Source organism: Macaca nemestrina, chromosome 16 (genome assembly GCF_043159975.1).
Source record: "Macaca nemestrina isolate mMacNem1 chromosome 16, mMacNem.hap1, whole genome shotgun sequence".
In the NCBI taxonomy this organism is placed as follows: Eukaryota; Metazoa; Chordata; class Mammalia; order Primates; family Cercopithecidae; genus Macaca; species Macaca nemestrina.
Window position 1 is genome coordinate 24675337 of NC_092140.1, and position 543242 is coordinate 25218578.

Consider the following 543242-nt stretch of genomic DNA (forward strand, 5'->3'; position numbering starts at 1 on the left):
GGTAATTTTTGTACCTGTTATATAAGATTTTCAAAAAATACTGGTTTGGTTTTTCATACAGTTTTTAATATGGTAAACATAAAACTTCAAGAACATGCATATATATCATGATTTCCAATTTAAATGCAGCAATATATGATGATATATGTCACAAAAAGCTATCTGAAGTATTTAAATTTAAATATTATATTTTAAAGGGACAGAAATTTTTTAAACATTGCTCTAATAGCATTCAACTACTGTTGAAGGAAAAGCTGTAAGGTACTCCAATAAGAGTTTACATTTTATAACACAGAGAGGCCAGTTTGAAGGTCAACCAAGAGTCTATCATTTGCATCGCCTCTTCTGGGAGATTGAATCCAAACATGCAAATATAAACTTGGTATCTAAAGAAACAAATATTAGATGTTTTGTTTTTTGTTCTATTACTATTAAGCACAACATTAGATGTACTCATCGTTATCGTTAAGGTATTATAATCACTAGACATGTCACAGAATTAATACTACATTATTTAATATGGTTTAAAAATAATAAAAACTCACTGAAAAATGTAATACTGTATAATGCCAAAACATTCTCACTGTAATAAATAATCCTCTTTGCATTCCATTTATCATGAGCTTTTAATTGTAGTTAAAAATAATTAAGAGGGAAAAAACTTATCAGATGTTTTTCTTCATAGTGAAAAAAACAAATACAATAATCATAAATAATATATTAACGATTTGGGGGCTTTGGATAATAGGCAGCACACTCCTGTGAACCCTGAGGCAACAGAAACAAATGAGAGGAACCTGATGATTGCTTCGACTTAGTACCTGTAGCTAATTTCTACAGAGCAGTAAAGAAAAGGAAAACACAAACAGAGCCCAGGAACATCGACAAGTTGAAAAGTTATTGGAGACCAATGAAGCTAGAATTTGTGGGGCATAAGAACAGAGAAGGTAGAAGTACAATGGAAGAGAGCAAATGGTGCCTTTAGGTGTTTGGGAGAATACTGAAATTTACTTGTATAAGAGGAAATACCCAGTGGTAGAGAGAAGACCATCAGAAAGCAGTGGAAAAGTGTTTTTAAAAACAACTAGAAATAATAAATGTTTGCAAGTAGCCACAGACGGAAACCTTCATAATACATAGGATACTGGTAGAGTCCTCCTGAAGGAATATTGAGCAAACTTATTTGTTAGTCTCTATCTTTATTAAAATAGTCTTAAACAAAGTCTTCCTTTCCTGTTTAGCTTTTTGCTTTGACAAAGGAAATCTTGAAGCATAATGGAGGTTATTCAATATATTTTTTAAAGATACAAATAGTTTCAAGTTGATGGCTGTGGCAGCCCATCTGGAACAGGCGTTGTGAAGATACCAGCTGCAGCAGGAGAGGCATAGCCAGGGCTGTGGCTCCGCAGAGCCAGCAGGGACCAAGAACAGGCAGGAGCCCCAGTCTCTACTGAGTTGGCGAGGTGAAAGCCCTGTGCCCCTGGGCACAGCTAGAGCCCCCCAGCTGCAGCTCCACAGCCTGCCGTCCCTCCATTCTTGGGGGCCCAGGAACTGTCCCCCTACCCGGCCCAGCCCCTGCAGGCCTGGAAGTGTCTACTCCGGCTCCCTCTCCCCACTCTTGGCTCCATTCTGATTTTGGAGCAAAGTTGTGGCCAAGTCTGGGCACTGTTGTGACCTGGCTGGGTGCATATGCTCTTGTGGCAGCGCTGACACAGTAGCCCTCTGCCACCTCAGTCTCCTCCAGACTTTGGGCACCAATGAGCATGGGAGGGAGGCCTGGGCTGCTAAGGGTAGCTCAGTGCAGGCCTCCAGGCACCTTTCTGCACAAATACCCTGGGCACTGTGGACAGCATGTTGCTGGTAGGAGGCAAACAGGTTCCTGGGCAGAAAAGAGTGGGTCCAGTGAAGCCCCACCTTCAAGCCAGGAACCACCTGAAGCCTAGGGGCCAGGCTGCCAGCTTGGAGTGGAGTCTGGGGCCAGAGCGAGAAAATCCCAAGCAGACGCGCCACCAGCCACAGAGGTTTCCAGTTGTTGAAGTGACCTCCTAAAGATCCTGTAACAAAATGTGTAAATTAAAATGCATAGTGAAAATAACATTTTGTCCTTTTTGTTTTAAAATTAATCTAACCTGTAAAATTTTCTTAATTGCATAAAGAATATAAAGACTCTTTTAGCTCTAAAAAATACAAGTCTTATACCCTACTAGGTATAAATACATCAGGGTAAATGGTTAAAAATCAAATTATTCTTCATATGACAAAAAATTAAATCAAAAACACATTTCTGATCAATATCCTAACAAATGTAGCTTCCTGTTAGAAACATACAAATATACATACTTTGGAAGACATAAAATAAAAATGTCTTGAAATTTTAAATTGCATTTCTTTTAAAACTGTTATTAAAATACTGTACACATATGAAAAGTGCAAAATCATAAGTGCACAGCCTGATGAATATTCAGAAAACAAATACAAGCAATGGAATGATCAACAGGACGTAAGCTAGAACTACACCAACAAGAGAAGCCTCTTGGCAGTCCCAATCACTACCCACATATCCACAAAGACAACCTGGTACACACGATTAGTTCATCTTTCCTGGTTGACAAGATTAATTTGATATAACACTGCTTTCCTCCAGAGAAGATAAACTTTAGTTTCAGTATGCGATTAAACTACGGGAAGAACACAAAAATATAAGACATTGACCAGATTATCTTATTTCTAGGCTCTGTAAGTGCAGTTACATTTGTAGTTTTAACGTACTGACTACTACACTGAACAATCCACACTAAAATCAGAAATATTACCAAAGTCCTTTCCATTGTAATGAACCCCCAAATGCTATTTTTATTTCCTAAGTGTATCTTAGGGCTTCTCAAAGTTCTGATCAGTCTTGAACATTTAGTTGATTCTTGTAAATCGGTAAATACCTGGAAAATTAGTGTTGAATGTCAGGTCGTTTGCTGCCTCTCTTCTGTCATAAATCTCACCCCCAAATGTGTTGCTTACATTGATAGTTCTCCAATGCATTCAGATAACCATCCCCAATCCCCAATCTATAATGTCAGCTTTTCTAGTTATACTCATGAGCACTAAATAATGTTTTTAAAAAAGTAACAGAAGGAAAATTATACCACTTCTGAAACATGTAAGATAATGTTTAGCATTTTTTAAATAGGCACACAGAAGTAGCTTTTATTTAAATGACAGTGAAAATTTAGATTTTATATAAATTTTATTTATTGATAACAAATAGTATCTAATTTCTCTCTTATCTTTGAAACCACACTGTTCTTGTTCACCTAGTAAATCCTGTTTTCCAAATTTCTTTTGTATGTCATCCAATGTTCAAAAGATTTCTTAGATGTAATTGGTAAGTATAGTGTAAAGCATAACCATAATTTTAACCAAGACACAAAGTAATCAAAGTCTTTATGGCCTACAATGTGTTGGTGTCATTATATATATATATATATATGCACATTATATATACATTACATTTACATTATATATTTGTATTATATATATCCAAATAATATGTAAATACTTTAGAAATCTTACTAATAACTATGTGCAAGATTTTAAGCAATGTTAAGTTCTTTTGTTTTTTAAAATAAAATGCAGCAATAGAAAATAAATACTTTTATAATATTACAAACAGATTAAATTTTAAACATTTCTCCATAACTTGTATACAAAATAATAGCCTTTACTCTATCATTTTTTCATCCTCAAAAGAATCTCATTTCAAATAATTTACTTATTATTGAGAATTTACTACCATTTTTTTCTGAGTAACACTTTTATAGAGCTACCTATATACGTATATATATTTATACATTTTCAGTTTTAGGCATGCCTTTTGATTTATCGTTATTGACTGCAAGAATATTTTAAATTTCCCCATCTTACACAATTAATGTATTTTTAAAATAATCTTTACTTAAATCAAAATTTTGAGTTTATATTTATATAAATATTGAAGTTGCAGACAGCTGAGCCATGTAGAGTTCTATTAAAACACTTAATTTCATATTCATCATTTTGTTTTTCCTGAATAATTGTCTTCCTTTTTCTTGATTAGTTTATTTCTCCATTTTTATCTTTTGAAAATTTTACTCTAGTTAATTTAAACTTTTTATAACTTCATCCCCCCCAAGTTTCTCTGATGTTATTTAGCTTTAAGTTACAGTTTATCTGTTTTCTTTTTTTTATTCACTGGCATAATTTAATTTTCTGAATCTCATTGTTATTCCCTTTTTTTTTTTGACGGAATTTCGCTCTTGTCACCCAGGCTGGAGTGCAAAGGCAATCACTATGTCAGCTCACTTCAACCTTGCCTCTTGGGGTCAAGTGATTCTTTTGCCTCAGTCTCCCCAGTAGCAGGGATTACAGGCGGCTGCCATCCCACCCAGCTAATTTTTGCATTTTTAGTAGGAACGTGGTTTCATCATGTTAGCTAGGTTGGTCTCGAACTTGTGACCTCAGGTGATCCACCTGCCTTGGCCTACCAAAGTGCTGGGATTACAGGTGTGATCCACAGTGCCCGGCCTGTTACTCTTTTTAAGGTCATTTGTTACATCATGTTATTCCTGTGTTATAGAGATTATATTATTAAACTTTCTCTCAGGAATATTATTGTATACGTTGCATGTTTTCTCATTCCTTGCTTGTCTCTATCTTCCCCAAATTATTTTTATTCTTAGCTGTTTTTCTTTGTTTTATACCAAATATTTTCCTCAAATGTCTATAATGTTTGCCTCATTTATTTAAAAATTGTATTAAATTATCAGATTTTATGCCATTTATGAAAGTATGATGGGAAAAGCAAAAACAGTTTACATCAGTCTGACTCCAAGATTTCAGAGCTTTACCAATAAGGCATGCTGCCTCCCTTTTTTATTTTATTTTATTTTACTTTTTGAGACGAAGTCTTTCTCTGTTGCCCAGGCCGGAGTGCAGTGGCGCAATCTAGGCTCACTGCAAGCTCCGCCTCCCGGGCTCACGCATTCTCCTGCCTCAGCCTCCTAAGTAGCTGGGACTACAAATGACCGCCACCATGCCTGACTAATTTTTTTTTTTTTTTTTTTTGTATTTTTAGTAGAGACGGGGTATCACCATGTTAGCCAGGATGGTCTCAATCTCCTGACCTCGTGATGCATCTGCCTTGGCCTCCCAAAGTGGTGCGATTACACGCGTGAGCCACTGCGCCCGGCCTATTTTTCAATAATTAAATTGTGTTATACTTAAAGCAAAACATGCTACTTTTATCAACACATAACACATAATAAGGTTCTAAAAAGTTATGATTGCTCATTTAAAAATCAAAATTGCATTTGAAATATGTTGCATTTCAAATAATAACAGCATTTTTATTAAATTAACCTATCAAAAATGACACATAAAATTATTTAGTACATTTTTATAATATAATCTTTTTATTATACTGAAGATTAACATGAACTTATACTATGAAGTAAAAATAAACCTTCCCTCAGTTTACACATAGTTTCTTTTCTGGGAATTTGAAGTAGAGTAAAAGTATGTTAAAAGGGTTTCACTTGAGTATACAATTGAGTTAGGCTGGAAGGTTAAATAACGCTAAATGTGGATTCCAGCCATATGATTGATTATTGGAACACTGGAAATTTAGGCAGTGTTTGAGACAATTCTGCATTGTGTGCATAACATCTAACAACCTTAGCAACCAAAATGTTCACCAAATCACCTTGTAGCATATAACATTCCCAACAGCAGAACTCTGTTCTACATAATCGATCTCAATTCATAATCAAGTAGAATGCAAAGTGAAAAGTTAAAAATAATATTGGGTGCATGCATGGAAATAAGTGGCATAAATATAACTTGTTTTATATTTTTAAAATGCAAGTGGCAACTCATTTTTCAAAGTAGGTTATTTTAGTAAAAATTTGCACGATGTACAGTGAAATGAAAAGGACCTGCTGTGAGACAAAAGAACCAATTCAGACAAGAGAAAGTGAGTTTAACATCGTCAAGAAGAAATAAAAATGATAGGCTTTCTTAAGCCATTGCCAAGAGACAGTTTCAAAAATTTTTAAACTAATTATAAGTATGAGAGTATTAAAGATAATTTGAAAATTGCTACAAATAATAGTTGGGTAAAGCAACTATTGGATAAAGAGTTCACTTTATCCTTGACTCCTGGATCTCCAGCAGGCCACTTCTCAGATGATTAAATGTTTGAGTTCTATTGCATTTCTGAACAGAATTTGACATGGCTATCACCAACTCCTCCCTGACTCCTTGTTCAGAGGAAACTCATATTGCATTCTTTGACCACCTATGAAATACTGTAGCATCTCATCTTAACTCTAACTCCCAAGAATCTCATTAGGCCATCGAGGGCTACTTTCCAGGTTTCCTGGGGTAGAGGTCAGACCCCAGACTCTGCAGGATAAATAACATTCTTTGAATGATTCTGTTAAAACCAACCCTTTTAAACTTACACTTGAGTAGTATAAGTAGACAATTCCTATATGTCCCATGGGGAAGATACGGGTAGAACTTACAGAAGAGCCTGTGCTAAAGAAATTCTCCTCAGTAATTCCTCTCTCTCCCGCTCTCCAATTATCCAGCCCCTTTTAGTTACATATTAGTGGTAAAGTCATAAAAACTCTAAGGCTGATGAGTTGATACAATATTTGAACATCTGCATTTCTCTCTGGCAACATGAATTTGTATCAAATCATCTTAGGTTATTAAACAGAATTGCAATTTTAGCATTCTCTTCAGTAACTATCAACATGGTCAAATATCAATGACAGGCTGGGAAACAAAGACAAATAAAAGTTCACATAATATTAAAAAATAAAGTTATTGATGATTTTTGTAAAAATAGTAGAGGTAGAGCATGATGGTAACGGATATAGTTTTTTATATATATTAATTTATATATATAACTTTATTAACTTTTTAAACATTTCATTATTTAAAAGAGTAGGACTTGCAGATTTCAGTTATTGAGACTCCAACAACAACTTACAATGTCAGATTCTTGCTTTGCAAAGGTAATTTTGACTGAATTTGTGAATATATAAGAGTATGTGAATAGATTTAAAAGGTAGGATTTTTTAAATAAGTAATAGCATATTCCATGCATGTAAACTAATGACACCTTGACTCAGAAAACAGGACTTCATAATTTACAAGGATATATACATTTCAACTCTATATATCAAATATATTTCATGAGTTACTCTGGTGCTGAGGAGTCCAAGCTAATATTAGGGCTGAAAAAGAGAAAGAAACAAGTAAGAATGGAATCTTATAAATATACATGGTGATAGTGTTGTATGCCATGTTTAGCACAGGTCTTGAACCTAAAGTTAATACAACACACACACATAGGTAATAAAGACTAATGCTATGGCCTAAAAGTTTGTGTCTCCCCTCCGGAATTCCCATGTTGAAAGCTAATCCTCAATCCAATATTATTAAGAGAAAGAGACTTAGGGATGATTAGATTATGAAGGCTCAACTCTCATAATGGTATTAGTGCCCTTATAAAGTAGGAAGGGAGCTGGTTTACCCCTTCCACCATGTGAGAACTCAACATGAGGATGCTGTTTTGAAGCAGAGATCAAGCCTTCACCAGACACTGCATAAGCTTATGCCTTGATCTTGGACTTCTCAGCCTCCAGAACTGTGAGCAATAAATTTCTATTGTTTATATACTACCCAGACTAAGGAATTTAGTTATAGCAGCACGAACAGACTAAGACAATGAACTCTTGCCATGAATTGCTGCTATCCAGCAGCCTGTCTCAGGCGAGATCATAAATTACTTATTCCGTTACTTCTTTCAACTTTCTATCCTCTCTGCCAAACACCCTAATTTTAACCCTTCCCCCCACCACATCAACACACAGGAAATAGAGGTAGTTACTGCACCATGCAGTTGCTGGATGTGGTGATCTATTTTTATCATATCTACTTAGCATATGTAACTTCCTTGATTTTTGGTCAAACATTTTCAGAACAGCCACACCCAGACTGTTTCCATAATAGAAGAAGAGAATAACTACTGATCAAGCATTTCTTGGGAGAACATATAGCCAGATTGGGTGGATGGACACTTTTCTCCTTTACTTCTACAGTGGAACTCCAGTATAGCCTTGTAATTCTTACCCCATGAAATGGGGTTGCTTGTTACTGCTAGGGTGGCTGATTTTCAGATTTCATTTCAAGCTCTAGGAATATCCATCTCAGAGAGGCCCAGTCAGGCAGGAATTTCACATCTAGTCCTAGAGTAGAACATCAAAAAGAAGATACATTGGATGAGGTGGGAGAGGCCTGGATGCTAAAAAGGGAAAATTCTTGTAAGAGGAGCATGAGCTTCCTGTTATTCCAAATAGGATTTGCACTCCAGAATCCTCCCAATATTTACAGTTAAATGTGATATCACAGGAGACTTAGCCTCATATTCTAGATAGTATTGTAGGAAACACAATGAAACTATTTATTTAATATAAGTGATAGGGTCAGACCATGAAAAAACAGGCAGAGTGAAACTGCACTGCACAAGAAAGTGAAAAATATCAAGGAGAGCTCTACAGATAGTAACTAGTATGATAGGTGTGTTCATCCATTTCACACTGCTGTAAAACATACCTGAGACTGGGTAATTTACAAAAGAAAGAGGTTTAATTGACTCACAGTTCAGTATGGCTGGGCAGGCCTCAGCAAACTTAGAATCATGGCGGAAGGGGAAGCAAGGCACCTTCTTCACAAGGCAACAGGAAGAAGTCCAAGTAAAACGGGAAGAGCTCCTTATAAAACCATCAGATATCATGAGAACTCACTCACTATCAGGAGAACAGCATTGGGGAAACCACCCCAATGATTCAACTACCTCCACCTGGTATCTCCCTTAACATGTGGGGATTAGAAGGATTATGGGGATTACAATTCAAGATGAGATTTGGGTGGGGACACAAAGTCTAGCCATATCAATAGGTTTTGAAAGTTTAATCTAATAGGAGATATTAGGAGAGGAAATGTTTCAATGCTGACTTCAGGTAAAGCTTGATGATATTCCCATATAAAGACTTCTAGAATATTTGAACTCTATATAATCTCAATCTCCCTTCTGAGATTTACATTATTGTATCATTTAGAAATTATAAAATAATTTATACACACACACACACAAACACACATAAAGTTGTCCATTGGTATCCCTGAAAGATTGGTTCCAAGACTTCCTAGGAATGCCAAAATCTATGGATGCTCAAGTACTTAATATAAAATGGCATAGCACTTGCATGTAACCTATGCACATTCTTTCGTTTACTTCAAATAATCTCTAGATTTCTTATAATAAAGTAAGTTTACAAATACATTTAAATACACACATCTTTCATTGTATTCTGTTTTACTTTATGACACTTCTCAGATATTGCACTTTTCACAAATTGAAGGTTTGTGGCAATCCTGCACCAAGGAAGTCTATCAGCTCCATTTATCCAACAGTATATGCTCACTTCATGTCTCTGTGTCACAATTTATTAATTTTCACAATATTTGAAATATTATTTTCATTATTATTATATATTTTATGGCAATCTGTGGTCAATTATCTTTGATATTACTATTGTGATTGTTTTGGGGTACCACTGACTACACAAATATTAGATGATAAATGAATGTCTTTGATTGCTCCACTGACCACCCATTTTCACATTTCTCCCTCTCTCCTTAGATTCCCTGTTCCATGGAACACAAAATTATTAAAATTAGGCTAATGATTTCACCTTGAAATGGCCTCTAAGTATTTAAGTGAAAGGAAAAGCTAACTGTTTCTTACTTTAAATAAAAAGCTAGAAATGATTTAACTTAGGAACTCATGTCAAAAGCTGAGATAAACTAAAATCTAGGCCTCTTGTGCCAGTTGGCCAAGCTGTGAATTTAAAAAATTTTTAAAAATGGTTCTTAAAGGAAATTAAAGTGCTACTTCAGTAAACATACAAATGGAAAGAAAGTGAAATGGCCTTATTGCTGATATGGAGAAAGTTTTTGTTACCTGGCTGGAAGATCAAACCCACCACAACATTTTCTTAAGCCAAAACCTAATCCAGGGCAAAGCCTAAGTATCTTCAAATCTGTGAAAGCCAAGAGAGATGATAAAGCTGCAGAAGAAAAGTTTGAAGCTAGTGGAGGTTGGTTCATGAGGTATAAAGAAAGATGTCTTAGTGCGAGGTGAAGAAACAGGAGTTTAATTAATAGTTGCAGTAATTAATCCACAAGGTTGAGCTAAGATAATTAATGAAAGTAGTTACACCAAACAGTAGATTTTTGATGTAGATGAAACAGCCTTCTATTGGAAGAAGACATTATTTAGGACATCATCGATATAGAGGAGAAGTCAATGACTGGCCTCAAAGCTTCAAAAGACAAGTTGATTCTTGTTAGAGGTTAATAAAACCAATGAAAGTAAATTGATGCCAATGCTTATTTACCATGCTGAAAATACAAGGCCCTTAAGAATTATGCTAAATCTACTCTGCCTGTGCTGTATAAGCAGAACTAAAAAAGACTGATGACAGTACATCTATTTACAGTATGGATTCCTGAATATTTAAACCCTGACCTATCACTCAGAAAAAAAAAAAAGAAAGAAAAAGATTCCATTCAAAATGTTACTGCTCATTGACAATTCTCCTAATCACCCTAAAACTCTGGTAGAGATGCCAAGGAGATCAATGTTGTTTTCATGCCTAATAACACAGCATGCAGCCCACGAATCGAGGAGCAATTTTGACTATTAAGTCTTATTATTTGAGAAATATATTCGTTAAGGCTATAGCTGCCATAGTGATGGATCTGGGTAAAATAACTTGAAAACCTTCTGAAAAGAACTCATCATTCTAGATGCCATTAAGAACATCCCATCCATTAATCATGGCAGGAGGCCAAAATATCAACATTAAAGGTGTTTGGAAGAAGTTGATCCCAGTGTTAAGGACGACTTTGAGGAGTCCAAGACTTCAGTGGAGGAAGTAATTGCAGACATAGTGGAGTTAGCAAAATTCCTAGAATTAAAAGTGGAGACTGAAGATGTGGCTGAATTGCTGAAATCTCCTGATTAAACTGGAATGGATGAGGAGTTGCCCTTTTTGGGTAAGCAAAGAAAGGTTTTTCTTGAGATGGAATTGACTCTTAGCAAAGACACTGTGAAATGACAAAAAAGGGTTATTACTTATAGAAATGACAAAAAAGGATTGAGAATATTATACAAACAAAGCTGATAAAGTTGCAGCAGTTTTTGAAAATTGACTATAATTTTGAAAAATAGTTCTGTGGGCAATATTTATCAAACAGGATCACATACTACAGAAAAGTATTTCATGAAATGTAAAGTCGATCAATGTGGCAAACTTCATTGTTGCCTAACTTTAAGAAATTTTTACAGCAACCTCAACCTTCAGCAACCACTATACTGATCAGTCAGCAGCCATCAACGTAAAGGCAAGACCCTCCGCCATCGAAAATATTACACCTTGCTGAAGACCCAGAAAATCATTAGTATCTTTTAGCAATAAAATATGTAACATTACAATTTTTAGACATAATGCTATTGCACACTTAATGGACTGTATATTACAGTGTAAACATAACTTTACATATGCACTGTTAAACCAAAATTTTGTGACTCACTTTACTGAAATACACAGTTTATTGTGCTATGGAACAGAAACTGCAATATTTTCAAGGTATGCCTTTAGTTGTTATACTATATTATTTAGGAAATAGTGACAAGAAAAAAATATGTGAATGTTCAGTACAGAAGTAACCATCTTTTTTTTATGTGACTATTTTCAAACCACACTTGGTTGAATCCATGGATGCAGAACCTGTGGATATGAAGAACCAAATGTGTCTATATTTTTTCTACATTTTGAAGACATTATTATTATTGCATTTAAACATCTAAATATAGTTTTAAAATAATTTCAACTTCTATTTTAGATTTGGAGGTACATGTGCAGCTGTGTTACATGGTTATAGTGCACTATGCAGAGGTTCGGGGCGTGACTGATCCTGTTACCCGGGTACTGAGTATAGTAACCAACAGTTAATTATTCAGCCTTTGCCCCTCTCTTGATCTCCTCCCTCTAGTCTAGCAGTTCTCGGTATCTATTTTCACCACCTTTATAAACATTGTTAAACAGTCTGCAAACTCACTATATCATTTTTCCCTACTCAAATAAGTAAAATATTATCTAATAGATAATCTTTCTTGGAGTATATTAAGGTCAAGAGATTTTCCTTCAATAAAGAGACATATTAAAAGTAGGGTGTTTTGTTTTTCTTTGGTTAAAAATATAACTGTTTAAACATGTTTTATGAAAGTTTTGAGAATAGTTTGAAAAGGTCATACTTTTAAATGACTAAATATTTTTTCTGACTTTCAACCAAATTTGCTGTGTTGTTCCTTCTGTCTTATGTATGTGCACATATATGTATGAATTTGTGTGTATATATATATGTGTGTGTGTGTGTGTGTGTGTGTGTGTGATGGGACCCAATTTTCTTATATCGGATTTTAGAATATGAGAATATGCTAACCTGATAATTTCTCATTATGGTTTAAATTCTTCAATTGTTTAATACAGTATATTCAATTGTTTTCAGTTGGAGAATTAGTCCATATGAGTTTGCTCACATTGTTAGGAATATACTTTCATTAGAATAGTCTTTATTTTCCTCATTGTATTTATTAAAACCATATTCAAACAGCTATATAATTAATTAAATATAAGAAATACTACCCTCCAAGTGATATTTAAGAAGAAAGTAGTATTGTAACAGAGTGCCTTAACACAGGAACAAATATCTGAAATAAAGAAAAGCAAAATAAAGTGAAAGTGTTAAATAAGAAGACAGTGGATTTAATCTCCATAGTTCTCTGAAAAAATAAGATTACACTTTAGTTCTTGTAATCACGTTTTATTACAGATTTAATTATGATAAATTTGTTTTCCTCATCTCAGGACCAAAGCTTTAGTCAAAAAGCTGTTAGAAAATTAGTCATAAAATGTTATCTTGTTTAAAATTTTTATTTTCAATATGCTGGTTAATGATAGCATTGATTATTAATGATATTAATAACTACAGCTGTAGTTATTTCTTAAGTAGTTTTTTCTTAAGATAAAAGGTAAGAAAGAAAAAAAGACTTTCTGGCTCAAGAAGCATTCCACAGTTTGACTTCCTATTTTTTTTATTGTTTTCTCTGCTTCACAGAAGCTTTTTAGTCTTATGTAGTCTCATTTGTTTATTTTTGTTTTTGTTGCCTGTGTTTTCGATGTCATATCCAAAGCCAGTGTCAAGGAGATTTGTCCCTGTGATTTTTTCTAGAATTGTTTGAGTTTCAGGTCTTACATGGAGTCTTTAATGCATTTTAATTCTTAACTTTTGTAACTGGTAAAAGGTATGGTCAGTTTTCTTTTTCTTTTCCTTTTTTTTTTTTTTCCTTTTCTGCAGGTAGATACCCACTTATACCAACATAATTTGTTGAAAAGACTATTCTATTTCCATTGTGACTACTTAGTGCCCTTGTCAAAGATTAGTTAACCATATATACATGAGTTTATTTCTGGGCTCTTTATTCTGTTTCATTGATGTATATGTCTGTTTTCATGCTGGACCATACTGTTTTGGTTACTATAGCTTTGTAATGTAATTAGAAATCAAGAAGTATAATTCCTTCAGCTTTGTTATTTTTAAACAGATGTCTTTAGATATTTGAGATAGCTTGTGGATCCATACAAATTTTATGGTTTTAAAAAATTTCTAATGAAAAATGCCTTTGAAATTTTAATAGGGGTTGCACTGAATCTGTAGGTTACTTTGTGTAGTATGGACATTTTAACAATATTGACTTTTCCAATCTAATAAATATCTTCCTATAAATTTGTGTCTTCTTCCATTCCTTTCACAAATCTTTTATAGTTTTCAGTGTACAGATATATCATTTCCATAAACTCTTTTCTGAGTATATAAATTTTTTGATGATATTATAAATGAGTTTGCTTTCATAAGTTCTTTTTCAAATAGATTACTGTTAGTGTAGAGAAATGACTAACGTTTTAGTATTGCTTTTGTATCCTCTAACTTTGTTGTTTATTAGTTCTAACAATTTTTCACTGGAGTTCTTGGGGTTTTCTATACATAGGATTGTGTCTTCTGTAAACAGAGACAATTTTATTTATTTTTGTTTTCACTTTGCATGTCTTTGTTTTTCCTGCTTAATTGTTCTCACTAAAACTTTCAGTACCATACTAAATAGAAGTGGAAAGAGTAGGTATGGTCATCTTGTTTCTGATCTTAGAGGAAAAGCTTTCAGCTTTTTACTGTTAAATATAATTTTAGCTCTAGCCTTGTCATATGTGACCTTTTCATGTTGAGGTACATTCATTCTATGCAAGATTTGTAAAGTGTGTGTGTGTGTGTGTGTTTTTTGTCAGCAAAGGATATCGTTGGAAAATATTTAAAAGCCATATATTTCATAAAGTGTTAATATCTAAATACATAAGAAGCTCATACAACTCAATAGCAAATAAACAAAAAAAAGTTTTAAATGGATAAAGTAAAAAAACTTGATATATTTTCTAATTAAAATAGACATAAAAATGGAGAACAGGTATATGAAAAGATGTTTAGCCTCACTAATAAGCAGATAAATGCACATCAAAACCACAATGAGATATAACCTTACACCTATTAAGATTGCTATTATCAAAAAGGCAAGAGATAACAAATTTTGGAGAGTATGTAAAGAAAAAAACACACTTGGACACCATTGAGCAGAATGTAGACTGACATAGTCATTGTGCAAAAAACTAGAGAGTTTTGTAAAAAAATTAAAATAGAACTACCATATAATCTATAAATCCCACTTCTGGGTATACTTCCAAAGGAAATAAAATATCTCAAAGAGATATTCGAACTCTCATATTTATTGCAGCATTATTCACAAAAGCCAAGATTTGGGAATAACGTATGTGTTCATTGACAGATGAAAGGATGAAGCAATTTTATATGTATATATATATATATATATATATATATATATATTTCATGTGTTCAATAGAGTATTTTTCAACCTTAAAAATGAAGGAAATTCTGCCATTTGAAACAATGTGGGTGAAAGTTGAGGCCATTATCCTAAGTGAAATAAGCCAGACACAAAAACACAAATACTGTACCATTTTACTTCTATATGGAATCTGCAAAGAAAAAAAATCAAACTTACAACAATATGGAATAAAATGGTGGTTGCCAGGGAGTGGGGCAGGGGAAATGGGGAGTTGTTAAAGGGTTTGAACTTTCAGTTTTAAGATGAATAAATCCTGAGTATCTAATGGACAATATGGTGGCTATAATTCATAATTCTGTATCTGTATTACGTCCTTGAAAATTGCTAATACAGTAAGTAGATTTTAAGGAGTCTCACCAAAAAAAGGAAAGAAAAAGGAAAAGTAAAGTTACTGTATAAGGTGATAAATGTGTTAATTAACTTTACTGTCGTTATCATTTCACAATGTGTACACATATCAGTATATCGAGTCATCAAGTTGTACATGTTTAATATGTACACTATTTTCTTTTTTTTTTCTTTTTTTTTTTTTTTTTTGAGACGGAGTCTCGCTCTGTCGCCCAGGCTGGAGTGCAGTGGCGCGATCTCAGCTCACTGCAAGCTCCGCCTCCCGGGTTCACGCCATTCTCCTGCCTCAGCCTCCCGAGTAGCTGGGACTACAGGCGCTGCCACCACGCCCGGCTAGTTTTTTGTATTTTTAGTAGAGACGGGGTTTCACCATGTTAGCCAGGATGGTCTCGATCTCCTGACCTCGTGATCCGACTATTTTCTTAATTATACCTCAGTAAAAGTGGGGTAAAAAACATTGTTCTATGAAGCACATAGATCCCTCAGTTACAAAGAAATTATACATTGATTCTGTACTTATTTGAAATGTATTTAAATACATTGTTTAAATACATTGTTTTGAAATGTATTTAAATATCACAAATGTATTTAAACAGGTATTACACACATTTTCTTAAAAGCCTATTTGATTTTATTATTTGTGATTAGTCTTTTCATAAGGTAGAAACCAAAAAATGATTCGAAGTAGCTGGATTCTGAAACTTAATAGCATGACCAGTATTTTTCTGGCCAATTTACTCAGAATGTGACTCCTGGTTAATTCCTGAAGATCTCAATAAATTAGGAGCACTTTCTAGTGTGAAAAGAGACCTTAGTTGCACACAGTTCATTAATGCCACTAATGTGGTCACTCTTTACACCAAGTGTTGAATGTCACATTAATTTGGTATAGAATCTAAATGTTTCCTATGTGAATTAGATTTGTTAACCTCACATTTAATTCTTCTACAACAATATTTCCCATTTAATGGAATTAAGCACGGATAAATACTATAATGTATTTTCTAAGAGTCATTTACGAGCATAACGAAATTATTTCTAACATACATCAATTTACTTCATTTTACATTTTATAATCTCTTAAAATCTCATTTTTTAAATTAGTGAAATCATAGTGTTAAATACATCAAATGTCATTATTTGATCCAATCTGAATTTGAGAACATAGTGGCCAAATCCACTTGGAACTTAAAATATCTAGAGTCCATTTATTTTCTTACCTATAATTTCTAAACGGAACACTTGTTAGTTGAATTCTAACAACTTTTCTTCCCATCATCCATTGCCAGCATCCCTCTATTCATATCAAGGCATCAAGTGATGGCGTTGAGTCTGATTTCACAGCCAGACCTAGAGCTATGTGATGCCAGTCATTTTATTTTCTCCTTTTGTCTCCCCATTTGGTTCAGAGATGAGCATGCGACACAAATCAATCACTCTGAATCTCAGGATATATTTTGTGTAAGCCAGGAGAAAGACACTCTCATTTTGTCAAACAAGAAGCAAGACAAATGTACTTCTGTACAAATATACTTCTGTGAGATGCTAAAGGAAATATTGGAGCCATGGATTCTTAGGATAAAGCAGTAATCGATATATGAAGATTAGAAATGAAAAGAAACATGGTCCTTCTTAACACTGGTGATTCAATAATCAAATATTGCCTACAGCAAGATCTGACCTAATCTTCGATTGCATAAAGCAAATCAACCACATATTTAATTAAGATACACATGAACCAAAGTGTGTAAAACATAAATGTATGGCACAATAAATTATCACCCATGAAAATACTATTCAGGTGAAGAAACACAATATTATCAGCACCCTCAAACACACTCACTGATGCTCCTTGTCAATCACTATTTTTTACCGCTTATACAGAGAAAACCAATGTACTACATTTTTCCTGAATTTGAACTGTATATGCGTGTATACACACACACACACATATACAGTCTGCATTAATTTCTAGCTTCTTTCCCTTAAAATTATGTTTATGAAAGTTTCTACATGATGTAGTAATCATTCATTTACATTGCTATAGAGTGTACCTTTTCTGGTTGTTACACACCAATTTATCCATTTGGTGGATATTATTGTCCATCTGACAGCAGATTTTTTTGTTTTTGTTTTTTTGAGATGGTGTCTCGCTCTGTCCCTCAGGCTGGAGTGCAATCGTGCAATCTCAGCTCACTGTAACCTCTGCCTCCCAGGTTCAAGTGATTCTCCTGCCTCAGCATCCCAAGTAGCTGGGATTACAGGAATGTGCCACTAGGCCTGGCTAATTTTGTATTTTTAGTAGAGACAGGGTTTCACCATGTTGGTCAGGCTGTTCTCAAACTCCTGACCTGAGGTGATTCACCCGCCTTGGCCTCCCAAATTGCTGGGATTATAGGCGTGAGCCACCGTGCCCAACTATGTTAGTGGATATTATTGTATACAACACAGATATATTACCTTCACATGGCTTTGTATGTCTATTTCTTACTATTTTAAAGTTTTTCCATGAACAACGGTTTTCATAGTTTTTAAGAGAAATCTAACTTATCATTTAAGTATTAGTCTTTTTACGTCCTTGTAAGTAATTTTTGCTTACTCTGAGGTCATGAAGAGTAATAATATTCAAAATTATCTACTAAAAGATTAATCATTTTACTTTTCTTGTTCCGTTTTCAGTCCTGCTAAAATTTATTATTTGCATATAGAGTGAAATAAGAGTCAAGGTTATTTTTTATTATTGCTGATGTTTGTTTGTTTTCACTCATAGGGATATTCAACTGATTTAATACCATTCACTGAAAATTTTATTTTTTCTTTTTGCTTTGTAGTCCATCTTTGTTAAAAACCCAATGTCTTCAAATGCATGGGTCTGGTTGAACTCTATTGTATTCCATTTTTCCTCCTTGTCCCTTTTGAAGTCAATATTTCACTAACCTTAGCTTTGTTACAAGTCCCAGTATCCAGGAGTGTAAACTTGGTAAGTTGGTTTTCTTTTTCAGAAGTACCTTAAATATTTATAAACTTATAAATTTTAACAAATGATTGCTACATTATTTTCCCATTTCAATACTTAGTTAATCAACTACCAGAATCTTCTGTAATTTGGTGTTTGGGTAAAGCAGATGTGACTGTTCAAACTCAGCACAGTGGCCTGTCTGGAGAAGCACCTGCCACGTGAGATGGGTCTACAGCAGACACCTCCTCTCTCTAAATGTTCAAATTATTGCTATAGTAACCTGGAGTTTATAATAGAAACATCTGTAATCTGTATGTATTTGCTTTCTCTTAATTTATTTTGTAATGAGAAACAAATCTTGCATTCATAGAATTTGGCAGAGCTGGCGAAAAATCGCCAAAATACAGACAATACTTGTAAAGCAGCTGTCCAGGCAGAAACAACATGTGACTAGTTCTTGCCAGAAACATGTGAGCAAGGGTTTCTGCCCTGGTCACAAGTGATTTAAAAAGGGGCCTGCTTTCTCTGTGCTTTCTTTTCCCTTCCACTGGCTGGACTCAGGTAACTGGATTAAAGGAATTCTGGAGTCACTGTCTGGCAGGGGGCCTCATTGCAACCAGGAATATCTAATCAGAATCAAATGCCACAAAACTGATTTTTTTTTTCTTTTTTACCTAAGACAATTATTTTACTGATTCCTCTACTGTCTTCTTGAGATGAATATTTCGCTATTTTTTGACCTTTCTTTCTTTAAGGCTACATATATTAGATTATTTTGCTATTTCTCTAAAATTGCAATACATGATATTGTCATGATTTTGAGTTAGTTGTAAATTTTTTCTAATTTCCATTCTATTTGATTCATGATTTCTATTTAATTTTTTATTTTCTGTTTGATTTATGGTTGATGAAAAGGATCATCCATACTGTGTACACTATTTTAATTATATTTTTGACACACAACTGCTTTATATTGTAAGAAATAAGTGTGTTACATAACATAAATTCTAAGTATTGCACAAGTAATTTTCGCAAGCATGTCATATGTTTTTCTATAACTGTTGCATTCAGACTCGTACATAGGTAAGATATTAAAAATTTAAAAACTTTAATTCCATTTATCAAATTTGCTATATGCCTGTAGGTTTTTGTTATTGCTGTTGTTTGAATTAGGTTGAACTGACTACTAAGAAATATCAGATGTTTCATTTTGATGATCAATTGGTCTATGATTTTATGTATAAAATAAGACTAAGCTTTTAGCTATAATTATTTTTCTTGTGTAAATTACTATTCATATAGGAATTCTTTAGGTTTGTATATTTAGATTTGTATTCATTCTCTTTTTTTAAAAAGGCTGGTTTAAGAATAATTTCTTCCAAAAATTATTTATATTTGTTTCTGTCAGAAATTTAAGGTCAGCCACCTGGGATTATAATAAACCACATGTTTAGGCTGTTTTTCTAGACAACATATATTACATGAATTTAGTGTAACAACACTTTTTATCACTGGTTTATGTTGAAGATTTCTTATAAGAGATGTTTTTCCATTTATTTTTGAATTTCACAGTCAGTGCCAAAGATGGAATTCTAGTAATCCAGTGATGGTTAGGGGAGTGGAGACAAAGGGCTTATGGACAGTGTTAATACAAATTTATAAGGAAGTAGTCTTTGGGCACCAGACTGTCAACGTTTTTTATTAGTTTCGCCACTGTGCATGGGACCTAGGCTTTGTCTGCCAACCTCCAAGACTTGAGACATTATGAAAAACTACTCATGATTTCACTAAATTTGACAAATACTTTCAAGGTGAATGTCAACTACATGACTTGTTTTATATCTCTGAGTTATAGCTTTCTCTTAGATTCTGGCCTTGATGCTCCTTACTTTATTTTGCTAGTTCATAGATGCATTTAAAAAGTTATTTCTTAATACATCATTTGCATTTTTTTTTGTTTTCAACAGCTATTTGAACCATACTGTGAGACACAAGAATACTATGTCTAACATATTGTGCCAGTTTTTGTACAGATTAAAACATATGTTTTTCTGATTTCATCCACCATGACATCTAATAATAAAGATGTAATTAATTTTTGATTATTTTATTGATATTCAAGTCACCTTAGTTTAACTGAAATGACCATGTACATAGCTAGCATGCTTCTCTGTAATACAATGTAACTGTCTTTATGGATACGTCAATCAGGTGAGAAAGACCTACCCATGTGAATATAAATATAATAAAGGGAATATTGACTCATTATATGTTTTAGATAGTGACTTAACTAGTGCTTTAGCTATTTTTAAAGTTCCGCCTTTTTTCAGGATATATTTTAATGCAACCTGTATAATAAGCTACAAAATAAAAATACACAAAAATAAGCATATTAGGATTTTACATAAAATAAATCTTTGTGGCCCTATATGCTCTATTCCTGGCCACTTTTAAGATTGTATCCCACTTTACTACTCTACTGGTTTATTCCCTACTGAAACTCAGGCTGACCCTGGCACTGGCCATGTTCTTTCCTAACACAGAGACTTTGCATATACTGTAACAACTAACTGCAAGACTTCTCTCCAAGTCTTCATAAAATCATTACATACTTTCTACTCAGTCATCCCCTCTCCAGAGAGGTATTTCCGGTTAATGCTCATAAAAGCAGGTATTTTCCTCTATTATAATTTATTATCCTATCCTAAATATTCTTTAGGAGTACCTGGGATTATAACAAGCATTTTAATTGCTTAGTCATTGTGTGCCTTTCCTAAAGAATTTTTTTATTTTTATCACTCTAATACAATAGATTAATGATGAGACCAAAGGTGCTCAATAAATGACTGTAAAGTGAGTATATAATGCAATATTGCATTATTTACACAGGTTCACAAAATGAGCATTTTCCTGACACCTAATAAAAGAAACATAAAACCATGCAAAATTGAAAATCTGTATCTACAGGAAAGGAAAAAAGTTTTAAATAAATAAATAGTCTAAACACACAAAATTACAGGAGATAATTTATACTGCCATAAAGCCAACAAACAAAAAGAACACCAGGGGCTTAAAAATGTTTCCTAGTTTGGGATAACACTGCATTACTAATAGGGCTAATTGGAGAAAATCTCAAAGGGTCTCACAATGTCTAGTTTGAAGGAAGATAAATAACAAAGGGCTTGCATTGCCAAGATACAACAGATTTATTTATCTTGGAACAGAGGTGGCTACCACAGAAGAAGAGGTGATACTTGGTCAAACATTAACTCCTGGCCAATCAAAATCTCTGCTTTTCTTTCTCTAATCTCATTTTTCAATGAGTGAAGATGATAACTGCGATAATCAACAATTTACTGAAAAAGGGAAGCTTGCATAGAGAAAAGCACGTGTTTATCCATGCTATGGGCTAAATTATGTCCGTCAAAATTAATATGTTGAAGCCTTAAACCTCAATGTGATGGTATTTGGATATAAGGCCTTCTGGAGATAATCAATTCTTAAAGGTGGAGCCTCGGCGATGGAACTGGTGTCCTTACAAGAGAAAGATCTCTCTCTCTCTCTTTCTCTGTCTCTGTTTCTCCCTCTCTTTTCCGTGTAAGGATACAGCAAGAAAACAGATATCTGCAAACTAGAAAGAGAGACCTAACCAGGAACTCAATCATGCTGGCAACCTGATCTACCTGATCTCAGATTTCTCAGCTTCCAAAAGGATAGGAAATAAAACTGTATTGTTTAAGCCTGAGAAGAGTAAGACAACCTGTTAAATAAATTAGAATTGTTATTTACCTTTTGTTGTCTTTTTACAAATGTAGTTATTCTATGTCTAAAATTTGGGATTTTATTTATTTATTTATTTATTGAGACAGGGTCTGGCTCAACAAACTCCAGACTGGAGCGCAGTGTCATGATCTTGGCTCATTACAACCTCTGCCTTTGTGCTCAAGCCATCCTGCCACCTTGACCTCCCCAGTAGCTGGGACTACAGGTGCGCATTAACATGCTCAGCTAATTTTTTGCATTTTTTTGTAGAGTTGGGCTTTGGCCATGTTGCCCTGACTGGTCTCAAACTCTTTTGCTCAAGTGATCTGCCTGCATCAGCCTCCCAAAGGACTGGGATTTCAGGGATGAGCCACAAAGCCCGGCCTCTAAAACACATGACTGAAAAATGGAAGAGGCCCTCATCTCACCACAGGACAGAATTCAACCCTACGGGAGATGGCTTTTCAAACAATAAAAGAAATGAATGCTCTTCATATCAACTTCAAACCCTAAGGATTAGATCTATATAGAAAAAGAAGAGAAAAAGAATAAGTAGCAGGTCTAGGAGAAAATAGCTTTGTCACAAGATTAACACAAATATATTACAAGAGTGAGAAGTATATTGCCCACAAAGATATATCAAAATATGTTTTGGTCACTTCTGTTACTCACGAGGGTATAGACTTATTATTTTTCTACTCATGTTTTCTAAACAACTGAATACGAAGGAAATTATTAAATGGATTTTTTTTAAAAACTCTGAAAACCAGCAAGCAGATTGTCTCAGATCTCAGGACTTGAAGAAGTACAATGTGGTGAATTCTCTGGGTTTCGTTTTTCTTTTTGAATATCCCAGGACTGTAAAGTGCAACACCAAATCACTGACAGTCCTAAGCAAATGAACAACAATGAAATAAACAACAACAAAAAACTCAAATAAGAATAGTCTATTCTTTCTGGCTTTATAAAGGATCTAGAAAGCAGAAACCCAACAGAGACCTAGCAGAGAATTCCAGTTCTGACTCAACTGGAAACCTGAGTCAGTGTCAGGTAAAAATTTGTTCAATGTTGATGATCTTATTCATTAGTATAGGAAGTAACAATAAATGCTGAATTCATCCTTGTCTCTGCGCAATATCCAGGAAACCACTGATGAATCTGACAAAAATCACAGTGATGCCCTGACCATCCCAGGCCAAGCTTCATAACCCAGACCTGGTGAGTGGATGAATGGATAAGCAGCTGTAGTGGCCAAGGGTTCATGGTTTGTCCTGGTCCCCATCCTACAGCTAGGTTACCAGTAACCAGACCAGTCCCTCAACAGCTGCAGCAGCTGCAAAGCCCTGCATCTTCCTGCTCTCTATGAAGAGACCCAGGCCCAGTGGCTTATGACCGCTTCCCTCCAAAGATTTCCCACTGTCGACAGGCAGCTCATTTAAGTTCTTTCTGTCTCTGCAGGTGGCACCAACAGGGATTGGACAGGACCCCCTGGAGCACGAAACAAATGAAGCAGAGCAGAATAGCTTTGCTAGGGGAAGAAAATGAAACAATCGGTGAAACAGCAACAAAACTGGCTACAAAACGGGGGACTGTCTACTAAAATAAATAATTGAAATAAGATCAAGATTTTCCTAACATAATCACCAAAATGTTCAAAGCACAAGTGAAAATCAGTCGCTTGTTATATGAAAAATTAGAAACACCTCAATTTGAATGAGAAAGACAATAAACTAACACCAATACTAAGAACATGATGCAGATATTATTTGATAAGGATTTTACATCAGACATCCTAAAAAATCCTTCAGCAATCAATCCCACATTCCCTTAAACCAAACACAAAGTAAAAAATTGCACCAAAGAAAAAGAAAAACATGTTATAAGATAGAAACAAACAGGGGACTTCCACTTCCAAGAAAATGAAATATTAGTACTATTTTTATTTCTCCCTAAGTACAATGAACTTGGACATTATATATAAAACTGACATATGAAAACTGAACATTGGAGAGAACCGTCAGACTGGGTAAGGCCTGTGTGACCTGAAAACAACATGGTGGTGAGTTTCAGAGTTTTCTTATTGCTTCATGTTTCCAAAAATAGGTCCTGAAGTATCCAGCAAAATGAAATGCCCATATATGTAAATAGCAAATGCCCTAACCAAAGCCAGCCCTCTGTAGTGAAAAACAATAACAATAACAACAACAAATGACAATAGACAAACGACAAACAAACAAAAACAGGAAAAAGCCAGCTTAGAAAGACAGAAAGTAGTTAGAAAAAAACAACCAAACACCCTATAATAAAAATGTAGCTCTACCTCTGTCTATGTCAGCAAAGGCTGAGCGATTTTTTGAAAAGATAACCAAAACTGAAAAACCTATTGCTAAACTAAGAAACAAACAAGCAAAAAAGAGATCTTGAATGAATAAAATCTGAGATAAAAAGGGGGAGTATTACAACTGACACCACAGGAATATGAAGGATTGTAAGAGACTATTATGACCTATTATACATCAATAAATTGGAAAACTTCAAAAAAATAGGTAAATTCCTGGACACATATAAGCTACCAAGATTGAACTATGAAGAAAGAAAATCTGAATAGACCAATGAGTACGGGGATTGAATCAGTAGTAACAATTCTACTATTAAAGAAAAGTCCAGGAACTGATGGTTTCACTGCTGAATTCTATCAAACATTTACAGAATAGCTAATATCACTTCTTTTAAAACTATATAAAAAAATAGAAAAGGAGGGATTTCTTTCTAACTCATCCTACAAGAACAATGTTACTCTGATTCCAAAACACAAGAAAGACAAGGACACAAGAAAAAGAAAACTACAGGTTAATATCCCTGGTGAACATAACAAGAACAACAACAACAAACTGGTAAATCAAATTCAACAGCACATTAAAAAGGTTATTGGGAACAATGAAGATTTATCACAAAAATGCAAGAATTATTCAATATACACAAAGTAATAAATGTGATACATCATATTAACAGTGAAGGACAAAATCTATGATTATTTCAATAGACACAGAAAAAGCATTTAATAAAATTCAATATTCCTTCACATAGAAACTCTCAACAAATTAGTTGTAGAAGGACTGTAACTAAACATAATTAAGGCCACATATACAAACTCACAGCTAATATAATACTGAATGAGGAAAGTTAAAGCTTTTCCTCTAAGATCTAGAACAAGATAAGAATACTCACTTTTACCACTCCAATTTAGCATAGTACTGGAGATCTCAGCCAGAGCAATTAGACAAGAAAAGGAAATAAAAGGCATCCAAATTGGAAAGTAGAAGGTTAAAATGTTTGTTTGCTAACAATATGATCTTATATATAGACAACCCTAAACATGTCACTGAAAAGCTGTTAGAACTAATAAACAAGTTCAATTAACTTGTGAGTTATGAAACTAAAATGCAGAAATCAATAGAATTTCTATAGATTAATGGAGATCTATCTGAACAAAAAAATAAAAAATAATCTCATTTGCACTAGCTCCAAAAGAAATACGTAAGAATACATTTAACCAATGAGGTAAAATATCTCTATAACAAAAACTATGCAATATAAAAATTCATGAAAGAAATTGAAGATGGCACAAATAAATAGAATGACATGCCACATTTATGGATTGGAAAAATTAATATCATTAAAAAGCCCATGAAAACTCAAAGCAATCTACAAATTCAATGAAATCCCTATCTAAATACCAATGACATTTTTCACAGAAATGGAAAAAACAGTCTTAAAAATTTTGTGGAACCACAGAACACCTGAGTATCTAAATCAATCTTGAGCAAAGAGCAAAGCTGGAAGCATCACTCTACCTGACCTCAAAGTGTTCTAAAAAACTATAATAACTGAAACAGAATGGCCCTGGCATATAAATAAACACAAGACCAATGGAACACAAGAGAGTCCAGAAATTAATCCCCAATTTACAGCCAACTTGTACTCAACAAATGTGCCAAGAGCACAGCTTGGAGAAAGGACAGTCTCTTCAATAATTGATGTTGAGAAAGCTACAGGCATCGACATGCAGAAGAATGAAATAAACCCCTATCTCTCACCATATACAAAAATCCACTCTAAGTGGATTAAAGACTTAAGTGTAAGACCTGGAACTATGCAATTACTCGAAGCAAGCATAGTGAAAATGTTTCATAACATTGGTCTGGGTAAGAAGTTTTTAGATAACATCTCAATAGCATTGGCAACAAAAGCAAAAATAGACAAATGACATTATGTCAAACTAACAACCTTCTACACAGCATAAGATACAATCAACAGAGTTAAAAGACAACCTACTAAATGGGAGAAAATGTTTACAAACTCTACATCTGACCAGGGACTAATGTCCAAAATATATAAGAAACTCAAAACAACTCAATAGCAAAAAAAATCCCACTAAAAAAATAGGAAAAACACCGAAGTGACCTTATGTAAAAGAAGACATACAACTGGCCAAAGGTATATGAAAAATGTTCAACATCACTAGTCATCAGAGATGCAAATTAAAATCACAGTCAGATCTTTTCTCACCCCAATTAAAATGGTCATTATCAAATACGCAAAAGATAACAAGTTGAAGTGAGGATGTGAAGAGAAGGGAATCCTTACACACTGTTGGTGGGAATGTAAATTAGTGCAGACATTATGGAAAACAGTATGGAGTTGTCTCAAAAAATTTAAAAATAGAACTACCATATGACACAGCAATTCCACTACTAGGTATATATAAGAAAGAATTGAAATCAGTATGTTGAAGACATATTTGCCCTCTCATGTTTATTGCAGCACTATTAATAATAGCAAAGAAATGGAATTAACCTAAGTGTTCCTCAAGAGATGGATAAATAGAATGTGGTATACATGCACAATGGAATACTATTCAGCGACAAATAGAATGAAATCCTGTCAGTTGCCCCAACATGGATGAGCCTGGAGGTCATTATGTTAAGTAAAGTAGACCAGTCACATAAGACAAATTACATGTAATCTCATTCATATGTAAAATCACAAAAGTTGGTCATGTCTAAGTAGAGTGTAGAATGGTGTTACCAGAAGCTGGGGTGGTTAAAAGGGAGAGGGAGATGGGAAGATTTTAGTTAAATGATACATACTTACAGTTAGAGGGGAGAAATGCTTTTCAAGAAATCTATTGTACAGCAAAGTGACTATAGTTAATGAAAACATTATATTTGTAAAAAATGTAAAGAGAGTGGATGTTACATGCTTTTTACCACAAGAATAATAAATATGTGAATCAATACATTTGTTGGTTGGCTAAATTTAACCATTCCACAATATGTACTTCAAAATATCATGTTGTACATAATAAAACCATAAAATATTAACTGTCACATTTATAAAAATAATAATTATTTATTTTTAAATACAAGTTTCCTCAAGTAGTTCCATAGCAATTCAACATCCATAGGCAAACTCATTATATAAGAATAGCTTATTATTTGAGCCTAACTTATCATACAAGAATAAGGTCAAAAATTACATATATTAAATGTAAAACATAGCACTTTAAAAGAAAATATAGGGAAATTTTTAGAATCTTGTGCTGGCTAAGAGTTCTTATTCTTGGTGCCCAAAATAACAATCCATACAATTAAAAAATGCCATATTCCATTAAAATTAATTATTTTTGCTCTGCAAAAGAGTGTACTGAGAATATAAAAGGACAAACTTTGCATTGGGAGAAAATATTTGCAAACCACATATCCAAAGGAATAGAAGCTGGAACATAAAAAGAATACTCAAAACACAATAACTAAGGAAAAAAAGGAAACAATACAAAGAAAATAGGCAAAAAAAAAAGACATTACAGCAAAGAAGGGAAAATATACATATATACACATATGGTAAATAAACACATGAAAATATGTTCAGTATCAGTAGCACTTAAGACCATGGAAATAAAATTATAACAAGATATCAGTACATGCTTGTCAGAATAGCTTTAAAAAGTGATGACATCAAATGCTGGTGAAAATTAGTAGGATACCGCATACGTTGCTACTAGGAATATAAAATTGTACTGATAATCTACAAGATATTTTAGCAGCTTCTTAAAAGTTAAATATGACTTTACCTGACATCACAGTAAATGCTTTTCTGGGCATTTATCCTAGAAAAATGAAAATTTATGTTTACAAATATCCCATAAACAAATGTCTATACTAGCTTTATTAACAAAAGCCAAAAACTATAAACAACTCGGAGGTCTTTCAGTGAATGAATTGTTAAACTAACTCTGGTACATAAAAAACATGGAATATTTCTCATCAATAAAAAGGAAACAAGGACTAATCTATGCAACAACCTAGAATTAGCAAAGCAAAAACAAAACAAATTTCTAGTGAATTATGCTGAGTATAATCACCAGCTTTAAAAGGTCACACACTCAATGACAAAATCACAAATAGAAATCATGAAATTATAAAAATGAATGCTCGAAGAAGTTTAAAGAGGGAGTGGGAATGTGAAGGAATTGGACACATATAAAAGGGCAATCTAAAAATCGGTTTGGTAATTGAAATGTTTGTACTTTGGCCAATCAATGTCAACTTTCTGGCTGTGATAGTGTACCTGTTTTGCAATGTACAAATATTGTAGAATACTGGGAAAATGGTCTATAAAATGTCTTTGTACTATTTCTGACAAGTGCATGTGAATCTGTAATTGTCTCAGCATAAACAGTTTGATTTAAAATTAAAGCACTACCTGAAAATATGAAATTTAAATTAACAATAATCAGTAAAAAGAAAAATATTGTTGTGTAGCCCCGACAGTTGAATGGTTGAATAGAAATAACAAAGGTAGAATTTCTATGCTTGATGACAAATTAATAGAATTCACTCCATCTGAGAAAATACAGAAAATAAATTTTACAGACAACTCATGAGCTGATCTCAGGGATCTCTGGGAAAATAAAAAAAAAAAATTCTAACATTCTTATCATCATTATTCTTAGAAAGAAAGAGAAAAAGCACAAGGCCGAAAAGGTATTTAATGAAATAATGGCTGAAAACTTCCTAAATTTAGGGAAAGATATACATTTATAAATACAGGAAGCTGAGTAAATTTCATAACTGATTATGTTTGCATCAAGAATAAACCCAAAGAAAAGCAGAATAAATCACATTATAAGGTAATATCTGCAAAGACAGAAAAATACTTTTTATAAAGAGAATAAGAAATAAGTCATTGCTTTAAAAGCAATACCAAATTGAACTACAGCTGATTTCTCATCTGAAACAAAGGAGATCAGAAGGTAAGGACATAATGTATTTTAGTGCTGCAATTAAAGAACTGTCAACTCAAAATCCTACATCCAGTGAAACTATCCTTTATCAATGAAAAAATTAATAAATAAAGATATTATCAGACAGCAGGAAAAAAAGGGAATTTGTTGCTAGCAAAACTATCCTTAAAATGGCAATAGGAAGCTCAAGAAACAGAAATAAAAAGAAAATAGAATAAGGCTGAAAGCTTCAGAAATGAAAGAATAATAAAATAGGTAAAGAGACAGTAAAGATAACAGACTACTCTCCTCCTGAGATTTAAAAATCGTATGTTAGAGTTGAGACAAAAGCTATGATGCTAACTGATGTGTACTAGATGTGTGTTGCAGAAAGACTTGCAAATTGTTTAATGGGAAAGAGAAACGAACAAAATTGAAAAGATTTCAACACTTCACTTGAATAAGTAAAACATTAACACCAGTACGCTGTAATAAGTAAAACCCCTATATGACCATATAGACAGCAACCACTAAGCCAAATATATCAAACGATAAAAATAAATTAATTAATAAAACAAAACTAAAATGTTTTTAAGTATTTCAAAGAAATGTGAGAATAATGAAACAGAGTAATGGACAATAGGCGAAAGAAGCAGAAAAAAGTTATGAAATGGTAGACTAGATTAAAAATAATAGATTTAAATGTAAATAAGTACATCCATTAAAATACAAATTGGTAGAGCAGATTTTTAAAGATGAATGAAGTCTCTGCTACTTACAAGAAGCTTATGTTAAACATAATGACATGTGGCTTGAAAGTAAAATAATGGAAAATGGCTATATTATGCAAATTAATATTAGATAAAATATGACTAAAAATAAATATAAAATATTAGACATAAAAAGAAAATTACCAGGAAAAAAGAGGAATATTAAACATTTATAAAATAATTAATCCACCAAAACCAGGTAGCAATTCTAAGCATATATACACTAAAAACAGACTTTCAGAACAAATTAGGAAAAATAATAATAAAGGTGAAAGGAAAAATAGACAAAGCCAAAATTATAGTTGGGAATTTCCACAAAGGCTAGAAATACTGAGAGACATTCAGTAAAGACATGGTTGAAATGAACAGTATCATCAATCAACATAATTAAATTAACCTTCATAGAACACTCTACCCAACAATAACAGAACACACATTCAAGTATCTGTGGAATAAATATTGACCAAGATAGATCTCATCCTGAGTCACAAAAAAATTCTGATCAGTTTTACGTAATTTAAAGTGTATAATGTATTTTCATTTAAATCTCTGACAATTGAATCTAACTGGAAATCAGTATCAGAAAGACAACAGGAAAGCTCTAAACACTTGGAAATTCAACAACATTCTTTTAAATAATGCAGGAATCAATGAGGAAATTTTAAGGAACATTAAAAAATACACAGAAAAACAAAAATAAAAACACACAAAGATTGTGGGATACAAAAGGCTATGTTGAGGAAAATTTGCAGCAATTAATGGTTAAATAGAAAGTTATAAAATCAATCATCTATGTTTCTACTTCAAGAAACTAGAAAAAGAAGAGCAAAATAAACACAAATCAAGTCAAACATAGAAAATAATAAAGAACAGAAATCAATGATGTTGGAATCAGGAAAGCAATAGAGAAATCAATGACAAAAAGTTTTCTCTTCAATAGTATCAGTGAAATTGATAAACTTGTAGCAAGTTAGATAAAGATTAAAACAAATATTTCAATCAATAATATCAGGAATGAAATGGGGTACTACAAAATATCCTGAAGCCATAAAAAAAAGATAATATGAGACTTGCAGTTTCAGGTCCATGTGTAACAATTTTTCTAAGTCATTCCATTCTTTCAGCAAGAAAAACCTAAGAAAAACAAAAAACAAACAGGTTATTTTTGAGCCCATCAGAGAACTGAGAATGCCCAGTAAACCATCACCCCTAAAACTGGAGAAACAGGAGGATCAAAGAGAGTCACAACTGAGATCTGTTTACCTGGAGAAGAAACTGTGGATTGAACAGAAACCTAAAACGGAAAATTTGAAGAACTTCTGCAGGTAGAGTTTGAACTAGGATGAGAATAAGAAACTCCCTGGCCCTGCAGTTTTGCGAGGAAGCCACACAATTTTGTGGGATTTATCAAGAAGAACTCCATTGTATTCTCACAGTGAAATGTTCCTCAGAGCTCACTCTGGCAGAAGCAGGGGAGAAAACTGGATCATTGTTAAATACACCTAGAACTTTCTTTAAAACAAAGCTTTATATTCCAGTGGAAAAGACTTTGCAGAGTCTTATTGGAGCGTGAAAAACAAAAACAAAAACAAAAAGTGTTTTTCCTACTACAGTGTACTCTGGCATTCATGTCTAACATGCAGGGAAAAAAATGGCTGATAAACACTTGGAAAGTTCACAGCCCAGAGAAACAAGCCCATTAGAAGACCAAGGTTTGACAATAAAAATATAAAACCATTTTTCCCTTATAACTTTGCACTACAACAGGACTCTAATATAACAGTGGATTACAGTGGAAAGAACTGTTAAGACAAGGCCTCTCTAAGGAGATATTAATGTTATAACAATAACACTCCACTGAGTGAGTGTAGCATTTAAACATGTGATATGAGTGATAGCAATGTCATAAGTAATGGGAAAAAAAGAACTGGAATTCTATTATACAAGGTACCTAGAGTGGAATACTCTTATTAGAAGGTGAATATAGATTAGGTAAAAACATACTGTCACAGGTTCCTTGTGGTGCCCCTTCACCAGTCAGAAGTCTGTGTGGCCAGTGGTGCCTTTGCCTGAGTTTTGCTTGGGCCCATTGGCCTTATTCCACCCACTTGGCCTGGCAAGCTGCACTTAGCTCTTGCTACCAGCCCAGATCCCACAACTGCCAAGGGTGAGTCAGGTACAGAGTGGAGAAGGGTGAGTGAGCGAGCAAGCACACAGTCCTGCCACTATGCACAGCTGCCACTGTGCATAGCCACACACACCAGTTGTGGCAGGGCAGGCAGCTCCAGGCACCAGCATGGGTGCCAGCTCCCTGTGAGGCTATGGCTGGACCAGGCAGCTTCCACTTCAGGCACCAGGAAACACAGTAGTGTCCAGAAACTTGGAGATACCAGGAACCACAGAGGCCCAAGGCTGGTATCACCACCCTGGGTTGGGGAGCTCCTCTCTGGGGTCCCTGAAGTGCCACAGCTTTTCTTTCCTCCTCTCTTTTCTCCTTCTTGTCACCCACAACATGAATGACGGGCATGTTTCATCACTGTTTGTGTTACAATTCTTTCAGTCCCACCATTCAGTGGGTCCTGAGTACTTGTCTCATAACCAGGAAGAATGAGAGTATATGGACAACTGAAGGGTGAGTAGGATAAAGAGGTGCTTTGTTGAGTGATAGTACAGCTCTCAGGAGACTCAAAGTAGGTAGCTCCTTTCCACAGAGAGGTCATCCCAACAAATGTAGGTCTGAGCAGAGAGGAGATCCAGAGTGGGTAGTTCCTATGTGCAGGCGTATCATCCCAACGTCTGCCCAGCTCTCAGCTGACAGGAGACCGGCAGTGGGTAGCTCCTCCCTGCAGGCTGGTCCTCCCGATGTCTGCCTGAGTCTGGCTGAGTCCAGAGCTTTTATGGGCTTCAGATGGGAGGAAGTGTGTGCTGATTGATCCATAGGCACTTACAAGCAGGCCCAGAAAAAGCACTATAAGTTCTCACTCCAGTCCACAGAACTCAGAACTGACAGCCCAGCCCCCATGCTCCAGACCATCCCCTGGTCTGAAGGTGGGCCTTCACTGGGATCCACCCCTTTCTGCCCAGGAGTTTGTCTGTCTCCCATGGACATCAACCTGCCATCCCCAATGCCCAGGCTATTCATGGTGAGGGATGCCTGCAGGTCCATGATGAGCTGCCCTCAGCCCTGCCTTGGCCTCCATCCCATGCTTATGGGCTCCCAAAACCCAGAGAGGGCTGAGGTGGTATGGAGCTGGAGTATCAGCACTGTTCCAAGTGCATGCACACCTAGCTAGGTTATGACAACACCCAAGCTTGGCTTCATCTTTGCTCTGAAATCAGAGCAAGAACTGGGAGCAGGGAGTGGCCAGGCAGCAGGGGCAGATATTTCTGAGCCTATGGGGACAGAGTGCTTCCTGGGCCTGAGAGTGCAGAGATACCCCTGTGGCTGGGCAGCTGCAGCTGTGCCTGGGAGGGTAGGGCTTGGAAGGGAGCCAGGTTTGCATGGGGGTGGGGCTTCTTCTTGTTTCTGGGTCCCCCTCCAACCTTCCTCCGTGGAGTGGGCAGCACTGGCCCTGACTCTCACATGGCAGCCGGCATCATGGCAGCCCACTCCAAAATGGGCTGCAACTGCCATTAGTACATTTTATTCTCTAGGGCAACCATTGTAAAGAGGTGTAATTGATGTCTTAGGATTCTACAAGAGAAACAGAACATGTAGGAGATAAGTATTTAAGATTTATTGCAAATAATTGTCTTATGTGATTGTGGTAGACGGCAAAGCAAATCCTAAATCCACACAGCAGGCCATCAGGAAGGGCCATCTGGAACTGGGGTTATGTGTTATTTGGATGCTGTGATTATGTGATTATGTGTAATTTTGTTTCTGTATATTCTCTATTTCTTAAATTTGTATGGTTTATATATTATGTTTATTGTATATAAACATCACAAGCAAACAGCATAAAAAATTAAACTATATTATGTCTATTTTTCATTTTGATTTATAGATTATTTCATGTTAAATTACTGTGGGGGAGGGAAATAAAGAAAACGTATAAACTAAAAAATCCACTTACATATATTACAAAAATTAAATAATTTATATTAGATATAAATATGACATAGATACAATGATTTGTGGTTACTAGAAAGATGCAGCCCAGTCAGAACAAATTCAATTAATTACTGATAGTTATAAAATAGCATCTTTCAAATATTTTGTTTTGATACAATTATATTCCACAAGAAATATATAACCATTTCACTATGCTGACACAAATCATATTGTTCTCTGTTGATTTTAGAAAGTGCTGTTTATTCCATGAAAATCCTCAGATTTCCCAGGAGAAGTCATGCCTGACAATTTGTAACGACATAAACCCAATTTGACTTGAACTGAATCTTAAATTCAAAAAACAAAAAGAGCTAATCTAATGTTTGGTGAAAAGCAAGTGTCATGAAAGTGGATTAACAGCTCTGATGACTAAAGTATTTTATTTATCAATTGACTGAGAGAATTAAATGGTCAATAGAACATAGGCAATTTAAAGCTCAGTCAACCATAAACCTAAGGGGCCAATTCTAGGAGTTACTGCGTTATTCAGTTTTAATATTCATTCAGTCCTTGATAGCTCTGTTGAGGGATGTGAAGTAGTCACTGAACACTGTGATGCTGGTTTACTATTATTATTATTAGAATTAGAATTATTTAATGACTTGCCACTGAATTGAATCCAATGACTTCTTTCTCAGAGCTTAATGATCAATAAAGAGTTCCTGAAAGTTTGAGTTTTAATTTATGAAATTCAAATAATTACCTTTGCATGTATATAGTTACTTAGATTTACCTATTCTATCTACCTTTGCATTACATATTTGCCCTAATTACAGTACATATTTACCTCCTTCTGTGTTTTCTTCTTTGGGCAGGGAAGTTTTTATAATTATTATTATTTTTATTCCACAAATTTGGAATGTTTCTGTACTTCAGTGATTACACTGAACAGTTTAGCTTTCATGTTTAAAATAGGAAAGTATAAGATATGTCATAATCTTTGTTCTCTTTCTGAACAATAAAATAAACTGAAAATGTTTTAGTGAAGATTGTCTACCTCTCAATTTGCATATCCAGATTTACCATATGTTCCAATAGAACATACTACATATGGATTGTTATAAGAATTTTGAAAACTCACTAATAATTTGCCTTATCTGTGTGGTTCATATGCTCTTAGTGCACTGTTTTTACAGACCTATAGGCCTTATTTCTGAAGTAGATCTTTAAAAACTCTTTAATGAAGTTCTGTCACTAGTGAATGATAATCAAGCTTTATTAAGATGAAATGGCTTTTTTTTAGCCATGTATTTTCTGGATATGCCATTCTAGATTACAGTTCCTTTGTGATACAAAGGACGAAAATCATATAGAAAATATCATTAAAATTGAACTCATTAAAACTGAGAACTTCGGCTTATAAATAAAAATATACCATGAAATCAAAAGGTAAATCAAAAACTTGAGAAGATATTTATAATTTAATCTTCAAGCGGTGATCAAGAAATCGATAAAAAGGTAACCAATTTAAAAGATAACATATGTGGCTACAATACATATGAAAATGTACTCAACCTTTGATAAACCAGAAAAATATAAATGAAGATTACTCAATATATAACTTTAGAGTCACCATGTTGGTAAGATTTTTTAAAATTATCAATTACAACTTTTGTTAAGATTGCTTACAAAATTCTGCTTCATAAATTAGAAATGGAGTATACACTGATACAACTGCATTAAGGAAACCGTTCCGTTCTCTAGTAGATGTCAGTTGGCTTTTACTTTACAATCAGAAACACTACTAAAAATATACTTCCTTAACATGTTCCTCCAAGATACGTATGATGATGTTCATAAATCAGGAATGGAAAATCAAACATCATATGTTCTCACTGATACGTGGGAGCTACACTGTGAGGATGGATGAAGAAACAATTTCATGGAGCAACAAAAACAGCTCTCAGCAGAGAGCCAGTTGAAGAGGAGATAGGAAGGTCAGGTCGTCTTCCCTGAAGTCAGATTATTTCTCCCTGAAGTCAGATTGTTTCTGTCAGTGTGGCTGAGACTGGTGTTTTTATAGGATCAGGATGGAGGAAAGGGGAGCTGTAAGTAGTATTGGAAAAGGCAATATTTGATTGGTTAAAGGGCATTATTCAGAAAGACCCAATAAGGAAAGAGAAGCCAAACAAGAATAGAAGTCCTCACTCTGAGCTGTGAGTTTCAGGCTGCTTTTGGCTTGAAGATGGGGTTTCACTGAGGATCTACCTGGGTCTGCCTAGGCTTTCTCTGCCTTCTGACTCTTTTAGAATGATTAATTTTTTCCAAGGATTTTCAATTTATTTTGCTCAGATTCGTCAGAGGAATAACAATCTATGTCAGCTATAGCCTTAGAAAACGTGTTTTTAAAAAATATTATGACGTACTAAAACTGGGAGACTAGCAAAACTTATTTGAAAGCATTTACTCATGAGTATTCATTATCATGCAAATTTTGATGTGTATTTTACAGATTAGTTCTATTTAATAGCAAATGTCATTTACTTTATGAATGCAAAGTCATACAGAAATCCTTGCTGAAAATTGCAATGCATCATAAAAATTAATTTACTTTAAGACTAGGGTAAATTTATCCCTAAATATCTAGAAATATAATTTGTTTAATATAGAGCAAGAAAGGCAAAGAAAGAAACAGAGGCTGAGAGAAACTCAGAGATACGTAAATGTGAGTGATGCAACCATACTAAGAAAGAGGGAAGTCAGGGGGAAAACACACAGTGAATTTGTCTATCTGGTAAAATAAAATTCCAGTATAGTAAGAAGTTTATGAAAGATGTAACTTCAAAGTCAATTTGAGAGAAAAAAGAAAGATTGGCACTGTAAAAATCTATTTGTTACTAGGGCTTTAAAACTTCTAAAATTATTCTTACTATAAGTATTTTACATATATGAGCATTTTTTAAATTGAAAAAATATTGAAGAGGGTGTGGTCCTATAATTATGCTATAAACATATATTTGCAGACATATTTAGAAAAATTTGTAATCATAACATCCAAATATTGAGTTGGAACTAATAATAGAACATATGCTATGATCTACATAACAACATAAGTATTTCATCTCAAAGTAGCAATAAAATACATTCAAGCATTTGCAAAAGCTTTAGCATGCCTAGTAACTGTAGTGAAATATCTTGTCATCAGCAGTGAACTGATGGCCATTTTATTTTGAACCTTACATGCTCAAGGCAAAATACTTGCCAGCTTTGTCCTCTTTAATTTAAGTTTAATGGTTACTTGTAGCTGGAAGCTAGCTGCTACTAATGAATGAAATTCAACCAAATTAACACCTGACCTTTTTTCTGCATTATTTATTTTTACTTTCACATCTGGCCAACTGCCTGACAGTCACAATGAAATGGAAAAAATAATGCTTGCAAAGTTACTTATTGAGTAAAAGTCTTAATCTGTAAATATTTAGGAATTTTTACACTTATGTGAAAAGATGCACCTCCTTTTTTGCATAAAATGTAAACATAAACACTATTTGAATCATGAAAAAGAGGAAAATAATTTTAAAGAGTCAACAGGAATAATACTTTACTTGGACAAGGTCTTTACAATTGTTCTCCTATTAACTATAACTAAAAGTTAAAAGCAAGTACTTCCACATAAGATAATATAATTACTTATTAAAGAGAAAATATATAAGAATTTCATAAATAGATAAATTTATTTAAAATGTACAAAGTTGTCAATGTATTATTAATGTGCTAATTTGTAAAATATATATTTAAAGACAAATCCTAAGCTAATGCATTAGAAAATGGTTATTACTGTTACATAAAAAATCATAAAATGTTAAGCCAATTTAAATTTTTGCATCACTGTAAGGCTTGTGCCTAAAACACATTACTTATTGTATAAGCATTAACAATATATTTCCTACAGTAATTAACAAGACCTTAAAAAAATTTGAACATGCAATTATATAATGGTATATGAAAAAGGAAAGAAGTTTCTCAGTAGAGAAGGAGAAACACACCTATTTGCTTTTCTTATTTTATCAATTTTGAGTGATTTCTTAAACTTGCACACTAGAATATTTCAATTTATAAATGTAAAGCTTTACAACATAATTATGCCCAATAATGCTATATAGGAAGCTATAATTTTTATCCCACTACATGAGTAACAATACCCAAAGAGCAAATAAAAATACATTTTAACAGCATATATTTTAATCAATTGATATGTGGAGCATTTAGATTTCAAATGACTTTGATATTCAGAATGGCTATTTCAAATAAGCCACACTATTTATGCTTTAGCAAGCAATTACACACACTCTTGAAATAAATAATAACTATTTAAACATTCAACAAAAAATAGTAGATATAAAAACCAAATAAAATCATAGAACTAAAAATAAAATAAACAATTAAAAACTCATTGTATAGACTCAATAGTATATTGGAAACAACTTAGTAAATATTCAAAGAACAAAAACAGATCAATAAAAATTACTCAACCTGATCAAGAAGAAGAAAATAGGAGGAAAAATACGATCTCATGATTTTGAGATAATACGAAATACCTATTATTTATGTCTTCAGAGTTTTAGGAGAAAAAGAGAAAAAGTAAAGGGCTTAAAATTTTTCAACAAAGTAATAGCTAAAAATTTACAAATTTTGTGAAAAGCATGAGCAGACAAAAAAGAGAGTAAACCTAAACAGAATAAATTCAAAGGCATCCACACAGAGACACATCCTAACAAAAGTGGTGAATATTGGGGAAAAAAAAAGAAAAAGAAAATATGATCTCATTAAGAGATAAAAGATGTATTACATATGAAACAGGAATGATTCGTTTGATAAAATTTCTCATCTGAAAGCATGCAGGCCAAAAGAAAGTGACATATATTGTTTACAAGTTCACACACACACAAAAAAAGAACTGCCAACCCAAAATTTTATGCTATAGATACACATGGTGCTGATGTTAGGATGATTAGACTTGCAAATTTTTGACTTTACAATAATATGAAGGCAGTACAGATTCAGTAGAAACCATACTTTGAGTACCCAAACAACCATTCTGTTTTTTTACTTTCAGTACAGCATTCAATGTGGTACATGAAATATTCAACAGTTAATTATAAAATAGACTTTGTGTTAGATAATTTGGCAAACTGTAGATTAATGTATTCTTAGCATGCGTAATGAAAATTATAAAACGTTAAAAAATTGAAGAGGACGCACACACAAAAAAATGGAAAGAAATTCTATGTTCATAAGTTGGAAGAATCAAGACTGTGAAAATGTTCATACTTCTCAAAGCAATCTACATATTCAATGCAATCCCTATCAAAATATCAATTGACATTATTCATAAAAAGAGAAAATGTAATCTTAAAATTTATATGGAACCACAAAAGACGCAGAATAGCTTATCCTAAGACAAAAGAACAAAACTGGAGGAATCACATTACCTGACTTCAAATTATACAGCAGAACTACAGTAACTAAAGCAGCATGGTACTGGCATTAAAATGGACACATAGACCAATAAAACAGAATAGAGAAAGATAAACAAATCCACACATGTATAGTGAACTCATCTTCAACAAAGGTGCCAACAACATACACTAGGGAAAAGACAGTCTCTTCAATAAATGATTCTGGAAAAACTGGGTATCCAAATGCAGAGGAATAAAACTAGACCCCTATTTCGCATCACATACAAAAATTAAATGAAAATTGATTAAAGACTTATATCTAAGACTTCAAACCATGAAACCACTACAAGAAAACTTTGGAGGAACTCTCCAGGACATTCGTTTGGACAAAAGTTTCTTGAGCAATACTCTGCAAGCACAGTCAATCAAAACAAAAAATGAATAAATGGGATCACATCAAGTTAAAAAGATTCTGCACAGCAATGGAAACAACCAATAAAGTAGAGAGACAACCAACAGAATAGGAGAAAACATTTGCAAACTACTCATCTGACAAGAGATTAATAACCAGACTATAAAAGGAGCTCATACAACTCTATAGGAAAATATCTAATAATATGATCAATAATTAAGCAAGAGATCTGAATAGACATTTCTCAAAAGAAGACACACATATGGCAAATAGGCATATAAAAAGGTGCTCAACACCATAGATCATCAGGGAAATGCAAATCAAAACTACAATGAGATATAATCTCACCCTATTTAATTTTTTTTTTTTCTTTTTCCAAAAGACAGACAATGACACATGCTGGGGAGGAGAAAAGAGAGTCCTTGTACAGTGTTGGTGGGAGTGTAAATTAGTATAGTCACTAGGGAGAACAGTTCAGCAGTTCCTGGAAGAACTGAAAATGAAGCTACCATGTGATTCAGCAATTCTACTGCCGAGTATATACCCCAAAGAAGGGAAATCAGAGTATCAAAGAGATATCTGTGCTACCATGTTTATTGCAGCACTATTCACAATAGCTAAGATTTGGAAGCAACCCAGTGTCCATCAACGGATGAAGAAATAAAGAAAATGTGGTACATATACATAATGGAATACTACTCAGCCATAAAAAAGAATGATATCCTGTCATTTGTAACAACATGGGTGGAACGGGAGATCATTACATCAAGTGAAATAAACCAGGCACAGAAAGACAAACATCACATAGTCTCACTTATTTGTGGGATGTAAAAATCAAAACAATTGGCCACAATAGAAAGTAGAAAAATGGTTACCAGAGACTGGGAATGATAGTGAGGGACAGTGGAGGTGTGGGGATGGTTAATGGGTATTATAAAAATTTTTAGAAAGGATGAACTAGACCTCATATTTGATTGCACAACACAGAGACTATAGTGGATAAATAATGTAATTGTACATATTAAAACAACTAGGCCAGGTGTGGTGGCTCATGCCTGTATTCCTAGCTCTTTGGGAGGATGAGGCAGGCAGATCACTTGAGGTCAGGAGTTCGAGACCAGCCTGGCCAACATGGTGAAACCCTATCTCTATAAAAAATTACAAAAATTAGTCAGATGTGGTGGCAGACACCTGTAGTCCCAGCTACTTAGGAAGCTGAGTTGGGAGAATTGCTTGAACCTGGGAGGCAGAGGTTGCAGTGAGTTGAGATTGCACTACTCCACTCCAGCCTGAACGACAGAGTGACATCCTGTCAAATAAATAAATAAATAAATAAATAAATAAATGAAATAACTAACAGAGTGTAATGGATTGTTTATAACTCAAAGGATAAATGCTTGAGGGGATGGAAACCCTCATTTTCCATGATGTGTGTTTTTGTTTTTGTTTTTTTTTGAGACGGAGTCTTGCTCTGTCGCCCAGGCTGGAGTGCAGTGGCACAATCTCGGCTTGCTGCAAGCTAGGCCTCCTGGGTTCACGCCATTCTCCTGCCTCAGCCTCATGAATAGCTAGGACTAGAGTCGCCTGCCACCACGCCTGGCTAATTTTTTGTAATTTCAGTAGAGAAAGGGTTTCACCATGTTAGCCAGGATGGTCTCGATCTCCTGACCTCGTGATCTGCCTGCCGAGGCCTCCCAAAGTGCTGGGATTACAGGCATGAGCCAACACACCCGGACTTCCATGATGTGATTTTTACGCATTGCATGCCTGTATTGAAATATCTCTTATATCCCAGAAATATAAATACATGCTATGTAACCACAAAAATTTAAAAAGTTTTAAAAATGCACATGTACTTAAAAGCACTGTAGACACATCAAAAGGTATATCTAAATATCTTCAAGCAGCCTACAGAAAGGCAAGAAAAAATAGAAACAAAATACAAGTGGAAGCAAAAACAAATATCATCCATCTTAAGCCTAAACATATCAATAATTACTTTATGTAAATAGTCAGAATGTATCATTCAAAAGAGTGAGACTGGCAGAATTCATAAAGGAAAATAAACCAAAACTATGACCCAACTTTATGTTGTCTTTAACTGAAACTCACTTGAAATATAGTAGTATAGGCAGATTGAAGATAAAAAGATGAAAAAATATATAGCATATAAACATCATCGTTTTAAAAGTAGGAGTGGCTAAATTGATGTCACATAAAGCAGACCACAAAACAAATAAAAGTATAAGAATTATAAGAAATTAAATTTTTTTTTTTTTTTTTTTTTTTTTTTTTGAGACGGAGTCTCTCTCTGTCGCCCAGGCTGGAGTGCAGTGGCCGGATCTCAGCTCACTGCAAGCTCCGCCTCCTGGGTTTACGCCATTCTCCTGCCTCAGCCTCCAGAGTAGCTGGGACTACAGACGCCCGCCACCTCGCCCAGCTAGTTTTTTGTATTTTTTAGTAGAGACGGGGTTTCACCATTTTAGCAGGATGATCTCGATCTCCTGACCTCGTGATCCGCCCATCTCGGCCTCCCAAAGTGCTGGGATTACAGGCTTGAGCCACCGCGTCCGGCCTTAGAAATTAAAATTATAAGAAATTATAAGAGCAGGACATTACATAGTAGCGATGATGAATAAGGAAAATGAAGTAAAAATGTAAAATGTAAAAAGCACTAACAAAGGCCGGGCATGGTGGCTCACGCTTGTAATCCCAGCACTTTGGGAGACCAAGGCGGGTGGATCACCTGAGGTCAGGAGTTCAAGACCAGCCTGGTCAACATGGTAAAACCCCGTCTCTACTAATAGAACAAAAAAAAACTAGCCGGGCATGGTGGTGAGCACGTGTAATCCCAGCTACTCGGGAGACTGAGGCAGGAGAATTGCTGGAACCCAGGAGATGGAGGTTGTAGTGAGCCGACGTAGTGCCACTGCACTCCAGCCTTGGTGACAGAGTGAGACTCTGTCAAAAAAAAAAAAAAGCACTAACAAATAGAACTAAAAGGGGAAATCAACAATTACTCTTAGGGACTTCAATACCCCTTTATCAATATCATCAACAATTTATCAACTAAGATGATAGAAGAACTGAAAAACATTATCAGCCAAATAAATTGAAAAAAGAAAGTAGAAAAAATTCATCTTCCCCAGTATTAAGGTTGAATGTATAGGTGTAGTAACTGGTAGATGGGTAGTGTACAGTTTATCAAAATGTTTCACTGGTAGATGGGTAGACATATAGATAAGTGGCATGGAGAACCCGAAAATAGAGCTGTACAAAATTACCCAACTAATTTTTGAAAAATGAGCCAAAGCAATACATTGGAGGAAGGATAATCTTTCCAGTAAATGATGCTAGAACAATTGGATGCCTGTAGTTTAAAAATGGAAAAAAGGAAACTTTATCTTAAACTCAATGCTATGCAAATTTACTTGAAAAATGAATTATAAATTTAATTGGAAAATATAGAAAAATAAAACTTTTAGAAAAAGACATAGGATAATACCTTTAGAATCTATGAATAAGCAAAGACATCTTACATAGGACACCATATGCACAAACCAAAACAAACAAATTATGACCTATTGAAAAATGTTTTAAAATAGCACTGTGAATTGTCCATTGGTAGAATAAAATGACAGGCTACTGACTGACTAGAAGAAAACATCTGCAAACCGAATATTTGACAAAGATAAACCCAAAATATGTAAAGAACTCTCAAATCTCAACAGTATAGAAATGAACAATTCAAAGAGAAAATAAGCAAAGAATGTGAACAGCAATTTTACCACAGAAAATATACAGATGTGAAATAAGCACATGAAAATATGTTCAACAGAATTAACCCTTCAGGAGATACATTTTAAAAACTACAGTTGAGATATTATTAATTATCTAATAGATTAGCTGAAAAAAAATTTACAGGATTGTGGTAGACAGAATAATGCCCCTCAGAGGTGCTTGTGACCTGATCTCCAAAGCCTGCAAAAGTGTTACTTTGCATGGAAAAGGAACTGGGTAGATGTGATTAAGGGTATGGACCTTGAGATGGGATAAATGCCCTGTTTTATTTGGGCGGGTGAAATGTAATCTCGTGAGTACTTAAAAGAGGAGAATTATTCATGGCTGGGCTAGAAAGAAATGTGATGAAGGAAGACAAATCAGAGATATGAGATGTTGCTGTCTTGGAAGATGGAAGAAGAGGAACACAAGCTAAGGTATAAGGGCAGCCTCTTAGAAGCTGAAAAAGGCAGGGAAACAAATTCTCTCCTAAAGCCTCAGAGAGGAATGCTCCTGTGCTGACATACTGGCTTAAAGCAGTGAGACCTGTGTCAGAATTCTGCCCCACAGAACCGTAAGATGCAAAATGTGTGTTGTTTTAAGCTACTGAGTTTGGGGTAATTTTAAATAAAAATAAATAAATAAATAAATAAATAAATAAACAGATCAGAGCTACAGTGTAACATTCATGTTTATCCCAATAAGATATCAGCTAATACCCTACTACCACTTATAAAATTTCCAAAATATTTTCAGAGAGGGAGAGAGAGAGAGAGAGAGAGAAAGAGAGTGAGAGAAAGACTGAGAGACAGAGAACCCCAAAGGAATATCATTGTAAATATTACAGAATTAAAATGGTAATTCTTTAATATTTTTCAATATTTACATTTAGTATCAGTACAAATATTATGTCTTTGTGTTACTACAGCAATAATTATTTTACCACCACCAAATTAAAAGGATCAAGTAGATAAATTTTCCTAAACTGTGAAATATAGCCCCTTAAAATTTTATGAATAGAAATGAATTTTATTTCCAAATACAGTTTTCATTTTAAATGTATTAACACAAAAATTACCTCAAACATAATTTCTCAAAATATAGTACACATGTATTTTCCTATTGACATAAAAAGTATTTATTTTCTTTCCCATATGAATTTTTATTTTACCATTTCTAGCAACTGCTTGAAAACTTTAACAAGCCTGAAAAATAAGAAAAGATCATTTATGAAAGTTCCAATTTGCATAGAAAAACACAACACTCACATTTTCCAACTCCCTCTATCTTTAAAGCCATTCAAGGTACATTGTGTTTTTAAGCTAATAATGTTTATGAAACTCTCACTACCTTGAATAGAGCACATTGTTATACATTTCCTGCATTTACATTTATGTACAGTAAAATTTCTAAGATGATTTGTTTTTCCATTTTATACATGTAATTAATAATTTAATCATCTAATGTTAAAAATGTGCTCGCAATTTTTCTTTAATCTGTTGCCTTACCAAGTCCTGAACATATAGCTATCTTTTCCACTGTGTTTGGGCATCATTAACTTCAGTGTCAAATTAGAATCTGAACTGGAGTTGGCTATAGCTACCATTTAGGTTGAGTACTTCTCTCACTATGTCTTATTCCTCTAAGTGATCTTCAACCCTCAGGGGGCCCCAGTAAAAACATAATTTTCAATGTCTTGCTTCTTTCTCATTGCTGTTGGTTTTCGGCCTTTTCTTTGCTCTGTAGCATCTCAGCTTCCAGCTATAACTTATTGCCAAAAGCACTAAAATAAGGATCATAAGACTGACAAAAAGAACTTTTTGTGGCAATAAGATACCAAATTATAAATAAGACCTACAGCCACATCAGTGAAGGATTAAATCATGCACCCCTGCACTTAAAAGAACAAACTATGTTCTAACTGCCACAAGGTTTCTCAGTTTCTCTAGCAGCTGAGCAGGCATGGGCCTTGAGATAAGTAATATTGCAACAATTGTGGCTCACTTTCCACCAGACACTGACTAACTCACCCCATGCAACCCATCCCATCCTACAAGTCATAAAGGCACCTTCGACTGGACAAGAGACTGACCTCAGTAGCTTTCTCCAGATAAAAGAGCACTGACCATGGAACGGTTTTGGCAGGTATCAAGATTGTTCACTGAGTGCCTTTGTATCCTCTGCTTCACCTTTTGATGTATACGGCCTAATTAGAGTACCTGTAAATATTAAGTCTCCACCGCAAACTGAAAAAGCATGCATGTTTGCTTACTACACATATGTGCCTACACCACTTCATGAATATTCATAGCTCCTCCCATAGCCTATTAAATATGTATAACTAACCAACCTGCTTGGTATACAATTCTGTTCCATCTTTCTCTCCCTTGAAGTGCCTACTTTAGGCCTCTAACAGAGGCTACAGTTCCCAGCCTGTCAGGATGTCTGGCGGGAAACCTGCAATCCTTAGGAAATAAAGCTCTCTTTTCCAAATGTATAGATCTCATAATCTTAACACAAGAGAGCAAATGACATAATGATGTACAAGCAGATCATATAAGACAGATACAGTACCAAAGGGAAATAAACAGCTGGATTTTTAGTTGTAATTAATAAATATTAGAAGCCATTATTTTTATTCTGATGTTTAATAGGAATCATCTCTTTGGAAGTGATCGTCAAGCCTCAGTGGGGTTGCTGTTTTCCTTGTACCTGACATATCTATTTTATTTAAGCCCTTTTCTTCGACAGTAAAGTTAGATTATCCTTTCCTCCAAGTTGTTTCTTCACATCATGTTTCTCTTTGGTTCCTCTTCACATCAGCGGCTATCCTATACCACCTGCCTTTAGTATCAGGCTCAAGCTGTTTGTAACAGTGCATCAAAGCACATGCCTAGAATCGTTGCTTTTGTCCCATCTGTGAGAAGGGAGTCAATATTTTCCAAGTGCCCTCCATAGTAAAATGTTAACCCTCTTGATTATATAATAACCTTGGTTATAGAATCTATCACTTTATTGGAAATAGTGTCAGGTGTACAAAAATATTTTTAAACAATAATTTAAAATAGGGAAGATATTGAAATAAGAGAATATTGATCTGCTTCTTCATTTTTACTTGTATTAATTAAAAACAATTACAAATATTTATTAGATACCATGTTCATTTGATAAGCATTTTCTCTTTTACTTCTCACAAGAAGCATTTTGAGAACAATAGAGTTATTAGAACAAATTACTGATAGGAAAATTAAAACTTAAAGGGTCAATGCCAAAATCACACAGCTCAAATATGTGGGCTATGTATGCTATGTATCCAGGTACTATAATTCTACAGCTGACTTTTTTTTTTAATAAAATATGTCATTATGCTTGTTGCTACTTTATATACAACACAGTTTAAAATTTGCCACTTTAAATATAATTAAAATATAAAAAGATATATAGAGCCATTACAGAGTTGTGACATAAATTTAAAATCATAATTTTAATGTTGACTCTGTTGCTTACTGGCTATACAACATTAACCAAGTCATTTAAGTCCAATATATTTGAATTTACATACCAGTAAAAAAAAGTTCGAGCCTTAACACTAGACAACATGCTCTTTAAGTTGAAATTCTAATGATTGTATAATTTTACATTTATTTGTAAAAAAAGTCAGTGATAAAATAAAATTTCTAAAAAAATGCTTAAATATAAATTTTTCCTATTTATAATATTGTTTCATATAAATGTTGGTTTCCTTATTATAAATAAGTAAATTGGAAAAGACTATTTCTTAGACATGTTAACATTATTGCAAACAATGATATTCTTTTATTTTAATACTTACATTATGTTAGTAAGTCTCAATAAAAGTAGCTTACGAAGTCAAAATATTGTCTTTAGACAACAGAAATGTTTGTTCCAAAAGTGAAATATCTTCTTTATTGTTAGTGAAACATAAACAAGATTGTTATTAAATCCTGAACCTTTTGTTTAACATTCTTGCTAGCTTGTATTGAGTGACTGCATTGTGAAAAACACAATCTAGGTTTCAGTGCTTTTATAATTTTATGTATGGTTACTATTGAATATTTAATGACAAAAGCTCCAAAGTACAAACTTTCTAAGGACAATATTAAAAATGTATAATTTTGACTTTGTTATTCTGTTATGTCCGATAACATGAAATCCTAAAAAGTAAAATTTACAGTTTCACACCCGAAATAACAGAGTACTCAGATGAGGAAAGTTTCTTTTCAATTACTCATGAAAAAGTGGAAGCACAAAGAAATGGATGTCCTATGCTTAAGCTGAAGGAAGATCGTAGAATTACAAATCTACCAAGCTATATGTAAACATTAAGGCTAGGGAGGCCTATTATTCAGACCTTTTAAAGTTCTTGGGCACTAACGTTACCATAAAATGTAGGCAAATTCAATAGCATCAATAAGCAAATTAATAATAATGGATTACTGTTGTAACCTACTTGGGTTCCCCCATTAATGTGGAGAGCTGAAACTTCTGTGAGGCAGTTCACATCTGAGAAAGTCCTACTAATGTTTTATTGAATGAAAAATTATTTTTCCAGAGAAGGCTGTTGCAAGGAAAAAGTTTTAAAAAAATTTTAAAGTGATGCAGAAAGTTAGTGGTGAGGGAAGAGAGAGACCCTCTCACATTGTTTTATATTGTTTTATACTCAGTAACTGTTTTAAGAAAAAAACCAAGAAAGTGAAACCAAAGACAGGCAGCCCGGCGCCAGGCCCGAAACCAGGCCTGGGCCTGCCTGGCCAAAACCTAGTAGTTAAAAATCAACTACATTGTATAGAAGAACATTGTGAAACTCGCTGTCCTGTTCTGTTTCTTTCTGACTACCAGTTCATGAAACCCCTTTCATGTATCCCCTAGATTGCTCAATCAATCACGACCCTTTCATGTAAAATCTTTAGTGTTGTGAGCCCTTAAAAGGGACAGAAATTGTGCATTCGGGGAGCTCAGATTTTAAGATGGTAGCTTGCCGATGCTCCCAGCTGAATAAAGCCTTTCCTTCTACAACTTGGTGTCTGAGAGGTTTTGTCTGTGGCCTGTCCTGCTACATTTCTTGGTTCCCTGACCGAGAAATGAAGTGACTGACAGATGGCCGAGGTAGCCCCTGAGGCAGCCCCTTAGGCAGCTTAGGCCTGCCTTGTGAAGCATCCCTGCGGGGGACTCTGACCAGCCTGCGTGACACCATCCAAAGAGCGCTCCTGGGTAGGCAATTGCCCCGGTGGAACAGCTCGCTAGAGCAGCGCATAGCAGGCCCCCACGGAGGATTAACACAGTGACTGAACACCGGGAAGGAATTGGCACTTGGAGTCCGGATATCTGAAACTTGGTAAGACTAGTCTTTGAAACTTGCCCACTCCATTTGAGTGGAAGTGTGGCCTGATCATCCATGGCGTGCCTGTATCGGCACTTTTGTTTTGGTTTTGACTTGAGTTGAATTGCCGGATACTTTGGTTTTGGTTTTAACTTGACCTGAATTTCTTGGTATTCTGATTTTAAATTCCTTGGTATTCTGACTTTGGTTTGGTATAAATGATAAAAGTGTGTGTGTGCCCTCTTTACCCATTCTTTGGTTTGTGGTGAGTGTGTGTGGTGTGAGTGTGGTATTTTGTCTTGAGAAAGCATGGGTCAGGCACAAAGTAAGCCCATCCCATTGGGAACTATGCTAAAAAATTTCAAGAAAGGATTCAGTGAAGACTATGGAGTCACTATGACTCCAGGAAAGCTTAGAACTTTGTGTGAAATAGACTGGCCAGCATTTGATCTAGGTTGGCCATCAGAAGAAAGCCTAGACAGGTCTCTAGTTTCAAAGTTTTGACACAAAGTAACTGGCAAGCCAGGACACCCAGATCAATTCCCATATATAGATTCCTGGTTACAGCTAGTTTTAGATCCCCCACAGCGGTTAAGGGGACAGGCAGCAGCAGTACTAGTAGCAAAGGGACAGTTAGTTAAGGAAGGTTCTTGCTCCACCAGCCAAGGGAAGCCGGCACCTAAAGTTCTGTCTGACCCAGAGCCTGAAGACTCATGGCAGGAGATGGCACCCTCCCTTATCAGGTGGAGATGCCCCCTTCTCCTGAGCCCACAGCCCCTAGACCACCCAGAGTAGATAAGAAAGGAAGTGAAGCCGCAGGAAAAACTCCTCCCTTGGTGGCCTGCTTATGGCCCAAGACTGGACTCCAAATGCCCCTGAGAGAGCAGCGATATACTGGGCTAGATGAGGACAGACACATGGTGGAAAGGCATGCCTTTGTGTATCACCCTTTCACCTCTGCTGACCTCCTCAATTGGAAAAACAACACTCCATCTTACACTGAAAAGCCTCAAGCTCTAATTGACTTGCTCTAAACAATTATCCAGACTCCTAATCCTACTTGGGCTGATTGCCACCAGCTACTCATGTACCTCTTTAACACAGATGAAAAGCGAAGGGTGCTCCAGGCAGCAACTAAATGGCTAAAGGAGCACATCCTCACCGATTACCAAAATCCCCAGGAATACATAAGAATTCAGCTGCCAGGAGCGGATCCTCAGTGGGATCCAAATGAAGGACCAGCTATGGAGAGGCTAAGACGGTACCGAGAGGCATTAATTGAAGGTTAAAAAAAAAGGGGCTCAAAAGGCCACCAATGTAAATAAAGTTTCTGAAGTCATCCAAGGAAAGGAGGAAAGCCCAGTCCCATTCTATGAAAGACTGTGTGAGGCCTATCGTATGTAGTACACTCCTTTCGATCCGGATAGTCCTGAAAATCAGCGTACCATTAATATGACCTTAGTTAGTCAGAGTGCAGAAAATATCCAGAGAAAATTGCAAAAACAGGCTGGGTTTGCAGGAATGAATACCTCACAGTTACTGGAGATAGCTAATCAAATATTTGTAAATAGAGATGCAACAAGCCGCCAAGAAAGCAGTAAGGAGGGCGAACACCAGGCCAGGCGAAACGCTGATTTGCAGGCTGCGGCAATTAGAGGAATGCCCCTGAAAGGGCAAAAATGGGAGGTTCCGGGAGGAATGCCCAGTCCAATCACTCACATCTGCAGCATAACCATCGTGCCTACTATAAAGAAATACGACATTGGAAAGATAAATGTCCCCAACTAAAGGAAAAGCAGGGTGATGCAGAACAAAATATCTCAGACAAAGACGAAGGGACTTTGCTCAATCCGGCTGAAGGGCTACTAGGCTGAAAGGGACTGGGCTCAAACGCCCCCAAAGAGCCCATGGTCAGGATGAAAATAGGGGGCAAAGACATTAAGTTTTTGGTCGATACCAGAGCTGAACACTCAGTAGTAACCGCCCTGGTGGCCCCCTTATTTAAAAAGACCATTGATATAATTGGAGCGACAGGAGTCTCTGCCAAGCAGGCTTTCTGCCTACCACGGACCTGCTCGGTGGGAGGACATAAACTGACTCATCAATTTCTGTATATGCCTGACTGCCCCTTGCCTTTGTTAGGAAGAAACTTGCTTAGGAAGCTGAGTGTCACCATTTTCCTTACAAAACAGGGTTCTTTACAGCTGAAGTTACCAGAAACAGGAGTCATCATGGCCCTTACAGTTCCCCAGGAAGAAAAATGGAGACTTTTTCTAACTGAGCCAGGCCAGAAAATAAAACCAGCTCTAGCGAGGCGATGGCCCCAAGCATGGGCAGAGGACAATCCTCTGGGCCTGGCAATCAATCAAGCCCCCATATTCATTAAGCCTGGGGCCAAGCCAATCAGACAAAAGCAGTATCCACTTCCCAGGGAAGCCCTTAAAGGAATACAGACTTAACTTAGATGCTTAAAAGCATTTGGCATTATAGTTCCTTGCCAGTCTCCATGGAACACTCGCCTACTACCTGTTCCTAAACCAAGGACCAAAGACTACCGACCTGTACAGGACTTATGCATGGTAAACCAAGCTACAGTGACTCTGCACCCAACAGTTCCCAACCCTTACACACTGTTAGGATTGCTGCCAGCTGAGGACGGCTGGTTTACTTGCCTAGACTTGAAAGATGCCTTCTTTAGCATGAGACTACCTCCTGAGAGCCAAAAGCTGTTTGCCTTTCAGTGGGAAGATCTGGGGTCAGGTGTCACCACTCAGTACACTTGGACTCACTCGGCTTCCCCAAGGGTTCAAAAACTCCCCCACCATCTTTGGGGAGGCATTGGCTCGAGACCTCCAGAAGTTTCCTGCTAAAGACCTAGGCTGCGTCTTGCTCCTGTACTTGAACCACCTTCTGCTGGGACACTCCACAGCAGTTGGGTGTGCGAAAGGGACAGATACCCTGCTTCGGCACCTGGAGGACTGTGGGTATAAGGTGTCCAAGAAAAAAGCTCAGATCTGCAGACAGCAGGTACGCCACCTGGGAGTCACTATTCCAAAAGGGGAGCGCAGCCTAGGGTCAGAAAGAAAGCAGGTCATCTGCAGCCTACCAGAACCTAAAACCAGAAGCCAAGTAAGAGAATTTGTAGGAGCTGTGGGGTTTTGCAGATTATGGATTCCAAACTTTGCGGTGCTAGCCAAACCGTTGTATGAGGTTACAAAGGGGGGCAACGACAGCCCTTTGAATGGGGGCCTCTACAACAGCAAGACTTTTTTAAGTTAAAAGAAAACTTACGTCAGCCCCAGACTACATAGGCTACCAGATTTCACAAAGCCCTTCACTCTCTATGTGTCAGAAAGAGAAAAAATGGCAGTAGGAGTTTTAACTCAAACTGTGGGGCCCTGGCCAAGACCAGTGGCCTACCCCTCAAAACAACTAGATGGGGTTTCTAAAGACTGGCCTCTGTGTCCGAGAGCCTTGGCAGCAATGGCCCTGTTAGCACAAGAAGCAGATAAGCTAACCCTTGGACAAAACCTAAATATAAAAGCCCGCCATGCGGTGGTAACTCTGATGAATACCAAAGGACACCATTGACTAACAAATGCTAGATTAACTAAGTACCAAGGCTTGTTATGTGAAAACCCCCGCATAACCATTTAAGTCTGTAACACTTTAAATCCTGCCACCTTGCTCCCAGTATCTGACAGCCCTGTTGAACATAGCTGTGTAGAGGTGTTGGACTCTGTCTATTCTAGCAGACCAGATCTTCGAGACCAGCCACGGGCATCCGTAGACTGGGAATTATACGTGGACGGGAGCAGCTTCAACTCACAAGGAGAAAGGTGCATAGGATACGCAGTAGTAACCCTGTAGGATGTTGTTGAAGCTAAGCCATTGCCCCAGGGAACTTCGGCCCCAAAAGCAGAACTCATGGCTCTAACTCAGGCTCTGGAACTCAGTGAAGTTAAGACTGTAAACACCTATACTGATTCTCGATATGCCTTTCTAACCCTTCAAGTACATGGAGCATTATAGAAAGAAAAAGGCCTGTTAAATTCTGGGGGAAAGGACATAAAATATCAACGAGAAATTCTACAATTATTAGAAGCAGTGTGGAAACCCCAAAAGGTGGCAGTCATGCATTGTAGGGGACCCGAGCAAGTTTCTCCCTCGGTGAGTCAAGAAAACTCCCGAGCAGACACAGAGGCTCGAAAAGCAGCATCTACTCCTTACCAGGCATCAGTCACAGCCTCACTACTCCCTCAAACGCTTGATCTGGTGCCTACTTATTCAAAAGAGAAAAAAGATTTTCTTCAGGCAGAGGGAGGACAAACAATAAAGGCAAGCTGGATAAAGTTACCAGATGGAAAAATAGCTGTGCCACAGCTGCTAGGAGCCGCAGTCGTGCTGGCTGTACAGAAACTACCCATTTAAGCTAAGAATCACTTGAAAAGTTGTTAGGCTGGTATTTCTACATCTCACACTTGCCAGCTTTTGCTAAAACAGCAGCTCAGCCATGCGTTACCTGTCCACAGCACAATGCAAAGCAAGGCCCCTCTGCGCCTCCTGGCATAGAAGCCTATGGAGCGGCTCCTTTTAAATATCTTCAGGTGGACTCCACAGAGATGCCTACATGTGGAGGTAACGAGTATTTACTGGTTCTAGTGTGTACTTACTCTGGGTGGGTGGAGGCTTATCCAACACGAACGGAAAACCTCGTGAAGTAACCCGTGTGCTGCTTGGACATCTCATCCCTGGGTTTGGACTGCCTCTACGAGTTGGCTCATATAATGGGCCGGCATTTGTGGTTGACTTGGCACAGAAGACGGCAAAGGAATTAGGAATCTCACGGAAGTTACACGCCGCTTCCCGACCTCAGAGTTCCGGAAAGGTGGAGCGGATGAATCCAACTCTCAAAAATAGTTTAGGGAAAGTATGTCAGGAGACAGGATTAAAATGGATACAAGCCTTTCCTATAGTATTGTTTAAAATTAGGTGTACCCCCTCTAAGAAAACAGGATACTCCCTCCCCCTATGAAATTTTGTATCATAGCCTCCTCCTATACTGCAAGCACTTCCGGGTACTCCCCAAGAGTGAGGTGAGATTGAATTACAGCGGCAGCTACAGGCCTTGGGGAAAATTACCCAGACAACCTCAACTTGGGTAAATGCGAGGTGCCCAGTCAGCTTATTCTCCCCCGTTCACCCTTTTTCTCCAGGTGACCGTGTGTGGATCAAGGACTGGAATGTGGCTCCATTGCCGCCACGGTGGAGGGGGCACCAGACCGTTATCCTGACCACTCCCACAGCTGTAAACGGGGAAGGAATCCCAGCCTGGATTCACCACAGCCAGTGACGCCTGGATTCACCACAGCCGCGTGACGCCTGGATTCACCACAGCCGCGTGAAGCCTGCGGCCGCTGAGACCTGGGCGGCCAAACCAAACCCGGACAATCCCTGTAAAGTGACCCTGAGGAAAAAGCAAGTCTTGCTCTAGTCACACCCAGAAGCTGACTGTTCTAGGCACGGCCGAAGCATGAGGAAAATCATCGTGGGACTTATTTTCCTTATAACATGGACTCGTGTGTTAAAGCTTCCACTGCTTCTGCCCACACAGAGGACTGTCTTCAGTGCACACATCAGGTCACTGAGGTAGAACAACAAGGTAAGACAATTTTTTTTAATTTTACAATTATTATGAATGCCTAGGAACTCCAGAGGGAACCTGTTTGTACAATAACACTCAGTACAAAGTATGTAATCCAGGAAGTGACCAGCCCGATGTGTGCTATGACCCCTCTGAACCCCCCATGATCACAGTCTTTGAAGTAAGACTAAGGACTGGTCCTTTTGCAGGTGACGCAAATAAGGTAATAGCTAGAACAGAAGAAAGAGGGGTACCCAAAAATGTAACCTTAAAATTTGATGCTTGTGCCGCTATTAATAGTAAGCAGCATGGAATAGGATGCAGTTCTCTAGATTGGGGGAAAAAGTAACACAGCCAAAAAGAAGTATATCTGTCAAGAATCATATTTATGTAGGATGTGTCCAAACTGGTCTTGTGTCACTTGGGTTACTTGAAAAAAAGATAAAAAAAGATCCTGTTTGGCTCCAAAAAGGAAAAGTCAGCCCCTCCTGCATGAGTGGGAGCTGCAACCCTTTAAAATTGGTAATCACAAACCCCTCAGACCCAAAATGAAATTAAAAAAATACGTATCATTAGACATTGATGAAAAAGGACTAGATCCTAGCGTAAGCCTCCTAATAAAAGGAGAGGTGCACAGACGCTCTCCAGAACCAGTATTTCAGACTTTCTATGATGAACTAAATGTGCCAGTACCTGAGATTCCAGGAAAAACTAAAAATTTGTTTTTGCAATGAGCTGAACATGTAGCCCAGTCTCTAAAAGTCACTTCATGTTATGTTTGTGGAGGAACCATAATAAACCATAATAGGAGATCAATGGCCTTGGGAAGCCCAAGAGTTAGTTCCTACAGACCCAGTTCCTGATGAATTCCCAGCCCAAAAGAACCACCCTGACAATTTTTAGGTTCTAAAAGTCTCGATTTATTAGACAGTATTGCATAGCTAGAGAAGGAAAAAGATTCACTCATCCTGTAGGGCGGCTTAGTTGTCTTGGGCAAAAGCTGTGTAATAGTACTGCAAAAACAGTTACATGGTGGATTTCCAATTACACAGAAAGAAATCCATTCAGTAAATTTCCAAAGTTGCAGACTGTTTGGGCCCACCCAGAATTCCACCGGGACTGGACTGCCCCCACTGGGTTATACTGGATGTGTGGACATAGAGTTTATGCTAAGCTGCTTGATCAGTGGACAGGTAGGTGTTTAATTGGCACCATTAAACAATCTTTTTTCTTACTGCCCATAAAAAACAGGCGAACTTCTGGCCTTCTCAGTCTATGTTTCCTGCGAAAAAGAAAGCATAGCCATAGGTGATTGGAAAGATGATAAATGGCCCCCTAAAAAAATCATACAATACTATGGACCTGCCACTTGTGCACAAGATGGCTTGTGGGGATATTGGACCCCCATCTACATGCTCATATGGTTATGAGCTGTTTTAAAAATTATTACTAGTAAAACCGGTCAAGCCTTGACTGTTTTTGCCTGGCAAGAGACTCTGATGAGAAATGCAATCTATCAAAATAGACTAGCTCTTGACTACTTGCTAGCAGCTAAAGGAAGAGTCTGTGGAAAATTTAACCTTACTAATTGTTGTCTACACATAGATGATCAGGAGCAAGTAGTTAAAGATATAGTTAAAGATATAACAAAACTGGTACATGGGCCGTCCAAGTGTGGCATGGATTTAATCCGGGAGCCATGTTTGAAAATTGGTTCCCAGCAATAGGAGGATTTAAAACTCTTATAATAGCAGTAATAATAATAATAGAAATCTGCTTACTGCTCCCTTGTTTGCTACCTGTACTTTTCCAAATGATAAAAAGCTTTGTCGATACCTTAGTCCACCAGAATGCTTCAGCACAAGCATACTATATACATCACTATCAATCTATTGCAAAGAAAAACATAAATAGTGAAAATAAAGGTGAGCGCTCCCACTAATAAAATGAGTGAAAGTCTCAAAGGGGTGAAATGAGGGAAGAGAGAGACCCTCTCACATTGTTTTATATTGTTTTATACTCAGTATCTGTTTTAAGAAAAAAAACAAGGAAGTGAAACCAAAGACAGGCAGCCCGGCGCCAGGCCCAAAACCAGGACGGGGCCTGCCTGGCCAAAACCTAGTAGTTAAAAATCAACTACATTGTATAGAAGAATATTTTGAAACTCCCTGTTCTGTTCTGTTTCACTCTGACCACCAGTGCATAAAACCCCTGTCACGTATCCCCTAGATTGCTCAATCAATCACGACCCTTTCATGTAAAATCTTTAGTGTTGTGAGCCCTTAAAAGGCACAGAAATTGTGCATTCGGGGAGCTCGGATTTTAAGATGGTAGCTTGCCGATGCTCCCAGCTGAATAAAGCCCTTCCTTCTACAACTTGGTGTCTGAGAGGTTTTGTCTGTGGCCCGTCCTGCTACAGTGATACAAAGAGTATTTTTGGAGAAAGGCATAATGGTAGTAATCATATAAAAATCCTTGGAGCTGAGGATTAAAAGATAACGTTAAGGGAGGCAAATATCCAAGTAAAAATCCAAAGTGATGTAAGAATATGAACATAATGCATCTATTTATGTATTTAACAACAAACAAAAATCTTTGGCCCTACTCTATTAAATTTCCTCTAATGTAATTGCTTTAATGAAGGACATATAAGGTTTGTTCTTCCTGAATTCTCCCTCACCTGGTGTCTCCTACCTCTACCCCCCAACAGCTTACATCCTCCAGATATATCACATCTGATTCTAATTCTCATTCTACTGTCCCACTTTACATTTTAGATCCAACTTATAGTAGACATATTTTATTCAATTTATGCAGAAATCACTTTATTGTAAGAAAAGATGATGAACTCACTGACTCAAGCAGAAAGGGAAGTGTTTTGGAGACACACCTATTTCAGGGAATATAAGAAGAATGTGCTCAGTCAGCTTCATGAAGTGGTAGAATAAATGTCTGAAAACAACAAAGAACTAAAGCACACCCTTAGTCCAGTTAAATATGTGGATTCAAGACCATTTACCAATGACAAGTTTCTGACTTCCCAGAAAGACATTTATGTACTGGAAAGAAAAGACAACAAAATTTTCCCTTACACTCCTGAATTTTCTGTTTCTAACTTCTATCCACCAGAATCAAGTGTCTCAATGAAAGAGACAACTTTCGTTTCTATATCCAAAATAAGAAGCATATATCAACCTTGCAATAAATGAATTTTAAAAAACTGATCGACAAATATATCAGTTTATGACTTCCCTAGATGCTCAAGCCTATAAAAAGATATAAGCATTGTCGTGGTGGTATGTATATATGTACATACACATGCAAGTGTGTGTATTTGTATGTGAATTGTTTAGAGAATGTAATTAAAAACAAAATCTCTTTCTCATGTGTGTGTGTGTATATATATATATGCAAGTGTGTATATTTGTATGTTAATTATTTAGATAATATAATTAAAAACAAAATCTCATTCCAAACCACAAAAGTAGAAGAGATAGAAACACCATTTTATTTTCAAATAAGCATTAAACCACAATGTGATGCACATCAAAGACAATTGCTAAGGCATTTGCAAAGGGAGAAAGATGTCTCAAACTTTTATAGAGCCAAGCAGATACAACCCAACACATACATGTTCTCCAAGATAAACAGTAACTTGCTCTCAAGTAAGAGGATGTGACAGCACTATTTGTCACACACAGTTCATCCTAAATTCTCTTTGTATTTGTGGTGACCATCTGTGCTAGTTAATTCGCTTTATCCAAAGGAGAAATAAATTTCCCATATCTGTGTGACAGGAGGTAGTTTTAGAGCAAGAAGTTAGGCTCTACTTAGTTAATAGAAACTGGGAGATACAGTGCTATCTTCCTTGATGAAAACATTCATAGAGATAGTTTCCAGGCCTTGAGAAAAACATTCCTAGGTCATAAAGCTGACAAGAGCCTTATTTCACTTTTAAAAATATTTACATGCATTTCAAAGAAACAGTGAAATAATTTACAATAACAAGTTTTTTCAAGTAATTGCTGTGAAATAAGGGGGATGTTTCTTCCTTTATTTTCAACAGGCAGAATTATGCTACTTATTTTTAATTTGCATTTGCCCTCACCCGTGTGTGTATGCGTGTGTATATGTGTGTGTGCACACGCGCATGCATGTGTTTCTCTAGAGGGAAAGCAATCCATGTTTAACGTTTGTATTGTATTGCTGAGAACACACTATAAAAAGAATATATCATATCTCTTGGCACTTGGAGAATAATTCAAATCTTCAGAATAAAAGGTTTTCCTCAGTGTTAGGTGAATCTTTACTTTAAAGTCTTATTACAAAACAATTTGTCCATTAACTATACTATTGCTTAAAGAAAATGAATTTCTTTCCACTGTGAAAGGAAAATATCTTGGGCCACGAAAATCACTAAGCTAAAGGGAAAAGTCAAGCTGGGAGCTGCTTAGGGAAAACCTGCCTTTCTTTCTACTCAAAGACACCCCTCTATTCACTGAGATAAATGCATATCTGAAAGCCTCCTTTGGAGAGGCAAATCAGAAACCCAAATGCATGCAACCATTGTCTCTTATCCACCTAGGACCTGGAAGCTCCCTCACACTTCCAGTTGTCCCACCTTTCCAGAAGGAAGCAATGTTCATCTTACACATGTTGATTGATGTCTCATGTCTCCCTAAAATGCATGAAACCAACTGTGCTCTGCCAATCTCGGGCACATGTCATCAGGACCTCCTGAGGCTGTGTCACGGGTGCGTGTCCTCAACCTTGGCAAAATAAACTTTCTAAATTAACTGAGACCTGTCTCAGATTTTCAAGGTTCACACCACATAATTTAAAAATCTTTACTGTCAAAGACAAAGGAGCTGATTAAAAAGAGATTATGAGGATAAAACACCTATTCAATCGTTAAACAATGAATTAAATATCTATTTTATGAAAAAAAAGGTACTGGACAACAAGCATGTTTTTAACAACTGAAATCAAACAAAAAATTATTGAGGAATTTTCCTCAAATTTTTTTGCTGTCCCAAGACTAATTATAATCCAAGTGAAAAGGAAAAATGCTAATTAGCTTGCTATAGTTTAAAATATTTACAAATAAGTCATTCACATGTATTGGATATAGTGTCAATATGTTTCCTGGTAAAACTCATAATAGCAAGCCACTGATCACACTTTTGTAGTCTGACACAAAGGAAAAATAAAATAAAGGCAAAATAGTTTTCTCAGACAGTAAATTTTTCTGCATTTGCAATATCAACAACAGATTTCCCACCCAATTTAAAGACATGTCAGTAAAATATATGTACTTACATACAGGTAGCTTTACTGTTACATTTGCATGGTCTCAAGATCCTTGGAAAATTCTTTCACTCTTGAATACATATTGGTCTAATTTAATTTATGATATTTTTGAATATATATCTGTCTATGTTTGAAGGCATAAAAACAGTGTTAGTTATTACTGTAATAAAAACAATATTCAAGTTGGAGTACAATTTCTAAGATTTAAATTGCTTTGACACAGATGGAGATTTGTTGGAACAAGATTGTTATTTTACAGCACTTGCAATTGTATATATCAAGAAGAGTAATAGGGTCTGATGTTAAAATATTGTAAAATTCTTCAACTTCAAATATCTTTTTGCTTAAGTTCAATATTTCTCTTACATTGGCAAAATAGCTTAATAAATCATTCTTAAATTAATAATTTGGTATTATGGGATATTCAACTTCATATTTATTATTTAGAGAACCTTGACCAGCCATATTTGAAATGATAACTCATTTAATGAATTTAAAGATGAAAAGAAATGATCTGGGATCCTTTACTTGACTGGAGAATAGTCTCATGTTGTCTGTGATTGTTCTTTTTTATTTTTCTATAGATGCTTCAAGAAAAAGAGTTTATAACCTATCCTTAATACTTAAATATGACAACGTATTTACTGTGTTTTTAGTCCTACTTTATTTATACCCTGCCACTAAATAGTCTCAAAATAATTCTCAGTATTGAAAAAAATGTCAAACTAAATTGAAAAAAGCTATAGGCCTCACTGACCTTATGTAATTATAATTGAATGATAGTAATATGCTGATAAATATTTGAAAATATTTGTCTATTATCATTTGACTATAAAATTATTATACTTAATTTTAAATGCTGTTGGATTCATCCTCATGTATACTAATAGCCAATTTGTCTGGATTTAAATACTGGCCATATTATATTTTCAAATATATTCTACATGTCCATAATGTTAATAATGCCCTGGAATTATTTCTCATATATAGATAGAAATATTATGATACATTACACTTAGTATACTTTTGTTAAGAATTTCCTAGAGAAAATTCTATTTAGGTTGCACAGATTACACATTGCTAATTTAGTGTTTATATAAAGAAATTTGCAATGAGTTTTACAATATTGATGGCTATATAGTGGTTTGTTATGTTTATATGCAACATGCTTAAGTATACACTTAGTGAACTATAAGCAGAAGATACTATCAATTTGTTTAAAAGACCCATTTTATAATGACATAGCAATATCCCACTCCTGGTACCATTTTTCTGTATTAGTTCATTGTAGCACTGCTATGAGGACATATCTGAGACTGAGTAATTTATTTTAAAAAGAAGTTTAATTAGCTCCAGATTCTGCAGGATGTACAGGAAGCATGGCTAGAGAGGCCTCAGGAAACAAAATCAATCATGGTGGGAGGCCAAGTGGAAGGAGGCATGTCTTATATGCCTGGCACAGGAGGAAGAGAATGAAGGGGGTGGTGCTATCGCTTTTAAACAACCAGATCTCATGAGAACTCTATCATGAGACAACCCTAGGGGGATGCTTCTAAATCCTTATAAAACACTGCCATGATCTAATCACTTCCCACCAGGCCCCTCCCCCAACACTGAGGATTACAATTCAACATGAGATTTTGGTGAGACCATAGAGACAAACCATATCAACAGTAATAAATATTTTATGAAATTTAATTTTGCAGGTAAAACCAAAGAAATTATGTTATTTATGAAAGGCTGGGCAAATGGGTTGAGTTTGAATTTGGATTATCATCTTTCTTATTTCCAAATTAATTCTCCAGTCTACAAACTTCAAGAAATACAAGCATCATCTATGCAATGGAAATTCTGACACCCATTTCTCAGAGATTCAGATTTTGTAATTCAGATTTTTGTCCTGGTAATCTACATTCTAAGAAGCACTCCATGTGTTTTTAAAACTAAACAAATACATGTTGAATTGCAACAATGCCTAATATAATGCCCTTTCTTCTTTATTCCTCTTCTTTACATACATCTTGATGACCTGAAACTGTATTTGTCAATCCTATTTGTATGTTAAGTTACGAGAATACTACCAGGGTTCCGGTTTCAAGTAAAATGGAGTAAACACAGTCATCTTTCTCTCACCCACCAAATGCAGCTGTTAAATCTGAAAATAATAAAATTTGAAATTATTCAGGAATTCTGAAAAGTAAATAGAAATAACAGCTTAGAAAAGAAGACGAGCATATAAAAATGATTAGCATATTTATTTAAAATTCTTGGTCAGATTTATATAATTTCCTCAACAAAGATCAGAAATTACTTTTCTTATTGTTGATTATGTTGGCTGGATTTTAGTGCTGAATTTCTTGATGAGCTTTGTCATTTTGGTTTAGAGGTTTATTTTGATGTGAAGCTTTTTCTTTGAGAGGTTGGGGGATGGGGCTGCTTGTTTCCTGTTTTTCTCTTTCTCTCTGTGTAAAACTCTCACTGTCTAATGATTTGTATTTCTGTCACTATTTCTGGGCCCACACAAGAGCACCAGGTTTGAAATCTTCCTTCAGCATTATTTCACAGAAGTGATGTTGAAACTGTGCAGATCTCATTATAAATTCAGTGGGTCTATAACTCAGTCCTGGAAAACCATACTGTGCTCTTATCTCCTTCTTCCTTTCCCCCAAATTCCAAAGTGATGTCTTTAAAATGTAAACAGATTCTATCCTTCATTTCCAATATTTCATGAATCCTTTCAGATGTCTATCTTAAAAACACTTCCTTGGACTACTAAAACATGTTCTGTTGTGTTTTAAAATTTGGGTTAATTTCATTTATACCTCAGGAACCACAATCCCAGTCACACTGGCTATTATGGACTTGGAAAACTGAGAGCTAAGATTTCAACCCAGCTCAACCTTTGTATTTTTGTTCCATCTCTGGTTCACAGAAATAGTCCTTGTTCATGTAAAATCAATTATACCTTTTGTTTTTCAGTTTTTATAAAATGTATCCTTCACTCTTACGTGTTCAATAATTAAATTTTCAAACATGACCTACTAAACTAAATTAACAATATATATCAAGGTTTTAGTATATATGCTCCTTCCACTCTTCTTTTCTTTTGGGTTTGGTTTTTCTGACACCAATGAGAAATACAATCCTACTCCAGCTGTCTACCATTTAGGAAAGGAAAAGTCAATGTGGCTGATGAATCTATACTTTATTAATGAGCTCAAGTTTGTGAGTTTGCATCACTTTATCCAATGATGTTTTGCTCTCCAGAGCAAACACAGGAATAAATTTATGGGATTTTGTTAATTAAATCATAGCTGTGGAGTTAAACGGAAAAATACAAATTACACTTCAGTACAGCTGAGTATGAGAAAAAATGTAAATAGAAAAAACTAGAAATGTAAAAGAGAAAAAAAATTTAGTAAAATAACTGGCCAGAATTAAAAGTAAAGAAATGCAAACGCACACTAACATTTAAATAAAATAATAATAATGTTTAAGGGGCCTAATACCAAAATGAATATTGGATATCTAGAGAATATTGGCATAGTAAGACCCTGAGATGATATTAAGGTTAGATTATATTATTTTTCAGTACATTATATGTCCCTCCCTCCCAAGATGCCTCTGTCACCGTCTGTTTGATGTCATCATTGGCCATGGGACATTTTGATCAGTCATCACTCATTTCCCTCTTCATCAATTCCACTATGGTTCCAAAAGGAACTGTTCCATTATCCTGGGCCCCTGAGATAAGAGCCGAAGTAACCTGCTATGGAGGTTATTGAGCAAAGAGTAACAGGTTAGTGTGGCTGGAGCACAGGAAATGGGAGTGGAAGGAGAAGAACAAGGTGTCAAGAAGGTAATAAGCTCAATTCATAAAGAGCCTTGTAAGATGTAAACAATTTTCATTTTATTTTGAATAAAAAAAAGTCATTTCAACATCTTGAGGAGAGGAAACAATATAACCTAATTTATAATTTTAAATGATTACTCCTATTAGTTTGTTTGGGGCACATTACAAGAGGAAACTGGGGGAAATAAGAGATGATGGTGCTTGGACCAGAGTAGTAGCAGTAGAGAAATAAGGTTAGTTAGATTCTGGATTGATCTGGAAAGTAAACAAAAGTTTTTGTTGACTTGCATGTGAGTTATGAAAAGAAAAATGACAAGAATGTTCTTGGTATGAGCAATTAGAAGGGGATTGTCCACAATTTTATGCCCCATAGAAATGCTTTGCTAGTGTCACCCAAAACTTACAAATGATTAAGTTCTATGGAATTTGTTAATTTCTTATTTTATATTACCTACCATCAGCTTTCATCACTGTTTTCAACTCTTCCTGAAATACTTTCTTACACTGATTTCTGTGGACCCGATTCTCCAGGGTTTTTTACTTTTTTTTTTTTTTTTTTGGTACAAATCCTTTATTTCTTTTCAGGCTTATTCTCCTTATTCAATTCATAAAATTTTAACTTTTTCAAGACTACATTTGTATTCACTTACCACTTTCCATTGAACATTCTCTTTAAGGAATCTCATCCACAAACATGTCATTGAATGCTATTTATATCCAGAGATTCCTACTCTTCTATCTGCTGTTCAGACCTTTCCTCTGTTGTCTAGATACATACAATAAAAACCTGGTTAAAAACTCTACTCTTGGCCTGGAGCAGTGGCTCACGACTGTAGTCCTAACTCTTTGGGAGGCTGAGGCGGTGGATCACTTGAGATCAGGAGTTCGAGACCAGCCTGGACAACATGGTGAAACGGTGTCTCTACTAAATATACAAAAATTAGCCAGGCATAGTGGCACATGCCTGTAATCCCAGTTACTCAGGAGGCTGAAGTGAGAGAATCGCTTGAATCCAGAGGCGAGATGGCGCCACACTGCACTCCAGCCTGGGTAACAGAGGGAGACTACATCAAAAAACAAACAAACAAACAAACAAACAAAAAAAACCTCTACTCTATGTCGAAGAGGCCTAAAATCAATATAACAAGAACAAACATATGTTTTTCTATTTACCACTATCTTATAAAATTGGAAGCCTTTCAATTCAATGCAGTACTATCCAGGAAAGTTACTATTCCAGAAAAATAATATTTATCCTTTTCTCCTTCCTCGTCTTCATCACTCGCTACTTATATACAGATTCTAGTCCATGATTGGTACATACGGTTTCTCCAGCTCTATTAAAAATGTGCCTCCTCTCGCTCAGAATGGTCACTTCTCTGGACTATTGCAGTAGCTCTTAACTGGGCTTTCAACATCCACTCTACTCTTTATTAATCAATATGATTATTTATTTTCAAATAAATACATTTTTGTAACATATTTTAAACCTGCTTCATTATTGCTCTCCAAGTTTAGAAAACAGTATCCTAAAGGATGTGATATAATCTCTGATACTCCATCCATCATTAGTTCAAACCAACCTCACCGTCGGTCTCACTCTGTGGGCTTCACTAAGACAGGACTTTCAGCAACTTGAATGCACTTTTTCCTTCTAACAGCAAGGACATTGGGTGTTCTGTGCTCTCTGTCTGAATAATGCTGTTTACCCACAAATATCACATATGCTTCAAATTTCAACTGTGACTTGCCGGTAAAGCATGATGCTTTATAAATAGCTTAGCATTACTCACAAGTTTACTGTATGTATCGAATTATCTGAATAATATGTTGTCAGTCCTAAGAGACTGTATATAATTTTGTTTACCATTATACTCTTAATACAGAACACAGTGCCTAACATTGTGCACAGTATTTATTTAGAGGGACTTAATGTGATTTACATAGCTGCATGCTGAAGGAAATTAATAATGTCTTCCCCCAAACCTGTCAACAAGTGTTACCTGTACATATTCGATTGCGTTCATTTTCATTAAACACATAACACATGCAGAAAAGGGACACATCCCTAATGTCATGCTCTGAGGACAAGAATATTGAATATAGAATGATGCAGAACCATCGTTAAGAAGAAAATAGGCTAAATAGGGAATTTTTAAATAATATGGGCCATTGTTCTTTTTAATTGTACCACTAATAGGGTAATATATAAATTGATTATTTATAAATAGAAATTAAACGATGCATTTGTTTCTAAATTAAAAGGCATCAGAAGCAATATTTAACCAAATTAAGGTTAATTTTGTTATCTTGGAATATATCCATAAAAATAAAATGCGTGCCATATAGAAAAGGAAAATGTTACAGAGTCTTAAAATCATTATTATAGCAAGTTCAAATTATTTTAATATTCAATTTAACATCATTGTAAAGGGAAGGAAGACTTGAATTAGTGGATTAGCAGCTCTACTAAATTGGTGGTTTTTAAAGAAACTGCTCAATATGTAAAAGAGAAAATCAAATCCTATAACCTTCTTCAAAAATACGTTTTTATATTGTATTATTTCTTCTAGGAAAATTCTTAGAAGTACACATACCATACAGAAAACAAGAACAAACAAACCAAAAACCAGATAACACTTTCTAATTATTGAAATAAAATAGTGGATGTCACACGCTCTTTGTCACATGTCACTTTTATCTAGTACTTTTAAAGGGTCACCTCAAATGAGAAGCTCAGTATTATATTAGACACTTAAATTGAAAGTGTTACACTTCTCCAAATGAGAACCAGATATATTGGGGCACATGTATATTAAGCAGCAAGTGTAGCAAAATTTTAATATTATTAATTTATGGTAACAAATTAAAAATAAGTTATCATAGAAAGTATAGTGAAAGAGCTTAACGTATTTATTGAATATATAGTTCTCACCTTGTTGCAAACTGTTCTGTTTCCTATGATCTGAAATGTCAGTGGTATATATCATATTTGGAAGAAATTTGTGTCTCCAAGTTTTTAGCACTGAAACCTTGTAGGACTTCTATGTCTTGACTAGGATCAAAACCCAGATACACTAGCTGAAATGTGTCTCTACATAGAAAGTCTAAAGGGAACAATTTTGTTCCACATATGTTGGCACTTAACTTGTTTTGATGGGTTTCTCACATTCCAGTGAGTTGTAGTCTTTCTTTTGGCAAATAAAAGATGCATGAAATCTGAATGCTTTAAATGCATATCGTTTATTTCCATTTAAAATACTTTCTCATTTTCTTTCAAAATCAAAACTACAGAATCTCAAATAAATTACAAATGTATAATATTATTGATAATTTGGGATATAAAAATCTGAAAAAGGGATAGATCTGGGCAACTTGATTTATAAGCCATTATGAAATCAATAAAATTATGCATATATAGGTTAGCTTTATTGAAATGCTCATAACATTATTTTCCACATATAAAATATAATTATTGTAAAAACATAAATGTTCATTTTTATGTGTTGATATATATCTGTGCATGTATATGACTGTGTAAACATATTAATCTATTACTTAGCTACTGATAAAAAAGACTACTTATATAAATATATGAGAGTTAACTATATTTCATAGTTAAAATAATGTATTGTTTATAAAACTGAACATACATATTGAAATCTGATGATAAGGGCTTTGCAAAGAAAAGATGCTTAATCAATATCTGGTGAATAAATAACTATTACATATGAACTATTATCTTTTTAATAATTTCATTATCTTACCAATATCATAGTATGAATGTTTTGCCTTTGACTTTGCCTAGTGCACTAAAAGTATAGATTTGTATGTAGAGTTTTGGGATGAAAATGCAAGTACCTACAAGGAAATAATACATTTGAGTTTGATCCCAGGCTATCTTTAAAATGAAGTAACTGGGAGACCAGCAAAGCCGGAACTCTTTCCTAAATAGATTTATTCTGCCTCAGTGATCTTAAGAAAATGACACGTTATAGCAGAATGGGAAAAAAAATGTCTAATTGTGATAAGTGTTTAAAAGCACAAAGATGCCTTTTTTCCAGCAACATGGATAATCTTAGAGAACATTATACTAAGTGAAATAAGCCAGTCACAGAAGGACAAACACTGCATGATTCCACTTAGAAGAGGTATCTAGAATAGTTAAATACATAGAAACAGAGAATACAATAGTGGTTGCCAGGGTCTGGACAGTGGAGGAAATATAAATTGTTGTTTATTGGGTATAAAGTTTGTTATGCCAGATAATAAATTCGAGAGATCTGCTGTACTTACAGTTAACAATATGGCATTATGCACTTTAAAATTTGCTAAGAGAGTAGATTGCATGTTAAGTGTTCTTGCCACAAAAACAAGCAAGCAAGCAAGTAAGCAAGGGAACACAAGAAAACTCGGTGAGGTGCTGCATATTTACCTTGACTATGGTGATGACAACATGGGTGTTAGCACAAGTCCAGACTCTTCACACTGCACACATTAAAACTGTACAGTTCATTGTATATCAGTTATACCTCAATAAAGTGGTTTTAAAAAGAGCATTAGGATACCATCTTTTCAAGTTTGAAAATGTATTTAATTGAACTGTATTCAGTAAAGAAAAACTAAGTACAGCAATATAGCCTCAACTCAGGCTTTCAAGGATATGTAAGAAATAAATGAATTTGCTCAATTTGGGGTACTTTATTTTAGGGGCCTCTTGAAGAAAATGCAAATCCAAATGATTTCTAGCTAAATGTATTATAATAACTTTTTTAGATCTAAAGCAAGTACACCCACACAAGAAGTATAACTCCAGTAACCTAAAGTGATGCTGCTATGGTTTGACTATATCCCTGAAAAAGCATCTGGAAACTTAATCCTCAATGCAAAAGTGTTTAGAGTTAGGGTCTAATAGGAAGTGTTTATATCTATGTCTAGCTGTGTCTCCACATTGTCAGCTTCTTCAGCTTTAAGTCTTAGAATTGAAACAGAGGAAGAAAACCAGGGAATATACCAGCATACTGTTCATTGGGTCCTGAGGTCCCTAGTTAGTACGCCTTTTTCAAGGTTTTCAAATACATCTTCCTAAAAATGTAATTCTGTCACTGCTATTTTACCATTTTAGAAGCAAACCAAAATGCTGGTTTATATCCTTTCTATTAGTACCACTTTTTCTTTGTTGTAAAAGGCAAATGGAATAAATTATCAAAACCATTTGTGTTGCCACTTCTCTGATAATGAGACCAAAAGAGAATTGATTTGCTGTTAATATATTTATAGCATGTAAATATGGCTCTAGCCTCATGAATGGATTAATGCTGATTTTTATAAAATGGCTTGAGGCTGTGAGTTCGATCTATTGCTCCATCTAGTGCATGTTCCCTCGCCTTTCCCCTTTCTGCCATTGGATGACAAAGCAAGAGGCCCTTGCCAGAATGGGTACCTTGACCTTGAACTTTCTAGCCTCCAGAACTGTAAGAAATAAATCTCTGTTCTTTATAAATTACCCAGTCTGTGGTATTCTGTTATAGCAACACAAAGCAGACTAAGACAAATGCTTTGTTATAAACTGAAAGGAAAAAATTATCCCTGAGGCTCTTTCCGTGAACTATAATGGTGATCATACCTTCAGCATGTAACATTATCTAAACTTACCCAAAATTGTTGAAAGCCTTATACTGTTTTGTCTGGAAACATATTGTGCGTATTTCTGGAAAAGTTGGATTCAGGTTGAAACAGTGGCATCTTTTCCTCTTTGTTCAATAAATATATTAACAGCAAATTGATTTCCTGTTTGGGTCTAATTATCAGAGGAGTTACAACACCAAAGGTTATGGTAAATTATTCCATCTGCCTTAGACAACAAAGAAAATGTAGTATTTGTAGAGAATCATATTGGCCAGTCTTTTTTGGTTTGTTTCTAAAATCTCAAAATGAGAATAAGAGAATTACTTTTCCAGGAAGATGAATTAGAAAAAATTGAAAACAGCAGACTAGTCAGGGATCTTGGAACCCAAGGAACAGCATTGTGGAAATTCCCTTGTTTTCTTTTTCTCTCACATATCCAACACTTGGAGCTGAAGAGTTTGGCAGTATGGAAACACAAATAGACATAGAGTAAAAAACACCATATAAAGTCTGCTCTCCATAGCCAAAGGACCAAATATGGGGTAGCCTCACGAGACCAAAAACATTTAGACAGTAAGTTGCTATACTCTATCTCAAGACCACAGTCAAGACTGTGGTTGCACCCCAGGCTATCTCAGCAAAAATTGAGTGGGAACCTAGACTTTCATCTTTGTGATGCTGGAACAAATTGCAACAACACACCCACTGAATGGTGTTCCAAAGGGCCAAGTAGGAACTCCTGGCCTAAAGCCACCATGTGGTGAGAAAGCATAAACTAGCCCATGTAGAAATAGCACAGGGAATTCCTGAAGCTACATAGATAGAGAAAGAGATGTTGTCCAGCCCTGAGCATTTCAGCTGGAGCCACTGTCTGCAATCCCATACAAGACCCTGAGCCAAAATGGGTCCATTAAGCCTTTCTGGAATTTTGGATCCACAGAAACTGCAGTAAAATTTACACTTAACATATATTGTTTTAATTCAAGGGTATTTTTATGACTCCCTGACTAGATTCTGTAAATTTGCAGCTAGTAGCATACAAACACCTTACACATCTTCAGACCGTCACTTTTTAGCCTACTTTTAGCATAGACTTGACACTCCACTAAAGAGAGAAAGCCAAGTGAAAGGGTAGTGCTGTTGTTTTCCAAAGGCCAACATTATACTGCTGCTAATTCTCATGTGATGAATATACTCACAGATAAGTATTACCTTCAATAGAATCTTGTTTTCAATATCCTTTTCTCATATCCTTTTAAAATATGTTTGTTCAGAAGTAGAGGATTTTTGTTGTATGTAAAGTCAACTGTCAAAAGTGAGTGTAGGAAGAGTTACATTATAAAACTTATAGATTTTTGTAACAGGAAGTTTTAAAGTGTGTTTTTCATCCCTATAAAGGTTTTCATATGTGTATGCAGAGACAGAAAAAAAAAAAAAAAACCCAGCATCTATAGATATATGCAGAGCAGCCTCTATAAATAGATGCCTATGGCAGGATTCTATCTTTTTGCACTATGAAATCATTTTTTCCACAGCATTTCTGTATGATTAATTCATTCTTCAAGCAGTTAAAAGCTGAGTAGTATGGGGTTCTTTTGGATAATTTGGTTAGATGTCAATATTTTCAAAACTATGATTCTGTCAAAAAATTAAATGGATCTTTTCTTTGTCCCTTTAAATGGATTCTAACACTTAGCATAGTATAAGAAGAAAAGTATGCTAATTTTAAAATTTAGAAGTCTATAGGTTGCTTTTATATGGTTTTTATGTGGATATTAGTAATTCAACAGATGTTATCTTCAAGATTTCACTTGAGGTTGCATAAACAACAGATTTGTAAAATGTATCTGGCAACCTCTTTACAGGATAAGTAAGATCTAGACCCTGTCCTTGAGGCTAGTAGAGTATATAGAAAAAAATAATGAGAAAGATACAATCTGGTAAGTCTGAAACGTACAAAGTGTTTTAAGTAGGAAGAGGTCTTTTTTGGAATGGCCTTTTGATCATTCTTTCAGAAAAAGCAAAAATGATTTCAAAGGGAATAACGAACGAAAAGCCCGTGTATGCTTTGCTGGGTTTCTTCATGTAAGAAATACCCTACATTTTTAACACATTGAAATGGTGATAAATGACAAGAACACCTTAAGTACTGCACTCTATTTCAACTTAATCAGGAAATGATAGCTTTAATCAATGAGTGTGTTGTTAGCTGCAAAAGAGAACACAAGGAATTCCTTATTGGAGTATAGCATTTTTGGAAAGACAGTTAAAATCTTGGCCATATGCTGCTTCGCATCATGAGTCCAAAGGAATAATCCAGGGGGTGCTGCAAGCCTGGATTATTGTGTCAGTTTCTTGGTATGTGCATATTCATATACCAAATGGTCTATGCAGAGCAAAAAAATCAGAGAGCTCCAAGGACTCATTGTAGCTAAAAAATTAGCTTTCTAAGCCAATATAACAATGCATTAGGGTTATAAAACTAAGCTTCCACAAGTCAGTGAGTGTAATTCGGATACAGATCTGTGCCTCAAGGATGGCTATTGTGGCTAGAGAGAGAAATCCAAGTGAATGTTGTGGATTGATGTTTCCCAAAGGTCAACATCATATCACTGCTAATGCTCATTATGCTTTTTGTTCCTATTACCAGCATCTCAGTACCATAAGAACATCATATATGCCTTCTGCCACCTCTCATTAATGTACATGCTCACAGAGAAAATAGCTTCCAGATAGAGACAAAATGGTATGTACTGTTAACTACCAGCACAACATTTGTACAGATCAGTAGAACTTATTTGTCTTGTATATCTGAATATTAATACCCCATCAGTGGTAACTCTCTATTTTCACTTTTCCCCAGCCCCTGGAAACCACCATTCTGCCCACTGCTTCTATGAGTCTATTTTAGATGCCTCATATAAGTGAAATCATGCAATATTTATTTTTTCTGTGACTGGCTTATTTCACTTAGTATATTGTCCTCCGTGTTCATCTACATTGTCATATATGGAATAATTTTCTTCTATTTTAAAGTTGAATAATATTTCATTACATGCATGTAACACATTTTCTTTATGCATTCATCTGTCAATGGACACTTACATTGTTCCATATCTTGGCTATTGTAACCAATGCTGGAATCAAACTGGGAACACAGATATCTCTTTGAGATTCTGATTTCAATTCTTTCAGACAGGCATTCAAATGTGGGATTACTGAGACATATGGTGGCTCTATTTTTAGTTTTCTGAGGGAACTCTATACTTTTTCTATAGTGGTTGCTCCATTTGACATTCTCAACAATAGAGTACAAACGTAATTTCATCACATTATTGCCAGTGCTTTATGTCTTTGTGATTCTGTTTTGTTTGTTTTTATAATAGCCATCTTACCATGTGTAAGGTGATATTTCATCATGGTTTTGATTTGCATTTCCTGATGATTAAGAATATTGAGAAACTTTTTATATACTTCACGTCCATTTTTTATGTCTTCTTTGGAGAAATGGCTATTCAAGTCTTTTCCCATTTTTAAATTAGAATTATTCATAATTATCATTTTGCTATTGAATTGTATTTTCTTCTATATTTCATATATTAATTTTTTATCAGATATTTTAAGCCATTTCAAAGCTGCTTTTTCACTTTATTGATTGTCTTATTTACTTTGAAGAATAATTTTAGTTTGACATAGTTTTACTTATCTATTTTTTGCACTTGTTGCTTGTGCTTTTGGTGTCATATTCAAGAAATCATCTCCAAGACCAATGTCATGAAGCTTTTATTCTCTATTTTCTTCTAGGACTTTTATAGTTTCAGGTACTGCATTAAAGTCTTTAATCATTTTTTAGTTAATTTTTGTGTATGATAGATATGGGTTCAATTTTATTATTTTACATGTGAATATTTAAATTTTCCAACATCATTTAATGAAAGGCTATTCTTACCCATTGTGTATTTTGGCACCCTTGTAAAGAATCAGTTGACCATATATCTTTGGGTTCTCTAGTCAGTTCTGTTGGTCTATATGTCCTTTTGTATGCCAGAACCACATTGTTTTTATTACCATAGCTGTGTAATATATTTTAAAATCAGAAAGTGTGATGTCTCTAGGTTTATTCCTTTTTCCCCAAATTTCTTTGGCTTTGGAGCAACATTTGTGGATCCATATACATTTCAAAACTCTTCTTTCTATCTCTGTAAAAATGGCATTGGGGTTTTGACAGGGATTTCGTTTAATTTGTGTATTTCTTCAGATAGCATGGTCATTTTACCAACATTAAGTCCTCCAATCCATGAAGATAAGTGTCTTCAATTTATTTATGTCTTCCTTCATATTCTTCATCAATTTTTCATAATTTCTAATGTTCTAAGTACACAAGTCTTTTACCATTTGATTAAGTCTATTCCTAAATATTTAATCACTTTTGAAACCATTGTGTCACAGTCAGTTTGGACTACTCTAACAAAAATACCACATACTGGTGCCTTAAAACAAAACAAACAAAGCAAGACAAAAAGCCTCAGGCCAGGCTTGGTGGCTTATGCCAGTAATTCTAGCACTTTGAGAGGCCAAGGCAAGAAGATTGCTTGAGGCCAGGAGTTCAAGACTAGCCTGGGTAACAAAGTGAGACCTGTCTCTTCAAAAAATAAAAAGTAAAAAATAAAAAATAATTTAGCTGATCATGATGGTTTGTGCTGGTAGTCCCAGCTATTTGAGAAGCTGAGGTAGGAGGATGACTTGAGCCCAGGAGGTTGAGGCTGCAGTGAGCCATGATTGCACCATGGCACTCCAGCTTGGATGACAGAGCAAGACTCCATCTCAAAAAGAAAAAAAAAAGCATTAATTACTCACAATTTTAGTTGCTCGCATGTTCAATACCAAAGTGCCAGTAGCTTTAGTTTCTGGTGAGGTCTTCCTGTTTTGTGGGCAGGACTCTTCTTTCTGTGACCTCACATGGCTAAGAATAAGAGAAAGGAAGACAATTGTCTCCTATCTTTCTTTGTTATAAGGCAACGTAGCCCATTACAGGGCTCCACCCTCATTGTATGATTACATCCCAATAGCCTCATCTCCAAATTCCATCAAATTGGATATTAGGGTTTCAGTATATGAATTGTGGAGGAATGTAAATATTTAGTTCACAGCACTCCACCGCTGCCCAATCCTCAAATTTAATGTCTTCTCATATGCCAAATACATTCATCAATACCAAAGGTCCTCCGAGTCTTACCCATTCCAGGCTTCAATATAAAGTCTAAGTCTAGAGCTCTACCAAATATCATCTAAATATTGTTTATGTGATATTCAAGATATGATTCTGGAGCAAAATCCCTCTCTAGCTGTGAACAATGAAAACAAACAAGTTCTGTGTTTTCAAAATACAACGGTGAAGCAGACATAGGAGAGACATTTCTTTTCCAACAGAAAGAAATAGGAAAGTAGAAAGGAGTGATGTGTCTCAAGCGAGTTCAAAATCCAGCAAGGCAAATTCATGAAATCATAAAGTACAAAAATTATCTGCTTTGGCGTAATGCTCTGCTCTCCAGGCTCACTAGGGTGGGAAGATAGTTCTTACAGCTCAGCAGTGTGATGTACACCCATGGCTCTCTGCAGTGGTCTCAAACCCACGGCTTCTGTTGAAGACTATCTGTGCTGTTAAAACCTGCATAGTGATTTTATAATCTCTGAATCAGGGCCGTTCTTCCATTGTCTTAAATAATAGCTGAAGTTCTCAGCTGAATAGCTTTGTCATCCTGTCTTGTAGAATCGAAGAAATCTAGCATTCTATCATATTTCCTTTCCCTTCAGTTCAAAGTGATGATGTTTCTGCTGGGGTGGCTGATTAATTCTATAGGTTTTATTCTTATCAAACTTTTGCTCACGCACACCTCTAATGCTTTCTGCAGAATATTCTTGCTCGTTTTTTTGCAATACAGACAAGCTGATACTTTTCAAAATCTTTAAACTCTGTTTCCTTTTTGCTCAAAAATTACTTCTTCAATTCATGTCTCTCTTCTCTTGTTTTACTATAAGCAGTTAGGAGAAACCAGTTTTCTCCTTCAACATTGTTTCAGAATATCCTCAGCTAAATATCTAGTTTTATTATATGCAAGTTTATCTTCCACAAAACCCTAGAACATGCACACAATTCAGTCAACTTTTTGTTACCTTATAACAAGGCCCATCACTCCTACTTTGTCCAATAATGTGTTCCTTATTCTGTCAGATCTCATTAGAATTTTCATTTATGTTCATATTTCTACCAACATTCCACACATGATTATTTAGGCATTTTCTAAGAAAATAGAAGCTTTTTCTACTGCTGTCCTATTTTCCTTGTGAGGCTTCACCAGAATCCCTTTAAAGTTCCTTTATGACAATGTTGGTATTTTTCTACCATGTACTTCAAAATTCTTCCATTGCTATACATTATCAAGTTCTAAGGTTATTTCCTCATGTTTAGGTTATTTATTACAGCAATACCTAACTTATCAGTACCAGTTTCTGTCGTAGTTCAGGATGCTATAACCAAAATATCAGTGACTAGGTGCCTTAAAAAACTAAAGTTTATTTCTTACAGTTGTGGAGTCTGGGGAGTCAAATACCACCGTGCTGGCAAATCTGGTGTCTGGTGAGAACTTTCCTTCTGATTTTCAAATGGCCTTTGTGTTACTCTGTCCTGATATGGCTGAGAATGAGAGAGATGAAATAAGCTACCTCCTGCCTCTTCTCATAAAACAACAAATCCCCTCATACAGCTTTACCCTTGTGACCTTCGATCCTCTCAAAATCTCATCTCCTAATACCTCACATTGAGAATTAAAGTTTCAACATACCAACTAGAGAAAGGCGGACAGAAACATTCAGCATGTATCCTATTTTAAATGGGGTTGTTTTCTTCATTTTATTTTAAATAATTATTAATGTATGTAGACAAAATTGATTTTTATTTGTTGATTTTGTATCTTAACACTTTATGTAATTTATTTGTGCTGACAGTTTTGTGTATGTGTGTGTAGGGGGGCAAATCTTTAGGGTTCTCTATATACAAGATTATGTCATATATAAGCAGAGATAATTATACTTCTTCCTTTTCAGTTTGGATGCCTGTTAGTTATTTTCTTACTTAATTGCTCTGGCTAGTGCTTCCAATACTATGTTTAATAGTAGCAGCAAGAATGGGGTTTCTTTGCCTGTTCCTGATCCTTAAAATAATAATAATAACAAATATTTTTCACCATTTAGTATCATGTTAGTTGTGGTCTTTTTACAGATAATCTTCATTGTTCTAATTTTAGGTTGTTGACAGTTTTTATTATGAAAGAATTTTGCATCATGTCATGTGCATTTCCTGTATTTGTATAATAGAGAGAATATGTATTCTTCTGCTATTGTATGGAATGTTCTGTATATGCCTTCTAGGTCCATTTGTTCTAGTAGTATAGTTCAAGCCCACCTTTTTATTGAATTTATGTTTGATTGTTGTATCCATTAGTAAAAGTAATCTATTGAAGTTGTTATGCCCAGACCCTCTATTCCCCAAAGAAGACCACCAGAGTCCAGAGTCAAAGCCAAGCGGCAAGGATCTTTACGACAAGTTCGAACTTGGTCCCTCCATTACACATCATACAAGAGGGCCCCGAACAATGCGAGTGTTTGCTTTTTATAGCCCGAAAGTTACAGGGGAACAAAGGAATTCTTTTGGTTCCCGCGCTTTCAGTAAAACTTTGAACGGCTGCCTCCTTATCGGAGACTTTTCCAGGTGGTGTTTGTACTGGGCTCAGGAAGTTTGAGAGATATATGGTGACATGTGGTGGGATGGGAGGATGGGATGTGTTTGTACTGGGCTCAGGAAGTTTGAGAGATATATGGCGATATGTGGTGGGATGGGAGGATGGGATGTGTTTGTATTGGGCTTGTTTGTTTTGAGCCCGGGGCTGAGGAATGTGCCCGGCTCCTCTCATTTCCCCCTTCTTTTCAGGTATCTCTATAGCCAATCTTGGGTCTTACAAGTCTGATTCTGTTTCAGCGTCTACAGGTTGGTATTGGGCTCTGCGGACCATGAGTTGTACAGTGTCAAATCTTTCTCTAACGAACCGCAAAATTCTGTTAACAACACAAGGTCCTACGGTAAGCAGAAATAGAAGACTCAGCAGGGGTCCAAGGAAGGGGGCTAACAGAGAAAACATAGATGAGTTCCACCATTGGTCTGCAGCTGAAGCAAACTGCCGTGTTCTTACTTCTGTGCTTAACTTGCGTAACTGTTGGACCCGGTCCTCCACAAGTCCTGTGCTAGGGACGTGAGCTGCCGCTGGAGGGAGGCAAGGGACTCAGCTGACTCCTCCATAGCAATGGCAAATTGTTGGTACAGCTTGTTACTTTCTATGAGGGTGTGACCTAAGGCTTCCCCCGCCAGTCCGGCTGCCATGAAGGATGCGGTGAGGGAGATTCCTGCAATGAGGGGGAGAAATATGGCTTGTGCAGGTCTCGGTCTAGGGACTGGGTGAATAACAGCACTAGTCCAGTTACCGGTATACCCTAGGAACTCTCCGGCAGTAAGTAGAGTCAACGGGGAACTAATGTGACAGGAAGACACAGTAGGTTGGTAACAGAGGGGCTTGATAGGTTTTTAGATGATGTTCCATTACACCAGAAGAATATGCCTGACGGAGCCCTTAAGGTGATATTAGGGGGCGTTGCAGTGATGCTGCAGAGGCTGGAATTAGTTCCTGAGAAACAGTAGGGAAACTTTTCTTGACTGGGGTTTAGGTATAGTGGCACGTTAGGGATAGGGGCATATGAGAGGTTTCGGTGGTTGTTAGCTTGGGCAGAGGTAGAGGATCCCCACAGCAGGGGGACAGTGGTTAGCGGTGGACGCCCTAGAGTGGCACACAGAAAGCAGCCAGACAGGCTGTGAAGTCCTGTAAGGTTAGCAAGTTCTAATCCTTCTTGCAATAATTTTAACCAGGAAAAAGGACGTAAATCTTGTGTCAGGCGGTTTTCTTGTCGCTGGATATTTCCATGGACCAGGGGCCGTACCTGCACTAGACCCCGCCACAGATAGAGGTGACTGCTAGGCCATGTGGAGGCGGAGGAGTAGTATACAGCCCCGTGTTGAGGCGTGGTCCAGCGGGAGTTCCAGGGGTCTCTAACTATCCATGTATATGAAAGGTCTCCATCTCGTCTACGATGGAAGAGCCATCTGGGATCTATCTGTTCTTTTCCACCCCACCATTGGTATTTATGGACGATACAATAGTTACAAGGGCAGCCGGCACTTTGGTGCCACCAATAGTGCTTACAATTGTATTGAGTCTGATCATACTTGAAGCATATCATTGGTGCCACTGGTTTGGCTATTGGGAAATCGGTAAAATTTAGTAAAATTGGGCTATTGCACCCTGAGGAGGGGCAATCTGCACTGGCCATTAATTTCCCGGGCTTATGAGGTTGCCCAGGGTGGGTTTGGTTTTCATAAAGCCAGAATCTCCAGACAAAGGGATTAGGAGCTGGCTTTATGTTTTCCCCAGCGGCCACTAAGGCGACCAACGTTAGAGTCAGACTACCTAACTGCATGTTTGCAGTGAGCTATGCTGTCGGCGCAGGGTGAGTTTTAAGGGGTTGTTCTTAGCTCTGTCCACAGTCCATGTGTCCGGTGCTTCAGCCGCCGCCGTGATTGGTCCCAGGAGGTCGGAGGTTGGGTCCACCGGCTTGACGTGGGTGTAGTGGATCCACGACGCGATGCCTTCTACCTTTAGGGCAGTGGGTGTGGTTAGGAGTACCTGGAGTGGTCCTTTCCACCTGGGTTCTAGGGTCTCTTGTCGGTGTCGCTTGACCAGGACCCAGTCTCCTGGCTGGTATGGATGGGGTGTTGGCGGGGGACCGGTCTCATATAGTTCCTTCAGCTTGGGCCAGATTTCTTGATGAATTTTCTGCAAGGCTTATAGGGAAAATAAGAATTCAGAGACATTTTCTGTTTCAGACTTGAGCAGATCATCTTTTAGGCTGGGAACTAGGGGTGGGGGTCTACCATACATGATTTCATAAGGGGTAAGGCCCAGTCTGTAAGGGGTATTACGGGCCCGGAACAGAGCGTAGGGGAGAAGGACTACCCAATTAGCGCCAGTCTCCATAGTCAATTTAGTTAAGGTCTCTTTTAAGGTCTGATTCATCCTTTCTACCTGTCCTGAACTCTGGGGCCTGTAAGCGCAATGGAGTTTCCAATTTGCCCCAAGGATGGAAGCCAAATCCTGACTTACCTTAGCGACAAAAGCGGGCCCATTATCTGACCCTATCTGGACGGGGAAGCCATACCTGGGAAGGATATCTTCCAGAATTTTCTTTGCTACGACCTGAGCACTTTCTCTTTTGGTTGGGAATGCTTCAGTCCACCCTGAAAAAGTATCTACAAAGACAAGTAAGTACCGGTACCCGTACTTTCCTGGCTTTATTTCAGTAAAATCTACTTCCCAGTAGATACCGGGCCTGGTTCCCCTGAGCCTTGTTCCTGTTGCAGCTTGAGATTGGGGGTATGCGTTGTTAAACTGGCAGACTTTGCAACTTGTCATGATACTGCTGGCCGTCTCAGCTATATGTCTGATTTTGAGCTTGGAGCGTCTGATCAGGTCTATCATCCGCCGGGCCCCCAGGTGGGTGGTTCGGTGGATGTGTTCTAACACCTGTTGTCCTAATTTTTCTGGTAGGATGGTTTGGTCATTAGTATCAGTCCACCACCCATTCTGGACTTGTTTCAGGGGAAGTTTGTCAATCCACTGGAGATCTTGTTCTGAATATTCAGGGAAATTTGGCAAGTCCCGGGGGCCCGGGTCAGGGAGCTGGAGTGTAAGGAGTTGGCTGGGAGCCTTTGCCACATTCCTTGCAGTTTGGTCTGCCAGAAAGTTGCCTTGAGCAGTTGGAGTAGTTGGTTTCTGATGCCCTGGGCAATGCACAATGGCTAACTTTTCTGGCCTCCATAGGGCTGTTAGCAGGGCTAGGATCTCTTGCTTGTTTTTTATCTCTTTTCCTTCAGCCGTCAGTAACCCTCGCTCCCTGTAAATGGCCCCATGTATATGCGCCGTTGCAAAAGCATATCGGCTGTCTGTATATACTGTCAGCTTCTTCCCCGCCCCTAAGGTAAGAGCTTGGGTGAGCGCAATCAGTTCGGCCTTCTGGGCCGATGTCCCCGGGGGCAGGGGTTCCGCCCAGATTACCTCAGTCTCTGAAGTCACTGCCGCTCCAGCGTACCTCTGGCCTTGATGCATGAAGCTGCTCCCATTAGTGAACCAGACGAGGTCGGCGTCAGGAAGTGGGCGGTCCTGCAGGTCTTCTTGAACTCCGTGCACCTGAGCTAGTATCTTGGTGCAGTCATGGAGTGGGGCGTCCAGGTCCGGGTTGGGCAGCAGCAAGGCAGGGTTTAAGGTCGCTGGGGGCAGGAAAGTTATCCTAAGAGGATTTAGTAGTAGTCCTTGGTAGTGGGTGAGCCGGGTGTTACTCATCCATCGATTAGGTGGCTGTTTGAGTACACCTTCGATGGCATGTGGAGTAACGACCCGCAATTCTTGTCCCATGACAAGTTTATCAGCATCTTGCACCATCAGAGCCGTGGCCGCAATCATTCGGAGACAAGGGGGCCACCCGGCAGCCACTGGGTCTAACTTCTTTGACAGGTAGGCAACTGGCCTCCGCCAGGGGCCTAAGTTCTGAGTTATTACCGCCTTGGCGACACCCGTATTTTCATCCACATATAGGTGGAAGGGCTTGGTAACATTAGGTAGCCCCAGTGCAGGCGCAGAGAGTAAGGCAGTTTTAATCTGTTGGAAAGCCGACTCGGCTTCGTCTGTCCAATTAAATGGCTGCTGCCCCTGGGTTGCCTGATTTACGAAAGACATTACAACAGCTGCCTGACTTCCTGGAGCCTCTGGATCTATGGGGGTGTACTGTCTAAAAGCTTCCATTAATCTTTCTAAGTAGGTGGCTGGGCTCTCTGTCTTTCCCTGCAGAATAGAATATACTTTAGCCAAATTAGTGGGCTTGCGAGCAGCTGCCCGGAGACCTGCCATTAGAGTCTGGCGATAAAGGTGTAGCCGTCACCTACCTTCTGCTGTGTTGTAGTTCCACGCTGGCCTGGTCAGAGGAAAGGTCGCGTTTATGAGGTCGGGGTTGGCAGTCGGTTGACCGTCGTCCCCCTGGACCAGCTTTCTAGCTTCTACCTGTATTCTCTCTCGCTCTTCCGTGGTAAACAAGATTTGGAGGAGCTGCTGGCAATCATCCCAAGTGGGCTGCTGGGTGAACATGACACTATCCAGTACAGCCAGTAAATCTTTGGGGTTGTCTGAAAACCGAGCACTCTGAGTCTTCCAGTTATACAGATCACTGGTGGAGAATGGCCAGTACTGGAGCCTGGGGATTTCTGTGTCATCTGGGGGTCCTATTTCCCAAAGGGGTAAAGCCACCGTGGAGTCAGGCGGCGGGGGGGTGCTAGCCCGCGAAGTGCGCCCTTGAGTCCGCCCTGCTGGCCCTTCAAAGTTACCTTCCCTGTCAGCGGGCCCGTGTGTGCTGGCCGCCTCCCCTCCGCCTGCTTCCTCCCGCAACTCAGCCCGGGGGGTCAGGACCTGGGGCCCGGAGGGGTACGGAGGGGGTTCTGTGAACAGTGGGTCCCCGCTATCAGGTAGAACAGGATGGGGGGGGCAGTTGGTTGCTTGGATTTTAGTGGTCAAGCAACCAGTGTCTTACAGGGTTCAGAGGCTAATTGGAAAGGGGACAGCCAAGGAGGCGGGTTCTCAACAAGGTCCTGCCATATGAGGATATATGGGATTTGATCTAAGTGGCCCGCACGCCCAGGTAGGAAAATCTGGGACTTTACCCTAGTGATGACCGCAAGTCGGAAGGTCCCTTCGGGTGGCCACCCTACATCAAAGGCAGGCCATTCGGAGTGACACAGAGTAATTAGCTTTCCTTTCCTGATTTCCATACCAAGATCATGGCCCCTTGCTCTTACTTCTTTGAAATTATTTGTAAAGAGAGATAGAGGAGTGCTCTGGGTATTACCCATCCTGTAATAATTTGTAGTCCCTTCCTGTAAAGGAATGTGGGTTTGAATCCCTGCAAAGGAAATCTGATCTGACTTATTAATGATATTTAGTCACGATTGTGCTCCGACAGCCCAGATCAGAGACAGTTACTGCCCAAACCGCAGACCGGCGCTCGGGGCAGTTCAGGTCAGAGACAGCTACTGCCCAAACCCCAAACCGGCGCTCGGGGCAGTGCAGATCAGAGACAGCTACTGCCCAAACCCCAAACCGGCGCTCGGGGCAGTTCAGATCAGAGACAGCTACTGCCCAAACCCCAAACCGGCGCTCGGGGCAGTTCAGATCAGAGACAGCTACTGCCCAAACCCCAAACCGGCGGTCGGGGCAGTTCAGATCAGAGACAGCTACTGCCCAAACCCCAAACCGGCGCTCGGGGCAAACCGGCGGTTGGGGCAGTTCAGATCAGAGACAGCTACTGCCCAAACCCCAAACCGGCGGTCGGGGCAGTTCAGATCAGAGACAGTTACTGCCCAAACTGCAAACGCGCTCGGGGCAGTTCAGATCAGAAACAGCTACTGCCCAAACCCCAAACCGGCGCTCGGGGCAGTTCAGATCAGAAACAGCTACTGCCCAAACCCCAAACTGGCGGTCGGGGCAGTGCAGATCAGAAACAGTTACTGCCCAAACCGCAAACGCGCTCGGGGCAGTTCAGATCAGAAACAGCTACTGCCCAAACCCCAAACCGGCGGTCGGGGCAGTTCAGATCAGAAACAGCTACTGCCCAAACCCCAAACTGGCAGTCGGGGCAGTTCAGATCGTAAGCTAGATCAGACGAGCGCCAGGGGACGTCTCCCACCGGTCTCCGCTGGCCGTCCTATAGCGCATCCACCAGGACTGTGCCAGCTCCAGTTTCAGACCTCATGAGTCACAGATTCAGATTCAGAACAGACACAGACAGACAAACGGAGACGAGCCGGCTCACCTATCAGTAGATCGATCCTAGTAGATCCGTTGACCAGGGGTCTGGTGGGCTTGGGGGAATCCCGGACGAGCCCCCAGATGTTATGCCCAGACCCTCTATTCCCCAAAGAAGACCACCAGAGTCCAGAGTCAAAGCCAAGTGGCAAGGATCTTTACGACAAGTTCGAACTTGGTCCCTCCATTACACATCATACAAGAGGGCCCCGAACAATGCGAGTGTTTGCTTTTTATAGCCCGAAAGTTACAGGGGAACAAAGGAATTCTTTTGGTTCCCGCGCTTTCAGTAAAACTTTGAACGGCTGCCTCCTTATCGGAGACTTTTCCAGGTGGTGTTTGTACTGGGCTCAGGAAGTTTGAGAGATATATGGCGATATGTGGTGGGATGGGAGGATGGGATGTGTTTGTACTGGGCTCAGGAAGTTTGAGAGATATATGGCGATATGTGGTGGGATGGGAGGATGGGATGTGTTTGTATTGGGCTTGTTTGTTTTGAGCCCGGGGCTGAGGAATGTGCCCGGCTCCTCTCAAAGTCTCTCATTCTTATTACATTATCTGTTTCTCCCCTCAGACCCATCAATGGTTGCTTTTTGTATTTGGGATATCTAATTATGAATGCATATATATTTATAATTGTTATGCTTTCCTGATATATTGATTCTTTCATCATTATATAATTACATTTTTTGACTCATGATAATTTTTGACTTGACGTCTATTTTGTCTGATAAAGGTATATTCACCTCTTCTCTCTTTTATCTGTTGCAGAGACTTTCTTTCCCCTATCCTTTCACTTTCTGCTTTTATGTACACTTAAATATAAAATAAGTCTCTTATAGACAGTATGTAAGTGTATACATAAGTCTCTTACAGACAGTATGTAGGTATATACATAAGTCTCTTGTAGATGGCATATAGTAGGGTCTTAAATATTCTTTCAGCCAATCTGTATTTCTCACTGGTGAGTTTAATCTCTTTTTGTTTAAAATAATTATTGATAGGACAGATTATTACATTGTTATTTTCTGTCTATTCTTTTCCCTTGTTTTCCTTTCCTTCTGTCTTTATATCACATAAAATTTTTAGTATTATGCTTTGATTCCTTTCTCTTGTACTTTAAGTACCTTCTTTTGTGCATAAAAGCATTTTCTTTGTGGTTATCATGAACTTACATAACACATCTTATAATTGTAATAGTCTTTTATAATAGTAACAACTTCCCACACAGGGAAGTGAGCCAGCCCAGCTGCCGCCCTGTCTGGGAAGTGACGAGCGCCTCTGCCCAGCCACTGTGCAACCTTCCAAGTGTGAAGTGACAGCCTTGCGTGTGATCATTTCTGTCTTCCCCAAGTTTGCATTTTCAACATTAAAGTTTACCTTTTAATTAAAAGTTTTAAATTGGAGTATATAAAATATAATAATAATAATAACTTAAATTCAATTGCATAAAAAATGTTACATTTTACTTCTCCACCCTCGAAATTTTATGTTACATTTCACAATTTACATATTTTATATTGTGTATCTATTTACACTTTTGTAGCTACAATTTTTTTAATACCTTTGTCTTCTACTAAAATTAAGTGATTCATAGACCACCATTAAAGTATTAAAGTATTTTATATCTTTCAATAAATTATCTTTGACTTTTATACTCTCATAGGTTCTTGTGTTGCTGTTCAATTCCCCACTTACATAACCAGTTACTTTTCTCTTGGTGCTTTCAACATTCTACCTTTATGTCTTGACTTTGACAGTTTTATTATAATATGTCCCAGTGTATATTTCTTTAAATTTATCTTATTTGAGGTCTTCATGGTTCAAGAATCTGAATGTCTATTGTTCTTTTCAGATTTGGGAAATTTTCAGGCATTATTTCTTAAAATAAGCTAACCACACCCCTCCTTTTCTCTATCTATCTATCTATCTTTCTCTATTTCTTGACTCCTTCTGATACTTCCATGAGGCATATATTGGTGCACTTGATGGTGTTCCATAATTCCTGTAGTCTTTATTCACTTTTTAAAAGTATTTTTCTCTTCTGGTCTGCCTAGATAATTTCAAATGAAAAATTAACTTCAGCGATTCTTTCTTCTTCTTGATTACAGATGTTATTGAACCCCCTTGTGAATTTTTCAGTTTTGTTATTGTATACTTCAGCTCCAGAATATCTGCTGGTTCTTTTCAATGGTTTCTATTTATTAATATTTTCATTTTATTCATGGCTCATTTTCTTGATTTTATTTGGTTGTATATCTGTGTTCATTTGCAACTCACTGATTTTTTGAGACGAGGTTGTCCAGGCAGGAGTGCAGTGGTGTGATCATAGCTTGCTGCAGCCTTGAACCTTTGGGCTCAAGTGATCTTCCAGCCTCAGGCTCCCCATGGCTGAGATTATAGGCACATACTACCACACCCAACTAATATTTTTATTTTTGTAGATATGAGATCTTGCTGTGTTGTCCAGGGCAGTTGCAAACTCCTGACTCCAAGCCATCCTCAAAGTGATGGGATTACACTTTTGTGTTGAGCATAAACCACCACCACACCCAGCCTCTGATTTCTCTAACAGAAAATGTATGGATCTCTACTTCTTTAGAGTCAGCTACTGGAGATCTAATTTTTTCCTTTGATTGTGATGTGTTGCGTTCCTCTGATTCTTCATTTTCCTTTAGTCTTGAATTGCGGTCTGTGCATTTGAAAAAACATCCATCTCTCTCAATCTTTACAGATGGGATTTGATAGGCAAAATCGTTTGCTGATTAGTATGGCTAGAGACTCCGGGGGTCTTTCAAAGAGGAAACTACTCACCCTTTTATTTGTTTTTAGTTGCCTCTACCAAATTATACCAGTCTCATCAGCACTTTGGGTGAGGCAAGACAGAATCTGGGCCCTTGGGCAGCACATTAAAAGGCTGATAGATTTGTGTCATGCTCCATTCCACTCACTTGCTTCTGTGAAAGAAGCCTCAGGTTCTGCACCTCCTCTCAACTTGCAGAGCTGTATTGGCTGCAGAAACCTCTCATCTATTTTTATTTTGTTCTTAGATGTCCCAGGCATCTGGACTATGCCAGGTCTGTCAGCACCCCAGGTGAGGCAAGACAGAAATCAGTTCTTTTAGCAAGGCACCCAAAGGCGAGGAATACTGGAAGATTACTCCACTATCTTTTCCCCAAGGAAGAAGTCATAAGGTGAAAGTTCAGTATTAACACTGAGCTATGTCTGCTAGGAAAAGGCTGATATATTCAATTGCAGTTTTTAAACATTTCAATTTGGCAGTTTTTTTGATTGTGCTCATGTGGGATACTGCAACCTTTTAAGTGGATTTTGGACTTTTCATAAGGCATTGTATTCTATATATCATCTTGAACTTGGCATTTCTGTTGTGGAACATGGGCTGAAACTTCCTTCCAATATCTCCCTGATGTCTCTCTACTATATGCATTGTTGAAGAATGTAAAAATGAATTTCTAAAAAAAAAAAAAAAATCCAATGATATAGATACCAAAAGCACCATTTAATGGGCGTACCCTTTTGTCTAATTGCTACGAATTTTCCATTATACTGATCTAAAATTCATTTTATGAGAATGTTAATGCAATTTTGGCAAACATAGAGGCTAGCCTCTGTCACATTTAAAACAGAGAGAAAAGAAGAAAAAGTGTTGTTTTTCTGAAAAAATATTAAGATATGTGAAAATAACAATGGATACATCTTTCAAGTAAGTAAATTGCTGTATAATTTTTTGAACCTGGAAAATCCTGCTATTTATTACTGTCCCAAGTAAACAGTTTGTAAATAACATGTAATCTACTGACAATTCCTTCTGAATTTTTACTTTCAAGTTGCCTATACTCTAGTTGAGGAGATTAATTGCGTGTTTTAAATTTGATTATCAGATGAAGATTAATAGGGCAGAAAATAGGTTTGCAGAAAATCTTTCTTGCTTTTTGTTTTCATGTTTGTTACTGTGTTTTCAAAATATCAAATTTAATTACTTATCAATGTTGACTACAGAAAATTAACATTTAATTTTTACTTTGAACAATGTAATTTACTATGCAAACAAAAACAAGGAACACATTTATACAAAAAAGAACAGTATGATAAATAGAATATGTAAAACGAAATGTCAAGAAAGAAGAATAAACATATATATTTACCATAGCAAAAATCAGTGAGCTTAATTTTCACAAAAATAGCAGCCATGTGATGTTTAAAAAGCTATACCTAAAACAAAATGCCAGCTAAAAATTAGAAAAAGAGTAATATATAATTATAAATCAGGCATATGTACGCTAGAAATCAAAAAAACTGAAATACTATTGAATATTAACAGTATTAATGTAATTATCACCAATTAATTTAAGGGGAAAATTAATGGGAGAGTAATGCTTCTCGAGTTTAAAATGGTCACATAAAATTCTGCTTTCATGTAGATAGTATTAACATATGTAAATAAAAATCTTGTCTAAATAACACGATAAACTGCAAAAATGCAAATAATACTCATATGTATTAGTTTTCTATTGCTGCTGTAAAAATAATTTCAGTTTTAGTGGGCTTAAAACAACACAAATGATTATCTTGCAGTTCTTGAGGTCAGACATTCAAGATAGGTATCCCTAGGCTAAAATCAAAGTGTGATATAGTTTAGATTTTTGTCCCTTCCAGATCTCACGTTGAAATTTCATCCCCAGTTTTGGAAATGAGACCTACTGAGAGGTGTTTGGTTCATGGAGGCAGCTTCCTCATGAATGGCTTGGTGCTTTCCCTTCAGTAATGAATGAGTTCTGGCTGTTTGTTCATATAAGACGGCAGTTAAAGGAGCCTGGCAGCTTCTCCCCTGTCTCTGTTGCTCCCTCTCTCATCATATGACACACCCTTTTCATCTTCCATAAGGAGTAAAAACTTTCTGAGGCCTCACCAGAAGCAGAGCAGGTGCTGGTGCCATACTTGTACAACCCACAGAACCATGAACGCAATAATCCTCTTTTCTTTACCTGGTCTCAGGTATTACTTTAGAGTAGCACAAAGCAGATTAATACAAGGTGTCAACAGGTTTGTATTACTTTCTAGAGACTATGTGGGAGTATCTGTTTCTTCCCTTTTCTGACTTTTAAAGGCTTCCTCATATTTTAATGCTTCATTCCTTTCTTTTTCTTCATAGCCAATACTAACCAGTTAAATTTTTCTCACATTGCCATCTTGTTGGTTTGCCTTTTTCTGTCACCTTCTTTCAATTATAAGGACCCCTGTGATTACACTGTTCTCACCTGGATAATGAAAGATTATTTTTTTTTATCTCGACATCAGTATTTAGCAACTCTAATTCCCCTTGTCATATAATGCACAGTTTCAGGGGATTAGGCTGTGAATGTCTTTGAGGTGGCATTTTTTTGTTTGTCTGAAACATCTTATCACACATATTTTCTAGAAACTTCCAGAACACTTAAACAAAAATAACTAATGAAAAAAATTAAATAGCAAAAACAGTGCACTTACAATAAGATATTGTTTATTTGCAACTCTTCATTGGTTTTTAATCTATTTTGTATTTACAACTTTTAGAAGTCTTTATTACACATTTAATGTATAAGAAAAAAAGAAAATCACAAAGTTTATATTATTTGATGAGAAAGTGAGGATATTCATACTGTATTGAAAACAATAAGACAGTAATGGGGGTGTTGGGAAAATGTACACACGTGTTCATGGATAAGTATAAACAGTGGTATTTAATTTTTAAATAGACTTAATTGTTCTCAGCATTAAGACAATTGAAAATTGAAATTATAATTTATTATGAATAATTAAATATTAACAAATTAAGTTGTGAAAACTCTGAGATATCAAGAATGTGAGGATGAGAAAATTGATCACTGTGTATCTATGTCAAACTAGAAGAAGACATAGGTTAAGAAAGTAGGTCTCAATATCTCCCTTTTTACAGTTTACAGATACAAGTAATAACAATAAAGCCAACTAAAGAGCATACCAGAAGCAGTCAAATAGTGAAAGCACTTGTTAGAATGTACTTGTTACAAATGATTTGTTAGAGAAGAAATATTTAAAGTAATAATAGCTAAGTTTTATCATACACCTATATACACAAACTGCAATAAAATTTAAGAACATCTACCTAAATGTTTAATAGTGTCCAATTCTGTTATGATAGCTTTAATAGAGAAATATATATGGGCATACATAAAATATTTAAAATTTCAAAATGTCTATGTTGCTTATAATGTAATTATATTTTTTTAAAGAGTTTAAGCTTACTGAATAGGAATAAAACTGCCATAATTACTACTACCACTTTAACTATTAAAAATGTGGGGAAAAGAAAGAGAGATCAGCCTGTTACTGTGTCTATATAGAAAGAAGTAGACATAAGAGACTCCATTTTGTTATGTATTTGAGATGCTGTTAATCTGTGACCCTACCCCCAACCTTGTCCTTGCAAGAGACATGTGCTGTGGTGACTCAAGGTTTAATGGATTTTGGGCTGTGCAGGATGTGTCTTTGTTAAACAAGTGCCTGAAGGCAGCTTGCTGGTTAAAAGTCATCACCATTCTCTTAATTTCAACTACCCAGGGACACGTACACGGCCAAAGGTCGCAGGGACCTCTGCCTAGGAAAGCTAGGTATTGTCCAAGGTTTCTCCCCATGTGATAGGCTGAAACAATGCTGCTAAAAGGTTTATGGAGATGTTTGCATATGCATCTCAAGGCACAGCATTTTCCTTTAAACTTATTCATGTCACAGAGGTTTTTGTTCATATGTCTTACTGCCGATTTCCTCCCTACAATGATCCTATTGTCCTGCCACTCCCTTATCTTTAAGATGGTAAAGATAATTATCAATAAATACTAAGGGAACTCAGAGACTGGGGCCGGCGGTCCTCTGTAAGCTGAGCGCTGGTCCCCTGAGCCTACTTTTTCTTTCTCTATACTTTGTCTCTGTGTCTCATTTCTTTTCTCAAGTCTCTCGTTCCACCTAACGAGAAACACCCACAGGTGTGGAGGGGCAGGCTACCCCTTCAAAAAACAGCTAAAATAGAGAGATAAATTGGAGAAACACAAGGAAAATCATTTCGCTGGGATTTTGCTCACTTCATTTAGTGAAAATTTTAGATACTTAGATAATATAGAGTAAGTTTGCAATAAAATTTTATTTTAATATTTTAAAGCACGTTTCTTGTATAAAGAAATATCTTACCTTTATTTATTTATTCTTATATATTATTTGTACTCTGGTCTTAGCTTAAGAAACAGAATTTACATGTTAAAAATCATATTTGCTGATTTAGACAGGAAAATTTCCTTAAGCATGGTAGGACAAAAAATAAAAATTTCAATTTCAATTGTGGAGCTTTTCTGGATAAGTTTGTAATACTTTTATTTATAATGGGAAATCAAGGTTTTAAAAATTAATTTAGCTCAGTTTCCAAAAAGGTAGAGTAAAAATGTTTTTCTGTATATTCCTCCTGCTAAATAAAACTGATAACTCTGGACATCCTACAATATACACTAAATACGATACGTGCTAAATAAACTCTAAATGCTCTGAAATTTGGAGAGAAAAAATGGCATACTAGCTAAGGACTTCATTGTCTAGAGACTTCCGGATCCAAGGAATGACTGGGTGGTGGTTTTCTGCATTTTCTAACCATTTTGTATTTGCTTAACTTGAAACTGAAGAAACCAACACATGGAAATGTCAATGGACAGGCAAAATAGACTAAGGGAAGCCTGTTCTCCCTAGCTTAACAACTAGGAAAAGAGCAACTTACCAAAACAGAAAACTTTTAGACAGGCGTTTCTACTTAGCCCCATCAGCAAAGGCAAAGTCAGGAGACTCAACTTCAATTACAGGGGAGAGCTGCAAGCCCTCAGGTGAGTGGCTGATTTCTTCTCTTTGTAAATGTGGCAGCAACCTTAACAACAGAGATCACTTCCAATTATATCTACAACCAATTAAGATGCTCCAATTTTTGTATTTTTGAGATGGAGTCTCGCTCTGTTGCCCAGGCTGGAGTGCAGTGGCGCAATCTTGGGTCATTTTAACCTCTGCCTCCCAGGTTCAAGTGATTCTCCTGCCTCCGCCTCCTGAGTAGCTGGGACTACAGGCATGCACCACCATGCGTGGCTAATTTTTGCATTTTTAGTAGAGATGGGGTCTCACCATGTTGGCCAGGATGGTCTCGATCTCTTGACCTCGTGATCTGCCTATCTTGGCCTCCCAAAGTGCTGGGATTACAGGCGTAAGCCACCGCGCCTGACCCAGGATGCTCCTTCGTTTTCACAAATATTAATTTAACACTATTTACCATTTATTTTCTCACATTAATTAAGGTGTAATAATTATTTGATCTATTTTAACTCTTAAATGATATCAATGTTTTTAAGGGAATATAACTTATTTATTGTATTCAGGAATTGCTATAGGCATCAATATTTGTTATAAAATTTGAGAAACTGAGCAAATTTGGTTTAAGTGTTCATTCATTCAAACATTTGTATGTGTGTATGTTTTATGTGTCAAGAACCTTTTAAGCTCTTAGACTTAAGTAAGATAGACAAAAAAAATCTGTTCTCCTGACATTATGAATATAAAATGAAAGATTATGTTAAATAAATTACATAGGATAATTGAAGATAGCAGCTGCATTAAAACAGAGTATTGTATGGAACTTATGGGTGGGGATATGAGGAATGCATTTAAATAGGGTGGTCAAAGTAAATTTTATTGACTAGATTATGTTTGAGAAAAGATATTTGCGTTATATGAGAAATAATAAAATATAGAATATAGTGAGTGAAATTTATTATGTAAATTTACTACTATTGATTTTTTGACAGGTTTCTGTCTGTTGTTCAGGCTGGAGTGCAGCTCTACAATCAGGGCTCACTACAGCCTCTACCTGCTGGGCTCAAGTGATCTCCCACCTCAGCCTCCAGAGTAGCTGCTACAGGCATGTGCCACCCCACAGCAGGCTAATTAAAAAAAAAAAAAAAATTGTAGAGATGATGCCTCCCTATGTTTCCCAGGCTGGTCTCCAACTCCTGTTCTCAAGCAGACCCTCCCTCTTGGCCTCCAAAGTGCTTGGATTGCAAACATGAGCCATCACATTGGACCTTAACATTGCCTTGTACAAACATTTTACTATCAAAGGTAAACAAGTGTAAATTAAGCATTAGAGCTATAAAGTCTGGATGGAAATGTTAACTTGCCTGACATACATATAAGTAATATGCAACATATAATATATGATTTATAGTATGTGTGTGTGTGTGTGTGTGTGTGTCTGTGTCTGTGTATACACATACATCATTTTCTGGATATACTTACAAATAACAATTTACAGCAATTTAAGATAAAAAAATTACCAAGTTATTCAGTGGTCATAACTATGCAAGTGCACTTTGGATTTATCTCACTTGAACTGGTTCAAATATTCATCACAGATTTTGTGATGTACAAATTGCAGCTGCCAGACGAAGCCGAATCGGAGAAACAAAACAAACCCTTGAGGCTCTTAGTTGTATCTGTGCCTTAATTGATGTCTTAATTGATATGACCAGATTGAAAAACGCTTCTCTTTAAAAAGGTATATTTAAAGAACCTAAAGAAGTAATGAAAATGCCACGATTGAGCAATTTTTTGGTTTAATTAAATAAGTTGTTTTGGAAACATTAATATATTTTACAGATATATGTACTTGAAAGACTGCTTAACTAGAGATATAATTGTGTGCTAAACTTTTGGAATTATTTCTTCAGAGATGTTAAAGAGGATCTCAAAAGATTGTAAGCAAACAAGGGGAAAAAGCAATGTTTTTTAATAGTAAGTTTTTATAAACTAATAATAACTTGAAGCAATCTGTTACAGGCTGAATCAGAAATACATATAAATTAATTTTCTGTTGTAATTCTGATCATAATCTAACTCATATATCTTATTATCTATGTAACACATCCCTCAATAAAACCATATATATTAATATATGTTCAAGGGGAATAATAAAACATATTAAATAAGAAGGTAAGATTTAAGAGTTTAAGAAAAAGAGGGACTGTGCCATTCCTTGTGAAGCTACAGCCTAACCAGATTTTTCAGAACAATAGTATTTGTTATTCAGGGCTTCAGGTATGCTACGTCAAACTGATAGAGGTACATAAACCATGTTTAATTTTATATCCCCAAGTAGGAGAAATAACTGCAATCTCATTCTCATTGTATCAGCATTTAGCCATTGTTTAATCCAGTACGACACCTGGTGATCTCATTTCAAAACACTGAAATATAACACTTTAAAAATCTCCAAATTTTATCAGCAATCTGGCATTGCTTTTGATTCCTGCAATCCATTAACTGCTGGGCATTTCTACTTTGTTCTCTTGCAGTCACCTCAAATGGAATTTATTTTTAAAAGTGCATATTAATTCTCACCTAAAAGACCCAAACTAACAACTCCTCCAATGATAGTGTCTTATATGTTGTAATTGCACCTCACCCTTCTCATTTATATGTCCTCTTTATTTTTGCTCCAGCATGCATAGGATAACATGATCTTCTTTGAATTTCTCATTTTTAAGAGAAACTTACAACAGTTTTCCTTATATATAACTTTACTCAACCTAAATAATTCACCATTCTGTAGAATGATCAATCTATAAATTTTCCACAGGATCATTTTCCAACAATTGTCTTGGTTTGCCTTCACCAAACTCTTTGCATCTGCCATGAGTTCTGTGCTCCCTTTTTGCCTATTTTGCAAATAATATTATTTAAGACTCACTTCAAACTTTTTATTACACCTTTTTTATTGGCTACCAAATGTCAAAGTAATTTTCCTTTATTCCAGAATCATCGAGAATACAAAATAGTTATTTTATTTTATTTGCATTTTTCACAGCATTGAAATTGGCAAGATTTAAAGATAACATATGGAATGAAGGCTACTCATCATACTGTTCTATCCGTTCTCTGTCATGGAAGATGTAAAATCAGGTTGATTTTTGTGTTTCTCTGAGTTGTAAAAGAATCTATACCTCAAAATTCAGAGTGAATTAGACCTAGGAATATGGACTCCTGGACAGACTCAAAGATCACAAAAATTCAAACCAATAATCCTCAAATAATTATTTTAATGGGGACAGAGAAAATTGGGTTTTTAATTATAAAATTTTCTTTTTCTCTCTTATATCTAAATTAGTCATTGATAAGTGTGTTTATTATGGAATGTCTGAAGCAAGCTATTTGTTGAAGAAAGTGGATATGAAACCATTTTAACATTTATATAATACATTTAAATCAGCCTTTACAGTTGAATAACATACTAATTTTCAATATTCAGATTCAGAAAGCCAACTGACAGTGATTATGTCTAAATTGTGGTAGGATACTTTTTAATTAATAAACCACATTTAGAGCATTATTAGGTTTACAGAGAATTAACCAGAAAGTACAGAGATTTCCCATAAACCACCTCCTGTGCCCCCCACTCCCCATGGTTTGCTTCATTATTAACGTCATGCGTTACTAGAATGTCGTCAATTATGGAGTTTGACAAACGCATAAAGTCACCTATCCACCTTGCAGTATCATACAAAATAATGTATTTATCCTATTTATCCCTCTCTCTCTCTCCCTCCCCCTGAACCCCTGGAAAATACTGATTTCTATAGTTTGCCATTTCCAGAATGTCATATAGTTGGCAGGCAAGAATTCTACTGAACCACCAATGCTAGAATGTCATATAGTTGGAATCACACAATATGTAGCCTTTATAGACTGCCTTGTTTAAATTATTAATATGCAATAAAGTTTTCTCCATGTCTTTTCATGGCTTGATACCTCATTTTTGTGAGTGCGTGCTGAATAATATTTCATTGTATAGATGTAACATGGTTGATTTATCCATTCACCTATTAATAGGCATTTGGATGCTTCCTACTTTGGGGTATTATGGACAAAATGTTTACTATAAGCATTCATGTGAAGTTTTTGGATAGATAGATGTTTCCAACTCATTTAGATAAATATCTAGGAGCACAATTGTTAATTTTATTGTATGACAATGTTTAGTTATGTCAGGAACTGTCAAGCTGTCTACCGAAGTGGCTGTATCACAAGCAATGAATGAGATTTCCTGTTTCTTCCCATGCTTCCTAACTATTGCTGTTGCCCATGTTTTGGATTTAAGGCATTCCAATAGGTGTATAGTAGAATCTCATTGTTTTGTTCACCATTTTCTAATATATTGTTAAGCATCTACTTATATGCTGTTTGCCATCTGTGTATCTTCTTTGCTAAAATGTCTGTCCAGATTTTTAAATTTTCTTACCATTGAGGTTTTATAAAAATATCTTTTGTTTTATTGTAAATTGACAAATAATAATTGTATATATTTATGGGGTACAAAGTGATTTTATAATTTATGAACACAATATGCGATGATTAAATCAAGCCAATTAAAACAACCATCACCTCATATATTTATTTTTTTGTGGTCAGAACATTCAAAATGTGCTCAGCAATTTTGAAATCCGCAATACATTTTTATTAACTATATTCACCATTCTGTGCAATAGATCTCAAAAAAAACTCTTATTTCTCCTGTATAATTGACACTTTGTATCCTTTGACCAACATCTTTCCATTCTTCCAACTCCTCAGCCTCTGCTACCCATCATTTTACTCTCTTCTTCTATAAGTTTGATTATTTTAGATTTCACATATACGTGAGAGCATTTGCTGCTTGTCTTTCTGTGTTTGGCTTACTCACTGAGCACAACATCCTCCAAGTTCATCCATGTTGTCACAAATTTTATGTTTTGACAGAATGTTCTTCCTTTTTAAGACTGACTAGTATTTCAAGGTATATGTATATCATATTTTCTTTGTCCATTTATCTGTTAATGAATGCTTGAGCTTTAAATATTCTTTATGTGTTACACATGCATGTCCTTTTTCAGGTATGTGTTTTACAAATATCTCTCTTCGTTTGTGGCTTCTTTTTTTCCTCTTAACAGTGCCTTTTACAGAGCAAAAGTTTTTGAATTTAATGAATTGCATCTTACTAATTTTGACTTTCATGGATCCTATTTTCAGTGATGTATCTGAAAAGTCATCACTAAAGCCAAGGGCACCAAATGTTCTCCAAATTATCTTTCAGAAATTTTATAGTGTCATTTTTTACAATTTAGTTTTATGATACATTTTACGTTATTTTGTGTGAGAGAGGTAAGGTCAGTGTCTAAATACACTTTTTTCATATTCTATAAACAGCTACTGTTTAAATATGCAGTTGCATATTGCGTGTTTAGATACTTTTTTTTTCTTCTTGGATTTCCAGTTGTTCCAACATTTATTGAGAAACATATTTTTCTCCATTGATTTGCCTTGTTATTTTTCAAAATTTACTTGACCTTATTTGTGTAGATCTCTTTCTCAGCTCTCTATTCTTGTCAATTGATCCATTTGTCTATTCTTTGTTTTGTTTTTTTTTGTTGTTGTTGTTTTTGTTTTTTTTTTGAGATGAAGCCTCACTCTATTGCCCAAGCTGGAGTGCAGTGGCTTGATCTCAGGTCAATGCAACCTCCACCTCCCGGGTTCAAGTGATTCTCCTGCCTCAGCCTCCTGAGTAGCTGGGACTACAGGCACGTGCCACCATACCTGGCTAATTTTTGTACTTTTAGTAGAGATGGGCTTTCATTATGTTGGCCAGGCTGGCCTTGAACTCCTGACCTCATGATCCACCCAGCTCGGCCTCCCAAAGTGGTAGGACTACAGGCATGAGCCACTGTGCCCAGCCAATTTGTCTGTTCTTTTACTCTTTTTTCTTTTTTAGATAGGGTCTCGCTCTGTCAGCCCGGCTGGAGTAAAATGGTGTCATCATGACTCACATCAGCTTCTGCCTCCAAGGCTCAAGCAATTCTCTCATTTCAGCCTCCTGAGTAGCTAGGGCTACAAGTGTGTGCCATCACACCTAGCTAGTTTTTAAAATTATTATTATTATTAATTATTTTTGTACAGACAGAGTTTCACCATGTTGCCCAGGCTGGTCTTGAGTTCCAGGGCTCAAGCCATCCACCTGCCTCAGCCTCCCAAAAGATTGGGACTACAGGCGGTGAGCCTGGTCGTTGGTGTATAGCAGTGTTATTGATTTGTGTACTTTTATTTGATAATAACCCAAAAGTAAGTTACTTGGATTTTTTACTTGTGTTTGATTAAATCTATAGGTCATGTTGGGAAAAACCACTTGATAGCATTGAGTCTTCCCAACCATAAATGTGAAATATCTCTAAATGTATTTAGATCTTCTATGATATCTGTCATCAGAGTATTAGTAGTTTTCTCATAAACATCTTGTGCATATTTTGCTAGATTTATACCAAGGTGTTTCATTTTTGATGCTAATGTAAATGATGCTGTGTGTTTTAATATCAAAATTTTTTGTTCAAAATAGATATAAAGGAAATGAATTGCCTTCTGGTTTACTAAACTTTTATCCTGTAGTCTTGCTATAATTACTCATTATTGTAGGAATTCTGTTGTTATTGTTTCTGTGGGATATTCTACATAAACAAGCATTCCATCTACAAAAAAAAAAAAAACAAAAACAAGGCAGTGGTATTTCTTCCTTCTCAATCCATATATCCTTTTTCTGTTTTGTTGTTGTTGTTGTTGTTTGTTTTGTTTTATCATTTTGGATTAGCTAGGACTTCCAGTATGATGTTGAATTGACACACTGAAAGGGGAAGTCTTTACCTTGTTCTTAAGACAGGAAGCCTCTAATTTCTCAAAATTAAGTATAATGTTAGCTGGAAGACTTTTGTACTTATTGTTTATAAGTTGGGTAAATTCCTTTGTATTCTTAGCATGATGAGATTTTTAAAAGTACAAATATTTTTGGATTTTGTAAAATAGTTTTTCTGCATCTGTTGACAAGATCATATGACTTTTTTATTTAACCTGCTGATGGGAAAGGTAGCCAACTATAACATGACGTAACTATTGACCACTTCAAATGTTGCCTTAATAACTGAAGAATTACATTTAAAATTTATAATATTAAATAATTTAAATTAAATAACTGAAGCAGTATAAAATACAGGTCTAATACTGCTGAGGAAAATTTAATATTCTACATGAGATGTTCTATAAATGTAAAATATACCCTGCAATGAAAAGGCTTAGTACTATAAAGATAAATATTTTATGAATAAGTTTATATTGATTGCACATTTAGAGACTAACGTGTTTTTAAGTGGGTTAAATATAATATTAAAACAAAATTTACCACTTTTAATATTGGTAATGTGGCTGCTAGAAAATGTATATTTACCTGTTTCTCAAATTATATTTTTATTAGATGCCATTGTTCTAAAGATGCTAATTTGTCTTAGGAGCAGCAAACAAATTATGATTTCCCATGTTTCCTAAATCAATACTTCTCATATGTTAATGTCCTTACAATTCATAGAGTGATATTGTGAAAATGCAGTTTCTGATTTCTTAGGTCTAGCCAAGGTCCTAAGAATCTACATTTTAAACAAATCCTCAGATAATGATGATTATACTATTTAGGACATTCATAAAAAAGGGAGATGTTTAAGAATTTTTTGGTAATTTGGTTAATTTTTATATAAGCAATTTTAAGGTTAATGTCCTAAAGTTATTAAAAAAGTAGAGAAAAGTTAGTTTAAAAATTATTTTTTGGGGCAACTGTAGGAGGCAAACTAATATGAAAAAGTATTAATAGACAACAACAATGACAATTGAAACGTGCATTTCTGTTTGGTCTCAGCCTAAGTCTTAGCACCTAAAAAAGAACTAAAATTTTCTCTTAGATAAATATTTCCCTTTATTTATTCTCCATATTTTCTTCAAATTATTTTTATTAACCTTCTACTAAATTATTATAGTTTATTTGTATGTTTTGTCTATTTCTTTCTCTCTAACTAGGATATATGCTTGGTAAGGGCAGGCATCGTGTCTATTTACTTCATCATCATTGTAATCTAAGAACAAGTCACTGAGTAAGAATTTGGTAATAATTACTGATTAAGTTAATCTGCTTTTAGATAAATAGAAAATAGGAAGATATTTGCAAATGGTTGGATTTAGTCAGTATAGTAAACATTTATTAATGTTTAACTTTATTTTTTATTTTTTCTCATTCTTCAGTTTCTCAAAAATTATTTTGGAGAACTCTTTTCTAAATTTCTAGCTAGCAGTTATTTTAAGTGTTAAAACAAAGATATAATTCAGCAGAATATCTCATGTTAATCTTAAATATAGTCATTAGAAAACCCATACTGCTTGTCTTCCTCCAATCTTCTGCCCCTGCCTCAATTACTCTCTCTCTCCGAATCACACTAGGACTTAGAGATATACACATACATGTATATGTGTATACATACATAATATACATACATATACATACATAATGTACACACATATATGTGTGTGCATGTATGTGTGTTTATATTAATACACATGTAGGAGTGAGTTCATTGGTACATCATAGCATTGAGCACGATATTTGGCAGCTAAATTTAGAAATATATATATATAGTGACAAAATGGAAGCCTTTTATTTTAGATAAATTTTGGAATCTTTACATATTTTGTAACACACTGACACTTATTTTTCAACTTATGTAAATAATGTTAATATTCCCCATTTTATAAATGCAATAATAACATCCAGAAAACTTCCCTTCAACCTTAGTTCCAATCTTTCTGTCATTATACTCAGAATCCTCGAAAATCATTATAAAATTTATCTGCACATTTTTTATGCCTCTTAATCTCTCCCCAACCTACTGAAGTCTGATTTCTACTCTTTACACCATCAAAATTTGTCCAGCAATATTCACAAATTAATGAATTGATCATGAAAATGGGTTATTTCAGTCTTCATCTTACTTGACCTAATTTTGTTATTGGGTACTCTTGACTAATTCCTTCTTCCTTACTGCAAATCTCTGCTGAGGTATTGGTTTTAGTTCTTTATGTTGTTCTTGTTATTTGTTGTCTCCTCTTCCACTTCTTCTATTGTGTCCTAAAAACTGGTTCTCTCTTAACTAATTTGCTTCTCAGATTACTTATTGTTGATATGCCATTTAATCTGTTTATAAGGATTATATTATTCTCTCTATAAAGTCATTCCAAATCACTATTTACAAACTAGCTGGCCCTTTTGAGCTGAAAACTTACATGTTTATGAAACCACACCCTCTAAAACTACAACATTTCAGCATTGAATTTATCTTTTTTTCTCCCAAACCTTCCATTTCTCACTAAGTAATAGCAGAAGTTATGACTGCATCGTGCTCCCAGCCTCTAAAGCTGGGCAACTATTTATCCCTTATTCTAAAAGCAAGGCCAACTGATTTTTTTCTTCTTAGACTACCATACCCATCTCCTTTTCTCTCTCTGCTCTGCACTAGACTCTTAATGTTACTTACCATAATGATTGCTAGTGTCAAATATTTTATCTGCTTTGGTCCCAAACTGTTTCAACCAACTTTCCTGTTTTTTCCTAAAATACAATTATGTTTATATTTTCTCCTTAAAAAGGTATTCAATAGCAACAAATTGCATGTATAATCACATTCAAATTTATCTGTAACACAAAACTCATTTCATGATTTTAGTTTTCTCTACCTCTTTTGCTTGCCCTCTCCTGATGCCATTTCCCCGCTTAAACTAGCTGTATAGTGCTATTGACAGTCTCATTGGGAGACTTTATGTTGTGTCTTTGTTCAGCTCCGTCTTCTTTTGGCACCATATAGTACTTTACATATGGCTGCATTCTCTCATAATTTAAAATTTTTCTGAGTTTATGAGAAACTACATGTTGCTATTAAAAGTGCAAAGATTATAAATTAGAAAACTGTAATGAATCCAGAAATTGAGTTTGTTTTATTGACTATGTTTAGTGACTAGTATAATGCCAAAACATAAATGAATACAAGGTGAAAAAACAAATGAATTAATGTCTCATTTCAGTTTTAGCTCCATAGCTTACTATGTATGCCACTGGAAAATTATAAATTGTTTTGTATACATTGGAATATCAAGGCACTTCTGTATTCATACATCCTGGCCGATAAGCAGTACCATAACACAAAAACCAAAAGTGAAACAACATTTAGAAACCACATTTTATTGGGGAATAATCATAATTGCATATTTATAAACAGGATTTCATCAAAAGAGGAAACAGAAACAAAAATTTATCTCTGTATGAATGTTAATTAGAAAAAACTCAGAAAGATTTCTCTAGCTTTCTATACACATATGCTTATAAAATCTTTGAAGCTACTTGGAATAATATATGTATGAGCTGACATTTGATGAGAAATAACTGAAAACTCAATAACTTAAATATTGTTACTTAATTATTTTAAAATAATTTCAGTTTTTGCTACAAAGGAAATAAAACTTAGTGCAATGGAAAAAGATTCTTAGGAAACCTAAAGATTTTAGTTTCCTCTATATGAGCCATTTTAGCCAGTATATATGTACGTATCATACACAACTTTAAAGAGATATTCTAATTCACAAAACGTGAGAGCAAATTATATATTTTTTCTAAAAAGATTTCATTTCTAAACAGCATTTTTAATTTCTTACATATATGCATGCTAGAAATATTTCAAAGTACATTATCAAGGTACTTGGAAAAAGGTGAAGATAATACACGCAAAATAAAGTCACAGATGTCATTACTACAAAAGATATATGTTGAGACATTGGAATCCTAAGAGAAAACAGTCACCATTTTAGCTCTATGGGTTTTGTTTGTTTGTTTTGTTTTTTTAATCAGTTATCAAAAATAAAATACTTTAATTATAGTGTGCATAAGATAAAATTTAAAAAATAAATAACTTACATTAATTGTAGTATACATAAGATAAAAATCAATTACTAAGCCTTGAGCCATTTTCCTCCTGAATTCATTTGAAGAAAACATTTTTATTATTGTAATAAAAACAAAAGTGAGTTTTATAAGCTTTTCATTACAACGATGTCCCTGAGAGCCTGTGTCATAGTGTCTTTGTGTAACGCAGAAGAATGTTGTTAGGACAAGTCCTTGATAAGATGTAAACAATAAAGCTGGCTTCCTTTTTCATATTCATCAACAAAATAAATGTCATGTGAATGAATATTTAAGCATGTCAAAAACCGTAAAATTGCTAGGAGAAAATACATGCTTAATTACATTTTGGATTATTCAAACATATATTAGTAAGAAACTTGAAAATTTCAGGAAAATCTCACATCCTTTTTGACTTTATTATTCTTTATATTTAACATTAGGTGTAATTTCTTCTAAGATTAGAGTACCTATCAATTATTTATGGCAAGATCATTTTATCATTGCAAGATCATTTTATTATTTTTGCTTTTTCTGGGACTTTAAGGCTTTGCTGATATTTAGGATACAAGTATTGCTTTACATAAAAAATACACATTTAATATAAAATAATTAAGATACAATAGAAAAATGCCATAAATGTTCAAAACATAAACTACATATGCCAAAAAGTTACAGCACATGTTAACAAATTGATAATTGTTATATTAAATAATAATTTATATAATTAATAGTTACAAATCAATAAAGATATAATAATTCAATCAAATACATGTAAATAAGATACTAAAAAAGACACTGGTTTTATAAATGCAGGAAAATGCTTATTATAACATTTATTTAAATAAATAAATAATAAACCAAAGCAAAAATATCCATGTGGTATTATCGTATTGGCAGTTTCACATGCTCTTTGAAGAATGAATTGGAGAAGCATTTCAGATGAGGACTTTATATTATTATCCAAAACGCAAGATGCACATAGGTTTGGAATTACTTATTCAACCTCAAGATGAAATATATTAATTTTCATTTATTGTTTTATTTCATAGCCCTGCTTCAATGTTGCCTAGCATTTCATTTTTATTTCAAAATATCCCATTTTTGCCTTGTTCTCCAGTTTTATGTGAACTTATGGAAGAAGAAATGATGGACTCTGTTGGGAAGCACTTAAGGGCCATCTGATTAGGAATTCTCTTTGGTTTCTCTTGGACTCTTGATTTCTCCTGTTTGCTTTAATTCCTTCACCACTACTTCCAGAAACTGCCTGTCTCTTCCACATTGACTCCTTCTAGAAAGTGGAACCTGCTCGAGACTGCTACCATTTGCTCTGCATGCTTTCACACGTCTATATGTTTGTTTACCCAGTAGCTACTAGGTAAACCTGGTCTCAATATTTCCTCAAACAAGTGAAACTCACTTTCTGTAGGTTAGTGTACCTGTGTCTGCAACCACTACTTCCTTATTATAAATTTTCATATCTGTGTTCTTAAAAAGAAACATTTTTAGAAAAATAAAAGCATGTATCAATATATTATTTAAAATAATTTCATTTTTTGCTACAAAAGAAATACAAATTAGTGCAATGGAAGAAAATGCTTAGGAAACCTAAAGATTTTAATTTCCTCTATATGAGCTATTTTAGCCAGTATATATGTATGTATCAGACACAACTTTAAAGAGAGAGATTCTAATTCGCAAAATGTGAGAACCAATTTTATATTTTTTTCTAAAAAGACTTCATTTCTAAAGAGCGTTTTTAATTTCTTACATATTTGCATGCTAGAAATGTTTCAAAGTACATTATCAAGGTAGTTGGAAAACGGTGAAGATAATACACGCAGAACTCAGACTGCTGCACTACTTGATAGAGTTACTATGAGATGATGTATGTCAAGTGTATTTTTAATATAAAGCATGCAGTAAGCTGAGTAAATGGCTCTCCTTCACTACTTATTTATATTGCACTTACTGCACTGCAGTCTACTGAAAATTGTTGCTGGGATATTGAAATTAATGGGGAGCAAGACATATCTTGAAGTTTGCTAAAGACAATTTAAAAAAAAATTGTTAATTTTGGTAGATAATACATCCAATTACATCTTGGACTATTCAAATATATATTGGTAAGAAACTTGAAAATTTCAGGAAAATCTCACATCCTTTTTGACTTTATTATTCTTTATATTTAACATTAGCTGTGATTTCCTCTAAGATTTGAATAGCTATCAATTATTTATGGCAAGATCATTTTATCATTTTTGCTTTTTCTGGGACTTTAAGGCTTTGCTGATATTTAGGATACATTAAATACTGAAAAAAACACAAAATCTTGGACATCATATAGATATCATATATCTATATGATATCTAAGTAGTACTTAAGTAATAAAAGTGTTATTTTTAACCTGTGTCAATAATGGCTATTAATATATTATTTTAAATAAACTATCATTGACAAAATCTTGTTCAAATATTAAGACTAACACTCTCCCAAAGGATGTCTTTACTTTTTAATCTACACGTAGGATATTAAATCACATAGAATTACAGTTAAAATAACCTGTATGTCAAAGTTGTATGTATGCAGGAAAAACACATTTTGAATCATTTTTACATTTTATTTCAACTCAATTTCACTCTTAGAACGAAAGTTATTTAGTCAGTATTTAGTCTGCGTAACCCAATCTCTTCTATCAAGAACCAGAATATTGGTGTCTTCTATCCATTTAATTTATAAGCAGAAACACAAGTATTATTGTCTCAATAAATTTAGCATGATTTCTTTTTGTTGTTTAACTTTTAAGTTCAGAGGTACATGAGCATGTTTGTTATACAGGTAAACTTGTGCCGTGGGGGGTTTGTTGTACGGATCATTTCATCACCCAGGTATTAAGCCTAGTATCATTAGTTATTTTTCCTGATCCCCTTTCTCTTCCCATCCTCCATCTTCCAATAGGCCCCAGTGTATGTTGTTTCCCGCTATGTGTCCATGTGTTGTCATCAATTAGCTCCCACTTATAAGTGAGGAAATGTGATATTTGATTTTCCATTCCTGCATTATTTTGCTAAGGATAATGGCTTCCAGCTCCATTCATGCCCTATAAAAGTCATGATCTTCTTCCTTTTTGTGGCTGCATAGTATTCCATGGTGGTGTACATGTACTACATTTTCTTTATCCAGTCTATCATTGATGGGCATTTAGGTTGATTCCATGACTTTGCCACTGTGAATGCTGCTGCAATGAATATACACATGCGTTTGTCTTTATAATAGAACAATTTATATTTCTTTGGTTATATACTCAGCAATGGGATTCCTGGGATGAATGGTATTTCTGTTTTTAGGTCTTTGAGGAATTGCCACACTGTATTCCACAATGCTTGAAAAAGTTTACACTCTCACCAATAGTGTATAAGTGTTCCTTTTTCTTTGCAACCTCACAAGCATCCATTATTTTTTGACTTTTTAATGATAGCTATTCAGATTGGTGTGAAATGGTATCTCATTATGGTTTTGATTTGCATTCCTCTAATGATCAGTGACGTTGAGCATTTTTTCTTTCATATGATTGTTGGCCACATGTATGTCTTATTTTGAAAAATGTCTTTCTTTCAAAAACTAAGTAGCAGCCTTAATATCTATGGTGATAAATAAATAAATTCTAGTGATACTGATATATCTTATTTAAATATATCTCTAAGATGAAGATTTCCTCATGATTTTTTTTCTCAGAACTACTTCAAATTATATTCGAGCCAAATTCTATATTGAGCAATGTTGTAGAAAGGATTAACATACGTGCATGAGTGTGTGTTTGAGTCTGTGTGTACAGGTAGGGTAATTCCACTATAACTGTAGGATTGTAATAAGAAATATTAGCACTGAGCAAAAGTCTAAAAAGTTACTAAAATCCCTTCCAATTCTCATTGCAAGTCATGCTGGGAGACTTCACAAGAATTCCAGGGATTTTAGGCATTTTTGTAAAGAATAAATTTTATAATAGCATCAACAGTGTGTATGTGTGAGAGGCTCTTGGTGTCTTCATTGATAAGAACAAAAACTGGTAAATCTGTCTAAATATTTGAAATTGTGTCAAAGAAAGGGATCTTGATACATTTATTTTTCTCACCTCCAGCATGAGGGAAAAGAAGGGTTGGTGAGTCGCCCTTCTGAAAATGTGGCTTAGCCAGTCGTCAGCAGTTCCTGTCACAGTAGCAGCAGAAATAATGGAGAAAAAAATTAGTTTTTGCAATCATTCCAATTTGTGCAGGTACAAAAGCTCTTTTATTGATTCATTTTTTTACAAGTCAGGGAAGATGAAAGATATACTCCAATCTAGAAATCTTTTGACTAACTAATGGTAGTTAAAAACACTAATTGAACTTATCCAAAGTACAATTCAGCTTTGGAAAAAATATGTATCCAGGATTTAATATGTTTATGAGTTTCATCAAAATCATAAAAACGTGATAACATAAATTATGCTCTTTTATCGATATTCCAAAAAAAAGATACAACTTCCTGTAGCTATTTTATATAATTAAAAAGTATTTAGAAATATTTCTGTTGCTTGAAGATTTTGAACAAATTATTTTCAAAAGGAAAATATATTTAATGTACTAAGGTGGACAAAGAAAAATTCAAAAGTCCTTGAGGGGTTTATAATATAAAGAATAAATCACATACTGCATTTTTCTGTTGACTGGTTGTATTTTCAATTCCTTTCTCCATTAAAATTATTTTTATGTTTCATTATGCTTGTGTCTACTTTACCAATGTTTTGCTTCCACCTTATTTTCTTTATCTTTCCCTCCTTCCTTTCTTACTTTTTGTGACTTCAGTTGAATATGCCATATATTTAACAGCACTATTTTTCAGTCTCTAAGCTAAGAAGACCGGCACTTAGAGATTCAAACTTCTTCCTCCCCACTTTCAAAGCTGCTTCTCCTCCTCATTATTTTATCTTCAGTACTTTTTGTTATTGATATTGTTGTTATATGATTGATAGATGTGCTCACAAAGGAGGCCCAACATAACTAAGAGTTAAACATTAAGTATGTACTTACTGAATACAATTTTTCCAGCACACAGGAAAGACAATGTATTTAACGCTAGATAGAATAAATTCTATTAGCCACTGGCTATTAGCATAATACCATGGTTTCCTAAGTGGATAGTCATTCATTTTGAAGTAGGGAATAAGCGATATTGTATTTTAGCGTCATAAGTCCACAGATATATCTTGCAAGAGAATGCTATGGTTAGAATATTTGTGTTCCCCTCAAATTAATACATTGTAACCTAATCCCCACTGCAATAGTATTAAGAGATGGAGCCTTTTGGGGGGTAATCAAGTCATGAGGGTGAACACTTGTGACTGTAATTAACGCCCTCATTAAAGAGACTCAAGGGAGCTTGTTTGCTCCTTCAACCATGTGGGGACACAGCAAGAAGTTGCCATCTTGGAAAACAAGAACAAGCCCTCACCAGATACTGATCTTTACTGATCTGCTGGCACAATGATCTGTGACTTCCCAGCCTCCAGAACTATGAGTGATTAACGTCTGTAGCTTATAAATTATACAGTCTGATACATTTTATTATAACAATCCAAACAGACTAAGATAAGTACCCTATTAATTAATTATGAAATGTTTTTTGAACTTTTGTATGCTTAAATGATCTTGTGCAAGTAAACAATCCTGCCTTTCATATTTCACTTTAATATTTTTTATTAAATTTTATTTTAGAAATTTTATAGAGAATAAAAACTAAATATATATCTGAGGCAAACTGTGTTTATCTTTGTATCATTATTGGAAGTAACTGCTAGTCCAGTCAATGTATATTAATTGAGTAACAGGCATTGTTCTCAACATTGAGGAAAGGCACGTATAATACAAAAATGGTTCTTTCCTTCATGGAATTTACTTTTAAATAGAAAAGAGAAACAATACATCCTTAACACACACACACAGAGTCATATACACAGTCACACACACAGACACACACATATAATACTGCAGATTATGTTAAGGAAATGTTCAGGTATGTGTGAGAGAAAGTAATAGAGAATATGTATTTATATAGGTAAGTCAGAAGTGTCCTTTCTAAAGAAGTAAGCTTTCCATTGAAATGTAAAGAGTAGGGTGAAAATCAGTCGTATGAAAAAGCTGTAGGGAAAATAATACAGACATGGGTACAGACTCCGTTCAATACCAAGGTGCGTAGACTACATTGGAGCATAACAAGAGATGCCAGATGTGCATATAAAAATTTGAAAGACTGAAATTCCAGCACTTTTGGGACGCCGAAGCAAGTGGATCACGAGGTCAGGAGTTTGAGACCAGTCTGGCCAACATGGTGAAACCCCCATGTCTAGTAAAAATACAAAAATTAGCCGGGCATGATGGCACACACCTGTAATCCGAGGTACTCAGGAGGCTGAGGCAGGAGAATCTCTTGAACACGGGAGGCAGAGGTTGCAGTGAGCCAAGATAGTGCCATTGCACTCCAACCTGGGCAACAAGAGAGAAACTCTGTCAAAAAATAAAAAATAAAAGACACTTGTGGTCATGAAATTGGGTTTTATTGTAGTTGAAATAGGAAAGATTTAGTTGGGTTTTAACAATATAAAGACATATTTTTAAAAACACATTTTAGGTAGGCAATTATATAAGCAGGGACTCTGGTTAAAGAAGCTAACAGTAGTTCAGAGAAAGAGGATGATAGCCATAATTGGTATGGTGGAAGTGGAGGTTGAGAAATATGGCAGAACCATTAACTTTACCTTTGGGAGTAGAATAAATTAGATCTTTGCTAAGAAATTGATAACATGGACATTTCCACTAACTAATTGACTTGAAAATCGGGGAAGATTCAGTATCATTTTTGAGATAGTGCCAAATGTGGTAGGAAACATTCAGATTATTTCTCCTAGCTATGTTATATTTGGGATGCCTATAAAAATTAAAGAAAATATTCCAAATAGCCAGCAAGGTACGTGAGATCAAAAGATAAATATAAACCAGAAATTTGGTAAACAGAATAGCTATTATTGTATTTGTGTTTAAAATTATAGAATTTATTAAGCCCACTCAGAAATAAATTGCAGATGAGAAATCCAAGTCCTGAAGAAATTCATATTAGAATGTCTTTTGAAAAAGTAAGAAGATAAAAATTGGAGAACTTCATTTTGAAAATCCTAGAAGTGTTCTGTACCAAAAGAAAAAGAAAAAGGCCTGGAAGTCTATTGTAGGTGGAATTCCTGGGGAGCAGAAGTATGAATAATGCAAGGTAAAGACTATCAATTCATTTCATCATTATCGGTATACACCAAGGAGATGAGAGAAAAAGAAGGAAAAGGAAGGGGCTCAAAAGTACATGCTGATGATTATAGATTGAATCCAAAGGTTACCTTGTGAATGAGCTTCTCATGGCACATAGACTGACACCTAACGGACTGTCAAGGGCAGCACACTACCATGAGAAAAGATAAAACGATTTGGGAGTGGTGAACAAAAGGAGGTAAATACAATGAATTATAAGAATTAATCAGATTGCTACAAAAAGATCACAGATATACCACTTTATATTTTTTTAACCCAGTTTGAGCTTGTTTTTGCTATTTCTGCCCTCAGTGCACAACAGGTTTTAAATTCTTTTTACATTACGTTGTGTTGAGGGTCATTTTGTTTGCCAGAAACTTTTCTCAGTGTCTGCTCTTCCCTTTGCTTTAGATTTTCTCTTTGCATTGAATCTCAGTAGTAGTTTCTCTCCGTCTTGTTCTATCACTTGCTGATGTCTCCACTGTGATTGATGACAGTTGAAGAGTTAGTTTTCTAATTAAACCCAGGCCTTACGCCAGCATTCATCATTGTATATTTGGGGTGTTGCTGTGTCAGTGAGGATTCCCCAGTTGTAATTTTGAGCTCAGACAGTTTTGCTTTGCTTTCTCAAGCTCCCTTTCCCAGGTGTAATGTATTTTCACAAGTGTTAAAAACCCCAAACTTTTACTGCCCAAAGTAAATAAATATTAACACTATTCTTTACCTGGTAACTCCACTAATAGTTAACATTTTATTTTAGTACCTCTTACCTTTCTATTTAGTTCAGAAGTTTAATTTTATTATAATATTAAGGTAAAAAACACACTTTTATACCTAGTTTATATATCAGAGTTTATTGTATTTTATGTTTTAGAGGGATTTTTATTCTTGAAACTTGTATGTAGTATAGTAAAGAATCCATTAGGTTACTGTTAGAATAAAAATTCTCTAATTGTTCTATACAATGATGTAACATCCTTGAGAAACAATCTAGTGTAAAAAGCAGTAAGTCTGACATTTTGTTTGTGTGTGTTGGTCAGAGTTCACCATGATATTTAAATAAAAATTAATGAAACAATGCTTATGCAACATATGTAATGCAGAAATAAAGTGCCTAAGGGAAATGTTTATAGTGGGAAAAATTACAGGGTATATGAATATAAATTCTCTTACTCAAAAATTTCTTGGAAGGACTATTTCAAGAATTTGCAGAAAAGCAAATTATACGACTAAGAATTTACATCTTTGGATATGGATCCATTAAAATTCCAAATGGAAATAAAGAAAAGATATGCATTTTTTTCTGGAGGTATTAATATATATCTTCCTTAAAATGAATGAATGAAATTGTTGGTGGATAGTATCTCAATTTCTATTAATTTGTGTTTAATCACCAATAGCTTATCCAAGTGAGAAAGAGAAGAGACACAAGGAGAAACAGAGAGAGAGAGGGAGAGAAACAGCAAAAGAGAGAAAAAGATGTCATTAGTTGGTTAGTAGGGTAATTAACCCATTTTTAAACACTTGATATTTTAGAGAAGTTTTAGTTTCATAGCAAAATAGGGAGGAAGGTATAAATATTTTTCATATAGAAAGGGACTTAAAATGTCATAGAACGTGAATACTATGAAAAAACTATGCATGGATTTCAAGATTTTTTTTTTGCTAAAATAACTTTATACTAACCTGTAGTAACAAGTTTGAACAGACTCAAAGTCTGAATCACTAAGAAGGATCAGACATCAGTCTGAAAAGAGACCCTATTAGAGTAACTTAAATTTTACTAAAATTTAAGCAAGAGCAAACATCAAATTTATGGTGAAGCTTGCATAGAAAAATAGTGAAATCACTGATGCTTTATAAAAATTTTATGGGAATAATGCCCCACATAAATCAAACAGATAACTTGTATTGAGAAGTAACAAGACAACGTTGACATTGTTAAAGGTGAAGCTCACATTGGTCAACCAACTACAACAATTTATGAGAAAAAAATTAATCTGTTCTTGCCCTAATTGAAAAGGACTAACAATTTCACAGCAGAAACAATGGTCAACACCATAGGCATCTCAAAGTCCAGCTTATACAATAATGACTAAAAAATTAAAGTTGAGCAAACTTTTCACTCAATAAGTGGCAAAACCGTTGTGCCAAGGTCAGCAGTAGACAAAGGCAGAGCTTTCCATGGAAATTTTCAAAAAGTGAAATCAAGATCCTGAAACATATCCTTGAAGAATTATAATCGGAGATAATACATGGCTTCACCAGCACAATTCTGAAGACAAAGCACAATCAAAGCAACGGCTACCAAAATGTGGAAGTGGTTCTGTCAAAGCAAAAGTGGACCGGTCAAGAGGAACGATCAGGGCAACAATTTTAGGGGGTTCTGAAGTATTTTGCTCATTGACTTTCTGGAAGGCCAAAGAAATATGACATCCAGTTATTATGCGAGTGTTTTGAGAATGTTAACCAAATCTCTGGCAGAAAAATCCCCAGGATGCTTCATCAGAGATACTTCTGCTCAGTATTGTCGTCATCAAACCAGAGCAATTTTGTGACTTTCTATGGCAGACCATTAAACATCCACCTTACAGTCTGCAACCCTGATTTGGTTTCTTCTGACTTCTTTTTGTCTCCTAATCTTAAAAGATTTATAAAGGAATTTTTATTTTTCTTCAGTTAATGATATAAAAACACCTGCATTGGCAGTTAAATTCTCAGCACCCTCACTCAGTTCTTTATGAATGAACTAAACGACTGGTACCATCACTAACAACAATTTCTAAACATTGATGGAGCTTCTGTTAAGACAAAAAGCTTATGTTTGTTTTCTTTTAATTGTATTTTCCACAAAATTTATTGAAATCCCCTATTACTGCCTGCTAGCTACAGCACATGCATAGCCTCCTGTATTATCTGGGGAAATGTATAATGATATGTAACCATCATCATAGCATCATACAGAGTATTTTCATTGTCCTAAAAATCTTCCGTGCTCTGTGCTTTGCCTATTCATCCGTCTGCCTCCAACCCATATTTCATATTTAAGATCTCTTAAAATATCAGAGTCTTCGTGATTACAAACTTATGCTTTAAGCTAAGAACTATATTCCCAAGGGTTAAATCAGAAAAAAAAAAACTATTATGTGAATAACTGTATGATATTATAATAGCCATTATCATCACAGTAGATAAGGATAACAAGTAGAATACTCATTATGGGACCATTAATAGTTGTCTATGGAAAAATAATTGCTAATTATATTTATAGAAATACATCATTTTTACTCACTTTCTTTTTGCTTACCAAATCCCAAACTGACTTAACCTTAGCTTTCTTTATGGTGATGTGTTGAAGTTGACAGCCTATTAAAGATCTGTGTGTGTACCATCAGAGCTCACTCTTTGGCTTTTTTTTTGGATTCAATCTGTAACAGTCAGAATGAGCTTTTTACCATCTTTATTTTCCTCATTTCTTTGTTCCCCCTTCTTTCCCATCTTCTTTATGTAATGGTAGAACTGAAATGAATTGGCAGTCTTCTCAGATCTCTGTCCTTCTATAAATTCCACCTTGGGGGGAAATCCAGAGCATTTTCTGTAAGTGGAATTGCTTCCAGGATTTTGTATTAGATGAATAGGACTTGACATATTGTATGCTGACGATAAATATACTAACAGGGTTTTTTTTTCCTTTTTACCAAACATTTAATACTCTTGTCATAAATTATATTAAACTTGTATTATGTTATATATTATATATTATATATATAAATTAGTTTCAGAATTTACTTTTAGATTATATTTATTTTTATGTCTATGTCTTATATGTGATGGGGTATGTCTATAATTTTTTATTTTTTATTGATGAGAGTATGAGAATAATTTTAGAGTAACACCATGAAAACACTCTAATTCGTAGATGAATGAATGAATTTAAAAGAAAAGCATAATGCATTGTTGACATTTGCTCCAAGACCATATTGGTGTTAAGATAAATTTTGGATTCTTTGTCATTGCATTCAAATGTAGCTAGTCAAACGTATGTACTGTCACATCTCTTTAGAATATCCTTTCTTCTGTCTTAATAAAATACTTTTGGCTTGTCTAGTTGGCATGGTGAAACTCTACAGAGTGCAGAGTTTCTCAGCCTTGGCACTGTTGGCATTTAGTATTGCATAATTCTTTGCTGAGGGCAATGGCCTGTAGATTGTTGAATGTTTAGTGGCATCCCTTGCCTCTTTCTATGAGATGTCATTTGTGTCATTGTGCCCCTGTCCCAGTCCAGTTTTAGAGATAATCAAAAATGTCTCCAGACATTGCGAAATGTACTGGTGTTGCGGGGGTGGAATGGGGACAAAACTATCCACAGTTAAAAATCACTGATGTAATGGAAAGAAACCAGTACTTAGTGTTATTTATACCTATATTTTAAATTCCTATTTTGCTACGGATACATCTTGGGTAAATTACTTAACTTCTCTAGGCTTCAGTTAAATAGCAATTACCTTACATATTTGCTGCAAGAGTTAGAGGACTATATACAATATACGTACATCAGCTTACATATATTAGCTTGTTGACTGCCTGAAATATAGTAGATACTCCTTAATTCTTTCAACACTTGGCCACAGGTCACTTTTCTTAGAGAATCAATTTAAGGCCATTTACATTCAGAAGTCTTCCTTTTACACTGGACATTTTAGCATAGCATATAATAGACTTTATAATCCATTCCCACCCCTCCCATGAGTTAGTTGTTCTTTGTCTGCCATGGCTTCTGAGTTTTAATCTATCACCTTTCCTCTCACTGACTAGGTGTAAAATGTTTACTTTCCTATATATAGATCTACAAAATAACATCCGAGAAGTTCAGGAAGATTCCTATTTGCTTCTTTATTCCTGCCCCCTGATCAGAGGTTGGCTTGTCATACATGAAGATGTATATAGACAGAAGTATTACTCCCTGTGTGTGTTTCCTAGAGCCTTACTAAGTGGTCTTTGTACGGGCTGGTTTTCTAGCCTTCACCAGCACCTTAACATGAGACATTCTGCTGTTATGTTATGCATTTACAATTTCAGAAAACAGTAAGTACCAAAGTGAAATAAAATAAGAGCAATGACAATAGAAGCTAGAACAGTAAAAACATGTGTTTTGTTTTCAGGTGTTATGAAGCAACTCTTTTTCAAGTGTTATGAAGCTGTGCAGCCAAAGTTGTTTTTCAGTCTTAATTTTTCTGGCCGTGCCATCCTCTTGAAATAATTCCATTGACATTAACCATTGCACTCTATTTTTTATTTGTTTGTTTTCTTTTGATTTTATGTCAGTTGTTGTAATCAGGAATAAAATAGAATTCCCCAGTATTGAAGAAAATGTGAGGGAAATTGAGGAGAAAAAATGTCTAAATCTAAAAAAGTTGAAAGGCAGAAATTATCTGGAAGGGTAAATCAAAGATTTTTTTTTAAAAAGAAAAGTAAGTAAACTGTTGTTATAATAACATTTCTTGAAAATATTACTTTTTCTCATTACTTTTTGATTGCTTTTATATAAGTAACTTTAATCTATAAGTGTGGGTCTCTTCCTGAATTCTCCATTTTATTCAACCATATCTATCCTTACGCTATAACCGTGTTTACTTAAATAACATATCGTTAAAGTGAATGCCAAAATCAGGTAGTGTATTTACTTCAAAAGTGTGCTTTGCAAGATTATTTTTATTATTCCTGAATCCTCTGTATTTTCATTAATATTGTCAGGCCTGTTTGTCAATTTCTAGGGAAAAAAAAAAGCCTCTGCAATCATAATTGGGATTGTATTGAATTAATAATTTAAGAAATAAAAATACTTTAAAATATTTAGTTTTTCTATTCATGAACACAGTATATCTCTGCATATATTTAAGATTTGCTTAATTTCTCACTGGATTGTTTCATAGTTTTCAATGTAGAGGTATTGCATCCATTTGGTTCGGATCATCCATAAGTATTTTACACATAATGGAATTTTAAATATTTCCAATTAGTTGCTGTTTGTTTATAGAAATACTTTTTATTACATATTATTTTTGTTTAGTGATATTTTATACCATATTCTTGTCAAATTCTTTTTAATAACTTTATTGAAATATAATTAATATACAAAAAGTGCACATTTTTAATGTATACAATCTGATGACTTTTGATATATGTGTATATTCATAAAACCATCAACGCAATCAAGGAAATATTTATCACTTCAGAAGTTTCTCATGCTTCTTTGTGTTTTTCATGTTTGTTTTCTTGTTTCTAACGTTTAGTGCCAGATTTTCCTAGAAATTTATACTTAACATTAGACCAACTTTCTTAGTAAACATTTTAAATGCAAGATAACATATTGCTAAGTGTAAGCATATGTTAAACATATCTCTAAAACTTAGTTATCTCATATAGCTGAAACTTCATACCCAATGAAAAAATATTCTTCATTTTTCCATTTTCTCATCTCTTGATGACCACCATTTTCCTCTTTATTTTTATGTGTTTGACTATTTAAATACCTCATGTAAGTGGAATCATGCAGTATTTGTTTTTCTGTGACTTACTTATTTTACTTAGCATAACGTCTCCAGGCTCATTAACATTGTCACTCACGGCAAGATTTTCTTCGATTTTTCAGGCTGAATAATATTCCATTTTGTGTATACACCAAATTTTAAAAATATTTTCATCCATCAATAGACATTTAAGTTGTTTCTTATCTTGAGTGTTGTGAATAATGCTACAATTAATATGTGAATAATGCTTCAATACCCTGATTTCAATATTTTTGAGTATATACCCAGAAGTGGAATTACTGAATCATATGGTCGTTCTATTTTTAACCTTTTGAAGAATTTCCATGCTGCTTTCCATAGAAGCTGTACAATTTTACAATACCACTAACAATGTGTAGAGCTCATATTTTTCTACATACTCACTGACTTTTTTCTCTTCTTTCTTATGAGAGCTATTCTAACAGGTGGAAGATAATATCTTCTAGTGGTTTTGATATACTTTTCCCTCCTTATTGGTAATGCTGATCACATTTTTATGTAGTTGGTGTCTATTTGTATGTATTCTTCAGAGAGTGCCTTTTCAAGTTTTTGCCCATATTTTAAACAGATTATTTGTTTTTTGTTATTAAACTGTAGGATTTCCTTATGTATTTTGGATATTAATCTCCTTTATTAGGTATATGGTTTGCTGATATCTTCAATTAAAACAAAGGTTTCCTTTTCACTCTATTGATTGTTTTATTTGATGTGAAGGTTTTTAGTTTGAAGCAGTCTTGTTTGTTTATTTTTGCAGTCTTGCTTATTTATTTTTGCCTTTGTTCCATGTGCTTTTGGTCTCATATCCCAAAAAATTATTGCCAAGACCAATGTCATGGGCCTTTGTCCCTATGTTTTCTTACAGGAAGTTAATGACTTCAAGTTTTATGTTTATGTCTTTAATCTATTCTAGTTGATTAAGTGATGTAAGATATGGGTTCATTTTTATTTTATTTTTTTGCATGTGAACATCCAGTTTCCAAATGCCATTTATTGAAGGAACTATGCTTCCTTCAGTGTGTGTTCTTCATATTCTTGTAACAGATTATTTGAAAATGTATATATGGGTTTCTGTCTAGGATCTTTATTCTTCTTCATTTATCTATGTGCCTATTTTTATGCCAGTACCATACGATTTTGATTACAATAGCTTTGTAATATAGTTTGAATCAGAAAGTGTGATGCTTACACCTTTGTTCTTTCTCAAAATTGCTTTGACTATTTGGCATCATTTGTTGTTCTTTATGAGGGGTTTTGTTTTCCCTATTTTTGTAAAAATGCCATTAGAACTTTGATGGGGAGAGCATTGAAATCATAGATTGTTTTATTTATTTATTTTATTTTTTTATTATTATGTTTATTTTTGAGAAAAGGTCTTACTCTGTCACCCAGGCTGGAGTGCAGTGGTACGATTACAGCTCACTGCAGCCTTGATCTCCAGTATCAGGGGATTCTTCCACTTTAACCTCCTAAAGTGTCATGCCCTTCCATATATAACCAGTGTACATCTTACATGTGTTGATTGATGTATTATGTTTTCCTAAAATGTACAAAAGCAAGCTGTAACCCAACCACCTTGGGCACATGTTGTTAAGACCTCATGGGACTGTGTCATGGGCACACATTCTTAACTTTGACAAAATAAACTTTCTAAATTGATGGAGACCTGTGTCCAATACTTTTGGGTTCACAGGGGCAATGCTTAACTCATACAATGAGTTTGGATGTGTTCCATCCTCTTCAAAAAATTTAAACTAATTTAAGAAGACTAATTGTAATTCTTTAAATGTTTTACCAGTGAGCATTCTGGTCATGGATTTTTCCCTATTAGAAGAAATTTTATTATTTACTCAATCTCCTAATTCATTATTGGTCTTTTAAGGTTTTCTATCTTTATGATTCAATGTTAGAAGATTGCATATTTCTAAGAATGTATCCATTTTTCTAGTTATTCCATGTATTATATATTGTTCATAGTAGTCTTTTATGATTCTTTTTCTGTGGCACCAGTTGTAAGTTTTTTCTATGTTATTTCTGAAGGAGTCTTCTCTCTTTTAATTAGGTCTTGCTAAGGGTTTGTCAATTTTATTTAACTTTCTTTTTTAAAACACATCTTTTGATTGTATATTCATTTAAAAAAGTAGCTATAGTTATTCTTAACACTTTTTTAAACTATAATGCTAAAAGTTAAAAATGAGTCACATGCCACCATTACAGTAGTATGGCATTTGTCTGTATATTTAACTTTGAATTTTATACTTTTTTATGCTTTCATGTTGCTGTCTTGCATCCTATAGCTTCAACTTGAAGAACTCCCTTTACAATTTTTGTAGAGGAAGTCTAGTGATGATGAACTCTGTCAGCTTTGGTTTGTTCAGAAAATTGTTTATCTGTCCCTCACTTCTGACTGACAGTTTTAGTAGGTATAGCATTCTTGGTTTTATGCATTTTCCTTGTTGTTGTTCATCCGGGGCTTTGGAAATACTAACCTACTCTTTACTGGCCTACAGGGTTTTGGCTGAAAATCCACTGACAGTCTTATGGAGATTTTTTTGCATGTGATGAATCACTTTTTGTTGCTGTTTTCAAAAATTTTTTTTCCAGTTGACTTTTAATAATTTAATTACATGGTTTGAGTATCCCTAATCTGAAAATCCAAAATTTGAAATGCTTCAAAATCCAAAACATTTTGGGTACCAACCTGAGGCTCAAAGAAAATGCTCATTTGAGTATTTCAGATTTCAAATTCCATATTAGGAAAGCTCAACCAGTAAGTATAATGTAAATATTCCAAAATCTGAAGAAAATCCAGATCTGAAGCACTTCTGGTTCTAACTGTTTGGGGTAAAGAATACTCATCCTGTATTGTGTCTTGGCAAAGACCTCTTTATGTTCAATATATTTGAATTTTTTTGGACTACATGAATCTGGACGTCTATTTCCCTCCCTAGATTCAGAAAGTTTTAGCCATTAGCTGCTTAAGTTTGTTCTTTTCTGCCTTTCTGACTCTCTGAGATTTCATAATAAATATATTAATTGACTTGATAACGTCTCATACGTGCCTTAGTGTTTTGTTTTGTTTTGTTTTACTATTTTTTATTCCTTTTTTTTTAGGTTCCTATGACTTCTTCTGCCTGATCAAGTCTCCTATTAATGTACTCTATTAAGATTTTCAGTTAAGTTATTTCATTCTCCAGTTATAGAATTTTCTTAATGATTTTTCTCTGTCGGTATTTCCATTTTTCTCATGAATTCTTTTCTTTATATTACTTTCTATTTGTGTTCTCTTTTAACTTAGTGAGGTTTTTCAAGAATATTATTTTAAATATTTTAACAGGCAATTTACAGATCTCCATTTGCTTAGGGCCGGTTACTGGATATTAATTTTGTTTATTTGGTTGTGTTATATTTCATGATTATTCATTATTTCTTATAACTTTGTGTTGTTTGGGCATTTGAAGAAATAGCCATCTCTCTCAATTATTACAGACTGATTTTGACAGAGAAGATCTGTACCCATCAGCACAGCTAAAGATTTGTGAGCCACTGAACACTTTTTTTTATAGATATTGTATTAGTGCGTTCTCACATTGCTATAAAGAAATGCCTGAGACTGGGTAATTTATTAAAAAAAAAAAAGTTTAATTGGCTTATAGTTTCACAGGCTATACAGGAAGCATGAGGTTGGCATCAGCTCAGCTTCTAGGGAGGCCTCAGAAACTTACAATCATGGAGCAAGACAAAAGGAAAGCAGTCATCTTACATGACAGGAGCCAGGAGTAAAGGTTGGGGAGGTGCTACACACTTTTAAACAACCAGATCTTCTAAGAACTCACTCAGTATCATGAGAACAGAACCAAGAGAATGGTGCTAAAGTATTTATGAGAAATCTAGTCCCAGGACCCAACACCTCCCACCAGCTCCCACCTCTAGCATTAGTGACTACAATTTGACATAAGATTTGGTAGGGACATAGATCCAAACCATGTCATTCTGCCCCATACCTCAAATATTATGTTTTTCTCACAGTGCAAAATAAATGATGCCTTCCCTACAGATGCCCAAAGTTTTAATGTATGTCACCATTAACTCAAATGTCCAAAGTCCAAAATCTCATGTGAAACAAGGCTAGTCTCTTCAGTCTATGAGCCTGTAAAATCAAAAACAAGTTATTACTCCCAAAATACAATGAAGATATAGACATTGGGTAAATACTATCATTCCAAAAGGGAAAAATCAGCCTAAAGAATGGGCCTACAACTCCCACACAAGTCTGAAACCCAGCAGGGAAGTCATTAAATTTTAAAGCTCCAACATAATCTCCTTTGACTCCATATCCCACATCCAGTGTACATTGGTGTGAAGAGTGGGCTCCCCAAGCTTTGGACAGCTCCACCCATGTGACTTTGTAGGGTTCACCCCCATCACTGCTCTGAGAGGCTGTCATTGAGTGCCTGTGGTTTTTCAGACTGAGGGTGCAAGCTGCCAGTGGATCTACAATTCTTGGGTCTAAAGGATAGTGGCCTTCTTCTCACAGTTCCATTATCCCCAGTGTAGAATCTGTGTATGGGTTTCAACCTCACGTTTATTTCCCCTTTGCACTGCCCTAGTAGAGGTTCTCCATGAGGACTTTGCCTCTACATTCAGCTTCTCCCTGGACATCCTGGCTTTTCCATACATCTTCTGAAATCTAGGTGGAGACTCCCAAGCCTCAACTCTTGTATTCTGTGCACCTGTAGGCTTAACACCACACGGAAGCCACCAAAGCTTATGACTTGTGCCTTCTGATGCAGCAGCCCAAGCTGTACGTTGGCCCCTATGAGCCATGGCTGGAACTCAAGTGACCGTGATGCAGGGAGCAGTGATCTGAGGTTGCACAAGCTGGGGGACCCTGGGCCTGACCCACAAAACCATTCTTTCTTTCCCAGGTGTCTGGGCCTGTGAAGGGAGAAACTGGCACAAATGTCTCTGAAATGCCTTTGAGGCCTTTTCCCCGTTGTCTTGGCTATTAACACTTGACTCCTTTTGACTTATGCAAATTTCTGCAGCCTGCTTAAATTCCTCCTCTAAAAATGGGCTTTTCTTTTCTACTACATGGCCAGGCTGCAAATTGTCCAAACTGTTACACTTTGCTTCCCATTTAAATATGAATTTCAGTTTCATATCATTTATTTGCTCATGCATATGAGCATAGGTTGTTAGAAGCAACCATGCCACATCTTGAATGTTTTGCTGCTTTGAAATTTCTGCCAGATACCTTAATACATAACTCTCAAGTTTAAAGTTCCACAGATCCCTACGACAGGGGCACAATGCAGCCAACCTTTTTGCTAAGGCATAACAAAAGTGACCTTTGTTTCGGTTCCTAATAAGTTTCTCATCTTCACTTGAGACCTTATCAGCCTGGCCATCTGTGTCCATATCACTATTAGCATTTCGGTCACAACCGTTCAATAAGTATCTAGGAAGTTTCAAGTTTACCCTCATCTTCCTGTCTTCTTCTGAGCCCCACAAAGATTTTCAATCCCTGCCAGTTACCCAGTTCCAAAGCCAATCTGATATTTTCAGGTACCTCTATAGCAATACTCCACTCCTTGGTACCAATTTTCTGAGTTAGTCCATTCCTGCACTGCTATAAAGAAATACCTGAGACTGGGTTATTTACAAAAAATGGAGAGAGCGAGCAAGAGATTTAATTGGCTCACAGTTTCTTGGGCTGTACAGGAAGCATAATGCTGGCATCTGATTAGCTTCTGGGGATGCCTCAGAAAACTTACAATCATGTCACAAGGCAAAAAGGGAGCAGTCATCTTACATGACAGGATCCAGAAATGAGAGATGGAGGAAGGGGGTGATACACACTTTCAAACAGCCATATTTCATAACTTAATCACTTTAACAAGAATAGCACTGACAGAATGGTGCTGAACCATTCATGAGAAATCCACCCCCAAGATCCAACCACCTCCCACCCACCTCCAACTCTGGGAACTAAAATTGGACATGAGATTTGGTGAGGACACAGACCCAAACCATATGAGTATGCATGATGCACTTCTCTTCTTCATTCTGGAGTCAGTCTTGGTGTTGCATATCTTCTACGTGTCACAGAGCTACACTAGCTGCATTTAGCTGTCCATCCCATTTCCCCAGGACAGATCACTGAAATGCCAAACATAGACTGCATATTCAACCTCTCCCTTCATCCTGGGGAAAAAAAAAAATCACGTTGTTGTGCACCTTTTCTCAATCTCACAGAATTGTGCCTGTTATAGTAGGTGGCACCTCTTTTTTTTGTTTTCAGCTTTGCCCAGAAATTTGAACTATGCCAGTTGCAACAACATTCCATGTGACCCAAGACAGAAACTGGTTCCTAGAGCACACTGAAAGGCTGGAACTTGCATACATTCTCTTTCCTCTCATTCCATAAAGTGAGAATTTACTGGAGAGAACAATCTCTGTCAGTACTGAGCTGTACAGGTTTTGGGGAGGTGCTGATACCAGTAAAGTGAAATTGCTGATTTTACCAATTTCAATGTGATTGGTCACAGTTTTGTTTACGTCTAAGGTATTGCAACTTCATTATTGGAATCTAGGCCACTCATAAAGGTATTTTGGTCTGTATATTGTTGTTAATTCTGTGTTTGAATCAACCAATAAATTAAGAATACAATTTTAGCAAGATCTGGGAGAATGATGTCAGCAAGATTATGATTTTATTCTTAATTTGTTGGTTGATTCTTAAAATTTTCTACGATTATGAGATCTGCAAGTCAAGACAGTTTCTATTCTTTGTTTCTAACTGGACTTTCAATTAAATGTTATTTGTATTGCTCAGAATACTGTTTAATAAAATTGTTGAAGATGGACATCCTTGCCTTGTTCCCAATAATACAGAAAATGTGTTTAATATAAAAGGACATGCTGATCAATTTGCATAAATACATTTTATTAAAAATATGTAAATTATTACTTCAAAAGAAAATGAAAATTTTCTTTTTTAAACTTTAATACCACCACTGTATAAATAACTTTTTCAAATAAATGAAAAACGAGACTGAAATATAAAATTATATAAATATCATGAAGAGGCAGTACATAAAATAACAAACACAAATTACTTATCACCAGATAATAAATTATCAATCTCATTCTTAATAAATGCATATAAAACAAAACTATGAGATAATTTATTCCATGAATATTCATGAAGAAAATATGCAAATACTTGTAAATGTCTTTGGAAATACAGACTTTCATATTTAATGCTATTGAGTATATTATACTTTACACTTCTCTGTAGAAGAATTTTGAAATACATTCAAAATTCTCATAAATAATAAAGCCTTTGTACCAGTACTTAAAACTGTATTGTAATATTTTGTAATAAGGTGAAAGAACAAATATTTGTGGACAAGATTGTTTATTAAAGAGTTATCTTTGATAGTGAGTATAAAAAACATACATTCTTGAAAGTAAAGAATTTGAAAAAAAATGTGATTTGTAAGTGAAGTGGAATATTACATAGCCTTCAGTGCCCTTTACACTGCAATTTATTTTTACCATTTCAATTCACTTAAAATATGTGATAAGTCTTTTTATGTGAGGGAAACTTAAAAGTCTCGTTGAAATTAGAGTCAGTTGTTGGGAGGTTTGAAATGTTAATATAGGTATGTTAAATTTATTCTGTTTTCAACCTTGTACAATTCTGACTTTAGTGTTGTGCCTCAAATAACATCCCATTAACCTATAACTGCAATCCCCCTTTTCCCTTGTTCATTAATAACACTGAGTACTCCAATTAATTATGTATTAAGTCACATAATGTCACATCACTATTTAAAATTATACAAATTTTACCATCTCACCTTAGAACAAATTACATAGTTTTTGTCATGTCAAAAGAGGTATACATTATCTGGTCTCTAGCTTCCTGTGTTTCCTATCACTTTGCCTGAACCATATGGCTTCTGCCATATTGATTTCCTTTCCGATCCTGTAGTAAGTGATCCCATTACACCTACCCCTCTGCTCTGCCCTTACTTTTTTCTCTCCTTGGAAAATTATCTTGCAGATATCCTCATGGGTCATTTCTTCATCATGTTCAAATCTCTGTACAAGTAACACCTTATCAGAGAAGTATTTATGAATAAATAAGGTATGGAGCAGGCCTTTCATCACTTCAGTTGATTTTTGTTTGAAAACCTGTCAACTTCGACATGTTTATCTGCTTGTTTTTTTGTTTATGTAAGTTTTTGTAAGAAAAAATGTAGATTTTATTCCTCACTATATGGGCTTTGTTCCCTGTGTCTAGAACTTACCTGGGAACACCAAATATGATCAATACATATTTGATACATTAATGATTGAATGTTTAGAAATTTTTTTCACAATTTCTCTAAGTAAACATTGGAGACAAATGACATATTTACCCAATATTAGATTATTAACCAGCGGGGAATGCACGCAGATATTTAATGACTACATGACTTACCAAGGGTTCTTGACACAATAAGCATTTTCTTCTCCACGATGTACTTTCTTAGATTGGTTTCCTGTACTATACTTTCTTGAGGCTTTGTTTGTTTGTTTGTTTGTTTCTTATTGTGCTGCTTTCTCATCTTCTCCTTTGATGATTCATGTTTTCTCCTTATCCTCAAAAAGTTGAAATGCTCTAATTCTCAGTCCTTGTCTTCTTTTACACATCAACTATACCAACTCTTTCAGTCACTTTATACAGTCCTAAGGCTATAATACTGACTACATGTAACTATAACCATGACTCTTATGTTTATACTTCCTACTCAAATACATCTTTTAAACTTCTGCTCCTTGTACTTACTTAATACTTTCAAGGAATCTCTAACAGACAAGATAAAGTCTTCCTGTAAAAACCATGAATTCCACCAAACCTCCTTCTCAAGCAAGCTTCCTATCTTAGTTGATGGCTCCTATTCTCCTTCTTTTGCTCATGCTACACAACTTGACTTGTTCTTTTCTCAAAAATCTCATCGCCTCTAACCTCTCTTGCTTATAAGAGTCTCCAACGTTACTCTCTGCTTCAATCCTCAGTCACAGATTACTTTCCAAAATATGTCAAATCATATTACTTCTCTGCCCAAACCCTATAATATCTCCCAATTTCATTTTACAATACCTCTCTCTGTCTTTACAATGGCCTGTAAAATTCCATATGATTTATCACTGACATTCTGAGTCATCTATTGCTATTTTCATTTTTATTCTTTCAGCTCTAGTTGCATTAACTTTCTTGAATACAAGTATACTTGCATTGTAGGATTCGGATCAAACTGTTCCTAGCCATATTCATCTTCTACCTACTCCGTAAGTTTTTAAAAATCTTTTCTTTTCAATAAAGCCCAAACATACAATTTAATAAAACAAACTATGCCACCGCCATCACACATACACACACACACACACACACACACACACACACACTTAACACTCCAGATCATCTGTACCTGGTTTACTGTTGTGTTGTTTTATTTTTTCTGTAAAACTCATTGCCTTCTTACATACCAAGTAATTTGTTTATTACCTAGGTTTAAAGTTTGATGTTTATCTTCTCTTGCTTGGTATGCCCTGAATGGGCAAGGATCTTTTTTTTTTTTTTTTTTTTTTTAATTGATATATCTCAGGCCCTAAATGAATACATTGTACATGGTATGTGATTAACAATCAAATTACTAAATAAATGAATTATTTCCTTTATACTTTCTATCGTTCTGTATTATGACCTCACACATAAATATTCATTATTTAATATGTGTACAATACGTTTTGGTTTTCAGTCTTTGTGTCTTCTGTCATCTTATTTGAACTTAAATTAAGCCATTTTTTGCTATCTAGCTAGCTTGCTTTCTTTTTTATTTTTTGGTTAACACAATTCTAAATTTAAAATATTTGAAATTCATTTATAATTACAAAAAAAGAAGCATGTATAATCAGTCAGAACATAGTTTACACCACAATTTTTGTACTTTATTGTGATAGCTTTGGACCATTAATGGACAAGAAGCAGACTGAGAACAGACAGGAACCTCCAGTTTAATAGGAAAGAAATGTTGTCCTTGCTATCTGTTTGGACATAAATAATATGTCTGTGAAGGTATGTTTTTGAAAGAGTAACAGTCTGAATTTCAAAAGTGGTTTTTAGTATTATATCCAAAATTAGCCTTTGTATGGTAGTTTATTTGAAAGGAGCTGGTACCTTTGGGAGATATTTAGAGACAAGCAGCAGTCCTAGAATCTGCTAGTGTACAGGAAATATTTCCATCCTTTCATTTACCATGTGGCCTGGCATATTTTAGGTACACAATCATTGTTTATTTTAACTATACGAATGATTGTACTCACATAGACCAAGGTCCCTGCAAGAATGGGAAACAAACTGATGAAGTCTTATCTGAAAATTAAATAAAAATAAAGATTTTTTAGAATGAGACCTGCATGAGCACAGGACTCATCTGTGTTGCAACTAAGAATGGATCATTGAATATCCCAGCACTAGGCCATTGTAAACCAGGTACAAATAGACTTCATGTTTAGACTGAATGATTAGGTTTAAGCAACAGTAGACAGATAATATTGATGTATGCTTTCTGTTTTTTTCTCATAATTTACATCCCAGTGAGTATAAGTGTGTAGTGAGGAGTTAAGCAATCTTGTGGAATTGAGTACATGGTTTGGAAAAAGCAGGTATCCTCAGATGGTCTAATATCATTAACTTCCATTTATTTTCCAGTAAAACCGCTTCCAATTTTTCAAATCCCTAAAATGCAATTGTATTTGCCTCTTGTACCTATTACACTATTTTTACTCTTAAAGTTGACTTTAGTATTTTATACATTTTTTATAACTATACTTACAGTTCATGATTTTATCATCCTTAGCTCTTTCAGTGTATCTCTTACCAGTCCTTTAGAGAGTGGTATCTTGTAAGTAGAGAATTTCTCTCTTCCACTTAAGATGGCATTCGCTTCTCCAGGTTTCCCCAATGATTAAATATTCAATGAAGTCTGGATTCCGTGCCCCACTTTCTATATTTTCATATAGCACCTTATAATGAAATCACCCAGAGTACAATGGAAAGGATTTTGCTACCTCTTCACTTTATGTTAAGTCCTTAAAATCATGTTCTCTAGCTTTTAATTGTATGTAAAGCAAAATGTCAGTTGTGACAATAATCCATGCACACACAAAGAAAAGAGATGCATATATGAATGTAAGGTGGTAGTGTTTATTTTTTAAGGTTATCAATATTTTTGAAAAATCTTGATTATTTTTATTAACAACATATTCCAATGTTTATTTTTTAAATGCAAATCAAGATTATAGTGGAAAGGATGGTATTCAATCAAGCTCAAAACTTTTGTTTTGCCACTTCTTCAAGAAAAGCAGGCTTCATCACATCAAATAACATATTTAATTCATTTCTTTATTTTTCACTTGATGAGAAATTAAAAGCAATTGAGATAACAATTCAGTTACAAGGAGAAATAACTGGAAACAAAGTAGTGAAAATTAAAATTGACCTCATTTAATTACTTCAATTATAGTTTATAATTATAATTTAATTATGATTTAATGATAGCAGAATAATGCTCTCCATTTAAATTAAATGGAAAAACATGCTAATTTTTTATTGTGTTAAAGCTGATTGGAACTTGTCAACATTATAATTCTGTAACAGTAATTTTTTCTTTTCTTTTATAAATTTTATTTTTTAGAGCAGTTTAGGTTCACAGCAAAACTGAGCAATTGAGCAGAAGGTACAAAGATTTTCCATATACTCTCTTCCCCCACACATGTGTAGCCTACCCATTATCAACATTCTGTACAAGTGTGGTATATTTGTTATAATTATTAATGATATTTTACATTAGGTTCATTGACATATATATATTACATCCATAGTTTACATTAGGGTTGCTCTTATTGTTGTACATTATGGGTTTGGACAAATGTAGTAATTATAATGGCATATATCTACCATTATGTTATTACACAGCATATTTATATTGCTCTAAAAATATTAGTTGCCCTAGCTACTCATGTTAATTTATTTTTCATGTTACAACTAATTGGAAGTCATCAATATTATAATTATATAATAACAAATGTTTTTAGGTGTCTGAGTTTTGAAGATTATGATTTGTCTGTAAAGCAAGTAAACTTAATCATTTACACACACGTATTACATATATATGTATATATATTATATATGTGAACCACAAATAAAATAGGTTCCATTCTATGTTACAATTTACTATCTTTTAAAAATGAGGAATTTTATTTCATATGTTTCTTTGATAAAATTTTATAGACTATTTTTTATTATCCATTTAATAATTTAAGTAAGCTGCTAAAATATTTAGGAAGGCTTTTTAAAATGTTGTTTAATAATTTCTTGAGTATGAAACTGAATTATATTCAGCACAATGATACTGTTGGAGGATTAACAAATTTGTATGCCTGCTGTGCAGTAACAGACCAATGCACTGAGACAGCAGTGTTTGCAGCAGGAAAAACATTTATTGATCATATGACAGCTAAGTAAGGGGACAGAAAGGACCTACAAGTCTGTCTCCCAAAGAAGTTATGGGCTGCATTTTGTAAAAGAATTGTGAAAGGCATAGGTCCAGAAAATTGGGGTTGTTGATTGGTCAGTGTTAGGGGGATGAAATCATCAGGATCTGAAAACTGCCTTCTTTGTTGAGTCAGCTTCTCATGGGGTCCTATGCAACAGCTAGTATCAGTAGTTTTACTGGTATGCAGGACCTGAAGGAATACCTCAAAAGGAAAACAAGATTTCACAATGATTTAGTCATTATCCACAAAGAACTTAAGGGGAACTATAATATTTTGACAGGATCTACATGATTCTGGGACAATAGGTAGTAAAAACTATGAGGAAGCAGGTCAGAGAGCAAGCTGACCTAATGATTAATGCTGAATGTACTGCAAGCTTGCTTCGTTTTCATTTTTTCCCCTTCCTTCTTCTGTGATTCATTTTATAAAGTTAATAGGGACAGTTTCAATATAGCTATGAAAAACAGAGCTATAGTCATATTTAGTTAGAGGTGTAACTGAAATCAAAATACGTGTTTTTCCCTTCACTGTTTAGAACCATTCAGAATATTCAAGGAGATAATCAGCCCTTTAATACAATTTGAAAGTTTCGCTGTTCAAAAGTGGTTTAAAGCAAATTTTGTCATACAAATTTATCCATGCCTTTTCTTTCTTTCTTTCTTTTTTTTTTAAATTATTATACTTTAAGTTCTAGGGTACATGTGCATAACGTGCAGGTTTGTTACACATGTATACTTGTGCCATGTTGGTGTGCTGCACCCATCAACTCGTCAGCACCCATCAACTCGTCATTTACATCAGGTATAACTCCCAATGCAATCCCTCCCCCCTCCCCATAATAGGCCCCAGTGTGTGATGTTCCCCTTCCCGAGTCCAAGTGATTTCATTGTTCATTTCCCACCTGTGAGTGAGAACATGCAGTGTTTGGTTTTCTGTTCTTGTGATAGTTTGCTGAGAATGATGGTTTCCAGTTGCATCCATGTCCCTACAAAGGACACAAACTCATCTTTTTTTATGGCTGCATAGTATTCCATGGTGTATATGTGCCACATTTTCTTAATCCAGTCTGTCACTGATGGACATTTGGGTTGATTCCAAGTCTTTGCTATTGTGAATAGTGCCACAATGAACATACGTGTGCATGTGTCTTTATAGCAGCATGATTTATAATCCTTTGGGTATATACCCAGTAATGGGATGGCTGGGTCATATGGTACTTCTAGTTCTAGATCCTTGAGGAACGCCATACTGTTTTCCATGATGGTTGAACTAGTTTACAATCCCACCAACAGCGTAAAAGTGTTCCTATTTCTCCACATTCTCTTCAGCACCTGTTGTTTCCTGACTTTTTAATGATTGCAATTCTAACTGGTGTGAGATGGTATCTCATTGTGGTTTTGATTTGCATTTCTCTGATGGCCAGTGATGACGAGCATTTTTTCATGTGTCTGTTGGCTGTATGCATGTCTTCTTTTGAGAAATGTCTGTTCATATCCTTTGCCCACTTTTTGATGGGGTTGTTTGTTTTTTTCTTGTAAATTTGTTTAAGTTCCTTGTAGGTTCTGGATATTAGCCCTTTGTCAGATGAGTAGATTAAGCTATCCATGCCTTTTCACAATATCTTGCCATGATCAGAATCTAAACACTGAGCTGAATATATATATAAAAATATATAAATATATATTATATATAAATATATAAATAATTATTATTATACTTTAAGTTCTGTAAATAATTATTTATATAAAAAGTGAATATAACCTTCCTTATTTTTATGAAAAATATAAATACTTTCAGATAAGGATTTTTAATTGACTTAAATGTTCTACTAAAGACCTTAAGTTTACGAGAAAAATTCCCAGTAATAATTTGTCTTAAAGGCAGAATGACTCAATAGTTTATTCAATAGTTACATTTTTCTTTTAAAATAATTGTAATTTTTATTTTTTTAAATGCTAAAATTAAAATACAAAATTAAATTTTTGCAGATATCTATGTAATTATGATTCCTAGTATGAGAAATTTTGCATTTTAGAAAATTATAATTAAAGTAAATAGGATAGTTGCCTGAGAAATAGGTGCTTTCTATTTTCTTTAATTTTGTAATGTATTGAAAAAACATATATTTTAATTGTAAGTGGCTGTAACTTATGGTAGAAAGAAAATAGTAGAATCGAGAGATCTAATTTTACTTACTAATTTAAAACGTATGTCTTACCTAACCTATTTCTCTAAAGAACATGAAATTGTGCAAAACAATTACAAATGCTCCAAAAACAACATTGTTGAAAAAAATTTTAATTTATTGATTAATCTATTTTCACCAGAGTATGTACAATTTTAAAATTCTGAACATTAAAAGGTTGACTTTGGCAACCATTTTTAATATGAAAGACAGGTTCAGTAAACTTTTGCTTAAGCAAATGCTAATTTGCATCTTGTCTAAATTATTAAATAAAAAGTTACTCTTAATGTAAAAAAATAGTAAGGCAAAATTTCCCTGTGAACATATGAAATTATTTACATGATTGTTTTGTTTCACAAAATTCGAATGTCTTCTCTAATTGAGAAAAAATTTAGGAAAAGAGTTATAACTTTGTCAAATTGGCACACATAAACACAATGAATGAACGAATAAATGAATGAATGAATGAATGAGTATTCAAAGAGAAAAATATGTGCCATACGAAAGATTGTTCTATATAAGTATTTGATAAAAAATGCAAATGTATTTTCACATATTTTGGTTTTCCATAACTAGTGAAAGATGGTGGAATATGTCTCCAAAATATGCCACACTAAAGTGGAGTCCTTATACTAAAATTAAGATTGTTTTAAGCTAGACACTTGAAAAACAGCAGATGCAAGAAGGGCATTTAAATCTCTTTCATTCTGAAAAAAAGGAGATGAAATCTCCCATGTGAATGATGCCCTTGGTGTATCAAAAGAAAATAAATATTCTTTGGAGAGTCATAGTGAGATAATTCTGTACACACAGACCTTGTTAAAATAATTTTTATCTTCCTTTAACCTCTCCACAAAATTAGTTACTTTTCCACAATTGTCTGTCTTGTTCAACTTAGTATTAAAAAATTGGGGGTTTTCCATTTCTTTTAGTATTCATTTTCTCATAAGAGCCTCCATTTCATATACAAGTTAAATTTGTTAATCTATCTTACATCCATTTAATTTTCAGGAACAGCTGGGGACTCTAAGAGGGTAGAGGTAAAGTTTTGCCTTTTCTACGTTGATGACAAGTAAGATGGTTTAATTTTTGCTTTGTATTTTTCAGCTCTCACATAAGATACAGTAATTAGGAATCTAAGGCAATAAGTGAAAAAAAAAATACAAGACATATCCACAAAATCTTGTCTGTAGTACCTTAGGAGGGAGTAATTGCTATAATAAAAAAATAAGGTAATAAAGGCTGTAGGAAGTGTTAAACTGTCAGTGGGATGTTATCTAGAGTGTAGAAACTGTTCACTGAGAAGCCGACAAGGAAGCAAAAAGCAGAAGTAAATGAAGGTGTGAACCATGAGCAAATTGAAGGAAAGAGCATTCCAGACAAGGGAAAGAAGAACTAATGCCAGCCTTTCCAATAAGATATGGAACATGAAAAGGATACCCACTGACATCACTATTATTCAGCATAGTACTGTGAGTCATAGCTAGAGCAATTGGACAAGAGAAAGATATAAAGGGCATCCAAATTGGAAAGGAGGATGTCAAACTATCCTTGTTTGCAGAACATAATATTTTAATATTTGTGAAAACCTAAAAGCTCCACAACAAAACTATTAGAACTGGTGAATCAAGTTAATTCATGATACAAAATTAACAGACAAAAATCAGTAGCATTTTTATATGCCAACATTGAAATGTGAAAAAGAAATTAAAAAGTAATCCCATTTACAATAGCTACACATAAAATTGAATACCTAGAATTAACTTAATCAAATAAATGAAAGATCTCTTCAATGAAAAGTATAAAATACCGATGAACAAAATTGAAGAGAACGCCAAAAATGAAAAAAAATTTTATGTGTATGGATTAGAAGAATCAGTCATGTTAAAATGTCTATACTACCCAAAGCATTCCACAGATTCAATGCAATCCCTATCAAAATACCATTCCTCATAGAAATGGATAAAAACATTGTAAAATTTATATAGAACTACAAAAAAACTTAGAATAGCCAAAGGTATCCTAAAAAAAGGAACAAAACTGGAGGAATCACATTACCTGACTTCAAATTATACTAGAAAGTTATAGTAACCAAACACTACGCTACTGGCATAAAAACTGACACATAGACCAGTGGGACAAAATAGAGAACTCGGGAAAAAATCCACACAACTACAGTGAACTCATTTTCGACAAAGGTGTCAAGAACATGCACTGGAAAAAGACAATCTCTTCAATAAATGGTGCTGGGAATATCAGATATTTATATGCAGAGGAATAAAACTAGACCCCTATCTCTCGTCATATAAAAAAATCAAATCAAAATGGATTAAAGACTAAGACCTAAAACTATGAAACTACTACAAGGAAACATTGGGGAAAATCTCTAGGATATTGGTCTGGGCAAAAATTCCTTGAGCAATACCCCACAAGCGCAGGCAAACAGAGCAAAAATAGACAAATGGGATCACATCAAGTTAAAAAGCTTCTGTACAGCAAAGGATACAATCAACAAAGTGAAGAGACAACCAACAGAATGGGAAAAAATATTTTCAAACTACCCATCTGAGAAGAAATTAATAACAAGACTATATAAGGAGCTCAAACAACTCTACAGGAAAAAATCTAATAGTCCAATTAAAAAAATGGGCAAAAGATTTGAATAGACATTTCTCAAAAAAGGACAAGCGCAAATGGGCCTATAAAAAGATTCTCAATGTCCTTGAGCATCAGAGAACTGCAAATCAAAACTATGATGAGATATCATCTCACCCCAGTTAAACAGCTTTTATGAATAAGTCAGGTTATGACAAATACTGGTGGTGATATGGAAAAATGGAGCCCTTGTAGATGGTTGATGGGAATGTAAATTATTACAACCACTACGGAGAACAGTTTGGAGGTTCCTCAAAAAACTAAAACTTGAGCTACCATATGATCCAGCAATCCCACTCCTGGGTATACACCCAAAAGAAATATATATATCAAAGAGATATCTGTATTCCTACGTTTGTGGCAGCACTATTTACAATATCTAAGATTTGGAAGCAACCTAAGTGTCCAACAACAGATGAATGGATAAAGAACATGTCATACATACACATAATGGAGTACTATTCATCCATAAAAAAGAATGAGAATCAGTCATTTGCAACAACATGGACAGAACTGGAGATCCTTATATTAAGTGAAACAAGCCAGGAACAGAAGGACAAACACCATATGTTCTCATTTATCTGTGGGATCACAAATAAAATTAAACTCTTGGAGACAGAAAGTAAAAGGATGGTTATCAGAGGCTGGGAAGGGTAGTGGGAGTGTGGGCAAGGCTGGGGGCTGGGGAGATAAGGATTGTTATTAGGTACAAAAAAAATAGAATGAATAATACCTACTATTTAATAGTCAGACAGGGTGGCTATAGTCAATAATAACTTAATTGTATATTTTGAAATAACTTATGGAGTGTAATTGGGTTGTTTGTAATTCAAAGAATAAATGCTTGAGGGGATGGATACCCTATTTTCCATGATGTGCTTATTTCACATTGCATGCCTGTATCAAGGCATCTCATGTACCCCGTAAATATATATACTTACTGTGTACTCAGACAAAAAAAAAAAATGTTTTTTTAAATGTCCTGTATCAGAAACTAGTTAGGCATTTCTTTTTTAAAAAAAGAAAACATTATAAGGAACAAAGTGTTCCTTATAATGGAACAAAATAGAAACTAGGATCAAAATGGAGTAAGAAGACAAATGTTGAATCTCTTGAAGACCTTTGCAAAAAGAAATGACATGGGAAGTGATTGGAGGATTTGAAACAGAAGAGTAACATGAGCTGAATTAAGGTTTTAGTAAAATCACTCAGAATGCAGTGTTGAGAAGAGACTAAAATGGAGCAATGATGAAAGCAGGAAGACCAACCTTAAAATAATTTGCATTTACATATTTAAAAAACAATATAGCACATTGGAAAGCATGATGACATTTATCCTTCAAGTTAACTTGGTTAATTTTCATTTCATTTTCAGAAATATATCAGATCTCATTTGTAATAATTTTATGCAACATGTTTCTTGCTTTTATAGTTCTAAAATTTAAATCACAGAAACTACTAAAATGAGGGGAGGAATTATAGAATAGATTCAAAATTGTATGAAACTTCAGTTACCAAGATGTTATAAAAATATGAAATATGTCAACTATCAAACTACACATAAGAATGTGTGTATACATGGATATTTGAATAAACAAGTAAATAAGTAGGTTACAATTATGTCTGTGCATCCAAACTACTAATAGATACCTGTGCATGTTAAAGGCTGACCCAAATCATTCCTAAAATTAAGTAAAATTCTACAAAGTAATTCCTTAAGGGTAATTTGTATTGCAATTGCAGAACTGAAAAGGCCTTCCTTCAAACATAAGGGTCAAAGCATAACAACAAAAATTTAACTTGAAGCAACCCAAATTAATATCAATATTTACCTAAAGAGTAAGAACAAATATTGGTTAATTGAATGATTATCTGGTATTGGAAAAAAAACTAAGCCCTATAATGAACCTGGCCCGATAAAACAACTAACAAATAGATCTGCACTCTAAGACCAATGTTATGACATGATTGACATTAATTGAGAACATAATGAAGCTGCAGAGACTTATTAAGGCCTCTGTCACCGATACCAGAGATGTCTACTCTCAAAGCATTATGAAACCAACTGTGATCTATCTGCGGGACTATGTGTATGGTGTGTGTGAGTGATTAATACATTTCCAAAAAATACAGATTCCCAATAATTTGTGTGATTGATAACTAAGTATTTTATTCAAGGTTTGAAATGTTATTCCTGAATTTTATATGTGAAAGAAGTGACACCCAAATATAGTAAATAACTTGCCCAAGGCCAAATGATTAATGTGAAATAAGGCTTAGAAGTTCAGTAACTATTAACAGGTCCTGTATATTTTCAAATTCACTAGGTCAGAGCTCCTAAACAAAGGTAATTAAGGTAAGTTTAATTAAGTAGTTGTTTGTGATAAGATGAATACAACGCATAATTGTTATAAATAGCTAAGAATAGACATTTTTTTCTGTGTTACATAGAAGACATGACCCAAAGTTGGAGAAGTTAATTTGAAGAAAACAAAACAAAATGAAATAAAACAACAACAAAAATCTCTGTTTTTGATTGAGTCTATCATTGCAAAATAGTATTTTCAAATATTTAATATGTAATTCAGTAATTATACAAATTGTTTTTGATAACTTACATATGAAGTGACGTCAAACTAATATTTTATTTTTCAACATTGACTTTTTCCAAAAATGCGTCATAGCTTCTAATATTTTCAAGATGATAAACATTTTCTGGCTGAGCATTAATTGTCATCTCATTTCTAACATTGTCATATTTCTTTGGAAATCTCATAAATTTCTGTGTTCTCTTATATACTGAGGAAATCAATATACCTGATTGAGCATTTAAGGTAAATAAAATTATAGTTCATCATACAAATACAGCAAAAAAGAATTACTGTCATTGGTTTTGAAAAAAAACTCTATTCAATTATAAACATACTCCTACAGAAAGGATAATATCAAACTTTCAGAACAAAGTATAACAAAGAAAAAGGTCAGAATAACTTTTCTTTATTACTACCTCATTATGCTGACTTTGGCCAAGGTCCCATAGACCTAGTTTAATGAAGGGATAATGATAGCTCATCCTTTCCCATTTTTTGCTCAGTCAACTCAGTATTGTTCAAAAATGCTTCTGACTCTTTTTTGGAAATTCACATTACAGAGAGTTCTCTTTTTTTCTTTTTTACAGTTTAATACACAGGCATACAATTTACGGACTGTTTTTTAACTATATGACTTAAGCACGTTACATAACACACTTTGTATAATTGGATTACTAATAGTTCCTACTTAATAAAGTTGCTATGAATGTTAAATTAATTAAACCACGCAAATCATATGTTTGGCACATTGGAGAGCTCAGTTTACCCGATTTATTTGCATTCTTGCTAATAATGATAATTTTTAGAATACTGAATTAAATTATTCTAGATGAATGTGCTAGATTTTACAGCAGATAGGATGAATTAGAATTGGTTCCTACCTTAAAGGATCTTGCGTATTTCCATAGAAATGACTTAGACATTCGGGAAAAAAATCCATCAAGTCATTTTGAGTGCCAAATAAAATGTGCCAAAATTTCAATTAATGTACCCACAGAGCTCTGAAAATGTTGATTCAGCTTCCCTGAGATGTTCCATGTAGCAAAACTCAATTAACTCTTATAGGTATCCATAGTGTGTTTATACAAATATAGCCTCATTTCTCAAGGAAAATATCCCATATGTTTTTACGTCCTTATTTTCAACTGTCACTTTTCTTGCTGTGCCCTTCATTTATCAGGTTATTTGAAAATATGAAAACTATATTTTTTTAAAATTTATTTATTATTATTATTCTTTAAGTTCTAGGGTACATGTGCATAACGTGCAGGTTTGTTACATATGTATACTTGTGCCATGTTGGTGTGCTGCACCCATCAACTCGTCAGCACCCATCAACTCGTCATTTACATCAGGTATAACTCCCAATGCAATCCCTCCCCCCCCCGCCCCCCATGATAGGCCCCGGTGTGTGATGTTCCCTTTCCCGAGTCCAAGTGATCTCATTGTTCAGTTCCCACCTATGAGTGAGAACATGCGGTGTTTGGTAATGGATACCAAGCTACATCCAAACAAGACTTTTGATGAATTTTCAATAATTTGTACAGATATAATTAAATCATGAAAGACATAAAAATAAAAGTCAAGTAAAAATTATTGATGATAAAAATAGAAGAATGAGGTGGGCTGGAGATAGTGTTTATTTAGAAATAGATACTTAGAATACCTCCATTGTGCAGACTTGGTCTGCAGATGCCAAATGGGACCAGGCCAGGCCAAGGATATTCAGGCCTGCCATAAAAATGTTCCCACTAGTTTCAAATTCAAACCTTGGTATCCAGCACCGTAATCTATAGAAATCATGTTCATTGAAAAGGCCTGACCATCTTAGGAATCAGGAATCAGTAAAAATAAAAACCAATACAATTTATCTGCTTACAAACATAATGCTCATAATATCTTAAAATTTCATTAAAGTACAAACCTTTTTCTGAGTCCTCTTTTCTCCCCAACTCTCCCTACCCATTCAATTTTTTATCATCTTGTCCTCTTTTTCGTTTTATATCTTCCTTTTCTCCTCCCTCTGGAGAGAGTAATTATTTGTGAATTTTTCAGGCAATAGTAAGAAATTTAAAAGTTATGTTTGCAAAAGTAACATAAATTCAGTTAGCAGTGGATATAGGGCCTAATGTAAGAAAATTCCTTAAAGAGCTGAATGGAGAAAAGACTATCAGATATGGAAGAATAGTGGCAGCGAGACCAGATAGGTTTCTTCAGTAGTCCAGACCAGACACTCTGGGATGTGCGGATGTGTTTGCAAATTGCAGCTTTTAAAGAAAAGTGATACGGTGCAGTTGCTGTGAAATGCTCCCAGCAGACAAAGACTTTGATTGTCATAGAATCCCTACTTCTAAAAGAAAACACTGATTCCTTCTAAATTTCACCCAGTGGTTATATTTGCCATCTGGAGCAATAGAAAATAAATCCTCATCTTCTAGCTATTTGACAATAACATTTTGTCTCACATTTTATCACCTTTTAATCTCATTTTTATTTTGAGCAATACCTTGATTACATTTAAGAGGCTGTAAAACATACATGTGTCAAGAATAGTAACACATTAGAAAAACCTTATATAAACTATTCTATCAAAACATACTTTTGTTCTACCAAGTTTATCACCATCCTGACATTAGTCATAATTTTGCCCTTGCTTTCTTTTGAAGCATTTTTAGTAGAGACTTGGTTTCATCACGTTGGCCAGGCTGGTCTTGAACTCCTGACCTCAAGTAATCTGCCTGCCTTGGCCTCCTAAAATGCTGGTGATGTGGATCTTCTTGTACTGGCAACTATTCTTTTAATTATTTGCTTTGCCATGTAGATGCCTCTGAGCGTGACGTAATGACTTTTTCTTTTTTTATTTATTAAATTTTTTTGAAAGGCATCAATAATATGAATTATTTTGCTAAATTAAACCAGTATTTTTCTGAACTATCATTTTTCAATCGTGTGAAATATTTTATAAACTTGTTACAAATTGTTACATATCAACTTGTTACATATCAACACATTATCATACTTCATTATTTCGCCTAGCAAAGAAGAAAAAAAAATTTGACATCTATGGTTTCTGTTTTATTGTTTTTAATATCTAGAATGTACCAATACAAACAATTTATCCTATTCAACAGGGGACATAGAACCAGAAAGAACAACTTTTGTTTTTTTCAAAAAGCCTTGCCAATTGAATTTCTTGAAGGATTATGGAAATCAGAGTAGACAGTCCAAGCCCAGAGGCTATAAAGACCAAATACATATGTTCAAAAGTAAATCTCTATACTACGTGGAGCAATAAGGTTCATAATATAACAACTAATATCTACTTATGTTTGATTTTGACATTTCAAGGTGAACAGAATGTAAATACTTTAAAAGTAATCAGGTGGTGCCAGGTTGTGTCGGAATATTCTCCATCTTCCCCAAATTCTACCCTTCCCCACAGTACACTATGCACCAAGACCTCCATGGGTTATTTAAAACGTCCACTTCGATCTCTGGTTTTCAACTGGGCTCAGTCGCAAAGAAATACCAGCAGAAGATGATGAGACAACGCAGTCTTCAACAGAAATTCAGTCATTGCCCTCCACAAATCTGAATGTATCTATTCTGAGTTGTGGGTTGACAGCGGTTGTGTTTCTCTAAAAAACAGACAGCTCACCTGCTGGCTAGAATAAATACAAGTCACTTCGCGTTCTGGTACTGTTCTCTTCAGGTCTAGGGGTAGTCATAAGGGAGATTCATCCTAGGGAGTTATCCCTTATTCGTTTGCCTTAATCCAGATCACCACTATGTAAACAGCCTCTTCACTGAACTCTCCACTTATTTCCTTCCAGAATTCTTGTCTCCCCAAATTACCTCCATACTTTATTGAGTTTATATTCTTCATATCACTGAAGAGTGAGTTCTAATATGATTTTTGGCCTATAAAATCAATCTTTTTCAATCAAATATTGGACATTTGGGAAAAATAAATAAAACCACCATAACGTATTTTATTATATCGTATCTCCTTAAATTATTATTCAGTTATGAGAGTGGACAATTTATTGTTTGATAAATTCAGATCTTCCAAAAGATATGCAAGGACTTGTATTTCAAAAAGTATGCAAGTACTCATATTATACATAAAAGTAATGCGATACTTTAAAAAATAATACTGTAATGAATATATAATAAATAGTATAACCAATATATGATTACATTTTTATTGTAGGAAGTGGTTTATGTTATTCAACTTCAGTTTACTGCAACTCCACATAGAATAGTTTTACAAAGTCTATATTCCTTACTCATTAAAAGCTTATTCCCATCCTCATCAGTTTGGGAATCTTATTATTAAAGATGCTCTCAAATAAGTAGAGAAATATAAATATTTTTATCAACACGATAAAACTAGAACTTTAAAATTATGCTGACATTTAATAAAAACCTGCTCACTTTTCAAGAACTTTCTTTTAGTTTTTCAATTATTCTTTGTTAAAATCTGGGCAACATGGACTCTGTGCACTGTCCTAAAAAGAGAAGACATAATATACACATTCCCAAATGCTGATCTGAGTTTTTGAGAGCTTAATTTATAATGCTTTGCCAGACATCTTTGAGGGGTTAAGAAGAGCAATGAAATAAAATTATCTGAATTTTATAAGACATGTTATTTATTCACATATAATCATAATTGTTTTAGCTATAAACTTTAATACCAGGAGCAAATTCATTAATAAAGATAACAAAATATATCATTAGACAAAAGATATTTCATTCCTCTTCATGTAATTATTATAAGTTCTAGTGTTTAATAGCATAGTATCATGACTATAGTTAACAACAGTATTTTGTACATTTCAATATGGTTAGTAAAGAAAAATTGTAATGTTCCCAACACAAAGAAACAATAAATGTTCCAAATGATTCCATTTTGATTTGATCATTACATGTTATATACATGTATCATAATATCACATGTACTCCATAAATATGTACAAATATTGTGTTTCAATAAAAAATATTAAAATTAGCCAATAGATGTTCATATAATCTATGAATGACAACATGTGTTATGTATGAATATGTGTGTATACATACACACACATTCCTAGTAAGCCTGCTATAAATAATATTTATTATTCATATTTAGTCATTCAACAAACATTAATAAAATTGGTTCTGTGCGCCAGGAATTTAACAGTCCTGCATAATATTAGATGGCTTATTAAGACTAGATATGGCCTATAAACATGTAAAGTTCATTTTCTACTTACTATAAACATCACATCATGATGAGATTTCAGGCACTGTGACTTCAGGCACTAATGAGTATATGGTTTAATAGATCTTAAATTATTTCTTTTTCTGTTAGATGTGTAAATATAGAATATGTAGAAATAAAGTTTCTTCTTAAGAAATAATACCTAGAACATATTTTAGCATTTTCTCTATACATTTTAAGATACAATTTTAGTTGGGGTTTACCTTGAACTATAATTTGTTTACTTAACAGATTTATATATTTTAATACAACATATTGTAGTCTATACTAACTACAAATAGTATAATAGTTACAGTAAATGAGAATATATTTCATTCATTAAAGAAGACAATTGAGTTATTATGGAAATAGAGTATTACATAAACTAGGAAATCTTCATTTACATATATTTAGAATGTTCAAAAGATGCTGAATTTGAAAATTTGAGCCTCTTAAGTTATTAGAGTTCTAGAGTTCATGGCATATCCTTTCCACTTAAATTTAAATATGTTAGAACAATGCTATTTAGCCCTCTAGAAGAATACTACATTAATTAGTGGTGCCCTACTTCAGACTGCTAGTGAGAAGGGCAAGCTAATTAAGTTATAGCTGCTACTCTCTCTTTACCATAAGCAAAGATGTATCATTTAGGTCTGCCCTGGCTTAAATGTGAAATAAAAAGGGAATACTTAATATATTCTTTAACGTATTTTTATTTTGATTTTAGCTTTCTTATTTGTATAGGATAACCAGATGCAGAAAAAGAAATTACATGCCCCTCAAAAAATAAAAGAGCAAAAAGTGAGATGAACTTTTAATAAATACAATAGCACTCTGAATAAACCATTTTCCCTTTTTTCTGATTTAATATCTACACATATTCACACTTGGTAAATTTGTAATATATAATCCATAGGGCATTCATGTTTTCAAATTAAGCACATTAAAACTAACAACTTTCATATCATTTCAGGAAATTTTAACTTTCTTCCAACAAAGTGCTTATAATTTGGGAAACTATTTTAATGTGTTAAAGTTTAAGTTTACTCCAAGTTGTGTGCAGTAAATCCTCATGACTTGTAAATTATTTTTACTCTTGCAATGCCATCATTTATTTTTCTCAAAACCACTTGTTAAACTATATTTATCTCTAGCCCTTGCCATTAGGTTTACAAATCCATGTGATATACTTGTGCCTTCTGCAAAATCCTGCCTTCTTCTCACAAAATTTAAAATAATGCTCCAGTTGAGTACACAATGAAGAGATGGACACTTTTAAAATCTAGTTTTGTGAAAACTAAGGGAAACATTTATAAACAAACAACAAATGAACACACACACACACACATATACACACACAAAGTAGTGAGACAAAAGTGATTATAAAGAAATCATCTTTGCACTGAAGAGATCTATGTATGGAAGGTGGTTTACTTGGAAAAGATTTATTAAGAAAAAAGGAGGGATAGTTAACATTCTATACAGCATACATTTTCTCTCCAGTGGGTCATTCTACTTATGATCTAGGATCCTAGAAGGAGAGCATGTTTTTTGAGAGAAATAGGTTACAAAAATCCCAAACAACCAACGACAAAAATATAACTTTTGACTGTTCTCTTGATTTTCATAAATAACAGTCACTTAAATAAGACACATACAGAGTTCAGGGATAATAAAGCCAATACGCAATTAGTAAAGGATGATACTTCATTTAAAGGTTGTAAACTGTCTGTAAAATTTATTCTTGCTTCTGTCTAATCACTACCATACATTATAGTATACATAATGACAAAGCATATACATCATAATGATGAAGACAACTAGCAAAGTATTTTCAGTGGAAAATAAGCCAAAATGTATACATATATACATATGTATTTTAAATATATATGAATTGTAAATATAAAGCTACATGTTGTATATACAATGTGACATCTTTATGGGGAAAAACAAATGGGTATTATGCAATAAAGCAAGGCAGAGAATAATTTATCTAGAGAAGTAACAGAACAGAATATATCAAAAATAAGCTAGAGCAGCAAAGGTGGATGGTAAGGAAATGTCTCTATATAGAATTTTACATGCACCGTAGAATATCTTTGTCAGGCAATATCCATCTCCCCAATCTATCCCCACCCTAAAACTGGAAGATTCACTTTAGAGAAATACAAAGTGTCTAGGAAACTTTTGTGGAGTTCAGTAATTTAGGGAACTTAAAGTAATGACTGTCTCCCAGCGCAATTATCCTGGAGCTAAGCCTACTAGTCAAGAGCCCCAGGCATCTTTAGCAGGCTCTCAATCAACTCCATCATGCTTGATCTCATGTATGATGGAAGGTTAAAAAGAACCAGACATTTAAGGGCAGCTTCATCATGAAACAAAGGCAAAGATCAACAGAGAACATGGTCCTGTAGAGAGAGATTGAATAACGAAGTAAGTGGTAACATACTGCTCCCGCTCTGGGAATGCGCTTCAGTTAGTGTCATCATAGCTTGGCCATTAGTATTCATATTCTTGTACCCATGACATGAAACTAATGACTAAAGAGAAAATAGCAACATTATGCTTGAAGAAAACTTTCTCAGCTATGGCCTGCATAGTTCATCTACAGTAGCCTCCACTCTGAAAAACTACTTATGCTGAAATTTGAATAGAAACAAAGATATATCACGAAGAACTTGCCCTATGTTGGAAAAAAAAGAAAAAAAAATATAAAAACAGGCTAATGGAATAGAATATATATGCTTGAAATATCGTTTTTACATGGACATAGAAAGTGATCTCAATTAAAAAGAAAACAAAGAGCAACAAATAAACATTTTAATTAATGATATATATGAGAATATTAAAACAAAATTTCATTTCACATAATGCCATAAATTAAACTCCATTTTAGAAAATTAGTAAAAGTAGATGAATTACCACACTCTTGGTGAAGATGAAGTTATGAATAAAAGTAATAGGTCACAAACCTATTATTTCAACTAGTATGTATTTACACCATCATAAACCATAGGCAAGCTGGGGAAAAATGCTTACAAAATATGTGACATAAAGATAACCATTCTTAACATATGAAAAGGTCTATAAAACATGAAAAATCAATTTGTTTATGAAATAAAAATTGTGGCAATCAAGTGATTAACAAAATGTTAATGTGTTCCCTTTAGTTATAATTGAATATATTAAATAAATTATAAAGCATACTTACCTACCATTTGTTAATCTAATTTTATGTCTCTATATAGTTTACAGCATCAGTGCATCAGCATAATATAATATTTTGCTAATATCTTATAGATTTTAGTGTATGTTACCTGACGGGTAATTAGTTTGTTTTCCTGTCATGAACAAAAAAGAAAATTAAACTCACCATCAAATCTTTAAAATATTTAAAGTATGAGAGACAGAAATCATTTCAAATTTTGTTGAAATAAGAGCAAAAGACAAAAGAAGAGTTGCAAATATACTTACTTTTATAGGGAAGTTTAGGAAATTAAGAGAATTCACAGATGCCTTCTAAATTTTCTTTCAAGTAATAAATAAGTAAATTAGACGAGAACAAAGAAGGAAAGAAAGAAAAGTTATGAAGAGAGTAGAGTTTGCTTTATGTAGACTCTGGAAAAATAGGAGAAAGAGCATGGTGAGGAAGACAGGAGGACTACTGTGACATGTTGAGGGAAGTATTGGTTGTGTAATGTTGTGTGATTCTGTAATTTTTCTAAGAAACACTTCCAACCTGGTGCATGCTGGGAAAGAAAAAACAGTTTGATTAATCCTGTGTTCAAATTTTGCCAAATTTCTAATGGAAATATATTGGTACAAGTATAAGTGCAAAGATAATGGTCAAATAATTATTAAGAATTGAGAAGGTGAAAAACATAGTTAAAGACTTGAATTTTTTATTATAGTACTAGAGAGCATAAATACTCAGCTATGCTGCATTCGTTGGAATTCAGCTCTATACCTTATAAATACGGTAACCTTGGACAAGTGATTAATCTCCTGGGCCTCAGTTTCTTCGACTTCAAAGTGTCTGTAATAAGATTTATCTAATCATTATGATTTGAGAATTAAATATAAGTATTATAAAACACTTAGAATAATGGCTACGATCTAAGAAATGCTGTATGCATTTGTTGTGTCTCATTATTGTTGAGAGTACTTGCAAGAATAAGCCGAAATATAGAAAGCTGCTATTAAAAAGTGGGATGACTGAATAAGTAATTTCGGCAATAAAGCAGCTACCTGCTGCTGACAAGGCACAGGAGAGGGTAATGAAATTATGTAATAAATGATCTTGCTGTAAAAAAAAAATAAAAAAATTAAAGATTCAAGTTTTTAACTCTTATCTTTACTGATACTTTTATATTAATGGAATGATTTGGAGTTAGAAAATAACACTTTCAGTCCGTTATTAAAGATTTTGATGGAAGCAGTTTCTAGGGGTTAGTATGTATATACAGAGGGTGATAAAGTTGAATTACTTAAAGACGTAATGGCTTTACATGAAGGCGGAAGAGTAGTGGTCTAAAAGTGCAGCGGATAAGGAGGCCTCAGATTCACACCATTGAGAGGAAGAACTCCCAGCACTAAGATTACAAAAGAAGTGTCAGCATTTTATCTCTGGAAAAAAACAGTTTGTGTTAGTGTTTGCATGAATATGTGGAAGTCATTAGGCTTTGTTAACATTGTAGCAGTGTTTTCAAGTATCAAATACAATCATTGGGAATGAAATGAAAAAGAATCGGAATTCAGGATAGTGAGAACAGAGGGGACATATTTTTTAGGGGTAATCATACTTGTATTCAATTGTATTATGTACAGTGTAATTTCAATTAGCCATAACAATGCAAGTCCTAGAAGTCCTCAGATAGAAGTGCTTTTTTTTTAGCACTCATCTGCTCTCAATAGATTACACTACCTAAAGAGAGAGAGGGAGAGAGAGTGTGTGTGTGTATGTGTGTGTATTTTCCAGATTTCAAGAGTAGCCTGTATGTTTTGAATTTGAGGGAGCACAAGAGATTTTGGGATCAATTATACAAAACTCTCTGGGAAAAAAAAAAAAGGTATGATGAGCTGAATGGCTAGAAATGTGACCAAACAAGGACACTAATACTCTGGATGGAAATAAATTTTATTATGAGTTAGATAGGGTCTGTATTACTGAGTTTTTGTTTATAATCCCTTAATCACCTTTTTCTAAGCATCTCTAAATGTACATACAAGCATGTAATTATTTCTTCCTGTATGTGTTTTCATCAGCATTCTCTTCCTTGAGTAGGTTTGCAGAAGAAATAATACTCATTACTATCTATACCTACTATCATTAATAAATTTTTAGTACGACTTTCTCATATAAATGTGCTCATTTGTTCTGAATAGATGGACTATAGTAAAATGCCTTAAATCTCATTAGAACACACAGAGTATTTTACTTCTGAATCAAAATCAAGTATTCTGTAATAATTGAGAAATTCTTGTTATATATAAAACCACACTACTACAGCAATACAAGTAAGTTAAAGAGTCAGGATATTAAACTTAAATAACAAATTACTATTGTCTTTCAATGGCTATATTATTACATATAATTTTGTTGCTGTTATTATATACCTGCTATTAAGTTTCAGGGAGTAAAGTCTTTCCCCAAAACCTTCTATGTAGAAATTATCTCAGGTAAGTGATTTCCTCTTTGATATAACCTAGTAAATTACAGGAAATATTAGTGGCAATCAACCATTAATTTCGTCTGCAATAATAACATTAAAATCGTTATATTTTCCATATAAAGTCAACTTTGATTCAGTCACTTTATTGGCAAATCTGAACCATGACTGCTGTTTTCTGGGAACAAATTTTAATCTTATTTTAAAAAAGAAATATCTTTGTGTGTTTAGAAAATAAATTAAATAAACCTAGATACCCACTTCCATTTCAGGAAGTAGATCTCCATTAAAAACATAATAGATATATAATTGAGAGCACTGTTCTTTGTGATAGATATGCTTAATGTACAAACTCCTATTAATGATATCACTTAAATATGCTACTCTAACTTGAAGACTATATAAAAGTTGAATTGTTTGTTTGCAAAACTAATGTCAATAGTTGCCAGTAATTTGTTATATCACCTTGGATAGAAACATACTTTATTTTTCTCTGGGGAATAAAAGAAGCATTTGCTTTGTATTAAAGAGGTGCTTGCTATTTTAAAATATACAATTGTATTGTCACTCTTTTATATGTTCCAATGACTACTGGTGACAGTGTAAATTAGTTTCAGAATCTCTTAGTAAACTACAGAAAACTTCCTCCCGGTGTTTCTGTGCATTTTTTTTCCAGTAAAGTATATGGCAAGTCACAGGGAAAAAAATCACATAAATCAAATTTGTTAAGCAAAGCAGGAAAACTAAACAGCACATCTATTCCCAAAAGATTAGATAATTCCAATTTAAACAAATTGCAGGCAAGGCTGGCACTTCTAATCAGCAACTATAGCAAATTATTCAATCCTAAATATATGAGTTAAACAACAAATTGCTCAATTGCAAGACATGTGGTATGGAGATATTACTAACTGGAAACTTAAGACAATAAAGTAAAATTTCAGCTGACATATTAGATGAGTTAAAAATTTTAAAACAATTTTAAAAAGAGTTCTCAAAGAAATGAAAAATATAAAGTTATGTAAAGATGTTTATTTCCTAATTTTCAAATTAGTAGTCTATAAGCCTATATATTTTTCCATAAGAATATTACATTAGATCAAACTCAGCCTTAAAACACTGGTTTTAAAGGCATCAAAAGAGGCATTCTGAGTATTACTAGAAAAAATGAACAGCACAACTAAATTACAAAGCCAGTCTCCATCAACATGATTTATCACCTTTCTGCTTTTTAAAAAATTTTTGTGTATTTATGAACAAAGTACACATAGGAAATATTTGCATTATATTTTATATACAGATATTTACATTATATTTTATATCTTATTTTTCTTTTCTTTTTTTTTTTTTGGAGGCAAGGTCTCACTCTGTCACCCAGGCTAGAGGGCAGTGGCACCATCTCAGCTCACTGCAACCTCCACCTCCTGGGTTCAGGCTATTCTCATGCTTCAGTCTCCCGAGTACCTAGGATTAATGCGCATACCACCATATCCAGCTCATTTTTTGTGTGTTTTTAGTAGAGACAGGGTTTCACCATGTCAGCCAGCCTGGTCTCAAACTCCTGACCTCAAATAATTCGCCTACCAAAGTGCTGGGATTACAGCCACGAGCCACCGCGCCGGGCCTTATATCTGTTTTTATATTTGCTCAGAGTACACATTTCCATATGTTTAGATGGCACAAAAAAGGCTGTGAAAAATGCACAACATGTCGTAAACGCTAGCTAGTCAAGGCAAGGTGACATGTGAAGGAAATTCATTATTTATTCATATTATATATTTTTACTTTTGTTAATTTGTTAAAGTGAACATATGTTACTTTTATACCTAAAAGTATTATAACAAGTTTTAAGAATAAACATTGAATTAGAAATCACATTTTTTGTATCCGCTAATACGAAGAGTCAAATGTGTTTTTGTAATTAATAAAGTGATTATTTATTCACTTCTAAAAATGTTTTCTAACAATAATAATTTTAGGGTCTAACAATGTTTTATAAAACTAGTAATTTTAGGGTATTTTATTTTAGTCAGAATTTGAGGGAATTTTGAGATCCTCTTAATAACACTAAGCTAGGGGTATAGAGCTTTGATAATCCAAAAGTAAATAGTATTATTGACCCTTAGCTTTAATTTGTTTATAAACTGAAAAGAGCTACTCTGTAATTACATGCAATCTCCACTTCGAGGGCTGCACCATAATTTCCATAGGTGATATGTGGAGTCTCTGTAATCATTTGTCTGCTTAATTAATGATAGAATCATGTAGGATAAAATAAGACCAAGAGATCTAGTAATTTCTATTATAAATAGTGAATGGAAAAGAAGTTACCTTTATTATATTACAAATGATTAAATGGTAAAACATGGAATAGAAGAAGATAGTAAACATGTTTTGAAGTTTTAAGCAGAAAGGCAAGTAGCAAATATCTAAGCATTTCAATTAAGCCTTTTTTTTTTTTTTTTGGATACATGGTCTCTGTCACCCAGGCTAGAGTCCAGTGATGCGATCTCGGCTCACTGCAACCTTCACCTCTGGGTTCAAGCGATTTCTCCTGCCTCAGCCTCCCAAGTAGCTGGGATTACAGGTGCCCACCACCATGCTCGGCTGTTTCTGTATTTTTATAGAGACAAGGTTTCACCATGTTGGCCAGGCTGGTCTCAAACTCCTGACCTCAAGTGATCCATCTGTCTAGGACTCTCAAAGTGCTGGGATTACAGGCATGAGGCACCACAACCAGCTAAACCTAAAATCCTAACTGTCAATGAAGGAAGTCAAGAAGTAAATGACATACTTGAAAGAACTTCAAACATGTCTCAGAAATTAGATGATAACCAATACCTCTGAAGAGGAGATGGTGGGTAAACCAAAGATTAAAATAGCAATAATAGTTTAAATAGTGATGTATCAGATGTACTCATTTACAGAGAATAGAGGAATTATCTGTAATTACATATACTGAAAATTGATAATCCCAGCTGTTCATTCATGTTTGCTTGTGTCTGTTGTATGTTTATTTTTCTAGACAGAATGCTGGATAATTTTTCTCTGTGAAAACTTGTAAGAAATGTTAATCAAGTTTAGCCTAATGCTGCTTCCTTACATATTTTAAATTTGGCCTAAAAGTTTCTCTGTGTATTGTGAATTATAACAACTGGAGATGTAAACAGAGCTTAGCCTACACTTGTGTCAATCACTGAGTTTGGACAATCAATTTAGCCAACTGTACAAACAGTGTTCATATAAGGCAAACACCTAGCTATAACCATTCCAGCTGTTTCTGTATCTCACTTCCTAAGGTTTTCTGTATTTCAATTTCCTTTTTCGAGACGGAGTCTCGCTCTGTTGCCAGACAGGAGTGCAGTAGCACGATCTTGGCTCACTGCAACCTCCGCCTCCCACATTGAAGCGATTCTCCTGCCTCAGCCTCCCAGCTAGCTGGGACTACAGGTGCCTGCCACCACGCCCAGCTAATTTTTGTATTTTTATTAGAAATGGGGTTTCACCATGTTGGCCAGGATTGTCTTGATCTCTTGACTTTGTGATCCGCTCACCTTGGCCTCCCAAAGTGCTGGGATTACAGGTGTAAGCCACCACACCTGGTGACTTTCCTTTTTCTGTCCATAAATCTTCTTCCACCATGTCACTGCATTGGAGTCTCTGAGCATACTTTGGCTCTAGAGGCTGCCCTATTCATGAATCATTCATTGCTCAATTAAACAATTTTAAATTTAATTTGGCTGAGGTTTTATTTTATCAGAGGGGAAGCTTGAAGAAAACATATGCTTAAATGCCCCAGATAATAATATAAGTTAAATAAATGATGGAGGAATTAGAAGACAAGGAATCAAAATACCAATATCTGCAGATAACAGGACCACCAACATAGAAATGTCAAAGACATAAACACATTTTCAGAATTAATAGAATTTAATGTGATTGGTGGATATAAAATGTTAAAAAATTAACAGTAAATTTAATAGTTAAATATAGAAAAATACTATTCAAAGAAATTGTTTATAGAATATAGTAATCAGACTAAAAGAATTCATATAATCTTTAAGTAAAATTGTAGAATGCATGTAATGACATAAATCAATATTTGAATAAATAGCGAAATCTACAATCTTTGTCAATGGGAAAATATAATATAAAATATTTAAATCCACACCCAATGTGTACCAATTCAATAAATCCTAATCAAAATATTCACTTTTTGGTTTTATTTTTAAGGAAATCTATAAATTCATTCTGTGATTTACATGACAGTATATATATGCAAGCAAATTATACTCTGAAACAGAAATGTACAGAGAGGCAACTGAGCCTAGCAGATATTTTAAAATATTAGAATATCATAAGATAGAATAGCATGGAACCGATTTAGAAATACATTCAGAATGCTTTAAATGAACCCATATTTCTCTGATAAATTGATAAGTGATAAAGGGTTTAGGGAAAAGCTATTGGAAATGACAGTTTATTTACCAAATGTTACTGTATTTTATATGGAAAAAAACATAAAACAGACTGATATACCATATTCACAGTTGAACCTTTATATTTATTAGGAAAAATGTAAACTGAAAAAGCATTAAAGTTAATAGAATCACATTAAAGGAATATGTTTATGTAAGGAAAATGCAGATTATCCTTTGGAAAAAAATTATTGGATGAAGATTTTCTCAGAGACACTCCGAATGGCCATTGAGTACCTGAGAAAACCCTCAGTCCCATGTGTCTTTGGAAGGACCTGGTGGGGGGTAATTGACTCATAAGGGTGGGTCTTTCCCATGCTGTTTTCACAATAGTGAATACATCTCACAAGAGCTGATTGTTTTATAAGAGGAATTCCCCTGCACATGCTCTCTTGCTTGCCGCCATGTAAGATGTGACTTTACTCCTCTTTTGCTTTCCATCATGATTGTGAGGCCTCTCCAGCCACGTGGAACTGTGAGTCAATTAAACCTCATTCCTATATAAACTACCTAGTCTTGGGTATATCTTTATTCACAGCATGAGAACAGGCTGATATAACATACATACAATGGAATACTATTTAGGCATTAAGAATGAAATCATGTCTTTGCAGCAGCATGGATGGAACTGTTAAGTGAAACAACTGAGTCACAGAAAAACAAATACTGCTTGTTCTCACTTTTAAGTGGGAGTTAAATAATATGTACGCATGGACTGTGAAATGTTATTATTTTACACTTAAATGTTCTACTTCCTTTTGCTTAAATATTCTACAGTACTTATTGATCTTATGTAGTTGAATATATCCCAAATCACAGGGCAAGAATTTAATCTTTGCTAGTAATTATTTACTTACATACAGAGCTTCCCTAAATGTTTAGAGAATTAAATGTAAAAATTCTATTGTTTGAGAATATATAAAATTCAAACACTCTAGCTTATTTAATTAATTGTATTAGTCCTTAATGATCTGCCATATGTGTTTAAATATTCCTTCAACCTCTTTTTATTAGTCAAATATAGTTAGATCATTAATTAATTTTAGTATTTATTAAAATGTGTTATTTGTTGTCAAATCAAAGTGAAATAAATAAATCAATTACACGTTATTTTAATTCCAAATTATCTAACATGATACATTTATATCTTTAGAATTTACTGAAAATTGACTCACATCATTTATTCTTTTATATATTTGAATTTTGTAAAATACCTGATTAAATACAGTAAAAGTTGTTATTGGATAAAGAGTCAATTATATTATGTAAATTTAAAATTAGAGTAAAATAATGATAGAGAGAGAATATGTATTGATTAGGTATTAACTAAATATAACATGTTTAATATACATGAATAATTTTAACATTTTCAGTATTTTATAAAAGTAATTATAAATTCTGGTTCAATATGGAAGACACATACAAAACAAGTTGTAATAATATAGGAAATAGATACAATGATGTATAATAAAAATGTATTGCAACTCTTGAAATTTAGGCTGAAGTCTACTATCAGACAGCATGATAAGAAATGTCCAGAAAACCAAATAAAGAGGTGGAGGAAGAGAGACTACCATCAAAACCCAATAACAAATGAATGGTCTACTCTATAGCCAAATACCATATTAAAAAACAAACAAACAAAAAAACCACACAGTGTTTTCAAACATGATAACTCCCTTCAATAAAACAATAGTAGATGCTGGGAACTAAAGGAGTCATGGGTAAACCACTAAGTGGAGAATAACTACCATAAGCCTATTTTTTTTGAAACAATAAACTCCAACATCTGCCCTCCAAATGAAAATCAGGAATACTGACCAGCAAAGTAGAAGTTCTGATAAAATATCTGAAAAAAAGGACTGGGTATTGGGTCTGAGTGGAAGGGGGTGACCCGGCAAGGACAGTAAATTTTCCTAAAACATGAAGGGAAGTTATTTATTTAAGAAGGAGGATGAAGAGAAGCAATCAGAGAAGGAGAAGAAAGGGGAGAAGTTAGAAGAATAAGTGGTAGAAAAACAGCAAGAAAAAGATGAGGAAAAGGAGAGAACAAGGAGGAGGAGTTGAAGTAGAAGGAAGAGCAGGGGAAAGGAGAGTGAAGGAAAAAGTGGAAAAGAGGAGCAGGGGAGGAACAGGAGAAGGAAAAGTTGAAAGAAGAGGAGAATCAGAAGAGGAGGAAGAGGGGAAGAGGAAGAGAAGAGACTTGAGGAGGAGGTGGAGAAGTCCATAAGGAATGAGAAGATGAATATAATCACAGATGCAGAAAATATCTTTTAAAAATATGTGAGAATATTATGACATATTTTACTAGAAAGGTTATATTCTGCACAAAATGTATTTTCTAAGAAAATATATTTACAAAGTAAAGGTAGATTATCAAACAAGCCTTTCTCAAAACAAATGTTAAATGATGGAAAAAGTCAAACAACATTGGCACCATTTCTAGACAAAATTTATACAAAGAAAATATTATGTCATAAAAATGTATGCAAAAATAAGACACAAAAATAAGTGATACCTCAAGCCTCAGTAGAATGCAGAATGAGTATAATACATTTTCAACACTAGAAAAATTCAATGTAACTGATGCATTATGAAATTAAAGATGATCATCTAAATAGATAAAATCTATGTTTTTAATATTAACAGTTATTTCTGGTGAAATTTTTGTGTAAAAATAAGTAAAATGGAGTATCTTTAGATTGAAAACAACTACTATTAATAGAAACTAAGACCAAATATTTTCATAATATTAAAATATTATATATGCATATATGCATATTAGGAAGAAAGCAGATTTAAATAAAAAGATCCTGTATATCAACAAAAAAGAAGAAACAAATAAGGGACAGAAATGAATAATAAAATAATGTAATATACAAAATGCATTTTATAATTACAAATAGTTACACTTTTAACATTAAAATTGCCTCCCTGGTGATCCAAAAATGCTTTACAAGCAATAGAGTAGCTATAGATTCATATAAGATAGATATAATGTCAATATTATTGATATAATTAGAAAATATCAAATATTACAAGGCTTTTTTCCTTTCATGGGAACTTTACTGCTAATTTTGATGTAAATTTTTCATTCTTAGTAAAAGTGAAACGTGTAGTACATTATAATTATCAACGTCATTATCAGCATGACATAAAGAACTAATATTTATTGCTCTTTAATTCTAAATAAGTTCCTGGTCTACATGGCAAATATTTGTTCTTTATGAAAAACTCTTGAAGTAGATATCATTTATAATCTATTATTGTAAAGTAAAAATTTATACTCAAAGAGAGTCATTTTCACAAGGTTTTACATATATGTAGTAAGAGATGAAACCAGACTTCAAACTGTTATGCTATCTAACAAATGTGGGTCTGCATAGCAGCTCTCTCCTCTTAAACACAAACTTGTATTTCTGTCTACCTATTTGAGAACATTAGGTGGAATTCCAACTAAATATCAATTTTAGCGTGTTAATTATAAAACCAGGTTCTCACAAGTCACTTAAAATTAATAGGTGTGTAGTTATATCTCATTGCTGTTTTAATTTGCGTTTTCCTGACGACATAATGTGGAGCATCTTTTCACCTGCTTGTTTCGCACCTATATATCTTCTTTATTTAGGCATCTGCTAAGTTCATCATTTAATCAAGTTATTTGTATTCTTATTGTTGAGTTTTAAAAGTTCTTTGTATATTTTACATGACAGTCATTTATTAGCTATGTCTTTTGCAAATATTTTCTTTCAATCTGTGTCTTGTCTATTCATTGTTTTGACAGTGTAATTCACAGAGCAGAAATTTTTAATTTTAATTAATTCCAACCTGTCACTTTTTCATGGATGGTGCCTTTTGTGTGGCATGTAAAAAGTCATTGCCAAGCCTCAAGTAATTTAGACTATTTTCTCCAATAGTATTTTTAGGAGTTTTATAGTTTTGCCTTTTACATTTAATTCCATAGTCTATTTTGAGTATATTTATATGAAGCTATTTCTGGGCTCTCTATTCTGTTCCTTTGATCCTTATGTCTACTCTTTTGCCAATAAATCACTGTCTTGATTATTGTAGCTTTATAACATGACTTGATGTTGGGTAATGTTGGTATTACAATTTGCTCGTCTCCTTCAATATTGTGTTTGACTCTTCTGGATTTTTACCTTTCTATAAAAACTTTAGAATAAAGTACTTTGGTATCACAAAATAACTTGGTGACATGCTACTGAGTTATTTGAGTTCTTTCTATATTCTGAATAATAGCCTCTTGTTAAGTAAATCGGTTACAAATATTTTTTCCCATTAGGCAGTTTGTTTCTTTGCTCTGTTGATTGTTTCCTTAGCTGTACAAAAGCTTTTAGGGCGATGTAGTCCCATCTGTCTACTTTCATTTTTGCTGTCTGTGCTTTCGATGCCTTAGCCATAAAATATTTTCCTAGACCAATGCTATGCAGTGCTTTTTCTATGTTTTCATCTAGTAGTGTTATAATTTTGGTATTGGATTCAGTTTGTTAGTTTTTTTTTTTTTTTTTTTTGAGGATATTTACGTCTATTTGTATCAAGGAAATCTGGCTGTAGTTTTAGTTTTTGTTGCATTCTTGTCTGGTATTGGTATCAGAGTAATGCTGGCCTCTGGGAATGAGAGAGTGAGGATTTCCTTCCCTTACATTTTTTTGGCATGATTTGAGGAGAATTGGTGCTTGTTCTTTGAAAGTTTGGTAGAATTCTCCAGTGCAGCTATCCAGTATTGAACTTTTGTTTAGAGACTTATTATTATTTGTTATTGGTCTCTTGAGGTTTTCTATTTCTCTCTGATTCAATCTTGATAGGTTGTATGTGTCCAGGAATTTATTTTATTTTCTCTCAGTTTTTCCTGTGTGTGTGTGTGTGTGTATACAGTTGTTCCTAATAGTCTCTGAGTATATTTTGTATTTTTTTGTGTGTGTGGTATTAGTTGTAATGTCTCCCTTCTCATTTCTGATTTCGTTTATTTGGGTCTTCTCTCATTTTTTTCTTGATGAGTCTAGCAAGAGGTTTATCTTTTTTTAAATCTTTTCAGAAAATAATCCTTTCATTTCACTGATTATTTTCATTTTTTTAAAAGTGTCTATTTTATTAGGTCTGCCCTAATTTTTATATTTGTTCCTACCATTAATTTTAGGTTTTGTTTTGCAGATGTGCTTAAAATAAAGATCGGCAAATAGGAAGAGTGACTTTGATCATCTTGGTAGTACCTAAATGCAATCACATGTACCTTTAGAAGATGGGGGCATAGAAAGACTTGACACATATAAAACGTAATTTATTCAAGAAGAAAATGTTGGAATGATGTGGTCACAAGTCAAGGAATAATGGTAGCAACTACAAGCTTAAAGAAGTAGGAAGTAATTCTCCCAAGAGCCTCCAGAAGGAATGCAGCCCTGGTGTCACTTTATTCTTTATCCAATAAAATTGATTTTAGATCTCTAGTCTCAAGGACTGTGAGAAAATAAATTTATGTTGTGTGAAGCCATCAACTTTCTTACAGTAGTTTCAAAAAACTAATATCACAAATAAACAGAAGTAAATTATTAATAATTTATTAGTTGATTATCTTTTCAGTAGTATCAAAATGACTTGAAATTCTACCTCTAATATATTATTTAATTATCTACTTCCCTCTGATTCACACCTTTTCATTATCTAATTAATGATATAAATTTCAAAGAAAAGTAAAAATCAGATATTTGGTATATAAATGTAACATAAGTTTTCATTGTTCTAAACATTACTTTTGAACAATAATAATTGAAGCTGTATTTTGCAAACTGTTATAATTAGAATATCCTCATAGTGACATTAAACTATAAATAATACCTTTGCTAATTATAGAAATACCTTTATTTCTTGTGTTTTGTTTTTAAAGTATTCTTAGATTCTCTTTCTGGTAATTATTGGTGAGTCAGTTTCAGATCAATCTTTCTGCTGATATTAACAATAATCTATAAATACCGCACAGCTAACAAGGTAGTAAGAATTTATATGGTTAAATATCTAAGAGAAGAGAAATCAAATGAGCAGACCTATGTGTCATTTAATGTTCCCAACCACTGAGAAGCAGAGAAACTGATCAGACTTTTCTTTTTTATCAGAATGAAAGAACTAGGGGTAATAACGGATTTCAGATTTACTAAACTTGAAGGGCCCTGGTGAACACTCGAAACATTTAAGATATCACCATGGGAAGAAATAAACAATACCATATTCTGACAGAAATTATGCTTTTAAATGTTTTAATCTCTGAATAGATTAAAATGATCTAAATTGGTAGTATGTCTAATCTACTTCTTGTCAGAAAGAAATGTAGAGCATATCAGGATCAAATGGTGTCTATAGCAGCTTTCTGCTTAATAGCCTCAAATTAGAGGCAACTAAAATTTCTATCAATTAAAGAGTGGTGAAATAATTTGTGATAAGTCAATACACTGGAATTTTTTATTGAATAAAAGAAAATGAAACTATAATAAATAATTATGAATACATATTATTATAAATATTACATTAAGTTAAAAATGGTAGAAGAAAGCAAGCCTACATAAATTATAATTTCCAATATTAACATTCTTTAAAAATGTAAAATTATAAGGAAAAAGATCAGGACCAGGATGCTGAAAGTGTTTCATAGCAAAGAGGCTTTAGGGAACTTTCTGCTGTAGTGGTAATAATCTGCGTCTAGATTGAAGAGGTAGCTACATGACTGTATATGTTTGTTGAAACTAATTAAACTTACAAATGGTTATTTATGTGATTTATATCTCATTAAACCTGATTTAAATACAAAAAAATAGAGACGGTGTAAAAAAATAAAAATGCAATGCAAAAACTGTAATACTTAAATCTAACAAAGAGCTTTTATCTGGAATATATAAAGTCATCTCATTGCTAAATAATAAGGGAACTTCGTTAGGAAAATGCTGAATATTAACTAATAATGAAGCAGAATGAAAGCAAATTTAACTCAAAACATTTAAAAGATTAATAAATGTTATAACAGCAGACATTAATAATAAATAGAAAATAGAAAAATGGCAAATTTGGCTATTTGAAAAGACTAATAAGAATGACAACTCTAAGGCAATATTTAACAAAAACTATATAATCTGAAAGCTATCATTACAAATAATAGGGGAAGCCAAAAAAGAAAGAATAAGTGAAGCATAGTAGCAGGAAAAAAATAGTAAATTGCACATTACTATACATTTTACAAATACTGAGTCTCTGTATGAGTATATTATAAAATGTATGTTAATAACTATTATCATTTAGATGAAATCAATAAATCTCTAGAAAAATTACAAAATTGACATGGAAGAATTTTTAAGCCAAATATTTCTATGTCTCTATTTTAGTAAGTAAAATATTGATTTATATTTACTCACAGAAAAATCCCAGGCTGCTAAATTTTGTAAAGTTACCAAGCAGAAAAAACACTTCATAAAAATGAAAAATTAGAGGACATTTTTATGAATACAGATGAATATTTCTAAACAAAATATTAGCATATTGTATCTCTAACATTATTCAAATACAGTTATGATAACAGTTGTTCAGTCAATAAGTGATTCTATATTTGAAAAATCAGTTAAAGTAATACACTACATTAAAGACAAAAACTAAGTTATTTCCTACACAGAAAAGAATTTTGTAGTATTTAACATCCATTTAAGTAAAAAACTTATAATAAACTAGAAATCAAAAGAAACTTCTGATAAATTATTTTTGTGAAAAAATATCACCTCTAACACTACATTACTTAACAATAAAAATTTGAAGATTTTCACCTGAAAACAGAAAGATCTAGTAATGGCTTACTATCACCAAATATATTCAACATTGAACTAGATGCCCTAGCCAGTCCGTTTGGGTAGGAGAAAAACATAAAATAATGATATAATTGTGTGTATAGAAAACGCAAAGTTGACCTACTAATAGTATAAAAAAATATATAAATATTTTTCATGTTTCTGCATAGTTAAGATGTTTTAAGCAAAGAAATCTAGTCTGGTTTAAAAGACAAGATTGGGGAATTAAAGAGTGATTAGAGACTATTAAATAGAGACACAGATTTATCTACCCAATGGTATGTGTTTACACTTCAAAGGAAGATGAAACAGAGTAATTCATTTACATTCTAAAGAGCTGTAAACTAGAGATCTTCCCTTTCTTTTCAAGAGAGGATTTACTTACTATGTTTGGGAAATTAGATTTCTCCCCCTCTGGCAAAAGAAAAGATATGCAGAAGTATCAGAATTTCTATATAAACTCTCAGGTTTGTATTTTTATATCACTGATAGTAAAGAAACCCAGTTTTCATATACCTAGTACTAACCATCAAACTCTCACTGGATTGTTTTGAAGAGAGAGAATGGTGCGTGGAGCACTGATTAAATCACTACTACAAGGAATAAATCTAACTCCAGCTTCAGAAACCTCATGTTTGTTTTTAAAATAACATAGTTAAAAATAGATATTTCTAACATATAAAATAGAAATCTAAAAAAATGAACATTGAATTTAACAAGTTTGCTACATGGGAGACAATATTAAAAATAATACTTCTGACAATATTTTCACACATTTATTAGATTGCTTAAAATCCCAAAACTGAAAATACCATTGACTGTTGAAGATGTGGAGAAACACGTGCTTTCAATTATTGCCAGTGGGAATGCAAAATGTTGTAGTCATTTTAAAAGAAAGTATGGCAGTTTCTTACAAAGCTGAACATAGTATTACCATACGACCCAGCAGTCACACTCCTAGATATTTACCCAAACCATTTGAAAACTTATGGCCACACAACAGCTTGCATGTCGATCTTTATAGCAGGTTTATGTATAATCACTCAAAACTAGATACAACCAAAACTCATACTATGGATTATTATTCAATGATTTAAAAACAAGATACGGAGTCCTGTAAAGACATATAAACCTTAAATGCATATTGACAAGTTAAATAAGTCAGTCTAAAATGAATACATATTGTATAATTCCAATTATATAACATTCTAGAAAATGAAAAACTGTAGTGATGGCAAAAAGATGTAATCACTAAGGATTTGGGGAGAAAAAGATATTCACCGCAGTTTATTAACCAAGACTTAATAAACAAATATATAGATCTCCTGTAAATCAGTATAGAAAAGATAAGACATTCAACAGGGAAACTGGGACTTGTGTAGCATTTCACAGAAGAGGATATCCTAATGGCCAATATGATGACCATGTGAGATGCTTAGTAATCTAATTAACCATCAGGGAGATATATAATAAATCTACAATTTGAGAAATAAAAATAAAATTCTAAGCTCCCAACTGACTAAACAGATCCACTCTTGACTGGGGAGACCCCAGAGAAACCTTGGAATCTGAGCTCCCAGCCATAGCTATCTGGGAAGTCAGACAGGCCTCCTTAAACCCCCTCCCTCAGTAACCACAATTAGGCTTTCTTCTCTAAAGGCTAAACAGAAACCAGCCCTTTTATAAGACTCACACTGATAATGTCTGTTACTGACTTATCTTCCCAGGTACAGAACAAAGACAAGATGAGATTGATCATTCCTTTACCCCTCCCTGAGATGTTCGTTTTCTTCATATGTTCATCTTATGTTGTGTAAAATGTAGATTTACTGGGCATTAACTAAAGTCTCACATGCATATAACCATTTGTCTCACTGTCCCTCCTTTTTTTTTTTCAAGGAAAATGTATGAATACAAAACCTCTCGAGAACCTCTTTGGAATCAATAGCCACAGATGTGTCTGTTACTTGTGTTTTTCACAGGCAAGCCTTCTAGCTGGCTCAATAAACCTCAATTGATTGGGACACCTGCCTTGGTCACTCATTTTGGTTGTCGAATTGTTACCACTACACCCTTACCAGGTAATTAAAAAGACTGAAATCATCAAAAATGTTCAGAATTGAAAGCAATGGACACTTATAGACTGTGAACGTGAAAAGGTGGTGGTAAATACCCCTTTACAAAGGTAAATGCCATGCCCTGTGACCCAGAATTTTAACCGCCCAATGGGTTCGCTTTGCCCTCTGCCTAGACAGAGCTGATTTATGAAGACAGGGGAATTTCAACAGAGAAAGATTAATTCACACAGAGCCAGCTGTGCAGGAGACCAGAGTTTTATCATTACTTAAATCAGTCTTCCCCAAGCATTTGGAGATGAGTGTTTTTAAGGATAATTTGGCGGGTGGGAGAAGGCCAGTGAGTCAAGAGCACTGATTGGTTGGATCAGAGATGAAATCATAAGGACTTGAAGCTCTTGTGCTAAGTCAGTTCCTGGGTAGGGGGGACCACAATATTGGATGAACCAGTTTGTCAGTCTGGGTGGTGCCAGCTGATCCATCAAGCACAGGGTCTGCAAAATATATCAAGCACTGATTTTAGGAGGAGTTTAGGGAGTGTCAGAATCTTGTAGCCTCCAGCTGCATGACTCCTAAGCAATTAGGTCCCAGGCAAGAAGCAGGTTTGCTTTGGACAAAGGTTGTTATCATCTTTGTTTTAAATGATAAACTAAATTCCTCCCAAAGTTAGTTCAGCATACGCTGAGGAAGGAACAAGGACAGCGTGGAGGTTAGAAGCAAGATGGAGCTGGTTAGTTCAGATCTCTTTCACTGTCTCAGTTATAATTTTGCAATGGAGGTTTCAGAATTTCATCTCCTATATATACTTCTCCCCTAAAAATATGTAAATTATTCACCAAAACACATATACTACTATATTCATAAAACATTTTTATAGTGAACCTCTGGGAAATAACCCAAAAGCTCAATGTTTAGTAACAGTAGAGTAGCTAAATAAGATGTCACATGATCATAGAATAGAATTCCGTATAGTGTTACCATAGGTAGCTAGTCAGATATGAGCAGGACAGGAGATCACACCCCCAACCGGAAATGCCAGGTGACCATCAGGTAATGGTCAAGTGGTTGTTAACTGTCTCTCCAAAATAATTGTTCACAGCCAGTGCCAGGGAAAGGCAACCTCCCAATAGATGGAAACATCTGAAGCTGGTGATCAGCCACTTCCTGATAAGATGTCAGGAGCTGGGCGATTGGGCTCAAGCATGATCACTAGGAGGCAAAATTGTGGAGTTTAACTGGTATATGACTTTATAGGAATCATTTGACTGGTAAGGGGAGAAACCCTGAAGTAAGCATGCCTACAACTCCAGTAAATACACTGCACATGCAGCCCCTCCCAAGTGCTGGCAGCCCCTCCCAACGGCGGACAGCCCACCTCAAGGGAAGAATCAGAGGGGAAGGGACAAAACCCCTGGAAGCATGCCAACATATAAATTCCAAATCAAAATTCAAACCATGCACTTGATCTTTCAAGTTGCCCACTTGGCCCTCTTCCAACTGCACTTTACTTCCTTTCATTCCTGCTCTAAAACTTTTTAACAAACCTTCCCTCCTGCTCTAAAACTTGCCTTGGTCTCTCACTCTGCCTTTTGCCCCTCTGTCAAATTCTTTCTTCTGAGGCAAGAATTGAGGTTGCTGCAGACCCATATGGACTGGTCGCTGCTAACAATAGTACTTTATGTAATGAAAGTAAATTAAAAAGTTGACGTCCACACCCACTGAATAAATCTCATAAACATAATATTTAATGAGAGAAGCCAAACATAAAATACCCATAGTCTATATATTTTCATTTATATAAGGTTAGAGAAGAGTCAAAAATAAACTGTGTTCAATGTGCTGTTAAATGGATGTACTGAACTTATGATTATTAATCAAGATAACACATTTCTTTTTGCATTTTAAAAATATTTCTACTGCAAAAACATTTATTTTAATCTTAATTATAGACTACTATTTTTTAAATTCCTTGATCACATTTTTACTGAATACACCCTAGTGCTGTAGGTGAAATATAAGTAATTAATTCGTAACCTTAAGCAGGAATTTGAATTTATGAATTCTAATTTTTTTATTTTTTATTTTTATGTGCACACAGTAGGTGTAAATATTTATGGGGTACATGAGATGTTTTGATACAGGCATGCAATGCAAAATAAGCATAATCTTGGAGAATGGGCTACCCATTCCCTCAAGCACTTATCCTTTGAGTTACTGACTTGGTGACTAGGAAAGAATGCAAAAGTATAATCCATGTGCAAGATTGGTCAAAACAATGACTTGAGCTAGGGTGGAGGATGATTTCCCTTCATTTTACTACTGAACAAGAAGTAAACAATGCAAACATCAGATTAGGGCAGATAAGTGGGTACAGCATTCAAATACTTTTTAGCTGCTCAAAAAAAAAAAAAAAAAAAAAAAAAGAAGTCCTAAATTTGTTGATCAGTTCAGATGCACAGAAAAATAAATCTACAGAAAAGCTCAGATCAATTGAAAAACTCTACTGCTTCCCACCAGGCTTGGGGAGGGTCAACATGAAGTAATTACTTGCTACTGGACTCTTGGTAACTAACTCCAAATTTCCATATTTTACTTTGCTTTTCTGTTTACCATCATAGCTAAAATAAGCCTAATAGGGGTATGGCACACTCCTTTATCTGAAGTAACTGCAAGTCAAAAGTATTTTTTTGATGTTAATGAAGTAGAATGTCAGGATACTCCATGTGTAGATTCATCTATACAATACTTAGGAGATAGACTCAAAATGTCTCATTAGTTATTAGCTTGTCAGTGTAAGAATGAAGTACGAATCATCTGTCGAAGATCAGGTTTCTGGCTTCTAGAAATTATAAATGATTACAGTGATATAATAAGCACAGAAAGAGAAAGGGACTTGAGAAATGAAGTAGAGAAGCCAAATTCAATTTTGGAATGTGAAGTTGAAGCTTCAAGAGAAATAATTAAATAGATACTGACAAAGATTCATGTTTGCTTCATGGTGAAATTATTTTCAATATAGGTTAAAATTATTTTCGATGTAGGTTGTTTATTTGCGTTACAGGTATTTAATATTTTTCATAAGAAGAATCATTGTTTCTCTTACATCAAATATTCTTTGATTTCCTTCAATATTCTATTTTTTCAATATAAGAATATATACATACATTTCATTGTATAAATTTTATATTTCAACCATTATATCCTTTGACTAATAGAAAATAAATTCTAAACAATATAATTCATATAGTTTAGATATTTATATAATACTATGACTGATATGACTAATATGACTGACCTAAAATTGTACTAATTTTTATACTGATGATGACATACCCAATCAAAAAAATACTTAGAATATACTTTCTTAAGGACTGTGGTCAAAATGTTATAATGTAACCTGATTAAGCTGAAGCTATTTTTGACAAGAAAAACATAACAAAATATAGAGAAGGCTTAATCCATTTTAGAGTTAATAATTATTGACCACTATTTAGGTACTCAAGCTGAATAATTTTTATTCAGCTTCAGACAAAATGGATATTACAACAGCCTTTAAATACTAATTATAAATAATATTTTATTTAACTTTAACTTTTCTTTAAAAAAAGGCTTTTTTTTTTTTTTTTTTTTTTTTTTTTTTTGAGATGGGCCCACGCTACAGTGCAATGGCACAATCTCGGTTCACTGCAACCTCTGCCTCCCGGGTTCAATCTCCCGAATTGAACTCCTGCTTCAGTCTCCGGAATAGCTGGGATTACAGGTGCCCACCACCGTGCCTAATTTTTGTATTTTTAGTAGAGACAGGGTTTCACCATGTTGGTCAGGCTGGTCTTGAACTCCTGACCTCAGGTGATTTTCCCGCCTCAGCCTCCCAAAGTGCTGGGATTACAGGTGGGAGCCACTGTGCCCAGCCCCCCGAAAAAGGCATTTAATCCGTGCATGCTGTGGATTTAGCTCTATTGTAGTTGTGATAACAATGATATGCAATATTCCTGCCCTCAAAAAATGTACAGTGATAAGAACTACAAATAAGTAACACACAATAATATTGCCAGGTAAAGCACACTGTAATAGGCGCATTCCTTGGAATATAAGGAAGCAGAGGGGTAATAGCTAACAAATGTGTCTACTGATATCACGGAGGCTTCCGAGATTGAGAGGAATTTGCGATAGAAATAAAAGAATAAGAGAGTTATTGGTAGAGACTAGCACACATAAAGAAAGGAAGATAAAGAATGACATATTTGGGAAGTAAGAAGACAGTTACTATATTTGTAACACAAAGTAATAGTGGTTTATAAAAGACTGAAAAGATAAACATGGTTAAGTTTATAAAGAAATACTTATATGTATACATGGCACACTAAAATGTTTGAACTTTTTACTGAAGATAATGGAAGCTCTTAAGTACTATTAGGTAGACAAGTGGAATGAAGATATTTGCATTTTAGAACAATTTTTATGTCTTCCCTAAGAAATATGTATAGTGGCACAAAGGAAAAACAACAGTAAGAAGAGTTTAGAATGGATATGAGAATCAAACTGAAAAATGGTAATGGTGATGCATATGAATAAATACAGGTGGTATGTAGAGAAGTGGATGCATTTAACCAATAATTAGTGGATTGAATCAGTGGGAGTTGTTCATTTGTGGGCTCTCTATGTAATGCTACAAGGAGCTGTGTGGTTGATGAGGCTTGAGATTTTAGTGTGTGTAACTGTGGAAGAGGTCGGCATTCCCTGAGACAGGAAACACAAGAAACTAAAATAATCTGAAGGATGTCATGGGAGAAGGATAAGATCAGTTTGGGACTGAAGTTGGAAATTCTGAGAAACTGTCAACATGTTTTTCTCGAGTAGGCGGTTTAATTTATGGCTTTAGGATTAAGGAAAACAAACATCGACTACAGGTTTAAAATTAAAATAAAAAAATACAAGGAAAATCGACATAGAGATGGTGACTGAAGAAATGCATATGACCATCAGTTATGAAGGATGTTCCGAGAAGAGGGCTAAGGGCTAAAAACAGGAAAATGTGCAGAAAAACAGAAAAATCTGCAGGAAAAAAAAACGCACACAAAAGAGAAATAATATTATAATATAGTTGAAATATAAAGAGAGGAAACATGGAAAAATCCAGAAAGGAAAAGTGTATGGCATTATCACCATAGAATAATGGAACGTAAATAAATTTTAAAAAAAGAGATGAAGAAAAATATTCATTCGGTTAGAATTCATTAAAGTTTTCTCGTGAATTTGTTTAAATTTGGTAAATGTGTTTACATTTTTAAAGGTCTTTGGTTAAAGTAGAATTTGTTAAAGTTCTTTGGGTAACTGTCAATACCAGTTTTAGTAAAATCATGGGGGTGGACACCAGAGTATAATAACACTGACAAACAATTATGAAGAAAGAAATTTGAGCGTAAATTTTAAATTCTATTCACATGAAGTTTGTAGAAGGGAGGAAATAGATAACAATAAGTGGAATTGTCATGAAGTCAAGAAATATTTTCTAAGATGTAAGATGACAACTTAAGTTTAAATAAACATGTAAAAATAAAGGAGGAACAAAAAAGTTAAAGATAAGGAAAAAAGGGTGCTTAACATGGTAAAATATATTATATTCATTTTACATAAAGCATGTCCTATGAGCCAGAAGCATTAGCATCCTCCCAAAACTCATTAGAAATACAAAATTTGAGGTGTTATCCTAAATCAATATGCTAGGCAAGATCCACCAGTATTTTGTATGGTAATTAAAGTTTCATAAGGATTATTATCAGTAGTTCTTTAAAACCTGATTGAGGTCACTCATGGAGGCACTGGTTTTGATTAGGAGAAAAGATACTTTTATTTTGTAAGAGGAAAGAAAATGTAGATGCGAATGCTAGTACAAATGCAGATGCGATCAAATATGAAAGAGTTTCCTAGTTAACGGTTTAATTCACCTTGGTCATTTGCTGATGTGAAAAAAGGCATAATGGGGGTGTAGTTTTGATAGTGGAGAAACTTTCTAATGCCTGATGGAGTAAATGTGAAAAGATAATAATGAAACTTCGAGATTTTAGGACAGCTTTGTGGTGTCAGTTAAAATTGGACACCGTGTTTACTGGGAATATTCTGTATGAGTTATTTTCTCTAATAGCACTCAGAGACTTTAGCCTTAAAACAAAATTAGTCAAATAAGTACAGTGAGTCAGAGGTGGTATTTCTTTACTTATATATAATAGATATAAAATTTGGGCATCTTGACATAAATGTAGTCAAAGATCATAAAAATACTTCAGGGAAAGAAATGAAGATAGATAGAGATTGAATTGAGATTAATGACTGATCAGAGGGCTAGAGTTTGAAGAACAGTCTAAGAAACAAAATTAGACTGCTGTAACAATGAGAAATTATAATGCAAGGATGAAGAATTTGAAGCTACTGTTTCAAAGTAGAGCATTTCTAAATAAATGCAAGGTGTAGGTTAAGACTGTGGGAGTGAGTGCCTGAAGTACGTTGACATTGAATACGACTAGTGTTGAAAATTTTAAGCAAATGACTGGATCAGGCTGCTGAAACTTCATCCACTTGACTACAGAAATCATCATAAATAATGAAGTGTCTCTGATATAAAGGAAGACAGTGAATCAAGTACAAAGTTTACAATCATGAATAAGAACAACAGGTTAGTATGAAATTGCATTATGGCTTTTGTGGGCCCTGAGCATTTTTGTCTTTACGATTTCCTTTCTCCTTTTAAAAAAAAATATATATATATATATTACAACTGCACCAATATAAAGACAAGAATATGCACATTACATATTGGGACTTATTTTCACCTAAAAGCTTATTTATTTGTTTTTCTGATTTTAATAGAAATTAAAACATTCATGTGGGCATCTAAAATTATTGGAGGCCATAGGCACTGTGCTTAATAGGTAAGCTGTCCCTGAAGATGTAGGTATCTATGAAGTTGATTATTTTATCTGCTACTTTAAAACAATAAGTCAAATTTTTAAGTTATCACAGTTTTACTATTCTTTGTGTTATGATATATGTGTTCATTAGATTTCTTATCAAAAATTAATTGAATCTGAAAGATAATCTAAGGAATTTCTTCCTCCTTCTGAATATATGCCAAAAATTGACAAAATAAATAAAATAATAATTTTCCAAACACGAATGGACAGAAGCAAAAACTGACAACGATCCCTATGAGTTGAGAACACATAGGCTGAGTCATGTGTTACAGCTAAATACCTTGACAGAGTTTCCAGTTCATGGTTCATGTTGGAGGAATCCATGCAATGCTGGCAGACTCAAGATGAGAAGTGAAAGCTGAGAGTTTAGGGAGACCAAGAGAGTAAGGTGGGGTATCAAGATGAAAACTTAAGCATACATGCCTACGTGCACACACCTACACACACACACAGACACTAGTGCTAACAGTGACTTGTGCTCACACACTGCCAGAAATAAACTCTGATTCATAGAATGGTAGATAGAGTAGTGGACAGAGAACTGTCTTACCTCAGGAGTAAAAAATACCCCCAAACCGAACGTGGTTCCAGCCATAACTATCAAATAGTAAAAGCAAGAACAGAAATATAAAAATGTTTCCAAGTTACTTTATTAAATTTCAGAAAAATTTTCAAGAATATGCATAAGAATGAGAACTATCCTGCATACAGGAAGGTAATAGTCACAAAATTTGGCATCCAAAAACAAACAAACAAATAATCAAGAATGCAAAGAAGTAGGAAAAACAACATATAATAGGAGAAATGTGAATCAATTAAATCTGATTACAAACTTAAATTAACAGATGAGGATGACAAATCACTTATCATAGCTATATCTCATATGCCAAAATATTTCATCAAAATATAGAAGATATATGAAAGAGCTAAATCAAACTTCTCATAATGAAATCTATGGTATGTAAGACTAAACATTCACTCAATGAGCGTGACTTCCAGAATGTCAGCATATCCTCCCCCTGAAAAGCGAAATTAAACTGGAGAAAACTGTCAAAAGCAACCACTCCATCACTCTAGAAATGGAATAAAGGCATACAAAGAATTTGCTAATATTAATTTAAGGAACACTACTGAACCTCAATCAGAACAGTTGAATAAAGGCATACAAAGAATTCATTAATTTTAATGTAAGGAACATTACTGAACCTCAATCAGAACAGTGAGATTACATGACACTTTAGCTAAAATCTGCTGCCTTCCTCCCACTGAGTTTCATGGCAGAGTAGTGATTCCAGAGCTGTGCAGGCCATGACTACCGCAGTTTTGCTGTTCAAGTGGCTGACCTGATTAAGAGAAGAAGAGAAAATCACCATGCCCATTGGAATTGTCAAAAATAAGAGATCCTAGTGTAAACATGAGGAAAGACTAACATCCCAGGTGCCTGAAGTTGTGATACTCATTAGGTAAAAATGTTAAAGCATACATTTAGGCAAGCCAGAAAGAGAACAGGGAAATCTAGATAATGAGACAGACACAGTGGGCCTTGATAAGCTCCCAAAGAGAGATCTATATTGCTTCAAAATTCTGAGCACATGTGTAAAGTAGCACGCACAAGTTCAGGAGAAATACGAAAGGGATCCAAGTCACTGAACATGGGGCCTTGCATGAGCAGAAAGTAAAAGGACAGGCAGACTGTAAAGTGCCTGAACTGGAATGTATTCCCCAAACCACAGACACAGCCATTACAAAGAATGGAAGTCTTAACTGGCTCAACAGGCTTGGGCACAACTTCCGACCAATCATCAGCCAATCACTGAATTATGCTGTTTCAGGATTGACCCTTAGGAAGCCAAGTTTTAAAGTAAAAACAACAACAACAAAAAAAAGACAAGCATTTACATCACTGGCCACAGACTACAGGAAAGAGACTCTATTGAATTAGTCCATGAAAGTCACTGGAAAAATTAACAGTCAGACAAATAGCAGCACCATCAACAACTTTCAGTGCCATCATCATTCTGGATTGCTTCAGCATATTATCTAAAATGTCCAGTTTTCAACAACAACAGCAAAATTACAAGATAGGCAAAGAAACAGGCAAGTGACCCATAGAGTGATAAAAAGCAATCAGTAAAACTGCCTCTGTAAGTCTAAGATGTTAAACTTAGCTAACAAAGACTCCAAAATAGCTACCATAAATATATTCATAGAGCTAAAAAAATGCTTAGAAAATCAAGTTATATTACAACAATAATCAACTAGTATAGATTAGTGTAGAGTATCAAGAAAGAGGCAGAGATTTTTAAAAGCATCAAATAGAAATTATGGTTTTTAAATTACAATAGAAGAAATAGGGAAAAAAATCACTAAAAGAGCTCAACACAAGATTTGAGCTGGCAGAAGAAATATGGAACTAATTTGATGATATTTTAATAGAAATACCCAATCTGAAACAAAAAGGAAAAGATAATCAAGAAAAATGCATAAATAAAAATATGGCAAAAATGTACTAAAGATTTTTTTAAAAGAAGGGATAATTATTTTTTAAGATCTCCCCTCCATATCTTCTGTTTGATAGTGTCAATTCCAGTGTGGTACAGGGAACAACCTCGCATTTCAGAAAAGCATGCAGCAAATAATTGAAGAATGTTTTTTAATTCATATAAGCAGAAACCTGGGTAAATATCATATAAATGGACTCTCAAAATGTTAGTCCAAGAATAATTTACTATATTGTTAGAATGAGTTGACTTTATTTATCTGGGTCTATTTAAATGATTGTGGATTTTAAAAGCTAGCTTACATAGTTGGCAATGACTCTTAACAGTTTAAAACATTGATTGAAACTTGAACTTAAATTGTGTTAGCTTAGATTCAATTAGGTTGAGATACTAAAAATGTCCCACAGTAATGGAGAGGAGAAAACTCAAACGGTTTAGGGAAATAGAAATGCTGGGGTATATTTTTCATGTGCTGCTGGCACAACCACCTGCTTGATATATGCCCTTGCAGGTCAAAAGCATACTCACTTCACTTAAGCTTAAGCTGCATTAATGAGACAAGCAACATTATCCTCATAAACTCTGCTGTGGTGAGTGTGTAGACCATAAATTATGTTGGGAAAGACATCCCTAAAATGAATAAAGTGATTTCCATGAGTGTGATTACATCCAGAACAGCAGAACCAAGATATTAGTACTCAGCAATTAGAGACAAAGTAAGCTTAAATACAGTTATAGAAAGGAAGAATAAGATAGTAACTGAAATGCTTTGATCTACAGCTTCTTTGCAGTGATCAATGAATGACAGATTACTAGCAATAAAATATGGGGTCAATGTACTAAGTTATTATTTCCCATATATTTTAGAAAATTATCTTTAGGTTTAATAAAACTGTATTTGTATTGCCACATGGAGAGTAATAACCTTGCAATAAACTATGGACCTTAGTTAATTCAAAGTTCTGTAATCACTTGATTCAATGTAAAGCTAGATTTCTTCATAGAAAGACCCTTATCACTGACAAATATATGCTATAATTTTGTCTCCAGTGCTATTCGTAAAGGAACTGAGGTCATTTACAAAGGCAACACAAGCTAGATATGGATACTATTCAAAACATTTGAGGCTTAATAGATGTAATTTTGATTTAATGCTATTTTCCAAGGATCAAAAGCAATACTCTGCCTATAGTCACCTGAAGATGAATGGAGTTTTGGTACAAGTTCATCTCACAATGGTATAAGGGGCTTGTAAGGACACCCTATAATTATTTTGGAAATTCTTAGATGAATAATTGAAATAAGCATAATCTATGGCTTTTAGAATCCTAACAAACATTAGCTCCTGAACCTATGGATTGAGAAACACTTATATTTACTCTACATTTTTGCCAAACCCAGTTCTCATCTTCTTGTCCAAATAGAGTAACTGCATTCCCTTTCACTCAGAAAAGTATTTGGGTATGCATAATAAATTAAAATGTTCACCCCAGCTATTATAGTATGAAAAATACTATAAATTACTCTTATCAGGATAATGAAAATATATGATAATAGCACATATCTTGAGGAAATGCAAAAATTAGTGCCACAATTAAGACTTGGAAGATACAGAGATGAGGATTCTTATTCACATCCTCATGTACCGAATCAGTACATCTAGCTATTAAAAAAAAGTTTTAAGTTTTAATCTTATTGTTTTCACATAGTTGTGTTATCCTCTTACCTAATACTCACTTGTGAGGTCTGTTTAGTTTAATTTCATGTGACTTTATGTAATACTGATGACAACAAAACTAACTCCAAAATGAAAAGTATAGTATATTTAAGAGAAAGTTAAAATCCAACAAAAAATAAGTACATTTGAAATACTGGTATAAATTCCAGGTGATATTCCAAAACAAAGATAAATATCTAGATAATTTAAAAGTAGGTATTAAGAAATATCAGGTTTTTATTGTATATAACATGAATAACATATGCTATACAGAAAAATAAATCCCAAGAGGGTTTAAAATATAAAATATTTAAAAATACCAAAAACTGGCCAAGTGCGGTGACTCACACCTGTAATCGCAGCACTTTGGGAAGCCAAGGTGGGCAGATCATCTGAGGTCAGGAGTTTGAGACCAGCCTGGCCAACATGGTTAAACCCTTTCTCTACTAAAAATACAAAAATTTACCAGGCTTGGTGTCAGGCACCTGTAATCCCAGCTACTCGGGAGGGTGAGGCAGGAAGAATTGCTTAAACCAGGAGATGGAGATTGCAATGAGCTGAGGTAGTGCCACTGCACTCCAAACTAGGAGACAGAGCAAAACTCCATCTGAAAAAAAAAAAAGAAGAAGAAGAAGAAAAAAAAGTTGAATACATCAAAGCTCTTGCAAACATGTATGTATGACAATATCTTTATGACTTTGGGATGTGGAAATGAAAAGCGTTCTTAAAGAACAAACACACACATATATATCAGATAAAAATGTACAAGAACATCATATGGACGTGCACACACACATTCACATCCAAATAAACAAATAAAATGAACAAAGTGACAAACTGTGGGATGACATGTGAATTATATATAGCAAGTTATGTCTTTTCAGACTACAATTTCAGTAAGTCAGTAAGAACAGGACAAAATATTCAATGAATAAAATCACTTGTATTTTTAAAAGTTCACAAAATGGGAAATACAAATGACCAATGAATATTTTTAAAACATTGTCAATCTCCTTAGTAATCAGGGTAATGCTAATTAAAGCAATAAGGTGTAATTAGTTACTTGTAAGCTTGGGAAAAATTTAAAATAATCTAACAAAATCAACTGTTGGTAAGAATGTGAGAAAATGTGCAAGTTTATACCATGCAGTGGAAATGTAAGTTAGTGTATGAATTTTCTATTACTATTTGGTCAATTTTCACAAACTTACTGACTTAAGACCACACATTTATTGTCTCATGGTTTCAGTGGTTTTAGAGTGCAAGCATACCAACACTCAATTGAGTCTTCTGCTCAGGGTCTCACACGGCTGAAATCAAGATGGTAGCTGGGCTGCATTTTCCAATGGATGCATAATTAGGGATAGGTTATTGGCAACATTTTATGTGTGTGAGTGTGTGACTGTAGAATATACAGTAAGTTGCTACCTCAAGGCTAGCAATGAACAGAGTCTCTGCTGGTTCAATTCTCTACCCTTCAGAATCCCTGATTATCTATAGAAGTTAATGTTTAGCTCAGTTCCAGATACAATTATTTCCTTTTTGATTAAATTCAAGTCAAGTGTTTGGGTGCCTAATTACATCTACAAAATACCTTCATCTTTGCCCAATAACCTTACATCTTGGCAGTGATATTCTAGCACATTTGCCATACTCTGCAGGTTAGAAGAAAGTTTCAGGTTGTGATCACACCCAGGCAAAGGGAAATAACACAAAAAGCCTGGATAGCAGGAGGCATGACTCTCTTGGGTCATCATAGGATTCCGCTTATCTAAATGTGAAGGCATTTATGAGAATAGCTTTTAGTGCCTAATTAAAGGTATGTGTATACTGCATTTCTGTAACACCATTTCACAGATACATAGCCATGAGTAACTTTCCCACATATGTGCAAGGAACTATGTCAAAGGATAAATGTTGCAGCATTCTATGCGACAGAGAAAAATAGAAATCAATCAATTATTCTGTTAGACTCAATGGCTGGAAAACTGTTTGTCAAAGAGAATGATTTAAATCTAAGTAGATTTAGATTTAAAAAAATTAATAAAAAAACTCCAAAGTAATTAATAGAGTACATATTTCATTTTTTTTTTCTTTTCTTTTTTCTTTTTGAGACAGAGTCTAGCTTTGTCTCCCAGGCTGTAGTGCAGTGGTGTGATTGTGGCTCACTGCAACCTTCACCTCCCGGGTTCAAGCAATTCTCCCGCTTCAGCCTCCCGAGTAGCTGGGACTACAGGCATCCACCACCACACCCGGCTAATTTTTGTATTTTTAGTAGAGACAGGGTTTCACCATGTTGGCAAGGCTGGTCTCAAACTCCTGACCTTGTAATCCGCCCGCCTTGGCCTCCCAAAGTGCTGGGATTACAGGCATGAGCCACTGTGCCCAGCCTAGAGCATGTATTTCATGACAATGAAAATATACCTACACAAAGACAATATTACAGATTATTCATGCAGATATGTATATAACCGAGTTAAAATGACTTGAAGTATAAATCAGACTGATGTTCATGGCTCCTTTTGGAGACAGCTGTATGAAACTAAGAATGTGGCTTATAGGTGACTAATATTTTAATGTTTTAATTATATTTATGTATCAAAATGTAAAACAAATAATGCAAAAAGGACTCATTATATTATTGTTAGTATATAAATTTTGAAGTCGAACTGTTTAAAATGCTGATCCAGCCATTTACTAGCTTTGTAAATTTGAGTAAGTTCATTTCTAAAGAGAGATACTAAAGGGGTAATCATACTAGACATTAAAGCAGCTATTACATAGTTGGAATAAACTTAACTTTTTTTTTATAAAACAAAAAATGGGAAAACTGATTGGATATATTATAATATAAAGGAACTATGCTAATCAAGTGGTAAGAATTGTTTAAGTTGGTATTTGATACAAAATAAGGTGGGGAACTAAATAAAATAAAACTGACTTTTGTTGAACCTTAGATCTAGATAAATCAAAGTCATATTATTTCTTCTAATTGTGAATGTGTGTAAAATTTTTTATAATGAAAAGTTTTTAAAGAATAAAAAATTAAATTTTTTGTTAACCAACCATCCCTCAATCATTGCAGGTGTTTATTAATATTTTATAACATTCTAATTTGCCATTTTGTTTTAAATTTTAAAAAATTAAAAGGACAAAAATCAGAATGTCTTTACTAATATTGGGTTAATTAACCCTATTAAACTTAGAACAAAAATAATTTACAAATGTAGTGTTAAATTATTAAAGATTATTTTTAAGAACTTGGCAATGCATGTGGCTTTACGATATTCTCTGTCTTGCAGTTTTGCCATTATTAACCATATATGCCGCACTGTAAACACAATTCAAAAATATCCCCTTATTGTTCTGAATATTCCCCTATCTTGCATCTTGCATGGATAGGAATATATTTAGTGGCAGTGGGAAAAAATCTTGAAAGTATCTCAAACCATGGTGTTTTTATGACTGCCTAGTTCATTGGTACTAAATGATTGAACTTAGAATCAATAAAATATTTCTGACATGTTATGATATCTGAATGATATCAGGTAGTAGATGCGAGCTATTCTCTTTTTCTTCTATTTTCAGATGTTTAAAATTGTAGGCAGATTTGGTGGTACTCAACCTCTTTTCTCCTCTCCTTTCTATCAGTGATAATGTATCTTTTCTACAGTGATTCGTAAGTATTCTGAAAATATTCTTATTACCTGCTAATGTTGTGTGTGTGAGGGAAGGAACATCTATCTCCCTGGGAGACATCTAAAAACATGGCATCCCTAAAACTATTTCTTCTATTATCAAATGTAACAAGGAATAAAAAGAAATATAGTGACAACCTACAACTTAAGAGACAATCGAATACAGTGAAATGGACTTTATTTGAATCCTAAATCTAAACGTGGGAACTGACAAAATATATGATAATATAAAAGAACTATGCTAATAGAGTGGTAATAATTTTTTAAGTTGGTATTTGACACAAAATAGTAATAGAACAAGGAAACAAAATAAATTGACCTTTGTTGATGCTTAAGTCTAGAGGGATCAAAGTCATATTATTTTTCTACCTTTGAATATGTTTGAAGTTTTTCATAATGAAAAGTTTTTAAAGAACAAAAAATTATCTATCTTAAACTAGAAATTTATCATTCTGAATTTCTGATTGACCTTGGAAAAAATATTTTCTGACATCCTTTTAAAACCTGTTATCAGTTTATATATGTTTTAGAATTATCAGAGGATATCGTTGCTTTAATATCGGACTCAACACTTAAGTTCAGACGTATTTAAAACCAACTTAAATAAAATAAGGCAGAAAAACTGTTAGAACGTACTAACAGTAATTCTGTCTGGACAGAAACAAGAAAAACCAGAATATTTCCTGCTAACGCTTGAGGGCTTTTCTATCATATACTCTAAGTAATAGTCATTCCACAGAAAAGGCCCCACTCGTTTATTGTTTAAACAAATTATGTTACATTGTTTATAGATTGTATCAGAATTACTGTAAAGGGTTATGAGTGGATTTGCCAGAATGGCACATTAAATACAGCATGATTGATTCTTTGGTTCATTCTCCCAAACATTTTTATCATTGACAGAGCTTCTCGGAATATACTAAATGTTACAATTAGATCATGACATAAAACACATGTATGCATGCATTTACAATTTTATGAATGCATTATTGCATACAAAAACTTTATGAACCTAAGCAGGGTTATTGAAATGTTTGATTTAAAATAATGAAAATATTTCATATTTATATTTTTTTTAAAAAGAAATGGGATACTTCATCATATCATAATCTTCTTTGTAATGACTTCCCTGATATCATTTTAAAAATGACTTTCTTAATTGACTTACAGTAAAAATGTTTACAAAATCATTTTCTCATGTCTTTATAAAGATGAGAGTAGTCATCTTGTGTTTCTTCTTTACTTGGACATATTTCTCATTCTGGAAAAGAAATACATAGCTTGTATTTTCTCTTCTTATATAGTACATTAGTCCATTTTCAAATGGCTGTAAAGAAGTACCTGAGACTGGGTAATTTATAAAGGAAAGAGATTTAATTGACTTACAGTTCCATGTAGCTGGGGAGGCGTCAAGAATCTTACAATCATGACCGAAGAGGAAGCAAACACGTCCTTCTTCACCAGGTGACAGGAGAGAAAAGTGCAGAGCGAAGGGAGAAGTGCCCATTATAAAACCAACAGATCATGTGAGAACTCACTCACTATCACAAGAACAGCATGGGGGTAACCGTCCTCATAATACAATCACCTCCCACGAGGTCCCACCTTCAACAAGAGGGAATTACAGTTTGGATTAAAATTCAAGATGAGATTTGGGTGGGAACACTGAGCCAGACCATATCACATAGTTTCTAAAATTCCGATGGCATTTGAAATTAAGAATAGTATACTTTCAGCAGGATAACTTTACATAAGCTATAGCTTTTCTTCTTTAAATTAATTTCTATTGATTTCTGGCTCATGTACTTTTTTCTAATAATAAGCAAGATTCTTAGACCAAATTTAGTTGGTTTAAACATGCTTAGGAGACCATCCATGATTTGTGGGTATGAATATTTGGCTAAATTTTTCATGAGATCACACCTGTTAAAAAGACCTTAATAATTTTGTGTTAGAAAAATTATTTCATTTTATCTGAACCATAAAAATAAGTAAATTAAAATATCACCTTTGTCTTGAGCCTTCAAATATGATTTTTATTTCCTTTACCAGTTCTCCTTTGGAACCAGTTGTACCTTTGATAATTCAGGAGCAGGTTTAAGAAAACATGACTGTGATAATAAAACATAACAATACATAATTGGATTTGATTAAACAATCAGCATATTAACATAATAATCTTGTTTAATTCAAATCATGGAGTCAAAATGATTGCTCTGGCAGCCTCTTGCTCATTAAATCATACATGATCCCTGTTCCGCACTTCTTACAATGACTTTTTCCTTAGCGGGCATCGCTTCACCTGTTGGGAATCTCACCTCAGGTTTAATCAAATTCTTTTGTAGTTTTGATTCAACATTGCCTTTTTAACATTCTGAGATAAACTGAAATTCTAAGCATTATTGAAAGTCAAAACTCTTTTAACACTTCACACGGAGCTGGTTTCTGAGAACTTTATTTAATATCGAGTTCTCCAGCATCTGTTCAACATACACCTTGAAATTTCTGAGTTACAGCAAATAGATAAATGGTGCATGACCTCTACAAAAACTGTTCCCAGTGGTCTCTTCTTTCTATTTGAAGTCATATCAGCTTTTATTTCCTCACAGTTATCATATGCTGATATATTTTAGTGTAAAACACAAAATATTAAATTATAAGATATATTCAATAAAATAAAATTCAGTTTACTCTAAGATCTTATAATAAATAAGTATTATGCTTCAGAATCTAAGGTCAAAGGTTTTGTTTTGTTCTGAGAAGCTACAAGATTAGATCACACATGTTGTTTGTATCTTTCAGCTTCTACACAGAATAATCAAAATGTATGTGAATAGCCCTGTCATGAATAATGTTTTCAGGACTTTTGTGCATTCTGGTTTATCAAAGCATTTGTGCAACATTAATTTTAAAGCATGATCTCTTTGAGAAACTCCTTAAAACATAACTTTTTTAGTGTCATTTAAGTCTTGTCAATATTATGAAGTACATTACACCTATATATTCATAACATTTTTAAAAATGAACAAAACATAAAATAGGAAATATAGTAAAAATTTTAAGAAATATATGGTAAGCTTTTTACATTCATACTGATTCCATAAAGTCCCTTTGGAGCTATTTTATTAATATGAAAAAAATGTTTTCCTTAAATTGAAAGTTGTTTTAACAATAAGAGATATGTTCACAATGTCAGCTTTATTAAAAAAGAAACAAAAGGAAAATAAAATAAAAGAAAAAGTATTGGAAATTTTCCTTCTGGGTCATAAGTTGAATGTAGAAAATGAGATTTTTGTCATTTCTTGAGCGTTAATGGATAGGGAAAAATCAGTTGAGAACAAAAATAACAGTTCTGAGATGCAGAATGTAGGCTGCACAGCTGGGCTGAGCAAAAAGCCAAATCATTGGCTTTAGCTTACGTAGCATCTTTGACGATCCATAACATAAATTCATGACCAAGTAATAACAGGTCACTTTGTATCATGAGGTTCAAATCACTTGCAAAACTTTTAAACTAAGAATATTAAACTTTTTGGCTGGGCACAGTAACTCATGCCTGTAATCCCAGCACTTTGGGAGGCTGAGGAGGGCAGATCACCTGAGATCAAGAGTTCGAGACCAGACTGGCCAGCATGGTGAAACCTCGTCTCTATTAAAAATACACAAACTAGCCAGGCAAGGTGGCGGGCACCTGTAGTCCCAGTTACACAGGAGGCTGAGGTAGAAGAATAATTTGAACCCAGGAGGCAGAGGTTGCAGTGAGCCAAGATCATGCTGCTGCACTCCAGTCTGGGTGACAGAACCAGACTCTGTCTCAAAAACAAACAAACAAACAAACAACAACAAAAAGAACAGTAAACTTGAAAATTCCCAAGCATTTGCTATACTTTTGCACTTCAAATTAATTTTAAAAATGGGTAAAATATGAGTTGTCTGATACTTTTCATTGTTTAGAGTGGTATTACCAAACATATCAATAATCAGTAAAAATATCAATAAAAATATATAATCAATAAAAATAAATCTCTTAGTGGCTTAACATTGCAAAACATTTTTCCTCATTAATTTAATCTAAAATGATTTTCCCTATTTGGAAGAGGGTGATTCAGAGATATAAGATACTTCTATCTCCTGGCTGTGTGGAAGGGAATGTTTATAGGGAAAACTGAGCAGGACTCAAAAGGGTATATAATACTCCCATCCACATCCTTTTCCCTAATCATATGGCCTCACAGACAAGTAAGTGAGACGGGAATTTAATCCAACACTGTAACTAGGACGAAGGGCAAACCAATTTAATTGTCATCCAGAAGTCTCTCACACCCAACCTGCAGTACTTTCTGGTTCCATAAAAATGTGTGAAGGGCCTGTGCAGAGTTGGAGAAGCAATTTTACTGAACAGATCAAGAGTTCGAGACCAGTCTGGCCAACATGGTGAAACCCCGTCTCTATTAAAAATACAAACACTAGCCAGGCAAGGTGACTGAATTTTGACCTAACCTGGTTCGTATGCTTATAAAATCAAATGGCAATAAGATTTAATTAAAAACTTTAAAAACTTGACATTTAACATTTTCAAATAAATGATTCTAAATCAATAACATCTGCTCTTCTGGAATATATTTCCACCTTGTTTTCTTGTCACATGTTGGAATCTCAAAGATAGGAATGTGTAATAAAATTAGTGAGAAGAAGATGTGTGTGTGTGTGTGTGTGTGTGTGTGTGTGTGTGTATTTTCCAACTCTCCACATCAGTAGCTGAATATTCAGTGCTTTGCTCTGTTAATTTGTTAATTTGTATACACACACACACACACACATATATAGAGACAGAGAGCATATTATCAAGGGTAATAGATCCTTTACCTCTTAGTCTGTTTTACATAAATAAAGGTTGTAGCTGTGCTTACAGTAGCAGTTTCTAGTATCTTCTTACTAAGTGTGTATGCCATCTGTGTTCCCCTTGCTTTCATAAATGGAAACCTATATGTTTGGTTTATTGCTTATTGTAATTCAAGGGCTACTCAAATTCTAGATTAAATACTCATTTCATCCTGATTAGTTTTAAGTTATCAAATTATGCTTAAAGAAAAGATGACAAAATTGAAAAGGGTAAATATTTGTGAATCAGTATTAAATTAGGCTGTAAATCTGACCACCAGTCTCAGTTACAGACAATGTCTGCGAAGCTAAGAAACTAATAGCACTGAAGAATACATATTGCAAATTCAAGTAACCTTTTAAAGCAAAGCCTTTTCTTTTGGGGGATATTAATTTCCCATCGGATTTAGCATATTTGTATTTCCAACTAAATCTGACCCAGGTTTTTTACATAGTTACTAAATAAAAATTGTAAGAATTAATATTGAGGCATGGATCTCCTGATAAGCTGGGCAGGGCAGCTGAAGATGAGCTTAACTCCAAGTTGCTTCTCATGTCATGTCGGTGCATGTGCAAAGCAGTAAAACAGCAAGGATATGTGGTCACTAGTTAATAAGTCTTAACTAAAGTTACATACCATTAATGGCTAGGTATTTTAATTATTATTGTTTTCACCACGTTTAGAGCAAAAATAAAAACAGAAAGCAGTCTAGATGTTTCAATTGAGGGTATGGAAACAGCATATCTGTTGCAAAATCATTAGAAAAAATCTATAGGGCAGGGAAAGAAAGAAACTCTTGCAGGAGGCAGGGCCAAGAGAAATAGAAAGGAGACACCTGTGGGCTAGAGTATGTAAGTCATCACCCACTCTGCAGCTGAAGATAATGTTGCATTTAATTCCTTTTCTGCCTAGCATGCACCACCTCAAATTAGCCTAGAGTCACCGAAATTGTCCTGACTCTGTTCTACCCACTGAGGACCAGAAGAAAAACTGACTTCTGCCATGAAAGCAACAACTATTAGAATCAGGACCAGAAGCTTTTGCATATCTTGAAGCCATCTAATTTTTTTTTTTTTTTTGCTGACCTAGCAGTTTCAGCAACATTGTGACAAATTTCCCACATAGAAGTCTATCCGTCTGAAATAAGGAGAATAGAGACTGTTTTCTTTTTGGTCAGGAGTGTGGTTTTTTTCTCTGTCAATGCGTAAGTCTCACAAAGGCATCTAGGATACTTGCTGCATCCAGATCACCAGTTCTAATTAGCATGCCAGCAGCAAAGTGGATGCGCATGATGTTCTATGGGCTGTTGAGAAAATCAAGGCCCATGAGTGATAATTAGGAAAGACAGTCAGAATATCGACAGACTTTGATTTAAGATACTGCACGTGAACTGCTGTTCTGGACATTTGAAAGTATCTACTTCTGGTGGTCTTTGCTTGTTGATATAAAGGGGAAAAAAGAAGGCACAAAGTATTTTCCAGCTCTCCACATCAGTAGCTGAATATTCAGTGCTTTGCTCTGTTAATTTGTTCCAATAGAGAGATCACAGCTTGAATAGCAGCTACAACTGGAGTCACTAACAAATTCTCTGTAATGGATCATTCTCTATAATGGATGCCTGTGATGAGCACTCATAGTAGATACTAATATCCTTACACTCCATGTCATTATATTTATCTTTCTCAACTTCCTTTTGAATAAGCTTCTAAGCATGTTCTTTTTTATTGTCCTACATAGCTATTTGGTTCTATTCAATTAAATTGTTCATGAATCAGCATCAACCTGTTCCTCTTGCTATATCTCTATTGAGGCACAGTCAACAACCAAATGTACTTCTTGATGTTTTGCCTATTGGCAGAATTTTTCCTCCCTACAATCCTAGGGTGGAGCCCTTTAGGGGACTGTGATGTTTCAGCTGTATACTTCTGGTTCATGAGAACCCACCGCAAAAAATATTTGAAACTCTATTCTTTTTTTAAAATTTTATTTAGTGAACTGGTTCTAGGGAGCATTAAATGCATCATCCGATATGTAAGGAAGGAAATACAGCAAGATACTGAAGTGCATGTCTCGGGAACCTGTCTTTTAAGACCAGCCTAGGAAATACAGTGAGACCCTGTGTATTAGTCTGTTTTCACACTACTGATAAAGACATACCTGAGACTGGGAAAAAAAAGAAAAAAAAAAAAAAGGTTTAATTGGACCTATAGTTCCACATGATTGGGGAGGCCTCAGAATCATGGTGGGAGGCAAAAGGCACTTCTTACATGGTGACGGCAAGAGAAAATGAGGAAGAAGAATAAGCAGAAATCCCTGATAAACCCATCAGATCTTGTGAGACTTATTCACTATCACAAGAATAGCAAGGGAAAGAGCATCCCCCATGATTCAGTTACTTCCCCCTGGGTCCCTCCCACAAGATGTAGGAATTCTGGGAGATACAATTCAAGTTGAGATGTGAGTGGGGACACAGCCAAACAATGTCACCTTGTCTCTACAAAAAAAATTCAAAAATTAGCTGGATGTGGTGGCATGTGCCAACAGTCTTAGTTACTTAGGAGGCTTAGGCAGGAGAATCACTTGAGTCCAGGAGTCGTAGACTGTTATGAGCTATGATCATGCCACTATACTTCAGCCTAGACTCAAGGATTCCTCCTGCCTCAGCCTCCCTAGTAGCTGGAATACAGGCATGTGCTACAACTCTGGGCTATATTTTCAGATTTCTTTTAGAAATGGGATCTTGCTATGTTGCCCAGGCTGGTCTTGAACTCCTAGTCCCAAGCTATCCTCCTGCCTCAAACTTCCAAACAGCTGGGATTGTAGGTGTGAGCCACAGGGTCTGGTGGCTTTTTAAAAAATCGTCATAAACTGTTTAAATGAAATGTTTTCTGTAGTGTGCTGCTATAAGACTGTCTTATGAACATTAAAGCAAACACAAATACCATTCAGTGAAATTGTTAATTACATCTTGGGTTATGTTAATTGAGTTAATTGAATCAGATGGATTTATATTTCATTATTTATTATACTTTACCTGAATATATTTAAGAAACTGTATACATATGGATTCCCAATTAATACTCTTTAATCTTAGGCTTTTAATAATCAATATTTGAACTTTTGAAATATATGTGTTTACCTGATTCATGAAAACTATTGTAGACATATATAACTTTAAAAAGTTAATTGTCATATGTGAAATACATGAAAACATAGGTAGGTATAAATGTTTCTAACACCTGTTTTTTTAAAGGGTTGTTAGAAAGATATGGAAGTTAAGCAAAACCATCCTCTGTGCTATTGAAATTGACATTAAATTATTGCTTATTAAAAAATAAGTAAGACTAAGATGTTAGACACATGTGTTTCTTATAGTTCAAACATTCATCTATGGTAATGTCTAACATTATAACAATAATTATAATTATAGTGATTTAAGATATATCTATCAATATATTATTTACAACAATTTCCTTCCATAAATTTGATTGGAGCACAATAGATTTATCTGTTTTTAAATGTTGATCTTTTTGGAAAAATCATATGATTTCTTAAGGAAGATCCTTAAGCATCTTAAACAATAACTTTTTTCTTGGACAATCTATGAATGAGAATGTGAAATTTGGCAAAATAAAAAAATGTAAATGTCCATTTAAAATATCTACTTATGAGATTAATATAACGTCAGAGGTTTTTAAAAATAGGCTGCAAGAGTTAACAGGTATATTTAAAAAGTAAATTTGAAAACAGACTGTCTCTCAAAGATGTTGATTTAAACAGTCACATTCAAATAATAATGGTTAGTAGTTTTTAAATTAATTTAGTAGTTATACAAAAAAGGTTATTCTTAGATTCTGTTGCTGTTTCTCTAGGTTGACATAGGCCTGAAGTTTTGACCTTAAATAAAATCCTCTTTGTAACACTAGATCAAGAAATGTATAAGTTTATACTACTAGATCCAAGAAAAATGACATCCTGGCCATATTCCCATGTACCAGAGCAAACAACTCTACTTCCTGTTGAGGTTATTTATTGAATAATGAATAATCAGATGCAGCTACACCAGAAAATGGGCATTAGGCATGTAACCTTGAGGATGCTTTTTAATTAGCAAGAGAACACTCAGAAGAGATTCTGAGGGTTTCTCTGAACTGGAAACATCTAAACCCACGCAGTCTTATCACTTATGAATACCCAGAATCCCAGTGCAGAGAAACTGTGAAGTTGTAATGTGTGCCTGTGAGTGCAGTGATCTCCACTTTACTATTGCCATACATGCCGTGACTTTGACTCATGTTTATTCATTCCTCAGGCTAAAGAAACTTGGTACTGGGTGAAGCCCATTTTGTCTCATAAATTGATTTTTAATTCAAACCTCAGGTCACTGCTGCTGGTCAAGTAGAGTGCACACTGTAGTTGTAAATGCAGTCCATTATCCATTGATCATAAAAGTAGTGAGTATTTCCTAAATGATGTGAGACAAGACTAGGCACTATAAAAACAATGAAGAAACATGACTAATGCTTCAGATAATCACATTCCATCCATTTGATGTGAGACACAATGTAAAACATTTTATAAATTTGATTAGGTAAGTGATATATTAGAACTGGAAAAAGATGTTGACGGAAACATGATGAAAAACGGTATTATGAAAACATACAAAGTGCAGGAAATCTGACAATCGTGAGCAAAATATGTGTCCCTTGTTTTCATGGAGCACAAGGCAAATATTGCTGAATATAGGATAAATGTGGGGGGATATTTGCAGTTTCTGAAGCTACAACTGCATCCAAGAGGAATCTCTTGACCATGCTAAGGGAGACAAATTTTATTTAGTCTTCCCATGTTTTTGCTTAACTTCCAAATTTTTATTAAAAAAAAATATTTGGTAGAAACTGAGGTCCCATTATGTTGCCCAGGCTGGACTCAAACTCCTGGACTTAAGTGATCCTCCTGCCTCTGCCTCCCAAACTGCTGAGATTCCAGATGTGAGCCAACATGGTGGCCTTTGTTTAACATTTATTAATTTATTTATTTTAGAGACAGAGCCTCCCTCTCTCTCCCAGGCTGGAGTCCAGTGGCGTGATCTTGGCTCACTGCAACCTCTGCCTCCCAGGTTCTAAGCAATTCTCTTGCCTCAGCCTCCAGAGTAGCTGAGATTACAGGCACACACCACCACATTGGACTAATTTTTTGTATTTTTAGTAGAGATGGGGTTTCACTATGTTGGCCACGCTGGTCTCCAACTCCTGACCTCAGGTGATCCACTCACCTCGGCCTCCCAAAGTGCTGAGATTACAGGCGTGAGGCACCACACCTGGGCTGTTTAACTTTCAAAGTGTCACTTAACTGACTTCCCATATACTCATCTGTCTAGAATCTCTAATTACATTTTTATATTATTTTGCTGAATGATAAATAGTATCACTGATACATAAATTTACATTCCTTCCGTTACAATTCAGAAAATAGTAAGTTGTTTTCTCAAAACCCACTGCATCATAAATAATCTGATTTCTGTATGGCAAAGACTGTGCTAAGTATTAGGAAAATAAAGATAGCTGGGTAATATCTGCTCTTCTTAAATCATTTGGCCGAGAATTCAAATTAGAGTAAATTAGAACCCTGGCCCTTTTCTATTCTCTAATTATTACATTATTTAATCCTACATAATTTAGAGTGGTTTTCCTCTGAATTGATCTGAAATATTAAGTTGCACAAGCTCTGGCCTCAGTAATATTTAGTACTTAAGATACTAAATGCATTAAAAACAAAGGGCAGTTAAAAGTGTTATGTTAAATGTCATGGTCCCCATCAAATAACCTAAAACAAAATCTTATCACCATACATGTGAAAATTATTTGGTTATTTTAAATACAAAAACTGTATACAATATACATAAAAAAATTATACGTGTGAACAAGGACAGCAAAGCAAAATTTCTCAAGCATAAAAACAGTATATAAAGTAATACTTCAATTTTTCTATGTAATTATATATGGTGGTTTTGTTAATGAAAGAAAATTCATTTTCAAAAGTTAATTCCTGAACCTCTGCCCATGTCTATTTCATGACTAGAGTTAATATTAATTTAACATTAAAAGCAATTAATTATAAATGTAAAAGTATGTTAACATATGAAAGTTTATGGAACCATAGAGTGAATTTTTCAGATGCAAAGGCAATTATAACATTAGGATCAATTTGAACATATAGAGTGGTCTAAAATTTCATATACAGTTCAATATATTTTAGAAGAAAATTTATGTCATTGAAATAAATAAATTATCATATTATTTTAGAATTGATTTTTAAGCATTCTATGAAGCCATCTGCTTGCTAAGAAAGCAATAAAAGTCAAATGCAAAAGATACCCATAATATATTCATGTCCTTCAGCACTCAGTAGATAAATCATTTTTATTCAAATGAAATCCTTGAGTTATTTTTTTTTCCTGCTCCTATGTTCAAGAGATATGCTATGGGTATACAATTTTTCAGAGAACACTCTGTCGCTCCATTTTTTTCCCCCTCTGAGGATGAAGAATGAAACTAATGGGAAGAATGCAACCTAAAATGAAGCCTCAAAGGATAATTCATTGAAAAATGATGCAGGACATGGACTATTTGGCAGAGAATTTTCACATATCTTGTTATTTCTAGCCACAAAGTCCTGTGAGATTTTTCTCTTTATCATACAGAATGTTCAATGTACTAACTAACGGTAAACTTAAGGAGAATTGAGACATTTTATAACTCTCCTATTACTGCAGCAATGTTATTTTCCTCTAAATTGGCTTAACGGTGATTGCCCAGGGACTAGTTTGAAGTATCAGAAAAAAACTTAACTAGGGCCGGTATCACCTACAGTGTATGGCTAAGGCAGAATTATTCACTGTAAACATGGTGACAAATTAAATGGAAGTCAGGTGAAAGGAGTCAAATATGTCTTAGCATTATAATGTCAGTGCTATTATGTTTTTAGAAACAGTAACAAGATTCTTAATGATGAGAAGAATGTGCTTTTTGTGTGTATATATATAAAATGTTAGAATGGATTATCTCCAGAAAAGTAGTCATAAATGTAATTATAATAAAAAATTAGGTTAATCCTCACATTTGTAATGTATATTTGATTTCTAAATTACTAGCATGGAAATCAATAAAGTTCTTTTATTCATTGGAGACTGTAATGAATGGCATTATGATATAAAAGATGAGCCAAAGCAAACATTTTCCCTTTCAGTCTAGAAGCAGATACAAGAGAGGCTCCATTTGCACCTAGTCAATGTCTGAGAAAGCTGCCTTTGCAAGACAAAGGTATTAAAACATATATATTTCTTCCCCTTTCTATGAGAAGTAGCTGAAATATCTAAAGAGAAGAAAAATCAGATTGAGGGTGTTCAAAGACGAGATTGCAAGAGGAAAGAAAAAGATTTAATGACATTAATACAATCTTTGACATGTGTCTATTTTATATTTGCATTAAAGTCATAATTTTACCTTTTTAAAAATTATACTTCAACAGTTGTGTAATTTATTCCCAAGTCATACATGAGAACTCACCTGATAAAGGCAATAAACTGTGTGCTGGAGAAGTGTTCCTCATGGGCTGCTTAACTCGTACATGTCTTTTCTCAGCTTCTAAGAGTAAATACAAATCGGCTTCTTTTTTTTCTTTTTTCTTTTTTGTATATAAGGTTTCATATTTGAGTATAGTTCTTGTACAATCTGTTCTGACAAGGACACTATTATGGAACACAAACACTTGATAGGTTAAATCAATGCCCACATAACTCTCTCAAGGAAACCGGGTTGGTAGCTACTTGGAAGGGATCCTGTCTCTCTGGACAGGCAGCCCAAAGACCTTAGCAAATTTTTGAAACTTCAATAAGAAAGGTATTCACCCATATTTATAGAAACTAAACGATGGAGGGAATGACTTGAGCTTATTTTCTCTGTGTCAAAATAGAAGGGATAATTGTAGAATCTTTTAAAATTTCAATCCAAGAGTCTGTGTGAAAATTTACAAATAGAAGTTAATTATCTAGTCTTAGTTTTCTCAATAACATATGTTTAAAAATAGTCTCTATCGTAATTAATACGCTTGGTGAATCTATAGAAATAAATAGGCCAAACAATGAGAATAGCCCTTTTGCGATTATGAGTAATCTTTGGAGATTATTTATGACCATACATGGTTTGATTGTCAGGACAATTATCAGAACCTGGGAGTAGGCTAAAGAAACTGATGATTTTCCTTGCAATGATGTACTGGGCTTGCCTCTTTAATAGATTTTGTATGTACTGATCCATCTTACTGTTCTGTAGAAAGAAAAGTTAACATAGTAGATATTTGTCTGTTACACATGTAGATAATTCTGTCCAGCAGGAAAGATAATCCCAAAGGTCATCATTTATTGCACTGTTGTTATTTAAGCAGTTTGTAGTTAAATAAAAGAATATTTAGCTAATATTCCTTTTCTAAGATATCTTTATTACATGGCCTATAAATACTTATCTCTTTAAATGCACTTAAAACTAGTTGTAGTATCTTGCTGATTCTTTTACCTTTGAAACACAAAAAAATACATTAGCATCCATTGCATAATACATATTTGAAAATAGATAACATAATTTTGAAAAATATATGCTGAAAAGTGTGAACTTCTAAACATAAAAATACATTGTAGGCAGTATAGTTCTGAAATAAAAATAAATGACTCAGAAAAATAGACTAAAATATCCTGAACAAAGTGTGTGAAGTTCTTTTTATTATCAATTTGGTTTTAATTATAAGATAATATATGCAGATTATTTTAGTAAAGATGAGAGGCAATTTTATTACATATTATATGCAAATAGGTACACAATATATAAATGTTTAATGTGAGAGAATATGTCACTGATAAAATTAAGAAATTTAGACATTTAAATTTCCCTATATTAAAAACAAAATTTAAAATATTAAATTATATCAAATATTAAAGTCACGAGAGAAAATATTTTCATTTTATGAGATTAACTATAATTCAAATCATTACAGATAAATAACCTACATGAAAAATTGGATGAAAAATAAAATTATGAAGTCACACAAATACTAAAGTTTTAGGCTTCCATTTAGCTAAATGAATGCAAAGTTAAACATTTTGTAGGATTTTAAAAAATGGTTACTTTTCAAATTGTTGGCAAGAGGGTGGGTTGGATAGCAGTAATAGGCAATGTTGTCTCAACCACTTCTTTTATAAATGGAATGAATTCCGGCTGGGCGTGGTGGCTCACACCTGTAATCCCAGCACTTTGGGAGGCCAAGGCGGGCGGATCACGAGGTCAGGAGACCGAGACCATCCTGGCTAACACAGTGAAACCCCGTCTCTACTAAAACTACAAAAAAATTAGCCGGGCATGGTGGCAGGCACCTGCAGTCCCAGCTACTCGGGAGGCTGAGGCAGGAGAATGGTGTGAACCCGGGAGGAGGAGCTTGCAGTGAGCCGAGATCGTGCCACTGCACTCCAGCCTGGGCAACAGAGCGAGACTCTGTCTCAAAAAAAAAAAAAACAAACAAACATGGAATGAATTCCAATAATCTTGCAAAACATTTTATTGTACAGGAATAGACAAATGTATAAATTGTAGAAAGAACAGTGATTATCAATTAGCAAGTGAAGTATTTCAATGTGTAAATATTTGTGTGTTGTATGAATTAGTTTATTCTATATCATACTAACAATTTTACTGGACTGTAATTTCTATTGGTAGAAGGATAAAATTTTCAAATATGTGTATATAGCTATAGATATATATGCAAGGGTAAAAATATCAAAGCTGGAAATCAACACTTTGAAACACTGTTTTGTAGTTTCCTAATTCTGTAATTACCTAAGATACATTGTTTCACAATAAAATATGAAAACATCAGGGGAAAAGATAGGCATGTAACAACTTTCGATTTTTAAAAAGTTACAATTTTGTACTTCAATTTACTTAAATTTAAAAATTGATCTAAATTAAAGTTTATAATTCAGGAACTATAAGGGTATATAATAGTGGATATTATTGTTGAATGTTGAGTCATTTTACCTAATACTCTTAACATAGTGGCAATCTAGCTGCTAGTGTTTGATTCACAAGTATGATCAAATTATGGCTAAATATTAGCAAAAAGTATCATAAGAAATTAGCTGGAAGTCATGATGCTAATTGCTCCCAAATTCCACGTCAGATATGGGGAAACCTCAATATTCCCCATCTCTCTCTTTCCTTCCTCCCTCTTTTTTCTGTCATAAAGCATTTAGCCTAATTTGTTTTTTTGCAGCCATCCTACAACCAAGAGATTATAGAACCTATAGAACTGATAAAACATTGTGGATTTCACATTGAGACCCAGAAATACCTGTGTGCTTTGATGACATCATTAAACTGTTGGATCAGCCTGAATACTCTTCCTATTCTGGACTTTATGATAAGTGAGAATATACTTTCTCACCATTTGTGCCACTTTGATTTCAGTGTTACTTTGTTACTGATAAAGATTTTGAAACCAGGAAGTAATGGTATTGCCGTGAACATACAATGGAATGGATTTGTCAAAGCAAAAAGAAATGCACAGTACAAAGTTAAACAGGCAAGGGAAATTTTATTCAAGGAGATCGTGATGGGGAATTGAGGACAGAATTTAGCCTGAACTCAACTCTGCTGAGATAAAAGGCTGGAGGGTTTTAAGAGCTGGATGGAAGACTCATAGGCCATCTGTGTTTGCTAATTGGCCTTTATCCAAAGGAAAAGTAAACTTTTTAATACTTTCATAACAGGCAGTAGGTTTATAACTTAGAACAAGGTGGCCACAGAAGTTAAGTTCTTATTCTTTCACAGAAAATAAGAGATAAGGGAACTCTCTTTCTTGATGATTATAGATATAAGAAATGGCTGTCTGTCCTTGAGAAAGACTTTCCTGGATTGTAAAACTAGCAAAAAGACTTTTTAAAGATTTATATCACAAAGGATAGGAGAAATAATTTACAATGACGGTTGTTCCAAGAAAAGAAAGATGATGGGCCTAGATTTAGGCTAAGGGGAACAGTAAGGCCTCTTGCTCAGGCTGAATGAAAAAAAGGGCAGAGGGAGGATAGTGAGGACCTCACTGTTCCAAGCCTAGGAGATGTCAGCACTTGTGCTGTTGGGGAAGTAGTATGTAATGTATGGCCTGGTGCCTGTTTCTTATTTACTGATGGAGTGGCAATAATCCCTGTTGCTGGTAATCAATAAGCAAACAAGCAAACAAACAAACAAATAAATGAAAACATTACATTTGGTATTTCCCAGGGCATTTAGTTTGTCACTATGTGTAAGGGACTTAAAGACAGAGAATAGAGGAAGTGTAGTTATTCCTAAAAAGACTGTTTTAGAGAATACCACTAAAATGTGTTGTAAATATGATATCCGACACTCTATATGATTTAAAACTAGAAAAATTTTCTTATCCAATAATGAATGTACCAGCATATACACAGAAGTAAGAAAAATTTAAAAATTACATTAAGAGAAAAACTAAGCATCGTGGATCATCTGGGCTTCTCCTGAGTCTCCTTATGTTACTCTCTTTACAGGAAAAGTAGAGCAAACATACTTATTATTCAGATGCTCCTAGAAGGTCAGTGGGGGCAGTTGCTTCCCTAATGTCAAGGGTATACTTTCAAATACCTGAATTAAAAGAACTTTATTAAAATCAGCACAAAAACATTAATAAAGTTGGAGAAACAGGAATTTCAAGAGTCAAAAACCCATTTCTAGAACATTTCTCAGACTCTAGTTTTTAATTTCCTAGAATGGATCTAAACAGCAGGCTCATGCAAATATGGTTCACAGAGTGGTGAGGCCTCCTAAAATGTTTTTAATCAATTTGCTTGTAAATAAATACAGAATGAGAATGACTAGATGACAATCTAGGCAATACCATTCAGGACATAGGCACAGACAAAAATTTCATAATGAAGATGCCAAAAGCAATTGCAACAAAAGCAAAAACTGACAAATGGGATCTAATTAAACTGAAATGCTTCTGCTCAGCAAAAGAAACTATCAACAGAGTAAACAGACAACTTACAGAATGGGAGAAAAAAATTGCAACTTATGCACCTGACAAAGGTCTAATATCGAGCATCTATAAGGAACTTAATAAAATTACCAAGAAAAAACAACCCCATTCAAAAAGTGGGTAAATGACATGAACAGACATTTCTCAAAGGAAGAAATGCATGCAGCCAATAATCATATGAAAAAAAGCTCAACATGACTGAACATTAGAGAAAAGCAAATCAGAACCACAATGAGATACCATCTCACACTAGTCAGAATGTCTATTATTTTTTTAAAAAGTAACAGGTGCTGGCAAGGTTGTGGAGAAAAAAAAGGAACACTTATATACTGTTCGGGGAAGTGTAAATTAGTTCAACCATTGGGGAAGACAGTGTGGCAATTCCTCAAAGACCTAGAATCAGAAATACCATTTGACTCAGCAATCCCATTACTGGATATATACTCAAAGGAATATAAATTATTCTATTATAATAACACATGCACATGTATGTTCATTGCAGCACTATTCACAATAGCAAAGTCATGAAATCAACCTAAATGCCCATCAATGATAGACTGGATAAAGAAAATGTGGTGCATATACACTATTAAATACTATGCAGCTATAAAAAAAGGATGAGATAATATCCTTTGCAGGTATGTGGTTAGAGCTGGAGGTCGTTATCCTCAGCAAACTAACTCAGAAACAGAAAACCAAATACCACATTTCTCGCTTATAAGTGAGAGCTAAATGATGAGAGCATGAGGACACTTAGAGGGGAACAACACACACTGGGGTCTTTCAGAGGGTAGAAGGTGGAATGAGGGAGAGGATCAGAACAAATAAATAGTGGCTACTAGACTTAATACCGGGGTGATAAAATAATCTGTACCACAAGCTCCCATGGCACAAGTTTACCTGTGTAACAAACCTGCACTTGTACCCCTGAAATTAAAATGAAACTTAAACAAGAAACTTCTGTAATATTGCCTCAGTATCTAATACTCTGTGTTTTCCTTTTCATTTTTCTAGCAATTCACTTTAAATTGAGTTTTTCAAAATTGTATTCTGTTTTGTTTTGTCTTGTTTTTGAGATAGGATCTCACTCCGTCACCTAGGCTGCAGTGCTGTGGTGCATCACAGCTCATTACAGCCTTGGCCTTCAGGTATCAAGCAATCTTTCCACTTCAGTTTCCACTTCAGCCACCTAAGTATGCCCACCATGCTCAGCTATTGATTGATTGATTGACTGATTGTTAGATATGGGGCCTCCAGCAATCCTTCTTCCTTAGCCTCCCAAAGTAAAAATTAAATTTCTATGAGAGATTGGAAAAAAAAAAAAACCTTCACAGATACATTTAGATGCATGAATCTAAAACAACTAGGTCATATACCTACTAAATATTTAAGAAAACTACATGGTCAAAGAAATTTCAAATTTCAAATTGATAATGTTAAAGACTTGATTCCTTTCTCAGGCTCCAGACTTACACCAACAGAAAGTTTTCTCATAAGGATGCACAAGAACAGTAGAAGTGGTGAATCACCATCCCAAACAAAGCAAGAGATGACAATGTTCAAGGCAGAGTAACCCAGAAACTGTAACTGGGTCCTTGGGGTGTTGCTTTTCTGGCCTGAAACCTCTGTGATTGGTGGCACGTTTCCCTAGTTTTGCCTTGGACTATTGGGCTTGTTCTGCCCACTTGGCCTGGAAGGCTGCCCTTGGCTCATGCTCCCAGCCTGGATCCCATGCCTTCCAAGGGCAAGCCAGATGTGGAAGAGCATGAGGTGTGTGAGAGTGTGAGCGTGGGATCTGGCCACTGCCCACAGCCAGGCATGCCAGCTGTGGCAAGGCAGGCAGCTCCAGGCACTGGCACTGTGCACCGGCTCTCTGTGAGGCTGTGGCTGGAGCAGGCATACCACAAACAACTTTCATGGCTGGTACTGGGGAACCTGGTGGTACTTGGAAGCTTGGAGACACCAGGAACTGAAGAGCCCCAAAGAATGAGTCACAGTCCTGGCTCAGGGAGTTCCTAGGTCTAAGCTCCCCAAAGGACTGCAGCTCTTCTTTCCTTCTCCCCTCTCCCCTTCTTGTCACCTGCAACGTGGCAAGCAAGAGACATGTTTCAGTCCTGCCATTTGGTGGATCCTGAGTTCTTGTCCTGCATCCAGGAAGAATGAGATATGTGGACATGTGGAGGGTGAGCAAGGCAAAGAGGTGTTTATTGAGTGACAGAACATCTCAGAAGAGACCCACAGTGGGTAGCTCCTATCCATAGGCAAGTCATTCACATAACTGTCCAGATCTCAGCAGGGAGGAGACTCACAGCAGGTAGCTCCTCTCTGCAGGCAGGTTGTCCCATCTGCTTAGCTCTCAGCAGAGAGGAGACCCACAGTATGTAGCTCCTCTCCACAAACAGCTCGTCCGTTTGTCTGCCTGAGTCTGGGATTTTTATGAGCCTCAGAGGGGAGGAAGTGGGTGCTGATTGGTCTGTGAGCGACCATGGGTGGACCTGGAAAAAGTACCATAAGTTTTCACTCCAGTCCACAGAACTGGCAGCCTGGGGCCCAGGCCTCAGGTTATCCCTGGCCTGAAAGTGGGGTTTCACCAGGGACTGCCCCTTTCTGTTTAGGAACCTGTCTGGCTCCTGCCTATATTACTTGCCATCTACAATGCCCACAGTGCCTGGGGTGTTCATGCCAAGGGGTGCCTGGAGGCCCATGCTGAGCTGCCTTTAGCACCCCCTCAGCCTGTCTCCTGTGCTTGTTGGCACCCATATTCCAGAGGGACCCAACATGGCAGGGGGCTGGCATGTTAGTGCTTCCCCAAGTGTATACATACCTGGCCTAGTCATGACAGCACCTGGGCAAGGCCACAACTTTGCTACAAAATCAGAGTAGGCATCAGGAGTGGGGAGAGGCCAGGCGGTGGAAGCGGGCATTTCTGAGCTTGCAGGGGCAGAGGCCTTCCCAGGCCCCTGAGAGTGCAGAGATGCCTGAGTTTGGTGGCTGCAGCTGCACCCAGGAAGGCAGAGCTGCACCCAGGAGGGCAGGGCTCCCATCCCTCAAACTTGGAAGAGGAAGTGCTTATACCTGTTCCCAGGTCACACCAGTTCCATGGAGTGTCCAGCCCCGGCTGTGCCTCCCTAGCAGCCTCTGGCATCATGGCAGCAGCCACTCCAGATGAGCCACAGCTGCCATCAAAATCAGATCTTTGTGTATTAGTATATTTTCATGCCACTGATAAAGGGAAGAGACTGGGAAGGAAAAGAGGTTTAATTGGACTTACATTTCCACATGGCTGGAGGCCCCAGAATCATGGCAGGAAGCAAAAGGTACTTCTCACATAGCAGCAGCAAGAGAAAATGAGGAAGATGCAAAAGCAGAATTCCCTGATAATACCATAAGATCTCGTGAGATTTATTCATTACCACAAGAACAGTATGTGGGAAACTGCCCTGATGATTCAAATTATCTCCCACCAGGTCCCTCCCACAACACATGGCAATTATGAGAGTACCATTTAAGATGAGATTTTGGTGGGGACACTGAGCCAGACCATATCATTCTGCCCCAGCCCCTCCAAATCTCATGTACTCACATTTCAAAATCAATCATGCCTTCCCAACAGTTTGGGAACCTCTGCCTACATTGCAGTTGGAAAGTTTGGGAGTCTGAAAAGCTACACTTAGATTTCAGAAGATATATGGAAATGCCTGGATGCTCAGGCAATGTTTACTGCAGGGCCAGGGCACTGGCAGGCTTAACACCATGTGGAAGTTGCCAAGGTTTGGGACTTGCACCCCCTGAGGCCCCAGCCCAAGCTCTACATTGGCCCCTGTAAGCCATAGCTGGAGCAGCTGGAGCAGCTGGGGCACAGGGCACCAAGTCCCTAGGCTGCACAAAGCACAGGGTCCTGGTCCTGGCTGATGAAACCATTTTCTCCTAGGTCTCTGGGCCTGTGATGGTAAGGGCTGCTGTGAAGACCTCTGACATACCCTGGAGACATTTTTTCCCATTGTCTTGGGGATTAACATTCAGCTCATTACTTTGCAAATTTCTGCAGCTGCCTTGACATTCTCCTCAGAAAATGGGTTTTCCTGTTCTACCACATTATCAGGCTGCAAATTTTCTAAACTTTTATACTCTGCTTCACTTATAAAACTGAGTGCCTTTAAAGCAGCCAAGTCACCTCTTGAATGCTTTGTTGCTTATAAATTTCTTCCACCAGATACCCTAAATCATCTATCTCAAGTTAAAAGTTCCACAGATCTTTAGGGCAGGGGCAAAATGTCACCAGTTTCTTTGCTAACATATAGCAAGAGTTACCTTTGCTCCAGTTCCCAAAAAGTTCCTCATCTCCATATGAGACCACCTCAGCTTCGACCTTATTGTCCATATAGCTATCAGCCTTCTGGTCAAAGTCATTCAGCAAGTCTCTAGGAAGTTCCAAACTTTCCCACATTTTCCTTTCTTCTTCTGAGCCCTTGAAACAGTTCCAGACCTCTGCCTGTTACCCAGTTCCAAAGTCACTTCCACATTTTCGGGTATTTTTTCAGCAATACCCCACTCTACTGGTACCAATTTACTATATTGGTCCGTTTTCACACTGCTGATAGAAACATACCTGAGACTGGGAAGGAAAGGAGGTTTAATTGGACTTATGTAAGTTCCACGTAGCTGGGGAGGCCTCAGAATCATGGCGAGAGGTGAAAGGCACTTCTTACGTGGTAGCGGCAAGAGAAGATGAGGGAGCTGCTAAAGCGGAAACCTCTGATAAAATCATGAGATCTCATGAGACTTATTCACTACCACAAGAACAGTATGGGGGAAACTGCCTTGATGATTCAAATATCTCTCACCAGCTCTCTTCCACAACACGTGGGAATTAAGGGAGTACAATTCACGATGAGATTTGGGTGGGGACTCAGAACCAAACCATATCACTTGGGAATATCAAATTGTCTGACTGTGTTAATCCTGAACCTCTAAAGGGAAGATGCCCAATGGTATCAAATGTACAAAGATTTTATTAGGGAAAATACCTGCCTCAAAGAAAATGGTGATGTATCTGGAAAAGGCTGAGAGATCCAAGGACAGTGATACAAGTTTGACCATAAGTGAAGGAGAAAGAAAGACAAGATTGGGTGGAAGCATGTAGACTGCTTCGAAGTCTAAGGAGGGTTTAACAAAAGCTGCAGGAATCACTGAGCCTTGAGTGGGCTGTTAAAAGACTCCCCAGTTTCCCAGGAATAGACCTTCTTTAGGTTCCCTTTGTCGTCTGTCACTGGCAGGCAGGAGCAAAGCAAACCTTGACGATCCAGGTGTGACTGGATCTCTAATTTATCCCGCTATCTTCACATGATCATCTTGTCTTTTTGTATCTGTGTCTTAATTTCCTCCTTCCTGTAAAGGTACCATATATATCAAATTTACAGCCTACTCTCATCTAGTATGACCTTGTCTTAACTTGATTACATCTGCTAAAATTCTATTTATAAATAAGGTCTCGTTCATAGGTTCCATGTGGACATAAATTTTGGGGAGACACTATTTAACCAAGAAAAATGACATTTGTATATACTTTTGAACCATGAAGAACTACAATGAAGATCTAAGATTACCAAAATGTCCTCTATATTTCCAAGAAAATAAAATAGCTGGATACTTGTTGAGGAATTTTTATTTTCATTTTAACTGTTTTGAAAATTTATTTAGTTAACTTTATATTAGAATCTTGAACTTATGAAAAGATATTTTTAAGTATATGAGAAATATGGGATATTGACTGTGAAGTTATTTGATAAAATATTTTCACTTGGTACTCTAGCAAGTAGGCAAAACAGCCACCACTCAATCCCTCCTTAGCTAACTTTACCTGAAATCATATTTTGCTATATTTATTTGCTTATATTTTTACCTTTCAAAAATTTTGTATCTGCTTGTCTATCTCTCCCACTGATAATTTCAGTTCCATTAAGGTAGGAACTTTGCCTTATTAAACAAAGATGAATAAATTAGGGAATAAATTAGAGGGTCCTTAAAAAATCATTATCACCTATTTTGAAAGAAAACTGAAAGACAAGCAAATATTAATCAATTGCTCAAGAAGCTTTCAATGTTATAGAGCAATAAATCTCTTATGAGCAAATAAAGTAAATTAAATAAAAATGTATATTAACTCCATTTTATTATGAACTCTTAGTAATAAAATTTAAAAATCATACTTCCTTTCACTCTTTCAATTTAATAAATTGACTTATAAGTCATTTAAATAAATTAAGAAAGTTAGATAAACATTCTGAATCCATTAAAGTCTGGCTAAATGAAAACTAGTCATAGACACTAAATAAAATTTCTTATTCCAGTATACCATGTATAGCATCTGGATTTGACATCTTAATCCTCACATTCATTTATATTTATTTATAAAAGCAATTTTTAAAGACATTTTGAATTTCTGTATACTACATTTTAAAGATCCCACAATCTCTTTAAGATTTGTTTAATTTTTGTATATTTTATGTAGAGCAGAACTTCTTGCGTAGTCTTAATCATTGAGTCTATATTTTATCTCTTTTTATACCTCTAACACTGTGCGAGGCTCATAATATATAGTATAAAATTTTGGCTGTGTGTGGTGGCTCACATCTGTAATTCCAGCACCTTTGGAGGGGGAGAGGGGAAGATCCCTTGAGGTCAGGAGTTCAAGATCAGCCTGAGCAACATAGTGAGAACCTGTCTCTATGAAAAAACAAAAACAAAAACAAAAACAAAAACAAAAAACACGTATGGTGGTGCATGCCTGTACTCCCAGATACTTGGTAGGCTGAGGCAGGAGGATCACTTGAGCCCAGGAAGTCGAGGTTATAATAAACTATAATCACACCACTACACTCTAGCAGGTGATAATGTAAGACCTTGTCTCCGAAAAAAGAAAAATTAATAAATTCTTATAGTGTTGATTTATTCTCCACCTACAGAAGATATTCTTGCTAGTTCTTCTAGTGGTAACCAACCCTATTGCAATTCTAAAATTACAAATAATGCAGTCATACAGTCTCAAAATGAATTTACAAATTGGGATTAAACTCTGCTAATTTATTAATATTTTCAAAGATATTTTAAAGCTTCATATTGTTATACACTATGGAACACTACAGAGTATTAATATTCTTTATAATATTAATACATTAAATATTTATGTAAATTCAAACATACCATAAAATCATACCTAACAAACCTATAATACCTGCAATTTCATTCACACATTTTTCTTTTTCCCACTGTCAGAATGGAGGAAGTATCTCTCTTAATTTCTAAAGCTAATCATCTGTTCTGAAATCCATCTTTTCTTCCCTCCTCTGACCTCTTTTTGTGCTGCTCCTTCATGTGCTATTGTATAGCTTTGGGTCAGTGTTTTCTGGTTATTGTTGTATGTGATTTGATCACTGAGTCCCTTTGTCATGTGCCCACCGCATCACCTGCTTTGCTAAAATGTATGCCTTCATTCTAATACACGTAACCTGTTTTGGTGAATCAAATACTGTAACCTCACTTAATGCTTCTACATGAGGCTCCGATGAAAAGGCAACCATACTTGGATAATGTTTACAAACTAGTTGAGAAGAATCACTGCCCTTCCATGAATCAACTTGGTAACAATTGGATGGCTTATTTTCTCAAGGTATGGTGCATTATATGAGTGATGGACTTGTGGACTTATTGTGCCAATTCTGACGAAGGTGTGTTAACATCAACTTTTCAAGTTGTCTTATCTGCTTCATTGTTAACGGTGGCTGCTTTCTGTTTGGTATTCATACAGGATTCATACAGGATGTTCACACTAATGTATACTCCTGAAGTTTCCACTCTCTGCCTCTACACTAAACCTCCTTCTCTTTATCTACTAATCATTTTTTTTCTAACCACCTAATCATCCAATCCAAACTAATGACTTCAAATATTCATATTTAGAGTCGTTTTTCTTTCTGGAACTAAAAAAAAAAAGGAGGCATGACAACAGTACTAATGAAACTTCTGCCCATAAGCAGGTTTTCTTCTCATCTCTCTTCTGTATTTTAGGGTCATAACTGGATGGACTATAGGGTAAGAACTGTTTATTTTGAATTGGTACTTACATGCTGAGCATACAAAGGCTGAGAGAAAGTAGGGATAACAGATTTACAAATGCATCTACGCTGATGTTCTCACTGCCTTAAGGTTTCACATTTTCCAAATATGAAATATTTGCATGGAAGACTACTCTTTGTGCCTCAAGAGCATTCTATAATACTTAGTTTTATATGAGTCTGCTGTTTAATGAATTACCTATTTTTGTCTGAAAATGACTTAATTAGGCTTCTTCATTAAATGATGTTTTAATTGGATAAAGACTTTTAGGATGGCACTAACTTTTAACATTTTAAAGATAAATATCTTTTGGATTCCATTACTTCTGTTACAAAGTCAACTATTAGTATTATTTTGAGTCCACTGAAGGAGGTATGTGTTTTTCTGTTTTTGCTTTTGTTTTTGTTTTTAATAAGCCCTCAGGCCGATTTTTAAAATTTTCACTTTGTCTTTCACTAGTTTTTGTATGATGGGCCTAAGTATAGTTTTATTTGAATTTATCCTGTTTGGGGTCTTCATATCTTCTTCAATCCTTATCTTCAGGTCCTTAGTTAGTTTTGGAAAATTCTCAGTTCTTAACATTTTAACTATTTCTTCCCTCTTAACGATCTCTTTCCTATTTATCTGGGTTTTGAACTACACATATGTTAGAACTTTTATTACATCCTGTATTTTCTTATGCTTCTGCTATTTAAGAGAACATTTAGTTCCTTCTATAGAGCAGCTAGTAGATAACATGAATCCAATAAGAAATTGAGATAATTCACAGCTGGTTTTTCTTAGTTACCCTTTATTCCCACGTTTTGCCTTTATGTGACCCATTGAAAGTAATGGACTCCAGCTTTTCTCTCATTCCAATTTCTGCCAAAAGTTTTCTCCAACCTCTCAGCCGCGGTAGTTTTGATTCTGCACATACCTCAAAAGTTGAAGGGCCCAAAGTCCTTGGATGTTTTGGGTTTTCTTCTCTCCTGATATATGCCCTGTAATTTCCTGCTACCTTGGTGACATCCCAAAACATGTGAATAGATTTTAAAAATCATCCTGTTCATACTCTCTAGTGGAAGTGCTGGTCAAAATCAATCTAATCACCATTACAGGAAGAAGATTATTGGCAAAAAAAAGTCAGCCCTTCCTAATTGCATGTTATGCAGCTGTAGATTCAACCAACCCCTGATCAAGAATATTGGGAAAAAATATATAAAACAACACAAATTTGAAAAATACATTGTAACAATTACTGACGTAGCATTTACATTGTATTAAGTGTTATACATAATAGACAGATGTTTTGAATGGGAAAATATGCTTAGATTATTTGCAAATACTAACACCATTTTATGTAAGGGACTTGATGGATTTTGGCATCCAAGTCGGGGGTGGCAGGTGGCGGGGGTGGGTTCTGAAACCAATCTTCTGTGAATACCAAGGGACTGAAACTGAAACGGGAGAGTTGCTTGATTCTCCTCGCAGGACTTATGACAGGGGTGTGGCTGGCCAGTTCGGTTCCCATGCTGCTCAAATCCCCAGCAGGACGGGGAGCATGCAGAGGGGCAAGCACGGAGGCCAGGAGGAGCGCTGTGGGCTCCTGCCCCACCGAAGTGTCTAGGGGTCACGGTGCCTGCCACCCCCGTGTTACAAAGCTCTTTCAGCTTTGCTGTCTGCAGATGGCTTGAGTGTTAATCAGCTCAGTGGCCCCTCTGCCTTTTCTCAAGGACAGAGTCAGTGTGACAGCTTTCTCTATTCGGAACTCTTGCCCAGCGTCCTGGAAACATCGGGTCACACACAGGCTTGAAGGATGAATAGGAGCTTTTACTGAGTGGTGGAGTGTCTCTCAGCAGCCTGGATGGGGAGCTAGAAGCGGGGGATGATCTACCCCTAGGGTAGGGCCACACAGTGACCCGGCTCCTCTCTAACCGCCTGGGGAACTCCTCTCCGCGTTTAGCTGTCCCTCCTCTTTGGTTCTCTGCTGCATCGTTCTGCCGTACATCTGCTGATCTGCGGGCTTGCTGGTGGGCTTCTGTAGCCTGGGATTCGCAGTTTATATGGGTGCAGGATAGGGGGCGTGGCGGGCCAACAGGCAATTTTTTGGGTGTAAAAACAGGAATGCCTGTCCTCATTTAGGGCCGCGGGTCTTCAGGCTTAATAAGGCTTGAGAGGAGCGTCGGTGGGGTGGTTTCCTGGTAAACCACCCTCTTCTACCCAGTATTTCCCTGTCTCCTGTCGGTATCAGAACTACTATACAGTGCAACATGTAGAGAATGGGTTTGACAACGGGGAATCGTGAAATTGAGCCCTGGCTCTCTTATGCAGAAGCAGCTTTAGCGTTGTGTTTAAGAGAATAAGCATTGAAGCCAGAGTGCTTTGGGACTGAATAGGGAGTCCCTTAGATACTTGATGTTTCTTTTTATTTTATATTTATTTATTATTATTTTAATTTTTTGTGACACAAAGTCTCGCTCTGTTTCCCAGGCTGGAGTGCAGTGGCACAGTCATGGCTCACTGCAGCCTCAACCTCCCGGGCTCAAGCAATCTTCCCGCTTCAGCCTCCCAAGTAGCTGGGACTGCAGGTGTGTGCCACCATACCCAGCTAACTTTTAATTTTTTGTAGTGAGGAGGTCTCCCTATGTTATCCAGGCTGGTCTTGAGCTCCTGGGTTCAAGCAGCCCTCCCACCTCAGCCTGGGCAAGTTTCCTAATGTACCTCTGCCTCATACCTTCGTCCGTAATAAGGGAATGCTGTTAGCTTCTACCTCTTCTATTACTGTAGGGATTGATATGTTTAAGCAATTGTAACAACATCTGACATTAAATAAACAGTTGGTAAACATTAGGTTATTATTGCCCGATGTGTTCATTGGTAAAAAGGGGATAATAATGACTTGCTAGTAAGACTGCTTTAAGAAATGGAGGTTTTAAATAGGGTGCAGTATCAATCTGTAATCCCAGCCACCAGGGAGGATGAGGCAGGAGGATCTCTTGAGCCTAAGAATTTTAGTCCAGACTAGACAACATACTAAGAACCCATCTCAAGAAAAGTAGAAGCTTTAATATAAAAAAAAAATCTTTTTTTCTGAAGCTTGGTAAACAGTATACACTATTACATAATATAGAGCATATAATAAATGAATGATGTTAGAAATTGTTTTCCCTTTCATAGTATCCCTGAACTCCTTTATGTTTCAGTAGATTACACTGTCAAATTGAGAGTTAAAGAAGGGCTGATTGATGCTCTGATCCTTATTTTTAAGATGATTACTTGTCATTAAAATCAAATTAGAAATGATAAGAAATTGAATAGTGTCTCATTGGAAAGCACTTTTTCATAACTGCATGATTGATCATGCACAAGCTAAAGAAAAATTGTATTTACTTTTCAAGTCAGAGGTCAGAGATCTGTAGGCAGTTATAATATTTTTAGAGAAAGTAACTAAAAATTTTATGCATTGATAAATTTATTTTATTAATAGTCGTAAATGTTCTTTGTAAGTAAAAAGTAGTAAAGTTTCTCATAATAATAGACATATTATGACACAAGAATTAGATTATATATACTTTCGTCTAGCCTCATAATTACTATAACTATAGAATACTAAATTACGAATCAGTGTTATCATGAAAAATGATCTTTTATTGACACTATGTTTAGCAAGAATTTTATTAGTCTTTGAAGAAGCTCATCAAATGTGCAAACAATTAACCTCTGAGAGGATAATAATAGATTTTGGATAGAAAACAACAACAACAACAAGAAGAAGAACAACAACAAAATGTGTGTAATGATATATCTGTAACTTCTGCATTTAAAGTCAGAGAAAAAAACCACAATAATTTATATATATTGTCCAATAATTAAAAATGCAAAACATAAACCAGAACAGTTGAATTCAGGATGTTAAACATAGAAATTAGAAGACAGGTATTAGAAAACTGTATATAGATCTTACCTAAACTTATTTGATCTTAAATGTAACCTAAAAACAGAAGGCACAAAATAAGAGGTTAACAAATTATAATTTATTGTAAAATTTCAAAATATAAAAAGGAAGAGAGCAATGTAACAACCACCCTATGCCATTACTTAGGTTAAGCAAGTTACAAATATATGGATTAAGTATCCTTGTGTGCACCTAAACGAGCTCATTCCTCACTCAAACACTTACCTTCACGAGAGCTAGCCAATCTCCTAAATTTGGTATTTTTCATTTACATGCATGTCTTTAAACATTTACTTCACATAATTATATACTTAAACACTACATAGTATTTTTGCATATAACTTTAATCATGTGTTTTAAATTTAATTTATATTTTACCTTCTGGGAAATGATGTTTACATTATACAACTAACCTATTTCAGTCAATAACTATATGCTTTATCCATGCTGATATATGTAGTTTGAGGTATTTACTTTCACTGCTATATATTTCATTTTATAGATGTGCCATAATTAATGATTTATTTACTTGTTGATAGTATTTGCTTCCAATATTTTGCTTCCCAAACAGTAGACACCAGCCATGTGTAGTACTGTGTACTTGAACTGTACTCCTGTGGCTGAAGCACTGAATATTTACCTTTATTTAATTTTAATAAATACAAGTATAAATTTAAATAGTCACACATGCCTAGTGACTATGACACAGTACTAAGTACTACACTACAAAGGTACTATACTACTAGAAGTGGTACCACTGGAATAGATGTCTTTGTCACTTGGGCTGCTAAACAAATCACCATAGGTAGAGATTTAACATCAATTCATTTTTCACAGTTCTGGGGGCTGGAAATCAGAGATCATGATAACAGCATATTGGGTTCTGGTGAGAGCCCTCTTCAGGGCTGCAGACTGCTGACTTTTTGTATTCTCATGTGGTAGAAGGAGAGTGAACTAGCTCTACAGTTTCTTCTTATAAGGGCACTAATCCCATTCATGAGGGCTTAACCCTCATGATCTCATTTTCGCACAAAGACTGCATCTCTCAATACTATTTTATTGGGGATTAGGGTTTCATCATATGGATTTGGAGGGGACACAATCATTCAGTCCACGGTAATAGGTGTATTTATCTTCAACTTTACTATTTTAAATTGCTTGAAAAGTGTTCAATTTAAATTTTCGCCAGCACATATAAGAATACCTGTTTCATTTTCATATCTTCACCAATTCTTGGTATTATCTGTCAAAATGATGAGTTCAAAATTGTTTACGTTTTAAAATAAATTTTTTTGAGATGTAGCTTCTTTCTACCAATAAAGTATTATTTCTTATGATTATTAGCTATTTGATTTTCTTTCCTATAAATTTTCTATTTATATTATTTGCTAATTTTCTTTTTGGTTTATTTTTCTTATGAGAGCTTTAAAATACATTATTAAAATTAATCTCTCTTTAATTATATTCGAAAGCATGTCTTCACTTTTCTGGCCTGTCATTTTACTACTTAATTATATATTTAGGCTGAGAAGACTACAAATAAGTCATCTAGTTTAATTAATCAAAATTTCATAAGGTTTTGCTTTTAGGGTCTTTTTTAAGAAATATTTTTCTAATTTCAGGTCTTCAAAATCTATTCTTCTATATTTTCTTCTAAAATAATTATATATTATATTTTCTATATCATGATTTAACTAAATTGGAATTGACTTAAGCATACAATATGAAAGATAAATCTAATTTGATTTCAATTTATATGGAAAACATTTGTTTCAATACCTTTTAATTGAAATTCTACTGTGTTCCCACTGATTTTGCAAAACCGTCTTTCTCATATATCAAATTTTCAGATATTCATTGATTTGCTTCTCATGCTCAGGTCTATTTTTCTCTTCGTGCACAAATATTGGATGGTATTACTTGTTCTACTTTTACAATTATTGATAAAAGGCAAAAATAAAAATAAAAAATAGTGCCCTCCATCTTTTCCTTTTCCTTTTTTTTTTTTTTTTTTGAGATGGACTCTCGCTCTGTCGCCCAGGCTGGAGTGCAGTGGCGCGATCTCGACTCACTGCAAGCTCCACCTTCCTGGTTCACCCCCATTCTCCTGCCTCAGCCTCGCGTGTAGCTGGTACTACAGGCGCCCGCCACTGCGTCCGGCTAATTTTTTTGTATTTTTAGTAGAAACGGGGTTTCACCATGTTAACCAGAATGGTCTCGATCTCCTGACCTCGTGATCTGCCCGTCTCGGCCTCCCAAAGTGCTAGGATTATAGGCGTGAGCCACCGCGCCCAGCCTACCTTTTCCTTTTTAAAAAATTGATTTGGCAAATAGGGTAGGACAATCTTAAGATTTATTTAAAACCATTTTGTATATTCCCTTACCCGTGGTGTGCTCTTGGTTCCAAGCATCTTAATATTACTGGAACTCAGGGTCTATAAACAGGAAAACAGCAGTAGCCCCTAAACAATGACTGTGGAAACATAGATATATGAAAGACCAGAGTCACTGTCTTGAAAGGAAACAATTGCGAGCAGTTAGTTTACTCCAGAACTTTCCTATGAAACCAGACTAGATCTGTTCGTTATGGTGATTTATCTGAAATCACAGCCTTGCAAAGTTCCCTTTTGTCCTTGCCACATTCCTCTCACCTTGGTAGGGAGTTTCTTCTTGTCACGTTTTGGTTGAAAACACTAGCACAGGAATGCTTATTTTTCAGGCTGCTTCTGAAGAACTGGATTAAAACAGCAGCTGCAAACCCTTTGTTCCTTAATGTATCTACATTCCACTTGTTTCTCACTCACATGCAAATATGAACAACACACACACACACACAACCCACTAGTGCACACAGACAGATAAATTATTTGGGATTTCTGATGAAAAAAACACTGAATTTATCAAATAATTAATCACATTGCTTCTTTTTCTCCAGGAACCTGTATCTCCACTTTTACTCAGTTCTATTTTAATCATTCAATTAAAAACACCTTTTTATATTAAAAGTCATGCATGTTTTATTAGATTTATTTGTAGGTGCCTGGGACTTTTGTTGCAATTACTGGTGGCATTTTGTTACCAATTTAAAAGAATTGAATTTGCACTAATCTAATATTTACTATCATTGCTAAACTCTCTTACTTGATATCTTTCTTTAGATTCTCTTTGTATTTCTAAGTAAATTAACATAAAATTTGAGAATGATAGTTCATTTTCTCTTATTGTATTCCTGTAACTTTTCTTACAGTGTTAATGAAATTATTGAATAGATTTTGTGATACAAGGTTGAGCATTGTTTATAAGTTTGTGATTTTTAAAAATTTACTATTTAATCTTTTGTTAAATGTGATTTGTAATTTAACTTGTATGTGGTGATTTTGCTTTACAGAAAGTCTAATTTTAAATTTATTAGCATTCATTTCTGTCATATATGTTCCATCTGTTTAAGAGATTCTCCCATACACTGATGTAATAAGCATAGTTTCTATAATTTCCTAATATGTTAAAGTTCTACTAAGTGAGGTATTAAGAAAACATAATTATTACACTTATAAAAATCTATTTTTAATTTTGTTTTATATAATGCAATTTATAATAGGTGAAAATAATTTAGCATCCTTGTATATTCCTGGTAGATTAAAAACATATTTTCATGTTACACACTATTTGCAATATTAATTTATAGTCTAATTTTTTTAGTCACATTCATATGACTATGTAGGTTTCCTTTGTTTCATATTTGCATGAAACTTATTTTGTAATTTGATCTTATGTAAATAACTTATAGTCATTTAAAAAATATTTACTCTTTCAAGTTTGGTCTTTGTATTAGTTTGTTTTCACACTGGTATAAAGAAATACCACCCAAGACTGGGTAATTTACAAAGAAAAGAAGTTTAGTTGACTCACTGTTCCATATGGCTGGGGAGACCTCAAGAAACTTACAATAATGGTGGAAGGGGAAGCAGGCACGTCTTAAATGGCAGCAGGTGAGAGAAAGAGAGAGCGAGACAGAAAGAGAGAAAGAAAGGGAAACAGAAGAGCTCCTTATAAAACCATCAGCTCTCATGAGAACTCACTATCACAAAAACAGCATGGGGAAACCGACCCCATGAACCAATCACCTCCCACCAGTGCCCTCCCTCAATATGTAGGGATTATGGGAATTACAAATGGAGATTAGAGTTGGGTGGGGACATAGAGTTAAACCATATCAGTCTTTTAACTGTAGAGCCTTTTAAAACTAGATTATTAAAATACTATGCTAATAATATAATTGAAAATATTTTTAGTTTATTATGTACCCTCTATTTATTTGATTTTTTTCTATGAATTTTTCTCTCAATCTTTTTTGTTCCAGTTAATTTTTAAACATACTTTTTCTGCATTACAGCTTTAGAAATTATACATTCAACTCTTATTTTATTTATTGCCCTTCAATGCTATACTTATTTAAAAGAATAAAAATTATTCATATTTTTACACTGCTTATAGATGTTTCAAAGATTTTTGGAGTCATCAACTTCAGTTGCCCATTTGAATTTTAAATGTAATTGATATCCAATAGTAGACTTACATGATTTCCCACTAAATTAATCATTAATATTATTGTTTGCATAGTTAATATTTACATTTTCCACACTTATTCCTATACTTCCCATTGTCTTTCACACCTTAGATTTTAAGTCCAGGCTTAATTTCCTTATTTTAAGAAATGTTATTTAAAAGGACTTTGGATTTGAATGTTTTTCCTAGTTTGTCATTTCATTAAAGTTGAAACTCTTTAAAAGCCTTGGATTTAAAAAGCATCCCAGGTTGTGCTTTCCAGATAATGTGGCCACAGGGCCTTTTTTTCTATTCCTGTTTTATTTACTAAAGCCTGTTTATTTTATAGGTAAGAAAAGCCTTATCTTTATTTTAAAGATAAGAAAAAAACACATTCTTCACTCCTTCCTTCCTTCCTTTCTTCCTTTCCTTCCTTCCTTCCTTCCTTCCTCCCTCCCTCCCTTCCTTCCTTCCCTGTCTCTATTTCTCTCTCTCTCTCTCAATACTGACTGTGTCTTACTTTCTTCTGAGTGTTTTCAGACAATTTTTGAAAATACATTTTATCAGTATTTGAAAGGTTTTTTTTTTCAGGGTTTTCAGGATATTTAGTTCATCATCTTATTAGAAACAGTAAGTTTTGTCTAACCTATTAGGATTATGTACTTCACACATCTCCGATTATTCATATGTAAATAAATACCTATTCAATTTCATAATCTGAATGAAAGGTGAATGCTAATGTTTTTTTCTTAATGTTTAAGGTATTCCAGCCATAAACTTCTTTTTGTCACCTTCCTGATAATTTAGCTTCAACATATTCTTGTTCTTTGCATTTGTCATAAAATGAAATATTCTTCTTATAAAGCTACATTGTTTGCATTTAGAGTATTTGTGTTTAGATGGCATTACCGAAAGCCCCAAATCAGAGTTATAGCAAGTGCAATGCTAGTCAAATGGTTGAGGCTAATTGTTGATAATAACAAGAGTTCTTCCTATTGCATTTCTTTTAAAAACTGCATTTATTACTGGATATCAAGATAAAACTGACAACTATAATAAAGAGCTAATAAGAGAGATGTACTGAGGATGCCATTCTGTATCTCTCTGTACACATAATTCAATTCTAAAAATTGAATTGAAGTCTTCCCCCAGCTTTTTCTGAAGCAGAAAACCATACATAAACCCCAATAATGTCCTTAAATTGTAACATATTTTATAGTAATTTGAAGTTAAATTAGCACTTTTACTTCAATGATTTCATGTGATTTGATTCTGATTATCTTTGTAACGTAGACAAATGGAGGCATTCTTGTTATTTGTATGATTGAGAGAACTGAACTTCAGAAACGAAGATCAAATCCTCAGAGATTCTTACTTCTGTAAACACAATAAGGGAAGAGGTTTTGGGGTCTCTGTCTGCTGCATATTACAGAACAGCAAATTTTTCAAGTCTACTGTGCTTTTAGGCACATTCTGCAGGGGTTTAATAAGGAGATCTTAATAGAATGATTCTAACATGCAGAATGCGTATTCTTTTAGCATAACGGGGCAACTAATCAATAAAGTAAATGTACTCTTATGCTATCAATTTGAATTTAGTAAGCAAATTCAGGATGAGAAATCATGTTGAAAGCCACAATACTTTCTGTATGATCAGAGTTAAAGTACCAACTCACAAAACCGAATTTTTAAAATACTTTTGCTTCTATTATGCATTTGAATAAACACTTTCCACTGAAAGTATCAATGTGGCTATTTTATATATAAAGAGTAACACTACCATTTTTAAAAAACTTTACTCCATTCTTGATTCCTTGTCATTTTCTAATTTTTAAAAAATCAAACCACATGGCAACAGCAACTAAAAGGACTAAAAATGAAATACAGTAACACTTAATGGCAGTATCAAATTTTGTGAAAAATTTCAGATATTTGAGAAAATGACAAAGGTATGTGTGAAATCTTGTTTTATTTTTTAATCTGAAGAAATAGTAAAATCATTTAAAATATTAACAAAGAGAAGAAAAGAACCAGTGAAAATGTAGAGTTAAAAAAGGGAACAGGGTTAGGTGCAGTGGCTCCTGACTGTAATCCCACCACTTTGAGAAGTCAAGTGAGAGGATGGCTTGAGTCCAGGAGTTCGAGAGCAGCCTGGGCAACAAAGTGAGACCTTGCCTCCATAATAAATAAATAAATAAATAAAAATTAGTCAGGAGTAGTGGCATACACTTGTAGTCCAAATAATTCAGGAGGCTGAGGTGGGAGGAGGATCATTTGAGCCCAGGAGGCAGAGGTTGCAGTGAGCCATGTTCACACTGTAGAACTCCAGCCTGGGTGACAGAGTGAGACCCTATCTCAAAACAAAACAAACAAAGGAAAAGATTCTTTTATTGAGGATGTGAAATATACCTCCAGGTCTTACATTTTGAAACAAATAGTACCAAAAAATTATAGTTTCCTAGCCTTTCCCTTATTTACAAATATCTTCCCATTTTGCTCCCAGTAAATTATGTTTTCCATCATTGAAGCCATGTTCTATTGAGAGGACCTAAATAGGTATGTTAATAAGGTGAACATAGTGACATCATAGTCCTTATTTTCACACATCATTAAACACTAAGCCATTGGTTATCATCATTTTTTAAATGTGTATTAAATATCTGAATCTCAAATTATAAATCAACTATATATAAAACAGCATAAATACTTTATCTTTCAATGCTTGATGAGATTACGCAATGAAAAATCCTGAAAGTAGATTATAATTATTTTCTCTTTGTTGACATGCAAACATAAATAAACTGTATGCCAATTTAGTAAAATCCATGTAAAATTTTATGTAGTATTAATTATAAAAACATATATATGCGTGTGTGTGTAGTATGTATGTGTATGACATGTAAATTGAAAATATGTCAAATTAGTATTAGTTAGGTTTCACTTTTTGTATCTGTAAAAGTAAAAAATTTTACTGGGGATGTAAAACCCATAGACTGTGAGTGGAAATGCAGATATCTGCTATATGATCCAGTCATTCCACTGGAACATAATTACCCAAGAGAAATGAATATACATACAAAGATTTTACATGAATATTCATGGCAGTGTTATATATAATAGTCCTATACTGGAAATTACCCAAATGGCTGTCAACAAGTGAATAAAAAAGCTAAGTATACTAAATCCATGTGAAAGAATACTGCTTACCAATAAAAGTGAATAAACTATGGATATATGCAACAGCAGGATAAATTTCAAAATAATTATGCCAAGTGAAAGCAGCAGAGAAAAAAAGAGCAGGTACTATACGTTTCTAAATATCTCAACCTCTGGAAATGTCAATCTAATCTATAATGACAGAAAGCAGATCAGTTGTTACTGGTACTAGAGTAGAAGAAAGGGAGTAAGACAGAGATGGACATGAGAAAGAAATTCCAAAGAACCATGAGATAGCTGTTGGGAAGCTTGGATATATTCATTATTTTGATCCTACTGATGGTTTCGGTATGCATACTTACGCAAAAATTTACCAAAGTGTATTCTTTATGTATATGCAGTTTACTATGTCAATAACACTTTTAAAAGATGGTATTTAAAAATATATATAGAACAAAGCCAAAATGTCACAGCCTCCACCCACTTCTCAGCTTCTCAGATGGGATTCAAGAGAGCTTATTCAAGAAAGACAACACCTTTATTTAACTGATGTGTAGTCTCCTAACAGTGTAATCTCCTAACAGATGTTTGTGGAAATCTATTTGACCCATCTCATAGGAGCCTAAAGAGTAAATGTGGTCAGTTACCCACACAGGCTTCTGTCGTTTGTCTTGAGTATTTTTCTTCTACTCCATGAGGATAGCTGCCCTAGTGGGTACTGTGCTGCTTTTGCATGGTAGTGCCCTTCCTGTTACTAGAACTTCCTTCCCCTGGTGACATCTATCACAGATGGGCTGTCTCAGGCAGGATGGGGCTACAGGATGGAGAAACCACTTCAGCTATTTTAAGCAGAAAGAAATTTACTACTGAAAGATTAGACTGTAATAACTTATTAGAAGGGCTAAAGAAATAGATTCCAGACTAAACCTCCAAGAAATTAACCTTCAGGGGAAGTTCCTGACGAGGAAGTTGGAATTAGGAGGCTATCACTGGGACTCCTAACATCAATTTCATAGTATCGTTCAGTATGATCTGAGGATTAGGAAGACACTGCCTCTGTAACCTGAAATGACTCTCAGCATTGTCAAAGCCAGTGATTGTGGACTGGGAAGCTTCTGCAAATTCCCCAATAACTTTATTCCTACAAATGAGCAGGGAGAACATGAAAGTGTAGCAAGATTGACTGTCTTATCTTTGACCTTTCAGGTATGATTGGGGGTATTTTTATTTGGTGGAACCTGATTTACCTTCAAATCTCTTGATATTTCCCAAAGTCTAGAAGTGTAGACATATATATGTGTGTATATATATATATATATATATACACACACACACATATATATATTAGACAAATCTTAATGATAAACCCCATGCTGTGCTCTGAATTTTCCAACAATGCAGGCTTTGTCAGTAAGTCACGTTTGTCTCCCTAGCACTCAGCTATTCTAGGGTGAATTCTCATGTTCCATAGAAGTTGACTTGAAAGAGTTTGGCAGAATATGTTTCCTAAAATGGCACAACAATAACTCCCATTCCACATGCCCTATTGCAATGTGACCTTGACATTCCCCAATTAAGAGATGAAGTCTATTTCATCTCTTTTTGAAAATGTGCTGTCCCTGTGATTATTATGACCCATAGAACTCAAAGGAAATGTCATTCTGGGACTTCTAAAACCAAACATTAAGACAGCTTAACAGTGTCCAACTTTGTGTTCTGGGGTAATCATGGCAGCATGTAAGAAGTTGCAAAACCACCATGCTGTGAGAAACCCAAAGGTAGTCACATGGAGAGGTCATGCAGAGAGAAAGAAAGAAAAGAGAGAGAGAAAGAGAGAGAGAGTGAGGATGCCCAACCAGTTCTGAGCTATTCTAGTCATTTCAACTGAGGCAGAGACATATGAGTAAAGAAGCCATCTTAAAAACTCTAGCCCCAGTGTCAGTCCATACAGAACAGAGAGAAGCCATTCCTAATGAGCACCACCAAAATTTCAGAAATAGGAGCAAATAAATGATTGTTTTTTTTTTTTGTTTTTTTTTTTTTTTGAGACGGAGTCTCGCTCTGTCGCCCAGGCTGGAGTGCAGTGGCCAGATCTCAGCTCACTGCAAGCTCCGCCTCCCGGGTTCCCGCCATTGTCCTGCCTCAGCCTCCCGAGTAGCTGGGACCACAGGCGCCGCCACCTCTCCTGGTTAATTTTTTGTGTTTTTAGTAGAGACGGGGTTTCACCGTGTTAGCCAGGATGGTCTCGATCTCCTGACCTTGTGATCCACCCGTCTCGGCCTCCCAAAGTGCTGGGATTACAGGCTTGAGCCACTGCGCCCGGCCTATGATTGTTGTTTTAAGCACCTTCAATTTTTAGTAAAATTTTTAGTATAATAAAATGTACGTGAAGACTAAGCTCTGATTTTTTTATCGTGCACAAATTCCTACCTAAGGGGTCTAGGGAGTCATGCCCTTACAAGCCATAAATTATAATCAGATGGGTTTTATTTGACTGTATATATTGTGACTCACTTTTCCATCTGACTCTTGCAGAACATTACGAGACAAGGAAAAAATATTTAACCCCAAAATATATTCCCTTGTCATACCTTGAAATTGCCCTGCAAAGTCTCTTGTGGGAAAAATCCACATCCTACAGAGAAGCCCCTTGCCCCTTTTGTTTTCCTTCCTTTCTTTCCAGATCCAGGAGATAATCAACTAAGAGTCAGGCACCCTTTTAGGCCTGATGATAAACATTTTACAACCTGCTCTCTCTCTGAAGTCTGCTATCGGAGAGATTCCTCTGCACAGTGAAACTTGGTCTCCACAATCCTTTATCTTAACCTGAACATTCCTTTCCATTGATCCCAGGTCTTCAGATAAACTCAACCAACTGTCAACCAGAAAATGTTTAAATTTGCCAATAACCTTGAAGCCCCCGCTTTGAGTTGTCCCACCTTTCTGAATCAAACAATGTATTTCTTAAATGTATTTGATTGATGTCTCATGCCCCCCTAAAATATATAAAACCAAGCTGTACCCCAATGACCTTGGGCACATGTCCTCAGGACCCCCTGAGGACTGTGTCATGGGCCATGGTCACTCATATTTGGCTCAGCATAAATCTCTTATAATACAGATTTTGTCTCCTTTCATGGACATGATTATAACATGGTAAATAAGAAACTGATATTTTAAAAACAGTGAGTATATTTTTAGGTATTTTATAAGGTTAGATTAAAATATATTCTATAAGCATTCTATTATGAATTAAAGTGTTTCCAACTTTTTTCTTAATGTTCCAGCCTATGATTGGAACTGATATTTCTTATCTGAACTATCGATTCTTACAAATTCTTGACTTCATAAATTCAGTATCGAATTATATAATTAGGAGTAAAATTTTGTTGCAACTTCTATTACTACCACTACATACAGTTAAGAAAATAGATTATATTTTACCTCAGCTGTATTTTAAGATGAATACAATTTGCAGTTGATAAGTAGTGTTGAGTCCAGTTGCCTAAATTAAAAGAAGAGCTTTAAAAGCTTGATCAATACTAGCTTTCCTTCACCTAGCATTCCTGAGCAAATGGGAAGTTATGGTCACATGCTTAAAATACAGTTTATGTCAGTGAAGATTCACTTAGTTCTCTGGAAGTGTAATACATTCAAGGAACAACTGTTTTTAAAGTTAGAAAGTCTGTGCATATTTAAATATTTTAAATTCAATAGAGTAAAATGAATCAATTTTAAATAAATTTAACTGCAGTCCTTTCCTGGCAAGAGGTCTATTGAGTCAAAGAAGATGACTGGATCAGTGTAATGACTGGTTCTCTTGAGGCTAATGCAAAAGCTTTAGCTTTCTCTTTTCTTAGGATCATTTACTAAGAAAGCCTGCTTAAGCACAAACTGACTTGTGTTGGCAGCGAATTTCTGAATCCTGACACGACAGGAATGAATATCTTCTTTTAAATCTTCTTTCTTCTGGCGTGTCTGAAAAATCCAGCATTGGCCTGAGGAATAAAGTCACCAAACATTACTGTATTCCCAACAGAAAGAAGCTGTTCTGGGAGAAGTCTGTACCATTTAATTGGAGCAAATTTGACAAGACTCGCTTCCTCTTGTCACAGGCTAATACTCTCACCATGTTCTGAGTGATCTTTGAAAAACATATTAGTGCTCCAGGCCACTCCCTGCCCCTCCCTATAGATAAGGCTGAATACTTTGGAAGTCATCTTAGAAGGACTGAGCTGACAACTTCAGATAAAAGTGTTTCTAATTTACAGGGCTGAACTGGGAGGGGACGGGCTGACTGTGAGGCCAGAAAAAGAAAGCAAAGGTTGAGGGAAATTAGCCAGAAGTTCTGCAGAGGAATTCTCCATTACACCTTTCTTATCTGGTTTCTTAAAAGTTTGTCTAACTCTAGCTTGCAGAATCTAAGAGAAATGTATTGTTAATGTAGCATTTAGAAAGCAACAATAATGAATACATGTGAAAAAGACCCTGTAGATCGCAAATTCTGGGAAAATCAAGAGAACAGCTGATGATTGCTGGGACAACTATTGTCTTCCCAGTATCGCTAATTTTGCTGCAATGCAGTTAGGCAAAAGCTCTATCTCCTTAATTCTAAAACAGCTCTCACTTTAAGAGACACTTCGTAATGGCTTTACAGGGGATTTGGGAAATCTAGAAATTTATTTATTTACTTACTTATTTTATTTTATTTTTTGAGACGGAGTCTTGCTCTGTCGCTCAGGCTGGAGTGCAGTGACCCCATCTCTGCTCACTGCAAGCTCCGCCTCCCGGGTTCAAGCCATTCTCCTGCCTCAGCCTCCCAAGTAGCTGGGACTACAGGCGCCCACCACCACGCCCAGCTAATTTTTTGTATTTTTAGTAGAGATGGGGTTTCACTGCGTTAGCCAGGATGGTCTCGATCTCCTGACCTCGTGAACTGCCCACTTCGGCCTCCCAAAGTGCTGGGATTACAGGTGTGAGCCACCGCGCCCAGCCAGAAATCTAGAATTCTACCTAAAAAGCTTAATAAGCATTTTTCATCTTATTTAAGTTCTGCAGTTTTAAAAGGCATGCTATTGGGATGCATCCTAGTCGCACTGTAAGAGATATATTAAGGTTTTGGATCTTTCATTTAATTGAGCTTAAAACCCATTTCTTTCAGTGGAGAACATCAGCTGAGTCACTACACTCGTTCTGCTTTCTTCTTCAGCATGTTTCTACCCCTCTTGCTAGCCAGTGAAGACTGTGCTTCACTCTGAGGATTTTAATTGATTTTTCATGATGTATGCTTAGTGATTTTTACTGATAGAGTCTATGTTTACTATATATGCGTAAAATTTAACACTACTTAAGATATTACGTGCATTATTTATTTAAATCATTTGTACTAATTTTTAATTCAACACAGAATTTGTATGGGATAGGGTTATATATACACAAGCATAATACTAGCAACAAATTAATGATAATAATAAATGTTTAGAAAGATCTAAAATTCCTGCATAAAGTATAAAACACAGACTAGCTCTTTATATTTAAAATAAACAATACACTCCATAGTTCCATGTGACCTATATATTACTGAATAGATAAGTTTCATTTAATTAGACCTGTGTGTTTACATTGAGTGTAAAATACAATTTTTAAGTAGGATATATTAAACATGCTACTTCTACAATTAAAAATGGAAATTATTTTAATAATAAAACCAGCAAAGATTGAAAGAAGGAACTATTTCAAGTGTTAAAACAAAATCATCAGAACTCTTTCAACAATATGTGACAAAATATTGAGAGGAAAATACGTATAATGTAGATTGAATCATACTTCGACTGGTTTTCCAAATTTGCCTCCCTTCAAGATTCAGCCCACTTTTTATTCTTTCACCATTGCAGATTAAACCATTAAAGACTTTATTCACCTGTGAGTCTGATAGAATATCTTATAAAAAACATGAACACATCCAGAGACAACATTTTCATTAAATAACACTTAAGTCAGAATTACTCAGCAGAGGTTTGATGACTTACTTTTCTCAAAGACATTTATGAAGAAACCAGCTCACACATGTTTACATTTGTTTTCATAAAGTATATAATTACCTTGGCATCAGGAATTTTAAGTAGTACTTTAAAAATTTTGTGTTATTAACACTACTCTTTAGATAAGTTAGTGTCATACTGACTCTTAATACATAGCTTTACACGCTTAATTGAAAGCTGCTTTACATACTTTTTTTTTTGGGGATGGAGTCTTGCTCTGTCTCCCAGGCTGGAGTGCATTGGCTGGATCTCAGCTCACTGCAAGCTCCGCCTCCCGGGTTTACGCCATTTTCCTGCCTCAGCCTCCTGAGTAGCTGGGACTACAGGCACCCGCCACCTCGCCCGGCTAGTTTTATGTATTTTTTAGTAGAGACGAGGTTTCACCGTGTTAGCCAGGATAGTCTCGATCTCCTGACCTCGTGATCCGCCTGTCTTGGCCTCCCAAAGTGCTGGGATTACAGGCTTGAACCACCGTGCCCAGCGTATATTCTTTATATATACCAAATGTAGCAAAAGTAAAAAAATATTTAACTAGTTCTAAAAAAAGTTAAATTGTTTATGTAACATTAATCTCAACAGGTAATCTAATTGGTATAAATATTTAATAACCACACTCAAAAAGGTTTTTTTTAAATATAAACAATCTTGATTTTTAAAAATTTGTCAATTTTTGCAGTGTAAATCCTCATATGATGGCCACTTCCAAGCTGCCATCCTGACATTATTGAACATCGAGTATGGAAAAGATGAATACCGAGATGGTCTAAGTAGGCTTCAACACAATGTTGGGTAAGTCCTTAAACACAAACTTTGCAAGCAATTACAATCATTCCATACCTGACATGTCTGCTTCTACTGTTATAACTTTCTATAATTATTTATAATTTTATGGTATTTGTACTAATAAACTTTTAAGAGACTATATGAGATAACAATCACATATAAACTAACCAAATAAACTAACCATATAACTAACAAAGTATCAAACCAAATACCATCATCATTTTTAGGTTGCTCTTTATCTTTGCATCTATTTCTCTGCATTTTACTCTTACAAAAATATTTTTTCTGCCATTTATTTAGTGTTTACAGCAACTAAAATACATCATTTTTTAATAACTTGAGAATGTATCTTGAGGCCATTGAAGATGCCTTGATGTGTCAAAGTACCAGATAGGGGTAATTATTCAATATGTAAAGGATTTGGAGCACAAGAACTTTAGTGAGTGACAATAATATTCCATTTGAGAAAAGTTATATTTTTGAAAAATGTAATCGTGGAAAAAATACCTTGAAACATAAATATTCATCATTTTCATAGTTTTACTCATTTGATCTTACAGTATTACTGAAATGTCACTTGAGAGGGAATAGAACGAAGTCTATTAACCTAATTTCATCATAACTAAAGAGTAATACAAATGTAAGTCCAAAAATAGATTAATGGCATTCTTACTTTAATACAACCGCTTTTTATATATTTAAATTAAAGTCAAGCCATAAAATAAGCCTTTCTAAATTGCACATTAAATAATATTTATTCCACATTCCATACACATATATTTGTATGTTTTGAGTCCTGTATCTCTCTGGCCTGAGAATAATTTGTGAATTATGCTTTCTTCCAAACTTGTCTCCTTATATCTTCAAATCCATAGTCTGGACTTCATTATAGCACCATCTCATACATTGTTTTATAACTCTCCAGGTCCAGACCATTTTGTAGAGGCCTTGTCCCGGCCTTAAGTGTTAAAGGTTTAAAATTTGATCTCAACCCAAATGCTTTGACTCATTCTCTATGTTGTAATTCCTTCTGGAGTTAATTCCACTAACTCCAAGATGTGCTCAATTCTCTTTACTCCAGTTTTGTTTACTGGCATTATTGTTATTGCTAAATAAATTTAAGAGCAACAAAGTTAAGAAGCTCTGGGAAGTGGGGCCAGGTAGTGGACCTAACACCAATCTCTGGGTACTTATACTAAGGCTTGAAATCCTTTGGATTGGTTTTGTTTCATTCTTGGAAACAAGTATGTGAGGTTCTACTGTAGAAAGAATATATATATATATTTTATATGTGTATATATATATATATAATGGAGTGACCTTTCTCAAGGTCACTCCATTGACCTTGAGAAAGCTGTACAACACCTATGAATTTCTTCTTTTCTACATGAAAAGAAATACCACAAAAATGACAAGTGCCAAATATCCTCAAATAATAAAATGTGTTTAAAATACTTGAAGTTCTTCCTCCTTTCAGAGTTTGCCAAGATATGTGACTTCATTTTACTATTTGGCAGAAGGCTACCCTTCAGTAATATGTTGAATGTTGGAAGATAGTCCCTGAACAATTTTTTACATTCAAGAATGTCTAGCAGGAATGGAATGTTTTTGACAGATTTATGATTTAACGCCCTATTTCTGAGGACTGAGTTAAATTCTTTTAGGGATACAAAAAATAAAACTCTACGTTTATTAAGACCAATTTCATATAAAAAATACACAAAATAAAAGATAAATATAAAGATTACAAGAATAATTTTAAATCAGAATTTAAACATTTGAAACCTTTGCCTGAAAATTGACACATACATAGAACTATGTTTTCATTCAGTAAGTGACTGAGATTTTATGAATATAAATAAGGATACTGAATAAAAACATTGTATATTATCATCAACACATTAATAATAGCAATGTGTTCTTGTTTTGGCATTCAAAATGAATATAAAAATAGAAAAACATACATTTTTATGATCTACAAACTTTATCAGAGACACATATTTATTAGTTTCAAAGCCAATAGGTCAGTGAGGAAATTAAAGGAAAATTTAGAAGTTTTTTTTAGCAAACAAGAATGGAAACATACCAAAACTTATGGGATATACTAAAACAGTTCAAAGGGAAAAGTTTATAACAATAAACAACCACATCAAAAGACAAGAAAAATCTCAAATAAAGAACTCAAATGATGGAACTAGAAAAACAAGAATAAATTAATTCCAAATTCAGTAGAAGGAAAGAAATAATAAATATCAGAGCAGAAATAAGTGAAATGGAGACAAGAAAAACAAGCGAAAAGATCAGTAAAACTGAAAGCTGGTTTTCAAAAGATAAAAAAAATTGGCAAAACTTTAGTTAATACTAAGAAAAAGAGAACATTCAAAATCAGATATGAAAAAGGAGACATTACAATTCAAACAATAGAAATACAAAGGATTATAAGAGACCATTGTGAACAATTATATACCAACAAATTGGGTAACCTAGATGAAATGGACAAATTACTAGACACATACAACCTACTGTGATTTACTTACGAAGAAAGAGAAAATATTAACAGAGCAATAAATGGTAATGAAATTGAATAAAATGTTTTCCATGAAAGAAAAGCCCAGGACCTGATGGCTTTACTACTGAGTTCTACCTGACATTTCTCACTGCAAGCTCCGCCTCCCAGGTTCACCCCATTCTCCTGCCTCAGCCTCGGGAGTGGCTGGAATTACAGGCGCCCGCCATCACACCCGGCTTATTTTTTGTATTTTTAGTAGAGCCAGGGTTTCACCGTGTTAGCCAGGATGGTTTTGATCTCCTGACCTCATTTTAAAGAGAACTAATGGCATTTCCCCCAAACTCTTACAGAAAATTAAAGAGGTAGGAATTCTTCCAAACACATTTTATGGAGCCAGCATTATCTTGATACTAAAGAAAGATAAGGACACAGTAAAAAAGAGAACTACAGGCTAGTATCCCTGATGATATCCTTGATGAAGCTAGATTCAAAAATTCTCAAGAAAATACTAGCAACCTGGGTTCAACAGCACACTAAAAGTATCATCCATCATGATCAAGTGGATTCATTCTATTGTTACAAGGATGCTTTAACATAAATAAATCAATAAATGTAATACATCACATTAACAAAATGAAGGACAAAACCATATAATAATTTCAGTAAAAGAAGAAAAAATATTTGGCAAAATTAAACATTCTTTGATGATTAAACAACTGAATAAATTAGGTACAGAAGGGATAAACTGAACACAATAAGGGCTATACATGACAAACCCACAGCTAAAATAATGTTCAATTGGAAAAAGTTAAAAGCTTTTTCTCTAAGATCCAGATAAGACATTGATTCTACTCTTGTCACTTAAAAAATCAGGCAGTACATGTGCAGGTCTTTTACATGGACATATGGACATATAGTGTATTGGTGGAGATTGAACTTCTAGTGTATCCATCATCCAAACAGGAAATGTTATACCAACAGGTAATTTTTCAACCCTCATGTGTTTCCACCCTCCACCTTTTTGGAGTTCCAGGTGTCTATTGTTTCCATCTTTATGTCCCTGTGTACCCTTTGTTTAGCTCTGACTTAGAGAACATTACTCTTGCCACTTCTGTTCAACATAGTACTAGAAGTCCTAGCAAGAGCAATTAGGCAAGAAAAAGAAGTAGAAGGCATCCAGGTTGGAAAACAGTAAGTTAAATTTTTCCTGTTTGCAGACAGCAATATCATATTTATGAAAAAAATCCTAAAGATACCCCTGAAAATGTACTCACCTAATAAGCAAATTCAGTACAATTGTAGGACACAAAATCAACTTACAAAAATCAGTAATGTTTCTATGCACTAAGAACAGACTATCTAAAATATAAATTAAGAAAATAATTTCATTTACATTAACAAAAAATTGAAATACTTAGAAATAAATTTAGTGAGATATCTCTGCAATAAAAATCATAAAATATTTTTTAAAAATTAAAGATAAAAATAAATGTAAAGATATCCTATGTTCATGAGTTGGAGTAATTAACATTATTAAAATGTTTATACTACTCAGAATGATCTACAGATGCAATGTAATCGCTACCAAGTTACCAACAACAGTCTTCACAAAACTAGAAAAAAAATCCTAAAACTCACATGGAACCACAAAACTCCAAATGACAAAAACAATCTTGAGAAAAAATAATAAAAATAAAAACAAAGCTGCAGGCATCACACTATCTGACTCCTAAATATACTACAAAGGTACAGTAGCCAAAAGAGCAAGGAACTGACATAAAAACAAAGGAAAAATATAGACTAATGAAATAGAATAGAAAGCCCAGAAATAAATTCATGTATCTTTAGCCAACTAATTCTTTGGAAGGATCTTAAGATCACACAATTGGAGAGAAAAAAAAAAACAAAAACAAATGGAAAAGCATCTTATGCTCATAGATCTGAAGTATTAATATTGTGAAAATGACCATACTACACAAACAAATCTACAAATTCAGTGCAATTCCTATCAAAATACTGATGTCATTTTTTTCACAGATATAGAAAAAAAAAAAACTCCTAATACTTATATGGCACCATAAAGAAGACTGAATAACCAAAGTTATCCTGAGCAAAAAGAAAAATGATGTGACATCACACTACCTGACTTCAAAATATATTAGAGGCTATAGTAATCAAACTGGCTTGTTATTGGTATAAGAACAGAAATACAGAGCAATGGAACAGAATAGAGAACCCATGAATAAATTCACTTATTTACAGCCAATTGTAAAATCTGATTTTTGACAAAGGCATTAAGAACTTATATAAATAAATGAACCCTTTATAATACATGGTGTGGCAAAACTGGATATTCGTATGCCAAATAATAAAACTACACCCCTCACTCTATATAGATACAAAAATTAACTAAAATACCTAAACATAAGACCTGAAACTATAAAACTACTAGAAAGAAAACAATGGGGGAAATATTACAGGATATTGATCTAGGCAAAGTTTTTATCACTAAGACACCAGAAGCCAAAGCAAAATAAAAATAGACAATTGAGATTCTCTTCAATTAGAAAGCTTCTGCATAACAAAGAAAACAATCAACAGAGTGAAGAGACAACCTGTTAAGTGGAAGAAAATATTTACAAACTGTTCACATAGACAAGAGGCTAGTATCCAGAATGTATAAGGAACTCAAACAACTCAACAGCAAAATCACTAATAATCCCACTAAAAAGTGGGCAAAGGACATATATAGACATTTTTCAAAGGAACATGCAAATGGCCAACAAGTATATGAAAAAAATGCTCAGTATCATAAATTATACGAGAAATGCAATGCACAATGAGATAACATTTTACCCCGGATGAAAAGGCTACTATGAAAAAGACAAACAATAACAATACTGGCAAGGAGGTGGAGAAAACAAAACTCTTATACGCTGTGGGTAAGAATATAAATTAGTACAGCCATTATGGAAAACAGTACGAAGATTTTTCAAAAAACTAAAAATTGCAACTATCATAAAATTTACTAAACCCACAGATATGATTTGACTGTGTCCCCATCAAAATCTTACCTTGAATTATATCTCCCACAGTTTGCACATGTCATGTGAGGGACCTAGTAAAAGATAATTGAATCATGGGGGATGGTCTTTTCTGTGCTATTTTCCTAATAGTGTATAAGTCTCACAAGATATGATAGTTTTAAAAAAGGAGTTTCCCTGCACAAACTCTCTCTCTTTGCCTGTTGCCATCCATCTAAGACGTGACTTGCTACTCCCTGCCTTCTGCCATGATTGTGAGGCTTCCCCAGTCATGTCGAGCAGTAAGTCCATTAAAACTCTTTCTTCTCAGTCAGAGGTATGTCTTTATCAGCAGCATGAAAAGAGACTAATACAGTGAATTGATACCAGTAGAGTGGGGTGTTGCTGAAAAGTTACCCCAAAATGTGGAAATGAATTTGGAACTGGGTAACAGGCAGAGGTTAGAACTTTTTGGAGGGTTCAGAAGAAGACAGGGAAATGTGGGAAAGTTTGAAACTTCCTAGAGACTTGTTGAATAGCTTTGCCCAAAATGCTAATAGTGATATGGACAATAAAATCCAGGCTGAGGTGGTCTCAAATGGAAATGAGAAACTTCTTGGGAACTGGAGCCAAGGTGACTCTTGTTATGTTTTAGCAAAGAGACTAGCAGCATTTTGCCCCTACGCTACAGATTTGTGGAACTTTGAACCTGAGAGAGACAATTTAGGGCATCTGGCAGAAGATACTTCTAAGCAACAAAGCTGCTTCAAAAGGTGACTGGGATGATGTTAAAGGCATTCAATTTTATAACAAAAGCAGAGCATAGAAGTTTGGAAAATTTGTAGCTTGACAGTGTGATAAAAAAGAAAATCCCATTTTCTGAGGAGAAATTCAATCCAGCTGCAGAAATTTGCATAAGTAACAAGAACCCAAATGTTAATCCCCAAGACGATGGGAAAAATGTCTCTAGGACATGTCAGAGGTCTCCATGGCAGACCCTCCCATCACAGGCCCAGAGGCCTTGAGGGAAAAGACGGTTTCCTGGGCTGGGTCCACAGCCCCCCTGCTGTGTGCAGCCTAGGGACTTGGTGCCCTGTGTCCTAACTGCTGCACCCATGACTAAAGGACTCCAAGGTACAGCTCAGGTTTTGGCTTCAGAGGGTGCAAGCCTCAAGCATTGGAAGCTTCCACATGGTGTTGAGCCTGTGGGTGCATAGGAGTCGAGAATTGCGGTTTGGGAACCTCCACCTAGATTTCAGGGGATGTATGGAAATGCCTGGATGTCCAGGCAGGAGTTTGCTGCAGGAAAAACCTGCAGTTTGCTCTCAGGGAGAACCTCTGCTAAGGCAGTGCAGAAGAGAAATGTGTGCTCCCACATAGAGCCCTACTGGAGCACTGCCTAGTGGAGCTGTGAGAAGACCCCAGGATGGTACATCCACTACCAGCTTGCACCCTGCACCTGGAAAAGCCACAGACACTTAATGCCAGCTTGTGAAAGCAGCTGGGAAGGAGATTGTACCCTGCAAAACCACAGGAGTGGGGGTGCCCAAGACTGTGGGAACCCACCTCTTACATCACCATGACCTGGATGTGAAACATGGAGTCAAAGGAGATAATTTTGGAGTTTTAAGATTTGACTTTCTGCTGGATTTTGGACTTGCATGGTGCTTGTAACCCCTTTATTTTGGCCAATTTCTCCGATTTGGAATGGCTGTATTAACCCAATGCCTGTATTCCCATTGTATCTAGTAAGTAACTAACTTGCTTATGACTTATGATTTTACAGGCTCATAGGTGGAAGGGACCTGCCTTGTCTCAGATGAGACATTGGACTGTGGACTTTTAAATTAATGTTGAAATGAGTTAAGACTTTGGGGGACTGTTGGGAAGGCATGATTGGTTTTGAAATGTGAGGACATGAGATTTTGGAGGGGCCAGGGATGGATGGTATGGTTCGGCTATATCCCCACCCAAATCTCATCTTGAATTGTATCTCCTAGAATTCCCATTGTTGTGGGAGGGACTCAGTGGGAGGCAATTGAATCATGGGGGCCTATTTTATTCCGTGCTATTCTCATGATAGTTTATAAGTCTCACAAGCTATGATGGTTTTAAAAAGGAGAGTTTCCCTGCACAAACTCTCTCTCTCTGCCTGCTTTTATCCATGTAAGATGTGACTTCCTCCTCCTTGCCTTCCACCATGATTGTGAGGCTTCCCTAGCTATGTGGAACCATAAGTCCATTAAATCTCTTTTTTTCCCCAAGCTCTGTTATGTCTTTATCAGCAGTGTGAAAATGGACTAATATACCCACTATTAGGTATTTATCCAAAGGAGAGAAAATCAGTACAAAAAAGGAATGCATGCACTTGCTTGTTTATTGTAGCACTATTCATAACAGCAAAGATATGAGATCACCTAAGTTTCCATCAATGAAGGAATAGACTAAAAAATGTGGTGTGCATATATATGTGTGTGTGTATATATATGTGTGCATATATGTTTGTGTATATATTATACATATACGTGTGTGTGTCTATATATAGACACACATACATACAATGGGATACTACTTAGCTATAAAAAAAATGAAGTGCTGTCATTTGCAGCAGCATGGATGGAACTATACGTCACTACATTAAGTGAAATATACCAGGCACAGAAAGACAAATAGGTTTTCACTCATATGTGGGAGCTAAAATAATTGATCTAATAGAAGGAGAGAATAGAATGATAATTACGAGAGGCTAGGAAAGGTGTGTCTGTGCAGGATTTGAAGAGAATTAGGCTAAGGTAAACAAACATACCATTAGAGAGAAAGTACAAGTTTCAATATTTGATTGTGGAGTATGGTGACCTACAGTTAACAACAACAAACTGTACAAGTGAAAAAAGAAAAGGAAATATGGGGACCCCCACAATTTTCATGCAAAGGGGAAACTTAAGCCTGTGAATTGAATCATGCAATACTGCCATTCTTATTCCCCAATCAGAGAGCTGTAATTTTGCAACCCTGTGTCATAGCATTATACATATGCAAGATTTCCACAAAAACAAAAGGAAATTGCTCACAAGGAAATTCCTTGTTACACCCTAAATCTTTCAGGATATACATCACCCTACAAAACAAGCACCTGCCAGATGTAATCTTTGGTCTGCAACCTAAGTTTAACTCCTAACACTAAGTTATTTTAAATATCACACTGACAATGCCAGTAACAGGATTATCTTCCCAGATACACAACAAGGATAAGATAAGATAAATCACTTTTCTGTTCATCCTTAGATGGCTGCATGATTGGCTCTTTCCTCTACTTCCTCTTTTTACATTTTTACTTTATGTGATATAAATAATAGATTTACTAAGTGCTAATTAGAGCCTCACAAGAATGTAATCATTTGCCTCATACCCCTCATGTTTTTCTCTCCTGTGTGATATCTCCCCTTAAATACTGAGTTCCCAAAACCCTCTTTGGAAAGCACAGGTCACAGATGCTGCTGTGACTTATGTTTTTTGCCGGCACATTTTCAAACTTTGGCTCAATAAACCTCTACTGATTGAGACACTTGCCTCAGTCACCTATTCTTTTTTTGTTAACATGTATTTCAAAATTACTAGTAGAGAGGACTTGAAATATTCCTAACAAATTGAAATAATAACTACTCAGGGCGATGGATACCCCAAATACCCTGACTTGATCATTACACATTCTACGCATACAACAAATACTCAAAAGTACACCATAAATACATAGAAATGTTATGTACTAATAAAACACTTTTTAAAAGAACATACAATGGAAAAGGATTGTCTCTTCAATAAATGATGCAAAGAAAACTGAATATCCATCTGCAGAAGAATGAAAACAGACATTTATCTCAAACCATATACAAAAATAAACTCAAAATGAATGCAAGACATGAAACTATAAAACTGCTAGAGGAAAACATTAGGGGAAAAGCTCCATAAAATGGGTCATGGAAATAATTTTTGATATGACATTAAAGGCACAGGCATCAAATGTAAAAAATAGACAAATGGCATTCTATCAAACCAAAATGCTCTGCACAGCAAAGAAAATAATCAAGAGTGAAGGTACAACTTGCAGAATGGGGGAAAGCATTTGCACACTATTCATCTGATGAGGAATTAATATCTAAAATATGTGAATAATTCAAACAGCTTAATAGGAAGAAAACAACCTGATTTAAAAGTAAACAAAGAATATGAATAGACATTTATCAAAAGAAGACATATAAATAGCTAACAGGTATGTATGTATATATGCTAATCATGAATTTCATGAAACATCAGGGAAATGTAAATTAAAACCACACTGAGATACCACCTCACACCTGTTAGAATGGCTATTATCAAAAAGACAAAGATAACACATGGTATCACAGATGTGAAGAAAAGAGAAACCTTATACATCATTGATGAGAATGTAAATTAGCACAGCCATTATGGAAAACAGTATGACAATTCCTCAAAAAACTGATAGTAAAACCACCGTATAATCCAGTAATCCCACTACTGGGTATATATCCAAAGACAACAAAAATCATAATGTCAAAGAGATGTCTGCACTTCCATGTTTATTGCAGCATTACTCAGAGTAGCCAAGATAATTAGTTAACCTAGTTAATCAATGGATGAACTAATAAAGAAACTGTTGCATATTTACATAATAAAATACTATTCAGTCACAAAAAAGAACGATGTTCTGCCATTTATGACATCATGGATGAACCCAGAGGACAGTATATTAGGTAAAATAAGCCAGGCACAGAAGACAAATACTGCATGCTCTCACTCATGTGTGGAATGTAAAAACTTGATTTAATAGAGCTAGAGAGCAGAATGGCGGGGACCAACTGCTGGGGTATTTGGTGTGGGGGGACATGTGGGAGTGATGTTGGATAAACGATAAAAAATTTGAGTTAGATTGGAGAAATAAATTTAAGCGATATATTTTATAACATAATGACTATAGTTAATAACAGTATATTGTATTCTTTAAAAATAGTAACAGAGTGGATGTTAAGTGTTTTCACCCCCAAACTGACAATGATATCAAGTAATATGTTAATTAGCTAGATTCATTTATTCACAGTGTAGATATACTTCAAATTGTGTTGTATACAAATATATACAATTGTATCTGTCAATTAAAAAATAATACTTTTTTAAAAGAAAAACTATAATGTCACAGTTTCTTTTTCTATTGTCATAACATAATACCTGAGACTGGGTAAATTCCAGAGGGAAGAAGATTATTTAACTCACCATTCTGAAAGCTGAGAAGCCCAAGATCAGGTGGCTGCATCAGGTCAGCTTCCGGCAAGAATTGTATGGTTCATTGTATTAGGTTGGTGCAAAAGTAATTGCAGTTCTTTGCCATTGAAAGTAATAGCATGGTGGAAAAGGAGAAGGGGAAATGGGCCCATGCCAAGAGACCAAACATGAAGGGCAGTCTTTCTTTATAACTCACTCTAATTCATCCAGTCTCACAGGAGTGAAAACTCATTTCCATGAGTAAGGCACTAATTTCTTTTAATGACCCAATCATCTTATCTAAATGACATAATGACCTGTTAAAGACCCCAGCCCCAAACACCACCACCTTGGGGAACAAGCCTCATCATGAGTTTTGGTGAGAATCAACCATATTTAAATCACAGCAATACAGAACACTACCATTAACAAAAGAAAAAATAGTGCTCATTTCCAAAGACATAAAATTTTATAAAAAAGATACAAGACAGGATTAGAAAAAGAAATCATTGTGTAAAAGTTTTCTGGCCACTGGAATTGTAATAGATGAAGATTATGGTTTGAAAGATAATAAGTGAGATAAACAAATACATGTATAGATAAATAGATCAGTGATAGATGATTAATAGTTATGTAAAAATAATAAAATTAGCATGTTATTTCAAAGAATAGACTTAGGAAATAAGATGAAATAATATAAACTCACACAAATATGACATTAAAAAGGTGAATTCTCTTGCTCATTCTCTCTCTCCCCATCTCTAACCCGTAGAGTAGGGCAAAGAATAAATTTTCTATATCTAAATTATTAAAAGAAAACTTATATAGCTGTTTCTTAAATTTGTATTATATACAAGAAATTTCTAAAATATGGAGCAATTTGTACTACATAATCTTTTAAGTTCTTTGTAAATCCAAAAGACTGTCAAATGCAACATGGTTACTACATGGGTATAAACATAAACCACTACACATTCTTTCTTAATTATTCAACCCTTTAAAACCTTGAACAAATGATTGTTCAGGAGGTTAATATTAGACAATAATGAAAAGCAAACCAGGACCTCAAGTTAGTTTTAGAAAAACATCTTCAAATTTGAAAAGTCAGGCAAGGTGTGGTGGCTGATGTATTCTGAGCACTTTGGGAGGCCAAGGCGGGCAGATCACTTGAGGTCAAGAGTTCAAGACCAGCCTGGCCAACATGGTGAAACACTGTCTCTACTAAAATACAAAACTAGCTGGGCATGGTGGCACATGCCTGTAATCCCAGCTACTCTGGAGGCTGAGGCAGGAGAGTCCCTTGAACCCAGGAGGTGGAGGTTGCAGTGAGTTGATGCACTCTAGGCTAGGTGACAGAGCAAAAAAAAAAAAAAAATTCAATGCCAGGCAAGTGAAGATGAATTTTGTTTTCAGCAATGTATATAAACAAACCTAATATGAGGTGCATTGGTATAAATTAAATAAAATATTTATTCAATCTTGTAATTTTTAGCTTGAATAAGAAAATGTATTCAAATAACAGATGAACTAAATTAGAAGACTGGAATCACTAGTCACTGATTTCCTTTTTCCCTCATGAATGCTAGTAATTACCTAATATACTTCTTAGTGTGGCAGTTTTTGTTTTACATCTTTTAAAATTAATATATTTTATGATACAACTTCAGATATTTTGTGTTAATTTTGATCTCTGGCCAATTTTGCTCATACATTTTCTTTTTCTTTGCCTCCAAAATGTTCATCCAAATTAGAGACCTCATTTCTGGCATTAGCCGTCACATTAATGTCAAGGAAAGAAACATTATAGAATAAAGCTTAGTTTATTTTCTATTTTCTGTAAATGTGGTGATTTTATTGTTCTCTACATTCTAAAATAATTTGATCATCACTAGACAAACAATTGAAACTCATGAAAATTTATAATGTTGGCTTGAAGATTAAAAAGTATGGACATTTTCAATGATCCTTTAGATTAGGAATCCGCATGGGACAAACCTGGCCAAGACTATTAGGTTATTTTCAGCCTAAGGCTGTTTACCATGCTACATTGGCTGATGTGAGTAGTTGCAAAATAAACTGATCCACAAAGCTGAAAAAATGTATTGAAATAGCTTGCTAACTCTAATTTAGAAGGTAGCACTCAGAGAAGCCTTTTAGACAATGGTGTCTACAGGGCTATTCTATTAACTTGCTGGATAGACTAGGGTAGACCTAGCCATATTTCCTGTTAACCAAGAATGACAACACTATTGGCATTATGTCCATCGTATTTGGATCTACATGTTAGTTTATAGATGAACATTGGGGCTCCTCAACCTATATTTATATATCTTAGAAAGTGGGTCTTGCAGAAACTCACAGATAATCTCAAATTAGATTTTTAAAGGATTTCACTGAATTATAAAAACTCCAAAATCACTATCCCAAGATACTTGTTCTAGGATGCGCAACTCTCCCTCCTACCTCTTCTCTCCCTCAATAGACACACTCTATGTGCAAAATTAAATAGATGTTCACCAATGTCTAACAACCCTATGCTATATTTCATGGTTCTATTTGTTAAAGTTCAATTAGGGAAATAGAACACTATTAGTTTCGTGAAATAGTAAATGGCATAAGATTTTATAAGTGGAAATTATACCTCCTGCAATTGAGAAAAGTGCTGGGGAGGTAAAGCTAAGACAGGTACTGAGGAAAGCCCTTATCAGCATGAAGCTTACAAGATTCTATAGCTGCTGGAATAGAAATGGAAGAAGGACATGATCGAAGTTGTTGGCTCTTTGTTGCTACTCCCCCCTCTGTGAGTTTGCTGCAAAACACTTGGTGGTGGGCTTGAATCATCACTGGTCAGCAAGACCAGCAATTGAGAATTAGAACAAGACGGAAAGAAGCTAAAAACAGAATGAACTGGAGTTGCCAGACTACTCTGCCCTGGTTCATCAAAGGCTCAAGCAAGAGTTAGTGGAGATTCATGGCTGCTGCTTTACCATGCAGATTTTTCTGATGAGCAAACCCAACCTGGAATCATACATGGAAGAGAATGCTGGAAAATATAGTTAAAATACAACTAAGTTTATGAGGATGCATAGTGAAAAGCAAGGGTCAGAAAAAAACAAATGAAGATAAATTATAAACATTCTACTTTTTATAGCATGCTTTACCCACAGTCGCTATCTATCAAGCACATCTATATAGAAGAAAATCTGTATGGTAAAAACTACAACTAAGGTGCCTTTATAGGAAACATCCTACTTTTTCTGAGAGTCCTTATGTGAGAAACTTGGCTAAAGAAAAATGATTGCATAAAGAACATAGAGTTCTTGTAAATATCTTTCAAATGCTCCACATCGAAATTGTTCACTTCAAGCCAGAACTAATATGTGGCTATATTTTAAATGCCAGAGCTATATTATAATTCTAAAATATTGATTCTATTTCCAGCCTGCAAATATGTGTAAAGTAAATTTACTCAAGGACACTCAATGAACAGAGTATTTGTGGATTTCAATTTTCTCTAACTGGATGTTATTCATTGATCTTTTTACCAGCTTTTTCCCCACTATGCTGCAATGTTGATTAAAGAGAATTGTGATTTGAGATGCAGTATTGCTGTTTTCTATTTCTAAGGAACAGAAAATATCATTGCTATTTATTTCGTAAAGGGACTAAAATGTGTGGGATGACAAAGAATCTGTCCAATTTTCTATTATAGTCAGCAGCTGCACATAAACATTATGTTAAGGGACTTTAACTATAATCAATTGTAATGATATTTCCAAAACAATTTACAGAGTAGTGCATCACACTACATATCCCTCCCTTATTCCTACTATAGACAGAGATGGACTAGGTAAAATAATATTTACAAAGCAGTGATAAAACAATAGGATAAGCAGAAACATACAAATATATAAAACAAAAATGCAAAAATTAATCCTATGAATTTTAGACTGCTTTTTCAAATTGTTAAATGAAAAACATAAAGCAAATAAAAATTGATTCAATTAATCTTGACAAAAATGCATTCTTTACAATAGTCTATTTTAAACTTTATATATGCTATTTAATGTAATCTTCTGATTATTAATCTTATTTTTAAATTCACCTTTAATAGTATATACTGTGCTTCTATACTGATTCCCTATTAATGATCAACACATTTATGTAGTATGTGCTAGGAAAATCTTTTTCTTTTCTTTTTGTATATTTGCATCTGCATCCTTCATTGAGAATTGTGTTTGGCTATAGAAAAAGCTATCTCACTCAAAGTTACGAGGCGGGCAGCCTGTGGCACATGACTAATGGATAGGAGGATTTAAAGATCCAGCCCCTTTGCTTTAGTTTGAGAGACCTTTGTGGAGCATCCCAGCTATCTATAAGATTGGCAGTTTCTAGAGTTGTAACCATATTTCCAGCCAGCTTCTTCTGCCCAATCTTGCCTACCTTACTCCCTTACAGATTTCTCTCCCAAGTTCTTTCTACAATAAACTTTCTGAACAGAGTTCTGTTACAAGTGTGATGGTTAATTTTGTGTGTCAATATGACTATGCTATGGAGCTCAGTTGTATGGTTAAGCATCAGTCTAGATATTGCTGTGGAGGTATTTTTAGATATGACTAATATTTAATCAGCAGCCTTTGAGTAAAACTGATTAACCTCTGTAATGATGGTGGGCTTCATTCAATCAGTTGTAAACCATAGAGAAAAGACTGGGATCACCTGAAAGGAGTTCTGCCTCTGGATTACATTTGGACTAAAAAAACTGCAATATTAACTCTTGCAGGAATTTTGTGACTGCTGACCTGCCTTATAGATTTTGGATTTGCTATTTTGCACAATTGCCTGAGCAAATTCTAAAATCTCTCTCTCTCTGTCACACACACACACACACACACACACACACACACACGTCCTATTGATTTTGCCTCTAGGGAGAACCTTGACTGATATAAATTTTGGTACCAAGAAAGGTCCTACGCAACAGATTCTTAAGGATGAGGTTTTGTGAATTGTTTTTGGGGTTTCTAGAGTTGGTTTAATATTGCTAATAATTATACTATTAGATTAGAGTTAAAGTTACCAATAATTCTCTTTCAAGTAGTAAAGAGAGCACTTATAATCTATGGCATGATGTGGCAATGGAGATGCACTAAATGTCACCATTGGATGTCACTATTGGAGATGCAGTAAATGTCACCATTGGATGTCACCTTTGGATACTCCTAATCAAATGCTTTTAAGAAGCACAGTTCAGGTAACTAAGTGTTTGATAGCTTTTAACATTTCTGTCAAATTAACAAGTATAATGAGATTGGCTGGTTGTTCCTAATTGCACTAGACAAAGTGAGGAAAGAAAAGAATGAGCTCAGGGATTTAAATTCTCAATTCAAATACTGCATAAATGACTTGAAAATTTCTGTATCTTCCATGTAACAAATTTTTATCTCCTGTAGCTACAGAGCTGAGATTGCTGAAGACCAAACCCAGAGTTTCATCCTGCAAATGGTGGAATAACAGAATAAATTGTATTTCAAACTTGCGGAGTATTTACTGTTAAAGCGGAGGCATTGCGTGGGAAAAATGGTGTTCTAAAAATGCTTTTCTGAAAAGCTTGAGTGGAGGCTCCTCACATATAAACCTCTATATTTTACCGAATCTTCCCAGTAGAAGCAGCTGTATCATCTCTGTCTAAGGATAAATCATACTTTGTCCAAGGAATCTATAATGGCCTTTTCAGTTGTAGTTGCCTTGAAACACACTACTGATCTGCTCAGGAACCACCCTGACAACTTCTGTTTCCTTGTAGTCACATAACTAGATGTAAACACCAGTAGGTCCTTCAGGTGAGGTATAAAATGTGGCCCATGAAGAGTCATACCACAATCCAAAACAACTATGTAACAATTTATACAGAACAAAATATGGAGCACATGTCTGGGAATGGATATTAAGGATGGAGGATAATTGTGAAATGGATATAAATTTGGCCACATATATTACTATTTGCTCCCTTAGAAAAAATTCTGAACTTAGTGTTATAGTTCAACACAAGCAGCATAGTGAGTTAGAAAGGACTCAGCAACATGTTTAGTGGATTGGCTAAAACATGGGCCAAAAGGTAGCCTATACAAAATGAAGTTTAAATGCCAGAACTGCCTTGGCATACTATAGAAGAGGAAATCAAAATGCTTAGGGAGAATGGAATTTTACAGTAGCCTTATCACACAAGACCTGCTCATTGGTACCAGAAGGGTACAAGGACACAACTTTCAGTATGACTGTAAGAAATACATTTGTGACGGTAGTGGTAGCATTGTTGAAGATCTCTGTAGTTGTTCTTCTTGTAGTCACATAACTAGATGTAAACACCAATAGGTCCTTCAGGTGAGGTATAAAATATGGCCCATGAATAGTCATACCACAATCCCAAACAACTATGTAACAATTTATACAGAATGAAATATGGAGCACATGTCTGGGAATGGATATTAAGGATGGAGGATATCTTCTTGATATCCAGTGTGAACTTCTAACGCTGAATTAAAACACCTAAACACAATGGAAATAATTGAATCCCTGAGTAAGAGAGGGCAAATGGTGGTATATAATCACCAAAAGTAAGGTTTATTACTGTAATAGACAGCACAGTTAATACACTAATCAGAATAGTATGATGAAAAGAGACCTATGGTGTTGCTTGTTGATGTTCCTAGAAGTGAAATAAGTGGGCATTCACTAAATTCTTATTTAATTTCTACATGCCAAAAGGTCTAGGTCAACTTTAACTTAAATAATATAAACAGTGATTCATGCCCCCTTCAATCAATTCTCAGACTTGAGCCAGTTTACAGATCCCAAACCACCTGAATGGAGAAGGACCAAGTATCTTTGAAGAAGCACGCTGCTATACTGCCAACAATTTATGCTGCTAATATTTCTTCCAGTCCTTCCCCAGAGGAATTTGTAACTTTTTGCCAGGTGATTGTGCATCAGGGAAAAGAAAATAATCAGACTTTGGGGAAATTACTTAACACTGGCTGTGAAATTACACTGACTCAAAAGATCTCAAAACGTCTCTATAGTCCACTGTTCGGAGTAATAGCTTATTAAAGTGAGATAATGAAGTTTTAACAGACCCACCTGCTTGTAGGTCCAGTGGATGACTGAACGCATCCTGTGGTTATTTTTTCAGTTGTGGAAATCACAATTACGATAGATACACTAAAAACTGGTAGAATGTCCAAATTAGTTCCCTGACCAGTTGTGTGAGGACTATCATGGTGAGAAATGTCAAGTGAAAGCTCTACAACTCCCTCTACCTAAGAAAAAAAAAAACAAAAGCAATACTACATTTTCTGGAGGGTTGTCAGTTATTAATACCACTGTCGAGGACTTGAAGTATGTAGGTGTAGTGATTCCCACTACATTTATATTCAACATACACATTTGATCATGTTCTTAAAACAGATGGATCTTGGAACATGACAGCAGATTATTGAGATTATTGTAGGCTTAGTTAGGTGACGACTCCAATTTCAGCTGCTGTATCAGATATAGTTTGATTGCTTGAGCAAATTAACACATCTGTTTGTACTTAGTATATAGTTATTGATCTAGAATATGCTTTTTCCTCAATACCACTTAGTAAAGACCACCGTGAGCAGTTTCCCTTCAGCTGGAAAGGCCAATAATACACATTTGCTAACTTACCTCAAGGGTATAACAACTCTCCTGACTTAAGTCACAATTTAGTCCAAAGGATCTTTGTAACCTTTCCCTCCACAAGATATCACACTGGTCCATTATATTAGTGACATCATCCTGATTGGACCTGGTGAGTAAGAAGTAGCAACTACTCTACATTTCTTGATAAGATTTTTGCATGTCAGAGTATGAGAAAGAAATCTCACAAAAATTTAGGGGTCTTCTAACTCAGTGAAATTTGGGGGGCACAGTAGTATGGGATATTTTGAGATATGCTTTCTAAGGTGAAGGATAAGTTGTTGAATTGAGCCCTTTCTTCTGCCCCCCCCCCCAAAAAAAAGAAGAAAATCACAACTCTTAGTGAGCCTCTTTAGAGTTGAGAAGGCAATATATTTCTCATTCAGATATGCTACTCTGGCTTATTTACTAAGTGACCTAAAAAGTTGTAAATTTTGAGTGAAGTCCAGAACATGAGTAGGTTCTGCAACAGTTTCACACTGCTGTGCAAGCCATTGTGCTAACTGGGCCATATGCTCCAGCATATCCAATGGTGCCTGAAGTGTCAATGGTAGATAGGAACGATGCTTGGAGCCTTTGGCTAATCTCTATAGGCAAATTACAGTGCAGGAACTTAGGATATTGGAACAATACCTGCTATCATCTGTATATAACTATTCTTTTTTGGATAAATATCTTTTGGTTTGCTATTGGGCCTTAGTAGAGATTGAATGCTTAATTATGGGATGTCAAGTTATCATGCAAACTTAGCTGCTCTTTATGAACTTGGTATTTTCTGCCCCATCAAGCCATAAAATTGGACATGTATGGCAGTACTCCATCATAAAATGGAAGTGGTATATTTATAAGATTGGGCTCAAAAGGCCCTGAAGGTGCAAGTAAGTTGTTAATATATGAAGAATAGCACTAATGCTCATGGTCCCCGCTCCTGCTGAATTACATTTTCTCAGAGTGTACCTATGGCTTCATGGAGAGTTTCCTATGATCAACTGATAGAACAGAACTTGGGCATATCTCACAGATGGTTCTGCATAATATGCAGGTACCATCCAACAGTCAACAGTTTCAGACTAAAGTCCCTGTCTTTCTGGGGCATTTCTGAAAGACACTAGTGAAGAAAATTTATCCCAACAGACAGAACTTCAGACAGCTTACCTGGTTGTTACTTTTTCTTGGAAGGATAAATAGAAAACGATGAAAACCTGAAGATATTTGTAGCCTATCTAAATGCTCAATAAAGGGTGTAATCAGCAGGGGAGAATTTTAATCATTAAGTGTTTAGAACAAACCATTTGCGGATGCAACTCAGTCTTTTTCCCCCAGCCACTTATATATTCTTTTCTCAATGGGCTAATGAATAATGTTTATTGTAATGCTTAGGGCAACCACTAGAAAAACCTCAAAATATAAAGTAAAAGAAACAACCAAGCTTGGCTTTAAATTGCTGTGGTAGAAAGTATCTCTTTTACACAAAAGAATCTATTAATGAAAAACGTTTTTAATGATAGAAGACATGTAAAATTCACATACCAATAGTAGGTTTAAGTCATTTTAAGCTATAATTATATTAAAGATATTATGGATTAAACTCCCCAGGGTAAAAACATCAAGAAGATATACCAATATATGCAACTAATAATAGAACCCCAAAATAAATGAAGCAGACTGACAGAATTGAAAGAAGATATATCCACACAGCAATCATAGTTGGAGGTTTCAACACCCCACTTGGAATAATATTTTTATCAACTAGAGAGAAGTTCCAAAAGACAACAGAAAGCTTGAAAAGCAGTATAAACCAAATAGATCTAACAGATATATGTCAAACATTCGACCCCCACAAAACAGCAGAATACACATTTTTCGAAAGGGAACATGAAACATTCTCCAGGATAGACTATATGTTAGGCTATAAAACAATTAACAATAAATTTAAAACAATTTAAATCATACAGAATATGTTTTTAGACCATGATAGAGTGAAATCTAGAAATCAATAACAGAAAGATTAGAAAATTTGTGTATACATTCAACAGCACACTCTGAAATAATCAATGGGCTATATAAGAAATAAAAAGGGTATTTAAAAATTGAAAAATACTCTATTACAAAAACAAAAATGCAACACAACAAAACTAATGGGAATTTTTGACCAACAGTGATAAGAAGATTTATAGTTCTCAATTTCTACATAAAAAAATAAGGAATCTCTTAAAACAATAAAATAAGTTTTTATTTTAATTACTACAAAAGAAAGCAAACAAAACATTAATTCAAGAAGAAGGAAAGAAATAATGACTAGTTATAAATAAAATAAGTAATAAAAATAGAATCAACAAAACCAAAAGTTCTTTAAAAATTTCAACAGAATTGACACTTACATAGACTTATAAAGAATAAAAAAGAAAAAGTCAAATGACTAAAATATTAAATAAAAGACATTACTGATGACCTAAAGTAATAAAACTACTTTTAAAGAGGTACTATAAACAATTATATAACAACATATTATATAATCTAGATGAAATGTACCAATTTGTAGACTCTAACTACCAAAACTGACTCAAAAAGAAATAAAAAATCTGAATAGAACTGCAAGTAAAGAGACTTAAGGAATACTCCAAAAAAATTATCCATTTAGAAAACTGAAGTCCCAGCTGAACTAATTGTTGAATTTTATGAAATCTTTAAAAAAGAATGAAAAGCAACCAGTCTTAAATTCCACCAAAACATACTAAAGAGAACACTTACTAATTTTATAATTTTATAAAGCCAAAATTACCCTGCTATCAATGGTAAACAAAGACTTCATGAGACAAAATAAAACAGAAAACAAGACCAATATCCATTATGAATACAGAGAACTTTTCAACAAAACTCAAATAAATTAAATCCAATAGCTTATCAATAGAATTATACATCATACCCAAGTAAAATTTCTCTGAGGAATGCAAGCCTTGTTCCACATATGAAGCTCTATTAATGAAATACCACATGATAGTAAAATAAAGAAAAACAAGATGATCTCAAATGTCGAAACATCTGATAAAATCTAACAGAATATTTTCATTACAAAAACTCACAACAAATTAGGAAAACAAAAAACTCCCTGAATATGATAAAGAGCATTTCTGAGAAAAAACAGAGGTTGCATAATATTAAAAAATGAAAGACTGAAAGTTTTTCCTCTAAGGTCAAGGAGAAGATAAATATGCTGACTTTGCCACCACTATTCAACACTGCAGTAGAAGTTCTAGCCAGAACTCTTAAGTACAAAAAAGAAACAAAAGCCATCCAAATTGAGAAGGAGGAAGTAAAACTTTTTCTATTTGAAGAGAACACGGTCATGGTATAAAAAACACGCTAAATAATCTACCTTAAAATCTATCAGAGTTAATACACAAGTTCAACAAAATTACAAGATATACGATAAATATACAAAATTAATTCTACTTTTTTAAACTAACACTAAAAAATTCAAAAATTAATGCAACAAAATTTTAAATTTATAATGGCATCAAATATACTAAAATTCTTAGAAATAAAGTAAATAAAAGGATTGTACACTGAAACTACAAAATAGTGTTAAAATATATTAAGGAAGAACTAAATGACTGTAAAGAGATTTTGTGTTAATGAACTGGAAGACTTAATGTTACTAAGGTGTTAGTGTTCCCCAAAGTGATACACAGATTTGAAATGATCTCCATGAACATTTCAGTTGTCTTTTTTTTTGCAAAAATGAACAAGATGCTCTGAAATTTATATGAAATTGCAAGGGACCCAACATGACCATCCTGAAAAAGAAGAACAACATTAGTGGACTCACACTTTCCAATTTCAAAATGTAATACAAAGCCATAGTAATTAAAATATTATTGTAGTGACATAAGAATCTACATATACATCAATGAAATGTAATTTAAAGTACAGAAGTAAAGACATATTAAGGTGATGATTTTTTTTTTCTTAACAAGGGTGTCATTCAGTGGGAGAAGAATAAGTCTTTTTAGCAAATGATGCTTGGATAACTGGAATTTCACATGCAAAAGACTACAGTTAGATCCATTTCTCACAAAATATGCAACACAGGTTGAGTATCTCTTATTCAAAATATATGAAACTAGAAGTGTTTTAGATTTTGGATTTTTTGGGGGATTTGGAATACTTGCATTATACTTAGTGGTTCAGCATTCCAAATCCAAAAATTCAAGACCTGAAATGTTCCAATGAACATTTTCTTTATTTCTGTGCTCAAAGATTTTCAAATTTTGGAGCATCTGAGACATTGAGATTCTAGATTTAGAATGTTCAAGCTGTAATTAACACAAAATTTATGAAAGACCCAAGGGTAACTGCAAAAACTACAGAACACTTACAAACCTAAGTGTAAATGTTCATGGTCACTGTTTAGACAACAGTTCTTTAAATATGACAACAAAAGCTCAAGCAACAAAGGAAAAATAAATAAATTGGGCTTTGTCAAAATTGAAAAAAGAAACAAACAGCAAGGAAAAAAGCTTTGATATTTTGAAAGGCAGTAGCAAGAATTTGACTTTTTTTTTTCTTGTTAAGAGAAAATGTCCTTAGAAATCTGAAAGAAAGTTGGGAGAAAATATTTGCAACTCATTGATATAATGTGGATCTTGTGCTTGGAATATATAAAGAACTCTAACAACTCAGTAATATAAAGACAAGAGACCCAATGTAAAAAATGAATTTGAATAGAGATTTCTCCAAAATATAAGTACAACTGGCCAACAAGGGCATGAAAACATGCTCAAATTTATTGAACATAAGGGAATCCAAATCAAAACCGCAATGAGATATCACTTCACATCCACTAGCATGGCCATAGTAATAATAATAATATTGATAATAATGAAACAAATAACTAATAATGGTATTAATGTGAAGAGATAGAAACCATCATTTATTTCTGGTGGGAATGTGAAATAGTGTAATGACTTTGGAAAATGGTTTGGCAGTTCTTCAAAATTAAACAGAGTTTAATTAGTTCAATTATTTTTGCACCAACCTTGTGTGTGTTCACACAAACATTTGTACATGAACATTCATAGTGATATTATTATTAATAGTGATAAAGTGGAAGCAATTCAAATTTTTACCAACTTGAGCATTCAATATGATAAATGCATAAACAAAATGTGGTAAATCTATAAAATGGAATATTATTTATTAATAGCTACAAAGTAATTAAGTTCTGATTCATGAGACAACATGAATGAACTGTGGAAACATTATGCTATGTGAAAGAAACATGACACAAAGGCCATATGGCCTCTAATTCCACATAGATGAAAGGTCCAGAATGGGAACATGTAAATACAGGGAAAGCAGATTATGGTTCACCAAAGACTGCAGGGAGGAAGCAATGGACACTAACTGCTAATAGATACAGGGTTGCTTTATGGGGTGATAAAACATTCTAAAACTAGATAATGGTGATGGTTGCACGATTTGTGAATAGACTAAAACTACTAAATTGTAACTTTAAAATAGTTGAAATGGTAATTTTTATTATATGTGAATTATCTCAGTAAAGACCATCTCACTTTTATTAATATTTTATTCCATTGGTATTGCCAGTTAAAAGTCCACATTCTTGATATTCCTATGAGATTACTCTCATGTGTCCATATTGTCCATCTGCTATTTTTCCTTATAAAATAATATTACTATCTGGTCCATGACTGTCTCTTGGCTAAGCAAATCAGTTCTATACTTTTATATTTGACTTTCAAATCCCATTAGCAACTGTCTATCTCGTAATTACTTGAGATTTTATGCAAAAGAATGAAATAAGGGTGGGCAAGTCATACTAATCTCTTCCCAGCCTATCTTAAGCAAGTTAATGCATATATCTCTGCAGCATATTTTCATTATTACTGAAAATGACTTTCATCCTCATTTGCTTACAGAAATCTGAAATTACAAAACATTTAATAACCTTCAGCTAGTTTTTAAAAACATAAACCCTCATTTTTGTTTTGTTTTTCTCACATTAAATAACTCATATTTTGCCAACTTATTATTTTCTCAAGTTAATAAATTACTTAGTACATGGAAAATACGTTTGCAGAAACAGTCATTATAAATCTCTGAGATACCCATAAACTGAGATAAATTCTTAAAAATAAAGATAATACATGTATATAGAGAATTGATTTAGCTCTCATGTCAGAAGCTTCCACACATTAGCTACCAGTGCCCCAAATCTAGAATTTTAGTTTTTTAGATCCATACAGAAGACAAAGAGCAAGCCCATGAACCTGCACAATAATCGTTATTAAATTGCCTCTTCAAATAGCCAAGCATGATAAAATGACACCTTTTGTGTGAACTAGTAGTAGTAGTGATATTAGAAGAAGATGAAGAAGAAGAAAATGAAGGAGGAGGAGAAGGAATAGATGAAGGAGAGGTAGGAGCCAGTGGCAGCAGCAGCAGCTTTTATGAGCTGAAAATTTTTGTTCTCCCAAAATTCATTGACATAATAAATAATGTGAATGTATTAGGAGGCGTAGACTTTGGCATGTAATTAGGTCACAGGCCGGAGCTCTCAAAAATAAGCTTAAGACCCTTGTAAAAGGAATCCCAAACAACTGCCTTGCCCCTTTTACCATATGAGGACACAGGTAGAAGGAACTGATATGGTTTAGCTGTGTCCCCACCCAAATCTCCACTTGAATTGTATCTCCCAGAATTCCCATGTGTTGTGGGAGGGACCCAGGGGAAGGTAATTTAATCATGGGGGTCAGTCTTCCCATGATATTCTCATGATAGTGAGTAAGTTTCACATTATCCGATGGTTTTTTCAGGGGTTTGCATTTTTGCTTCTTCCTTTTTCTCTTGCCACTGCCATGTAAGAAGTACTTTCGCCCCCAGTCGTGATACTGAGGCCTCCCCAGCCATGTGGAACTTTAAGTCCAAATAAACCTCTTTTTCTTTCCAGTCTCAGGTATGTCTTTATCAGCAGCATGAAAACGGACTATTACAGTAAATTGGTACCAGGAGTGGGGTGTGGTGAAAAGATAACCAAAAGTGTGGAAGTGGCTTTGGAACTGGAAACAGAAAGAGGTTAGAACAGTTTGGAAGGCTCAGAAAAAGACAGGAAAATGTGGGAAAGTTTGGAACTTCATAGAGACTTGAATGGCTTTGCCCAAAATGCTGATAGTGATATGGACAATAATGTCCAGGCTGAGGTGGTCTCAGATGCAGATGAGGAACTTGTTAGGAACTGGAGCAAAGGTGACTCTTGTTATGTTTTAGCAAAGAGACTGGTGGCATTTTGCCCCAGTTCTAGAGATTTGTGGAACTTTGAACTTGAGAAAGATGATTTAGCAGAAGAAATTTCTAAACAGCAAATTATTCAAGAGGTGACTAGGGTGCAGGTAAAGGCATTTGGTTTTATAAGGAAAGTAGAACATAAAAGTTTGGAAAATTTGCGGGCTGATTGTGTGATAGAAAAGAAAAACCCATTTTCTGGGGAGAAATTCAATCCAGCTGCAGAAATTTGTATAAGTACCAAGAAGCCTAATGTAAATTCCCAAGACCATGGGGAAAATGTCTCCAGGCCATGTCAGAGACCTTTATTGGAGGCCTCTCATCATAGGCTCAGATGCCCAGGGAGACAAAATGGATTCATGGGCTAGACCAGGGTCCCTGTGCTATGTGCAGCCTAGGAACTTGGTGTCCTGTGTCCCAACCACTCCAGCCATGACTGAAAGGGGCAAATGTACAGCTTGAGCTGTGGTTTCAGATGGTGGAAGCCCTAAGCCTTGGCAGGTCCATGTGGTGTTGAGCCTGTGGGTTCACAGAAGTCAACAATTGAGATTTGGGAACCTTGGCCTAGATTTCAGAAGATGTATGGAAATGCCTGGATATGCAGGAAGAAATTTGCTACAGGGGTGAGGCCCTCATGGAGAACTTTTGCTAGGGCAGTGCAGAAGGGAAATGTGGGGTTGGAGCACTCACAAAGAGTCCCTACTGGGGCATTGCCTATTAAAGCTGTGAGAAGAGGGCCACTATCCTCCAGAACACAGAAAAGTGGATCCGCTGACAGCTTGCACCGTGAGCCTGGAAAAGTCACAGACACTTAATGCCAACCTGTGAAAGCAGCCAGGAGGGAGGCTTTACCCTGCAAAGCCATAAGGGTGGAGCTACCCAAGACCATGGGGATCTACCTCTTGCATCAGTGTGACCTAGATGTGACCTGGAGTCAAATGAGATCATTTTGGAGGTTTAAGATTTTACTGCCCTGCTGGATTTTGGACTTGCATGGGCCTTGTAATTCCTTTGTTTTGGCCAATTTCTCCCATTTGGAATGGCTGTATTTACTCAATACCTGTACTCCCACTGTATCTAGGAAGTGACTGGCTTGCTTGTAATTTTGTAGATTCATAGGTGGAAAGGACTTGCCTTGTCTCAGATGAGACTTTGGACTGTGGAATTTTGGCTTAATGCTGAAATGAGTTAAGACTTTGGGGGACTTTTGGGAAGGCATGATTAGTTTTGAAATGTGAGGCATGAGATTTGGAGAAGGCAAGGTCGCAATGATATGGTTTGGCTGTGTCCCCCCCCAAATCTCAAAATTGAATTGTATCTGCCAGAATTCCCATGTGTTGTGGGAGGGACCTAGAGGGAGGCAATTGAATCACGGGGTCCTGTCTTTTCTGTGCTAGTCCAGTGATAGTGAGTATGTTTCACAAGAACTGATGGTTTTCTTAGGGATTTTTGCTTTTGCTTCTTCCTCATTTTTCTCTTGCTGCCGCCATGTAAGAAGTGTCTTTTGCGCCCTGCCATGATTCTGAGGTCTTCCCAGCCATGTGGAATTGTAAGTCCAATTAAACATCTTTTTCTTCTTAGTCTTGGGTACGTTTAATCAGCAGCATGAAAACTGATTAATCCAGGAACTCTCTGTAAACTAAAAAGTAGACCTCCAGAACTGTGAGAAACACATTTCTGTTGTTTATAAGCCACCCGGTTTATGGTATTTTGTTATCACACAGACTAAGACAGAAGTTAAAGAATTGTTTGTGTCAGTCTTGGCTTTAGGTGGACAAAGAACAAAAAAAGCATTCTCCTCATCTTCTGACAAACTGCTAGCACAAACTGGTTTCCTATGTAAATCTAAATTCAGAATGTATCATAACTTGTAATCCTTAGAGCCACAGAGAGATAGTTTAGTCTAACTTCAGGGATGCTCTTGTTTTCAGGCACCTAGTAAAAATAATGCATAACCGCTCAGGAGAAACTCACATAAAGCTTAACTTATGAACATTATTATTATCATTATTATTTATTATTATTTTTATTATAATAAAGGTTTTGCTATGTTGCCAAAGTGGGTCTCAAACTCCTGGATTCAAGCAATCCTCCCACCTCAGCCTCCCAATTTACAGGGATTACAAGCATAAGCCACCCCACTGCACCTGTCCTTTAAGTATTTTTTTGAGGTCGTATTTGTACACAATAAAAAATAAATACAAGAAGTATAGAATACAAGTTATGTTTACTGAGTGAGAAATAAGAAGAATCTGACTGCATACAAATGAGATATTAAAGATATAGATAACAGAAAATAAGTTTTAAAAAATGTTTTAGTTATGTTAAGCTGTAAGAGCAGGCTAAGACACAAAAGTTGCTCTGAAATTTAAATGTGTGTGTGTGTGCGCGTGTATGTAAATATATACATTAAATTGTAATTTCATTTTTGCATAAAACAATGCTAATTTACATGTTCAGAAAATGACACTTTAAGCAAAGGAGTTTTCTCTTACTGGGTTATGAACAATGATTAATACCTGAGCTCATCTAAAAGAAGAGAGGCAATAATTCTAAGGGAAAAAATAGTTGGATTGATTTGCTTAGAGGCAGTCTGGATTCCAGGAAATTATTGAAAAGAACCCTCTGAAAGCTTTTGATATGTAATTCATAATAACAATCCATAATAAGTACATTTAAAAACAGATGTACTAGATGATTACAGGAAAAAAAGAGGAAGACTAATCAAGTATGACAATACCAGGAAAATATATGTACAATATTTCTAGCATTATTGCATCAGTTACAAGGTGTCACAATACTGTTAGATGTAGATATACTTATTTTCATGGTCCTCAGAGACCCCTCATAAAATATGTTACAGAATTATAGGAAGTAGGAGAAATACTAACATATAGAACAGAGAACAAAAATAGGTTAAATCCTAGCCAGATAAAATAGGAAATGCACATTGTTAATTAAAAGGAGAAAAAAAATCTCTAAACCAGGAAATAATGTGAAGGAATGATTAATACAGCTACTACATTTTAATCTAACAAACAAGGCAGAATGAAAATGTGACTACTTTAAAAGAAAATACAGATTTTTAAACTCAGTTATGCTTGTCTACAAAGAGCAGAGGAACATGGATCAAAATGGAATACAGAAAGTGTGTGCCACAGCCACAGAAAAAAATATGAGGCAGAAAGAAATCTTTCTACTCTTTCTGGATTAACAAAGATTGCTAAAGGCCCAAAATAGTAATAAAATATATATATATATATATATATATATATATATATATATATATATGGAAAGTCCAAGTAGAAGGGAAGAGCTTTGGCAGAAACAGTGATTCCCACTAGGTTCTTGGGAACCCACGTTGTGTAGGCATCAGTTTTGACAGCAGCTTCATTTTGAGTGCACTAAGAATAAGCTTCATGCTGAATCAAATGTGAATTATCAAGGGAGAAATTCCCTATCATAAATATATTATATACCTGAGAAACTCCACTCAAAAAATACAAGGGAAAAGATACTGTAGCATAGTTAAAAATGCACGGGTCTTCAAAGAAGAGGAAAAACAGAGTAAAATGCAGGATTTGGGATATGTTACAAAGCCACTCTGTGAACAGAAACTTGGCTTCTACAAATGCAATTTATTGTGCATGGTGGCATGAGAAAATAATATGTCACCTGACAGAATCCACACTCAATTTAGCATTGAAGTGACTGAAACAAAAGGCTAAGATTTCTGGAAAATTAGAAGCCCTAAATATGCTTAGAGAATTAGAGAATATGGGAGCTACTAGTAATACCAGAGATTACCACTGCACATCTCACACACACACATACACAGACACACACACGTCACACATACACACAGACACACATACACACACACGTCAAATAGCAAGGATTGCTATTCACACCAGTCTTAGGTTGCCAAATGTGATTAAGTGATCTTCCACACTTTCCATACTGATTTCATACTACTCCCAATAGTATTACATTTCTCAGATCATGGTCTCTAGTAAATTGTCATAGACTATAGAAGCTAAAACTGATTTTGTTTTCTTTTTTTTTTTTGTGAGACAGTCTTGCTCTGTCGCCCAGGCTGGAGAGCAGTGGCGCGACCTCCACTCACTGCAAGCTCCACCACCCAGGTTCACGCCATTCTCCTGCCTCAGCCTCCTGAGTAGCTGGGTCTACAGGCACTCGCCACCACGCCCGGCTAATTTTTTGTATTTTTAGTAGAGACGGGGTTTCACCGTGTTAGCCAGGATGGTCTCGATCTCCTGACCTCGTGATCCGCCCGCCTCAGCCTCCCAAAGTGCTGGGATTACAGGCGTGAGCCACCGCGCCTGGCCAAAACTGGTATTTTTAAGACTTTTCTGTTTGCTTTATCTATTGCTTATGCCATAGGCCTATGCCTATGAGTCTCTGCTATCAAATTTTAAAAAGTAACATCTTTTGGGTGGGAGTGGTGGCTCATGCCTGTAATCCCAGCACTTTGGGAGGCCAAGGCAGGTGGATCACGAGGTCAGGAGTTGAAGACCAGCCTAGCTAAGATGGTGAAACCTTGTCTCTACTGAAAAATACAAAAACTAAATGGAAGCGGTGGCAGGTGCCTGAAATCCCAGCTACTTGGGAGGCTGAGGCAGGAAAATCACTTGAACTCGGGGGGCGGAGGTTGCAGTAAGCTGAGATTGTGCCACTGCACTCTAGCCTGGGCAACAGAGTGAGACTCCATCTCAAAAAAAAAAAAAAAATAGAGTAACGTATTTTTGTATTGTTCTATGCCTTGGTCTCAAAACATTATTTATTAGTGACGATGACATTCTTTCCCGAGTTTTCTAAATATTGTAGTTGTGGTGTGAGGCAATATTTGATTGTCCTATAAATTCTTTGAAATGTAAAGTGTGAGCCTGTTAAGAGTCAGTATTTAACAACTCCAATTTTGGGTGTTCAATAAACTGCCTCGTTCTCTTGGTAAACAATTCAGAATGCAGCAACTGTGGACACAAAGCTGATTGAGGATTAAGGCCTTTGGATTTAATTCCTATTTACTTTACTTTATAAGTAGTGGAAGTTATACTATTTGAACTTAATGATGGGGAATATGCTTTATGTTTCAATTTGTATCAATTTGGTCTCTTGCCTGAATATAAAAGAAACTAATGCTGTTAAACACAAGAGGAAAGATCTATTAAAAAAAAAAAAAAAGAAAGAAAGAAAGCAATCAGGGATGCATGGAATCATGGGAGCAGGAGTCTGGAATGCAGACAGGAATCAGAAAAGAAGAATGAAACAAAAGTAACCATCATTTTTTAAACAGATATCTAGGTTGAATGCTGCTCTCACTACTAGTGGAAAGCATCGATCTGGAAAGCCTGAATGCCGTATCCTATTGCACCTGGCTCTCAATACTGTTTTAGTTACTTTGAATTAATTCATCATCTATTTCTATGTGCAATATCCTCTAGATTGAATTTTATACTCTCTAGAAGCATTCGATCATCTAAACCTAGGCCCTATATTAGTGCCTTGTCTGTTGAGAGCTGGATGGGAAAAGAGAATGAGGACCTCTTCCCTTTTGATACCTGTTTTATAGAGATTTGTCCCTTCATCCTATGAATATTAAATACAATGAAGACTTTTATTTTCACCAAAATAGTTTGGGACTTTGATTTTTATCTATTTGTAATACACACATACGCAGGCATACACCTGTACATTTTTAGTTCCTTCAGCTGTCCAGTAACCATACACACTCGCCTTCCAAATCTCAGACTTAAATAAATAATTGTGCCAAATGTTTTAAGTAAGTAGATGCTGAAATTGAGTAGGAGAGGCAAAGTATAAGGGAAGAGCATTTGTCAGAAGCAGTCTTTCTCACGGCTTTAATGAAAACAGACAAAAGAGCAGGACTGGACAGGTGGATGCATTAGATTGTGATATCAAGCCAAGAAACTCTGCCAGTGTGTTTGGGATCTCCAGAATAAATATTTCAAAGAGTACCTCACTGAACAGACATGGCTAATCCCTTGCTTAACCTCCTTGTTAGTAATAACTGGGAGCTGCTTGGACCACTTTAAAGAAAACAGGCGGCTGGGCGCGGTGGCTCACGCCTGTAATCCCAGCACTTTGGGAGGCCAAGTTGAGTGGATCACCTGAGGTCAGGAGTTTGAAACCAACCTGGCCAACATGTCGAAACCCCTTCTCTACTAGAAATACAAAAATTAGCTGGGCATAGTGGAGCATGCCTATAGTACCAGCTACTCAGGAGGCTGAGGCGGGAGGATTGCCTGAACCCGGGTGGCAGATGTTGCAGTGAGCCGAGATCGCGCCATTGCACTCCAGCCTGGGCAACAGAGTGATTCCGCCTCAGGAAAAAAAAAAAAAAAAAAAAAAAAGGAAAGAAAGAGAAAAGAAATAAAGAAATGTATCAAAAAGAAAGAAAACAGGCAACAGGCAAGAGGGGAATCTGGTTTGAAAACTGGGGCAGGACCTGAAAAATCTAACAGCTGGAGTGTAAGCTGACTATACCCCTAGCAGATTGTTAGTGTAGCCTTTATTTGAAAGGGATTCTACGTTTCACATCCCTGTGTGATTAACAAGCTTCACAATAGCATAATACAATAATCCTCTATACTGGATATTAAATTTATCTTCAAATACAAATGAAAAATAGTTATGGTTGTTCCAAGTTACTTGTTATAAACACTAAGAAACCATGATGTTTTAAAGTATTAGAGTGAAAATAAAAATAATACATTTATGAAAAAGAACAGCAAACCAAGACATCCTGAATTTATATTTTGAAATATATATTAATATAACAAATATTTACATTAATATCTGGCAGTTTTTTTTCAAACAACAGAATTTTTATGTTCATTGTTAAAATTTAGCAGAGCTGGGTTTTGCAAGTACATGAAGTGAGATACACAAATCAAATTCCAGATGTAAAAAAATTAAATATAAAAAACAATGTAAATAATTGATCATTGTGAACATATTCTGAAAGTAGGGAATGCTTTTCTTGTAAGTAGTGAATGTCAAGAATCCATTAAAATAAAAGCTTGTATTTAGCATGTAAAATGTCAATATATCTCAGTCAGATACAAAATTATTATAAAGGCCTGGTAAAAGATAGATTTAGGAAAAAAGTGTTATGATTGACACAAAATGGTTAACATTGTTAGCAATGATAATGCCATTATGAATAATCAAAAAATCTAATTTTTTACAGTATTTTATGTATTTGTTTAAATTTCAACTTTTATTTTAGACTCGGGATACATGTGCAGGTTTGTCCTATGGATATACTGTGTGATGCTGAGGTGTGAGGTACAAATGATTCCATCACTCAGGTAGGGAGCACAGTATTCAATAGGCAGGTTTTCAGCCCTTGCTAAGCCTCCTTTCTCCCCACTGCTGTAGTCCCCATTATCTATTCTTTCCATCTTTATGTCCATGTGTACCCAATGCTCAGCTCCCTCTTTTAAGTGAGGCCATGCAATATTTGGTTTTCTGTTTCTCTGTTAGTTTGCAGGAGGAGGATAATGCCTCCACTTGCATCCATGTTGCACAAAGTAAATGATTGTATTCTTTTTCACGGCTGCATCATATTCTATGGTGTATATGTACCACATTTTCTTTACTCAATCTACACATTTCTTAAAGATAATTTGACACAAGAATAAATTCAAGTGACTAAAAGTACTTTTAAAAACTGTTTACATTTTTAAACTAATATTTTAAAGGAAATGTAACTTAAATTAAGTATTTTTATAATCAGCTCTTTGGCAAAAATTGAAAATTGCTGACTTAATTCTAGACATTGGTTAATAATTTTATAAAATCTATCTACAGTATTTGTATGGATATCCATGGCATGTTTTCACACTAAAAATAAGTTGCAGAGTGCTTCCAGTCCAATAAAAATACAATAAAATGCACGTTTATAGGTATTCTTGTTTTTATGAATCAGTCGTGACTTGCTTCTAAAAATTGAATGTGTTAGAATAATATAGCTTGACTTCTGAGGCTAGGTTAAAAAGGTAATGCTACTTCCACTTTGCTCTACCTTTTGAGATACTTTTAGGGTGTAGCCACCCCTGTGAGAAAGTTCAGGTCACACGGAGAGACTACATGTAGGTTCTCCAGCTTACAACTCAGATAGTTTCTCAGTGGATAGCCAGCAACAACTGATAGCCATGTGGGAGAGTGAGCCTTCAGGTAATTCCAGTCCCCAACCTTTGAGCTACTCCAGGTGCTTTTTTCTTTTTCTTTTTTTTTTTAGTCTTCTTGTTGCCAGGCTGGAGTGTAGTGGTGTGATCTCGGCTCACTGCCACCTCTGCCTCCTGGGTTCAAGCCATTCCCCTGCGTCAGCCTCCTGAGTAGCTGGGACAACAGGAGTGCCACCATGCTCAGCTAATTTTTTGTATGTTAGTACATAAGGGGTTTAACCATGTTGGCCAGGATGGTCTCGATCTCCTGACCTCGTGATCCACCCGCCTGGGCCTCCCAACCCTTCACAATTGTCCACTCAAGTTGACACTGCTTTACGTGTTTAAATTCTAGAACATTTATTTATTTATTTTGAGACGTGGCTAACTAGAAAACATATGTCCCAAAAATAAATGCTATATCATAAGACATAAACCTTTAATTATCCTAATCACTACTACCCTGACTTTCTGAATATCTGAATACATCTCCACACAAACGGTAGGGCAAAAAATGCCATTTCCTCACATTTTCGTCAATACGTTTAGAAACAACTTTGTAATATTTTCCCACGTAATGTGGAACATAATTGTTTTAGTTTGCATTTCTCTGATTTCAGATGAAATTAACCATTTCTTTTGTAATGTTTTCATGCACATTTTTATTCTACTGATTTTCTTTTTCTTGTTTATTTACGGACATTCTTTGCTTTTCTAGTTATCATCCTGTGTCACATTTAGCTGCTACAGTTATCTTCCCCAGGTCCCTATTCAATGGTTATTTCCATAACTATCTCTTCATTAAGTAAAAATGCATTTGTATATTTTAATATTTCTCTCTTTCTCTCATTCTCTCTCTCTGTTTTTACATGATGCTTTTGCTTTGGGAGTACATGTTAAACATTTCTTTCTATTTCAAGTTCATACATTGCTATTCCCCACAATTTCCATTTGCTTTATCTTTTGTATTTATGTTTTCATTTTATCTGATTTCACATTTGTATATTTTATGGTTTTCAATAAGTACCTGTATTACTTTAAAATAATTAATTTTGTTAACATCTATAAATTTTAAAAATTAAAAATATATCTACTGTCTTCTCTCCTTTTGATGTAGCTAGAATCACCAAACTCTTTCTTTGAGACATACGTATTAGCAGATACGAAGTTCCAGTGGTATAGCTTGAAATAATATATTTTACTTTTTTACACATTTTAAATATAACTTCATTTAATTTATTAAAGAGACACAGAGAATGTGTTCCTTTGAACACGTATTTTTATCCTTTTTGTATTTAATATTAAAGACTTTGATAAAAAGTTTTAGTATTATTAAAAATTCAAGTCTTGCTTATTTGGAGCACACTGTTGCTGTGCTTGAGTGATTTGATGACAATTCACTGTTGCAATTTGTGATTATAAGTAATATTCAATTTATAGGAATTAAATATCTATAAAGTAATTTAAAAACTTTTTTTAGGTAATGTAATATTTATAAGAAAGCCCTCATAAGTCGGTATTTTCTATTCATTGTTATTGAATAAATTATTTTTGTTATTATTTTCAAAGTGCATTTATGACATTCACATACATTTTATGGCTAAAGGGGAATGAGAAAGGAATCTGTGACTTTTCAGAACAAAGGAAAGATCACAATAACTCATAACTGTTTTTGTTTATAATTTACAGAGCATTTCCTAATATATTACATCATTTTGTCCTCACAACCCTGAGATATTTTTTATTATAAATAATTTATTATCATTTTATAGCTGACCAAACCGAATTCCAAAAAAGTTATATTGTTTGTCTACATAGCGAGTTGAAAGCCAAGATGAAAACCTCAGTCAATAGAATGTATATCATCCTGAAAAAGGTCAGGGAAAGTCAAAGTAACATTTATGGGAGACTTACAAACAATAAAGATTGGAACAGGGAATGTAAGGTTAATAGACACTTTGAAAGCTAAGGCGGGAGGATGAACTAGGAATTGGCCCTGACCTGTGCAGGAAGAAAATATGTGGTGTTTGATAAAGCACTCACTATACAATGAGTCAGAAAACTTTGGTTCATTTCCTAAATATTTCACTATGTTCCTGACCAATCGATATTTAGTTTATCTTGGAAAAGTTTTTATATCTACAAAATTCAGGGTTTTACCAATAAAAACTTCTAAATCATTCACCACTTTACGACTTCATTTTGGAATGGACATGTTTAATAATAAAGCCAATTTTTCAACAATGCAAGGAACGTATTTATTCTTCTGTGACAACAGAGTCACCCAAAATACACAAGCAAATTTGAGGACTATCAAAATTCATGAAGGTATTTATCTTTATTTCACAGATATGAACATCCATGCATTAGATGTACATATCACTTTAGATACCAAAATGTCTACTAACATACAAATATTTTCAGCATGTGACACTACGTTTTTGACATTACTATCTATAAACAATTAGTTGGAATAAACCATTTGTGACTCTCAGGCATTGATTTAGCAGGTTCAAGTAAGTTCCGGAAGCTGAGCAGCATTAAGACCCAGCATTCTAGAGATACAGAATGCAAAGTGCTCACCATCAAGTGTTGTCTAATTTTCTTGAGTCTCAACTTCATTAATTGCCTTTGAAAAATTCTTGGAACATAAAACCAATTACTTTAGTTTTTCTAATTCAATATTCTAAAACTTTTCATGCTCAGGGGTTATATATTCACTCTTGAGCCAACAGAAATTTGATTTTATCTACTTTATTACATTAAAACTACTGTCATTTGATAGCAGATTCCTGTACTGATAAAGTGATAACACTTGAATTCCATTGTTTTTTGTCTTAACCCAGTATTTTTATTTATTTTTTACTGTTAGTCCCCTGTAGCTTCTGTGATATACCAGTATCATTGCTGACTAGTCTGTCTCAATCAGAAATGTGAGTTTCCTTTTCTCTGTTCATCGTCTGCATTTTGATCTTCCTAGGCATTCTTTCCCAGGCCTTCTATGCTTCTTACTTTCCAATAATGACTGTAAGTTCTACCAGACTCAAAGTCCCATATAAATTATGTATATTTTAATACCACTTTACTCTCCTAAAATTAAACATGAAATTTTCAGAATGAGCCAACCCATAGAAGCAGAAAGTAGATCAATGATTACTACAGAATGAAGTGAGGAGGGATCTGAAGGTTATGGAGATTATTTCTGAGTGATGGAAATATTCTGGAATTAGATACTTGTGTTGACACACAGCCTTGACAACTTCTAAAAACCACTGAATTGCATACTTCAAAATGATTAAAATAAAAAAATAGTTTATGGTAATCTCATCTAAAAAAATCTAAAAACTTTAAACAACTGTCTCTATATTTAGATAACAGATGTATCTATCTATGTAAATATACACACAGAGGAAGAGAGAGAGATAAGTGGGCAATGTATCGAGGCCTGAAGAACTTTGAGAATATGGCTAACTGGAGGCAGGAAGTACAACAAAACAATTGTTATTAAAATTTGGGGGAAAAGTAACCTATATTTTTTGGAGGCAGAAGTTTCATAACACTGTGGTCGGTAGCAAAATGGATAATAAAATGTGAGTATAACGAACTCGTCATTGAGGCTGAAGATTTTCAGAGAGCCTGTTGAACGTGCTGTTTGGCATCTTCTAGCGATCTAAGGCAGTATATGAAAAAAGAGACATAAAATAATTAGAAACTGTTGTTAGATGAATTTATACATATTTATGAAACCCGTATTCCCAGCCAACAAAAATTTTTTAAAAGAGGTATCTTTAAGAAAAAGATGAAAACCAGAGCGCTCCCTGTTATAAAGTGGTCTAAGTTTCTTTTTTTTTTTTTTTTTTGAGACGGAGTCTGGCTCTGTTGCCCAGGCTGGAGTGCAGTGGCCGGATCTCAGCTCACTGCAAGCTCCGCCTCCCGGGTTCACGCCATTCTCCTGCCTCAGCCTCCCGAGTAGCTGGGACTACAGGCGCCCGCCACCTCGCCCGGCTAATTTTTTTTGTATTTTAGTAGAGACGGGGTTTCACCGTGTTAGCCAGGATGGTCTCGATCTCCTGAACTCGTGATCCGCCCGTCCCGGCCTCCCAAAGTGCTGGGATTACAGGCTAGAGCCACCGCGCCCGGCGGAAGTGGTCTAAGTTTCAAGATGCCATGGACTCCTTTTTTTTCCTCCAATATCTCATCAAGATTTAAGGCATTACTTAATAGATACATTTGGTCAAAACAAAACAAAAATAATAAAAGAATCTGAGGGCAAGCCTTTTTAATCTTCTTGTTAGAAATAAAATCTTGTAGAAATTTTGGAGGGATTTCCTACATAAACTTCAATCTCCCCTTTTTTATAGAAGGATGAGCCTATCCTGAAGAGTTATATGGGTGCAGCTTTTTGTCAAACTGAATAAATAGTTTGATTCATTCAAAATTTATACAATTTTTAAATAAATTGTGTCTGCTAATAAACAAGAGGCAATTAAAATAAAATGGGCTTCTCAATACCTAACTTCTCACAGGCAACTAGTGGGGTCAAGAAGGACACCCAATGGCAAAAATGGAGCATTTTCATGGAAAAGAATGACTCAGAGGACAGAGACAAAGCAAGAAAAATCACTATCAAGAAGCAGGAACATTGATGACATATCTGTCTGAATATTAGAATTGCTATGAAATAGTATATCACCCACTCCCAACCCTTTGAATGCAGGTATTTGTTGCAGTTGCTCTGTTTCTTTCTCAACATTATGCTTCATATCTGTGAGTTCAAGGAAATGAACCTGAGACGCTGAGCCCAGTGAGCCCATCTATACCTCAAACTGATTTAAATGATGGATTTTTGAACTTCTAAATAATGGTATAATTGGAAAAGAGGAAAGAAGAGTGTGTAATTTCGCAAATGAAAATGCATTATTGTGATGACAGAGGGAACTGTGGTATTTAAAAAAAAATAATTAGTTCCCCCAAATTCTTCCCTTATTGTGCATCCCCCTAGATTTGGAATCTTCCTGTAACAATTTGATAAAGAGATAGTGGCAGAAGTGATGTTCAGAGACTTCTGATCCTAGGCCTCCTTAAGGTGATAGGAAGTATCTTTTAATTTTCATTTGGAAAACATTCTCTTGGTATGCTCTGACCACAACCTGTGAAGCAGAAGACTCAGTCAGGTGAGTCTATGCAGACACTGTGAAAGATAATAAAATAGGTGTTGTTTTAAAACACTAAGCTTTGGGTGGTTGTTGTGCATCAGTAAATCACTTACATACTTATACTCTACTATAGTGTAACATATAAATAAACCCTTAGTCATTCAATAAAATATGAGTGTGAATAAATGTAACCACGTTCAACAATATGGAAGAGACTCACAACCATGATGTTAAACCAAATAAGCCACAGACAAAAAAAGTACACATTGTTTTGTTTCAATAATATATCATTCTGAAGTAGTCAAAAGTAACCTGATGTTAGAAGTTAGAAGTTAGAATATCAATTTCTTTTGGAAATAGACATGATTAGAAATACGAACATAGGGGCTTCTGGGGACCAGGCAATGTAGCAATGTTCTGTATTTAATTGAGATGCTGGCTACAATTCTGTGTTTTTAATGAAAATACATCAAGCTGTGCACTACACTGTGTATGCTTTTATGTATATTTGATGTAGTTTAATAAACTTTATAATTGATTAAAACGTTTTGTGGTGTACAATTTGATTTCTTACTAGCAACATCAAAAACTTGCTAATGCAAAATCTTAACAAATGCTGCAGGAGTAAGAATTTTTGCATTGCTAGAATACATGCAAATTGTCACATTTTACAGAGAAATTTTACAGTACGTAACATTTGAAAATGTGCAAAGTCTAGAACTTCACAATGCTACCTGTATGAATGTGCCTTACTAAAATCTGTGCGTATGTATACCAGGAAACACGTACAGTAACATTTACTGAAACATTTTTTAATGGAAGACATTTAGAAAAATGAAATAGGTATTCATCCATAAATAAAAGTGATGACATAAGTTGAGTTATAGTTGTAAAATGAATACTCTGTAACTATTAAAATGGAATTAGAACAAAATGTATAAACAGGAACATATCACAAAAACAGTTTAACTAAAAGAGAGGAATATAGGCTGATATAATTTCCAAAATAGTTAAAAAATACAATACTTTGTATAGTTGTTATGGATTCAAATACATTTAGTAATCGTATGAAAATACTTCTGAGGGTAACTGTAAAAAAAAAAAAAAAAAAAAACAAACAAACAAACACCACACAGTCATTGTTTGGGGAGAAAGGAACAAGGGAAACAGAATTAAAGAGGGGAACATGTGGGTTTGAAATGACGTTTGCAATATTTAATTCCTTAAAGGTATTCTAAAGAAGATATGATACATATTAACATGTGATTTAATTTATATTCTAATAAACAGATAAAAGTAAATTTGTAAGCTATAGATTTTAGTATATAGGCTTTCTCATTGATGAACATATATACTTTAATTTAGGCACGTCATTATATATTTATTAACTTAGGAATCTCAGTATATGTTTATTAAATTATGATTTTGTCTATCTGCAATATTTGGCAATTATAAATCTGATTGACACAAATGAATTTGTGTCAAGATCTCACCTTAAGAAAATGTGAGCTTAAAGTGTTTATAGTCAACTTAAGGATTTTATTTGACACTCCTCTCACCGATTATTTTTTACAAATATTTTGAAGCCATGCCTTTATTTACGCTATCTGTACTCAAAAGTGTTTTGTTCCAATGAAATTGATTCTCTTTGGAGAATCCCAAAGGAGATATTTAAAAGCTCACCAATACTAATGAAAATGCCATTTTGATTACCAAGTAGTATAAAACACCTTTAGGATTGTTATCATGTCCAAAAGATTGTCTTTGAAATTCAGACAGACCACCACCAAAGTCCTTGCACATTATTCCCAGTTGTGCGAAATGCCAAAGGAGATCAATGAGTTTTGTGATCTGAACTACCTCTCTGTAGTTTCAATGTTCAAGCAATTTGTTGTGACAGTAAGTATTATTTATTCTCTGCTGGTGGTATACATGCTTCAGTGTATACTCAGATACAGCTTTAATGCTGTATAATTGCTTTGTCTGTAACTGAAACTGCCAGCGGCCAATATTTGGTTGCAAAATAAAAATACATTAAAAAATCAGAATCACAATATATTAAAACATAACTCGTTTTCTTACAGCACAATTTCTTCATCCTTCTGCTTAAATTATACACTAACATCAGTTTCTGAAAAAACTTTTGGAGGAACTCTGCCCCAGGAGTTGGAAAACAGGAATTTGAGTATTCACGTAACAGTTTATTGAGTTCTTGTGATATGTTATGTTTTGAAGTGCTGTCCTTAAGAAGCTTATGGTCTAGTGAAGCATGCAATCGAGTAACAGGTGCATTACTCTGAAGTTAGTGAAGCATAGGATTAGGTAGTAAGTGCTGTACAGTGTAATAAGTACTTCCACACTGATAAACAAGAGGTCAATGAGCAGTCATATGTAGAGATATTCACAGAAGACTTTAAAGGCTAGTGCTTTCATAAAAAAAGGACAGTAACTGCTCTTTAACTGGATATTTAAAAGAGGTATTTGTGTTAATCATGTTTGAGTTAAGAACTGAAGGAAAAGTGCCCTGGGAAGATAGCATAGTATCATCAAATGATAACAGATGCAACAGAGCAGAGCGGGAAGCAGCATGGCGTCCAGCACCAAATGAACAGTAGGTGAATGTGTGAGGAGAACTGATGGAAAGAGAGGAAAAATAAGGACTAGACCATCACAGGATCTCTATGAGGGGTTAGAAATAAGTCATTAGAATTTAAAAATAGAATCGATAGGACTTGATGATTGACTGAGTTTACTCAATTACCTATCAACAAGTTTTTCAGTAACTCCTCACCTTATGCCCAGATTCTTCAACATGTCATTTTGAAGATGATGGCAGGTGCCTGTCACCATTTAAAAAATAATTATAAACTGGGTGCCATGACTCACACCTGTAATCCCAGCATTTGGGGAGTCTGAGGAAGGAGCATCACTTGAGCCCAAGCATTTGAGACTAGCCTGGGAAACAGAGAGAGACCCTATCTCTAGAAAAAATAGAAAAAATTATCCAGGCATGGTGATACACACCTGTAGAACCAGTTACTTGGATGGTTGGGGAGGGAAGATCACCTAAGCCCAAGAGATCATGACTGCAGTGAGCCATGTTTGTACACGGCACTCCAGCCTGGGCAACAGAGTGAGACTGTGTCTCTAAATAAATAAATACAAATCAGTCAAAGTTTTAAAAATACTTTGTAACAGAGACAGAAGACGTTATATAAGAGAAATATGTGGGTGTAAATTCCACAGAAGTGTGTGTAAAGCAGTTTTGTTAAAGGGTCCAATCACTGAAAAAGGAGGTATTTTAGAAAACATTGTTGTATTCTACCTTATTCATTAGAAATGCTAATTGCCTATAGTGGCTGACTGATATAGAGTGCCAGGGATGTCAGTGTGATCTGCAATGTGCAAATCACTGCAAAGAAATGAAATGTTTTCTCTAACCTGGAAGAATAATGAAATATCCCGTTGCATATCCATGTAGCTTAAAAAAAAAGCTTATTTTTTCTAAGCAACATTTAAATCTCTAAAGTAAAATTATTTTTGCAAGAGTTTAATATTTACACCAAATTCTACAAATGCAACTACTATGTCAGTTGAAGGAATAAGGCAGTTTGTTTTGTTTAAAATTAGACGAATTTTTATTATGTCAATAAAAGGTGTTTTCTTAATAATGCTATTTGTGAGGTTGAAATATATCATTTACCATTGCAGTGATTTTCCAGTTATTCTACGAGTAGGTGTAAGTACAGAATGACTTTGCCATATCTTCTAAGTTAGTCAGGATGCAAATGTAAATAGTGGAATCCATATTATGTAACTACTAATTGCTTTCCTTTTATTTTGATTTTGTGATATATGTTAAAAACTAGAGAGACTATTGAAATTATTCTACTGTGGTTTTGATTAGCATTTTCAAAATAACTAATAATATTGATCACCTTTTCATGTACTAATTGGCCATTTGTACATCATCTTTGGAGAAAGTTCTATTATTTTGTCATTTTCAGTTGGGTTATTTGCCATTCTATTGTTCAATTATATGAGTTATACATGTGTTCTAGATACTAGGTTTTTTATCATATAAACAATTTGCAAACATTTTCTTCCACTTTATTGCTTACATTTTCTCTTTTTGCTGCTGTTATCTGATGCACAAAAGTTTGCTGTAACATAGTATGAAATCTTTTTTCACATACACAATTAGGTTAATACCTTTTCAAAACTGAACAATATAGCCAAAATTTTATTGATTTAAAATTATCTGAAAATTTATGGTGGTGGGCGCCTGCAGTCCCAGCTACTTGGGAGGCTGAGGCAGGATTATGGCATGAACCTGGGGGGGGTGGAGCTTGCAGTGAGGGGAGATTGCGCCACTGCACTCCAGCCTGGGTGATAGAATGAGACTCTGTCTCAATAAATACATAAATAAATAAAATATCTGAAAATAAATCAACTTTCTCAAATTATAGCCATATTTGACTCTATAGGAAAAACAGGTATTTGTCTAATTTTCCCCTTTAAAAGAAATAAGTGTTCCCCTTTAACAAATTAATCATTTTAATTTTACATAATAGTATATATTTTATATATTTTTTTATTTTATAAAAATGACTAAACGTTATTTTATATTAAAATAAATATACATTTTAAGATAGAAGAAAAATTCCTTAATGGAAGGTAAGATCAATACAAACAAATCTTAATACTTACAGGCCAAATTTGTAATTGTGAACACATAATTCTATCCAGGGGCAGGAAGAAGGAAGAGTGGAGAACAAAAACAAAACACTATCCTCTCCATCAAAAGACCGTGCAAAGTCTTCAAAATAAGCCAGTGTGAGGACTAAACATTCCTACAGCTATATTCATCTAATCTTATACACTGCCATACTGGCAAGCCAATTTTATACCTACACTTCATATGAGCCATGCATTGTGTGAAATTATTTTTCAAACTCATAATATTGGAAAAAAACTCCTCTCCCAGCTTTTTTTCCTTTTTTTAGATTTGAAGGCTCTGTGTACTTTATTTTGCAGTAACAACAAAAAAAAAAACTTTGAAGATACATGCATTACTCCCAATATTATATAACTGCACTATGTATTATGTGGCCATTAGCCACATTTGGTTATTTAAATTTATATTTTAATTAATTAAAATATAATGAAAAAAATGTTCTCCCTCAGTCACAGTAGCCACATTTCAAACATTTACTAGCTACATGTGGCTGGTGAATACTGTAATGGACAGTGGAGTTATTAAGTTTTGCCATAATTGAAGAAAGTTCTGACTAGCACAGTCAAGGTCATAACAGTTTTTATATGCATTAATTTAATGAATCTAAATTTTGCCTTTCTATATGAGGAATTAATTAGAAATTACTAAGAAATAGGCCAGGTGTGGTGGCTCACGCCTGTAATCCCAGCACTTTGGGAGATCGAGGCGGGCGGATCACAAGGTCAGGAGATCGAGACCATCCTGGCTAACACGGTGAAACCTCATCTCTACTAAAAATAAAAAAAATTAGCCAGGCGTGGTGGCGGGCGCCTGTACTCCCAGCTACTCGGGAGGCTGAGGCAGGAGAATGGTGTGAACCCAGGAGGCGGAGATTGCAGTGAGCCGAGATCGCGCCACTGCACTCCAGCCTGGGTGACAGAGCGAGACTCCGTGTCAAAAAAATAAATAAATAAATAAATAAATTACTAAGAAATTAAGTATATAAACATGTATTCATAGTATTTACTGGGAAACATTTGAAAACACTGGAAAAATGTATCAGTTAAATTTTTTCACATGCATATATTCTCATGTACTCTATAGCCCACTATTTTTAAAAGCATTGCAAATGCAAGGCTGCTTTTTATATTCAAGATTGAATCTAATTAATGATATTTGAAATTATTTATTACTACTTGCCCAAAATTATACACACATGCACAAGCACACACATTATATATATAAATATATATAACATTTCTCAAAATAAGTTAACTTACATACCATTTACTAATTCTGGAAAATGAAATATAAATCTGAGTTTAGGCATGATTTTGTGAAAGAATCCACAATATCTAAATTTACTTGTCTCTTCCCAGCTGCTGCTTTTCAAATGTATCAGGGTTCAAATTGAAAGAAAAACAAAATCAAACAGAAAATAGAGAATATTAACATCTATTAACATCTCTCTTTTTTATGGCACAAACCTTTCAGCGCATTTTAAAAATAGAAGATCTCATGGGATAGTTTTCAGGATCCAAATCTTGAATATATAACCGACTAACCATGAGAGAATGTTAAATTTGCATTAAATTGTTTAAGCCAGTAGGGTGCACACATTTCGCATTCTAAAAGTACCTAAATATAGTTTTCAATAATGAATAATGTACTGCATTAATCATTTAATCTTATATAAAATATATAGGCTATATAGCTTTAAAGAAGGTACCTAACTTAACACAGACACAGATACACACATACATTTAATATTTTCTGAATATACCCTTTGTCCACTAGTAGGAGGATTTCCATTTCATTTTCTAGAATTACTCATAGTAAGAAAAGTTCATTTTTCCTATTACTTTATTTTATTTCCCTTTATTTACAATTAGTTTTGCTCATAATAAGCCTTGTAGAAAAATAACCATTGATCTATATAGTGGCTTGAGGACTCTCAGTTTGAGAAGTTTGTGACCTAATTGATCTGTGGAGTTGACTTTGCTGATTTGAGTGACTGAGTGGATGGATTCTCCATTTTCTCTACTGGCTAATATCAGACAGACCCACAGGTGCATTTATTGTACAAGTTTGAGGAGCTCCTTAATGTATCTGAAAAATGTCTCACATTCTGCCTTTAAGGAATATATTTTTCAACTCTACTCCAGGATGAAATAGTTCGTGAGCTCTGTCCAACGAAACTAGGTTGCTGGGAGCAAGTAGAGTTTGAAGAGTAGACTAGAGAGATTAGTCTAAAACATGGAATATTGCCTTAGGAGGACATGTCAGAAAAGGGTCAGAAAATAGGGAGCTCTGAGTTGTGAGATAGTAAACAGTAAAGAAAATAGAGGCAAAAGAAAAGTAGGACAAGATAACTGAAAAAGAAAAGTTAGCATTTTCTAAAAAGTAGTACCACTAACTTTAGGCTTTACTTTTTAGAATCAGATTATACATTTTAAGGATCTTATTTTGTATTTTAAATATATGAAATTTAATAAAGTTAAATTTTTCTCTTATGACAATTTTTAGTGTATACATCTGTCATTTAGCATGTTACATAAGACTTAATGAAGGTTATAAGTAATTTGAATTCTTTCTGATTCACTCTTTCCTTATATACACAATATAATTAATATTATTTATTATACATATCACCTTATAAGAAGTCTGTTTCAATTACAGCAATTCTGGAATGCGTTTTAATAATTATTGCGTCTTCCATCATTAATCATAAACTGTACATTTCCTAGTTCTTTGTACAGTGTATATGAAATACTCTTTCAAAATGATTATTCTTTTATTAATATAAGTATTTATTGAATGTTTAGGATGAGTTACGTGCTCGATGTACAAAGATAGGTAGTAGTTCTGACCTCCAATGTTTTACATTCCATTTGGTCTTAACCAAAAGGAAGTATTTTTAAATAATTTTACTTTTTGCAATGTGATTTTCCAGTACAGAATCTCATTGGTCATAGAACAACGGCATCAATTTTTACATTTTCTGTTTTAAATAATCACATTGAACTTAACTGCCATATAGCTAACAGGGCTTCACGGATAATACTACATTCATGCTTATACTCACTGAAATGCTTTCAGATATACATAATATAAACACACGATACAAAGGAACTTTAAAAGAAAGAAAATTATTTTATTTCACACAAGAAGTACTAAGGTGGGTGTTTCCAGGGCTCTTAACTCAGCTACTCAATGATGGCATCAAGCTTTACTTTCTTTCCATCTGCTCTGTCAACAGCTTTGTTGCTGTGATATTCTAAAGATGGTTACTGTGGCTTCAGGCAAATGTTCATATGGAATAAAAAGGGAGAATAATCTTCCAAGGTGCTTGTACCTTGTTTTCAGTGAGAAGAAGCTTTTTGAAGTTTGCCAATAGTGTTTTTCCTATATTACAGGTGAGAATAATGTGATAGTTCCATTCTTTAATCAATTTGTGATGCGAGAAATGGATTATCATACTTGGCTGAAACGAAAATATTTTTATTTCAAGGAGTGAGTTCTAGTTTGCTGGATGGTTGTAGCTACACAGAGGAGGTTCAATTACTCAGAAACAAACAAAAACAAATATGAATAAACAAAGACTCCGGCTTGCCTATGGTGAAGAAAGATGAAAGGAGATATTTTACACTGTAGGCAGGCAACAACAGCGTCTTGTACCCTCTAATCCCTCACACCTTCTCTATCTGGCAGGTGCTACTAAACCATTTCTTTTGTCCTTTTAAGGTGCTGAGAGGGTCCACTTACCTTGTCTAAAATTATAGATAAAAAATTTTATCTACTCATTCTGTCACCAATAAGATTATTTTTCTAGGTACCAGCATTTCAATCATTAGAGTCTTTCTAATAAAATAGTCTTAAAGTATCTTCCCAAATCTCCCACAAATGTAGAGCAAAGATAAACATAGCCTTTCCCAATCTGCACAGATTGTAACAGAAATTACTATTTTGTAATCTACTTTATAGTTAACATTTTAATTCTGATTCATTGGTGAAGGTTTTTGAGACTCAGGCATTATAATAATTTATCTAACAGATTGATTCCTCTATTAAAATAATTTTTTTGGTTTTGCTGTTTGCATGGCAAGGAAATATTTTAGGACAAATGATCTAGTAAATAACAAAAGCTGCAGTTACTGTGTTAAAGATGGTTACAATCATATCTAAAAGTTGAACCCAGGATTGTGCTATCAAATTCTATGCTCCCCCAGAACATTATAGAGGAAAATCGTAACCTGAGATTCATGGGCTGATCATCTTTACTAACATTATCTTGAGTCAATTAGGAAATTTTTACAGTTAGGATATAGAAATCATAGGCTATAGACAGCTACAAGAGGCCATTACTTGCATCCTAAGTTTCATAAGCTACAAAAGCATTGCTTTTTCTTTTTCACTAGTGAGAAAGCTGAAGACATAAAAGAAGTCTAAAGGAACTAATTACTGGAAGTGAGAAGATCCATATAAGAAAAGACAAAGATGACTTATCTTACCTTACAAGAGCAGTGATAGAATCAATGAACTGAATATAATAAGAAACCAGAGAATGTTCTGTTATGCTTTTAATGGTTGCATGTGGTTCCAAAAAATACTAAGGTTCTCAGCCAAAGACTGAGTTGCAACTTGGCAATATTTCCTAGAATCTTCACTAAAGTAATTGGGGACAGTATGCCAAGAGATGGGGCTCAGGAGAAAATATCTCAAAGAGATCTTCTCTGAGGCAATTGCAGCTTCCTTAAGTGCGAAGTAGTCTCCCAGGAATGCAAGAGAGAAAGTGTGAGTAAAATCAATGCTAAGTCCTCTGGAATTACAGAAGACAAAACTGAGGGAAGCATAAGAAAGCAGAGTGCATTAGTTCATTTCCATACTACTATGAAGAAATACCGAGACTGGGTAATTTATGAAGAAAAATAGGTTCAACATACTCACAGTTCCAAGTGGCTAGGGAGACCTCAAAACCATGGTAGAAGGTGGAGGAGGAGCAAGGGCACATTTTACATGGTGGCAGGCAAGAGAGCATGTTCGGGGGAACTGTCCCTTATAAAGCCATCAATGTTGTGAGACTTATTCGCTATCACCAAAACAGGATGGGAAAACCCATATCCATGATTCAATTACCTCCCACAGTGTCCCTCCCATGACACATGGGGATTATGGGAGCTACAGTTCAAGATGAGATTTGGGTGGGAACAGCCAAACCACATTATTGTGACCCTGGGCCTCCCAAATGTGATGTCCTCACATGTCAAAATCTACTATGCATTTCCAACAGTTCCCTAAAGTTTTAACTCATTTTAGCATTAACTCAAAAGTTCATGGTCCCAAGTCTCATCTGAGACAAGGCAAGTCCCCTATGCCTATGAGAGTGTAAAATCAAAAACAAGTTAATTACTTCATAGATACAATGGGGGTACAGGCATTGATTTGTTCCAAATGGGAGAAATCAGCCAAAACGAAGGGCCTAAAGGGCCCATGCAAGTTCAAAATCCAGCAGGACAGTCAAATCTTAAAGTTCCAAAATGATCTCCTTTGACTCCATGTCTCACATCTAGGTCATGTTGATGCATGAGGTAGAGTCCCATGGTCTTGGGCAGCTCCACCTCAGTGGCTTTTCAGGAGACAGCTGCCCTCCTGATTGCTTTCACGAACTGGCATTGAGCGTCTGCAGCTTCTCCAGGTGCATGGTGCAAGCTGTCTGTGAATCTACCATTCTAGGGTTTGGAGGATGGTGGCCCTCTTCTCACAGCCCTACTAGGAAGTGTCCAAGTGGGGACTCTGTGTGGGGGGCACTCATCCCACATTTCCATTCCGCATTGCCCTAGGAGAGATTCTCCATGAGGGTTCCATATCCAGGCATTCCATATATCCTGTGAAATCTTAGGTGGAGTTCGCCCAACCTCAATTTTTGACTTCTGTGTACCTGCAGACCCCAAACCACATGCAAGCTGCCTTGGGGCTTCTTGCATCTTCTGAAGAGATGGCTTGAGCTGTACATTGGCTCCTTTTAGTCACAGCTGGGATGCAGGGTACCAAGTCTTAAGACTGCAAAAAGCAGCCAGGTCTTGGGTCCAACCCACAAATCCATTCTTTCCTCCTACACATCCTGGCTTGTGATGGGAGGGGCTGCTGTAAAGACCTCCAACATGCCCAGGAGACATTTTTTCCCATTGTTTTGGTGATTAACATTTGGCTCCTTATTGCTTATGCAAATTTCTACAGATGGCTTGAATTTCTCCACAGAAAATGGGTTTCTCTTTTCTATGGCATCATCAGGCTACAAATTTTTCAAACTTTTATGCTCTGCTTTCCTTTGAAATATAATTCGCAATTTCAAACCATATCTTTGTGAATACATAAAACTGAATGCTTTCAACAGCACCCATATCACAACTTGAACTCTTTGCTGCTTAGAAATTTCTTGTGCCATATACCCTAAATTACCTCTCACAAGTTCAAAGTTCCACAGATCTCTAGGAGAGGGGCAAAATGCCACCAGTCTCTTTGCTAAAACATAGCAAGGGTCACCTTTTTTCCAGGTCCCAACAAGTTTCTCATCTCCATCTGAAACCACCTCAGTATGGACTTCATTATCCATATCACTATCAGCATTTTGGGCAAAGCCATTCAACAAGTCTCTAGGAAGTTCCAAACTTTCCCCCAGCTTCCTGTCTTCTGAGCCCTCCAAGTCTCTAGGATGTTCCAAACTTTCCCAAATTTTCCTGTCTTCTTCTGAGCCTCCCAGACTGTTCCAGCCTCTGCTTGTTACTCTGCTCCAAAGTCAGTTCTACATTTTGAGGTATCCTTATAGCAGTATTCCACTCTATGGGTACCAATTTATTGTATTAGTCTGTTTTCATACTGCTATGATGAAATACCTGAGACACGGTAATTTATAAAGAAAAAGAGGTTTAATGGAGTCGCAGTTCCACATTGCAGGGGAAGTCTTGCAATCATGGTAGAAGGTCAAGGAGGAGCAAAGGCAACACTTACATGGCAGCAGGCAAGAGAGCATTTGCAAAGGAGCAGCCCCCCTTTATAATACCATCAAATCTCATGAGACTGACTTACTATCACAAAAACGGCATGGGATAATGGGCCCTCATAATTCAATTACCTCCCACTGGTCCCCTCCCATGAGATGCAGGCATTATGAGAACTACAATTCACGATGAGATTTGAGTGAGGACACAGTCAAACCATATCAAGGCATTCTAACCTGACATAGTGTTCCTAAGTGCAGAAATTTGAATGCTAGACTGGAAAGCAAAGATGGCTGCAGTCAAACTTGCAGAGAGAGAGATTTCCCAAGTTCAGAATACTGGCATTGGCAGCTTTGCTCTTGTATTAGTCATGGTTCTCAAGAGGAATAGAAACAAAAGGGAATGCACATGCGTGCACATACACAAACACACATATATAAATGGCAGGGAATGTATTATGATTGCTTTATAGGAGTATAAAGACTGAGATGTCACACAATCTCTACAAGCTTGTAGGTCCAGCAATGCTAGTGATACAGTTCCAGCCTAAATCCAAAGGTCTGAGAATCAAGGGAGTCAATGGTGTAACTCTTGGTCCAGGACTGAGAGCCTGAGAACAAAGCATGCTTATGTCTGAGGACAGGAGAAGACAGATGTTCCATTTCAAGCAGAGAGCAAATTCACCCCTCCTCCATCTTTTCTTCTTATTTTCTTCTGTTGCTTTTTTTTTTATTAGACCCTTAATGGTTTGGATGAGATCTACCTTTATTGGAGAGGGTGATATCTTTTATTCAGTCCCCCAGTTCAAATGCTAATATATTTGGGAAACACATTCACAGATACATGAAAAAATATTTACCAGGTAAGAATCTCTTAGTCCAGTCAAACTGACTTCTACAATTAACCATCATAGCTGTATAGAGCAAATATGGGAAATACAATTGCCTATATCAGGAATGAAAAAGGTAACTTCACTATAGATTCTACAGATAGTAAAGGATAATTAAACACAACATTATAAATGACTTTATTGCAACATATTTGACAACTTGGGTGAAATAGACAAAACTTGCTAAAAAGTGACACAAGAAGAAAAAAAAATACTAACCTCATATATCTAGTGATTCAATAGAATGCCTATTCAAAAACTCACAGGAAAAGTTTCTAGACAAAAAGCCTTCATCAGTTAATTTCATCTATCCACAGAAATGATTTCAGAGAATAGATCAAGGTATAATTTCCAGCTCATTTAACAAGGCCAGCAAAACTCTGATATCAAAACTTAACAGAAATAGTATTAAGAAAATTAGGGAACAGTATCCCTCATGAAAATAAACATGAACTTGCTTCACAAACTATCAGTAAATTAATTCTTCAAAACACACACACACAGAAGTAAATATATCATGATCATGGGTGTTTAACATTTAATAATCTACCAGTATAAACTATCACAATAAAAAATATGAATTGCACATAATAATTTCGATACATGCCAAAAAAAATTTTACAAAATTCAACACTTATTTGTTATAAAATACATTGAATCCCCTCCCTTCAAAATTTGAAGCCTAATTTCCAATCACTTTAATATAGGTCAGATTCATTTTCATCTAAACAAATGGGAAAGGGGGCCAATATGACTAATTAGAAGCAGCTGTAGTCCACAGCATTCATAGGGAGGAACAAAAGGGGCAAGTGAATACAGCACCTTCAGCTGAAATATTGAAACTGATCAGGGAAACAACTCAAACCATGGAGAACAAAGAAAAGCAGGGTAGGGCAATGGCCCACCCGGGAGCAACACAAAGCCAAGAGAATCCCCTGCCAAGGAGAGCGGTGAGTGATTGTGCGACCCTGGAAAACCATGCTTCTCCCATGGATCTTTACAACTTGTGGATTAGGAGATCCCCTTGTAAGCCCAGGCCATAGGACCTTGATTCTGTGATCAGCTCCATACCGAGCTGTGTGGAGTCTCGACAGAGCAGCTGCTCAGGTACACATAAAGACCCAGTAGCTTTACGTACTCTGGCCCTGGCATCCCCAACAAATGTGTCTGAAACCCAGGCAATGTGGGAAGTCCATACATACCCCTAGGAAGGGGGCTGAATCCAGGAGTCAAGCAGCATCATTCTGTGGGCTCCACTTCCATGGCATCTTATAAGATCCACTGGCTTGGAATTCCAGTTAGTCAGCAGCAACAGGGTGGAGCCTGCCTGAGACTGGACAGAGCCCCTGGGGAGAGGGGTGGGCCACTATCTCTGCTGTTTGGTCAACTCAGGCATTGCAGCTTGCGGGCTTTGGACAGTCCAAATGGTCTGGACAAGGAAGGGTCCTCCCAGTAGTGTAACACAGTTGCTTTGCCAGGTAGAGGTCAGAGTGGTTCTTTAAGTGGGACCCCTATCAATTCCTTCTGACTGGGCAGAACCTCCCAGTTAGGCCATCCAGAGACCCCTGTGCACACATATTCTACAAACAGAGCTCAGCTCTCTCCCTAAGACAGAACGGCCAGGGGAAGGGGAGGGCTACCACCTTCACTGTTTGGACAACTCAGACATTCCAACTGGGTTTTGGAGATTTCCAGCTGACAGGGGCAGAGGTGGTTCCCTAGCACAACATGGCTATCTTGTCAAGGTGCGGCCAGACTGCTTCTTTAAGCAGGACCCCAATCTACTCATCTTCATCTTCATGGGGTGGGTCCTCCAAGCCAGGTCTTCCAGCCACCCCCACTAGCGTTCTGTAGCTGACAGAGCTCTAATTCCTCCCTCGGGAGGAGTGCTGGGGGTGGAGCAGGCTGCCACTTTAGCTGATGGGGCTTCTCAGCCAGTCCAGCCTCTGGGCCATGGACAGCCCAAACTTATCAGGGGCTGAAAGGATTTCCAAAACAACACAGCTGCTCTACCAAAAAGCAGCCAGACTGCTTCTTTAAGAGGGTCCTTGATTCCATTCCTCCTGACTAGGTGAGACCTCCCAACTGGGTTCTCCAGCCACCTTCTACAGGCAAGTTCAGGCCAGCAACAGGTCAGTACCCACCTGGGATAGAGCTTCCAGAAGAAGGGGCAGGCTGCCATCTTTGCTCTTTCATAGCCCAGCCTTCACTGGTGATACTTCCAGCTATAGGAAAAACCAGGTCAATTAAGGTCTGACCACCAGCAAACCACAGACCATCAGACCACCAGCAAATCACACCAGCCCTATGCAAGAGTGGCCAGACTCTTAAAATAAAAACCAACAAACAAACAGAAGACAAAAACAGCAACTACATTAACAACAAAAGATAAGTCACAGGAACCCCATCCCAGGATTAGCAAACTCAAAGATTGAAGGCAGATAAGCCTACAAAGATGAGAAAGAATCAACACAACACTAAAAGCTCAACAAGCAAAAGTGCCCCTTTTCCGCCAAATGACCACAACACCTCCCAGCAAGGGCTCAGGACTGGGCTTAGACTGAGATGGCTGAAATGACAAAAATAGACTTCAGAATGTGGATTAAAAACAAACTTCCCTGAGGTAAAGATGCATGTTGTAACACAATGCAAAGAAACGGAGAATCATGATAAAACAATGCAGGAGCTCACAGACAAAATTGCCAGTTTAGAGAAGGACATAACCGACCTGATAGAGCTGAAAAACACACTACAAGAACTTCACAGTGCAATCACTAGTATTAATACCAGAATAGAGACAGCAGAGGAAAGAATCTCAGAGCTTGAAGACTGTCGTTCTAAAATAGGACACGCAGACAAGAATAGAGAAGAAAGAATGAAAAAGGATGAACAAAACCTTTGAGAAATACGGGATTATGTAAAGAGACCAAATCTACAACTGATTGGGGTACCTGAAAGAGATGGGGAGAATAGAACCAACTTGGAAAACATTCTTCAGTCCCTCTCCATGTATAGCCTTCCACAGAAATGCTTGAGCGCCCTTGTAACATTGCTGTGGAATTTCCCTAAAACAATTTCCCTAAAACAATGTTACCATCCAGGAGAACATTATCAACATTAACGAGACAGGCCAACATTCAAATTCAGGAAACTCAGAAGCCCCAGTAAGATACTCCATGAGAAGATCACTCCCAAGACCCATAATCATCAGATTCTCCAAGGTCAAAATGAAAAAAAAAAAAAAAATGTTAAGTGCCACTAGAGCAAAATGCCAGGCCACCTACAAAGGGAAGTATATCAGACTAACAGCAGACCTCCCAGTGGAAACTGTACAAACCAGAAGAGATTTTTAAAACAAAGAATTTATAACCCAGAATTTCATATCTGGCCCAACTAAACTTTATAAGCAAGAGAAATAAGATTATTTTCAGAGAAGTAAATGCTGAAAGAATTTGTTACCACCAGACCTGCCTTACAAGAGCTCCTAAAGGAAGCACTAAATATGAAAAGGGAAAACCATTACCAGCCACTACAAACACACACTGAACTACACAGACAAGGGCTACTGAAAAGCAGCCACATAAACAAGTCTGCAAAATAACCAGCTAACATCATGATGACTGGATCAAATCCACACATAACAAACCTTAAATGTAAATGGGATACATGCCTCAGTTAAAAGATACAGAATGGAAAGCCACATTGGCTCAAAATAAAGGGGTGGAGAAAAATTTACCAAGCAAATGGAAAACAAAAAAAAGCAGGGATTGCAACCCTAGTTTCTGACAAACCAAACATTAAACCAAGAAAGATCAAAAAGGACAAAGAAGGGAATTACAAAATGGTAAAGTGTTCAACAAGAAGAGCTAACTATCCTAAATATATATGCACCCCAAACAGAAGCACCCAGATTCATAAAGCAATTTCTTGAAGACCTTCAAAGAGGCTTAGACTCCCACACAATAATAGTGGGAGATTTTAACACCCCACTGACAATATTAGACAGATCACTGAGACAGAAAATTTAAAAAGATATTCAGGACCTGAACTTAGCTCTGGATTAAGTGAACCTGATAGATATTTACAGAATTCTCCACCCAAAAACAACAAAATATACATTCTTCTCATGGCCATATATAGTTCTTACTCTAAAACTGATCACATAATCAAAAGTAAAACACTTCTCAGCAAGTGCAAAAGAACTGAAATCACAACAGTGTCTCAGATCACAGCACAATCAAATTAGAACTCAAGATTAAGAGATTCACTGAAAGCCACACAACTATATGGAAATTTAACAACCTGCTCTTAAATGACTTTTGGGTGAATAATAAAATTAAGACAGTAATCCTGAAGTTATTTGAAACTAATGAGATCAAATGTACAAGGTACCAGAGCCTCTGGGATGCAGCTAACGCAGTGTTAAGAGAACAATTTATAGCACTAAATATTCACATCAAAAATCTAGGAAGACCTCAAGTTAGCAACCTGAGCTTAACACCAAGGTGATGGAATGATCTGTGCAGCAAACTACTGTGGAACATGTTTACCTATTTAACAAACCTGTACATTCTGCAATGTACCGCTGAACTTACAATTTGGAAATAAGATAAAATAAACAAAAGGGATAGCTACAAGTTTACACTCTGAGTCTCTCTCTCGCCCCCGCCAACATCACCCCCCGCCCACCTCTGTCTTCCTCTAATTGTTTTAGGGAAATTCCACAGCAATGTTACAAGGACACTCAAGCATTTCTGTGGAGGGCTATACATGGAGCGCGACTGAGATTTCCTATTGAGCACGTGAACGAACCACCTATAAAAGAGGATATAAGACTGGCTAATAAATGTACAGAAAGTACTGTCATTAATAATGAAGACATGCAAATTAATACCTCCATAAGACACCAATTAAACTCACTAGAATGTCTGAAATTTTAAAAAGCTGGCATGACAAATATTGGTGAGATGTAATAAAACTCAAAATTTCTTAAATGACTCAACTACTTTTGAGAATTGCATAGTATTTTATAAAGCTACACTTACAGTACTGAATGATCCAGCAATTACACTTGTAAATATTTACTGATAATAATTGAACACGAAGTCGTATGCAATAATGCTTGTAAAAATCATTCAAAATGAACTCTGAACTGCAAATAACCAAACTGCCATCAACAGTGAAATGTAGCTAACGACCTGTCCATATTGTCAAAGATCTGAAAAAATACATTGGAAAATTGGCAACAAAGGTATTTGGACAGATCTGCCTGATACGCACAGTATATAAAGATATTTATATCCTATGCCAATACTCACTGAAGAATTACTCTGCTAGAAAAGAATTTTAAAAATGAAGTGAAAAGAATGACAATTTTGTGAATGCTAGGCAGACACTTTTCCCAGGAATGTATGTTATGGCTGACCATTCTCCTGAATAAAGTGGCCATGATTATAGGAATAGAGATTAATCAACATGGACTTCCACTCACTAACGGTGATCTGGTTCTCACCACTGCTGAGTGTCAAATCTGCCAATGTCAGGAATCAAGAATTATTCCTCAGTATGGCAGAAATTAGACCTACCAACATGGAAGAAGTAGAGTTTTGTTTGTAGTGTAATAGTTATGTACTCTAGGTATAAGTTTAAATCTGTCTCCTCTGCAATGCTTCTCCCACAATCCATGAACTTACATATTGCTTTATCCATTATCATGATATTAGATTGGTGCAAAAGTAAATGTGGTTTTTGCCATTAAAAGTAATGGCAAATTTTGCCACTTTTGGTTTTTGCCATCAAAAGTAATTGCCATTATATTTTAATGGCAAAAACGACGATTATTTTTTGCACCAATCTGGTATTACAAATACCATCACGTGTGATCAAGGCACTGTACAGAAAGACATTATAAAACATATTAAGTATTCCCAAAGACCCGCTCTCAGGAAATGTACTGTTTTTTGTCATATGCTCCGGTATTCTGAAGCAATGACTTGATAGAGTAGCAGATAACCTTTTGAAGACTTAGACTTACATGCAGGCAAATGTCTTCTGGGGCACAGTAAGTGTTCTCAATTAGCAATGAATATATTGCCTTGTTTTACCCATAACCAGGATTTATTGGTGTGGGAATTAAGAGGTTGAGACAAGAGTGGCTCTATTCACTATCTCTCTTAATTATCCACTAGCAAAATGTTGGCATCTTGTTCCCAGAATTTTAATCTCTACTGATCTAAAGGTCTTAGTCAACCACAGTGAGGAATGCTTCCACAGGAGGCTACAACAGATTTTGTTGAACTGGAAATTGAGACTGGCACGTGGAGGTGCTGGGCTTTCTATAGCAACAAATCAACAAGCAAAAAAATATTTCACTATGTTTTCTTTGTTATGGATTTTGACTATTAGGAGAAAATTTCATTCTTACTATACAAGGGAGGTAAAAAGGCATACGTCTATACTGCAAAATATCCTGTGCATATACATTTTTGTACTCACATACACTGTGATTAAAGTAGTTAGAAACCTATGACAAATCAACTTAGGCAGAACTAATCTCCCTGATTCTTCAGAAACTTAGGTTAATATTATATTGAGATGTTGCCTCACACTTGTTAGAATGACTATTACAAAAAAAGAAGAAAGATAACTTTTGATGAGGATGTGGAGGAAAGCAGAATCCTTGTACACTGCTGGTGGGGATGCAAATTAGTACATTCATTATGGAAAACTGTGGCGATTCCTAAAAGAAAACAACTAATCTCTTAATGAGCCTAAAATACTTTAGTAAACAGGTTTATTTGGAGAATGTGAGTTCAGGAGCATCTGCATTAACTCCAAAAATAGCTCCATTTCAGCTTGTATTAATCTGAAATGTTTAAATATTAAAGTCATGTTACTGGTCAAACATTAAAAAAAATATTCTCTCATGTAAGTTGACTCATTAAGTAGTATACAACAAAGCTTTTTAATTAAATAGAACATCTTAGAACAACATAAAAGGAATACAAATTTGTTTAAAGGGAAGAAATAGTGAAACCATGAAGGAAACTGGTCTTCCGGGAGACACCAAAAAAGCCCTAAGCTCAATTGAGTAGGTAGTTCTTCAAACTTTAATGTGTATTAGCCACTAAGGTATTCAAAGCTTTAGAATCACTTTAAAATAATGTTCCATCTTCTAAATGTTGTTTTGAAACAACTGTTTACAATTTTTATTAATACTCTGTATTTGGTAACTCACATGACAGTGAGCACCTAAAGAAAGAAAGACTATTATTAATTTAAGTGTTGTGGGATGAAAGAGTGAGGGTCATGATCAACTCAGTAGGCCAATGGAGGCTACATGAGTAAACAGCAAACTGTTCTCATGAAAGCAGCTTGTTGGCAAACCAACTGTCTCTGCCACCCAGAAGGAATGCTGAGGGCAGTCACACCCCAGGGGCAAGTGTTTCTTGTAATTAGACACATCTGAAGCCTGTTAGCAATAATGTGAACCTGTGCTCAAGTAAGCAGCTGACCAATCATTACCTCCCGCTTCCTGCTCTTTCTGCCCAATAAATACGAAGCTCTGTAGAGGCCAGGGGGCTGCCTTTGCTCATTAGAAGCAGGGAGCCCTCTTCTTCCCCATGTTACCCTTCCTTTAAAATATCTACTTTTAAGTTTTCACTTCTGCATTTGCCCCTCTTCATTCAGTCCCATAGTAACCGTGGCAAACCATGGCATTTATGTGTGCATATATATATTATTATTTTTGAGACGGAGTCTCCCTCTGTCGCCCAGGCTGGAGTGGAGTGGCACGATTTTGGCTCACTGCAAGCTCCGCCTCCCGGGTTCACACCATTCTCCTGCCTCAGCCTCCCCAGTAGCTGGGACTTCAGGCGCCCACCACCATGCCCTGCTAATTTTTTGTATTTTTAGTAGAGATGGGGGTTTCACCGTGTTAGCCAGGATGGTCTCGATTCCCTGACCTCATGATCCGCCCGCCTCTACCTCCCAAAGTGCTGGGATTACAAGCCTGAGTCGCTGCTCCCGGCCATATATATTAATTTATACACTTATTTTATCCATGTTAATGTTACATATAATCAGTTACCAAATATGTGCTATATGGCAGGTATTGTGTTACCTGGTTTACAAAATTGTATTATAAAACTGGTATAATAATGACAATAATTCAACTAAGATTTATATTATGTAATCATAATGTAATATCTGTAAAAATTATGTAAATCAGATTTATATCATGTAATTGTAATAAATCTTCACACAGGTTTCTTTTGAATGTGTGATCAGTGCTTTTCTATAAAGAATGGAACTGTATACCTTTAAATAAAACCAAAAGCATCTTGTTGCTTTCAGAAGCAGTATTTCCATTTTGATTTATTCAAATAGTAAAAGTGATTAAAATATTAAAACACATGCTGGCAGTATAAAGAGGCCACCGTAACAACTATTTGGTTCAGAATATTCACCCTCTTTTTTCTCCTTTTAACAGTAAGCGATTACCACGCCATCAGTAGTAAATTACTTCAGGAATTCTTGGTTTAATCAATTTGATGCAGTAGGAATTATAAATACGATTAAACAAGTAGAATTAAAATTGAGATAGCAAGGATAAGAAAAATACAACTGAAAACTATTTTGTGTGTTATCATTTGCTTCTCGTAATTGTATAGTATGTGATACACTATTTCTTAACCATCACTCTACAATATAAGCTGCAAATAATATTCATGTTAGTCAAGGTTAATTCTTGGCTCATTAAAAAACTGAATTTAAAATGCCTTGAGCAAAAAAAAAAAAAATAGAAAGAACTAAAAAGAAGATAAATTTATTAAAACGATGTAAGTAAAGGATGCAACAGCATTTTATGCAACACAAGGGCAGACAGTACATTTAGGCCTCCTGAGGGCTGAGAAACAGGATGCAGAAACCTATCAAGGATCAAAGCTTCCAAATCATCAGTCTTTCCCTCTCCCCCTGGAGCCACATGACCTCTCATCTCTGCACCGCTTTGTATGTCTGTTTCATTCTTATCCCTGTAGACTGGCTTTCTCTCTTCCTCAGCAGATGAACACAGCTCTGCAATTTACATTACCTCCAGTCTAGACACAAATGGAAATATTCTAGAATCATTGAAATCAATTTTAAGTTCCTGAGACTATAATTGGCTTAATAAAGATGCAACACTACCATGCTTGATAAACAAGATATTATACTTTATACCCATTAATTTGGAAATAGAAAGTTAAGAAAAAGCACTCTAATCATTACACTAATAGATTCAAATGCATCCAAACATTTTTGACATATGTGGTTTAAGGAACAGTGTTAGCAAAACATTCAGTGTTAAGTAAGCATTAGATACCATCAGTCCTTAACTTTACATACAGAGGTCTTTTCTACTGAAAAATTTGCAAAAATAAAGAAATTGATGATACATAAAAAAGAAAAGATTTTTGGATTTCATAGGGCAAAGGTGTGACAGGTATAAAATACACACCTAAATCTATAAATCTATAGTACTTCTTAAGTCTGTATCCTTGACTTCAGTGAAAAGAATTATCTTACTTATAGGACAGAAGCAAAGGAGAAATAAAATAGTAAGATAAATGAATTTCCTTGAGAAGAGTTTTTCGTGAGATAATATCCTGAAGATTGAGCATCATAGAAAGTCATGTTAGAGATATGGTAATACCAAGACAAGCAGTGAATCATATGTCTCCCTTATGAAAGAAAAAAAAAGATTTAGCCAGTTTCTTCACAATCCTCAAATAAATAAATTGAGCAGAAGTTGAACTATGGTGTTCAGAATACCAAAACTCTCTCTCTATATATATATATTATATATATGAAGACACAAAATACCTGGGAGAAAACTTTTCTTCATAATTTAAGACACCAGTCTCATTTAGACATTGGAAACAAAAATTGATTACAATTAAACCCAAAACCATTTTTTAAGAAAAAAAATACTCCTATAATTCAATAAAAAATGATGCATTATCAGAAGAATGTGTCCACCAAGCAAATTAAAAGAGTAAAATGATGATTTAAAGTTCTATAGAGAAATACCAAACTTTGTAAAAACACTGATCAGAATACAAACAATTTTAATATTTTTAGCCAGACAGCAGGAGGACATAAAATGGGAACTGACAAATACTTAGAAAACAATTAGAAAAACATATTATTTTCAGAAGAAAAACTAAATTCAAAGAAAGCTAAGAAGAAATATGTATCATCGAAGACAAAATACATGCAAAGTAAAAACATTTGAAAATCAACATTTGGCAATTCTTCAGAAATTATTATTTCAGGATCAATAAGTAACAATTGAAATTTTTGAATGACTCCTTGATAGAAAATTTCAAAAAGAAAAAAAGAAGCTGTTGTCTTCTGAACCACAATTGAATCTTAGCTTCTCTAAAAATGGGCAATAGAATATTTTGTTTCCTTATGTAAAACAATATGAATCTCAGAGAATATCTATAAAGTGTTCATTTCAAATTTGTTAAAATAAACTCCAGATGTACCTTCAATTTTCAACAAATGCAGGGAATACGGAAATTAGCTAAATGATTTTATAAGAAAATAAACAGAAACAGCCAGAATGTGGGGCATTCCAAAAGAAAGTAGGTTTGCACATAAAAAATAAATTTAAAAAGAATTGTTCTGGCCTGGCTTAGGGCATATCGCAACTACATGCAGTATGTGAACCTTGGTTAAAATCTTATCCAAAAAATAAATACTAAATAATTTGGAGAAAATCAGAAATACTCAGGAAAATACTGTAACAGAATAGCATCATAGTTACATGTGAAAATACCTGTACCATGAAAAACAAATATTGCAGTGTTTATCAACAAAATACCTTCAGCCATGGAAAATTTGTTTGAACTTATTTAGAGAAAAAAGGACAAGTAAATCAAATGAAGAAAATCGAAATATTTTGAACCTCAGTATCATGCACATACGGGGTTTAGTTTACTATTTTATTCTACTTCTATATTTGACCATTATTGTAGAAAACAATGAGTATTAAATAAAAAATCTTGTGAGTTATAATCCAAGCAGTTCTCAAATACAATATTGTGTTTCAAAGTATAGTTAAGAAAAAAGAAAAAATAAATAAAACTTTAATATCATGAATCTAAGACAAAATAAAATAAAAAAAAATTTTTTTTAAATAAAAAGATAATTTAGAAATTTAAACCAACTAAAATACTAGAGTTATTAATTAAAACTTAGATTGGCTTTTTGACAACACAAAAATGTATGCATAGCTTTAGTAATATAAGAAATATTTAATATGTACACATAAATACATAATTTATAAGATGTATATTTTAAATTTGAGATGATACGGTAATATTTGTACTCAAATACTTTTTTGCTATATATCATGTGGATTATTTTCTCCAAAGTTATAACTTGCAATAAGCTTAAACAAACTAAAGAGACAAAATAAAAATTTGATTAAATAAAAGGAAAGGTAGCACAAGATCAAATCTAAAACTATGTGAGATCCACGTGGATTATTTATTAATTCATTTTGCAAAGTTAGATTAACAGGAGAATTAAAAGCCATATATTAAGAAAAAATTTAAAATGACACTTAAGAAATGAGTGGATCATTCTTTAAAAACAAAAGTAGTAAATTATGTACAAATACGAATAACTTCAAAATTTCAAGGGATTTTTTTCATAAAATATTAATTTTAGTTTAAAAATTGCAGGCTGACACCTCCACTAAAAGGAAGACAAAAAGCAAGAAAGGGAAGACCATAAAACAACTTGAAAACAAATAACAAAATGGGAGAAGTAAGTTCTTACCAGTCAAGAATAACATTGAATATAAATAGAATAAACTCTCCAACAAAAACCACGGAATGCGCAGGGTGCAGTGCCTCACTTCTGTAATCCCAGTAGCACTTTAGGAGGCCTAGGTGGGCAGATCACCTGAGGCCAGGAGTTTGAGAACAGCTTGGGCCAACACAGCAAAATCCTGTCTCTACTAAAAATACAAAAAATTGGCCAGCATGGTAGCAGGCGCCAGTAATTCCAGCTACTTGGGAGGCTGAGGCAGAAGAATCACTTGAACCTGGGAGGCAGAGGCTGCAGTGTGCCACTGCACTCCAGCCTGGACAACAAAGGTAAAACTTCATGTTGGAGAAAAAAAAAATACTGTGTGTATATATATATATACACACACACACACACATATAACAAAACAAAAGCATGGAGTGGCTGAATAACAAAACAAGACTCAATCATCGCATCATCAGTTACCTACAATTCACCTATGAAGATACACATAGACTGAAAATAGGAATGGAAAAAAAATATTCCATGACAAAGGAAACAAAAAAAAGAGCAAGAATAGCTATACTTATATCACATAAAATAGATTTCAAGACAAAATCTGTAAAAGACAAAGTCCATTATATAATGATAAAGCAGTCAATTTAGCAAGAGGTTGTAACAATGTTAAATATATATACATCCAGTGCTGGAGCACCCAGATATATAAATAAAATATTAGAACTAAAAAAGAGAGCTTTATATTGTTTGGCTGTATCCCCACCCAAATGTCATCTCGAATTGTAGCTCCCATAATTCCCACATGTTGTGGGAAGGACCTAGTGGGTGATAATTGAATCATGGGAGCGGATTCCCCATGCTGTTCTCATGGTAGTGAATAAATCTAATGAGATCCGATGGTTTTATAAGGGATTTTCCCTTTCACTTGGCTCTCATTGTCTCTTGCCTGTTGCCATGTAAGACATGACTTGCTTCCCCTTTGCTTTCCACCACAATTTTGAGGCCTCCGCAGCCATGTGGAATTGTGAGTCAACTAAACCTCTTTCATTTATAAATTACCCAGTCTCAGGTATATCTTTATTAGCAGCATGAGAACAGACTAATACAGACCTCAATATAATAATAGCTGGAGACTTCAGCAGCCCACTTTCATTTATGGACAGATCTTCTGGCAGAAAATCAGCATAGAAATATCAGATTTAATCTGCACTGCAGAACAAATGGACCTAATAGATATTTACAGAGCATTTCATTCAGCAGATGTAGAATACATATTCTTCTCCTCAGCACATGAATTATTCTTGAGGATACACCATATTTTAGGTCACAAAACAAGTCTTAAAACATTCAAAAAAACTGAAGTCAAATCAAGCATCTTCTCTGAGCACAATGGAATAAAACTAGAAATCAGTAACGAGGAAATTTGGAAACTAAACGCATGGAAATTAAACTATATGCTCTGAAATAACTGAAATAACTGCTTAATAAATTAAGCAGAAAATTGAAACATTTTTTGGAACACATGATAATGGAAACTAAATATACCAAGGCCTATGGGATATACTGAAAACAGACTAAGAAGTAAATTTATAGCTATAAATGTATAAATGTCCACAAAAAAGAAAAAAATCTCAGATAACCTAACGATGCATCTTAAAGAGCAAGACCAGACCAAACCCCAAATTGGTAGAAGAAAATAAATAATGAAGAGCAGAACAGAAATAAATATGTGAATTTAAAATGAAGGATATACAAAAGACCAAGGAAAGTAGTTTGTTGTTTGAAAAGATAAACAAAACTGACAAACCTTTAGTCAGACTAGCGAAGAACAAGAAGATCCAAATAAAATTACAGATGAAAAAGAGAGGCATTACAACTGATACTGAAGAAATTCAGATGATCATTGAATAATATGAGCAAGTATATGCCAATAAATCAGAAAATCTAGAAGAAATGGAATAATTCCTAGACACATCTCACCTACCAAGATTGAACCATGAATAAATTCAAAATTGAACAGACAAATAATGAAATAACAAGATCAAAACTGTAATTGAAATGTCTCCCAATAAAGAAAAATCTGGGACCTGAGAGCTTCACTGTTGAATTCTACCAACGATATGAAGAACAAATACCAACCCTATTCAAACTATTCTGCAAGTAGAGGAGAAAGGAATACATTCAAAGCCAATCTGTGAGGCCACAATTATTCTGGTACCAACACTAGACAAAGATACCTCAAGAAAAAAAAACTGTAGGACAATATCTCTGATGAATATTGATGCAAAATTCCTCAACAAAATACTAACAAAGTACATTGAAAAAGTCATTCATCATGATCAAGTGGGATTTATCCTAGGGATGCAAGGATGGTTCAGCATATGCAAATAAATCAATGTCATACATCGTATCAATAGAATGAAGGACAAAAACTACATATTTATTTCAATTAGTGCTGAAAAAGCATTTGATAAATTTCAACACCTCTTCATGATTAAAAACCCTAAAAATACTGTGTATAGAAGGAACATACCTAAAAACAGTAAAAGCCGTATATAACAGGCCCACAGGCCCATATATGGCAGCTAGTATTGTGGCTTTTTCACTCCCATAGTTCAGCAAGTGAAAGGAAGTGGGGCCCAGTGACCACTTTCCTCCTGTTGTTTGGTGAGCAAGAGGAAGTGTTACAGCTCTTTTACTCCCATCACCTGCAGCTTGGTGAGCAGGAGAATTACTTTTTCACTCCTACAATTCAACAATTTCCAAATTTGTGTCCTGAGACCAAGAGGAATAAGGTAGACAGACACCAGACAGTGAGTAAGGCAGAGCATAATTTCATTGAGCAACAGAAAGCAAGCTCACTGCTGCAAAAGGGACCTGAAAGTGAGTAGCCATCTGTGAGGCTGAGTCCGGGATTGTAATAAGCTTACAAATAAGAAGTGCATGCTGACGGGCCCATGGGTGGGCTTGGGAAAAAAAAAAAAAAAATACAGCATTTGATTCATTAACAGGCATCATTCAGAAGGAACCAATCAAGAGAGAGTGGGTAAGATGGGGATGGAAGTAGACTCTATCCAGAACTGGCAGCTCTGTTTACAGGTTTTAAACTGTTCTTGGCTTGATGGTCAGATTTCACCAGGGACCTTACCCTGTCTGCCCAGAAATCTGTTTCCTGTCCCTATTAACCCCCGCTCCAAGTACATCTCACTGTCATTAGGTTAGGATGATGACTGCTTTAACTGCTTCATGCTAACAGGTGGTGGTGTTTTGGGAAACTGGCAGTCAGATCTCTCTTAGAGGCCTAAGGGACCCCAGTTAAACGGAAACATTTTACAAGGAGGTTAAGTATACATACAACTAATGTGGGTATTATACAAAGAGGGGCTAAAAAGCTAGTGCCAGAGATAACAGAAATAAGAAGTAAAATATACTAATCATTCTGCAAACAAAGTTGTGGCCAGAGCTGTTTCACCCTTGTGAAAGAAATTAAATTTTATATGGGGGAGACACCTTATAGTGAAGAACAGAAAAGAGACAAGGACGTCACGTATAATCAAGAGTATAAAGAAGATATCCATGGAAGGTTAATTATTCACACATATCTTTTATAATCTCTAGCTTGAGGCGTCCGATTTTTTCACATTTTGCTTCAGTCAGTCTTCTGGGTGAACAGAGGTAATTCTGTCAGTTCCCAAGCCCTTGAGTATAATGAATCCAAAAACCTATTCCAGTGACTTTCACTACAAAAGTTGTAGAGAGAAGTAGAGTCTAAGCTTTCTCCCGATCCAGTTCTAGAAAGGAGAAAGAGAATGAAGAGCCTTTATTAGTACTAAGTCCCCTGGGTTGAATAGAAGTAGTCCTAGTTCATAAGGTTGGGCCTCTGAGAGTTGTTCTTGTTGGAAATGGGCCAAAAGTTACATGTTTAATCAAATCAGAGGTTTCTTTGTCTAACAAGAAATCATTGGTGAGAAAAGGTCATCCACACATCATGTGGAAAAGAATTAAACCTAGCTTCGAAGGGGTGTTTCTAAAATATAGTAGGGCCATGGGAGAAGAGTAATCCAGGAGACATGAGTCTCTTGAGACAGTTTTCTGAGATGCCTTTTGATAATATTATCTGTCTTTTCTACTTTTCCTGAGGATTGTGGTTTCTAAGCACAATGATCATTTGTATGCCGAGTGCCTTTGAGACCCCCTGGGTGACAGCTGCCTTGAACGAGGAGCCATTATTGCACTGGAGGTGCTTAGGAAGTCCAAAGCAAGGAATTATCTCATTAATCAGTACTTTTATTACATCATAGGCTTTCTTTGTCCAACATGGAAATGCAGTTACCCAGTTAGTGAAGGTTTTACCCATCCCAGGAGGTACAGGATGTCCCTTATCTTTGGCATATGAGTGAAATCCATCTGCCAGTTGATAGCATCCCATTCTTTGGGTTCTAGGGAGAAGAATTTGTTGAGCTGGGATTATTTTTGAGGCAAGTCTCACAAGCATTAATGGCCTGTTTGACCATTTTTAGCAGATTTTTACCTGAGAACAACCATTGGGCCAATTGACAGGCTTTATTCTTTCCTAGGTGGAAGGCTTGGTGATTTTAAAATCTTTACATTGGATGGAAGCTGGTAGATAAAGTTTGCAATCCTCTGATTGTAGCCATCCCTTCCTACCTCTGACTTTAAGGGATTTTGTCTCCGGTTAGAGGAGGAGGTAGGATCCTTAAGCACATGTGGACCAGCATGGCAGTTATGGCTCAACCAATTTTCCCTTTATTTGCCTAAACTTCTGGATTAATATTGGTCTCCAACAAGGCGAGACAAAAGAAATCTTGGAGCCGTAAGAAGGGTAGTTTTCATAAAAGCTATCTTTTCACGGCATAGGAGTTGGGCTTTTAGGCATGATCAGAATAGCATGAGGAAACCAGAGGTCTCTTCAGCTATAATAAGGGGTTGGAAAAATTATTCGGTTAAGGCTTTCCTGAAATGCCTCCTCAGGGTGATGCTAGAGGAAGGGAGGCATGGATTGGAGGGAATAGAAATTGCTGCTCCAGTACACAGGAGGAAGTCCACCTTCTTTTCGACCTCCAGAATCACCCAGGTTCCTGGATGGTGATGGTGGTCTGAGCCATCGGAGCTAGGGAGAGCAGCCCTGGGACCCATCAGTCCTGATGAAGGGATTTGGGATAGTGGCTCTGGAGTTGATGACCTGCATCTCTTGGGACTGTCCACCCTCCAGTTGTCCCCTCCACAGATTGTACAGGGTCAAAGTGTGTAGGAAGTTCTTCTTAAAGTGTCTTTTGTAGCAGTTAACAGGTGCCTCTTGGGGATTCTAGAGTTTGTAAGCCCAAAAGGTGGCCATTAGAGCTGATGCCTTTTTCTTGTGTCTCCTCTCTCTTGAACCTCCTCCTGATTCCCATTGCAAAAGATCAAGGTGGCCACTTTCAAGAGGTTCTCTAAAGTACAGTCTGGTCCTGTAGCCTGTTTCTGCAGCTTCCTCCTGATACCAGGGGGTTCCTGAGTAATAAACTTATCCTTTAAAATTACTTATACTTCAACTAAGTCAGGAAATAGATAGGTGTGCTTTACCAAGGTCTCTCAGCCATTCCAGGAAGGTAGTGGGATTATTCTGACCTCTGGTCTATCATGGATAGTTAGGAGTGATTGAGAGGTTCAGTTCCAGTCCTTTGTAAGCCCTCCAATATGCACATCTGAAAGTGTTTCCTCCTCCAATATACCTTGTCATCATCAGGGTCCCATTTAGGGCTCTCCAATGATACTGCTGCTTTTCCAAATGGATAAGGCTCTTCCTCTTCTTTGGCACTATATAAAATAAAAGCTCATCCCAGCTTCTCTGCCACTTGCAGGGCTGTCTGCTTCTCAGCAGCAGACAGTATTTGATTAAAAACGAACATAATACCCTTCCAGGAGAGTTTAAATATTCAGATTAAGTTCTGGAAAGCCTCTATATAACTGCCAGGGTCATGTAAAAGGTTTTCAAGATCTCCCTCAATTTGTCTTCAGTCCTATAGAGAAAAGGTGACCATATTCATGAGGCATCCCTTGTAGGGGCATAAGTGAGGCTGGGACCCACCTAAAAGAATTTTTAGGATTGGATAAGCTGGAAAGAGAACCTGAAGAGGGAGCACAAGAAGAGGGAGCACAAGAACAAGGGGAGCTGACTTGCTCGCTGGAGGCACCACTGGCGTTTGCTTCCATAATTTCTTCGGATTGCTTTTTGCAGCTGTTCCTGAGATGACCACCAGGAGGTCTAGATTAATCCTACAATGTTGGCAAAGTTCAGATTATCCTGCAAGGCAAAGAAAGCCTGCACATATGGGACCTTGGACCACTTACCCCCATTTTTACAGAAAAGGTCCAGCTGCAGGATAGTATTAAAATACTTCCCTCCAGAGGCCAAACTTCTCTGTCCTACAGTTTATAATCTAGCCAAGTCCATGCGCAAGGGAACACAAGGCATTTTTTTTTTCCAGTGTCTGAGGTTCAAAAGAGTTCCAGTGATTCAGGGTGCACTTGAGTGGAGTGCAGGCTGAAGATGGCTTGTTACCCGTCTGGAAAGAAAGGGGGAAAAGTCATCCTTTATTTCCTGTTTTCCTGATAAATCCCAAGGTATGTGAGAGAGAGGAAAAAAGACGTTCCTCTTTCTTCTCTCCATATTTATCCAAGTCATTGTGGCCATCACAGGCATCACCAATGGATGCAAGTGTGATCTCCAACCATGGATCAAGAGGGTCCACAAGTAGGGATCGTCACACTTACCTATCCACACCTTGATCTTCTCCTGTTAGTAACCTGTGGGTTCCCTAGACCTCATCTATGCCATGGACCAAGCAAGTCCTCTACCCATGAAACAGGAAGGCCTGGTCAGCAGGGATAGTTATGCTTACCTGTGCTGTACCCTAGCTTTCCACTGGCTCTGGGTCCCACATACCTAGTTTTCCTTTTAGGGCTCCAAACTGAACCTTGGAAAATACACTGGAGTAATTAAGTTGTGGAACCAGATCATCCTCGAAAAAAGGAAAAAAAAAAAGGAGTCTTGAGAATTGGGGACCTAGTCTAATAAGATGCCTCCCAAAAAGAAAAAATGAATCCCTCACATAGAAAAGCTCTTTGTATTCACAAGATATGTTGACTCCTGATATGGTGAAAACAAAAAAACAAACAAAAAGCCCTAAAATACAGAGGAAGGAAGAGACCTGGAGGAAACAGCCTCTTGCCTTATACTAATTTTTTTTTTAACAGGGAAAAGAAAACTCCTCTAATCATCTCATCCTCTTTTTTCTAAGAATAAATAGAAACAGTGTTGTTCTGGAATACACTCCTTATGACTCAGCCAAGTGGTCATTCTACTCAAGTAATATTATTTATTTGGGTTGCAAGAAAACCTGTAACATTGAATATAAAGAGGGAATAGCAGCCACGACAGTCTCCAAAGAAAGAAAATGATATAGGAAAGACTGGAAGTCTTTATTTGAACACCTAAATGGACTGTCAGGAACTGGAGTCAATCTAGGGGCTTCAGGTCACACCAAGCTGTGGCCCTGGCCAGATGCTTTCAGTTGCCCCTGCACATTGTTCTATTCCCAAGTGATGGCTAGACTTTCATGAAGGGACACTGGATTGGAACACAGCCAACATTCCCAACACCCAAGGTTGAAGGAGAATTGACAAAGTCCTCCCCGGCAAGCTGGTCCTCTGAGTCTTGTAGTCTGGCAGCCATGCTATCCAGTCTTAACTGGCTGACAGAGACCTGGTGTTTTATCTGCCTTCAGGAAAAATATCTGAAGACAAGAAGCCTCAGAATGGAAGTAGAGTTGTAAGTCCTTTCTTACTTACCCTTCTGAAGATCCTGGACAAGCCCCCAGGAATGTTATGGCTTTTTTACTCCCAAAGTTTGGTAAGCAGGAGGGGGTGGCATCCAGTGGTTACTTCTCTCCTGTCGTTCAGTGTGCAGGGGGAAGTGTTACATCTTTTTTACTCCCACAGATCACAGCTCAGCAATCAGGAACATTACAGCTCTTCTGCTCTCACAGTTTGGTGAGTTCTGGGTTCTTGCCCCCTGACCAAGAAGAATAAGGTATGTGGACAATGGAGAGCAAGTAAGGCAGGGTAGAATTTTATTGAGTGACAGCAAGCTCTCAGCTTCAAGAGGGGACCTGAAAATGAGGAGCTGTCTGTGAGCCTGAGTTTGGGGGTTTTGTGTGCTTAGAGTAGGGGAGTGCATGCTGATTGGTCCATGGGTGGGCTTGGAAAAAGTACGATTTTGATTGGTTAACAGGCATCATTCAGAAGAAATCAATCGAGAGAGTATGATGGGGATGGAAGTTCTCACTCTTGGTTGTGGACTCTATCCAGAAATGGCAGTTCAGTTTTCAGGCTTTAAACTGTCCATGGTTTGAAGATTGAGTTTCACCAGTGACCCATCCCTGTCTCCTAGGAATCTGTCTGTTTCCTGTTGCTGTCAATATCATACTTAATTGGGAATAGCTAAAAGTTTTTCCTCTAATATCTGGAACATGACAAGGATGCCCATGTTCACCACTGTTACTCAAAATCATACTATAGTTCCTAGCTAGAGCAATGAGATAAGAGAAAGAAATAAGGAACATTAAAATTAGGATGTTAGAAGTCAAATTATTCTTGTTTGCAGATAATATGGTCTTATATTTGGAAAGAAGCTGAAAACTACACCAAATTATACTAGGATAAACAAATTTAGTAAAGTGCAGACTACAACATCAACATATAAAAATTTGCATTTCTCTATGCCAACAGTGAACCATCTAAAGTAAGTCTATAAAACTAATCCAATTCACAATAGCCACAAATAGAATTAAATACCTAGTAATCAAACCAAGGAAGTAAAAAACCTCCACAATGAAAATTATAAAACACTGATAAAAGAGGCTGAATAGAATACACAAAAAATGGAAAGATATTACATGCCCATGAATTGGAAGAATATTGTTAAAATGTCCATGCTACCCAAAGCAATCTACAGACTCAATGCAACCCCTATCAAAATACCAATGACATTACTCACAGAAACAGAAGAAAACATTCTAAAATGTATATGAAACCACAAAAGACCCAGAATAGCCAAAGCTATCCTGAGAAAGAACAAAACTGGAGGAATTACATTACCTGAGTTTAAATTATACTGCAGAACTATAGTAACCAAAAGAGCATGATAGTGGGTTAAAAACAGACATATAGACAAGTGGAACGGAATAGACCTCAGAAACAAATCTACATACCTACAGTGAATTCGTCTTTGGTAAAGATACCAAGATCACACACTGAGGAAAAGAGTTTCTTCAATAAAGAGGCCTGGGAGAATTGGGTATCTACACACAGAAGAGTGCAACTAGACTCCTATCTCTGTTCATGTACAAAATCAAAATTGATTAAATATTTAAATCTAAGACTTCAAACGGTGAAACTTACTACAATAAAACACTGGGGAACATCCCAAGGACATTGGTCTTAGGTGAAAATTTGAGATATACACCACAAGCATAGGCAACCAAAGCAAAAGCAGACAAGTGGGATCACATCAAGTCGAAAAGCTTCTACACAGCAAAGGGAAGAACCAACAAAATGAAAGGACAACCCACAGAATGAGAGAAAATATTTGCAAACTACCTATCTGACAACGGATTAATAATGAAAATATATAAGGAGCTTAAACAACTCTATAGAAAATTATCTAATAATCTGATTTTTAAATGGCAAAATATTTCAATAGACTTCTCTCAAAAGAATACATACAAATAGCAAACAGGCATATGAAAAGGTGCTCAACATCATTGTTCATCAGATAAATGAAAATCGAAACTACAATGAGGTATCATCTCAACAGAGCTAAATGGCTTTTATCCAAAAGTTAGGCAACAACAAATGCTGGTGACATTGTGGATATAAGAGAATCCTCGTACATTGTTGATGGGATTGTAAATTAGCAGAACAAAAAAGAAAAGAAACCTAAAAATAGAGCTACCATGCAATCCAGAAATCTCACTATGGCTATATATCCAAAAGAAATGAAACCAGTGTATCGAAGAGACATCTGTACTCCCACATTTGTTGTAGCACTGTTCACAATACCCACAATTTGGAACCAACATGAGTACCCATCAACAGATGAACTGATAAACAAAATGTACATATATGTAATCAGTACTATTCAGCCATAAAATGAATGAGATCCTGTAATTTGTAACAACATGGATGAAAAAGGTTAAAATAAGCAAGGTATAGAAAGACAAACATCACATGCTCTCACTTATTTGTGGAGTCTAATAAAAATCAAAACAATTGAACTCATGGAGACAGAGTAGAAGGATGGTTACCAGAGGCTGGCAAAGTTAGTGGGGGAGTGGGGGGCCGTGGGTATGGTTAATGGCGCAAAAAAATAGAAAGAATGAGTAAGACCTAGTATTTGGTAGTACCAAAAGGTAACTATAGTCAGTAATAACTGTACATATAAAATAACTGAAATAGTACAATTGGATTTTTTTTTGTAACACAAAAAGTGAATGCTTGAGGGGATGGATATCCCATTTTCCATGATATGATTATTATATATTGCATGCCTGTATCAAAGCATCTCATGTATGCCATACATTTATACACCTAGTGTGTACCTACAAAAATTAAAAATTAAAAAATGCAAATTGAGAACTTGCTGAAATGTGTTATCCACACAAATATCTCATGAAATGAAACAAAAAGATGCACTAAAGTAAAATATGTGCTACAAGTATGAATGCTTATATATACACTCTAAGTCAATTAAAGAAATTTTCTGTGTAACAGAAGCTGTTAAATATATTTAAAAGAGGAAAATAAAGAGAAAGACATAGCAGCAAAGCGAAGTCTTCACAAGGGAGGCCTGAATGCTAACACCTCTGCTCTCAGCCTGGTCAGTCATCCGCACAAGGAGCCATAAGCCCAGCTGGATGTGACTTTGCCAGAGATATGTGTTCAAAAAATGATCATATTTTTAAAAATGTCAATTGGTCTTATAAAGTATTTAACAAACGTACAAAGATTTCAGAAGTTAAAATATAATTTTAAAAACTCAGAAGACTGCCAATTAAATCAGGGCTCTAATGATTAGTGAATATGGGTTCCAAAAGTAGAAAGTAAACAAAAGAAAACAAAACAAAAAGAAACAAAACAAAAACTGCAGTGCCTGAAGTTTTGATGGTCATTCTAAAAATTGAAAAGGACAAATATTTTTCCCTTTGAAAAAGAGTTTAAGAAATCCTCATAATTATTGTTCTAATACGAATTTTTAAATAATTGATATGAAAGTTACTTTTGGGTTTCTGGAATAAGTGTACCAGAATATTTTAGATTATATTTAAAAGACAAAAAAAGGAAAATTTTGTCTTACCAAATAACAAAAAAATTTATAAAATATATTATCACAATAATATAATTGTCATAATAGAACTAAGGCATAGTGGAAAAAATCTGGAAACTTTATTATAAATACGTATTAATTAAACAGTGGAAAATAAATTCAGAGAAGTAAAGGCATTTTTAATAATAATGCAGCAACGGCCATTTATTTCGAAAAATATAGGCTACAAAAACATGTTGGCTACAAAACTGGCAACTGGTTTAAATGGGTTAAACAAAAAACTACAGAACTGTTAATTGAATATATAAGAAAAAGCTATCAATTTGGAATACCTTTTGCATTAGATGTCTATTGCTGCTGTAACAATTACTTTACCAATTTGGTGACTGAAAGTAACACACATTTATTCTTTTATCATTTTATTGGCCAAAGTTCAAAGTGGGTTCTGTTAGTCTGAAATCAAGGTACCTGCAGGGCTTCACTCTTTTCTCAGGCTCTAGGAAGTAATCTGTTTCCTTGCCTTTCCCAACTTCTATAGCAGCATTTCTTGTCTCATGGCACCTTTTTCCACTTTTGTCTTAGTCCATTTGGACTGCTATGATAAAATACCATAAACTTATGAACAACAAAAATTTATTTCTCATTATTCTCTTGGACTTCTCTGGAAATTGAGAAGTCCAAGATCAAGGCATGAAAATATTTCAGTATCTGGCAGGGGCCTACATTCTGGTTCATAATATTGCCTTTTAGCTGCGGCTTCTTTTGGTGGAAAAAGCAAGGCATCTCTTTGGGGTCTAAAAAGGCACTATCCTCATCATCTAATGACCTCCCAAAGGTCCTACTTCCTAATACATTGCATTGGATACATTTTGAGAAAGACATAACCATTAAGACCACAACAATCTTTGTTTAGAGCCATCAGTGCAGCATCTTCAAATCTCTCTCTGCTATGTTTTCAGAATGTCTTCTCTCTTATAAAGACCCTTGTGATTACATAGGACCATAATTCAGGATATCTTTACAATTCAAGATCCTTAATTTAGTCAAATCTGCAAAATCCCTTTTGCCAATTAAATTAACATATTAGGAAATGGAGATCTTGGGCATTATTAGTCAGCGTATCACAGACATCTTCTTTCTCAAGATAGTGTAAAAAATATATAAAAACAAGTACTGCTAGATTTCATGACATTAATAGTTAAACACCTATAAGACAAAGGATAGTGCCATAAAGTTACATATCAAGAGGCCGATTCGAAGAAATTAGCTATGTTTAAAACAAGTATTTACACAACATATTAAAAATTTACCAAAAATTAAAAATTAAAAAACTTAACAGATGCATAGTCAAACCAAATATAAATGAGTAAAATCTGAAAAGACGATTTGCATCATGGATCAGAAAAAAAATTTTTCAAGTTACTACTTTTTACCATCAAAATTCAAAATAAAACCAGATTGAACATGTAATCATTAGTATATTTAGGTAAACATGATAGAAAAGTATTTTTTCAAATAAAATATGCCTGAATTTTGACACAAGACTTCCCTTTTTGATATTTACTCTTGAAATATGTTTGTCCATACACCCAAAGGAACAAATGAAAGTATATATTGTCAGATCTTTCTTAATGTGTGATTGCACAATATCTGCAAAATCAAGATGGCTTTTAGTAGAGAAATCTTCAAATAGAGTTATGTAAATGCTACAGCATGCTATATAATAATGACGCAAAATGATATCGATATGAAATCTCTATCAATTTAAAAAGACAAGGATGCTGTATTTTGTTTATGATATATATACGTACATACACATTTATCAATTTCTTCAGAAACTAGAGTAAGGTTGCAGATTGAGCAAATATTTCAACACACAGTTAAATTTGGACTTTAGATAAACCATTAACTATTCAATATATTTGACTTTTTGTGCCTCAGTTACACAATTTTAAGTTGTATTTTAACAATTTCAACGTCTTGAAAAGTTTCAAGAATCAATGCGTTTTGTCAATATTAATAAAAATGTAAAAACTTGTTGGGCCGGGCGCGGTGGCTCAAGCCTGTAATCCCAGCACTTTGGGAGGCCGAGACGGGCGGATCACGAGGTCGGGAGATCGAGACCATCCTGGCTAACATGGTGAAACCCCGTCTCTACTAAAAAATACAAAAAAAAAAAAAAACTAGCCGGGCGCAGTGGCGGGCGCCTGTAGTCCCAGCTACTTGGGAGGCTGAGGCAGGAGAATGGTGGGAACCCGGGGGGCGGAGCTTGCAGTGAGCTGAGATCCGGCCACTGCACTCCAGCCTGGGCGGCAGAGCGAGACTCCGTCTCAAACAAAAAAAAAAAAAAAAAAAATTTATTCAGGTGAAATAATTTCTTTTATGAATACTGACTGAACTTGCAAGTTCAGTTAAAAGGAATTAAAATAAAAGCATGTGGATGGATAGCTATCATGTTTCACCATTGCCAAGTGTCAATTGAAAGTGCAGAATCTTTGAATTCTGTAGGCTTTAAGCTTTAATTCTTTTAACCAAAGATTGCTTACTCTATCTCTTGGCCCAGGAGTTTGAGTGCAGTCTGAGCAGCATAGTGAGACCCTATCTCAAAAAAAAAGAAAAAAGAAAAGAAGAAAGCAAAATTTGTCAACAAGCCTTCTTGGACCCTATTCAGTGAAAATCTATGGTAGGTGAGCCCTATATATTAATTCTGGAAAGCATTTACCATTGAAATGGCAGGTGAATGTTTAAACACTATCAAGTTTTAAAAGAATATAGTTAGTTAAGACAGTGAAAACACAATCTTTATTGATATAAACACAGTATATCTTGTGGAAATTCAATGCTTTCTACTGTGGTAGCATTCCCAATCCAGAAAGAAGTTGGAGAGCTCTCAAAGACACACTATGTGGCAAATTTTTATGTGTGTGTATATACATATAATTTTTTAAAATTTAAAAATTTGCCAGTAGTTCATGGTATACTCATAACTAATAATGCAAATAAGGAATAAATATTTGTCATGTACTATGAAACTAAGGAAACATCACTCAAAGCCTTTCTCCTTTCCTCTGAATTTTCTTCCATCACAATTTGCCTTGAGTCGGGTGAAATGGAAGACAGAAGAATTCTTTGGGATCCGGCTGAGAGAAAGGTGATTTGAAACTGGACAATTTTTATAACAACTTAGAAAAATGTTTTTATACATCAACTACAAAATAAGAATTAATGACGTCTAGCTTGGAAGCATATAGGTTGAGTAACTTCTTTTGCCAAATATAAACTTATGTTTATATTTTAAAAATAAGAAAACAAGAGAAATTTGAGGTAAATGTAATTGGCATATAAAACAAATCTGTTATAAATTTATAAAACAGCATAACTTTTTTCTGATATTAAGAAGCAAATTCTAACATTTTCAGATTACAGCAAAAGCAGAAATTAAGAGAAAACAAAATAAATTATCACTTTGATTTTTAGATAATTCATAAAAATGAATTAGAAAATATATCAAAAATTGAAATCCATGAAAATTTGGCATTAAAATATTGAAATTTTAAAAATTAATATATTTTAACAGTAAAGATATAAAAATCAAAATGCTAATTAGTTATCTAAAGTGTGTTTTGAATTTGTTGTTGCTCAAGAGTACACAAAAGCGCAAAATATACTATAACTTACGTGTGAAAAAAATGTCTTCCAGTATTTGATACCAATAATTCTGCGTATTTGCAATATTCCACTAATACAATCTGTAAATCTGATAGTTTTTATAAGACACCCTAAATAGTAAATTTTGATATACCATGCTAGAATAAATTTAAAATTTTCCCTTTAGTGTCTTAAATGATACAGTATAGTTCCCATATAAAATGATTATTAGTATAAAGCCAAAATTATCATTACAATTAGTAGCACATAATGAATTAAAGTAATATAATTATATTAAAATTTTTGTTAAATGTTTATTACAATAATTTTACATTTTCTTAAAATAAATCCCTTAATGATAGTAATAGGGCTTTGTTACATGTCCATGTGTAACTACTATAGGCATACTTTGGAGAGATTGTGTGTTTGATTTTAGACCATTATAATAAAGCCAATATTACAATAAAGCAAGTCACACAAATGTTTTAGTTTCCCAGTGCTTATAAAAGTTATGTTTACACTATACTATAGTCTATTACATGTGCAATAGCGTTGTATCTAAAAAACTGTACATACCTTAATTTGAAAATACTTTATTGATACAACATGATAACAATCATGTGATTTTCAATTTATTTTGCCCATGTCCATCAAGGAATCACTATTTATGGCAGCTACAGCCTTTTGAAAATTATTTCTCAAATAGTAACACCTGAAGATCAGAATTACTCCTTGAGCCATGGGCTGTAGAACGAATGTTCTGTTAGTGGGCATGAAAACAGCATTAATCTTTTTGTGTATTTACTTCAAAGCTTTTGGGCAACCAGGTACAAAGTTGTTTCTGAGCAGTAGGTCTCAACGTGGGCTTAAAATACTCAGCAAACCATGCTATAAACAGATATGCTATCATCTAGGCTTTGCTCATTCATTTATAGGGCATAGGCAGAGTAGATTTAGCATAATTTTTAATGTCTCTAGGATTTTCAGAATGATACATGAGCTTTGTCTTCAACTTAAAGTCACCAGCTGCATTAGTCACTAACAAGAGAGTCAGCCTGATCTCTGAAGTTTCTAAAGCCAGGCATTGATTTCTCCCTATGTAGGAAATTCCTAGATGACATTTTTTTTTCCAATAAAAGGCTTTGCTCTACATTGAAAATTGGTTGCTAACTCCAGGATGTCGGTCTTTACAAAGATTTTGAGTAAGATCTCAAAAGCACAAACAACCAAAGCAAAAATGGACAAATGGGATCACATTTAGCTAAAAAGTTTCCGCATAGCAAAGGAAACAATCAACAAAGTGAAACCACCCACCTAATGGGAGAAAATATTTGCAAACTACCCATTTGACAAAGAATTAATAACTAGCATATATAAGGAGCTCAAACAACTCTATAGAAAATAATCTGATTAAAAATGGGCAAAAGATATGAATAGATATTTCTCAAAATAAGATACACAAATGACCAAGTATATAAGAAATGTTCAACATCACTAATAATTGGAGAAATGCAAATTAAAATTATTATACAATGAGATATCATCTCTCCCCAGTTAAAATGGCTTTTGTCCAAAACATGGAAAATAGCCAATGCTAAAAAGGATGCGGAGAATGGGGAGTAGTCTTCTTGTAGAAAAGAGATTGTTGGTGGGAATATAAATTAGTACAGCCACCTTGGAGAACAGTATGGAGGTTCCTCAAATAACTAAAAATTAGAACTACTACATGATCCAGCAATTCTACTATGGGGTACATACCCAAAAGAAAGGAAATCAGTGTATTGTAGAGATATCTTCAGTCCCATGTTGATTTCAGCACTGTTCACAATAACCAAGATTTGAAATCAACCTAAGTGTTCATCAATGGTAAAAGAGAAAAAGAAAATATGGTCCAGATACACAATGGAATATTATTCACCATAAAAAATTAAATTCTCTCATTTGCAATAACATGGATGGAACTGGAGAACATTATGTTAAATGAAAGAAGACAGGCAGAGACAGACAAATATCATGTGTTTTCACTCATATGTGAGAAGTAGAAAAACAAAAACTCATAGAAATTGGAAGTAAAATTATAATTATGAGAGGCTGGAAAGAATAGTAGGAAGGATGGGATAAAGTGGGGATGGTTAATGAGTACAAAAGTACAGTTAGGTAGAGTCAATTAAATCTAGTATTCAGTAGTACAACAGGGTGGCGATAATTAACAGAAATTTATTGTGTATTTTAAAATATCTGAAAGAGTAGATTTGGAATGTTCCTAACACAAGGAAATGATAAATATTTGAAGTGATAGACTTGTTACCTTGATTCAATCATTACATTGTATGCCCATAGCAAAACATCACATGTGCCCTATAAACATATACAACTGGCATATATGTATCATAGTGAAATATTTAAAATTCCAAAGAAAGTGTTTAGTGCATCACCTTTATCAATGATCTGTTAGATTTTCTGAATAACTCGCTGCAGCCTCTACATCAGCACTTGCTGGTTCACCTTGCACTGTTACGTTATGGAAACGGTTTCTTTCCTTAAGCCTCATGAACCAACTCTGCTAGCTTCTGACTTTTCTTCAGCAGCTTTCTCATCTCTTTCTGCCCTCACAGAATTGTGGGGGATCGATTCTATAATTCATAGAATTGAGGAGGAGAGAACTGAGGATTTTGCTTTGGATTAGGCTTTGGCATAAAGGCATGGTGTGGCTGGTTCAATCTTCTGTCCAGACCACTAAAACTTTCCCTTTACTATCAGTAAGACTTTTTTGCTTTCTTATAATTCATGGGTTCACCAGAACAGGACTTCTAATTTTCTTCAAGAATCTTTTATTTCCATTCACAACTTGGCCAACTGGTTCAAGAGGCTTAGTTTTAAGCTTCTGAAACGACTTTCTCACAATGTTTAATAATTTCTAGCTTTTGGTTTAAAGTGAGAACCTCTCACGTGAACACTTACAGACTACCACAGAGTTGATTGGCTTAATTTCAATATCATTGTGTCTCAGGGAATAAAGAGGCCCAATAAAAAGGAGAGAGATTAGTGACTATCTGGCCAGTGGAGCAGTTGGAATACACATATTTTTCTATTAAGTTTGCTTTTTTATATGGGCTGGATTCATGTCTCCCTGAAACAATCATAATCATAACACCAAATGTCACTGATCCCACATTACCATAATAAATATAATAATGAAAAAGTTCAAAATATTGTGAAAATTACCAAAGTGCATCAGAGAGAGAAAGCGAACACATGCTATAGAAAAAACGGTGTCAATAGACTTGTACAGTGCAGGGTTGCCACCAACCTTCAATTTGTAGAAAACACAGTATCTGCAAAGCACAATAAAGTGAAGCACAACAAAATGAAGTATTGCTGTATTTGTTACTTGAATGAGACAGTACTCACCAATTTTATTCCTACATTCTTTTTTTTTTTTAGGTAGGTGCTGAGAAAATGTGATCACAAAAACAGATGGTAATGGAAGCTGTTTTATTATGGCAAGGTTTCTCGGCTCTTTGCACTTCTTAATAGTTATGTGCCCCAAATTACATAGCTATCTATCTTCAAAATTATTTTTAATAATCTGTCATCTGACAACTCTATTAGGTTTTCCCTTCATTGTGTTGAAAGTAAATAATGGGAAACCTGAACAAAAGGATTTATTACCCAGCCATTAATGCCATTCACTTTTGCAATACCAATTTTAGCACTTCTATTTCTCTCTGAGGGTGTCTCAGGGTTGCCTTCCAGGGCAAAGCACCGTAGTTACAGTGACTATATAGTTTATCATCCAAATAAGGAATACACATAGGCAGTATTAATAAGTAAGCAAAAAAAACAAGCATAGTCCATACTCTCATTAGCAAATCAGCACTAACTATCACCCTATTGGTTAAAAAAAATAAAAATGGGCAAGACACAAGCCATTGTTTGTACAATTAGGAAAATTTGCAGAGAGAAGTGAAAAATGGCAGATTTCCCTTTCATGGCAATTGTATTTTAAAATAGGTATGTTTTACCTTTAGAAAACTACATATTTAGAATTTGAGGATCTTAATAGTTCCAGACATTTATGCCTGGGAACATTAAGGCATTGCAATGTGTTAGAACATAAGACAGTAGCAGAACATGCAGGCCTTTGCTGCAGGAACCTTTGACATGATGTTAGTTTATTTTGAATTTATTCTTTCGGTAATGTGAAATTATGCTCTAAGGCTACTGAGATCCCTGCCTCCAACACTATATATCTTGAACTAGGCTAACCTGTATTATTAAATTGTTTGAGAGGATTGTATTGACAGAGGACACGTCCCAGTGTAATGAAATAAGTTAATGCCCCCACTCACCTTTAACTCAGAGAACAATTTGCCCAGGTAGCTTATGTGGTCAAATGTAGTTGAAATACTTTCCCAGTTTACTCACTCCCAACACTAACTAGTAATATTCATTATCACATGGCAAGGTTGTAGAATGGGGCTGGTGTAGAGGCAGATGTAGAAAAATAAGCTACAGGAAAAAGCTCCCAGCTGCGAATTTTGTATTTTTTTTTTCTGAAAGTGGTTTGTATTATGTTTGGGATATTTGTCTCATCATTTGGTATTTTCACACAGGTAATGAAAAAATTTGTTATCCCATGTCAAACCTTAGAAGTCTAAATATACTTAGTCTAAATACCTAAAATTGAAATACATTCTTTACAATCAAAATATATATGCTCCAATATCCTGACCCATATGTAACCTGCTTAACCAGTGTCTAAATAAATTTCACATCCAGACATTACCAGCAGTCTTCAAATTCAGTTTTCTTTTTTTTTTTTTTTTTTGAGACGGAGTCTCGCTCTGCCGCCCAGGCTGGAGTGCAGTGGCCGGATCTCAGCTCACTGCAAGCTCCGCCTCCCGGGTTCCCGCCATTCTCCTGCCTCAGCCTCCTGAGTAGCTGGGACTACAGGCGCCCGCCACCGCGCCCGGCTAGTTTTTTTTTTTTTTGTATTTTTTAGTAGAGACGGGGTTTCACCGTGTTAGCCAGGATGGTCTCGATCTCCTGACCTCGTGATCCGCCCATCTCGGCCTCCCAAAGTGCTGGGATTACAGGCTTGAGCCACCGCGCCCGGCCAAATTCAGTTTTCTAGAGTTAAGTAACATAGAAGTAAAAAATATGAATATGAAAATCTGAACATTTAAACCACGCAGCATAAAACATCAGTCCTGTTCCCTTCCTCCTTTCTGTCTTCTCAAGGACTTACTCTGTTGGATCGTATGTTTATTTTCGCTTTCCTGTAACACTTCTTAGTGTTCTCCATGTGAGATGAGAAATAAATTTCCCTTGACCTCATATTTCTGATCTACAGCTACATCTTTCTAGAAAAGTATATTGAAGCATGTTGAAATCTCTTCTACTCAATGGTGTCTCCATTACCTGACTATACATTCTTTTTTCATCTACTGTTTATAAAAAGCGTATCCCTAATCTGCAAATTCAATCTTCACTTGCGTTCTTACTTCTTTAGCAGTATTCCCAGATACTGTGGTCACACTCCCTTGCAAAAAAACAAAACAAAACAAAAACCTCAGCTGATGTGTTTTCTTATTGTTTTTTATTTGTTTGGTGGCTGTATATTTGTTTTTGCTTTTTTAAAATTGTTTCTTTTGTTGCCTTAATAACATAAGTCCCTGGAAGTCAGAACCTTTTGAAACATTCATGGATGCAAAGAAAGTACCAAATAAATAGTGAATGACTAAGAAAAAGTTATTCTTTTGGAAAGTTTTATTGTATATATGGTATCTAGGGATCTGCAGCCAATGTAACGACTACTAGCTTAATCAATAAAGATAAGTTGATTTTAATGATTGCTTCAAAAAAAACATTCAGCTCTCTTCATGTTATCAGTTATTAAGTATCTTAGCTATTTTATTGATCTCTGATCTATTATTCCCTCCTAGTTTGTTTTACTTCTATTTTTTTTCTAGCTTTGTTCTATTTTCAAACAGATGCACTTAAGGCTACACATTTCTCTTTATGCTCTGATATACCTACATCTATAATAGTATCTTTCATGTGTCATATTTTCATTATTTCAAGATGTTTTGTACAGCTTCGTGTATTTCCTCTTACAAGTTATTTAGAAGTATATGAGTAATGTTCAAACATTGAGATTTTATAGTTGTCTTTTTAAAATAATTTATTTGCAGTTTAATTTATCCCTAGTCAAAGAACACACCAGAGGTTGATTTTCATAATTTAGTTTAAAAAAAAAATAAAAAGGGTTTCATTTGTACATTAGGTATCACCTTTGTATAACCTCCAGTCAGCAACTAGAAGTTTTTTTTTGTTACAATGCCTGCCTCTAACATCACCCTTTTACTGCCTCCAAATTGCTGCTTTTAATTTTCTGTGTGCTGGGAAATCAGATAAGCAAGCACTTTTTTTTTAAATGGTGTCTAAAATAAGAGTTTGTAAGACCTGAGGGACTCTTCTATGAAGACAGCGCTTGGTTTTTGGCTCACAATCTATGTCACATTTATTTTTATTGAGGCCACTAAGAGACATGTGTTTGTTGATTTTCAGGCTCATGCCTCTGTGTGATCTGATTAGTTGAAGTTTATCAAATTTATAGTGAGTGCCCACTAAACAGCAGGGACTGAACCTGAACTGGATTTACAATTGTGAATAAGGCAGTATTCACCCTCAAGGCTCTTTGAGTTCAGTAGGGGAGAAAGTCACTCACAGAAAATGTGCATATACCACAACAATTTCAATTAAAAATATTCAAAGATTGTGAGAACACACAACTAGGCACCTAACCCAGACTGGTGGGTATGCGTGCTTGGAGGGATATTCACAGAGGAGATAAGGAAAAGAATTATGAATATTAAAGAATTAATAGATATTAGAAAGAGTAAAAATAAAGCCATTCCAAACAGAAGGAAAAACATCAAAAGTGCAGAAGCAAGCAAGCAAAGAGCAGAATGTATGTGGGTTACAATATGTAGGACACTGTTGGTAAACAAAGCACATGTCAAGTGAGAAATAGTTGAAAAAAGTGATCATTGCTCTGCTTGAGTTTTCATCTGTGGCTAAAATGTTTTGATATACACTAAAGAGAACAAAAGAGTTACTGATAGATATGACTACATTATTTAAATCATTCTGTAAAAATTAAAACCAAATACATAGTTCTAAGCACTTTTGTTCCCCAGTTTATTACATCTCAACACTCTTGTGCTTTGCATGTGGTATCTACTCACAATAAAAAAATTTATCTAAAATATTACGAACATCAGATGATAATGAACTGTTATATGAACATATTTACATTCTCATATTTGTATTTTTGAATTGGAGGAAAAGTAAATTAATCGATATACATAATCCTCAGTCTGTCTCACCTGAGCAAATGCATGATATGATTATTTCTTAAGAAATTTTGAGCCAGGTGAAATCAGAATTCATTCACTTAACAAGTTATTTGTGGAATCCTTTCCATGTGTCTGATGCTGTTCTGGACAGAGAGGGTAAAATGGTGAACGGATACTGGCATATTTCTGACACTTAAAATCATCGGGTCTAGTGGACAAGGCAGACATCCATCAAGTAATCACAAAAAATAAATGTTAACAATGTTGTAAGAGTTACATGACACATACAGAGATGGTAACAGGAAGATTAGACAATCTGGGAGTATTGTTTCTCACAGGCTCTAAAGAAAGCAAAAACGTTAACTGATCTAAATATTAATCAAAATTAACTAGATAATGGGAGACACAGTAAAAGGATTAGAAAGGGTATTTCAATCAGCCTGGTCAATATGTGCAATTTTCACTAGGATGAGTGTGCACAGGCTCTCTCTGGAACGAAATGAAGGCTGAAGAATGTGTTATGGGGAAAGGACAGAGAGGAAGTGTGGTGTGACGGCAACAAGAAAGGACATGAGCAAGTCTGGGTAGCAACTCTAGGTGCCAGACAAAATAGAATCTTGTACTTAGTTCAACAATTTTTTATCTACATAGTTTTTGTTTACCTAACTTTTAAAAATTTGAAATTAATTTCAAACTCCCAAAAAGCTGCACAAATTAGTTCAAGGAAGAGCCTTATACACTTTACCAATTCACTTATTTGTCATAACTTGCCATTTGCTTTATAATTTATTCATTCTCTCTCCCTTCCTCTTTCTCGTGTGTGTGTTCCCGAACCAGTATGTGTAGTCTGACTGTCCGTGTTTTAGCCCTGAAAGTCCCATGTCCCAGGAAACTTGTCAGTTCAAGATTAAACAGAACAGTTAGTCACTCTAACGGGATCCAGCATATGATGGAGTATTAGACTTAGCTATCAGGTCTCTCATGATTTCCTTTAATGTGAAATTTCATACATTTTTAATTAAAGTTGTACATTTTTCTCAGGATATCAAATCTAGACATAAAATTCGAACAGCTATATATTAATGTTCCTCCTCTTATGTATTAGTATTTTATGGTCCAAACAAGGTGTTATCTGCAACACTTTACAAAACAATAAACTGTGTAAGAATGAGTTAAGAAAAGGAAAGTTAAGTTGGATTCAGAGCTCTGATAGATACAGACGCAAGTAAAATATGAAAAAGTTTTCATTGTTCATAAAAAGTTGTTAAATATTATAGTCAATACACTGTAAAGTTACTATAAATTTATCAATGCTAAAGGAATACTTTAAGTACCTCTCAAAAATTAAGAAGTTTCGACTAAACATCTGTAGTTCTCTTATAATGCCATGTGTTTATTTTGTCCATATAATCAAATATAATGACCAAACTCAATTTTTCCCCCTAGATTTGTATTATTGCTGAAACACATTACCATGAAACAGTTGCTTAAAACAATACAAATATATTAATTTACAGATCTGGAAACCAGAAGTCCAAAATTACTCTTGTGGGAATAAAATCAAGGTGTCCACAAGCTAGTTCCTTCTGAAAGCACCAGAGAGAATCTGTTCCTGTCTTTCAACTACTCATAGCATCATCATTTTTTGGCTTGTGTTCCTATCATTCTAATCTCTGCCATTGTCATCACATTGCCTTTCTTCTGATCTCTGGTACCTGTGTCCTTTTAAGGATCCCCATGATTGCATTAGGCACACCTACATAATCCAAAATGATATCACAACTCAGTATCTTCAACTTAATCACTTATACAATGTTTTTTTGCAATATAAGAAAACATATTCACAGGGTCTGGGTCATGGACATTTTTGGGGTGCCATTATTCAATTTACCATAGCTCCCAAATTCTGTATTGAGTTCAGATCATATATGTAGCTCCTAAACATACAAGTACCATAAATGCTACTTGTCTGAAACTCAGCTCACTTGTGCCTACCAAGTCCTCCTCTAATTTATGTATCTCCATTTGAACTTTCTTCATTTTTAAATAAGCTTTCCTGATTAAAATTGATCACATCCAGAAATATGTTACTATTTAAGGCACTCTTTTCTTCCCTACTTCTCACACATATCCAGGGATTAAATCTCATCTGTCCTTCCTCCTTTGTATCTCTACTGGTGTAATCTCAGTTCAGGAAGTCACAAAGAACACTGAGATGGTGACTCAGGTGTCATTCCTAAGAACAATGTCCATTCTTCAGCGTCCGGATACTTTCAGTTTTTTTTTTTTTTTTTTTTTTTGTAGCTCATTAAATTTTATCAGTACTTAAGTACTTGCAATTTCCCCAATGTGTTTTCTTTTTTTTACTGCTATGGAAACTAGAGATCACATAGAAAGCTATAACTATTTGTAATGACTTCATACATACATGTTGTCTTATATGCACATATTTTAAAAATAAATGTTACTCTCATGCATAAAAGTTACTGTGTAACTTCAAATGTTTTGCCACAGACTGGTACAAGACTTCTTGATGGGGAGGACAATCCGAACTGCCAGTTCAGCTTGCAATGTGCTCCTTTGGAGTGAGCCAGCTCTGCATCACTGACTCTTTTCCCCAAACTATGTTTTATGGAACTCTGGGCCAAAGTATTAGAGCTACAAAAACAGTAGGATGTCAGCGATTGAACAATCTTAGTAACGGAGTTAACACACTAAACTGGGTTTCTTAATTGCAGGAATTTTCAGAGACTTCAGTATTTTAATAGTATTGTGATTTATCATGCAGGTATACACGCACTGTGTAAAATTATTCAAAGGTTTTAAAAACCAATTCTCCACTTATTTTCTCAGAAAATCAGCTATTGAACAACTACTTTCACAAAACACAATTCAAGCTACTATTTTACTTTAGCCCTGTACTAGTTTCTTGTGGCTGCTGTCACAACTATCACAAATTTTGTGGTTAAAATAAACTTGTTCTTTTATAGTTCTAGAGACCAGATACCTGAAATTTGTATCACTTAGGCTGAATCAAGGTGTTGTGAGAGCTGTGCTGCTTGTGGAAACTCTAAGAGAGACTCTACACCTTGCTGTTTTGAGCTGGTAGTGGCTGCCTTCATTTCTTGGCTTGTGGCCTCCTCATTCCAACCTCCGTCTTCATATCACCCCTTTCTCTGTGTGAGAAAAGTCTCCATCTGTGTTTTCTTTATGAGGACAAATATGATTGCATTTGGATCCACACTAACCCAGATAATTCACCTACCTTAAAGGTGAATTATCTTTAAATGTTAATAATCTTAAAATATTAACTTAATCATACCTAAAAATACCCTCTTCTCCAAATAAGACCTTGCAGGTTGGGGTCAACAGGTTATGCTCAATTTGCCCTCTCTTCGAAATTGTTAAATTTTTTTAGTTGCCATACGTGAAACACCTCCATCATACCCAAATAGGATGCATAACCATACACCGATTGACAGTGTAACATCAGTAGATCTGAACTCTTGACTTAGGCAACCTGGGTGCTTACACTGTGTACCCTACAATAGTATTTAAACTATCTCTATATACCCAAGCTGCATAACTGCAATTCCTTTTTTGATACAGGTTTTCTCTCTGTTGCCCAGGCTGGAGTACAATAGTGTGATAATAGCTTACTGCAACTTCGACTCCCTGGGCTGAAGCAATCCTCCCACCTCGGTCTCTAAGAGTTGGGATTATAGGCAGGAGGCACCACGCCCAGCCCATAACTGCAATATTGTTGGGCTAGATTGAATTCTTTATCTTTTTTTTAAAAAAAAAGAGTTCCATTTTTAATATAGCAGGATAAACTATCCATTTGTGAGCACCTGTTAGAATATGAGCTCCACAAGGACAGAGCGCAATATTTCACTCACACTGGCATGTAATATACACTGAATAGGCATAAAATAAACATAAAAAGTTACGTCTTTTATAAGAGAATGTAGTAAAATTTAAACATTGTGTATGTCTATACAAAAAATAATTTTACACTAACAACTGATTCCACGAGAGGCAAATTATTAAATAACCACTCATTATTTCTGTGGTTAAAAGACTACTTTTCTCTAAATTTAGTTACCTAAAACTTGGTGATAAAAATAGGAGTTGTAATATAGTTCATGCTCAAGTGAAGGACGGTCAGTTAGAACTTGGCTGCTCGATTATGTGAGTAAAAAAAAATGTATTCAATAAAGCTACTTCTAAGATTTAGCAAAAGACGTAACTATCACTCCATTCAAGAGAACAGCATACAACATTTCTTCTGTTTAAGAAGAAATCTATCTTGCCATTTATTCTTCAGCTCTGAGATTTAGATTAAGTGTTCAATACAACCGGGCAGAGACTGAAGACATCAGAAAGCATGAAGGAAATATTGTTTATACCCAAGTAATCAACAGTGCAATGGAGGTGAGGGCTGTTATTATAAAGCGTTTGGAAACCTCTTTGTGAACAGACCAAAAAGAAGCTGCCAAAAGCGTGTGTGACAGGTATATGAGCTATTCATTGTTAGTGGTCTTGGACTTTCCCTACTCTCTCCCTCCCTTCCTTCCACTTGGGCAACTCAATTTCCCCCAGGCTTCTGCTACCCAGAACCTGGAAAAGCGTAAGGGAAAGGAGCCATAATCCCTTTTTTTATGTAAAAAAAGAAAAAATAGCAGAAAACAAAGACCTTAGAGACTAAACGCAGGAGTTCTTGTAGACAAGACTGACGATGCACACACACAACAGTAAGTGTTTTGAGGTTCAAGGAGAATAAGAGGATCTAAAGCAGCTACAAAAATAAGAGACGATGCTACCGTAAGTTATGCACTATTTCTCAGCATACAGAAATGGTTAGGAGTGAAGTTAGAAGTGAGGGAGAAGGGAAATTTTTCACTTTATATCTCACTTTCAAAATTTTTATATAATGATCAGTTATGTCTTTTGTAAGAAAAGCCAAAAAGAGTGAAAGATAAGGTGGTGGGTAGGGGAAAAACAGAAAAGGAGAACAGCCAATGAGGCAGGAAGAGTTACACACAAATCTATGCATCTCTCATGGATTTACTATAAACAATCGGTAGCTTCAGAAATAATAATTTATCTAAAACAGATTAAGGTTATTACAAAAATCAAAATTTTTCTTTCAGTTATCTCCTAAGCTAGTCCCCAAAAATCAGAACAATTACACTCAACAGTTACACAAAAATGACTGAAGAATGCCTGATTACTTACATAATACTGTTGCACTCAGCTTAGCCCTTAGTTCAGCTAGGATCAAGTTCTTGTCATATTCTGTCCGGAGTTGGTGGGTTCTTGGTCTCGCTAACTGCAAGAGTAAAGCCACGGACCCTCGTAGTGAGCGTTACAGTTCTTAAAAATGGTATGTCTGGGTTTGTTTTTTCAGATGTGTCCGCGGTTTTTTACTTCTGGTTAGTTTGTAGTCTCGCCGACTTCAAGAGTGAAGTTGCAAACCTTCACGGGGAGCCTCACAGCTTTTAAATGAGGCACATCTGGAGGTGGAGGTGTTCATTCTTCGATGCCGCTCGTCGTCTCACTGGCTTCAGAAACCAAACTGCTGACCTTCACAGTTAGTGTTAACAGCTCCCAACAACTCACAAAAGCTGCAAGGACGCAAGTAGTCAGCAATAGCTAAATTAATCATAAAAACGAAAACAATAAAGCTTCCACAGACTGGAAGGGTACTGCAACCTGCTTTTATTCCCTTATCCGACCACCCCCCACATCCTGCTGATTGGTCTATTTTACAGAGAGCTGATTGGCCTATTTTACAGAGAGCTGATTGGTCTATTTTACAGAGAGTTGATTGGTCCGTTTTACAGAGAGCTGATTGGTCCATTTTGACAGAGTGCTGATTGGTGCGTTTACAATCCCTGAGCCAGACACAGAGTGCTGATTGTTACATTTACAGTCCTTTAGCTAAACATAAAAGTTCTCCAACTCCCCACTAGGTTAGCTAGATACAGAGTACTGATTGGTGTATTTACAAACCTTGAGCTAGACACAGAGTGCTGATTGGTGTATTTACAATCCCTTAGGTAGACATAAAGGTTCTCTAACTCCCCAGTAGACTCAGGAGCCCAGCTGCTTCACATAATGGTTTCTGCACTAGAGCCCAAGTCAAGCTTTCCGCTAGTCCCTCACGGGTGCACCCGCACTCCTCAGCCTTTGCGTGGTCCATGGGACCAGGGGCCTTGGCGCAGGGGGCAGCACTCCTCCGTCTGGGAGGCTCCGGCCTCGTCACAGCCCACCGCCGGGCGGGGGCGGGGGCTGGAGCATGGCGGGCTGCAGCTCCCAAGCCCTGTCCCGCGGGGAGGCGGTCGAGGCCAGGCAAGAATTCGAGAGTGCGGGCGGACCGGCAGTGCTGGGGGACCCGACGCACCCTTCGCAGCTGCTGGCCCGGGTGCTAAGCCCCTCATTGCCCTTGGCTTGCGGAGCCGGCCGGCTGCTCCTAGTGCAGGGCCCGCCGAGTCCACGCCCGCCGGAACTCGCGCTGGCTCGCTGGCGCCTCTCCCTCCACACCTATCTGCAAGCAGAGGGAGCCGGCTCCGGCCTGGGCCAGCCCGGAAAGGGTCTCCCACGGTGCAGTGGCGAGCTAAAGGGCTCCTCAAGCGCTGCCAGAGTGGACGCCCAGGCCGAGGAGGCGCCGAGAGCGAGGGCTGCTAGCAAGTTGTCACCTCTCACTATGACCAAGAAGAATGAGGTACATGAATACTGGAGAGTGAGTACAGTAGGATTTATTAAGCAAAAGGAAAGCTCTCAGCAAGGAGAGAGGGCCTGACAGCAAGTTTGCAGAAATGGGGTGGAGTTCTGGGTCTTTTATGTGGCAGAAGCCTGGAAGCCTTCTGTGGGTTTTGCCCAAATGGGAGGAGTAAACTTTACTTATCGGCTGTTGCATCTGCGCATGCCTGGGTTTGGCCAGAGTGACTTCCCCTTGGTTGTTACCTATGAGTGCCTAAGTGAAACCTATGGGTCAGGGGATTAAACCACAATGCTAATATCATGTTAATGACATTATAATGAGCTGGGTTAGGTTAAGGACATTTAGGTTGATTTATTGCACCTGCGCCTAAGTTGGGACCGTTCCTTCTGAGCAACATCCTGGCACAAGAAGTTCTTAACCACATTTCTTCCTGTTAGCTGCAGAGGTGGTGGAGGTGCTGTCTTGTGGTTGTTCTTGTGAACGCTGCCCTTCTCTGTCCTTCTCCCGAGACCCTCTCTCTTTATCTGCCTAACCAGCCCCTTACTGCGTCGTCCTCTCTCAATACTCTTCTTCATCCAGAATCTCTCCTCTTTTTTTTAAAAAAATTATTTTTTATTATACTTTAAGTTCTAGGGTACATGTGCATAACGTGCAGGTTTGTTACATATGTATACTTGTGCCATGTTGGTGTGCTGCACCCATCAACTCGTCAGCACCCATCAACTCGTCATTTACATCAGGTATAACTCCCAATGCCTCTCCTCTTTTAAATAATCAGCGTTTGCTGATTTTTTGAGACGGAAGACTCAACTTGGCTGTGATATTCTACCGTAAGAATATCCAGGTCTAATCCATACACAATTAAATCCTTGCATTTACTTTTCCTAACAATATTTTGTTCTGGAATCGTCTGTGAAATATTTTCCCTTGCCATAGAAATCAGTAAGACTCATTTTGTTTTATTCATAGATTTATTTACCTCAGATGGGAACTTCCTAAATTAGTAGTTAACCAACTACAGACTATATTTCTATAAGCAGATATTTTACATGTGAGAAAATTTTAGAACTTGCCTAAAGGCATTTATAGTAAGAGTTTCAAGAAAACGTAAGGTTTCAGTTAAAGTTTCTATAGCATGGCTGAAATGTGATTAAGACAGTGTTAGCTGAGGCTGGCCCCTGACAAATGAGAAGCGATGGGAAGTACATGTTAGGAAAAACCAAATACAATATTTTTAATAGCACACATGGATCTATGTTTTTTTTCCAGAATATATCCTAAAACAAGAACTTCAAAAAACCCAGCTTGTGCTTTTGAAGAGTAAGATTCTGTAACTCAAGTTTCTAATCAATACTTTTAGATAGGCAGGAATAAAAAATTCTCTTTATGAGTACAATATTAGGTTCCAAGTTCCTCTAGAGAGGAATTTTACCCCACATATATAAAACCTATGAAAGCAGAAGCATACCTTATAAACTCCTCTGATGTTTTATTAGGAAGAATTTTGTGCTGATTCAACTAATATCAGTAAATCAGTTACTTGATATTTCAGGATTATGAGTTTGTTTACTTTTTATTTTTTTTCTGTGGGAAAATGCTCAAGAAAAGAATATATTTTATTATTTTGGGAAAAGAAAAGAGATATTAAGTGACTTGAAGTTAGCTTTCTGCTAAGGGTGAGCTACAATCGCTGTTAAGTAAGTGCACATGAGACAAATGTTCTTCTAAAAATCACAGTGTGACATTCAAATTGATGTAAAGATCTTCTTTTGAGAAATGTATATCAAATATGTCAGAGGAAATCAGGGAATTAACTACTATTTTTTTTTTTTTTTTTTTTTTTTGAGACGGAGTCTTGCTCTGTGCCCCAGGCTGGAGTGCAGTGGCGCGATCTCGGCTCACTGCAAGCTCCGCCTCCCGGGTTCACGCCATTCTCCTGCCTCAGCCTCCCGAGTAGCTGGGACTACAGGCGCCCGCCACCTCGCCCAGCTAATTTTCTTGTATTTTTAGTAGAGACGGGGTTTCACCGTGTTAGCCAGGATGGTCTCGATCTCCTGACCTCGTGATCCGCCCGTCTCGGCCTCCCAAAGTGCTGGGATTACAGGCTTGAGCCACCGCGCCCGGCCTTTGGAATTAACTACTATTAATTGCATTTAACATTTTGTTCTAAAAATATTGTTTACATAAGGAGTTATTTTTAAAGTGACTTTTAGTCACTTTAAAATTATGATGTACAGAAATTCAGATTGATTTCTCGCTTTGAATTGTATACATTGAAGGATACCTCTGTAATTGTCAGGATTTAACTTATTACATCGAAATAGATTTACACTGGGTTAATCTTTCATTTTAAAACATGCTGCTTAATTAGAGTTGATTTTTTTTTTTCCTTGTGAAGAGCAGATCTTATGACTACTGGTTTTACATAAACAATCCCTGCTTGTAAACAAAACAAAACTTTATGCTTATGTTGTAAAATGATGCACTCATACTACAGTTGAAAAGTGAAGAAATATAAGTGCTAAAAATTACTTGCATTTTGTAGCCTAAAAGGCAATATGCAATTTTCAGCTTAGTATTGATGTCACGAATATTTATTAAAACTTATTCTGTAAACTGATGAAATATAATGATAAATATATACAAATTAGTATGAAATCTTTTTCAGACATACTAGCAATGACTCTGGAAAACTTTTAAATTATATTTTTAAAACAGCTATGTTCATTTGTGTGACAAAAGTTTAAAAATCATATACTCTTTCTCGATTTCACTATCATACTACTTCACAAGAGGTAATATTAATAAAAATTGTGGGTTTTAATTTATGCTAAGAAGAAAACCACTACATCAAAGTAGTACTTTAATTTTAAAATTCTAAGACATAGTAAAAACAGAAATTGTTAATATTACATTTATTCCAATAATTTACAGATGTTCTAATACTATTTTCAAAAATATTAAAAGGCATGAAGACATTTTCTTTCTATAATGTTAAAAGAATGCATCATAAAACAAAACTATATATTGACTATGTTATAACTTGTGTGTGGATAATTTTATTTTATTTATTTATTTATTTTTTATTTTTATTTTTTTTTTTGAGATGGAGTCTGGCTCTGTCGCCCAGGCTGGAGTGCAGTGGCCGGATCTCAGCTCACTGCAAGCTCCGCCTCCCGGGTTCACGCCATTTTCCTGCCTCAGCCTCCCGAGTAGCTGGGACTACAGGCGCCGGCCACCTCGCCCGGCTAGTTTTTTTGTATTTTTTAGTAGAGACGGGGTTTCACCGTGTTCGCCAGGATGGTCTCAATCTCCTGACCTCGTGATTCGCCCGTCTCGGCCTCCCAAAGTGCTGGGATTACAGGCTTGAGCCACCGCGCCCGGCCTATGTGTGGGTAATTTTAAATAGAAATTTAAGCACAATATGGGAAACACGTGTTTACAGTGTATAATTTTTGGTAATGTTATTTGGAGTGACTTGTCTCCTTTTTTTCTATGTATGTTCTGAATAAATTAATCGTTTACATTTAATATAAGTGAGTCACCTATTGAGTTAAAAATAAAGTGTGCTTTGAATATGGGACGTTTTATTAAAAATGATTCCTATAGAATATTCCCTATAAATACTTTTATGTGTTTATTATCTCCTGATAAACTATAGATTTTGAACTAAAAGATCTTAGTTAAAAGACAAAATAACGTGAAACTGTGAAATACAAATGGTATTTAAAATGGAAATTGTATCTTTGCTTTCTAAAATTATTATATAATTCAAATTATTCATATCAAGAAGTCTGAATATTACTCCCTTCCATGTGTAAAAACTTGTTAGAGAAAGGAATGATAAAACCTAGTCACTGCCAGTGATTCTTCATTGCAAAGAATGAGAGCCAAATGAAAAAAAAGGGCCCTTTCTTACACTGGTCTCCTTAGCAAGCAAATGCTTAAATTCACAAATGATGGGGAAATGAAGAATTGGAGAACTCTGACGAGTCAAATGAAAGGAAAGCGTATTGGAAAAGAAGAAGGGAAAGAGATAGTGCTGTTGGACAAAATGAAGAGTTATGCAGACTTGGAATGCACTTGGTAGCCACCTGCAACCACAGGAGAAACCCGCATTAGGATAAATTTTAAACTCTGATTGGCATTTGAGAAGATGGAAAGATTCTGGTTTATTTACAACACTGCTAATATGCTGGATGAATTTATCCCTAGGTTTATTTTGATATAAGCTTATCCATTGCCTGTTTGTTTAAACTATAACCTTCATCAAAGGCATTCTAACGTCATCTTTAAGTAACCTCGGGTGGCAACCAGGGTTTCACAGGGATATAGGGGTGTCAAAATATGCTACTGCATCTCTAAGGAAACTAGAACAGAAAACAGAAAGTCCATTAGGATAAAAATGCCTCTATAATTTCTCTATTTCTGTCTAAATATTTGAGGTCATGACATTAAGCTTCAGTCTCCCGTTTTATCTTCACCTAATCTCTGTGCAACTTCTACATTTTTCTCTCTGCTGTCTCTTCACTTTGCCACATATTTTCCACATTATTGGAAATGTGATATTTCACATTACCTCTGATTTGCAACACACAAGAAAGTCAAGTAGGCAACCTGGTTTTCAATTTCAGATTCCCAGGAGATGGATTACTGACATCTCCTGAATAATTGTTTGACTATTGCAAAGGAAAATTTTTCTTAATATTCCATGTGGCAGAAAGGAATTGACTATTGACTATGTTAAATTCAGTTGCTCTATTCTATATTTCTAAGTGATCAATTCTCTTCGCTTTTGACAGGAACAAATCATACTTATGCATCTATTGACAATTTGTATGTTACTTAGGTGCTTTTTGTTGATAATTCAACAGCCATTTCTTTTTGAGTGAAAAATGATATATGTATTTAAAGAACTTCCCTTGCATAGAGGTGGGCTTGATATCATGAAAACACTTTAAAAAAAAAATTAAAAACATAATTAGGAATTCGTTGCCTGAAGAGATTTAGCTGGTACAAATAAGGGGACAAGTAGTTGGTGTCTGTTCTAGCTACTGTTCTTGTATAATAATCCATACTAATTTTGAGGTATAGAAGAGTTATTTTATTGTACTCAGAAATCCTGAGACCTAAGATTTCAAGAATGAAGCGGTAATGACTTGCTCTATTCATTCATGTCTTAGGCCTCAGCAGGAAGATATTAGGTGATGTAGGACTTAACTGATATGAGCTGGAATCATCTGGAAACATCTTATTTCTTGTATCTGGCAATTGATGATGGTAGTCAGTGGAACCTCTACAGTCCATCAGCTGAAATGTGGCCTCTCCATATGATTTCTTCATGTAGGTTAGTTTGGACATCCTCACAAGGTGGCTTCAGGTGGATTCTAAAAGCAAGTGTCTGCAGAGAGTAAGAAAAGTATGTGCTATTTTGAATACCTAGCTTCAGAAGATATATAGTGATACTTCTAGCATACTCTTGTGTTTGAGGCAGTTATGATAGTTCATGTGGTTCAAGGGAGACGACACTTTGAAGGAATGTCAAAACTAAATCCTTAGAAGAGCGTGTGAGGTGGGAGATACTGAAGCTAATCTTTAGAAAATACAATTACCACAAGGCTTTTATTTATTCTAACAATCTTTAAGGATCCATGTTTGTGCCAAAATCAAAAGGCTCTTTCAGCATATGTGAGATGAGCACCCGCAGCTCGCCCATCTAAAGTGTTGTCAATATGTAGATGTCATAGACAGAGCTCTGAGTCAACACAGGGTAGTCTACAGATACCAACAAAGCCTGAGGAGTGGCTATGAATACAATTCTGGCAGCAAGTGTGTATTTTTAAATGATTTTTAATTCTGTCCTTTAGCTTCAATTAAGAGGGTACTCCATAAAACTGTGTATCATACATAGGCATCTAATAAGGCAATAAAGTTATTCAGATTGAATTCGTCTTGTACTACCCTATTTTTCTACCTTTTCTTTGATATTCCTTCAAGTAGCTAAGTATGCAACTGTGTTAATGATGTGTTTACATAAAAGCTTTATATAATTGTTATGAAATTTTGAAACTTGTCATGTGTACTACCACCTCAGGATGAAAAAGTTTTTTTTTTAATCTTTGCACTTTATCTTCTATTTAATTTTATAATAAACTAGGTTGTTCATCAGATTTTACCTTTTTTTCTTGGAACTGTGTGAAATTTCTATTTTTTGCATGCTAGTGTCTCTGGTAATATACTACAGACTTAAATGTGACTTAAAGGTTTTTAACAGTTGAAAGGCCAGTACTCAATATTTATCCTGAAGTTGCCATGGCTACTAATGCAGACAAAGTTTGCTGATCAAGTTCAAGATAGAGATAGCCAGAAAAGCACAAGGGGTTTCATTAATGGTTTCAACGATTAACCACAGTGAAAAACAGTGACTGAATGTTCTGTCTTGATTTCCTATTCTGTTGTTCTCACTAAAGATAGAGTGAGACTATTTAGGAAAACATCTACCTAAGTAAATATAGTTTGATAAGTGTCATTCATACTGTTGATAAGATGACAGCAAAAATTACTCTAATTTTACTCCATTATCACCTGAAAACACTAATGTAAATAATTTCTGACTTATACTTCACCTAATATCACAGGCCAGTAAGCCTCTGCTATTGACTAAATATTTGTATTATACTTTGAATGCATTAAATATTACTAAAAACCTATAACATTAGGAAAACATATAATTGTGTGTGTTTGTGTGTGTGTGTGTGTATGCATGTGTGTGTATCCAATATAGTCTTATTCAGAATGAAAAGAGGATTTCTCAGGTTTAACCCATGTTTGTTTGTTTTTGCCATTTAAATATTATACTTGTTTATACTTTAAATTATCAGTAAGCCTGCATGTGGTCCTGTTTAAAGTTGATTGATCTTCAAGAATATGGTTATAAAGGTAAATTCATTTTCAATTTCATTCAAACGTTGTTGCTAATTAAATCTATAATGATTTTAGCATAGAACGATTTTATGCTGTTAGAATGCGCTCAGCTACTAGAATAGAATATCCAAATACTTTCTGGCTTAAGAAATAGAACACCTAAGAAACAGCCTGAGGTATTTGGATCTAGAGCCTGGGCACTGAATAATTTGATTTATTGAAGATTTACTGAATCTAAATTTTTCCTAGTCAGTACACTGTTGATTACCCTGTCCATAATTTGGAAGATGACAGTCATAGCCTTGAATATCACATCCTTGCTATTTATCAATATACAAAATTGCCTTCAAATCCGTCATCTTTCTTAATGTACTAAATTATTAAGTTTCACTGGGGGAGGGTAGTAATCTCATTTTGCTACTCCTTAAACTTGTTTATTCTGATAAATTGTCTCCTGCTTTCTATCACGATGCTTTAGCATTCTTTAACACCTCTTATCTACTCATAAACATGGAAGAATCATTGTTCGTTCTTGCATTAAATTTACACTGTCTACTCCAGCCCCAGTATTATGTATGTGAACAATTGCTCAAAATCCAAATAATATAGGACAACCTGGAAAACAGTGTTAAACTCCAGCTGGCCCCTGCTCATTGGGTTGGATAATACAGTTTTGAAAGTCATTTTACCTAATCCTAATGCACCTATATTTGTGAACCACCAGTGCTTATGCAGAAAGCTCAGGATGTTTGATTAATGTTGTTCTAATAATGTGACTTTTCCAAATGCAGGGTCTGACATCAACACTAAATGTGAAATATCTCTATTTCCTGCAAAAATGTTATTTTTTAATTATTGTTTCTTGGTGTCTAAAAGTATGCAGGCTTTTTAAATGGTTTACTATACAGGTCATTGTTTGGAACAGGAAATTTTAAAATATAAATCTGTTCATAACTTATCATTAATATCTCTGGTAGATATCAGTGCAACTGCAGATCTTTTTTCTCCATTTACTGGCTGAGTGAATTTGAACATTTTTCTTGACCTTTCTGATATCATGTTTTCTCTTTGATAAAATGCATATTCTTTTTGAAAAATTACTAATCACTGAACTAGGTACCATAAAACCAAAAGCGAATCAACTGTCATGGCTCTCTCAGAATTCTAGTCTGTAGGGGGAAAAAAGACACAACTCTTGATAAAAACAGAATGAACGACTACTTACATAGTATTACTACGAGAATGTTCTACAATTGTGAAGGACCATTAATGTTTAAGGGAAGACGGAGGATTCTTGAAGGAGAAAATATCAAAAGGAGTCTTATAGGTTGAGTAGTATGTGCTACTAGTAAAAGAAGGCTATTAAGACAATCTAGGAACAAGTATCTATATAGAATCCAGAGCTTTGACAGTGCAAGTAGGCTAACCAACTATTCCCAATGGCCTGGGACCAAAGAATTTCTCAGGATTCAGTATTTTGGTGCTAAAAATTGGGCAGTCACAGTCAAACCAGGACCATTTTTCAATATAAAAGTGCATTGTAAATTACAAAAATTCAATATAAAAGTGAATTGTAAATTTAAAAAAGGTAAGGACGCTAAACATAAGATCTACCTTTTTAGTACATTTGAAGTGTATAATACAGTATTGATAACCTTAGGAACTCTGTTGCATAGCGGATCTCCAGAACTTCTTATCTTGCATAACTGAAAGTTCATGCCCTTTGACACTATCTCCCCATTCCCCCCACCCCAGCTCCTGTTGTCCACCATTCTACTCTCTGCTTCTGTGACTTTGACTTTAATAATAAAGGGATGGGAGTAAACTATGGAAGGTAATAGACATGTGTATGACCTTGATGGAGGAGATGATTTCACAGATGGATATTTATCCTCAAACTCATCTAGTTGTATACATTGAATACACACAGCTTTTACCTGTCAATCACACCTTAATAAATTGGTTTAAAAATAAAGTCAATCATGGTGTGGTGGGCAGCTTCTAAATATGTCCCCAATAGTACCCCTGAGGAATCCTCACCCTCAAGTGTGAGCTGAACCTAGTGATTTGCTTTTAAAATCTGAACACAGTAAAAGTGATGGGATATTTCTTCTAAGATTAGGTTATTAAAGATCTCTGGTTTCCTTCTCACTTGCTCTCATTAACTCTTATTCTGAGGGAAGCCAGCCACCACATTGTGAGATGCCCTATATCAAGGCAAAACAAACGAGCAAACAACAAAATAAGAAAAGAAAGTAGACCTCCAGCCAATAGTCAGCAAGGTATTAAAGCATTCCCACAATTTCATGTAATCTTGGCATGAATCCTCCCTCAGTCAAAGCTTCATTTGAGACCATGCTTCAGACATCTTAGTTTCAACCTCATGAGAGAAACTAAGGCAGAGTTACCCAGCTAAGCCACATTCAGATTTCTGACTCATAGAATATGTGAGATAATAAATATTATTTATAAAGTCTCTAATGGTTAGGTAATTTGTTACGTGGTTATAGATAACCTATATATATATAGTATGGTTGAAGCAGAATGTGATCAGCTGGAGCACGGAGCATGATAGAATGTATGTGGTGGAAATGTGGTTTTAGGCAAGATTTTAGAATGATTTAATATCCATATGTAAAGGCATCTTTTTCTCTGCCTTCTTATTAATGCTGCATTTTTCTCTCAGTAATATTATCTTTTTTCTCCTGATTTCCTGCTTCCACTTTTCTTACCCTATGCAATAAATTATCTAAAGATACAAAAAATGATTTAAAATAAAAAATGTGTTAATCTCTTTTTCATACATTGCAAAGGAAGTCATTCATAGTATCATTATTATTACTCTACTTCTTTGTAGGATTAACATTTATGAGGAATCATTTATCTGTATATTTTCTTTCAAATTGCCTATCTCTATATAACTATTTTTGTTTGATTTCATCACATGTGTGATGGCTGTCCTATGCCTGTCACAAAGTAGGTGTTTCATAAAATTTTGTTTACATGACTGATTTAATATTTACATGTACATTCTGAAAAATTAAACCTAAGCTTCTCTAGGAAAACTGCATAAAGGAGTTCATGTCATATTAGGATATTCCATGAACTTACTCGTCCTTTGGAAGAGAGTAGACAGTATATATATGTAATATATATGTGTATGTGTGTGTGCGTGTTTGTGCGTGTATACACAGATAATACATAGAAAATACAAATTATTGATAATAAAAAGGCTGTTAATTTAGAGAAAGGAAGAATATCCCTTCTAGTTTCTCCTCTATTATGGAGAATATTTTGTCCCAATCACAGTACAATTGTCATAAAAGAAAATTAAGTGAAGAGAACATATATTAATCAAATAACAATATGTAGACTGAGATTTAAGTATGATAGATTAAACATGCACAATGCATCTGAAGATAATGAAATTTTTATATCTCTATAAAGAAGTTCTAGTTTAATTTCTGTAAGGAAGATAATTTCTAAAACAGACTAGATACCTACAAACACTATGATTTTCTTGCCTATCCCCTTCTTTTCTTTCATTCTTCATTCATGTGTTCATTATAACACAAAAGTTTATTTCTTACATTTTTTGTACCATGTTCTGAGATAATTTGCTATAGATAGTACAATAAATGTCCACAGACCATGTCCTAAAAAATGCAATGATACATTGCAAGAGTAATCGTATGTGTCATTGGTCCATCCAAACATCCACAAGTGGGCATCATATCTATTAGCTTCCCCATGAATGATCTTCTCGTATGCCCTTCAAAAAGTTTACCATAACTTTCCAAAGTTTGATTCATATGAATGTTAATATTGTCAAGTGAATCTAGAAAATAGCACTGTCAAATTGTAAAGGTTTCTGTCCATTCTAACATATATCTTAAACTTGCATTTTGAACTGCTTAATATGTAAGGGAGAAAGATACAAAGGTCCCATAGATGTCAAAGTGTGACCTCTTATATTATGAAACTTTCTTTTCTCCCTCAAAAATGTACACTTAAAGCAAATTTCATCAAAGAAAATTTAGCTTTTAAATTTACTTCCACTAGTAAACAAGTTGTATCTTCCTAAGTGTTGGAGGTCTAAAACAAACATGATGAAGGATCCTCAGTTTCCCCTTTGTTTCCTACCTTTGTCTCCCTTCTTCCTACATCTCTTTCTGGTGAAGCTTGAAAAAACAACTGCTAAGCTTGCAAAAAGCGTTCTCAGAAGGTTCTGTTTTGATGATTATTAGGATCATACCAATGCACTAATGTAGTGTGAGAATGACCTTTGATGGGAAGTTTTACTTAGAGACAGAAACTATTGCTTCAGCCAAAAATTACAAGAACACATTATAAAAGACAACTTATAAACCTTACAGACACCTTATAAAATCCCAAACCTATTTTAATCATGGGGCCATCTGGTCTCTGGTGCTCCCTTATAGGCTGATAGGTGCAAGATGAATAAAGCTTTACCTAAAATTTGAGTGTTTTATATATTTTTGAACATAGGAATGCAATCACCAACTGAAATACATTTTGACAATAAATAATTTGTGATGAGAAGCACATTCTGACTTGTATAAGCCTATATCACCTAACAATTTATTTATAATTATATTTATTAGAAAGTCTTTCTTTCAAGCTGTCTTCAAAATATATTACAAAAGTCTATGGTAACGAAAACAGCATGACATTGGTATAAAAACACAATCATTCATAGATCATGAAATACAATGGGGGACACAGAAATAAATCCACAGTTAGAGCCTGTGGATTTATTTTACAGAGATTCCAAGAACATACATTGCTGAAAGGAAAGGCCACCCTCTTTAATAAATGGTTTTGGGAAAATTGAATATTCATATGCAGATAAATGAAACTGGACCATATCTCTCACCATATATAAAAATCAACTCAAGATGGATTATGCAGTTACGTGTAAGACCTGAATCTGTAAAAAATACTGAAAGAAAACATAGGAAGACTATTTCAGGACATTGGTCTAGGCAAAGGTTTTATGACTAAGACAACAAAAGCATAGACCACAAAAAAAAAAAAAAAAAATAGAGGAATAGGACTGTATTAAAGTAAAAACCATCTGCATAACAAAGGAAATAATCAACAAAGTGAAGAAACAACCTACTGAATGGGAGAAGATATTTGCAAATTATTTATCCAACTAATATCCAGAATATACAAGGAACTCAAACAGTAAAAACCCCCACAAATAATCCTATTAAAAAGTGGGCAAAAAACTTGAATGTATATTTCTCAAAAGAAGACTTACAAATAGCAAACATGTATATGAAAACATGTTTAACATCAGAGAAATGTCAATGAAACCACAGTGAGATATCCAGATGGAATGGCTATTATTAAAACGGCAAATAATAACATATTGGTAAGGATGTAGGAAAAGGAAACACACACTGTTACTTGGAACGTTAATACAGCTAATATGGAAAACCATACGAGGACAAAAATTAACTCAAGATATATTAGAGACTTAAACATAAGACCTAAAACCATAAAAATCCTAGAAGAAAACCTAGTCAATACCATTCAGGACATAGGCATGGGCAGAGGCTTAATGGCTAACACACCAAAAGCAATGGCAACAAAAGCGATAAATGGGATCTAATTAAACTAAAGAGCTTCTGCACAGCAAAAGAAACTGTCAGCAGATTGAACAGACAACCTACAGAATGGGAGAAAATTTTTGAAATCTACCCATCTGACAAAGAGCTAATATCCAGAATCTACAAAGAACTTAAACAAATTTAGAAGAAAAAATAAATACATCTCCATCAAAAAGCGGACAAAGGATATGAACAGACACTTCTCAAGAGAGGACATTTATGCAGCCAACGAACATATGAAAAAAAGCTCATCGTCACTGGTCATTAGAGAAATGCAAATCAAAACCACAATGAGATACCAACTCATGCTGGTTAGAATGGCGATCATTAAAAAGTCAGGAAACAACAGATGCTGGAGAGGCTGTGGAGAAATAGGAATACTTTTACACTGTTGGTGGGAGTGTGAATTAGTTCAACTATTGTGGGAGACAATTCCTCAAGGATCTAGAACTAGAGGTGTGTGGCAATTCCTCAAAGATCTAGAACTAGAAATACCATTCGAACCAGCAATCCCATTACTGAGTATCTACCCAAAGGATTATAAATGATTCTACTATAAAGACCCATGCACACATATGTTTATTGTGTCACTATTCACAATAGCAAAGACTTGGAACCAACCTAAATGTCCATCAGTGATAGACTGGATAAAGAAAATGTGGCACATACACACCATAAAATACTATGCAGCCATAAAAAGAATGAGTTCATGTCCTTTGCAGGGACATAGATGAAGCTGGAAACCATCATTCTCAGCAAAGTAACACAAGAACAGAAAACCAAACACTGCATGTTCTCACCCATAAGTGGGAGTTGAACAATAAGAACACATGGACACAGGGAGGGGAACATCACACACTGGGGCCTGAGGAGGGGTGAGGGGCTAGGGAAGGGATAGCATTAGGAGAAATACGTAATGTAGGTGACGGGGGTTGATGGGTGCAGCAAACCACCATGGCACGTGTATACCTATGTAACAAAACTGCACGTTCTGCACATGTACCCAGGAACTTACAGTATAATTTAAAAAAAATAAACACACACAAAACTAAAACTAGAGCCATACAATTCAGTAATCTTGCTATTAGGTATTTGTTTAAAGAGAAATGTCAGTGTATAAAAGGGATACCTGCACTCACAAATGTATTGCAGCACTATTCATGATAGCAAAGATATGGAATCAACCTAAAAGTCCATTAATGGAAGAATGGATAAAGAAAATATATATACACACTGGAAAATTATTTAATCATTAAAAAGAATAAAATCATCTTGTTTTGCAACTGGAGCATGTATGAATGAAACTGGAGACCGTTGTGCTAAGTGAAAAAAGTCAGGCTCAAAAAGACAAATACCACATCGTCTTACTTGTATGTGGGAATTTAAAAAGTTGATCTCGTGGAGATAGACAGTGGAACGATGGACACCAGAGAATGGAAAGTGTATTTGGAACGGGAGGATAAAAAGAGGTTGATTAATGGGTACAAATATACAGTTAGAAGAAGGAATAAGTTTTCATGTTTGCAGAATAGCGTGATGATAATTAACATCATTGGTTTGTATATTTCAGAAAAGCTAATAGGACTTGAAATGCTCCCAACACATACAAATGATACTCAAGGTAATTGATACCACAGATAGTCTGACTTGATCATTACACATACTATACATATCACAAAGTATCACATGTACCCCATAAATATCTATATTATGTATCAATAAAAAAATAGTGTGGTGCCAAAAAAGCACATGAAAAATAAATGCTAAAAGTCTTGAAGACTTTTAAATATTCACATTAAAATATTTTATAGTATTTTCTATAGTGGATTTGAGGCGTTAGTCAAACTAGAATATATACTGACCACTATGGAATAAATATTGCTGCAATATTTTGATACTGTTTGGTATTTTTATCAATAATTTTTTTAAATTACTGCACCTAGGGTAGAGTGACAGCAAATTGGAAGATAAATATGTAATTCAAAGTGACAATAATGGCATCCATTATGTCCTAGATTCTGAGATGTTTGTAAAAATCATTAAATGATAAACATATATATATTCCATGTGCCCATATTTGGAAAGGCCTATAACTTTGTTCAGTATATAAATGACCCAACCATTTAACATGTCACAAATTTTGTGACTTTGTTTAATTTATTCTTTGGTTAATGTTTTTAGTCATATTCATCATTCTGAATGGAATGAGATGAAGAGTTTATTAGAGTACTCAGTGTTTCCATAGGCAATGGAAACCTCTTCAATTTAGCTAGTAGTAATGTGAAATCATTTTTGGAGGTTATTCAATATATGCACAGATAATTTATGTTATGCCCTAACGTAGCCTTTAAAAAAAAAATTCAATATATTGCCACATTTTACCTACTTCAAATCAAAAAGTCAAAAAGTATTTAATTGTTAAGGATATTTGAATATGATTTTCAGTACTCAAGATACTGCAACAAAATCATTTATTCAACTAATAAATCTCAAGTTGAGTAATGTTTCTTGGTAATTCAATAGCACTTTAACATTCACAATTTTACACTTTTTTAAAAAGCTGATTTATTAACCATAATCTGTGTAATTATCATTAAATAAATATTGGGGGAGGATGGGTATTTGACAGATTTTCAGCGATATTATTACGTGGCTAATAAGTTATAAAACTGTGATTTCATCTTCCTGTTCATTTTTTGGTTAATTGTCCCACATTTTCATTTTGGAAATTTATAATTAAAAAATTGGTGTTTGAACAATTAATTCCTAAATTAAAATATAAAAGCATGATCAAAATTTTTATCTGTGTCTTCAGAAATATAAAAGGCAAACCAGCAAAGAAAAGGCTGCATGTTTGGCATTAGTACTTCTTGAAAACTTTAAACAGATTTCTTTGTTTTATGTGTTAAAACCAAATAATAAACGATGTAATAATTATATTTCAATTGGAATTTATATTCAGAAGACATTCAACAATAAATGGATTTCAACGGTGGTCTGTGATTCAAAAGGCCAAGCAAAAAGCAAAATAGAAATACATGTTTAAGACAAAAGAATATGAGATGTTATTATGTTGTTTTAATTACATATATTAATATATTGTTATATTTTAAAGTCATTACATCTTATGAATTACACTAGATGTAATTAATAATATTTGGGACTATTTATAACAATTATGGTGGTCATTTTTTCAGTTTATTTTATGTATAAACAAGTATCTCTCTAAATAAAAACAGGGCAATCTGTTTTCAAGGATTAAGATACTCCCACTGGCTCACTCCTGTTTCAGGTTTTGATTATGCTCCAAGTAAAAATCATATTATATGTATCTGTGGTGGTCAAAGTTGTGTGTGAAGGTCCTTTTTTTCTAAATGGAAAATGATATTTTGGTATTAATAAATAAGATGTAATGATCCTTTTAATTTTCCATATAACAGCAAATATTACAAGAAGTGAAAGTGCTACTTTGTGAAAATAATCCAGAGTGGAGTAAGATACCATTTAGTTGTAAATATTGTAGCAACAGAACAAAATGTGAGATCATGGCATTATTTTTTTATTTCCAGTTGGGAAATTCAACAATTAGAACATTACACCTCAAGTAAACATTTTTGGCAAAATGTTTTTTAAGTTGTGTTGAATGATTGGAATAATCATAATTCATATCTGTGAATCTAGCAATCAACACTTAAAATCAATAAATAGAAATGATTTCTTTATTCTGAATATGTTGTCTATCGATTTCTTATATACTTTTGGAAAACATTGCTTTTTAATAATATAATAAAATCTTTATTGCTCAAACTGTGGAAGATTATATTTGTCTTTTAAATATGTATTACTTAAATGACAATGTAAATTAGTGACTCTTTTAGTAGATATTTACTGATTATTAGCATTATCACTTAACAGCATGAATACGTTATCAAAGCAAGCTTTGCAAATTAACAAACGTAAAGAAATTAAAACCTTAATAAATTGTTTTGATATCTTTAATTATGTAGCCATTGATTTTATTTGCATTACATAAATTAAATTCAAACCTTAGAAATCCGGGGTTAGACTAAGATTTAAAAGGTCAGCATTGTGAGGGCAACTGTGATTATGGTAGATGATAACATGTCTGAATTCTTTGATTTTAATTTAGACAGGGCCTGGCATTGTGGAAAATATATTATTGAAACACTCAGTATAAAGTTATTGAAACAATATAAAGTTCAATGAAAACTCAGTGAATGTTATTTTTTAACTAATTTTGTATGCCTTTGCTTTTGAAAGTCTAGATGGTTAAAGAAGCTAGATTATATTTCTGGTTTTGGAACACTATGCTCAAAACAGCAACAAATAATAACAATGATAAAAATATCCAGAAAAAAATGAGAGAACAAAATTAATGAGAATTAATAATGGGAAACAATGAGGAAAAAGGAAAGTCTGAAACTTTATGTGCTAATACAAATGAAAGAACATTGTAAAAACCCAATTCTTTACTGATTTTTACATTATAAAGAAACACATGTTGGCCAGGTGTGATGACTCACTCTTGTAACCCCAGAAGATCACAAGTGGCCAAGGTGGGAGGATTACTTGAGCCCAGGAGTTGAGGACCAGTCTGGGCAAAGTGGCAAGGCCCCATCTCTACTAAGAATAAAAATTTAGCCAGGTGTGGTGATGTTCACTGTGGTGGGAGTTTGAGGCAGGGAGTTTGGGCCCAGGGGACAGAAGTTGTAGTGAGCTGAGATCGTGCCACTGTACTGCAGCCTGGGTGATAGAAACAGACCTCATCTTTAAATAAATAAATAAAATAAATAAATAAGAAAAGGAAAATTAATTATGGAAAATGTACTGAATAACCTAAAAATTTGAAAACAAATGGCTGTGTTTGCCAGAGCAACAATGATGATTAACACAATTGTTTATTTCATTTAAGTTTTAATGTATATTTTTAGATAAAAATCATAGAAGCCATATAAATCTTGGTATTTATGTTTTTCAACAACATTTTCCATTTTATTAATTTTTATTTTTATTTATTTATTTTTTTTTTTTGAGACGGAGTCTTGCTCTGTAGCCCGGGCTGGAGTGCAGTGGCCGGATCTCAGCTCACTGCAAGCTCCGCCTCCCGGGTTTACGCCATTCTCCTGCCTCAGCCTCCGGAGTAGCTGGGACTACAGGCGCCCGCCACCTCGCCCGGCTAGTTTTTTTTTTTGTATTTTTAGTAGAGACGGGGTTTCACGGTGTTAGCCAGGATGGTCTCGATCTCCTGACCTCGTGATCCGCCCGTCTCGGCCTCCCAAAGTGCTGGGATTACAGGCTTGAGCCACCGCGCCCGGCCTATTAATTTTTATATAATCATAACTTACTATTACACTATTAAGTGGATATACTGTGATACAGTTATATTTCTATTTTTTCTTTTATGCTTTGGATATTCTTCCCTAACATATTGTCTTTTTATTACGTCTATATTAATATATTGACCATTCATTTTGTCTGTATTTCTAGTTTTATTATGTGCTACATTGTGAAATTCCAGATCATATTAAGACATTATATTGCTCTAATTAGTGTCATGACATTTTTATTATGTAACAAACCTCTGTCAACCATATTTTGGTTTATTTTTCTACTTTTTTTCTTCCCAGAGAAAAATCTAGCATATTTTGTTAAACTGCATGGCTACACTCCTATAAAATGGGGATTCGATTTTATTTAAATATCTACTGATATTTAACAAAAGCTGACATATTTTCCATATTTAGTTTTCAAGAGTCAGAAGGCATACATAAAAGATGAATAATATACACAACAAGTAAAAAATAATAATAACAGTTTTAATTATGACCAAAATTTCTGGACCACTTAATGATAGATACAAAAACTAAATTCCAGGAGGTGTAGTGGCTCACACAATTTGTGAGGCTGGCTGAGGTGGGCAGATTGCTTTAGCCCAGTAATTCGAGACCAGCCTGGGCAACGTGGCAAGACCCTGTATTTACCAAAAAATTAGCCGGGCGTACTGGTACATACAGATAGTCCCAGCTACTCAGCAGGCTGAGGCAGGAGGATTGTTTGATCCCAGGAGTTCAAGACCAGCCTGGACAATGTGGCAAAACCCCATGTCTACAAAAATTTAGCTGAGAGTGGGCACTTACCTGTGATCCCAGCTGCTTGGGAGGCTAAGGTATGAAGATCACTTGAATCTGGGAGGTGAAGAGTGCAGTGAGCTGTAATCACGCCACTGTACTCCAGCTTGGGTGACAGAGTGAAACCCTATCTGAAAAAAAAAAAAAAAAATTAAATTCCACTATGACAGATGAGGCTGCACTGAGGAAATTCTACACAAAAATTAGAAACTCCTTGAGAACCAATATTTTATAACTTTCTATTTTACTGGTTTTCATTTTTACAAATAGATAATTTTAGGACCAACTAGAAATCTAGATGGCCTTTTCTTTCTCAAGGCTCTAGTTTTAAATTGCAGCAAGATTTACTATTAATTTTATTACAAAGGTCACCAGTATCATGATTATTTTTAATACATTTATGACACTCTGTTCAACATTATAAAGAGGAGAAAAATTGAAAACTAAGAAGGTAAAGGTTGGACAAGAATAAATAAAAACGTAATTATTTATAGCTTATATCATCTATTCCCCCTCCAAAGCAGAATCAAACTCTTAGAATAAGAATCTTTTGCATGTTTGCCAACCTTAAAAATCAGATTCAACAAATAATAATAGGAAACTTACTAAATTAAGATACCATTCACAAGAGCCTATCATATAAATTGTGATATAAAGTGTGTATTTTCTTATGCATTGAAAAATTGTCCTACTCCTTTGGAAATTTGGATTGGCTTCCAGTGTTTTACCTTTGCACTTCAAATGTCTTGAAGTACTTCAGAGTAAGTTTATTGTGAAAATTTTGGCTGACATCACTCCTTCTGGAACAAATTCATCTGATTTGTCAAACTACTTTTCTCATTTATGCCAATAAATCCACCTTCATCAAATTCCTCTGGTTGTATATCTAGAGTCCCTCCAACAGCAACAGTGTCAACATTCCCAGGGTCAGCTATTTCTTCTCTAATTCCATTTACATTTGGTTCACTTCCAGCATTATCATGTTTATTTTCTTCTTTTTATTTTTTTGCTGCACCTTCATTTTCTGTGGGTCAATTTCTCATTTGTTTATCCATTTTTAAATAAAGTCACATGAATATAGCGTTAGGACACAAGGAGACAACACAATTAAATGCTTGGCTGTCTGTGTGTGAACTGAGAAAGAGAAGCACAGTGACCCTTCACCAACAGACATTGAAAGAAGAGCCGTGGTTAGTCTCTGAGCATGAGGTGCACCTCTTAGTCGAATGTGATTAACATGAGAGAAGCGCTAGCAGTGAAACTTGTGCTTTGTGAAATTACTCACGGTTAATGGACCTTGGTAACTAAATTTTGATTTGTGTTGTGGAGAGATTGGTAATATTTAAATGAAGAGAGGGGAGAGAGCTCAGGGACAGCCTCAAGTAAAGACAAATCAGTAGAGGCTGAAACATTTCTTTAGTAAATGAAATTAGAAAATGGGTTTCCTCCTTGGAGAAACATAGAACTGGATATTTCTTGTAACAGAAAAAAGAGGAAATTTTAAAAGTCTATGTTTTTAAAATATTTAAAGCAGGCTATAAAATTAACAAAAAAGTGTATAATACCTTTGTGAATATAGGTAAGAGAAATAATTATTTTCTTTTAAATATCCATTTTTTCTTATCCATTTTATTTCATTAAGTTTTTAAAAGCATTTTTGATTGATAAAATTGTATATACTCAGTGTGCAACATGTTTTATATATGTATAGATTGTGAAAATGCTAAATCAAGGTAATTTAACGTATGTACTACTTCACATACTTACCATTTTTTGCTATGAGAACACATAATTCAGTCTCAGCAGTTTTCAAGTATACCTACCATACATTGTTATTAACTATAGTCACCAAAATGTAAAATAGATCTCTTCGACTTATTCCTCCTGTTAAACTAAAATTTTATATCCTTTGACCAATATCTCTCCAGTCTTCCAATCCCCAGCCTCTGCTAACCACCATTCTACTTTCTACTTTTATGAGTATAACTCTTTTAGATGCCACACATAAGTGAGATCAGGTGGTATTTGTCATTCTTTGCCTGATTATTTCACTTAACACAATGTCCTGAATGCTTATTCACATTAAAGTTTGTATTTGAGGAGGTAAAATGTTAACATGGCTCTAAAATCCGGTTTATACAAACAGGTATTCTCAGAGAATGTCCCTCTGCACATCCTTCCTACTCCATGCCGTCATTCCTCTCCTTCTCACGTTTTTGTTCTGCATAAATATTAAAGGAATTTTAAAGCATATCATAAACTGAGACAGAACATGCAGAATATATGTGATTGAAATACATAAAAAAACTTTTAGAAGTAAATAAGACCAAGTCAATGAATTACTAGAAAAATTGGCATTTATGTGAAGAATAAAAATAAAATATTCAATAACCATATAAAAAGGAGCTCATTATCCTAAATAATATTTATTTAGTTAAATCACATATTGTATCATATCTCCACCACATTTTTAAAAAGTGAATGACAATATTTTTGGTGAGTATATGGAACAATTGGAACACACACATTTTTTGTTGTGTAAATGTATGAATCACCTTGGAAGTCATCTTCCACCTCCTATTATCTGCTAAAGCTGAAAATGTGCATACAGCATTAAGCAGAAATTCCATTCTCATGAAGAATGATAAACATAAAATTCAGAAGTATGTTTACCCCTGAAGCAGGAGAGAAAGGATGAAATGGGTGATCCATTAAAGTTAAAGGATTTGTTTCATAAACCAATGAGTAGCTGCGCTGGTGTTCATCATCTCATTAATTGTAGAAGGTAAAATGATTCTCCAAAGATGCCTACCAGCTAATCCCTGGAACTTGTGAATAAGTTACAGTACATGATGAAAAGGCCTTACAAAAGTCATTGAGGTTAAGGATTTCAAAACAGGGAGATCATCCTGCATTATCTGGTTGAGCCAAATCTAATAACATGAACCCTTGAAAACAAAGATTTTTGTTTTCTTTTTTTTTTCTATTTTTTTTTTTTTTCTCAAGGTAGAATCAAATAGATGTGGCAGGAGGAGAGATTAGGGAGTTTCCAAGCATGAGTGGAATGCTACCTATCATTGCTGGAGGTGGGGGTAGGATGGATGTAGAAAACATGGGAGGCGATGCAAGCAGTTGCTGGGAACAAAGCCTCCAGGCCCATGGCTGACAGCCTGCAAGGGAATGGAGATCTCAACCCTACATGTGCGAGGAACTACATATGGCCAGCAACCTGAGTGAGTTTGGCAGCAAATTCATCCACAGAACCTCCAGAAAAAGAGTACAGCTTTGCTAATACCACCATTTTGACATTGTGAGCCTTTAAGCAGAAGACCCAACTGGGTTATACTATACTTGGACTTCTGACGTATAGAACTATGAGATAATAAATGAATGTTGTTTTAAGCCATTAAATGTATGATAATTTGTTAAGGCGGCAATGAAAAAAATGCACTAGTATGTGTACCTTACACTTATATGTAAACAATTACTATAATTTATTGATTTGTATAATAAAAATTTACCTCAAATTAACAAAAACTAGTAAAACCTTAATTTTTATATGTTACTAAGCTCAAAAGTTAGAATAGCAATTTTATATTAAGACATTAAAAAATAAGGGCATTAAATATTAATATTAAAAATAAGACAAAGGTTTACTCAATGAAAATCCAATCCTCATGGCTTCCAGAATTAAATATGGTTTGCTACATAGTGGAGAATTCAATATTTCAAATTCACAAAGTTGATAAGTTTCAGGTTCTTGCCACTTCATTTGTGCTGTCTAGCTATGCTTTTCTGTTACAAAAGACAAAGTGAGTGCATACAGATAACTAATTTTATTTCTCAGTCATCTCCAATTTTCTTTGACCCTTACTTTCCACATTTACTGGCAAAAAAAGTTTTCTGTTTTGTATTTTTTCAATGAATGTGTAATAAAATAGCTTAAGGCATGAGTCAGCAAACTGTGACCGAAGAGCCAAATATGGAGTGCCACCTGTTCTTGTAAATAAAGCTGTATTGGAACACAACATCCACTTGTTTACTCATTGTAGATGGATGCTTGCATGCTACAATGACAGCTGTGTTGTTGTGACAGAAACCATAGGGTCTATGAGTCTTAAATGATTTACTATTTGGCTCTTTACAGGACAGATTTTAAACTTTGATTTAAGAGAACATGTAAAAGAAATGTTTCCAATATCTTCATATTTATATAAATTATCAAAGACATATAAAAATTTATATGTATAAAAATTTATCAAAGAAATTAGCGATAATTTTAAAAACAAACATCTATGATCTTACAATATTTGAAAAATGAATAATTTAAATATATCTTCAAAATTGTTTATAGTATTTCAGTTAAAAGAGATTCCCTGTCAAAAAAAGAACATGAAATAAAAAGATGGAAATTTGTGTCTGAAGGTATACAAGTATTCGGCATTGTATTCTATAAAGCTCAGCATGCTCTGCAATTTTCCATCTGTTTATTTCCCCTTTATAAGGGAAATAAGCATTCCCTTTTGCTTTTTCTGTTTTTGTTTTTTTTTAGGAACAAACTTCTGGTCCTTGATTTATATCATTACAAGGTGTTTCAATCATATATAATGATGGCTAGTTTTCTTCTACAAAATAAGGTCAAAAAGTGAAACAATTAAAATTTAATAAATATGTATCTTTTTTTCTTTATGGTATAAAAGAAAAAATTTTGCAGCTCACTGTTTTGTTCATAGAATTGCTGGAATGAGAAATAATGAACTGATTTCTCTGCAGTGGATAAAAGTGAAGGTTGAAATTGGACTATATTCTACGAGAAGTATAATTAGATAAAGTTAATGTTCCAAGCAGGATCTATATGTTCTGTTTCTAATTTTCAATCTTCACAGAGCTTCTAAATCTTTTCTGACTCTTGGCATAGATTTAATCATCACTTTCACTGAAAGTGATTTAAAATGATTTCATTCTGTGACTTATTTATGTAATAATTGAGCAAGACTCCAAGACTATTCATGGTCTAAAACAAATAGAGAAGAAAATATAAATAAGCAACAGTCAGCATATAGTATGCATAATTAAATTTTATTTGCACATTTTTTCATAAGTCACCAGCATTTGGAGAGATAGATTTTTAATAAAATAGTTATGTATTGTTATGACCTCCTGAGTTTTTATCTCTCTTCTTTGCTAAAAATGGATGACTATATGGAACAATTGGATTTTTTCTTCTAAGAAGGAAGACTGAGCTGTAATATCGTCTTTAAATATTCACTTCTGAAATACATCCTAAATTCTCCATTGGACAGTCCTATGGGGAGGAACAGGGATATATAACCAGGAATCTTTTTGCTGGTATGATCAAAGTAGTGGCTTGCAGAGTCTGTGATGGATGCAGAAAGTGGTTTGGTGAAAGAGGAAGATTAGAATGTTTTGTTCTGGAAAACTTGAAGGTTAAATTTAATTACTTCCTTTGTTCTTAATGTAATGAGTTAGTGTTCTCTTCTTACATGGAGTTCAGATAGGAATGATTCTATGTTCAGAAGCAAAGTGTACTTGGAAAAGCTAATTTAAAAAGGAGTAAGTTAAGGATTAGAAAGGTGCAGTAAACATTCTATTATTTATTCAAAGTATACTAAACCCTTATTAAGATGCAGAGAAATATCATTTCTCAGAATGGGTGATCTGGAACACTACATAGTGTACAATTTATAACCTATGATTTGAGCCACAAGTCTGCATGGACTCATAGCACTTTAGCAATTTGTATTCATTGCTGGACAAATGTTATAATTTTTTGGAAAAGAATTCTTAAATTGACAATTTTGCATACATACCTGGGATAATTGAATCAACAAAACAATGCAACCTGTCTGAATATAAATGTCTTAATCTGTAAAATGAAGGAGATATTTGGTATTTCAAGAAAGTATTTTGAGGATGAAGTGACAGTGTTTCAATTGCCGGCCTCTTGAATGCTCCTAAAACCTACCTAAATAGTTCATTTCTTTGGAATTTATACATTGGGCATCTACCTTAATGCTATTAGAACAGTTTATCTATATGTAAATGTGATTAAATCGCAATTCCTCTTAATATCCAAGAAATGCCTACCTCTTCATGACTCTGATTTTAATTTTTGTGAAATAAAACATTAAAACATTTATGAGCTGGCCCTGTCTTCCCTTTTATGTTATTCTTATAAAACACTAAACTCCTTTCTTTTCTTTTTTTTTTTTAGATTGCAGTTGACTACTTTAATATTGATCAAACATATTTAATACACTATTAGCATCTGCAAAGTGATGCACTTACGTATTAAAATGCCATTGATCAAGGGTGATAATTAGGTGTTGAAAAATTTAAGCATATTGTATTTTCTTTTTTTTGTTTGTTTGCTTTGTTTTTTTAATTTGAGGATCTTTTTTTTTTATTATTATACTTTAAGTTCTAGGGTACATGTGCATAACGTGCAGGTTTGTTACATATGTATACTTGTGCCATGTTGGCGTGCTGCACCCATCAACTCGTCAGCACCCATCAACTCGTCATTTACATCAGGTATAACTCCCAATGTATCCCTCCCCCCTCCCCCCTCCCCATGATAGGCTCCAGTGTATGATGTTCCCCTTCCCGAGTCCAAGTGATCTCATTGTTCAGTTCCCACCTATGAGTGAGAACATGCGGTGTTTGGTTTTCTGTTCTTGCGATAGTTTGCTGAGAATGATGGTTTCCAGCTGCATCCATGTCCCTACAAAGGACATGAACTCATCCTTTTTTATGGCTGCACAGTATTCCATGGTGTATATGTGCCACATTTTCTTAATCCAGTCTGTCACTGATGGACATTTGGGTTGACTCCAAGTCTTTGCTATTGTGAATAGTGCCGCAATAAACATACGTGTGCATGTGTCTTTATAGCAGCATGATTTATAATCCTTTGGGTATATACCCAGTAATGGGATGGCTGGGTCATATGGTACTTCTAGTTCTAGATCCTTGAGGAATCGCCATACTGTTTTCCATAATAGTTGAACTAGTTTACAATCCCACCAACAGTGTAAAAGTGTTCCTATTTCTCCACATCCTCTCCAGCACCTGTTGTTTCCTGACTTTTTAATGATTGCCATTCTAACTGGTGTGAGATGGTATCTCATTGTGGTTTTGATTTGCATTTCTCTGATGGCCAGTGATGATGAGCATTTTTTCATGTGTCTGTTGACTGTATGAATGTCTTCTTTTGAGAAATGTCTGTTCATATCCTTTGCCCACTTTTTGATGGGGTTGTTTGTTTTTTTCTTGTAAATTTGTTTGAGTTCTTTGTAGGTTCTGGATATTAGCCCTTTGTCAGATGAGTACAGATGTTCCACTTACACCGTGTGTTTACATTACTCATTTTGTCACATATGTGGGAAGGTAAGGGTAGGGGGTTTCTATCCCTAGTCATTAATTATGTAATTATTCTAATTCTTTGAGAGACCTTAGATTTCACACTCGTGGTAAATGTCCCCTAATATAACAAACCAACATTAATCCCCCTCCACCAAAGACATAAATGGTTAGATGTTGTGTTCATCTTTTGGAATACTAATCCAAGCTCTATAATAGCACTTATTACATATAAATTAAATTGTATTTTAATATTTCTGTATTTTCATGGTTATAGTAAAATATTTGAGGGCAAGAAGAACAATTTATTCATATTTATAAACTTAGGTAATAGTGACTAGCATAATAAATCCATATAGAACCAAACAGAAAACAGATAGTATTTTGAGTAGCCAATAGTAGTAGTCAATATATGTGAGTTAAATATCAGTATTTTATTTTACTTTATTTTATTTTTAAAAACACTGACATTTATTATCTCACAGTTCTAGGGTCAAAAGTCCAAAATTAGTATCAAGGCTGAAATCAATGTAGCAGGATGGCCACACACTGTCCAGAGGTGCTAGAGAAGAGTCTATTTCCCATTTCTTCCATTCTCTCATAGGCTATCAGCATTCTTTGGTTTGTAGCCACATCACTTCAATAGCTGCCTCCATGGTTATCGCCTACATTTCTGGATGGGTAAAATTTCTCTCTACCTATCTGTTACAACGACATTTATAATTGCATGCATGACTCACTCAGATAATGCAGGATAATTTTCCAATGTGAAAATCTTCAACTTAATATCTGCAAAGATAATTTTCTTAAACTTTTATTTTAGATTCAGGGAATATATGTGCAGATTTATTACCTGGGTATATTGCCTGATGCTGAGATTTGGGTTACAAATGATCCCATCAACTAGGTACTGAGCATAGTACCCAAGTGTTAATTTTTGAAATCTGGCCCTCTTCTCTCCCTCTCGCTTCTGGTAGTCCCCAGTGTATACTGTTGCCATTTGTTGCCATCTCTATGTCCATGAGTACTCAATGTTTGGCTATCCTAAGCGAGAAAATGCACTATTTGGTTTTCTGTTCTAAATTAATTGGCTTAGGATAATGACCTCCAGCTGCATCCATGTGGCTGCTAAGGACATAATTTCATTCTTTTTTTATTGCAGCATAGTATTGCATGGTGTATAGGTACCACATTTTTTTATTATCCAATACACTATTCATGGCACCTAGGTTGATTCCATGTCTTTGCTGTTGTGAACTGCACTGCAATGAACATACAAATACATGTGTCTTTTTCTAAGAAAAAAATGGTTTTTTGGATATATACCCAGTGATAAGATTGCTGTGTCAAATTGCATTTCTGTTTTAAGTTATTTTAGAAATCTCTAAACTGCTTTCCACAGTGGCTAAATTAATTTACATTCTCACCAAAAGTGTATAAGCATTCACTTTTCTCCACAGCCTTACCAGCATCTGTTGTTTTTTGATTTTTTAAGTAATAGCTATTTTGACTGGTGTACAATAATATCCCATTGAGGTTTTGATTTGCATTTCTCTGATGATTTGTGATGCTGAGCATTTTTTCATGTTTTCTGGCCACTTATCTGTCTTCTTTTAAGAAGTGTCTGTTTATGTCTTTGGCCCACTTTTTAAAGAAGTTATTTTTCTTTCTTGAATTATTTAATTTCCTTAGTTTTTCAGATATTAGACCTTTTTTAGATGTATAGTTTGCAAATATTTCCTCCCATTCTCTAGATTGTCTATCTACTCTATTGATAGCTTTTTTTCTTCTGTGCAGATGCTCTTTAATTTAATTAGGTCCTACTTGTCAATTTTTATTTGTGTTGCAATTGCTTTTGAGGCCTTAGTCATAAATTCTTTCTCAAGTATGATGTCCAGGATGAGCTGAAGGTTTTCTTCTGTGATTCTTGTAATTTGAGATTTTTCATTTAAATCTTTAATCCATCCTGAGTTAATTTTTGCATATGGTGAAAGGTAGGGGTACAGTTACGTTCTTCTGCATATAGCTAGCCAGCTATCTCAGCACAATTTATTAAATAGGAAGTCCTTTCTCCATTGCTTATTTTTGTCAACTTTGTCAAAGATCAGATGGTAATCGCTGTGCAGCTTTATTTCTGGGTTCTCTATTCTGTTTCATTGATCTCTGTGTTTGTGATAGCAGCAGTGGCCTATCTGGAATGGCCTCTGTGAAGATGCCTGCTGCAGCAGGGGAGGCACAGCTGGGGTTGCATGTTTCACAAGCCAACGGGAGCCAGAAACAAGCAGAAGCTTCATTCCCTTCCAAGTTGACAGGGTAGGGAGCCCTGCCCTTCAAGGCACAGCTGAAGCCACCCATCTGTGGCTGCAGACCCAGGCATTCCTACACTCTCCAGAGCCTGGGAAGTCCCCCTGCCTCCACAGGCTCAGAAATGCCTGCTCCTCCTGCCTGGCCTCTCCCTGCTCCCAGTACCCACTCTGATTTCAGAACAAAGTTGAAGCAGGGCCTGGGTGGTGTTGTGACCTGGTCAGGTCTGTGCACACTCAGGGCAGTGCTAACACACTGGGCCCCTGCTCCCTTGGCCCTCTTTCTGGACTTTGAGCACCAAAGAGCATGTGGGTTGAGGGAAGCTCAGCATGGGCCTGCAGGTGTCCCTCAGCATGAACAGCCTGGGCTCTGTGGGTGGTGTAGATAGCAGGTTGATAGTGGCAGAAGGCAGATAGGTTTCTAAGCAGAAAGGGGTTGGTCCCTGGTGATGCTCCACCATCAAGCCAGGAAGGGCCTGAAGAATGGGGGCTGGGCTGCCAGTTCCATGGACAGGAGTGAGAAATTATGGTGCTTTTTCCTGGCCTGCCCATGGCTGCCTGTGGACCAATCAGCACAAACTTTCTCCTCTTGAAGCCCATAAAGACCCCAAACTCAACCAGACTCACGCAGATGATGGGTTGACTTGCCTGCAGATAGGAGCTACTTACTCTGGGTCTCCTCTTCACCTTTGGCTACACAGACATTGGGACAACCTGCTTACAGATAGGAGCTACCCACTCTGGGTCTCCTCTCCACCAAGAGCTGCACTTGTCGGGACGACCTGCTTGTGGAAAAGAGCTAACCATTTTGGGTCTCCTGTGAGCTGTACTCAATAAAGCACCTCTCTACCTTGCTCACCCTCCAGTTGTCTGCATATCTCATTCTTCCTTGATGTTGTACAAGAATTTGGAATCCACCAAATGGCAGGACTGAAAGAGCTGTAATCTGAACAGGGTTGAAACACACCCCCTCACTCACCATGTTGTAAGCGATGAGAAGGAGACAAGAGCTATGGCTCTTTGGGAATCCCAGACCTAGGAGCTTGCCAAGCCAGGGTGGTGACATCGTTTTTGGGGTTCTGCAGTTCCTGGCATCTCCAAGCTTCTGGGTGCCACCCTTTTCCCTGGTGCTCACAGTGGAAGCTGCTTGCAGTATGCCTGATCCAGCCGCAACCTCACAGGGAGCTGGCACCCATGCCAGCAGCTGGAGCTACCCACCCCGCCATAGCCAGCTTGTCTGGCTGTGAGAAGTGGCCAGGCCCCCCACACACTTGCTCACACACCCCTTGCTGCTCTACCTGGTTTGCCTTTGGCAGGCATGGGATCCAGCTGGTAGCCTGAGCCAAGTGCAGCCTCTGCCAGACCAAGTGGGCTGAACAAGACTAGCAGGCCCGACCAACATGGGCAAACGTACCACCAGCCACAGAGGTTTTTGGCTAGGAAAGCAACACCCAAGGATCCTGTGACCTTTGTATTTGTAGCACTACCATGCTCTTTTGATTACTGTAACCTTATAGTATAATTTGAGGTCAGGACATGTGATGCCTCTTGCTTTGTTCTTTGCTTAAGATTGCTTTGGCTATTGGGGCTTTTCTTTGGTTCAATATGAATTTTAAAATAGACTTTTCTAATTCTGAGAAGAATGACATTAGTAATTTGATAGGAATAGTTTTGAATCTGTAGATTGCTTTGGGCAGTGGGGCTATTTTCACAATAGTGATTCTTCCAATCTGTGAGCGTAGAATTTTTTTTTTTCATTTGTGTCATTTACAATTTCTTACAGCAGTGTTTTGTAGAGATTTTTTTACCTTGTTTGATAGGCGTACTCGTACCTAGATATTTTATTTTTGTGTGTGTTTATCCTAAATAGAATTGTGTCTTGATTTGGTTCTCATCTTGAACTTTATAAATGTGTAGAAATGTTACTAATTTTATTTCCTGAAACTCTACTGAAGTCACTTACAAGTTCCAGGAGCCTTTTGTCAGTCTAGGGAGTTTTACTGGTATAAAATCATGTTGCCCATGAAGAGAAATAGTTTGACTTCTTTTCCTATATGGATGCCTTTTATTTCTTTCACTTGCCTGATTGCTCTGGCTAGTACTTACAATACCATGTTGAATGGGAGTGGTAAGAGTGAGCATCCTTTACTTTTTCCAGTTCTCAAAGAGAATGCTTCCCATTTTTGCCCATTTAGTAAAATATTGGCTGTTGGTTTGTCATAGATGGTGTATTAGTCAATTCTCACACTGCTATAGAGAACTACCTGAGACTGAGTAATCTGTGAAGAAAAGAGGTTTAATTGACTCACAATTCTCCATGGCTGTGGATGTTTCGGGAAACTTACACATATGGCAGCAGTCAAAGGAGAAGCAGGGCACATCTTACATGGTGGTAGGAGAGAAAGAGAAGTGGGAAGTGCCACACATTTATCAAACAACTGTATCACAAGTGAGATAGTGAGAATTCTATCACAAGAACAACAAAAGAGAAGTTTACCACCATGACTAAATCACCTCTCGCCAGGTCACTCCCCCAACATTTGGAGATTACAATATGAGATGACATTTGGGTGGAAACACAGAGCCAGACCATCTTATTTTATCCCTTACCTCTCTGAAATCTCATGTCTCTTTCATATTTCAAAATCAATCATGTCTTCCCAACAGTCCCTTAATGTCATAACTCATTCTAGCATTAACTCAAAAGTCCAAGTCCAAAGTCTCATCTGAGACAAGGGAAGTCCCTTCCAACTATGTGCCTGTAAAGTCGAAAATGATTTAGTTACTTCCAAGATACAATGGAGGGACAGGCATTGAGTAAATGCTCCCATTAGAAATGAGATAATTTGGCCAAAACCAAGAGGCTACAGAAACCATGCAAATCTGAAACTAAGCAGAAACAGCTAGTAAATCTTAAAGCTCCAAAATCTCCTTTGACTCCATGTCTCACATCCAAGACACACTGATGCAAGGTGTGGGTCCCAAGCCCTTGAGCAGCTCTGCTTCTGAGGCTCTGCAGGGTACAGCCCCATGGCTGCTTTCTTAGGCTTTTAGTTTTGAGTGCCTGCAGCTTTTCCAGGCACATGGTGCGAGCGGTTGGTAGATCTACCCTTATGGGTTCTGGAGGATCATGACCCTCTTCTCACAGCTCGACTAGGCAGTGCCCCAGTGGGGACTCTGTGTGGAGGCTCCAACCCCACATTTTCCCTCTGCAGCACCCTAGTAGAAGTTGTCCATGAGGGTTCTGCCCCAGCAGCAAACTTGTATCTGAACATCTAGGTGTTTCCATACATCCTCTGAAATCTAGATCAAAGCTGTCTTGCCTCAACTATTGACCTCTGTGCACCTACAGACCCAGAATCACGTGGAAGCAGCCAAGGCTTGGAGTTGGCACCTTCTGAAGCAATGACCAATCTGTTCCTTGACCCCTTTTAGCCATGGCTGGAGCTGGAACAGCTGGGACACAGAACTCCAAGTTCTGAGGCTTCACAGAGCAGCAGGACCCTGGGCTCAGCCCACAAAACAATTTTTACCTCCTAAGCCTCTGGGCCTGCGATGGGAGGGGCTGCAGTGAAGATCTCCAGAATGCCCTAAAGGTATTTTTTTTTATTGTATTGGCTATTAACAGTTGGTTCTTTGTTACTTACTTGAGTTTCTGTAGCTGGCTTGAATATCTCTCCAAAAAATGGGTTTTTCTTTTGTACCTCATGGTCAGACTGCAGATTTTCCAAATGTTTATGCTCTGCTTCCCTTTTAAACCTAAGTTACAATTTCAGACCATCTCTTTCTTCACGAGTATGAATGTACACTTTTAGAAAAAGCCAGGTACCTTCTTTAATGCTTTGCTGCTTAGAAATTTCTTCTGCCAGACACCCTAAATCCTCTCTCCCAAGTTCAAAGTTCCACAGATTTCTAGGACAGGGGCAAAATGTTGCCATTTTGTTTGCTAAAGCACAACAAGAGTGACCTTTGCTCCGGTTCCCATTAAGTTCCTCATCTCCATCTGAGACCACCTCAGCCTGGACTTCATTGTCCATATCACTATCAGCATTTTGGTCATAACCATTCAACAAGTCTACAGGAAGTTCCAAACTTTCACTCAACTTTTTGTATTTTTCTGAGCCCTCCAAGCTGTTCGAAGCTCTGCCTGTTACCCAGTTTCAAAGTCACTTTCACATTTTCAGGTACCTTTATAGCAGAGCCCTACTACCAGTACCTTTTTGTATGTGTGTGTATTAGTCTGTTTTCATGCTGCTATGAAGAACTACCTGAGAGTGGGAAATTTATGAAGAAAAGAGGTTTAATTGACTCTCAGTTCTGCATGGCTGGGGAGACCTCAGGAAACTTAAAATCATTGCAGAAGGCAAAGAGGAAACAAGGCAGGTCTTACATGAAGCAGGAGAGAGACAGAGAGAAGGGGGAAACACTACACGCTTAGAAAACAACCAGATCCCCTGAGAATTCTATCGCGACAACACCAAGAGGGATGTCTGGCCCCTTGAATCAATCACTTCCCAACAGGCCACTCCTCTAACACATGGGGATTACAGCTTGAGATAAGATTCTGGGCCGGGCGCGGTGGCTCAAGCCTGTAATCCCAGCACTTTGGGAGGCCGAGACGGGCGGATCACGAGGTCAGGAGATCGAGACCATCCTGGCTAATATGGTGAAACCCCGTCTCTACTAAAAATACAAAAAAAAAAAAAAAACTAGCCGGGCGAGGTGGTGGGCGCCTGTAGTCCCAGCTACTCGGGAGGCTGAGGCAGGAGAATGGCGTAAACCCGGGAGGCGGAGCTTGCAGTGAGCTGAGATCCGGCCACTGCACTCCAGCCTGGGCGACAAAGCGAGACTCCGTCTCAAAAAAAAAAAAAAAAAAAAGATTCTGGTGGGGACTCAGAGGCAAACCATATCAGTTCGCTCTTATTATTTTGAGTTAGTTTCCTTATGTTCCTTTGATGATGGGTTTCTTGAGATCATTTATCATGAAGTTATGTTGAATTTTATTGAAAGCCTTTTCTGTTTCTATTGAGATGATCCTATGGTTTTGTATGTAATTCTGTTTATGTGGTAAATTGCATTTATTGATTTGCCCATATTGAATCATCCTTGCATCCCAGTTATGAAGCTAACTTGATCATGGTGAATTAACATTTTGATATATTGCTGGATTCAGTTTGCTAGTATTAGTTGAGGATTTTTGCATCTATGTTTATTTGGAATATTGCCCTGTAGTTTTTTTTTTTTTTTTTCTTATTGTGTCTTTCTCAGGTTTTGGTAAAAAGGTGATGCCAACTTCATCAAATGAGTTACAGAGTAGTATCCCCTGGAATTTTTTCAATAGTTTCAGTAGAATTTTTATCAGCTTTTTTTTTTTCTATGTCTGGTAGAATTCACCTGTGAATCTATCTGGTCCAGGGTTTATGTGATTGGTAGATTTTTTAATTACTGATTCAATTTTGGAAATCAATGTTAATCTGTTCCGAACTTTAATTTTTTTCCTGATTCAGTCTTGGGAGCTTGTGTGCTTCCAGGAATTTATCTGTTTTTCTTTAAGTTTTCTAGTTTGTGTGAATAAAGGTATTCATATTCATAATAGTCTCTGAGGATCTTTTGCATTTCTGTGGGGTTGGTTGTAATCCAGCTAGTTGTCTATCAACCTTGTTTGAGATTTCATAGAGCCAACATTTGTTAATTCTTTGTATACATTTTTGAGTCTGACTTTTATTCTGTTCTCTGATTTTAGTTCCTCTTAACACTAACTTAGCTGCATCCCAGAGATTTTTGTATGTTGTGTCACCATTTCATGTATTTAAAAGATTTTTTTTTTTATGTCTGCCCTAATTTTGTTGTTTACTCAAAAGTCATTCAGGAGACAGTTGTTTAATTTCAATGTAATGGTATGCTTTTGAAATATCTTATTTGTGTTGATTTCTATTTTTATTACACTGTGGTCTGAGAGTATGGTTGATATGATTTCTGTTTTTTTGAATTTATTAAGGCTTGCTTTATTGCCATACATTTGGTAAATTTTGGAGTATTGTCCATGTGCAGATGAGAAGAATGTCTATTCTATATTTGATAGATGGAATATACTGTAGATGTCTGTTAGGTCCAATTGGTGAAGTTTTGAGTTTAAGTCCAGAATTTCTTCATTAGTTTTTTGCCTTGATTATCTGTCTTATGTTGTCAGTGGGTGTTAAAGTTCTTCCCTAATATTGTGTGGCTAAGTCTTTTTGTATGTCAAAAAGTACTTGTTTTATGAATCTGCATTCTCCAATGTTGGGAGCACATATTTGAAATAGTTGAGTCTTACTGTTGAACACTTTATCGTTATGTGATGCCGTCTGTGTCCCTTTTTACTGCTATTGGTTTAAAGTCTGTTTTATCTGATATAAAACTTGTTCTTTCTTTTTCTCTTTGTGTGTTAGGTCTTTCTCTAACTCTTTACTTTGAGCTCATGGGTGTCATCATGTGTGAGATGAGTCCCTTATAGATAGCAGACTGATGAGTCTTGTGTTTTTTAATTCAATTAAATCCAATTTAATCTGTGCCTTTTAAGTGGAGTGTTTAGACAATTTACTTTCAAGGTTAATATTGATATGTGAGGTTTTTATCCTGTTGTTAAGTTGATATCTGGATGGTTTGTCGTTTCTATTGCATGGTTGCTTTACAGGTTCCGTGAGCTATGAACTTTGGTGTGTTTTTGTGGTAGCAGATATCATTGTTTCATTTCCTTGCTTAGAAATCCCATTCTTTCATTTTCTTGTTTAGAAATCTTGTAAGACTGATCTAGTGATAACAAATTTCCTTACTACTTTCTTGTCTGGAAAATATTGTATTTATCCTTCACTCATGAAGCTTAGTTTGGTGGGATATAAAATTCTTGGTTGGAATACTAGCAAACCTAATTCAGCTGCACATCAAAAAGTTAATTCGCCATGTTCAAACAGGCTTCATAAGTGGGATGGAAAGATGGTTTAACATATGTAAATCAATAAATGTGATTCACCACATAAGCAGAATTACCTGTGAAAAAACATATAATTACCTCAATAGATACAAAAAAGCTTTCAAGAAAATTCAACATAACTTCATGATAAAAAATCTCAAGAAACTAGGCATCAAAGGAATACACCTCAAAATAATAAAAGCCATCTATGACAAACAAACAGCTAATATTATACTAAATGGGCAAAAATGGGAGGCATTCTCCTTGAGAACTGGCACAAGACAAGGATGCTGAGTCTTACTTCTCCTGTATAACATAGTATTGGAAGTCATAGCCAGAGTAACAAAAGGCTGATAATAGGCTCCCACTATCTCCTGTTTTATGAAATTTCTGCTGAGAATCACACTGTTAGCCTTATGGGGGTCCCTTTGTATGTGATTGTACCCTTTTCTCTAGCTGTTCTTATATTTTCTTTAGCATTGACCATGGAGAATCCGGTGTGATTATATGCATTAGTGATGTTCATTTTGTATAGTGTCTTACAGGTTGACATGGTTTGGCTCTGTGTCCTTACCCAAATCTTATGGGGAATTGTAATCTGCAGTGTTGGAGGAAGGGACTAGTGGGAAGTGATTGACTCTCCCTTGCTGTTCTCATGATAGTGAGTGAGTTCCCAAAAGAGCTGGTTGTTTAAAAGTGTGTAGCACTTCCCCTTTAACTTTCTCTTACTCCTGCTCCTGCCATGTAAGATGTGATTTATTTCCCTTCATCTTCTGCCATAATTGTCAGTTTTCTGGTGCCTCCCAGCCATACTTTCTGTACAACCTGCAGAACTGTAAGTCCATTAAACCTCTTTTCTTTATAAATTACCCAGTCTCAGGTAGTTTTTTTATAGCAATGTGAAAACAGACTAATACACAGGTGATTCTCTGGATTTCTTATATCTGGATGTCTCCCTCCCTAGCACAGTCAGGGAAACTTTCTTGAAATATTTTATTTTCTCCAATGTTTCCCAGGTTTTTTAACTTCTTCTTTTTCTCCCTCAGAAATTTCAATAATTTGCATGTTGACCAGCTTTATATAATTCCCTATTTCTTGAAGACTTTGTTCATCATTATTATTATTATTACTTTTTTATCTGACTGGATTAGCTCAAAAGACCAGTCTTCAAGCTCTGAAATTCCTTATTTTGCTTGGTCCAAACTGTTGATAAAGCTTTCACTTGTATTTTGAAATTCCTTGAGTGAGCTTTTCCATTCCAGATTCTCTGACTGATTCCTTTTTAAGATATTTATCTCTTCATTCATATTGTGAATTGCTTGAGAGATTTCTTTGTGTTGATTTTCAACCCTGTCTTTGTTCTTTTTGAGCTTCCCCACAATTCATAGTTTGAATTTTTTATCAGTCATTTCTGAGTACGTTATTTCTTTATCTGTCATTTCTGTCATATCTGAGTTTTAATTTTGGTTAGGGACCATTGCTAGAGAGCTAGTGCAATCCATTGGTGATGTCACTACATTCAGATTTTTTATGGTGCCAATTATTTTCTCCTGTTTCTTCTCCTTTGTAGATGTTGGCATCTGTAATTTTTAAAATTATTTTTATATAAGTAGGATTTTTTTCTCCATTATATTATTTTTTTCTCTTTCCTTTCCATTAGCCTGCTCCCTATGAAGTGCAACTGTAGAGAATTCTTATTAGAGTCTTTTTGCTTTTCTACTACAGCCCTATGCACTTCTTTCTGCAGGTTTTATACTTGGCTATAGCCTTTGATCTACAAGTAAGTAGACTGCACTCATAGGTAACAACCATCTGCAACCAACATGGCTAGCTATATACTTGATCCTTGTTTACTGGCAGAAGCTCTCTGTTGCCTCAGGCAATGAGATAATTAATGACGTGTACAGTGGTCTGTGCTTGCTGCTCAGCACTGGAGGTATGAGTCCATGATTGGTAGCCATGTACTAAGCAAGTCATCCTATACATCTCCTGATGGCTGGCACAAGCATCAGTGTCAATAAAGAATCTAGTGGGTGGACCCCAAGTGCCCAGAGGTATGCCTGTGTTTGGAGCTAGGAAACCTTATTGGCCTAATTTTCTCTACATGCGAACCAAAGGCAGCCTAAGCTCCTATACCAGGAGAGTGGGTATTACAGATATCTGGAGATCTGCCTGGGTTGGAGCAGAGAAGAGCCTTCTGCAACAAAATTTCTGCCCAGGAGATGTTGGGCAACTGAAGCTGCTGAACCAGGCAAGCATATTCTCTGAAAGCCTGAAAATCTGCCTGGGCAGAGTGGAGAGGCCCTTGCTGCACTACAATCGATGCCCAGAAAGTGTGTGGTGACTCATGCTGCTGAACCAGGCAAATGTATTCTCTGAATGTCTGGAAATCTGCTTGGGCATGAAGTGCAGAGGGCCCCACTGCACCACAGTCTATGTCCATGAAGAGTGAGGAATCTCAGGCTGCTGGTTGGGCAAGTGGGTGCTCCAAATGCCTGAATTTCTGCCTGTAGGTGGAGCAGGGAGGAATCCACTTCACCACAGTCACAGGGGAGCAGGCTGGGGCACACACAATGACACACACAAACCAGTTCCAGGTACCAAAAGTGACTTTGGTTGCAAGTCTCACCACCCAGGATAAATTGCAGCTGTAGCAGTTTTTCTCCCACCCCAGGTTTGCAATGGGTAAAAGCACAACTTGAGCACCTACTGCTGAGGTGCTTTCCATAATTCTAGCTGCGAAGGATCCTACCCTGATCCAGAATAGGCACTCCAATCTGTGGCCCAAGACTGAAATGCCTGTGTGGCCATGCTGCTGGCCCACTAAAGAATGGTTGACTTTGTATGCACCTGGATTAAAAATAATGTTCTGCTCTCAGTCCTAGGTCTTGGAAAATGTCTGCAGCTTTTTCTAGTATCTTTTCCTCATAATATCTCCAAGGCTCTTCCCAAGTTAGATCTAGGGTTTAGGAAAAACCAAGTACTCTCCTGCAAGTTAGGTTACTTGGATCTTCAGTGGAAAAGTGAGTCACAGAAGGAGGCTTTCTACATCTCTCACATACTAGGACTTCACTAAGTTTTTTCAGCTGGATGCTACTTGACTGTGATCTCTCCTGGGGATCTGGAGCGTCCTTCACAATTCTGGTGGATTCTTGTTTTTCTTCTTAAGGCTAATAGAGTTGATCTTTATGCACTATTTTGCAATTTCCACATGTCTACTTTTTTCAGCCATGGTAAAAACCTATACTCTACCATCTTGGAGGAAACATCTATCAGCATTTTATGGATAACAGAAAAGGGGTGCAAAATAAAATTAATTTAAAAATTACCTTTATATATTCAAACTTACATAATTTATATAATTTGTTTTATTTCTATGAAAAACGAATGAGGGGACACAAATAACATTGCTGTGTAGAATTTACCATCATTATCATTCTTTACTAATGTCTATTATCTTGTGGGATTTTATTGACCTAGGCTTTCTTTGATTCTCAAAATACGAGTTAACTCAATGCCAAGTTTGAGAAAGATATAAAAGTTGTGTTTAAGTGTCCTCTATATCTTAAATTTCTAGAATGTTGGAGATATATTTATTGACTTAAGCCTTTCAACATTTTTGTAAATGTTGCTTTCTATGTAAATACTCTATGGCCTTGGAAAAACATGTTTTCATTAGAAACTGCCTTTAACATGGAGAAAAAATATTTGCTTCAACTTAATGGTTAATGAGGTTTAATAATGAACATAAATAAATTTAGCTTATGTTTTATTGCCTTCATACACCAAATATTTTAAAGTCATATTGTTATAACTCTAACACCAATTGTTTACTTATCATTTATTTATTTTAGTAGGAACTATTGGATAGTGGTAAGGTAGATGATGCAACATTTGTTTTTTATGGGTTTTATTTTTGAATTTGTGTGGCAGCAAAATATATTTGAGCTTCATTTTATATCATTCTGAAGAAGATTTTGTCAGCTTTTTGTGCTGGGGAAGTTAAATGGTATTCTTACCTAGTTGAATTACACTCATTTGTATCCTGTGATTCTTTTGAAGTGTATTGTATAACATAATGAGTGTGGAAAATCAATAGCTTTTATACATAATTGTATAAGGCATATAAATTTAAAATTCACTGTACAATGATAAAATTCATAATATTTAGTTTTATACTCTATATGATATATTTGGTAATGGAATCCAAATATAGAAATTAAAGTTAAAACTTAATAAACAAATTACATTTTTATTGTCATTTTCCCACTGTTATAATTATCTACTCATTCGTTCTACACATAGACATTGTGAAACTTTTTTGTGAGGCACTCTTATAGACAATGAGAACACGTTATACGTAAGACAGCAAAGAAAGTCTCTTTATACAAGAAGCTACTTTTTCCAAAGTGGTTTGAAAGATACTTGAAAATGATTAGATAGACAAGATAATTTCAGAGATAGAGCAATGTTATGGGGAAGAGAGTAGGATGAAATAACTATAGAGATAAAAGGTACTTTAGATACCGTGGTCAGAATATGCCTTCGTGAAAAAATTTGCTAAAATTCTGAAAACAAAAACCAGTCAAGTTAATATGATGGCAAAATAAACCAGAAGGAGTGCAAAGCAAGTTAATGAAAGAATGTACATTTTATCTTTATAGAAGTGAAAAACAATCCGTGGAGGTTGAATAGAGTGTGTAATACAAAGATAGAAAAAAATCGCCTCAAAAAGAAAGGCAGAGTATCTACAGAACCATGCTGTCAAGATGTGTATACATATATAAAGTATCGTTCATTTCTATGCAATATATTCATTGTATATTTCTAGTTTGTGTGTGTATATATATATCTTATATATGGATATAAATACGGATATTCTGTTGAAACAAATAGATACAAGGAAGCAGATACAAGGATTTCAGTTGTTAAGCTATGATAGCATTGTAGCAGCCTGGTTAACTGCATGTATTCCTAGACATTGTCTTCTACACTAAAATAGAATCTCTGCACTTACACGAGTATTTTTTAATTAATTGATTTGCAAATATTTATTAAGATTATGCTTGCTCAAAAATATACTAGGCATTGAGAATACAAAAATGAATTAGGTATTATCTCCAAATTGGATGCACAACACTTAACATTATGGAATACATCCAATATATAATAAATCCAAAATATATAAATGTGTATTAAGGCCTAAAACTATGTAAGAAAGAAAAGATCTGTAGCTGACTGTGACCAGGTGGGTTTCATGAATAATTTTCAGAATGGCAAACCTAGTGTTGAGTTTAGTAAATTAATATCATGTCATTATTTCTGAATGCCACCAGTTGCTGTCTCCAGATTAGCAGAGGTAGAATCTACTAAAAGTAAATGAAGATTCTAGTTCTATAAAAAAATATAACTTGTTTAGTTACACAGCAGACTTCTGACATTCTACTTGAGAAGAATCGTCTTGAGCATGAGTGTACAGTCAGAGATGAATTTTCCATAAAGCTGATGTATCATCTCCAATGAGGAGATGATACATGTCTCCTCATTGCATAAGCCCCTTCACAGGCCTTTAGCAAGGTGTTCACTATGATTTTTATGTCTTTAAAATTTTTTATTAATGAAGATGGTATCTATTTTTACTCTTCCATTCCCTCTCTATGAGACTTAGCTTGCTGTCCATTAGCATAAACGTGGATGCAGGTGCTTTTGGAATAAGGTTATGATTAAGAAGAGTAAGGAATACATTTGGTTTCACTTTCGTGACATATATTCAAATGGTTATAGTCAGGTCCACCTATAGTTAAGTAATTGTTAGAGCTCTCAGTTTGAAAATGGCTTCTAAGAATCAGGATGGAGTACTTCCAGTTACGTTCATCCATGAACTTTTAAATTTATTCAATATAATTTATTGAGGACCTATCATATGTCAGGAACTATGCCAGGAATTAGGAATAGAATGGTGAACAAAAAGATACTTAGCCAACTACTGATGTTTCTGACTTCATTTCTTACTGAATGTATCCTTGCTTACTTTGCTGGACACTTACGACTTTTTTCTTCCTATTCTTATTCCAGGTGCATGTGCCCACTTTCTTGGCATCATGACCTTAGTCTAGGTACAGAAGATGTGTCCACTATTTGCATAGATTCTATAGGAGGTAGTAATTGGATTACATAGATTTTGAAGGGGAAAGGACTGTTCACCAGACTGAATTATCTTTACTTAAGAAATATCTCAAATTATTTTTATAACCAGAGGTGATCAGTGAGTATTTACCTAAATGATACAGAAAAAAACTTTTATAGAAGTGTCAATGAGTAAATTACAAAGAGTATAATGATATTTTTCTGGATTTTGTGATATATGTTATAATTTAAAATATGTAATAGTATATATATTATAAAATAAATAATTATTTTATTAGCTTTGTAATTGGCTATAATTTTACTCTTTATAAATAAATATTCATATGCATAAAAATTATTACTTATTATTTGTATCCTTTATTTCATATTGTATAAGCTTCGAAGTCCAGAAAACCTGAATCTACCCATGGCTATATTCATGTAGGAATTTATTGTTTATGTAGTATTTTATATACAGTTTCTCAATTAGTGTCCTTTCAAATACGTATTTGGCATCTGCATTTTGCATCAGAAAAAGATATTAAGGTTCTGAGAGTTTAAAGATTTTTATTCCCCAAGGTCATACAAGTGAATTACGACTCAGACATATATTTTCCCATCCCAAGCCTGGTACTCTCCCATATACAAAATTTTTTCCTATTTGCATAGTGATAAAAAGCAGGTGAATTTGCTAATTTTCGTATAGCAAGGCTATTTATATTTCTAAACACATTTTAGGTAATAGTAGAAATGTTCTTAGATGTTATTTCCTTGACACAACAACATATTTCCAACAGGGTTCATAATGCATATCCTTACTATAGTGTATTTCATGAATTGGCTAAGGTCATTTATATGTGAAATTTTGACTAGAATATTGGTGCACTTAAAACAATCATGAAGATAATATTTTTTCTTTTTTCTTTTTTTTTTTGAGATGGAGTTTCGCTCTTGTCACCTAGGCTGGAGTGCAGTGGTGTGATCTCGGCTCACTGCAACCTCTGTCTCCTGGGTTCAAGTGATTCTCCTGCCTCAGCCTCCTGAGTAGCTGGGATCACAGGTGTACGCCACCACGTGCAGCTAATTTTTGGTATTTTTAGTAGAGACAGGGTTTCATCATGTTGGCCAGGCTGGTCTCAAACTCCTAACCTCAGATCATCCACCTGCCCTCGGCCTCCCAAATTCCTGGGATTTACAGGCTTGAGCCACTGTGCCCGGCTGAAGATAATTGTTTCACAAGATAATCATACACTCCCTGAAAAACAAACAAACGACAACAACAACAAAACAAGAATCTATACCAGAAGAATTCTCAAGCTTTTGTGACGGTGTAAGTGGAATTTACCCACAAAACTGCAGTGAATCATTTTATAATAATTTATGACACTGTATTTTTGTGTTTTTAATGTAAGGTTTTAAGGTTTTAACCACAGAGGGAGTAAAGATTAAGCCAGTGAATTGGAAAATCAGAAAGCTCATAGTGTATTCCATAATATTTCCTAGACAAATGTTTTATGAGCAGCTTATTCCAGTACAATCCAAAGTAAGCTGATAGCGTACTTGTGAAAAATATTAAAACATTCAATAGCTCAAGAAAGTTGTAATATAATGTAATTTTAGGTAGAATAGTGAATAATAAAATAAGGTAAATTTAAAATTACATATATTAAATATAGAGAATTTATGTTTTTAAAATATAAAAATCTGGTAGCCTAAGATATTTTGTTAATCAAACAAATACTAGATAAATTCTATTTGATATGAAATGCAAATTCTAGAGGGAAAAAATGATGCAAGTGAATAATTTATTGAGAAAGAAAGTACAAATTATCCGAAGCCTGTTTTTAGTACAAGAACTTAGTTATAGTTATTAACATATACCAAACTTTAGTCCCATAATACACTATTCTAAAATTAGATAACATTTATGTTTTATGCTTTCTGATATTATATGCAATTTTTATATAACCTTAGCACAAATAAATTTAACTCAGAATTTCAATTAATTTCAAGACCCTAAAAGTCTGGTCTTAGGATCACCTTTTGAGTCTCTTTTCAGACTCCACATATCATCCATTCTTAACACAGAGGTCTCCACCACCAACAAACATGCTGAGTCATAGGTGTTAAGAAGCAGGGAAAGATTACCATATTATTTGATAATTATAGTTATTTTAAATTCCATGTCTAATAATTACAACATCTGTATCATATCTGAGTTTAGTTCTTATTATTGACATTTACCCCTGGAGTGTATTTTTCCTTCCCTTTTCTTACATCTCATTTGCTATTCTTTTTTTTTTTTTTGAGACGGAGTCTGGCTCTGTCGCCCAGGCTGGAGTGCAGTGGCGCGATCTCGGCTCATTGCAAGCTCCGCCCCCCGGGTTCACGCCATTCTCCTGCCTCAGCCTCCCGAGTAGCTGGGACTACAGGCGCCCACAACCGCGCCCGGCTAATTTTTTTTTTGTATTTTTAGTAGAGACGGGGTTTCACCGCGGTCTCGATCTCCTGACCTTGTGATCCGCCCGCCTCGGCCTCCCAAAGTGCTGGGATTACAGGCGTGAGCCACCGCGCCCGGCCTCATTTGCTATTCTTAAAAGACAGATGCCTTTGTCAGAAGGTAGTCCCTGAGGTAAATATGGGTTACGTTTGCTGATGGTCATGATTTTCCTTCTGATAGGCCTTGAATGTTGGATTTGTGTTTTGGAATTTAGTATAGTGTTTTTTTTTATGGTTACCATAAGTATACCAGAAGCTTTCAGTCTCTGTTTAGTGTGTGGGTGGTATACTGGAGGTTAATTTGTTAATATCTGTTTCCTCTGCCTTTGGGTCTTTCCTTTGCACTGTGGCATGGAGAGAATCTGTCTCTTGTAACTCTCTAAGTTGTATTCCACTGTTACTTTTACTCAGTGCCTGTGAACCTGTTGTGGAGGAAGTGGCCAGAGAATGTTTTCTGTTTTCATTAAGCATCAGTCTTAGGTAGGCACTATATTCCAGAATCTCATATGTGTGACTTTTCAAAATTTTTCACCCTCATCCACCCAAAGAGCTAAACATAGTATGTCTATTCATCCATTTTCTCACTGCTGATAAAGACATATTGGATAGGGTAATTTATAAAGAAAAGCAGGTTTAATGGACTAACAGTTCCACATGGCTGGGGAGGCCTCATAATCATCACAGAAAGTGAGAGGCACGTCTTACATGGTGGCAGACAAGATAGAATGAGATCCAAGTAAAAGGAGAAAACCATTATAAAACCATCAGATCTCATGAGACTTACTACCAAGAGAACAGTATGGAGGAAAGTGTGCCAATTATTCAATTATGTGTCACCGGGTCCCTCCCACAACATGTGGGAATTATGGGAGCTACAATTCAAGATGAGATTAGGGTGCAGACAAAAGCTTGCAATAGGGTACAAACCCCTATGCTGATCCACTAGCATGCTCATGCTAACTCGTGCTCAGCCGTTAGCAGTTGATTAAATATTTTAATCTGAACTTTCCTTTATGTTGCAACCCATGGCCTCTGCCTTATAGAAGTAAATGTTCCAGCATTTTTTCTTTATTCAGGTGTCTATTTTGACTGGGTTTTGGGTCAGTTGTTTGCCTTGAGACCTCAGTTCTAAGATGGGGTCCAGAAAAATTATTAATTTGTAGTCTGTCTGATTTTTGCCTTGTAAGTTTGGGAGTGATGTCATTTCAAACCCTCTTCACTGAAGTAAAACTACCTTGAGTTGAATTATTATTAACTTAAAAGATTATTAGCTTTATTTCTAATAAAAATGCCATTATATATTATGCATTTTACTTTATATATTTAGAATAACATATTTATAAATCTAACTCATTTAAAGTATATACATATACATATATACTTACAGGTTTATGAATTCACTGTCATTCACATATAATTATAAAGAGAAAGAAATGAAAAACAATCATGGATAGAATCTTTTTGATGCTGATTTTAAAACAAAATGTGGCTTAATATTTTATATATTAATGTTACATTTCTCCTTTCATAAGCAGTCTTTTTCTTAGGGTGGTATCCAGTAAAGTATTCCAATGACTATGCATTGCATCCTAATTGGAAGCTAAGTTTTCAGGAGAGTGGGTGCTGACAGAGACTCTCACTTTATTAAAGCTGCCTATTCTCTTTCATCCCCAGAAGAACATATTTTGTGTAACAAACTTCATCTCATTTTACATAATACTTTCTCCAGTGTATCTCTTCAATTCAACTTTTCCATCTTTATAAACAGATTCAAAATTTCAAAATTAAAATAACTTTTTTTCTTTCCATCCCTCCCTTGTCCTCCACCTCACAACATGCAGAGACTCTAGCATACGGTTTTCCAAAGTCCTATAGCCTAACTTAATTCATTTCTTTGTACTGGCATCCTACATTTTTACAATTTTTACAGAGATTACAACAAATTCTGGTTGTGTTTTACATATACATTTTCATGGTAGATATTACTATTTTAGAGACATTGATAGTATGATCCCAAAGTATTTGATTTTATTTTCTAATACTCTTACACTTGACTTCTTTGGGAGAAAAACACCTGTATACATAAAATATTTAAATAACTATATCTGATATAACCAACCCAACTGATAATTTCTCTTTCTCTCTACATACGTCCACTTGTTTTCTTGTTTAAAATTTATGCGTTAAAATATAAAGTAGAATAATCAATTAATGTAGGTAATTATATTCTAATGTAAGAAATATTTTGAACTCAGAGGCATTTAACTCTAAAGGAAAAATGGAATAGGTTCTTGATTAGCAAATATTCAAATTTCATTGAAAGTGGTGTGGAAATAATCAAATATGAGAAATATATATTTTCCTGCCTGAAAAATGTGGTAACAATCATGCATGTGCTACACCACACTTCTTATCAATACCTAGATGCAAGTGAATGATAGTTTTTGCTTCTCTAGTTTCCATTATCTGTACCTCTAATTCTTCTGTTGTACATATTTTATTATGTTTCACATTTTTCCAGTTTATCACAACATATCACTAGTTTTTTTATTTGTTTTCAATTATTTCTTTACAGATTGTCTAAGGTAAGTTTCTTTGTCTTACTTCTTGCTAATAACTATTTAGACATTAGTTTTGGATTCTCAAATCTGTCCTTAATTGCCATGTGTTCTAGCTAAAATATAGTTTAATGTATCAAGTTTATTTAAAATGATACATGCAAGTTTCCACCAAAAAATTTAAAAAGAAAAAACTAGATAATTTGTCACTGGAAAAATAGGGTGGGAGGGATTTGAAGTGAAAGCTCTACTCGTATACTGATACTGCTAGATGTCACAGTTGTCAGTTTTTGGGAAGATAGTGGGAGACTGTAAAATTACTTAAATAGACACACTTTATTTTTAGTTCAATTTCCAAGAATTTATCTTGGGTAGAAAATCACAGACATACGCACAAAGTTTCAATGAAAATGTTCAGACATTTTAAATTTCACTGATTTGGGAATTTTAACACCTCAATGTACATCAACAGGGAATTTATAAATTAAACCATGGTTTATTCCTGAAATTCAATTTGTAAAGCTAACTAAAATAACATTCCCCCAAAAATGAATTCCCTTTATAATATCTCCACCTACATATTTATCCTGTGGCGGCACTCACATTTCCTTCTACTCTTTTGCTGATGCCATATATTGACTGAAAATGTGAATATTTTGTTTATATATTCATACAATGTTCAATATAACCATCATACTTTGGTCACTATCATTGGATGATAATTAACTAGATTGAAATAGGAAAAATTTTCACTTTTCATGTTGGTGCAAATCCAAAAGTTTTAAAACTTTTGGTAAATTTAAGGCATACATTTAAAGTGGAGAAATTCAAGTTGAAAGTGTAAATGAGCTAGCTATAATTTGCTAAAAATATATGAATATATGTGTGTATGTGTATACATTTCATATATCGTTAATACAGGGAAGCATTAAAAATAAGAACACAATAAGAGTGGTAGATGGCAGAAGCATATTCAAATTTTCTTTGACTTGTCTGTTTTTGATGAGTTTCCATCAGAGCTGAGAAACACCCTTTGTTTCACAAGCATACCACAGTCATGTACTACTACTCCACAAACATACCTGTCTCCTATGCATATGTTTACTCTGGCTTTTGGCTGATGACAAACTCTAGTACATAAAATAAGTCCTGCTATCTGGGCTGCTTTTATCTCCAGTAGAAGACTATATTCTAAAAGAGAGCTTAGATTACTGATAGCACATTCTGCTTGATAATATTAAATTTTGGTTTTGAAGTATCAGCCATCAACAACCAATATTAGGTCAGGGTTCTTCTCAATAGGAGTCTATAATACACCTGAGCAATATTTACAGAGAATTCCCTAACCAAGGTAAGAAAATCATGAAGTTCCTTTTTTCTGGTAGGGGCAGAAGAATGGCAGTATCCAGGGTGTTGCCATACCAAATAGTAATGTAAGAAGGAGAGAGTAATAACATCTCATAAGAGGTAAATCAGCTGGCTGAAATGTGTTGTGTGTTCTCAGTCAGTAACAATGTTTCTACTTCATGAAGGTCATGGGTGAAATGGGGAGCCTAGAACTACTTCAGCAGAATCATAGAATTTTTCTTTGGCAGCTATTGTCCTAACATAGGAGAAATAAGTCTTTGTAATCAGATCAAGGGTAAGGCTATCGTAAGTAAGGGGTATCTGATGGTTGCCCTGAAGTTAAGTTAAAATTCCAAGAGCTTGTCCGGATTGCTCATGCACACATAGATGAAATGGCAATTTGTGCTTATGGTTGTCTAGAGAAAGAGGCTGTTGAAACATCTTCTTTAGAGTACAAACGTTTGAGCCTGTTCACGTTTGAGCTTACAGAATAGAGCATAATGTACAGAAGACTTAGTCAATTCATAAAGAGGTGTAGCAGTCTCAGAAAATAATGGCACTCATTCACAGCCACACTCAAATAGAGAAAATTTTTCAGTTGTCGTACTGTGAGGAGTATAGATAAATAGTTATTGGATAACTATTTTCCTATCAGGAGAGAATTTTTTTCTCTCTTCAGATAGGTCATTCCCTAAATAATTAACTGTTCTGTCAAAATTGTAATTTAACTTTTGAAACTTTATATAGTTTTTCTGCAAGGCTGAGAGCAAATAAATGAAATTATTTTTACAGGTTTCTTTGTTTTCTGAACAAAGTAGCAGATAATACATATTACATAAGTATTGAGTCACAAGGGAAATTTAGATATATTAAGTCTTAGATCTGGGAAAAGTAGGAGGAAATTTTATGATCCTTGGGGCAGACTGTTCAGGAATACTGTTGTCCTTCTCAGGTAAAGGCAAAGAAACAAACTCAACTGGACTACTAGTACATTGAAAAAGGTACAACGTAGATCCATTAAAGTGAAGTGGCTTCAGGAGAAATTGATGACAGGATGGTATTTGGTTTAGGTACTGTCAGAAAACAAGACATAGCAGTTCTGCTGCTGGTCTTGAGGTTTTGAGCACATTGGTATCATTGATGTCTTTGTTAATTTGGTTTCCTTACTGGCAGGATGAGAGTTAAAAAGACTCACTTTTTACAAAGTGCAGGACACAAGATGATATTTGGGTATACAGTTTCAACTACAAAATTGAGACTTTCTTTTGATTTTGTTTTAAAGACTATCCAGATATTTTGGTATGATTTATATTTTATAGCTCCTGTGCTGATTATTTTGCCTATGTCAACAGAACTTTTAACCCATAGAAAGGTGCAGGGACAAGATCCTTGTCCAGGTTGTATATTAAATGTAATGAGGAAAGGAAAAAATAACTAGAGTAGACCTAACTTAGTCATGAATACAAGAGTCTCTTCGACCTCAAGTAAAAGCCCTTTTGGTATGCATTTAATATTGAATTCAATTTGTATTGCTAAATTTGAAGGAGTTAGGTATCACAGAGCAAGAAAAAATGTTTTGCGGTCAAGGGCACCAGATTTATGGTTAAGTGTTAGGAGAAAAATCTGTCGGTTATTTGAAACACGTACCACTTGTATTGTGTGTTTATTCTACGAAGAGGTTGAACAAAGGTAGTGGAGTTTAATGTGGCCAGGGTAGTAACCATATGTACCAGAAATTCATGAGAATGACCATCTATATTTATAGTTAATTTACTTTGAGTGTTTGAGATTATGACAGGATGTTAGATGATTTTTCCTTTTTCAGAGCACCTCCTTTGATCTGAATTGAGGGATTTTTAAAATCTTGGTTTTTCTTTTGTAAAATGAGACCATCTTTTTTCAGTGTCCAGTCTGTTTACAATATCTACCAGTGTCCTTGTCAGTAAGCGTCCAATTGGGAGATGAGCCACCAAACAATTTCATGTGTAGGACTAAAACTTGATATTGGTTATGTCTCATATTTATTCCAAATCAATTTTAAAATGTGCTGCCAAATATTGTAGTTCAGGTAAAGGGATTATTTCCCTTTTTTCTTTTTAATTAGGTCTCCAATTTCAAGTTTCACTTTATTGACAAAGTGAGATCAAAGGGCTACTACTGTATTAGCACATTACTTAACTCACAAGTATTTTCATAAGGTATTCTCTATTCTATCCAGAAAATATCCTATTCTTTCATCTTTTGTTTGTTTGCATAATTAAATGATATATTAAATTTTTATTAGTAATTTTTCAGGTATGACTTTTAGGAGACTTTCATCTACTTGTCTGGCCTTTTAATCGCCTTCAAGTTAACTGTGGAAAGAAAGATCCTCTAGGTTCCTTTCCAGGAGTGTCAAATCAGCTCTTTCTATCAAACATTTAGCATCCAAGGTTCTGACTGACATTTGCGCAAGTTGATACTGGTCAAATAATCCTGGGTGATATGAAACCAAAGTAACTCTAAATTCACTCATAAATATTTGTTTGTCTTACTTGGGTTGAGGTAAATTTTAATTTTTAACTCTTATTTCAAGTTCAACATAATTGCCTACATTTGTAGTTCATGAGAGGGATGGATATTTACAGACCACTGGCATATTGGGATTTTAGGAGAGTTGTTGGGAAAATGTAGGGTTTTGTCGTCAAGGATGGAGGAGTGGACAGCAGTGCCAAAAGAGGGAGATCAAAAGGAAAAGAGAGAAAATATGAGTATAAGAAAGGAACTGGAGCTTAAGAAGAGAGGAGTTACTAGGCAAATGGATTTAGTTTGTCATTGCTTAAGTTTGTTGAATTGCTCATGGCCTTTGGGCCAAATATGTTTTAGTAAAGCAAATTTTAAATTAGAATTTTATTTGGAGGAATTTGAATATCAGTCAAAATATGCTATCCATTAGGTCTGAGAAATATTCCCTTTCTTTTCTAAGACACTTCTCAAGTGAACAATTTTATTTAAATCTGGCAGCCACCACAGTGGCTATATAAGATTCAAATCAGCCTTGGTGCAGTTATGAATTAGAAAGATAGGTACAAGTAGTAGAATTGTAATGAGAGTACATAGAAGAAACAGGAATTCTTTTCCTGAAAGAGGAGAGGATTCACACTTGAAAAAACCCCATTAGAGCTGTCAGTGACAATGAGGAATATAATTCTAGTATTCCTTTTGTCTTGGGCTCCAAATCTGACAATTGGTCATCTCTGAACACAAACTGAATTATCTATGCCCCATGGCAGGTGGAAAACCAGAAAGAATGCTTACCCTGAATCAAAGCCGACTTCTCAGGACAATAAAAATGAGATGGAAGAACTTCATTTGGATATATTGATCACTCACAGTTTGTTCAATTGAATGTGGATTCAGTCATAATTACAAACTCACCATCCTTGAAGCTGGTTTGAAAAACATGCTTATAGGATGTGAAGAAATAGGAACACCTTTACACTGTCGGTGGGACTGTAAACTAGTTCAACCATTGTGGAAGACAGTGTGGCGATTCCTCAAGGATCTAGAACTAGAAATACCATTTGACCCAGCCATCCCATTACTGGGTATATACCCAAAGGATTATAAATCATGCTGCTGTAAAGACACATGCGCATGTATGTTTATTGCAGCACTATTCACAATAGCAAAGACTTGGAACCAACCCAAATATCCATCAATGACAGACTGGATTAAGAAAATGTGGCACATATACACCATGGAATACTATGCAGCCATAAAAAAGGATGAGTTCGTGTCCTTTGTAGGGACATGGATGCAGCTGGAAACCATCATTCTGAGCAAACTATCACAAGAACAGAAAACCAAATGTTCTCACTCATAGGTGAGAATTGAACAATGAGATCACTTGGACACAGGAAGGTGAACATCACACACTGGGGCCTGTTGTGGGGTGGGGGTACGGAGGAGGGATAGCATTAGGAGATATGCCTAATGTAAATGACGAGTTAATGGGTGCAGCACACCAATGTGGCACATGTATGCATAGGTACCAAACTGCACGTTGTGCACATACACCCTAGAACATACACTATAATTAAAAAATGAAAAACAAAAGAAAAAAAAGAAAAACATGCTTATAGTGCCTATGCCTATATTCTACTCTGGGTCTCTTCTTCTTACAGGAAGTAACACTTCTAGACAGCACAACATTAAATAGTAACACAAAAGTCAGCAAAAATAGATGAAAATAAATAGTATGAATCTACCAAGGATGTCAAAAAATATATAACTTATAACAAAACCTAAGTACCAAACATTGAATAAATAACAATGAAATCTACCACAGAGTCAAGTTCAGATCCAGTGCTGACACGACATTATTGAAAACTCAACCTGTGAGCAGCAAGTCACAAGCATCTTTTCTGGATTATACACCTGATTGAAGATTTGGGGCCACAGCATCAGACAGTGCAGAGCACATCTCAATAGAACCTTCACAATAACTGTAGAAATAAATGAAGGTCACCCAAATAAGAAGAAGTAAAGGCTATTTATTCAGAGTTTGCTATAGCAAGAGAGTTGGGAACCACCAATTGTGTTTTGGAAAAGACTCGAAGGAAGGCAGAGGAGTAAGAAAGCTTTATGATGAACAAAAGGGGAAAATTCTAGTGTGCCTTGGTTGGAACTGTTGGCATGGAAAGGCTGCAGGCAAGCTACCTAGAAGCGGGGCATCCTCTGTAATTGGTTAGCAGCGCATATTTAGCATTTTGTATTTGAAACTAAGTTGGAAGTTGGGGCAAAAAAATAGGAAATCTTTTAGTTATTAATTAGGTTCTACTCATTTTTGACTATTACAGGGATTATTGTTTGCTTTTCTGTAATGGTTCCTAATGATAGTAGTTTGACTTCCTGACTGGGCACTTGATAGATGTAGATAATGGCTTGGCTTACTGGATTAATTGCTATGGTTGTGAGTCTGAGTTTTATTTTTATATGTGATCTGGACATCATCCATTTGCATATTCAACTTCTCAATGTACTCATCACTCTGCAAAGGATTTTAAATGTAGTAAATTATCCTGGTGTAAGTCCTATGATGCAGATATTGCTATTCTCTTTATTCTACACACAGAGAAGTTGAAGCCTAGGAAAGTTAAAAACCGTCTCTAAGTCACTCAGAAATTACAATAATACAATTTAAATAGTCTATTGTGTTGCTCTTAATCTACATAGACATGCTGGCCAATAGAACTCCTAATATGAAAACATTTATTATATGTGATGTCTAATATGACTAGTAATATTCACATGTGACTACTGAGCACTTGAAATGTGGCTAGTATGACTTCAGAACATACATTTTAATTATACTTAGTTTTAATTTAAATATTAGTTCAAATAGTCACATGTGGCTTTTTGTTTCGGCATGAAAGAACATAGCTCTATATAATTCTATGAAAACAAGTTTTCAGGGTAATAAAACTTTTTTAAACTTAACTAATTTGAAAAGAAAAAATACAAAACTGCATACAGGAGACTAGCATGAAGCGTAATTGCTTTATATCATATATATGTTTATGTGCATATATGTGTATTATATATATTCTATGTGTGCATATATTACACATTCTATATTTACTAGTAAATGTGTTGTATATAAAATGAGTAACAACATTTATAGCTCTAAGTATGGTATACTTAATAGGATATCTTGACATACTAGTAGTAACAACAACAACAGTAATAAGGAATTAAGCTGAGCCACTATAATAAAGATTAAGAATTCTTGCTGTTGATGGAGCAAAGAGATAACTGAGTGAAATACATTGGATATTTGTACACCAAATATCATGTTGAAATGTAATCTGCAACATTGGAGGCAGGACCTGGTGGGAAGTGATTGGGTCATAAAGGAGGATCCCTCATGGCTTGCTGCTGTTTTTGTGATAGTGAGTTCTTACATGATTCGGTTGTTTAAAAGTCTGTGGTACCTCCCTCCAACTCTTTCTGTCACTTCTGCCATGTGAGAAGCCTGTTCTCCTTTCACCTTCTTCCATGATTGCAAGCTTCCGGAGGCTTCCCCAGAAGCTGAACTCATACCAGCATCATGCTTCCTTTACAAACTGCAGAATCAGGAGCCAATTAAACCTGTTTTCTTTATAAATTACCCAGCCTCAGGTATTTCTTAATAGTGATTCAAGAATGGCCTAATACAAAAAATTGGTACCACGAAATGGGGCATTGCTATAAAAATACTTGAAGATATGGAAGCAACTTTGGAATTGGGTAACAAGCAGAAGTTGGAAGAGTTTGGAGGGCTCAGAGGAAGACAGGAAGATGGAGGAAAGTTTGAAACTTTTTAAAAACTGGTTAAGTGGTTGTGACCAAAATGATCATAGTGATATGGACACCAAATTCCAGGATGATGAGGTCTCAGATGGAAATGAGGAACTTATTGGGAAATGGAGCAAACATCAAATGTGTTTTGCCTTAGCAAAGAACTTGGCTATATTCTCTTCATGCCCTAGGGATCTATAGACCTTTTAACTTCAAAGTGATGATTTAGGGTATCTGGTGGAAGCAATTTCTAAGCATCACAGCATTAAAGAAGTAGCCTGGCCTCTTCTAGCAACCAAACTCAGATGCAGGAGCAAAGAAACGACTTAAAGTTTGAATTTATTTGTAAAAGGAAAGGAGAGTGTAAACATATGGAAAAGTTGCATCCTGGTCATTTGGTAGAAAAAAAAAATAACTTTTTCAGGAGATAAATTAAGGCAGGGTATGGAGCAATCACTTGCTAGAGAGATTTGTATAACTAAGAAGGAGCCAGATACAGAGAGTCATGACAATGGAAAAAAGGTAGGCCTTCCCATCACAGGTCCTAATGTCTAGTCTGTGCAGTCTAGGGACACTGCTCCTCACATCCCGGCTGCTCTGGCTCCAGCCTTAGGTCAAAGGGCCCCAGATATAGCTTGGGCCACTGCTTCAGAGGGTGCAAGCCATAAGCTTTGGTGGCTTTCATGTGGTGCTAAGCCTGTAGATGCAAATAATGTGACCCTGAAGGAGACTTGGCGGCCTCTGCCTAGATTTCAGAGGACATACCAGAAAGCCTTTGTACCAAGGCAGAAGCCTGTCACAGGGGTGGAGGCCTCCAAGAGAATCTCTACTAAGGCAGTGCAGAGAAGAAACGAGGGGCTATAGGCCCCAAACAGAGTTCTCACTGGGGCACTGCCTAGTGGAGCTGTGGGTAGGGGGCCACCGTCCTCCACACTCCAGAATGGTAGATCCACTAACATCTTGCCACCCTGCACCTGGAAAAGCCACAGCCACTCAACGCCAGCCCATGAAAGCAGCACCAGGGGTTGTACTCTGCAGAGCCACATGGATGAAGCTGCTCAAGTCCTTGGAAGCCCACCATTGAATCAGTGTACCCTGGATGTGAGACAGAGAGTCAAAGATTATTTTAGAGGGTTAAGATTTGATGACTGCCCTGCTGGGTTTTGAAGATTCATGGAGCTTGTGCCCCCATTCTTTTGGTCAGTTTCTCCCTTTTGGAATGAAAATATTATCCCAATGCCTATGCCCCCCATTGTATATTAGGAGTCAATAACTTGTTGTATTTTATAGGCTCATAGGTAGAAGGAACTTATTTTCAGATGAGACTTTGGACTTGGACTTGGGACTTTTGAGTTAATGCTGAAATGAGTTAGGCTTTGAGAAACTAGTGAAAAAGGATCATTGTGTTTTGACATATGAGAAGTACATGAGATTTGTGGGGCCGGGGTGAAATGATGTGGTTTGGATATTTGTGCCCCCAAATTTCATGTGGAAGTATAATCCCCAATGTTGGAGGTGAGGCCTCACGGGAGGTGATTGGGTCGTGGGCATGGATCCCTCATGGCTTGGTGCTGTCCTCAAGATAGTGAGTGAGTTCTCACGAGTTGTGGCTGTTTAAAAGTGTGTGGTACCTTCTTGCCCCCATTCTTGCTCTCACTATGTGAAATGCCTGCCTCCGCCTTTGTGTTCCATCATCATTGTAAGCTTCCTGAGGCCTCACCAGAAGCTGAGCAAATGCCAGTACCATGCTTTCTGTACAGCTTGCAGAATCTTTAGCCAATTAACCCTCCTTTCTTTGTAATGTACCCAGTCTCAGGTATTTCTTTATAGCAATGCAAAGGCAGACTTCTACACTGAGTCACCAAAGATCTTTCTGTCCCAACTGTGCTATAGTCTCTGTAGGAACAGCTGTCACTGAGTTTATACAACATTTTATGATCTTACTTCTATACCCCATTAGTTGAGATTACCTGACATTTTCAGTTTCTAAAAACCAAATGAGTCAAATACATTACACTTAATGCATATAATTTTTCATTGAATTAAACACTAATTTCCTGTTTAATATAGTATGCTTTGTATGACACACTGAGACTTAGACATTCTTTCTCCCTATATAGGCATTCAGTATATGAGAAATAATAATAGTATACATAAAACAAACATATAAATATAATGCTGCAGAAATAAGGACCTGAAGTTGTTATATCTGATGTACTTTCTAATAAGATGATATTATACACTTCCATTCAACCCTGACATATTCTTAGTGAAATATGTGTTCTCCTGTTATTGACAAATGCCAAACAGCAACTTCTCCTTTTTAAGTATTTTGCATAATGATAGATATTTTCCAGTTCAAATTACAGTCAAAAGTATATTGCTTAGAAGATACCATTTCTTATACCTCTATAATGGCAAATCATACTTTTGAAGCCACTCTATAAGAGCAATCAACTTTGATCATTACCTCTAATGCTGCTCCTAGAATTATGTTTTCCTTTTTGACAAGGAGCACTTTAAATTCTTCAAGAACCAGTTGTAAATTCTATTCCTCAGAACACATAAGATTCTGGCACATGTTTAAAGACAGAAAATCTTAATGTTTTTTACTTTTTCCATCACTTTGACTCAATCAACAGTGAATGATTATTTTTACCATGCATTAAGATAACTGTAATTTCAATCCTCATTTTAGTTTCTAGGTTTTGAAAAAATAGACAAGTAAATGTTCTTAAATATAATATATTCATTATATTGAAGGATAATGATAGCTTTATGTACAGAATGCTTTAGAAATGCAAACTTTGGGAGGCCGAGACGGGCGGATCACGAGGTCAGGAGATCGAGACCATTCTGGCTAACACGGTGAAACCCCGTCTCTACTAAAAATTACAAAAAAATTAGCCGGGCGAGGTGGTGGGCGCCTGTAGTCCCAGCTACTGGGGAGGCTGAGGCAGGAGAATGGCGTAGACCTGGGAGGCGGAGCTTGCAGTGAGCTGAGATCCGGCCACTGCACTCCAGCCCGGGCTACAGAGCAAGACTCCGTCTCAAAAAAAATCTCAGAAAAAAAAAAAAGAAATGCAAACATAGAGCACTTAAATAGCCTTTAAAGTTTATTGAAAGCATCCTCAGGAAGTACTATCACACAATAAAGCTAATAATGAAAGAAATTATAATATTAACAGCAAATGAAATAAAACAACATTATTTTTATTCACCCTTTCATGTTCCTTCTCAGATATTGCGAGTACAGAAATCATGAGACATTATTCAAAGAATATAGTTTCATATTTTGTTCCATCATTGATAGTTCTCTTTGAATGTTTTGAAGCATTGACATGCATTTGTTCCCTTAATATGGTTTTGATGATGAATAATCAATCCAGATTTACATTTTTGACAGCTTAAAAACAAAATATAGCCAAATAAATTAAATTGGAATCAAGACATGAAAAATTACTTGTGAATAAGCTCATTTCAGCATTTTCAAATGTAGTTTTCTTGTCAATTCATAAATAATAAAAGTAAATTCATTGCTTACTGTCTGTTTTCCTAGGTGGAAACTCTGGATCATCACACTAAGATAAAATTACACTTTAAAAATATTAAATAACCCAATACAACAAGAATATATTAAGTATGAAATAGACTAACAGGTTTAGAACTCATTAAGGAATTTCTGTAACAACTATTTACTGAGCACCCTCTACATATGAGGCAGTGTTCTAAGTGCTGTGGTCCTGACAGTTAAAATAAAAAACAAAGCAAAACAGAAAAAAAAAATCTGTCCTCCTTCAGCTTACATGCTAACAGTGATCACCATTTGGTTTGAAAACCTTACATATTTTATTTCAAAATTTAAATTTTTATTGGCCAGTCTTTTGTTTTTCTAATTTCTATGGAAGATATTCAATTATAATACTATCTTCAGACTTCATTTAAAAATTTGCAGGCTATTGATAACTTTGACAAGGGCTAAGCTGGTATTCAGATATACAGGTCCAGAAATTGTGACTTATTCACTAACACTAAGAGACGATGTTCAATTTGTAGACTTTGTCTGCATAGAAGGAACTAATTGAAGATAGGTTGTTTGAGAAATTTAAAGTAAGATATTGGCTATTATTTGTGGTTATTTTCATAGCACTTTTTGAGTAGTTATAAATAACTCTGCAGACATTTCTTTAAAGTTCAAAAATTTAAATATACTTAATAAGGATAAAAATATACTTAAAAATTTTTTTTTCACTTTTGATTTTTAAATCATTTTCTTAGAGACAGGGTCTCACTCTATCACCCAGGCGGTGATGCAATCATAACTCACTGCAGTCTCAACCTCCAGGGCTCAAGCATTCTGCTTGCCTCAGCCTCTTGCATAGATAGGACTACAGGTGCATGCCACCACACATTGCTTTTATTTTTTTCTTTTTTTTAATGACACAGGGTCTCACTGTGTTGCCCAGACTTGTCTCAAAATCCTGGTCTCTAGCAATTCTTCCACCTCACCTTCCGAAAGTGCTAGGATTTAAGGTATAAATAACTGTGCTGGACCATGAAAGCTTCTTGATTTTTTATTTTTCCTTTATTTAGATATCACATAGACTACAGTATAGTGATCCCAGTAGGTTACAACACTATTGAGAAGATTATAACTCATGCAATTTGGGTCATCATTTGTGAAGCCTGAACTTTGAAGATATTATTTTGCCTTAGCAAAATGTAGGCTGATGTAAATGTAAGAAACACAAGGATTCTTCACACAGACATCTGTAAATAATTATTTTGGCTTCATTTTAATTGCTAATATATTTTATTTTAAGGTTACTTTGATATGATTTGGATGTTTGTTCTCTCCCAATCTCATGTTGAAATGTCATTGCCAAAGTTGGAGGTGAGACCTTGTGGGAGGTGACTGGATCCTGAAGGCAGATCTCTCATGAATAGTTTAGCACCTTCCTCTTTGTAATAAGTGAGTTCTCACTCAGTTTATGCACAATCTGGTTGATTACAAGAGTCTGGGACCTCCTCCTTCCTCTCTTGTTCCTGCTTTTGCCATGTGATGTGCTTACTCCTGCTTTGCCTTCTGCCATGAGTAAAAGTCTCCCTGAGGCCTCACCAGAAGCAAAGCGGGTGCCAGTGCAATGTTTCTTGTAAAGCCCACTGAACTGTGAACCAAATAAACCTCCTTTCTTTTATCTAGTTTCAGGTATTCTTTTGTAGCAACATAAAATAAACTCACACACACTTATTTGACTTCAGTTTTAGAGACAGGATTTTCTTCCTTTGTCTTTAGTTTTTAGTGACCAACTACAAATGATTACCTTGAATTTGTTAGACAGAAGTAAAAGTAATAAGGAAAATAAAATTTAAAACGTTGTGGTAGAGTAATACTTCTTCTCTTCCCAAATTCTAGTCTTAGATCATAGAGAAAAGAACATCAGTGAATAGTTTTACATTCTTAAAGGTAGAGATAAAAAAGAGCTCTACTTTCCTGGCAACTTCAATTTGTTGCTCCCTAAGCACTGGAATGGGAAATTCATTGGTCATTCTTACAATCGGGGTTTCTGGTATTTTTCCTCAAAAGCAAGATATAGGCTCCTCCACCACTAAACTCAGGACACTCTAAGATGGGTGATGGGTGTGTTTTCTGTTTTCTTGGGACAAATTGACTTTGCTTCATTATTTCCTATTTGGGGTGGGGAACCAGGGGTGAGTCAGCTCACATTTCTGCTCAGTTGCTCTTCAAATCAAGGAATAGGGGATTGAAGCTACACATTTTGGTCTTAGGGGCAAGTTTCATTTCTTGACTTAGACTACTAACAAATTGCACAAATGCATTACTTATGTCTTCAATAGTTTGGTAATGGTCTTTGGTATTGATTTTTCTAATCAGATTAGGTCTAGTAGAAGTGAGGCTAGGTTTTGATTTGTGAATAGTCTTGAGTGTGGGGTCGTGCAGTGAATTGTGGCTGGGTAAAATCCTAGTATGTTAGAGAAGTTAAATGTTTGTGATGGGCATTTAAGTTTAAAGCTATTAGTTATAAAATTAAGTTCTACTGCTAGTGAAAAGCCTAAGATGGTTATGCCAAGGGTGGTAAGTTTTAGGTGGAGTGTCATAGTTGTTTGGGGGGATGACATAGGAATAATATTGTTAGTGATGAAAAATCTGGTGAAGATACTACCGAGTGATAGGCGCTTGATTGAGTTAATTAGGAAGGGGTTGTTTTTATTAATAATAGAGTTGTGAAGCGAGGTTGTCCTATCAGTGTGAAGAAAATGATACGGTGCTACAGACAACTGTCAAGCAGATGGCAATAAGAGTGATTAAAAGGGCTCAGGCATTGGTATATGACGTGTTTGCAGTTATGATGATGAGGTCTTTGGAGTGGAAACCTGTAAAGGAGGGTATTCCTATAAGTGAGAGGCTGCTGATAAGAAGGAAGGAAGAAGTGAAGGGCAGAGCCTTGAATAATCCTTCTATTTTTTATATGTCTTGTTCATCGTTGATGTTATGGATGATGGACCCAGAACGTATGAATCGTATAGCTTTAAAAAAAAGTGTGAATACAGATGTGAAGGAATGCCAGGTGAAGTTGATTAATGCCACTTGTGACTATTGTAAGGCCTAGTTGGTGTGATGGTAGGGTCTTGTTAACATAAACCCGTTATATAACTTTCCAAAAAATCATCAGATTTTTAGTAATACTGTGATTCTACACTGTGACCTTCACAAATGTATAACCTCCCTTCTTTAGTTTAACCAGGGAGGCTAAAGCACCTGGAGTTAGAGGAATTCCTTTTCTCTCATCTTTGGTACGAGGTTCTGGTACCGTCTTTACCCCGAAGAGTAGATGTTTGTTATCAGGAAGCTTCTATATGAATTTCATATGGATTATACTTTCTCCTAGCCAGAGCCAGATAAGTATCATTATCAGATCTTCAATGTGAGAACTTAATGGAATTCTGGAAGTTAAACCCTTGAAAGTGTGAGGAGGCTTCCACTAAGACAGTTGACCAAGGAGATTTTTACTTTCACTTCAGCCCATATTTAGCTTCCAACAATTCATCAAAATTACAGTTCAGTGACCCAACCAGTTTATGGGTACAATGGTTTCTGCTCCAATTTAGCGGATTCTAACTGGGGCTCTGGAGTCATCTGTCTCTCAGGATTTTGGTGTGGCTATTTTCTCTGCAAATAATTTCTTTGATAGGTTCAAGAAAAGTCATTGGTTTCACTTTGTCTAGATTTTTCTTGTTATTACAATGGGCATGACCCTTTTCAACCTCTTTAAAAGGTGGCACTGAAAATGGAAGTTAGTAAAATATTACCTCTTTAATCACAGTTTGGGGCAGTGACTCTTTTCCTTAATTCTTTTGAAGTGTTAGAATATTATGGGAGAAGGCATAAATATTAGTTCTTTTTTCTTACCTCCAACCCCAGAATAATGGAGTGTGCATGAATAAGAGTTATTAAAATAGGCTGGCTTTCGGAACAAAGTAGCAGATTATGAAAATCATGGAATTGTTTAATGATTAAAACTAATAGAGGCCTTATAAGTTAGATATTCAATATTCAGAATAAAAAATCTATTTTGGCTCAGCAGGCTACAAACCCCCTAAAGAACGGGAGTGTGCCTGGTTTTAGCAAAATGGTAGAACAGAAATAATGTGAAGGATGAATTGTGGTCAGGAGAAGCACGTTTGGAGAATTTTGACTGAAATTGCTTCTTACTTCCATATAAATTGTTATGGCAAATGACGATCAGACAATAGGACTAAGGTAAATTAAAATCTGAAGATTATTATATAGACAGGCTAAGCAAGCTAATGTAAATTTAAGCGAATATTTTGATAAATTTTAATAGTTACACTGTATTTTAGGTATTATTAGAGTTAGACGATGAGGGCGTTGGAGACAACAGGAGTTTTCCATGTCCCCTTCCCATTAACATGATCTCATGTCAGATTGTTATTTGTTTTAAGCTTTAATGACAGTTATAGATTTTAGAAATGTAAACACTGGATTCTATACAAGTATTTGGAGAATTTTATCAATTGATAACGTGAGATAAGTGCCCTTTAGATATAGATAATAGTTAATATTCTTGGTTGACATAAAGGAAATAGTTACTTGAATCATCACTATTCCAAAGGTTAATACTGGAACATTCTGCATCTAGGAAAATTAGAAGAGATAAAATGGGATGAATTAAAACAACAACAAAAGGAAATCAACTTTAGTGTGCCAACAGACCAAGAGCAGTAAGAAGTGAAAGAAAAATAAAGAAGAATGAAATGATTGAGCTAAAGTTAGAAATTATTTTAGGAGAAGCCAGAGCCTAAATTTTAGAACTAGCAACCAGCAAAATAGATATTCTGAACCCTTAAAGATGGTCCTGAAAGAGGTATTTATTTTAGCTATTAGGAGATTGGGAAACTATAAAGAATATATGGTGTTCAGAAATCACCAAGAAAAAATAAAATATAAGATCTCAGAACAGATATGATTCATCTAGAAGACGGAACCTAGAATCAGAAAATTATTTTAAAGTGGCCAATAGTGTGGACTAGAGATGTTGGCATGTAAGATCTAGGAATGTTATTAAGAAATATTTTCCAGAGTAATTTAGAATACTTAAAGCAGTATTAGTTGGATGTTAAAACATGTATTAGAGATAAGGAAAGAAAACGTACTAAACCAAATTTAAGAGCAAACCTGTTTACACACTCAAAATCTCATGGAAAGTAACAGAAATAATAAATCCCACAAAAAGATGCCAAGAAGAAAAACAATTAACTAGATTTACTATTTTACTATTTTTTTTAAAGACAGAGTCTCACTCTATCTCCCAGACTGGAGTGCAGTAGAGCGATCTTGGCTCACTGAAACCCCTGCCTCCTGGCTCAAGCGATTCTCCTATCTCAGCCTCCCGAGTAGCCGGGATTACAAGTGTGCACCACCATGCCAGTCTCATTTTTATATTTTTAGTAGAGACAGGGTTTCACCATGTTGCCCAGGTTGGACTCAAACTCCTGACCTCAGGTTATCCGCCTGCCTCAGCCTCCCAGAGTGCTGGGATTACAGGCGTAAGCCACTGCACCCAGCATTGGATTTACATTTGTTCAACAATGAATAATAGAAAAGACATGTTATGGATACTATTCCTAGAGAGGGAGAAATTAAGTGAGCAGAAATTTTTTGAGAACGTCGTTTTTTAAATAAACAATAAATTCAATGAGTTCAGGGCCTTCATTTTGCATAAGGCCACAAGGTGAAAAGACAATAAGAAAAGCACAATAGAAAGACCTGCTTTGAGCCTCAGAGAAAAAGAACAAAAAGAAAATTCCTATAATCTGGGAACAGTGATAGCATTATATATGGTTAAGGAGAAAAGCAGTCAAGCTAAGAAGTTTAAACATGTTTTAATGCCATTTCCAACTGTTTTCAAGTCATGGGAAAAAGCTGAGAATCGAAAATCTAGAGGTATAAGATCATTTGAAAAATGAAAAGAAAATTTATATAGGGAATGGTGAGGCTTCAAAAAAAAATAAGACACTACTTATTGGCCTTTATGAGAAATATGAGGATTCAGGGTTATAGAAGCACTAAAACACTAAAGACTAAAGTTTATCTAAGAGCTATTGTTATTTCGTTTGCTTGTTTTTTGAATTTTTTTGACCTCCACGCCTGTTTTTATACAGAAATACTTTTAATCTTTTATTTTGTTTTCACAATTGTTATTTAAAATATAAGGTTATTAACAAGTTCAAAATTGTTATTTGGAACCCTTGATGTTTATTAAATGTTAAGTTGATCTTGCAAAATAATCTCATTGATTGCCCTAAAATAATCTTGCCAATCATTTCCAGGATTATCAGAATAATTTTTTTGTGTCACAGACTAAAATATTTTTAAGCCATTTTAAATATTTTAAACACATTTAATAGATAAGTACTCTCTTTTGTAAAATAGTTCAATAATCTGATTTAATACACAAAATAATTCTAAGTACCAAATAACTATTAAATTCAACAGATTAAAATACCCATTCATAGAAATGTATAACTTAGCCTAAAACATTCACAAGTTTTAATGAATTGTTCAGTGCATTCTACACTGGAGTTGTAAGGCTGTTACTGTAATAGCTTGTGTTCTTATATATTTTACTATATAAACCACCTAATAGTCACAGAACCTTTATTAATACCATGAATTAAAACCATGCTTGTTATTTTCTTAAGCTTCCCCTTGGATTATAGAGTAGAGGAAAGCCACCATTGAAAGGTATGAAATACGGTTTTTAGTTTGGTTTTGTTTATGGTGCCTCTCTTGCCCGAAGCTTGCACAGTGCCACACACAGATAATTCCCCTGAACCCACTGTTTCTATACTGAAAAAAGTGAGTTGGAGGCAGACTTTCAGTTTTGCCACCATTTTGGGACCCCTCACAAGAGGTTCACTCTTGTCTTCTTCCACAGTGAACACTGGAACCGCCGGCAGGGCTAGGCCACCTGGGATCAATTAGAAACAGGTGGATTTTAGTGGTTGTTCTGCATTCTGTCCAAAAAAGATACTACGCTTCAAGTAGGCCACATCATGCTGCAGGAAACACTGCCCATGTGTTTTCAGGCTTGAATCCCTAGTCAGCTAGTCAGCTTCCCCACATAACCCATGTGCTTTTGATAGTTCTTCCCCAGGTCAAGAGAGAACTATAGGTCAGCAATTACCCATAGAGAGAACATCTTCTGCCAAAGACTGCTGGCAAATACGTGCTCCATCTAAGCTCCAGTGCTCAGGTTACATCTTCCACGAGTCAAAAAGCAATGGCAGGTCAGCAGTTACCCAAGGAGGGCCTAAATAATACCCCCAATCTCTTTCCCTTATTGTATTCTCTTCCTTTTCTTTCCTCTTCCCCCATCCCCTTCCCTCCCGTCTCCTTCTCCCTTGTCCCTCCCCTTGCCTCCCTTCCCCTCCTACCCTCCCCATGACCCTCCCACCCTCCCCCTTCCCCTCTCCTCTCCTCCTCCCTCCCCTCCCCTTTCCTTCCCTTTCCGTTTTCTCTTCATTTTTTCTTCCCTTTCATTAACTTTCTTCTCTCCTTCTCCTTTTTTTCCTTTCCTTTTTAAAACAGTCAAACACAGGGAGTATTCAATTTACTGAAAAATGTGTTGTGCCATGAATGATTTATATAAAGCATCTGAGAATCTATTCTGCAACAAATCCATTAAAATTAATTATGTTCACCAATTGTTGACAAGTTAAAGTTTTACAGAGTCATTGCTAACAGAATGGACACAATTTTCATTTGTCTAGAAGAATGATGAACATTCTCTGCTCTCATCTCAACAGACTGTTCTGTCAGGGTACTAGAAGAACAGAGATTTCCACAGAGAATAGAGATACAATAGGCTCAGTATAAAAAAGAAAAAAACATTTGAAATTTGAAGGCTGTTTCAAGTAATAAGCAACATCTTTATACAAATAAACTTCACTCGAGGTAAATGAAATAAAATAAAGATACAGAAATAATCATATGTGACCTAAAGGCTAAAGAAGTAATTGTATTACAAAGTAGCACATGGAAAAAATAAATCTTTTGAAAACTGAGATACAAGAGGACATGGTTAGTAAAAACACCAAGTTCTAGCCACATTGGATGAGAATAAGATAGCTTCCTTGGAGATGTAGAACTGGATACTTTAACAATACATTGGGTATCCAATATAATGCTTAGAAAAAGTCAATATATACTTTATACAGTTATTATTATATGAACAAGATTAATTATCTTTATAGTTTCTAGTGATGAAGAAGCCCAATGGGTGTTTGTATATATAGTTAACAGTATTAATATAAAATTAGCTATTTTAACAAAAGCGTTAATTGTAAAATAGGAAAAACCAGGAAAGCTAATTACTGTCAGATTTCATCTGTGTAAATTCTGTCAGTCAGTCTTAGTCTATAACACATTTTCTCTCCTATTTATCTAAATGTGATTACTTTTTATGGGGTCTGGAAAATATTTTCAATGATTTTTTTTACGAATTCCTCCTATTTCAAGATAGACTGGGCTTATGATATTAAGCAGGTGCCAGCATTTTTTTAATTAAATTGTGGAGCTTACTGAAGAAGTGAGATACCTGACCTTTTGATTTGAGTCAAGCATGAACTGCTTGCTACTCACCAAACCTTTTTGGGTTTTGTTTATTTTTAGTGATAAAAATTCCGAAACAACTTCAGAGGGCTGATTTTCAATGTTGTTTTAGCTCTCAACAAATTGATTTCATACAAGTTTCACTAACACTTTCATCACTGTTTTCTAGATTGTCTGAATTTTATGCTGCAGATCTTGAAGGACTCTCTGTGAGGCATCTGTTACTTAGTTATCTAGTTACCACAGACTCTCTTACTTTCTGTCTTCTCTAAACCAGTTCACAGACTGTAAAGGGAATACCAAAACTTGATATGAGTAGCGACTAAGTAGCATAGCCTTTATTCTCAATCTCCCTTTGTAAGTATCTGATAACAAACTTTTTCCCAGAATTTATTTGTAATTAGATTCCCCAATTCTATGAACACTCTATAACAGATGTTAGATTTCTGGTATTTTACAATCAGGACATTAAAACCACTGGCAATGCTGAAAATTCAGTAGCTGATTTTGGCAACTGAATGTTTTAGTCTCTCCCTGGATTGCAGAAATCTTAGATGACTAAGTAATAAAAGACAGGATATTCACATCTGAGGGATACATTCACTATATGAAAGATAGTATGAACATTTGCTCTTTTGTTTTACATTCTTTAAAACTACTACCTGTCTTCTGATATACACATATTTGGCTGTAAATTTTCTAAAGTCAGTGGAAGTTTTCCAAAGTCAGTGAGCATGTGAATTAATATTCAAGGTATAAGCAATAATCACACCAGCTGTGGTATTTTATAACGCTATACATTCTACCATCTTCTCATGCTGCAGTGGAGGAATCCTAACTTCCAGCTACCATGAAATGATAATATAGTCAATAAGTATCTATTGCTAGTAAATACCCTTCAAAGCATTACTATATAATTTAGGCAGGATTGCTTTTAAAAGAGAAACTCATTTCGAATTAGCTCAAAAGGCAAGTTATTTTTATTCATGTCTGTATATGTGTGTATAAATATATACAGTGGATGTATACATAATAAATGGCATTAATACAGTTAAATTATTTTTAGTTGATTTAGCAAAAACTATCTTATTTCTCACAAAACCATATTTCTGTGCTCATTTACAGTTGTGCTGAGAGCCAGAGATTTAAGTAATTTTCTTGTAACAGCCAAAAACTAGTTGGCAGAAGTGTGTGTGTGCCTATAATCACAATGCATTTGGAGAATGCCATAGAATAAGATTACAATAAATATACTTTATCTCCACTGGAAGAAGTTTATCACCAAGCAGCTCATCTTTTGAGAATCTCATGGTCACATCTGCTTCTATGCTCTTGTATCTACTCTCCTTGTTGCTCTCTCCCAAATCTACCATCTCTGTTTCATTCTACCTTTCCTAAATTCCTCTCGGTAGACAAGCTTCCCTTGGTTTAAAAAAAAAAAAAATTCTGCAATTTGACTTTTGTCTGCGTCTGACTTTATTAAACTAGCTTGTATATCTCATTTGCAAATTACCAAAATATAACTTAAATCATTTGAATTAGGTTCAGAGGGTGGTTGCTTATATATGTGAATTTTTGGTTCTATGAAAGTGGTGAAGAGGTCAATCTAAAAACTTTTGTTAAGCTTTGAGTTTTGACATAACTTTTCATATATTTTTGACCTGTAATATAGTGAAAGCCTTAAATGAAATAGTCAAATATTTTTATCTAAACCATTTGTATCAAAAGTTTTAAAATATTATAAATCTCATATTTTCTCTATCAATTATCTCTAAACATTTATAGGCAGACAATGGTAAATGCTATATTTATTTCTCACTGTAGTATTATTAGTCATCTCATGCTAATATTTCTCTTCCAACTTCCCTAGAAACACTATTATGTTTCTTCAAAGTATATCAGTATCTATACTTCCTTCATCTATCCTGTGTAGTGTTTGAAATGGAATAGGTGTTATGTTGACACCCTTGTCTGCTCTGCTCTATTCAATTTTGCAGTAGTCAGAAATTTCTTAGAAAAATCTATCATTACTCTGAATTTATTTCACATAAAAACTCAAGAAATGTTCAAGCTGTTTATTTCAAAGACAGACACTCTAAATTAGGACTGGGATATACATGTTCTCTTTTATTCAATATTCTGCTGGCATATGCTATGACAAGTAAATTTCCATTTTGAGGTTGATATTAAGCAGCTTCTAAGCAAGTAGCAGTAGTATTAGCAGCATAAGGAAAATGCAATGATCCCATTATCAATGCCTGTGCTTCCAGTTTATTCTCTACCAAAATCAGTCATTTTAACTGTTGCTATATAATCTTCCAAAATTTCCCTTTCACCATGTCATAGCACTGGCCAAAACACTTCAGTTTTCAAAATTCATTTTCTCAAAGAAAAATAATAATTTGCTTTGTAGGTTTTTCACTATCAGTTTTCAAACTACTATTTCAACTTCATATATTAATATTCTAATATAAATGTTTTCAATACTAACTAAAGTGTTCTACTTGAAAACCTCACACTGATTTTTTCTGACTTTACACCACTCCCTGAAATAATATCACTTGAGATGGTTTTCTGAAAGTCAAATCTTTTCTATTTCCAGATGGGAATTTCAGGAAATTTCAGAACACTTGTCTTTTTCTGAGTTCTCCTCTCCTGAGAAATCTGAAGCTGATTTTGTCATAAATTATAAAACCTCTATTAACTTGTGTGTTAAATAATGATACTGTTCAACATCTTTGTCTTAAAATGTCTCGTTTATGATGTAGGATTTGTGTGATTTAGTGTATACGCTGCTAAATTATTAATGTGAAATATTTGAGGACACTCAAGCTTCAATAAATCCATTAAAACCCAATTATGCTGCAGTTATTAATGAGGTTACAACAGGTCAAAAACTCAGAAGATACAAATTAAGGGACTAAACAGGTAATTGTAAATTTTTTCAAAATATTTTTCCTTTTAGTGTATTTCTCATCCTATATTATATATATACACTTATTGTATATATAATATAATTTCTTATACACAATAAGTATTAGGTATATACTTAATACTTATTATATGTTACACATTTATTGTGGTTTTTTAAATACAGAAAATAAAATTAATAAAATTTAGTTAATTTGTTTGAGAAAATATTGATTGTGACCAACACTAGTTTGGAAGAGAAAGAAAAAAGAAATGTACAGGTTTTAGCCATCAAGAGGCACAGACATTGATATCATTCAGGTTTCATGAAAATAACACATTATCTTAGGTCAAGTTGCTTATTGTCTGTTTTTCAAGCATCACAGAACACCAGTGAAGCACGACTTTCAGGCAGTGCTCTGGCAGCTATACCAACGTCACGCTAGGTCAATCTACAATCCTACTTCATCTATCAAAATTACCTTGACCTTTTCCCAATAAAATGTCATGATCTTTCAATCTAAAATACTTTTATTCTTAATCTACTTCTTTTATAGTGTAATGTAATACATATATAATGTGTTGTGTGTATATATACATACATATATCTATATCTATATCTATATCTAGACTGAGTTTCACTCTTGTCATCCAGGCTGGAGTGTAGTGGTGTGACCTTGGCTCACTGCAACCTCCGCCTCCCAGGTTCAAGCTATTCTCCTGCCTCAACCTCCCTAGTAGGTGAGATTACAAGCGTGTGCCACCACACCCGGCTAATTTTTGCGTTTTTAGTATAGATGGGGTTTCACCATATTGGCCAGGTTGGTCTCGAACTCCTGACCTCAGGTGATCTGCCCGCCTCAGCCTCCCATAGTGCTGGGATTACAGGTGTGAGCCATCGCGCCCCACCAATATGTATATATTTTTTATTTCTACATATATATTATACTTTGAAGATTGGCATCTTGCCAAGAGGTGGTATGAGAAGAGTTTGGAATCTCTTTTACTGCCTCTACAGTATTAGAAAATTATTCTGTATTTCTCTTCTTTTCTCCCAAATATAAAAGTGTAGGATTTAATATTTTGCTTTTTGTTTTCTCCAACTTTTAAGTTCAGGACTATATGCACAGGTTTGTTATATAGGTAAATGTGTTCCATGGTGGTTTGCTGCGCAGATCATCCCATTTCCGAGGTATTGATCCCAGCTTCCATGAGCTATTCTTCCTGATGTTCTCCCTCCCTGCCCCCACTTCCAATATGTACTAGTTGTATTTCTATATGAGGCATAATGAATACACGTGTGGGAAAGGCAGGGTTTCTACCTTAAAGGTCTTAAACTCTAATAAAAGAATCCAATGGTTAATCAAAAACCTCAGTGTCTTATATGCAACTAGAAAAGGAAATATAAAACCATAGATTTTTGCGCCACTCAGTCTCATAAGGTTGCAGTTGGAGGTTGGGTGTGTGTGTAAATAAAAACAGTGAAAAATAATGGTAATTAGCCTTCATTGCATATTTACTATAGAACAGAGTACATTATTCAATTTGATCCACAAAACAAAATGTTAGGTATATTGGCATTATAATTCAGTTATTGAAGGCTTAGACAAGTTCAAATATTTGGTTTAGAGCTTGTTATGTTTAGCTATTACGGTATGTCCTATCCCACCAAAGTTATAAATTATCTTTAAGCTGAAGTCAAAAGGATAAATCCAAGATAGGAAAAACAAAAGGTGGAGCAGGAGAAGACTCTATGCAAAAATAATGTTATGCTCAAAGACCAGAAGCAAGGGTAACATAATACATTCCAAAACGTGTTTCAGAATCAGCTGTATGAAGATTAGAGTGAGAAATAGCCTAGTTCTTAGGCATCACATTATAATATTTTAATTTTCAATACAAAATTTTAAAAGCAGTGACATTCATAAGGAGCTATTAAAGGTTTTAAGACAAGTTTGTATTATATGGTTTGTGTATAGAATGATCATTCTACTGGCAATGTGAAAAATATATTTTAGGAACTTCCAATTCTAATGACAGTAGCTCAGATTACTTAGATCAAAGCTGAGGTTTTAAAAAAAAGTATTCCTGAGAAATTTTAAAACAAATAGCCTAAAATATTGAAGAGATTTAAACGATTGGAAATATTCATACAAAGCTATGGATAAACGCCTGAATTCATGAAGTTAAGTAGAGTATTAAGGCATCACATTTAAAAAAAAAAATTGGATGGCATTTTTTTGTTACCATACACTAAGAGTTAAGATTCAAAAAGTTTCAGAGTTAGGAGGAAAAAGTCAAAACCAGAAAACTTCCCCAAATAGGGAGTCTATAGCCATATTATGCAGATATCTCAAATCTCTACACACAATCTGAATAATAGCAAAGCAGAAATAGATCATCCTACCCTATCCACAGTCAAATTGAGAGGCTGCTGATTAGAACAGAACAACCATAACAAATTTAAAAACGGGAGAAACTTCTCATAAAGTATTACTACATATTACGAAAGTACAAATTCCTACTCTTGATACACAAGACCTGCATTGATCAGGGAATCTCAAGCAAGGAATTTGCATTATATTGGTTTCTGTCTGGGGTGCAAAAGTAGGCAAAGCGACTTGACAGCATGGTGTTGAGACAATAGTCCTACCCACACTTTGTAATATTTGCGTTATGAAATTATGTAGTAACATAAAAATAAAACAAACTATGGGCAATTATAATAACCATTATGAGGCTTTATTGAGAGATTTTTAAGAAGACAAATTAATAGGAATGTACACTATGGTTATGAATTAGAAGAATCAATATGTAAATCTATAATTATATGCACAATTAATACATTCAGTGCATTGTTAATAAAAATTTCAGCATTTTTTCTTATAAATAAATAAAGTAAAATGTATTTAAAAACATGAAGAAAACCCAAGACATTCTTGATGATAAAGAACACAGTAGAAAAAGAAATTATTCTACCAGATATAGAGATTTACTATAAAACAAAATGAGTAATACTCTGTTGTTTGGGCAGAAACATAGATAAATAAATGCATGGAAGAGAAAAAGAGTCTCAAAACAAACCTGTGACATATGGTAACTTTATGTATAACAGGCATGTTATTCCAAATCAATGTGGGAAACAGAGGCTTTTTTCTGTAGTGGAGCTTATTGCTACTACAGTAGCATAACAATTTTATAGATAAAATAAATACCTAATGGCTTTCGGTAGCGTATTAACAAATATAATAGTTGAGAGGAAGATAAATGTACAAAGAAAACTCAAAAACATATTCAGGAAACTAAAAGAAAATAAGGAAAGTAAAGTATGACCCTTATGAAACCAAAGGCTAAAAAAAAATCAAGTATTTAGGAATGGTTAACACTGTCAAAATTAAAAAAAAAAAAAGAAAAAAACTTTCGGGAATACCCAATAAAAAATAATCAAACATAATATTGATGAAATCTTTCTCGGTGTAATGGTGAACTTTTTACGGATTTGAGGAACTAACTTATTGTGAAGAAAGGCTAGGGACAAAATATTCAACAAATATTTTGATGGGCTTGGTGTTAAGTATGAGGTCTGGACAGAAAGAGCTTTGAAGTGGGCTTTATTTTATCTGTTGCAATGTTTTGAGAAAACTATTATGTCAGTGTGAGATGGATATCATAACAGATTGTCACATCAAAGGTAGAGTAAAGAGCTGATAGCAACAGCATCCCCACCCTCCATTTTGCACTAAGAACAAACAAGGAGAATACTTGAAACAGGTAAAGATGGTTTTCCTGAGGTTCAGAATTTTCTAAAAAGAAAATTTATTATCTAGGTAGCCAAACTCAACCATGGTACTCTGGCCTCTGCCATGGAGAATGCTTTCCCTACTCCAAACTCTACAAATACCAAGCATTAAGCCTTGCTGCTTCTACCTTGAATACCTTACACGCTAAATATTTGGTACCTTCAGGAATAAACAAGTTGAAAAATAAACATAATAGGCTGGTCGCGGTGGCTCACGCCTGTAATCCCAGCACTTTGGGAGGCCGAGGCGGGCAGATCACCTGAGGTCAGGTGTTTGAGACTAGCCCGACCAACATGGAGAAACCCTGTCTCTACTAAAAATACAAAATCAGCCGGTGTGGTGGCACGTGCCTGTAATCCCAGCTACTAGGGAGGCTGAGGCAGGAGAATCACTTGAACCTGGGAGACGGAAGTTACAGTGAGCCGAAATCGTGCTGTTGCACTCCAGCCTGGGCAACAAGAGCGAACCTCCATCTCAAAAAATAAATAAATAATAAACAAATAAATATAAACATAATAGCATCATAAATAAGAAGAATATATAAAAGTGAATATCTGTAGCAGGTTAACCAGGGCACTGTGACAGTACAAATAGATGAAAATATTAAATTAACTATAACACCTCAAATGGATGATACAGAGTGATTACATCATGAAGCAGGAAGAACTAGTAATAAAGAAGACTGTGGAAATACTGAAACTGGCCCACTTCTCCCATAGAATTGATGTTCATGATTTCCTTGGAATAAACGTGGAAATTGACCCTCTCAGTCTTTAGACTTGTGAAAGTTATGATTGTCTTATCTGAGTTATTTTCTCAGAAAAGTAACCTTCAGTCCTCTCAAATAGTATCATGAACCTAAAGCACACCAGATTACTGCATCTGGATAATGAAAAACCAGATCCCTCACCAGTTATGATTGTCTAACCCACCACCAGCTTCCTGTTCACCAATACATTTTCCTTACCTCTCCCTAATTCCTGTTTTCCTACATGTGGCTACATGTTTTCCTGCTATATAAACCTCTGATTCTAGTCAGTCAGAGAGGTGGATTTGAGACTGGTCTCCCATCTCCTCAACTGCAGCACCCCATTAAAGCCTGCTTCCCTGGCAAAACTTATTGTCCCAGTGGCTGGCTTTCTGCGTGGCAAGCAGCAGGACCTAGACTGAATCTCTGACACTTGGCTAACAATATTAGGTTAAAAAAAAAAAAGTGAAGTAAATAAATAATTCAATAGATGAGGGAATAACAAAACTAATACTTTTTAATAATATGAATTGCACTCAAAATTTATTAAAGAAACTCTTGCAGAAAGCACATGACAAATAAAGGGATGGCATGAAATAAAATTATTAGATATAAAGATGTATTATTGTTAAGAAAATCTAGGTGTATAAGAAGAACAGAGAAAATCAAATATTAATATGGAGAATTGCAAAGAATAATAGAAACATAAAAGACTTCTGGTTGAAAGGAATCCCAAAATTTCAAACAGAATAGTTAAAATAAAATTCACACATAGTACTATAATAATGTCAGCAAAGAAATAGTTCTTTACAAAAGTTACTGAAGTTTATAATAGATTCTTACAAGGTAAACAATGTCAAATTAAGATAAATAGTCAAAGAACTGACAAGAAGACCAAAAAATAAGCACTATTTTCCAAGTTTTGATAAAAAATAATTTTGAATTACAAATGCACGTCTTACCAATTTATTATTAAAACATGAACACCAAATGCATATGTTCTCCAGCATAAAGTTTTAAAAAGTTTATTAAAGTCTGTCTTTGTAAAGATTTCTGGTAGAAATACCAAAAGTACAAAAACAGAAACAAAGTCTTGAAAGAGAAGACTATGTATTTAAATGAGAAATAGAAATAAGTAAATATTTAGTAAAAAGACTGTAATGTTAGATAAACCTCTGAAGAACCAATTAAGTAATGAAGGAAAAATAGCTAAACAAAGTAGAATTTAAAAGACAAAAACTCCAGGCACAGAAAAGATTAAAATGAAAAGGAATGTTTAGAAGAGTTATACATTAAATTTGGATCTTAATTAGTTAGAGATAACTACTTGAAAAAAATAAAAATAAAAATCATGATTTTAAAACTCTAGCACATAGACTTTAAATGGTCATCGTGATCCTTTCCTCTGGTGTTCAAATGTATCTGAAATCTCTACCCTTGGGTGTGTCTGGGCCCTTTGACTTGCTTCTGACAAACAAAATAAGGCAAACATGATGGGATGTCATGCCCATGATCATGTCATGTTGTTTAAGACTTTGTCTTGCTAGGAAAGTCACGCTAGAGATTCTCCTTGCAGGCTGTATGTTTTAGACTGAATATTTTTGATCCCCCAGAATTTGTATGTGGAATTCCTAACCACCAGTATGGCTGTATTTGGAGACAAGCTGCCTTACAGAGCTGTGCGGAAGACTTTGCTACCCCTGTGGTCCTTGAGGACAGCACGTCAAATGAAAGACGAGACATCTTTAGCCTTAAGATCTAATGGAATTTGCCTTGCTAGGTTTTGGACTTGGTTGGGAAATATTACCTGCTCTTTCCTTCTGATTTTTCCTTTTTAGGACAGGAATTACTATTCTCTGCCTGTATCAAACTGTATTTTAGAAGCACATAATTTCTCTGGTTTCATAGGTTTACATTTTAAGAGGAATGTCATCTGAAGATAAATTATAGTTCAAGTCTCATGCATGTCTGATATTGATAAAATTTAGATGAGACCTTAGACTTTAAAGTTGGAAAGTTAATACTAAAATGTGTTGAGACTTTTGGGACTATTTGGATGACATAAATGTATTTTACATGTAAGAGAAACATAATTTTTGGAGAGCCAGGGGTGTAATGTTATGAACTGAATATATACCTCCAAAATGTATATGTTGAAGCTTTATTAAGCCCTAGTGTGGCTATATTTAGAGGTGAGGGCTCTAGGAAGTAATTAAGATTGAATGAGGTAAAAGGGCATGACCCTAATCTGATAGGACTAATGTTTTCATAAGAAGAGACATCAAAGAGCGCTTTCTGTCTCCCCAACGCAACACTTCCTTGTGCACATTCAACAAAGAAAGACCAAGTGAGTACACTGAGAGAAAGCAACCATCTTCATATCAGGAAGTGAGTCCTCACCCTGCCGGATATTGATCTGTGATTTCTACCCTCCAAAGCTCATATATATATATTTTTTTTTTCTGTTGTTTAAGCCATGCAGTCTATAATATTTTGTTATGGAAGTCCCAACAGATTAATACACTGAATGAAAAAAAAAAAAAAAAAAAAAAGACTAGGTATTCTGAGCAAAGCCCACATGGCAAGGAACTGCAGACAACTTCCAGGAGGTGATAGCAGTTTAATCCAACAGTCAGAAAGAAGCCAAGGTCCCCAGTTTTACTACTGCAAGAAAATGAATTGCACTAGTGAACTAGATGGTTTTGGAAGAAGATTCTTTCTTCATCAAACCTCCAGGTGAAAATACAATTTGGCCATCACTTGGATTACAGTTTTGAGAGATAGTGTCAGAAGACCCAGCAAAGCTATGCCAAGGCATCTGGCCCACAGCAACTAAGAAACAATAATGTGACTTGCAGTAAATGATAATTTTGTGATAACTTATTACATAAGAATTGATAATACTATAATAAAATCTAATTTATTCATGTAATTTAACTCATAAAAATAAATAATTCATGAATGGTAAATAGATAATGCAAGCATATTTCTAGAAATGAGTATTAATATGTTACTTAATTACTCTGTTTTTGTGTGCTAAATTTACCAGTATAAAAACATTCCCAAATTAAACTTAAATATATCTACAAAATATACAGTTATATTACATTTAAAATATAACACCAAAACTAGAGACATGAAAGAATGATGTTGGTGAAAATGGTAGAAGAGATAGCTCTAAGGTCTTTTCCCTTCAAAGAATAATCCAAAAGTGAGCCTAAAAGTGTCAGAATAAAGTTTGTTATAATTGTGAAGAACAGTCAAAAATTTACAGCAACCAAATGAATGCTGAATCAAGAAAAAGCTTAATATGGAAGAAAAACTTAGGCATTTTACCTGCTTTTTCTCCACCTTCTTCTTTTGCTCAGCAATTACCTGGAAAAAGATGACAGCATGTTTCCAGTGTGGAATGCCAGTCCCTGGTTCTGTACAGCAGAACTTATACTGAAAGAATTGCATTTGTCTGTTCTAGCGTGACTTCTTGAAGGACTAATGCAAGACAGTCATCTTTAATTATCCTAACTCAGTATTCACTCCAATTATAAAAGTGGCAGGCATTACTTGAAAACATTTTAAGGCAAGCTAATCAATTGCTGTTGCCTGGGGCAAAATATTATAGTTGAGGTTCAAAAAATAGTGCACCTAAAGTATAGAGGAAATCCTAGAAACAGAGAGTTTCTTTGGGAAACTAGCATTCAAAAGTTTGTATGCATACTGGGGAATCTAGAAAGTCACATGCTTGCCCGGGGTAGGAGCTATGATTAGAATATGCATAAAAATACTTAAGTTTCATTTCCGGCTATTACATAGATTCAGTGCAAGCAGAAAATAAAGATAAGATATGAAGATATAATTAATAGTCTGGATAAGTGTTAAAGAAATGCCCAGCACAGAATTAATCAGCAAAGACTGGAAGACTTTGTTTACTTCTTTCCTTTTTCTTTTCTCTCTCTCTTTTTTTTCCTTTCTTTGGTTCCTGGCAGAGATTCAAGAAAATCTCTGTCAAAACGTTATCTGAACACAAGCTAAAGGAGCATAAATTTCTGGGACCAAACATGAAGGAAAAAACTACAAAAAGAGTTTATAAAGGTCACTAAACAAACAAAAAGCTACAGCCCACAGCAAAGATGGGCAATAATATAATATCCAAATTATCACATTATAATATTCAAAATCTCCAGTTTTTAATAAAAAATGCAAAGCATGAGAATAAACAAGAACAGATGACCCAGTTAGAGAAGAAATTAATAGAGAATGTACCTTCAAAAAGCAGTCATTGAACTTTCTAGACAAAGACATTAAATCTATTATCTTAAGTATGTTCGAGAGTTAAATAAAACCAGAAGATAGTATTAGAAGAAAAGAAAATATAAACGAAATTATGATAAACACATAAAAAGGGACAACATAAAAATTTTGGAATTAAAAAGAATAATAACTAAAATGAAAAACTCACTGGACTGGTTCAACAGCAAATTCGAGCAGGACATAAAACATAGCAGTGAATTTGAAAATACGTAAATTGAAGTTATGCGCCATGAGAAAAAGTAAAAAAAGTGAATGAAGGAAAAAGAACAGAGATAAGAGATATAACAGATATCACCAAGCACAACAACATATGCATAGTGGAATTCCAGAGGGCAGGAAGAAAGAAAGGAGCAGGAAAAAAAAAAAAAAAAAAAAAAAAAAACACTTGAAGAAATGACAATAAAAAAACTTCCCAAATCTGACATAAGAAAAATATCTACACTTTGAGAAAATTATTCAAAGTGTAAATTCAAAGCAATCCACACTGAGACACATTATAGTCAAATTGTCAAAAACCAAAGATAAAAGTTATTGAAAGAAGCAAGAGAAAAAATTCATTCTATTCAAAGGACACACAACAAGATTCATAAGTAATCCGAGAAGCAGATTTTTCATCTGAAACCATGGAGGCCATAGGGAGTAGGATGACTTTTTTTTTTTTAAGTGCTAATAGAGATAACTGTCAACCAAGAATTCTACATCCTCCAAAAATAGCCTTCAAAAATAAATGAAACATTAAAGCATTACCATCCAGGTCCAAGTCTGCTCTGCCTATATACAGTAAGTCAACTACTGTGACATGGGTTTTGCAAAAGAGAGATTTATTCACAAAACCACTGAGTGAGGAGGCAGGAAAACAGCTCTCAAATCCACCGCCGAAGATAAGACTTAGGGATGCCTATGTGGTAGGGAAGTGGTGTGGGGAAAGGTGATTGGCAGCGGAGAAAAATAAAGTAATAGGTTTGTTCTACACAAGCATATTCACAGTTCATGACATTTCAAAGGAAATATGTCCAGGAAATGGCAACATTAGCATGATCTGAAGGTGAAGTTTTTGGCCCTCCAATGTCAAAAGGCCACCTGTGCAAACCCAGTGGAAAGGTCCATGGTCTCAACCAGTTTGAACTGGCCAGCTGTTGGACCAAGTTCCTGAAAGACAACTGACAACATGGTGACCTATGACTGTTATCTATAAAGTAACCAGTGAAATTTAAGTTTCAGTTTTAAACAGTGAAAACTTCAGCTACTTTAGTCTTCGGCATCATGGAAAAAAGAAAAAAGTAATAATAACAACAAGCAAGCAATCTAAAGCAAGCAGGGCAGGCAGACTTCATCAAATTAACACTTCAGTCTCTAAAGCATTCCCCATTAAAAAATAAATAAATAAATAAAAGCTGAAAGAGTTAACACTGGTAGACCTACACTACAAGAAATGCTAAAATATTTTAGGTTGGAATAAAAGGACACTATATAATAACTCTAAGCAATATAAAAAACATAAAGAGCTCCACTTGTACACAGGTAAAAGTAAAAGCCAGTATTATTGTATTTTTTATTGCAACTTCTTTTTTTATTTCCTATATAATTTAAAAGTCAAAAGGATAAAATAATAATTATTAATTCAGTAATGGTCTTACAATGTACAGTTGACCCCCTAAATAATATAGTTTTGGACTGTATGGGTCCACTTATACATACATTTGTTTCAATAAATTTATTGGAAAATGTTCTGGAGATATGCAACAATTTGAAAAAAATTTGTGCATTTAAAAATTATAGCTATGTATTCTTACGACTTCGTATTTTTGGGAATTGTATCTATAGAAATCTTTTGAGACATGTTGACTGAGCATTTCTTCTGGAAGGAATTGTGTTTGCTTCTGTCAGTTGCCTCACAATATTTAGACCTATTCTCATGTTGTTTCAAAAAGCATGTGGTCTGAGATAACTTGAGATTCAATAATCAAATCATGTGAGACTCTTGACAGAAGTAATATATTCTCAAGGGAGGCATTTTTTAGAAATTCTACACCCAAAGCTAGGGATGAAGCAGAACATTTCTCTGACTGTTCAGCCTTTATGGTGGAATTTCTTTTTCCTAATTCATTATTTTCCCAAGAGGTAAGATTGCTTTGCAAATCAATATGCATAACATCATCTTGAACTCAGTTCCCACTTGACATAGACCGTGGTACTAAATTTGTAGACCATCATCATCTATTTATGCCCCTTAGTATCTAAAAGCTTCAGAATTTATTTTATTCTTTGGACTTAAAGAGCTTCGCTCCTTTCTTTAGTGGATTTGCATATTGTCTTCAGGCTCTCTAACAACATATAAAATTGTAACTATTATTATATTTAACATACTTGTGTATAAAATAGCAGAAGAATATGAGCATCTCCCTCATCTTACTGAAAGCTGAGGCTGATAGTATTCTATATAAGTAAAAACTGATTAAAATAAAGTATGCATTATATTTTATCATGAATATGTCTATCACCACTCAAATATTCAGTTGAACAACTGAATTCTGTATTTTGCATTGGCGTTCATACAATAGAATATGCTGTATATAGTACATGTTTTATAGTAACTGATAAATGGACTTCAAAAATTAGTATAGTTCTATGGAATTTCATTGGGAATGTAGTTTGACTTGGCCAATTGATCAACAATGCTTCTTGTAAGGTATGTTTCTGCATGAGGTTCATATTCATTTTGTGAAAATTAGCATATCTGACTAAATAGATATATGACAAATGGCTAATATTAATCTCTCTGAAATGTACACATAGTTGTAGCATAATTACCATAGGATGTATATAACATCTTGTTCTAAAATGTGTAAATTGTCAATTCAGGAATACTCAATAAAATTCTATGATCCAACATGTCTTTAAAACACATGTCATTTCTCAAATGTATTCTTCTGCATTTGTTTATTAAGAACATATCTTCTGCTTTCTTAATAGAACATCAGTAAGCAATTGTATCAAGTAATAACCCAAATGTAAACAATGCTATGATATTGTCTAAATATTATTACCGGTGAATAAATTTAAATATCAATGATATATAATATAAATATAATCATAAATATGTAAATATATTTATATTAAATAGTAGTTTATTTTTAGATAAAGTGAGATTTTATTTAGAAGCTAACAAGAGGTTGTTGGTATGTTATAGCAACAAGTTTCAATGCTCATATAACTAAATGATTATTAACAGTTAAAACAGTTTTTTCTTCCACTGAATCTCATACTGAGGTATATTTTTAAGAGTTAGGTATATTTTTAAAAATACATTTTTGTATTCATTTTCCTAAATAATATAATGTTGTTTTACACCTGAAAATCATCTGTAATATCTATTTCACAATTGGATAATGAAGACCATCTTCCAACTTACTGTGAAGACTCTAATTTTGATTATATCTTTTGATTTATGAGCATCTATTAAGCAAACATTTTATTTATTTCTCTATAATTTTTATTCTCTCTATTTTGTGATTTTGTTTTGTAATTTTCAGAATTATTTCGTAATTTTATTTCTGTTTTTTCAATTATGAGTATTACCAGTTATATTATTATTTCCTCAAAACTTTGTTTTATTATTGAAACTACTTCAAATTTTAGAATATTTGCCTCTGTAGCTCAGAGGGCTTTTTGTTAGTTTTACTTCTTGTTAATATGACTAAATAATAATATTTTAACTTTAGTTGCAACAAGTTGTTAACACTTTTGTCTTTAAACATAACTAGCAGAGCTTAATTGAGTTATAATTTAACTCACCCATGAATATGTTCTTATTTTCTTTCTATATTTTAAACATGTTCTAGACTTATGCTGCCATAGGTATTGCAATAGTTATTATTCCAGATTTATCTTTGTTCATTATATATTTAAGGTATTATAAAATTATCACAACTTTCGTCCTGAGCTTATTCACTCAACATATGTTTATTGACTGGTAATGTGCCAGGCACTGTTAAAAGGACTGAGGCTATCTTGAAGAGTAATCAAGGTGTAGATATGAGCAGTGACTTAACAATACAGTTACTGGGGTGTTCAAAGGAAACCAAATGCTTAAGTGCAAACATAAATCTAAGAAAAACTCTTCATTTGCTTTTATTTTAATTTAGAAAGCATCAATTTCCTCCAAGTAGAGTGACATGATTTTAATAAACTGATATAGAAATAGTTTGGTTAGTTTAGTTAGGTTGAATAAAATGTTAAAAGCACTGCACCTCAGTTTTGCTGCCTCATAGCATGAGATAACTTTTGCAATGTTTCCTAAATTATTCCATAGCATGATATTTAACATTTAGATATACAAGAGGACTATCATCTCTATCTTTGAGCTTCCAGTCCTTTTTTATGTTCAAAAATATTAGACGGTTTACAGCAGTCTATGTGGTTGAAGAGTGAAAGTTTATGTACCATTTGCTGCTATTGACACCAGACAGGTCAGACGTTTTCCAGTTTTATTTATGGAAAAATGAACACTAGAATGTAGAATAATAAACACATATACCCCTTGAGATTGCATTTTAAAATTACTATGAAGTTCCTTATATATAAATCAATAAACAATATTTTCAAGAATGTATAATATATTTAACTATGAGCCATCTGAAGATTAAAAACATTATTTTAAATACATCAATGTATATGCGCCATTGTTGTTTTATTCAGGGTAAAATTAAGAAATCTTCTGTGGGGTAGTGTATTTACAAAATGAAGAACTTTTTTTTTTAATCAGTCATTTAGAACTAAATGTAGTCATTAAAAAGGAAAACGAAAGTAATGTAGTCAATATATTCATGCCTATTCTATTTAAATGAGCAATTATTTCAGATTTTCATTGTAGTGTAATTTTTACATAGGATCATCTAACTCATCAATATTAAAAATAAATATAGCTACTTCAATAATAAGTAACTAATAAAAAAAACTAAATTATTCTAAAAATGGAAATAATATCTGCAATTCCAATGTAGTGTGAATAACATCCAATTTGTGCAGTAGAATTCAAATAACCACTTTAAGGACTTTAAAATTTTATGACTCAGAAAAACTATTTGAATAAATATTTCATTTTTCAAATGCGTTTCTTTAATAACATGTAGGCATTAGATAAGAAACATTCCTATTCTTGTTTGGTCTGAATTTAACACTACTTTAAATTTCTTTGCATTGGATTAGCAGTGATTATGAAATTATATAACCAACTTTTCCTGCTACAGGACTTACATATAATTTAATGTCAATCATTTGAAGCACAGCATGTAACTATACCTTACTGAGTCTTATTGTTGAATTTTTAAATATTTTACAACTAAACAAAATACCAAATTCTCTTTTAAAATTCTTAGTATAATGTAAACAAATTTGGACATATTATATTTACTCAGACAGGAAGTACACCTTCAAAAAGCATAAAATATGGATCACCTTTCTCTTAAGATATGAGTAGAATTTTTACAAAGATTGAGTCGTTCTATATGTTGATTTTTTTGCAGAAAATAAATTCAAATTGGTCTCTGTAATCCTCTATTTACTGGGGATGCTTTCTTTTTTAAAAGATTAGTATTCTGAATGCCAAATAATAACACTACTGATGTTTGGGGAAGTTTTATAAAGAATATTTATGTCTTCACTTAGCAAAATACTTACCATTCAATCTACATTTTAGCCTACTCTGGAGACAAGAATCATGGAATTTTGTTTCCCGTATACTCAACATCAAGAAATCTGGCCATTACATATATGATGTAATTATGTTATATCACATCATATCATAGCATATCATATCCAGAGCACACGTGTTAATTTCCTGGGGATGTCAAAACCCAAGTACCACAAACCCGGTTGTTTAAAACAAAACAAATTAATTATCTCAACGTTCTGGATTTTAGAAGTTTTCTATCATATTTCGACTGGGCCATAATCTCTCTGAAGTCTCTAGGGAGGGATCCTTCCTTGATTCTTGCTAACTTGTGGGAATGGCTCGCAATCCTAGGTGTTCCTTGACTTCAACTGGTATCATTCTAATCTCTGCCTTTATTGTCACAGGGATCTCATTCTTCTCTGTCTCCTTCCTCTGTATCTCTACGTTTCTTTCTCTCTAGTCACCCTCTCTTTATAAGGACGTTAGGTGCTGAATTTAGGTCCCACTCTAATTCAATATTATATCATCTTAACTTTGTTACATCTGCAAAAACCCTATTTTCAAAGAGAGTCATATTCACAAACTCCCACTGAACAAGATTTTTTGGAGGACTCTATTCAACCCAGTAGATCACTTCATATCATATCATATTATCTTTATCATTTTATGTCATATGATATTAAAGAGATTTTTAAGCAATTCTTGCTTTATTAAAGTGATGAGCAGGTAAAAGGTAAGGAACAGGGGTAGGGTTACCTATATGTCAGTATTTCAACCTCAGCATTAGTGGCATTTTGCATTGGATGATCCTTCATTGTGCAGAGGTATTTTGTGCTTTGGAGGATGTTTGGCCACATCCCCTTGCCTCTATACACTATAATCAAGTACCCACTGGTAAGTTATGACAATCAAAAATATCTCCGGATATTGCTAAATGTACCCTGAAGGTAAGATCACCTGTAGTTGAGAACTCGGATCAAAAAACCTTAGATCGTTTCCTCATTTTGCTTATTGGAACCCATTTTACTATTAACTCTTATTTTGACCATTATTCCACAGGAAATCTAGTTTATTTTCTTCTTCTGGACTTATTGTTACTTTGGCATAATCTCTCTTAACTATTTAAACCAGGTCAAAAGAACATGACTTCTTAAAAGTTTACTATGCCTCCATAAATTAAGATTTCCTATGTCACGTGCTATATCAAGGCATTTGTGATACATAAGGCAACTAAACTGAAAATAAAAAGTTCAGAAGAATAATACGTGAAGCTAAAACAAAAATATTAATATAAATGAGAAATAAAACTATATATGCCATGTGACCATGTTGTTCTGGCTGCAAATTATTTTGTTTCATCCTGGCTCCTTGAGGAGACAAATGGTCAAGGGTTTGATTATAATGAGTGGAGTCAGAAAAATGAACTTAGGAAATTTGAATTTCTACCAGTCTTGCCTTTAGTGATGTGCCTGGCCTTGAAAGCCCAATTTGACAAGACAGAGCACCTGTTTCTCTGGAGTTGGATGAACATGTCAGTTGTCTTTATGTGTTTAACTATTCTTAAAATCTTTCTCACTTTTTATTTTTTTTCTAATTTTATTGCCAACCATTTCATACAACTGCTGCATCTTTCATTTAGGTATAGTACTGTTTTCATCTTATTTGAAACAGTAACATCTTTCTATAACCAAATGACTTGAGGGAAATATTTAACATCTTATGATGCTTACTGTGGTCTGAATGTTTGTGTCTCTACAAAATTTATATGTCGAAATCCAAGATTTCAACAAATGAATGGGTTTCATTCATATGAATTTCAAAATTCATATGTTATTAGGAGGTGAGGCCTTTTGGGATATGATTAGTTCATGAGACTAATATCACCATGAATGGTGTTAATATCCTTATAAAATAGGCCAAAGGGAGCTCATTTGCTCTTTTTACCATAAGAAGACACATTAAGAAGGTGCCATCTATGAACTAGAAAGTGGCCCCTCACCAGACTCCCAATCTATAAGTGATCTTAGACTTCCCAGCCTCCAGAACTGTGATCAATAAATTTCTGTTGTTTATAAACTACCCAGTCCAGTTAATGGAATTGTTATAGCAGACCAAACAAGCCAAGGCAATGCTTCCTGGTCCATTTGTATTCACTGAATGGTTTGTATGATTTATATTTTTAAAAGGCTGTCTAAATTATAATTTACTAAAAGCGGTTCTCTGACAAACATCCAAAGTCCTCTTTCCCTAGCCATCAACAACCTAGAACTATGCATTTCCCATAGAAAGAATTAATCTTAAGGCCTGTATTAGCATGAATTAACAATTGAAGAAATGCTCAATATTCCTTATTTGCTAGGCCACAGATACAAAGGTATCTAACAAAGACAACCTTTTAGACATTTATCCCATTATAATTTTCCACCCACAATACCTAAACTGTTTTTGTTTATGTCACAGCATTAGTTCAATCTGTTATAACAGCATAGAATAGACTAAATGCCTTAAACAACAAAAATAGACTAAATGCCATAAACAACAAAAATACTCATAGTTCTGGAGGCTAGGAGTCTGAGATCCGTGTGGCAACCTGAGTGGATCCTTGGTGAAGGTCAACTTCTTAGTTTATAAATATCCATCTACTCACTGCATCCTCATATAGTGAAGAAAGATCTCTTGTCTCTTCCCTATTTTTAAGGACTTTAATCCCATAATGAGGGCTTTAGCTTTCAAAAGCCCCACCTCCTAATACCGTCATACTGGGGGTTAGAACTTGAACATATAAATTTTGGAGGGATACAAACATGGAATCCATAGCGGTTACACATGAGCAGTCACTGTATTTGACCCAACAAAACTTGTCACTCATTCTCTGAAACAGGTTTTATGTTTTGCTCTTCTTCTTCCACTATTCACAGTGCTTCAGACCCAGTTTGTAGTACCCTTCTTGGTCTAGGCTCATTCCCTTGGTAATTTCCTCTTGTATTATTGCTTTAAATAAATGACAAAAAAAAAAAAATCATGTCTGTAAATCAGAGATCTCTTATAAATTCCATCCTCCTACCTACAATTGCCTACCTGACACCTTTGCTTGAATGTCTCATGCACATCTCAAACATGACACTAAACCTCTGCCTATCCCCCCTCAGTGCTGCACCATCTTTGTTATTAATTGTGTTACTCCCATTATTCATAAAATACTTGGAGTTATTCTTGACATGTTTTTTGTTGTACACCGTACATTCTGTAGATCAGCAAATCCTGTTGACCAGATTTCAAGAATACACATATTTGAATCATTTTTTATGACATACTAATAACACCCTGGTCTGAGTCATCATCATCCCTCCCATTCATTAGTAAAATGGCCTCCGATTTAATATCTCTTTTTCTATTATTACATCTTCAATCCATTCTTCAGACATAATCCAAAGGGATATGTAGTGAAATATGTTTCAGAACTTGCTCTTTCTCTGTTTAAAGCCCTGAAGTGGCTTCCTTATGTGGCCCTACCTAGAGTTACCACATCTTATCTGAGCTTCAGTTACATCTTAAAAAATTGCCTTTGCCTTTTTTATCTTCAAGATATGATCAGAGTTTGTTTCTCCAAGTCATCAAGTGGCACTAACAATGTGAGAATACTTAACTTATATTCTCTACATAAGGTTTTTGGGGTACCATTTTTGTCATGTGGATTGAAATCTTAAATCTAAATGAGTATAAGCCTATGGTTCAAATATTCAAGTGAGCTTTTTTTCCCCCTTGTTCTATCTTTTGCCAAGATAGAGACAGCTAAGTTTCCTTGCTATATAACTTTCTGTTTTTTCACCTTTACTTTGAGATGGAAAATTACAAGTATTTTTACACTCTTATTTAATTGTGCTTTTTGAGATTTTGCTTGTTAATATTAAATAAAATAAAGGCACATGTTGAATTTGGTGAAATTTAATGTGACACACACAAACACACATTCTAAAACTCTGCTCATAGGAAATGCAGTCATTGCTTAGCACACCTTATAAAACCTTTTGCACATTCTCACATATTTTATTTTTCAAAAGTAAAGGGATACATATAACATTCTGTGTTTCATTAACATCCTAATTTATACTAGAGACTCCTTAGTTAAGAATGGATATGGGAAGGCTTAATTTTTGTGATTATATTTTACTATGTTTCAGGAGAGTTTGGCAACGATTAAGTTTTATTTTTAATCAACAAATGATCTAATTAAATGATGTAAAAGATATTTTTAAAGGTACACGTACTTAGAGTGAGTTTTTTTCAAGTGGACTGCTCACAAGGTTCAAATTAATTAGCTAATTACAAACACTATTCTCCCATCTACTTGGGCTGGCGAATATAACCAGGCAAGAAGTTTCCTGAACTGGGAAGAAAACCTACATTACAAAATTTTGATCCTAGATTCAGTATTATGGTGTGTAATATTCAGTTGTATCAAAGCCCTGGATTTCTTGTGCCAAATAAAATAATCATCTAGGTGGCAAATTTATTTGCCATTTATGTCTAATTAATATTGAAAATAATTAGATGGTATGTTTTATGCTATCTACTCTTTTAGGCCTGTGTATAACTTCACTCATTATTCTAGAAATACATAAGATTTAATGAAGGAGAAGTCAATTACAAATATTCCACTGTGCACTGAAGAGAAAGCTGCAAATGAATCACCAAGAGGTGAATTGGGAGCTGAGTCTCAATAGTGTTAACCTTTGTCAGTGAGTTGTCAAGGATTGATAGGCATGAAAGAATAAATATTTAATTTATATTAGTCCAAAATCTGGGTTTCAGTGACTGACACCTGTATTAACTCTTTTGGAAGCAAAAAAGCTTCAATAAGCCAGGGAACATTCCAGAGGTTGGCAGATAGCAAGATCCTTCAGTCTCTGGAGAATAAAGAATAAATCAGTGTGTTTCAGATTAGCCATCCCTTTTAGGAGTAACCTGGTTCTAGTAGTCATTGTTGATATTTGCTTCTTAATGTATGTTTTATAAATTCCAGGAGCACCAATGAAAGATGCATATACACATTCATTCTTGCAGAAACTCTTAAAAGACTCAAAGACATTTTGAAATCTTCTCATGGCCTCCTAGTTGTCCATAGGCTCTAGAATAAGAACTTCTGCCTGAAAAGATTCTTGAAATCTACCTTGCTGTACATCTTGCAATGCTGAATTAGGGGCTTTTTTTTTTCAGTAGAAATCTTCCTAAGATATTGCTCACATACATAATGACAATGCAAATAGACAATACAGACAGTACTTCATTCATGAATATCAAAATTGTTTGTAAAACTTAATTAAAATTAGCACAAAAGAGATCAAATTACAAAAAGAGTGTAATATTTTTAAAAGTAGAAATCTAGTGTTATGTAAGGAAGCTGTTGGGAAATAGATATATGGGTGTATATATATGTATGCACACACACAATTTTTGAGTGTATATCACATACTGCAATTAGATATTGAATTTTTATTTTTATAACTAATCTTTCATATATTTGTCTTATTATGTCACCCTCTACTGTCTTACTTAACTCATGTAATTTCTTTATTTTTAAAAAGTAAGTAGTAGATAATCACTTCTAAAAGTAGGCAGAAGACAGGCTTTTATTAAGTGGTTTTAGAAGTTAAGGAGAAATGATATATTTGAGAAAAAGAGTTCAGGCCTAACAAACAGAAAATAACATAGAACAAGCAATTGGTAACTAGAAAGTCAGGTTTTTCAAGATCAGTATGAGTACTTATTCCATCATGCAGTATATTAAAATTAATATCCAAAGGACAATCACCTATAATGGCCCTCATTCATTTATTTGACACGAAACATCTTAAATTTTCATTGAAATTCTTGTATAATAGTATGTCAATTTACCATTCTTGATCCATTACCCCATGTTTTTCTTTGCATATCTGGCTTTCTGCCACTTGGTCAGGTTAAACTAACGCTTCTTAGCTGTATATTTCTCTTTGGGGAACTTACTTAACTTCTCTATGCCTCAGTATTTTCATCCGTCCAAAGGTGGCAATCTGAAATTATATTTAGTAAGATTGTTGGGAAGTAACAAAGATAAAACATGTAAAATTGCTTACATCATCAGTTCATGATATATAATAAGCACTGAAAAAATATATCAGTTGGCATTATTCTCTCACACTTGACGCTTTTTATTTGTTGTCACTCCATGTATGTCCCCTTATATCATATATCTCTCTTATTAAATTTACTAGTCTGTTCATAATTTAAAATATTATGTAGTATGGGTTCTAATTTAGCACCTAACACATTGTACATGAAGGAAGAAATTAATTACCAGATTTAAAATGTGCATACCTTTACTGGTAGATGCGCACCATATGACTCTGATCTTGTGAAATGTATAGTTTCATGACTATTTCAAAGCCTGTGTTAATAAATTTAACATGATTATATAATGCATGTTACAAAACTTATTATATGGTATATACAATAACAAGATACCATACTTAAGCAGTATATAGCCAAAGGCAACCTTATTTCTTAATTTAATGCACATTATCCTTGGATTGTAGACAAAAATAATTTCAAAATTTGCCCTCTCTGGTTATAATATAAAAAAACTACTAGTTGAATTAGGTTAAATATGCTTTAAAAATAATGCCAGTAACATAAAAACATATTCATAATTCTATGTAATAGAGACAGAAATCAAATAAAAATTTGAGTCACATCCATGTGAAAATCTGACAATAAAAATTATGCTTATGGAAAATTATGTTTATTTTTGTGTCTCTTTGTGTCTTTTTCTTAGTCAATTTTCTGTTACTTATAACAAAAACCTCATAATTGGTGAATTTATAAAGAATAAAATGTATTTCTTACAGTATGGAGATGAGCATTTCAAGGTTGAGGGTCCATATCTGGTGAGCGTTTCCTTACTGGTGGCGACTCTCTGTAGAGTCTCGAGGTAGTGAAGGGCATCTCATGGTGAAGGGGAGAAGTGTGCTAGCTCAGGTCTCTCTTTCTCTTCTTGTGAAACCACTAATATCTCTCCCATGACAACTCATTAATCCATTAATCCATTAATTGATAAATTTCTTCATCAGGGCTATGATCCAATTATCTCTTGAAGGTGTCACCTCTCGATACTGTCACATTGGGGACAGAACTCATGCAACATGAATTTCAGAGGGGACAAACTTTCATGCCATAGCGTTCTGCCCTTGGAGCTCCAAAATGTATGTCTTTCTCACAACTTTAAATACATACACGTTTTTTTCCACCCTCATAACCCTGAAGACAACTCCTTTCAGCATCAGCATCAGCTCAAAAGTCCAAATTCCAGAGTCTTACTTGTAGACCTCTGAAATTGAGGCAAGTTATCTACTTTCAAGATAAAATGGTGTTACAGGTATAGGACAGACATTCCCATTCCAAAAGGGAGAAATAATCAAAAATAAGAGTTAAAAGCCCCAAGCAAGTCCAAAACCCAGCAGGGCAAACATTTAGCCTTAAAGGTGGAGAATAATCTCTTTTGATTCCATGTAAAACATTCTAGAATACACTGGGACAGGGGTTGGTCCCTCAAAGCCTCAGGAAGCCCTGCTCCTGTGGTTCTGCTGGGTGCAGCTCATATAACTACCAACATGGGTTGGAGCCTGGGGCCTGAAACTTTCCTAGGTGGGTGTTGCATGCTGCTGGTAACTCGACAGTTCTGTAGTCCTGTTCCCATGGCTCCAGTAGGAATTGCCCTGTGAGGATGCACTGCAGTAGCTTCAACCCCATGTTTCTACTCGGCACTGCTTTACTGGGGGCCTGCTGCAGTGGCTCTGCACAGCTACAAGCTGTGACTGCGACCACAGACTTTTGAAGACATCCTTTGAAACATATGTGGAGGCTGCCAAGCCTCCAGCTTTCTTGCTTTCTGCTAGGCAGTAAAATCAGCACCTTATGGACACTGCCAGGGCTTATGACTTGTACCTTCCAGAGCTGTGGCATGAGCCCCACCTGCAGCTGCATCAGCCTCAGGGTGGCCAGGGAGCACTGTGCTGAGGTGTGGGGAGTAGAATCCTAAGATGGCCCTGAGCTGCAAGCCCAAGAAGAGCAGCTGAGGTCTGTCCCTTGAATCATTCTGCCTTCCTAGGCTTCTGGGCCTGTGATTGGAGGGGAAACCTTAAAGATAGCTGAAATGCTTTCAGCATCTTATTTTCATTCCTTTCTATCCATGTTAATCTCATTAGCAACCAGTCCTTGGGCTACGACCTTTGTTTCCTCTCCAGAACATACTTTTTCACTTTTTATGTGGCCAGTCCGAGAGTTTCCTAAATCTTTCTGTTATGCTTTCCTTTTAATTATAAATTCTGTCTTTAAATTATTTATTTGCTCAGAATCTTAGTGTGAGTGGCCAAAAGTAACCGTGCATCTTCTTTTATATTTTGCTTAGAAATTTCTTCTGCCAGATATCCTACTTTATCCTTCAAACGTTTGACTTTCCATAAAGCTCCTGAGCAGTGGCACAGTTCAGACAAATTCTTTGCTAGTTTATAACATGGATGGCATTTACTCTAGTTTACAATAATTTATTCCTCAGTTCCATTTGAAACCTCATGAGAATAGTGTTTACTGTCCATGTTGTTATCAGTTCTCTGCTTATGACCACTTAACCGATCGCTAAAGATTTCCAAACTTTTCTTAGTCTTCTTGTCTTCTAAGCCCTCACTAGAACTTAGGCATTTTCTAGTCTGCTCCTCTAAATTCTTCCAGTCTCTGCCCATGACCCATTTCTAAAGTTGCTTCCACATTTTTAGGTATTTGTTGTCATCAGCACCTTACTCCTCAGCACCAATTTTCTGTCTTAGTCCATTTTTTGTTGCTTATAAGAGAACACCTGAAACTGGATGATTTATAAAAGAAGAGAAATTTATTTCCTATAGTATAAAGGCTGAGTTCAATGTCAAGGGGCTACATCTGGTGAGTGCTCTCTTGTTGGTGGGGACTCGAGAATTCTGAAGTGGCACAGGACATCACATGGTGAGGGGGCTGAGTGTACCTGCTCAGGTCTCTTTTTCTCTTCTTATAAAGCCACTAATGCCACTCCCATTATAATCCATTAATTCATTAATCCATTAATCCAATAATTGATGAATAGTTTAATCCACTCATGAAAGCAGAGACCTCTTGAATCAATTGCTTCTTAAAAGCCCCACCTCTCAGTAGTGGCACATTGAGGATTAATTTTCAGCATGAGTTTTGAAGGTGAAAACATTCAATTCCCAGTACTCTCTTTCTCTTGCTCTACATACAAAAACTCACAGATACACATGTTTACACACATAAAGGGAACTGGATGAAAGTAATGTGCAGAATATATTAAACAATGACAATAATTTGAAATGAAGAATTCCAAAAATTGGGTATATTACTGTTATAAAAACAGAATGAATATTATTTTCACGTTAATGATATTTTTATTTTAACCTTTATTCAAAGCATTTTTAATGAAATATGTAATAGAAGAGTGTATCAACTGTAGAGAGTACTTTAACAAATGCAATAATATCTTAGTTTATATTCTAGATGAGCTAAGGCATTGGATCCCTTGCTAATATTATAAATAGCTCATTTTTTATTTCTTATAATTCTCATCTCATAGGTTCTATTCTATTTATTTTTCATACAAATATGTTTACATATACTTAACTTTATAATATAAAATATAATAATACATATATTATAAAAATATTCTCTAGGGAGCTATCAGTGTATCACTTCTAGAGGCATTAAGCTATCATTGCTTGACCCAGACATATTTTATGTGTACCATTGAGAAGACCTATAATAGAAATTACAATAAGAATTTCTTAAATGGATTTTTTTTTTACCTTCTCTTTTTTCCCTGTGGCTGTTCATGATTGAGCATTAATTAAATGCAAACATATTTCTGTTGCCTGATTTTGAATATAAATAAGTAGTGACAATTACTAATGTTAAGAATTAATTCATCTTTATTTTTTGTTTTATTTCAGTACGTTTTTGAGGATCAGGTGGTGGTGTTTACATGAATAAGTTCTTTAGTGGTGATTTGTGAGATTTTGGTGTACCCATCACCTGAGCAGTGTACACTGTACTCAATGTGTAGTCTTTTATCCCTTGTCACCCCGACCCTTTCCCCTGAGCCCCCAAAGTTCAGTGTATCATTCTTACGCCCTGTGTCCTCAAAACTTAGCTCCTATATATGAGTAAGAACATATGATGTTTGATTTTTCTATTGCGGAGTTACTTCACCTAAAAATTATAATAAAAAAAGACATTGGCATTGATGCAGTCAAGATATAGAACATATCTATCATGACAAAAAAAGAATTATTTAAACATTTAGAAATTTTATACATTAATAATTTGATTAAATATCTTGTTTAAAATAAAGCAAAAGTAGATTTAAAAGTATAAAGTCCAGGAAATATAGAGAAAATACATTGTGTTATAAGATTTGTTTTTACATCCTGTATGTATTTTCATGTCTATGTACAGAAATTTTATAGTTAGTTTAAAAAACTTTTTCTAACTAATCATAATTTTATTTCTTGACCATCTCACAAACATGTACATAGATAAGGGACAAATATGGTACAATATAGGATATCCAATAATGCCAAATTCAATTGATTATCTTGTGCCCTGCAGATTTGAATTGTGATTATGAAATCATGAACTGACCATGACAATTCCAACTACAAACAAAAGGAGGGGATAACATTCAGGTGAACTAGTCTATCAATGTGCTAAAATTATATGACATTTTTCTGGTGGAAAATAGTTCATTCAGGGATTGTGAATTACAGGTGAACTGTATTCTTGGCCTATTACCCTCTTTCTTACCTTCTCAATCTGGTGTTATACATATGCTTTATTAGTTTAGCTGTTAGTGGTCCTTACAAAACTACTTTTGGCTAATTTAGTTGACTACTTTAGGAACTATCTATTGGTGAAACGTTTTTTAGTTTATTTAAAATAAAAACACTCAAAGCTTATATGTGCAATTATGATTTGTCAATTTAATAGTAATAAAATTTAAAAAGTAATAAAAATACTCAAAGCTTATATTTTGCTAAATTGCAAATTTCCTCTTAGGAACTGGGCCACATAGCAAGAGGTGAGTGGTGGGTCTGTGAGAATTACCATCTGAGTTCTGCCTCCTGTCAGATCAAATGCACCGTTAGATTCTCGTAGGAGTGTGAATCTTATTGTGAACTGCACATGCAAGGGATCTAGTTTGTACACTCCTTGTGAGAATCTTAACTAATGCCTAATGATCTGAGGTGGAATAGTTACATCCCAAAACCATGTGTCTTCTCTGTGAAAAAATTGTCTTCCATAAAACTAGTCCCTGGTGCCAAAAAGGTTGGAGACTCTTGCTTAATAGCATATAATAATTTTGATGTTGTGATCATTTTATGTATTAACATGATTAGGCCACAGGTTTCCTAGATATTTAGTCAGGCACTATTATGGTTGTATCTGTGAGGCTGTTTGTTGAGATTAACATATATGGTAGACTGAATAAAACAACAGACTTTCTTCCTTTATGTGGGTGTTAATCATCCAAATCAGTTGAAAGTGGGAATAGAACAAAACATGTTTGACTCTCCTCTGAACAACAAGGAACTCCTTTTGCTGAATGGATGAGCTGGAACGTGGGCCTTTTCTAGTGTCTGGACTGAAATGGAAACACCAGCACTTGCTGGGTGTCCAGTGTTCTGGCTTTCAGACTGGAATTTGTACCATTGTCTCTCCTGGTGCTCGTTGGACTAAACTAGAACTACTTCTGATAGGTCTTCAGCTTTGCAATTGCAGATCTTGGGACTTGTCAGCTTCCATAATCATGTGAGCAATCCCTCATAATAAATTTCTTTCTCTCTTTGTATATACATTGTATTGGCTCTGTTTTCTAGAGAGCCTTAATTTAATGCCAGTCTCTCGCATGCTTGCTTCCATTTGGTCAGTGTGAGGCACCAGAGGAAATGGGAGGGTCTAAGGCATGTTCCCCTTTAGCACTAGTGGTTGTAAAAGATCCTTCACTGTTCCCATGACTTACTTTACAATATTAATTTTCAAAATGTGAAATACATTATTGTGATATGATTTTTATCCATGAATAAAAATAAAATGTCATTCACTTAAAAATTATAAATCTGGCCAGACTCAGTAGCTCACGCCTGTAATCCCAGCACTTTGAGAGGCCAAAGCGGGCAGATCACGAGTTCAGGAGATTGAGACAATCCTGGCCAACATGGTGAAACCCCATCTCGACTTAAAATGTAAAAATTAGCCGGGTGTGGTAGCGGAAACCAGTAATCCCAGTTACTTGGGAGGCTGAGGCAGGAAAATCGCTTGAACCCTGGAGGTGGAGGTTGCAGTGAGCCAAGATTGCGCCACTGCAATATATATACATATATATATATGTGTGTGTGTGTGTATGTATATATATCTTTTCTTGGCTCAGGGAACTTCTCTGCTTCTGTTCCAAATATTAGGAAATATTCTTTCTAACCACATTGAAGACGAATTTTACAATGACAGCTCCTGGGTTTTATTTCTGCTACGCTTTGTGATTGATTGCATTTTTATGCTTCATTTCCTTTGAAATATCTTTTTCCCCAAGTTGAGGAATCAATATAGATGTTACAGTTATATATAATTTAATAGGAATAGTAATTTAAAATATTAACCCATCATCATTTTTTTTTCTTAAATGCATTTCTTATGCATCCTTTCACTAACTAACTTGAGTCATGAGGGTTCTCACCACAGCGTAAGTAGTTTGGTGGTAGCTGATTACAGTAGGAAAGATGAGGATATTTGAATTGTTCTTTGCCAGTCCAAAAACAAACACCACAAAGAGAGGCATATCAAATAGTGTGAGGACAGGAAGGAAAATAGTATTGAGGCAGCTGTGTTTGGAGGCAAGAAAAAAGCTTGTATAAATACTCTGCAATTGTCTTGGCACCAATGTAGCACTGAATGGATCCAAAGTTCTTCAATACACCACCAGCACAAGATAGTAAATATCAGCAAGTGTCATACTGGGGTGATTATATAAGAGATTATTTAGGGAGAAGAAAGTGACCAGGTACTTGAGGGCTTTGTGGCAGTCGGTTCTGGCGAGGAATAAATTTGTGTCCTAGCCATATTTCAGAACATGCCAAAAAAGAACAAAGTGTGGCCAAGTCATTAGTGGAGGACCATAATGTACAAGCAACCCCAAAGAAGAGACCATATGTTCTCCAAATTCTAGAATCAATAACAGATGCCGGCAGAAATTCAACACTCAGTAGAAAAGGAACCATTGCCCCTGTGACCAGTATAGTCAACACATTGCTCAACTCCAGGATGCCTAGAGTGTATCACAATGTAAAACAGTACAATGCAGAGTACCTAGAGGTTTACAGACCCTGTCTCCTTGATACAAGCACGTGACATAAGTTCTTTAACCCACCATCAACATATGTACATCAAAATTCCACAGGGAATACAAAGAAATCTCAAAGACAGATATGCCCTTTCATTGCCCATAAAACCTAAATTGATGGAATTCACAATTGATTCAAAATTGATGGAATTCAAATGTTCATGTGTAATGAAATTTTACATATTTTATCTTTGAAAATGTCTTTTCATGCAGAGGGGCACTGCCAAATGCTGATTTAAATGCACAGGTATATTACTTTAATAAGCATATTTATTAATTACAAGGTATTTGTAGAGTTCTGTTTTTTTTTTTCTTTCTTTTTTCCTTTTTTTAAGAGACAAAGTCTCACTCTGTTGTTTAGGCTGGAGAGCAGTGGCATGATCATAGGGAAACTATTATGAGGAATACTGCTAAATCTAAATGCTATTTTCATTTGATAATATGAAATATTCAGACAGCTCTATGGTAGATGTTGAATCCTTTCAATGAATGAAACTGTGAAAGTTCTGGTGATTTGAAAATGTGTCTTTATACATATTTATCACATGATTCTTAAACAAAATAAAAAGGCAAGATGATACCAATGATTTGGTAACTCTTTTATGTGCTTTGACATCTCTGCCAATATACACACCCTCGTTTTCCAACTATTTGGATTTAATTTTACTTAAAAGTGAACTGGATTGTTTCTGCTATAGGAGAGAACTAAATTCCTATTTTGTCTCTGCTTTCTGTAGATTTGTTTCCTGATATTAAGTTAGGTTTCTTGGTGTTAATTCTACATTCCAATTTTAGGGCTCTACAAAATGGTAATAAAATATTAAGTGAATAAATTATATTTGCATTATGTGTCACATATCAATAGATAGGACAGATAGGAAGAAAATAAAAAATGGAAGAAAGAACAAACGAAGAAAGGAAAGAAGAGAGGAAATTAGGGAGGGAAGAAAAATAAATAAGAGGGAAGGAAGGAATAGACATATTAAAGATATAAATAATATTAGGAGGGTTCTCCCACTCCTTTCCCATGAGATATCTGTATAGCTCATGTTTTGCTAATGTTATTTGAACTTTTTGATTAATCTACAAGCTATACAGTGTACATACATCTCACTATAAGCATGACAGTTAAATTGTTAAAACAAATAAAAATTATTAATAAAATTGAGTTTTGTTTGGCTTTGATATTAACCATATTTTGGTCCTCAAAATTAAGAAGAATCAGGCTGCCTTTGATATTTTTAATCTATCTCTTAAAATTAAAATTTCAAATATGCTAAAGTTTCCTTCACATATATTTCTTTAGAATGTACATTATCTTTTTCCTCAAATCATGTACATGTAATGTTAAAACATGGAAAATGTGGGATTTCTGGATAATGGAGATGCCACCAACATAACTTTATAAATTGCTATTGTCAGAAAAAGTTTATTTCTCTATTTTCTACATGCTATGAATGCAAAGAATTTAATGATATTATGATATATTTCTCATTTAGGTTTTAAAAATACCATTAAGTGAATAGAAAGTAAAACAATTGCAATTGCAAATTTATAATCTCAGAGCTATAACAGAGTATATTCAAATTGCATATGCTAAATATACACATACTTATATAATTTAAAAATATTTTATAAATTTTAAAATATATGTTATTTTTATAACTATGTTTAATTTAAAATTTTTTAAAACTATAACCAAAAACACATTTCTGTAAACTGTGACAGAGTACACAATTCATAGCTCCTTTGCTAAGTTTTGGACATCTATAAATTAAATGGGGAATTTAGAAATAAGACAAATTCCTCTTTACAGTTTTCCTAAAGGTGTGTTCAGTGATACTGATTTCTTGTCATCATTTTGAGGTAATATTTCTGTAAAATGTCTTGTTCATAATTGTGATTATTCTTTGGGCTACCCCAGATGCCTGTTGCTGAAGTTAAATCATGAGTATATGTGGCTGAGAATTGGAGGCTTTCTGCTTATTTTCTGGCCCCACTAATAGGACAGGGTTCTCTCATTGGCATAACACCACATGGAATACTGATACCAGAATCCCAATTAACCTTCTACTAACTTGTGGTTCCACACTAAGATAGGTCAAGTGTGACCTGAGCTGCTGCTATGTGTTGAGGGGAAAATATTGCTTTAAATGTCCATATTATGAAAACAAGACAAATCTCAAATCTATAATTTAACCTTGCCCTTAGGACATTGGGACAAAAGAAAAACAAATTAAACTTGAAAGAACTGGAAAAAAGAAATTACAAATACAAGAGCAGAAATGAATTAAGTAAAGAACAAACAACAATGAAAAGAAATAAAAAGATGTCCTTTGAAAAGTTTAAGAAAATTGACAAATCCTTAATTGGATTGACCAATTGAAAGAAAGAAGACTCAATCTATTAAAATCAGAAGTTTAAAAAAGGGTAAAATACTGCCAATTTTGCTGAAATTTGAAAATAAGTAAAGATAAAGGAATACTGTGAGCAATTGTGTGCCAGTAGATTAGACAACTCAGATAAAATGGAAAATTCTCAGTAAGACAAAAATTATCAAAATTGACTGAAGAAGAAATAAACAATCTTTCTAGACTCACAATATATAAATAGAATAATTAGTCAAAATAATTATAATACCCAAAAAGAAACTTCCAGACCAACATTGCTTTGCTGAAACATTTTACCAAACATTTGAGAAATTAAATAAAACATTTAATTTTTCAAAAACCATTACAAAAAATAGGAAGAAACCCTTTCCAACTCTTTCTATAGCATGACTGTAACCTTGATATTAATGTCAGAAAAATACATCAGAAGAAAAGAAACTACAAATCAATATATTCTATAAATATGGAAATAAAAACCCTCAACACACTACTAACAAACTGAATCCAGCAACATTGAAAAAATAATTGTATAACATGACTAATTTGGACTTCTCACAGGAATGCAAGGTTGGTTTAACACCCAAAAGTCTTTCAACATAATACATCATATAAATACAATTAAAAAGAGGCATGGTAATATCAATATACCAAGAAAAAGCATTTGGCAAATACAAAATTATCTTATAATAAAAGCAAATTCAACAAGAATTTAAAAAGGCTTTCCTAAACCTAATAAAAAGATTTATAAAGAACTCAAAGCTAATATGTTAGTTAACACTGAAAGATGGGATGCTTTATATATAGCTTTGAAACAAAACCAAGATGTCTATTTGGCCCATTTTATTTAGCATTGTACTAGAATTCTACCAGAGCAATGGCATGAAAAAAAAAAATAGAAGTATCCAGAATGGTAGGGAAGAAACAAACATATCTACATTAAAAAATGGCATCATTACACCTATAAAATCTTAAGAAATACATTTAAAATACTTTAAATTAATAAATGAGTTGATCAAGGTTACAGGATGCAAGATCAATACACAAAAATTAGTTATATTTTATACACTTGCATTGAACAATACAGAAAGGAAATAAAACAATTCCATTTTATGTAGCATAAAAATAATAAAATATTCATAAATAGTTTAACCAAAAAGTAAAAAATATATGGTTTGAAAGCTATAAAACCTCGTTGAAACTAATTAAATATGATCCAAAAATATAAAAAATCATTCCACGTTCATGGATTTGGAGATTTCACACTGTCATGGTGACAATACTCCCTAAATTGACCTACCAGTTCAATATATTCTTAATAGAGTTTCAGCTACTTTTTTTCTATAAATTGATAAACGGATTTTAAAACTTACATTGAATTTCATGGGTCCCTTAATAGCCAAAACAACATTGAAGAAAAGCATATAAGTGGAGGACACACACTTCGTGATTTGAAACTTACTACAAATCAATAGTTATCAAATTAATACGGTACTGGCATAAGAGAAGTCATATATATAAATGGAATAGAATTGAGAATTCTGAAATATATCTATGTCTCCGTGGTCAACTGATTTCTGAGAAGGATCAATAAGACTAAAAGGAAATGCATAATTTTTCATAAATAATGCAAGGACACCAGGATAGCTACATGCAAAACAATGAAGCTGGACTTTTACTGCAGGGCATATTCAAAACAGATCAGTGCCTTAAATATAAGAACAAAAACAGTATCATGTTTAGAAGAAACTATGAAGCTATATAGTTATTATCTTGAATTGGGCAATGGATTCATAGGTATGATGCGAAAAGCACAAGCAATGCAGGAAATAATAGATAAGTTAAACTTATAAAAAATAAACATACTTTTAAAGGATACAATCAAAAGATAAAAAGATAATTCACAGAATGGGAAGAAATGTTTGTGTGTTACATATATAATAACAAACATGTATCTAGAATATATAAAGAACATATACAACTTAATAGTAAAAAGACAAATAACTCAATTGAGAAATGGGTCAGAGGACCTAAATAGACATTTCTCCAAAGAATATATACAACTAGTTGATAAACATACAAAAAGATACTCAGTATCATCAGTCAGGGGAAAATGAAAATAAAAAGTGTGAGATATCACTTCACACACGCTAGGATGGGTTAATGAGAAATCAGATAATAGTAAGTGTTGGTCAGGATGTGGATAAATTAAAACTCTCATATGCTGCTGGAAATGTAAAGTGATTCAGTTACTTTGAAAAAGTCTGGCAGTTTCTCAAGTGGTTGAGCACATTAAACATTGAGTTAATATATGACCCAACTTTTTCACTTATAGGTGTATATCCAGAAATAATGAAAATACATGTCCTCAAAAAAAACTTGTACATGGATGTTTTTAGCAACACTATTCATGATAGCCACAAATACCCATCAATAGATGAATGGATAAACAAAATGTTGTATATCCATAAATGGAATATTATTTGGCCATAAAGAATCAAGTACTGATATGTGCTACATGATCAATGAACCTTGAAAACACTGTGCTAATTGTTAAAAGCCAATCACAAAAGACCATGGGTTATACGTTTCTGTTTATATAAAATGTCCACAACAGGCAAATGTATTTCGACAGACGAGATGTAGATTAGTCATCCCATAGGGCTGGAGGAATTGAGGAATAGTGGAGTGAGAGCAGAAAGTGTACAGAGTTTTTTTTTTAAGTTGTCACACTGTTCTAAAATTCACTGTGTTGATGGTTGTACTTTTCTGTGAATGTTAAAAACCACTGAATTGTACATATTAAATGCTTGCATTATGTGGTTTGTGAATTGTATCTCAATAAAGCTGTTACAAAAAACTTACAGTAGGTATAAAAATACTGTGAAGTTTGTCCCAATAAAATTCAGTGCATAAATTCACATATAAATTGTGTTATATGCGTATGGACACGTGTGTTTCTGAATATTTATACAGACATACACATGTGTCCATATACATATAACACAAACTCAGTATTTAGAACTCAAATGAAATATATTTTCCATTGATACATGCACATTTTTATATTTATGTATGTACTCATGCTTGCTTTGTGTATGCCAAAATGGCATAAAAGTAATTTTACAAAATGAATAGTCATAGAGTATTCACATGCTTAAACAACAAAGCATTTCACATATTCATTTCAAAATACGCTAAATAAAAATAAAATATAACATTAAATCTTTTTGTTTCCTCTGTCTGTATTCTTTATTTTCTCTACAATCATGGACAACTCTGATATAATTCATCAAAACTTAATTATAATTTTCAAGGCATTAAAATTTCATTAGTTTATCAATTGCAAAATTAACACATTTTGGCAAATGACTGTCATGTTACAATTTTGGGATAATTAATTAATTTGAACTTACAAAATTACATTTTGATTTTAAACATAACAAGGATAAAAAATAATAATGTAAGTTAAAAGATTATGGTACGTATCATGGTGCTGTTGCTACTTGAGTTTGCATTGCCTGTTTAGGTCCAACGTTTTCTCCATCTACAAATCTGTTACAAATTAGCTTTTTGAAATCTCATTTATGTATTTGCTGAATCTATTAGTAAATCACATTGTTATCTGTTTTTTCAGTAGGATTAAATTATTTTGTTTTGCTATTTTCTTAAGAAAACAAATTTAACTGCATTTACTCACCATTACATAATGTATTAATTGGTTACATTAGAGAAGATAATACAAATTAAGTGATGCATCTTTGATTTATGCACAACACCTTAGGAAAAATTAAAATTTAGGTTTTAGAATAATTTTCAAAAATGAAAATAATCTTTTATTTTCAGAATCTGACCAAATTGTAGTTTAGTGAGATACTTAATTATTCTTAATTGAGATAAAGGTAAAATATTTGTAAGCAATTTTCTCCTACTGGTTTTGCCTGGCATTGTCGTTTGCATGAATGTAGTATCAATAGACTTTATACTTATTCAAACTAGAAAATAGGATATGGTTAAATGATAGCTGATATAATTGGGAATCTATTCCTAATGAACAAAGAGGTAATTATCCTTTGGGATTTTGAATTTCCTTGTTATCACCAGATTCTTTTATTTTTTTTCATTTTTGAGACACTGCTACCATTGTACACATATAAACAGGACTCTAGGTAGAGAATGTTTGCATACATGTTTTGCTAAAATTGCCTGAGAGCTTCTTTGCTGTTTTCTGGAGTAAGTTATGCTTGTTTAGCTGTCAAAATTAGATTTTGAACTCTCTGCCACAGGAATATCCCTTTAATAGAAACAGATGTGTATCACTGAAAAAATGTATTTTTAAAAAACCCTTCCTTAAGAAAACAACCGTACAGATTTAAAAATATATATTTTCAAATTGTTTCTAATAATAGTATTATATTTTGTACTTCCAAATTAATTTACCTTGGTCTTTGTTCCTGTCAAAACATAAAGATTGGGTAGGAATAACTTTTAGGTGCAATAGGTTTTGGCCACAATAATTTATTCTATAAGCTTATCTTTTGAGTTACATTAATTAAAAGCAGCTTTTGAGCAGAATGTGCACAGTGAGGTAAATAGCAGCAGATACTGTTACACACATTGAGAGGTACAAAAACTTTCAGGTAGAGTTAGGAAGTGAGGCTGAAGATGGGCTCATGTCAAGAAAAATCTTTTCTGATCTAACTATTATATTCTGAGTCAATCTTCATTATCCATTACTGGAAAACGATAAAGCCTAAGACATTTATCCTTTCCCTATCTTATCTGCCTCTTTTGGAACATACCAATTATTTTATTTGATCTAAAATGCTACAGATATTCTTAGAATCAGTGAGTGATTACTCCCTAAAATGGAGAAGAGATAAGTTTATCACTAAAGCATAATTTATTAACATTGGTTGGGAGATTAAAAGGAGGAATTTAAGTCTTAGTCACTTGGGAAATGGCATATATTTAACATGGCAAATGCTTTGAGAGAAAGCTAGATGAAACTCTAAATAGAAGGAAAAGAGTAGTAAAAAACACAGAAAATGTCAAGCATTTTAAATATGAAAGTAAACATGTAATGCAAAAAAATTAAGAAAAATACGTAATTATTAGAATGGTAATGGAAGTGGAAATTATCTAGTAACCTGGATGTGATTTTTAGTATCTTTAGCATAAGTATGAATAAGAATTGTAAGGGGAAAATAAGGAATGGGTTTCTACTCAATGACACACAGAACACAGAAAACATTAGAATAAGTGTAAAACTATAAAAATACATATTTTATATGGTATTTTATCCTTTAAGATTTATAAGCAATAAATTCAATAGCAAGCCAATAAAGTGAGATTGGTGGGCCAGTAAAGGAGAATGTGTGTCCTGTTAATATCGTTCTCCACCTTGCTGAAGCAGACCATGTGTGTGTGATTTCCTGACCTTCACATACCTCAAATCTCCGAGGCAGGAGCAGAATCCGCTGGAGGCGAGAGTTAGTGCATGAAATCATGTGTACAACTGATAGAGTCAGCAGCCACACAAGCGAGGAATTTTAGATCAGACGTTCCCAGAAAATATTTTGAAATGTATGTAAAAAAACCTTTTATTTCTAGAGAATTGATGGTGAATTCACAATTACCTGTTAAAGAAAACAGAATCTTGGAACCCCAAACTTGCTATTTCAAATGGAAAGTTAAAATTGGGACCTGAGCCACACAAAACTGCCTTCCTATTGTTCTCAAATAAACAGCTGTAATTTCACAAGCCTATGTCATAACCTCATACATTAGCCAGGTTCCCACAGTGGTAGAAGGCCACAGGTCTTCCCAGATGGCCTGTCTCACAAATCTTGGACAAGAAAATTCCTTGTGGTCCCCAAATTGTTTAGAATACATTCTCCCCCTTGAAACTAGCCCTGAAACCAAGTTCTGTTAAATCTTGTCTCGACAACGTCAATTACCAGCTTATCTTCACAGGTACAGACAAGACAAGGACAAAATTAGAATTCATCCCTCTTCCCACCCTGAGATGAATGCATCATTGATTTTTTCCTCTATTCTCTGCTCTTTCACATGTAAAATGTAGATTCACTGAGCACTAATTCGAGTCTCATGAGAACGTAACCACTTGCTTCGTTGCTCACCCTCCCCTCTTTTTTCGTTCTTCTTCTGCTTGCTCTGTCCCCTTTAAATACTGAGGTTCTCAAAAGCCTCTTTGGAAAATGTACAGGTTACAGACGCTCCTGTGATTTGTGTTTCTCCTGGGCACATTCTCTACCTTGGCAAAATAAACCTCTAATCAATTGATTCCTGCCTCAGTCAGTTTTTCATTTATACACTGTACTCTTTATTTTTTTAAGACAAAGAAGACAACACATAATTCATTAAATAGCCCTGAAAAAATAAGCAATATTTTGTTTTTGAAAGTTAGAGTTTTACAAATTTAAAATTTAAATAAAATTTTGATTTTGGTTTCCAATGCCATTATTTAAAAACATCAAAAGAAGGAAATTAGAAAATTATCCCCAATAGATGCTGAAGCACAATTTCATTATAAAGGTGGCTTACTGTAAAAGTGCACATGTATAGGATGCATATATATATGTGTGTCTGTGGATGTAATTATACATACAATTATATGTCATATTAAATATTATATATATTCTTACATGTAATTTCCATCAGTAAACAAACAAACAAACAAAATTTGTGAAGATTAGAAGTTATTTCAAAACCAGAATATAAAGATGCATTAGGATTCTCCAAAAGGAGATTTAAGATCCTCTGTCTATATCTGTATCGACATTTAAATCTAAATCTATCTATTTACTTATCTATCTGGAGAGAAAGAGGGAGAGAGAAGGAGAGAAGAGATTTATTATGGGAGATTTCTTACAAGATTATGGAGGCTGAGAAATCCCATGATATTCCCCCTATGAACTGCAGAACTAGAAAAGCTGATGGTGTAACTCAGTCCCAGTCTGAAAGCCTGAGAATAAGGAACTCCTAAGTCTGAGAGAAGGAAAAGCTGGATATCTCAGAGAAAGATCTATAATTCACCCCTTCTTCAACTTTTTATTCTATTTGGGGCTCTCAATAGTTTGGATGAGTGTATAAGTTTTCTCACACTGCTATAGAGAACTGCCTGAGACTGGGTAATATAAAGGAAAGAGGCTTAATTGAGTCACAGTTTCAAGTGGCTGGGAAGGCCTCAGGAAACTTACACTTATGGTGGAAGTGGAAGCAAATATGTCCTTCTTCACATGGTAGTGGGAAGGAGCATACATGAAGTAGGTGATAAGTCCCTTATAAAACCATCAGATTTCGTGAGAACTCACTCACTATCATGAGAACAGCATAACCACTCCCATGATTTAATTACTTCCCACTAGTTCCCTCCCATGACACTTGGGGATTATGGGAACTATAATTCAAGATGAGGTTTGGGTGGGGACACAGCAAACCATATCAATAAACTACACCCTAATAGGTGAGGGCAACTCTTCTTTACTCAGTCTAGTGGTTCAAATCCTAATCTCCCCCCAGAAACACCTTCAGAGACACAACTAAAAACATGATTTTATCAGTGATCTGGTTATCCCTTGGCCTAGTCAACTTGACACAGAAAATTTACCATCACCATGGTGTTTTTGGAGTGAGAGAATCCTGAAAGTAGAACAGTAAATAGTGTACTGGAAGTTAGAAAGAAAAGGATGGAATAATCATCACAGATTTAGAATTATTAACTTGATCCTAAACACAAGACTGAAGGGGGCGGTGGATATCTGTGCTCTGCTAGTGCACGTTTGTTTTCACTTATTGAGCTCACATAATGGCCTGGTTATACTCGCTTTAAAGTTACATATGAGCAAGTCTGGGCTTGAGTGTGTATTACAAAAATACTCAAAAAGCACTGTTGTAAAAATGATAGAAGGCTATTTCTTGCGAATTGTCAAACAAGTATAGGAATCATGAATCCAAGACTTTTAATCCACTTGATGGTGAGACGGATTAGTTACTCTCGATCATAGTCCTGTACTTTCTTTAGTTCCTATTCCCAGATTTACCTCTTAGTACAAGATTATAGCTGAAGATTCAGCAGTTATACTTGGCATTTCAAACAGCAAGAGTAAAAGAAAATAGATATAGGTCTCTTCTCTATAAGAATACTTCTAAGAACTATTCTTGAGTGCCAACCCTATGAATTTGATCACATTACCAAAACTGTCTAAAAAGTCTGTAGTATATTCAGTCTGTACTTTGTACACATGCATCCAACTAGATTTTCATTAGTGAGAAAGAATGATTACGCACATAAACATTTCATAAACATATAGAGGGACTTCTAACATCAATATTGGGTTGTAAATCAGTATAACCTTGAGTTAATAATAACATGGCAACATTGGTTTATAGACTATGAAAAATGCACCGTACTAACCTAAGATATTAGCATGCTCAGTGTTTCACATATTTCTAGGTAGAGTGTTGGAGATGCCACCTTGTTTCATCTGAATGCCTATAGTGAAATTAAGAAGGAGATACAAGAGGCTAAAATTGAATAAATATTTTTTAGGAATTGAAGCAAAAATTAATATTAATAAGATAATAAGCTGTCTGGGTTTAAAATTTAAATTATTTTTTCCTCTCTCCTATACAAATTTATCAAATAAAAAGGGGCTTCAGAAGTTAAATTCAGTATGTAAATATAGTATCATTGGCAAGGACCACAGAAAAATCCAAATTAATGCCTTAAAAATATTCAGTTGGACAAAATATTCATTAATTATTAGTCAGCATGCCTCATACTTTTCACTGAAGTGCATCTGAAAATATTAAGAAAAGTGTCCTAATCACCCTTACAGGAAACCCAAAGAAGAGAAAGTCTTATGTTGGAGATTTTTAATATGTCTTTTATCTAATGGAGCAAATAACCAATTAATTCATAAGACCCACAAAAATGTTATATAGAGCGATTTAAGCTTGAACTAGAAGGAACACAAACAGTGCAAAATTAAAGGGGATCTTTGGACCTTCAGATTTCTAAAGGCCAACGCAGGCTCATGAAACGATTTCATTGGCCATCTGCACAACTGTGCTTCAGAATTGCTATGAATGTTTGTATCTTCTAGATGTCTGCCATCCTCTACCACTTTTGAGTGGGAGTGGCTATAGTGATTTTTCAATTTCTGTTCCACCATTGTATTTGGGTTGTGAGGGATACCTTGTCTTGTGGGTTCTTTATTCTTTACTTGAGATAAACTAAATGTGCAATGTTTTACTAAAGGAAACATTTCTGAGGAACTCTACTGATACATGGGCTGGATTATCATGTGCAGACCTTGAACCTCAGGAATGAACTTGTCGCAGTAGATCAGAGGTCAGCAAACCATGGGCAGCACAAATGTGACTCCACATTTCCCTCTTGTACTGCCCTAACAGAGGTTCTCCATGAGTGTCCCACCCCTGCAGCAAACTTATGCCTGAACATCCAGGCATTTCCCTACATCCTGAAATCTACAAGTCCTTTTTACCAAAGGAAACATTTCTGAGGAAGTCTACTGATACATGGCCCAGATTCTCACTTGTAGACGTTGAACCTCAGCAAGAACTTGTTGCAGTAGATCAGAGGTCAGCAAACTGTGGGCAGCAGGACAATTCTGACCCACATGTCTGTAAATGAGGTATTACTGAAACACAGCCATATACATTCATCTACATATTGTCTGTTGCTACTTTCAAGCTATAATAGCAGGGCTAAATAGTTTGGACAGAGATTGTATACACAGTACTAAAAATATTTACTGTTTCATATATGATTCTTTGAAAATGGGTCTTAGAAAGTGGGATATATATTTTTTATATGCAAGTGGTATAAATATCATGTGGCCAGAGGTCAACAAAAAGGTCTGCACATATTTTGGTTATTTTGGTCAATTCTCTAAACTATATTTGAGTATACTTTCTTTCTCCTCAAATGTAGGGTCACCTTAATTTCTAATTTCTAATGTGTACACTGCAATAGAAGTAATATTTTCTAAAGCAAGGTACTAAAAAATATTACAGCTCTTGCTGTCCTTACTTTTTCTCAGGACACACTGTCTTGGAACCCAACAACTATGCTATAAGAAAGCCCAAATTAGTTTACAGGGAGAGAAACATAGAGAAGTCCAAGCAGAGAAAAGTTGACAGTCCAGTTGAAAGTCAGCAACAACCACCAGATGGAAGTGGGAAGAAGTTTCAGATGATTTTAGCACCCTGGCAAATAAGATATGAATGTACAATCTTGAGACTTATTGGTGGTGGTAGATATCTTGCTATTTAGAAGTAGCCAACCTAGTAAAATGGTAGAATGCCTTATAAATCGGAGTTAATTTGCCAGCCTGGAAACAAGACCCTGTGTGTTGTGATGCTTTTCTCTAGGATGCAGTATATGAACTGAAATATAGTGCTGTGTCCGAAACTACTAGAATTTGTGACTTCAGGAGTAATATTGCCCCAGTTCTTTGTAAGTCCTTGTGACTCACCTGTAGAATTTTTGTTAAATCCTCACAACTTTTGGCTCTGCAAATTTGAGATACTGATTTTGAATTAGGAATATGAATACACATCTAATAAACCAAGTTGTAAGAATTTCAATAAACTTAAAGCTATGAATAACACTTGGTCATTTAGGACTCCTCATTACCTCATTAAAGATGAAAAAAAGACTGTATGAATACTTATTATAAGTTTAAGATTTTTTGTGGTTAACTATTTGAAAATTTTTGTAGACATTACAAAGACTTACAAAAATATATGTTCTGGGTTTGAAAGATTTAAAGCTCTATTGTACTGTTTTCTCTGTTTTTACTTTTTATTATTTTTTTATTTGTGATACACTAAAATTGATAAATCTGAAGGAGATTTTATGTTTCCCATTATAACTATATTTATGCTTTTTCAAATTATTTCTGCTTTTCTTACAGTTTTTGGCTAAAAAAAGGTGTGCGACTAAGCTCACTTGGAACCTGTATTAGTCTGTTCTTATGTAGCTGATAAAGAAATACCTGAGTCTGGGTAATTTATAAAGAAAAGGAAGTTTAATGGACTCACGGTTACATGTGGCTGGGGAAGTCTCATAATCATGGCAGAAGGCAAAAGGCATGTCTTACATGGTGGCAGATAAGAGAGACAATGAGATCCAGGTGAAAGGGTTTTCCCCTTATAAAACAGTCAGATCTTGTGAGACTTATTCACCACCACAAAACAGTGTGAAGGAAACTGCTCCCATAATTCAATTATCTTCCAGTGGATTTCTCCTACAACACATGGCAATTATGGAAGCTATAATGCAGAATGAGATTTGGGTGGGGAAACAGCAAAACCATATTATTCTGCCCCTGGCTGCTCCCAAATCTCATGTCCTCACATTTCAAAACCAATCATGTCTTCCCAACAGTCCCCCAAAGTCTTAAGTCATTTCAGCATTAACTCAAAAGTCCACAGTCCAAAGTCTCATCTGAGACAAGGCAAGTCCAGTCCATCTATGAGCCTGTAAAATCAAAAGCAAGTTAGTTACTCCCTAGATACAATGGGGATACAGGCATTTGGTAAATACAGCCATTCCAAATGGTAGAAAATGGCCTAAATCAAGGGGCTACAGGTCCCATGCAAGTCCGAAATCCAGTGGGGTTGTTAAATCTTAAAGCTCCAAGATGATCTCCTTGGACCCCACGTCTCACATCCAAGTCATGCTGATATAAGAGGTGGGTTCCCATGATCTTGGGCAGCTCCACCCCTGTGGCTTGCAGGGTGCAGTCTCCCTCCCAGTTGCTTTCAAGGGCTGGGTTTGAGTGTCTGCAGCTTTTCCAATCACACAGTGCAAGCTGTTGGTGGATCTACCATTCTGGAGTCTAGAGGACAGTGACCCTCTTCTCACAGCTCCACTAGGCAGTGCCACAGTGGGGAGCCTCTGTGCACCCACAGCCTCAACACCACAAAAAAGTTGCCAAGACTTGGGACTTGAACCCTCTGAAGCCATGGTCAGAGCTTATCTTGACTCTTTTTATTTATTATTATTATTTTTTAATTTTTTTGAGATTCAGTCTCACTCTGTCACCCAGGCTGGAGTGCAGTGGTGCAATCTCGGCTTACTGCAAGCTCGGCCTCCTGGATTCATGCCATTCTGCTGCCTCAGCCTCCCGAGTAGCAGGGACTACAGGCGCTCGCCACCACACCTGGCTAATTTTTTTGTATTTTTAGTACAGATGGGACTTCACTGTGTTAGCCAGGATGGTCTCGATCTCCTGACCTTGTGATTCACCCATCTCGGCCTCCCAAAGTGCTGGGATTACAGGCATGAGCCACTGCCCCCGGCCACCTTGGCCCTTTTTAGTTGTGATTGGAGTGGCTGGGATGCAGGGCACCAAGTCTCTAGGCTGCACACAGCAGAGGGACCCTGAGACTTTTTCTCCTAGGCCTCTGGGTCTCTGATGGGAGGGGCTGCTGCAAAGTTCTCTGACATGCCCTGGAGACATTTTTTCCCATTGTCTTGGTGATTAACATTGGACTCCTCCTTACTCATGCAGATTTCTGCAGCTGACTTGAATTTCTTCTCAGAAAATGGGATTGTATTTTCTATTGCATTGTCAGGCTGCAGATTTTACAAACTATTATGCTTTGTTTCCCTTTTAAAATAATGCCTTTAACAGCACAGAAGTCACCTCTTGAATGCTTTGATGCTTAGAAATTACCTCTGCCAGATACCCTAAATCATCTCTCTCAAGTTCAAAGTTTCACTAAACTCTATGGCAGGGGCAAAATGTTGCCAGTTTCTTTATTAAAACCTAAAGAAGAGTCATCTTTGCTCCAGTTCCCAACAAGCTCCTCATCTCCATCTGAAACCACTTCAACCTGGATTTCATTGCCCATATCATTTTCAGCATCTTGTTCAAAGCCATTTAACAAGTGTCAGGGAAGTCCCAAACTTTTCCATATTTTCCTGTCTTCTTCTGAGCCCTCCAAACTGTTTCAACCTCTGTTACACAGTTCCAAAGTCAATTCCACATTTTCAGGTAACTTTTTAGCAGAGCTCTATTCCTGGTACCAATTTACTGCATTAGTCTGTTTTTACACTTCTGATAAAGACATACATGAGATGGAATAATTTATAAAGAAAATGAGGTTTAATGAACTCACAGTTCCACGTGGCTGGGGAGGCCTCACAATCATGGCAAAAGGTGAAAGGCACAACTTACATGGCAGCAGACAGGAGAGAGATTGAGATCCAAGTGAAAGGGGTTTCCCCTTATAAAACTATCAGATCTTGTGAGACTTTCTCATTCCCTACCACGAGAACAGAATGGGGAAAACAACCCCCAAGACTTAATTATCTCCCACTGGCTCCCTCCCACAACATGTGGAAATTACGGAGCTACAATTCAAGATAAGATTTGGGTGAGGACACAGTCAAACCATATCAGACCCCTATAACCAGGAAGGACGAAGGTAACTTCTGCACATTTGTAGTAGACAGCAGGATGTTTGGAAGCCATATCTGAACTTTGTGTCAGAATTTTAAACATATTCTGCTCTAGCCTTTTCATTGAGTGTATTACCACAGTAGTCACAAAGTCAGATACATCACATTAGCAGAAAACAAAAAACTGAACATAAAAAATGCACACTATGATTTTTAAATACTAAATATAAAAATGCCTTCACTTTGAAAGCTATAAAATGAGCATTTAAAAAATATTCTTGCAAATAAGTTGAAGCAGAGATAACATTTGAAATGATGCAAATACTATATTTTTTATTTCCTGTAATTTTACACATCTTTCCTTCTCTTGTCACATACTTTCTCTTTGTTCTAGCTTTGTGCCACACAGCCTCCTCCCTTCCTCCAGGAAGAGTCTATATATTAAGCTAGGAACATTTGTTTATTTCCAGAACAAGTTGGTAAAGGAGCAAAAAAAAAAAAAAAAAAAAAAAAAAAAGGATGTAAAATCAGAATTGAATCATATTTCCAAATTTGAGACAGAAAGTTGAAAACATTGGCCAAAAGCTATATCTAATTCTGAACATCCATTCATCTCTTCGTTTTAAAATATATTGTCAAAGATATTTGATTTGCTTTGTATTTGAAATTAATTTTCTAGACAATTTTTTAAGTATAATAATTTCCCTTGGTATAACCTTTTGTTTCACTATCACTGCAATTCCCCTGAACAAAATTAATCTCTATTCTCTTCAGATTACTTTGCTGGCTGATAGCAAAGTGCTGATTTTCAGCAGGATAATATTTACAATATTAACTGATTATTTTCTTTTGAACATCCTTTTCATTTCCTCTTCCATGTTCAGTTTGCTCATATCTTTTTTCTCTCTCAATATAACAGTGAATGAATAGCATGATAGAATACAAAACTGCTTATCCTTGACTTTTTACTGAGAAAAGAGTTTGGAAAAACAAATTTTTTTTTCAATATCAAAACCAACATACTGAAGTGAAAATAAATAATGTTTATACCAGACATTAGAAACTGAGAATACCATAGACTATGAGGAAATAAAAGTAATATCTTGGTGGGAAATTGTGGTAAGCTACTGACAAAGAGAGCTAAATTTCGTCCATTCATCTTCCGACCTCCACTTACTCCTAGGGTAATGCCTACAGCATGCAGAAAGGAGTAGGGGAAAATATAAATCCAAAAAACATGAAACAAAAAGTTTTAGGAAAATGTGTATCAGAATAGGACAGTTCTGTACTTCTGGGTAGAATTTGGGGAAGCAGCAAAGCTATGCACTCATCATGACTCAGAAATAGCAGAAGCAGGAGATTTGAGATGGCAGACATGTCCTCAGATGAGAGTAACTATTTCCCACATACCAATGAGAGATGGGCTAAACAGCCTGGAAAGAACTTTTAGTGAGGAAGGCATACTGCAGTCTAAAATAAAGATTTGTCACAAATATCATTAGATGACGAACAAGGACAAAGATTCTCCCCTGTTTAAAAACAAAACAAACATATTACTTGATTTTCCTTAAGGGCTTTACAGATTATTCTGTCCTATCCAGAATGAGATGATGAGAAACTCTAAAATTTATTTATCAAGACTAAATTTGACAGACTGGGGGAAAAAAGATTCTAAGTAAAATTCAGACTCACTGAAATAAAAAATATAATTTCTTCCATATCTATATTTATGAAATGAGATATTTTTAATTGCTATATGCAGAAATTTAGGCAATTAAACACTAGTACTGTTGATTAAAAATGTTAATGTTGAAAAATATACTTTGATGTAATGTATCTGACTAGTACATGAGGATGGCGTTATGTGTAAGGCACAAAATTCAGTGTTTCAGTGTGTTTAAAAAAAAAAAAAAAAAGAGGGATTTACTTACTTCAAAGAGTAATAATTATAAGTCACATAAAGAAACAAGTCACAAAATGCTCTTTTTTTTGTTGTTTTTTGTTGTTGTTGTTGTTGTTTTTTGAGATGGAGTCTTGCTCTCTCACCCAGGCTGGAGTACAGTGGTGTGATCTTGGCTCAGTACAACCTCTGCCTCCCGGGTTCAAGTGATTCTCGTGCCTCAGCCCCCAAGAAGCTGGGATTACAGGTGTGCATCACCATGCCCAGCTAATTTTTTTTTTTTTTTTTTTTAATAGTAGAGACATAGTTTCCCCAAGTTGGCCAGGCTGGTCTTGAACTCCTGACCTGAAGTGGTCTACATGCCTCGGCCTCCCAAAGTGCTGGGATTACAGGCGTGAGCCACCACTCCTGTCCAGAAGTCACAAAACATTCTCTATGTGATTATTTTTAAAATTACAAGAGAAATCAAAAATATATTTAAAAATTAAAATTAGCTAAAATTTATTATATTAATCTGCTTAGGCTGTGATAAAATATCACAGACTGTGTGAATTAAACAACAGATATTTATTTTCCCATAGTTTTGAAGTCTAGAACTTCCAGATCAAGGTCTGGCAGGGATGATTTCTGTTTAAAGCCCTCTTTCTGGCTCACAGACAACCGCTCTTACTACATCCTCACATGGCCTGGCTGAATTTACATGCGTAGATGGAGAGAAAATTTTCTGGTCTCTGTTTTCTATGGATATTAATCGATACAGTGTGGATATTTTTTTCTTCTAAATCGTATGAGTTGCGATTCCTAGTGTTGGAAGTGGGGCCTGGTGGGAGGTGATAGGATCATGTAAGCAGATCCCTCATGAATGGCTTAGCACCATCCCCTTGGTGACAAGTGAGTTCTTATTCTGATTTCATGCAATATTTTTTTTTGGTTAAAAAGAACATGGTATTTCCCCACACTCTTTTACTCTCATTCTTGCTGTGTGGTATACCAGCTCCCCTTTCTACCATAACTGTAAGCTTCCTGAGGCCTTTGCCAGAATTAGGTATTTCTGTATAGCCTGCAGAACCATAGGCCCATACTTCCTGTGAGCCTGCAGAACTGTGGATCAATGAAGCTTGTATTTCTTTGTAAATTACCCAGTCTCAGGTATTTCTTTATAACAACATAAACAGCCTAACACAAAAAATTGGTACTCGAAGTAAAACATTGCTAAAAAGATACCTGAGCATGTGAAAGCAGCTTTGGCATTGGGTAATGGGCAGAGGTTGGAAGAGTTTGGTGGACTCAGAAGACGACAGGAAGATGAGAAAAACTTTAGAACTTCTTAGAGACTGCTAAAGTGATTGGGACCAAAATGCTGATAAAATATGGTCAGTGATGGCTAGGCTGATGAAGTCTCAGATGGAAAAAAAGGAAGTTATAGGGAATTAGAGTAAAGGTCACCCATGTTACATCCTTGCAAAGAGCTTGGCTGCATTGTTTCCACATCCTAGAAATCTGTGTAAGTCTCAACTTAAAAATTATGACTTAAGTTATTTGGTGGAAGAAACTTCAAACCAACAAAGCATTCAAGAAGCACTGTGGCTGCTTCTGACAACGTACAATCATAGATGGGGGCAAAACATGTTAGAACTTATATATAACAGGGAAGTAAAGCATAAAAACGTGGAAAATGTGCAGCCCGGCCATTTGATAGGAAAGGAATAGGCATTTTTCAGGAGAGAAATACAAGTGGGCTGCAGGGCAGCCACTTGCTAGAGAGAGTAGCATGGCTAAAAGAGAGCAACGTGCTAATATACAAGACAATCAGAAAAACGCCTCAAAGGCATTTCAGGGATATTCAAGGCAGCACCTCTCAGGACAGGTCTAGAGGCCTAGAATTAAAAAAAAAAAGCCTTCAGGGGCCAGGCCCATGTCCCCATTTCCCTGCACAGCCTCAGGAAACTGCTCCCATCATCTCAACTGCTGTAGCTCTAGCAGTGGCTCAAAGGTCCCCAGATACACTGTGGACCAGCACTCCAGAAGGTACAAGCTATAAGCCTTGGCAGCTTCCACATTTTATTAAGTCTGCAGGCACACAGCATGCAAGCATGAAGGTGGCTTGGAAGTATCCCCTAGGTTTCAGAGAATGTATAAGTAGCCTGGGTTCCCAGGCAGAAGCCTGCCACAGGGGCAGAACCCTCACATAGAACCTCTACTAGGACAGGGTGAAGGAGAAATGTGGGGTTCAAGCCCCCACACAGGGTCCCCACCAGTGTACTTCCTAGTGGAGCTGAGGGAAGCCCTTTAGATTCCAGAATAGTAGAGCCTCAAGAAGCTTGTGTTCCCGCCTAGAAAAGCCACAGGTACTCAATTCCAACCTGTAAGAGCAGCCATGGGCTGCACCCTGCAATGCCAGAGGAGGGGAGCTACCCAAGGCCTCAGGAACCCACCCTTTGCACTGGTGTGCCCCAGATTTGGGATGTGGAGTCAAAGGAGATTATTTTGTAGCTTTAATGACGGCCCTGCTGAATTTCAGACTTGTGTAGGGCCTGCAGTCACTTTCTTAAGTCCAATTTCTCCCTTTTGGAGAGGGAATCTTTACCCAATGCCTGTACCACCATTGTATCTTGAAATTAAATGAGTTGTTTTGAATTTTCAGGTTCAGAGGAAGAAGAAACTTGGCCTTGAGTTGCAGATGAGACTTTGGACTTTTGATTTAGTTGATGCTGAAATGAAGTAGGACTTTGGAAGACTACTGGGAAGGGATGATTGTATTTTGAAACTTGAGAAGGACTTGAGATTTGAATGGGAAGGGTTAAATAATATAGTTTGGATGTTTGTCCTCTCCATGTCTCATGTTGAGATGTGATTCCCAGTGTTGGAAGTGGGGCCTAGTGGAAGGTGATTGGATCATGGGGATGAATCCCTCATGAATGGCTTAGCACCATCCCCTTTGTGATACGTGAGTTCTCACTTTGAGTTCATACAAGATTTGCTTGTTTAAAAGAGTGTGGCACCTCCCCTTTGTGATACGTGAGTTCTCACTTTGAGTTCATACAAGATTTGATTGTTTAAAAGAGTGTGGCACCTCCCCTTATTTCTTGCTCCTGCTCTCACCATGTGATACAACAACTCCCCTTTCACCTTTTGCCATGATTCTATGCTTCCTGAGGTCCTCACCAGAAACAGATGCTGGCACCATGTTTTCTGTACAGCCTGTGGAATTGTAAGCCAATTAAACCTCTTTTCTTTATAAATTACCCAGACTCAGATATTCCTCAATAGGGACACAAATTGCCTAACACACTAATCTTATCAAATCAGGGCCCCACTCTTGTGACTGCATTTAATCATAATTATGTCCTTACTCTAAATATAGCCACATGAAGGTTATAACTTCAGCATATGAATTCTGGCAAAACACAATGTTCAGTCCATAGCAGTCACCATCCTGAGATGAATACAATAAACATAATTTTTTCATGAATTCTATAACATAGCTTATGTTATATTACACCTTAATTTTTTTGTGTTTTTGTTTTGTTTTGTTTTGAACTTGGGCACATATATTTACTGAAATGTATAAGGGCATTTTTTATTGACTCAGTTCTGAATGGCAGAGGAAACCTTGGGAAACTTACAATCTTGGTGGAAACCACCTCTTCACAGGGTGGCAGGAGAGAGAATGAGTGCTAGTGGGGGAAATGTCAGTTATTTATAAAAACCATCCCCATGAGAACTCACTCATTATCATGAGAACAGCATGGGGAAAACTGTCCCCATGATTCAATTACCTCCCACTGGCTACCCCCCATGATACATGGGGATTGTAGGGATTAAAATCTGAGATGAGATTTGGTTGGGGAGACAGGCAAACCATATCATTCCATGCCTGGCTCCTCCCAAATCTCATGTCCTTATATTTCAGAACACAATCATGCCTTCCCAATGGTTCCCCCAAAGTCTTAACTCATTACAACATTAAACTAAAGTCCAAGTCTGAAGTCTTACCTGAGACAAGGCAAGTCCCTTCCGCCTATGGGCATGTAAAATGAAAACCAAGTTAGTTACTTCCTAGATACAATGGGAATACAGGTATTGGGTAAATACACCCATTCCAAGTGAGAAATTGACCAAAACAAAGGGGCTACAAGGCCCCATGCAGGTCTGAAATCTAATACAGCGGTCATTAAACCTTAAAGTTCTGAAATAATCTTCTCTATGTCTCATATCCAAGTCACACTGATATAAGAGGTGAGCTCCTATGGCCTTGGGCAACTCCATCCCTGTGGCTTTGAAGGGTACTGCCCACTTCCTGGCTGCTTTCACAGGTGTCATTGAGTGTCTGCAGGTTTTCCAGGCATGTGGTGCAAGCTGTCAGTGTATCTACCATTCTGGGGTCTGGAGGATGGTGGCCCTCTTCTCACAGCTCCACTAGGCAGTACCCCAGTGGGGATTCTGTGTGAGGGCTCCAACCCAGATTTTCCTTCTGCACTGCCACAGCAGAGGGTTTCCATGAGGACACCATCACTGCAGAAGACTTCTGCCTGGACATCCAGGCACTTCCACATATCCTCTGAAATCTAAGTGGAGGTATTCAAACCTCAATTCTTGTCCTCTGTGCACCTGAAGGACCAACACCGTGTGAAAGCTGCCAAGGCTTTGGGCTTGCATCCTCTGAAGCAATGGCCTGAGCTGTACCATGCCCCTGTTTAGCCACAGCTGGAGCAATTGAGACACAGAGCACCAGGTCCCAAGGCTGCACATAGCAGGGAAACACTAGACTAAGCCCAGGAAACTATATTTTCCTCCTAGGCCTCCATGCCTCTGATGGAAAGGGCTGCCATGAATGTCTGCAACATGCCCTGGAAACATTTTCCCCATTGCCTTGGCAATTAGCATTTGACTTCTTGTTACTTATGCAAATTTCTGCAGCTGGCTTGAATTTCTTCCCAGACAATGAATTTTTCTATTCGACTGCATTGTCAGGCTGCAAATTTTCTACACTTTTATGCTCTGTCACCTCTTGAATGCTTTTTTGCATGGAAATTTCTTCCTCCAGTTCATCATCTTTCTCAAGTTCAAAGTTCCACATATCTCTAGGGCAGGGACAAAATGCCACCAATCTCTTTGTTAAAGCATAGCAATAGTCAATTATTTTCCATTTCCCAATAAGTTTCTCATCTCACTATCAGCATTTTTGTCAAAGCTATTCAACAAGTCTCTAGGAAGTTCTAAACTTTCCCACACCTTTCTGTCTTCTTCTGAACCCTCCAAAATGTTCCAACCTCTGCCTGTTACCTAGTTCCAAAGTTGCTTCCACATTTTTGGGTATCTTTATAGCAGCACCCCCTACCTTGGTACCAATTTACTGTATTAGTTTGTTCTCACACTGTTATGAAGAAATACCTGAGAGATGGGAATTTCTAAAGAAAATAAGTTTATTAATTGACTCACAGTTCCACATGGCTGAGGAGCCCTCAGGACACTTACAATCATGGCTAAAGGCACCTTTTCACAGGGCAGCAGGAGGAGAGAATGAGTATCAGCAGGGGAAATGCTAGACGCTTATAAAACCATCAGATTTTGTGACAAGTCACTCACTATCACAAGAGCAGCATAGGGGAAACTGCCCCCATGATTCACTTACCTCCCACTGGGTACCTCTCATGACATGTGGAGATTACAATTCAAGATGAGATTTGGGTGGGGACACAGCCGAACCATATCAAATAGATAAGCCACTAGTTAGACTAATGAAGAAGAAAAGAGAAAAAATTCAAATAAACAGAATCAGAAATGACAAGGGGAATATTAACATTAATCCCACAAAAATACAACCATCAGAGAATATTATAAATACCTCTATGCACATAAGCTAGAAAATGTAGAAAAAATGGATAAATTCCTATACACAGGCCAGGAAGAAATTGGATCCCTAAACAGATGAATAATGAGCTCTGAAATGGAGGCAGTAATAAATAGCCTACAAACAAACAAACAAACAACAACAACAACAAAAAAGCCCAGGACCAGATGAATTTACAGCTGAATTCTATCAGATAAACAAAAAAGATACCATTCCTGAGACTATTCAAAAAAATTAAGGATGAGGCACTCCTCTTTAAATCATTTTATTGTATGAAGCCAGCCTCATCCTGATAACAAATTCTGACAGAGATACAACAAAAAAAGAAAACTTCAGACTAATATCCTAGACGATCATCAATGCAAAACTCCTCAAACAAAATGCCAACATACCAAATCTAGCAGAACATCAAAAAGCTTATCCACTACTATCAAGTAGTTTTATCCCTGGGATGTGATGTTCTTTCAGTGTACACAAATTAATAAATGTGATTTATCAGGTAAACAGAACTAAAGACAAAAAACACATGATTATCTCAACAGACACAGAAAAGACTTTTGATACAATTCAACATCTATTTGTGCTAAAAACTCTTCATAAACCAGTTATTGAAGGAACATACCTGAAAATAATAACAGGCATCTATGACAAACCCATGGCCAACATGATACTGAATGGGCAATAGCAGGGAGAATTCCCCTTGAAAACTGGCACAAGACAATGATGCCCTCTGTTACCACTCCTATCCAGCATTGTATTGGAAGTCCTGGCCAGGGCAATCAGGCAAGCAAAGGAAATAAAGAGCATCCAAATAGGAAGAGAGGAAGTAAAACTGTCCATTTGCAGACAACATTATTCTATATCTATAAAACCCCATAGTCCTACCAAGTGCTTCTTAAGCAGATAAACAACTTCAGCAAAATCTCAGGATACAATGAAAAAATATTCCATGATCATGGATAGGAAGAATAAATATCTTGAAGATGGCCAAATTGCCCAAAGCAATTTATAGATTCAGTGATATTCCTTTTATACTGCCATTGAGATTCTTCATAGAGTTAGAAAAATCTATTTTAAAATTCATATGGAACATGAAAAGAGCCCATATAATCAGGGCAATCCTATGCAAAAAGAACAAAGCTAGAGGCATCATGCTACCCCACTTCAAACTATAATACAGGGTTACAGCAACCAAAACAGTAACCAAAATAGTATGACATTGGTACAAGAACAGAAACATAGACCAATAGAACAGAATAGAAAACCTAGAAATAAGACTGTGCACCTATGACAGTGTCTTTTCTACTAGCATATGCATTATATACCATTTTTCATTAATTTTCAAGTTAATATTTATATATTGACAACATTTTAAGCCCTAAAATAGTTAATTATTAATTTGTATCATGTTCTTTGATTCTATAATGAAAGAACAGTATTTGGACCTTTATTTTATCATATCTGCCATGCATGCTTTCACTTATAATCATTCATCATTTTAAACTGCCTTTTACCTTTTCTTCAACAAAGCTGACAAAGACAAGCAATGGGGAAATGATTCTCTATTCAGTAAATGGTGCTGGAATAACTGTCTAGCCATATGAAGACGATTAAAACTGGACCCCTTCCTTACACTATATACAAAAATTAACTCAAGAGGGATTAAAGACTTAAATGTAAAACCCAAAACTATAAAAACCTGGAAGACAACCCAGGCAATACCATTGAGGACATAGTCATGGTCGAAGATTTCATGACAAAGATGCCAAAAGCAATAGCAAGAAGAGCAGAAACTGACAAATTGAATCTAATTGAACTAAAGAGTTTCTGTACAGCAAAAGAAATTACCAACGAAGTAAACAGATGACCTACAGAATGGAAAAAAATTTTTTGCAAACCATGCATCCAGTAAAGGTCTAATATCCAGCATCTACAAAAATCTTAAACAAATTTACAAGAAAACAAAAACAACCCCATAAAAAAGTTTCCAGGCCAGTCGTGGTGGCCCACACCTGCAATCCTAGCACTTTGGGAGGCCAAGGTGGGTGGATGACCTGAGGTCAGGTGTTCAAGACCGGCCTGACCAACATAGAGAAACCCCATCTCTACTAAAAATAAAATAAAAAAAAAAATTAGCCGAGTGTGGTGGCACATGCCTGTAATCCCAGCTACTTGGGAGGCTGAGGCAGGAGAATCACTTGAACCTGAGAGGCAGAGGTTGCAGTGAGCCAAGATCGCACCATTGCACTCCAGCCTGGGCAACAAGAGCGAAACTCCATTTCAAAGAAAAAACAAAAGATAAAAGCTTTCAAAAGACATGATTTGACACTTTTCAAAAGAAGATATACATGACCCCATCAATCACTAGAAAAAAAGCTTAAATATTACTGATATTAGAGAAATGCAAATCTAAACCACAATGATATACCATCTAACACTAGTCTGAATGGCTATTATTAAACAGCCAAAAAATTATAGATGCTGGTGCAGTTGTGGAGACAAAGGAACACTTATACACCTGCTAGTGGAAGTGTAAATTAGTTCAACTGTTGTGGAAGTCACTGTGGCAATTTCTTAAAGACCTAAAGACAGAAATACCATTCATCCGAGCAATCCCATTAGTGGGTATATACCCAAAGGAATATAAATTGTTCTACTATAAAGACACATGCATGTGTATATTCACTGCAGCACTATTCACAATAGCAAAGACAGTGGAATCTATCCAAACACCCATCAATCATAGACTGGATAAAGAAAATGTGTGCATGTGGAATTTATACACCGTGGAGTACTATGCAGCTTAGAAAAGAATGAGATTGTGTCCTTTGCAGGTACATGAATGGAGCTGCAGGCCATTAGCCTTAGCAAACTAAGGCAGAAAGAGAAAACCAAATACTGCATATTCTCACTTATAAGTGGGAGCTAAATGATGAGAATACATGGATACATAGAGGGGAACAACACACACTGGGGCCTATTGGAGGGTAGGGGGTGGGAGGAGGGAGAGGATCAGCAAAGTAACCAATATGTACTGAGCTTACTACCTGGGTGATTAAATAATCTGTACAACAAACCCCCATTACACAAGTCTATGTAACGAGCCTGCACATATACCCCTGAACTTAAAATAGAAGTTAAAAACAAACTTCGCATTAAATACAGCTCTATAAACTCATGGCTAATCTTAGACAATATTCTTGTTATATTCGATAAGATTATTATCTGTGAATTCTCACATTGTCACTGTTGATTTTATCTCAAAATTAGTACACATAACTCTTGTGTGTGCTATTAAAATCTGTACGTCATTTTGCCTCATCTCTAAAATTTTAGTAATATGAAGGTATTTGGAGGAAATGTTATCTCTCTTTGTAAATAGTTAAAGTTACTCTGGTTTTTGAGCATCAGGTCCTCTTTCAATTAAAATGTCTTTTTTTGGGAAAGCAGCTAAACATAGATATTAATAGCATCCTCTGCACTCAGATTACACAGGTGCAAATCATCACTGTGGGGAGAATTACTTAACATTTCTATTTCTTAGTTGCTTTCTCTCTAAACTGGGAACACTAACATTATTGACTTCATAGCATTGTAAAGATTAAATGATGGATATTAGAATGTTGTTTGGCACATGGTAAGGAATGAAAATGAAAGTCAGGCTTTGGTTTGAGTTTGTGCTAGTGAAATTCCAGCCCAGTGTAACAACTATAAGCTTTGCTTTTATAAATTTGTCTCTGCTTTGAAATATATCTGAAAGGTATTCACACTGGGTAAATATGACACTTTTATAGCTGCATTTGTATTTTCGGAAAAGAAAATAAAATCCATCATCCAATCGCCCTTGTGATGCCTATTTATGTATAAGATGTGCCAGAATTTCAGCACTGTAAGTTGTACTCTCAGGGTATAAATTAGTCATGTTTAGGAGCTAATGTAACACTCTGATACTTTCAAAACTTAGTATTTCAGTGAAATTTTAGTTCTTGTGTGCATGTGGAAGTTAATTTGCTTGTTGTACAGTGTCTTTTCTAATAGCATATGCATTAGATACTTAAAGCCATTCTTTCATTATTTTCAGGTTAATATTTATATTTTGACCAGGTTTTAAACCCTAAAATAGTTAAGTATTAATTTGTATCATATTCTTTGATTCCATAATGAAAGAACAGTATTTGGACCTTTGTTTTATCATATCTGTCATGCATGTTTTCAATGATAATCGTTCATCATTTTGAACTGCCTTTTACCTTTTCTTAAGATCCATTCCAAAGTAATCTGTATAGCAGAGCTAACTGCTCTTTCGTATCCTCACCTCAGTATGTGGATTGGTAAACTATACCCTATCTTGCATATATGAGCTGCATAACAGATTCTTTAATTAATATAAAAATCTGACAGGAGTATTGTGCAAATTTTATCTACCAGGGATGATAAATGAGGTTTTGACTGCAACAATTAAAGAAAAAAACTAAGACTCATTGGTTTAAGTACAGGGTCTATCAAAAGTGAATTATAGGCTACTAAATTTAACACTAATGAGCATGTTATTAGAGTTTCTAAAAAATCAGAATTCCAAGTTTTCATAAAAAAGAAATGATTCCTGAATTCTAAGTACTAACACAGTTTATAAATATGGGTAGTATAAACATGTACTTAACTGTGATATATTTAAAACTAGTCAAAAATAAATTTATCATGAGTTACTACAAATCACACTCATATTTATTACAAGTTATTTATAAAATACTGATCCACAAATACATAGTTTCTATATTGTGTATGCCTGTGCATGTAAAATATCTATCCATTAAAAAATGGTGATGAAGAGGTGCTACACAGAAGTTACCTCTTTTCAATGCTGTACCATGATTCAGAGACTGAGAAACCAGCGTTCACTCTCTCTCTTTCTCTCTCTCTCTTTCTTTCTCTCTCTCTCTCTCTGTGTGTGTGTGTGTGTGTGTGTGTGTGAGAGTTGGCTTACCCCTTCGATTTCATCAAATACAAGGTTTGTATTCCCACAACTGAATTTAATAATATATATTAGTTTGTTGCAAAAGTTATTGCAGTTTTCCATTAAAAGCAATGGCAAAAACCACAATCACCAAGGATTCCCCCCACTTTTTTTTTTTTTTTTTGGAATGGAGTCTCGCTCTGTTGCCCAGACTGGAGTGTAGTGGCGTGATCTTGGCTCACTGCAAGCTCCGTCTCCCGGACTCACGCCATTCTCCTGCCTCAGCCTGCAGAGTAGCTGGGGCTACAAACGCCCACCACCTCGCCCGGCTAATTTTTTGTATTTTTAGTAGAGACAGGTTTTCACCGTGTTAGCTAGGATGGTCTCGATCTCCTGACCTTGTGATCCACCCGCCTTGGCCTCCCAAAGTGTTGGGATTACAAGCATGAGCCACCACTCCTGGCCCCGCCATTTTTTTTTTTTTTTTTCTTTTTCTTGAGAGAGAGTCTGGCTCCTTCGCCCTGGCTGGAGTGCCATGACGCGATCTTGGCTCACTGCAAACTCTGCCTCCCAGGTTCAAGCGATTTTTATGCCTTGGCCTCTGGAATAGTAGCTGGAATTACAGGCATGAACCGCCATGCCCAGCTATCCAATACGTATAACTTAGCGCCAGTCATAGATTAGACAGATGAAAAATACTTGTTGATTGACTTAAAATATTTCTCAGTAACACAAAAAGTACTTTATTGGAAGATATCAAGATAAAAAAGGGACCACTTTACAAAATAGTGAATTTTGAAGATGGCTGAATAGGAACAGCTCCAGTCTCCAACTCCCAGCGCGAGCGACACAGAAGACTGGTGATTTCTGCATTTTCAACTGAGGTACTGGGTTCATCTCACTAGGGAGTGCCGGACAATCGGTGCTGGTGGGCTGCTGCAGCCCGACCAGCAAGAGCTGAAGCAGGGCAAGGCATCGCCTCACCTGGGAAGCACAAGGGGGAAGGGAATCCCTTTTCCTAGCCAGGGGAACTGAGACACACAACACCTGGAAAATCGGGTAACTCCCACCCCAATACTGTGCTTTAAGGAAACGGGCACACCAGGAGATTATATCCCACAGCTGGCCGGGAGGGTCCCACGCCCACGGAGCCTCCCTCATTGCTAGCACAGCAGTCTGTGATCTATCGGCAAGGCAGCAGCGAGGCTGGGGGAGGGGCGCCCGCCATTGCTGAGGCTTAAGTAGGTAAACAAAGCCGCTGGGAAGCTCGAACTGGGTGGAGCTCAGAGCAGCTCAAGGAAACCTGCCTGTCTCTGTAGACTCCACCTCTGGGGACAGGGCACAGTAAACAATAACAAACGCAGCAGAAACCCCTGCAGACGCAAACGACTCTGTCTGACAGCTTTGAAGAGAGCAGTGGATCTCCCAACACGGAGGTTGAGATCTGAGAAGGGACAGACTGCCTGCTCAAGTGGGTCCCTGACCCCTGAGTAGCCTAACTGGGAGACATCCCCCACTAGGGGCAGTCTGACACCCCACACCTCACAGGGTGGAGTACACCCCTGAGAGGAAGCTTCCAAAGCAAGAATCAGACAGGTACACTCAGTGTTCAGCAATATTCTATCTTCTGCAGCCTCTGCTGCTGATACCCAGGCAAACAGGGTCTGGAGTGGACCTCAAGCAATCTCCAACAGACCTACAGCTGAGGGTCCTGACTGTTAGAAGGAAAACTATCAAACAGGAAGGACACCTACACCAAAACCCCATCAGTATGTCACCATCATCAAAGACCAGAGGCAGATAAAACCACAAAGATGGGGAAAAAGCAGGGCAGAAAAGCTGGAAATTCAAAAAATAAGAGCACATCTCCCCCGGCAAAGGAGCGCAGCTCATCGCCAGCAACGGACCAAAGCTGGACGGAGAATGACTTTGACGAGATGAGAGAAGAAGGCTTCAGTCCATCAAACTTCTCAGAGCTAAAGGAGGAATTACGTACCCAGTGCAAAGAAACTAAAAATCTTAAAAAAAAAGTGGAAGAATTGATGGCTAGAGTAATTAATGCAGAGAAGGTCCTAAACGAAATGAAAGAGATGAAAACCATGACACGAGAAATACGTGACAAATGCACAAGCTTCAGTAACCGACTCGATCAACTGGAAGAAAGAGTATCAGCGATTGAGGATCAAATGAATGAAATGAAGCGAGAAGAGAAACCAAAAGAAAAAAGAAGAAAAAGAAATGAACAAAGCCTGCAAGAAGTGTGGGATTATGTAAAAAGACCAAATCTACATCTGATTGGGGTGCCTGAAAGTGAGGGGGAAAATGGAACCAAGTTGGAAAACACTCTTCAGGATATCATCCAGGAGAACTTCCCCAACCTAGTAGGGCAGGCCAACATTCAAATCCAGGAAATACAGAGAACGCCACAAAGATACTCCTCGAGAAGAGCAACTCCAAGACACATAATTGCCAGATTCACCAAAGTTGAAATGAAGGAAAAAATCTTAAGGGCAGCCAGAGAGAAAGGTCGGGTTACCCACAAAGGGAAGCCCATCAGACTAACAGCAGATCTCTCAGCAGAAACTCTCCAAGCCAGAAGAGAGTGGGGGCCAATATTCAACATTCTTAAAGAAAAGAATTTTCAACCCAGAATTTCATATCCAGCCAAACTAAGTTTCATAAGTGAAGGAGAAATACAATCCTTTACAAATAAGCAAATGCTTAGAGATTTTGTCACCACTAGGCCTGCCTTACAAGAGACCCTGAAGGAAGCACTAAACATGGAAAGGAACAACCGGTACCAGCCATTGCAAAAACATGCCAAAATGTAAAGACCATCAAGGCTAGGAAGAAACTGCATCAACTAATGAGCAAAATAACCAGTTAATATCATAATGGCAGGATCAAGTTCACACATAACAATCTTAACCTTAAATGTAAATGGACTAAATGCTCCAATTAAAAGACACAGACTGGCAAACTGGATAAAGAGTCAAGACCCATCAGTCTGCTGTATTCAGGAGACCCATCTCACATGCAGAGACATACATAGGCTCAAAATAAAGGGATGGAGGAAGATTTACCAAGCAAATGGAGAACAAAAAAAAGCAGGGGTTGCAATACTAGTCTCTGATAAAACAGACTTTAAACCATCAAAGATCAAAAGAGACAAAGAAGGCCATTACATAATGGTAAAGGGATCAATTCAACAGGAAGAGCTAACTATCCTAAATATATATGCACCCAATACAGGAGCACCCAGATTCATAAAGCAAGTCCTTAGAGACTTACAAAGAGACTTAGACTCCCATACAATAATAATGGGAGACTTCAACACTCCACTATCAACATTAGACAGATCAACGAGACAGAAAGTTAACAAGAATATCCAGGAATTGAACTCATCTCTGCAAGCAGACCTAATAGACATCTATAGAACTCTCCAGCCCAAATCAACAGAATATACATTCTTCTCAGCACCACATCGCACTTACTTCAAAATTGACCACGTAATTGGAAATAAAGCACTCCTCAGCAAATGTACAAGAACAGAAATTATAACAAAATAGTGAATTTTAATTTGATAGTGTCGTATTGTCAATTTTAATATAGACCTGGCTAGCGATTAAGCACCACATGGTCATTCTTCATGTTTCTTTATTTTCTCTACTTACTTTGGATGACAGTTCTGACAGTCATGCAAAAGCAGCTGTAAAATACAAACTCCATTTTTTAAAAAAGCCTGACAAGATCCTCAGAAAAATTAAATAAATTGTGTGCATGTGTGATACACATACACAAAGTGCTTTTCTTAACTAATTTTCACTTATGAATGGTACTATTACTGTCTATTCAAGAATGAACTATTAGAATTGACATCTGGCTATTAGTGCATATTATCTATGAACATTATAGAATATGATATTAAAAATTTTAATCAAACATGCTTATGCAACATATATTTATCTCTCTAAATTTTACTACAGATTACATGAAGTTCAATTTCCAACATGTAACATTAGAATTTGCATATGATTTTATGCAAATAAAATTATCCAAATAATCAATATCCCATATTCTTAGCATTTCATATAAATAAAAGTTGTAATTTAATAATATATCACTCTTCAATCGACATGTGAAAGAATAATGTAACAATGTAAATTTCCGACATTCAAACGTATTTAGGTGTAAGTAAATATATTATGGAACATTTTAGTGTGCAGTGGAGCTATGTCATTTGGATTTAAGTTAAAAATAATGACTACTAAAATACAGTAAAGCAAACAAATTTTTTTTATAAATTACAAATACGAGTTACAAATCATTGTATATTCACTTGATCAAAATTTACACTTACACATTTGAACGTTAAATTGATGTTTGATAAGACATTTTAATTTTTTAAAGTGTGCTAATGATATTGTGTTTGTGTTTTTTAAATCAAACTGCATCTTTTAGTGGTGCTTACTAAATTTTTAGGATGTAATGGGGCTGGAGAAGAAGTGATTGAGTATTTATGTAAAACAAGATAGGCCATAACTTGAGAGCTTTTTGAGTCAAGTGATTTATGCCTGCCTTTTTTGTTTTTTGTTTTTTTAATTTTTCTACCTACTGTTACATACATTTAAAATGTTTTTCTTAATAAAATATCTTAAAGACAAAAAAAATCGAAGCAGAGTAAATTGCTTATATTTTAAATCAAAGCTATCTTAAATAATTTTATATAAGAAAATATAATATTATATAATATATTACAATGCTTATATAAGAAAGCACTGTAATCCTGACATTTTTACTTTAGGGATGTGTGTTACCAATTGCTTGCCTCTATACCTGTCTAACAGAATTCATCTTCCCTTAAAGTTGTTGTCAATCTGTTGTGATACAACTGGAACACACAGCTCTGCCAGGAGAAGTAGAATGCAAAAATTATTCTATAAACATGTTTGAGGAATTGTAGGCAGCAGGGACATACACTTGTACCTAAACGTGAATCAAGCATATCTGGGCATAAATGATGTAATGCAGATTCATCCCATAAGTAGTAAATTTTCAAATGTTTTTTAAATGGTTTTTTTTGTTTGTTTGTTTTTGTTTTTGTTTTAAAGGAAGAGTTTGAAAATATCTTCAGGGGAGCAAGTAATATGATACTCATCTTGGGAGTATTTTCAGGACCGGTTTCTTGACTTAGATCAGAGCCCAAAGTTTGTTGACCTAAGTTTTAGGGATTCTTTTGCAATGTAATATATGAGATAAGGAAAAAAAATACTCTTAAATGGCAAAATTTAGACTTACGGTGAAACATGTTAACCACTTCTGGTTGAAACTCAGTATGGTTTGGCTAACTGAGGGCTCCATTGCAATTTGGACAACTAGGCCATCTGCAGCGTGCCCCCTTAGCAGAGATGTAGCTTTTTCACTGACAGCTCCAAGTTCAGAGTCAGGGTGCACTTAACTTCAAGGGAAATAAGCACTGTGAACTGGAAATCTGTGCACTAGATATCAATGAGGGTGAATGAAGACTATATGTGAGGTCATATTTGATGGAAAAACCCAACAGCTGAATGAAACTTTTGAACAGGGCTACAATAACCTCTGAATTATGAAGTTGGAAGCATGGTTCAAGAAATGTCATCTACTCCTATAAATGTGACCATATTAGAACAATCATCTGATATTGGAGAATTCTATTAAATGCACTCCATAAAGTACAAAAACATCTCAAGTCCACTATGCTAATGCAGGTCAAATCTACACAAAACATCATTTTGTTTTGTTTTGTTTTTGTTTTTGGACAGGGTCTGGCTCTGGCTCTGGCTCTGTCACTAAGACTAGAGTGCAGTGATGTGATCTTAACTCACCGCAACCTCTGTCTCCCAGGCTCAAGGGATTCTCCCACCTCAGCCTGCCCAGTAGCCGGAACTGCAGGTACGTGCCAACACACCTGGCTAATCTTTCATATTTTTTTGTAGAGACAGGGTTTTGCCAAGTTGCCCAGGCTGGCTTTGAACTCCTGAGGTCAAGACTTAGACCCAATTTGGCCCCTCAAAGTGCTGGGATTACAGGCATGAGCCACCACAACCAGCCCATGCTTTTTTTGGAAAAAAGTGATATTAATGATGGTTCAGAGGAAAAGGAAAAATAAATATTGTGTAATTGGAATATCGTGTATGTCATTGGTATACTTCTACAAACACAGATTATGTATTTGTATAATATAAATAATAGATTAAAATTTAAAAATAAATATACATTTAAAAAATAAAGTTGTAATATAATATTAATGGAATGAATATCCAGGATATACTTCTTCCCTTACCAACCTTACTACCTCCCTAGTCCCCAAATGGTTGTTTCAATCTCTCTTAAGAACGAGGGCTGACTTATATCATGGTCACCATTGTATCTGTTGTATTGGCAGCTCATCAACTTCAGCATCCAGGTCCAGCTCAGTTGGAACCATGCAGACCCTGACTTTTCCAGTGAATGCCAGACAGGGCAAATTAATACAGGTCAAAAATGTGGGGGTGTTCAACCCCATGAGGCAAATTGTAACAATAAAATACAGGTGACATAAAGGAGTAGCCAGATAAACAGCTTGATTCACTTTCTCTAATACTTAAATGGACAATTCCAGACGGAGTAACTCCAAACATCCTGTTAAGAGATGCCTTTGCAACTCAGCAAGCCCTGTATTCCTTGTGAATTGATGGATGGTTATTCACTAACATATATTTCTTCCTCTCCTTCCTTCCCACATTCCTCATATTTGTTCCCTCAGTCTTGTTGTCCTGGTAATGCAGCAATCCTTCTACCACCTCTCACCCCTAAATCTATATATATGCATTTAGCATATATATATATGCTATATATATATCATATGTATACATATGCTATACTTCTGCATAGATTTTCAAAAGAATCTGTGATAAGATAATAGGTTACATCCAGTGGTCCTACAAATAAATCCCCAGAATGAGGTTTTAGCCTTGTGCTTATCATTGATCTGAAGTCAATAGAGAGATATTTCTGTGGGTAATTAGGGTGAGTGATAATCCCTGGAATTCGCAGGTATCATATTTACTAAGGCTTTCAGCAGTGATTAATCAGGAAGAAGTTCAGATGCAATGTAAGAAGTTAGAAGGTGACTAAACTTGTTTTGTATAGAGGAATGATAATTTAAGAAATGTCATATGGGGTGTCTGTTTTGACAAATTTGGAGACCTTGAACAAACACGCACACACACACACACAGACACACACAGAGAGAGGGAGACAGAGAGAGACAGAGAGAGACAGAGAGAGAGAGAGAGCACACTCAGGACAGATTTTTCTTCGACCTTAAGCATGCTATAAATATCTCAAGAATTCCTTGGTAGTATTAAAAGCAATTCTAAACTACTGTAGTCACTAGAAAGATTAGGCTGAAAATCAGGCTGAAGATATGGTTGCAAGTTTGGAAACCCTGCAGTGAAGACTCAACACTCAGTCTTGGTATGTCTTGACCTTTAAAAGGAAAGAATGGGACTGTGACAAAAAAAGGGCAATATTTGAGATAAAGGGATTGAAAATATTGAAAACCTAAATTTTCCTGAACTCTGCTGGTCAGCAGGCCTCGTGAAATGACCTATTCTATAGCATGTGTCTTAAAAGATGATGATTTTCTTTTCAATATCTGCTGACTCTGTATGTTAGCCTCCAGATTTAAAAGAATCAGTTCTCAGCATAGAGTGCGGAAGCACAAACCCTGGTCAGGAAAAAAAAAAAAAAAAAAAGACAAAACAAACCAACCAACCCAACAGCCTACACACCATGGGGGTGTGGAACATTTCACCTGAAGGAATGGGGTGGAATATAAAAGAGTTGAGGCTCAAGTTGCTGTACAAGTTGCCTTACAACTGCATCATGTAACACAGAGTATTTGATGGTCCTCTAATTATCCATGGAGGATGGGAATGCTAAATAATGTCTTTGGAAGGCCCAGCAGAAGGTGAAGGCTCCCAGGGTTCTATATCAAAGCCAATCATTGTAATGTTTGTTTTCTAGGGAATGAAAAATAAGACATAGTATACATGTGACTTATTGTTTCCTGTTGATTGAATTAAGCATGATTTTATTGTCTTTCATAACTATTCAGTTTATTAAAAGACATGTGTAGCCAATCCTTTCTTTTTCCTCAATAATTATTTAAGGAAGCCTATTAGTCACAATTATTTTACAATAGAGATATTACTGATAACAGGTAAGACACAACAAGTACATCTTTTGAGTCTTTAGATGAATGTTATAAATCAATGAACATTTAGGTTGAATTAGAATTTTACAAGCTGACTTTCAACCTAGAGAATATAACACTCTCATTATACTACACTGTACCTAAGTAACAAGATCAACATATCTTTAGAAACCCTCTTATTCATTCATTTCTATTAATGAACATCTGATCTACCATGTGCCAGCACAGCCCAAGGGCTTAGTATTAGAATGGAGAACAAGACAGACACTCCAATTAAGGAAGAAACCCACAGTCCACACTGCCATGACATACAAATCACATGTAAACAACTTGGAAATATCTTACCCTAGAGCTATGCAACAAAATCTGCATTTTGGGTATTAAATCTTATATGGTGTCAAATATACCATAAATAAATGACTTCAGAGAATGATCACTTCTGTGGAAAAAAATTAAAAAGTCAATGAGATGAACATTGAGTAATGGGGAAGAAGTGTGCTTTATCTAGAGAGGTTGGTTGGAAGCCAGTTTAGCTCATTTGAAAAGGCCTAGCAATAGGAATCTCAACAGAAAATCATTCTGAGCAGAATTAATTGCCAGTGCAATGACTCAAAAGTAAAGTAGAGATAGCTTTGGCATCTTTGAGGGCCATTTTTTAAAGTCACTCTGAGTGGGTTGGGAATTAGGTAACAGTATTACTATAAAACAGTAGATAAAGAGGTAAGGTCCAGGTGATACAGGGTCATACATGTCATAGAAAAGGACTCATATTTCAGTTGCAGTCAAAATTTCTTGATTCATTTTAAGCATGTAACATGTGCTGATTTGTGCTATAAAGTTATTACTCTACATAAAATGAGAAGAGGAAATTGTAGGGGAGTTGAGAAGGAGTGAGACTTGTTAGGAAGTTAACTCACAGTTTTCAACCCCGAATGACTGGTGAAAGCATTAATTGAATGGAGAAGGCTGAAGGATTCAAAGATGTTGCAGTTTAGCAGATTTTCCTTAGGACACAGGAATTTTGAGGTGTTGCTTACGTATCAAAGTAGAAATATCAAGCAATTGTTAACAAAAATGCAAGGGGCTCTGTCTAGGTCCCGCTGCTTACCTCACAAAAAGCCAATCATTGAAACAATGAGTATTTCCAGAGAAGAAAGCTTTATTTGGGTGCTGCAGCAAAAGAGATGAAAGATCAGTCTTAAATCAGTCTCCCTGACCAACGCTAATAGTGAGTTTATGAAGAAGGGAAAGAATGTAGCTACATGCAGGTAAACAGGAATTAGAGAGGGGTAAGAAAATCATGACAGATACGGGGCCCTGTTTTTCACTGTCTGAATATAGTGATCTGGGGAGTTTCAGCTCACTGATACTATCTGGAAGTCCTGAGGGTTGGTTTTCTGAGGAAGAAACTCAGGTAAGACAAATGTAAGTTTTAAGCTTTAGGACCAGGAGGGTCAATTTCTATGTTTATTTTAAAACACTCTAAACATCAGTTCTGTGGGACAATTGGGCCTGTTTTAAGTCCCCTCTTTCTATGTATCAGTTCCTCAGTCCTGGGGAATTAGGTTAAAGATCTCTTTGATTGCTTCATTCTGAGGAGTGGCATTGTGAGATAATCACAAGGAATGAAAATATTACCTCTGTAATTGGAAGTACCATGAGTACCTGGTCAGCATCTGGCTTGTTGGAGCCTCACAGCCTAAGTACTTTTATTAATGGCTTTAGAACAGCATTTTAACCCATGTTGACTAGGATGATTAATAACATAGATAATCATAATTTAAAAATATCAAAGGATATGGAATGAATATCCTAGAGAATCCAAGAGAATTATCCTGAAAACCACATGTTCCATAGGGTATTTGGGTGGGCTTTGAATATTAACATAAAGTTATCCAACGGTTCATAAAACCAATCCCACAGGGACTGGTTTTATCTAAGTTTGGTGAATCCATGGCTTACCATCAGCTAATTTGACAGATTAATGGGTGTTTATAGTGCTTCAAAAGGCCTGACCCATTGTGGTTGCAGCTGGTTTTCAACTTGTTCGAATTTCCAGATCTTCAGAAAGACCTGGTCCCTTAGTTTCAAAGAGTGACGAGGCATGTCTATAGGGAACTGAGGCCTGTTGGAAGCAAACTCAGAGAGACTGGTTAATATATCTCCTAGTTGTTTTATACATGACCCAGCTTCTTTATCCAAGTGAATGTCCCTTAATTTTAATATTGGTATACAGAAGGAAAGTAGTTTGAGAGAAATCCTAATCTAATTTTCTTAGAAAGTCTATCTTTTCCACACATTAAAACTTCCTACTCACATCACAGTTTTTCCTCATTAATTAAAGGAAAAGATCTGAAACCAAATCAAATTATTGATTGAATTGAATTACATTGGCAAAAAACACCATTTAAAGATTTCTACTCTCACCTATTTTTCCAAATAACAAAGCAAAGAATTGATTAGTTCTGTTGAGAACTTATAAAAATTAGTATTTTTTTTCCCTCCAGGAGATTTAAAACTCTGATAGCTCTCTAGATCATCAGAAGTAAGCAAAACCAATTGAATATTGAATGGCTGATGTCCTGTAGCAATTTTTGGAGGCTTGACAAATGTGGCTCTGAAACTTTATATTAGTAGAACAAATGATGAATTATTGGAAATGCGTAAGAAACAAAATGACATTCCCTGAAAAAGCAGAAGTTTTTCATTAGAAACTGCCAGCATCAATAGCTTTACATATGTATATATAAGTGTTATCCAAAGGAGACTAAATAGCAAATGAATGAAAATTAGAAGCCAAACCACATAAGTAGGAAACCAATCCCATTTTTTACCCTCATTTTTTACCAAAAATATATAGCTTCATATCCATAACTTTCTTTACATCTCTCTCCCCTGCTTATTGGTTCCTCTCTACCTTACTTCCTAAATAACCTTTCCAAGCCCCATAATCTGAGCTAATCTTTGGATAGCTTTTGAACTAGACAAAATGATTCTTTTTCTCAATAAAAACACATTTTTTGGTATGTTTTACATACAGAATTATACATTAACTAGAATTTTTATTCTTAGCAACTTCATTGAATTCTTAATTTTAGTGAAAATCTAGGAAGCAAGAAATCCTGAACTATCAGGTATTAGTTCTGATTGGATACTACAGTGTTAACCAGAGCCTTGAAAAGAACATGTGATAGATAGTTTGCTTCTGGTATACAAATTAATGCCTTTAGGTCTACTAAAACCATTATACATGTGTACAGCTAACAAATTCACTTCAGGCACATGACCAGTAAGTACTGTAATGCTAGTACCACCTTTGCAGAATAGCAAATATAATATGAAACAAAGCAATGCAGGCATTTTTGTGAAATTTGGCTTCATGCTAAATCTGGCTTCATGCTTAATTATATTAAAAAAGAATTGTCAAACTGCCAATATATTTCCTTACAATATTTCTTATTTTACCTTTATCAAGATTAAGAGCTTTAACTGTGAACAATGTCAACTGGCCAAATTTCTTGAATTTCCTATCAGGTGTCACAGAATATTTTACTATACAAGCTTTTGCAGCTTCCTGTTTTCTCTGTATGTGGATGAGGATACAGAGAAACAAACAAACAAAATACTGCATATGACTTACACATACCATCTATAACATGCTTAAACTTTGTTTTGTCCTAAATTTCCTTTTTGTTTTAAATAATTATTTTAAATTTATCATACAAGATCATTTTTCATACAACATTATTCTTTTTCTTTATAAACTTATTTTAGCAAAATATATATCTAGAAGGTTTTCATTAGAAACTGCCAGCATCATTAGTTTTATATATGTATATATAAGTAAAACCCAAAGGAGACCAAATAGGAGATTAATGAAAATTAGAAGCCAAACCAAATAAACAGAAAACCAAACCCATTTTTTACTTCCATCTTTTACCAAAAATACATATCTTCATATTCATAACTTTCTTTATATCTCTCTCCCCTACTTACTGGTTGCTTTCTACTTTACTTCCTAAATAACCTTTCCAAGTCCATAATCTGAGTTAATCTTTGGATAACTTTTGAACTACACAAAATGATTCTTTTTGTCAATAAAAACACATGGGCTTTGGTGTCTTTTATATACTGAATTATACATTAACTCGAATTCTTATTCTTAGCAGCTTCGTCACTAAATTCTTAATTTTATTGAAAATCTAGGAAGCAAGAAATGCTGAACTATCAGATATTAGCATTGTATAGATAAGAAGATTCCATAATTTTCAAAAATATGTTTTCCCATATTATAACCTTTTCTCACTTGGAAATGACTCAGACAATTAAGAAGCATCAAAAATAATTGTAAGATTTTAAATGATATTGTACCAATTTGCATTGCATTCACTTTTCTCAGTTTTAACAGTTTTATCTAGATTACTTTTGAGAACTGAGATGTTAGAAACAGCTCATCATCATTTCCTTGTTAAACATTTTATAACACGTGAATACTAGGTGTTCACCTAAGTAAGGACCTTAAAGTTACTCATGGGTATTTTCACTAAGAATTCAGACAATTCAGTTATTTTCATTAAACCAACAATATTAAATTAGTCTTAATTAGTTAAAAGGGTCACACAAACAAAGATCATTTTGTTTTGTCTGAGTTTATAATTTAATCACCTTCTGTGCCAAACTCCGACACCTCAAAATATCTAGCAGAGGCATACATAAAATTCAGACAGAAATACGTGCTGACAACTTCAAAGACATTGTATTTATATCTTACCAATAATTTTAAAGATAGTTTGTTTATTAATGATTTACTTAAGTCACATGAGCTTAAAAAAATGCTTGGATATATTTAATATATGAGTGCTCTTTCATTTATAAGTCAGTTTGGTAGACATAACATATGATGTAATAAATGTACATACATATAAACTCATCTAAACATGTATATACACAAAGATTTGACAGCTTTTCCCTTGGAACTGTAGTCATGAGACAGCAATACAAACTCGCCAGTCTACAAACATGTTCAAATGGCTAAATGTTGTTTCCTACAATAGGTAATCTACTGAAGGCTGTGAACCAAAATTTCAGGTAAAGTAGTTTTCATGGCAGTATAATTTTTAAAGGCTAAAACCTCCCCAGACTCCAGAGATCACTGGGGCCAAACAGCACCACAGAAGAACATCACATACTAACCAACCCCAACCCTGTTTAAAACTGAATGATAAAAGCTTAGATACACAGAACTCCATCTAATTTTCCCTTTCAGTCACAAAATGGATCCAGAAAGAGGCAAAACTTCCCTGGATCCCAAAGAGTATGGGGCCAAACAGTATTACAAAAGATAATCAGTTCATTAATTCTGATTTCCTTGACTATATTGATACACAGTCATCAAAACACAATACAACTGCTGCAGTAACTAACAAGCCCTAAGAATGTCCAAACTGAAACAGTCAGGGTGATTTATCCTCTCCCAGTCGGCTGGGCTTGTTCAACCTGTGAAGAGAAATTTTTTTGAAATTTCCCAAATTGAGAGGTGCAGATTCCACTGGCTGGTACCAAGTTAAGATACTCACTTGTCCAGACACAGATGACAAATTTCAAGGGATGTTCTTCCTAGGCAATCAGGAACACAGTTGGGGCTGGAAGTGGAGCGATCAGAGAGAAACAACAACCCAACTTCAGCCAATAAAAGGTCCTGGCAACTGCTTAGGAAGGCTGCTGAAACTTCAAGTCTGTGGCAGCCATGCCACAAGCAACATATTCCTAGTTAGGGAACCAAAGTCTCTTTCCAAAATGGGAGGAATTTGGTCCTGCTGTTCACAACACAGAAAGCCAATCACTGAGGCAATGAGTATTATCAGAGCAGAAGGCTTTATTCAGGTACTGCAGCTGAGGAGGACAGCAGATCAATCTCAAATCCATCTACCTGACCAACTAAAATTGGGAGTTTATATAGCAGGGAGTGAATATAGTTACTTGTAGGTAAACAGGAATTAGGAAATAGTAAGAAAATCATAAAGGATGAGAGGTCTGACTTTTCATTATCTGAATGTGGTGATCTGGGGTTTTTAACTTCTTTGATACTATCCAACAGGCCTGAGGGTTGGTTTTCTAAGGAAGGACTCAGATAAGACAAATGTAAGTTTCATGCTTTAAGACCAGGAGAGTCCATTTCTATGTTTATTTTAAAAAGTTATAAACATCAGTTCTTTGGGATAATTGGGCCAGTTTCACAACATGTGTGCTAATGTAAGTAAGGTTAAAAATTCAGATAATATGATACATTCTGGAATATTTACTATGTAGATTAAATTGTAATCCCTTCCTTGCCCACTGCACAGACAAAACCAATTCACTGAGACAGCAGCATTGCAGTAGAAAAAGAGTTTAACAATGTACAGCTAGCCAAGAAGGAGAAAGGGAGTTTATTACTCAAATCAGCTTACTTAAGAACTCAGAGTCTAGGGTTTTTATGAATAATTTGGTGGGCAGGGAGCTAAGGAATAGGTGTTGATAATTGGTTGAGAATGACATTCAGGTGTGGAAAATGGTTCTCGTGTGCTTAATTGATATCTGGGCAGGTGCCACAGGACTGACGGAGTCATGAGTCATGAGTCTGGGTGGAATCAGTGGGTACCAGAATGCAAAAGTCTGAAAAACATCTCAAAAGACCAATCTTAGGTTCTGCAATAGTGATCTTATCTACAGACACAATTAAGGAAGTCAGAAATCTTGTGGCCTCTGGCTCTATGACTCCCAAGCAGCAGGGGATTATAGAAAAGCAAACTAAGAAACAATGGCTGGTTATTGTTTAACTATGCCTACTTCTGAGCAGTACTCAGGTCACTCCTATAACCCTAATTTTGTGATCTTTTATTCATCTTATAAAGGTCATTTCTATTTCCATACAAGGAGGGGATCAGTTTTAGGGAGGGACTATTATCATCTTTGCTGGTAAGTTAAAGTACAAACTAAGTTCTTCCCATGATTAGCTTGCTCTACACCCAGGAATGTGCAAGGTCAGCCAGCCTGAGAGAATAGAACCAAATTTAGTCAGGCATTCTAGACTTCTCTCACTGTCATAATTTTTGCAAAGTCAATTTCAAAAATCACCTGGTGCTTGGGGATTAGTAAAACAGACTGGAACCCAGTGACATAGCCTGGGTAATCAAATATTTATAACTGAACAAACAAGGTGCCAGGACTTTAGAAAGACAAAGAAAGTATACCACAAGAGTTTTGGGGTGCAGATACAATACTCCCAAGTTTGGTTCTTTGGCATGCTGAGTAATTTGAGTTAGAAGAAATTGGAAGGTCTTAGAAGCTGCCTCAGAACCAAGGACTTCCTAATCTTCTCTTGTTTCTTCCCACACACCCCACCCCCACGTGAAAGGAAGGACTATCTTTGGAATTTTCTTATCTGACTAAGGAGACTTCTTTCCAAGAGAAATGCAATTGTCTTAAGGTCCCCTCCCTAGGAATCTCATCAAATAACCAGTAAAGATCAGCCTAGAAAAAAAGAGACTAAAAATCACAGTGCCCAGATAGATTTCATACCTATTCTTCTGAAGGAAGTTTTGAGAGAGATTACCTAGGAGATTTTACCTACATAAAAAGACAACCTTTATTCACAGTGCGGTTTAGGCCCTCACCTAACATGTCGGACCCATTGTGTTTTCTCAAAAGAATCATTTACAAGATAATGTCTGCTGCCTAGGTTCATTCATTTTCCCTAAAAAGTATTTATTATTATCCACCTAAAATTTCCTATAGCCCTCTCAGTTTCCTCTCCCCTAATAAGAGAATATTTAAGCCTCAATTATCAAGTCCTTTGAGTCTCATATTTGAGGGATTTTCATGTTCATATGCACATTAATAAACGTGTGACTTTTTCTCCTACGAATGTAACTATTGTAAATTCATTTTCAGTGAAACTTCAGAGGATAAAGGGGGAAACTTTCCGTATTCACCACTACAAGAGGAAGGTATCACAGAAACCTAGAAAACATTTCAAGAATGACCTGGTGGTACACTGCATTTAAAATGTTGAGACATTAAGGTAAGTTCAAGAAATAGAAAATTGGAGGCAAGGTTTCCCCATTTCCATAAGTGGCCTTATAGTGACCTAAGTCAAAAACTTGGAGTCATCTCTAACTCTATTGTTCTCACCCCACCTCCTACCTATCAGTACAATATGTTGCATCTATTTTAAAAGACACATCTGCAATGAGAACATCCACTGTAATCTCTAATGCTATTATCCTGGCCCAAGTCATAATAGCCTTTTGAGTGGTCTCCAGGTTTCCATTCCAGTCCTCTTTTATTCTATTCTAAACACTGTAATCAATGTGCTCTTATTAGCTTGAAAGTTACATTATAAAAGCATTCTACTCAAATCTTTCAAAGGCTCTTCATCTAATGACAGTAAAACTAAAATTTTTACAGTGTTCTATCAGCCTCTTCCCCTTTTAGCCTCTGTTGCTTTTTGTACCACTGCTCCTACTATAGCTTAACTCACTCCAGTTGTTCTGGTCACCTCTATTCTTCAAATATACAAATATCTTCTCCTTCAGAGTCTTTGCCTTTTAATGTTGTCCTGTGAGATATTTCTCCCAGACGTTGGCAAGGTTTTCCCCTCAACTCCTCTATGTTATCACTTAAAGGTCATTTTTTGGTGACACATTACTTGACCATTGTAGTAAGTAGGATAAAGAATATTCTAACCTCCATAATCTGCAAGTATGTTACTTTAAATGGAAAAGGGGACTTTGCAGATGTGATTTAGTTTTCTGACTTTGAGGTGGGAAGATTTTCCTGTATTATCTAGATGGACAATACTTTAATCATATAAGCCTTTAAAAGTGGACAATTTTATCTGTTTATATTCAGTGAAAGAGAGAACCAGAGAGATGGCAGTGTGAGAAGAACCACATGTACCTTTTTTGGCTTTGAAGATGGAGGAAGGGGTCATGTGCCAAGCAATGGGGGTGGCCTACAGTAGATGGGAAAGGGAAGAAAATGGATTCTTTCCTAGAGCCCTCAAAAAGGAATAAAGCTCTGGCAACACCTTAATTTTAGCCAAGGGAGACTTGTATCAAACTCATTACTTGAAGAAATATTAGATATTGTATTTTTGGTTTAGGCCACTAATTTTAGTAATTTTTGAGAGCAATAGAAAAGCAGTAGAGCCACACTATTTAAATTGCAAACTTCCCATCAAATCTTCCATTTTTTTCTGCCTTTTTTTCATAGCACTCATAGCCCTCTGGCTCCATTTTTATTCATTCATTTCATTTATTGACTGTGTTGTTTTTGAGACACGCTGTTGCCCAGCGTGCAGTGGAGTGCAATGGCATGATCACAGCTCGCTTCAGCCTGGACCTCTCGAGTTCTTGCTGATAGCCTTTTACCACTAGACTATAGGTTAAATAAGGCATAAATTATTGTCTCTCTTTTTCCTTTTTTTTTTGTCTTTTTCAATTAAAAATGTGTTCTGCTATACCTCAGAATCCTTTTTTAAATGTTTTATTGACACATAATGATTATACGTATTTATGGGGTACATGTGGTATTCTTATGCATGCATACAATGTGTGTTGATCACATCAAGTTATGTAAGATACTCATCACTTCAAACATTTATCATTTATTTGCTTTGAGGACATTACAAATCTTGTATCAATTTTGAAATACACAATATGTTGTTGTTAACTACAGTCACCCTACTGTCCTACTGAACACTAGAACTTATTGCTTTATACCACAAAATTCTTAATGATCACTTAATCCGGCCTGGCGCGGTGGCTCAAGCCTGTAATCCCAGCACTTTGGGAGGCCGAGACGGGCGGATCACGAGGTCAGGAGATCAAGACCATCCTGGCTAACACGGTGAAACCCCGTCTCTACTAAAAAGTACAAAAAACTAGCCGGGCGAGGTGGCGGGCGCCTGTATTCCCAGCTACTCAGGAGGCTGAGGCAGGAGAATGGCGGGAACCTGGGAGGCGGAGCTTGCAGTGAGCTGAGATCTGGCCACTGCACCCCAGCCTGGGCGACAGAGCGAGACTCCGTCTCAAAAAAAAAAAAAAAAAAAAAAAAAAAAAAAAAAAAAAAATGATCACTTAATCCACAAGAGCTCTTGAATTAAATCAGGGAAAATAACTAACAAATTAATAAACTAATATACTCTAACCAGATTTATATTTCATCATTCAAGTAAAACCACTGCAGCTGTGTCATCCCCAACTGAAAACTCCAATAAATAGTTTTGCAGGCTCAACTTTCTTGACTCCCTAAAAGTCAAAACTCACTGAAGAGAACCAAGTTTTTGATAACAAACACTGTTTCCTCCTCTTTTATGATTCTACATTCTCCTGTAATCTCTTATTTACTAAAAATATTCAAGTAAAATTATCTTAAGGACCCAAACTAGGTCTCTTTCTGCACATGCTCACATTAGCTAGCTTCATGGATTCCCACGTTAATCATACTGCCTATATGCTGAACACTAGCTGTACTTCTCCAGCCTAGGCCTGTTTTCTGGATTCCAGACATCTATATCCTAATGTTTACTAAGCATTCCTACTTGGTCCCACAAAAGGCATGTCAAATGCATCCTCTCCTGTTTGAACTCTGAAATCTTGCTGATTGAATGAAGACAGTCACTTTATATATTTAATCTAAAGTTTATAAACCAATAAAGTTCTGGAATCACCAGACATTTAATATTATACTATACTAAGATAATTTCCCCAGGAAAATTAAAAAAAAAAAAAAAAAAAAAAAAAAAAAAAAAAAAAAACTTAGACTGTGATAGAGTCAAGTGGGTTTAACACTATTCTAATAGAGTAAAAATCATCCTTTCTTCTGAACACATCGTTTTCTATCTATCATTTGGAATAGAAGATATTTCACCACTCTCAATCTTGGTATATTCACTATTATTGGAGATTGGAAAAAGGAAGGGAGATTAGGCTAAATTAATCTGTTCCCTGTAGGGCATATACTTTTATTGAAACTGCCAGTTAAGGTGATACTCCATTTTAGCTGCTAGGTGTCTTACGTTGGCCTTAGCTTCCTGGGTTAAACGACTATCAGTTCTTTGGAAACAAACTGTCACTGAAGGCAGGTGATGCAAAGAATGAGGAGCTTAGGCAGCTCACTGGTGGAATCCTCCTGTTACTTGATTCATTTAGAGAGGAAATTATTGCTATTCTGTACCCTAAAGGAAAAAATAGAAGCAATATTAAAATACAATAAAATAATTTATAGGTAAGAAAACAGATATCATAGCTCATCTCCCCGTTGAAACTTAATTTGCTTAAAGACTTTCTTTAGGTCACTGGCTGAAATAATCATAGTATTGTTAGACAAGTATAACCAATAATATTATTAAACAAGTTTAATTTGAACTTGTTAGACAAGTTTAATTTGTCTGACCATATAGACAAGTTTAGTTCAAGATTTTCTTGAATAATTTTACCAAATTGTTTCTTTTTAAGCTGTAGGCAAAGGACTCACCTCTACTCAAGCACGTGAAGGCTTAGAATATAATAATAACAATCATAATATTTATCAAACACTTAATATGTGCCAGACTTTGTGCTACATACTTTACATATTTTGTCTTCTTACAGTATTCCATTTCTATATTCATAGAATGCTTTACACTGTGAATCTAAAATCTCCATGTGTTTTCTATTTTTTTCTAATATTTGGAGGTTTTAGTCTAAAAAAATTTGTCTTCTTATTTCTCACATATCTTTTTTTTTTAATTTTAAAGTACTTTTCTGCCCTTTTAATATTAACATTTTTACCTTCAATTTCTGGCTTTTTTTCAAATATCTGATAATGTTTTGTCTTTCAACAAAATCTTACCTCAGAAAAGTATTGGCATACAGTAAGCAGTTAAGTGATTCTTAAAATTATTATTTCAAATTATAATTTTTCTTGTAATAATAATAAAAAAATTAGTTATATAGAGGCTTTCCTCTACAGTGAGCATGAGAGGAACTAACCCTTATGTTCAGGTTTATCCAAATGCTAGAATAAGGAAGGCTATTCTTAAATTAGCAACATCCATATTAACTGTACACTCTTTCCCCAGAGGGATTATATAATCCATCAGAAAAGAATAGTATTTTTTTTCTCTCTTGGTAGGCAAATTCCTGGCTGCCCTGCAATCTCTAAATAAAGACAGAGGTGGGAAGTGTGAATGCATAATATACTGTTATGTAAATGACATTCAAGTTTGCAGTTAGGATTTCTGATTTCTGCCTCCACCTCTCACTCCTTTCCTCTGATAAACCTGCTGTCTCTAAGTCCAGAGTTCCTTCAGTTTCTTTGTTCTTCTCAGCATCCTTCATCAGACTGTGACTTTCTCTGCTCTAAGCCATCCATAAATAGTCTGTCATCCACTTTTCAAATTCTAGAAATTGGTTAAAATTTCTCATCCGTAGAGATGCTCCTTTAATTATTATGAAATCATGCTCATTAAATGCTCCTCTATTGACTTAATATGGTTGGGAACAAGGAATATTATGAAAGCATGGACTCAGTCTTTTATTTTACTCTAGAAGTCAATTTGAGGATGTTTATGACTTTAAATTTTTATTAGCCTTCCAGCTTCCAATCCAGATTATAGAGACCTGGAAAGAACATTACTCCAATGCTTGCAAAAAAATGTAAAGTTATTTGGGCTAACAAAATTCACAATGTTTTTAACCTATTAAAGAGCAGAGCACAGAGCAACCAACTTGGACAAAATCTCGAGACAGTATGGAGGCAGTGAAAAAAGAACTGTAAGGATTCATTTATCCAAAGTAGATACAAGGGTAAGAAGAGTTCAGTTAGAATAGATGTAGACTGATGAAAGCTGAATCTGGGCTGGCAGGACAGAGTGAAACCACTGGGGGCTGAAGATAATGGAGTTTACACCCTCTTTCACACATCCACCACGAACCCAGCTGAGTGCTCAGAGAAAAAATTGGAAGAGGCCCTGGGAAGTGACCATGTGGTGCAACCCTAGGGTAGGAAAAAGCAGCTGCACAGAAAGGGCAAGAAATTCCATGTGGACTTGTTTCCCTCTTTGCTACTGAACAAAATCTTTACTCTTTGGGAATGAAGGGAAACCAAGAACTGCAATCCTTAGTGCAGTGGTGAAATCACATTGCAGCTGAAAAACAAATACATCAGGGTTGAAAAGCAAAAAAACCAAAAGCTATTGTTTGAAAAGCAGTTGGATGATGCATGGAGCCCACAGCTACAGTCAGAAGACAAGCAGCAGGACAAAGGCGGCTATATCTCCCAGACCCTGAGACGTTGCTCCAGGTCAAATACTGAGGTTTAACTACTAGTTAGAGAATGCATCTCATTTTACAAATTAGAGAATGTACACCATTAAGTGAAGCAGATTCAACTTATAAGTGACAGCACAGCATGCCAAGAGACTTTCTGATGCTCAGCACAGGGGCAAGGCCTGGGACTCAGCATTGGAGAGGCATTGCTCTGGAAAATCAAACTTGCTCTAAATACAAGGTATTTCTACAGAAATTTGAATCATGTGGTATACTAATAGTAACCATAGCAATAACCCTACAAAATCAGTATCACACTTAAATATGCTGATGCAGACTTTCCCATTAAATACTTAGGGGAAAGGTATCCCCATTTCCAAGTATACATATTATTTAGCTCAAACTATGTTTTACCTACATATGATGTCACCATGAAAATGAAGTATGATGTAAATGTAAAAACAAGGAAAAACAATCTAAGAATAGGCAAAGAGAAATCTGGACCAGATTCTGATGTGACACAGGTTTTGGACTTGTCTGAGAGATAATTTTAAATCACTATAATAAATACCTTAAAGGCTCTAATTTAAAAGATGGACAAAATGTAAGATCAAATGAGTGATTTCAGCTGAGGGATAAAGACTCTGTAAAATAATAAAAAAATGGGGAAAATAAAAACACAGCAACCAAGACATTTAATAGAGCCAAACAAAGAATCAGTGAATTTAACAAGCAGTCAATAAAAATTACAGAAATTGAAACACAAAGTGGGACAAGAGAATGAAAAAAAAAAAACTAGAAAATTCAAGAGCTGTGGAACAATATCAAACGTTCTAACTTAGGTGTGATAGGAACCCAAGAAGGAGAAGAAGGAAGTTTTTTTTTGAATAATCATGAAAACTTTTCAAAATTAATGACAGTTAATATAGCACATATCCAACAAGGTCTTGAACACTAATCAGAAACAAACAAACATCGAGTACCAAAAGACTAAGGACAATGAGAAAATATTAAAGGTTGCCAGAGAAAAAGAAACATTACAAAGAAGCAAATAAAACAATATCAGAAATTATGCAAGCTAGATGATACTAAAGAACCTTTAAAATGAGGAAAGAAAATACTTCAGTCTTCCTAACCAGAAATTTATACTTGCAACCCAGAAATCTATATCTAAAGAAAATAGCGTTTAATAATAAAAGGGCATTAAAGCCATCCTCAGAAAAACAAAAACTCTAAGAATTCACTGCTTACAGACTTTCTCAACAAAAACTTGGAAAATGTTCTTCACACTTAAAATATATGATGCCAGATTGATATTTGAATCTACAAAGAAATGAAGAGCTCTGGAAATGAAATAAATGTATGGTAGTGAATTAATTTTCTTACTTTTAAATACAAAAGATAACTGCTTAACTGCCCGCATTGTCCATTTACAAGACAGGTAAAAATAAAAGTCATTACAAAAACATCAAGATGATGAGATGGAGGATTGGTAATATACTGCCATAGGTTAATTAGTTGAGTATAAACTCTCGTTATATAAATACTATGTTCTAAATGCTCAAATAACTACAAGTTAAGTCAATAGAGGAGACAAAATGGAATATTAAAGAATGCTGGGTAAGAGAAAAAAGAAAAAACAAAGAATAAATGGAAAAATTAAATACAGCCAACAAGATGGTAGATGTAACAATGATATTGTGAATCACATTAAAAGTAAATGATTCCAACACACCATCTAAAACTGATACAGGAAGGGTACAGGGAAGTGCTGGGCAGGGACGGCTGTGGTCTCTGGCAAGGGCTCCACCCTCAGGCCTGTGCCCACGGACATAAGTGAGAACAGGTACTCCTGTTTTCATGCCCAAATGTTGCATTTTCCAAGACCACTCTAGCCTGTCGCACTCCCCCATCTTGTGCCCATAAAAGCCCGAGACCTTAGCAAGTACACACACAAGCAGCTGGATGTCAAGAGGACCAGAACACACCAGCAGACACTAGCAGACTAGCAATGGCAGAACCTGGGGGACTCTGAGGGTAATTCAGCTGGTGGCTGTCAGAGAAGAGTCCACTACTGGGCAGCCCGACACCGGGGGAAACCACCTTCCCACTCCATCCCCCTTTTGGCTCCCCATCCATGTCGCTGAGAGCTACCTCCACCACTCAATAAAATTTTGCATTCATTCTCCAAGCCCAAATGTGACCCGATTTTTCTAGTACACTGGCCAAGAACCCGGGATACAGAAAGCTCATTGCCCTGTGACAAGGCAGGGGGTCTAATTGAGCTGATTAACACAAGCCGCCTGCAGGCAGCAAAACTGAAAGAGCACATTGTGACACAGGCCTACTTGGGCTATGGGAATTGTGAACACTCACCCTTAGATGCTGCCCTTTGGGGGTTGAGCAGCAGGTCACCGAAGAAGCAAGCCACACCTGTGTTGCATGTCCCATGAGGGGTAAAGGGAACTCAACCCTTTCAAAACTAGAGATGATCAAAACGACTTTTAAAATGCAAGGTGTAACTGCTTTATCTCTAGGTTTAATTGCTCTATCTCTAAAAAGATAGAGGAAAATATAGCATGTAATCATATATCAAAAGAAAGCTGGAATAGTTATGCTAATATCCAAATAAATGAAATTTATAACTAAGAATATTATCAGAGATAAAAGGGATGTTAAATAATGATAAATATGGTTATCTCTCAAAGAAGACATACAAATCTTAAATGTTTATGCAACTGATAATACTGCATGCAGATTCTTGAAGCGAAACACTGTTAGAAATGAAGAGACCAATCCACAATTACACTTAGAAACTTCAACATTCTTCTTTTAATAGTCAATAGAAGAAACACATAGGAACTCAGGAATGATATAGAAAACCTGAACACTACCATCAAGTAACTACAGTAATCCTAATTAATATTTACAACATATTTCATCAAAAGACAGCAGAATATTCTTTTGTTAATGAGAATATGAAACACAGGACATTCACTAGTAGAGATCATATGCTGGACCATTAAAAAGAAAATGAATCAAAATGAAAATAAAACAAATAAAGCAGATATGTTCTTTCACACATTGTCAAATCAAGCTAGAAAGCAATAATAGACATATATTAGGAAATTGGTACAAATATTCAAAAATTATCAACCTACTTCTAATCAACCTTCAGATAAAATAGGAATTATCAAGGCAAATTTTAAAACATATTCAAACGAATGAAATTAAAGATGAAACATATTAACATTTGCGGCATACAGCTAAGTTAGTGTGTGTGTATTTGAGTATGTTTATGAGATTTCAAAATAAACTAATATGTTTTATTGCTGATTTCTTTAAAAAATATTTGATCTTTTATTTTAATAGCATAACATTAGCGAATGGTTAATAAGAAAGAAAACTCACATGCCCGTTTATGTATATATGGTATGTTTATGTGTGCATGAAGAAAACTAAATTATCACTTGATAAAGGTCTTTGATTTTTTTCAATGTATTTTTAATAAGATAAGAGCTTGATATGCTTAAATTCAGCACTTCTCATGACCATTTATATTGTCTCTTACTCTTAAATTATTACAGTAAATTATTTCCTAAAAATTTAGTATATTTAATATTATCTATCCTTGTCTCTGCAAATATATACATAAATGTCATAAAAGTATGTGATACATAACTATTCATAATTATATATGTAATTACAAATAAGATGTGTTTGCATGTATTTTCAAGATAAGCATAAAGTTAGGCATGATAGCTCTTAAGTGCATAGAAATAAGATTCTTGAAGCATTTAGAGATTTACTCATTCAACAAATACTTCTTCACCATATGATTTCCAAACATTTGTTTAAATCCTGAAGTTACAGTTCTGAATGTACATAACTTGCACTTGCAAACTCTCTCTCCCTATTTTTACATACTCTGTCTTAAAGATTTTAAGGATTTTAAAGGAGCAAAGAAAAATATAAAGTAATCAAGGAGGTGATCTAATATATTTTAAAGTAGTAAATACTAAAGAGAAAAGCATGAAAGGGCCATAAAGATTGCAGTAGTGTTCCAGGGGTGGTTTTTCCATTTTTATGTAGGAGGGTTAGAAAATACCTCCTGGAGAAAGTGGCTTTTGATAGTGGCTGGAAAAGTCAGGGGACATGCCAAATGGACACTTGTAGGAAAGCATTGTCTACAGACCGAGGAACAGCATATTTCAAGGCCTTGAACCAGGAGAGTGGCTGGCACTTTATAGTAATATAAGGAAGGTTTCATGAGGGTGGAGGGTGCGGACACTGAGGGGGAAGGACACATGAGATCAGATACTTAAGGGATTGGTGGAGGGAGCGGATAATCTCCTCTTTGTAGGAACTTACAAAACTCTAAGGAACATTTTCTTGAACTCTCCAAAAAGTAAGATAAAAAAGAAATATATCAATGCCTAATACCATCTCTTTTTTTTTTCTTCTTTAAAAAGACAGGGTCTCGTTCTGTTGCTGAGGCTGGGGTACAGTGATGCCACCTCGTAGCTCACCGCAGCCTTGAACTCCTGGGCACAAGCCATCCTCCTACCTCAGCTCCCTGAGTGGCTGGGACTAATGGTATGTACCATCATACTCATTTTTATTTTGTTTTTCATAGAGACAGGGTCTTGCTATGTGCCCAGGCTGGTCTTAAATGCCTGCCCTCAAGAGATCCTCACATCTGGGCTTCCCAAACTGCTGGGATTACAGGCCTGGACTACCTTGCCTGCCCCCAAAATGCTTTTTCAAAGAAACTTTTTATTCACTTACCAATGCTCAGGAATAATTGCCAGGTTGTTATGGATTAACTTTACTCAAAGGAGTGAAACCAAAGCTGTGTAGACCAATTATGCCTGATACCAAAAGTGTAGATATAGACTTGTTTTCATAGAGTGAAAGCTATTACAATTAGAATGTAAGATAAAGAAAGTTTATAAATGTCCTTCTTTAAAAGTAATTTGGTAATTTATACATTCTTCAAGTTGTTTTTAAACTAAACTCAATGATTTTGTAGCTAATTATATCAAAATGTTTTCATGTTTGAAATTCTGATGGTATTTAAAAAATATATTTCTTCATTGTAGAATATGCTTTGATTGGAATTTATCAAGCATGGGCTTTGATATGAAAACCAAAATTATTATCCAAAGATACTTAATTTTTATGGTTGAATTGCAATATATATTGTCAAATAAAGTAGTGTGGTGGAAAGATGACCTATGTAATAAAAGCTTTCAGGGAAAAAGAAACAGTTAGAAGGTGTGAGGATTCTCCTTCTGGCTTGAAACCAGAGTTAGACTTCTAAAATGCAAATAACCCTTGTCTCTCTTTTTTTTTAAATTTAAATGTTGTCAGAATTTTTGATTGCCTTAAAAAAAGTTAACACTGTTTGATACAGTTCTAGAAGTCGTGGTCTGTTTATCCTGCCTGCCTTATTTTTCTCCACCCATAACTTTTACCTCCTCTCACTTCAAAGCTATGGTTATATTGAACACCTCTCAGTTACAAGCATAAAACATCTTTGGATTCTCAAACAATTTTTCATCTGCCTCAAACAATTTTGACCATTATACTTTAGTTATCAGATGAAATATAATTCCTACTGACCATCGCTAGGTTGATGTGTTAGATAATATTTTTAGATGTAATTTGTGAAGCTTTTTTTTTTTCTTTCTGCCTTACCACATTTTCTTCTTTCTCTTTCTCTGTAATTTTTAGCATAGCGGGTCTCATGTCTTTGTGCCTCAGGGGAATTGTCTGCCAGGTAAAAAAATAAATAGAACAAGTCGGCAGGACTTCTAAATTTTGCCTTCAAAATCCTAAAACCCTCAAGAAAGGCTAGGATTGTCAGTAAAAAGGTGTACATTAGTTGAAGAAAGAGTATCGGCCCAGTCAATAACCATAGGAAAAAATTATACCAGCAAAGGAGAAGCAAGAGAGTAATGTTGGATCTGTACATCTCAGCACCTGGACTTTGTTCCCTGCCTTTGTCCAAGTAAGATGAACAGTAGAGATGATTTTTGCATCCGAAATATCTTAGGGGATACAGAGGTGCGAGAAATGTAAAAGTGTTTATTAAAGATACTTAATAAATGTTCTTTAACCATATGATTGCACCAAAATATAAATGCAGAACAGAATAATGCTAGACTTAATGAGGCAGCATCTCCTAGGAGCCTAGAGGCATTGAAGGATTGAAGAAAAAATTGAATTAATTTACAGGAAATTAACTGACATTTCTTTATACCTGTGTGTCCGGGGACATAGTGATACTGCTAATAGTAGTATATGGTCCCATAGCAATTTATCACTATTATAATAAAATTTGCCACATTTTATGCCTACTGTTTAATTGTGTATGTTTTCCCCAGGAATGGGGACAGTTTGGGACTGTCCACAAGTCTATTTTGCTTTACAATTTATTCTCAAATGCCTAACAATAAATGACAATTAATAATCTTATGTTTAAAGAATAAGATGAGAGATGAATGAAAAGTTTGATCGCCTGGGATGAATTCTGGTTCAAATAACAGTATTGTTACTGGATATTTTAGAAACAACCTAATTCAGAGCTTTATCTGTCATCTAAAATTCACTCCACTCTGTGTAGTTCATATCGGTCTTTCTGAAACTGCAACCACATACCTTGCTGGCTGTGGTATATAAAACGTGCAAAGCGATGCATACATTTGCTTTACTTTCATTGGTTTTGAAAGATAATTTTCTCCTGGATAAGAATTTAAACCTATTAAGAAAGTAAGACACACATGAAGATCACTTTGAGAAGATGATATATATCTGTGGGCGAGTGGGGTTCATAAAGCCCTGACTGTAGGGCTCTGACGTTGGAGACTGCCCTATAATGTTTTCACATGCAAAAGGAAAAGAAACTGTGTTGTCCGCAGACAGGTAGTTAAGAGAAAAAGAAAGTTGTTGAGCCAAGAATTCCTAGTTCATTATTTCCAAATTTATCAGTCAAGTATGTCAGAAACTTGGCTCATCTTACAATCACTGAAGGCTCGGTAGCATGTTGAATTTGTTGTCATTGTGTTTCCATGAGCATCAAACTTTCAGGATGGGCTGTAGCAGCTGGGAAGAAAATTCTGGGATAACAATTTTTAAATTGTTATTTTGAGAAATGTGGCAAACCAAGCCTCTTGATTTCTCAGAGGTTGATATTGTATGGAGAAATATGAACATCGATGACTCTGAGTACAAATACATTTAAAACAGTCATCAGACCATTTATTTAATTTGTTTTCCTTCCTCATGTATACATATGAATAATACATAATAAATATCTAGGTCTAACTAAACTCAAAAGACTTTCTTCTGTAAGGATAAAATGAAACGGCAGCACAATCAGAAATCTTTCCATATTTGGATTTGTAAATTTTTCTATTAATTAGTGTTAACAGAAAATAATGGTGTGCCTTGTAACTGATGGCATCTTATATTAAAGGAAGTAAGATAGTTCATTGAAATACACTTGTAATTAACGAGTCCACATAGAGTGGGAGTAGTACTTCCTTAGCATTTCAAAGTTAACCACAGAACAGGCTCTTGCTCCTTTGGACAATTGCCTATGGATATTAATTTAATTCAAATAATCTATGTTAGTAAGTGATAAAGAAAATGCTATTTGAAGCAAGATTCCTGTGAAACATGCTGAACACTTGGATGGTAATAGCTTAACTGTTACTTATCTTTTTTTTTTTTTTTAATTAAATTCTGGCCCCCAGAACCTACTTCTGCCTTCTAGAATGAGAAAGTGTGAAGACACATTTTATTTCTCTTCCCCTTTTGCTGTGAAGAAATAAAATGTTATTAGACTAGACAAGCTCCTTGCAATAATCTTGGCTATTGTATTCATGTTCTCTTCATAGGTCTTTTTCTTAGCAGATAAGAGTTAGATATTCTCTTTTCTAGCTAATATAATTTCAAGCTCTGGTTTCATTTTCCTTAATTTTTGGTATTCTGTGTGAATATCTTGGCCATAAGCTGTCCTCTTTGGCTCCCAGGTCTCTCAATTTTACTCTTATATTCATGTAATGGATCTGTATTTTCTACCATAGAGCCTTCTTTTTATTACAACTCAGCCTTTACCTTGGGTGAAAATTCTTCACTGAGATCCTGGACTCCACAACTGCTAGAGAGAGTCTTCTGTCTTCCTGGCAGACAGCAGAGTTCATTGGGCATGACCCACCAGTGTTTCTGCTTTAATAAATCTCTCATCTCTCACTGGTCTGGGACACTTCCTCAACTAACTTGTCCAGTTTTCCAACCACCTCTATTTTTACAGGTAGAATTAAGCTCTTGGAATCTGTTAGAGACTTTTCTGGTTGTGGTCAAAATAACTGTATATTTTAAGTTCCATAATAGTACAATATCCATTCATGTTGTCTCTTAAGTATCTGGCTTAACATAGTTTTGCATTAAAAAAAATTCTGAAGCTTCTTTTTATGTAAGTGCTTAGCTTATTGGAGTTGAAATAACTCTACTTTACTTTTTGGATATAATATCTCAGCTCCAGCTGCTATTTCTATCTTTCTCTCCTTCCCCTGCAATTTCTCTTTATGATGCAAACTACAGGATAACCCACAGGTTAGCAGTGTGCAGTCAAATAGTTTTTATCACACCTCTTAATTTTTTTTGAGTAGTTAACTTTCACTATTGTAGTAGCTGCTTTCAACTATCTATACTCCCAATTGCCAATCTGCTGAAATTTCTAGATAATAGAAAAATTTTTATTAAACGTAAGTCAATATATATTCAGTTTTTCTAAACTCATGTCTTCATATACCAATATTCTTATCTTCTATACAAAAATTATTCCTTGTGAATCTTTTAAACACAGCATATCAGAATACCAGATATTGAAATATAATGTTACAATATAGTGTTCACATATAAAAACTACATGTATTTTGTGAAAAGGGGAATGTTTGGTTTATGAAAAAGTAAACAATGTTCTTAAGATATCAAACATCTAGCTTCTTCTCAGATCACAGTTATGGCAGTGTTCTTATTTTCCTACTAAGTATTTAAATCATATCAATCAACCATAGAACAACTAATGTGTACTCTCTCTTATTTTGCCATTGTGGAGGTCATGAAAATAACAACTAAGAAAGAACACTTTGTCTAAGAAATTTTAAAATGGAATTTAGACATTCAGCAAGTAGTATATGAGTGTTCATTCACCAAGAATGATTTTGAAAGTAAAGCAAGTATCTTGGAATTATTAAGAATAACAAAAATCACAAATTGAGGTTGTCCCAACAAACCAAGAAGGCAAAGTCTCCATAATTATAAATATATACCTGTCTAACATGTAAACACTTCTTGACTTTATTTAGTTTGCCAGAATGACATAGTTTCTTTCTTGCTTGCTTTCTTGCTTTCTTTCTTTTCTTTCTTTCCTTCCCTTCCTTCCTCCCTCCCTCCCTTCCTCCCTTCCTCCCTTTCTCCCTTTCTCTCTTTCTCTCTTTCTCTCTTTCTCTCTTTCTCTCTTTCTCTCTTTCTCTCTTTCTCTCTTTCTTCTTTCCTGGTTGGAGTCTCGCTCTGTCCCCCAGGCTAGAGTACACTGACGTGATCTTGGCTCACCACTACCTCTGTCTCCTGGGTTCAAGCGATTCTCCTGCCTCAGTCTCCTGATTAGCTGGGATTACAGGTGCACACCACCATGCCTGACTAATTTTTGTATTTTTAGTAGAGACAGGATTTCACCATGTTGGTCAGGCTGGTCTTAAACTCCTGACCTCGTGATCCTCCTGCCTTGGCCTCTCAAAGTGTTGGGATTACAGGCATGAGCCACCATGCCCGGCTGACATAACTTTTTTAAGAGCAAAATTGGCCGGGCGCGGTGGCTCAAGCCTGTAATCCCAGCACTTTGGGAGGCCGAGACGGGCGGATCACGAGGTCAGGAGATCGAGACCATCCTGGCTAACACGGTGAAACCCCGTCTCTACTAAGAAATACAAAAAATAGCCGGGCGAGGTGGCAGCGCCTGTAGTCCCAGCTACTCGGGAGGCTGAGGCCGGAGAATGGCGTGAACCCGGGAGGCGGAGCTTGCAGTGAGCTGAGATCTGGCCACTGCACTCCAGCCTGGGCTACAGAGCGAGACTCCATCTCAAAAAAAAAAAAATAAATAAATAAATAAAAAATAAAAAAAAAAAAAGAGCAAAATTAAACTATTGAAAGAGCTTATATGTATACAAATATATACATATGTATGTATGTGTGTATACATGTTATATACATTGAATTGATTTATGAGCTCACAGAAAGTATGCATTTCAATCTTTGCTAATTAATCTCAAGTTGTCTTACAAAAGAACTGTACTTAATTATATCCTCATCATTGGTGGAAATCTTTGTCAACACTTAGTACTGTCAATGTTTCAAGTTTTATTCCTTGTTTTTTATTGTTGCCAATATGGCCATTGTAATATGTTACTACTCTGTGGGCTAGATTTACACTTATCAAAAAATGTAACGATACAGAATACACTTCTTATATTCAGTGACCATTCAGTTTTCCTCACCAGTTAAATTCTTGTGTTTCTCACCATGCTTGCCTACTTTTGTAGTGTTTTTTTTGTTTGTTTGTTTGTTTGTTTTTGTTTTTTCCTCTCTGATTTTTAGGTGCTCTCTATGGATTTGGAATTCTAATTCTAAGTTGGGATGTATCTTCTTCCAGCTGTAATCTCCCTTTCTATTTTTATGTTGTATTTTGGAGCACAGGCATTGGATATTTCAGTAGGTCACATTTTATAATTTTTCTTTTAAGTGTTTTGCTTCTGTGTCATTTTCGAAATATTGTTACTTGTTTTAAATTCTAAAATTTATTATATAATCTTTTATAATTTAAAGTTTATTTTATATACTTAAGTCTATGAAATACCTTGAACTGAATTTTATAATTGCACCTGTCAATCAAGCAATTTTTAAAAGACATTTTATCAGTGTAGGTTTGGTTAGTAAATTGGAACCACTATAAGTATTACAGACACTAAACATAAGAAATTAGATGTTAAGTATGGTGGAAAGTGGCAGAATCTGGGTGAATGAAGATCTAGAAAAGAATAGAAAGATGGCAGAGTGTGTCACTAACAATTTAATCTGAAGCACAAGATCTCATGGAGCAGCTGAAGCTTATGGGGAAATTTGAAAAGCAGCCTGTATCTGTCTTCCTACGTGAGGTTCTGAAGCAGGAGCTTGGAGAGAATCCTGCAAAGAGAATTCATCTTTTAAAGATATCCCATCTGATGAAACCATGGTGCCTAGTGAAGCTGCCACATCTGATTGCCATAACATATCAAGAATAATAACTTCTGTCTTACTTCTGCCTTCGCTATGGCACTTAGTTCCTTTCTAAATCAGGCTAGAATCTACAGGGCAAGGAATTATAGAAAATATATCATGTAGCTTTATCCTGGATAGGTCGCACCAATTCATGGCCAATTCAGACAATTCCCAGAACTATTTATTAAATAGTTGAAAATTTACATACTGCTCTTCAGTTTGGCCACACATGTGTTATAATATGTTTCCATGTATGGATATATATGTTCTGGGTTTTCTTTTGCTTCTTTCGAATTGCTCTTTTTCTCCTGTATCCGTATCTCAGTCTTAATTATTCTAGCTTTATGTTAAGACTTGATATCTGGTACAGCTACATCCCCATAATGTTGAAGAAGCATCTCTACTTTCCCCTATAAAATGAAGAATCAGCTTGTTAAATTTCAGTTTTAAAAATAAAAACCTGTTGGTGTTCTGAAGATAATTGTATAGAAGGTATACATTAATTTGGCTATATTTCCCTGCCAAACAGTTCTGTCCTTTACCTTCCTCTGACTTTCTGAGTCTTAATTCAAAATCACTTCTTCTACTGATAGCTCAGGACTCTTGTCCTATCGCAGTGAGCAGGCACCAAAACAGTGTGTAGCCTATTAAAGAATTACAACTGAAAAATATTAGCTTTCTGGACAGACAGGTCCATGTATGACTTTGGTTATGAAGCTGGAAGGGACAAATTTTCTCCACTGGGACAACTACATCCCAGGCCCTGACTTTAAGAAGTGATTATAGATCTAATCTTTTCCTTAGATAGGATTCTGTAAACTCTTTTACACTGAAGAAGCCAAATTCCAGCTAACATTTTACTGTTTTCAGATCTGGAACTCAGCAAGCCTGCAGCCTCAGTGACTATTGATATTGGCTACATTTTTATTTTATTATTAAAAATATGTATATTCATGATCAGCCTGGGAAACATGGAGAAAACCCATCTCTACAGAAACTACAAAAATTAGCCAGATGTGGTGGTGCATGCCTATAGCCCCAGCTACTTTGGAGGCTGAGGTGGGAGGTTTGCTTGAGTCAGGGTGGTTGAGGCTGCAGTGAGCTGTGGTCACACCACTGCACTCCAGCTGGGGTGACAGAGTGAGACCCTGTCTTAAAAACTACATATATGTATATATCATTTTCTCTCAGTTTTTTTTCTATTTGTTTTATATTTCATCAATGACTGCTATACTCCTGTAATAGAGGGAAGTCTCGCAGTGAGAATTCACTAATTGTTTTGTCTGAAATTATCATTGGTGGACATCAGCATCATCTAAATCCTTTAAAAGTGAACTTTTTAAAAATTTTATTTTCCATATTTCTTTTTTATTGTAATAAAATTAAAAATTCACTATATTAACTATTTTACAGGTACAGTTTAGTAGTTTTAATTATATTTACATTGTGATGAAACAGATCTCCAGAACTTAACTGTCATTACTGAAGCTCTATACCCAGTAATAAACAGCTCCCCTTTTTCTCCTCTGACCAGCTCCAAGTAAGCCACATTTTACTTTTTATTTTCATTTTGGCAACTTTAGATACCTCATATAAGTGGAATCACTGTGTTTGTCCTTTGGTGACTGGTTTGTTTCATGTAGCGTGATTTCCTGAAGAATTATTCATGTTATAGCATGTAACCATATTCTCCTCCTCTTTATGACTATATAATATTGTATGTATATACCATATTTTCTATATCTATTTACCTACCAATGGACATTTGGGTTGCTTCCACCTCTTGGCTATTGTAAGCAGTGCTTCTATGAACATGAATGAGAAAATATCTCTTAGAGACCCAGGTTTTAATTTGTTTAGATACACAGTTGTGCATCGCATAAGGGCAGGGATATGAGAAATGTGTTGTTAGATGATTTTGTCATTGTGCAAACATCATAGAGTGTACTTACACAAATCTAGCTGGTATAGTCTTCTACACACCTAGACTATATAGTATAGTATTTCTCAGAATGTATATGTGGTCCGTTGTATATGTGGCTTGTCATTGATTGAAACTTTATGCAATACATGTCTGTATAACCAGACATGTGATTGCTAGATCATATGACAGTCCTGTTTTAAATTATTATTATTAGTTTTTGATACAGAGCATCACTCTGTTGCTCAGACTGAAGTGCAGTGGCAGAATCAGGTCTTATTGCAGCCTTGACCTCCCAGAGCCAAGTGATCCTCCCACCTCAGCCTCTTGAGTAGTTAGGACCACAAGCATGCATGACCATACCTAGCTAATTTTTAAAAATTTTATTGTAGAGGTGGAGTCTCTCTATATCTCCCAGGCTGGTCTCAAACTCCTGAGCTGAAGCAGTTCTCCTGCCTTGGCCTCCCAATGTGCTGGAATTCTGGGTGTGAGCCACCACACCCAGACTACTGAAGAACTACCATAGTGTTTTTCATAGAAGTTGCACCATTTTACAATTCCACCACAGTGCACAAGGGTTTCAGTTCCCCAAATCAATTTTTTTTTTGTTGTAGCCTTCCAAATGTAAATGTGTGTGAGGTTTTATATACATATATATGAGTGTGTATATATATGTGTATATATATGTGTGTATACATATGTGTGTGTATACATATATGTGTATATACATACATGTTTTAATAAAGCTCTTGGGCATCTCTTTATCATCATTGCAGAATTACTTATTCAAGTCCTTTTTCCATTTTTTAATTGGGCTTTTTAAAATTATTGAGTTGTATGAGTTCTTTATGTATTCTGGATATTAACCTGTTATCAGATATGTGACTTGAGATTATTTCTTCTATTCTGTAGATTTTCTTTTTACTCTAAAGATTTTATCCTTTGATGAGCAAGTGTTTTAAGTTATATGCAGTCTTATTTGTCTACACTTAAATTTTATTTTATTTTTTTGCTTGTGCTTTTGGTATTGTGTACAAGACTCTGCTTTTTTTCTTCTAGGAATTTTATAGTATGGGTCTTATATTAGATAGTTAATCCATTTTAGTTTTTTATGGTGAAGATAAGGGTAAACTTCATGCTTTTGCATGTGGCTATCTAATTTTTCTAAAACCATTTGTTGAAAAAAGTGTCATTTCTCCATGAATGGTCTTAGCATCTTTGTCAAAGATTTTTTTGATAATAAATGCAGGAGTTTATTCCTGAACCATCTCTTTTATTTTATTAGTCAATACATCTGTCTTTAAAGGATGTTGAATATTGTCAAATGCCTTTTCTTCATTAATTGAGATAATCATGTACTTTTGTCCTTCATTCTATTAATATGATATATTACATTGATTGACTTTTGAGTGGTGAATCATCCTCAAATTCCAAGAATACATCCCACTTGGTATTGATGAATCATCTTTTTAATGTACTTATACATTTTAGTTACTAGTATTGAGATTTTTGCATGCATATTAATCAGGATTATTGGTCTATAGTTTTATTTTCTTACAGTGTCTTCATATTACTTTGCTATCAGTTTAACACTAGCTTCACTAAAAGCCTGGAGTGTGTGTCTTCATATTACTTTGCTATCAGTTTAACACTAGCCTCACTAAAAGCCTGGAGTGTTTCTTTCTTCAATTTTTTGAAAGAGTTTCACAAAAATTGGTGTTAATTCTTCTTTATGTGTTTGATTAAATGCTCTACTTAAGCCTCTGGCCTTGGGCTTTTGTTTGCTTGGGGTTTTTTGATTACTGATTTAATCTTGTTATGTTGGTCTGTTTACATATTCTATTTCCCCATAATTTCATAGGTTACTTTGGTAGGTTATGTGTTTCTAGAAATTTATTTCTTATAGGTTATCCAATTTGTTGGCATACGATTGTTCATCATATCCCCCTATAATCCTTTTGATTTCTGTAACATTGGTAGTGATGTTTCTTCTTTAATTCCTCGTGTTAGTTACTTGAGTCTTCTCTCTTCTTAGTTAATCCAAATAAGGTTTACCAATCTCGTTGATCTTTTAAAAAATCAGATTCATAGATTCATCAATATTTTCTATTTTTTTCCTACATTTTATTTCTCTTTGCTCCAAACATTATTATTTTTTTTCCTGCTAGTTTAGTTTGGTTTCATTTCCCCAATTTTTTGAGACATAAAGTTGTTAGTTTCAAATATTTCTTCTTATTTAATGTTCAATGTTTATAACTACAACTCCAGTCTGAGCTGTGCTTTCCATTCATTCCACAAGTTTGGGTTTGTGGAGGAGGTTTTGTTTTCACTTGTCTCAAAATATTATCTTTTTTTTTTCTTTTCTTTTGTTTTTTTTGAGACGGAGTCTCGCTCTGCCGCCCAGGCTGGAGTGCAGTGGCCCAATCTCAGCTCACTGCAAGCTCCGCCTCCCGGGTTCACGCCATTCTCCTGCCTCAGCCTCCCGAGTAGCTGGGACTACAGGCACCCTCCACCGCGCCCAGCTAATGTTTTGTATTTTTTTAGTAGAGACGGGGTTTCACCGTGTTAGCCAGGATGGTCTCGATTTCCTAACCTCGTGATCCGCCTGTCTCGGCCTCCCAAAGTGCTGGGATTTCAGGCTTGAGCCACCGCGCCCGGCCTAATATTTTCTAAATCACTTGTATCCTTGACTCATTGGATGTTTAAGAATGTGTTATTTATTTTCCACATAGTTACGATTTTCCAGTTTTTCCTTGTGCTATTGATTTCTAGTTTTTTTCCTGTTGTAATTGGAAAAGATGCTTTGTAGAATTTCAGTGTTTTTAATTTATTGAGACTTGTTTTGTGGCCTAGTATGTGGGCTATCCTGGAGGATTTTCCATGTGCACTTGAGAAGCATGTATATACTACTGTTGCTTGGAGTAATCTTTACGTCTCTGTTCACATTGACTTAAAATGTTTAAGTCTTTTATTTCCATACTTCTGTCTGGTTTTTCTTTTCATTATTAAAAGTGAGGAAATGAAGTCTACTATTAGTGTGTGGCCATTTATCTCTTAAATTCTGTCAGTTGTGCCTCATGTATTTATATAAATATAAATATTTATACTCATTATATCTTCCTGGTGAATTGACACTTTTAATATAATGTCCTGCTTTGTCTCTTGTAATAGACTTTTTTACTTATTTTATTTTGTCTGATGTTAGTATAGTCATCTTTGTTCTTTTCACTTACCATTTGCATAATATTTTTTATCATCATTTCACTTTTAACCAACATATGGGGTTAGACCTAAAGTGAATCTCTTACAGACAGCATGTAATTAGATCCTGGTTATTTTTTTTTTTTAATCCTTTCAGTCAAACAATGTATTTTGATTTGGCAGTTTAATCCCCTTACATTTAAAATATTTATTGATAAGTCTCTTATATCAATAAATACTTGCCTTTTTGTTCATTGTTTCTGAATGCCTTGTAGCATTTTTAAAACATTTTAGTTCAGGGGTACTTTTCCAGATTTGTTATAAACATAAACTTGTGTCATGGATGCTTGTTGTACAGATTATTTCATCAACCAGGTATTTCATCACCCAGGTATCAAGCTTCATACCCATTAGTTATTTTTCCTGATCCTCTCCCTCCTCCCATGCTCCACCCTCTGATAGGCCCCAGTGTGTGTTGTTCTCCTCTATGTGACCTTGTGTTCTCATAATTTAGCCCCCACTTATAAGTGAGAACATGTGGTATTTGGTTTTCTGTTCCTACAAGTTTACTAAGAATAATGGCCTCCAGCTTTATCTACATTCCTCCACAGGGCATAATCTTATTATTTTTTATAGCTGAATAGTATTTCATGATGTATGTATAATATATGTTCTTTATCTAATCTGCCATCGATGGGCATTTAGTTTGATTACGTGTCTTTGCTATTGTAAATAGTGCCCCAGTGAACACTTATGTGCATGTCTCTATGACAGAATGATTTATATTCCTTTGGTTATATACCCAGTAATGGGGTTGCTGAGTCAAATGATATTTCTGTTTCTAGGTCTTTCAAGAATCACTACATTGTTTTCCACTATGTTTGAACTAATTTGCACTCCCACTAACAGTGTATAAGTGTTCATTTTTCTCCAGGACCTTGCCAGCACCTATTTTTGACTTTTTAGTAATAGCCATTCTGACCGGTGTGAGATGGTACCTCATTGTGGTTTTGATTTGTGTTTCTCTAATGATCAGTGATGTTGAGCTTTTTTTTACATATGGATGTTGGCTATACGTATGTCTTCTTTTCAAAAAGTGTCTGTTCATATCTTTTGCCCACTTTTTAATGGGTTGGGTTTTTTTCCTGTAAATTTGTTTATATTCTTTATAGGTGCTGGATATTAGACGTTTCCCAGATGCATGGCTTGCAGAATTTTTTTCCCGTTCTGTAGGTTGTCTGTCTGTTCTGTCGATAGTTTATTTTGCTGTGCAGAAGCTCTTTAGTTTAATTAGATCCCATTTGTCAATTTTTGCTTTTGTTGCCATTGCTTTTGGCCTCTTTGTCATGAAATCTTTGCCTGTGCCTATGTCCTGAATAGTATTGCCTAGGTTGACTTCTAGGTTTTTCCATTTTTGATTTTACATTTAAGTCTTAAATCCATTTTGAGTTAATTTTTGTATATATTGTGAGTAAGGGCTCAAGTTTCAATCTTCTGCATATGGTGAGTCAGTAACTTCAGCATCATTTATTGAATAGGGAGTCTTTCCCCAGTCCTTGTATTTGTCACCTTTGTTGAAGATCAGATGGTTGTAAGTATGTGACCATATTTCTGAGATCTCTATTCTGCTCCACTGGTCTATGTGTCTGTTTTTATACCAGTACCATGCTGTTTTCTTTACTGCAGCCCTGAAGTATTGTTTGAAGTCAGGTAGCATGATGCCTCCAGCTTTTTTTTTTCCCCCCTTAGGATTTCCTCGACTTTTGGGTTCTTTTTTGGTTCCATATGAAATCTAAAATTTTTTTCTAGTTCTCTAAAGAATGTCATTAGTAGTTTGATAGAAATAGCATTGAATCATCTGGAAATTGCTGTGGGCACTATGGTCTTTTTAACTATATTGATTCTTTATATCTATGCACATGAAATGTTTTTCCATTTGTTTGTGTAATCTCTGATTTTTTTGAGCTATGTTTCATAGTTCTCCTTGTAGAGAGCTTTCACTTCCCTAGTTAGGTGCGTTCCTAGGTATTTTATTCCTTTTGTTGAAATTGTGGATAAGAATACATTCATGAATTGGTTATCTTCCTGACTTTTGTTGGTGTATTGAAATGTTAGTGATTTCTGTATGTTGATTTTTTATCCTGAGACTTTGTTGAAATTGCTTATCAGCTCAAGGAGCTTTTAGGCTGAGAATATGGAATTTTCTAGATGGTGGCATCATGTCATTTGCAAGCAGGGATAGTTTGACCTTCTCTTTTCCTTTATTTCTTTGTCTTGTCTAATTGCTCTGGTTAAGATTTCCACAACTATGAGGAATAGGAATGGTGAGAGAGGGCATCCTTGTCTTTTGCTACTTTTCAAGGGGAGTGCTTCTAGCTTTAACTCATCCAGTATGACATTGGCTGTGGGTTTGTCATAGATGACTGTTATTATTTTGAGGGATATTCTTTCAATAGCTAGTCTATTGAGAATTATTTTTTAAAAAGGGTTGTTGAATTTCATTGAATGCCTTTTATGCATCTATTGAGATAATCATGTGGCTTTTGTCTTTGGTACTCTTCATGTGATGAATCACATTTATTGATTTCCATATGTTGAACCAAATTTGCATCCCAGGGATAAAGCCTGCTTGATCATGGTGGATAAGCTTTTTGATGTGTGGCTGGATTTGGTTTGCCAATACTTTCTTGAGAATTTTTGCACTGATGCTCATCTAGAATATTGGCCTTAAATTTTTGTTGTCGTTTTGTCTCTGCCAAGTTTGGGTGTCAGGATGATGCTAGCCTCATAGAATGAGTTCAGAAGGAGTCCCTCCTCCTCAAGTTTTTTGGAATAGTTTCAGTAGGAATGGTACCCACTTTTCTTTGTACATCTGGTAGAATTCAACTGTGAATCTGTCTGGTTGTGAGCTTGTTTTTGTTGATAGGCAATTTATTACTGATTCAATTCCAGAGCTTGTTATTGGTCTGTTCAGGGATTCAATTTCTTCCTGGCTGAGTCTTGGTGCAGTGCATGTGTCCAGGAATTTATCCATTTCTTCTAGGTTTTATAGTGCATAGAAGCATTTGTAGTAGTCTCTGATGGTTATTTGTATTTTTTAAGGTCAATGGTAATATCCCATCTGTCGTTTGTAATTGTGTTTATTTAGAGCTTCTCTCATTTCTTCTTTATTAGTCTAGCTAGTGGTCTATTTTACTAATTAACAAGATAAAAGCTCCTGGACTCAATGATATTTTGAATGGGTTTTTGTGTCCCAGTGTCCTTCAACTCAGCTCTAATTTTGTTTATTTCTTATCTTCTGCTAGCTTTGGGGTTGGTTTGCTCTTGGTTCTCTAGTTATTTTCATTGTAATGTTAGGTTTTTAAGTTGATATTTTTCTAACTTTTTTATGTGGGCACTTAGTGCTACAAATTTCTCTCTTAATATTGCCTTTCCTTTCTTAGAAATTCTGGTATGTTGTGTCTTTGTTATCATTTTGATTTCCGCCTTAATTCCATTATGTACCCCCAAGTCACTCAGGAGCAGGTATTCAAGTCCCATGTAATTGTATGGTTTTGAGTGAATTTCTTAGTCTTTATTTCTAATTTGATTGCATTGTGGTCTGAGAGAGTGGTTTCTAGATTTCAGTTTTTTTGCATTCACTGAAGAGCATTTTATGGCTAATTATGTGGTTGATTTTAGAGTGTGTGCCGTATACCAATGAGAAGAATGGATTCTTTTGTTTTTGAGTGGATTGCTCTGTAGATGTCTATCAGGTCCAATTCATCCAGGGCTGAGTTCAAGCCCTTAATATCTTTATTAATTTTCTCCCCCCATGATCTGTCTAGTGCTGTCTGTGTCTTGTCAAAGTCCCACACTTTTATACCCAGCCAAACTAAGCTTCAAAAGAGAAATAACATCCTTTTCAGATAAGCAAACGTTGAGGAAATATGTTGCCACCAGACCTGCCTTGTAAGAGTTCCTGAATGAAGCACTAAATATAGAAAGGAAAAGACCATTACTAGCCACTATAAAAACATACTTACGTACATGAACAAGTGACACTATGAAGCAACCACATAAGCAAGCCTGCATAATAACCAGCTAACATCATGATGATAGAATCAAATCCACACATATCAATACTAATTTTGAATGTTATTGGGCTAAATGCCCCAATTAAAAGGCACAGAATCACAAGCTGGATAAAGAACCAATACCATTGGTATGCTGTCTTCAAGAGATCCATCTCACATGTAATGACACCCGTAGACTCAAAATAAGGGGATAGAGAAAAATCTACCAAGTGAATGGAAAACAGAGAAAACCAGTGGTTGCAATTCTAATTTCATACAAAACAGACTTTAAAGCAACGTAAGGTCGGCCAGGTTTGGTGGCTCATGCCTGTAATCCTAACACTTTGGGAGGCCAAGGCAGGCAGATCATCTGAGGTCAGGAGTTTGAGACTAGCCTGCCCAGCATGGCAAAACCCCGTCTCTACCAAAAATACAAAAAATTAGCCAGGTGTGGTGGCAGGTGCCTACATTCCCAGCTACTCGGGAGGCTGAGGCAGGAGAATCACTTGAACCTGGAAGGCGGAGGTTGCAGTGAGCTGAGATCGCACCACCGAATTCCAGCCTGAGCAACAAGAGGAAAACTCCATCTCAAAAAAAAAAAAAAAAAAGAAAGTCACCTAGATTTATAAAGCATATTCTTAGAGGCCTTCAAAATGTCTTGTATCTTTTGTTTTTCCTTTCCTGTCTTATTGTCTTCCTTTGTGTTTCATTTATATCTTTTGTAGTAACATGCTTTTTTCCCTTTACATTTGTTTTTGTATCTAATTTGCAGATTTTTTTATGGTATTACCATTGCAATTACATAAAAATATCATGGTATTCTGTTTTAAACTGATAACAATGTAACTTCAAGTGCATACAAAACTGTACTCCTATGTAGCTCCACCTTCTTCTACTTTATTGATGTCACAAATTACCTCTTTATATATTGTACACCCACTGACATGGATTAATAATTATTTTTATTCTTAGGCTAGGTGCAGTGGCTCATGCCTTTAATCCCAGCATTTTGTGATGCTACGGTGGGTGAAGCTCTTGACCCCAGGAGTTTGAGATTACAGTGAACTATGTTCACGGCGCTGCACTCTACTCTAGGCAGCAGATCAAAGTCCTATGTCAAAAAGATAGTAAAACTTATTTTTATTGTTTTGCCATTTAAAGTCTGCCCAAGAACTAAAAGTGAATTTATGCACCAAATTCGTATAAATTAGCCCATGTGTGGCTTCAGTTGGCCCAGGTGTGATAGAGATTGCAATGACTACCATTCCATAGGGCACAGGTGGTAAACCTTGTAGGCGTCCTTATGGTGTCATTTACACAGATGTGAAGAGTACACAAAATATTAGGATGTGGTTAAATCTACCTAGATTTCACAGGATGGAGACAACTGGAGCATTGGATGTGCAAGCTAGGCAGAAGGTCACTGTGAAGTTAGTGCACCACAAACAGCCCCCAGTAGGGCACTGCCTAGCGAAACCATGGGGAGGGTAATACCTCCATTAGGCCAGTGACTTATAAACCCAAAGGGCCTAAGTGACCCCTGCAATCCTGAACTGGTAAAGCAACTGGTGTGCAACTCTAGCCAAGGAGAGCCTCAGGTGTGCACCTTTAACCCATGAAAGTGGAGACAGGGGCTGTGCCCATCAAAGCTATTGGGGCAGAGCATCCCAGAGCTTAGGGGACCCAACTCCTATCCCTGTGTGCTCAAAAGGTGGGGCATTGAGTCAAAGAAGATTATTCTGTAGCCTTAAGATTTAATGTTGTTTACCATTTTGGGCTTCAGATCTACATAGGATGCGTCATTTCTTTTTTCCTTTCTTTTCTGTTTTTTTGTTTGTTTGTTTGCTTTTTTGTTTTTGAGACAGTCTCTCTGTCACCCAGGCTGGAGTGCAAGGGCATGATCTCAGGTCACTGCAACCTCTGCCTCCCGGATTCAAGGGATTCTCCTGCCTCTGCCTCCTAAGTAGCTAGGACTACAGGCATGCACCACGACGCCAGGTTAATTTTTGTATTTTTAGTAGAGACAGGGTTTTGCCATGTTGGCCAGGCTGGTCTGGAACTCCTGACCTCAAGTGATCCACCCACCTTGACCTCCCAAAGTGTTGGGATTGCAGGCACGAGCTACTGTGCCCAGCTTCTTTTTTCTTTTCTATTTCCTCTCTTTTGGAATGAGATGATCTGCACTATGCCTGTTCCACCACTGTGTTTTGAAAGCAGATAACATATTTGACATAACAGTCTCACAGCAAAAGGGAAATTTGTCTCAAAATGATTTGTAACTTGAGTTTCACTCATATCAGATTTAGATGATATTTAGGTGAGAATCTGTACTTTAGACTTTAATGTTGATGCTGCACTGAGTTAAGATTTTGGGGCCTAGTGGGATGGAATGCTATGGTCTGAATGTATGTCCCACCAGAATGTGTATGTTGAAGCCTAATATTTAATGTGATAATATTAAGAGGTGGTGACTCTGGGGGAAGTGATTAATTCATAAAATTAGAGCTCTCATGAATAGAATTAGTGCCCTTATATGAGAGTCCCAGATAGCTAGCTAGCTCTTTCCACCATATGGAGATGAAATAAGAACATGTCATCCGTAAGAAACAGGGCTTATGCCTTGATCTTGTAATTCTTGGTCTCTAGAACAGAGATAAATAAATTTTAGATGCTTATCAGCAACTAAGTCTATGGTATTTTATTATTAACAGTTCAAATGGACTAAGAAAATACTCATTTTGTCCATGCATTATTTTCCTGGTTTTGTGTAGTTGACCATCTGTTAGCTCATTTAACATCTTTAAGAGAGTTACATGATTTTTTTTTTTTTGTCAGACAACTCATATATTTGTAATTTTTTTTATTTTTTTGAGACAGGATGTTACTCTGGCCCAAGCTCACTGTAGCTTCAACCTTCTAGGCTCAGCCTCCCAAGTAGCTGAGTCCACAGGCATCCACCAGCATGCCTAGTTAATTAAAAAAAAAAAAATATATATATATATATATATATATATTTTAAAATTGCATGTATAATTTAAAATGGAGACCAGGTTTAGGCTGGTCTCAACCTCCTGGACTCAAGTAGTCCTCTTGCCTCAGCCTCTCAAGGTGGTGGGATTACAGACATAAGCTATCACACATGGCCAGATTTGTATTTCCTCCAGGTAACTTTCTGGAGATTAATTTTATTTCGTTTATTGAACCATGTTTCCCTGTTTCTCTGCATACTTTGTGTTACATTGTTGTTGTTATTGAGACTTAAGCATTTGGAAAAAAACCAAGTAGCTCCTCAGTGTTTCTGGACTGTCTTCTTGCAGGGGAAGACCTTCGTCTATCAGCCCTGCTAGAGATCTAGGAACTCTCAAACCTTTCTGAGTAATATCTTTTCTGGGTTTGTGCATGTGCTTTAGTTATCTGAAATTACCCAAAGAGGTTTTCACTACTTCTTTTCAGAATCTCTTGTTCCCACTAGTTTCTGCCTGTAAAACTGCAGTTTTAACATGCTGTGGTAATTGTGTCTGTTTTCAGTGGCATCCAAACAATGCCTTTAGTTCCATCAGTGTTTCAAGTCAGACACAACAAATATAAGTTCCTCAAGCGGCTCCCAGACTAGCTTAAATAATGGATTCTTGGTTCATTTTTCTGTTTCTGTTTCAAGGGAGGATTCCCACTGTGGGAGATTTTCTTCTGATCGAATCACACTACATCTGATAAAGAAAGGTAAAATTCTCCTTGCTTTTCTTCAACTATGTTTTCTAGTTATCAAAGTATACATTTTCAAGAGTACATTTATTTTGTTATACTTATTATTAAATATATTATTATTTTGATGCCATTCTTAATGGAACTCTTTCTTAATTTTCAGTTTTGTATTGTATTTGATAAAGAAAGGGATATAGAGAGGCATACACAGAAACTCTTCAGAGATAAATAATATTCCATTGTATAGATATGCCACATTTTGTTATTCATTTGTCTATCAGTGAACTTTGGGATTGTTTCCACTTTTGGTTTATTATGGATAATTCTGCTATAAATATTTGACTGCCATTTTTTGAGGACATATGACATCATTTCTCTTAGATGTATAAATAGTAGTAAAAACTGCAGGTGAAATATGATAACTATGTTTACTCATTTGAAGAATTACACTGTTTTCCACAGTGTCTGAACTATTTCATATTCCCCCCAGAGGGTTCCAACTTCTCCACATCTTTACACTTGTTATCTGAGTTTTTCCATTTAGCCATCTTAGTGATATGTAAGTTTATCTGTTCATGGTTTTGATTTGCATTTGCATGTCCCTGATGACTAATGATACTGAGGATTTTTCCACGTGCTTACTGCCATATGCATATCCTATTTGGAGAAACATCCATTCAGATTCTTTGCCTATATTTAATTGGATTATTTGTCTTTTAATTACCGAGTTGTTAGAGTTGGTTATATGTTTCAGATAGAAGTATCTTATCATATATCTGAATTTGCAAATATTTTATTCCATTCAATGGGTTGTCTTTTCACTTTATTGATGGTGTCTTTTGAAGCAGAAATTTTTTGTAGCTGTTTGCATTTCCATATGAACTTTAGAATCAGCTTTCCAAACTCTACAAATAAGTCAACTAGAATTCTAAAAGGGATTGTGTAAGCGGCAGATCAGTTTTGGAAGGTTTCCTACATTAAAAATAGTGTCTTCCAATTCATGAATTTGATATTTTTTTCCTATTAAAATTCTCCTTGTTTTCTTCAACTGTGTTTTCCGGTTATCAAAGTATACATTTTCAAGAGTACATTTATTTTGTTACACTTATTATTAAATATGTTATTCTTTTTGATGCCACTCTTCCTTTCTTTTTCTTTTTTTTTTTAAGATGGAGTCTCACTGTGTTGCCCAGGCTGGAGTGCAGTGGCGCAATCTTGGCTCATTGCAAACTCCGCCTCCCAAGTTTATGCCATTCTCCTGGCTCAGCCTCCCAAGTAGCTGGGACTACAGGTGCCCGCCATCACGCCCGGCTAATTTTTTGTATTTTTAATAGAGACGGGGTTTCACCATGTTAGCGAGGATGGTCTGCATTTCCTGACCTTGTGATCCGCCCGCCTCAGCCTCCCAAAGTGCTGGGATTACAGGCGTGAGCCACTGCGCCCGGCCTTTGATGCCATTCTTAATGGAACTCTTTCTTAATTTTATGTTTTGTATTGTTTATTGTAAGCATAGACAAATACCATTGATTTTTACATTTTGATCTTGCATCATACAACCTTGCTAAGTTCGTTTATTAATTATAATGTTTTCACAGCAAAACCTCTCACGATTTTGTTATCTGTGCCTAGAGATATTCTTAATTCTTATTTTTCAATCTGGAAGCCTTTTATTTATTGTTATTGTTTATTGCCCTAGCTATCACTTCCATTACAGTGTTGAATAGCAATAGTGAGAGGTGGTATCCTTGCATTGGTTCTTAAGTTGATACTGTCTAGTCTTTTGCCTTTATCTATGATGCTAGATTTGTGTATTTCCCAGATGCCCTTGCTCAGATTGAAGAAGCTTCCTTCCATTTTTACTATGTTGAGTGTTTTTATCATGGAATTGTAATGGATTTTGTCAAAGGCATTTTCTTTATATATTGAAATAATCAGGTGGTTTTTATATTTTGTTGCCATAATTGAATTAATTGACTATTAGATATTACTCCAACATTGCATCCTTATGATAAATCAGTTGGTCATAAGTATTTAGTTTTCCTCATTTTTTTTTTCTTTCTGGTCCTGAGACTGGTTAATTTTAACTGAACTGTCTTCATGTTCACTGATTCTTTCTTTGGTCTACACATATTTGCAAAATTTTTTCTAGAACTGCATTCCTTGCTTCAAGAATCACAACTACTGTGTAAGGATATGGGGGAAACGTGAACAAATAACAAATGCAATGATATCACCAAGAACCCAGATTTTCACTGTAAAAGAAGAAAATACAAATGAGTATCTGAAGGCCAAGAATCTATGGGTAAATAGAATAGAATTTAAGGTAATACTTTTAATATATAATTTAATTAAAGAGCTCAGAAGTAAAGCTACTCTGATAGCAATGAGCGCAGCTAGCATTCAAATTTTGATTTATAATTTTATTACCCACTAAAGAAACTAGAGCTCCTTGGAGAAGTGGCTGATTCAAGGGCTAGGACAGGATAAGTCTAAGGTGATCCCTTAGCATCTAATTGTAATGTAAAGTAAAAAAGTGCTGTGCTCTTCCCCCTGCCAAAATGTTAGTAGGGCATGTTAAAAGAACACAGAAACCAAGTTGACAGGCCTCTTCCAGCCAAATCTGGGGCAATTTAAACATTACATTCATCAAGAACAATAATGAAATACAAATAATAAAATACATGTAAATAAACAGAAAAACGCAAACCTAACTACCAGTAAACTCATGATGGAAAAGGTAAGAATCTTCCTGATAGGAGAATGGTGACTGATCAATGTTCACAAAATGCTGAAGTTAGAAAATCATCATTTTCCAACCATCATAGTTTAGACTGCTCCAATCAAGAATAAACCAATGGATGCTAAAGCAGAGTCAGGGAGGTGAATGAAAGGTGTTAGGAGGAAGATATTCCCATTATCTCAAATGTCTTCTTACAGATCCCTTGTTATTTGCAAAGATAATGTAATAAGGATGTGGTGGTGAAGCCAGAGAATACTTTGATTAGATTATCAAATTTAAAATCACAAATGAGGAACAGAAGAAATGTGAAAAGGTCAGAAGTAACTTATGTAATGTTCTGACTTGAAATGCAGAATTTGACTCCAATTGTGAGAAATTATTTTTGATTAAAGGAGAATAAGGAGCTATGACAACCTTATGCAGTATGCTATCCTGGAACTGGGTCCTATACTGGAAATGGGAAACTGCTATAAAGGTCACTCATGGTTTTTAGGTAAACTGACAAAATAAAATGAAAATGGAAATTAAAGAATCATATTAATTCTAATTTTTGGTTTTGTTATGTAAGAAAATGTCCTTATTTCTAGTTAGAACTAGACAGGATATATCCAGAAAACTTCCAAATAATTGAGGGAAAAAAGTGTGTGTGTGTGTGTGTGTGTGTGTCTACACTTTCAGAGAGGGAATCATTTTTAAAATGGAAGAAAATATTGTCAATAAATATTTTTTGGTAAAAAATTTCATTGAGGTTTTTTTTAATTTTTTCAGCTCTTCTGTAAATTTGACACTATATTCAAATGAAAAGTTTCTCTATATATAAAGGAAAGAAGGGAAGAAATATGATTAACAAAAACACAAAACCATCATTAAAAAATTTACTATCAATCTCTCAGTTGAACAATCTCTCCGTTGAACAATTTCATAGCATTTTTATATTTATCACTGTCTTTAATCTATATTCGGTTTTTTTTTTGATATGCCAATATTGTCTAATAAACATATTGAAGTATACAGCTTCAGACTTGGACACTTCTGAGTACATAACAATGATCTAACACTATTTACTAAAAGAAAAATGAATTAGTGAACAAAAGGAAAGATAATAAACATGCTTATCTGTAAGGATGTTGAGGCCCACATTGATAAACAATTTGCTTCACTTTCAGTATTACATCAACAAGTAGTTTGATTCCTTCTCCAAATGACTTCTCAATTATTTTGTTCTATTCAACAAATTTACCTGAAATGTACTGCTTGCAACAGAACTATCAGAATCCACAGCCATGTAAACATGACTTAATTTGCCCTCAGGTGACATTAAGCTCATGGTAGAAATAGTAAGACATTCAGCATGCCTAAGAAGTGGGAATATTTTAATTAGCTAAAATTAATTTTAAGTTATATTAATTATGTTGTAAATTTTTTTAATTGTAAATGTATTGCTGCTACATGTAAGCATTGTATTGTGAATATAATACACAGCCCACAATTATTTTTATTAAATCTTATCAATTATATTTAGCTCTGTAATTGTGAACTCTAATGATTACTTCTTTATAAACGTGATTTACATGAGTTTTGTGTTTGCTGTGACCTTTTCCTAAAAGGTCTAATTTTTTTTTTTTTTTTTTGAGACGGAGTCTTGCTCTGTCGCCTAGACTGGAGTGCAGTGGTGCAATCTCGGCTCACTGCAAGCTCCACCTCCCGGGTTCACGCCATTCTCCTGCCTCAGCCTCCCGAGTACCTGGGACTACAGGTGCCCACCACCACGCCTAGCTAATTTTTTTGTATTTTTAGTAGAGATGGGGTTTCACTGTGTTAGCCAGGATGGTCTCGATCTCCTGACCTCGTGATCCACCCGCCTCGGCCTCACAAAGTGCTGGGATTACAGGCATGAGCCACTGTGCCCGGCCAAGGTCTAAATTTTTAATTACCTTACATTGAGTAGTCTTTTGGTGATTTTTTGTTACTGCCTTGAAAATATTTCCCAGAAAGGTTTTTTTTTTTTTTTTTTTTTTTAATTTTGTGATGTTGAAAATGACTGTGAAGAGCTGTGGTGATATTGTGAATTGTATTCTGTCTATGTAACTTTTTTTTACCTGCCACAATCTTCAAAATATTTTTCTTTATCTTTGCAGTTTAGTATGTTACTGGAATATATTTTAATTGATTTGACTTTATTAAATTTTTCTGGAATATGGTGATACATGTCAATCTACAGATTCAAGCCTGAACTTTTACAATTTTGAATAATTTTCTGTGTTTTTTTATTTTGCTAATTTGTGTACATTAGTTATAATATGTCTGGTATTTATTGACTGCCCTTTTTTATACCCTTTATTTTTTTATCGCATTTATCTTTTTTTCTTATTTGCCTGCACATCATGCAGTTTTCTCATGCTTTCTCTATCAACTCATTTTCATTTTTCCTTTGGGTAAATTCTGTACATGGTTACATGTCACGTGCATTTATATTATTCACACTTATAATGTTTACAATAAATTTTCTGCTTTTTAAAATTCTGTTGTTATTGTGGATTTACAGAGGAGAGAAATTTCAGATTACCCTCATCACAGATTTTGTTACCAGATTCCTTGAAGTAATTTTCTCCTGTTAGTTTGATTTCAGTCTTTTTCCAAAAATCTCTCTCATATTTCATTCTACATTCTGCTACACCTGTTAAATATAAAATATGTGTTCTTAAATAGATAGTATTTTCGATGTCTGTCTTTTACATTTTCATACTTGTTATTTTTCTATAAATTATCTTTTTAAAAACCTTTTCAAACACTGCTGTTTCCCTTAAAAATTTTAGCTATGTGTACATTTTCCTAGTAACAAACATTTAGATTACATTCAACTATCTTCCATGAGAAACATTACTATTGTAAAAATATAATCATAAATGCTATGGTTTTGATGTTTTCCCTCAAACCACATGTGGAAATTTAATCCTAACGTTGGAGGTGGGGCTTATGGGAGGTATTTTGGTCATGGGAAAACATTCTTCATAAACAGATAAACACCTTCTCTGAAGAGTAGAGGGGAGTGAGTGATTTTTTTTCTCTATTAGTTTACCTGAGAACTGGTTGTTTAAAAAAAAAAAAATGCCTGGCACCTCCCCTCTCTCTTGTTTCCTCTCTCTCCACGTGTGATCGCTGCACTTCTGGCTCCTCAGCCTTCCACCATGAGTGGAAGCAACCTGAGGCCCTCATCAGATGCAGATGCTGGTGTAATGCAACTCATATGGTCTTCATAACTGTGAGCCAAAGAAGCCTTTTTTGTTTATAAATTACCCAATCTCTGTTATTTCTTTATAGCAACACAAAACAGACTAAGACAACAACATTTTTGAAAATTAGTTTGGAATAGAAATCAATAGATGAAATTACAGTCTTCAAGTATACACATACGGATTTCACTGAATAAAACCAGATTATTTTCTACAAGACAGATGTTCCTCGATTTATGATGGGTTTGTGTCCAAACAACCCCATCATATGTTGACAGTATCATAGGTTGAAAATGCATTTAATACCCTAACATACTGAACATCCTGTCTACCTTGGCCTGCCTGAAAAGTGCTCAGAACACTTATTGCAGCCTAGAGCTGGCCAGAGTCTTAAAACATAATGTCTATTTTATAACTTGAACACAGGACATTGGAGAGTACAGTACTAATGAGAGCAGTATTGCTTGGCTGACTGGGAGCTGGGGCTCACTGTTGCTTCCCAGCATAACAAAATAGCATTGTATTGCCTATTTCTTTCCCAGAAAAAGAACAAAATTCAAATTTAGAGTGTGTTTCTACTGAATGTGTTTCATCTTCACACCATTGTGAAGTCAAAAAATTGTAAGTCAAACCATGGCAAATCAGGGAACTGTTTGTATATTTACCAGTTCAAATGCTCAGCAGCCTTGGAAAATAGTGCTAATCTCCCAAAATATGATGTTATTCAACATTCAAAGTTTTACAAGTTGACAGCTTTGAGGTACTATCATGTTTCAATTTTCGTTGATCAACTTATGAGTGGCAACACAAAACATCATCATATATAGCATTTAGTTATCTCACTTTTCCTATCTATTCCTGTTTCTCACTTGTGCTCATTTCCATAATGTATTTCTTTTTCTTGTTGATTCCTAGTTCTTTGTACATTCTACACATTAGTAATTTTTTTAAAAAATTAAGACACTGTAATCATGTTCTCGTTATATTATGGCAACACTTAGATTTCATATCAAGTTTCCCATATGCATGTGTCTATTTCTGAACTGTCCAACTGTTCCATTGGTGAGTGTGGTTGTTTTGGCCCTACTCCCAATATATATTTTACTCTTGCTTTGCCATTATTGTTTAATATTTGATACACTGAGTATCATTCTTTTGGGATTTTTGAAGTACATTTGCTATTTAGAAAGATTAATTCTTCTGCATGCATTATACTACTTTAATAGTTTATGGCATACACATGTATACATAAAATTATAAATAAAATTGCTATAAATTACCTCTCCCTTATCCTCTATGTATTTTGGAAGATCTCTGTACATACTTCTGTGGTATATATACTTAGAAAAAGCATAACTATATCATTGAATATGTATGTCTACAATTTTTATAGATAATGTCTAACAATTATTCAAAATGTTCATACGATTCACCTCCAAAGCAGTGCTTTGGAATTGCATTTGATTTTTGGCACACCGTATTGTTAATCTTTCAAACATTTTTAAAATTATTTTTTAAAATATAGCCATTTTGGTGGGTGTGTTGTGGTTTCCCAGTTTGAATTTGTATTTTCTTCATGACTGTTGAAGCTGGACACCTTTTTATATGTTTCTTGGTCATTTAGGCATCCTGTTGTGATATGCCATTGGAAGCATTTTGTCTCCATTTCTATAGGGTTGTATGCCATTCTTTCTTAATTTAAAAAGTTAAAAAATTATAAGTCATTTGTTATATAGATGTAAATATTATATATGTTTTATATGTAATACACATCTTTTAATTATATAACATTTAATAGTATTTATAATATATGTAATTACATATGGTTATATGTATACATATTTCTATAAACATATATGTATTTGGGATTCAAAAAAGCTATTCTTGGGCATCTCTAGCTTTTTATGACTCACTAGTTAGATATAACATTATCGATGACAACAACAAAACAAATAAGACCATTTATGGCTAAGAAAACCTTCAAAGTGCACTACCCACCAATGGATAATAATGAATATATATTATAGTGTTGATATACAAAGTTCCTCATTGAACCATTATTTTACCCAGTAGTACAAATTTACTTTTAAAGTTCCTATGAATTACACACTACACAGAGTTTATATAAAGAACAAGATTAACTTAGGAGTAACAAGACTTTAAATTTTGCTTGAAACCCTAAAATCCCTGGAGCACAGTAAAAAGTATAGTTTCTTAGTCATTGGTGTGTAAATATATAAATCACAAAGGTTTACATAAACAGAATAATGTACATGGAATGGATAGATTTTCTATGTTCAATGTAAGTTTTGTGTTTGGCCTATACCTCCGTACTAAAACTCATACCTTAATATATTGGTGCACAAAAGGATGTTTGAAATGATAGAGTTTCATTCACATATTGAATACGCAAACTAAATGTTATTTGTTGTCCCCCCAAAAAAACATCAAAGAAAAAACTTATTGCACAATGTTTATATTCTTCCAGCATTTTCTCTTTTTCTTCAGAGAGTTTATAGTATCTAACATCCTTAGTTAGAGCCTTTTGAAGTATAATTATTCTTTAAAGTTCACTATTACAATTCTCAAGGCAGTTAATACTATATTTAAATATTTTACTGACCTTGACATTCGAATTGTAATCTTTACTATTCTTTGTTTAGCAATTCATTACTTGGGCTCCAATGGTAGTTACTTATTATTCATACATGCCTCTTCAACTTGGATGACTTAACAACCCCTTTCCTTTGCTGTTTATCATTGATGTGATACTTTCAGACATATTCTTGCTTTCATGTTTCTCTTAGACCTGTCTTAAATAATTTGTAATATACCCTGATACTTTACCTTTTATGTAGTCTTTTACACATGAGATACCCATTTGGTACAGTTGTAATTTAGATATGTTTGATGCTGAGATTATTTAGCAATTTAATTCAGTATAACTTACTACTATTAAGCACCTATTACATGACAATAATTGAGTTAATTTTAATGAAGGAACAAAGTTGAAGAAGGCAGTCACTACTGAGAAGTACATATTTATTAACAAAGTTAGGTAATTAAGTAGTAACTGTGAGCAAAGTATGTATGGTAAGTGTCAAATCCAGGCAAAAATATCATAGTTAGGTGGGCATCTCTCTTTTAGACATATTTACATGCCATAATAAATAATCTAAAGAACTCTCTCCTCATGGATCATAACAATAAGAGACAATTCAACCTTAGCCTGACTCCCATACAAATTGGTCAATTAGATTGTTATTTAATTTTAATATATTTCTTAACTCCCACTATCCCATCATGTAGAAACTTGGCAAAAAATAATAATAAAGTATCTACCTTCAGACTTCTGGAAATACATTCCATTATATCCAATATAAAACAACATACCTTTGTTATTGGAAAAAGTTATACATTCATATTTAATAAAGATTTGATAACATTGTGATAACATGAACAGCAAATTGCTAATTGAATTTCCTAGAGAATATGATATGATCTAAAGTGAAAGAAATTATATTGTATTGTAAAGTGCAGAGGCAAAATCTGTTTTGTGGAAACACGTTGGCGTAAGTAACAGAGTGTCATAAAAATAAAAGCAGTGCCTAAGGCATAGAAAATGTAATGTATCAATATAAAATGTGTTGTAAGTAATTAAATCTAGATACACGACTCAGATATACCATATCATTGAAGATAGGATTAGTTATGGCAACTCTATAAGATGAAACCTACGCTATTGGATCTATATTCAATATGATTCCATTTTCAGTTTTTCCTTGTTTGTTTCATTGTAAATAACTAAACACACACACACACACACACACACACACACACACACACACATCCAATTGTAATCTGACATAAAAGAAAGACTCCAACAGTGCAGATATGAAGTGTGTGTTTTTTTAAGTTGCAAAATATTTCACAAATGAAGGGAATGCTCATTCAATGTCATTTTGACTATGTTTTTTATATACATATTTTAAAATATTTGTAAAAAACACAGGTTAAGTTAGCTGTATTCTGCCAGCTATTACTTTTATATGAAAATACTGTATTAACGTACAGAAAATTTGTATGAATTTAGCTCAGCAGTGTAGCATATAACCTAATATTTCTTGGAAAGCATACATATGCTGTCTCTCACACACATATTAATACATGAAATGAATTCCGGAATAATTTAATTTTTTAGAAGACTTAAGTAAAACAATGATTCTATGACTTGAGAAGGAAAGTCTGGGTTAACAGAGGGTATGTTTTACATGGATAGTAAGACAAGGAGTAATGACAAATGTAGTTAAAAATGAGGAGTATCTGGCACCCATAAGAGCAATTTTAAAGTAAAATATATAATTTCATCAGTTACAGCATTCAAATTTTATTATTGACTTTTATTAGATGAGAGAAAGAAGAAAATTCTTTTTCTTTCTAACTTTTCATTCAACAAAATATGTGTTCCTTAAAGAAGAATGTTAAAAGGGTAAGGAACAAAATTCCACTGGTGAAATACAGTTGAAAGGGGGAAAAATCCTATCATGGTAGAAAGAATAACCAAGACAAAGGAAGAGACACAGGAAACCAGTGTATTTGACTATTGTGATAGAATCTTCAGATGCTCTGCTTTTAGGTATATAGTTATCAAAATTTACATGGTTGCAAAATATAAAGATAAGCTCAATAATTAAAATGCAAAACAACAGAGATTCAAGAAGATGGCCTCAAGAATGATGCCAAAAATTATCTGGTCTATTGGCATACTTCAAAGAAGATAAAGTACTGTTATAAACAACTTACAAATGGTAAAGCAAAACATTGTGATGGACAAATTACAAATGTCTCTAAAAGTAAAATGCTCCTCAAAATGGTAACATTGTTCTACTTAGTAACAAAAAATAATTTGCTCACTTTATTTTCTAATTAAATCTAGTTACCACAATATTATGCATCTATTTTAATTCAAGAAGGTTGCATTTCCTGTATTTTAGGAGGATTCAAAATGCCCAGTGAAAGGTGTGAGACGTTATATATTGTCTAATGAAATGTCAATTACTATTGAGATGTAACAAGTGATGTCTGGGAATAGATGCTGTGGCTAGAAAACTTAACATGGGTGACATTTCCAAAACCATGCAATTTGCTTATTAACAGATATTCTGTGACTAATGGCTCCGCTATTATTTACTAATAAGATCTTAAGGATGTTTTTACATTATGTGAAAATGTTGCTTTGCACTTTGGAACAAGAAAACATCATAATCCAAATCAGAATATGGATTCAATAACAAATGCTAACATCAAAGTATCTTTATTACAATGATAATTTTCATAATTATGAACTAAAACATTAATTAGCAGGTGATATCCCCTCTTTTTTTCTCTGTTCCTGTTGCCAATGTACTTTACAAGTCGTCCCTCTCCCAATAATGCTATGTAAGCTTATTGAGGGTTCTCGAATTCTGAAACTAAGAGATTTATTTTAGATTATCATGTTTCACTCCATCATTTTATAGATGTAAAACTGAAGGGTTTCAGTAACAACACCTAGAGTTAGGGCTATTGATCTAGGCTATACTGCACTTTGCTATTTCCCAAAAACTATGTTTTATTGCTGCAACACTTAGATATACCTCCAAACTGTTTCCTCCTACTGTTTTCCCCTCCTCTTAAGAAACAAAAGTGCTGCTGAAGCCACAAATTGTCTTGGAGTTTTTTCACTGAAATCATTTTCTGCAATTGAAGCCCTACTATGATTGCATTATAATGTCAACCCATAAAAAATTATGAACTGATAAAATTAAACAAGGAGATTTTTAGTAAGATGTTCCTGTAATTAGAGACAAAACTGGTATGCATCTAGGAGACTCCCCTCCCTGATATCCTTAGTTATTTTTCTTTTCCTTAACTCCTTTTCCATTTTTCATAGTTATATCTAAATGAATTTATCTGTTTTTATAATTAATCCACACAATTACCATAGTGTTAGCATATTAGTCTAATATTTAATGTTTCCTCCTAAAAGGGTGAAATAACAAACATACATATTTAGAGTAAACTAATATAAAATTTAATTGTTTTCTTTTAAATAATGTCTTTGCTTACTAATATTAGCAAACCACTTGTTCTTACCTAAAGCCAATATTTTGTCTCTGTCCTATTTATTTCCTCTAGAGATACAATTCTGTGAACATTTTAAATGACTTTACTAACTGTGGTAAATCTTATTGCTGTTTTCGGTTTTTCACTCCTCTTTACCAAGTGACCTTACAGTGCACAAAAGTGGGTAGAGAATCTTCCCTGCCCCATTGATGTTTGGAGTCAACAACTGATGAAGTGTCGTATGTTTCCCTTTTTTATTTTGCAATGAAATAACCATCCACGAAAAAAACATACCCCAAGCAACTGCTGGTCAAAAAAGGTGGAAATAAATAAAGTAAGCAAATCTGCAGTGTAAATCCCAGACCAGTTACCCTGCAGTCTGAGGCGGAACCAGAGGTTGTTTGTTACATAGCTGTAGCTGACTAATACATTGATATTGATGGCATAGTCCCTATATGAACATTACTAAAAACTAAAGACCACATATAATTAAGAAATTATACTTTGTAATCTTTTTCTTTTTTTTTTTCCAAATGATGTTGAGTACTTTTTCCATGTAAAATTAGTAATACACAATGTTCACTGTGTAAATGCTTTGGGATTGGGGAAATGTGGCTTAGGAATAGACTTTCTGTTTTAATGAGACTGTATAATACATGGAAGTGGGCCGAGGAAGTCCTTTATAATAAATTAGTTTAAAAAGAGTCTATTTCAGTTCTCCCTAGTCCACTCATCATTATTCATTTTAATCAATTAATCTTCAACTTCAGACTTCAACTTCCTTTTTATAAAAGGAAAAATAGAAAAAAAAAATATGTAGGAAGGAGGGCTCTTTTCCTAAATCTCCACTCATTGGATGGATAGTGTCTCTACAATACTTTTGACCAGACAAAACAATTTGATTAGACAAAAGAAAGAGCAACCATCTTTGTGTTACAGATATTTTCAGTTCCTTGAATTTCTCTGAGGTGGTTAGAGGTAGCGAACATAGATTAGTCTCAAAGAATAATCCCAAACTTACTACTTGTTTAGGGCCTATTACGCTTATGTTAAACTCCTTAAGTTTCTTCTCAGTTATCTTATCACTGGTAGTTCTCTCTGAGTAATCTAGAAATAGAGTAAATAATATTAAGTAATAATATTACTCAGAGACAAAATTGATAATACTATAAATATAAATACTTGAATATCATTGGCTAGTATAATTGTATGAGTTATTGTGTATATTTTAAAGCAAAAGGACTTGGTCTTTGATCAGTGTTTAGTATTTCTTATGATACTCTTTTCATGATAGAAGAGTCGTACTTGTCCTTGTATGAGTATAGTAGCCTAGAGAGGAAAACTCTCTGTATCTACACCTAAAAATGGCTAATTCCTTATTCATAAGAGGTTCATATTATCACGAATACATATTTTTTAAAAGCTTCTGCAGATCCTGAGTTTATCTAAATCATTGTAAAAGGAATATTTACCTATAAAGGAAAATAAAATCTTGGAACCCCAAATTCACTATAGCAAAAGGAAAAAGTTAAGCTGGAAGCTGAGTCATGGAAGAAACTGCTTTCCTTTTGTTCCAAAGCAGATGGCTACAGATAGAAGTCCAGATAGAAGGCCAGATGTCTCCAAAGGTAGCTACTCTGTGTTTACTTTATCTTACGCAAAGTGCCAATTTACTGAGCACAAGACGAAGACATGATTGATTATTCCTCTATCCCCTCCTTTCACATGTAAAATGTAGATTCAGTGAATGATGATCAAACACTCAGAAGGATGCAACTGCTTGCCCTTTTTATCAACTCTTGCCTTTTTATTCCTTACTCTTTCCCCTACTGCTCACTTTCCTCTTTAATATTGGAATTCCCAAATCATCTTTGGCAAAGCGAGAATCACAGGCGTTCTTGTGGTTTTGTGTTCCTTTGTCTGGGGTGTGTCTTCAACCTTGGCAAAATAAACCTCTAAGTTGATTGAGACCTGTCTCAGGTATTTTTTGGTTTACAAATTCTGTTATTCATAGTAACTTCAAAGTAGTTCCATTTGCTGCTTTTTATCTCAATTTTCATTAGTCTCATATGTTTCATGTCATGCTTTAATGAATGTTCACCTATACTTGTTCATCTCCACATGTTGGCTTAGCTGAGCAACTTTCATGTATATCCAGAACATTTCATAGCAAACCAGAATTCAAAGTGAACCAAAACTCACAGTGAGCAAAAACTTTCATCACCAAAATCTAGGATGAATGATTGAAAATTTTGCTTTTTTAAAAGACTTTTACCAAATTCAGAAAGATCAAGACACTTCAGAGAAAAAGCACAGGATCTAATGAGCTATAAAACAATCCATGTAGCTCTTTGTAAAGAATAGAATACAATAAGCATTATCAAATAGTCCCAATTAGGATAATGCTGTCAGGGTCTTTGATTATAAATATTAAGAAAACATATTGTTAACAAAGACAGTTTTATGAAAGGTAAATGTTAGGTCATAGCCAGGAATCAACATTTTAGGTTTTTATTTCCCCTGCATTCTGATTTCATTTTAGCAAAACACTTCAGGTATAAATTTGAAACAAAAAACGTTATATCTCAGTATAAAAGTAAACAAAATCCGCTCCCCCCCGCCTTTTTTTTTAGCCTCTAGATTTCCTCATTCTAGAAAACTCTCACATTTATTTTCTGCTTATAGTTTTCGAAGACTCCGGATTAAACTCCTTTACCTTTCAATATCAACTTTTCAGCCAAGACTCTGTCTCATTTCACTTATTTTAAATTAAATTAAATCACATATTTTAAATTAAATCACTTATAGAAAACTTCACTTCATGCAACCATCTGATAATAATGATCATCAAAAAGTTTAAAATGATTATCACATTACTGCTTTCTATTTTGAAGAGTGTTCAATACTATTATATCACAAATTGCTTCCAAAATTGATATTTACTTTTCCTTATTTTTCTAAAAATCTCTAGAAAACTATATTCTTTGTTATCAAAAACTGTCTTTCTTCCCACTTGGTTTGACCCTCCATAAAACAGTTTTCACCTTCTGGGATGTACTGAAACATCTTTAACCACTTTACTCTGTTCTTACCTTCCTCTTCAAATTTGCTTTTCTTGTTGGCATAATCAATCACACACTCCTGTAACGCCTTCCATTGCTCTATCATCTCCTGTTGTTTTTCATCTCCTGTTGAACTGGAAGTAGGCCTTGAGACAAACAAGAAAACTAAAACAGCAACAACTTTTTGTGATAGTTAAAAATGATAGAACAACTTACACCTTGCTTTCATAAAAAAAACCTTAACTGAAAATAACAAGAATAACACAAAAGTATTTACACAGAAATACCTTATTTACAGTGAGATAACACTGGCATCATTTTTCTAACCAATATTACTTAAATTAAACTAATAAATTTATATATTTAAGAAAATTACACATTATTTTGTTTTCCCTTCTTGACTTTATATTTTTAATTGGAAATATAATTTATATGCATTAATTAAAATTTAATTGCATAAGCAAAAATTATTTAATAACCAAGTTATTTGAGGTTTTAAGACACCTAGTAATAATACATTTATTATGTTATGTAAATACTAAATATATGTAAGAGAAAAACTAATCAGTTTTCATTTATAGACAGAACTAGGACAAATTTTACTACAATGTTTAATATTGAATATTTATTTATAGTCCATCTCTCAACAATAAGCTAAGTAATGTATTTACACATGCAATTAAAAACATTAGTTATAATAAATATTACATTTCTTTATGAGTGAAACCAGATGACTCATAGTCTTACCTTGCAATAGAGATCCACTTAAACATTAGTATCAACATGTAGAGAACTATTTGCATTTTTAAATGTGCCATTTAAGTCATTAGTAAAATGAATTGAATTGTGTCCCACTAAGATTCATAAGTTTATAAGATATCAGGCAAGCATGATGGCTCATGCCTGTAATCCCAGCACTTTGGAAAGCTGAGTGGGGAGGATCACTTGAAGCCAAGAATTTGAGATCAGACTGGGCAAGAGAATGAGACCTCATCTCTACAATAAACAAAGAAATTGCTGGATGCGGTGGTGCATGCCTGTAATGCTGGCTACTCTGAAGACTGAGGCAGGAGGATTGCTTGAACCCAGGAGGTTGAGGTGGCAGTGAGGTAGAATCCTGCCTCTGTACTCCAGCCTGAGCGACAGAGCGGATTCTGTCTCAAAAACAAAAACAACAATGAAAAAAGAAGGTAACATAGACCAAAGACCTTAACAGACACCTCATCAAAGAATATATACAGATAGCAATTAAACATATAAAAATGTTCTACATCATACATCATGAGGGAAATGTATATTAAAACAATGAGATACTACCATACACCTATATATAGCCCAAATCCAAAACACTGAAAACACTGCAGGCTGGAGAGGATGTGAAGCAACAAAAATGCTCATTCACTGCTGGTAGGAAAACAGAATGGTCTGGCCACTTTAGAAGACAGTTTGATGGTTTCCTAAAAACCTAAAACTACTCTTAATACAGGATCCAGCAATCACACTTCCTGGCATTTACTCAAGGGAGTTGAAAATGTATGTTTACACACCCACAAACCTAGCACACAAATGTTTATAGCAGTTTTCCTTAATAATTTTCAAAATGTGGAAATAACCATGGTGCCCTTAAGTAGGTAAATAGATAAACTGTGGTATATCCAGAAAATGAAATATTATTGAACAGTAACAAGAAATAAGCTTTCATGCCATGAAATGACATGTAGAAACAAAGAAGCCAAACCGAGCAGGGTACTTACTGTATGATTTAAACTATGCAATGTTCTAGAAAATATGAAGCTAGGAAAACAGTAAAAAGATCAGTGTTGGCCAGAGGTTAGGAGGAAGGGAGGGATGAATAAGAGAAGCACAGAGGATTTATAGAGCAGTTAAAATACTCTCTATGATATTATAATAGTGGGTACATGTCGTTATATACTTTTTCAAATCTGTAGAATATTCAACAAGAGTGAACTCTGATTTAAACTAAGGATTTGTGATGATAATGATATGTTAATGTAGGTTAATCCATGTAACAAATGTACCACTTTGGTGTGGGGATGTTGATAATTGGGGAGAGCATGCATGTATGGGGCAGGAGTAATTGGTAAGTTTCTGTACCATCTTTTCAATTTTTCTCTGAACTTGAAACTGTTCTAAAAAATAAAGACTATCACAAAGAAAAAAGGCAAAAAAAGAAAAAATTGTATACCGAAGTGCCTACCCCCAGTACCTCAGAATGTGACTTTGAGAATAGGGTTATGGCCGACACACGTAATTAACAGAGTTAGATGAGACTGGAATAGGGTAGGTCCCTGATCCAATATGTCTGGCAGATATTTGGACATGGACATGTACACAAGGAGAAGCCCATGTGAAGATAAAAGCTAAGAGTGGCGGATGCGGAGGACTAGGAATGTCTAAGATTGCCAGCAAAGCACCGGAAACTGAGAAAGAAGCATGGAACAGATTCTTCCTCACAGCCCTCAGGAGGAATCAACTCTGTTGACACCTTGATCTCGAGCTTTTAACCTCCAGAGATGAGAGACAGTAAGTTCCTATTACTTAAGCTGATCAGGAAAACCTTAATTTTCTGTTCAGCTCGATGAAACTTTAGACAGCGTTCTTCCTGACTATAGACTTGTCTTAGAGCTTTCACTTAAAAAACTTGCAATTTAAAATTTTTTCGCTGCTCTTTTGAGATATAAATCTCCTTCCATTCCTTTGCCTGTTTTACAATGGATGAAATCTTTCTTAAGGACTTGGGAGCCACCCCTCTGAAATGTAAAATAAACATCAGGATAGAGCCTCTGTCTCCCCTCCCTGATCTCAGTAGGAGAGTAGGAGTCTGAGTCTGTTTTATGTAGCAATTAGTAAACACAGATGACCTAATCATCTTGACCAAACTTGCTCTCTGTCATCCAATACTTTTTTATTAGCTCACCGTAGTACCTAGAAACTCACTTACCTTTTGTTTTTTCAGCAAAGTTGAGTCAATTCTCTCCTATTAGAGTAGTCCTGAATAAAGTCTGCCTTCCCTGTTTAACTTGTCCAGTACAATTTTTCTTTGACAAAGTCACCCAGTTCATGGAACTTTGTTACAACAGCCCTCGCAAATTAATACTCCACGGATTGTGTACGGAATGTTTGGTAAATTAGTAATACTCAAATGCTAGATTTAGAAAGAGTGGGCATTAGAAGAGCAAGAGTTCCATATGTAGAACTGCAAAGCTAGTTATACTTCGCTATATATAGTTCATACAAATCTAAGACACAGTTTTGGCAGCTATCGAATAGCATAAAAAGAGCATCAACTAAGTGTATGTTGAGACATAAATGAGATAAGATATGCAAATTATTGAGGGCAGGGTTAGCGTTCTTTTACAATCTCAAATGTTAGCACACATATTTTTGTGTATAAATATATAGACGTGTGTATACAGAAGTTTATATATACATACATATTTAGTCATATTTAGTTACTATTATTAAATGTAGATATTCCAAAATTTTTGTGTAGATGTAGGTGTGATTAATATTAAATTTTGTAAAACTACTGCTGAATGATGGTATGTTTTTTATTTTCATTTTCTTTGTAGGTAGATGTTAAAGGCATTACCTGCTTATAACTCTTCAGAGAATCCCTCTCATGGAGAGAAATAAGACAATGCATACAATTTTTTTCTTAGATATTTCTGTAGCATCACATCTCACAACTCCCCACCATGCTCTTATAATATGCATTTATTTGTCATTTCCTTTTATACAGCATATTTTTCAGGCCATCCTTCTTTTCCTTATGGTAAACCCTGTTCGGAAAGCCCTTCTGTCTGTTCTTCACCAGCCATACTCATGCTCATTTCTTAGGTACCGACCTTAGGTACCATCTCTTCTACGAAATCCTCTCTAAATGAAGAGGTTGAAAGAATTAATGCTGTGGCGTAGGGTGATCTTTGTGCCTCCTTCTTCTCGAACACTTCCCATATTATATACAAATCATCAGTTTTTAAGCCTGGATTTCCTCAGAAGATTGTAAAGTCCTTGAGGGAATAGTCTAGTGCTGGTATTTTATAAATGTTCAGTAAATGTCTGTGAAAGCAAACAGAACTGTCAATTCTGGTTTTTTCTTGGTAACATACGGGTAAGTAAATATTTTGTATTTGCTTACAATCATATCAATTAATGTTACCAATATTATATCCAAATCAATGTAACCCATGGATTTAATGCATGTAACTTAAAGACTTTTAATTTAAATATCAGTAACCAAACCATTGTTCCTATAACAGAAAGTGGCTGTTTTCTTCCCTAAAACCTTCTAACTTTATATGAATACTCAAACATTTCACTTTATTTTCCAAAATTCTACTTTCCCACTCCTCCCTAGACTGCTGAACTCTCAAAGTGGTTGTGTCTGCCACTCATGTGTTTACAAAGTGAAGATAAATCATTCTCTGTGAGAAAATAAAAAGGATGAAGAAAAAATACAAAACACTGTGTATTACAACATCCAAGTCTTAGATATTTGACATGGTGTCACACAGTCATAATCTGATATACCAGTTGTCAAATGCTATCTTCAGCCCTGTTCATCTTTCTAACCTCTAATTCTGTGCAGTAGGATCATGTTGTAATTCATTAATTAGTGTAATGTGCTAATTAAATTACTAAGGATGGGATTTTCTTCTGAAACAACATTTCTGAGTAAATCAGTGTTCCCAAATGTATCCTCTGAGTCTCTAACCAAGCCACCACCTGTTACATCTGGATAACTGGAACCACTTCCTAACGCGTCTTTGCCTTCTCATTTCCACTTCGACGATCCATTCTCCACACTACAGTCAGTGTGAAATTGTACCACACAAATCAGATTATGTTATTTTCTTTCTTAAAAACCCTCCAATGGCATTCTATTGCCTTAAAATAAAATCTAAACTTCTTCCCACAATCTTGTTGGCAGTACAGAGAAACCCTGCCTTACCGCTTCCCCACTCTCCCACCTCTCCTTCTCACACACTCGCTACAGTCCACAGGCTTCACTCTGATCCTCAAGCATGCCATGTTTTTTATTTTTATTTTTTTGTGGTCTTTAAAGTCACTGATGTCTCTACTCCCCAGAAAATTCTGATTGTAAATTTCTTTGAGTGTCTCCTCCTTCTCATTTTTCAAATTGCTACTGACAGTGACATTTCTTGACCCCCAGTCTAAAGGATGTTGGTGGTTGAATAAATGAATAGGAGAAACATAGCCTTTAAACATTTATTGAATAACTAATATATTTTTTAGAACTATTGGGACATTCATATTAGCTTGTTACACTATTATATACTAGTTAGGCCAATGACTGGTATTTAATAGTGTAAAAATGTGTTTTTATATTATATTATTATATTATATCATATATTATTATAATGATATATATAATATATAATAATATATATAATATATAATATATATAATAATTGTACCTAGCATTATATAATAGTGCAACAAGCTAGCATTTATTGAGCTATAAGTATACCATGCAGTGTTTTAAGTTATAATTTTTAACAGTTAAAATATGAGCTAGGTGCTATTTTATCCTCCTTTTATCAAGGAAGACATCTAGGCACAAAGAGGTTAAATAACTCAGCCAAGGTTGCACATCATATATGTGAGTAAATGGAGAGTCTTACACAAGCACCAGTATTCATATATACTACATTGAAAAACTACATTGCAAATATTATTCCTCTGCAATTCACCTATCATCATTACTATGAGAAAGTATGTAACTTTGCAACCTCAATTCAATACTACCGTAAATTGAGCAGTCTTTTTAATTCAGTCACAAAAGTGAAGTTCAATTTGTTAATTAAAATCGAGGGTAATTTTATATCTATTCTTAATAATAAAACAAATTTTTTCTTATGTAACTTTCCATGTATTTATCTTATATTTCTATAAAATATGTATATGCATAAATTGTGTTTACATTTCATTTTCAAGTATAAGAATGTGTTTTTGCTTGAGTTGGCACAGTTGAAGTCACTACGTTTAAAATAATAGCATGATATATAAATGCAAATCAAATGCATTTAAATGAATATGTACTTACCACTTATGTGTACTCAAAGACAAACTGGAGACAGAAAGAAAGTAATATAGACTAATTCCAATTTTAGGAAATATGTTAATACAAATAAGTGAACAAAAGATATAGATTATTATATATTTCCAGCAGATAATGATAAATGTCAATAGTTGCTGCAGTGTTCTAAAGTGATAAAGAACAGATTTGACTCAAGATCCGAGTGTTAAAGGGTAATAATATGAGATGGCATAAGAGGAAGGGTAGAATTTTAACAGGCAGAAATTAACAGGGAGCAGTTTGGGTTTTAACGCTATAATTCTTTCTAGGAATAGCAGATTAACTTGAGGAAGGGCTAGGGTCCCAAGAAGCTAAGGCACCCATGGTTGATTAATTAACCTGGGAAGTAAGTGAGTCTAGAAAGTAAAGTTGTAAATATAAGTCCCATGTCTGCATTAGTACATGGTATGGACAATAATGTTATAGTGTGTTTTGCAATCAATGAATGGTTCTGAAAAAAAGAGAAAGAGAGACAGAATTAGAGAACTAGAACAAAAAGTAGATTAAGTCTTTCCCTATTTCAAACTTTAGAATGAGGAAGAGTTTGTTCAGGAGGAACCATGGTTTATACACAAACACACAGGGATTTAATATCTTGCATGTGAGAAATTGTATTGACTATGAGCTCATTAGATCACAGTGCAAGTCTCTAGAAAGACTAGCTATTGTGAGAAACTAGAGTTTCCTGGAGCAGAGACAAATGAGTACATTTCACTTAGTAGAATTCTTTCAACAACAAATCTGAGAACTGAATCCAGAAAAGCACTTAATTCCAGTCAGCAGCTGGAGGAGATGAAAATATTTTGGAGACATAGCTTTCAGTAACTATATGTGCAGTTCAAGATGTAATACTGCATGCATTTTATAATCTTTGTGGTTAGCAAAACCTTTTTTTTTTTTTTTTTTGGAGAGGGAGTCTTGCTCTATCTCCCAGGCTGAAGTGCACCCATACAAATTCAGCTCACTGCCACCTCTGCCTCCCGGGTTCAAGTAATTCTCCCACCTCAGCCTCCCAAGTAGCTAGGATTACAGGCGCATGCCACCATGCCCGGCTAATTTTTGTATTTCTTTTAGCAAAGATGGGGTTTCGCCATGTTGGCCAGGCTAGTCTGGAACTCCTGACCTTGCGATCTGCCCGCCTCGGGCTCCCTAAGTGCTGAGATTACAGGCGTGAGCCACTGCACGAAGCCAACAAAAACTCTTAAAATAACTTTATGTCACAAGTTTGTCCTATTTTTCAAAAATTCTGAAAGTGCTGTTCAAAAAGCAAATATACTTCTTATGATATTTCCAAAAACGTGCTTGTTTGGAAGTTCAAGAGACAGAAAAATCTTTATTGGGAGTCAACAATTATTTTTCAGTGAAATGCTTGCCATTGGTGACTGAGCCTGGTTTGGAGGCATCGGTACCCTCATGATTAGGGCTGTCCAGTCTCCACAGCAGCATATTCAGCTATACTTCCCCTTGTTCTTTATCAGTCGTGAAGCCATAAAGTCACTTTCCACTTCAACTACAACTTGGAGGTGGTCACATTTAGATTTCTCAGTTTGAGTGGAAGAGGGATTCCAGCCTTCTAAGTACTTCTTTTTTTATTCATGGTCAGATTTACCCTCTGCTAAACACAGCTGGCAAAAATCCACAACGCTGAAAACTACTTGATTATATTAAGGGGAAAAAAAGAGAGTTGTTTTCTGTAGAAGAATGTTTCAATTTTCTTCTTTACTGTTGGAAAAAATAAACTCCAGTTGTTGTGAAATAGGGGAAAAAAGAAAAATAAAAACAATGATTTTAGCTATATAACTTGGTTCATGTGATCTCAGAGTAGGTTTTCTAAAAATATTGATCTACTTTCTGGATCAGAACTATTTAGTATTTGCTGATATTTAGATTCCTGAATCATACCATTTCTCTCTCTTTTTTCTTTCCTTTTTTTTTTGTGGAAATGGGCTCTGGCTATGTTGCCCAGGCTGCTCTTGAACTTCTGGGTTCAAGTGCTCCTCCTGCCTCAGCCTCCAAATGTGCTGGAAATACAGGTGTGAACCACTGTGCCAGGCCCAAACCACTTCTCATTTGAATTAGAATATCTGTAGAGTAGAGGCTCTGTATTGTTTCATGTATTCCACAACTTATGTTATGCTAATTTATGCTAATTACTGAGAAATTTTGTCCAAAAACTCCTAACTGCCTAGAAGTCCAAATTCCATGATTCATGTGACAAAATAAATTGAAAACTAGTCCTACCACTTTTAAAATCAGTTTCCCTTTCACCTTATTTATTTAACAAAAACATGCATAGCACTAACCTTATGCCAGTCAGTGTTCCAGGCACTTTACAAATGTTAACTTACTTCCCATATAAACCTTATTATTTTCTTCATTATATAGATAAAGGAAGTAAAGTACAGGAACAATTTAGGTCACATGACTAAAGAGAACTCAGTATAATGAGTGTCTATTTCCAACATTTTGGTTTCAGAGTATTTTCCTTTCCCTCCACGATTGTACTCTAAACTTCGCATACTGGATATACAGGCTTTTGTCAAACTTGGTAGATGTGGGTCTTTAGGAGATTTTCTTTATTCTGTTGTTTCTTCTTGGGAATTGGACATGGTAATTCTGGTTGCTTTTCTTAAAAAATATGAAATATAAATGCCTTTCCCTGATGCATCCTTCTTCAATCGCTTTCTACCTTCATCTCCAGTGATGTAGGTTCTTCCTTTCTAAAGAAGAAATAAAACACATCCCTTCATCTTTCACAGAGTAATATTTCATCATATTTTAAGTAAGGAAACTGATTCCTGGTTACCTATATCACAACACAAGTGATGGTATTTTAGGAAATGCTTGGAGAAACCATAAAATAAAATATCAATAGGAGATGACTTAAAGAGGAATAAAGCCCAATATTTACTGGAGAGATTATCATGTGTCAGATACTATACTGAGTATCATTTTTCATATGTTAAGTATATCATAGCCTCTTAATGACCCTATGTATTGGGTGTCAATAGCATTACCTTATACCATTGAGGACACTGAGGCACAGTGAGGTTAAGAATAAAAGAGGCTAATAACTAGTATTTGAACCCAGGCAGTCTGATGTTAGAGGACAAGAATATAACTTCAGCACTCTACTATTTTCAGTGGGAAATAAAAAGGAGGCAATGTTTGTGTGTCAGAGTTTATATTTAATCTTCTGGCTGGGTTTGGTGGGAATTCACAGTAAGGCCAATACTGCACAATGAACCTTATCAGGCAAATAAAAGATAGGAAAGTAAAAAGGAAAATGTATATGTTCTCTGTTAAAGTTAAATGATATCTTATGTCAGTCATCGTCAGATATACACCATTACGTGTATAAGTATGAATTAGAGACAATTGGTGCAAACAAATACCACTTACGAATACTTTTCAGGCCACTTGACATTAGGTAATAAAAACCTTCTCTGCCGATTATCATCTAAATATATTAAGCTTTTTTGAAGAAGGGTTCAGACATATATATTTATGTATATTTGATATGCACAGGAGGCAGGGAAATACTGGGTAGAAGAGGGTGGTCCCAGTAAGGGCCACACCCTCAAGTGTGGAACAATGCCCCAAAGTGAGAACATGCATTCCTATTTTCCCACTTGAATGTTGCTTTTTGGCCCACTCCACCCCCCACTCTGTACCCATAAAAACCCTAGGCTCCACTGGCAGAGGGGTGTTGGAACAGCAGAGTGGAAAAGTGGAGTAGCAGAGAGGGAGAGTAGAGAAGCAGCAGCCAGATGTTGGAGAGAACCAGCTTGACTTCAAAGGAATAGCTTGACAGTGAGACTTTGGAGAAGAGTTTGGCTGAAGACTGCCGAACTCCAGGAAAGACCACCTTCGCACTCCATCCCCTTTCCAGCTTCCCATCCCACTGAGAGCCATTTCCACTGCTCAGTAAAATCCTACACATTCACCACCCTTCAACCCATTTGTGTGGCCTGATTCTTTCTGGATGCCAGGACAAGAACTCAGATACCAAGATGGACGATGGAAAAGACTGTCACCCTGACCCTCCACTAAGCTTTTAAACACTTAAACCATCTGTGCATGGCAAAGCTAACACACGCCATCTGGGTGTCTGGGGTCATGGGTATCCCTCTAGACACTGTTGCAGGGACGCTTGGAGTTCATCCTGGCTGCTGCACTCACTCACCTGCATGCTCCCGCTCCCATGAGGGGTTGAGAGCTATGGGCTGCATAAATGAGTCAACCTCTTCACAAGTCTCATGAAGGAGTCAATAGAACTACCCTGTTTTATCTTCATATTTACAAACACAGTCAAACACACATATATATATTTCTATTTTGTGAACAAACAAACCAGAGGGGCTTATGTCCACTACACTTTTCAATCACAGCTACTAAAATAGCATACTGGTTGCAGTTTAGAAAAGGACAAATAGTAGTTTTGTTTTCTAGCTCTATATCTCAAGATACATTTTAAGTAATTGTACATATTAAATAATAAAAAGAATGGACATTCAAAAACAGCTATGACCAGATGTTAGTCTAATTAATATAACAAATGTGGAAAAGAAGGCATACTTCAACTAAAAAATTGTTCAACATTAAAAGTTGTATAAAGATGGAGGCCAGTCGCAGTGGCTCATGCCTGTAATCCCAGCACTTTGGGAGGCCGAGGCGGGTAGATCACGAGGTCAGGAGATCGAGGCCATCCTGGCCAACATGGAGAAACCCTGTCTCTACTAAAATACAAAAAAAAAAAAAATTAGCCGGGTGTGGTGGTGTGTGCCTGTAGTCCCAGTTACTTGGGAGACTGAGGCAAGGGAATCCCTTGAACCTGGGAAGTGGAGCTTGCAGTGAGCCAAGATTGCACCACTTCACTCCAGCCTGGTGAAGAGTAAGACTCTGTCTCAGAAAACAAAACAAAAGATGATGGACGATGTGGCTCTGAGATACAGTGAAGCAGAAAAAGCAAGTTGATCTCACTGATGTTAGTATGGTACAATCAAATTAAACACTAGGTAGGCAGTTAGATTGATTGTCTTTTAAAAAATTAAAACATATAGTATATTGCTTCTTTCCATGAATACAAGAAATAACACAATGTAAAATTAGGAGTTCTCATCTTAGAGCACAGCTCAACCCACTGAAGGTTCTCACAGGTGCAGATTTGTTTTAATTGACAAAAAGTGTATATATATCTGTCCTGTGCAACATGGTTGTTTTGAAATATGTATACATTATGGAATGCCCAAAGGGTCTGCAGGTGTGGGAAGATGTTGGTCAAATGATACAAAATTTCAGTTAGGAGGAATAAGTTCAAGTGATTTATTGTACAATGTGGTGACTGTAGTGAAAACTGTATACTTGAAAACTACCAATAGAGTAGATGTTAAGTTTTCTAAGAATTAAAAAATGATAATTATGTGAGGGAATGCATATATTGATTAGCTCAATTTAGCCATTCCACAATGTATTGTGAAATTTCTCATACAAAATGGCATCAGTGTTTCAGAGCTCTAAAATGGAGCCTGGAAGTCATTCTAAGGACTCCCTGCATGACCTTGTGGAACTGTAGTTTGCCTTGAGCATTTCAGCTGGGCCGAATCACCACAACCACAATCTGGACAACAGCTGAATTTCACCAGGACCGCAACTCCTGAACAGCAACAATCATGAAGTATGGACTCACACTAAACCAACCACCTCCACCAATGATAATTTTTTCAAAACAAGCTGTCATACACCATCAGGGTTCTTTTAAATATCCCTAATCTCCTTACTTTTTCAGAACACAATTTGGCTTTTAGTCAAATCTGTATGTCCCAGATTGTAATTTCTAAGACCCCAAAGAATACCTTAGGTGCTTTTTGCCTTTGGTCTTTTATCTCTTCTTGGTTGGCAATATACATGTTTTAAATTTCTTTTTTTTTTTTTTTTTTTTTGAGACAGAGTCTTGCTCTGTCACGCAGGCTGGAGTGCAATGGCACGATCTCGGCTCACTGCAACCTCTGCCTCCTGGATTCAAGCAATTCTCCCGCCTCAGCTTCCTGGGTAGCTGGGATTAGAGGCGCCCGCCATCATGCCTGGCTAAGTTTTGTATTTTTGTAGAGACAGGGTTTCACCATGTTGACCCTCTGGTCTTGAACTCCTGACCTCAGGTGATCTGCCCTCCCCAGCCTCCCAAAGTGTTGGGATTACAGGCATGAAACACAGCACCCGGCCTTAAATGCCTATTTAAGTCTATTCAAACTGTGAAATTCTGAGATTCGGACCTGAAAAATTAAACTGTTTCTAAAAGACACCAGATTACATTCTGTCATAAAAACAAAAAAGACTGCTAACACGGTTGTTACTTTACTAATAGAAATTTTCCAAGATTGTTCCTGAGGCATGTGCTTCTTACACATGAACATAAATATTTGTGTGAATATGTCTCTGTTTATGTGTGTTAGAGTAATTGCTATATTTAAAACTATTCAAAATATTTTATTTTTACCCTGATGGGACTCTATTTTAAAACACAATGATTTGCAGGTGGCAGCCACATTTATCTTATCTTTTGTGTTGTAAATGTAACATTTATTGTAAAAAATATGAAAACTTAATTTAGATTGAAAAGCAAATCAGGCCATAACTTAATTTTCACTTCTATACGTTTTATTGAGGTAGAAGCAAAGCCAAAATGTGTAATTGCTTTTGTTAAATTGGTAAGTGTATGAATTTGATTCTTTTTAAATTTATGGTTATTCATATTCCTAGGTGGATAACTGTTTTTTATCTATATACAGAAGAAATCATACCTGATAAAGTTTGTGGAAAATGTAGCGCATTGTTTATATCTGCTGCCTAAATGTGTGTACTTTTTTCTCTCTCTAAAATGGTTTTATTATCATACTAACTTAATTAAAAAATTCAAAAACATTAAATATACAGGTAAAATAGAAAGCAAAGTACCATAAATATGAAAGCTGTGTAGTTGTAATAAGTTCTCCTTTCCCAGAAAATATCCTGGGATTTATTATACAAGGTCATGTCTGGAAAAAAAGATTAAATATTGCAGGACCATTACAGTCTACAATAGCTGCTCCTTGCACTTTTATTTAAAGGCTACATGATTGGCACATTTTATTAGCTAGCTCTATGCCTGCAGCTTTGTCATAGCAATTGCTAAATTAATTTACAAATTTCAGTCAACTTGTTGTATTTTTATCGCTGTCTCCCTGGATATCCTTCACAATACTAGAATTCCCCCTAGACAAAGCACTGCTGTTAAAACTTTCTTTCCTTGTTAAATAGTTGTGTTCTTTTGATTTTAGCATAGGTCTAGAGGGTAAGCTTTCCTGACACACATGCTACTTTGTCAATGACTAACTACTTCAGGAAGAAGTCAAATTGCAATGTGTATGGGATGGATTATTTACATTTTATTTTAATAGAAGCTATTATAATTCATTGTATTCCACAATAATTAGGTTTTAATGCATTCATTGGCAACAAACTCAAACTCAAGGAAGGGTAGCGGTGACTCAGAGCAAGCTGAAGATAGCTTGATGGTTACAAAAAATGTTTATAAAGGAAATATGGTTTATGAATAAATCAAATAAATTTGGAAAAAATACTCACTGGAAGAAATCTTCAACAATGAACAGGTACAATGTGATCCTTTTAGCTTCCTACTGATATCAAGCTTATTTTGTCTTAAAATAATTAAATGTTTATGTTATTTATTTTGCTTCAGATAATTAAATGTTTATGTTATTTATTTTGCTTCAGATAAAATCTTATTCCTTTGAGACTTACTTCACCTTTCCTGTACTAATACCTGTGAAATCATTTAGGAACATAGGAGACATACAGAGATTTAGACTATCAATGTTTAAACATAGATATTATTGTTGGATTGTTCCCTACTCTTCCATGATAACTTCACTGAAGGTAATCTCTTTCAGAAATTCACAGGGAGAGAAATGAAGCTGGGTGATGATGCTGGAATATATTTATGAACTGGAGGAGATGAATGAAGGAGGCAGGGTGATTCTGACATACTGAGACAATGTTAGGTAATAACAGGTTCTCTCAGTTTGGGCTTGCTTTTTGCTTTATCCTTTGGTGACTCAGGGGTTATACTCCAATGCATGTTTGCTAATTCTTTTAGTACTTGCACTCCATTTTGTTGCAGCTTGCTTTATTGCAAATTTTGTCTAGAAAACGTGTTTTATGGTGAATATTATTTTGAGTTATTAAAATCAATTTGAAATTACCTCTCTTGAAAAATGATTGTGAGATCATTGAAGATGTTAATGGATGTTTGTAACTGTCTACTTCCAGTATTATTATTTCTTTTCCATGAGAAAAAAAAAAAACTAAATTTGCCATGCCTCTGTGTATGAGGCTTCTAATATATATATAATGCAGAAGTCAAATATGTAAGCAGAACCATTCCAACTACCGGTGAAGGGCACAGAAAATTTCTGGATCTAACGAAGGCTGCTGTGTACTGACTGTCCTCTGAACTCACAATTAATCAAATTTGACAAGTGACTACAAAATGCAGATTACTTGGCAGATAACAACTTAGGTATCAAATATTCTCCTTACTCTCCTTGAACTATGTGCTTGTTTTTTACTCCATGAATCTGGTGTTTTATACATACTCAATAAATCTATTATCCAAAGTTGCTTTAAATAGCTAATACTTATGTGTCCATTTAATTATCTGATATGTTAGCAATGTATCAAGTGACTTGAACTGCAGTGAAGAATGTTTGATTTCAAGGACACTTATTTTGTTTGCCAATACTCATGATGCATGTTTTGAATACGTGTAGAGTCCTATTTTTGATGGATAAAGGATAATTTATTTTTTATATTTCACAGCCATAATGAAAACAATACAACTGATTATTATTACTAATACAAATTAATTATAATTAAGTAAAAGATTTAATAATTTTCATAGCCAAAAATTATTTTTTCAACATATATTTAATACTAAACCCATCACTTAACATTAATCATCCGTAATCTAATTTTCCAAGTGTTATTTTGTAAAAATATAGAGTGTTAAAAGGTGGCCATTATCAAAAATTGTTAAGAAATATGCAGAATAAAGACATTTACTTGAAATAAACATGGAATGAAATGAATCATATGAGTTGACTAAGAAATAAAACAGTGAGAAAAAATATAGCAAATAGGATTATAATAATTGTCAAGCAAAATAATAAATACCCCCTTCAAAATACTGTGATTCCCTGTTGGTTTTGTTTTTTGAGAGTACAGCAGTGGAAAATGCATGGATGTGGATAAGAATTTGTTTGAAGATAAATGAATTGAAATACATTAAAGGGAAAGAAGCTTATTTGTAAATTAATTTAACTCACTCAAGTGCAGAATTATATCATGTTGATTATTGTTAATTATTATTTCCAAACTTTGGAGCAGGAGATACTTTAGATATAAATATGTACACATAATTAATTACTAGAGAACCAGATTTGGCTATTATTTTTCCTCTATGTATTATAAATAATCACATGAAACAAACAATCTGAGTTTGCTAATTGCCTTCTGAACTATAATTTTGAAATATACTGGAGGATTCCAGATACTAATGCTACTTATAGCAATGACTAATTTTAATCAGTCATTTTATGGAAGTGGTGATTAAAAAAAAATGCAGAATCAGATGATTAAAAAAAGACAGAGTGAAGTATCCCTTTAAATAGAACATTGCATAAACAGTAAAGTCATAAACTATTCTAGGCTTTAGGACAAAATCAGCAAAATAGAATACTGTAAATACTGTAGTTTTATAACTGTAACCAAAAGATATAATGACCATATATATGGAGTTATATTTTAATTACTCTGCAAAGACCTTTCTACTTCAAGTTATCAGGTGGATATATATATCAATTTGTTACTGTAAAGTAGAAGTCATTCTACCATAAGTACAAATGAAAGGCATAAATATACTTACTTCATTAACATTTGAGTAGAACGTTGTCTAAAATATGAGATTGGCTTTTCTTTGTCCTAGTTCAGTTTTTACAAGAAAATATCTATTATTAGTTGCCATACTGAAACCTAGCTAAATTTGTGAAATTTGTGGCATGATGTGCAAAGTCAGAACCAGCAAGCCTCAGTCATTTTTATTATTTACATCTATGATCAGGAATAAATTCATAAATGTAAGAGTTTAATGATAGTCTTCGTACATGTATTCAGGGTCTCTGGAGAAAGAGAACCAATGTAGTATTTATTTATTTATTTATTTATTTATTTGTTGGTTAATTATAAAGAATTTGCTAACTTAATTATGAAGGCTAACTACCAAGATAGCAAGATGGCAGGGTGAGTTGGGAATCTGGAGACCCAGGAGAGCTGATATTGTCTTTCCAGTCCAAATCCAAAGGCCTAAGAACTAGGAAAATTGATGGCAACTACCTCAGGGAAAGGCATTACAGTTTCCGCAGCAAATGCAGGGTTAATCTTGTCAGATGGGAGCGGAGAGCCTGCTTCCCCTGGCAAAGAAGACTCATTGGAGTCTAGAGACTCAGTGGCTCCAGCTTGATCAGTTTCTTTTCACATCTCCATTTCAATTTTTAGTTTTTCATTCTTCCCAATCAATGTATTTATTTCAAGAGGAAACACTCTGAGACGTGGGGAGTTTAACTCTCATTGGGATTCAGTCAGTTACAAGATGACATTCAGAATTGATTTTTAGCAATATCAGCCCTGCCGCTGCAGGAGATAAGGGTCTCCATCAGGGCCCACATAGAAGCTTTAAGGTTATTTATGTAGTGCTTGAGATAGGAATTCGATTCACTGTGTTCGTCGTTTTATTTCCGTGTTTTGTCCAGGAAACTCCAGAAGCAACCAGCCAATGCCATTTTATTTGTTAGTTTGACAATGATGTTTAAAAGTATCATATATACAGTTACTCAGATCCTTATTTATAAGTGGTTGGTTAGGAGTGTGCAGTGGTAATATTTTGCTCATCTCTATTGCCACATCATACTATGAACTACTAGCTTTCTTACCACTGGAAATAGAGTTATTGGCATATTTAAGTATTATCATATTACATATCCAATTACAGAAACCCCAGACCCAATTCAGAAAATTTATCTTTAAAATTCTGTTCTTCTAGAACCACTCTTGGTACTTAAATATGTATCAATCAAGGTTTTCCAAGAAACAGAATGAATAGAATACAGATAGAGAAACAGATAGTAGGCAGGTAAAAACATAGGATATATACACACATATATATATATAATGGGATATAAATGACAAAATAATAGAATATATATGTATACATGCACACAAAAGAAGACTTATAAAAAACTGGTTTACATGATTATGGAGTCTGATAAGCCCCAAGATTTGCAAGGTAAATTTGCAAACCAGACCTAGGAGAGCCATGGTATTGTTTCAGTCCAAAGGCTGGCAGCCTTGAAAACCAGGAAGAAGTAATGCTTCAGTTCAAGTTTGAAGAAAAGAAAAAGAGAATGTTCCAGTTAAAAGGTAGTCAGCCAGGAGGAATTTCCTTTAACTCAGGGAAGAGTTAGTATTTTTGCTCCATTCAGGCCTTCAATTAATTGGTTGATGCCTACTCAGATTAGTGGGGACAATGTACCTTACCTAGTCTTCCAATTTAAGTGTTCATCTCATCCAAAAGCACCATCACAGAAACATCTAGTGTAATGTTTGAGCAAATATCTGGAAACTCGATGGTCCAATTAAGTTGACACATAAAATAAGCCATCACAGCCTGTTTGCCCTAGCAATTTCTGCTAAATAATACGAGAAGAAAAAAAAATTATTTTTAGGTATACATAAAATGTTAGCTTTCAATTGCTGTGTAACAGATTACCATATTGAGTGGCTTAGAATAACATACATAGTCTACTTGAGTCAGGAGTCTGTGCACAGCTAGAAGGGTCCTCTGCTTGAAGTATTTCACAGTTGCAATTAAACTGTTGACTGGGCTGTCTTCTCAGCTGGAGGCTCTGGGAAAAAAATCTGCTTTGAAGTTCTTTCAGGTTATTGGCAGAGTTTATTACCTTTTGACTATATGGTTGAAAGTCCACATTATTACTAACTATTAAATGTAGGCTACCCTCAGGTCCCACAGGTCTAGTGTAGTTACCAATCTGTTGAACCTTTCCACAAGCAGTTCATCACATGACTGCTTTTCACTTCCTCAAGGTCAGATGTATGGCCTTTCTCTCCATCTTGAATAGGTAATATCCTATCACTATTGTTATATAATGTAATCTAATAAAGTTAGTGATACCACATCATTACCATCAACATATTTTATTGATTAGAAGCAAGTATCTTCAATTCAAGAGAGGATATTATATGAAGATGTGACTCATTTAAGTTCAACAGGCTGTGTTCATCACTATAAGAAAACCTGTGGGTTTTTTTTTTTTCCACTTGAAGCAAGAGCTGTTAAAATTAAGTTTTGTTATATGGTTTATTAATTTATTACATGTTAACAAAACACAACCCCATTGTAAGATAAGGAATATCTGTACCTAAAAATGATTATGCAGGAAAAAAAAGTCCAGACACAATTTAAAACATATAGCACTCTAAAATAAACATAGTGGTATTATGACAGTAAGTGGATTTTGTACTAATTTAGATTAGAACGACTCTTTATCAAAATGAGATTTGAGCTGAGGTATACATTTTTTTTCCAAAGTCAATTGGAAACCATCTGTAAAGGCTTTGTCAAGAAGAGATATGACTTAGTTTACATTTTCAAAACAATGTTTTTCTTATAGAGAATATCTATAGAGAATGGTCATTGTGCAGAAGAGTATAAAAGTTTAGTTAAGAGGATATTACATAGTTTGTGTTAGGGATGATAGCAGATTTGAATAAGATGGATGTTAAAATAAAAAAGAGAAAAATAATCCAATATATATTCTATACACCAGATCTACAGATTTGATGCTTGACAGATTTGATATAGGAAGTGCATATTTCACAATGTTAAGAGATAACTAAATAGTTGCCCTAAATGGTCAATGTTCCGCTTATATCCTTAAGCAAACTGCATTGACCACATCTCTGTATAAGAACAGAGGTGGAGACGCTGTTTGATGTAGTTATTGTGCTTTTGAGATATTCAAATAAAAAATGGCAATTTATTGTATCAGTTAGAATGTGTGTGTGTGTGTGTGTGTGTGTGTGTATGCATAAAGTTCCACAACCTAGAGAAAAAAAGTAGGGTGTCTCTACAGTCACACAGACATGAAACAATTGCCAGTTGCCAGTTTGGGAGAAAGTCTCCAGAAGAGAAGTAAATATATAGCATTCTGGATATTGTATTCTCTTTTGTTTCCTTCCTTCCTTCCTTCCTTCCTTCCTTCCTTCCTTCCTTCCTTCCTTCCTTCCTTCCTTCCTTCCTTCCTTCCTTCCTCCCTCCCTCCCTCCCTCCCTCCCTCCCTTTTTCCTCTCTCCCTGCCTCCTTCCCTTCCTTACTCCCTTTCTCCTTCCCTCCCTTCCTCCTTCCCTTCCCTTTTTCCTCCCATCTTTCCTCCCTTCCTTGCTTCCTCCCTCCCTCCCCTTTTCCTCCCATCTTTCCTCCCTTGCGACCCCGACTCTCTTTCTTTCTTTTTTCTTTCTTGACAGGGTCTTGCTCCGTTACCCAGGCTGGAATGCAGTGGCATGACATACCTCACTTCAGCCTCAAACTCTTGGGTTCAAGCAGTCCTCCCACCTTAGTCTCCTGAGTAGCTGGGACTATAAACATGTGTTATCATGCCTGGCCCAGATATCGTGTCATATATCAGTTTTATAACCTGCATGAACAGTTAATATTCCAAAAAACCCTCAGAATCTGTTTTCATTTATAATTTGCTCCAGGTGTACTCTTATTGTCTACTATTTGTTTTTTTCTGAGAATTTATGTAATTGCTCAAACACTTGTGATTTTGGAGTGAGGAGGGAGAGGATCACAGGTCATTTTTTTCTTACTTTATATCTCCTTTTAAAATCCAGACCCAAACACAGAGAGGTAATAAGGTCTATGCACAAATATCTTAGATAATTGATTATATAAAGTTAACTTTTACTCATTAATGATAGAATGACTAGAGACAGATTAGACGGCACTGTTTCTTTTTTACATTCGTAGACTATTTTGCTGAGAAAATAAAAGAGATATTAAAGAGACCATACTCTATAAGGGCCTAAAATAAAGTTCAAATGAGTAATAAATTATGACATAATGAGAAAGAACACAGTTGCTATATGAAATATGGGAAATTATGAAATTACTCTGGGGAAGTTCAGATTCCAGCCACAGATATCTCATCAATTTAAAAGTCACATAGCAAAAGCCCTACTGTGAAGACAGAATGACATGTGACCAATGAAATGTGAGAGAACCCAGATAATTTGATGCCATCTCAGGCTGGCTTCATGACATATGACCAGTGCAGCCACATAGGGTCCTACATTTGGTTTAATTTTTTTACCATTTTCTAATTATATATATACACACACATATATATATGCACATGCATTTACATATATGTATATATATAATTACATATATATTTATATATACTTTTAATATTTATTTTAATTGACAAAAATTGTGTATGTTTCTGATGTGCAGCATGATGTTTTGATACATGCATAAACTCTGGAATGACTAAACTAAGCTAATAACATAACCATTAACCTCACACATTTATTAATCTTTTGTTTTGTTTCTTTTTTTGCTGTGAGAACATTTAAATCTACTCTTTTTGTGGTTTTGGCATAAAAATGCTTTGTTTTAAACTACGGTTACCATGTTGTTCAGTATATCTCCTGAACTTATTCTTCCTGCGTCAATGAAATTTAGTGAGATCCACATGTAAGTGAGATCATGCAATATTTGTCTTTTTGTGTTTGGCTTATTTCACTTAGCATAATGTCCTCCAGCCTCACTAATGTCATTTAAAATTACAGGATTGTCTTCTTTTTTAAGGGTGAATAATATTACAAGGGTATATATGTCACGTTTTTAATTCTTTCATCTTTGATAGACACTTAAGTTGATTCCATATCTTCGCTATTGTGAATAGTACTGCAGTGTACATGGAAGTACAGATATCTCTTTGACATAGTGATTCCTTTCCTTTGGATACACACCCAGAGGTGTAATTGCTGGATGATATAGTAGCTCTATTTTTGATTTTTGGAGAAACCTCCATACTTATTTCATCATGGCTATACTAATTTACATTCCCATCAAGGGTACAAGATCTCCATTTCCTCCATACCCTTGCCTGCACTTGTTAACACTTGTCTTTTTGATGGTAGCCGTCATAACAGATGTGAGGTGATACCTCATTTTTGCTTTGATTTGCATTTCCCTGATGGTTAGTGATGTTGAGCATTTTTTGATATGCCTATTTGCCATTTGTATGCTCTGTTTTGAGAAATATTTAGTTCCTTTCCCCATTATTTTAACTGGGTTTTTTTGTTTTTTTTTTTTTTTTTTAAAGGCAGAGTCTCGCTCTGTCGCTCAGACTGGAGTGCAGTGATGCAATCTCTACTCACTGCAAGCTGTGCCTCCCGGGTTCACGCCATTCTCCTGCCTCAGCCTCCCCAGTAGGTGGGACTACAGGTGTGTGCCACCACACCCAGCTATTTTTTTTTTTTTTTTGGTATTTTTAGTAGATACGGGGTTTCACTGTGTTAGCCAGGATGGTCTCAATCTCCTGACCTCATGATCCACCCGCCTCAGCCTCCCAAAGTGCTGGGATTACAGGTGTGAGCCACCAGGCTTGTTCTTTTATTTTGCTATTGAATTGTTTATGTGTATTATGTATTTTGGATATTAACATCTTATCAGATGTGTGGTCTGCAAATGTTTTCTCCCATCTCAGAGGTTGTTTTCATGCTGTTATTTCCTTATCTATAGAGAAGTATTTTAGTTTCATTCAGTCCATATATTAATTTTTGTTTTTGTTAACTGCGTTTGTGGTGTCTTTTCCAAAAAATCTTTGCTCAGACCAATGTCACAAAGTTTTTTCACTATTTTTCCTTCTAGTAGTTTTACAGTTGCAGATCTTGTGTTTAAGTGTTCAATCCATTTTGACTTAATTTTTGTACAAGTTGTGAGGTCAAGGTCTAACTTCATTCTTCTGCATGAGAATATCCAGTTTTTCTAAGATCGTTTATATACGAGATTGCCCTTTCTCCACTTTATGTTCTCAGTCCCTTTGTTGAAAATCAACTGGCTGTAAATGCATGAGTTTTTTACTGGGCCCTCTTTTCTGTTCCATTGGGCTACATGTCCGTTTTTAATGCCAGTACTATGCTGTTTTGATTACTCTAGACTTATAGTAGATTTTAAGATCAAGTAGTGTGACGCCTCAGGATTTTTGTATTTTTTTTTTTTGTTATTTTATTTTATTTTTGCTCAAGATCTGTTTGCAGATGACATAATTGTATATATAGAAAATCCTACATATTTTTAAAAAAATGCTTATCAGAACTAATAAACTAATTTTTAAAGTCTCAGAACACAAAATCAACACACAGCAATCAGTAGGGTTTCCACAGAGTAATAACAAGATACCTAAAAAAATAAAACAAGAAAACATTCCCATTTGCAGTAGCACAAAAAATAGGACTTAGGAGTAAATTTAATCAAGGAGATAAACTATTTGTACACTGAAAACTATAAAGCATTTTTAAAGAAACTGAAGACACAAATAGCAAGATTTGAATTGGAACACTTAATATAGTTTAAATGTTCATACTACCTAAAGCAATCTATAGAGTCAATGTAATTCCTATCAAAATCTTGATGGCATTCTTTATAGAAATAAAAAGATAATTCTATAAAGTATATGGAGCCACAAAAGTCTCAGTTTTGAAACTTAATGATTTTATAAATAAGACACTCTACATTTTAAATTTTGTACCATATTTCATCAATTATGTGGCTGGTCCTAATGCCACTAAAGCCAAGAAATATAAGGAATTGCTCAATGGACCGAATGCAAATGTGTCTTCAAGAAGATGTGAATTTAAAAAAATCGGTTGTGACATCATGAAAGTCACTAATGACTTCACAACATGTCTTTGAGTGAATATTTTCGAGCATGAAGCCACATTGATTTTAGTTGAGAATTTACTGGGGCTCAGAAAATGACACTCTGAAGCGATGGCCTCAAAAGCAGTCTCAGAAGCAAAGTTTCTCTCTGATTTTTTCATGCCCTCCTGTCTCTCACCCCTCATCTGCCCTGAGACAAGCCACAGAAACAAAAATTTCTCTTCCCCAGGTAAGTCATAGAAACTAGAACTCCTTTCCCCCAAAGCCAGGCATAAAAACCTAAAATATTGCTCTAACTTTTCCCTGCCTTACTGTGTAAAACTGGCCATAACGAAATACTCTGACCTACCTTTTTGGATTGTAGGTGACAAGATTCCTTAGGCAGGGAGGATCCTGCGTCATCCCAGAAGGAAGAAATACAACACACAGAGACCAAGGAGAATCTGAATGGATAGGCCTTGCTAGGTCCTACCCTTTAGGTTATTATCATGAGATCATACCATTTCTGTTCAATTGCTGCTACACTGCTCCCCCTGCTCTTACGAAACCAAGCATAAAATTAGACAGCTTCCCCTGTATCTTTGAGTTTTCAATCTGAAGATGTTGTGTCACATAAAACTATGATCAAACACATTTGTTCTGGCTTTTCTCCTGTTAATCTGTCTATTGCCAGCTTATTTCAGTGGACTCAAAAGTGAACCTTTGGAGGGGAAGTTTAAACTTCTTACAAAGTCAAACGAGTGAATAACAAACATTTCAAAGAAACTTTTCTGTGAAGAAGAATAGAAAAAGAAAGAAAGAGCATGTGAGTACAGGATAAAAGAGAAATATGGGTTAGTAAAAAAGTATTTTCTGTGTTTATGTCTTTTTATATAGATGTTTCTAAGGCATGTTTGAACATCAAAGTTAAGAATCCCATAAAGAGGCAGAGGAAGATATGGTAAAATAAAAGTTAACCAAAAAGAATGAGAACCACAAAAGAAGTAAGTGGAATGATATTTGGAACAAGTATGGAAATGCTGGCATTTGAATGCATAGAGTCCCTTTACTTTGTTTAATGATAGGGAAGAGACAGAGATGTCCAAATGCAGGTAGAATTTTAGATGTGGCCATGGGAAGAGGACATAATTTCAGTATCAGAGCCTGCAGACTACCAGGTTAACAGTTTAGAGTGGCAAGAGAGGTGGGATATTGAGAAAAGTAAAAAAAGAAATAAAATTATCATTGCAGAAAGAGAATGTAAAGTAGAGTTTACCATTGATAAAGGGGAACTACTATTGAGCTTTAAGCACTTCTTTGTCTGATTGAAAGGAGGGGATGAAGCTCTAGGCTCTCTTTGTTCAAATTAGCAGATATAGTACTGAGGGCATAGGACTTAATAAATTCAGACAAGGCTTTAGACTTACTTGCTTCGTTCCTTCCTCCTGTTATGCAGTGGCATTGAAACAAAAACTTAACTGTCTTCCTGGACATTTAACTCCCTTTGAAACCCACCACCCAAGCAGAGATTATGTTAAACACTTGTATTCCCATCTCCGTATTATATTTGAGTTAATCCTAGTTGTGCTGCGGTTTAAAAAAATTTTTTTAAATTAAAAGATGTAGTTAAAAAACAAAGCATTGACATATTTTGAACAAAATACAAGTTGTGCATTGCATCATGGTTATTTATTTTTTCTCACAGGAAATTGCCAAACAACTTTTAAATTATTTTCTTCTACATCATCTCCTACTTGACACTGATACCAAAAGATATATCTAAATGTTTTAACTATAATATTTTTAGAGCATTACACACCCAGAGTGATACATTATAAGAGAAAGCACATTTCAGTTTTTTTAATCAGCTTTTTTTTTACTCAGATTGTGCTGTTTTGCTTTTTAAGGACATAAAATAAGAAATTAACCTTTCTGCCTGGATGTTACTGGTTGAACATTAGTGATTTAACTTTGATTATAGACTTTTACCTTGTGAATTTTTTAAATTGCATTTTTGAGGTTTTAATTGAAGTATAATTCATATCCTAATGAGCTCATTAATCATAAATTCACAGCTCAGGAAACTATTACAGAATCAAGGTAAGAGTGAAACTGCCCCTGGAGTTAAAAAAAAAAAAAAAAAAAGTGTTACTACCAGCACCCTAATTTTTTACCTCATAGGTATATTTCACGTGTTTAACCTGTGACAATTGAGTCATACACATATTGTTTTATTTCTGGTTTCCTCCACTCAACATTTGTTCTGTAATTACTCCACATTGTAATTATAATTAACTTACTATCAATGCTGAATAGCAGTCCATTTTATGAATCATTTATTTATGTATTCATCTCTACATGGACAATGGACATTTAAACTATTTCCAGTTTGTATATAAAGAAAATTTAGCTACAAATGTGCATATCTTTTTTTTTTTTTTTTTTTTTTTTTTTTTTTTTTTTTTGAGATGGAGTCTCCCTCTGTCGCCCAGGCTGGAGTGCAGTGGTGCGATCTCGGCTCACTGCAAGCTCCGCCTCCCGGGTTCACGCCATTCTCCTGCCTCAGCCTCCTGAGTAGCTGGAACCACAGGCTCCCGTCACCATGCCCGGCTAATTTTTTGTATTTTTAGTAGAGACGGGGTTTCACCGTGTTAGCCTGGATGGTCTTGATCTCCTGACCTCGTGATCTGCCTGCCTGCCTTGGCCTCCCACTTTTTTGTCTTTTTTTTTTTTTTTTTTTTTTTTTTGCGTGTGCAAACCCATCTTCGAGAAGTGAAAAATTTTATGAGTAGGGACGCAGTTCTTGCAGCATTTTTATTTTCTAAGATTATATAGTTGTAATCTAAACTTAAAGTTTCACATAAATGAGAATAAGTGTGTTGTGTTGACTGGGTAGGCCTGAGGTACAAGGTACAGACAATCCACTATTTTTCAAAGATCTTGAAAGGCAGAAGTTATTAATAGACACATTTTGTTTTCTTTCAAACACTGGAAATATATCTAAGCCATAAAATGCAACAATAATTTCAATCAGGTTTGTGGAATTAGTGAAGCATATACAGGAAGTGAGAGACAGAAAGCTCCAAAAATTCTATTGTTTATAAAATGAAATGTAATTTATTTACATTGAGCATTTGTCTTTTAATATTTTCTGTTAATGTGCCATGAAAATACTGAAACCTATTTTCAGGAAAATGTTAAGATTAAAATTAGTGTGTATTAAGAAAAATATTTCATTTTATTTAGAAAATGAAGACAGATTCTTTTTTTTTTTTTTTTTTTTTTTTTTTTTTTTTGAGATGGAGTCTCGCTCTGTCACCCAGGCTGGAGTGCAGTGGCAGGATCTCGGCTCACCGCAAGCTCCGCCTCCCGGGTTTACGCCATTCTCCTGCCTCAGCCTCCCGAGTAGCTGGGACTACAGGCGCCCGCCACCTCGCCCGGCTAGTTTTTTGTATTTTTTAGTAGAGACGCGGGGTTTCACTGTGTTAGCCAGGATGGTCTCGATCTCCTGACCTCGTGATCCGCCCGTCTCGGCCTCCCAAAGTGCTGGGATTACAGGCTTGAGCCACCGCGCCCGGCCGAAGACAGTTTCTTTAATCTTTTGGTTGCATCAGAAAGTCCACCTATTCAAATATACATTTAAACTTTGACTTCCTATTACTAACTCAACAAATGGAATATATAGAAAGCAATTTTTTAAATTTAAGATATAGTTATTTTGGCCGGGCGCGGTGGCTCAAGCCTGTAATCCCAGCACTTTGGGAGGCCGAGACGGGCGGATCACAAGGTCAGGAGATCGAGACCATCCTGGCTAACACGGCGAAACCCCGTCTCTACTAAAAACACAAAAAATTAGCCGGGCGAGGTGGCGGCGCCTGTGGTCCCAGCTACTCGGGAGGCTGAGGCAGGAGAATGGCGTGAACCCGGGAGGCGGAGCTTGCAGTGAGCTGAGATCTGGCCACTGCACTCCAGCCTGGGCGACAGAGCTAGACTCCGTCTCAAAAAAAAAAAAAAAAAAAAAAAAAAAAAAAAGATATAGTTATTTTTTCCCATTAAAGAAAATAGTATTTGATATGGTTGTATTAATATATGTCTCAGAAATATGAGTGTTATAATTAGGGAATTACATGTCATTTTAATTATACATATGTAATTATAATTATACATACTTCGACTTATACTGTATGTTATGTAATTATACATAATTTTAATTATACATTTGTCATATCATCTAAGAAGTTAGAGATAAAATATCTGCTAGGTCACCTAGTCTATCCTTTTTTTAGGATTCTACCCCAGCGATTTTATTTTATTTTATTTTTTTTTGAGAGGGAGTCTCGCTCTGTCACCCAGGCTGGAGTGCAGCGGCCGGATCTCAGCTCACTGCAAGCTCCGCCTCCTGGGTTTACGCCATTCTCCTGCCTCAGCCTCCCGAGTAGCTGGGACTACAGGCGCCTGCCACCTTGCCCGGCTAAGTTTTTGTATTTTTAGTAGAGACGGGGTTTCACTGTGTTACCCAGGATGGTCTCGATCTCTTGACCTCGTGATCCGCCCATCTCGGCCTCCCAAAGTGCTGGGATTACAGGCTTGAGCCACCGCACCCGGCCTCGATTTTCTTATCCTAAATATTTATCTCCTAAATATTTATTTTTATTCTTCAAATGAATTAATTAATGAGACTGACCTTTTGTGCTTTTGTGTTCAATGAGCTTTTTTTTGTTTATAAGTTTTTTGTTTATATGTCGAAATTTATTATGCCTCTTAAAGCGTGTAGCAGCTCATGTGATATGATTGTTAATGTATATGTAGAGAAATTAAATTAAATGACTCTCGTTTATAAATAAGTTTATGAACTGAAGTTGCCTGCAAGGTTTTTTCCTGGTGGTACCTGTGATGTCGATAATCAGAATGGCAATCTATAGAAGATTGTTGCTGAGGAAATGTCACCTCTAACACCTTTGACTTATATTACAACTAGCCCTGCCTATGTTAGAAGTTTGGTTTTCTGCAGTCCTGAACTGATGACACGACTATCAGAATACTATGGTGCAGATAAGGAGGTCAAAGCTATGCTACCCTCACAACCACTAAAACAGCATTTAGTCTCTACTGGGATTTGACATTGAGATCTTTTGGGCAGATGCTTTTAACTTGAAAATAAATTGAATACATAAGTTAAAGCTTTTCACAAGCAGTGTTAACTTACATGATCAGCACTCTCTTAGAAAATCACCTCAGGGCTGACTGATCTTAGCAATATGTTTGCAGTATTCCCACATGGGTGGATTGTTCTTTTGTACTATTGCTAAGTTAGGAGTAAACATAAATTTCTCTTCTATGGCAGGCAAGGTAAGTGTAAGTATCTATACCTCGGCCTCTCTTTTTTCTGTGTGTGTGTGTGTGTGTGCACTTTTACATTTATATGTATATAATATACATGTCACATATGTATATGAGAAGCTATTTTTCTTTCCTGTGAATATGTTAGTATATGTATAATGTATATATGTGCATATGTGTATATATGTATTTATATTCAAATTCACAACCATCCCGTGGCAATTTCAGTAAACTGCAGACACATGCCTTAAATTTTGAAGTAGAAAAAAAAAACAGGTGTACTGTTCATGGCATGTACAGTGATAATTACTAAGATAACTCTTTTTTAATCAGAAAAGTCAAATTACTCATCTTCTTGTTAGTAACAGACTTCAAATCACAACAGACATCTACGATTAGAATGTATTCTATTTGGCAGTGTAGGAAGCTGCAATGAAAATGAGGTGAAATAGTCCCTTGACCTTTTTGCAGGACTTGTGAAGGGGTTGGCTTGTTTACTCGGCTACCACACTTAATCCCTTATGGGAGGGAGCACACAAGCAGACAGGTGCAGGAACCAGAGAGAATGAATGCTGGAACTGGACGGTCTTTCCTGTCTGAGAGGAGCAGGCTCTGTGACAGCCCCACAGCAGCATCCAAGCATATTACAATGCTGTTTAAGCTCTGCCATCCAGAAGGTGGTGTCTGTGAACCCTGGAGACCCAGAAGGCATATGTTACAATGAGTGCCTTTTAGCAGTTGCCATCTGTGGATGGCTAAGTGTTAACTAGTTTAATGGAGGGCCAGGGTGACACCCTTTTACACTCTGCCTTGGTACCTGAGTTATTGTCTGGCATCCAGGAAGAATCAGGTCACATGAACAAATTAGAAGGTGGTGAATGTGGAGGATTTTAGTGAGTGGTGGAAGTGGGATGGAGAGCTGGAAAGGAGATGGAATGGGAAGGTGGTCTTCCCCTGGAGTTCAGTCGTCCCCTGCTGAATCCTCTCTGACCATCCCCAGTTGAACCCATCTCTGACCATAGTCTCCAACATCCAGCTGCTGCTTCTCCTCTAAATATGATTAGAACCCAAAGTTATTTTTTCTATATGATTTTATATATTGACTGAAATGCTTTCAGTCTTATAATTCGATATTGTATGTCATAAGGTGTGCACAATATCTGTTGTATATTGAGTCCCTACCAAATATTTGTCAGCTACCTGGATAATGCACAAGGAGGAGGGTGAAATATTTGGAAATTAATTATGGCTGTAGTGTGTTGTTTTTCACTGACTGCAAGCTGAGTCCGTGAAGGAGCTTTTTATTTATTTTTCCCTTTGTCTGAGTTTTTTAAAATTTCAAAGTACAATTTCACTTCATTCTCTGTACACTTGGAAAGACTGTTTAAATCACATTTATGGCTTCAAGCATGCAAGTTCCAAAAGTCTGTCTCATTCACATTATATGTCCAGTGGTCTCTTTAAGAAGCACTAATATATTAATGATCTTTAAATCTGTATACTTCACACCTATTTCCTAGGTTCTTCTCCCATATATTTGATGGCCACTGGACATTTTCCCTTTGATAACCACCTAGGTGTCTTGTCCAAAACTCAAATCATTTTTTTCACTTGAACCTAATATATTTCCTATCTTATTTAATAGTACTGTCACTCATCCAGTTGCCCAAGGCAATTTCTTAGGAATCATATTACATTTTTCTGTCTCCTTCTCAAACATAAGTCTCCTGTTTCTGCTTCTTTCCAATTCAAGTGAGAATGTGTTTTGGCTGTACTATCTCTAGTGTAAATTATGATGATGACAGACTGCTGGTCTTCAGCTCTCCAGTCTGTTCACTGTCCTGCCAATCCTCGACATTTCTATCAATGCCTTTGGACTAAAGACAAATCTGATTCTGCTACTGTTCTACTTAAATTCCTCCTTTTCTCATGTCTCACAGGCTAACAATTAACTTCCTAGAAAAGTCTGTATGTGCTCCATGATTCCATACTTGTCTACTTGTTTAGTCTCATACAAATAACAAAAAAGTGCTGCAAGCATCCTAAACTGTATGAAACATACCAAACGAGACATATCCCATCAGACCCTTCACCTTTTACTCAGGTTTTTTCTTTCAGCCAATACTGATCTCTTCTCCTTTTGGTGCCTCCCATTTCTACTTTAGAAATCTAATTGAGGGTCTTCTATTCTATGAGTTCTTCTTAAACTGCTGAAATAACTTTCGTAGCTCCATTATGTATTCTCCTAATTGCTAAAACATCATTTTGAAATGGAAAATAACATATACTGTAATTGTATATTTATGAAGCTTTCATCCCAGCTCTTCTGTGAGTGCTTGAAAAGCAGAACTACAGCCTTATGCTTGGCATGGTATTTGAGGTGTGATATAGAACAGGGGGTTAGTAAATGTTGGTTTACTGTATTAATGTATTAATAATATTTATCTAACTCAAAAAAGACTACAGAATACTCCTTCAGTGTCAAATGAGAGTGTTATTTAGTTAAGTCCACCTGTAAACTGTTTCTTTTTAGAATTTACCCATGGTTGGCTTCAAGATTTACTACTTGCTTAAAGCTCTAACACTATTAGGTTATATGTTAACTCAGATTTCTTGTCAGAAGAAAAAATAAGTCCAGTAGTTACGATTGCATTGTCCTGTAGGATATTCACCAGCTTTGCGTTGGATACAGAAACTATAAAAAATAAGCCTCAGCCTAGAGCAGAAAATTTCAAGTCACAGACTAGATGGATTTGGATGAAGTAACTATTCAAGTGCTGTTATTTAATGCTTTAAATTCTTATGGCCAATCAGCTGAATTGTACTTATTGTTTTCAAGTTAATTGTTGGTTTTATGAACTATGAAATATATCAATCTCAAATTATAACACCTTAGTATAGAAACAAAGGCCTCAGTTCTGGAAGGCAAGTCCATTCAATTCTACCCTTAAAAAATGGCATAAATAAGTGAGTCTCATTCTGCCAGTGTGGTGATAAATAAGAATAAATGATTACAAAGTGATAGTATTTCTACCTCCATTCCTATCTCCCTTCCAAGAATGTTTTAATCCTTTCGTAAAATAAAATCCAATGCTTTGTATAATTAGAATTGGAATTCTTCAACATTTATTTGTATCTGAAAATGACCCTGTTGATATAAATAATAAATCTTTGAGAAAAAAATTATTCACAGGAAAATTCATATTGGTTAAAACTCATTATATTGAAATGGTTTTTATTTGATAATTTGATGTATATAATATCCAAATTCAAACATGCATGTTTGATCTATTTAGCAAAGAATTGAGTTCATCTGATGACAAATTGTGTATGGCTATGAGCAATTAACATAAAGCTCTGCATGACGGTTAAGCTTAAAGATAATAATAGTTCTTATTGGAAGACTCAACAGCTATATTTCTAGCTGTCTCTGTTAACCTGACAATATATTTTGTCACACTGATTGTAGCTCATATTTAATAATGATTTAATAATTGTATGTAAGCAACACATCCTAATAATAATGATGTTGTTATTCTCATTTTGCAGATAAATTACAAAATGAAACCATCATTTCAAAAAAGCAATGTTACATATAATAGTATTAAACTCAGTTTTATGATAAATATTGATTTTCTATAAAGGTTTAACAAGTTTTATTTATGTTTGTAAAATACATGAATACATTTAAAGACATTGATTATCTAAAATTATTTTGAATTGATAGATTTCTCACATAGTTTATAATAGTCTCAAAATCCCAGTTCAGATTTTAATCAGACCCAAAACTTTCTCAGAATTCCCTAGACTGGCCGGGCGCGGTGGCTCAAGCCTGTAATCCCAGCACTTTGGGAGGCCGAGACGGGCAGATCACGAGGTCAGGAGTTCGAGACCATCCTGGCTAACACGGTGAAACCCCGTCTCTACTAAAAAATACAAAAAACTAGCCGGGCGAGGTGGTGGGCGCCTGTAGTCCCGGCTACTCGGGAGGCTGAGGCAGGAGAATGGCGTAAAAACCCGGGAGGCAGAGCTTGCAGTGAGCTGAGATCCGGCCACTGCACTCCACCCTGGGCGACATAGCGAGACTCCGTCTCAAAAAAAATAAAAATAAAAAAAAAAAGAATTCCCTAGACTGATTATTAGAAGGCATGAGAAGGAAACCAATTTATAGCAGTTTCAGAACAACTAGGGATAGACTGCAAATGGATCAATGAGATGTTACAGCCACCCAGATTACATCCTGTCAAAAGGTCCTCACAAACTAGTAATGAAAGACAACCTCTGTCAGCAGTAGTCATGAAGTTGTTACACACTTTTAATAGAGCAATTTTGAGATCATGATGTGCACAGAATCCTACTTAAAATGGCTCAAATGAGTTCACCTATATCAGCCAAGGCTGTAATTGATTTATAAAAGACTTTCCACACACTGAAATTTGGCCTCCAGGTATCTTTAAATTTCGTCTTTAATTTTCCCAATTTTCTTTTTAATTTTCTTGAAACCCATCTCCTCCAAAAATGTAGATAAGAATGACAAAGGAAATTTTGGAAAGAATATCAATAAACGCAACTATCCTGTACTTAGTTTCCAGATCTTTTATTACTTTTTCAAGCCTATAATTTTAAGATTTCAAGGTATTTGTCCAATATATAAATTTATTTGATTTTTTTCATGCAATAAAACTCACTGCTCCTTGGGTGGCTGTTCATAAATGAGATAACACTCTATTTGATATGATTTATATCTGGGAGGACCTTAGTTGCCTGAAAGTTGAGTAGTAACTAAAAACTTAAACATAATCACCTATTAGTACATTTAAAAATAAATTCCTCCGAGGTCATGAATTCTAGACCAGCCTGGGCAACCATGGCCAACGTGGTCAAACTCTGTCTCTACTAAAATACAAAAAATTAGCTGAGCATGGTAGTGCACACCTGTAATCCCAGCTACTCGGGAGGCTGAGGCAGGAGAATCACTTGAACCCGTGAAGCAGAGGTTGCAGTAAGCCGAGATTGCGCCACTGAACTCCAGCCTGACCAGCAGAGTGAGACTCCATTTCAAAAAATTTAAAAATAAAAAAATGAATTCTTCAGTAGTTTAAGGTTAAGACACTGATAGTCAGTGATAGTGTTCATCAGTAAATTAAAGGCTGCTAAATTAATATGGAATACATTGTTGGGAAAGGAAATTTAGTAAGAGAGCATAATTAGACTTATTTGGAAAACAGATTCAAATTAGCTTTGAAGAAAATATAGTAAAACTTGGATCGACCATTAATAATACAATTTACAGAAACAAGAAGAAAATAGAACACAGAATTTGGGAAAACATGTAGATGACAATATGCCAAAGTCATTATCGTGGTGTGCAGCCGTGTCATCCATGTGCTTAAGCCTACAAAGCAAGTTCAAGCATATTCTCACTCTCTCTCTCTCCACCCCCCCACACCCCACCCCCCCTTCTCTTTAGGAGACATCATCTTGTTCTATCACCCAGGTTGGAGTGTGGTGGTGTGATCATTGCTCACCGGAGCCTCAAACTTCTTGGCTCAAGTAATCCATCCGCCTCAACCTCCTGAATAGCTGGGACTACAGGTGTGCACCACCATGAGCAGCTAATGTTTTAATTTTGGGTGGAGACAGATGGGAGTCTTGCTATATTGCCCAGGCTGATTTGGAACTCTTGGCCTCAAGTGCTGCTCCTCCCACTTCAGCCTCCGAAAGCACTGGGGTTGCAGGAGTGAGCCACAGCACCTTGCCTTTTATAAAACATATTTTCTTTGTTGTCAATGTGTTGTGTGAAGGTACAGGGCACTGGCTGTTGGTGAAGATAATGTTACCTGTAGATGTAGGTACAATGTACAAATATACATATTTCTTCAGTTGACTTTCTTACTCAGGAGATACAGAGTATTATCAACTTCTTTAAGAAAGGAGGAATTTAATGACTATTTAATAAACACCCCTCCTGGCACTGGAAAGGTATTAGTCATCACTTTTCCAATGAAAATATGTTAAAACATCTAGTAAGTTGCCTGGCATTTGTTAATTGCTCAATAATGGCTAGGAAAACTTTCATTTGAAAAACTTATTCTGCAGGAATTTCAAACATACTACAAAAGTTATCCATATGCCTGTTCCAATAATCATTTATAATTTCAGCAATATTCAAAATATTTAGCAATATTAGACAGAGCAAGAACAGATGGAAAGTGTTGTACATTATTTTTTATACATTGAAAGAGGCTCCTGGATGACTTTTGTGGTACCAAGTCTTAGCAAAGGCTTTCTTGGGCTCCTCAGGAAAAAGTGATATTGATGACATGAGAGTAATGTGGGGACTGGAAAAGCATATCTTTTCCAAAGTGTACAGAAATAAATGTCAAATTATTTAACAATTGTCAAGGCTACATTGGTTTAGAGTGACTTAATATGAACCCTTTTATTTTATCTGTATCTGTCTTTACCTATGTCTATATTTATACCTAATTTGTGAAACACACAAATACAGTAATTTTATCTTAACTAAAGACTATAACTAGAAAAGCTTAGCTAAAATTATCTTTGCTGTTAGAAAACCTGAGTTTTATTAGTCATTTCTTATCTGAGTAACTAACCTTAGGCAAGTCATTTAATCTCATTGCATTTAAGTTTTATAACTTGAATTACAGGTGTAAAATAATATCTCCTATATATCAGGAAAGTGAAAGGACATTATAATTGTGTAGGATATGATTAAATAGTAAAACTTTAGATTGTAAAGTAAAATAGTCATATATTACATAAAATTTATTTAGTGCACACTTTATGTGATGCCTCATTCACTTTTACTATCTCAAAAAGTTTTCAAAATACTATTTTTAATTACTCTTCAATAAAGACAAAAAATAAGTAAGCTCATACAATAAGTAGTATTTTTAATACTTCCACTGAGTGTACTTGAACTTCATTTGTTCCACTCTTACATTTGTCACAAATTTAATTTTTTTATCAGAACAAGATTATATTTCAATATACAACTTCTGTATAACCAAAAAATAAAACACTACAGTAAAATGAATGAGAAAAAACATATTTGCAATTCTAGACAAAATGTTAACATCTTTAGTCATAAATGAATTCTTCAGAAATCAGTACAAAGAGGCTAATATTACAAGGGAAGTGAAAATAAAAGGAACAGAGGAAAATTGAATAGCACAAATGAGTTATAAGGCTATATATAGATGATATACTTAACATTAAAAGCTGAGATTGAAATTTCATTATAAATTACGTTATCGATCCTCACAAATATTGATATCTGATGTTTGTACAGCTTTAGGAAATGAAGAATGATGAAACACTGGGGAAACCTACTCTAGTCATGGGCGGTTTATCCAAAAATGTAGATTTTTGCATAAACTTGGCCCCGGCAGTTCCAAACTGTAGGAGTCACTCTAACAAAGCAGTTGGATACACACCCACACACATACATGTTTACTACATAGAAAGTGTGTGATATAGCCTTCCCCAAGAAACTATTTATGTATTAATTGGTTTATAAAATAATAGACTGGGGGCTAGAAATAGAAAAAGGCACTTAAGTAAAAATACTACATTTCACAAAATTCTATGTCCTTTGAATTCTTCTGAAACATTTTTAATACATCAGTTTTATATTTACACTGTGATACAAATTTTAATTTTATATTTATTATTATTGGCTGAATGTTTGTGATCCTTTTCTCAAATTTATATGTTGAAATTCTATCTCCCAATGTGATGGCACTAAGAGGTGGTGTCTTTAGGACGTAATTAAGTCATGAGACTAAAACTCTTATGAATAATATTAGTGCCCTTATAAAAGGATTTCTAGAGGTTTTATTTAACTTTTTTTGCTATGTACAATACAACTGAGAAGCTGAGAGTCTGCAACCCAGAGAAGTCCCCCCAGCAGAACCCGAACATGATGGCACCCTGATATTGGTTTTCCAGCCTCCAGAACTGTGAGAAATAAATAGTTATTAATATGGCAATGAATGTATGGTATTTTGTCATACCAGCCTGAACTGAGTAAGACAAATTTAGAAAGAACTCAAGATATTAATATTATTGTTTTGTGTGTTCAATGTTCATTTTCTTTTACCCATATATTTTCCATTCACCTTGTGGTTTACTGTTTTCTTTAATTCCCTGTTTTCTTCTGCGAAGTAAAGAATTCTCATTTATTATCTCTTCCAGTGCAGGTATGTTCATGACAAATTTCTTCATTTTGATTTTTGTGAAAGGATCGTTTTTCTTCTTTTGGTAAAGATATTTTCACTAGATATAGAATTCTAAATTGTCATTTTTAAAATTTCAGTATTTTGAAGATAGATTTCATCATGTCATTTTTTTTCTGGTTTCTACCAATTCTAGGGATAAGTCAACTAACATTCTTGTTGTTAATCCCTCATAGAAAATATTTATATTTCCACAGGGTGTTCTTGAGATCTTTTCTGTTTTTGGTCTCTTCAGTTTGAATTTGTGCCTATAGACTGCTCTCATTGTGTATAATTTGGTGTTTGAAGAGCTTTTTGAATCCACAGGCTGGTATATTTCAGCCATATTTGAAACAATGATTAACTGTCTTTTCAGTATTTCTTCTTCTGCATCATATTTACCCTATTCTTCTTAGAATCCCTGTGTCACACTTGTTATTTATTCTCTTCATTATGTTCCAACTTTTTTTTGTATTTCTTGGCTTCAATTTTGATACTTTTTAGCCAGTTTTTAGTTCTCTCATTCAATTTTCTACTTTGACTATGCTGTTTTTAAACTAATCTATTGATGTCTTAATATTACAAATTCTATTTTACAGGCTTAAAATTTCTACTTTAATCTACCTCTCTTCCTTGTATTTAACCCTTCTGAATATTTATTTGAGGATCTATTATTTTCAATAGAGACCCTCCTTTTGGCATGTCTTTGTCCACTCCTCTCCTAGAAACTATAAAAAGAGCTACTCTGCTTTTGAAACATTTTGGCTTATATATTTAATTACATACCACATGGAAATTCAGACTTCAGCAAAGCTGACTTTTTATTGATGATCTTCATGCTGCTAATTTTGCTACTTCAACCTCAAGTGACAGACAAAATCTCTGCTTCTTTCTCTGTCCTTGTGCAATGGCGTTTTACACAACGTCACATTAGAATTTTTAAATTTTAGCTTTTGCCTAGAATGAGAAATTATCCTTAGGGAAAGAGGAGTTGTAGATTCTCAGCTCACCATTAATTGTAGAGTTCAACTGAGAGCCTATTATACTCATTGAAGCACCTTCCACTAGCATTAAGAGACTAGAAATAAAATCGACAGTTTTACACAAGTGTTTATTTTAACTTCTAAGTTACTTACCTTGTATAGGTTCATAATTAAACAGTTTTCCAAGAGAAAGACCAGGCATAGGGCTGAGATGTCTAGTCCCCATTTGTGATTTTTAATCCTGGTGACATGACAAAGACTCTGTTGGACACTCTGTTTGGCAGTAGCTGCTCACTATGCCGACCTTTAAATTTGCTCTCCTGTTCAGTCCAGAATTTGCATGCTCACCTAGGAATAAAGCGTCCATAGATCATTAGCAGCTTCCCTGAGAACAACTTTTTTCTGAAATTTTAGCCCCATTTTCTATACTTTGATTCTGTAGTTTCCTGATGGGTTTCAAGATGTATTTTTATTTCCTTTCTTTCCTGGATTTGTCAATTGGCACGTTAGTCTGCCAATAAGTGTTTTATTTCCTGTAGAAAAATAAAAATTAAAAATTTGTTCTAAAAATTATATCTTGAGATACCTTAAACTACTAATGAAATTTAACTCCATTTAAAATCTAGGGTGCTTTCTACTCTGAATGTGGGCCCTGGCTGACAAACTTGAAACAAACTTAAAACAAGTAACTCCTCATGTCTTCACAACACATAAATAGCTCTTGGATCTTAATCTGGAAACCCTCTTAGTTTTTTAATCCATATTTAAATAACATTTATGGTTTGGGACACTATATAATTGACAGACTTATTCAGTTTATTTTCAAAATACAGTGAATAGATATGTTCTTTAGATGACATTGTCTTGGACAATTACATTTGCATTTTCAACAAGTTTTATTACACATATGTTTGATTTTAACTGAGATAATACAGAACAGGTTTCATGTTTCATGCAAACAATATAATACAAATCTTCACAATATCTTTCATTCAGTCTAAAAGTCAATAATATCTCAGTGATGTTTTCATTTTCTCAAACTAATATAGGTCTTGCACTGCTATTTTCAATTACTGCTACCATTATAGAGTGTGGAAGTCTGGAGCTTTGTTAATAGCAGAAAGAAAAGTCATCAAATCAAAACTGAAGAGATATATAATTACATATAGCAATACGGCAACATGTTAATGTAATTTAATTGCGAAAATATGATTAAGATATGCTTCAGAACCCAAATTCGACTTTTAGCTAAAGCTGTGTTTTTTCCTTGTTAAAAAATTACATTCTTTGAAACTCTGCACAGGCAAACTACAGTTGATGGGTCATTAAATAAATTTTAATATCCAGTGTAGCCAATAGTTCTCCTAGTTGTCTATTACTTGACTCAAATACAGTGAACTGTTATTACCTAAGTCAGCAAATTTCCTCATACCTGGCAACACTCAAAGCTAAGTGAGAAATGAATGACATTTTGAATTTGTTATGAAGGAAATACTATATAATAAAGCATAGATTTCCTTGTTGAGAAGTCAAAGTTAAATATTGATCATCATTAGAATTCCTTATAACAATATCCGTGCTCATTCAAAACAAATTTATTTCAATGCAAACCTAATTGATTAATAAAAACATACCTTCACTGCATAGTTTATTTGAACATATTACTGCTGAAAGCCATTAGAGCAACTAGTGACATTCATTTCTCCTAATCATAGAGCTTTATATTCATATGGTTAATTAAAATACAGATAGTATATAAATAAATGTGGTCTTCTTGAGGGGAAGTTAAGAAAAAAGTTAAACAAAAATAATATTGTGATAGCCGGGCACAAAGAAATGTCACCAGAAAAAGTATTGTTTTTCAAATGCTGAAATACTGCACTGTACAATATTACAAATAATACATTTTTGTTAAGTGAAACTACATAAGCAAACACAATTATATAATTAAACCAATTAATTTTAAGAAAAATATCTAAATGTAAAAGTTTCTAATATTTACATGAAATATGTAAAAATAAAACATGCTTAATAAAATATAGAGGAGTATGGAATGGAAAATTTATCAATTCTAGGAAGCAGGATGGCGTTTTCATTTTCAGTAAGGATGAGGGGCTCCCAAGGAGTCAATCATCCTGTACATGTTGGATACAATCCAACATGGTATAATTACTCAAAGCTCCAAAAACAAAATGAAACAGTTAGATGTTTGAACATTGTTAAAACAGGAACAAGAGATGGTCACATTGCTAGTTGTCTCAGTTTATTCGTTTACATATTTGTGTGTTTGTTTGTTTAGGCTTCAGACTGAAAGCTTTTCCACATGGTTAAAACTACCTCCCGAAAACCTTACTTTCTGTCCAGGAAACAGAGAAGCCTTTTATCAAGAAAAAAAACCGTGAGATAGTATCAGGAAAACTCCAGGAAGGAAAGAATTTGAAAAAAAAAAAAAAAGGAATTTCTAATTGTGTGGATAGAGTAAACCCAGGCACCTGGGTGTTCTCTGAACCTCACATATGAAAGGAAGACTAAGTCCCTTGCAAATAAAGTTAAAACAACTAAAGCCAATTCTAAGCCTCTTTCTACTTCAGGTATGACAATTTGAATCTAAAGTTAATTTAAAAAAAAATGATTTTTAAGAGTCAACAATATTTGGTACAACTAGCAGAATTCTCAATCTCTGAAATATAGCATTTATAATATCTATCACTCAATAATACAAGACTCAAACTATAAAGTGCCAGGGACTATGATCCATTCTTGTCAAGAGATCAACAAATGTCAATTCTGAGATGACACAGATAAGAAAAAATATATATATATACAGAAGCCATTATTGCTATGCTCAATATACTAAAGTTATATACAATTTAAATGAATGAAAACTTAAGAATCTCAGCACAGAAATATATCATAAAATGGTAAATCATAGAACTGAAAAATTCGGTGTCTAGAAAAAATTAAAAAACAGATTGAAGTTGAAAGAAAAATGTCACAGAAATTTGAAGAAAAATAAATTATTCAATTTGAGTAAAAGAGATAAAAGGACTGACAAAATTAACACATAGCTTCATGATCTTTGGGAGAATATCACATCTAACATACCATTCATCTGAAACCCAGAAAGAGAGGAAAGAAAAAATGAACTGCTCCAGAATGAAAAACACGTAAGTGATAGAATAATGGACAAAATCTTCTCTCATATTTTGAAGGACATAGCTTTAAACATTCAAGAGCTCAGCAAAACTCAACAGAAAAAAAAAAGTTGAAGAGCATATCACTTAAACATATCAAAGTCAACTTCTGAAAACTGAGGATAAAGAAAAAAATCTCAACAGAAGTCAGAGAAAAATGATAAACCAATAAGAACCTGATCAAAAACAATAGAGAACAAAAGTCTATGGAGCAATATCTTTAAGATACTGAAAGAAGAAAAACCATTTATCTTTTTTTCTGGATTTAGCAAAAATATGCTTCAAGGTAAGCTCATTGAAAGGTACATTCACGAAAAAGAAAAGTAAGGTAATAATAGATTGTTCTCATATAAGAAGTACAAGAAATACTAAAAGTTTTCCAGCTTGAAGAAAAATGAAACTGGAAAAAATCACAATCTTTAGACTTGAATGAAAATATTGGAAATGTTAAATATATGGGTAAAAATAAAATATTTCATTTCTATTAATGTGTTTAAAATATACATGATTTTCCATAGCAAAAATTATGCAATATAATGGTGGGAATATATGTAGAATATAATATCTATGTCATTTAAAGCACAGAGAGTGGTGGGGGCTGGACCTAATATGGTTGCAAGTTTTCTATGTTTTATTTAACATTAATCTTAATAGGCTGTGACAATTTACATGTAATATTGAAATCACAGAGAAATTATGAAAAATATAAAGATGTATAGCTAAAGCATCAATATATTAATAGTAACAAAATTGAATATTTTGCACAATAAAAATGGAGTTTAATACAAAAACAGAAGGGAAAGTAGTAAACATATAATAAATAGATGATGTAAGTGCAATCATATCAATCATTACTTTCAATGTTAATGAAATAAACTCTGCAATTAAAAGTCAGATATAATAATAGATAAAAACATAACACTCAATTATATACTATCTGCAAAAAGTTTATCTTAATCATAAGGCATAAAGAGGTTGAAAATAGTGAGTGAAAAATGCATACAATATAAACCACAAATATAGGCTGATGTGGCTATAGTAGCATCAGAGGGAATAAAGATGGAGACAAAGAATATTAGAAAGAAATAAAAAGGTAATTTCACAATGATAAAAGGATAATTTCTCAGTGTGACTTAAGTATCATAAGTTTTTATGCATCTAATTAAAGAGTCTCATTATTACAAAAGGCAAAACTTGGCAGAAACAAAGAAAGAAAGAAACGCTCAGAGTGAAAATTTTAACACTCCTCTCCTAGCAATTAAAAGCATAACTAGTCAAAGAATTATAAAATATAGAGTATTCAAACAACACTATCAACTGTCTTTGTTTAAATTATATGTACAGGGCACTGTAAACAATAAAGACAGAATATCTTCTAGGGTGCACATGGATCACTCACCAGGATAAAGATATGCTGGGCCAAAAGAACAAAGATTCAGAAAATGTGTTATGTTTGATATTATATGTAATACAATATGTAATGCATAAATAAATAGTAAATCAAAAACAAAGAGCAATCCAGGGACAGTTCAAATATTTTGAAATTATTCTTCATATCTTGAAATAAAAATGGGTCAAAGAAACAGTCTCAAGGAATTATTTTATCCAAATTCATGTCAGAAACAGATATTGCAAGCAAGATAAAACAAGACACTACTTCAGACTTATATCCCCCAATACCATAAATAAATAATCTTTCATAAAATTTAACTCATAGAATACAGCAGTATATATATAGTGAAAGAGTCAGGTTTATCTCAGCAATGCAGCGTTGACTTAACCTGCAAAAATTACATCACATAATATAATCTATTCGTAGAAAAAGAGGAAACTAAATCACATTAGCATCTCCAAAGGTGTGAAAAAAGATTTAAGAAGATTCAACACATATTCATAACTCTCACAGAAAAAGGAATAGAATTGAATTTTTTTCATCTAACAAAGGGATTTTAGAAAATTGTACTCTCCCTGTCTCTCTTTTTCTCAGACATACACACACATACACACACTGCAAACTACAGAATGCTGACATGCATTAAAGAAGACTGAAACTATTGAAAAGATATATGATATCAATAGTTTGGAAAATAAAATTTCAATTTACAAAAATTTGCCAATATACATACGTCAACTCCATGCAAATCCAGCAGGCATTTTGGTTGAAATTGGCAAGTCAATTCTATATATTATATGAAAATATAACTGCCAAAGCAAATTTAAGAAAGTAGAACTACACTGAAGTACTTACTGTACCTAATCTTGACTTATATAAAACAACAGGGTCTGGCGCAGTGGCTTATGCCTGTAGTTTCAGCACTTTGGGAGGCTGAAGCAGGTGAATCATGAGGTCAAGAGATTGAGACCATCCTGGCCAACATGGTGAAACCCTGTCTCTACTAAAAATACAAAAATTAGCTGGGCGTGGTGGCGCACACCTATATTCCCAGCTACTCAGGAGGCTGAGGCAGGAGAATCGCTTGAACCTGGGAGGTGAAGT

The 543242-nt window shown here is 35.1% G+C and overlaps 3 long non-coding RNA genes across 5 annotated transcripts; 2 read left to right on the forward strand and 1 right to left on the reverse strand.

Moving 5' to 3' along the window:
• The first annotated feature begins 22447 nt into the window (after positions 1 to 22447).
• Positions 22448 to 27405, forward strand: LOC105477022 (uncharacterized). Its single transcript, XR_984406.2, has 3 exons — positions 22448 to 23264; positions 23357 to 23432; positions 23673 to 27405. It is a non-coding gene; the product is annotated as an uncharacterized lncRNA (long non-coding RNA).
• A 26358-nt stretch (positions 27406 to 53763) lies between these two features.
• Positions 53764 to 465049, forward strand: LOC105477019 (uncharacterized). Of its 3 annotated transcripts, none has more exons than XR_011614691.1 (6): positions 53764 to 53953; positions 54532 to 54977; positions 161733 to 161914; positions 220244 to 220356; positions 455096 to 455225; positions 464931 to 465049. It is a non-coding gene; the product is annotated as an uncharacterized lncRNA (long non-coding RNA). The 3 variants fall into 3 exon arrangements; XR_011614693.1 differs by lacking the exon at positions 53764 to 53953 and adding an exon at positions 54132 to 54203; XR_011614692.1 differs by lacking the exons at positions 53764 to 53953; positions 161733 to 161914 and adding an exon at positions 54275 to 54411.
• LOC139359079 (uncharacterized) lies at positions 164307 to 183752 on the reverse strand. Its single transcript, XR_011614694.1, has 2 exons — positions 177964 to 183752; positions 164307 to 170222 (listed from the first exon to the last, which is right to left on the reverse strand). It is a non-coding gene; the product is annotated as an uncharacterized lncRNA (long non-coding RNA).
• Positions 465050 to 543242: the final 78193 nt, after the last annotated feature.